Consider the following 459994-nt stretch of genomic DNA (forward strand, 5'->3'; position numbering starts at 1 on the left):
CAAATAATGCAAAGGGCTTTGGGAAGGAGAAGTTCACAGCACCCACAAGTAGTGTTTATACATATTCACCTCCATATGCATGCACCAAGTTTCATGTACTCAAGACTGTCACCTGCTCATGTATAACTTCTATTTTCTACCCTACCTTGTTTCCCATTTCTCTTTTATCATCGTCTTAACACCAAGAGGTTCCTGTAGAAGAACATATGTCATTTGCTGGGTAATCTTAACTGGAGAATACCTTATCTGCATTTCAGGTTCAGGAAAATCTAACTTAGACCATGCAAGCTCTGTATAATCTGTAAAGACCTTGTCTTATTAGTTCCCTTTAATTATGAGTGTGGACTGATATGAATAAAGAACCATTTTAAAAATCAAGGATTGCTGGAAGATTGCTGCATGTTTTGAAAGCGAGTAACCTAACGATCATTGTAAGCACTGTTCACACAGCTGCTTGTTTGAGCAGTGGTTAAAGAGTTGTTGTAAGTAAACTAGAGTCAAGGATTGCATACAAATGGAGCTATAGTTAGTGCAAGTAGCTGATTGGTTTGTGGTCTAGTGACCAGTTACAGATGGCAAATGTCTCTGCTTGCCAACAGCTATGTAATTGGTTCTCGGGTATTTGATTGGCTTGGGGCTGTGAACAAGAAATAGAAAAGCCTTCAGACCACCAAGCAATTTGGGAGTTCTCTCTCTCTGCAGCAGAAGCGACCTTCAGTTTGATGAAAACCAGCAGTTTCTCTAACCTGTGACTTTTTATCTAATAGTAACTGTTTATAAGTGAAACAGCTATCCCATGTCTCTTGTAAACCAGTGGGCACAGCTGGAGAAGGAAGACCAAGAAGCAGCATTCTGATCAGCACAAAGGATGACCTCCGCAGATCCTGTGAAGAGACCAGTTAATTGCTTTTTCAGTTTTCTCTTCATCCTTAATATCCATTTCTTTTCCTGTGTGTGTAAGGTGGAGTATGTAAGGGATTAGAGTTTTAAATAGTGGGGCTATGTGCTGATTGTCCCTAACTGTTTCCCTCTAGCTTGAGACTAATTCCATGTTTTCAACTTTTGTGACAATTCTGGGATTTGATTTCCAGCATGTTACTCCAATGAGGTGTGATGAATTTTATACATACATCACTTCTCACCTGTTCCACTCATGGAGAACCACGCAATTGTTGTTTGGAAAAACAAAACTTGTACAATTAGTGAACTGACTGGCTTGCTGTAGTCATGTGATCTTTACCTCTGTAACTGCCTATAGCAGCCGTTGAACACTCTTCAAGGCTGGGCCAGCATTTATTGCCTGCCCCTAATTGCTGTTGAGAAGATGGTGGTGAACTGCCTTCTTAGACTACAGCAGTCCCTGAGCTGTAGGTAGACTCAGCAGGCCATTGTGGAGGGAATTTCAGGATTTTGACCCAGTGACACTGATGGAACGACAATGTAAATATACAATGGCTTGGAGAAGAACCTGCAGGTGATATTGTTCCCATGTATTTGCTACCCTTGCCCTTTTAGATGGAAGTAGTCATGACTTTGGAAGGTGCTGTCTAAGGATCTTGGTGAATTTCTGCATGCATCGTTTAGATAGGGGCCACAGTGAGCTTATGTAAAGAAAGGGAAGCTTGTCCAGTTTGGGGAACACATTGTACTAAATGGAAGAAGCTGAAACACTTTGTGCACTTAGTGAAAAAGAAACCATGCAAGGCTATACAAATGGTTGCTGGAGAGATGTTAGCCAATGATTCTGATTAATCACCTTTAAGCTGTTGAACAGGTTAGCATTGTTGGTCCTAATGGTGATAAATGGTTTCTAATTGTTAGAAAGGTGATTGGAGAAGGATAGTATCAACTCAATATGAAATGTTAAGATATCAGCACTTCATGCAACATCATGAGCTTTGCAGATCTGTGCAAAATGCCTCGATAGTGATTCAAAAATGAAGTCCGTAAGTGATGTTGAGGGTGTACAATTGAACAATGCATGCCTAAGTGATAAAGCAGAAATCCTAATAAAAGAGAAGAATTAATCTCTGGAGTTCCAGAGAATAGACATTAAGCAAAATCCCACCTGTGGCTGAACACTTTTAACTTCCCCTCCCACTCTACCAAGGACATGAAGGTCCTGGCTCTCCTTCACCAAACCCGAACCACCTGCTGTCTGGAGGAGGAACGCCTCATCTTCTGCTTTTGATCCTGCATGTTTGGAGGGTCCCATGTGAATTTCATCTGTTTCCACATTTGCCTTCCTCCCTCCTTATCCCAGATCTAACCTTCCAACTCAGCACCATCCTCTTGAACTGTCCATCTTCCTTCCTACCTGTCCATCTTTCTTCCCACCTATCTGCTCCACTCTCTTCTCCAACCCATGATCCTCACCCCCCCACCTTCATCTACCTATCGCATTCCTAGCTACCTTACTTTCGACAACCACCCACCCATTTATCTTTCAGCCCCCTTAGGCCACTAACCTCATTCCTGATCAAGAGCTTATGCTTGAAACATTGATTCTCTTGCTCCTCGGATGCTGCCTGACCAGCTGTGCTTTTCCAGCACCACACTCTTGACATTAAGCAAAATCCATTGATCTCAGCTGAAAGTGAGTCAAAATCTTGGACTACTAAACTGAAAGACGCCAAGAAGAATTTGTAGCTTTTCATAGGCCACTAAGCCACTGACTGTCGAATATATGCTAGAAAATTCCAAATATATATGTCCCGATCTTGGATGTCTTCACAGTGAGTACAATTTCAAAATAGATAACAGCAAGTACAAGGCTGCATCTACTGAGAGGAGATCTAGCTGTCATGTCTGGCCTGAAAAATAAGCTGAAAAAGAAGGGAGTCATTAAGAAAGTGGTCAAGCTGCAGACTGCATCAGCAGCGTCATAGCGGTCGATTTTAAAAAGCTGGGAAATTGAAGAACATGTAGACGCAGAGGATCCCAATAAAGCTTTGAAGAGATCTCATTACACCATGCCAATCATTGGAGAAATTGTGAAACCACTTGCCAAAGCAAAGTTTTTTTTTTTAACTGCCCTCAATGCTTTGCCAATGGTTACTGGCAAGTGAAACTGGATGAACACAACAGTTTTCTAATTATGTTCTGAATGCCATTCACAAGGTATAGTTAGTTGCATGTACTATTTAGTGTGTCCACTGCTCTAGAAGAGTATCAACACACACAGCATAAAATAGCTGATGATCTTGCCAGGTCGGAAGCTATTGTGAATGATCTGCAAATCCTAGATGTGGAGGTACAATGGAATAAGCCAGCACAGAACATGATCATTATCTGATGTGACTGCTTAGCAGAACTCCTCAGAGGAACCAAATGCTGAATTAGAAAAAAAAATGCAACTGAAGATGCCTGAAGTCAAATACATAGGTTGTATACTGACAGAGAAAGGGACTTCATCCATATCCTAACAAGGTAAGGCTAGAGCTGAGATGCAATGACCGACATGTGAAGCAATGCAAAAATTTCTTGGATTGGTGAAGTATTTGGCAATATTCTTACCTAGTTTTTCATCAGAGAGTGAATCTTTTATGAAGCTCACTGCTTAGAATGTTGTTGAAAAATGCTTAATATCTGATGTCTGGTACTACCTCACATTGCTTCTTTATTTACTGTAAAACTCTGAGTGTAATATTGCTTTGGAGGACTTAAGTTGATTTTCATATTTTTTGGAAATAGTTTCTTTAAAGGAGGTCTTTGAAAGCTCACTGAATATTGGAGAATTTTTTTAAACAGAAGTTTCTTCAATCACATGATTGATAATAATTGCTTTCCTGTAGATCCTGTTAGGGCTTTTCTGAATTGTGATTGTCTTGAAGAAGCACTTGTTTGATCTGAGTCATTTTGGAGGGAAGCGAGTCGAAGAAAGCTCAGTTTAAAAACAAACTCCCCAGCTGAATTGTCTCTTTTCTGAAAAAGAAACCCTTTTGTTGAGTTGAGGATGAGGCCAATTTTTTTGATTGAAGAAACATCCCAAGGTTGCATTGGCTGTACAAGCTGTGCCTGCAAGACTTTACAGACAACTGTGAATAATGCTGACTTCATCACAATGTCAGAACATCAGAGCACGAGACCCTGGAACATCCTATGCATTATTCCTTTCAAGACTGAGACATTGGCTCTCTGAAAATAAAACACGTTGGCCAATCTCTGCAAAGAAATCTGTTTTTCTTTCTCTTTTCTTGAAGTGCATGAATTTTTGTTGTTCTAGGAAATGTTGTGGTTTAAGCAGGTGTACATCTATATTAGTTTAACCAATTATTACATCTTTATTGAATACATTTTGTTTTGGTAACAAACAATTATGTTTATTAAGAAATTTGATGCAGATAATTGTTTGCCACAATAACTGGTAAAAGTATGTTTGTTTGTTTTTTTGTCATGACCTATATAGCAGTGGGGACTACAATGACAGTGCCATCCTCCAGCCTCTGGTCATAAGAATATGTGGTGATACTTAGTCATTCAAGTCTTGCAGCACAGAAACAGACCCTTCATGCTGACCAAGTTCCCCAAACTAAAACTAGTCCCATTTACTTGATACAGAACAAGAAGCAGTTTTCACTAGAAGTAAACATCTAGTGATGGCAATCCCAGCTGAGGCTTTCTGATGCCAAAGATTTACAAGGATGTTGCCAGGGTTGGAGGGTTTGATCTATAGGGAGAGGCTGAATAGGTTAGGGCTGTTTTCCCTGGAGTGTTAAAGGTTGATGGGTGACCTCAGAGGTTTATAAAATCATGAGGGGTATGGATAGGATAAATAGACAAGGTCTTTTCCCTGGGCTGGGGGAGTCCAGAACTAGTAGTTTAAAGTGAGAAGGGAAATATTTAAAAGGGACCTCGGGGCAATTTTTTCAAAATAATGATGGTGCATGTATGCACTGAGCTGCCAGAGGAAGTGGTGGAGGCTGGTACAATTACAAAATTTAGGCATCTGGATAATTTATGAATAGAAAGGGTTAGAGGGGTAGGAGCCTTGTGGGGCAAATGGGACTAGACTAATTTAGGATATCTGGTCGGCATGGATAAGTTGGACCGAAGGGTCTGTTTCCATGCTGTACATCTGTATGACTCTATAGTCTTGCAGTGTGATGTCAGTTCTACAGAACCTGGAACAACCGTTGTGTAGCAAAGACACTAGTTGTATTTCCATCCAGGACACTTAAACAAATGGACCAATGCTTCATGCAGATGGAGAACAGGCACCTGGCTGTTGGTTTTTTTTATTTCTGAGCATTTTAAGTAATATCTCCTTTGGAAGAGACAAAGCGATAGTGGACTTTGACAAGCCACTTCAAAGCATCTTCCTTGAAATTGCTTATATTGGTGCCAAAACTGCTTATAACTGTTTCAGAATGTTACTTCATTTGCAAGGATATCATCAGGATATGACAATCCAGGGAAACTGATGTATGTTGCTGACTGTTGAGACAATCAATATTTTTCTTTTTATTTTTTCTCACTTTTTTTGGTTTGGAAGTGTGAGTTGAAGTTGAGATTAAACTTTAAAAGCCAGCTTGCTTTTTTTTTAAAAAAAAAAAACAATGGTAAGTTATTCTACCATTGAGAACTGGCCTGGAAAAATAACATAACTTAATTACTACTGTAAGAATACTTTTGACAATTCTGTATACAAATGTGTTTGGATGTTGAATTGGTCAATCAAGGGAGGACCTGCTGGCCAGGTAACCACGGAATGTTGAAAAAGGAAGAGGAAATAAAAAGTGAACTGTCTTTGAATGGGTTTTGAACAGCTGGAAGTTGTGTTTTAAAGGCTTCTGGATAGTATTGCTACTGTTTTGCTCTTTCTCTGACTTCACTCCAGTCTTCAACTTGTTGAATGCTCTGAGAAAAGAATCCTGGTATGTCCGGGATGGGTGATTAGGTTGCTGAGGCTGTTTGCATCAACTGGTGGGTTTGGAATTCAAGCAAGATATATAGCTCCACGTGCCTGCAATACAACCCAAAGTCCAAGGATTTCACGATGATTGGTATTCATCATTGAAATGGTTATCAAACTGGCAAATTACAAACCTTTTTACTTTTAATTTATCCCTTATCTGCTGGTCAGTGTGTTAGTTGGTGGGGAGGGATTATGATTAAAGATTGGACTAAGATATTAATTAGATTGCCTTGTTGCTTATGTTCAACTAGGAGAAAGTGAGGACTATAGATCCTGGAGATCAGAGTCGAGTGTGGTGCTGGAAAAGCACAGCAGGTCAGGCAGCATCTGAGGAGCAGGAGGATAGACATGTCAGGCAAAAGCCCTTCAGGAATAAAGAAGGAGGCCATCTGGTGTGTTCTGTGGTGGAACTCTAAGTTTTACCTGCACTTGCACGCATGTCATTTACTGTATCCGTTGCTTCTGATGTGGTCTCCTTTTACATTGGGGAGAGGGGATGCCCACTTGCAGAACATTTCAGAGAACATTTTCAGGACATCCACACCAACCAATCCCACTACCCTGTAGCTGAACACATCAACTCCCTCTCCCACTCCCCCCAAGGACATGCAGGCGCTGGGCCTCCTCCATTGCCACTCCCTAACCACTCAACGCCTGGAGAAAGAATGCCTCATCTTCGGCTTTGGGACTCCAACTGCATAGGTTCAATGTGGATTTCATAGGTTTCCCCTTTCCCCCACTTTATTCCCAGATCTGACCTTCCAAGTCGGTGCCGCCTTCATGACCTGTCCTACCTGTTCATCATCTTCTTTCCCACATATCTGCTCTATCCTCCTCTCTGACTTATCTCCATTACTCCCATCTTCATCTACTTATCACATTCTCAGTTAGCCCCAGCCCCTCCCACTTATCTCTCCACACCCTTGGCTCTCAAACCTGATTCCTGATGAAGGGCTTTTGCCCAAAACGTCGATTCTCCTCCTCAGATGCTGCCTAACCTGCTGTGCTTTTCCAGCACCACACACTCGACGCTTGTTGCTATAGTTTCATTAATAATAAATTGTTAGTTTTTGATTGTTATAAACTTGGTGTCCAAGATTTGTTATTTATAAAGTTTGGTTAGAAACAACTGAGTAATTTTGAGGGCCACTGAGGGTACATTGTGCGGTCAGAGAGTCAGTCTAGAGGGAGCACAGCACTAGGTATATGATTTGCATATATTAATTTCATTTTAAGTTTGGATTTAAAACTTGTGACTTATGGGAGTTGGTCACTTTTGTAAGGTTTTCTTTAGAAAGGTCCTTTCCAGACTCCTTTTCCAGAACATTGATCTAATCCACTGAGCTGGGACTCCTGGGCTGTTTAATAGGAGATTGTTAATGTTGTGCAAGGTTTATCACCAGGAGTATAAACGTTGAGAGCCTTTAGCTTGTTTTTGGTGTGGGGAAAATCATGAATGGATTGATGTTTAGCCGAGAAAGCATTGAGATTGGAAGTTTTTGTTCGATTTTGAAGGAAACTGGACTGGAGTGAGAAACAAGTCTAGTTTTACTCCTAAAAAGAATATAAAGCAATTTAGGGAATATGAGTCTTGTAGAGTTAGTTCGTATATTCTCCAGTCCAGGAGTGTTTGGTTAGAAAGTGGCAAGAGATTGAAAGCTGAGAAAGTCTAACCTTCTAGTCTGAGTTCACAGGTGATGGTGTCCCCATATGTTGGCTGCCCTTGTTCTTCTGGATGGTGGAGGTTGTGGGTTTGGAAGGTGCTGTCAAAGGGGCCTTGGTGATATTCAAGGCGGAAAACAGAACGGGAATAGAAGGAAGCTCTTAAGATTAGCAAACCTTGTGATATAGTGTTCCATAAGCATCATTGCTGAGATGACTATTCACAATTTTTATCCAGAATTTGGACTTTGGAATCAAAAATTGAATATTCAAATATTTGGATGACAACAGATGGAACGGGGAAGAGTCAATGCTGAGGAGGATTGAAACCAGTTCCAACAAGATCATTAATAAACTTGCGTAATGGACAAACCATTAACAAATGAAATTCAACACCGCTCAATGTGAGATACATTTTGGGAAGAATAGGGGATTCGCTCATTACTTAGAAAATATCAGTCTAGATGGTCTGTAAGGTCAAAGGGGGTCTCACAAAATACACTAATCATTAAAATTGTGTCATAGGCTGGCAAGGTCATAAGGTAAATAAACCAAGTGCTTGGTTTTATTTCTAGATAGTATAAAACTTTTCATTTATACCTAAGTTGTGTCAAAAATTGACTTTGCATTTCAGAGTATTGCATACAGTGGTCATCAGCATATTAAAAAATGATACAGAAGTACTGAAAGGGTAGAGTGGAGATTGACAAGGATGAGATCAGAGTGGATGGGTTTACTTATCAGGAAAGGATTGAGGCTGGGTCTCTTCTATCTTTGAAAAAAAAAAGCTGAGGGGTGACCCAATCAAAGTCTTAAAATGATAATTTTGATAACATGGTTCAAGAAAGAATGTTTCCTCTTGTGGGGTAGGATGTAATTAGAAGCCATTGATTGTCCCTAAGAAATCCGTTGGGAATTCAGAAGAAACCTCTACTCAAAACATGGAGAGAATGTGGATTTTGTTAGCACAGGGTGCATTAAGAAGAAACTAGACCAGTGGAGAGGGAGAAGGGAATGAAGACCGAATAGATTTAGATGAAAAATGGATGGGAGAAGGTCAAGTGGAGTATGGATAGGTTGAGTTGATCAGCTTCTGTGCTACATATCCTCTGTACTGGTGAGGTATCAGTGATACAGGATATCAGTCAACTGAAAACACCAACAAAGCTGATATTGGTTTACATATTTCAGGGAAATGTTAAGCATAATTTTATTAGAAATGTTCAAGATCATGAGTACTGTGTGGAGTTTTGGTCGCCCAGCTGTAGGATTGGAGGGTTTGAGTAATAGGCTGGATAGACTAGGACTTTTTTCACTGGAGGTGGAGGGGTGATGTATTGAGATTTATAAAATCATGAGGGGCATAGATAAGGTGAATAGCAAAAGTCTTTTTCCCGGGGGTGGGTGAGTTCAAAACTAGGGAGCATATTTTTAAGGTGAAAGGAGAAATATTTAAGACGGACCTGAGGGGCAACTTTTCACATAGAGGTTGGTTCACGTGTAATGAACTGCCAGAGGAAGTAGTACATGCAAGTACAGTTACAACATTTAAAAGACATTTGGACAGGTGCATGAATGGGAAAGGTTTAGAGGATATGGGCCATAGGGACTAGTTTAGTTTTGGAAACTTGTTTGAATGGATGAGTTGGACTGAAAGGTATGTTTGTGTTGCATCATTCTATGACTGAGTATACATTTAAGAAGACTTCACAGTCTACAGGACAGGGTGGAGGACAATAAAGTCAAACCTAAATATTCAATAGGGAAGCACAGATACTCTGGATTTTAAAGCCTGTAAAGTAATGGTGTGAGGAATAGATATTTTTCTTTACTGTGTTTTAAGACCTTTTGCATTGTGTTCTAAATTCAGATAGCTTGGTTTGTTTTATTTTACCATTTTTTTCATTAATGTAATAAACATCTGTTTTACTGTCAAAAAATCTAGACCTGATTCTTTCTTATTTTGCAGTCAAAGCCACATTAAATGATAATCTGTCATCACAGGTTACATGTGGAATCTGATTTGTCCAACAGTAATATCGTTTGGCATCATTCCAACTGGGAGTGTGCTGTCATGTCAGAGGGAGGGCCACTACCAAGTGAATGCTACAAGGTTAGGGGTCAGCATTTTGGAATTCAGGCCCTGTTTATCTCAGGTGGATTCAAACATAGTGCCAGGGCATATCTGGAATTATATTTATTGCTCAACCAACATCACTAAAAACGGTAATCTAGATATTGTAACATTGTTTTATATGGCTTTGCTGTGTAAACATTCATTGAAAAGAAAGTACTTATTTGACTGTGATGTAGTTTCGGATTCTCTTGGGTCAAGATATGAATTATGTAAATTAAAGTTCTTCCTATCATTAAGAAGTTACAAGTGCACTATACTGAATGGCCAGTAGATGGGGTCCATGCATTCGATTTTGAAATTGCCAACACCTAATTTGATTTCTGTTATATAGAGACATAAAAACTACTACAGAAAATGCACCTTCAGCGGTGAGGATTGTTTTTCCCTTCTCGAAGGACAAGGACGCCAGACGTATGGGAACATCACCACTGACATGATCCCTTCCGAGCCCCCCACCAGCTTGCCCTGGAACTATAATATGGTTTCTTTGTTGTTACTGGGTCAAAATCTTAGAAAAACCCCTCTGAAAGCACTGTGGGTGTATGTAGAGTCCAAGGGTTACAACATTTTAAAAATGCAGCTCACCGTGAGCTTATCAATGGCATTTGGTGAAGGAAACAAATGTTGGTTTGTGCAATTGAAATTGCAAATTTGAGGTAAAAGCAGATACAAATTTTTATTATGGTTAAAATTACAATTTATTATCCTCTATATAAAATGAATAAAAATGCCAGACGTGGGAGCTAGGAAAAAAGTTGTTGCTCAATGAGTTGCATTGTAATCTCTGAAGTGGAGAATAGTGAGCTTAGCACCCTTTCATACATCCTAAAGACAAAATCTAGGGCGGCTCAGTGGTTAGCACTGCTGCCTTCTAGCACCAGGACCTGGGTTCAATTCCAGCCTTGGACGACTGTCTGTCTGTGTGGAGTTTGCACATTCTACCTGTGTCTGGGTGGGTTTCCTCCGGGTGCTCCGGTTTCCTCCCACCGTCCAAAGATGTGCAGGTCAGGTGAATTGGTCATGCTAAATTGCCCGTAGAGTTAGGTGCATTAGTTAGGGGGAAATGGGTTACACTTCGGAGGGTTGGTGTGGACTAGTTGGGCTGCAGGGCCTGTTTCCACACTGTAGGTAATCTAATCTAATCACTCCTTCTGCAGTGCTGACATACTGTCTTTTAGCTGAGATGACAGTCAGAATCTTGTTCTCAGAGTTGAATATCTAATACTGGGGGGGGGGGATGCATTTAAGGTGAGAGGCGGAAAGTTGAAAGGAGGTATGAGGGGCAAAGTTTTTACAGCGTGGTCGGAGTCTGGAACGCACCGTCAGGAGTGGTAGTGGAGGCAGACATTATTGGGGTGTTTTAAGGAACTTTTTAGATAAGCACATGATTATGCAATGAATGGAGGGATATGGGAGCATTGTGTAAAGGAGTTGGGAGGCCATGTTATGGCTGTGCAGGAAGTTGGTTAGTCCACTTTTGGAATATTGTATGACATTCTGGTCTCCCTCCTATAGGGAGGATGTTGTGAAACTTGAAATAGTTCAGAAAAGATTTATGGCAGCGTTGGATCATTTGAGTTATTGGGAGAGGTTGTATAGGCTGGGTCTGTTTTCCCTGGAGCGTTGGAGGCTGAGGGGTGACCTTATAGAGGTTATAAAATCATGAGGGGCATGGATAGGGTAAGTAGAAGAGATCTTTCTTCTGGGGCAGGGGAGTCCAGAACTGGTTGGCATAGGTTTAGGGTGAGAGGAGAAAAATTTTAAAAGTGACCTAAAGGGCAACTTTTTCAAGCAAAGGGTTGTGTACGCATGGAATGAGCTGCCAGAGGAAGTGGTGGAGGCTGATACAATTACAACATTTAAAAGGTATCTGGCTGGGCATATGAATAGGAAAGGTTTAGAGGGATATGGGCCAAGTGCTGGCAAATGGCAGATTAATTTTAGGATGTATAGTTGGCATGAATGAGTTGGACTGAAGGGTTGTTTTCCATGCTGTATGTCTCTGTGACTCTAAGAAAGGGCAGGCAAAAGTTTAATTTGGCATCATATTTGGCACAACATCTTGGGCCAAAGGGTCTTTCCTGTGCTGTACTGTGCTATGTTAAAATAAGGCCTTGCCCACACTGTCAGATGAATGGCATGGCACTTTTTTTAAACAAAAAATTTAGGGGAGTTCCCACTCATTGTTCTGACCAGGATTGATTCCTCAAGCAGATCTTCTGATCGTTAACATGGGAGCCTTCTGAGCGCAAACTGGCAGTCGAGTTTCCCACTTTCCTACAGTGATTGCACTTGACAAAAATACGTCATCAACCAAAATGTGCTTTGCGATGTCCAGCTGTTGTGAATGGTGGTAAAGGAATGCAAATATTTCTTTAAGCCTCTCAGCCCATTCAGTGAGATCATGGTTGATCTTGAATCTCAACACCCATTTGCAATGTCACCATATCCCCTGATTTCTTAATACCTAAAAGCCTGACATCTGTTATGAATATATTCAATGACTGAGTGTCCACCTAGATTAGATACGTCTACTTCAGACACTGATCCTACTTTTTATAGCTTTGAAAAATCCAAATAATCAACAATTTCAGTTTTGGGTTATATTTTGCACCTTTGCAAGTATCTTCAATTCAATTGTTTAATTGATCTGTACTTGATGTTATTTTGTTGTTAGAAAGACATAGAGGTTCATGGATTGTGAGAATTGTAAGATGGAAGACTTGGACAATTGTTGACTTCCAAAGGATTTGCCACATGACCTCCTGGAACTCAAAAAAAAAAGCAGGTCAAAGTAAACTGCCACTTTCAGTTGTTCAACCAGCTATACATAGTAGCCCTACATACATACAGTTGACAAGGACCACACATTCGACTGAGACAACACGATGGCATAACCCAGAGGAAACCCACCCAGACACGGGATCATGTGCAAATCTAATCTAAACTGGGAGTTGTCTGCTGTCTTTGTGGAAGAGATAAGCCAAAGCTGTAATGACTGTGGTGGCTCAGTGCTTAGCACTGCTTCCTCACAGCACCAGGGTCCTGTTCGATTCCAGCCTCAGGTGACAGTGGGTGGAGCTTGTACATGATCCCCTGTGTCTGGGTGGGTTTACTCTGGGTTGTGCCATCGTGTTGTCTCAGTCGAATTCGTGGTCCTTGTCAACTGTGTGTATGTGTGACAGCTGGTTGAACAACTGAAAGCGGCAGGAACAGAACCAAATAAATTCCAGAAGAGACAGTACAGCAGCGCTTCACAGGAGGCTCCAAAGCGCTAAAAATGTCACCGAGACAGGGGACGAAACATCTGCAAATCAACTTTCCAGCTCGGTGAATATACCCACAATCATGAAAAACTTGTATAAGGTCATTCCTTAACTTCCTACGTTCCAGCGAAAAACATCAGCCTATCCAGCCTTTCTTTATAGATCAAACCTTCCATACCCAGCATCATTCTAATAAATCTCTTCTGAACCCTCTCCAGCTTAATAATATCGGAACTGGACACCGTATTCCAGAAGAGGCCTCACCAATGTCCTGTCAGATCCCAACTTCAATGCACAAATGACTGAGCAATGAAGGCAAGCATGCCTTTTTAACCACCATGTCTATATGTGAAGCAGACTTCAAAGAATTATGTCTGTGCACCCCTAGGTCCCTCTATTGTCCTCAAGTACTTGTGTGAAACTCTCTCTCACCTCTGATTTACAAGAGTTAGAGTTCTTCAGCCACAGCAGAAACTCAACTGAACTGCATGAAAACATGCAGGTAAATACGGTGTATCTATAGAATGGCTTCTTTCAATACTCAGTTGAACATACATTGCAGCATAACACAGTTGTTAACAGGGGGTTAAAAATTACACTTGCATCAATGCACTAAAGGAGACAGCTGCCCCTTGAAGGAGATTTGCCATCCTGCAGAGAGCTTAAGTGTGATTGTGGTCACAATTTAGATCAGCCCGAGCAGTTTCCATGGAAACATTTGATGGTATCACCGAGTCCCAGACTGTTTCTGTAATAGAAGCTGTATCTATGAACACCAAGGTACAGAGCACAACAAATGAAAATACACCAGTACTATATCTGCATGAAAAAGTATACTTATTTATATTCAAAAAGCTAATTAAAGCATTTAATGAGTTTACTACTTTTCTGCAAGAAATAAATGCAATGCTTCTTGGTTTTCATCCTGTAGATCATGATGTTAATAATTACCTCAACTACAATTAGGGTATATAGTGCATGTTAGGATTTAAATATGATTCCATTTATCTAAGAACATAAGAAATAGGAGGAGGAGGCTATTAATTTCCTCAAATTTTCTCTGACATTCCACAAAATTATGGCTCATCCTCCATCTCAGTACCACTTTCCTGCTGTGTCCCCACATCCTTTAATTCCACTTGTGTCATTTTTGAGCATCTATTCAATAAGTGAGTATCCACAATAATTTGAGATAGAGAATGTCCAAGATTTACAGCACTTTGAGCAAAGACATTCCTCCACCTCTTGGTCTTAAATGGCTGATTCCTTATTGTGAGGCTGTAAACTCCTTTCCTCCTCTAATCTGGAGTTAGGGAAGTGTGAACATCAGCCCAGGTCTCTTTCGGATCCCTAGTGGTTTAAATCTTGGAGTCAAGTCAAACCATAAATATCCTTAAGCTGGGTTTTGAAACAATCAGCACATCATCTATGGGAACAGAATTTTCATTTCGAGGTAAGTCTGGTATTAAGTGTTCGCAAAGATGACTATTGGAACTTGCCCTTGAATGGTGGGAAAACCAAATAGCAGCACTTTGAACTATCACATTTTCTGATCATCTCTCACTATCCCCATAATAATCTGAAGTGTCAACTGAGATTACATCACCGGCATGGATCCTGAAATTGGCATTGAGTCATTTTTGCCTTGGAAGTATGAGCTATTAATCAGCAATTTTATGGTCTTTTTCAACTTTGCTGCTTAATTAAACAATTTCTTAAGTCATCCAACTTCCAATTCTAACCATCGCAGTTTTTTAAACCCTGCAGCCAAAGATTTTTATATTCTCCCTCAACCTTCTACTCTTTTGGAAAGTTTCTAATCTGAATAAAGCAAGAAATATCTGTTGTGAACCAATGAAATTCCACAAAGGTGTCATAATAATTAGTGAGCAACCCAAGAAGCTTAATTCAACTGTTTGGATCAGGATGCTTAAGTAATTTTTGAAAGTCACTCCCCCTTGAATCTGCAAAATGACATATTAATTAGCCTTAATTGGAAATACTGATCAATACTAGTTTGAACCCTTTGCCCGTGACTAGTATTTCATGGCATATGTAGCTTAACCATTACGTCAAGCCAAATTGCTTATAATCTTCCTACAAACACAGCCAAAATCCTTAGAGTCGAATAAATTTATTCTCTACTGTGAAAAATCCCAGATTATAACGGCTTAGCATTTCTGTAATAAGTGATGGAAACTAGAAAGAAACAATAACCTTCCATTTTCAGAATATAACTTCCATTTTCATAAATCCACAAAAGCACATTTAAACACTTTCTAGTTTCCATCACACAGTGTAATAACATATTTTTAAAAAGCTGCATATTTAGGACAGAAATAACATGTAAGATGTCAAGTCCAGAGCGGTGCTGGCAGTGACGCCTGGCTCCTAGGTCCGATGTCAGGACTCCTGGAATGGCAGCGGGGTGTCAGCTGCAGCAATGTTGGAGAGGAGTGGCCTGGCCCGTTGCTTGGACTCTTGGCAGTGACAGTCACCGACTGTGGCAGTGTCGGTACCTAGAGCTGTGGTTCCTGGCTGCAGTAGGGCTCAGAGCGGGCACCTTGCAGAAGTTCTGGAGCCCTGTTTGGGACTCCAGCCGATGAAATTTGTACTTTTTAAAAAATTATTTTGTAGTTCAAAATGGCACCACATCATGGCGACAGAACACTTTTCACTACGTCTCCCTAGATATGTGAGGCAATAAATCATTCATGCATTCAGTGAGAGATGTTGAATGAACCACTGCAAATGGAAAAACTTGTGGGTATCACAGTGGTTAGCACTGCTGTCTCACAGTGCCAGGGACCCAGGTTCGATTCCAGGCTGGGGCGCCTGTCTGTGTGGAGTTTGCACATTCTCCCCATGTCGGTGTAGGTTTCTTCTGGGTGCTCCGGTTTCCTCCCACAGTCCAAAGATGTGCAAGTTAGATGAATTGGCCATGCTAAATTGCCCATAGTGTTCATGGATATATAGGTTAGGTGCATTAGTCAGGGGTAAATGTAGGATAAGAGGGGAGGGGAATGGGTCTGGATGGGTTGCTTTTTGGAGGGTCGGTGTGGACTTGTTGGGTCGAAGGGCCTGTTTCCACACTGTAGGGATTCTATTAAAAAAAGTAGGATAATGGCTAGGCCATAGTACAATACTGTTTAAGATAATGGCTGAGAAGAGCATAAGTTCAATGAAACCAAAGTGGAGAAACTGAGGAGGCTGAAAATAGAACCTGGGAAAATAAAACGAGCAACCATATTGGCAAACAATAATGTACATCAACATGGAAACATTTCAAATGATGTTCAGAGTGCACTATAATGTATTCCACTAAAAGAAAAAAGAAGCAAAATATTAATGAGACTGCATTGATGGACATAAAACATAAGGGAACAATTGTGAGTTATGAATAAGGCAGATGTTAAGTGCACAGTGAGCAGAGGCGCTCACTATAGGAGAGGATATTAAGAGATTAGGAAATAAGTAAAAAAAGGAAGGTAAGGAGGAAACATTCATTTAAATTATCAAAGAATTTAGAAAAAACATAATAAAATAGGAAAATAAGGCTATAATGGGAATTAGGCCATTAAGGTATAGACAAGATAATAGTGTGGGTAACTATAGAGGGATGACAATAATATTATGTCATTATTTCACTTTGATATTTACAAGGGAGATGGAACAAGTAGAAATGATATTGAATGATGATATGAATAATTCAATAAGTGCAGTTAAGATAAAATAAACGGGGATGTAATGAATAAACTAAACAAACTCAATGAGTATGAAACCCCTGATAACACTCACATATATCAACGTATCATACAATAATCTAGGGAAAAATGGCAGGTATTGTACACATAGTTAGTAATCTACTAGGAAAGGTATAGATCCAAAGTCTATCAAATAGCTAATATAATTCCTATATTTAATAAGGGGGCCTGAATATGTTAAGGGAATTACAGAGAAGTTAGTTTTGTATCTGTGGTGGGAAAAAAATTACAGACTAAAGTATTTACTTGAAGAATATCTAGAAATAAGAAATATTACAATTAAGTTAGCAAGGATTTCAAAATGGAAAGTGTTGCTTGCCCAACCTAATTGAATATTTTGAGGTATCAGAGAGGCTAAACAATGGTAATGGAACTGAAATTTATCTTGATTTTCCAAAGGCCTTCAATAAGGTGTAGGCTATTGGGCTAATGAAAAAGGTCAAAGTACTATCAGTCAGGAACAAGGACAATGGATTTGCTCACTAACTGTAAGACAGAGAGCAGAGAGTGGAAACAGATGGTTATTCAAAGTGCTTCCAAGTGGGAGGTGATTAGATTACATTACATTACATTACAGTGTGGAAACAGGCCCTTCCCACCCATACCCCTACATTTACCCCTTACCTAACACTACGGGCAATTTAGCATGGCCAATTCACCTAACCTGCACATCTTTGGCCTGTGGGAGGAAACCAGAGCACGCGGAGGAAACCCACGCTGACACGGGGAGAACGTGCAAACTCCACACAGTCAGTCGCCTGAGGCGGGAATTGAACCCAGGTCTCTGGCGCTGTGTGGCAGCAGTGCTAACCACTGTGCCACCGTGGGGATATTTTGTGATATTGCACAAGGATCAGTGATGTTCACACTTTACATTAATAATTCATTGACAATTAACAAACCATTACATGAGGTAAACCACAACTTTTTAAACTTTCAGATGGCACCAAATTGGAAGGAATGGTCAATATTGAGGAGGACTGTATCAAATTACTGAACAACTCTAACAGAACGGACAAACTGAATAAAACTGGCTATTGAAAATAGGTTTAAATCAAAATAGATTGATGTAGCTCTTCCTTTAACTATATTAGTTAACTCCAGATAGTTTTTATTTGTCCAAAGATCCTTAGATGGCACTTTCCAAACCCATGACCATTTCTATCTAGAAGAACAAAGGCAAAAGATACATGGGAACACCACTACCTGCAAGTTCCCCTCCAAGTCACTCACCATCGGAATTATATCGCTCCTCCTTTTCTGTCAATTGACCAAAATCCTGGAATTCCCTCCCTAACAGCATTGTGAGTCAATGTACAGCACATGGACTGCAGAAATTCAAGGCAGCAGCTTATCACCACTTTTTCAAGGCCATCTAGGGATGGACCAGCCAGAAACACGCATGTCCCATGAATGAATGAAAAAAAAGTGGGACAAAGCTTTTCAAAGAAGTTCAGAAAAATACTAAACAAAAAGCTTTACTAATGGAGGGGTGGAGTGCAAAACTGAAGAAGCTGTGCTCAGCCTTAAGGAAGCTGGCTTAACACCAGCTGGAGCATGTGCCCAATAATGCATACTGCACTTCAGAAAGGCCAAGGAGAGGGCATAGAAGAGATTTATTATTCATTGCAGGGAGGATGGATGGCATCTAACGTTAGCCTGTAATTGAAAACACCATGTAATGCCCCTGGTATGGAACATTGCACGGTATGGTGTGAGCTGTAAGGCTGATATGAATGGATTACAGATATTGAAATATGACTCCAGTAAATTGTCCTGAGAATCAACTGGACAGAGCAAAGAAGCAATACTTCTTTCCTGTAGGAGGTCCAGCATCTCATGGGCTGAAGTGAAGGGGTGGAATAAATGCAAGAACTGGAGAAGGTGAGGTGAGAATATTGTGTTGGTGACTGAAATAACTCCACAGAGGTCAGTATCCATCACCAAGTCACCCTTCATTTACATGTGGAAAGTCCTTGACACTAGCCAGCTCTCAGAATGTCAGAATGTCTGGTACTCTGCATTTTCTTTTTTTTTTAAGAGTGAGCAGAACGTCAGGACACTCTTGATTTTTAAAATCTTTTTTCTTCTTTCTTTAGTGAAAGAACCTCTGGTACTCCTGTTTATTTTTTTTCTTAAACTATTGCCTAACTGTGGTAGTGCTTATTTATTCCCCCGCACCCATGTATGTGTGGAGGTGTGAGACACAGTGAAAGACAAGGTGCATGAATCTTTATTCAGTTTCCACCACAATGAAGAAAAGAAATATCCAAGTGGCCAGTGACAAGCAGTGCCCTTATACTCTGCTTTTTACTTGTCAGCCAGGGCTCCCTCATTGGAACAGATTAACAGCACCAATCAAGGAACTCATATTCCATGAGCACAGCAGGTCAGGCAGAATCTGAGGAGCAGGAAAATCGACGTTTCTGGCAAAAGTCCTTCATGATTTCCTTGCTCCTTGGATGCTGCCTGATCTGTTGTGCTTTTCCAGCACCACTCTAATGTAAACTCTGGTTTCCAGCATCTGCAGTCCTCACTTTTGCCTCATATTCTGTGAGGTCCACTTGATTGACCTCATCACAATTATTACATCCCTCCCACTCTGTGTCTGAGGACATAGTCTAGTCCTTTCTTTTGTAGCTCCTCCAGGGGTGTTTTAGCACTGGGTCAGGATCCACCGACTCTGTGTCTGATACAGGCAGTGTGTAATGCACAGGACCTTGCCTCTTGCAGCCATTATCTATGATCAATATTTCCATGAGTCTGTGTATTGGAAAAGATGTGCGCGGTTTTTCTATCGCCGTCTCAGTGTTTGACTAATGAACGCTATGCATGTCCAACCACTTTGAGTGGGCATCTACAATGACTAAGGACATTGAGTCTATGAAAGGATGCGCATAGTTGAAGTGTAACTGAGTCCAGGGCTTACTCAGTCATTCCCGCATATATGGGGGAGCTGCTGGCGGTAATTGTTCTCCTTGTTGGCACTCTGGCCACTGCCCCACCAACATGGCTGTGTCTGCATCCAATCCTGGCCATAGAAATATCTTCTCACCAACATCATCATGTCGGAGACCCCTGGATGACCCTGGTAGATTTCAGCTAGTATCTGGCAGTGAACTTTGCTTGGGATAATCACTCCTGCTTCCTCTAATAATACACCGTTTTCTACTTTGATCTGGTCTCTCTGGATCCCAAAAGGTTTCAATTCTGGTTGTAATGTCTCTTTGGTTTCCCCTATTACCACCACCTGTTGCAGCTTTTGCCAGGACTGGATCTTTCTGCATCCAAAGTCTGATATTGTCAGCTGTAACTGAAAGCATGTCCAAAAAATTTAAAACTATTACACACCCTTCCAGTGACAGTACCATTGGTGGTGTATCTGCCAGCAGGAAGCAGGTCAATACATCTGCAAATGCTACATGGCCTCCCAGGTGGTGTTCCATCTTGTAATTATATGCACTTAATATTAGAGCCCAACTCTCAATTTGGCCTGAAGCTATGGGTGGCACTGCCTCGCTCTCTTTAAGTAGACCTAGTAGAGATTTATGGTCCATTATTATTACAAATTTACGTCCATAAAGGTGGAACTTTCCAACTGCAAATACAACCACCAAACCTTCATTCCCTATCTGGGTGTAATTATGTTCTCCATTATCCAAAGTCTTGGATGAATACACTATCGGGTGTTTCTCTCCATTGGGCAACCTATGAGCTAATAATGCCTTGATGCCATATGAGAAAACATTGCATGTCAATATCAGATCTTGCTTGGGATCATAGTGTGCTAACACATAGAGGATGATTAGCTGTTTCTTCACTTCTCTGAAAGCTGTGGCTTCGCTCCAAAACCATTTCCAAGGTTAATCCTTTTCTGGGAGTTGATGCGAAGGTGTTAGGAAGGAGGCCAGATGATAATGAACTTTCCATAATAATTCAGTGGCCCAAGGAAAGATCTAAGCTCTGGTACAGACATTGGAGCTAGGATACCTTTGATCATCCTCACTTTATCTTCCAACAGGTGTAACCCAGTCTTGTTGACTCTGTAGTCCAAGTCAATCACTTGGAATGTCTGGAACAGACATTTTTTCCTCAAAAGTGTACATCCGTCTGGGAGAACAATCTAAGGACTATGTCCAACATGTCATCTAAATGGCTACCTGAAGTAAACCTTGAAAAATGTTCTCCATTGGCCACTGAAAAATGCCACAGGCTGACAATACCCCCAAATGGTAGTTTCATATATTGGTTCAAACCCTTATGGGTATTAATTGTAGCATACTTCTGGGAATCCTCATCTAACCACAAACTGAAAGTATGCATGGCTCATGTCCGGGTTCATGAAGGACAGTGCCCCCTGCTGCAAGCTTCATGTATAAATCCTCTATGCAAGGGATTGGGTATTTATCCAGCTGCAAAAAGCGATTTACCATTTGTTTATAATCCCCACAAAGATGAACAAATCTGTCAGGCTTCACAATTGGTATGACCAGTGCTGCTCATTCCACAAACTGGACTGATTTGATGATTCCTTTGTTTTCCAGCCTTCTGCCTCTACCTTTGTCCATAAGGCAAATGGCACTGGGTGACATTTTCAGAATTGTGGAATTGCTTCCTGGTCAACATGCAAGGTGGCTCTTGGCTCCTTTGATAGTCCCTCGATCTTTCTGAAAGACTTGAGTAATTAGGATTTCACTCAGGCAGCCATTTTCTAATCAAAAAATGTTGAGCCAATCTAGGTGAATCTCCCTCAACCAATTTCACCCTATTAAGCCTGGGCCCAAACCTTTTACTATAATCACTGAACCAGCTGCTTCTTATAAAGACCAGAACTGTGAACTCTTAATCTGTAAAGGTTCCCTGGTATAGGTTCTCAGTCTAGTTGAGGTCTTGGGCAAATTTAATGGTTCGGTCTGGAGCAAATTTCGTTAAAGACTGTTTGTGTGATCACTGAAACGGCCACATTGGTGTCAACCTCCATTAGAACCTGATGATCATTTAACCAGATGTTTATTTTGAGCTCTTGGAGTGAAGTTTTAGCTGACTGGGTCATGGACAGACAGTGGAGGGTGGAATCGAACCCAGGTCCCTGGTGTTGGGAGGCAGTAATGCTAAGCACTGAACCATGTCACTCCCTACATTTATTTTGATTGGTTCTGATTTGGATGTTGCTGATCAATTTAGTATTCCAAACTAGAATTGATGGACTTTCCAGGGTGTGCACTCTCCTGGAGATCAGCTATGAGTTTTTTTTAACCCCATTTAGGTCTAGTCAGACTCCTTTGATGTCTCAAGTCCAACTTCAATTAAAATGCTAGCCTGGACCCTGAAGAAAATTTTAACCATTTGGCAGAGGCTTGGTTTTTGGGGTTTTGCTGTGGGCTGATATGTCCTGAATGAGGCTATGCAATTGCCTTCACTCAAATAGTGTTCCCCAGGTTAGGCTGGGCTGGTGAGGGTGTCTACTTCCAACGGAATACCCTGCAACTCATATGCTCTACTTGTCACATTTTCCAATGATACAACCAATTGTAGTGCCTGTTTGAAGTCCATATGGGCTTCAGCTAGGAGGCACTTTTGCATAGTTACATCATTAGTCCCACATACCAAATGGTCTCTCAGTATCTCATTAGGGGTTAGATCAAAGTCACATGCCCCTAACACTCATCCTAACCTAGTCAAAAATCCCAAGCATGGGTTCCCCTGGTTCTCAAATTGCCGAGTGAAAACAATTGCGTCTTGGAATTACAGGACGCTTGGGTTATAATATTCCTTAACAAAATCAGTCAACTCTTGAAAAGGTTTAGTATCTGGTGCCTCAGGGAAAGTTAGGCTCTGAATAACTGAAAAAGCTACAGGTCCACAAGCTGTGAGAATTACTCTTTGCTTTACATTTACCCCAATGTCATTTCCCTAAAAAGAAAAGCATTATTTCCTCATACTGGGCCCAGTCTTCCACAGCAGAATCGAACAAGTCAAGCTTCCCAATACCACCATGATGCCAGAAATGTTTACCCCCAACTCAAAGACGACTGGCGTGAGTGAGTCTCTTCAGGAACATGCTTTACTCTCGTCACCACTGAAGATCAATCATCCCATCACCAAGTTACTCTCTATTTAAACGTGGAAAGTCCTTGACCCTGGTCCTGTTCCCTCAGGGCCTGCTTTCAGACTGCCAAAATATTGGACATTCCTCTTTTTATCTGTCAGCCAGGGCTCCCTGATTGGACCAGACTAACAGCCCCAATCAGGGAACTCATTCTATGAGGTTCATCTCATTACAATTATTACAGTGACAGCTGAAAGTGAAATACCAGGAAATAACATGTCAGTTTAGAGGACAACTGGCTGTGCGAGAAGCAACAGAAAATGGAGAGATGGAGAAATCACCTACAGTGAGGATAAAGAGATGCTTATAGCCCCTCACAGACTACAGGTACTTATGGATGGATTAGGCTGAAGTGCTTCAGTTCTGTGGAGAGATAAGAGTAGCTGTGATTGTTCTTGGAACAGAGAAGGTTGAGAAGCGTTTTAATAGAAGTGTTCAAAATATCATGGACGGCTTTGGTAGTGTAAACAAGGAAAACCTATGTCCACTGGCATAAGGGTTGGTAACCAGGAGATATAGATGTAAGGTGACCAGCCAAAGATGAAACAACAGGAGTTTTTATTTTACATTCGGAGTTTTTTTATATATAAAATAAACACAGTGAATTGTCAACTGAATGCACTGCCTTAGAATGGTGAAATCAAATTCAATACCATATGGGAAATGTGAGAAATATTTGAATGGGCAAAGTGTAGAGGAATGGGACTAATTGATTATCTCTTTAAAAGAGATGCAATGATCCAAAAAGCTCCTTTTGGTCTGTATCATTTTTAAATATAATGCATTTATGATATCCTGAGACCATGAAAGGGTTACTGTTTCACCCAATCTCCCACTTCTATAAATTCTGCTAACTTTTCAGTTATGACACCAGGAATACAAATGATGACAAGACAATTCTTCACAGTTCTGTTTAGGTTGAGCATTAGGAAATGTCTATCAACAGACAACTAGCAACATTTAAAATGAAACACAAAGAACTGCAGATGTTGGAAATCTAAAACAAAAACTGAAATTTCATAGCCACCATTTCAGGTTCAGTTACCCTTGGTCATTTCTCCAAAAAACGGTAAGGGAAGAAGGAAAATAGATAATCCTGTAAGGCAGCATTTATTGGATATATAAAAGTTCACCTTTCTTAAAAATAAATCAACTTATGTAGTCAATCCGAATGTAAAATAAAAGTTTGCATCATGTCATCAAGTTTCCATTATGTTCTTCTATATTTTATCAGTTGTAATAAATTAAATGAAAGGAAATGCCACAGGATTACTTCTGTTTTTGAAATCAAATGTTAAACGTACTGCTACAGCAACCATAAGAAGTTATAAAGTCAAAGTGGAATTCAAGAGAACTGCCTTTACCCAGGCGGTGGAATCCGGAAGTCATGATCAAATGAAGCGGTTGAGGGGAATAATATTTAAGGGAAGTTGGATAAATACGAGGGAGAAAAGAATAGAAGTATGTGCTGATAGAGTAAGACAAAATGAGTGGGAAGAAGATTGTGTAGCACACCGGCATAAACAAATTGGGCAGAATGGTCTGTTTCTGTAAATTCTATGTAATCCTGAGTCTTTATCAATGTTTTAACATTATTGACAGAAACAGCTTGAGGAACATAATGTAATTCTATGAAAGGGAAGAGTTTAATTTGCTTGATGCTGCTATTTTCACCTCCCACTTTAGCTAACGCAAGGAATATTATAAAATATGTAATCATGAAACATATTCAATTAATTCACTTTGTAGTGTTCATTAATACAAATTTGTGAATATGCTCATTACATTACCAGTAACAAAAATTACACCACAGAGCTCATACAGACAGAACTAATGCTAATATGGGCACATCAAACTTGTTAAACTGCAGGGAGCTGAATTGCAAATGACTTGACAGGAATCCTTCTTAAAATTTGATTAATTAAAAAATACAGCAAAGCTGTTTCAATCCTTGACATTGTATAATCTGTTGGACATTAAAAAATAAATTGGTTATTTGTAAAGTAAAAATTATAAGTTAAATCAAATATAACATGTAACAGTCTATTAAGTGCATGAAAATATTGTGCAGATGCATAAAAAAATGAAATTGAATCCATGTCATTGATTGAAAATTAATGAACCTCAGATATAAAGAGTTGCAACATTAGAAAGATGTTTGACAGAAAATGCTTGCTAGACAGTACACCTGAGCAGAAAAGACAATTAAGTGGCTTCAGGATACAAAACAGGCAAAACTAGTGCATCCAGAAATGAATTAGAAGGCTTCATGGAATTTCTATATTTTGCATTTGAGCCATTCACTCTTTTCAGGTTATTTTAATTGGTCAATACTGATATTCACTCTCTATGTAAACTGTCTAAACTGCTTCATCTCAGTTTATCAGTATGTCCTGTTACATATTTTTATCAAGCTTTCTCAAATATATTTATGCTACATGCCTTAACCATTCACATGAAATGCATTCCACATAGAATCATAAGTAACAGGAGTTGCCTATAAACCCTATACACATTGCTCTGCTATTTTATAACACCATGGTTGACCTGATTGTAGCCTTTACTCTACTTCCCTGCAAGACTTCCATAATACTTGTTCGCAATCAGAAATCACTCATGAAAAGCATTTTCACCATCCTGATTAAAACAGATTTTGTCAAAATGTTAGAAAACATGTTAGAGATTGGAATCAGAATCTAATTTCCATTATTGGCCAAGTCAGAATGGTCACAAAATGGGCAGATTTGTCAATTGATAATTTACAGCAAAGCTTTTTAAAGCCATTAAGTTACACTAACCCCTGCATAAGATAGGCCAAAGCTACCTTTCCTATCATTTTGCAATCACCAATCAGTCACAATCTTGGATTCTTCCAAGATCAACTGCAGTAATAGATCCACTATATTTATCAATCATATCATTCCATGCAAGCAGAAGAGGGGAAATCAGAGGTCATTCATTCCCTTGAATTGCTCAATTAGATCATGTCTGATTTGATGTAATTCCACCTACCCGCTTTGGCTCCAATACCCTTAGTAACCTTAACTAACAAGGGATGTTTAAAAGCATAATTATTATATTCTCAATGGTGAATACAGTTGAAGTGTCAACTACAGTGTAGTAGGTATTGTGGAGCAAATTCTATCAGAGTGAATGGGTGAAAGCAGGAAACTTCAAACCATGAGTCGAATAGAGAATTTGCACTCAAATATCAAGTCATAGAGTAATATAAAAAAATTGACATTTTGCAATTTAGTAGACATACAAATATTGTGCATGTCAAATGATCTGCTGTCATGGTACATCACAGGTTGGCGCAACATCGAGGGCCGAAGGGCCTGTTCTGCGCTGTATTGTTCTATCATTCTCATCTCAGGTGCACCATTTCCTCATATATTGTGGCTTGTGTGCAAACACTGAAACCCTACTATTCCTGGGAGGCCCTTTTTTTAAAGAAAACTTTAGCTCTCCACTTCTCCCTCTGGGAGTAAATGCTGCAATATTTCAGCTTTGACCAAATAGCTGAAATACTGACATTTTCTTTTCTGGATTTCACTTTTAAGTTCTTTGAGAGTTTGTTGTTAATTATTATTTATTTAATTAAGTAGTTAGTTGGGTTTTTAAAATATATGTATTTTTATATATGTGTACATTTGTACATGAGGGAAGTTTGGGTTTTTAAAACTTGTGTTCTTGCTTTGTACGGTTTTGAATTGTATTGTTTTGTATTTATTGTAATATTAAAAAATCTATTTTTTAATAAAAATATATTTTAAAAGAGTTTTGTTGTGCTTATCATTTCAAGCATCTCTTCATTTGTCTTGTGATCTGTTTATGAAATTTTAAACATAAGTCTTCATATCTACATTTCAAAGGCTTCTATTTTCTTCTAATAATCTTAAATGTCGGAGGTATACCAAAAAGTGCAAAAAACATAGTACTGAATTTTCCTTTCCTTGTTACAATTCTGAATATTCTTCATTCTTATAGAATGATATAAACCATGAGAAAAATCTTTTGAACCATTACACTTCTTTTAAAGAACTATCTGGCTACAATAGGTACTCTTTTAAAGTTGACATTATTTCACTTTACTGTTGTTAATAAAGGTGACATATTTCATGGAGAGTTCCACATGTATGCTGTTCGCTAGACTTCCTCCGTGCATTTACTCCTGTATTCAGTCTTGGTCTCTCCTTGCTCTTACCCTTGGACCCTCTTCACAATCCCATCACCACTGTTCACATTCTCTGTTCTTATTTTTAAAGTCTTGCATCTGATCCTGTCATGGCTCCTGTTCAGAAATTGCACCAAATCCTGTGGCAAAAGTTTCATCTGCACTGACCAGTTTTTGACACTAGATGGAGTATGGTCAATTAAAATTATACTGCTGAATTTTAACAATTATTTGTAGAATGCACATTTATATTGTATTGCTATACTTCTAAAATTATTTTGCAGATTGTTGTATTTATGAATGTAGGCATTTGGAATGGCCATTAAGACAGCCAAGGTCCAAAACCGATCCAAACTAGAGACCCAGACAGACACTCAGCGACTATGGCAAGGACTGAATGACATCACAGGTTCTAAAAAGAGATGGTGCAAGTTAGCAGGCCACATCCCTCCCAGATTGTCTCAAGGCCTTCTATACTCGCTTTGAGCAGAATTTCGGTGGAGGTAACACCTATTCCAACAATTCCTGATGAACCAACCCCAACAGTCACTGCATCAGAGGTCAGATCAGATTTCCTTTGTGTGAATACAAGGAAAGCAATGGGACTAGACGGAGTACTAGGCCATGCAATCAGAACATGTGAAGATCAACTGGCAAAGGTTCTCTTGGACATCTTCAACCTTTTCCTGCAGTAGGCCACTGTCCCTGCCTGTTTCAAGAGGGCCACCATCATCCCTGTGCCTAAGAAGGCTCATGCAGCATGTCTCAATGACTAACGCTCATGGCCCTAACTTCAGTAGTCATGCTTTGAAAGGCTAGTCATGGCATTAATCAGCTCCAGCCTCTCCACTACTCTTGACCCACTCCAATTTGCCTATCGGACCAACAGATCCACGTCAGATGCCATATACATGCCCTTCACTCCTCCCTAGAACATCTTGACACCAAGAACAGCTATGTAAGAATCCTATTCATTGACTACCATTCAACCCTCAACACTATTATTCCCTCGAGACCGATTACTAAACTTAGTGATTTCCAACTAAGCCCCACTCTCTACAACTGGATCCTCAGTTTCCTCACCTACAGGCCACAATCAGTGAAGACTGGGGGAACAATATTTCATCCTCACTATCACTCAACACTGGAGCTCCCAGGGTGCGTATTCACTGCATATCCATGACCTCATTGCCAAATACCAGACTAATGCCATTTACAAGTTCATTGATGACACCACCATAGTTGGTCGAATCTCAGATGGCGACAAAACAGACTACAGACGGGAGGTGGAAGACCTGGAAAAATGGTGCACTGAGAAATGGTACTCTCAATGCTGGCAAAACCAAGGAACTCATTATTGACTTTCGACAGGATGTTATGCATGCCCCCTCTTACACATTAGCAACCCAGAGGTGGAACGAGAGAAGAACGTCAAGTTCCTGGGAGTGGTCAACGACAAGTTTTCTTGGACTCTTCATGTAGACCCACTGGTTACAAAGACCCAACAATGTCTTCTTCCTCAGGCAGCTGAGGAAATTTGGCATGACAGCGAATACCCTTGCCAACCTTCATAGGTGCGCCATTGAGAGCATTTGACTGGATGTATCACTACCTAGTATGATAACTGCACCATTCAAGATTGGAGACAGTTACAGAGAGTGATGAACTCAGCCTGGACAATCACAAAGGCCAACACCTGTCTATAGAATCTATCTACCAAGCCCGTTGTCAAGGAAAGGCTGCCAGCATTCTCAAAGATCATCCCACCCTGGCAATATTTTTCTACAACCTCTACCATCGGGGAGAAGGTACAGAAGCCTGAACACACTCACCAGCTGGTTTCGAAACAGTTTCTACCCTACTGTTATTAGAATACTGAATGAACTCTCAAACTCTTAGCATTCACCTGTGTTTTTGTTTTGCCGCTGTTTATCTATTATTTACTTATCTATGCTACTTAACTCTGTGATCTGCCTGTATTGTTCGCAAAACAAAGCTTTTCACTGTGCCTCAGTTCACGTGACAATAAATTCAATTCAATTCATTTTGACTTAATGTTTTAAAGTTTGTTTTTTGTTGAGAAAGGTCCTTAAGTACATAAACCACTACATATAAACACATTGAACAGTTATGTTATTCTACAAGTTACTTCAAGTCGCAGTGCAGTACTCCAACCTATACATTGCTTTTTGGAAATGATAAATGTCCACTGGACCCTACATGCAGTTATAACATGGATTTCTGTGGGAATGTATGGTTCACTTCAAGTTATGATTGCAAGGAACCCAAACACAATCTTTGCAGTTCAAACTTCTTTACCACATTTGCTATCTTCTGTTATTATCTGTCCTCAGTAAACAAACTCATCTACTTGTTCTAATGAGAAACATTCAGTTCACTCTTCACTCTAGTTTCTTCTAAGTTATTTGTAATTAACATTTTATTGTAAATACTACCATCATGCAAATTCTCAAGACCAGAAAGTGTGATTTTGTGGATCATTATTTTAAAAGCTTTAATTACCATGTGATAACATACTGAAAGAGTAACAATACTATTTCTATGACAATTAATTCCCGTATCTAGTTTCAAAAAATAGCAAATTGTAAGATGTCTGTTTATGGCTCAATTCTTTGGATCACGAGGTTTTGCATTCAAGTTCCACTCCAAGATTTGACACAAAAACCAAGGATTACACTCCAGTGCAGTACTGGAGGAGCACCACAATGTCAGAATACCATATTTCAGATGAGACATTAGATCAAGGTCCCACCTGTTGGCTTGAGCAGATAAAATATCCGATGGAACTATTTCAAAGGACAGCAGGAAGTTATCCCAAATTCCAAATGTTTATAATTCAGAAAGTATTGCATGGGTGTGAAGTGCATGGAGATTCCTGTTCATTGTGAAAAGTGCTACTTAAATGCAAGCTTTTTTTTCTTCTCCTAAAATTAATAGAGTATGAAAAACTTTTATTTTTATATGCGATTTATTGAAAAACAGATTGCTCACCTGCAAATTGAATGATTCAGAGGCACAGAGCAAAAAGTCATCCCAATGGAATAAAAAGATACAGTATTCAACATGACCAATCATCCCATTAAAAAGTATTAACCAAATATTAAAAAAAAAGCAGTCCAACACATTCCTTCAGAATCATAATGAAAATTTAAGTTCGGCGGTGTTTCTAGTTACAGAAAACATAATTTATACTAAAAGTTGCTCCTAAGTAAATACTCAAATAATTATCATAATGTCATCAAGAATCAACAAAATAGGCCTATATCCAACAAATGTAAACCTCTAATTATTGTAAAATAGTTCCTTTTCATTCACTAGTGTAGTTTGTAGAATATAAAGAAAACAATCACGAAACATGGTTGTAGTGCAGCAAATTTTCATTGTTCTATTTTCCTCCCGTCTTTCTCGTCTTCTCCAGTATTCTACTCTCCCTTGTACTTTACAATCCAATTTAATAATCTGCCTTTTTAAAAGAAAAACTTTTAAATGCTTGTTTCTGCATTGCAAGGTGACATAGCAAGATTGAAGTTTTTGCCAAAAAGAGAGAGGATTGAGCTAACACGCTAAAAACTATTATAGGAAAATATCAAGGGACAATTTTTTCATTGGGTGTGACAACTAACGCATCGTGGGTAAAGTAAAACAGGAATAACAATCTTTTTGAGAATTGATGAGATAGAAGATAAATACTGTAACAGGTAAAGCCAGTCAGCAAATTCTATGGTGTAAGCTTTATAATAATCTATTTTAGGCTAAATTGGATACACATATATGTTTTTCAATGAGTTCCAGTGTGACTGATTAAACATTCTCATAGCAATATAGCCAACTCTTAAGCAGATCACTGCCAGCATCATCACAGCAATAAATTATATTATTACCTGAAAACAAGTGCTTCTAAATTAAGCTCAGGATGTTAGTTTATGAATAATTAACTCATTCACCAGAAGTTCCTTCCTCTGCTGTCATAATAGGAGGCAATAAAAATATGTCAACACCTCATCGTAAAAAGGCAATAAAGGAAGTGACCCAACTCCTTAACTGCTTGCATAACAACTGTGTCGTACCTTAATAGACATTGGGAATAGTAAAATGGAGAGAGTGACAAGTAACAAAATGCACTTTAATTCAAAACCAAGTTGTTTTTTGTCTTATTGCACAGAGTTTTTGTTATCTTAAAAGTACAGGTCTTCTGAAGATCTTTACTTCAGTGGACAGTGTTTACCACATTTTACAGAAACATTATTGTGCCATACATGCCTTTGAAAGCATTGTAAATAGAAATATAAAATATAAAATAATGGAAATTTTAAACAAATCCCAATGTAAAAAAGCGAACAGGACAGATTTTTCTTCAAACTGAACAAGTGTGTATTCATTTCAAAATGATTTATATCCCAACAAGTTTTAGTTAAAAAATATAAACTCGGTGCCAGTATTTTGTACAATAGTTCTTCTGATTTAACCAGACTCTTCCATGTGCAAGTCATCAAATCAACTTAGTAAACAAATGTTCTGTCAAAAAGACGTATACTTCTCCAGAAAGATAGTTCTTTTAATCCACCTTGACAACACTGTAAATCTTGGTCACAAACCAAAAACAAGCGATGTACCCAACAGTTCCTGAAAGAAAATGTGCAGTTTGTAAAACCAAAATAATCAAAATTCAGATCCACTAAAGGCAACAACACTTCATATAAATGGCTTTTTAATTTCTGAAACACCCTGTGATATCATTTTTCATGCTCCTCAACAGTACTGATGTTTTACCAGCTCAATGCCTATGATACCTGCTACCAACCCAGCTGTGAATCAAACAGATCTATATTGCAGCTACTGGCATTCTGCCTGCCGAAGCTGGCCAATGACCTGGAATGCAACAGGAAAGCCAATGCCTACAGCAAGTAAATCTCTGACTTAACAGCAGGATACTAGCAGAAATTACAGCGCTGAACATTTTTCTAATCTTTTCCTCTTAGCTGAATCAACATATGTAGAGTATTTGTGACATAGATTTGTGCACTGTCAACCACAAGAGTTGAATTACAGATTTATCTTGCAGAATTTCGTAACCCTAAGGCCACTACCATAAGGCAATGTGTTCACTTCTGAATGGAAAGCATTTTCCTTCATCTACTAGTCAGTCAAAACACATTTCAACAATAGCATCCGATCAAGAGAGGTAATGGGATCTGAACCACAAGTAAAATAGGGAATGATTTTTTTCTGGCTGCATTGACAAATGCCATTTCTGTCCTTATGATTTGGAGATGCCGGTGCTGGACTGGGGTGCACAAAGTTAAAAATCACACAAACCAGGTGATAGTTTCACTTCTTTCATGTGTAAATCACAAAACCTTTTTAAAAAAGTTGCATTCTCTGGTTAACTGTTAGCTAACATATTGTCAACATATTGTCTAGCTAACACCAATTGTTACAGTTAACCTGAGAATGCAACTTTAAAAAAAAAATAGTTTTGTGATTTACACATGAAAGAAGTGAAACTATCATGGTATTCGAACAGATGAAAGACTCAACAGACAATCAAGGTATTTTTCACTGTAAAATTTCAGTTACACCACACTGTAAATTTCTGCTATAAATTCTGTGCCTTACAATTGTGTCCTCCACGATCACCTGATGAAGGAGCGTCACTCCAAAAGCTAATGTGCTTCCAATTAAGCCTGTTGGACTATAACCTGGTGTTGTGTGATTTTTAAATTTCTGTCCTTGGTTGTGGTAGCTCTGAATGGAAACTCGAAGAAAACAGATTTTAATTTGTTTGGAAGCTGTCGTGAACTCTAAACATTTCAAACTTTACAGTCAATGAAGTATTCTTGAAATATATTGAAGTAATACAGAATAAGCAGTTGCCATTTGGCACATAGTAAGCTCATAAAATATCAATATGATAATGATAGATTAGTTACATAAATATTAGGCAGGCCACGATACCTTCCCTATACTCTTTATCAAAATCATGTATTTTACATTCACCTATACGAGAAGATCTAAGGCCCAATTTAACTTCTTGCCCAAAAGGCAGGCTTCTGACTGTGCAACACTCCCTCGGTATCTTACTGGAGTTTCTGCTTGGAATTTGTGCAAGTCATAATCTTCAAATTCAGGCAAGAAGAATGTGATCAACTGACCTATGGCTGGCACGGTTTGTTCTGACAAAACAAAACGCACTTCTCAACAGGTAATGTGTACGCAAACTTGTACAAACAGAACTGTGGAATTCTTGAACAAAATAAGGCAGTAAATAGTTCCATTACAAAGGGAAATCAACTAAATATTTTATTCCAAAGGATCAAGGATATTCAATGGAACAATAACTGTGTGTTAGGTCAGTTCTATTTTGAAATCCAATTGAGGCTGTTAACATTATTGCATTTTTCTTACATTAAAACATTGTAATTATTTCTCAAATATGTTCTACTCAGCATTGCATCACAGCTGGGTGCGTGAAAAACCTGTCTGGAAATGGAACTAGATGAAATAGAGCTAGGATGTTGGTGATACTCTCACTACCCTGTCAGAGGTTTTTGTTTCAACATCACTCCAGACTTGAGCACATTGTCCAGACTGATGCTCTCCGAGAAGTACAGAGGGAGTGCTGCACCATTGGACAGATGTTCTGTTCTGTTAGGTGGATGTAAATCACGATTTCAAAAAGCAGTTCTGATCTTAGGCATTATTTGTTTCTCATCTAACGTCATTAAGACAGTTATCTGATCATTTCATATAGCTACCAAGCAAGTATTTTTGAAATGTTGTGTAAAGCACAATACGAGGGGCAATATGAGGTTGTGAAGGATACTGTCGAAATGAAGATCTCTTTTTACCTTTCTTGAATATTAATTTAAGTTCCACAACATTTATGCATGATAAAATAGTCAAAAATGACCCAAACAAACAAAATACTTCAAAGAACTTTGAATATCTGTAACAAAATAATATGCTTAGAAGTATATTATTCTTACAGAGCTTCAAGTTTTGCATGTGATATTCAGTGCTTATCTCAGGAATGAAGATGATGTTTCCAAGGAACAGAGGGTAAGCACAAAAAAAAGACTATGGCATTCAATAAAGGTAAATACCAGTCCTTAGGAAATGGTTTTTAACAGGTTACCTGTGAATAAGAAGATGATCAACGTCATTATCATTGTATATCCAAAATACAAAATGATGCTGGCAGTTCCAATTATTTGGAGTTTGGAATAGAAATAATGGACTGCATAGATTAAGAAATACACTGCTGTAAATCCACTAGTGAGAAATGATCGCCATTGCCAGTGGTAATTCTGAAACGATAAATACAATTTTCTCTTTAAAAAAAGGACGTAAGAGTGTGTAGGAGGATCACATACTTCATTCATCGCCTGCAATAGTGGTATCAAGTTAATTCCTGATTGGTCGCAAAACCATCAATCAAACGGATATTAACAACATCTCCCAGGCAGCACTGAGATTGTGAAACACAGATGAAGAATTAATTTGTTGGAAATCTGCTTCCTTCAAAGCAATGAACCACTGAATGATTATATATCCAAGATATAAATTTATCACGGTCTACTGTTGTGCATCACAACATTTATAGCAAGCTATTTTGACTTCAATTTTTTCCTTTACACTTATTACATACAAAGCACATTGCTGGGATAGACCCTTTGTGCCAATAGGCGCATATAGGTGCTTGTACTCCACATGAGCTTCCTCTCACTCTATCATAGGGCAACTGGAGTGAATCTTTTGGAATTAATGAACTGAGCAATCACAGTATTTCCAGGTAGAATATTTAGCAAGATGCTGGTAAAGGTAGTTGGAGAAAGAGAGTCTTTCAATCTCCCTCCAACACATTATCTTTTCATTTTTTTAAAATTCATGAGATTATCTGAATTTTACACAAGTTTAAATAGAACTACAACAGAGCATTATTTTGCATGTCATTTGTACTTAGCAATTAAAATGTAACCTACATTACAAAAACGTTTCTCAATGTCATTGGTCATGAACTTTGTATCACTTGACTACTTCCAGAAATTTACAATTAATTTGTCCTACTTTCTCAGAAAGTCTGTTTTTTAAGCAAACGTTAGTCATTTTCTAAGCAGTTTAATTGTAGCACAAGTGTTTTGGAACACAAACAGAATTTTTTTTAAAAAATGACCTCTATTTAAATTTAACAATCTCATTTTATATGGTTGCAATGACATCTGGTGCACTCTGAAAGGAGCAAATTCATTCCATTAACAATGAAATAAAAAAGCCATACAGACAGCTGGAACTCAATGATGTGCTGAATCACCCAGTATACAATATTGCACTCAAATTCATGTAACTGTTTACTTAAAAAGTTTAATTGTTTACTTGGGGTTTATTCAATCTAACATTAAAAGGTAAAATGTAAAGTTGCCCACCAGACCAGAGAATTGCTCTCTCATCAGAGAGTAATGACTGGTGGTGGTTTAACCTGAGGGTCACCATGCCTCAGGAGGAGAGAGGGTTGAGAAGAAGAGTCATTCGTGGTAACCTCAGCCAGAGCATTGAAGCAGTTGCAAAACAGCTGTCCAATCAACTGAGCAAACTACCCCCGAATCTAATATGCAGATTAATACAATAAAAAAGGGTTTTTCCAGTGCAATTTGCTTTGAACAAATTTCATATTAAAACTTAATATCATGAGGTGTCTGTGCACACAGTGAATATTGCATGTACAGAAGTGGACTGAAATAGGAGTGTGGATTAGACAAGAGTTCTTCTTAAAAATTGATTTCTTGCTTGGCTTGAACTGTGACATTGTCACGACCGACAAAAAATACATAATTCAATGCACAGCAGAGTTAAACCATTTGTAGAATGAACTTGTACAGGTGTATTTTACACCAGTTCACAGAAATGACAAATTGCATGTAAAATGCAACTTCTAATGTTTTACTTTATCATAAAAAGAACAAATCAAAGTAAAATAAATTTTATAAAACCTTTCTAAGTAGCTACAATAAATTATTCTCTAAAGAACATACCTCAGCACAAAGGTGGAAATAACAGAGAAGAACGGTTGCTTCGGAACAGATGAGAATGAGAATAATGAACACCAGAAATAGGAAACCAAACATGTAATACATTTGATGAGACCTGTAATGATAACGAAATTAGCTAGCGATATGAATTATGCAACTCTATCGAGAAGTACATTTCCATAAATTATGCAACACAATTAAGCTGGTGTAGTATATAAAAAAACATATTAATTCCAAGACATATTACAAAAACCTTAACTGCTCCTTATACATACAGGATTCCAAAGCTGCTTAGTACTTTGAAAGCGCATGGACTTGTACTACAAAAATAAACCTGTGAATAGAACAGTATTGCTGATTTTCATCCCACAATAGGACTTACCATATACTATTGAGAATGAAGAAAAGCTGAATGAAAATACATCCAAATGGCAATATGCCACCCATAATGATTCCAGGTATAGACTTTGTGTAGAATGACTGGTCAGGGATCTGGCGTGGAATTTGATTGATGCGAACAGGATGCTCTATTGTCTGTAAGAGGAAAATTACTCAATGGGACTGATCAACCACTGGCAGATCTGAAATTAAGTTAGTCTCAACTAATGGATTAAGAAAGGTAATAAAGTGAACAGTTAACATGACAATGGCATGCTATCAATCTTGCACTGCCACATCCTGAAAGTTACTTTTCAATGGAGCAATGTACATAGCAGTTGCGGATGTTACATGTAGAACATAGAAGAATACAGCGCAGTACAGGCCCTTTGGCCCTCGATGTTGCACCGATCCAAGCCCACCTAACCTATACTAACCCACTATCCTCCATATACCTATCCAATGCCCGCTTAAATGCCCATAAAGAGGGAGAGTCCACCACTGCTACTGGCAGGGCATTCCATGAACTTACGACTCGCTGAGTGAAGAACCTACCCCTAACTTCAGTCCTATATCTACCCCCCCTTAATTTAAAGCTATGCCCCCTTGTAATACCCGACTCCATACGCGGGAAAAGGTTCACACTGTCAACCCTATCTAACCCCCTAATCATCTTGTACACCTCAATCAAGTCACCCCTAAACCTTCTTTTCTCTAATGAAAACAGCCCCAAGTGTCTCAATCTTTCCTCATACGATCTTCCTTCCATACCAGGCAACATCCTGGTAAACCTCCTCTGCACCCGTTCCAGTGCCTCCACATCCTTCCTATAGTATGGCGACCAAAACTGCACACAATATTCCAGATGCGGCCGCACCAGAGTCTTATACAACTGCATCATGACCTCAGGACTCCGGAACTCAATTCCTCTACCAATAAAAGCCAGTACGCCATATGCCTTCCTCACTGCACTATTTACCTGGGTGGCAACTTTCAGAGATCTGTGTACATGGACACCAAGATCCCTCTGCTCATCCACACTACCAAGTATCCGACCATTAGCCCAGTACCCCATCTTTTTGTTATTCTTCCCAAAGTGAATCACCTCACACTTAGCTACATTGAATTCCATTTGCCACCTTTCTGCCCAGCTCTGCAGCTTCTCTATGTCCTGCTGTAACCTGCCACATCCTTCCTCACTGTCAACAACTCCTCCGACTTTCGTATCATCCGCAAACTTGCTCACCCAACCTTCTAACCCCTCTTCCAGGTCATTTATAAAAATGACAAACAGCAATGGTCCCAAAACAGATCCTTGCGGAACACCGCTAGTGACGGCACTCCATGAAGAAACTTTGCCATCAACTACTACCCTCTGTCTTCTTCCATCCAGCCAATTCCTAATCCAAACCTCCAACTCACCCTCAATGCCATATCTCCGTATTTTCTGCAGTAGCCTACCATGGGGAACCTTATCAAACGCCTTACTAAAATCCATATATACCACATCTACCGCTTTCCCATCATCAACCTCCTTCGTCACCTTTTCAAAGAATTCAATAAGGTTTGTGAGGCACGACCTGCCCTTCACAAAACCATGCTGACTATCCTTGATCACATTATTCCTATCCAGATGTGCATAAATCCTATCCCTTACAATTCTCTCTAAGACTTTGCCCACAACAGAAGTGAGACTCACCGGCCTATAGTTACTAGGGTTATCCCTACTCCCCTTTTTGAACAAGGGAACCACATTTGCTATCCTCCAGTCTTCTGGCACTAATCCAGTAGACAAAGAGGACATAAAAATCAAGGCCAATGGCTCTGCAATCTCCTCCCTTGCTTCCCAGAGAATCCTAGGATAAATGCCATCAGGCCCAGGGGACTTATCTATTTTCACCTTTTCCAGGATTTCCAACACCTCTTCTCTACATACCTCAAAGCCATCCATTCTACTTATTTGTGACTCAGTATTCACATCGACGACAATGCCCTGTTCCTGAGTAAATACTGAAGAAAAGTATTCATTCAGTGTCTCCCCAATCTCTTCCGCCTCCACACGCAACTTCCCACTACAATCCTTGACTGGACCTATTCCTACCCTAGTCATTCTTTTATTCCTAACATACCTATAGAAAGCCTTAGGGTTTTCCCTAATCCTACCGACTAAGGACCTTTCATGTCCCCTCCTTGCTGCTCTTAGCTCTCTCTTCAGGTTCTTCCTGGCTACCCTATAACTCTCAATCGCCCCAATTGAACCTTCACGTCTCATCTTGAGATAGGCCGCCCTCTTCCATTTAACAAGGGATTCCAATTCCTTATTAAACCACGGCTCCCTCACACGACCCTTTCCTCCCTGCCTGACAGGTACATAATTATCAAGGACACTCAATAGTTGCTCCTTGAACAAGCTCCACATATCATTTACACTCTTGCCTTGGAGTCTACTTTTCCAAGCCACACATCCTAAGTCATGCCTCACCGCTTCATAATTTCCCTGACCCCAGCTATAACTCTTGCCCTGTAGTACACACTTATCCCTCTCCATCACGAGTGTAAAAATCACCGAATTATGGTCACTATCCCCAAAGTGCTCACCTACCTCTAATTCTAACACCTGGCCTGGTTCGTTACCCAGAACCAAATCCAGTATGGCCTCACCTCTTGTTGGCCTGTCTACATATTGTGTCAGGAAACTCTCCTGCACACATTGAACAAACACTGACCCATCTAACGAACTTGAGCTATAGCTTTCCCAATCAATATCAGGAAAGTTAAAGTCCCCCATAACAACCACCCTATTACTGTCACTCATCTCCTGAATCACCTTCCCTATCCTTTCTTCAATGATTCTAGGACTATTAGGAGGCCTGTAAAAGACTCCTAACAGGGTGACCTCACCTTTCCTATTCCTAACCTCAGCCCAAACTACCTCAGATGGCAAGTCCTCATCCATCGTCCTTTCCACCACTGTAATACTATCTTTGACAAGCAATGCCACACCTCCCCCTCTTTTACCCCCACCTCTGACCCTACTAAAACATTTAAATCCTGGAACCTGCAACAGCCAATCCTGTCCCTGTTCTAGCCATGTCTCCGTAATAGCCACAACATCGAAGTCCCAGGTACCAACCCACGCTGCAAGTTCACCTACCTTATTTCGTATACTTCTTGCATTGAAGTATACACACTTCAAGCCACTTTCCTGTTTACAGACACCCTCCTTGGAAATTGATGCCATGTTCCTAACCTCCCTACACTCCAGGCCCTGCACCCTGAAGCTACAATCTGGGTTCCCATGCCCCTGCAGAGTTAGTTTAAACCCCCCCCAAGAGTACTAGCAAACCTCCCCCCAAGGATACTGGTGCCCCTCAGGTTCAGGTGTAGACCATCCTGTTTATAGAGGTCCCACCGTCCCCAGAAAGAACCCCAGTTATCCAAAAACCGGAATCCCTCCCTCCTGCACCATCCCTGTAGCCACGCATTTAAGTGTTCTCTTTCCCTATTCCTCGAATCTCTATCACGTGGCACGGGTAACAAACCAGAGACAACAACTCTGTTCGTTCTAACTCTGAGCTTCCAACCTAGCTCCCTGAAAGCCTGTCTAACATCCTCGGCACTCCTCCTACCTATGTCGTTGGTGCCAATATGGACCACGACTTCGGGCTGCTCCCCCTCCCCCTCCAGGACCCGGAAAACACGATCAGAGACATCACGTACCCTTGCACCTGGGAGGCAACATACCAAACGTGAGTCTCTCTCGTTCCCACAAAACCGCCTATCTGTGCCCCTAACTATCGAGACTGTGGAAAGCCACTGTCTACAGTTTCTGAAATTGTTCATTTAAGTAATTGGCACAGATTTTGAAAAAATTAAAGGGATTAAAAAATAAACTTATTTAAGAATGGGTAAGTGAATTTTGGTTTTTAATGACATTAATTATTTCACCTCTATTAAGTGAAAAATCTGATTTCAGAAAGTGTATCAAAGAAACTTACAAGTTTCTTGAAGCCAAAATAGGCACCAAGGAATGTCAGAGGCACTGAAATGCCAAACCACAATGCCAGGACAGCAATTAATGTTCCAAAGGGTACAGCTGCTGAAGATCCTTCACCCAAAAGAATCAGATTCATGATAAAGAAATCAGCAAAAACAACCCTGGGTACAAAAGAAAGGCACATTCATGTCATCATGTTGATAGATATAATATAAACATATGCCTGAAGGAATCTTCACATGTAAAGTACATTTATGAGGAAATTATTTAGTAGGTATAAACTTTGGTGAATTCCTTAATGCTTTCAGGGAATGTTGGTGTCCCTCACAAGACCATCATCTAGGACGTTCTGCATTTTAGTTTAGCTCCTAAATGTTCAAAATCTTCCATCAGAACTTTTCTAGTCCTGTCACTCTGACTTTTCTAGTCCTGAGACCCTTCTATAGGAAGGACGTTGCCAAACTTGACAGGGTGCAGAAAAGATTTACGAGGATGTTGCTGGGGTTGGAAGGTTTGAGTTATAGAGACAAGCTGAATAGGCTGGCAATTTCCCCTGGAGCATTGGAGGCTGAGGGGTGATCTTTTAGAGGTTTCTAAAATCATGAGGGGCACAGATAGGGTGAATAGCTAAAATGGCAGAGGATCCAAAATTAGAGGTTTGAGGTGAGAGGGGTAAGATTTAAAAAGGACTTGAGGGATAACTTTTTCACACAGAGGGTGGCGCGTGTATGGGATGATCTCCCAGAGGAAGTGATGGAGGCAGATACAATTACAGAATTTAAAAGGCATCGGGATGGGGACATGAACAGGAAGGGTTTAAAGGGATATGAGCCAAATGCTGGCAAATGGGACTAGCTCGAGTTAGGATGTTTGGTCCAAACGTTGGACCAAAGGGTCTGTTTCTGGACTGCATGACTCTACATTCAACGTTAACAACTGGATCCCTCTCCTGCTGCTCCAAATTTCCGTCCAGATCTCAGGAAATATCCTTAGCCCTGCCTTGTGTCATGTTGACAGCTGCAGAGAACATTAGCTATTCCCCTTTACTACGACATTCCTATTTTCTTCCCCATTTGAATAGCTCCCTGTACTACACTGTTATGGAGAGGGTGTTCATCATTATTACAGTCCCCACACTCATTCATACTGGTTGCAGGAACCTCATTCCTGTTGGACAACTGCAGGGCTGAAGCTTCTTGAGAGCTGTCACTTGGGTTCCCATATCTGCCTCACCTACAATTACACTCTCCTGGTCTTCATCATAGAACAAGTTTGAATGACTTAATCCAACAGGTGTGACTGACCCCTGGAACAGTGCCCAGGTAATCCTTCCCCTCCCTGATGTGGTGACTCCAACTGAACTTTGATTCAATGTTGCTCAAGCTGTAAACATGGGCAAATTAGCATAGGATAAATGAAAATCAATGAGTTAAATGCGTGGATTAAAGATTGTTTGGGAATAATGTGTTTCAGGTCATGGTATTCCCAATACAGGGGTAGAAAGGAGCTGTTCCAGTTGGACAGGTTTCAATTAAATAGTTTTGGGAGTAGCGTCCTTGTGAATCAAATAAATCAGACTGTAGACAGGTTTTAAACTAATTTGGTTGTGGGGTGGGGACACATAGACTTGCAAAGCTAAAGCATTGCAGGGCATCTATTTTGACAATGCTGGCCAGAGTGGGACAGAAAGAGACACAGTAAACACACATATAAAAAGCATTAGCAAGTAGGGAGGGACAAAGGGGAAACAAAAGTGAAAATGCAAAACTAATGACTTTCTACTTAAATGCATGGCATATTTGGAACAAAATAAATGAGTGCAAACATGGTTAAACAGTATGATTTTATAGCCATTCCAGAGACACACAACTACAAATTACTAGATGCACAGTGAGCTGTGTGGAAACAGGCTCTTCCTCTCTTCTGCCCTTCTAACTTCAACCTGTAAACATTTGTTCCATTTTTACTGTTTTTTTAAGTGGGTTTGCTTATTGGGATTGTTATGTATATTTGGAACAGTTTGGATAGACTGAGTTCTGTAGGGGTTCTTTATGTTTCATTGTGTAATTTTGTGAATAAATTTTTGTCTGTTTTAAAACCTGGTAGTCAACCCAGCTAACTTACTCCAGGTAATTTTCACTGTACACTTACCAAAACAAATTGCAAAGTTTTGGTCTGGGCTGCCTGCTTAAGAATGTTTTGAGTGGTTTACCCTTGTCCGTAACAGACGGGGGCTCTTTGCAGGACTTTAAACAGCAAGTGGCAGGTGCTAGTGTCTTTATTTTGTGTGTTGGTTTGGTTGGGTAGAAAAAGCTTGGGATGGTAATGGCTCTTTCAGTCACCAGAAGTTTTCTGGAAGTGGATGTGGTGACTTTGGAAGTTTTGCATTAGGTAAATAAGACCAAGCTGCAGGAATTTACCAACCAGCTGGGATTGGACCAGCCTGCTTCTGTGAGGAAAGGAGAGATAATTACAGCAGTAGCTCAGCATTTAAACTTGCTGGAGAAACCATCAGAATCTATAGAGATGGCAAGAATTCAAATGCAAATGAAGCAGCTTGAGTTAGAGACGAGAGATAAGGAAAGGGCAGCAGAAATGAAACAGTTTGAGTTACAATAAAAGCAGAAGAGAGGGAAAAAGCGAGAGCAGCAGAAGAGAAAGAGAGAGCTTTTGAACTTCAAAAGGAAGTCAGCTTAAAAGGTGAGAGATAAAGGCTGAAGGTAGGCTTAGTGAGGAAGAGAGTGAGGATGAGCAAGCCTCTGGTAATCAGAAGCCGAGTGAGAAACTGTTTAAGTATGTTCAAGCATTGCCTAAATTAAACGAGATCGATGTGGAAACCTTTTTCAAAAGATGGCTAAACAAAGCAGTGGCCAGTGGCAATGCGGGTTTTGTTGATCCAAACACAACTTGGAGGTAGGGGCTAGTGAGGTATTCGCATCCCTATCAGAGGAGGTATCTGGAGGTGGTGAAAAAAGCCATTTTAAGTGAATATCAGCTTGTACCAGAAGCCTACAGACAACGTTTCAAGAATCTAAGGACGGACCCAGGTTTGAAAGGATCAAACAGAATAATTTCGACAGATTGATAACAGCTTCAAAAATCGAATAACCCTATGCTGCCCTTAGAGAGGTAATTATTTTGGAAGAATTCAAAAATTCACTGCCTGAAGTAATGCAAACTCATGTGGAAGAGCAGAGAGTTAAAACAGCAAGACTAGCGGCTGAAGTGGCTGATGATAACGAGCTGGTCCACAAAACACGGTTTGGATTCCAGAATCAATTTCAGTCCATGAGGGATAGAGATTGGGGCAAAGAGAAATTCTCACAGGGAAAGGGAAAAGTAGATCTCAGTGAGGATTATAAGGATAACTTACCACAGGTTAAAAAAGAGAACCTTGAGGGGGACAAAGAAGTTAAAAATCTCCAGTGTTTTCAATGTAATAAAATGGGCCACATGAAATCAGTGTTGATGGACTAGGATACAGCGAGATGTAGGAAAACTGGACAAGCCTGGGAGTTTTGTTGGGAAATTAGACAAGTGCCTCAGAGTGTACAAGATAATCAAAGGTTGATTAAGGAGGAAGTGCCAGATCTGCTTAAAAAATATACATGCAAGGGTAAAGTTTATTCAAATAGCCAGGAACAGCAGATAAAGAGGTTACAATATTAAAGGACACAGGATCCCCTCAGTCTGTAATACTGAAGGAACTATGTACTCCTGAGGGACTATTGCCAGAAAATGTACTGGTAACAGGAATTCATGGTGATTCAAGAAGCACTCAATTATGTAAAGTGAGGCTAAAGAGTCCAGAGAGTGGAGAATCTGTGGTAGGAGTACTGGAGAAACTCTCAGCTCCAGGAATACAATTTGTCCTTGCAAATGATATAGCTGATTCACCGGTAGGCATGCTTCCTACTCTAGTTGAAAAACTAGTGGAGAAGCAGGCAATTGAAGGAATGAAGGATGTTTAATCAGGAATTTTCCCAGATTGTGTGATCACAAGATCACAGAGGCACAAGTTGAAGCGGGAGAGATCAAAAGGCACATGTAACGAAGTTGACATCGCTTTATCAGGGACCTTTTTGATCAAATAAGTGGAACAGAGCTGGAGCAACTAGGTAAACATGCAAGTGGCTTTAGCTCTGCTCTGCTTATTGAGTTACAGCAAAATATGAGAAGTTAAATAGTTGATCAAAAGGCATAGACATAGGAGAGTGAATGCATCCCTGTGTGTTATTACCTAACAAATTATGTCTTATTGAGGAAATGGAGACCATCACACATTCAAGCAGATGAGAAATGGGCAGAGATTCATCAAATTATTTTCCTAATAGGGTAGAAAGGAGGTCATTTAGGGGTGAGGAAAACACAGGCGAAATTACAAAGACATTTTTACTGGCCTAGACCACACAAGGATGTCGTTGAATTTTGCCACACGTGTCATACATTTTAGCTAATCAGAAAACTACAGGCAGTAATAAAACCTGCACCTTTAATACCTATTCCAGCATTTGAGGAACATTTCACAAGAGTCTTGACTGATTGTGTAGGTCCCCTATCTCAAGTATTTATTAATAATGATGGATGTGTTGACTAGATTTCCAGAGGCAACCCCATTAGATAACATCACAGCTAAAAGAGTTGTAGAAGAATTAGTTAAATGTTTGACTAGATACGGACTACCAGTAGAAATCCAGTCAGATCAAGGATCAAGCTTCACATCCAAACTATTGGGGATGGTTATGGATAGCTTGAGAATAAAACAATTCAAATCGATTGTGTACCATCCAGAATCACTAGAGAGATGGCATCAAACACTAAGGACAGTGTTGAGAGCTTATGGTCAGGATTATCCAGATGATTGGGAGAAGGGGAGTTGTGGTTGTATCTTTTGTGATCAGAGATGCACCAAATGAATCAACCAAATCCAGTCCATTTGAATTAATTTTTGGGCATGAAGAGGACCGTTAAAATTGATTAAGGAGAAATTAATAAATCAGAATTCAGAGACCACCCATTTGAGCTGTGTGTCAAATTTTAGAGAACAGCATACAATGAAACAGGAAGAAGATAAGAAATCACAAATTCACAATTTTTCAACTGGGGATAAGGTATTGGTGTTACTTCCAGTCACAGGTAATGCTTTAAAAGATTTTGTGGACCGTATCAAATCGAAAGGAAATGGAGTGAGGCGAACTACTTGATAAGGACTCAAGAAAGGAAGAAATCTCACAGTGTGTCATGAGAATATGATCAAAAGGTATTTTGATAGGGAAGGAAAGCAAGAGGAGAAGGTGTTAATGATTACAGCACAGAAGGAAGAACAAAGTTCAGAGGATTCTGAATTGGACATTCCTCAAATCAAATTGGACAAATGAGAGAGTTGTCAAAAATTGGGATAAATTATTGAGTTACCATCCACAAGAAAATTGAAATGACCTGGAAGAGTTATTACTATCACATGGGGAGATATGCGGAAGTAAACTGGGAAGTACTAACCTAATTGTGCACGATGTCAAGATTGGAGATGCTATTCCGATTAAACAGCATCTTTACAGCCCATTTATCCCCCAACCCCACCCCCACTCAAGGCTCCCAGCCTCAGTCCTAAAGAAGGGCTTTTGTGATCAGAGATGCACCAAATGAATCAACCAAATCCAGTCCATTTGAATTAATTTTTGGGCATGAAGAGGACCGTTAAAATTGATGAAGGAGAAATTAATAAATCAGAATTCAGAGACCACCCATTTGAGCTGTGTGTCAAATTTTAGAGAACAGCATACAATGAAACAGGAAGAAGATAAGAAATCACAAATTCACAATTTTTCAACTGGGGATAAGGTATTGGTGTTACTTCCAGTCACAGGTAATGCTTTAAAAGATTTTGTGGACCGTATCAAATCGAAAGGAAATGGAGTGAGGCGAACTACTTGATAAGGACTCAAGAAAGGAAGAAGGGCTTTTGCCTGAAACATAGATTTTCCTGCTCCTCGGATGCTGCCTAATCTGTTGTGCTTTTTCAGCAACACATTCTCGATTCATCTCCAGTCCTCACTTTCGCCTAACATCCTTATTGGCATAACCCTCTAAAGTTGGCACAGGTTCAGAAGAAGATAGAGCTCATGCTCCAAGATGGCTTAATCAAAGTGAGTTACAGTGACCTGGACCATAGTCATGGTGCCAAAGCCAGATGGTACTCAATGGTTATGTGTGAACTATCACAAAGTCAACGCCGTCACAAAGACTGATGCATATCCAATTCCACGGTTGGAGGACTGTGTCGAAAAAGTGGGACAAGCAACTTATATTTCTAAGTTGGACTTGCTCAGAGGCTACTGACAAATATCTCTGTCAGAGAGAGCAAAGGCAATTTTGGCTTTCATAATGCCAAATGGACTATAGCAGTTCAAAGTCATGCCATTTGGTATGAAAAATGCACCAGCCACATTTCAGAGACTGAGTAATAAGGTCACTGCCTGAACATTGGGACACAAAGACAGACTTTAACCTTACACCTTTGATGCATTATCTAAGCTGACATGGCACCTATTATTAAAGTTCATTTAAAAAAATTTTTAAAAGTTCTGGGATTTACATATGAAAGAACTGAAATCAACATGGTCGTTCTCAAAGATGAGAGACTTAACAAACAATCAAGGTCTTTTTCAATGTATCATTTCAGTTCCATCACACTTTGAACTTTTGCTATAAATTCTGTGTCTCGTGATCTTATACTCCACAACCACCTGAAAGAGCAGCACTCTGAAAGTTAGTGTTTCCAAATAAACCTGTTGGACTATAACCTGGTGTTGTGTGATTTTTCACTTTGTACACCCCAGTCCAACACCGGTACCTCCAAATCGTTACTACCATCTTCAGATAAAGACGACCAAAACTGCACATAATACGACAGGTGTGATCTCACCAAAGCAAATACAATTAAGCAAGGTATTCCTGCTCCTGTACTTGAATCTTCTCGCTATGAAGACCAATATATAATTTGTTTTCTTTACCTCCTGCTGCACCACTGTATGCTTTCTTTCAGCAACCGATGTATGAGAACACTCAATTCTCATTTCACCTCACCCCTTTCCCAATCTAATAATAAATTTGCCTTCCTGGTTTTGTTCCCAAATTGGACAGCTTCACATTTACCACTTACTTCATCTGTCATACATCTGCTCACTCAATCTATCCAAATCACACTAAAGCATTTCTGCATCCTCTTCACTGATCGCTCTCCCATCAAGTTTTGTCATCTACAAACTTAAGAGATACTCCCTCATCTAAATCATTAATATATATTGCAAATAGTTGGAGTCGTAGCACTTAAACTTTGATACCCCACTAGGCAATGAGTGTCACTCAGAAAAATACCTGTTTATTCCTACTTTTTTGTTTTCTGGCTGCCAACCAATTCTCTATTTTTGCCAGTACAATACCCCTAATCCCAGGTGCTCTTACATGCTAATGTCTTATGTGGGACCTTATTAAAAGCATTCTGAAAGTCCAAGTTAACAACATCCACTGGGTCCCTGTTAACAACTATACTCATTATATCCACAAAGAATTCCAATATCTTTGTCAGGCATGATTTCTCTTTCATAAATCCATGCTGACTCTGACATTATGTTAAAATATTATATTACTTTTATATTAAAAAATTATGTTATAACTGGATAAACTTTCTATAAATATAAAGTGACTTACCCTGGGCACAGAAGAGAGGTCAATAATACATTTGTTTTCCATTTCTCCCCACCAAATGCTATTAAGAAACATAAATTAGTGCAATCATTTTATAGCTACGTAGCAAGAAATGAAGTTTCCTTCAAAGAATCTGTACAAGTGTAACTAAAATAGTTTATTGCAAATATTTCACTCTCTGTGATAGGCACACAAATAACAAACGACAAAGAGGGGAACGCATCTGTTATTACATATTTCAACTCTACCTTGACGAAGTGAGTTTAAGATTGCAGAAGGCTTGTTTAACCAAAATCATGTTTGTGTTGTTGGATTTACACTTTATTACAGAAGAAGGTGTTGTGTGGAGGTGGGCAGTGAACAGAATTATTGAATGCACTGAAGGCTGAATACACTACATGGTTTTGTATGATACTAAGTTCGTGGTTCCAACAATACATTATATAGTAGCGTGATGACTCTGGCCACAATACTGGACACATCAAGTTTCTGATCTCAAAAATGCTTGTCTCAAAGAGGCACCAAGTAGAGTTCAACTCATAGAAACAAAGAAGTATTTGAGCAGAAGCAGGAGAAATCAAACAGGTCGCTCTTTCATAATTGCAAACAGTAACATTGGCAATAACATGGGAATAGTAATTTGCGCATACAAGGCACACAGCAACCAAAAAGAGAAAATAAATACATTGGATATCAGCTTAAACAAAAGCGATTAAGTGCCCTTGCCTTTAATAATTATAATCTGCTGCATATTTTCCAACATTCACCAAAAAACAGGTTGTAGTGACTTAATTAGATCTTAAAAGGCTACTCCTAGCATAATTAAGTTGTTCAGTTGCCAAAGGGTGATGATAATTGAAACTAATGAATAGAAATCCTGTCAGTTTAAATCTCTCTTACTTACATTTGTAGTATCTGGCAGCTACATAGCCTGCTGGAGTCCCAAGCAGCACCCACAAGACAACTGCACAAGTCATCAAAGCACCTCTGTTTGCAGGTGATAAAAATCCCAGGCATGCAAAAACTGAGGAATTAAACAAAAACAATCATAAATAATATTCTATAAAACATACATAATATATAGATACTATAATAGAAGTAAAATACAGCTAAACATATTTATCATTTTGGATAATGGAAACAGGAATAGAATTTAAAATAATCAGTTTATAGTGATTCACAAATTTTACATTTGACTGAGACAGTCAAAGATAAACTCACTGCAGAATGAAAATCTACCAATATGAAACATCTTAAATTAGAATCTTTTTAATTTTCAGTTATCAGATTGCACACTGATAGCAATTTGATTTGCTACTTTAAGTACAAAAAGTGACTGCATACGTACATAGAGTAACAAACATCATGATAAAGATTTGAGTGCCAGAACCCAGGAAAACAGATAACATCATTCCTTTCCGAGGTGGTCTAAAGACATCACCATGTACTAATTTCCATCCAAATTCCTCCTGGGCGTCTTCCTAGAAGAAATTAAACAATATCTTAAAATATGTTATCCATACAATATAATCACCTAATTAAAAATAATTTGTATTAAAAACCTAGTCAGATATCACAAATTTAAATTAAAAGTACAAAATCAATGCTACTTTACAGAGAAGGAAAAAACATGTTAACTTATATCAGGTGATCCATTTAAAAAACAGACATCCGTGCCTTAAAAAAGTTTCTCCTCTTTTCATGGTAATTTGATAATCAGCCAGAAGGAAGAGACTAGTGATTTCTACAACTCCAGCCAATATCAAAATACAAGCATTCTAACTTTGTGGGGATTATCTTGTCTAACAGTATGCAAATTACAGGTGGAAGAGTGACTCAGTAAGTGAGAGTGGGAGTGAGAGGGAAAGAGAGAAAGAAAATGATAAATTTTAAATGGCAGATTGCATGAACTTCCTCTGACTTTGAAGTTGAGGGATGATCTAAGCAAGGTACTTAAAAGCAATGATGAGATTAAAAGGCCAGTTACATGAAAACTAAATTCACTGGTGAAGAAACCAGTAAACTGAGGAAGAATCTTATAATTAGAACTTTTCTATTTAGGAAGGAAATGAAGAAACAAGCTTTGAACAAAAGTTTGTGGAAATCTAAGTTTCTACTGTAACATACTTAAAATTATTTTTATTCATGGAACATAAATACTGATCTTGAGAGCAATGCCTATCAGCTAACACCACTTGCCCTCGAGAAAGAGAGAACTTCTTCTTGGATCACTGCAATACCTATGAAGAGAGCCCTACAGTGCTGTTTAAGGGATTGTGTAACATGGTGGAGAACATATGTGGTGGTGTTACAATATACTTATTGCCCTTTGCTAGTGTTGAAGAGGTCCTGGATGATTTTTGCGACACATTGCTACAAATTACAGATAAGGGGCTGGCTGGCATGATCCTGTTGGTGTTGAATAATAGCCAGAAAACCACGAGTTCTTATTCTTCTTTGGATAACACCCAGAGATCTTGAAACTCAGCCAAAATTTTAAATTCAGCAACTTTAAGAATTAGCACTACTCAATAGAATTTTGGTATAAGCACTAGAGCTGCATGAAAATGCAGAACCATTGAAATGAACATTCAAAGTAAATTGAGCAAGGACTTGTGCATGTCTCTCAAAATGTTATCAAAACAACCTTTCAACTATTAATTGGATCAATGTGATTTATTTAAAACCAAATATGATGCCCACTCTAAGAAAAACACCTGGTAATCATCCCTTCCTTATTGCCCTTGTGCTGCAAACATAGGAACAGAAGACTATTTAACTTCTCATGTCTGTTTTGCCATTCAGACAGAAAGTGGCTGATCTGTGACCTAACACCATATACCCCACTTTTACCAATATTTTCAAACATGTTTAGAAAACAAAAATCTCTGAACCTCAGTTTTAAAGGTAAGATATATTCCATCATCATCAAATGTTACTTGATGAAGAATTCCAAACTTCTATCCTTCTTTACAAGTAACAAAGTTTCCTAATTTCACTCCTGAAAGTTTTGGTTCCAATTTTTAGATTATGCTCTTTAGTCCTCGTCTCCCTAGTGGAAATAGTTTTGCTCTACCCACTTTCTAAATTCCCCTTAATACCTTGAAAACTCTGGTCAAGTTATCTTTAGATTACATTACAGGCCCTTCGGCCCAACAAGTCCACACTGACCCGCCGAAGCGCAACCCACCCATACCCCTAACCTAACACTACGGGCAATTTATTATGGCCAATTCACCTGACCCTGCACATCTTTGGAAACTGGAGCACCCGGAGGAAACCCACAAAGACACGGGGAGAACGTGCAAACTCCACACAGTCAGTCGCCTGAGGCGGGAATTGAACCCGGGTCTCTGGCGCTGTGAGGCAGCAGTGCTAACCACTGTGCCACTCTTAACCTTCTGGAATTAAGCTTGAAGACATGTAATATTTTGTAATTTTAGCCTCAGAATTCAGGTATAATTCCTGCAAATAGATATTTTATTTCCTCCAAAGCCAAAATATCTTGCCTAAATTGTGCAGTCCATATTGCTCGAAATACATCAAGGAGTGGTGTAACCAACAGGCAATTGTCTCACAGAAACTACAACACTCACAGCTGAATCCATTTGATTGTAACGTGCTATGTCCTTATGCAACGTTCGAAGCAATATCATAGCAACCATTGCAGAAAGGAATAGGACAATTATCAAGGAATTCATAATGCTGCAAAACAGGAAAAAGAACAATAAATATCATCTTTAGTTTTAAGGAGTCAAACAATTTTTAAACCAGCTTCTTTTGTTTAAAGTACTTTAAGTATCTCTTCTTAAAAAAATGAGACCAGTCAATTACTCAACAGTGCAAAGTAAATAATGTGGGATATCACACGACTGTCACAAACCTAAAAGGTTTTGCAATTTTTTAAGCATTAGAAAATTTAGAATTTATGGTGGCAAGGAACTCAGTTTAAAAACTAAATTTGAGACACAAAATGATGCAGCAGAGAAACCTGAAATCCAAGTCATTGACATTAAAATCCTCCAGTGAAACCAATTTACATCAAACTATAGGAATGAAATGTTTTAAGAGCATTTTTCTTCTTTTCTAAATTGTCAGAATTAGCTTATTCACTAACTGGCATTCTACATTAATCAGCTGGAAATTCTCCTTAATTTAATGACCTTTATAGAATGCTGAAGAATAGACCTTTGAAATATACACAGCTCCAAACTACCCTTTGAATGAAAAGGCCAACAGCCGAAAAGTATCAGTAGCACACAGTGCAGAATAACCACAATCACAATCTATTTTATTGAGATTTGAATGTCATGCCAGTTAGCTTTACTCATTCCACCCACATCATTCCTTGGCAGAGCGGAAAGAAACATGCCCTGTTTTCAGGATTGATTTGTGCTGAAACCAGCTAAACAACCTGTCTTAGTTTTTCTCCCAACTTTCCCAACAACGTAGACTACTTCACAAGGGTGGCCAACAACAAAATCATGCATGGCAGAGTGGTATGACTCAAAGATAGAACTGTGTTCCCTGGAGAAAAAATGGCTGACGACAAATTTGACAGAAATCTTCAAAATCAAGAGGGCTCTATATAGAGCAGACAGGCAAAACTTCCACTTATGATAATATTGAGCACCAGAGGGTGCAGATTTAAAATAATTTGTAAAATATTTCATTGTGCAGTGCATAGTTAAGATCTGGAATGCACTTCCTGAAAGTGTGGTTCAATTGAAGCATTCAAAAGGGAACTGGAATATGAGAAAATGGTATTAAGGGAATTGTGTATCTGGAGAGCCATTGCACACTCAATGTGCTGAACAGCCTCCTTTTGCTCTGTAAGAATTCAGTGATTCTGATTGCTGGGATGTTGGGGAATTGTGTAAGTTCTCAATTACTTGGTAACATGAGTTCATAAACTAATTCACCATGCTGGTTAATGCTGACAACGATCAGATTAGTCTGCTTTATGTGAATCTCCAAAATACACCGCTAGCTATTGTAAATTATTATGAAGTGGTTATTATAAAGTCAACAACAATAGAGGAAAAAAATCCTCAAATCCAAGTTAACCAATCTTTCAAATGATTTGTTAATTCTTATTTGAAAATATACACTGGCAGTTATCAAGTAAAAGTAGTGAGCCAGTTCCTGATGTAAAAATAATACTGTTAACTGACCAGTTCTTCATAAACAAACTGAGTAGATTAGCTCAATTGGTTTGATGGTTGGTTTACAATTCAGAGTGATGCTAACAGTGCAAATTCAATTTCTAATGCAGCTGAAGTCATACGAAGGCCCTGTTTTCTCAATCTTGTCCTCACCCATTGCATGGTAACCCTCAAATTAAACGCACTGCCAGTTGCCTCTCTCTAATGAGAGAATAGCCTGTGGTTTTCTGAGAAATTTCTTCACTTCAAATAGGCTGGCAGGTTCAAGGGACAAATAAATATTTTAGAATTGTGAATTCATACTTCAGAATTTATAGATTGATAGACTTCACACAATTGGCATCTTACTCTTAAGATTTTCTTTACTTACTTTAAGAATGTGGTCAGTTTCCTTATTAACTGCCCATTAAACTCACTGTCAATGTTCAGATTTAACATTCTGTAAAGTACCCTCACGACTACGTGAAAATAGTTACTGAATCTCAATTTCCCATGTCGAGAAAGGAAATAATTCAAACGAGGGAGTTTTTTCTTGAAGAGGTAAACTGTGTTATAGGTTCCAAAAGATGCCAATTTCTTTTTTTAACGTCGCTCAATCTAATCTTTCAATCTCTCTCCATGTATCTGACTTGACTCCAATTCACCCAACATACCTTACTCTAATTCTTTCTCAATCCTTAAATCTCATTGGTTTGGGAGACAGATTCATGTTCCCATGATTTGTCGAGGTTCCAAATACCCCATTATCACTTCACATTCTCAGCAAACGATACAGTAAAAGAATTTTGAGTTAAAGAGCAAGGGAATAAATTCCAGAAGGGCATTCGTGACGAGTTATGGTGTACCGGCTCATTAAATAAAGCCCTACCACAAGGAAATTTACAGTTGATTATCCATTCAATTTCCAATCTCAGCTCACTAATGAAAAATGTCATGAGACCATGAGACATAATACATGAGAAATAAGCCATTTGGCCCACCACCATACAATGAGATCACTGCTGATATAATTCTCGACTCCACCTTGCTGCCTTATCCCCTTAATCCTCAATTCCCTTGCTGATTTAAAGCCTCTCTACCTTAGTGTTGGATCCTCATTTCACAACACAGCCTCAATAACTCTTTGTGATAAAAGAGTTCTATAGATTCACAATCCCCATCTCTATCCTAAATGGGCAAAATCTGATTTTATGACTCTTGTTCTAGGTTCTCCCACAAGGAGAAACAACCTCTCAACAATTCCTAATCAAACTCCCTAAGAACCTTGTATATTTCAAATAGATTTATCTCTCATCCTTCTAAACTCCAATGAGCACAGGCCTTCCATACACGGGATCAACCTGAGAAACGAAGAGCCATAGAGTCATACAGCACGGAAACAGACCTCTTGATCCAACCAGTCCATGCTGACCATAATCCCAAACTTACCTAATCACACCTGTATGCACTTGGCCCATATCCCTCCAAACATTTCTTATTCATGAACTTACCCAAATGTCTTTTAAAAGTTGTATCTTTACCTGCATCCACCACTTCCTTTGGAAGTTCATTCCTCACACAAACCATTCTGTGTAAAATAATTGCCCCTCATGTCTTTTTAAATCTTTCTCCTCTCACCCTAAAAATATGCTCACTAATCTTGAAATTCTTCACCCTAGGGAAAAGACACCTGCCATTCACCTTATCTATACCCCTCATGATTTATAAATCTCTATACGGTCACCTCCCAACCTCCTACGCTCCAGTGAAAAAAGTCCCAACCTATCCAGCCTCTCCTTATAATTCAAACCCTCCATTCCCAGCCACTTTCTGACAAATCTCTTCTGAATCTTTCGGAATATCTCCAAAGATGATACATCTTTCCTTAGATGAGGAGTCCAAAGCTATTCGCAGTATTCCAGCTCTGGTCTGATTTTTGCTTTGTGTAGTTTTAGCAAAATCCCTCTACTTTTATACTCTATTCTCCTTGAAATAAAGGCCAACATTTGATTTACCTTCTATATTACATTAACTTATGCACTCACCTTTCTTTGATTTTTGCACAAGGACCCCTTAAACCCTCTCTGCAAAATTCTTTTGCAGCCTTTCTTCATTAATTAATAATCAGCTCCTCTGACCTTCTTGCCAAAGTGCATAACCTCATATCTTACATTATATTGCATCTGCACTGTTTTTGCCATTTCACTCACTCTGCAGACTTTTTTGTGTCATCCTCATAACTTACCGTTGCAACCATTCTAGTGCAGTCAGCAAATTTGGCAATAATACATTCACTGCCCTCACTGAAGTCCTTGATATATGTTATAAATAATTGTGGCCTGGCACTGATCCTTGTGGCACTGAAGTAGTTACAGGTTGCCACCTGAAAATGCCCTTCTTATCACACTCTATCTCCATTAGTTAGGTAATTCTCTATCCAAGCTAATATACTAACCCCTACACCAGGGGCTCTATGTTACTAAGTAACCTTGTGTGTGCTGGTTCCCCTTTGTCTATTCTGCTTGTTATCCTCTTAAAGAATTCTTATAAATTTGTCAGGCAAGATTTCAACTTCATGAAGGTCATATTAATCTGGTTTATAATATCATGTATTTCTAAATGTTCTGTTATTACATTGTTTATAATGTATTCCCAAATGAAAGATGTTAAGTTGAAGTTGCCTGTCTTTTTTGTCACCCTCCTTTTTGAATCAGGACATTACATTGATAGTTTTTTGATTCTCTGGGACTTTTTCAGAAACTAAACGTTCTTGGAAGATGGATACCATTTCATCCACTGTCTACTACTTCTACGAGTATCCGAGCATGAAACCATCAGGTCAAGAGAATTTGAGAGTCTTTAGCCTTAGTTTCCTAGTACTTTTTTGGACTCAATGTTAACTCTGCTTTCCCACAGATGCTGCCAGACCTGCTGAGTTTCACCAGCAATTTCCGTTTTGTGTACTTTTACTCTCATGGTAGTTATGATATATATTTACTCCCCTCTACTTCTTCTCCTTGATTATTTAGGGTTTTTTTTGGAATATCATTCATGACACAATTTGTACATGCAGAATATGTTCAATTAAGGAATGTTGCATTTAAAGGAAGGAGCAGAGAAAGGGAAAAGAAAATTGTCAAAAATTAGAATTATTGTTATATCAGCAAGTAAACCTTGGAATTAATGAACAACATCCAATTTACAATGCTGCACAAAATTAGCATGTTGAATTGCTGGGAAAACAAAGCACTGCCAAAAATATGTAAACAGAACTGTATGTTTTATGGTAGAGCTTGGAGCACTCAACTGCATTAAAACTTATGATCCATGAGACTATTGGAAAGGTTCAGAATTGAAGCAATCAACAGTCTCACTGGACTTTGGGCATTGTGCTGGTTTCAGTTATTAAAATGGAACAAACTAATGATACATGAAAAGTCATAACTTTTGATATGTTTTAATCAATGTAGTTGAGCCACAGCAGATGGATACTGGATGATTCTGCACTACAAATTTGAAGTTTAATTTCAGGTGCATGTTTATGTACATTTACTTTCAAAAACAACCCGGATTTTTATTGAAAATGTTTGGCAATGTCATAGGATGTAAGCTGGAAACTTTAGCCAGCCCTCCACTCTGGTAGCCACTTCAGGATAAATATAGTTTTTGGCATCCACATATTCAACCCATTTGACAAGCTGGTTAACTAATGTGGAAAAACTGAAAGATCTCATGGTCAATGAGAATGTGAATACCCTCATAAAAAGAAATTGTGAATATCTCAAAACTATGAAACAAACATTTCTAACGCCTCATGGAATTACCCTCCTAAAAATTATTTAAGATAAAAAAATCCTCAAAATCCCTAGACCATGTTTGAAAAAGATCAGATCCAAGAGCTACAAAATGCAGAACCCATTGAAATACAGAAGACAACTGCCTAATTGTCCTCACCTGTGCTTGTACCAAATGATTCTACACTACACACACTATAGATAATTATGGTCTTATTTAATTTTTTAATAAAATATGTGGCTGAAAGTGTGACTCAAGTCATACTCAAAAATTAGTAATGATATTGAACATAATCAAAAGCACACTCAGCATGCAAAGCTCATGTCAAGCACAATGACCCTATATTCCTTCAGATATTACTGGTAGTTTGTTTTCATTATACAGCTTTCAACTGCACTAATGTTTTGTTGTGATTAATTGTGATTAGCTGTCTGTCCACACTTCAAAGAAGTACAAAAAGGGTCAATATGATTCCTTACCTAAACCACTGAATGTTGGTGTGAGGCATAGATTCCAAAATGTAATCCCACCTTGATGCCCATTTAATATTTGATGTCTGTAAATAGAAAAAGTGTTATGTGCTGTCAGGATCTCTACTGATATGTCTGGAAAACAGTAGCAAACAGTAAATTGATAAGGAAACCAATTATTTTTCCAAAACATTTGCAATGACAAAATTTCACAATTCCTTAGTAAATTTTGTTTAAGGCCATGCTAACATGTCAGTTCTGTGCTCTCTACAGCATTTTTTGAACAGTGGGAAAGGAACACCTCCTAAAGGAGAAAGGAGAATTAGAGGGAAACAAATGTTATAACTTCAGTTTACATTCCTATGGTATGCTTGATGGATCATATTTTGCTCATTTTCCAATTTAATGTGGCAGTCTTTCTTTGAAACATAAGCACACCAGACTGCAGATTTGGTTTTAATAATAAAACAGAAATTTATTATGTAAAAAGAAAAATAAAACAAAACCAAAAGATGTAAAACACCCAACAAAGCAAAATCCCACTACTCTCCAAAACCGTCACTTCACAATTAATCAGAGAAATTTTCCTTCCCCATGAAATCTGTGGGTTGATTTAACAGCTTCTTTTTGGTTCCAGTCCTGTGAATTGCGAAGCCTTTTTCTCTGACAAAACACAACTGAGATGTTCAACAATTTTTTTTAAGCTGTGAGCAACCAATGTGAGGATCTCTCAAACAATTCCTTGCCTCTTTTTTCTCTGCTAATCTTGTGATTAGATGGTTCTTCTGAACCACGCTTTTGTTATTTCAAACCTGAAATATGATTTCTAACCAAATACTTCTACTGGTCTGGATATATTCATGAACTGCAGTATTTCGCTTATTACTTCACTGCTGTGAATTGTTTTCCCCCAGTAAGAAACTACTCTTGCATCTGACTCCAGTCAGATCATCTTCAAACAGAATTCAAAAGCATTTACATTTCATTTTTTAAAAGGTTTGCTCATTCTAGCTTTTGCTAAGCTAATGGCTGAATATTTTGATCCTGGCATAATACACTATATAAACAAACATTTCATGACACCTTCACTCATCTACTCTGACATCCGTACTGATTCAAAGTCATAGTTCTGAAAAGACTGGCCTAGTTAAGTATGAAATCCCTTCACACAAACAGACTAAATTAATGTACCATTAGTTTAAAAATAATCCATGAAATTATATCTATATTATGTGTATAAATCGTACACCTTGAATCATATACATCACCGACCAATTTGAAAACTGCAATGTTATATTCCTTTCCTTGGTTCTGTTGTTAATTTAAATTCAATATTCAAGAAAAAATTCTCAGCTGGTACCATATTAAAGCAAAATCAGCAGTGGCTCACGCCCTGTCCTGAGGATGGAAATGAGGTATGGGATAGAAGACCAATGACTTAGCCTCCAATGTAGCTGAAATTAATGGTAGAGAACAAAAAAAATGCAACCCCTAATGAATAACATTTACACATTTTCTATTTCATACATTATCCCCAGAACATTTTGAAAGAAAAATGTAAAACAACCACAGAAATAGTTTCAAAATTAACAATAGCCAATGGGTTTTGTTATCTAATCTTCACATGTGTAGTGATAAACTTGGGACTTAGGTTCATAATCCTGTACCTTCATACCAAAATGGGTCAGATAGAGTAAGAAAGCAATGAAGAGAACCAATTTTGGACTTCCCCAAAGTCATCATCATATTTAGTCAGTAATTTCAGTCAGATACATAATACACATGGGAACATTTTCATCAAAGTACTACAATCTGGAACTGCAACCTTTTGGACTGGCCATTAAGAATGCATTTCCTAAGCTTTTTGGCATCTTTTTCTCCCTAGCTCGTTACAAGCCAAACAATATCTAACCCATCATACAAAATATTTTGTATTATCATCTGTTACAAACACATTCCAATTTTGCAAACTGAGTTCTATTGTAGGAAAGTTATCAACTCTATTGCAACACTTCATTTCTGGGTTTGTGCACAACCAAGGAGGTAGCAATAGGGAATTTCAATCTTGAAATACAAAGATTTATTTTTTAAAAAATATCTCCAAATAATTTTGCTCCACAAACCTACCACTGTATATGCTATTTTTAAAATCACTTCTAGATCTCTTCAAGACCTCTTAGAAGGTTTGAATATTTTTACTACTTTTTAAGTCTTCTGACATATTCTTCTGCAAAAAGATTATGTGTATCCAATTTCATTGAACTTGCTCCATTTCAGCTGGATTGGTCAATGTCTCCCTCTTTATTGAACCAGTCTCTATTTGCACATTAACAACCTGCTATCAAACCTGCTCCCTCCCCCCACCACCTTGCTCATCCACCATGTGTAGTGAGGAAATTTCTCTTGCACTCTTTTTCTTGTGCAAACTTTACCGTTCGATGATTTTTCTGAACTGCTGTTTTGTTCATCAAACCAGAAATATGTCTATACAATTATTTGCTCAGAACTTATACAATTCTATCATAACTTATAGTTTTATTGAAGTTTTAACAATGGAACTCTAACTCCCTTGGATCTTCAGTCTCCGACAAGCCATAGAATTATAAAATTCAAGTGAAGCATCATTACATTTACACTGTTTTGTTTTTAAATCTCAAAGGCATCCCATATAGTGGATCTTGGCCCATCACCTTAATTCACAATACATGTGTAAAAGACATTACTCACAGCATATTTAACAGAGTAGGTATAGGCAATATTAAATTTCTCTCGAAATACATTAGGGATACCCAAAGGTGGTCCTGAGCAGTCAGGCTTATCAACGTGTGTGTGCTTGAAGCTGTTGAGATATAAATCAAGGATCTATAATTAAGGATAGACTGTAATTTTCTCCTATCAAGGCTAAAGATTTATTGAAAAAGCATGTAATAATCACTTTAATATTCAGTGACAAAGAACTATTATATACTTGAGTGAAAATGATTGTCAATGTGTAGATTGCAAATACACATATAATAACCATGTGATCTTGTTCACAGATCAATGAATGGCAGATTTAAAATCAAACCTAAGAAAATAGGAGTAGGCCATTTTGCCCATTGAACCTGCTCCTCCATTCAAAATGATCATATCTCTATTCCCTCCCGCTACTTATTGATACCTTTAATGTCTAGAAATCTGTTCTGAAATCCTTAATTACTATTTTGCTGGTAAGTGGACTGTAGAATAAGTTAGTACACCTATTTCATCTCAGTCTGAATCTGGTCTAAGGTGGCAAAGAAAAAACATAGGAACAACAGTAGGTCAATCATCCTTCCCAGCCTATCCTTTCCACTAGCCAGATCATGACTGATCTTATATTAACTCCATCTACCTCTCTTGGTTCTGTAACACTGTTTTAAAAAATTCTCAAGGTCAGGTTCGTAGGAGAGTAGTCTGACACAGAACAAACGACCAAGAGGCGAGTCTGCTAGAATATGAGCATTTTATTCCCCGCAGCGTCGCCACAACCAGGTCTCATACTTACAACGGGTCTGGCTTATACTCACTCTACATGTTACCGGAACTGGGAGCCGTCAGTTCTCGTAGAGCGGTTGCCAACAACCCACGCTCGGCGGTTAAACGTAACCCCGGAGCAGACTCCCGGGTCTGGCTTATACTCACTCTACATGTTACCGGAACTGGGAGCCGTCAGTTCTCGTAGAGCGGTTGCCAACAACCCACGCTCGGCGGTTAAACGTAACCCCGGAGCAGACTCACCGAACTGGAGACTTTTCCAGCTGATATACTCTTTTCCAGATATAAACATTCATGTGAACAGCAGAGCAAGGCTAAAAAACACATTCCATTCTGGTTACATACAGATAAGAAGATTCACACGGGGAGGTGTGTAATAAGATTCACACGGGACTAAGCAACACCTCCATTCCGGTTAGATTCACACATGTATTGGGACATAATTTTTAACCGTTTCACCACAAACACTTAATAGCCTTACCAAACAAAAATCTACTAATCTCAAATTTTAAAGTTTCAATTGACTGTCAACAGTTTATTCAACAGTTTGAAACTGACATTTCACCATGTCACAAACATACACTGTCATATTAAAATAAAAGCCCATTTGGTTCCAAACACATTCACTGATGCCAAAACCAAGCTCCCTTTAAGCTTTATGGCTGCTCAGAGGGTCCACGCATGCTGACTGATGTATCAAAACTATTCCCAGCATCGATTTCTAGTTTTTAAGTCACTTTTGCACACAGGCCTTAGAGGTCCATGGAGAAGTAAAAAAAATTAAAGTAAATGTAAGGCAAAACTATTGCGTGATTACTCACCAAATCACAAAAATAATGTTGGAATGTTATAATGTAAGTAGAATTTACCATACACTTGTCAGCAAGGCAATGGATACAATTAGTTTGCAGAACACAAACCCCTATGTAGCTAAAGAGTTTTCACTGAGAATTGTTTTGATGCCGAGATTTTGTCTGACAAGAAATAAGAGTAGCAAATGAAGATTTATGAAGGGAAAATCATGCTTGACTAATCTTCTGGAATTTTTTGAAGATGTAACTGAAGATAGTCGAGGGAGATCCAGTAGATGTAGTGTACCTGGACTTTCAGAAAGCTTTTGATAAAGTTCCACATAGGAGGTTAGTGAGCAAAATTAAGGCACATGGTATTGGGGGCAAAGTACTAACTTGGATTGAAAGTTGGTTGGCTGACAGGAAACAAAGAGTAGTGATAAATGGCTCCATTTCGGAATGGCAGGCAGTGACCAGTGGGGTACCGCAGGGATCAGTGCTGGGACCGCAGCTTTTTACAATATATATTAATGATATAGAAGATGGTATTAGTAATAACATTAGCAAATTTGCTGATGATACAAAGCTGGGTGGCAGGGTGAAATGTGAGGAGGATGTTAGGAGATTACAGGGTGACCTGGACAGGTTAGGTGAGTGGTCAGAAGCATGGCAGATGCAGTTTAATGTGGATAAATGTGGCAAGAACAGGAAGGCAGATTACTAGCTAAATTGAATCAATTTAGGTAAAGGGGCAGTACAAAGAGATCTGGGTGTTCTTGTACACCAGTCAATGAAAGTAAGCATGCAGGTACAGCAGGTAGTGAAGAAGGCTAATAGCATGCTGGCCTTCATAACAAGAGGGATTGAGTGTAGAAGCAAAGAGGTTCTTCTGCAGCTGTACAGGGCCCTGGTGAGACCGCACCTGGAGTATTGTGTGCAGTTCTGGTCACCAAATTTGAGGAAAGACATTCTGGCTATTGAGGGAGTGCAGCGTAGGTTCACGAGGTCAATTCCTGGAATGGCGCGACTACCTTATGCTGAAAGACTGGAGCGACTGGGCTTGTATACCCTTGCGTTTAGAAGACTGAGAGGGGATCTGATTGAGACATAAGATTATTAAAGGATTGGACACTCTGGAAGCAGGAAACGTGTTTCCGCTGATGGGTGATTGCTGAACCAGAGGACACAGCTTAAAAATACGGGGTAGACCATTTAGAGATGAGGAGAGTGGTGGCTGTGTGGAATGCTTTGCCCCAGAGGGCAGTGGAGGCCCAGTCTCTGGATTCATTTAAGAAAGAGTTGGATAGAGCTCTCAAGGATGGTGGAATCAAGGGTTATGGAGATAAGGCAGGAACAGGATACTGATTAAGGATGATCAGCCATGATCATATTGAATGGTGGTGCAGACGCGAAGGGCAGAATGGCCTACTCCTGCACCTATTGTCTATTGTCTATTAAGGTGCAGAGTCAAACAACTATATATAGGGTGAAAAACTTACATTTATTAAGTTTTAAAATTTATGTTAAAAACAAGAGCATATATCAAGCACATTAGATGCCTCCTTATCTATTGGTTAAAAAACATGCAGCAGTATTCTCTTATGGATGTTACATGGAAAATTGTGCAGCACCTTCTGAAAAAATTGAAGTGGCAAATGAGGGTGTATCTGAATTAAAAAGACCTTCTTGCAAACTAAGTATGTGTTAAAGTAAAGAAGAAAACCTGTCAGGTTTGACGTGGGGAGGCAGGAGTACCATTCAGATGAAAGTGGGGTCAGCAAAAGGGGACAATGGACCAGGACATGCAGAAATAGTTCAAACCCCAAGTTGAAATCTTAATGTTTTGTTCGAGCATTTATATTTCTGTAAAAAAAATTAGTGAATTCAGTTATTATGAAATGGCCAACGTGAATTAACTAGATCAGAATTTACTGTTAACATATCAAAGCTTTTAACAGTACTCAACCTTACTTAAATGTAAAACAAACAGCGATTTCAGGGGAGAAAAATGCACTAATTTGGAACATGTGCTGCTCTGTCATGGCTTTGCAAAATTAGCATCTCACTGTTTAATTTGCTACTCAAACACATTGAACAACATCAAGTTCCCATGTTTAAACGGTGGCTATGAACTCAAATCACCACAGAATGTGTCCTTTTGCGAGCAACTCTTCTGATTAGAGTCTAATTATAGAGCGACGAGTTTTACATTGCCAATTTCCATAACAAATATTTACACAGGAATTTGTAATGATAAAAGTTCACAGGAAGTGAACTCAGGCATAAAATTTTTAATATATTTGGGATCCCTTGATAAGAAATTGTGTAATAATCAGTTGCCACTTTTTATTCCTTTAGATGACACGCTTATTCCATTTAACTATTTACATACCTTTTTGGTTCTAATTTGGCAGCTACAAGTCTTGCTTCAGTCCCACCTTCACTATGGAAATACATTGTGATATCCACATGATTGAAAATATAGTAAGTGTCTTTCTCATTGAAGGAAGTCTAAACAATAGAAATCAAAAAGTAATTCATAAAAATAATTACAATCAAAACTAAGGTTCTTAATTTCTGTGGAAGCTATTTATTTGTTTCTATTAAGTCAAGGGTTTGCTTTAAAATTATTTAATAAATTACAGTAGTTTAGTTCTATTAATTTGAATGAAATTATTCTATCAAACTTTAAAACATGCAAGACTTTATAATTCATCATTAAGCAAGGAATTACAAAGAAAACCATCAAAGTTTATTTTGACAATTTATTAAACAATAGAAATTATACAAAATTGTGTACCTCTGATCAAGAAATGCGTATGCATTAAGAAAAAAAAGAAATCAGCATTTATTTGCAATATAAAGTGTAAGTCCACGTCTCAACACAAAGGCTTGCTTTAAAGTGCACTGTCTGGTTTAATCTACATTAACAAAGAGATGTTGTAACGAGGCACCTGAAACCTACAATGAAATTCACTTTCCCCATACAGTTTTTTTCCCCCCATTACACCTGAATCGCAAAATCAACAGGTAAACAAAAGAGAAAACACTATTAGAAACAATTCAAATTGAAAAAAGGTAATTGCTTTGAGAACCCACAACCTGCAGCTTAGATTGGCATTGAAGAACATCCCTTGTACTCCACTATGTCACACTGAACAAAACTGTTAGATTTTGGGGTGTCAAAATTTGCAAAGATCTACCCCTGGTGTAAAGAACATTAGCCAACACTCCTGACAATTCACCAGAAACCAGATGGCAGAGAATAAAATGATTGGAATCAGAATTGCTCCCATCCACATTCTAACAATCTGGCAATATATATGAAGGTTTGCAATTGAACAAGGTAGCAGATGGATCAATATGGAGCATGGATGCTGTAACAACAACATTCCAGTTAGACCCAATGTCCTTAAGAAATGAAAAACTGGGACAAACTTGGTTTTTAAACAGGGAATATTTCTGGTGTTGGCCAGTCAGTGCAAGAAAACAATTGATGTTAACATACCAGATTTGGGAAGCTAATTATTTATGAAATAAATTTTATATTTCACTCAGCTTGTTTTTCTGGACAAGAGTATCTCAGAAGCATCAATAAAGACATTAATCAGTTTCAATCTCATGTTGATTATCAAATTACATTTTGTTTCAATCCAGGCTCAAGCAAATTATGTGCTCTTAATAGTTAGCACCAAAGTAGCACTAGAACCAGTATCTAAAAATGTAATCAAGACATGCATAAACTTACACTAATAACACACGCATCTTTTGGATGACCTTCTTTTGTTATGTAGCAACCAATGGGAAATCCTGGATTACAGAACTTCTGGCCATCTTCCACATCATAGCACCATGTGACAGGCATATTATCAACAATCCTATAAGAACAATGGGGGTGTATGCACACTGAAAAGCAATCATTGTAAATAACTGTATTTTGTGCAATATCTTTAACATTACCATAGTCCCAAGATGATTTACATGAACAACTTGAAAACATTTGGCACAAAGTCACATAAGATAACAAAAATGTTGTTCAAAGAGGTAGATTTTAAGAAGCAACATGAAAGAAAAGAGAGGTAATGACAGGTACAGTTAAAGGAGAGAATTCCAGGGTCTTGGTAGTTGAAGGCAGTCACCTACCATGAAACAATAAAAATCATGGACACTGAAGCTGCCAGAATTAGAGGCATGCAGACATCTCAGAAGGTGGAATTGGTGGTGGTGAGAAAGTAAGCATGAACAAAGCAAAAGTGCAATTTGAAAACAAGAGTGAGAATTTTAAAATCATGGCTGAATCAGGAATCAAAGATTAGTGAGTGTAAGTGTGATGTGGAACAGGATTTAACTCAACTTAGGGCTAGATTCTAAAGAGTAGAATGTCAAAAATGTGGCTTTCCCCCTATATTGGTATTCTTGTGAATTGGCCTGATGAGTGCAAGATGAAAAGCTTTGACACCATATTCGAGTTCTACCATACCATCATATTACTAAACGACTGTAGAAAATAGAATCTTCACTTTTATCTCCCAGATAGTCTCTTCAGGGCCTCTTTATTCATGCCAGTGCATTAACTAAGTTTGCCAGTCTTCTGCATTTACATGAAAACAGGTGACGTTCCAGAGAATCAACTCAAAACAGTGAATCAGCATCTTATGAAAACTCTGGTTGCTGAAACGCAAACCTGGTGGACATTATATTTGACTGTGCTTCTTCAGGCACTCAACTTAAGCCTTGACCAGCTGAACAGTAAAAAGAAAATCACACTTTATCTGTCAAAACTGCCAGTTTGTGAATAGCCTTTCCAGCAGAAAAGAAAGCAATGAATTAGATACAACCTTGAATGCTTACTTACAACTGGTCATAACATATTTCAGACTTTATTTATATTTTAAATTAATTGAGGTAGGATGATGCCAAGCAGATCCTGAACATTAATTGTAAGGTGTTCGGTAAAATATTTGAGAAATGGCAAAACAGCAAGAAAATGCAAAACACGCACCCAGCTTTTCCTCAACAAACTATTCAAAATTCACCTTAACATTCTTCCCACTTCAGAAAGATGACAGATTACCAGGAATAAGCACGTATTTTCTGGAGTTCACTATTATATACTAAGCAGGAACTATAAAATGGAATGGAGCAATGAGGGAAATTGATAAGAAAATACAATTCAGATGTCAATAGCCAGTAATCATCCATACTCAGTCAGATCAATGAATTGGATTTCAAACTTCCTGTAGTATTTTAATGACAATATTTATCAGCATCATAAATAGGTAAGCCAACATTTCGATGAAGAGTCATCTAGGTTTGAAACAGTAATTTGCTCTCTCTCTACAGATGCTATCTGACCCACTGTGATCTCCAGCATTTGTTGTTTTCAGTACAGATTCTAACATTTGCAGTAATTTGCTACTTCATGAATAGGTAAGGTTTGGAGAGATATGGGCAAGCAACAGGCAGGCGGGACTAGTTTAATTTGGGATTATGGTCGGCATGGACTGGTTGGGCCGAAGGGTCTGTTTCTGTGCTGCATAACTGTATGACTCCATAACATACACTGACTCTTGACATGCTGACCACTTCTTCCAAAAATGTCCATAAAATAAAGTGAGGCTCGAGTAATAGTACAATATTACTCCTACAATTTCCCTGGAAAAGGTGAGCATGAAAAGTAGGTTATACCAATTAGTCCATTTTGGATCGATCAGGGTACTTTCTCGAAGGTATAAAGTTAAATACAGTGGATCTCCAAAGAGACTTGGAGTTCGGGTGTATAAATCTTTAAAATACAATGAACTAATGTAGAAAACAATCAACAAAGTTAAAGGAATGTTGGACTTTATATCTAGAGGATTGAAGTAAAAGTTATACAAACACTGGTTAGACCCAATTTGGAGTACAGAGAGCAGGTTTGGGCACCACACTTCAGGGAGTACAATACAGATTTATAAGATTGATACCTGGACTTCAGCTATGAGGAGAAACACAAATTAGGCCAGTTTTCTCTGGAATTTAGAAGGTGATCTGATTGAAATCTTCAAGGTATGAATAGGAAAAAAATAAGGTGTATAAACCATTTCCATTGGCTTGCTAAGACCATTGTGTACAGGAGTTGCAATGCCACGTTGAGTTTGTACAGGAAGTTGGTGCGGCCACTTATGGAGTATTGTGTACAGTCCTGGTTCCCCTGCCGTTGGAAGGATATTATTAAATTGGAGCAGGTTCAGAAGAGGTTCACAAGGATGTTGCTGGGACTGGAGAGCTTGAGTTATAAGGAGAGACTGAATATGCTGGAACCTTTTTCACTGGCACGCAGGAGGTTGAGGGGCGACAATCTAGAGATTTATGAAATCATGAGTGGCATACTAAGGTAAACAGCAAAGGTCTTTTCCTTAGGGTAGGGGAGTACAAAACTAGAGGGATTTTAAAGTGAGAGGAGCAAGATTTAAAAGTATGGGGCAACTGTTTCACACAGATGGTGGCTTGCATGTGGAATGAACTGCCAGAGGAAGTGGTAGATGCAGGTACAGTAACAACATTTATATATCATACTGCATGGAAGCAAACACTTTGGTCCAACCAGTGCATGCCAAACATAATCCCAATTAAACTAGTCTCCTCCAAACCTTTCCTATTTGATTTAAATGTTCTAAAAGACATTTGGACAGGTACATGAATAGGAAAGGTTGAGAGAGATATGGGCTAAATGCAGGCAAGTGGGACTAGTTTAGTTTGGGAAACTTGGTCAGCATGGCCAAGTTGGACCCAAGGGTCTGTTTCCATGCTGTATGACCATTTGACCATATTCGATGTCCCTATAAATAATGTCATCGCAAAGGATGTGTTTAAGGATTTCTATGTTTTCTCCGCTGGGTTTTTTTTGAAGAATACATAACCCTACATTAGCTGCTTCAGACACATCCATTTGAACATGGAGATTGTAGTTTTACTATCTATCTGCTTAAAAGTAAATTTGTACTCACAATCACCTTTGCATGTGCATCAGTAAGAAATAAGGGAATGATATGCAAAGTAGCGTATAACAGCAATTATGCTTATGTGTTTATTTTTAAAATCTGTAATTACATGAAAGCTACAAATAATTTTAGTGAATCAATATGACTGAATGTGAACTGCTATGAATAACACTAGAACTGTGAGTAACTAAAATAAATGAGGCTTAAAATTTAAATCAAAAGTCATGGTAGACTGCTTCTTGTTAGCTACTCACCAATGATGTTGATAGTTTAATTGCATGCCACTCTTCAGAAATGCCAACTTTGATTTGTCATCCTTGTTTTCTGGATTGTAGCTTTTTGTACAGACGCGCTTACACACTTCTTCCTTCTTAAAGTGGAACTGTAATTTAATAAACAATTCTTTAATCATCTTCAATAGTCCAACGGCCTGCTGTTATGACCAAGCCTGGATGAGTGCAATGTTGCTGTAGTGTCACTCCAGGGAATGCAGCACAAAATAAAAATACTTTTTCCAGTTAACAAGATGACCAAAAATAATACCTTATCCACATCATATTATGAACAAAAGTGATCAGGTTTCTTAATAAACACAATTATGAATTTAAAATTTCCCTATAAATATCTTTAATAAACACATGCAAGCACATATGCACAGTTATCTCGGAGTTTGCAGAAACAGCAAATAGAAACAAAATAGGAAATACAATTTCAAGATGTGCTTTCAATCACTCATTTCCTGAACTGATATTTTGGGCTTCCTTTTCAGAAATGGCAGAAATCAGAACTCATAATAGCAAGTTTTCCTCCAACACAGCTTATTCTTAGCAGGCTTCCCCCCACCTGAACCAGGTAAAACAAGAAGTTCTCCAAGCCAGTCACAGTTCAAAAAAGCCCTAAGGAGGTCCACAGCAAAATTACATGATTGCTAAGAAGCTTGTTTAAAACCAAAGCCTTCAAGAATCACAGTTAACTTGAAGGGATCTAATTTAAGCCAATAGGATATATCAGCAGAAACAGGCTATTCAGCAAATTAAATCTGCTCCAACATTCAGAGAGATCATGGATGACCTGATAATCCTGAACTCACTTTTGTTTTTTTCCCATAATCCTTGGTTCCCTTACTGATTAAAAACGGGTCTATCACAGCTTTGAATATATTTAGTGACCCAGCCTCTACGGCCCTCTACATAAAGAATTCCACAGATTCACAACGCTCAGAGAAGAAATTCCTCCTCAGCTCTGTCGTAATTCTGCAACCCCTTATTCTGAGGTGATGCGCTCTGGTCTTAGACTCTCCCACAAGTGGACACAACCCTTCTGCATCCAACCTGTTAAGTCCTCAAAGAATCTTGTATATCTTAAAAAGGTTGTCTTTCATTCTTCTGTATTTCATCAAGTACAGGCCCAACTTACCCATCTTCTCCTCATAGACATTCCTTCCATACCCAGGATTAGCCTACTGCATCTTCTCTGGACAGCCTCCAATATATCTTTCCTTAGACAAGGGGTCCAAAATGGCTCACTGAATTCCAGCTGTTGTCTGACTAGTGTCTTGTATAAATTTAGCATGATCTCCTATTTTTATACTAAATACAAACCAAAAGAAGTGTGGATGCTGTAAATCAGAAACAAAAATAGAATTTGCTGGAAAAGGCTCAGCAGGTCTGGCATCATCTCAGAAGAGACATTAAAGGTAACATTCTGAGGAAGTGTCACCAGACCTGAAATGTTAACTTGGAATTCTCTCCACAGTTGCTGCCAGACCTGCTGAGCTTTTCCAGCAACTTCTGTTTTTGCTCCGATTTTTATACACCACCTTCGAAATAAAGGCCAACATTCCAGTGTCCTTCCCTAATACCTGGTGATCTTGTATAGTAGCTTTTTTGAGATTTATGCAGAAGAGCTCCCAAATTCCTCTGTACAATACGTTTCTGCAGTTGTTCTTTATTTAAATAATATTCAACCCTCTATTCTTCCTGCAAAAATGCATAACTTCACATTTTCCCCACATAATATTCAATCTGCTGAATTTTTACCCACTTACTTACTGTCAATAGTCCTCTGTAGATTCTGTGCATCATAGAACCAGAGAAATAATATAGCACACGGGGCAGCACAATGGCTCAGTGGTTAGCACTGCTACCTTTCAGCGCCAGGGACCCGGGTTCGATTCCCACCTCGGGTGACTGTGTGGAGTTTGCACATTCTCCCTATGTGTGCGTGGGTTTCCTCCGGGTGCTCCGGTCTCCTCCCACAATCCAAAGATGTGCAGGTCAGGTGAATTGGCCATGCTAAATCGCCCATAGTGTAAGGTGCATTAGTCAGTGGTAAATATAGGGGTAGGGAAATGGGTTTGGGTGGATTACTCTTTGGAGGGTCGGCACAGACTTGTTGGGCCGAAGGGCCTGTTTCCATACCATAGGTAAGCTAATCGCAGAAGTGGTCCGTTCAGCCTATCTTGTGCATGCCAACCCAAAAGTTCGCAGATGCCCTTTTAATAGCATCTTCAAGACACTGTCCATCAGCCTGTAGCTGACTGCACAAATCCAAGTACTTTTTAAGAAAGTATAGGATCTCTGCCTCCACCCCACAACTCAGGCAGTGAATTCCAGTCATCTACCACTCCCTGCGTAAAAAGACGTTTTTCTTCGCATCCCCTCTAATCCATCTGCCACCAAACTTGAATTTGTGAACCCTAGTTTTTAAACTCTCTGCCAAGAGAAACAGGTTCCTGCTGTGTACTCTTATCTGTACCCATTACAATTTTATTCCATAAATAAAATGGCACTGGAGAAAGGCGATTTGTACACTTTTCACAAGGAATGGTGCTGGGTCCACTACTTTTTGTCATTTATATGATTCGTATTGAAGAGCTTATGGCTGAAACATCAACTCTCCTGCTCCTTGGATGCTGGCTGACCTGCTGCGATTTTCCAGTGCCACACTTTTTGACTCCTGTATTCCTATATTTGAGTATAGTGACAATAAACTCTAATTCTAATTCTATGTCACCCCTCAGACTTCTCTGTTCTAAGGAAAACAATCCCAGCCTCTCCAACGTCTCCTCATTGCGACAATTGTCCAGTCCTGGTAACATTCTAGTCAATGCTGTCTGCACTCTCTCCAGAGCAACTACGCCCCTCCTGTAATGCAACCTTTAGGGACCTGTGCACTTCATCTACGCCTCTTAGTATGTTCCCGTTTATTTGCCTTTTGACCTCCCTAAATGTATTACCTCACACTTATCAGAGTTGAATTCCATCGCCACTTTCCTACCTACTCCACCAACCCATCTCTGCCATTTTTGAGTTTACATCTACCCTCTACACAATCCAAACACGGCCAATTTTTGTGTTGTCTGTGAATTTTGCCATTGTGCTGCCTCACTCCCCACATTGAATTCCAAAATGTTCATACTACAGAGGAGGAAGTGCTGGATGTCTTGAAACGCATAAAGGTGGATAAATCCCCAGGACCTGATCAGGTCTATCCTAGAACTCTGTGGGAAGCTGGAGAAGTGATTGCTGGACCTTCTTGCTGAGAGATTTGTATCATTGATAGTCACAGGTGAGGTGTCGGAAGATTGGAGGGTGGCTAAAGTGGTGCCACTGTTTAAGAAGGGTGGTAAGGACAAACCAGGGAACTATAGACCAGTGAGCCTGAACTCAGTGGTGGGCAAGTTGTTGGAGGGAATCCTGAGGGACGTACATGTATTTGGAAAGGTAAGGACTGATTAGGGATAGTCAACATGGCTTTGTGCGTGGGAAATCATGTCTCACAAACTTGATTGAGATTTTGAAGTAACCAAGAGAATTGATGAGGGCAGAGCGGTAGATGTGATCTATATGGACTTCAGTAAGGCGTTCAACAAGGTTCCCATGGGAGACTGGAATACAGGGAGAACTAGCTATTTGAATACAGAACTGGCTCAAAGGTAGAAGACAGAGGGTGGTGGTGGAGGGTTGTTTTTCAGACTGGAGGCCTGTGACCAGTACAGTGCCACAAGGAATGGTGCTGGGTCCACTACTTTTTGTCATTTACATAAATGATTTGGATGCGAGCATAAGCGGTATAATTAGTAAATTTGCAGTTGACACCAAAATTGGAGGTGTAGTGGACAGTGAAGAAGGTTACCTCAAGTTACAACAGGATCTTGACCAGGTGGGCCAATGGGCTGAGAAGTGGCAGATGGAGTTTCATTCAGATAAATGCGAGGTGTTGCATTTTGGGAAAGCAAATCGTAGCAGGACTCATACACTTAATGGTAAGGTCCTGGGGAGTGTTGCTGAACAAAGAGACCTTGGAGTGCAGGTTCATAGCTCCTTGAAAGTGGAGTCGCAGGTAGATAGGATAATGAAGGTGGTGTTTGGTATGCTTTCCTTTATTGGTACAGGAGGTGAGTACAGGAGTTGGGAGGTCATGTTGTGGCTGTACAGGACATTGGTTAGGCCACTGTTGGAATATTGTGTGCAATTCTGGTCTCCTTCCTATTGGAAAGATGTTGTGAAACTTGAAAGGGTTCAGAAAAGATGGACAAGGATGTTGCCAGGGTTTTAGGATTTGAGCTATAGGGAGAGGCTAAACAGGCTGGGGCTGTTTTCCCTGGAGAATCAGAGTTGAGGGGTGAACTTATAGAGATTTACAAAATTATGAGGGGCATAGATACGATAAGTAGACAAAGTCTTTTCCCTGTGGTCGGGGAGCCCAGAACTAGAGGGCATAGGTTTAGAGTGAGAGGGGAAAGATATAAAAGAGACCTAAGGGCAACTTTTTCACACAGAGGGTGGTACATGTATGGAATGAGCTGCCAGAGGAAGTGGTGGAGGCTGGTACAATTGCAACATTTAAGAGGCATTTGGATGGGTATATGAATAGGAAGGGTTTGGAGGGATATGGGCCGGGTGCTGGCAGGTGGGACTAGATTGGGTTGGGATATCTGGTCGGGATGGACAGATTGGACCGAAGGGTCTGTTTCCATTCTGTACAACTCTATGATTCTATGACTCTAAATCATTAATCACCCTCATCACTTGCCCTCTTACCTATTTTTGTGTCATCCACAAACCTAGCTACAATATACTCACTTTCCTCATCCAAGTCATTAATTGCTCCTGAAAATTCTCCCCTTGTCCCAACTCTGTCTTCCATTACTTCTAACACCATGGGCTCTTATCTTATTAAGTAGCCTAACATGTGGTACCATGTCAAGTGCCTTCTAAAAAATCCAAATATATTACATCCACTGCTGTTGCTTTATCTATCCTGCTTGTCACTTCCTCAAAGAATTCTAATAAATGCATTAGACATGATCTCCCCTTCCTGGGGCCGTGGTGACTGCTTTATTATATTATGTACTTCGAAATGCTCTACTATTACATCCTTTAGAGTAACATTTTCCCAAGAACAGACTTTAAGTTGAGTAGTCAATAGTTACCTAATTTTTGTCTCCTTCCCTTCCTAAATAAAACTTTTTAAATTGGCAGTTTTCCAACTTTTCCAGAATCTAATGATTCCTCAAAGATATGGGCCAAATGCTGGCAAATGGGACTAGATTGGCATTTTTAATGTGGACCCATTCCTGCCAATGCATCCACCACTTCCTTTAATATCTTAGGATGCATTCGACTAGATCTTATTGGTCTTTAGCTCTATTAGTATCCCTCAAACCTTTGCTTGACTTTGTTGATTTCCACTCCTCCTTTCCCCTCTTGAAACCACACTAACTTTGTCCACAAAATTTGGATGTCTTCTCCCCTCCACAATCCTTCAACATAGGGAATCTAATCTAAACCTACTCCTCCAAGCAATATTATATATAAAGCATTTTCTCTGCTTCAACTCAACTGTGGGCGGCATGGTGGTACAGTTGTTAGCACTGCTGCCTCACAGCGGCAGAGATCCGGGTTCAATTTCCGCCTCAGGCGACTGACTGTGTGGAGTTTGCATATTCTCCCAGTGTCTGTATGGGTTTCCTCCGGGTGCTCCGGTTTCCTCCCACAGTCCAAAAATGTGCAGGTTAGGTGAATTGGCCATGCTAAATTGCCCGTAGTGTTAGGGGCAGGGGTAAATGTAGGGGAATGGGTCTGGGTGGGTTGTGCTTCGGCGGGTCGGTGTGGACTTGTTGGGCCGAAGGGCCTGTTTCCACACTAAGTAATCTAATCTAATCAAATCATAACATAGTTCACATGAAAGTGCACATAATCAGTGGGGCTACAATATATCCCCTCCTCACTCATTTCCCTTAACTTTTAACAATTATCCTGCCCTTTCTGGAGTACATTTTGGGGTGGCTACAGGAAAAATGTAAACACCTAGGACACTCCCAAGGTCCAGTTGCAAAGCAAGTTTCAAGCATCATAATCTTGGTACTATCCTTGATTATTCTCATCACACAAAACAGTGCAGAGTAAAAATAAACTTCTGGGAGCAAGCAACTTCATATGTGAGGATACTTTATCAAGTATGATATATCTCTACACCAGTTCATTACAGTCAAACACTGGTACCCAGAAAAGTTAATTATGTGATTAATTAAGTTTTCATTACCATTATTTTCTTCTTCAGTTTAATGGCATTTTATCTCATTACACTGTTAGAAGTGCTTTGGAATACTTTCCTATGTTTAAGATAGATGCATGCTGGTAAAATGCATGATCGCAGGAATGAAAACTAGGAATTGCATTAAGGACGAAGGACCAAATAAAAAGGTTAAAAATAAAAGATCACAGCAGCACTGAGAAAATAGAGCACAGTGTGATTAAAAGAGCCAGGAAATACAGCAATGAGAAACAATATTGGAAACTGCTTTTCTGCATCCAACTGAATCATCACACGCCAGGGAGCTGTACAATAAAGACAAAGGAAGGGATCATTGTAGTTCCTTATCTCTAAACACTTCCTTGTTGTGTTTCTACATTAAAAGGAGCCAAAAAACACTGATCAAATTTATAGCAAGTGAGAAAACACAGAGCAATTGAAGAGAAAAGTAGGTGGGGTTTACACAACATCTTGAAATGCAGGCATCTATCATTAATTAGGTTGTGGCAAGTAATTGGAAAATATCAATGCAATCAGGCAGAGTCAATAATATATTCTAAAATAAAAATCATGTTTGACTAATTTATAATATTCTTTGAGGAACTAACAAGCAATGTGGAGAAAAACACGTCAATGTGGTGCACCTCGGTTTCCAGGAGGCAGTTGACAAGATGTCATGTCAAAAGGTCATCACACAAAATAAGAGTTTATGATGCAAGAAGTAACATATCAGCATGGATAAAAGATCGGAATCAGTAGTGGGCCTCAAACATTCAAAAATCTAGATTAATGAGTTTAATGAAGGGTCCAATGTCTGATTGTTAAATTTGCCAATTACACAAAGGTGTGTTTGAAAGTTAAGTTGTGAATGGGATACAATGAATCTACAAAGTGACATAAGATTAAGTGAGATGGAGAGTGCTATGGGAAATTTAACGCCCACCTTGGCAGGAAGAATACAAAAGAAGCATACTACTTAAAATGAAGAGAGAAGGCCCAACAAGGGATGGCAGAGTGTTGGATCCAGTTCTGCAGAAAGAAGCTAGACATGTGTTTGATATGGCAGTAGAGGAACATTTTAGTGAGTGACCACAACATGGAACAGTTCAAATTTGTTATAGACAAGGAAAAAAATGGCAAGCAAAAGACAGCTTGGATTGGGTAAGTAAGGCAGATTTTATTAAAATAAAGCAGGATCTGGGCAAAGTTGATTGGGAAAAGTTCCTTGCGGGTAAGACCACAGCAGAGCAGAGCAGAGCAGTAGGAGCAGAGGACAATATAGGCTTGACTTGCACCCTTGAGGGGGAAATGTAGCAGCAATAAGTTCAGATAACCTAGAATGTCTAGGACAATTCAGAACTGGATGAGAAAAAGAAAGGCTTTTAGCAAGTCCAAAGGAAGCAATTCAACTGCAGCCGTAGAGGAATATAGGAAGTGGATGAGGGAATCTAGAAAGTAATTGGAAGAGCAAAAAGGGGGCATGAAAAGGACTTGCAAACAGGATTAGGCAGAATCCTAAGATATTTTATACATTCATTAAAGGGTAGAGACTAACCAGGGGAAGAGTTCGGCCCATTAGAGACCAAAGGGGCAACGTATAAAATGAAGCTGCAGAATATTGGGTGTTAAATGGAATACTTCTGCTCGGTCTTCACTCTGGAAAAGGAGAACATAGATATGGAATTTAGGAATTCTGGCACAGATGCACTGCATTCCAGGTTGCTGCGGGAAGCAAGGCAGGAAATTGCAGGGGATCTGACACAAATTTTTAATTCCTCTCTGGCTATAGGGGAAGTGCCAGAGGACTGGAGGATGGCTAATGTGGTGAAAATGTGTTGCTGGAAAAGCGCAGCAGGTCAGGCAGCATCCAAGGAACAGGAGAATCGACGTTTCGGGCATAAGCCCTTCTTCAGGAATCTCTCCTCATACCAATCTGAAGCCTATCTAACCTACACTATTCCATGTACCTCCGAAGAAGGTACATTTCCAGCTCTGATCTCCAGCATCTGCAGCCCTCACTTTCTCCTCGATGGCTAATGTGGTCCCATTTTTTCAAAATAGGTGGCAGAGCTGAAGCAGGAAATTACAAATTGGCGACTCTCATGTCAGTGGTAGTGAAATCATTGGAGAAAATTCTGAAGGAGAGAATTAATATCGACTTGGAAAGGCATAGATTAATTAGGGATAGTCAGCATGGTTTTGTCAGAGGAATGTCACATCTAACAAATTTGCTCAAACTTTTCAAAAATGTGATCAAGTGTGTGCTTGAGGGAAGTACAGTTTTTATATAGATTTTAGCAAGATCCCTCTGATAAGGTCCCAAACGGGAGACTGATTCAAAAGATTAAAGCACATGGAATTCAGCAAAACGTGACAAAATGGATCAGAAATTGGCTTAGTAATAGGATACAAAGCAAATTAGCAGAGGTCTGTTCAAATGACTGAAGGCCGGTTTCCAGCAGTGTACCACAATGATCAGTACTTAGACCCTTATTGCTTGTTATATACATAGATGAAAATGTGAGAGGAATGTTAAGCAAGTCTGTAGATGACACCAAGATTGTAAGGTGGTTAATAGTGAAGAAGATGGCTGCAGGTTGCAGGAAAATATAGATGGTTGGTCAGATACGTAGAACAGTAGCATGTGGTATGTAGAATTAGGTTTATGGTCACATCTTATTAAGTACAAAAGTACAGGAGTACACTAAGAAGTTGACAATGACACCACATGGCGCACTCTGAGGTACAAAGTACCTAGTTACAAATCTTAGGTACTAAAATAGATTGGGTATAAAAATAGAGAAATAAAGAAAAAAACAAAAGACCTACATTATAGTTCACAGTATAAATGGGAAAATAAAGGAAGAAAGTTAAAAGGTAGTCACTACAGTCCTTAAATAGCCTGCCATCACTCGACACTAGGAACTTTCCACACATGGTCTCACTCACCCCAATGTTGGGGCGACCCCAACTGACCACCAGCCGTCCCGGCTCCGGGCCTGCAGCCCTCCAACCACCTTACTCTGTACCGCAGCCCAGTGACTGCCAGCCGTCCCGGCTCCGGGCCCCCAGCCCAGTGACCGCCAGCCATTCCGGCTCCGGGCCCCCAGCCCAGTGACCGCCAGCCACCCCAGCTCTGGGCCACCAGCCCAGTGACTGCTAGCCGCCCCGGCTCCGGGCCCCCAGTCCAGTGACCACCAGCTGCCCCGGCTCCGGGCCCTTAGCCCAGTGACCACCAGCCGCCCCGGCTCCGGGCCCCCAGTCCAGTGACCACCAGCTGCCCCGGCTCCGGGCCCTTAGCCCAGTGACCACCAGCCGCCCCAGCTCCGGGCCCCCAGCCCAGTGACCACTAGCCGTCCCGGTTCCAGGCCCCCAGCCGCCCCAGCTCCGGGCCCCCAGCCCAGTGACCGCCAGCCGTCCCGGCTCCAGGCCACCAGCCCCGGCTCCAGGCCACCAGCCCAGTGACTGCCAGCCGCCCCAGCTCCTGGCCACCTGCCCAGTGACCGCCAGCCGCCCCAGCTCCAGGCCACCAGTCCAGTGACCGCCAGCCGCCCCGACTCCGGGCCCTCAGCCCAGTGATCGCCAGCCGCCCATGTTCCTTGCCCCAAACCTGCCAACTGCCTTGCTCCTGGCTCCCAGCCTGCAGCTGCTCCATTCCACTCTACACCAGCTGTCCTGTTCTACACCACTCCAGATCCCGCTTCGTTCTGATCCCGCCAACCACTGGCCATGCTCCTCTGTTCTCGGCCTGCTTTTGGCCCTCAGCTGCTGCAATGTCCTGATGCCATCACCACAACTCTCTCTTCACAAGGGAAGTTAAAAAAAAAACTAAAAAAAACTAAAGAAGAGAGAACAAGACGAGAAAACAAAAAGAGAAGCAGATGGAAAGGGCAAGTCCTGGGCTGAGCCTGGAAGTTTTCCTACTCCGCCATCACCATCCTAATCCTCATAAGTGCACTTTGGAAGAAGAATCAGGATGAGTGAGTATTAAAATGAATGGCAGGACATCGGGCAGCTTAGAAGAAGAGGGATCTTGAGTAATTATTCACAGATCCCTGAAGTCAGCAAAGCACATGAATAGGATAGTTAAGGCGGCATATGGGACACGTGACTTCATCAGTTGTGGAATAGAATGTAAGAGTAAGGAGGTAATATTGGAGTTGTACGGAAAGTTGGTCTATCCACAGCTGGAGAATTGGACGTAGTTCTGGTTACAGGAAGGATGTGACAGAACCAGAGGTGGTACAGCAGAGGTTCACCAGCATATTGCCTAGGATGGAGAAAGTGAGTGACAGGGAGAGTCTAGATAGGCTTGGATTGTTTCATTTAGAGCAGAGAAGACTGAGGAGGGACATGATTGAAGTGTATTACATTATGAGAGATAGGAACAGGGTGAATAGAGAGCAACTGTTTCCCTAGGTTGAGGAGTCAATTGTGAGAGGGCAGGGTTCTAAGGTCTGAAGAAGGGCCTGTGCCCGAAACGTCGAATCTCCTGTTCCCTGGATGCTGCCTGACCTGCTGTGCTGTTCCAGCAATAAAGTTTCAACTTTGATCTCCAGCATCTGCAGACTCACTTTCTCCTCTAAGGTAAAAGGCAGGAGATTCAGAGGGTAAAAGGCAGGAGATTTACTCAGTGGTTGGTAAGAATCTAGAAAGCACTGCCTGGGAAGATAGTGGAGGCCAGAAATCTTACAACCTTTATAAAATATTTAAACAAGCACTTGAAACATCATAGGATATGGGACAAGTGCAGGAAATTGGAATTAGCACACTTTTAAGTGGTAGTTATGTAGGTGCAGAATCAATGGGCCAAAAGGGCCATTTCTGTGCTGTATGACTCTATGACTCTATTTTCTTGAAAGGAAGATTATGCAAGCTGCAATAGCAAAGTATCTTTCCAACAAGCCGTCTGATGAAAATGGACTTTATTTTGGAAAGCTAGTACTCCTTTTCAAAGGAGACTGGTGAGTCACCCAGGAAATGTAGCATGTGAACATTTGTTGTGGTTCTGTTCGCCGAGCTGGAAGTTTTTGTTGCAAACGTTTCGTCCCCTGGATGGGCGACATCATCAGTGCTTGGGAGCCTCCTGCGAAGCTCTTCTTTGATGTTTCCTCCGGTGTTTATAGTGGTATAACCACTATAAACACCGGAGGAAACATCAAAGAAGCGCTTCGCAGGAGGCTCCCAAGCACTGATGATGTCGCCTAGCCAGGGGACAAAACGTTTGCAACAAAAACTTCCAGCTCGGCGAATAGAACCACAACAACGAGCACCCGAGCTACAAATCTTGGCACAAACTTTGAACATTTCTTTTAAAGGGGACAGGGACTGAAAGAGAAAACTATATTTATAAAAAAGTACCCTTTTAAATGTTTTACTTTAAATTTTTTAATTTGGTGTAATTTTCTGACATTTCAGTGCAATAGCTTTTATCCAGTTTAGCTGGTTTGGAGAAGCACAGCATGTCAGACAGCATCCAAGGAGCAGGAAAGTCAACATTTCGTGCCTAACCCCTTTATGTGGACTGGAAAGGTGGAGGGGAGTTCAGAAGTAAATAGAGGAATGGTGTGGATGGTGATAGGTGGACGCAGGTAGGGGTTATTGTGTTGGACGCCTGCCTGCATCCAGGTATTACCATCCAAACTAACCTTCCCCTAGCTCCAGGCCCAGCTTCCCCCTTTTATTTTTACTTCAGGGCTCTCCCGCCCCCACCCCAGCCCTGATGAAGGGTTTTGGCCCGAAATGTTGACTTTCCTTCTCTTCGGATGCTGCCGACCTGCTGTGCTTTTCCAGCTTCACATCTATCAATTCTTGCTCCTAGCATCTGCAAACCTTACTGTCTCCTTGGTTATAGAAAAAAAAACTGCAGATGCTGGAATTCAAGGTGGACAAGCAGGAGGCTGGAAGAACACAGCTGTTCTTCAGGACTGGCAAGAAGGGTTACACCCGAAACATCGACTTCTCCACCTCCTGATGCTGCCTGACTGGCTGTGTTTTTCCAGCCCTTTGCCTGTCTACCTTACTATCTCCTTAGCCGGTTTGGAAATGGGCATGAATCCTCATAATTAGCATTCATAACCAGAGTAAGGTTGATGACAGCTCAATTCAAAAGACAAAACAAATTAACAATGAGAATAATCTATAGTAATCTTGGACAATTTTCTTCTCTCTATCACTATGAGCATTACAGTTGCCTGAAATCAGCAGTTACTACAGCAAACAAGGTTTCATTTTGTGTATCTCACATACTACATTAATAAAGGAACTGAACAACAAATATTTTTAGACTATCCACTGCCTCAGTTTCTTCTATATCTTAGAATGAGACATCTTTACACCAAAAAGTTAAAGCAATAGCACAGACAATTTGCCTAAAACCCACAACATCTTACTTAGGTAAACTGATACCTTGTATGGAGATGACTCAATCCTCTCACCAAACAGTACTTGACCAAGGTTTTCCGAGGGACGCTTTTCCTCTTCCAGTTGACAGAAATCAAATCTGTAGAAGGAAGAAACACTTTCAGGACCTTGTCTCCTGTAATTATACCACTTTAACATATCTTCACTTATGGTGCAAAGTTTGTAAAATGGTTGGGCATAGCGACACATCTTGAAAATATACTATATTAGGTCAAAAAAAAGTGAAGTATTCCAAAAGATTTAAATTAATTTACTTACGCAGCATATTCATAAGGCAAGACAGATTCCACTGAGTCCAACCTGTTCACAAATAGTTCAATAGCATTCTAGAAGGGGAATAAAGGTAAAAGAAATTAGCAACATTAAAAGTAACCAAAGGCAAGATGATTTTTAGTGCACTTTTGGGGATAGACAATAAGATTAGCAGGCATTTCAAAAATTGTTGGGTTTTACAAAGCAAGATGTAGCAGAACTTTAAACAGTTGAAGCTTAATACAGAGTCGAGGCATTTTGTGTTAATTACACAATATTCACAAGTTCAGCAACACTGGTCATTCTTGCTCCTGCATGATTTGTATTGCATATGTCTTGCCCAATGAATTAGCCTTATTCAAGATGCCTGCAGTGTGAATTGAACAAACACCACTTGACCACACATACACTGCAATAAATCTCCATCTTACACTGTCACATAGTGGTGAGTATCACTTGACAATGTCATAACTCATTGGAGATAGTGCACTGTAAATCAAACCCCATCATTTCCTGAGTCAACACAAATGCAGAAGTTCATTCAACATGTAAATTGCCTAATTTTACCTAATTCAGATTAAAAGAATATGCACACTTTTTTTTTCATTAAGAAGAAAATAACTATGAATTGTAACCAAACTGTTTTTACCTAATGGCAAAAATAGACCAAATTGAATTGATAATTGTTGACTGTATAACATTAGCAAAAACAGTAATAAGTCAGGATTTAAACACAGAAAAACAGAAAATAGAATGAGTAGGGCATTCAGCCTTTCAAGCCTGCTCTGCCATTGGTTATGATCAAGGCTGTTAATCCAACTCAACAGCCCGCTCCTGCTTTTCACCCTTATCCTTCTAGGAGATGCCCCCTTATAATCCTTAAGAATTCAACCTCTTGTCATACACGAGTCCTGCTATCCCAGGAATCTGTCTGGTTAACCTTCGCTATACTCTGTCTATAGTACCAAATTCCTTCCTCAGATGAGGCCAAAACAGCACATTCTAAATGTGGACTCATCAAAGTCCTGTATACCTGCAGGAGACATTCTTGATCCTGTTCTCGAATCCCTTGCTATGAAGACCCACATACCATTTATCTCCTTTATGTCTGATGGACCTGCATGCTTATTTTCAGCATCTGGCATACAAGGACACCCAGGTCTCGTTGTATATTTCCTCTGTTACTTCACACCATTCAGTTAATAATCTGCTTTCCTGTTTTTGATCCTAAAATAGATAGGCTCATATTTATCCACATTATTCCGCATCTTCCTTACATTTTCCCACTCACTCAGCTTGTCCAATTGGAGCATTTCTGCATCGTTCTCACAGCTCAACCATTCACCCATCTAATTTATATCCTTTTACAACGCCCAAGTACACAATCCCCACAGTTAGAAAAGGAAAAAATACAAACATTGAGTGGAGGGTAAAAAATATTCTTAGTTTCTTATTTTGTTAACTACTGACATAGTGCTATATACAGTGACATGATAAGTTTAGGGAAGTTCAAAACTGGATGGCATAATCAAGTCAATTTATGAAATCCCCCAGAGCCCATGACAGAAACTGACAGCCTTAGTAGTCCCTCGTGCTGGTCCTTCCTGACTTGAAGGAGGTTGGAGCCCTAATTTGCGACCCTTCCAGCACACTCCAGAGTAATAATTCCTCACTATCAACATCCTGAGGATTACAAATGCAAGAAACTCAACTGGACTCACCATATAAATACAGTGGCAATGAACAGGTCAGAGGCTAGGAATACTACGGTGAGAAATTCATCTCCTGACTCCTCAAAGCTTGTCCACCATTTATCTACAAGGTACAAGTCTGGAGTGTGGCGGAATACTCCTCATTTGCCTGGATCGATAAGAAGCTTGACATGATTTTGTACACTACATTAGTGTACCCAGCATGAGCAAAACTAATGTAGTGTACAAAATCCCATGCAGGGACTGCACAAAACACTATATAGGACAAACAGGAAGACAGCTGACGATCCGCATCCATGAACATCAACTAGCCACGAAACGCCACGACCAGCTATCCTTAGTAGCCACAGACGCAGACGACATGAATTCGACTGGGACAACACTACCATTATAGGGCAAGCCAAACAAAGAACAGCCAGGGAATTCCTAGAAGCATGGCACTCATCCACAAACTCCATCAACAAACACATCGACCTGGACCCAATATACCGGCCACTACAGCGGACAGCTGAAACTGACAACCGAAGCGGCAGGGACAGGCCACTATAAATGCCGGAGGAAACACCACAGAAGCGCTTCACCGGAGGCTCCCAAGCACTGAGGATGTCACCTAGACAGGGGACGAAACGTTTGCAACAAAAATTTCCAGCTCGGTGAACAGAACCACAACAACGAGCACCCGAGCTACAAATCTTCACCCAAACTTTGAACATCTCTGTTCCTTCAGTGTTGCTGGGTCAAAATTCTGAAATTCCCTCCTTTACAGCATTGTGGGTGTACCAATGGCACATGGACTCCAACCATTTAAAATGGCAGCTCATCATCACCTTCTCAAGAACAATTAGGGATGGGAAATAAATGCTGGCCCACCCAGCATGCTCACATCCCATGAGTACATCAAAACAAATAATGATATAAGGAGCAACACCCTAAACAGGTCGAACAAGGTCTTTTTAACTTGACACATTTTTCAGAAAAACAACTTCAATAGAATGTTACATATTCCTTGCAATGAGTCAGATCTTTTTTAAGTAGAAAGTTTTCTACCTACCACTACCAGGGACATGGATTTATTCGTCTAAGAACTTGCAGGCCCAGGAGAGTCTGAGGGTCCAGACGCAGTTTCAGGGTTTATTGGATAAGAGTCCAATCTTGGGGTTTAGACACATGATAATGGTCCACTGGTAACTGTGCTGGGATTTTAGATCATTTGAAAGAGAACAATTCTGAAATCTTCCAACATGACCACAGAAGACAGGAAGAGTCTGGATTCATCAACTTTCAATGAAAAAATGCCTAAAGAATCAAAGTTATTTTGGCTGCAGATCCCTGCAACCACCCACACTGCTCAGCTCTGTTTGGTTTTCTTGTATTCAGATATTAGAATGTACAAACACCAAAACAGGTTTCCATAAAGTCTAAAAACTTTTATCTCCCCTATGGTCTTCACACCAGGAATTCTATTCCTGCCAAAATCATCACCAATCATCCCTGGATCTTCCTCCCAAACAGTACTGCAGGAATACCTCCGCATTGCAGCATTTTGTGAAGGCACCTCACTACTGTCTTCTCAACAGTAATTAGCTATGAGCAATAAACACTGGCCTGGCTAGTAATGCCCATCTCCTAAGAATAAGTCACCTGTTTGGTCCAAATTCCTTTGGAAAAAGCAAAGAAGCTTACAAATCTCCACAGGAGAAGGAAAAACATGTTGACTTTGAATCAAACTAACTGATGCATGTCAGAAAATTCTGTAAACTCATTTTCAGACTGTACAAACATGGTTATAAACATTTAACTTTTCTATAGAAAATACATCTAATTAATGCCAAGAGAACATGGGAGGAGATGGCTGAGTGTATTATTGCTGGACTGTTAATCCAGAGACCCAAATAATGTTCTGGGGACCCGGGTTAGAATCTGACACGGCAGATGGTAGAATTTGAATTCAACAAAAACCTGGAATTAAGAGTCTACTGATGACCATGAATCCATTGTCAATTGTTGGGTAAAACCCATCTGGGTCACTAATGTCCTTCAGGGATGTAAACTACCATCCTTACCTAGTCTGGTTAACATGTGACTCCAGACCCACAGCAATGTGGTTGACTCTTAACAAGGCAGCTTTGTGGCTCAGTGGTTAGCACCACTGCCTGACAGTGCCAGGGACCCGGGTTCAATTCCCACCTCAGGTGACTGTGTGGAGTTTACACATTCTCCTCGTGTCTGCGTAGGTTTCCACCGGGTGCTCCGGTTTCCTCCCACATTGCCCATAGTGTTAGGTGCAATAGTCAGAGGGAAATGGATCTGGGTGGGTTACTCTTCGGAGGGTTGGTGTGGACTGGTTGGGCCAAATGGCCTGCTTCTACACTGTAGGGAATCTAATCTAACACAAATTGAAATAGCAGTATACCAAAACTATTATCAAAAGAAGAAGCAAAACTCTGCAGTTATGGATTAAATAGAAATAGCATGCATTATTCAGGACATTTTGGAGAGAGAATTTTAAAACTCAACAGGTGGGAGACACATAGGATGAAGTGGAATGTTGGCTTTTCAACCAGTACAACTCTCCACTGATTTCAACAAAGTATACTTTTAAAGTGCGTGCAAAACCAAAACTACACCCAAGAATTGTGCAAAGAAAGACCAAGAAAATGGTTAAGAAAAAGAAAATAGAACAAACTAGCGAGAAGTGTAAAAGATTGACTGCAAAAGTTTTTATAGGAATGTAAAAAGGAAAAGTGAGCAAAAATAAATATGGTTCTGCAGTAACTGCAGAGGCTGGTACCCCATTACCAAGTCACCCTGTATTTACACATGTACAGAACACGGACACTGACCAGCTAGCTCACAGCCAGTCTCTCGAGTGAGGAGACTCAGACTCTTTTTTTTATATATTTTCTTTTTTTTTACAACAGGTGTACGAATCTTTATTCAATTTCCACCACCAGGAAGAAAGGAAACACAAGGGTGGCCAGTGACAAGCAGTGCCCTTCTCAGAGGGCAATGCTGCGTGATCAAACAGTGAGGAAGAGGACAGGGATCAAATCAAAATAGAGTTAGAGAGGGAAATAATACACTCCACCCCCTATGGTGCCCACCTTTACCTGAAAATCTCAAGGGTGTTGGTGGACACCGTGTGCTCCTTCTCCAGGGACACCTGGGCTCTGACATACCCATGGAACAGACTCGTTTTTATTTCTTTTTAATGTTTTTTCTTTCTTCTTTTTTTTCCAGAAGAAACAAAACTTCAAAATAAACTCCTCCTCAATGGGAAGACACCAACATAATCAGTCTCCTCTCCTCCTTTTTGGAGTTACCAAAAAGAAAAAAAAAACGTGTGTCAGAGGAGATACCCTGTAACTCTCTTTCCATTTGCTATATTTGCTCATGACAAAGCCAATTGTAGTGCCTGTTTGAAGTCCAATTGGGCTTCAGCTAGTAGGCACTTTTGCGGGTTACATTATTAATCCCACTTACCAAACGGTCTCTCAGCATATTATTCAGGGTTAACGCAAAATCTCATGCCTCGGTCAGTCATCTTAACCTCATCAAAAATTGCGATATGGATTCCCCTGGTTCTTGAACTGCCAAGTAAAACCAATAGCATCTCAGAATTATGGGAGGCCTGGGATCATAATATTCCTTAACTAAATCCATCAACTCTTGAAAAAGACTTTAGTATTTGGTGCCTCAGAGAAATTTAGGCTCCTAATAACCAAAACAGCCACGGGTCCCCAAACAGTCAGAAGAATTACTCTTTGCTTCTCCTCTGCCCCAATGTCATTTGCCTAGAGATAAAAATGTATTCTTTCCACACACTGGGCCCAGTCTTTGGCAACAGGATCGAACAAGTTAAGCTTCTCAAATAAAAGGCATTATGTCAGAAATGCTGAACCAGTCTCAAAGATGACTGTTGGGAGTAAATTTTCTTCAGGAGCATACTATTTTTTCTCATCGCCACTGAAATAATTGCACAGAGGCTAGTATCTAATCATCAAGTCACCCTTCATTTACAGCTGCACAATACATGAACTTTGACCAGCTAGCTCAGAGCCAGTTCCTTGAGTGAGAAGATTCTCTGAGACTCCTGCTTATATCTGTCAGCCAGGGATCTCATACTCAGTGGGATCCACCTTGTCAAACTCATCCCAATCATTACAGATTCATTACAAGGAGGGTCAGGAGAATTTATAACAGGGAACAAGGAAGTGGCAGCAAACCTAAACAGGTAATTAATGTTTCTTCATGGAGAAAATTATTCAAAACTCCTGGAAATAGTAGAGAATTTAGGAATTAGCAAGAAACTCAATATATTAATCTTAGCAAGAAGACATTATTGAGACTTTAAACAGAAAAGTCCTTTAGACCTGATTATCTACTTCTTTGAATGTTAGAAGAGGTGGCCATAGAGATATTGATGTGTTAGCAGTCATAATCACATATTCAACAGACTCTAGAATGACCCTGACAGACTGGAAGATAACAAATGTAACTCCATTGTTTATAGAAAGGAGGGACGGAGATAGAAAAGAGTGAAACTACAGATGTGTTTGCTTAATATCAGTTTCAAGAAAAATACTACAATCTATAACAAAAGATTTGGTAAAAGGGTAGAGTCAACATTGATTTATGAAAGTGAAATCAGTTTTGTTAAACCAACAGAATTTTTTTGAGAAAACAATTACCTACAGATAAGGGGAAACAGATGGATGTGGTATATTTAGATTTTAAGAAGGCTCTCAATAGGTTCACACACAATAGATTACCCATGATGGCCCATCTCCAACCGTTTCTTGATATAGCGTGGAGTGAATCAGAGCACATGGAATCTGAGGAAAAATATTCATGTGGACTGAAAACTGGTTAATGGACAAAAAACAAAGTTGGACCAAATGGGTCATTTTCAGATTGGCAGACTATGACTAATAATAGGGTCCACAAGATTAGGACCTGGGCCCTAGCTGTTCCAATTATTGAGGAGTGATTTAGATCCAAGGATTAAACATGATATTTTCAAGTTTGCAGGTGACTCAAACTAGGTGGGAGTGAGAGGTGCAAGGGGGAAACAAAGCTACTTAAGGGGATCTGGAAATGCTAACTAAGTACACAACCATTTAGAACATGGAATAGTGTGGAGAAATGAGAAATTGTTTACTTTCCTAAGAAAGCCAGAAGGCTCCGTTTGCTGTCAACAGTGCATGTGTACTACATACTACTTAAATTCTTGCACATGTATTTAAATAGGTTCAGGTTTGAATGGGATGCAGCCGAATTGGAGGAGGATGCCCCCTCTCATGTGCTTACTTCTGCTCCCCATCTTCACAATATATGACCATGCCTTTATTACCCCCTCCTCACCTCTCTCACTTCTCCCTCTCCATCCCCCACTTCTTGCTATATCCTCACTCTCCCCTTCATCCCGCTACATCATCACTCCCCTGCATCTTCCTCTCCAACCCAAATCTCTTCCTACCACATCCGCACTCTCCTGCTCCTCCTGCCACATTCTACCTGTTTGGAGTTTGCACGCTCTCCCTTTGTCTGCGAGGGTTTCCTCTAGGTGCTTTGGTTTCCTCCCATAGTTCAAAGATGTGCAGGTTAGGTGGATTAGTCATGGGAAATGCAGCATTACAGGGATGAGCCAGGGTAATGGGTCTGAATGAGATGCTCTTCAGTGGGGCAGTGTGGACTCAGCAGGCTGAATTGTCTGTTTCCACACTGCAGGGATTCTATGATTCACTCTAGATGGAAGTGGTCATGGGTTTGGAAAGTGCTGTCTGAGGAGTTTTGGTGAATTTCTGCAGTACATAGATAGTACGTATTGCTGCTATTGAGCATCAGTGTTGGAGGGAGTAGATGCTTGTAGATGTCGTGCCAATTACTGGTGTCAGGGCTACTTTATCCTGGATGGTATCAATCTTCTTGTGTGTTCTTGTAGCTGCATTCATCCAGTCAAGGGGAGAGGATTCTATCCTACTCCTGACTTTTGCATTGCAAAAGTGGACAGGATCTGGGGAAGTCAGGAGGTGAGTTACTTACTGCAGTTTTCTTAGCCTTTGACCTGCTCTTATAGCCACGGCATTTATGTGGCGAGTTCAGTCAAGTTTCTGATCAATGATAATTCCCAGGATGTTGATAGTGGGGAATTCAGTGATGGTAACACCATTGAATGTCAAGGGACAGTGATTAAATTGAGTCTTGTTGGTGACGGTCATAACCTGGCATTTGCACAGCACAAATGTTACTTGCCAGTTGTCAGCCCAATCCTGGATATTGTCCAGATCTTGTTGCATTTGAACATGGACTGCTTCAGTATCTGAGGAGTCGTGAATGGTGCTAAACATTGTACAATCATGAACGAGCATCCCCACTTCTGATCGTATAATGGAGGGAAGGCTATTAATGAAGCAGCTCAAGATGTGCCAGATATGTCTCCAACCAGTGGAGAGTTTGCCCCCAGTTTTGCTAAAGCTCCTTGATACCACATTTGGTCGAATGCAGCCTTGATGTCATCTCACCTCTGGAATTCAGCTACTTTGTCCATGTTTAAATCAAGGCTGTAATGAAGTGAAGAGCTGAGTGGCTTTGGTGGAACCAAACTGGGAATCACTGAGCAGGTTATTGCAGAGCAGGTGCTGTTTGATAGCACTATTGATGACACCTTCCATCACTTTACAGGTGATCGTGAGCAGACTGATGGAGCAGTAATTGGCCTGCTTTTTATGCACAGGACATAGCTGGGCAATGTTCCACGTTGTCGAGAAGATGTCAGTATTGTATATGTACTGTAACAGATTGGCTGGAGGAGCAGCACGTTCTGATGCACAAACCTTCACTATTATTGCTGGAATATTTTTAGGGCCCATCTCCAACCGTTTCTTGATATAGCGAGGCGTGAATCAAACTGGTTGATGATTGAGATCTGTAATGTTGGGGACTACTGAAGGAGGTCGAGATGGATCACCCATACAGCGCTTCTATCTGAAGACTGCTATAAGTGCTTCAGCCTTATCTTTTTCACTGATGTGTTGGACTCTCCCCATCATTGAGGATGTGGATATTTGTGGAGTTGTTTAATTGTCCACCAACATTCAGGGCTGGATATGACAGGATTGCAGAGCTTAGACCTGATCCACTGGTTGTGGGATCGCTCAACTCTATCACTTGCTGCTTATGCTGTTTGGTGTGCAAGTATTATTGTTTCACCAGATTGATAACTCACCTTCAGGTACGCCTGGTCCCATTTCTCTCCTACACTCTCCATCGAACCAGGGCTAATTCCCTGTCTTGATGGTAATGGTTGAGTAGGGGAAATACTCGGCCGTGAGATTACAGATTGTGATAGAGTACAACTCTGTTACTGGTGATGGCCCACAGTCCTTCTTGGAAGCCCAGTCTTGAGTTGCTAGATCTGTTTGAAGTCTAACCCAATTAGCACAGTGATAACTGTTGTACCACTCAACACAATGGAGATTATTCTCAATGTGAAGCGGGACATCATCTCCACAAGGACTGTGGGGTGGTTGCTCTTACTGATGCAGGCAGCAGATTGGTAAGGATGAGGTCAAGTATGTTTTTCCCTATTCTTGGTTACCTCACCACCTGCTTGGTGGTGGACATTGAAATCCCCCAGCCAGAATACATTTTGTGCCCTTGTCATCTGCAGTGGTTCCTCTAAGTGTTGTTCAACATGGAAAAATACCAAATCATCAACTGAGGGAGGATGGTACGTGGTAATCAGCAGGAGGTTTCCTTGTCCATGTTTAACCTGAAGCCACGAGACTTCATGAGGTCCAGAGTCAATGTTGAGGACTCACAAGACAACTCCCTCCTGACAGTATACCATTCTGCTGGGTCTGTCCTGCTGATGGACATAACTAGGTATGGTAATGGAGTGTCTGGAACAGTGTAAGGTATTATTCCGTGAGTATGACTATATTGCCTGACTAGTCTGTTGTCAACTCTTCCAATTCTGGCACCAGCTCCCAGATGTTCATAAGGAGGACTTTGCAGGGTTGACAGGGCTGTTTCTGCCATTGTCTTTTCCACTGCCTACGTCGATGCCAAGTGATCCATCTATTTTCATTTCCTTCAGACTTTGTAGCAATGGGTACAATTGAATGGCTAACTAAGTTCAGAGGGCAATTGAGATCAACCACAGTGCAGTGGTTCTCAAGTCACATGTAGGCCAAACCAGGTAAAGATGGCAAATTTCCTTCCTTGAAGGACATTAGTGCACCAGATGGGCTTTTCTGACAATGATTTCAATTTTTAAAAATTGAAATTCCACCATCTGTCTTGGTGGGATTCGAAACTGGATGCCCATAACATTAGCGAGTTTCTGGATTAATGGTCAAGCAATAATATCACTCAGCCATCACCTCCTTATTGATAGAGAAAAGCATCAAGCAATAGAGGGGACAATCCAGGAAAACAGTGTGGAAGTAGAAGATCAGCCACAATCTCACTGAATGGTGAAGCGGGCTCAAATGGCTGTTTGGCCAGTCCCACTCCTATTTCTTTTGTTCGTGCATTAATTGCAACAGCTTGATCCATGAAAATCGAGGTAAACTTTTACAAAATATTCTGTATTTTAAGCCAAATGTCCCATGTTGACTTCTGTCAAAGACTGATAATTACAAAATATTCATCTTACAGGTACATAAACAATTTCAAAATGCATATTACACACCTCTTATGCTCATAGATAATATTGCAGAACAGGTACTTCAGGTCACATCCTTTATTTTGCCCTCGACTTCCTCCTTCTGCTTACAATACTTAATGAAACTTAATTCACACCCAAAGGAAAAAAAAATATATACAGCACATTTCACAACCTCTGGATGTGTCAAGCCCAATGAAATAGGTATAAATGTAATGAAGTCAGAGTTGCAGATAATTTGTGTACAGAAAACTCCCACAAGCACAAACATTTTATAAAGTGATCAGACAAAGCTTTTTGAGGAATGTTAGTCAAGAGATGAATATTGTCAAGAATAATTTGGAGAATGCCATGGTTCCTCTTTGATTTAGTGCCATGGGAGCTATTATAATTAGGAGAGGATTGAGGTACTTTTAATTTAATGTCTATTCCATGAGACAGCATTTCCTTCATTACAATTCCTTCAGCTACAGGGTACATCAGCCAGAATTTGGTGCTCAGGTCTCTGGAGTGTCAAAACATATCTGAGTGAAAAGGCATATGTGACCCACTGATCAAAACTACTCCGAGCATAAAGAACCATCCCAGAACACACAAATACTGAAATTGACCATTATATATGCACACATACCCAGATCTTTATACAGCTCCTCTACAGCTTAACAAAAAATGTATGAAGACATTCCATTGAGACATTAGTTAATGGAACATGATGCAGTGATGTAAAAGCAATTAATTAAATGCTTACCAAAAGAGATTTTATGGAGCATCTTAGATAAAGTCAGTGAGATAGAAAAGTGATGAGATTTAAGTAGTGAATTCCAGAGCCTATAGCTCAGACATCTGAGGACACAACAGACAGGAGGGAAGCAAATGAAACCTGAGATTTGTAAGAAGCCAGAAGTGAAGGAGTGTAGATAAATCAGAGTGTTTATTTTAATTCACAGCATTATGCTAAATTCACCAGCATTTAGTCCCCATTCCTAATTGCCTCAGATGGGGTAGTAGTGAGCTGACTTCTTTAACCACTACAGTCCACCTGATGTACAATTCTGTTTGGGAGGGGGTTCCAGGACTTCTATCCAGTGATAGTGAATGAATGATAATGTGGTTTCAGGACAGGGGTAGGATTTGAAGGGAATCTTGAAGGTGGTAGTGTTCCTACGCATCTGCAGCACTTGTCTTCCTATTCAGTAAAGGTCACAGGTTTGAAAGGGCTAAGAGGCTGTGGCGAGTTGTTGCAGCAGATCTCTTAAATAGAACACACTGCTGCGTCTGTGTACTGGTGTTGAAGTGAATGAACGTGCCAATGAAGGTGCCAATGAAGCAGGATACGTTGTCCTGGATGGTGTTGAGATTCTTAAATGTTGGATCTGCACTCATTCAGAAAAGCGAAAAGTATTGCAACACACTCCTGGGTTCTGGACTGAAGGATATTAATGAGAGTCAGAAGGATAAGGCCAAGCAGGAATTCTATTTTAAAAAAGACCTTTCTTGACTGGCAGCCAATGTATGGCATTAAGGACCAGGGTCGATGGATGAATGGGACTGCATGCACATTTCAGCAGAATTTTGAATGACCCAAACTTAAAGAAGTTGACAGACTGGCCAAGGATGAAGTGGAACAGTCGGGGGCCTGGAAGGATATTCCATCTGCTAAGCTTGTGGTGAGCAGGCAGCAAAAAATCTTGTGGTTGTGCCAATGGAAGTAACTTGGGCCATTTGCTTGTGCTAGCCCTCTGACAGCCGTGGAATTGGGCTCCTTCCCCACACACAACAGAAATTGCTGGAGAAACTCGGAGGGTCTGTGGAGTGAAAGCAGAGGTAACGTTTCGGGTCCAGTGACCCTTCGGGAGAACTGAACTGAACTGACCCTGCTGTGCTGTTCCAGCACCACTCTGATCTAGACACTGATCTCCAGCATCTGCAGTCCTCACTTTCGCCCTGCAGCTGGGAAAGTTGAAAAATATCTTCTGGAGAGTTTGCTCTCTCAGGCAGTGTTTGAGAGACAAGGTCCATTCCAGGCTGCTTATGGCCGGCGGGACTGAGAGCTTGACACCGCGAACTCCGAGGGGGTTTTTTCAGCCGCCCTTCTCTCTCACCCACCCGAGGGGGCTGTTGCTAAGGCGGTTGGCAAGGGTTGGCAAGGCGGTTGGGAAAGTGGGCTCGCCGCAGGTTACCTTGCAATCGCCGACCTCCGGCTCGCAGAAGTTGACAGGGGCCAAGCCCGGCAGGTAGAAACCCGAAGCGATTCCCAGGGCGGCCGCCAGCAGCACCAACGCCGGGATCGGTGAACGAGACTTGAAGACATCCAACGCCATCGCCCGACCTTCCCCTCAGCCGGTGCTCACTAACGGCCGGCCGCCGGCCCTCTCTGGCTGCGCGCGCACCAATCCCCTTTCTCACCGATTCCCTCTCACAACTCCCCAACCGCGAAACGTCACAAAACCGGACACGTCATCCGTGCTCTGCGCACTGCTCTCTGGGATATTGGATGAGTCCTCCATTGTGACGGTTAAATTTTTGTCAGCGGCGTGTTTGATTGTCTGTTTCGGTTTCTTTGAATTACACCCGAAACGAAGAATGAGCGAGAATTCGTCAAGACTAGTGACCAAAGGCAGGGAAACAGTTTATGGTCTGAAATTAGAAGTTGCTGGAAAAGTTTGGCAGCGAAATCCAAGTTAACGTTTCGGGTCCGGTGACCCTTCCTCAGAGCCTTTCGGCTTAACTCTGATTTCTCTCCACAGCTGCTGCCGGACCTGCTGAGTTTTTGCCCCCCGCAACCACTGTTTTTTTGTTTTTGATTTGCAGCATCCGCTCGGTCTCTATTATGATCTGAAGTGGTTGTGAACTCCACCCGCCCTATTCGCTACTGCTCCTCGACCACCACCTTTCGGGTCTCCCAGGTCAGAGCGTGGAACTGCTTTGTCCTCCGGGGCATTTTTGGTTTGCCCTGGCGAATTCCTCAACCAGGGGCTGCACATAGTTTCTGACGGGGGTTTTATTCAGTTCATTTGTGGGTTTTGGGTATTGCTGGCAAAGCCATGCATACTGCCCTTCTCTAATTGCCCTGCAGAAAGTGATGAGCTGTCTTCTTGAACGGTTGCAGTTCATGTTATGTTGAAACACCCACCGAGCACAATTAGGGGTGTTCCTTCATTTTCACTGAGTCAATACCTTGGAATTGTGATTTGGTTCCAAGCCAGAATGTTCTGTAGCTTGGTTCGAAACTTGTTTGTGGTGTTATTTCCCATTGTAGCCCTTGAATTTTCCACAGGGTTGAATTCGAGACTTGCTGTAGTGCAACTCTTGTGTAGTTGAAAAGTGTGGCACTGGAAAAACACAGCAGGTCAGGCAGCAACCGAGGAGCTGGAGACGTTTCAGGCATAAGCCCTTCACCAGTGACTCTTGTATAGTACAGACAGTTGTCATTGTGCATCAATGATGGAGACAGTGAATATTTAAAGTTGTGAATGAGGTGCCACAAGTGGGCTGCTTTACGTTGGGTAGTATTGAACTTCTTGAGTGTTGTCGGAGCTATACTGTTCCAAGGAAAGTGGTGATATTAATCAGACTTTTGACATGTGCCTGATACAGACCTTGGACAGGCTTTAGTGAGTCAGGAGGTGCCATACCCAACCTGCTGTTATAGTTAGTGTTTTTTTAAAATGTTTTTCTTTTCCTTTTTTTCTACCCTCACACTACTGCCTAACTGTGGTAGTGTTTATATTTCCCCTGGCACCCATGTTGTTTGTGTGCAGGTGTGAGATACAGTGAAAGACAACAGATACATAAATCTTTATTCAGTTTCCACCTCCAGGAAGAAAGGAGACACCCAAGTGGTCAGTGACAAGCAGTGCCCTTCTCAGAGGACAATGCTGTGTGATCAAACAGTTAGGGAGAGGGCAGGAATCCAGTCAAAGCAGAGTTGGAGGGGGAAACAAAATACTCCACTCCCTATGGTGCCCACCTTTCCCTGAAAATCTCGAGAGTGTTGGTGGACACCATGTGCTCCTTCTCCAGGGACACCTGGGCTCTGACATACCTGTGGAAGAGGGGCAAGCAATTGGCACTAATGACTCCCTCCATGAACTGCTGCCTGGACCTGTTTATGGCCAGTTTGGCCAGGTCCTGGAGCAGACCCACAAGGAGATCCTCTGACCTATCCTTCTTCCATCGCACAGGGTGCCCAAAGTTCAGGAGTGTGGGCCTGAAGTGCAACCAAAAACAGAGGAGAAGGTTTTTAAGGAATTCAAAAAGGGAGTGCAAGCGCCCACACCCCATATATACAGTAGTTTTGATTGCCTGGGAGAAGAATGTGATTAACCACTGTTAATCTTTTTTTTCTTTCTTTTCCATCCTTCCAGAGGAATGTATAGTGGAATCTTGGGTGGTTGTGAATACATTCTGATACACAAAATGTCACAATTGGACCACAGGCTGGATGGATCAGGGGGTCTTTTTCACTCATTATTCATATGGTGCCAAATCTTGATTGGCACCCCATCCATCAAGTTAAGTGTTCACTTCCTGTTATCATCAGAGTGGCAGGAGCAGCAGTGTATCATATGCAAGATGCCCTACAGCAACTTAAGTGTTCTTCGGCCATCCCAATCTGCAGACTCCATCGCTAAGAAGGTCAAGGGCAGCAGATGCATGGGAATGTCATGATATGAGAGTTCCCTTACAACTCCACACCACCTTCAGATGGAAATATGTTGATGATGCCTCCACTGCTACTGGGTGAAATTCTTGGAACTCCCTTCCTACCAACAGTGGATGTACCGACATTACATGCACTGCACTATTTTAAAGCAATGTCTCAGAACCTCCTTCTCACGATAATTAAAGATGACTGGCTCAGTCAGTGATACCTATATTCTGTAAAAGAATAAATAATTTAAAAGTTTCTTTCAAAGTCCAATCTAGAACTTCAGTGCAAAACTTGGGTTGAAATTTCAATGTATTTATAGAGCACCTTTCCTGACCTCGGGCTGTTGCATCATTTTGCAGACAATAAAGTCGTTCTTTAAACCTTGTCCCTGATATAGAAAATGCATTCCCATATTAAAGTCCCACGAACAATTGTGATATAAGTCACCAGATAAACTGTTTTACGAATGCTGTTTGAGGGCTAATTACCGGCCAGTTTAGAAGAGTAAGAGGTGATCTCAGTGAAACAGACAAGATGCTGAGGGGCCTTGACAGGGTAGATGTTGAGAAGATGTCCCCACCGGTGGGGACTTCTCAAACAAAAGGACACAGTTACACAATACTCCTTTAAAACTATGATATCAAAGGAATTTCTTCTGAATGTAGTGAATGTCTCGAATTCACTATCCCAGAGAAAGTGAAGGCTAGAACTCTGAAAGTATTAAAGAAAAGGTAGATAAGATGACGGTAAAGTAGGGCAGTCCAGCCAGAGCTCATCCCCTCTGCCCATTCTTTTTCTTTTTTTTCTCCCTCTTTTTCTCCCTTCTGTGAGTTTCTTCTCATCTTCTACCTTCTTGGACTTGCAGCCTCAGACATCTAGCCCTGGCCTCTGAAGTGGATTTGGTCCATAGCGGAGACACCAGTGACCCAGAGCAGGTATGCCAGTGACCTGGAGTGGGGAAGACAACGACCTGGTGCGGGAGCACTTGCCCATTATGGAGTGTGACAACAATCAGTAGTCAGAACACGTGGAGGTCCCTGTGCTGGTCTGCTGTGGACAGCCCTTGGAGAGAAACTGTGACAAGTCTTTTTAACTTTGCTTCTTGTTTTTCTGACCTAAGTTATACTGTGTAGAGCTGTAATGTAATTTTTTTCTTCGTTTCTCTATTCTGTTACTAAGGATTGTACCTATGTACTTTGTACTTAAGATGGCACTGTGTGTTGGTGATATTGTTACACTAACTAATCTTGCAACGGAAGAAGCTGTACCTAAGATGACATTGTAAGTGGTGACTTACAAACTTTTCACTACTCATTTGAGTGCATGTGACAATAAGGCTAATTCAATTCAACTTTTTTTTTTGAAATGTTGAAGACTTGAGGGCTATAAGGAGCTAGTCTTAACGACACGGGGTAAACCCCTTTGCTAATTTAAACCGGCAGCACAGAAAAGATTCACCCTATGCTGTAATCTGTTAGAATTTGAGAAGCAAGGCGCAATCCCAGAGGTAAATATTTAAAGTAAAAGTTAACAACTTTGTTCTTTAATACAACAGAGAATATTAAAACCAACAACTACGTACAATTCCTTTCTCGTAAACCTATCTTTTACCTTCCACTCTATGATGCTAGTCCAATTTTAGAAAGAAATTCCGATTAAGGTTTACAAAAAAAAAATCATGTTTTAAAACCAGTCAACTTTGTAGTGTTTCGTCTGTAGATTCTCTCCAGGTCAATTTCCTTGTTTTGCTCTGCAAACTCCTTCCCCAGACAGGTACCTCTCAGAGAGCTCTTAAACTAGCAGCCTACATCTGTTGGTCTTTTGGTACTTTTCTCTCAACTGTTCAAATATGTCCGGTTTTATACCCCAAAACCTCGGATCATTTAATTGGTTTTAATATTATGAAAATACTAAATTCAAACGTGTTTAGAGTTTGGTATCCTAGGGCATAATTCAAACAGATTCCCCAAATTTGCATTTGTTTTTGTCTCATAGCAACCCACTACACTCTCTGTATCAACCATGTGTTACATTGTTACCTTGCTCAGAACACTTTGTGCGGTGTCAGGCAGCTTTGCTGGCTTTTCAACTCTTAAAGGGACAGTACCTCTACAGCTTCATAACACTGGCATGAAAGAGAAATTGGGGCTGGTCATCTATGACCTGTTGAATAGCACAACAAGCTTAAGGGGCTTAAAGGCCTATTTTTCCTTGTTCTAATGTTTACTTATAGATCAAAAATCTGTCTAACAACATATTCAATGACCCAGCCTCTACTACTTTCTGGGAATAGAGAAATCCAAAGATTAATAACGAGAGGAAAAAATTCTGCCTCTTCATGTCTTAAACAGAGCTTTTGTTTTCCTTTTTTGTTTTTTTTTCAATTTTTTTCTTATTTTATTCCCCACACTACCGCCTAACAGCGGTAGTGCTTTTTTTTTACCCAGCACCTGTGTGCAGTGAAAGACAACAGGTGTATAAACCTTTATTCATTTTTCACTACCAGGAAGAAAGGAAACACCAAAGTGGCCAGTAGGAGAGCTTTTGTTTTGAAACTGGCAATCTGGAATTCGACTTTCCTGCCCCCATTTCTCCAGAACAGAAATAGTCATTTGTTTAATTGAAAGATTATGATTGACAGATTTTTACCAGGGAACAGAATGAGAGAAAATGAGTCAAAGGAAGTGAGTGGAGTTGAGGTGCAGGTTACGCCAGGCAGCATCCAGGAAGCAGGAGGGTGGAGCAGATAGATGGGAAAGACGATGGACAGATCAAGAGGGCGGTGCTGAGTTGGAGGCTTGGGACTGGGATAAAGTGGGAGAAGGGGAAATGAGGAAACTGGTTAAATCCACAAATAATCCACAACCGTGTGGTTGCAGGGCCCCCAGGTTGAAGATGAGGCATTCTTCCTCTAGGTGTAGGGTGGTTAGGGTTTGGTGATGGAGGAGGCACAGGACCTGCATTTCCTTGGAAGAGTAGAAGTGGGAGTTGAAATGTTTAGCCATGGGGCAGTGGGGTTGGTTGGTGAAGGTGTCTCTGAAATGATCTGCAAGTTGGTGTCCTGTCTCCCCGATATAGAGGAGACAATATCAGATGCAACAGATACAGTAAATGACATTGGTGGAAGTACAGATAAATTTCTGTCATTGTGGAAGGATCCTTTGAAGCCTTGGACGCAGGTCAGTGGGTAGGTATGGACACAGGTTTTGCACTTCCTGTGGTTACAGAGGAAGGTACTGGGAGTGGAGTGTGGGCTGGCAGGGGGGCATGGATCTGACAAGGGAGTTGCGGAGAGAATGCTATCTCTGAAACGCTGATAAGGGTGGGGAGGGAAATGTATCCCTAGTTTGTTGGTGGTGGAAGTGGCGGAGGATGATGCAATGTATACAGAGGTTGGTGGGGTGGAGGTGACGACTAGGGGGTTCTGTCCTTGGGAGGGGTGGGGTTCAAGGATGCAAGTGCAGGAAATGGAGGTGATGTGCTGGAGGGCATCATTGATAATGTGGGAGGGAAGATTGCGGTCTTTGAAGATAGAGCCCATTTGGGATTTTCTTTGGTGGAATTGGTCATCCTGGGAACAGATGTGGCAGAGGTAGAGGAGTTGGGGCTAAGGAATGGCATTTTTACAGGAGGCAGGGTGGGAGGAGGTCTACTCATGGTAGCTGTAGGAGTTAGTGGGTTTATAGTAGATTTCCGTGGTTAGTTGGTCACTGGATTAACCGTGGACATCCAGTCCCAAGCCGCCAACTCGGTATCACCCCAGACCTGTCCCATTTATGTTTCCTATTTATCCACTCCACCCTCCTCGCCGACCTATCACCTCCCCCACCTTCATCTACCTATTGCATTGTCTGCTACCTCAAGAACAAAGGTCAGCTATGTTCTTGATGCACTGTTCACTGATTTTTAAAAATTACCATTGTGCTGTGGAATGAAACTTGTGTGGGTATTCTAGCTAATTTTAAACCTTGAACCAACAATGACAAAAATAAATTTAGTGGTCATTTATGAGTTTTTTGTGTGTTCCGTGAAATTCAGCTAGGTTTGCTTTTTACAAAGTAGGGAATTGGCTGTGAAGTGTGACATAATATCTTAGCACAGATTCTGTCTTTAGTTTTACAACCCCCAGACAAACAAAAGAAAGAAAAACATTTTGCAGAGTTCATAATTAGAGTGTAATTTAATGTGTACATGGTATCATGATGTACTGGCTTGAAATCCTTGTCATTAAGAGAAGTATTACAAGCTGAACAGTGTGATGAGCTATATTCTGTGTGTTGCTGCTTTGATTAAATTAATATTGGAAGAAAGATAATGGGGAATTTTACAGCCTGTATGCAAATAAAGGAGTATCATGCAGCAATGCCCTCTCACTGGCCACTCTGGTGTTACCTTTCTTCCTGGTAGTGGAAATTGAATAAAGATTTGTACATTTATTGTCTTTCACTGTGTCTCACACCTGCACATAGACAACATGGGTGGTGGAAAAAAAAATATAGTGCAAACAAGTGCAGAGTACATTTATTCGTGTAAGTGGATTGAATGTAATCACTGAAGATCGGAATGTGCAGGTGACTGATTTTCAAACTTAAGTGGGAGCAATACAGGAATACTTGAAGGCAGGCTGAAATTTTACTGAAGGCCTAAGGAATATTACAAGGGCTCTGGTGTCTCCTTGTCCTTTTAAATTTCTAAGGTCCCACATGGGACACTGATAGCAAAGGTAAGAGCTCATTGATCCAAGAAAGCTTTGCGAATTGGATCCAGAATTGGCTGAGTGGCAGGAAGCTGAGGGTAATGGTCAAGGGGTGCTTTTGTGACTAGAAGGGATCAGTTTTGGGGTCTTTGCTGTTTGTGGTTTAGACTTTATAAGACAGTTGATCAATAAGTTCATCGATGTGAGAAACAAAGCTCACTCACTTCAATAATTTCAGTCCAAGACAAGATCTGAATCAGTAGTGTCATTTATTTTACACTTGCAAGTGGGTGTGATGTCCACAAAGCAGGGACAAAACACCCTGAATTCAACAAATACTCGATATTTATATAATTTGGTTCCTACATATTTTTTCTTAATTCATTGTCGTCCCCCCCCCCCCCCCCCCCACCACCGTTTATATCCTCCACTTCCCTAAGACCGGTACCCATCCGGCCTTGTCTGTGACAAAATGCTTATTTCTGACCTCACAAGGCCATTTGACCTGATCCCATTCTTTGCTTACCATTATCTACTCCCTCCATCTGTGCTGCCCCTCACAGCATCTTATCACTAAGCCCTTTTAATTGGGGTTTGTTCCTGTGTTTCTGTAAAAGTGGGAAACAGATGTTTATACCTACTGTTTATACAGGCATATCTAATTTAACTGCCTCTCTTCACAGCATTTTATCTAGTGCCTGTATTTCTACCATTGTCTTGCAGTCCCGTTTCTTTCTTGCATACATTTTTAGCTAATACAAAAAAAAATTATGCATTTCCTCCACATCGTTTCCATTCTTGTTGACTCAGCTCCTGGCTGAAACAGTTATACACTGATGTGAGTTCATTTATTTTTATATAATCAATTATAATTGCAGAAGTAACATTAATTTACCTGTATCCCACAATTTCCCCTTTTTCTTTAATTACCATTTGTTATCTTCTGCATTTTTCTTTTAAGCATCACCCCCGAAATTCGCAAGCATCATTCCGGAGATTTCATCCATCTTGGTCTCACTCATCCCCTCATTATTTAGTTAATAAAGTTCTTTTGCCTGATTTCCTTTTAGGGGCATCTTTCATTAAGGCTGTCTCAAGCAGACTTTGGGTGAGCCCTCATATACAGGGTATGATACAACAGCCAATGGCCACCAATACCCCAACTACTACTATCAGGGAAGTAAGGATGGAAACTACCACCCCCTTCTATCTTCCAAACCAGGATTCAAGCCATCCCGTGAGAGATGTGTCTACTCCTGAATTCTCAGCCAGTTCCTCTACTAAGGTAGTCAATCCTCTTAAGGCCCGAGTAATTGAACCATCAGGTGCAGTGTTATTAGGAATAAAGGTACAACAGCTTCCTCCTAACATCACACACACACATACACACTTTTTCTGCTAAAATCATATCAAGGGCAATTCTGTTCTCCCATGCCATCCTACTTGTCGCATGAAGTTGGTCTGATATTCTTTTAACCGCATCTCTTGAATAATTTATAAATCGCTGCTGATTATAGAAAATGTAATTTATCCAATCTACATTTTTATTAATTGTTACCCACCAAAACAGAGCTAACTCAAAGCCTGCTGCAATCTGGTTACGAGCCTTGAATTCATCAGGTACCCCCCGCCCCCCACCCCAGGGACTCCTACCGAATCGAGATAAATCTTGTCATCGAAAGAAGTGTCTACAGTGATCTCTTACCCCTTCCCTTTTTCCCTACTATCTTTTCCTTCTCAAATGCCAGGGTAAATGGAATTGCCAATTGTACAATTGCACATATCCCTCTCCAATCTAGAGGTAGCGTGGGTCTCAATATTTTGCCTCCACAGTACCACCACAGATCCGCTCGGGGAACCTTTAGTGCTGAGTAGTTCCCTCCTTTCTCCGTTTCGGTAACATTTTTAATCTCTGTACATAATTTCAGCTCCCCCAAATCTCTAGACTGACTTGTATCTCGTCTACGCACACACAACGTGTGATTTCCAATTGCGGCGGAAAATGTGGGGGGAGCTTGTACATCTTTCTTCTCCAAGGGAGGGAACATCAGAGATAGGTACAATTCCTATCATTCCATGCAGTCTCATCCTGATACAGGGCTATCATACATTTCATGCCCTTCCTGTCTCGCTTCCACCCGAGCGGAAAGGAAACCACCTGGGCCAAATATCATTTTCATATGTATTATTAATGGTTCCTGAGTCTGATAATCCACAAGTAATAGACGCTGATGCATGCAGCTTAGTGAATTGTGGGGATGTAGATAATCAGGGACAGTATCGCAGCTTTGAGATACATCTTAAGTCCTATGGGGATGGTACTTGGTATAATGGTCTCGTCACAGTACACCAGACCCCCTTCCAACCAGCTCGCGATTGTCCCGATAAAAAGTGTAACCCAATATACCTGACAACAAAGAAAACAACATGGCACGAAGCAATTTTTTTGGGGGGGGCAACTATGAGATACAATTAAATGAAACATTTGGGATAGAAATGAAAGCAAATGGGAAGGATTTTGTGGGCTGTTGTTTTCGAATTAGCGTAGGACAGGGAAAATGGGTGGAATTACTGGATAATGAGATACAACCTTTCACCCCTCCCGCTGATCCTAAAGTAATAAAAATTATAGAGGTAAAGGACTTGAAACAGATTATCAAAATAGAAACTGGGTACGGGAATGCAAAATCCCAATACTAAGAGGGCTAGCATCATAACTCTAAGCATTCCCAGTACTTTAAACATCATGCTGAAGCACAAAACAACTTAATATACAATCCTACAGAAATAATCCCCGCGCTCGCATCGCCACTGTATAATCAGTTACTCAAAGTCTCTTTAGTCTGAGTTTCAGCGGGTCTTGTGTTGATTCAGCTGTCCAGACCTCTTCCTCAACTGGAGATTCCACTGGCCCTTTGATCTGAGTGTAGTAAGTCCAGCCTTTCTCCGCCGTCCTTATTGCCGTTTCGATAGTTAAAAGAGCCTGGTATGGCCCTTCCCAGTCCGGCTGCAATTTAGTCTCTGTCCATGATTTTACTAAAACCCAATCTCCCGGCTGGATGGGATGAACGGTGAATTCAAGGGGTGGAGTCTGTGCCAATAAACCCTGTTTCCTGAGGAAAGACAGAGAGGAGGACAAGCCCTGTATATACTTCTTTAAGAACAAATCTTTAGTTTCGGGAATTAACAATTCTCCATTCGTTCCCAGATAAGGTAATCCAAATAAGATTTCATAGGGGGATAGTCCTAAATCTTTCCTCCGCCAAGGCTCAAGCCCAAAAGGCATCCTTTAAATCTATCACACTAAACCATTTGTGGTCATGGGGGATCTTACTTAATCTCTAATCAGTCCCTCAATTACTGGCTGTAGTCCTCGTGTACCTTCTATGGAAATGGGATATTGTCGCTCACAGACAATGTCCCCTTTCCTATTTAAATTTACTTCAAGGGGAGGGATCTGTAGTCCTCCATGATTCCCTTCCCTAGCCCATACAATAGGGTCTATCTCTCTCTCCATATCCTCTGTCAATATTGCCATTTGTACAACTAATTCTTTTCCTGAATTCCAATCTCCAGTCCTAAGAGGATAATTAAGTCTCTCCCTAGTAAGTTACTTCCTATATCAGGGATATACAACAATTCCCTTGTGACCCTATCCTTAGGACCTTCTATCATCAGAGGTTGAAATACTGGAACAGTAAATCCCTCCCCTTTTACCCCGGAAACAGTAACTGACCGTGTCGACATTCCTACTTTCTTTGGTTTAAAATTCCCCTTTCCTCTCTGTCCTACATGCTGCCACCCACTGCTCCGGTTGCTCAATATTGGTTCCATTCTTTTCCTTAACTACCTCATCAACCGTAGCTACCATCATTTCTACCTTCTGTTTTTGTCTCTCATCCTCTCTCTTTCCAAACACTTTCTGTGCCTCTCTTAACAATTCATCTAATGGTTTTTCACTCCACCCTTCTATCTTTCTCTGTATGTCTGGCCATGCCTTTGTCACAAAATGTACTTTCAAAAGACCCTGTGCCACTGGGTCCTCAGGGTTCATTCCAGAATATTTCCACATTGAGTCTCTTAATCTTTGCAAGAAAGCTGAAGGAGTCTCATCTTTCTCCTGTCTAATTTCAAAGGCTTTAGTCAGATACTGCGACTTCAGAACTGCCTTTCTTATTCCTTTTAGAATCAGGTCTTTCAATTCCCTCATTTCTTCTCTATGCTCCGGGTTTTGATTTTCCCACTGGGGGTCTCTGAGGGGAAACTTCGTCTCTCCCTGTCCAGCATCCCCATCTCCAATCGGGTGTTCCCTGTCCCATATTTTAATGGCTGCTCCCTGTATAAGTCCCCTTTCCTCCCCAGTAAATAGTATATTCAAAATAGACATTAACTCAGCCCACATATACAGACTGGGCCCCAAAAATTGATCAATTTGTTCAAACAACCCTACTGGATCCTCAACCAGGACCTTCATTTCCTTTTTAAACGTTCTGACCTCCTCACTGGTGAGGGGGGCACTCACAAACCCAATCTCTTTGTCCCCTATTGGTACCTCCCGAAGGGGATAAGTCACTACATTCTTCCCCTTCTTCTTTCTTAAAGAAATATTGCGATATTTCTAGCTCCCCATAACTTCAAACACCAATTCATCAATTCATGCTTGACTAACTTTAAAGCCTGTTCCAAACTTGTAATTTATATATTTACATTCATTTATTCAGTATTTAATATTTAAAATGAAAAATGCATACAGTTCCCAATTTTGAAATTCACTGTAATTACCCAGTTTTAGTTCCTTAATTTAAATCCAAAATTAGTTTTCTTAAGTAGTCCTGACCAATCATTGCTCAATTACAATACTATAGGTCGTGAAATAATCAGAGCTGCCTTAAACGAATTTGTCTATTCAAGTTTAAAAAAAACTTCCAAAGCATGAACAATGGCCGAATCCAAGGTCACAGATATTAACCATAGGAGTTTCGTTTTTACTACAATCTAATGTTGAACTGAAACTTCAACTGTCCTCCATAAATCGCTTTTATGTAAAGATAAAAGAGATTAGTTAGAAACTGATAGTAAGGCAGTCATGATCTGTAAAAAGAACAGGAGTTATCACCTTTTTTTTCATAATCTCGATAGAATTCTTAACCTTAAAAGAAATCATGTTAAGTTTCCATAATAAAAATCAGATTCAAAACAGTCCAGGGAATAAAATGCAAACATTCAATCACCAACAAACAAATGTGCATTCAAACCAAATCACAAAGTGTTAAACTTTCTACCAGATGTACAGCTCTTTTCGTTCTCTCTCTCTCACTCATTGACAAATAAATTCAGATATTAACAAACCCAGTCTTCGTCCGACCTGTACTTTGGCCAGAAGACGGCGGGATGAAGAATGGATTCCTTAGTCCATACGAAGCAACAATATTTAATCATCTTTTTCCCTTGTACAAGTATTATTTTGCCAAGTCCACAACATCCTGCCCAAAGGACTTTCTGGAGGTATGTTGTAAGGGACCCCGCCTCCATTTCCATTGCCTTTTTCTTCTTTTGTTTTCCCGGACGGTTTTTCCTTACCCACGGCATAACCCATATTGAGTTCCTTCGTTAGTCCCTTATTAACTACTAAAACTCAATCCCGGACACCAAGGCAATATTTAAAAGTCAATTTTCTTACCTTGGTCTGTGCACAGAGTTGCCTGGCCCCTTTTCGCCGTATTTTCTATCGACCTCCTCTCACTGTCTGATTCAGATGTCTCTCTTGTGGGATTCGTACCAGTCGCCCAAGGGAGCGGACCAAACTGGGACACGAGACCGCTCCTCAATGGGAACGGGACGCTTCTTCCCAGTGTCCAGGGCCAGCCACTCCCCCCGGCGATGGAAGAACATCCCAGACGAGCCCCCAATTGTGAGAAACAAAGCTCACTCACTTCAATAATTTCAGTCCGAGACAAGATCTGAATCAGTAGTGTCATTTATTTTACACTTGCAAGTGGGTGTGATGTCCACAAGGCAGGGACAAAACACCCTGAATTCAACAAATACTCGATATTTATATAATTTGGTTCCTACATATTTTTTCTTATTTCATTGTTCCCCCCCCTGTTTACATCCTCCACTTCCCTAAGACCGGTACCCATTACTCCTGTTTATCTCTTGTCTTATCTGGCCTTGTCTGTGACAAAATGCTTATTTCTGACCTCACAAGGCCATTTGACCTCATCCCATCCTTTGCTTACCATTATCTACTCCTTCCATCTGTGCTGCCCCTCACAGCATCTTATCACTAAGCCCTTTTAATTGGGGTTTGTTCCTGTGTTTCTGTAAAAGTGGGAAGCAGATGTTTATACCTACTGTTTATACAGGCATATCTAATTTAACTGCCTCTCTTCACAGCATTTTATCTAGTGCCTGTATTTCTACCATTGTCTTGCAGTCCCGTTTCTTTCTTGCATACATTTTTAGCTAATACAAAAAAAAATTATGCATTTCCTCCACATAGTTTCCATTCTTGTTGACTCAGCTCTTGGCTGAAACAATTACACACTGATGTGAGTTCATTTATTTTTATATAATCAATTATAATTGCAGAATTACAGAAGTAACATTAATTTACCTATATCCCACATCGATAATATGAAAATTGGTAGGGAGGTAACTAGGAGATTAGCCTTAGGTTACAGGTGGGGATAAATGGGCTGGCCATGTGGGCTTATCAGTGACAAATGCAATTCAATCTGGACAGGGTGAGGTGATGTATTTGGGCAGGACAAACCAGACAAGGGAATATGTAAAGAATGTTAGGACACTGAGAAATTGGGGAATCAGAGGGATGTTGGTCTGCATATCTACTAAACTCTCTAGGTAATGCAACAGTAGAATAATTGGTTAAGGCATATGGAATACTTGCCTTTATTAGCTGAGGCATAGTGTTTAAGAGTTGAGAAGTGGTGGTGGAACTATACAAAAACACTGGTTAGGACACAGCTGGTCTATGCAGTCCAGTGCAATCACTATGGATTCCAGGGGAGGGTGCAAAGGAGATTTACCAGGATGCTGCCTGAGCTGGAGAGTTTTTGCTATGAATAGGACTTTGATAGACTGGGATTATTTTTCTTAGGGCAGAGGAGACTGAGAGGGGCATGACTAAGATGTATCAAATTGAGAGGCCTGGACAGGGTATATAGGAAGAAATTTTCCACTTCGTGGAGGGTTCACTGAAACTGGGGTCACAGATTTAAAGTACAGGACGGGATGTTTAGAGAAGTGAAGAAAAAAAATTCACCTAGAGGATGTTGGGAATCTGGAACTTAGTGACTGTGAGGATGGTAAAAGCAGAAGCCCTTAACACTCAAAAAGTATTTAGATGTGCATTTGAAATGCCTAGGAATACAAGGCTATGGGCCAAGAACTGGAAAATAGGATTAGAATAGGTAGCTGTTTTTGACTGACACAGACTTGAAATGTATTTTTTTAAACTTGTAGACCTTGGAGTCTTCAATCACTAAGGATGGATTATGAATTTTATATGTTCTGACTGACTGAACCAGCAAGCATTAATCACCAATGAAGTCTTATGATCTAAAAGCAAATAGGTTTCATTCAGAAATTAAAGCATTCAGCTGGGCAGCTTGTTCTTATCAAGTTCTCCTCCAAATTATTTGGCTCTTAGTAGGCTTTCCTCTAATTCGACTGGTACTTTAGAACAAAATCAGTTAAAATTAGAACATCCCCAAAGCCAGTCATTGCCTAAAACACAACTCCAGCAGGGTCTACAACAAAGCAAGTCATGGGAAGTCACCTGTCGGGAAGCTCTTTTAAAATAAACTCAAATTTGTCTACAGCAAACATTCTTTTTTAAAGAAGTCACTCCAAGAATGTGCACAAAACTTGAAAACAAATTGTTCTATCAAAATCTTTTCAAGACTTACTCGGTATTTAATATTGCTTTAAGGATGTATGTTCATAACAGTGTAAATATTAATTATGGAAAAAAAAAATTGTGGGGAGATATAAGGAAATGGTTTTGACCAGGTTAATGCTGAAAATGCATTTAATCTTGGTATGGGAAATAACAACAGCAGAAGGAAATAGGGCAACAGATACATTCCAAGTTCCCCTCCAAGCAGCTCACCATCCTGACTTCGAAATATATTGCCATTGCTGTTGCTGGGTCAAAATCCTGGAATTTCCTCCCTACAACCTTCAGCATGTGTACTGTAGCAGATCAAAAAGGTTGCTTGCCATCACCTTCTCAAGGGCAATTAGGGACAGGCAACAAATACTGGTCAGCCAGCGATGTCCATGTCCCTTGAGTGAATGTTTTAAAGGATTTGTGTGGTGAAAAGGAATAATTGTTAGGACCAAATACAGAACTAATCAGAAATTGGGGTGGTGATGGCAATTTACTTGACCAGACAACATGGTGCCAGTGGTAATTGCCTGAATAATTGATTTAACTGCACCATTCCAACAGAAATTGAGGGCTCTTGTGGTACAGTGGTAGTGTTCTTATCTCTGAGCCAGGAAGCTGTGTTCAAGTCCCACCTACTCCAAAGGTATGTCATATATGTCTGAACAGGTTGATCAAAATATCTACAACAGAAATGAAAGCCTTTAATAAACATGGTAATTTCAAGCACTTTTGGAAGACAGCTCTTTGCAGATAAAACGGAAACTCCACCCACATGCATTTGCAAATTCTGAATTTCTATAAACATATTTGTGCTTTAACCTACCTTGAACTTTGAAATTTGAACTAAATACATTGTAATGTTCAAATCTGTAAATCAGGTTATTATCCAGAGCTTAATGGTTCATCTCCAATTTACTTATCCAAACATTATTCACTGTCATAAAATAATTTGTATAAGACTATTTTACATTTTATAGTTTCCATTTGAATAAAGCTAGATTCTGATTTTCTTTATGTTCTGATTGGCTGACCCATCAAGCATTATTCGCCAATAAGGTCTTGTGTTCTAAGAGTGCTTTTGAAAATAAAATTATTTCCGTATGCAGGTTAATATTTCAGGTAGTATTTCGAAATACAGGAGGAAGCCATAACTGATTAAAACACCTTGTGCCTCATGCATTAGTCAGCTCTCTTCCTTACAACAGTCTACCATGTGGACAAGAGGAGCTCAAGTTGAGTTATAAAGAAAGGCTGGATAGGCCGGGACTTTTCTCACTAGAGTGTAGGAGGTTGAGAGGCAACCTGATAGAAATTTATAAAATAATAAGAGATATAGATAGAGTTAATGGTAGTTGTCTTTTACCTAGGATGGGGGATCTCAAGACTAGAGGGAACATTTTTAAGTTGAGAGGAGAGAGGGTCAAGTATGGACTGAATATCGAGGGAATGGTGGGTACAATTTCAATGTTTAAAAGGCATTTGGATAACTACATGAATAGGAAAGGTTTGGATGGATGTGAGTCAGGAGCAGGCAGGTCGGACTAATTTAGTTTGGGATTATGGTTGGCATGGACTGGTTAGACTGAAGGGTCTGTTTCCATGGTCTATGACTCTATGTCTCTAAGCAGGTAGCTGTCACCACATTCTCAATGGAAACTGAAGATGGACATCAAATGCTGGTCTTAACAATGACTTCCACATTTCATGAGTTAATAAATAAAACAATTCTCCAAAGCTGTGAAAACAACAGATAACAAACACCTGTACTGTGAAACATAATGACTATGCTGAGCCTGGATGATCAATGCTACAGAATATAGAGAAAAAATGCATTTGTATTGTGTATTTCAAAGCCTTAAGTCAAATGTTATAGAGATCGGAGGCGGGGCGGGCAGCGCATCTGAGCTATTGAAAACTGGATTAAAAATTTCAGACCGGGGATAATGTAGGTCAGTGAGTACCACAAAGATGGATGAACAGGACTCAATGTGAATTCGGATGTGGTTAACAGAGGTTTAGCTAATTTTAAGTTTATATGGTGTTGAACGTAGGAGGCCAGTGAGAAGGACATGAAAATAAATAAGTCAGAGATAAAATAAGTGTAAATGGAAGTTTCAGTAATAAATGAGCAATGATAGAATGAGTAGGGGTAATTTTACAGAGGGGAAAGTAGATGATTTTGATGATAGCATGCATATGAAGTCAGAAGTTTATCCTCATGTTACATATGGTATCAAGGTTGAGAACAGTGTGGTTCAGTCTCAAATATGTTAAGTAGATGGAGTCCCAATGTATTCTTCTCATTTATTATTAGACATTTATCAAACACTGTGGCAAGGGAGTGGATTAACTTGTGAAATCATCAGTGTTAGCTCTACTCAACAATAATCAAATTTCTGATATGACAAGCCAAAGGTAGTTTTTGGCTTAGGGGAGTGGTGTGTGGAGGTTGGGGAGGGGTTATTATGTTTACAATGCAGTAAAATTGATGGCCATCAAGTGTCACCAAAACTCCAAATATGCCGTCACTGTGACTAATCTAGAAATTGAAACAAGGTGTTCTGGATTAAAAAAAACCTTGTATTTCTGTAGAACTATTCTCAGCCTCAGGATCAATGAAATATTTTTGAAGTGTAGTCATGTCATTGTTGTTATCAAGCAGCCAGTTTGTACACAACAAAGTCACACAAACAGCGACAAGATAATGAACAGTTAATCTTTGATTTAATGAAGTTGGTTAAGAACTAAATAATGGCCAGGACATTGTCTACCTTGCCATTATTCCAAATAATGCCTCTGGGTCTTTTACTTCAGGAGAGATAGAGCCCCAGTTTAGTGGTTCATCTGACGGACAAAACCTCTTTCAAAACAGTCCTCCCTGAGTAATAGCTTATGTCACTAGACTAGTATTCCAGAATTCTGCACCAATGATCCCAGGTACATAATTCTCATAAATATGAATTCAAATCTCATCCCAGCTGTTGGAAAATTTACATTCAATTAATTTGAAAGAAACTAGAAAGTTGACAATGAAACTATCACTGTACAAGCCTATCTGGTTCACAAACATCCTTTATAGAAAGAAACCTGGTCAGTGATTCTAGGTTCACAGCTAGGTGGCTCTCTGAAACATCTAGCATGTCATACTATTGTCTTCAAGAATGTAGCTCACCTCCACCTTGTTAAGGGTGAATAGGGGTGGGAAATAAATGCCAGCAATTGCCAAAGTCATCCATATCCCGTGAATGAAGAATAAAACAAATCATCAGGAGTGGCAGCCCAAACTTCATGATTCTGGTATGTAAAGTAAACCCATGAGTTTCTGAAACAGAGGTTGCAATGATATCTGCCCTGAACCATGAGTGGAAAATCAAATGAGTGATAAAGTAACTTTTGTGTTGAGACTTTTAAACTAATCATCTCTCTCCTCCTGCATTGCTCAGCATTAAGAGATTAATAAAGGGACTAAAACTTCTGTAATGCCAACCTAAAACTCCCACTGTCAATAGTTAATCTCTCCTGTGGATCATTATTGCTATTTCTTGGCAGAAAGAGGTCATGAAATTATAGGAAAGTTTGTTACCAAATCCACTGTGTTGTTTCCATGAAATGGTGGTTGGCAGCATGAGGATAAGGGCCAGTTTTATTAATCCAGAAACTCAGCTGTTGTACTTAGGACCTTGGTTCAAATCTCGCCATGACAGATGAAGGAATTTGAATTCAATAATAATCTGGATTAAGAAACTGCTGGTGACCATGAAACTGATGTTGATTGTCAGAAAAACCCACATGGTTCACTCATGTCCTTAGAGTCATAGAGATGTACAGCATGGAAACAGACCCTTCGGTCTAACCCGTCCATGCCGACCAGATATCCCAACCCAATCTAGTCCCACCTGCCAGCACCCAGCCCATATCCCTCCAAACCCTTCCTATTGATATACCCATCCAAATGCCTCTTAAATGTTGCAATTGTACCAGCCTCCACCACATCCTCTGGCAGCTCATTCCATACACATACCACCCTCTGCGTGAAAAAAGTTGCCCCTTAGATCTCTTTTATATCTTTCCCCTCTCACCCTAAACCTATGCCCTCTAGTTCTGGACTCCCCAACCCCAGGGAAAATACTTTGTCTATTTATCCTATCCATGCCGCTCATAATTTTGTAAACCTCTATAAGGTCACCCCTCAGCCTCCGATGCTCCAGGGAAAACAGCCCCAGCCTGTTCAGCCTCTCCCTGTAGCTCAGATCCTCCAACCCTGGCAACATCCTTGTAAATCTTTTCTGAATCCTTTCAAGTTTCACAACATCTTTCCGATAGGAATGAGACCAGAATTGCACGCAATATTCCAACAGTGGCCTAACCAATGTCCTGTACAGCCGCAACATGACCTCCCAACTCCTGTACTCAATACTCTGACCAATAAAGGAAAGCATACCAAACGCCTTCTTCACTATCCTATCTACCTGCGACTCCACTTTCAAGGAGCTATGAACCTGCACTCCAAGGTTTGTTTGTTCAGCAACACTCCCTAGGACCTTACCATTAAGTGTATAATCCTGCTAAGATTTGCTTTCCCAAAATGCAGCACCTCGCATTTATCTGAATGAAACTCCATCTGCCACTTCTCAGCCCATTGGCCCATCTGGTCAAGATCCTGTTGTAATCTGAGGTGACCCTCTTCGCTGTCCACTACACCTCCAATTTTGGTGTCATCTGCAAACTTACTAACTGTACCTCTTATGCTCGCATCCAAATCATTTATGCAAATGACAAAAAGTAGAGGGCCCAGCACCGATCCTTGTGGCACCCCACTGGTCACAGGCCTCCAGTCTGAAAAACAATCCTCCACCACCACCCTCTGTCTTCTACCTTTGAGCCAGTTCTGTATCTAAATGGCTAGTTCTCCCTGTATTCCATGAGATCTAACCTTGCTAATCAGTCTCCCATGGGGAACCTTGTCGAACGCCTTACTGAAGTCCATGTAGATGACATCTATGCTCTGCCCTCATCAATCTTCTTTGTTACTTCATCAAAAAACTCAATCAACTTTGTGAGACATGATTTCCCATGCACAAAGCCATGTTAACTATCCCGAATCAGTTCTTGCCTTTCCAAATACATGTACATCCTGTCCCTCAGGATTCCCTCCAACAACTTGCCCACCACCAAGGTCAGGCTCACTGGTCTATAGTTCCCTGGCTTGTCCTTACCACCCTTCTTAAACAGTGGCACCACATTTGCCAACCTCCAGTCTTCCGGCACCTCACCTGTGACTATCGATGATACAAATATCTCAGCAAGAGGCCCAGCAATCACTTCTCTAGCTTCCCACAGAGTTCTCGGGTACACCTGATCAGGTCCTGGGGATTTATCCACCTTTAACCGTTTCAAGACATCCAGCACTTCCTCCTCTGTAATCTGGACATTTTGCACGAAGTCACCCATCTATTTCCCTACAGTCTATATCTTCCATATCCTTTTCCACAATAAATACTGATGCAAAATATTCATTTAGTATCTCCCCCATTTTCTGTGGCTCCACACAAAGGCTGCCTTGCTGATCTTTGAGGGGCCCTATTCTCTCCCTAGTTACCCTTTTGTCCTTAATATATTTGTAAAATCCCTTTGGATTATCCTTAATTCTATTTGCCAAAGCTATCTCATGTCCCCGTTTTGTCCTCCTGATTTCCCTCTTAAGTATACTCCTACTTTCTTTATACTCTTCTAAGGATTCACTCGATCTACCCTGTCTGTACCTGACATATGCTTCCTTCTTTTTCTTAACCAAACCCTCAATTTCTTTAGTCATCCAGCATTCCCTATACCTACCAGACTTCCTTTTCACCCTGACAGGAATATACTTTCTCTGGATTCTTGTTATCTCATTTCTGAAGGCTTCCCATTTTCCAGCCGTCCCTTTACCTGCGAACATCTGCCTCCAATCAGCTTTTGAAAGTTCTTGCCTAATACCGTCAAAATTGGCCTTTCTCCAATTTAGAACTTCAACTTTTAGATCTGGTCTATCCTTTTCCATCACTATTTTAAAACGAATATAATTTTAGTCGTTGGCCCCAAAGTGCTCCCCCACTGACACCTCAGTCACCTGCCCTGCCTTATTTCCCAAGAGTAGGTCAAGTTTTGTATCTTCTTTAGCAGGTACATCCACATACTGAATCAGAAAATTGTCTTGTACACACTTAAGAAATTCCTCTCCATCTAAACCTTTAACACTTTGGCAGTCCCAGTTGATGTTTGGAAAGTTAAAATCCCCTACCATAACTACCCTATTATTCTTACAGATAGCTGAGATCTCCTTACAAGTTTGTTTCTCAATTTCCCTCTGACTATTGGGGGGGGGGGGGGTTCTATTATACAATCCCAATAAGGTGATCATCCCTTTCTTATTTCTCAGTTCAACCCAAATAACTTCTCTGGATGTATTTCTGGGAATATCCTCCCTCAGCACAGCTGTAATGCTATCCCTTATCAAAAACTCCACTCCCCCTCCTCTCTTGCCTCCCTTTCTATCCTTCCTGTAGCATTTGTATCCTGGAACATTAAGCTGCCAGTCCTGCCCATCCCTGAGCCATGTTTCCGTAATTGCTATGATATCCCAGTCCCAAGTTCCTAACCATGCCTTTAGTTCATCTGCCTTCCCTGCTAGGCTTCTTGCATTGAAATAAATGCAGTTTAATTTATTAGTCCTGCCTTGTCCCTGCCTGCCCAGACTGTTAGACTCACTTTTGTTCTCAGCTGTACCCGTCTCAGATCGATCTCTTTCCTCACTATCTCCCTGGGTCCCACCCCCTCACCTCACTAGTTTAAATTCTCCCAAGCAGTTCTAGCAAATTTCCCTGCCAGTATATTAGTCCCCTTCCAATTTAGGTGCAATCCATCCTTCTTGTACAAGTCATTTCTACCCCAAAAGAGATTCCAGTGATCCAAAAATGTGAATCCTTCTCCCGTACACCAGCTCCTCAGCCATGCATTCATCTGCTCTATCCTCCTATCCCTGCCCTCACTAGCTCGTAGCACTGGGAGTAATCCAGATATTACTACCCTTGAGGACCTCCTTTTTAAAATTCTACCTAAGTCTCTGTAATCTCCCTTCAGAGTCTCAACCTTTTCCCTTCCAATGTCGTTGATTCCAATGTGGACAATGACCTCCTACTGGCCCCCCTCCCCTGTGAGAACATCCTGCACCCTCTCTGAGACATCCTTGATCCTGGCACCAGGGAAACAACACACCATTCTGCTTTTTCTCTGCTGGCCACAGAAACATCTGTTTGTACCTCTGACTACAGAATCTCTTAATACAATTGATCTCTTGGAAGCCGACGTACCCCTCGTTGCCTTAGAGCCAGTCTCAATACCAGAAACTTGGCTGTTCGTGCTACGTTCCCCTGAGAATCCATCACCCCTACATTTTCCAAAACAGCATACCTGTTTGAAATGGGTATATCCACAAAAGACACCTGCTCTAGCTGCCTACCTCTCTTACCTTTCCTGGAGTTAACCCATCTATGTGACTGTATCTGAGACTTTTCCCCCTTTCTATAACTGCCATCCATCACATACTGTAGCTGTTGCAAATTCCTCATCGCTTCTATTTGTCTCTCCAACCGATCCACTTGATCTGATAAGATTTGCATCCAACAGCATTTATGGCAGATATAATCCACAGTAACACTTAAACTCTCTTTAAACTCCCACGTCTGACAAGAAATACATCTCATTGCAAAGGCCATTTTTGCTCCTTCACAATTTACAGACCCAGAAAATAACACCGTCTTATTCCTCTACAAACACTGCCCCAGGTTAAATTAATAACTATGGCTTATATTTTAAGTTTATACAAGAGACTTATCTCCAAAAACATACAATCAAGAAAGAATCCACTGTACCCACTACTGCAGCCTTTCTAAAGAACAGACTTAAAACAACAATTAACAGTTCATTCGGCTGACTCCTGGGATGCTGTGAACTTCGCCCAACAGTTCCTCCAAGATTAGTTGTGAATTTCACTGTTTGTTAATTTTCCCAGATGCACTCCGATGTCCAGCGATACATGAATTCAAACAGCAAAGGCGGTAACTGAGCAGGTTTTCTCTCTCTCTCTCCTGCACTGTCCTCACCATGTGCTTCTTTTGTCTGCCCTTCTCCCTTTTAAACTGCTATTGTTTTGACTTTTTTTTCCAAAGTTCCAAAACAATGCAACAGCATATAAAACAGTAATTGCTGTTCCTGGTATTCGAGGAAATCACCTCCAACGCCTAAAATACCTCAAAAAAAGGAGCAGCTCTTACAGCCAGAAATTTTTCCCGTCCCCCATCTTGGATTACCCAGCTCAACGAAGGAAATCTGCCATTCTCACCTGATCTGCCCTCTATGTGACTCCAGACCCACAGCCATGTGGTTGACTCTCAACTGCTCTCTGAAATGGCCTAGTAAACCACTCAGTTCAAAGGCAACTAGTGATTGGTAATTAATACCGGCCAGCCAGCAACACCCACCTTCCACAAGTGAATTTTTTTAAAAAGTGTGACATTTTTGTTGCAATCCAACTGCAAGTTCTAAACTTGCAAAGGCCATTCAACCCAAACCAAATTTTTTGAGTTCAATGTATTCCAGGGATATCATCCATGAAATGTACATTTTCCAATTTCTATTTTCTGGAGCATTAGTTGTAGGAAACCAATGTCTGTGTCATTCTTTGCTGGTAAAGTTGTTAAGCTAGACAAACTAGAAATGCACTAAAAGGAACATCAGGTTTATGTCTCCTGTGGAACAAATTTCAGAGGTGAAAGACTTGGTAGATTGTTTGCCACCTGTAAAGCTTTTTAAATATAATATGAAGAGTAACAAGGGATGGACAATAAACATTGGCCTCAACCATGATGTCCACATCCATTAATTTAAGGAAGCATATACTTGCATTAGAAACAATTCAGAGAAGGTTCATTCGGCTGACTCCTGGGATGATGGGATTGTCTTATGAGGAAAGGCTAAACACTGTAAATAAGTTCTAATATGTTCAGTGCAGAAGAATGACAGCTGAGCTTGTTGAGACATAAGATTCAGAAGATGCATGAAAGAGTAAATGCTGAGAGGTATTTACCCTCACTGGGAAATCCAAAAGTAGGGGCATAGTTTCAAAATAAAGGATCACTCATTTAAGACAGACTTGTGGTGAAATGTGTTGTCTCAGAGAAATCTTAATCTTTAAAACTCTCTACCCAGAGAGAAGTGGATGTTGTGTTATTGAACATATTAAGGCTGAGTCGGACAGGTTTTTGATTGACAAGTGACAAAGGGCAACAGAGAAGTCGGCCATTTGACCCAAACAGTCTGTGCAGGCATTTATGTTTCACTCAACCTTCCTCCTACCTTATTTCAATTCACCTGCCAAATATCCATTTTTCTTGTTTCTTGTTTTCCACAACCTCTGGGTAAAGAAATTTTTCCTGAATTTGTTGTCCTCTTCTTGGCTCTTCCCAACAAGTGGAAACATTTTCTCTTCTACCCACTATATCAAAATCTTTCATAATTTTAAAGACCTTGAGTAGCTTACCATTCAGCCCACCAAGACCACACCAAACCTCCGAAGAGCATCGCATCCACACCACCATCCCCCCACCATATCCCTGCACTTCCCATGGTTGATCCCTGGACACTATGGCCAATCCATCTATTACACATCTTTGGACTGTGAGAGGAAGCCCATACAGACACAGGGAGAATGTGCAAACCCCACAGAGACAGTCACCTGAGGGTGGAATCCTCTACATTGGGGAGACAGGCCGCCTACTTGCGGAACATTTCAGGGAACACCTCTGGGACCCGCACCAACCAACCCAACCGCCCCGTGGCTGAACACTTTAACTCCCTCTCCCATTCTGCCAAGGATATGCAGGTCCTTGGCCTCCTCCATTGTCAGACCCTGGCCACACGACGCCTGGAGGAAGAGCGCCTCATCTTCCGCCTAGGAACCCTCCAACCACATGGGATGAATGTAGATTTCTTCTGCTTCCTCATTCCCCCTCCCCCCACCTTATCTCAGTCCCAACCGCCAGGTTCAGCACCGCCCTCTTGACCTGCAATCTTTTTCCTGACCTCTCCGGCCCCAACCCCTCTCCGACCTGTCACCCTCACCCTCACCTCCTTCCACCTATCGTTTTCCCAGCGCCCATCCCCCAAATTCCTCCCCCCCCAACCTTTTGGCACACCAGCCTCATTCCTGAAGAAGGGCTTATGCCTGAAACGTCGATTCTCCTGCTCCTCAGTTGCTGCCTGGCCTGCTGCGCTTTTCTAGCACCACATTTTTCAACTCTAGTCTCCAGCACCTGCAGTCCTCACTTTCTCCTGAGGGTGGAATCAATCCCAGGTCCATGACACTGTGAGTCAGTAGTGCTAACCACTGAGCCACCATGCCACCTAGCTCTGTTAACTTCCTCTAGCCTCTCCATTTCCCAATAGGTAGTACCTTACCTTATGGGATGTCATCACATTGTGAAGCATTTTACAGTCAATTGAATAATACTTTTGCAGATTAACCACAAATAATAATAGTGAACATCTCACATTGAAAATGTTTCTTGGGCATTTCCCTCTCTGTCATGACATTCCTAACTGCAATGAGCAAATTCTCGAACAAGCTGCAGCCCTGAAAATCTGTCCTTCAACTTAAATGTTCAATATGTTACTCACATTCTGGGCATTGATCAGCATCACAATTTACTTGACAGTAGCCTATCAGATCTTTTTAAAAAGAAGTCAGTAAAACTAAAAATGAGTGTGAAAATTAGCACTTCAGTCTCAAATAAAAAAGGTTCTCATTGATGAATCAATGATTTAGTTTTTCTTTGTTTTGCATTGGCAAGGAAACAAATTTTTTGAAAATATCAAATTTCTCATGCATGGACCAAGAGTGAAATTGTATTGCACTCATTAAATCTGGGTCACAAACAAATAAATATTTTACAAGCTCCTGGAAGTAATCATATTGTGTTTCATTTTATCAGGTAAAACAACTGTTTGTTAAATAACTTAAATGTATGTATAAAACATGTATCTTATATAAAATAGAGATAAATCTTTTCCCTAGTTAAGCATTTCACTTTCCTTACAGGAAGTAAAGTTGTTGCCACAGAATCTGATAAGAGTTAGAGACAATTTCTGCCCTAGTTTAATAGCCACATTTAAAGATGGTTTGAATGTAAAATAACTAGTTTCAGTTTGTAGACTGTTTAACTGTTTCTGTGACATAAAGCATTTTTGAGAAACATTAGCTTTCTGCTTTCTCTAGTTCCTGTTTTTGTACTCAGAGTCAAAAAGCGTGGTGCTGGACTATGCACCACCGCCCTTGAACCCCACCCCTCCAACTGCAACAAGTACAGAACCCCCAGATCCTCACCTTCCAACCCACCAACCTCTCAATACAACACATCATCCTCCGCCATTTCCACCACCTACAGTCATACCCCACCATCAGAGATATATTTCCCTCCCCACCCCTTTCAGCATTCCCTCTGCGACTTGCTCATTAGGTCCACGCTCTCCACCAACCCAACCTCCACTCCCAGCATCTTCCCTTGTCACCGCAAGAGGTGTAAAATCTGCACCCTCACTTCCCTCCTCACCTGCACCCAAGGCCCCCACCTTATCCCAGATCCAACCCTCCAACTCAGCACCGCCTTCTTGAACTGTCCTACCTGTCCATCTTTCTTCCCATCTATCCTCTCCACCCTGCACTCCGACCTATCACCATCACCCCCACCTTCATCTACCTATCGCATTCCTAGCTACCTTACCCCCAGCCCACCACCCTCCCATTTATCTCTCAGCCATCTTGCCCTTCCCCCCACATTCCTGATGAAGAGTTTATGCACGAAACATGCTGCTGCTCGGATGCTACCTGACCGGATGTGTTTTTCCAGCACCATGCTTTTGGACTCTGATCTCCAGCATTTGCAGTCCTCTCTTTCTCCCTGTTTTTGTACTGTTCATATCCAAGTTTTTGTGCCTGCTTTCAAAATGGCTCAATATTCTCTCACTAAGTTCTTACAATAAACAAGAGGACAGTATTCTAACTCACACACCAAACTTATTTCGTCCAACACTACATTGGCTCCGATTAAGCAATGTATTGATTTTAAGATTCTTATCTTTGTCTTTAGATCACTCTTTCCAATCTCTGTGATCTTTTCCAACTCTCCAGGATCTCTGTAATTCTGGTTTCTTGTGCATCTGTGTATTTTGTTGCATCATTGGCAGTTCAGCCATACACTGTTGACCTCAGCTCTGGAGTTTAATCACTAAACAAGAGTGCTACTAGCTGAGCCACTGATGACATGAAGTAGAATGTGCAACAATTATGAGAAGCTCTATAAATACACTGGAGTAGTAACGTCAGCAGAGCCTGTTGAATAGCAGTTTTGGAGTAATCATGTTGAGTTATCTTCTGTAATCTTGCATTTTTACTAGTTGTATGCAGCAAGATTCCATCAACTCTATCATCTTGTGCATCTCTGATTTCCATCCCTCCACCATGAACAGCCATGCCTTCAGCCGCCAGTGTTCTAAACCTTGGAATTTGAGGTGTCTCACTTGACAGCCATTCCTGACATCTCATCTCATGGTATTTCTCATCGCTGTCAGCATGTGGCACAAGGCAAGTGTTTTTTGAGGTGATTCATTGCCACCTATCCTCCTTTCCTCTATTCAGTGTCGAGGGTCTGTCTTATTACCAATGGTAGTGGATAGACTACTGAACAGAGGCGACATTTTTCTTAGTTAAAAAGATAACTTATTTCATAATAACAAGAAGCACAACTATGTTACAGATCTGGCAAATCAAAAAATTTCAATTATGTAAAATATGTCGTTAATACTCTAGACAGAAGGAAGTATTGTCAATTGTGTCACGCTAACCTGTTGATGAGATATTATGACAGGGAAGATAGTTAGGAGAAAAGTGTATTTGCAGTAGAAAAAAAAGTGAACCGAAATATCAAATATCAGAGTAATGGGAAAGTCATAGAGTCATGCAGCACGGAGATAGACCCTTCGGTCCAACTGATTCATGCTGACCAGATTTCCTAAACTAAATTAGTCCCATTTGCCTGTATTTATTCCCTCTAAACCTTTCTTATTCATGTACCTGTCCAAATGTCTTTTAAATTTTGTAATTGTACCTGCATCGGCCACTTAGTCTGGAATTTCATTCCACTTGAGAACCATCCTCTATATGAAACAGTTGCCCCTCAGATTCCTTTTAACTCTTTCTCCTCTCACTATAAAATTAGCTCAAATAAGGAAAGAGATTAGGTTAATGATGGACAATCACATCATTGAAACAAGCCATGCCAGTTGGAACTCACCTATTTGAAGGTACTGAAACTGAATGAGTCACAAATATTCTGTATTGATTATCGTAAAATCAACTTGGTAAACAAACCAGACTCATATCCTATTGGGTGATTGGAGGATAGCATTGAACGAATTGGCATTCATCACCAAACTGAATTTGATAGAAGGATAGAGTTTTTGGAAAGATTTGTAGCTAGTGAGTTTTGAGAAGATTCGTAGCTCATGTTGAGGTTCTGGATGTAGGTTTGCTTGTTGAGCTGGAAGGTTCGTTTTCAGATGTTTCGTCACCATACTAGGTAACATAATCAGTGAGCCTCTGAATGAAGCATTGGTGGTGTAGCCCGCTTTTTATTTATATGTTTGAGTTTCCTTAGTTTAGTAATGTCATTTCTGGTGGTGACATCATTTCCAGTTGTGATGTCATTTCCTGTTCTTTTTCTCAGGAGGTGGTAAATGGGATGCAAGTCAATGTGTTTGTTGTACAAAGTTAAAAATCACACAACACCAGGTTATAGTCCAACAGGTTTAATTGGAAGCACTAGCTTTCGGACGCCGCTCCTTCATCAGGTGGTTGTGTGTTTGTTGATAGAGTTCCAGTTGGAATGCCATGCTTCTAGGAATTCTTGTCTCTGTTTGGCTTGTCCTAGGATGGATGTGTTGTCTGAGTTGGTGGTATCCTTCATCAATCGTAAGTAAGGATACTAATGAGAATGGGTCATGTCTTTTTGTGGCTAGTTAATGTTCATGTACCCTGGTGGCTAGTTTTTTGCCTGTTTGTCCAATGTAGTTTTGTAACTCCGGTTGTGGATGAGGTATAGATTCGTTCACTGAGCCGGTGTTTTTTTCTGCCGATGTTTTTTTGCCTTGCGAGGTGACATTGACAGTATGTCCCTGATAAAGAACCTAAAGATACTTCAGATACAGAACCATAAGTACCACAAAACAGAGACACATAAATTCCAGAAATGTCGCAGACAAACAAACCAGCTTGGAGAAAGAATCTATGACCTTAATAGAATGATATTGGCAAGAAATGTCTATTTTTGTAACATTAGTAGACTTTATCAATGCACCAGCAACCTCTGACAATTGACCAATGAAGTCACTGAAGCACTATGTAATTGCATGGTTTACATTAGCAATTTGGTTGTTTTTAGCCAAACTTGGGAAGGACAGTTACACCACTGATTCAATTGTTTGATCGTCTACAAAAAGTCAGTTTGGTTACAAATTTGGCTGAGTGAATTTGCCATAGCACAAGTGAATTATTGGGGGGCTACACTGTGGGACAAATAGTACCTAGAGAAGTGAAATGAAGGTCTGGTTTGGATTCTCCTGTGCCGAGACAAAAAGTGAAATTTTGCAATATGTTGATATGAATGGATTTTATTGTATGTTTGTCCCAAAATTCTGCACTGTCGTAGTACCTTTAACAAATTTGTTGAAGAAAGGCAAAACAAGAATATCAGTGTGCTTCTGACAACATGAAAGCTGTATTCACGTCCACACTGTGTTGAATAATAAGAGGTCATTCAGCTCACTATTGATGCCGATGACATTGGACTGTTTTACAGCAGGATGTTCAGAAGGAGACTGAAGGGCCTGTCAGTTAGTTTTCAAAAAACCTGAATATATATCACCAAAAATATTTAATGGCTGAGGAGACGTTGAGTCTACATAATTTTGAAATTCAAAACTGACACCACCGCCAATGTTTGTTTATATGGATTACAATCATTTGATATTTTGACAAAAAAGTTTGGACAAGAAGCTATCATTGTTTTGGTGGAGCTTAATTCTCCAGTTTGTAATTTCAAAATCATATGCTATAAAATAAAATGTTATAGCAGATGGTTTATCATGAGCATATATGAAGGAAACTGAGTGCTGTGATGTCCATGGATTTAATGTAAAATATGATTGCTGTGCAACTGAATGTATGTTTAATGCCGATATTTATGTTATAAATAGTATTGAGATAATTTTTAATGGAAGTGCTTCCTAATGATACACTTTAATTCGTCTTTGGTGTGAGTTATGATATAATGTGTATGGTTTATATATATTAGTATCATTTAGATTGCAGATGGATTTTGAAATGGTGATTGGGCCTTTCGGTCTTTGAGCATGAAGGGGTTTAATAGTTAACTTGTCAATATTTCTGGAACCATGATTTTGAACCAGAATGTGTCAGAGAGCAGGTGATCAGGACTGTCCATGAAGGATGGTTGAATTTGATTGTTTTGTGATACCTTAATGAGCAGATTGCCAGATGAGGAAAGACTAGATGGGATAGGCCTGTATCCTCTGGGGCTTAGACGAGTCAGAGGTGAATTAACTAGAAAACATTAGGTCATGAGGGGACTTGCCCTGGTGGATGCAGAAAAGATGTTTCCTTCTGTGGGAAAATCTAGAACCAGGGTTACAGTTTAAAACTAAAGGGTTGTCGTTGAACACAAAGATGAGAAAAGAATTTTTCTTTCAGACAGTTCTGAGGCTTTGGAATTCTGTCAAAAGGCAGTGAGTGTAGACTCTTTAAATATATTTAAGGCAGAGATGGATAGACCCTTGATTACCAAGGGGATGAAAGATTATCGGAAATATGCAGGAATTGAGAGTTGAGGTTGAAATCAGATCAGCCATGATGTAATTGAATGTTGGAGCAGGCTGAGCAGCCTACAATTGTTCCAGGTTTGTATGTTCATTCGATACACCAGTTTCTATGATATTATGGACTTGTTCATTAATGATTATACATAACCATCCTGTTGGGCCCATGAATTCTTTCCAACTAAAGTTGGGATCTATTTGGATTCTCTAAATCCCAGTGAACAGATCATAGGAATGGAGACATTATTTCACTAACAATCAATGACCTTTCAGCATTGCTTCTTGATGAGTTTCAGATCAATCCTCAGTCTGTGCTCCTTAATAGGCTGGGGCTGTTTTCCCTGGAGCGTCAGAGGCTGAGGGGTGACTTTGTAGAGGTTTATAAAATCATGAGGGGCATGGATAGGACAAGTAGACAAAATTTTTCCTCTGGGCTAGGGGAGTCCAGAACTAGAGGGCATAGGTTTAGGGTGAGAGGAGAAAAATATAAAAGAGGTCTAAGGGGCAACTTTTTCATGCAAATGGTTGTGTGTGTATGGAATGAGCTGCCAGAGGAAGTGGTGGAGGCTGGTACAATTGCAACATTTAAAATGCATCTGGATGGATCTATATGTCACAAAGCTGGTCCCTTTTTTCTAAATTCTGTTTCTCAAGGATACTGTGTCCTTGTTTTTTTTTAGGAAGGGTCATAAACCAGCTCCCAGTTCAGATTAAACTGGTTTGGTACAGAGATTAAAGGGTATTGAGTGGCCTCTTTGTTTCTGTGTAAACAGATGAGACTTCAGGCCAACATGGTCATGTTTCTGAAGTGACCTGAATAATAAAAGGGGAGTGGTCAGCTCTCTAGCTGAGCATTTCAATCCAGAAGCAGTTCGGAATTCAGCTGTGTGAAAACAGGCTCTCTCTATTTTTGCCCTTCTAACTTCAGCCTGTAAACATCTGTTCCATTTTTTAACTTTTTAAGGAGGTTTGCTTATTGGGACTGTTGTGTATATTCAGAACAGCATAATTAAGTTTAGTTTGGATAGACTGAGTTCTGCAATGGTCCTTTACTCTGTTCTTTGTGTTTCATTGTGTAATTTTGTGAGTAAATTTCTTTCTGTTTTAAAACCTAGTAGTCAACCTAACTAGCATACTCCGGTAATTTTCACTGTACATTAATCGAAACAAATCGCAAAGTTATGATCTGGCTTGCCTGCTCAAGAATGTTTTGAGTGGTCTGACCTAGTCCATAACAAATGAATAGAAAGGCTTTGAAGGGATATGGGCCGGATGTTGGCAAGTGGGACTAGATTGGGATATCTGGTCGGTATAGATGAGTTGGACCTTAGGGTCTGTTTCTGCGCTGTACATCTCTATGACTTTATGACTGTATGTGTCTATCCCTTCAATTGCTTGGTGGGTAATCCATTATCAGGGAAAATTTGATGTCCAACATGGTCCCATAGGTGCTGGATTTTGGACATCAGATTTATATCTCCTTATGTAACACACTGCCATATTAAGTGAAGTAGCTTGACTTATTATTTCAGAGGAGAAAGTGAGGTCTGCAGATGCTGGAGATCAAAGTTGAAACTTTATTGCTGGAACAGCACAGCAGGTCAGGCAGCATCCCCTGTTCCCTGGATGCTGCCTGACCTGCTGTGCTGTTCCAGCAATAAAGTTTCAACTTATTATTTCAGAGGCACTAATGTACACAGTTGTTCTTTTCAAGATCTGAAGACTTAGCAGAAAAAGGCCACTCAGCCCATTGAGTCTGCTCCACCATTCAATAACATCATGGCCTAATTGATAATCCTGAACTCCACTCTCCTGCCTTTTCTCCACAAGTAGTACTCATTAAAAACCTATATATCATAGCCTTGAATATACTTGATGAGGAGGTGCCGGTGTTGGACTGGGGTGGACAAAGTTAAAAATCGCACAACACTATGTTACAGTTCAACAGGTTTATTTCGAAGGACAAGCTTTCAGAGCAGTGCTCCTTCATCAGGTAGCTCAGTGGGGCAGGATCATAGGATACAGAATTTAAAGTAAAAGATCAAAGTCACACACACACATACGCGCGCACACACACACTCTCTCTCTCTCTCTCTCTCTCTCTCTCTCTCTCTCTCTCTCCTTCAAACACACGCACATACACACATTTAGGTCCATGGGGTGAATGTGCATTTGCAGATACTTTCTATTTTGTTCAAAAAGCACACAAGCTGGAGGCAGTCAGTCCATGTGACATTTTATAAATTACTACTTTGGAAATAGAACCAGTCCGACTCAAGGTTGGAATACAGGCAGACCCAAACCTCACACCTTTAATGCATTGTCTGAGCTGAGATGTCACTTTTATTTAATAAAACCTTAAGTTATCTCGGGAATGTGACTTGAAAGAAGTTCTGGGATTTACATATTAATGAATCGAAACCTATATCACCATTCTAAGTGATTAAAGACTTAACAGCAATCTAGGTTTATTCAATACGTCACATCAATTGTTTGACACTTTGATCTTTTACTCTAAATTCTGTATCCTATGATCCTGCCCCACTAGCTACCTGACGAAGGAGCAGTGTTTCGAAAACTTATGCTTCCAAATAAATCTGTTGGACCATAACTTGGTGAGTGACTTTTAACTTTGAATATACGTAACAACCCAGACTTGATAGCCCTCTGTGATATAGAATTCCACAGATTCCTCTAAGAGACAAAACACCTCCTAGCCTCTATCTTAAGTGGGCAACCCTAGACACTGAGATTATGCCCTCTAATCCTAGGCATTACCACAATGGGAAACAAACTCTCTGCATCTGTCCCCTCAAGCCTTTAAGAGTGTTGTATGTTTCAATAAGACTGCCTCTCGAGCTTTTAAACTTCAATGAGTCCAATCTATTCAACGTTTCCTCATAAGAAAATACCTCCATGCCCATGGTCAACTTACTGAACTTCAATGCCAGTAAACATTTCCTTTGATATCAGGAACAAAACTGTTCACAATATTCCAGCTGTGGTCAACCAGAGCCTTGTATAGTTTTGGCAAGAACTCCCTGTTGTTATAGTCCATTCTCTTTGAAATAAAGGCCAACATTCTTTTGCTTTTCCTACTACCTGCTGAACTTGTGTGCTAAGTTTTTGTGATTCATATATGAGGATCCCCAAATGCCTTGTGCTGCAGTTTTCTGCAGTCTTTCCTCATTTAAATAATATTCAGTTCCTCTACTCTTTCTGCCAACATGCATAATTCTCACATTTTCCCACATTATATTCCATCTGTCAAGTTTTTGCCCACTCACTTAACTTGTCCTATATCCTTCTAAAGACTCTGTGTCATCCTCCACACTCCCCTTCCCACCTATTGTTGTGTCATCCACAAACTTGGCTGCAGTACATTCACTTCCTCATTCAAGTCATTAATATACATCATTAATAATTGTGCTGCCTGCGCTGAACTCTGCAACACTACATTAGTTACAGATTGCTATTCTGAAAATGCACCCTTATCCCAACTTTCAATATTCTATTAGTTAACTAGTCCCCTATCCTTGCTAATACATAATCAACAACACCATGGGCTCTTATTAAGATATTGTAAGGTATTAATATGGTAAGATTTTTGGTTTGTTAAATGATACTAAGAAAGGCACATCATGATCTTTTAGCTTTTGTCCATGCAAGTAAAGAATATTTGCCTCGAAAAATCTTTAGTCTGTACAGACTGCATTGATTGATGTTGCTACTTTGGATGAGTAACAAGGGTAAGACCATTCCACCCCTGTGGTTGTCATTATTAACCAATATCTCTATGCTCATCCAGAGTTTAATGTTTTGCTGAGTGGATTCTAAAAGCAAAACAAAATATGCTGGGAATACTGAGCTCAGGCTGCTTTTGTGAAGATGGGAATTAATGAGAGTTTGAATTTAAAAAGTATCTGAAAAGTTAACTCTTTCTCTCTACACATGCAATTGCATTGGAGAGGATGCAGAGGGAATTTACCAGGATGTTCCTGGACTGGTGAGTTTTAGCAAAAAAGAAAGATTGAACTGAGTTGCTTTCCTTGAAGCAGAGGAGGCGGAGTGGGAACGTAATTGACATTAATAAAATTATGGGGTGGCACAGGTAGGATAGATAGGAAGAAACCTTTCCCTTTGGTGAAAGGTTCAATGACCAGGGGCAGAGGTTAAAGGTAGGAGACAGGAGGTTTAGAGGGGATGTGAGGAAAAATATTTTTACCCAGAGAGTGATAGTAATCTGGAATTTACTGCCTGTAAGGGTGGTGGAGGCAGAAACCCTTATAACAGTTAAGAAATATTTAGATGTGCATTTGTGATGCCAAGTGCTGGAAATGGGATTAGAATAGTTGGGTGCTTGTTTTTGACCAATGCAGACTTGATGGGCTGAAGGGACTTTTTCAATGTTATCGACCTCTATGATAGATGCTTCCTCTAAGTAGTTTTATGTTTGGTACCCCATCAAATATCTTTCGGAAATCCAAACATATTTTATAAGACCATAAGCCATAGGAGGTGAAATTCTGTATTCTGTAAATTTCAATTCGATTCTCTCTCATCCTTCTAAACTCCATCAAGTATAGACCCAGAGTCCTCAAATGTTCCTCATATATTCTGCAGCTCCCTGCCCCCCCCCCATACTATCTGTCCCTCCACCTATATTTGCAGACTTAACCAGAATGTTCTCAGTTTCTTTATCTAGATCATCAATGTATAAAGTGAAAGGTTATGGTCTCAATACTGACCCTTGTGGAACACCCCTAGTTACCAGCTGCCATTCTGAAAAGGACCTTTTTATTCCACTCTCTGCTTTCTGCCAAATAGCTAATTTTCTATCCATGCTATCTATACACCATGGGCCATCTTACACAGCTGTCTCCTGTGCGGCACCTTGTCAAAAGCCTTCTGGAAATCCAGGAAGATAACATCTGTTGGCTCTCCTTGGTCTACTGGTAACCTGTTATATGTCCTACTTGTTAGCTTCTCAAAGAATTCTAATAAACTTGTTGGGCAGGATTTCTCCTTCATGAAGTTCCTGACTCTGTGTGATTATATTATGTATTTCTAAAAGCTCTGCTATTATGTCTCTTATAATAGACCCTATCATTTTCCAAATGACAATTGTTAAGCGAACTGGCTGAGAGATACCTTTATTTTGTCTCCTCCCCTTTTTGAATAAGGGTCTTAAGCTGGCAGTTTACCAATCCACTGAGACTTTTCTGGAATGCCTGGGTTCTTGGAAGATAACCACCAGCACATCCACCATCTCTGTACCATTCTAAGATGCAGCCTTGCAAGTCCAGGGGACCAATGCGCCTTTACCTCCATTAGTTTCCCTACCACAAAGACAGATACAAATGATTCATTTAGCTCCTCTGCCATCTCCTGGCTCTCCATTATTATTTCCTCAGTCCCACTTTCTCAGGGGATTATGTTGACTTTGGGCTCTCTCTTTCTTTATGTGTATTTAAAGAAGCTGTTACTCTATATTTTTATATTGCTGGCTAATGTACCCTCAAAGTTTGTTTTCTCCATTTTTATTATTTTTGGATCTTCAACTGTTGATTTTTAAAATCCCAATCCCAATCTTTGGTTTCCCATAATCTTTGCCACACTGTATCATTTTTCTTTCAGTCTGATATTATCCTTAACATTCTTGGTTAACCTTGACTCGTTTATTCTCCTTTAGGTATCTTTCTTCTTCACAGACATATATACCTGTTTTATGAGTCATGGACTATTTTCTTAAATGTTTTACATTGTTCATTAATCATCTTTTCTGCTTCACTTATTTTCCAGTCCACTCCAGCCAACTCTGCCCATATTCCTTTGTGATTAGCTTTATTTAAACTTAGCACAATTCTGACTGACTGACTTTCTCATTCTGATGCGGAATGCTAAGTTCAAAGTTATGGTAATTGTTTCCTGGGGGCTATTTTACACTAAGAGCATTTATTAAACTCACACCATTAAATATTTCCAGATCTAAAACTGCCTAGCCTCTGGTTGAACACATACCATATTGTTCTAGGAAACTGTCCTAAATATATTCTGAATTCTTCCTCATAATTACCTTTCTACCAATTTGATTGTCTTAATCTACTTGAAGATTAAGATCACCTATGATTAATGTGCTACCTTTTCTTTCAATGCACGCATTATCTCCTGGATATGCCTGGACAGCAAGGTGGCTCAATGGTTAGCACTGCTGCCTCACAGTGGCAGGGACCCTGCCTTGGGCGACTGTGTGGAGTTTGCACATTCTCCCTGTGTCTGTATGGGTTTCCTCCCACAATTCAAAGATGTGCAGGTCAGGTGAATTGGCCATGATAAATTGCCTATAGTGTAGGGTGTAGTAGTCAGGGGTAAATATAGAGTAGGGCAATGGATCTGGGTGGGTTACTCTTTGGAGGGTCGTTGTGGACTTGTTTGGCCAAAGGGCCCGTTGCCACACTGGAGGGTATCTAGTCATTCTCTGTACAACAGTATAACTACTGTTAGGGCCTACAAACTATTCCCATTAATGTCTTCTTCACCTTGTTTATTAATCTCCACCCATGTGAACTTAAATAATTTTGATAGGAGAGTTCCATGTCCATTCATTGAATATTGATAGTTGTACTTTCACATCCACTAAAGCAGGCAGATAGAGCTAATACATCCACCTCGTACAAGGGAAAACTCACCCTGAAAACTACAGTGATGTCAGCTTAAAAGATATCCTTCAGTTCTGGAAGGGATTTGAACTGATCTCTAGTGCACCCTCAGAGGGAATGCTGTTGTCATGGTCACTCATTATTTTTCAATATTTAGATAAATTTAAAAGTGAACAAAATTAGATAACACAGATGAAGGCCATACTCGATCTTTGGTGGAGTCATCTAATTAGTCATACTCAGATAACTTTTTCACTGTCGATATCTGCTTTTTTCCCTTTTCAAGTATTACTCCAAATCTCATTTGAATGTCAAAATTGAACTTTTTCCAGCAACCTTTCAACCAGAAAGAGTTAGAACATTTCTTTGCATAAAAACATTTCTCCGCATCATTCCTCTGGTTCTTTTCCAAACGTTCTTAAATGTGTGCCCTCTAATTAGCAACTCTGCTGACAATGAAATTATTTTTTATTTATCTACTCCAGCTAACACCTTCATGATTTTTAATAATCTTTATAATCTTTTCTGCTTTAAAGAGGACAAAACCCTCTTTTCCAGTCTCTATATAACTGAACTTCCTCAACTCTATTACCATTCTAGTAAATCTGCCCAATAGTGCCAGATTGGGGGTAGGACAAAGATTGATTTCAGCTCGGATATTCTAATGAAAGTGGATTTAAAATGCACATTGATCCATACACCCAATATTTTAAAAGTTTAAATAAGGAAAAATAATGTATTTATGAAGTCTGATGATTTTTCATGTCCAATTCTAACTTTCGAAATGCCCTGCTCAATCTGTTCACAGATTTGATGACACACTGTAGAACCAGCCAAGTGAGGAACCGATTGCATCATCACAGAGCTGCTGGTGCTGTGCTGGCCTCCAGGGGCGATCAGCCACCTGATGGATTTCCTGAGTCTCTGTGCAGCTTATCTGAATAAGATACCTTATGGTGGCAGAAATTCCTCCCAGACTTTGAGAAAAGACACAGTCTGTTACTTCCAACTTGCCAACAAATTCTCTACAAAATCTATCACCGTGTGTGTGTGAAAGAAAGAGAGTGCAAGGGTGACTCTGTATGCAAATTTGTATTTGTGTTTAATTCTAAATGCTTCTCACGAAATATATGTTATAAATAAACCTGTAATTGTAATTTGTTGCAGGCAACTCAGAGTTTTGTATTGAAAAAAAAACTGAACAGTATTGCACTTCATGTAGTATTAAATTTGACCTGTATGTAATGCGCTTTTGCAAAATTTTACAGTGAAAATCTATATTTGAAAATAAATGCTACATGCTTCTAACAACTCGCTATAATAAAACATCATAATAACTTACATCATAGGTCAAGAGGATTACAGAAAATATGGAAAATGCTCAGCATGTCTTGCAGCACCATGGAGAGAGAAAGAGTTAGCGTTTTTAGGTCAATGACCTACCACCAGAACCATTCCAATAAAGATTGAGCAATGTGAACTGTTAACTGTTTTCCTCAGATGCTAGAAAACTGGCTGAATATTTCCTGCAGTATCTGTTTGTATTTCCAATTTCCTGTACATTATTTTAGTATACAGGGTATGAAGAAAGGCATTTAAAGTAGTGAAATGGTTGATAGAGTAAATGAGAAGAAATGTTTTCTGTTGGTAGAAGGCTTGGTCACTGAAGGGCACAGATTTAGGGTCCTTGGCAAACAGTCCAGAAGGGACACATTTTTTTAACACAGTCCGTTGTTGTAGTCTGGAATGTGCTGCCTGAAAAGAGAAATGGAAGGAGATTCAAGACTAACTTTCAAAGGGTGAGGCATTATTCCAAATAAGATCTGATCAATGTTATATAGAATTTTTTTCATTGTGTATGAGATGTGAGTGTCACTGGCTTGGCCAGCATTTATTACCCATCCCTAATTGTCCTTGTGAAGGTGATGGTAAGCCACCTTCTTAAATTGTGCAGTCCATGTGTTGTAAGTACGCCCACAGTGCTGTGAGGAAGGCAGTTGCAGGATTTTGTCCTAGTATTATGTAGATAAAGCAATAAGGTTCCAAATGTGTGACATGGAGGAAAAATTGCAGGTAGCATTGATCCCAGACACAGCTGCCCTTTTCCTTCTAGGTGATAGAGGTCAAAGGTTTGAAAGATGCTGTCGAGGGAGCTGTGGTGAGTTTTTGCAGTGTACTTTGTAATTGTACATTTTTGCAGGAACTTTGCAGTAATATTTTCTTCTTTTATATTTTCAGCTTTCGGAGATGAAAAAGACAATTTCTCGCTTCATGCCTACAGAATTCACCTGTAACTTGGATACCACTTTTCTTGCATCTTTTATTTTTTCCTTTTCTGTTTTCCTCTGTTTATTTTTCCAGAATTTTGTTTTTTCAATTTCCTCTCTATCTGTTTGCCTTTAGTTTTAATACTCATCTAATTTATCTTTTACTCTTGACACACGCTCTTAACAACTAAATTGGTTGATCACAACTCAAGTTTCTATGTTGAGAACTTTTGATAAAGCAAATAGACTTTATGAAGTAAATGTGCTAAGTCTATGTCAGAAGAATCATAGATTCCCTGCAGTGTGGAAGCAGGCCAATCAGCCGAGTGAGTCCACACCAATCCTCTAAATAGCATCCCACCCTATAACCCTGCATTTCCCAATGCTAATCCACCGAGCCTGCATATCCCTGGACACTATGGATAATTTAGCATGGCCAATCCACCTAACCTGCACATCTTTGGACTGTGGTGTAAAGCAAGGGCACCTGAAGGAGGAGAATGTACAAACTCCACGCAGAGAGTTGCCCAAGGGTGGATTCGAACCCACTATAAGGCACCACTGAGCCAACATGCTACCCCAATTCAAAAGCAAATTGCTAAAATACCAAAACACATCACTCAGCATTGACTACTTTGTAGACTAAGGCAGAATTACTATACTTTTTTTCCAAATGGTTTTTTTCTTCTTGACTTAAATTTTCTTTTGGAGGAAAAAAGTGATGATTCTTTAATGATATAAAGATTTTCTAATCTGTAGCAATGGGTTCTTATCATTGATACTGTACAATAGCCTTGTTCCATTTGTCCCAACAGAAAATGTACCTTCCAGAGATTGTAGAAGGACATGATCAGGGTCAGACGTGGCTATAATGATTTCTACAGTTAAATAATTTTACCGAGACCATCTACTGAGATGAGAAAGACTGGGCTATGATTGTGATTATCCAGGACTGCTGATTCACTTGAAACTGTCAGCAGTTAGTGCCTTCAGGCGAAGATTGGAGAGATTTATAAAACATAAGATGAACAACAGTAAATTGTCTTTGCGTTTTACCTTTAGCAGAATAAAACATCCCATTGTGTTCCGCAGGACTGATTATTGGTCAGAACTAGACACCAGCAATGTAAAGAGATATTTGGAGAGGAAAGATAAAAATGGAGCAAAGAAATTGGTTTTAAGTAGTTTCTTAAGGGGGTGGATGGAGGAAGATTACTGAGGTAATTCTAGATCTTAGCATCCAGTTTGCAGAGGGTTTGGACACAAAAGAAATCAGGGGATGCTTAAGTGACCAGAATGGGAGGAGTGCAGAGATCTAAGCCATTTTCAATGTTGAGAGAAGTATCAGAGATGGAGGAGAGGCAAGACCATGGAGGTACTTGATAATAAGGTTGAGAATTTTAAAATGGAGAGACAGCAGGTCCAGGATATAGTGATGTTCAAAGAACACAAGGTGCAGGAACTTCAAAGAGTTTTCAGGAGGTATAGTCAGCGAATTTACCAGGTCTTTTCTAGGTCTTGAGTGTGGCATCTTCTCCCCCAGCAACATTTCTGGGCCAGCCATGAAGCCTGTCCACTCACATATTGAATTGAATTGAATTGGATTTATTGTCATGTGTATCACAGCACAATGAAAAGCTTTATCTTGTGAGCAATACAGACAGATCACATAGGTAAGTAGCATAGATAAGTAAATAATAGGTCTACAGCGGCTAAAACAAAAAACACAGGTACAGGCAAATGTTAAGAGTTTGTGAGTCCATTCAGTATTCTAACAACAGTGGGGTAGAAACTTTTTCGAAACCAGCTGGTGTGTGTATTCAGGCTTCTGTACCTTCCCCCCGATGGTAGAGGTTGTAGAAAAACATTGCAAGGTGGGATGGATCTTTGAGAATGCTGACAGCCTTTCCTTGACAGTGGGCCTGGTAGATGGATTCTATAGATGGGAGGTTGGCCTTTGTGATTGTCCTGACCAAGTTCACCACTCCCCGTAACCGGCTCCAATCTTGAATGGTTGCCATACCTGGTTGTGATACATCCAGACAGAATGCTCTCGATGGCGCACTGATAAAAGTTGGCAAGAGTATTCGCCGTCACGCCCAATTTCCTCAGCTGCCTGAGGAAGAAGAGACATTGTTGGGCCTTTGTAACCAGTGCGTACACATGAAGAGTCCAAGAAAGCTTGTTGTGGATGACAACTCCTAGGAGCTTGACACTCTCCAGTCGTTCCGCTTCTGTGCTGTTAATGTGTAGGGGGTCATGAGTAACATCCCGCTGAAAGTCAATAATGAGTTAATTGGTTTTGCCGGCATTGCGAGTTAGGTTGTTCTCAGTGCCCCATTTTTCCAGATCTTCCACCTCCCGTCTGTAGTTTGTTTCATTGCCATCTGAGATTTGACCAACTATGGTTGTATCATCAGCGAACTTGTAAATGACATTAGTCTGGTATTTGGCAACACAGTCGTCGGTATACAGTGAGTACAGTACAGGGCTGAGTACACACCCCTGGGGGGCTCCAATGTTGAGTGTTAGTGAGGATGAAATATTATCCCAATCTTCACTGGTTGTGGCCTGTGGGTTAGGAAACTGAGGATCCAGATGCAGAGAGTGAGGCTTAGTCCAAGATCACTAAGGTTTTAGTAATCAGTCTCGAGGGGATAATAATGAAGGCTGAACTGTAGTCAATGAGTAGGATTCTTACATAGCTGTTCTTGGTGTCAAGATGTTCTAGGAAGGAGTGAAAGGCATGTGATATGGCATCTGATGTGGATCTGTTGGTCCAATTGGCAAATTGGAGTGGGTCAAGAGTGATGGGGATGCTGGAGTTGATTAATGCCATGGCCAGCCTTTCAAAGCACTTCATAACCACTGAAGTTAGAGCCACTGGGTGGTAGTCATTGAGACATGCTTCATGAGCCTTCTTAGGCACAGAGATGATGTTGGTCCTCTTGAAACAGGTAGGGACAGTGGCCTGCTGCAGGGAGAGGTTGAAGATGTCTGAGAAGACTTCTGCCAGTTGATCTGCGCATGCGCTGTGTGCACGACCTAGTACTCCGTCTGGCCCCATCATTTTCCTTGGATTCGCATGAAGGAAAACTGATCTGAACTCTGATGCAGTGACTGTTAGGATAGGTTCATCAGAACTTGTCAGAATAGGTGTTACCTCTCTGCTGAAATTCTACTCAAAGTGAGCATAGAAGGCGTTGAGACAATCTTGGAGAGATGTGGTCTGCTATCTTGCACCGTCTCTTTTTAGAACCTGTGATATCATTCAGTCCTTGCCATAGTCACCAGGTGTCTGTTTGGGTCTCTAGTTTGGATTGGTATTGGTCCTTGGATGTCTGAATGGCTCTGCGAAGGTCATACCTGGATTCCTTATATTTGAGTGGGTCTCCTGATCTGAAGGCCTCACGCGTGGTTTTTAGCACCTACAGAGAGATTCACACTTATAAAGTCGTAGATGTCACAGAACCAATTTAATTCAGATGGTGATGATTTTGTTTAGAAGTGGAGAAGTTATATCTATGGAAAGAATCATGTTAAAGACAGCTTCATTGCAGTTTGATTTACATTAAATGGTCTGATGAGTAACCATAAATCCAAGCCTAGATTGGCTATTTTTTAAACATTATGATTCGTGTTTCAGCCACTCCTTCTCAATACCATATTTTACACTCATCTACAAATAAATGACATTTTCCCATGAATTAAAATTACATTTATATATAGACTTTTGATGGATGTTTTTTATGGTAAGTTACTGTTAGTGGGGCGTTATAAAAGCAGAGTTCCCATTCAGTGTTGCACATCTCAGATCCATACACACGACGCAAGCAACTTTCTGCCCCTTTAACAAATAAGATTGAGTGATCATTAATGAGCAATAGAGATTCATAACCAGAAAGTATAAATGAGGATTATTAATTCAACATCAAATCAAGGACCAAAAGAGAAATAAAGGATGGAGAAACAAATATTACAGTCACAGAAAAAAGAAAAGTCAGAGATGTTTAATCTCCAACAAAAACTTAAATCTGAAAGAATGTGACTCCATGCATGATAAGTTAGTTTTCAGTACAAGAGCAGTTATTTAATGGTATTCAAGGCTTAGCATGCCACTAAAATTGTATTTAAACTGCAACGGATGAGCTCTTCTCTATTTAATGAAGTTCTCCCTCTTCTCGATTTATGCAATCTCCCTCTTTCAATCTAATCCTCCTCTCTGTCCTCTGTATCATTTCTCTCCTCTGTCCTTATCTCTCTTCCTTCTCTCTCCTCTCTCTTTTGTCTGTCTTCCCCACTATTTAATCTCTCCCCCCATCTATATTACCTTCTTTTCTTCTTCCTTGCTTTCTTTCTACTCTCTACAATCTAATCTTCTTCACCCCTCTCTGCTTCACCCCACTATTATCTCATGTTCTTCATTTTCCTCCCCACTTCTTTCTGTCTAATTTTTCTCCTCTCCCCCTCCCTCTCTGTACCTTATTATTTTCCTCCTCGTTTCCTAATCTCTTTCCACTCCTCTCCCCACTCCCATATCTATCTTATCTCTGCATCTTCACTTCCTCCCCTTCTCGCTCTTCCCACTGTATTTTATTGCAAGTGCATTGCTGCGAGGTGCAGTCATGTGTAACTCTTAGCAACACTTCATTTACAGTTGCTAATAAAAAGAGATTATAGCTGTCAATCAGGCAGCACCAAGAGAGAGGCAGCCTGTCACACCATAGGGTTCTTTTGCATAATGAACATTGACTCAGATCATTTAATTTTTCACCACTGCATGGTTCCTGAGCTGACACATTGAGGCTAATGTGGAAGAAAAGGTGGTTGAGGGGTGACATGATAAAGACCTTTAAAATTACAAAGGCGTTTGGTAATGTAAATGTAGCGACAATGTTGCCTAGCCCTTGCAGGGAAACTAAAATTAGGATCCATAAACATAAGATAGTGACTAATAAACCAATCGGGAATTCTGGAAAAACCTGTTTAGACAAGGAGTGGTGAGCATGTGAAATCCAGGGCCATAGGGTGTGGTTGAGGTGAATTGAGTAAATACTTTTAAGGGGAAGGTAAATAAATGCATGAGAATGTAATAAGTATCAGGATATGCTGTAAGAGTAAAGTGAAGAGGTAGGATGAGCTTGTGTATAGCAGAAATTGGGAGACAGACCAGCTGGACCTAATGGTCAGTTTCTGAGCTGTAAATTATATGTAATTTGGTGTAATAAAATCACATTCATCCAAATATCTGGAGTTTTGTTATCTTTGACTTTTAGAAAGAGAAGAATTTTTTTTTCTGCTTGTGTAAAACTGCTACTAATACATGTTGCATATATCTATTAAACTCTTTTAAAAATTTTAAGGTCTCTATGAAGTCAGCCCTCCCCACCCCCGTCACCAATTTTCACTTTTCAAGTCTTTCCAATCTTCCCTGATAAGTGTAATCTCTCTGTTCTGATATCATCCTTATAAATCATTTCTTTGCACTTCCTTTACCGTCTGTATGTTTTTGGAAATACAGAATCAGGAGCTTGTGCAGTCTCATCAAGGATCAATGCAATTTAACATAAACTCTTTGTTTTTTAATTGTTCTAAATGTTAAAATGTTTTTTTTTCTTTTCACTTCAGCTGATTAGTTCAACACAAGTAACACTGACAAAGTGTCAGTACAAGTTCCAAAAACAAAATACTGTGGATCTTGGAAATCTGAAATATAAGCAGCAAATATTTCAAATATTCAATAAGTCAGGCAGTGACTCAGTAGGAAACAGTTAACATTTCAAGTCAATTTCGTCAGAATTAAAGAGAGATAGAAATGTAAGAGATTGTAAGCTTGTGGATGCAAGGTGGGGACAGTTGGGGGCAGTGATGAGGAATAAGAAAAGGGAAGGTCTGTAGGAGCGTGGAGGGCAGGAGAGATTTAACAATGCAATGTTTCCATTCACAAAATATTCAGTTGTTCTGAAGAAGAGAAAATCCCTCAGATCACCAGTTAAGATTGAATTCCAATGTCTTATTATTCGAGGTCGAATTCTCTATGATGAGGCTTGAAATTGGACAAGATCACAATGATGAATGAATGGAAGTTGGCTTGTAAGGAGAATTAATTTGGGTGCTGACCCTTCAGAATTGTCCTCCTGCCTCCAGGGATTTAAGATTAATCTACTAAACGCTACTGCCACTAATACAGGAGAAAATAATGTACTTTTCACTAACAATTTTTACAGAGTTATAATCATGTATTAGATGGGAAAGTAAAGCAGCTTGATCAAAAGTCAACAATCAATCCAATTGATCACAACATGTCTGTTTTCCACTTGGTGTTTAAATCATTGGGATGGACATTTCAGATATGAGAAGGGTGTTGAATCAGAAGTGGAAGGTCATTTGACACATCCAGCAGTGCTTCTAGACGGAGATGTGACTTTACTAGATGGGGCAGTTCCTACAACACACAAGAAGCTAACATCATCCAGGACAAAGCAGCCTGCTTGTCAAACTCCTCCATCACTTCAGCATTCATTCCTTGCACCACGTATAGTGGCATCAGTATGTCTCATACACAAGATGCTCTGCAGAAACTTGCAAATACTCCTTTGATAGCACTTTCCAAACATGTAACCTTTATCGTGTACAAGGACAAGGGCAGCAGATACTTGGGACCAGTGAGAATGTGTATAGGGTATAAGCAGGCAGGGAAAGAGTTAAATTCTGAGTTTTGTGAAAAAGAGGTTCAACTGAGCATGACTCAGATCAGATCAGAACATATAGTTAACAATGGAGTGCTGGAGGCAAGAGTGATGGGTTAACAAGGTGGAAAAGCATTCATTATGTGGAGCCATTTAACAAGATGAGGCAGAATTCAGTATGTGAAGTCAGTTTAACAAGGTGAAAAGTATTCATTATGTGAAGCCAGTTATTCATTGTGTATCAGCAGATGGCTTAATCTTTATCATTGGCATGCGCTGATTGTAGCTGTCACTTAATCAACATGTATGTTGCCTTATCTGGATGACCTTCCCTGTAAAATGACTATATAGATCATTAAGAAACTGCTGTTCCAGAGAAGTCAAAGAACTCATGTCTCTGTGCACATGGGCAATCATTCTCTCTCCCTCCAGGGCCTGGAATAAAGATGAAGGAGGTAAAGTTACGCTGTGTCTCTGAGCGGTTTGCTTCGATGAGGAGGCAGGGAGCGAGTTAAGTTCTGAGTTTTGTGAAACAAGAGGTTCAGCTGAGCATGACTCAGATCAGATAAGAACTTGCAGTTAACAATGGGGTGCTAGAGGCAAGGATAATGTGGAAAAGCGTTCATTATGTAGACTCATTTAACAAGATGAGGTAGCATTCAGTATGTGAGGTCAGTTTAACAAGGTGAAAAGTATTCATTATGTGTACAAGCTGATGTCATCATCCGAGGAAAAAGACTTACACTGTTTACCCTATCTAATTCTCTGATCATCTTGTATGTCTCTATCAAACCCCCTCTTAGCCTTCTTCTTTCCAATGAGAACAGACCCAAGTCTCTCAGGCTTTCCTCATAAGACCTTCCCTCCAGACCAGACTTACATCCTGGTAAGTCTCCTCTGCACCTTTTCCAATGCTTCCACATCCTTCCCAAAATATGGTGACCAGAATTGTACACAATATTCCAAGTGTGGCTGCACCAGCGTTTTGTATAGTTGCAGCATGATATTGCGGCTCCGGAACTCAATCCCTCTACCAATGAAACCTAACACACCGTATGCCTTCTTAACAGCACTATCAACCTGGGTGGCAACTTTCAGGGACTTATGTACATGGACTCCAAGATCCCTCTGCACATCCACACTACCAAGAATCTTTCCATTGACCCAGTACTCTGCCTTGCTGCTATTCTTTCCAAAGTGCATCACCTCACATTTAGCTGTATTGAACTCCATTTGCCACCTCTCAGCCCAATTCTGCAGTTTATCCAAGTCCCCTTGCAAACTGTAACAGGCCTCCACATTGTCCATTACTCCACCGACTTAAGTGTCATCTGCAAATTTACTAATCCATCCACCTATGCCTGCATCTAAGTCATTTATACAAATGGCAAACAGCAGTGGTCCCAAAACAGATCCTATGGCCAGCTGAGATTCTTTGGCAGCCACTTGAGGTTTGAGTTCCGTTTTTTTAATATTCCTTTTGGGATCGCTCCTGTGTGATTGGGGGCTATCAAAATGCTGATTTCAAAGGTGATGGTAAACAGCTAAAGCACTGAAAATTGAAGAATGGTGGCTTCATAAAGCATTAACTTCTTACAATTCCTCTGGTCTTGGTTCTGCATTTGTTAGAATTTGTCCCTGCTTCAGAAGGGCACATATGCTTGTGGTTTGTGCAGATTCTGCTAAATCCCCTTAAACCAATCGCATCACTGGATGTTAAAATGGAACATGTTTCCACAGGCATTGTAACAAAATTAGCAGTGGGGTGAGGGTGGAATACTTAACCTATTGAAAATAAAATTCAGGTGTTTATATTTCTCACGGGGCCTGATCGATGGACAGCCCCAGGGAAGTCTGCAGATGCTTAGCACCTGTTGATTTAACAAAGAAAACCATGTGGAATCGCTATCGGGCGCCCAACATCACAGTGCATCATAAAGGTAAAGCACACTAAAGGGTTCACTAGGGAACAAAGATTCTCCCAAGGCTAAAGACAGTCAAATCCTCATACACAATGACAGGGTGGTGATGGAGAGTGACATGTGTAAGTGCCATTATTTTGTTACATCTCCCAAAGGAACAACAGCTATCACTCCATGAGAACTGAAACATGCCCAGGGACAGTGAGCAATCACTCAGGCTGAGGGCTATAAAGATAAATAAGCCCATTTTCATTGAAAATAACTGACAACTTGACAACAGTAAAATTAAAGCCAGGCTGTTCAGGGGGCGATGTTGGAAAGGACTTCACACATCGCAGAATGGAAATCTGATACACGCTTCCCAAAAAAGGCAATCGAGTGTTCGGGACCAAATTGAAAATTTCAATACTACGATCAGTAGATATTTATTGGGGGAAGGAATGAAGTATTGTGGAATGTAGGCAGAGGTGATATCCAATTAGCCACAATCTAACTGAAGGACAGAACAGATTCAAGTAGCTGAATGGACATCATGTAATTCTAAGTAAAAACCAAAAGATCTGCAAATCAGAAACAAAACAGAATGTGCTGGAAAAGCTCAGCAGGTCAGGCAGCATCTGTGGAGAGAAGTCAGAGTTCGGATCAAGCGACCCTTCCTCAGAATTGTGATTCTATATTTCTGTCACGCAGAAAATACTGTCCACAAGCAATAAAGAGGCAATGCAGTTGACTTCACTTTGAATGATATCTGGTGATACACTATTCTGCCTCTAGGGTAATTGAAAGTGACACATTTTTAAAAATTATGTGTTCATGGGATGTGGGTGTCTGGCTGGGCCAAGATTTATATCTCATGCCTAGTAGCCCTTGCAGTCTGCTGCAATTGGGAAGGCAGCTCACCACCTTCTCAAAGGCAAATAGAGATTGGCAATAAAGTTTGCAGAGCCACAGATGCACACATTCCAAACATGATTAAAACAAAGTGCAGTATAAATGGTTTGATGTGCTGAGTACAGTCAGTCGAGGGCAATATTTGAGGTTTCTGAGAATTGGGAAATCAGTATGATAAAACTGTTAAAGATCTGTGATTCAACTGGTAATTATTGGGAACTATCGCCAATGTTTGTGAACAAACCTCGCAATGTTCTGTGATGCCACTTACTTGAAACACAGCGTGAATCAACCAAGAGTCATTCAATTGTGGTATAAGTAAATTCAATCATTTTTGGCAAATGATTGAATAGTACAGCACAGAAAAAGCCCATTTGGCCCATCAAGACTAAGTGGCTTGTTTGAAGAGCAACCGAGGTAGCCCTATTCACTCTGCTCCTTTCCAAATATCCCTGCAATGGTTTTCTCCTTCAATTTCTTACTGATCCCACCTCTCCCTCCACACCAATCTGGCACATACACCACCCATCTTACACAACAACCTCCTCCCACTAGCTAGCAAAGTGGTTTGGGGACACATGGAATGTGGAGCAGTTGCTATAAAAGGGATGTGATTTCCACAATGAATCACATACTACCTGATTAATTTGCTGGGCTGGGTTGGTTATGGAGGGTCCTGCCGCAGACTTTTGGCCAGAAGACTTTGCAAAGTTAAGAAGGCAATCTCTTATCTTGTGTTGGAAATGGGGATTTAAACCCATTTGAACATATGAAACAGGAGAAGAAGTAGACCATTTGTTGAATCCCTCAGACCTGCTCTGCCATGGCTAATCTGTTTGTGCTTCAAATACTACATTTCCAACTATGTTTGAGAACTTGTGATTCACTAACAATAATCTGTCCATCTATGTCTTAAAAATATTTAATGATTTCAGATTTTTTGCCTCCAAAATCACATGGCCCAGAGAAAACAATTTTCCTCGTATCTGCCCTAAAAAGGCCTTCGCTGATTTTAAAACAGTCTCTCCTGGTTCTGGACTCACCCAGATGAGAAAACAGCCTTTCCACATGTTAGACATCTTGTCACGACCTGTCAGGACCTTATACATTTCAATCAAGTTACCCCTTGTTCTTTTAAACTCTAATGGAAACTAAACCAGCCCATCCAACCTAACTTTATAAACCATAATCCACTTATTCCAGACCTCAATCTTGTAAACCACTGAATTGTCTCTTTTTACATTTCTATCCTTCCTTAAATAAATAGACCAAAACAGCACACAGCCTTTGAGATGATATCTCCATAAGACTGTATGAAATAGGAACAGGACTAGGCTGTTGGATCATGGCCAATCATGTCTTTTCTCACATCCACTTTCCTGCATTATCCCTTGTTTCTCCTACTGATCATAAATCTGTCAATCTCAACCTTGAATAATTCAGTCCACTGAATTATAATTATTAACTTAATCTAGCAATGTCTCTCTTTGAATCCTTCTTACAAACCACCTTTCCATCTATATTTGTGTTGACTGCAAACTTGGCTGCAGTACATTCACCTCCTTCCTCCAAGTAATGAATATATTATAAACAGTTGCACTCCCAGCACTAATCCCTGAGAAAGCACACTGGTCACAGGTCACCAACCTGAAGAAGAACCCATTTGTTGTTTCCTGCTCATTTGCCAATTCTCCATCCATGCTAATGTTAATATCTTGTATAAATGAGGCATAACGTCAGTCCTTTCATGCTCCTCTTGAAATAAAGGACGTTCTATTAGCCTCCATGATAATGTGCTTTTTGAGAAAACTAATTTTCTGTGACTCATGTACCTGACCACCTAATCCCTCTGCACCTCAGAATTCTGCAATTGTTCTCATTTAAGCTTTTTAATTATTTTCCCACCAAAGTGGGCAATTTCACATTGTTTTCCATAATACTCCATCTGCTAAACGTTTGCCCGCTCACTTAACTTATCCACATCTATCTGCAACTTTCTTCTGTCTGCTTTGCAATATATGCTCCTACTTATCTTGGCATCATCTGCAAATTTAGCTACCACACCTATGCACCTCTTATCTAAATCATTGACGGTAACTGTAAAAGTTGAAGGTAGCTGCACAGGTCCCTCAGGACTCCACTTTCACATTGTTCCAATCAAACAAAGACCTATTTATGCTTACTCTGCCACTTTTCTGTCAGCCAGCCAATCTTCGAAACATGCGATTGTGTTATCCTCGGCACAATAAGACTTTATTTTCCCCAATAACTTTTCATGTGGCATCTAACAAATTTCAAGTACAGTGTAGCTATAGGCTCTCTTTATCCACAGGTTATTCCTTCAAAAACTCTAATCAAACACATTGATAAAACCATGCTAAATCTCCCCAACTACTATGTTTTTTTTCTATTTGCATAGCTATAATCACTTAATGATTGATTCTCACACCATCACCAGGACAGACATTAAGCTAACCGGCCTATAGATTTAGATTAGATTACATTACAGTGTGGAAACAGGCCCTTCGGCCCAACAAGTCCGCACCGACCCGCCGAAGCGTAACCCACCCATACCCCTACATTTACCCCTTACCTAACACTACGGGCAATTTAGCAATGCCAATTCACTTGAGCTGCACATCTTTGGACTGTGGGAGGAAACCGGAGCACCCGGAGGAAACCCACGCAGACACGGGGAGAACGTGCAAACTCAACACAGTCAGTCGCCTGAGGCGGGAATTGAACCCGGGTCTCTGGCACTGTGAGGCAGCAGTGCTAACCACTGTACCACCGTGCCGCCCACTACTTTACTGCTTTCTGCCTCCCTCCCTTCTTGAATATATATTTGCTATGATTCCAGATGGAACCTTTCCTGAATCTAGGGAATTTTGAATTTTGAATATGAACACCTACACATCTAACAAGCACAGTCTCTGCTTAAATGAAAAGCCATCCTGATTTTGAAACTTAGTTGGAATGTTTTTGGTCCTATCCTGTCCTAATGTTTGAAGCTTTACTGTATTCTATCGCACAGTGTACAGGCTATCACAAGGAAGCTGAAAGGTCTGAAGGTGGTTGAATCACCTAGACCAGATGGAACTACACCCCCGGGTTCTGATGGAGATAGCCAGGGACATTGTTATGATCTTTCAGGGATCATTGGAGTTAGGGAGAGTCCCAGAGAGCTTGGAAATAGCTAATGTAACTCACTTGTTTATGAAGGGAGGGAAATAGAAATGGGAAATTATAGGCTGATTAGCTTGATCATGGTCATTGGTCAGTTTTTAGAGTTCATTATTAGATTAAATTCCGTACAGAGTGGAAACAGGGCATTTGGCCCAATAAGTCCACACCGACCCTTTGAAAAGTAACCCACCCTGACCATTCCTGTACATTTACCTTTGACTAATGTACCTAACACTATGGGCAATTTAGCAATGCCAATTCACCTGACCTGCACATCTTTGGATTGTGGGAGGAAACCAGAGCACCCGGAGGAAACCCACACAGATACGGGAAGAATGTGCAAACTCCACACAGATAGTCACTCGAGGTAGGAATCTAATTCAAGTCCCTGGCACTGTGGGCAGCAGTGCCAATCGCTGAGCCACTGTGCCACCCCATTATAATGGATGAAATTGTGGAGAACTTGGAAGTACATAGCAAAATAGGGCTGAGTCAGCATATTTCATCAAGGGGAGGTCAGGCCTGACAAATCTGTTAAATTTCCTTGAGAAGATAATGTGTAAGTTAGACAAATGAGAGCCAGTGTATGTGATCTATTTGGATTTCCAGAAGGCCTTTGACAAGGTGCTGCACAGGAGGATGCTAAATAAGATAAGAGCCCATGGTATTAGGGGTAAGGTACTGGCATTGACAGGAGATTGGCTGACTGGCAGAGGACAGAGAGTGACATAAAGGTGCCGAGTAGAGTTCTACAGAGGTTAGTGATGGGACCACAACTGTTCATATTACATATTAACAATCTGGACGAAGGATCTGAAAGCATTGTTGCTAGGTTTACAGATGACACAAAGATAGGTGAGAGGCAGGGAGCATTGAGAAAGCGGGGAGGCTGCAGAAGGTCTTGGACAGGTGAGGAGTTTGGGTAAAGAAGTGACAGAAGCAATACAATGTGGGAAAGGGTGAAGCTACGTACTTTGTTAGGAAGAATAGAGGCATGGAATATTTTCTAAATGGGGAAAAGCTTCAGAAATATGAAGCACAAAGAAATTTAGGAATCCTAGTTCAGGATTCTCTTAAGGTTAACATGCAGCTTCAGTTGGCAGTTTGAAAGGAAAATGTAATATTAGCATCCATTTCAAAAAGGCTAGAATACAAGAGCAGAAATGCAGTGTTGGTCTGTATAAAGCTCAGGTCAGACCTCATTTAGAATATTGTGAGCAGTTTTGGGCTCAGTATGTAAGGAAGGATTTGCTGGCCTTGGAGGGGTCCAGTGGAGGTTTACAAAAATGGAACATGAGGCCATTGTATCAACTACAGTCACTGACCTCATTTCATCTGGTGATCTCCCCTTGTCACTGCTTCATGCTTATAGTCTCCTAGCCCCGCTTCCAAAAATCCATAAACAGGCCTGCTTGGGCAGACCCATTATTTCTGCCTGCTCCGGCCCCACAGAACTCAATTCTTCCTACCTTCACTTGGTCTTTTCTCCACGGTTCTGTCCCAGCTCACTTACATCCGTGATTCCTCAGAGGCTTTGCACCAGTTTCAACATTTTCAGTTTGCAGGTTCCAGCTGTCACCCCTTTACCATGAACGTTCAATCCCTTTGCACATCCATCCCCCACCAGGATGGTGTCAGGGCTCTCCACTTCTTCCTGGAGCAAAGGCCTGAACTGTCCCCTCCCACCACCATCCTCCTCCGCTTGGCGGCTTGGCCTTACCATGAACAATTTCTCTTTTAACTCCTCTCATTTTCTCCAGGTTATGAGGCGGCCATGGGTACATGCATGCGCTCCAGTGATGCCTGCCTGTTTGTGGGGTGCATGGAACATTCCTTGTTCCAGTCCTATTCCAGCCCTCACCCTCAACTTTCTCCGATTTATCAATGATATCATTGGTGCTGCTTCTCTCTCTGGTCCAGAATTGAAAAAAATTAATTGATTTCACTTCCAACTTCCACCCAGTCCTCACTTTCACCTGGTCTATCTCCGACTCTTCCCTTCCTTTCCTTGATATCTCTGTTTCCATTTCTGGGGACAAACTGGCCACTAGTATCCAGGGAAACCCACTGACTCCCTGTGGTGAAAGGGTTAAAATTGTGTCCCAATACATGTGTGAATCTAACCGAAAATGGAAGGTGTCGCTTAGTCCCGTGTGAATCTTGTTATACACCTTCCCGTGTGAATCTTCTTATCTGTATGTAACCAGAATGGAATGTGTTTTTTAGCCTTGCTCTGCTGTTCACATGAATGTTTATATCTGGAAAAGGGTATATCAGCTGGAGAAGTCTCCAGTTCGGTAGAGTCTGCTCCGGGGTTACGTTTAACCGCCGAGCGTGGGTTGTTGGCAACCGCTCTACGAGAACTGACGGCTCCCAGTTTTGGTAACATGTAGAGTGAGTATAAGCCAGACCCGTTGTAAGTACGAGACTGGTTGTGGTGACACTGCGGGGAATAAAACACTTATATTCTAGCAGACTCGCCTCTTGGCTGTTTGTTCTGTGTCAGACTACTTTCCTGCGAGCCTGGTCCTTGACCTTGAGAATTTTTTAAAACATTTTGGCGTAGCCGGCAGGATCAATCGCAATTGAGGAAAGATTTTGATACAGAACAATGTTTTGGAAAAAGGCTAAGAAACCAGAGGAACAAACTGTGGAGGTCCTGACCGTCCCGGGATGGCATGGGCCGTGGCATGGCGTGGCAGTTTGTTTGAGAAATGGTGGGGGGCGACCGGAGGACTGGGAGGCCGAGGGCGTAGGAACCCCAGGGTCGCTGCTGTCCACCCTTGAGAGGATCCCAGTCCTGCCGAAGAACCCATTGCCTGGGGTACAGCGGAGGATGTGGGCCTGTGCGGCGGCTTGTAGACAACAGTCAGACAAGCGCCAAAAAGCTGAAGCAGAATTAGCCCTCCTGAAACATGAGCAGGGACTGAGTTCGGGAGATGCCTCTATGTTGAGGCAGGAAATTATGAAGTTAAAAGCTGAATTGACAGCATTAACTGAACTAGCAGGACGAACTATTATGTATTTGTCTGCTAAGAAACGGAAAGAGAAAAGGAAGGTCCCTCGAACCCCGGACCCGGTACAAGTACGGGCGTTTGTAGCCCAGTTAAATAACGGGGATCGGTGGGATATCGATCATTGGGATGGGAACATTTGGGGAGATTTAGATGATCAATACGAAGAGGACCCACCCGTACTCCAAGCTAAACCAGTGGTTAGGAGAAAGCAGGTTCAGAGACGTCTCCCAGTGCAACGGGAGGTAATGTTAGATGAGAAAGGAAACCCTATACGGAATGAACAAGGGGAGGCAATTATGCATGAATTACCGCGGGCTCAGCCTCCCGCAGAATTCTCTGAATTAACTGAAGACTTCACTACCGATGAGGTGCTGTTTATCACCCAGAAAACCCGACGTAATCCTGGGGAGCCGTTAGAGCTATGGCTAATTCGGCTCCTCGAGGAAGGGGGGCAACAAGTGCAGGTAGACTATCAGGATGCTCCCAAGTTTGGTGGATTAGCAAAGGATGCTGCCATAGACCTGGGGTACCGCAACCAAGCCAAGGATATGGTAATAGATCGCAGTATGGGGACCCTATTTGGGATGTATGCCAGGGCAGTGGCCGAACAGTATCCCTTCCCGTCCGATTGGCCCCCCTTGGAAGGAACTTGGACAACGATTAAGGAAGGGGTTCAGAGGCTAACCCGTTTGTGTGTGCGGGATGCCCTGTTGCTGGGAGTACTGGACGAGGTAGATAACACATATGTTAGTAGACAGACTAGAGACCATCTAGTGAAGACTGCCCCCCCCCATTATAAACCACTGTTATTAACCATAATGTTGAGTGGACGGGGAGAAACCCTAGGAGATGCCCGTAGTATGATGAGGGAGATGGGTGGTTTGGGGGATTGGGGACCCACAACCCGTGCTTCTCAGGGGGGCACGGAGGGGCGTCGCCCTGAGGCTCGGGCAGGGGGAAAAGTAAACCCTAATCAAGGAAGTAACCAAGGCCCCTCACGGCGTGCTTTGTGGCAAGCTTTGATACGGGCGCAGGTCCCAGCATCGGAGATTGATGGCCTACCTACACCGGAATTAAAAGACTTATGCAGACGAAAGGGACTGAAGGTGTCCCGGGTAGAGACGGAGTCCCGACCCACTATGGAAGACCTAGTGGAATTACTAACACAAAAATGTCAGACACGGGGTCCGGTTGTTAATGAGCCTCGAAGGGGTAGAACTTCCACTTCCCAGCGGTGGGAATCCTCGGAGGACGAGGAGGAGGAGGAGGTACGGCCTCCCCTCCGAGAGTGTTATAAAGTGGATAGGCGTGGCCGGAAACCTAGTAAGAAAGGCAAGAACAAAGAAGGGCGAGGCAAACGTCTTTACCCAGTGCTGTCTGGGGAAGATGAATGGGAGGAACAATAGGAATCGGGCCAAGCCCCAAGGGTTTGCCCACGAACGAGCCAATGGTCAGCAGACGACATTCGACCTCATGTATCATTGACTATCTATTGGCGCAAATCCGTCCAAACCGTTATGGCTCTAGTGGACACAGGGGCGGAGGCCACCTTAATCTATGGGACGCCCCATAAGTTTAAAGGAACCCCAGTCACGCTGGTTGGGCTGGGAGGTAATCTGATTGAAGGAAGAACAGTACAATTGCCCCTAAAGATAGGTACAATGCCCATTAAAACTTATTCAATTATCATTACACCGGTTAGAGAATGGATCCTGGGAATGGACATTCTGGCCGGTTTAACACTTCACCTCCAACAAGGGAAGTTTGAATTTGGAATCACGAAAATGGCTTTGCGCTGTAGGACGGTGTTAGTGGGAAAGGTTAAGATGGACCCCTTCCCCATCCCGATCGCCGATCGCGTAATAAGCCTTAGACAGTATAGGATTCCCGGCGGACATAAAGAAATATCCGCCACAATTAAGGATTATTTGGAAGCGGGAGTGCTTAGGACATGCACCACGGCGTGGAATAACCCCTTATGGCCCGTACATAAAGCCGATGGGTCATGGCGGATGACGGTAGATTATCGGCAACTAAACCGTCACACTCCGGCCTTGACGGCAGCGGTCCCGGATGCCGTCACTATTATAGGACGAATCCAACATCATCCAGGGGTGTGGTACGGAGTAATTGATTTGGCCAATGCCTTCTTCACAATTCCTATTCCCGAAGATAGGCAGGAACAGTTCGCATTCACTTGGGAGGGTAGACAATTCACGTTCACACGACTGCCCCAAGGATATCTGCATAGCCCTACTATCTGCCACCGGATAGTTGCAGAACACTTGGCTGCCTTTAAAGTGCCTGACGAAGTGATGATCTCGCACTATATTGACGATATGATGATACAGGGGACAAGTCAGAAGCAGGTTCAGGAATTGCTGGACCAACTGGTTCAACATATGCGAGGATATGGGTGGGAGATCAACCCAGCCAAAATCCAGGGTCCCTCACAAACGGTAAAATTCTTAGGAATCGTGTGGAACAAGGGGGAAAGGGAAATCACTGCGAAAGCTAAAAATAAGATTCAGGTCTTTGCCGTCCCTCACACCCAGAAGGACGTGCAGCAATTTATTGGGTTATTCGGATTCTGGAGACAGCATATTCCCCATTTAGGACAAATTTTAAAACCTTTGTATCGAGTTACGAGGAAAAAGGCAGCGTTCGAATGGACGGAGGTCCATCAAACTGCATTTGAAATGGCCAAGCAAGCAATACAGCAAGCTGTGTCCTTGGGAAAGATACAGTCAGGACCTGTAGAACTGCAAGTCTCAGCACAGGGGGATTATGCCAATTGGAGCTTATGGCAAAAACAGGAAAGGACCCGTAAGCCACTGGGATTTTGGTCCCGAAAATTACCCCCGGCAGGGGAACGGTATACCCCCTTTGAGAAACAGTTATTAGCATGCTACTGGGGCTTGGTGGAAACCGAAGCCCTGACCATTGGACATGAAGTGATCATGAGAACAGCTATCCCTATTCTTCCGTGGGTACTTAGTGACCCCACTACCCACCGAATAGGAACTGCCCAAGAGAGCAGCATCATTAAATGGAAATGGTATGTGTCGGAGAGAGTGCGGACTGGACAGAAAGGAGTGTCAGTCCTACATGAGCAAGTGGCGGAGGCCCCTGAGGAAGGGGAAAAGCGGTTTGAGGTGATTGAATACAAGGAATCACCCGTTAAGATGGGAAAACGGTATGATGAACTGATCCCGGATGAACAAGCCACGGCTTGGTTCGTAGATGGGTCAGCCCAATGGAAAGCGGGACAGCGTAGATGGAAAGCTGCCGCCTTTAACCCAAAACAAGGCACTACCCTAGAAGAATTAGGGGAGGGAAAAAGTAGTCAGTGGGCAGAATTAAAAGCAGTGCATATGGTAGTCATGCAAGCAGGGGTCATGGGAGTTTGTTTGTTCTCTGACTCGTGGTCAGTGGTTAACGGCATGACACAATGGATGCCAACTTGGCAGGCCAATCAGTGGATGATCCAGAATAGGGAAGTATGGGGTAAACAGTTATGGGAGGATATATGGGAGAAAGCTCAATACCTGGTCATATACATCACCCACGTAGATGCCCATACCTCTCGAAATGATGTGGAAGCTCTACATAACCGATATGTGGATGGTATCGTCCGAACCATGATGGTGCAAAGGGGCACCTCAGTGGACCTAGCTAGATGGGCACACCTTAAGGCTGGGCACTGGGGAGTGCAAGGAACCTTGCACTGGGCTCGAGACCGAGGAATAGATCTTATGGTAGATGATGTTAAGACTGCAGTAAACCAGTGTGAGCAGTGTCAACATCAGCGGCAGGGAGTGCCCCAACACATGATGGGACATATCCATCGGGGGGATGGTCCGGGACAGAGCTGGCAAATGGACTTTGTGGGTCCCTTACCCTCCTCACAAGGATGTAACCACATATGTACAGCTGTGGACACTATGTCTGGGGTTTTGGTAGCCCATCCCTGTCGTCACAACAATCAACAGGCTACCTTGCGATGTTTAGATTTGATTGAACAATTCTATGGATTGCCCATACAGGTCCAGAGTGACAATGGCTCCCATTTCACAGGAAGGGCGGTAAAGCAGTGGTGTCACGATAACCACGTGGAATGGGTTTATCATGTACCCTATCACCCACAAGCTGCGGGACTTATAGAACGAATGAATGGGCTTCTGAAGTCCTCACTACGAAAAGCAGGAGGTTGCAATGACTTAACGGGTTGGAGGAAGCAACTAATTCGGGTGGTGAAACAAATTAATAACCGCCCATTAGGAAATGGGGTAACACCCTTGAATAGGATGATACGAGTATGTGATACCCCAAAGACTCAGCCTATTAAAATGTGGAAGTTCGCTGAGGAAGCTGATATTCCCGTAAGGGCCACGCCGGCTTCGGCTGGACTGGACCTACGAGCACTAACTGCCCAGACTTTGATCCAACAGAAACCTACGGTGATTAAGACCGGGTTAGGGTTGATTTGTCCCCCTGGAACGTATGGGCATATCCTCCCGCGGTCGGGACTGTCACTAAAGGGGATTGATGTGATGGCAGGCGTAATTGACGCAGACTACCAAGGGGAGTTGGGGGTGATCCTGGTCAACATCACCGCTGAACCTTACGTGATACAGAAGGGGGACAGAATAGCGCAATTGGTCATTAAGCCATGTAACCTTACAACGGTGGAAGAGATGGGAGCTCCCGTTACGGTTACTGAGCGTGGGACGGGGGGATTTGGGTCTACTGACACTAAGGGGGCCAAGGTATGGGTGCGCCAGACGACCGGCCCCCCCAGGCCGGCCGAAATCATAGCACAGGGGAAGGACAGTCTGGTCACCATTATGTACCCCGGAGACCCGACCTGGGCAAACGTCCCGGCGAACCAGTGCTACTTACGTGAGACCTAAATAATGTTGTAATTGCTATGCACCCGCAGGCTGACCCTCCGCCTTGAACATGGGGTGGTCATGGGGATTGCGACTCCTATTGGCGATGTTCGCGATCGGATGGCCACTCCAGGGCATCGGTATCACGGCCTGGACGCTGGTACCGGTCGCCCGCCATGAGGTGCGGTGGGAGGCCAGTAGCCAGCGACGGACGCAGGACAATTTTACATGTGAACCCGGTCAGCAGTGCGTTGTTCTGACTCTCACCAGCGACTGTCAATTGTACACGTGTGCACAGTGCTACATGCGCCGGGATGGGGAAAAATATGACATATCGCTCATACCGCCTAATTGCACCCTGGTGGTAAATGCCCAAGTCAAGACGTGTTTGTGGGACCGACGCACCCAGACATGCGGGACAACGGGGACTCATTGGAGCGTCACAGCTCGGGGGGAAGATCTGTGGCTGCGCAATGCCACCGATATTCGGAATCGGCATCGATTCATGTGGTTAATAATGGTACTACCCTCGACGAACGCCCCGTCTGAGGCGTTATTAAACCCCACGCGGGGCGGGCCAGCACCGAAGAGGGGTGCCACGGGGGGCGTGCGGTCGCATCGAACACAGTTGGCCCCTATTATGTCAACTTGTCAACAGATGGCCCGGGCGGTACTGCACACTGATGTTCATTGGCGGGTACAGTTGCCCCTCATACCCGAGTGTCATACCAAGAGGCGGCGACGAGCGTGGTACGACACCCTGCTGGGAGGCGCAGGAACTGTTATGGGTATCTCGAATGCCATTGACTCTGAGGTAACCCGTACTAAATTATCTAACACGGGACAGGCCACCTCACAAGGACTACATACTATTGGAAGGTGGATGCCATCCGTAATGATGACTCAAGGAGAGACAGCTGAATTAATGATACGATCTCTGCAATGGGAACTGGATGTCTGGGGCGCCACTCAGGAACTGTTTGAGAACATTACGGCTCAGTTAAATTGGACTGCCTGTCATATTCAAATGTTGCATGCTCAAATACAGAAAGAACGCTTTTTGCGTGTGGTAACATCCCCCAATGTACAGGCGTGGAGGGGACTATGGAATGTATCTGAGAAATTGTGGATGATAACCCATCCAGAACGAACATGGTGTAACGCAACTATGTGTAACGGATACTGTGTTACCATGAATGTAACCCACACTGTTACGGTCTGTCGATATTATGTATTACCAGTGATTACATCTTCTGGATATTATTTTCTGAAGACAAGGGGACAGTGGTTTAGCCCAGATACCAATATTACCTATGATCTGTCCGCTTGTGAACAGACTGATCAGGGGAAAACTTGCCTACTGATGGACAGGTATCGGGACCCTTGCTTGACTAAGGGAACGGCCCTGTGCGAATGGACTGTTGAGACTCCAAGGGACATGATGTGGCAGATTGGGCCACACACGCTCTGTGTGGCTACCAATAATCCACATCCTATGCTTCCCTCAGCACCGTTCTCGGGATGCCTCTCAAATGTCTATCAGTGGCACTGGCAGAATCACACCTATTTGTTGACCACTTATAGCAGTGCTCGCCACTTTACCAAGGTGCAGTGGAAAGTGCTGAGGAATCCTTGGAACATTTCCCTGGATCGGTTTAAGCGGGCATTGGACCGATCCGAGGAGCTTAAGCAGATATTACGAAAGCATCAAACCAATGTCACCAAGGTTACGGTGTCTACCTTTATACATGGACAGGAGGTAGTACATGCTGCCCGTGTAGTGGACGTGGAGTCAGCTCATCATTGGTGGGACATATTGAGTGGTATGTCCTCCACTGCGGGGACATTCCTGTTCCCACCCTTGTCGATCCTGGTAGCGGTCCTGGTGATTTTAACATGCTGTAATGTCCTGACTTGCTTGTATATTTGGCGTGTACGTAGGCGCTTGTTAGAAAGAATACATATGGGCATAATGTAACACATGTATTGGGTCAAGCAGTGGAATGTGGTGTAAAATTATGTCCCAATACATGTGTGAATCATTATGCAACACATGTATTGGGCCAAGCAGTGGAATGTGGTGAAAGGGTTAAAATTGTGTCCCAATACATGTGTGAATCTAACCGAAAATGGAAGGTGTCGCTTAGTCCCGTGTGAATCTTGTTATACACCTTCCCGTGTGAATCTTCTTATCTGTATGTAACCAGAATGGAATGTGTTTTTTAGCCTTGCTCTGCTGTTCACATGAATGTTTATATCTGGAAAAGGGTATATCAGCTGGAGAAGTCTCCAGTTCGGTAGAGTCTGCTCCGGGGTTACGTTTAACCGCCGAGCGTGGGTTGTTGGCAACCGCTCTACGAGAACTGACGGCTCCCAGTTTTGGTAACATGTAGAGTGAGTATAAGCCAGACCCGTTGTAAGTACGAGACTGGTTGTGGTGACACTGCGGGGAATAAAACACTTATATTCTAGCAGACTCGCCTCTTGGCTGTTTGTTCTGTGTCAGACTACTTTCCTGCGAGCCTGGTCCTTGACCTTGAGAATTTTTTAAAACACTCCCGTAGCTACCTGGGACTATACATCCTTGCACCCTGCTTCCTGTAAAGATTCCATTCCATTCTCCCAGTCCCTCCATCTCCGTAGCATCTTTTCCAATGATGCTAACTTCAACAAAGGAGCCTCTGAAATGTCCACCTTCTACCTCAACCAAGTATTCCCCAGCACTGGGGAAACCAGGTCTGACCCATCCCCTGTACTTCCATCCTCACCCCCTCTCTTCTCTCCAGCAACAGCAAGAGGGTTTGCCTTGTCCTTGCCTACCATCCCACTAGCATCCACATTCAGAAGATTATCAGCCACCATTTCTGCCACTTCCAGTGAAATGCCACCACCAGACAAATATTCCCCTCACCTCCCTTGTCCATCTTCCGCAAGGACCATTTCCTCCAGGACACTATGGTCCACTCTTCCTTCATTCTCAACATCCTGCACAGCCACATGGCACCCTCCCCTGCAACTGCTGAAGGTGCAACACCTGCCATTTACCTCTTCCCTCCTCAGTATCCAAGGGCCCAAAGACACCTTCCAGTTGAAGCAGCATTTTACCTGCACATCGCTTAATCAAGTCCACTGCATTCACTGCTCATAATGTTTTCTCCTCAACATTGAGGAAATGGAGTGTAGACTGGGCAATCACTTTGCAGAATATTTACTTCCTGTCTGCCAAAAAATCCTGAGCTTGCAGATGTCTCCTACTTTGACATCCCACCCTGTTCCCTGACTAACATCTCTGCCTCAGGCTTGTTGCAGTGGTCCAGCGAAGTTCAGCACAAGCTGGAAGAACAGCACCTCATTTTCCACTTGAGGACCCTGCTGCCTTCTGGACTCAATGTTAAGTTCAATAATTTTAGGGCTTGAGCTCTCCCATGTCCTAGTTCCCAACTGCATGCATCAGGCCTTGTTATCACATCGTCTGCCATTATACACAACCTAATGTTAGCTACTTACAGTCTCCACTATCAGCTATTCACTCTCCTAGCTAGTTTATTATTCACTCCTTTGTCCATTCAACTATTCTTCTCTCTCCTTGGGCTCTCATCCCACCTATCATTTGCTTCTTATCCCTCCCCCACCCTAGCTTCTGCATATCAACTGACACTTTCCTAGCTACCATCAGTTTTGAGGAAGGGTCACCACACCCAAAACATTAACTCTGATTCCTCTTCACAGATGCTGCCAGACCTGCTGAGGTTTTCCAGCAACTTCTGTTTTTGTTTCTGATTTACAGCAGCTGCAGTTCTTTCGGTTTTTACAATAACGATCTTGGGGATGAAGGGCTTGCCACATGAGGAGCAGTTGAGGACAGGATCTGCACTCAATGGAGCTGAGAAGGTTTAGGGGAGAATGCATTGAAACTTATAGAGTACTGAGAGACCTGGATAGAGTGGACATGGAGAAGGTGTTTCCACCAGTAGGAGAGGCTAGGCACAGCCTCAGAATGAAGTAACATAGAACATAGAACAATACAGCACAGAACAGGCCCTTCGGCCCACGATGTTGTGCCGAACAATCCTTTGGAACTGAGATGAAGAGGAATTTCTTCACCCAAAGGGTGATGAATCATTGTAACTCGTTGCAACAGAAGGCTGTGGAGACCAAATTATTGAGTTGAGTTTCTTTAAGACAGAAATAGATAGGTTCTTGATTAGCAAGGGAATCATAGGTTATGGATTGGAGGCAGGAGAATGGGGTTGAGAAACATATCAGCCATTGTGGAGCAGACTCAATGGGCTGAATGACCTAATTCTGCTCCTGTACCTTATAGTCTAACAGTCATATGTTCACATGCAAAATTTGTATGCTGAGTGGGTTACATTCCTTCACCAGCAATATCTGGCCTGTGACCTTCACTACCTGGGAAGACAATGGCAGCAGATGGATGGAAAGACATTCACCTGCAAGTCCCACAGGGAGTCACACCAGCCTGACTTGGACCTGTATTATCATTCCTTCGCAATCATTTTGTCAGAAATCTGGGCCATTGTTCTAACCAGCGCCGTGGGAGTCCTCCATCAACCAGACTGCAGTGCATCAGGATGATGGCTTCCCATTACTATCTCAAGAACAATCAAGCAATAACAAACTCTGGTCCTGCCAGTGATTCTCCAATCCCGTGATTGACGATTTTTTGGAAGAAGGTATGCTGACAATGGTTTGAAATATCAGCTGTAACAACATTACACTCTCTCAAGGTACAAACCATTTACTGATGGTTTTACAGAATCACAACAAAAATGTCCCTCAAGTTATAGCTTGTAGCAACAAGCTGGTGAGCTGCTCCAGGAATCATGAGCTACAGAGACAAGACATGAACATGTGTCTCTTCTGGCTTATTTGGTTTGGACACTTTAAAATCTACATCTATCTAAAAGTAGCAAATGTTTGGCTGAGAGGGATGGAAGAAAATGATTGAATTGGTTATAACAAGGGGTAACTAGACCTTATCCTTAACTAGCCTCATTGTATTTGAGCTTTCTACAATCTAGGTTAAGCAACACATGCTTGGGGTTACAATCCATGGATAATGATGGAACCATCAAATGTACAATGATGATGGTGGAAGAGCTGGAACCATGAGAGCCAATGGTTGCTTCCGGGTGGAATATACATACATTAAAAAAAGCTGCAGAAGTAGGCCATTCAGCCCCTCAAACCTGACCAACCATTCAATAGGATCATAGCTTCAACTCTTCTTTTATGCCAGCTCATCATAGCTTTTAATTCCTCAATATTTCAAAAATCTACTTACCTCCGCTTTAAATACTTTCTGTGATGTAGCAAGCAAAACTTCTGGGGTTAAGCATTCCATTCACCATCCTCTGGGAGAATAAATTCATTCACATGTTCCCTAGTTTGAGACTTCCCTTGTAGAAATATTTTCTCAGCATTACTCTGTCAAGCTCTCTCAGAATCTTGTATGTTTTAATAACATCACCTCTCATCCTTCCAAACTCAAATGAACAAAGGCACGATCTGTTTCAACACCTCATTTTTTGCTTCAGGGCTGTTCAACCTCTCGATTCAATACCAAGTTCAATAACTTTAGGGCTTGAATGCTCCCATGTCTCTGGCCCCTGTTCCTAACCATGAGGCCTTGTTATCACATACACACTACCCATTGTTGGCCACTAATAGTCCCATTAATAGCTAGTCATTCTCCTCAGCAAATCATTATCTACTCCTTTGTCTGCCCAACTGTTTTTTTCCCACTTTGGGCTCTAACCCCACCTATCTTACTCCTTATCCCCTTCCCCCACTCTGTCTTCCGCATGTAAGCCAACATTTTCCTTTATGCCATCAGTTCTAAGGAAGGGTCACTCAACCCAAAACATTAAGTCTGATTTCTCACCACAGATGCTGCCAGACTTGCTGAGCTTTTCCAGCAATTTCTATTTTTGTTTCTGATTTACAGCATTCACAGTTTTTTTGGTTTTTATTTTGCATAATCTGTTTAGTTGTTCTTTATAAATAACTCCTTCACCCTAAGGAGTAGCAATGGAAAGAAGTGATGTGAGAAAATCATCAATAGGCCCTGAAGTGTTGCCTCACTGTAAGACAAAGTATAAATATAAATGAAAGGCACTACATCTGCATTGTGACTGGACCCCTCTGGAGCAGGACTGTTTTTCCTTTACGGCAATGGGGAACTACTTCATGAAGTTCTTTCTCCTAGTCAGATTGCTCATCGCAATCTGCCAGTACATTGGAGGCAGGATGTGATTTATGACGATACACAGGTCAACAGTCTACAGAGTCTATTGAGAGATCATACCACAGAAGTCTAGAGTCTAGATGAAACTGAAGTTCCCACAAGCAAGTGAAGAGGGTTGCACAGGACCACAAGAATTGAAAAAAATGAACTGAGGTCTTATTCTTGGTCAATAATCATTACTACTAAAACTTTGAATCCCGTTGATTCTTCTAATCATGATGCTGGACAATATATTGGTTGAGCATTGGATGTAGATGCAATCTTGTGACTGAAGCATTACTTCAGCCTTTGATCATTCTTAAGTGGATAACGTGTCTAACACATCCATGTGTGCAGTGTAACACCAATGCTGCTGCAGGCTATTTCTGGGCCATGTGGCGACAGAAAGAAATCAGTGCTGCCTCAAAAGGAAATATTGTGCTCAATGGATTTAAAATCAGCAAAGGCAATTTCCATCTTCCTGTAGTTCCTTTGGTTACACTCCTTCTCTTGTGCAACTTTACTGCATAAATCCTGAAACAACACTGGAAAAAAGATGATCTGGTCATTTAACTCATGTTGTCTGTGGGATATTGTAATACACCAAATTTCCTATTTTACAACAACCACCTCATTTTAAACTAGGCATTTATCTTTACTTGAGTCTGTTCCCAGCACTCTATATAAAGGCTAGTCTTTTTCTTTGCAAGTAGATGAAGAGAAGAAACATTATACAAAAGGATTTTGTTTTCTAAATATGTCATGCATTTAATAATCACTTATATAACTACTCATCAAAGAATCACTGACTGTGTTTTCCACTGATTGAAGTGATGCTGAGCTTTCCAAATTGTAGTGTCTTTTCCAGTGCTATTTCTTCATGCTACCTTTCACAGTGTCTATTGGCACCATTACGTCCACCAGTGAATTGGAGGCAGGATGTGATTTATGGCAGTACATAGGCTAAGCCATCTACTCTGCAGCAAACAGTCTATGGAGTCTATTTAGAGATCATACTACAGAGGGCTACAGGGTCCAAATGAAACTGAACTCATGACCAAAACCATAGAAACGTCTTTCAATAAAAGCAAGATTATTACTCCTACAGAGGATACAAAATATGTGCTGAAAATCAATCCCTGTCACTTCTAACCATGCAGAGCCATTGATGGGTGAATTTCCCAACCTCCATCCTGACCAGATAACTACACATAGCTGCAACAAAGCAATGATGTTCCATTTGTAAAATTTTAAACTCAGTATGAAAAAGTGAGATGAGTGAGAAAAATGGTCATTTTTAGCAAGGTTAAATCCAAGATCAAATTTTGAAAACAAAGTCAAGAAAATGCAGATTATTAATCTTCATTATAATGATACGTTGGATACTCATTGTTATCATTACATTCTATTTTGGTTTTGAAGTAGCTTTGCACAATTTGATTCATCCCATCGAGACAGGTCAGGTCTTTGGGTCATTATTCTAAGTATGTAAATTAGCTCACTGAGCTGGAAGGTTTGTTTTCATCGGTCTTATTCTATCTTAAAGGTTCTACAACTTCTAGCACATTCATAAAATCTAGCTGTTTACAGGGGAAAAGTGCATTTTAGCTTTGTGTGACTGTTTTAGAAGTTACAGGAAAGTTCCAACTCATACAGTTAAAACAATCATAGCAATAATGATAGAACGTCAGTGTTGAATTGAATAAGGTCAGATTAATAAAAGATAATTTCTTTAGCAAAGAAATATGTAAATTTTGAGCAAATAACGATTGTTATCTGCAGTGAACTATGAGGCAGAGGTGGTTCTGATGATCATGATTAGCAACTCAACTGTGCTGGTGTAATACTGAAAACTAACCACACAGAGAGATGGAACTGATTGTGAGGTTAAAAGAAAACAGCGACAGACGTTACACATTTGAACTGTCATCTGAGGGCCAAATACCTCTCACTTTTCAACACTGGCAGATTTCTACTAGAATTTCTTCAGAGACTTCAGGGACAGCGTGAGGAAATCTGGGCAGAAGGTGAGAACTTATGTGGTTAAGTAAGGGCTAAAAGTGTTAAATTGGTTGCAACTTTTTTCAGTTAATTCCATTAGTCATAACATAGAGTTACACACTTCTGGTAACTGTAATTTTAAGCAGGATGTAGCAGCAGTGGAGAGAATGGAAAATGGAAAATCGATTGACAATGCTGACATGAGGATTTACAATTTATATGTATCAGGAAAGATTAAGCAGAGTGGGAGCTTTCGTCTGAAGAAAAGCAAAGATTGAAGGGAGGCCTGTTAGAAGTCTTTAAAATTATGAAGGGGTTTAATAGGATAGGATGGAGGATGTTGTAAAATGTGTGAGGGAGATAAAACCAGGGGCACTAATACAAGACAATGACCAATAAATTCAACAGGGAATTCAGGAGAAACACCTTCTGAGTGCCACAGAGAGTGGTGGAGTTGAATATTATAGACACATTTAAGGGAAAGCTGGAGAAACAATCAAGGAGAAAGGAGCAGAATGATAGAGTGAGATGAAGAGAAGTGGAAGGAGAGTCATGTGGTACATAACACACACCAGCATGGACTCTTTGAGCCAAGTGGCCTGTTTCAATAAAAAACAAAAGAACAGTGGACGGTGAAAATCAGAAAAACAGACATTGCTGGAAAAGCTTAGCAGTTCTGGCAGTATCTGTGGACAGGAATCAGAGTTAACATTTCAGCTCCAGTGATCCTTCTTCATAGCTGAGTTCTGAGTTCTGAGGAATGGTCACTGGACCCAAAACGTTAAAGCCGAATTCTCTCTGAAGATGCTGCCAGAACTGCTGAGCTTTTCCAGCAATTTCTGTTTATGGCTGATTTCAATGCTGTACGTGCTATGTAATGCTAGCCAGTTATCTTTATCAGGCTGAAATTGACATTGAATGATTTTTTTTCTGTTCTACAGTTAGTCCGAATGTTAACCCCAAGTTACAAAACCATTGGCAAATGTGGAAGAGAAGTTTGTGTGTAGGCATGTATGGTTTAAGCAATGGTGATTATCAAGTGAAGGTGTGCGTGGGTGGATGTGAATATGGTTGAGTGCGTGGTGGGCATGTGGGTGGAGGTAGAGTGGGGTGAAACATGATGGGTAAGTGGATTCTGGATCAGTGGTGCTGGAAGAGCACAGCAATTCAGGCAGCATGCTGCTCGTCGGATGCTGCCTGAATTGCTGTGCTCTTCCAGCACCACTGATCCAGAATCTGGTTTCCAGCATCTGCAGTCATTGTTTTTACCACCATGATGGGTAAGTGGATGAAGTAACTGCAATGTTGCAAGCTGTAATCTAATTATTTTGGAATTAATTTTGCTTTTTGGAGCAGAGGAACACGTTTATGGTCTTCACATGCCTTTTCCTGAACCCTGAGTATTTACATTGGCTCATTTCTATGTGCATAATTATCTCTGCAAAAGGAAGTAACAATAGTAAAGTGCTCCCGGATAGGTAAATGTAGACCAGAATTGGAAAATGAGCTGAGATACAGTGTAACTGTTCATTTGGCTGTAGGATGCATTCATTTCAAGGAAGTTTCAATAAGCATTACAAAAACTGTTGAGAAAACTCACCCTGAATCCCGAATAAACTATAGAAGCATGATTTTAAGATTATCACCCTTTTGTTTCCAAATCCTTCCTCACCCCTCTTCCTGCTTCTGCTATCTCCCCCAGTCTCACTACGTGCTCAGGTCTCTGCATTCTCCCAAGTTTTCACATCCGCAACTTTAATCCGGGCAACTTTATTGGCAGCCATGTTAAAGTCCACAGGGTATTCTGTGGCCGTGGCAGTAGGATTTGGACTTCAATTCAATGTTTCTGCACATATCAGTTTCCCAGGGGTGCAGGAATAGGCCTTCCTCTTAGAATGACTGGGAGAACGAACAGAGAAGCGTAAGGTGCTAGACGAGGAAGGGGATTGAGGAATAGTGCTAGTGTTCTTAGGAGGCTTCATTCGCTCAGGGTATTCAGGGAGCTATTCCACTACTTTCAAAATCTGTGTAGTTGGTGTGTCAGAAATCTGTGCCACAGGAAGAATGCCCTCATTGAAATTTATCAGCTGCTGTAGCCACAATTGTAAAGTTGGAGAAGAGCCATGAATCTCCACATCCTGAGCTCGTTCCAACCAACACCAGTTTCCCTTTTGCATTAGGACCTTTCAAATGAAAGATGCTGATTATATTTCATTCTCTCTTGCTAGAGAGCAGTACACATTGAGCGCACAGCTTTGTAGAGTTTGTTCCCCTGCAGTAGCCATGACACCTGCATTCTGTACTATCTTGCTGTATGAGTGAAATTTGAGCCATCACAGCAAACCCAAAGGGTGACTAATGGGTGATAAGGGCTATCCACTGATACCCAGCTGCTAATTCCAGCTCAGAACATGCACACATACAAAGTAGAAGAAAGTGAGGACTGCAGATGCTGGAGATCAGAGTTGAAAAGTGTAGTGCTAGAAAAGCACAGCAGGTCAGGCAGCATCTGAGGAGCAGGAGAATTGACATTTCGGGCATAAGCCCTTCATCAGGAATCCCTACATTCCTGATGAAGGACTTATACCTGAAACGTCGATTCTCCTACTCCAAGGATGCTGCCTGGTCTCCTGTGCTTTTCCAGCATCACACATTTTGACATGTACAAAGTATGCAAGCTGCAGAATGAGGGGTGTGGAAGCTCAATCACATTGGAATGTTCAAGACAGTGATCGATTTGATCTCTGGAATAGGTGATATGTTGATGAGATAGGATAGCAAAATGAAGGCATGGTGTGTTGGGAAACTGAAAATGCTCTACCCAGGAAGAAAGTTCAACAGAGAAATGTCCTGGGATTTCTGCAATTTATTCTGTTATGTAAATCGGATCTGTAGCATTATTACAGTATTTGCTAATGATGTAAAGTTCTGATTGCTACAAAAAAATTAAACAACTTCAGAGCAACTTGGACCAATTGTCCGAATGTCTTAAAATATAATTCAGAAAAGGAGGCCATTTGACTCACTGCAATGGTGCCAGCTCTTTGAAAGAGCTATTAAATCTGTCTCACTTCCCAACTCTTTCCCCATTGTCTTGAAAACTTTCCTTTTCAAGTATGTAACCAATTCCCTGTTTGAAGATGCTATTGAATCTGCCTCCACAACTCCCATAGGCAGCACATTTCAGATCACAACTTGTTAGATAAGTGAATTCTTCACATCTTTCTTTCCAGTTATTTTATCAATTTCCTTAAATTTGTATCCCCTGGTTCCCTGCCCTCTTTGTTTAACCAAATTTGATTTAAAATCCTTAATGATTTTGTAGACCTCTATGAAATCTCTCCTTGATCTTCTCCACTGCAAGGAGAACAGTCTCAGCTTCTCCAGTTTCTGCAGAGATTTGAGCTCCCTTGTTCCTGGCACTGTTTTGATAAATCTCATCTGCACTCTCTCCAAGATCTTTAATTTTCTTTCTCTCTCTATGCATGCATTTATCAATGTTTTGTGTCCTAAAAAGTAACCTTCTCAAACCTTCGCAATGCACTGACATTATTTTCTCTTCTTTTAACAGAAGGAAGAACTACACCAAGTACAGATTTGAATGGTTTCTGTTGGTTTTGACATCACCATGAATAATTCCACAAATTTAACCTGTGATGTCTACATGCACCATGAGGCAGCAAAAGTCATGTTTTCTTTCTTGTACATTGTTATTCTCATTGTTGGGTTAACAGGAAACGTTTTAGCCCTGCACATAACATGCCAAAAACATCAAAAAATCAATTCAACCACGCTGTATTTAATCCACCTAGCTATCTCGGATGCCCTCTTCACTCTTGCTCTACCAACTCGAATAGTCTACACTGTCCGAGGATTTGACTGGCCATTTAGTGAAGCACTGTGCAGAATTTCTGCTGTCATTTTCTACATAAATACCTATGTCAGCATTCAGTTCATGACCTGTCTGAGTGTTGACCGATACATTGCAGTGGTACATCCACTTCGATTTGCCAAGTTTCGGAAAGTACATAACGTTAGATATATCTGTGGTGCAGTGTGGTTCTTTGTTTTTATCCAGACAGCGCCCTTGCTGTTTGTAACGATGACGAAGGACAATAATGGTTTGGTGACTTGCATGGAATACCCTAACTTTGAGACAAATAAGAACTTGCCCAAACTGCTTCTCTTTGCCTGCTTTTTGGGATATTGCTTCCCAGTGACAGTCATACTCTTCTGCTACTCACGAGTCAACGTGAAACTATGCAGGATGGCAAAGGAAAACCCATTAACTGAAAGACTCGGTCGGAACAAAAGGGCTATCACAGTGATTTTGCTTGTTCTACTGGCGTTTCTGATATGCTTCACTCCATACCATATCACCATTATGCAGTACATGATCCGAAAGCTCATCTCCCCACAGAGCTGTTGGCAACAGCAAGTCTTCAAGGTGAGCCTGCAAATCTCCGTCTGCTTCATGAACCTCAACTGCTGCATCGATCCACTTATCTACTTCTTTGCGTTTAAGGGCTACAAGAGAAAGGTTTTGGGTATAATAAGGCGCCACATCACATTGGCTGTCTCCACCAAGAGTAACTCTGAAAACAACAGCACTCCTGCTACCATTAGCCAAGTCCAAGGTTCTGGATCAGGATCTGCCAATTGACACTGACCAATTTTTTGCATAGATTCTTGGAACAAACGTGACGAATACTAGTCTTTTTTTAAAATTGCTAACTCTGTACCAATTCTTTGCCACGTTCAAGCCAAAGTATCACAGGTCATTAGGTTACCAGAGGTGACCTGATGTGGTTTTTAATCTGTTTTCTCGATTCATCCTGGTAAACTGTGTAAAGTTAATTTATCCATTTGTTATTCAACCCCATATTCTGAGCTGGAAGCTGGGAATAGTCCTTTAAGTTGCAGAGCTAATCCAAATTGAAAGGTCAAGGGTTCAAGTCCCAAAGAAGCAGGTTTTTAATGTGCTTGGCATCACTGGCTGGGCCATCGTTTATTACCTATCCCTAATTGCCCTTGAGAAGGTTGTGATGAGCTGTCTTCCTGAACCACAGCAGTCCTGTACCTCTACAAACAGCCACAAAGCTGTTAGGGATGGAGTTTCAGAAATTTGACCCCGTGGCAGTGAAGAATCAGTGTTATGGTCCCAAGTGAAGATGGTTTGTGGCTTGGAACACATCATGCAGATCGGGTTTGCACGTATGTGCTATCTTTGTTCTTCAGGCAGGGAGAACCAGGGGTTTTGTGGAGGGAGTGAATGTTGGAAGGGGTGGATTGTGGGGGCGGGGGGGGGGGGGGGGGGGTGTGTGTGTGTGTTAGCTTTGTCCTGGACAATATAAAGTTTCTTGGATGTTGTTGGAGCATTCTCATCCAGGCTTATACAGGACATTCCATCATATTCCTGACTTGTAGATGGTAGACAGGCTTTGGGAAGTGAGTTACCCCTAGCCTCTGACTTGTTCTTTAACCATATTGCAATTATCATTTCTGACCTTATGACGGAGGGATGGTTGTTTATGAAGCAGCAGAAGAAGGTTAGGCCTACCCTGAGGAACTGCAGAGATGTCCTGGAACTGAGATGACTGACCTCAGTCAAGAGGTCAGTCAAGAACCACAAATATCCATCTAGGTGCAGGTATGACTCCAATCAGCAGACAGTTTTCCTCCAATTCTTATTGCTCCCAGTTTTGCCCGGACTCCTCGGTGAAATGCAGCCTTGATGTTGAGGGCTGTCAGAATCCCCTCAATACTTGAATTCAGCTTTATTGGCCATGTTTGAACCAAGACTGGGATGAGGTTGGGAGCTGAGTGGGCTTGGCGGAATCCAAACTGAGTGCTAGCGAGTGGGTTATTGTTGAGAAGGTGATGCTTGACAGCACTATTAGCAACCATTTCCCCCTACTTTACTGATGGATCAAGAGGATTGTATTTGGTCAGATTGGAATTGTCTTGTTTTTTGAGGACAGCAAAAAATGCGGCCAATGTTGGGTAGATGCCAGTGTTGTAACTGTACTGGAAGAGCTTGGTTAGGGGTACAGCTAGTTCTGGAACACAAGTCTTCAGCTGTATTACCAGAATGTCATAAGGGCCAATAGCCTTTGCAGTAGTCAGTGCCTCAACCCGTTTCTTGATATCAGGTGGGGTGAATCGAATTGGCTGAAGCCTTTCACCTGGGATGCTGGGGGTCTCAGGACGAAGCTGAGATGGATCATCTACTTGCCATTTCTGGTGAAAGTGCTTCCAAAGGTCTTTTACACTGTTGTGATGGGATGCAAGTGTTGTGGCTTCAGCAAGTCAACACCTCATGTTTAAGTATGTAAAGTACTGTTCTTGGTATACCCGCCTACACCCTTCATTACTTTAGGGTTGATCTCCTGGCTTCATGGGAATGAAAGAATGGGAATGAAAGAATGGGAGAAATGTAGGCCGTGAGGTTACAGGTCACGACATCTAGGCTGACAGTCTCATTGCTGGACTGAGGAAATGCTACACTGACAAGGTGCTGTCTTATAGATAGCACATTAAACTGAAGCCTTTTCTACTCTCTCAGGTGGGAAGAAAAGATCCCTTGACACTATTTTTTGAAAAGCAAATATTTATCCCTCAATTAACACTTGGTTGCTACTGTTTATGGGGAATTTTCTGAATGGAAGTTGGCTGTAACATTTCTGACTTTACAACAGAGACTAGACTTTAAAAGCACTGTAAAGTGTTCTGGGGTATCCTGAGGCTGTGCAAGATGCTATACAAATGCAAGTCTCACTTTTTCTTTCAAGCCCACAAAACATTCACTTAATGAACCGTGGAGTATTAAACGTCCGGGCCAGTTGACAGAAACAATTTCTGTGCTGTCAATGTGAATTAAACTCACAAGAGTCAATTATTAACATATGACAGAACTAGTTTCTGGTGTACTAGTTTGCAAAAAATGTCATTTCAGTATAAGGTTTGAAATATGTTCAGAAAATTTGTTCTGCAATGAATTAAAATGTTAGAAAAGATAAACAAAGTTGTGCTTAAACTAATTCTTTCAACATGGCAATTTCAATTTCACAACAGCCTGTCTTATTAAACATCGAGGTGGTTGCCACTTTAATCAAGCAGATGAAATAACATGCATGACACCATGTCAAGGGCAGGAGCAAGGCAGAATAGGCTACAAATGAAACAGGAATCATGAAACTCTCATCAAATTCCAAAACAAATGCGAAATACTTCAGATGTTGCAAATTTGTGATAAATAACAGAGAGTATTGAAACGAAACTCCGCAGGTCTGGCACCATCTGTGAAGAGAGAAACAGTTACTGAGCATTTTCAGCGTGTTCTGTTTATCCACTTTAAGTTCTGTTTGTTAATGTTGGGAGGCGGGGTTACGGGAAGAGATGAGAATAGTTTTGGAATGCTCTCAGGAACAGCCAGCACAGATTGAATGGTAAAAATGTCTCTATCCACCTTGTGCACCTCTATGGTGCTAAAAGTTACATGTTACAAAAAAAGTCTTATTTTCTTATGGAATTCATCTAATGCATTGATTGTTTATGTTGCAAGAGAAAGTTGTCAGTGCAAAATAGGTGCCGTCATTAAATATTGTATTGTGAAGGAACAATTAATAGCAATTTATAGCAATAAAATTAGGTTGCATAAACTCTAAACACAAACATTTTTGAACAAGCAACACTGTGAACAATTACAAATCAAGGGGCCGATTTCTACCATAACAAGGTTATTTTGTTCACATACTTCACAACCCAGCCTCTACAACCCTCCACAGCAAGGAATTCCACAGATTCACTGACCTCTATGGAAAGAAATTTCACCACACCTCTGTCTCAAATGGGCAACCCTTTATTCTGAGATTATGCTCGCTGTCCATAATGTAAAACAACCTTTCCACATTCACCGTCAAGTCCCCGAAGAATGTTATGAGGTTCAATAATGTCGCCTCCCATTCTTCTAAACTCCAGTGGGGCCCAACCTGCTCAACATCTCCTAATAAGAAGCCTCTCAATACCCAGGATCAACCTAGTAAACTTTTTCTGGATTTCCTTAAATACCAGTACACCTTTCCTCAGATAAGAGGACGAAAACTGTTCACAGTATTCTGTCTGTGATCTGATGAGTACCTTGTGTAGTTTTATCAAGGCTTCCCTATTTTATGCTCCATTCCCTTTGAAACAAAGGCCAACATTCGATTTGCCTTCCCTATTACCTACTGAACTTATATGCTAGCTTTTTATGATTTATGGACAATAATTCCCAATTCCCACCATCCGGTAGCTTTCTACAGTCTTTCTCTATTTAAATACTATTCAGCTCATCTATTCTTCCTGCCAAAGTACCTAGCATCACATTTTCCCACATCTGCCAAGCTTTTGTTCACTTGCTGACCTGTTTATATTCCAGTGCAGACTCTGTGACATCCTCACCGTGTGTCTTCCAAATATTTTTGTGTCATCCATAAACTTGGCTACAGTATATACACTAGCCTCACCCAAGTCATTAATATATATTGTAAATAATTGTGACCCAACATTGATCCCTGTGGCGCTCCACTAGGTACAGGGTTCCATTTTGAAAATGCTCCCCTTGTCCCAACTCTCTGCCTTTTATGAGTTAGCCAATCTTTTATCCATGATGATATACCACCTCCAATACTATAGGCTCTTAAGTAGCCTTACACTATCTTATCAAACACTTTCTGAAAATCTAAATATATTACATTGACTGCTTTCCCTTTATCTACCTATTCAGGTTTGGGCTTATAACTAGGAGAAAGTGAGGACTGCAGATACTGGAGATCAGAGTCGAGAGTGTAGTGCTGGAAAAGCACAGCAGGTCGGGAATGAGGCTTGTGGGTCGGGGCTGAGAGATAATTAGGAGGGGCTGGGGTTTGTGGGAAGGCAGCTGAAAAAGTGATAGGTGGATGAAGGTGAGGCAGAAGGTGATAGGTCAGAGAGAGGTGTGATTGACAGGTCCGGAGGGCGGTGCTGAGTTGGAGGTTTGGGACTGGGATAATATGGGGCAAGGGGAAATGGTGAAGCTGTTGAAATTGACATATATCCCATGTGGTTGCATGGTCCCAAGGCAGAATATGAGGCGTTCCTCATCCAGGCATTGGATGGTAATGTTTTGGTGGTGGAGGAGGTCCAGGACCTGTATGTCCCTAGTGCTTTTTGCTCCGTCTTCTCCTTCTTCCTCTTACTTCTCTTAGACTCCCAGCCTCTGGCGACGATTCCAGACTCCCAGCCTCCGGAGATGATTCCCGACTCCCAGCGATGATTCCTCATGAGCCATGATCTCTAGCCCCGGCAACGATTCCTGGCCCCTGGCGAGTGAGAATTCCCAACATTCAGCCACAGTTCCTGGCATCTGGCAATGACTCCTGACCTCCTACGACGACTATTAGTACTTGTTAGTCAGGAAATTGTTTGGATTAAAACCCAATAAGTCCCCAGAGCCTGATGCTCTGCATCCTGGAGTACTTAAGAAAATGGCCCTAGAAATAGCAGATGCGTTGATGATCATTTTCCAGCATTCTGAAAATTCTGGAAGAATTCCAATGGACTGAAGCATTGCTAATGTAACTCCACTCTTTAAAAAGGAGGGATTAAGAAAATGGGGGATTGTAGGCCGGTTAGCCTGATCTCGGTGGTGGGGAAAATGGTGGAATCAATCATTAACGATGTAATAACTGAACATTTGGAAAGCAGGGACAGAATCGATCCTAGTCAGCATGGATTCACTAAAGGGAAGTCATGCTTGACAAGTCTTCTGGAGTTTTTTGAGGATGTGACCTGTCAAGTGGACAAGGGTGAATGAGTGGATGCTGTGTATCTGGACTTTCAAAAGGTTTTCAACAAGGTTCCACACAAAAGGCTAATAAAGAAAATTAAAACTCATGATACCTGAGGTAATGTATTGACATGGATAGGGAACTGGTTGGCAGACAGGAAGCAGAGAGTTGGAATAATGAGTCCTTTTCAGAATAGCAGGCAGAGATGAGTGAGGGTTCAGTGCTGGGACCCAGCTGTTGGCAACATACATTAATGATTTGGATGAAGAAATTGAAACTCATACCTTCAAATTTTGAAGATGACACAAAGCTGGGTGGCATGTGTGTTGTCAAGAGGATACCTTGGATAACTTGGGCAGACTGCCTGAGTGGGCAAATACTTAGCAAATGCAATATAATGTGGATAAATGTGAGGTTATCCACCTTGGTCACAAAAATAGGAAGGCAGGTTATTATCTGAATGGTGACAGTATAGGAGAAGGTGAGGTGCAATGAGACCAGGGTGTCATGGTGGAACAGTCACTGATGGTTGGCATGTAGGTGCAGCAGGCAGTGAGTAAAGCTAATGGCGTGCTGGCCTTCATAGTGAGAGGATTTGAGTATCAGAGTAAGGATGTTTTGCTGCAGTTATACAGGATCTTGGTGAGGCCACATCTTGAGTGGTGTGTGCAGTTTTGGTCTACTGGTCTGAGGAAGGATGTTCCTGCTACCGAGTCCAGCGAAGGTTCGCCAGACTGATTCCCGAGATGGCAGGACTAACATATGAGGAAAGACTGGATCGATAGGGTTTGTATTCGCTGAAATTTAGAAAAATGAGGAGGGGGGAGGAAATCTCATGGAAGCATATAAAATCCTGATGGGACTGGACAGACTAGATGAGGGAAGAATGCTCCTAATGTTGGAGAAGTTCAGAACAAGGCATCACAGTCTATGTATAAAGGGCAAGCCATTCAGATAAGGAAGAATTTCTTCACTCAGCGAGTTGTGAAACCTATGTAATTCTCTCCCACAGGAAGCTGTTGGAGCCAGCTCATTACTTATATTGAAGAGAGAGCTGGACCTGGCCCTTGTGGCTAAAGGGATCAAGGGATATGGGGAGAGGGCGGGAACGGGATACTGAGATTGCATTATCAGCCAGGAATGTATTGAATGCAAGTTCAAAGGGCCGAATGGCCTACTCCTGCACCTATTCTCTACATCCCTATGTTTATGGGATGATCTTCCCCTGAAGATAAAGTAACCTGTTAACACAAAGCATCTAACATCATACTTGAAGAAGATTAGGTTCCCTACAGTGTGGAAACAGGCCCTTCGGCCCAGCAGGTCCACACCAACCCTCCGAAGAGTAACCCACCCAAACCCCTTTTCCCTCTGACTAATGCACCTAATTGACTATATAAGCATGGCCAATTCACCTGACCTGCACATCTTTGGATTGTGGGAGGAAACCAGAGCACCCGGAGGAAACCCACGCAGACACGGGGAAAACTTGCTAAATTCACACAGACAGTTGCCCGAGGCTGGAATTGACCCTGGTGCTGTGAGGCAGCAGTGCTAACCACTGAGCCACCATGCCACCCTTCTTCAGGTGTAGTTCCACAACAGCCCTGTACAACTGTGGTAAGACCTCCTTGCACTTATCCTCAAAACCCCCTCTATTTTCCTTCCTTCTTAACACAATTGTTGTTAGAAATATATGATGCAGAGGGCTCTTACTGGGCCCACTCGGTGAATGATCATTTGGGCAAGGTGCTCAAAAGGCATAACACTGGTGAGAACAAAAGTCTGACTCAAATCTAGTTTTGTTGGAATAAAGCAAAAGGGGCAAGGGCTAATAAAGGAAGAAAAAACATTAATGCACATCATATCATTCTCATCTACTGTATAACTTTAAACCAATTCAATAGTTAGCATTGCTCACTATCATCTCATATGATGGCAACTGTATAAATTCATCTTATATTGATGTTTCTTAGCTAGGAATCAACAGTAACAGATATGTAGTCATAATTTATTTTTCAGTTCTTAATGTTACCTTTTTTTTTTAAGTTGGAGCTCATGGTTTGTTTTTCCTGATTCAAGCTCATATTTGGGATTGAATAAACAACACTTAGAAGGTATATATCCATATTTTAAATATTTTAAATCCATACTTTACATTATAAATCCATGTTTTAAATGGTACGCTATCATTTTTAGGAAGAAGAAACTTACACACTGGTTACAGACTGGGCCATTGGACCCAACTGGTTCATACTGGTGTTTATGTTCTTTCCAGACTTCCTCATCTCACCCTTTCCATATGACCTTCTCTTCATTTCTCTCTCATGCATTCAACTAGGTTCTCCTAAACTGCATCTATGAGGAGAATTAGAAAATAGTTCAAGAACAAATGCAACATTTATTAACAATTCAGAGCCATTTATGCTTGGCTAAGCAATGTACACAATGGTTACAGTTTCACACAAGATCTCCAGCAGCTTTTAGGTTCTGCTAACTCAGCAATGATTTAGAAATGGCCCTTAATATTTCTTTCAGCCTATAAGTTTAATGAAGTATTAATCATAGTTATCTCTTTACTTATTTGTCCTTATTTTTGGTAGAAGCTGGTTTATTTCCAGTATCTGAAAGGTAATTGTGAATGTTTAAGGAGAGGAAAGAGAGTGAGTTGCAGGAAAGGTCAATAGTACAGGACTCTGTTGTTCTGAGCACATCAAGTTAAACTGGAGCCAGAGGTGTTGGATAAAGAAGAGAATATTCAGCATTCAATTAGATTCCCTATAGTGTGGAAATAGGCCCTTCAAAGAGTAACCCACCCAGACCCATTTCCCTCTGACTAATGCACCTAACATTATGGGCAATTTAATGTGGCCAATTCAACTGACCTGCACATCTTTCGATTATGAGAGGAAACCAACACAGACACAGGGAGAATGTGCAAACTCCACACAGTCACCTAAGGCTGGAATCGAACCTGGGACCCTAGTGTTATAAGGTAGCCATGCTAACCACTGAGCCACCATGCCACCCACATGAATTGACCATAGATAGAACATATGACTAAAAATATTGATCCCAAATAGAGCCTTTTTTATTCCATTTTGATCACAAATAGGACTTATCCCTTTTGTTAATTTCACAGTTTTAGACAATTCTTACTTGCTTTGGAAACTATGACAGCAGAAATGGAATAGCATTCCTATGAACTGTTTGTAAAGTTTTACCTATTTTACTAAATGAATTTTTACCATTTGGTGACGTCCACAGTGGGTGTTTACTTGTCTTTTTTTCTACTTTTATTTGACTGAGTTATTTCAGCATGTTTCTTGTCATCTTAATTCCTCTGCATGACTCGGCAGCAGTTTCATAAGGCAAATATCTTTGAATAATGTGCAGTGCTATATATGAATCCTAGACCAACAAATCACTCATGTTTTAAAAAAAAAGGTTGCAAAGTGTCAAGTTAAAGGAATCGTCAGACACTGTACTTATTCTATCGTTATTAGTTAACAATTCCAATTATAAAATTGACTATTTTACAGATTTCTTTCTAGTGGTAGAGGGTGATGAAGTGATTGATTGCTCTGCTTTGAGCATTTCACTTGCTCATGTTTTTTATAAATCCCCCCAGTGTTTGCTGGTAATTATTGCTTTAGTCGTTGGCAGAACAACTGGTGTTCAAATAGCAAGCCAAACGTTTAGTGTGAAATGTGGATGTTTAATGTGCTGCTTGTCATGAGGAAAACAGTGGCAGTTTTGGAAGGCTGAAAGCCGACATGACATTCTCTCATTTTGTCAAACGCTGTTTCACTAAAAGATTAAAATTGGTTTGCAAAATGGAAACCTGGTGTTTGCATTTTGCACATAACTTTCTGCAAATCAGTCACACTGGTGCTAAGCAGATTAGTCCTGCTGCAGCTGTTAGTGCTTGTTTTAACATTTTGTAATGCTTTCTGCACCTTGATGGCAGGTCCTGATTGGTCCCTCATGTCCCACTGTGCATGCACACACAAGTGAATGATACATCTGTCAGCAAACAGGGCAAGAGCATTGATATAATGTTCAAAAATTGCAAATGTGGCATCGGAAGCCGCCTTCATCCTTTCCCAGCCTTTAATTTCATGCTGCTTTTCAAACCTGTGTAGACTCCATATTGACATCCAAACTCAGTGCTGTATGTTCTAATTGCTCGGATTGAAGCTGACACACAGGTGGAGAACTGAGGGAGCATTGGAAATTTGGACACACCATCCTTTGGATGAAACAGTAAAGGGACACCCTGCTTGCCTGATTGGGTCAATTTAGAAAAATACAGCAACACTACTCTCTGTTTATCCCAACATTTATCCTTCATTCAGCACCACGAGAATAGATTCATTGATCATTTATTTTGTCTGCTGCTGTGTGCAATTTGGCAGCTATATTTGCTTTCACTAAAGCAGCGACTGCCACAAAGAAATTCATTAACTTTGAAGCACTGTGTGATACCCAGAAAATACCCTGTGAATGGAAGCCCTTTTTCTCCATCTTCTCCCTGGAGTATTTTCTTGTTAAGATCAAGGACAGTCAGCCTCACTTTTACTCAGTATCCTAAACTTATGATATTCTTACCACCCTCAGCTTACTCCTCATTGTGTCATAGATACTTGCAATGTCAGTGAGATTATTTGTTCTGATGTGCCTGTGCTGCCTCTTTGACAGAGCTTTGTCCCACATGTAGATTTTTTTTTGTCCATCACCCTATATGGTTCTGTGTCTCAAATGCCTGACCCTCTCTTTTTAAGTATTTATGCAATCAGGTTCCAGGACTAACAACTCTCTTGCGGTAAAACTTCTGTTTCCTCTCAAATTAATACAGTGATTTTGAATCTATTACCTCTGACTGTTGGGCCCACCTGCCAGACCAAATGGCTTTTCCCATTCTACCACACAGAAACCTCTCAATTTTCTTGAAAATCTCTATTATGTCACCTCTATTAAATCATTTCTATTTAAACGAAAACATTCCATTCTTTTATAACCTCTCCTTAGAAGAGGAGTCCTTCCCCTTGGCAACTTTATGACAATGCTCCTCGATATCAAATTACCCATATACTTTGTAACCACCTTATCAATCAGCAGGGCAGCTTTAAGGATTTGTGCATACAAGTAACACGTCTCCCTGCTCATCTACACTTTCCAAAATGGGGCTAGAAGGGTTCACTCTCTCTCCATATCTGTCCTCCCACAGAGCCTGAATTCACACTTCTCTACATTGATTCCAGCCCATTTCACCTTCCTTCATCCAGAACTCTTAACTATCCTCATCTCTATTACTTTCTCAAGTTTTGCATCATATGTAAACTTTATAATGTTGCTCAGTACACCCAGGTCTAGGTTACATTTTTAAAAATTTGCAAACAGCAGTAGACACAAAACTGACCTTTGTGTTATCACCTGGAAGTGTGAAAAATACTTCCTTCAAGCAGAGTTACATCGGAGCCGGCATCATCGATTCAACATTGTCTGATTTTCCTCATCTCCTCTGTTTTGCCCCCGAGTGAGCATCAAAGAGTTGAACCTTCCTGATCCTGTGGGAGCCAACTTTGTGTCTGGACAGGGAGGGGTTTTTGAGCTGATGTGGTGAGGTGACCATCCCGGTGCCCATCAGTTGTGCAAGGCCTCAATACGTCAGTGGCAACCGTCTGCTCCATCTGCAAGGATGTCCAGGTACAAATATAAATATGGGCGAGAGGTAGGCATTTGAACATAACAAACCCCTCCACAGCCAGTTGCCTGGAGCTGGATGCAATCTTGGGTGGACTCACAAGCAAACCACTCTCCCACCAGTAGGTGGTGTCCATTGTGCTCTCACCCATCCACTCATCTTTGGGCGGCCAACAATTAGGAGATTGGGATGAAGTGCAACTAAAAGTTAGGCAAAAAGTAATTAAGATGGGGATGTTAGTTAATACAATTAACGTTTGGAAGTCAGACTCCTCAAGTCTTCAGAAAATACAAACGGCTTAGCAGCTTGTGAACCATCTTAACCAACTATTGCATGATACAGCTATTTATGACACCCTCCACATCAAATTTCTGATGGGAAAGTGGAATTGCCCTGTACAGAGATTCTCCCATTGGGGAGGAACCTGCCACCTTTCAAAGGCAGGATGGAACACCAGAGTATCTATCTGATTCTTTTCTGTTGATGGGATGTGGATATTGCTGGCCAGGATTTATTGCCTCAATTGTCCTCAAGTGGATGGTTATGAGCCACGATGTCATTTCAAAGAGTAGTTCAGAACTGATCACAATGCTGGAAACTGGCTCTGGAGTCACATGTAGGCCAGATCAAGTAAACAGAGTAGATTTCGTTCTCATTAGTCAATCCGACAGGTTTTTCACAACCATCAATGATAGTTTCATGTGTCACAAACAACAGAGGAATAACAACGAAGTTACATTATGATTGCTTTTCTCCTTGGTCCTCTGGAATTATGGTGACTTTATCTTTCTCTTGAGGCTTTTATCAAGCTAATAAGTTGAAGGCAGAGATAGCGGGTCCATGGCAGGTTCCCAAGTCAGCCTGGTCATCAAACAGCAACTCATTAGGAATCCACAAACTATACATTGAAGTAATTCAACCAACTCCAATTTCAGACGTGTGACAAGTTCAGGCATTTTAGGAGCTGGTGGTCCACCTCATTGGTATAATTGGAAGGTCGCTAAGCCAACAGTGTATCGTTATCATCTCTATTGTGAGGTGATGCGGTAACTGTAAAAGTGTAACTGTAAAACTGTAAAAGTATTTTAGTAAATTAGTCTTGATGCTTTCCATTATCTGGAGTAAGTTGAAAGCAGACAATTTTATTTAGGGTTTCTGGCCATGACACGTGCTCACTTTTATATTCAGCTCTACTCAGTTCACTTAAATTTCCCCATCTGCCATGTAGGATCTAAAACCCTGTTTCCAGAGAATTAATCCAAGTTTCTGGTTTACCACTTTAACAAAATTATCACTGGGCCATTATCTGCCCTGCATGTGGGCAATCACCCACCAGGTTTAATGAGAAGGCAGTCCTTTAGGTTCACTCTTGCTTTGCTGCCTATGGAAGATCCCAAAGGTCATGCCTTGACCACCAGAACAAGATCAGGACCTGGAAATGGTCCTGACACACCACACCCAGACACGAAGGACAGATAACCCTGTCTGAGATGTCAGCCGTGGAACTCTGTTTGAAGAGGAGGTTTGGTAAGATTTGCAACAGCAGAATCTGTACAGTTATCTGAAAATAAACATAATTTATTTGTGGCAGAGTCTATTTGTGCAGCAGAGTCTGTTTAAACAGCAGATGAAAAGCAGATCTACAAACTACAAGGAGATCTTGCAGTGTAGTGGTAGTGTCCCAGTCTCTGGGACAGAAGCTCTGTGTTGAAAGTCTGAGATGAAGACTTGTCTCTCTCTCTCTCTCTCTCTCACACACACACACACACATACCCCTTTAGTGGCAATACACACAGCCCTAATTCCCCAGCTAAGAACATCTTCTAATGCACGTATGCTTCATATTTTAATTAAACATCCATCAATACATGAATTAACCAGTCATTGTTGCAGGCAATTCTGGCAACCACTATCTCAGCAGCTCAGATATCAGAGAATGAGTGAATGTGAAAACACGAAATGTTGAGAAGGTTTCACACTGTGTGACTGTTGCTTTGCAAAAGTGAAATTTGACAAGTCTAAAAGCTTCAGGGATTTAATTTCCAAGGAAGATTCATTTTAGTGTTAAAATGCATTGAGTAATTCACACACATACACATTCAATGGAGTCAGTCGGAATTCTTCGACGCAACAGTCAGTGATTATTACACATTTTCAAATTTTTTCTCATATGGAGTTATGTTACAAGCTGCAACATTACACAAACATTGGAATGACTTAGTTTACAAATTCAGCAGTGACAATGTGTCAGTGTGTGAGAAGTGCAGGGTGGAATAACTGACAGGATAATGAGAACTGAGATGTTTCTGATAGTAGGCCTCAAATTCGAGAGGGAAGAGAGGGGAATTCTTTCCTATGTCCTGGCCAATATTTATCTTTCAATCACCATTGCTAAAACAGATGATCTGTTCAGTATTACATTGCTGGTTATGGGGGTTTTGCTATATGCAACTGTTTTATGCTTTTTCATGAATGTGGATGTTACTGGTTAGAACCGAAATCATTGCCCATCCCTAACTTTCCTTGAGAAGGTGGTGGTGATCAGACTGCTTGAATGAGTTCATTCTTTGGGATGGAGGGACACTCTCAGTGCTTTTGGAAAAGGAATCCCAGTATTTTGACCTAGTGACAATGTAATGATTGGAAGCAGGCGGATCTCATTGACTACCTGTTAACACAGGCCATTCAGGAAGCCCTGGCTGACTAATATAAACAAAGGATGATGAAGGGCACTGCTTGTCACTGGCCACGCGGGTGTTTCCTTTCTTCCTGGTGGTGGAAACTGAATAGAGGATTGTGCACCTTGTGTCTTTTACTGTGTCTCACACCTGCACACACACAACATGGGTGTGGGGAGGTGCGGGGGGGGGAGGAAAATAAGCACTACCGCTGTCATCCCAGGAAGGCAGACGTGCTGTCCTATCAACACCTCAATGTTTATATCCTCATCCTTGTTTTTAAATTCCCCCATGGTCTCACCCTGCCCTATCTCTGTAACCTCCTTTCATCCACAACCCTCCAAGATCCCTGAGCTGCTCTAGTCCCTCAAAGACTGGGCCTTGGGCCTTCAGCTCTGAAATTATCTGCTTACACTTATCTGTTTCTGTGCCTCCCTCTCTTCAGCTGCATCACAGCTTTCACCATATGCTTGGCCACTTGTGTTAAGAGTTTGCCTAGATTAGAATAGCAATCTATCATCACTTGTGTTTTAGAAAATACAGTGAGGTGTGTATAAGCCATCACAACTTAGCACCAGTTTAATTGAGGAAATTATAAAAAGAAATCTTTGAGACAAGTTAGGACAAAGTTAATCTTTTGTTCCCTCCTGGGTTTCTGGAATGGTTAAGGGCTGCCATTGCCAAAGCAATCAAAACAAGGATTCCCAGACCAGATCCAGCTCCCTGCCCTTGCTGAAGCCAATACAGAAGCTTTGACAAGGAGGGACAGACTGGACCCACCAAGCTGCTGAAGTCATCACCACTTCACTCACTGCCTGAAGCTGCCACATTATCATCACAGCAACGAGGAATGAACTGGAGCCACCATGCTGCCATTGCTGTATCACCGCACCCACTGCCGGGGGGAACGGACCAGCGCCATCGATGGTAGAACCTTCAATAGAGCCACAGTTGCTATGGCCAGGAGGAATGGACATTCAGATCCACCGGGCTGCCCCCACAGCAGCAGGCCCTAGCAACCGCCTGCCCTTTCTGCAACCGCAGAAAAGAGGAAAAGGTGAATTTTGACACAAAAGAGAAATTAAGAAACAAGACAAAACAAAAACACAAAGAAGAATGTGGCCGGCCAGGTGAGTCGGGGAGTGTGGGCACAGAGCCTGAACCCTCCTATCTGCCACCAATGTCATCTTGAAGATGGCTTGATGTTAAAATTTATTTGATTGTTTCTGTGATGGGCCTAGGTATTTTACTATATTAAAAGTAAATGTAAGGTGTTGTTGTTGCAACTAAGGATATTGATCTCTTGCGATAGCTGCCTTTGGGATAAGGTATTAAATCAGAACCCAGACTCTCATTATGGCCATTTAGTTTCTTTACAGATTCGAAAGCTCTGTTTGCAGAAGTGAAATTAGATATCTTTGATGCTTGCCAGCAAAATCTGGTTGTCTCTAATTGTTGCTGACAGTATAAACTTACTGGCACAGAATAGTAGACATTTCAACAGACAATGCAAATCATCATGGAAGGAAATTTCTAATTCTCAACAATATAAATGAAAGTATCACTTACGAGATGCTTGTTCATGCTACCATAGAGCAGATATTTGGTAGTACTTACAGGGCAATATTCTAATTCAAAGGGGTTTCAGATGAAGTGGAACTCATTCAATTTTTAACTGTCAAACAATGTGATTTCACTTTGAGTATATAAAGAGAAATTGTTGTCACAGGCAGAAGTCTCAGTAATTAAATGACAGAGATTTGGGATGATCAGCAAAAGAACCAGCAGAGGAGCCTTTCACACACTGAGACTCAATAACAACTTTCCAAAGGGAATGAGAGAGAAGTGAAATAAAACCCTTCCAGTGCTATGGGAAAAGAGTATGGTTTGAGATTAATTGGGGTAGCTATTTCAAAGAGCAGGTAAGGACATGATGGGCTGAATGGCTTTGCTGTGAATCAACGAATACAGTTCAATTGACAAGATGCTCAGTAAAAGATACTAAACTCCTGAGGAGATGCAGTTGGATACCACCATAAACATACTACAGGCATAGAAACATTTACTCAGGAGATCATACAAATCTGTAGATCAATTAAGTCACACACCAAAAATAAATCCAGACATTTCATGGTAACATAATATCACTGTTTGGCTGAAGTTTTATTAGATTAGATTACTTACAGTGTGGAAACAGGCCCTTCGGCTCAACAAGGCCACACCGACCCGCCACCCACACATTTACCCCTTCACTACAGGCAATTTAGCATGGCCAATTCACCTACCCTGCACATCTTTAGACTGTGGGAGGAAACCAGAGCACCCAGAGGAAACCCACGCAGCCACAGGGAGAATGTGCAAACTCCACACAGTCAGTCACCTGAGGTGGGAATTGAACCCAGGTCTCTGGCGCTGTGAGGCAGCAGTGCTAACCACTGTGCCACCCAATCACCAGACTTTAAGTGCAAGATTGTGACTGGCCCACCAGGAATGTAATGACCAGGTCAGGAGGGGTGAATTGGCTCACTTTGTTTTAAATGCCCTCAACTGGTTGCAACAAATGCTTCTAATACTTTTCAGCACACAATTGAAATGTTGCCACTAGATCAGCATTAAGGAGTCAATCACAAACTTTTCTTCTGTGAAAGAAAGACCAACCAACCCCAAGGAAAATAATAAATGAAATATATTCCCAAAGACAGGTATAAAGCTGTCTTTGGGAGAGAGTGGCTAGCACAAAAAGGAAGACCAAGAACAGATATTAAAAAAACTAAACCGTTACGAGTTCTTAGATTATTATAGTTGAACTGGAGACCATGTTTAGTTGAAGTATTGAATCTCCATCAGAAATTTGTAGAATCCTTGAGTTGTCAGTGAAGGCAGGTTCATTAAGTCTTAATTTTCAAGAGGCAGAGAGAAAGAGGAGAAAAAAGTGTATAACAGTCTTTGCTGTTATAAATTCTGTCTCTCAGCTGCTCAAAGTCGTACAGCACAGAAATAGACCCTTTGGTTCAACTCGTCCATGCTGACCAAGTTTCCCAAGCTAAACAAGTCCCACTTGCTTGCATGGACCCTCTAATCCTTTCCTATTCACGTACCCATCTAAATATGTGTTAAATGTGTAGCTGTACCTGCATCTACCACTCCCTCTGGCAGATTATTCCATTTACAAACCACTGTGTGTGAAAACATTGCCCCTCAGGTCCCTGCCAAATCTTTCTCCTCTTGCCATAAAAATATGCCCCCTAGTTTTGAACTCCCCCATTTTAAGGAAAAGACCTTTGCCATTCACCTTATCTATACCGATCACAATTTTATAAACCTCTATGAAGTCACCCCTCAAACTCCTATGCTCCAGTGAAAAAAGCCCCAGCCCACCCTTATAACACAATCCCTCCAGTCCTGGCAAAATCCTGGTAAATCTTTTCTGAGCCATCTCCAATTCAATAAATGTGATTCATTTGTGTAATCCAGAGTTTGACTCCATTGATGCCACAAGCTGAATAGTTGTAGGCAACAATTTCATGTTCAATTTATGCAACTCTTCATAAAAAGTGTAATCAGGAAATGCAAGTTTCTCGACTCCTGGCTCAATTGACTAGTTTCAATGTCTTCAGATAAAATGGTAAGTTCAGTTCTGGCAGTTTAATTTATTCTACATTTATTGGTTTCCTGAACCTGCCTCAATCTGTAGTCAGGCAGGCAAAAGTGAGGACTGCAGATGCTGGAAACCAAAGTTTAAATTAGAGTGGTCCTGAAAAAGCACAACAGGTCAGTCAGCATCCGAGGAACAGGAAAATCGATGTTTCGGGCAAAAGCCCTCAATCTGTAGTCAGGTGATTTCTGAAGCCATTTTAGGGCTGCATCTCTTCCCTTTTGAAACCATTTTAGTCCACAGAGCTCTCAGTTATTAAAATTAGTTGATAGAAGTTAAAACTTGATCATGTGTACTTTACCATTAGTATAACACAAGAAAGCTTGCCAGCCGAGTTCCAATCAACTAGAGAAGAATGGATTGAAGAGCTTCTTGGCAAATCACAGGCATTGAAGCCTGCCAGCCAATCAGAGGCCAGAATCTGCAGGGTTCTCCAGATCGTTCCAGAGGCCTCGCTTACTGGGGATCCAGTTGTAAAAAGCATGGCTCATTTTCTTTCAGGTCTCACTGAAAGGGTGTCTCAGAGGTTGGTCAGGGGGAATGGGAGGCAGAGGCGTGGCCTTCAGCAACCACCCATTTGCCTCCATTCCTTACCTTGGTGTGCCCCCAGATGGGGTAAATGAGGTCCACACTTACCCAGCTGTTAGATCACCCTGGTTTCTCACTTGGGAAATAAGTCACTTTTCCAATCTGCCAGGAAGGCAGCTAACAGAACTCATGGTGTTTTGAGGCCCTAATGCGGCTGTTAATTGACTACTTAAAGGCCTTAATTACAGGCTCATTGGGAAAGTCGCCAAAAGATCTGCTTTCCCAGCATCCACTTGCTGTGCTGGCAAGCAGAGGGTCGGTATCTTGCCAGGGCAAACACAACCAATTAATTCCCTTCTTGCTACCTCCTGGGAGGGGAAAATTGTATTCTTTGTTTGTGATTCTTTTAAGGGATGTGAACCTTATTCACAAAGCCAACATTCATTGCCCACGCATAACTGTGCTTAAACTGAATGGCTTCCCAGGTAATTTCAGAGGGCAGTATGGAGTCACATATATATATAGGGAGGGAAGATTTCCTCTCAAAGTGCAGCCAATAAGCCAGATGATTTTTTTTAGAGCAATCCACAACAGTTTTGTGGTCAAGCACTAGCTTTATATCATAGATTTACTAATTGCAATTAAATTCTATCAATTGGAGAACGTTAACTCGAGCCAATGGCTTAGTCAGCCAACAGCATTACTACAGTGCCGCAACACACCTGTTAGGCTTTGGACTTTATAGAAGCAAGTTCCCTGGAAAGGAAGTCGGTTTCATGTCTATATCTTTAAATAGCTGAGCTATTAACAGAACAAAACTTTTTTTTGTAGATTACTAAAATGGCCCAAGACTCTTCACAGGAGAGATTCCAAACAAAAATTGACATTGAGCCATGTAAGGAGATATTGGGGAAAATTAATGATGTAGGTTTCAAAAGAATCCTACGGATGAGGGAGTGCCATGAAAGTTTTAGGGAGGTAATTCCAGAACTTGGGATCCTGCCATGTTTGCCATTGAGGGATCACTGAAAATCAGGAACTGACATTGTAGGAAGGTAGCAACATGAAGAATTGAATGATGCAGAAGTTGTTTGTTAAGAAGAGCTCCATTAACATGGAAAGAGATTTTTTCTCCATGATTTTTCAGTGCTTCTCCAATTCCTTAGCTCCCCCTCCCTGAGGGAACTGCAGACTGATGAGGCACAAATCTGTGTGAGAAGAAAAAAGAATTTGCATTTCCGAAGCAACACTTCTAACCTCGGAACACTGCAGAGTGCTGCACAGCCCAAGACAGGCTTTTGAAATGTGGATGCGCAAATGAAAAACAGCAGCCAAATCTACACCCATCAATCCCCCACAAACATCAGTGTTACAATGAACCAGACAATAACCATTGCAGTGTTGGCTGCCAGGACAAAGATTGCCTGGGGAAACGTTACATCCTCTTCTTCAAAATTAGCAACACTGGGGAGTTGGAAATGCCCACCTGTGGGGGCAGAAGGGCCCAGGTTTCACATCTCATCTGAAAGGCAGCACCTCTAACAGTGAAGTTCTGAGGAAGGGTCACCAGACCCGAAATGTTAACACTGATTTCTCTTCACAGATGCTGGCAGACTTACTGAACGTTTGCAGCAATTTCTGTTTTTGTTTCTGCCTTAGTAATATTTCCTGAAGACTTGCTGGATTGCTGACTTGAAACCCTCAGTATGTGGAGAAAAATAGAACAAGAAAGGTAGATGAAGAGATAGCTGCCGTAAACAGACAGTTGAGAGATAAAATGTCAGATTAATTGGCTGTTATTTACTTGTCTTCCACTATCAATGATACAGCTCTATTTCCTTTGTGGTCCCAGTGAGTGCTCCATAAAATTTAAATATGTACAAAATAACATTGAGCTGTCTTGGATTGTTAAAATCAAATCATTTAACCAGCTTGTTAAATTAATTTTACTTAAATATGTTCAAAATAAAATAGAGAGAATAGATTATATGGCTTTCGACTAACCAAATTTTTGGATGATCCAATGTCTGGCTAATTATGTTATCCAGCATTGATTATCCAGCATTCAATTAACTGAGCAGAATACTACCCACCAGTGTCCTTCAGATATGGCTCAGTGGTTAGGACTGCTGCCTCACAGCACCAGGGTCCCAGGTTTGATTCCGGCCTCGGGTGACCGTCTGTGTGGAGTTTGCACATTCTCCCCGTGTCTGTGTGGGTTTCCTCCAGGTGCTCCGGTTTCCTTCCACAGTCACAAAGATATGCAGACCAGTTGAATTGGCCATGCTAAATTGCCCATAGTGTTAGATGCATTAGTCAGATGGGGGATGGGTTACTCTTTGGAGAGTTGGTGTGGACTGATTAGGCTGAAGGGTCTGTTTCCACACTGTAGGGAATCTAAACAAAGTTCCTCTGTATCTGGTGCAATTGAATTCATACATTATCAAAACTTCAATTTGTTGCTGTACCTTCTCAGCTAATCACATTAAACTATCCTGATTAGCTGTTTCAGAAAAGTAATTGCATTGCATATAATCTGTAAAAGTATAATTTTTGAAATATATGGGCCAGAGCTTGCTCCAGTGGGGGATATGTATTTGGCTACATTTGATTTGATTAATTTATTGTCACTTATATCCTGTTACAACGTGCATAGTGGTGCCACTCTCTGGCACCATCTTAAAACACAGAAAAATAAACCAAATGGCAGAAATATGAAGAAATAAAGGAAGTGACCAATTTTACAGTCCTTCTTGTTAAGTGCATTGTTAGGCCTGGTGGCCCAGCACAAGTCCCCTTCGCTGCTGTCACTGGAACAGAAGTTACCGCTCTTCAGTGCCATCTTGTCTCCATCAATACCCTCACCACTATGAGTCCTCAATGGACCTCGCCAATGCAGATACTACCAATCGCCCGTACTGGGCCAGCCCAAACTTGCCACCGCCATGAGTCTGCTTTGGGTGTACCTCGCCAATGCTGCTGTTGTTGATGCCGTCAGGTCTTGTGCTGCACCTAAACCTGCCTCTGCTGCTGCCACCATGAAACTGCACTGGATGCAGAGGCTGCTGGTAACCCAAACCTGCCTCCGCAGCTGCATCCATGAGTCGGTGCTAGAACCACCTCGATGATGCAGAAAACATGCCTATGGCACTGCTGCAATGGGTCGATGCCACCAGGCTCTTCCTGAGACTGTGCTGCTGCCCATGACCTCCCCCCACCCCAGAGACTGTGCTGCCAGGCCCCCCCACTGAAATAGTGCTGCTGCCTATGACCCTCATCCCCAGAGACCCCAATAAGATGGTGCCAGTTCTCAATGCCCCCCCCCCAGAGACCCCAATGCCAGACCTCTCACTGAGATGGTGCTGCTGCCCATGAACACATCCCCCCCCCCCCCAAGACCATACTGTCTGGTCCCCCATTGAGATGTTGCTGCTGCCCATGAACCCTTCCTCTCACCTAGAGACTGCATTGCCGCCCCCCCCCTCCCTACTGAGATGGTGCCGCTGCTCACCCCCTTGGAGACCACACTGCCAGGCCCCCCACTGAGACAACGCTGCTGCCCACCCCTCTTGGAGACTTCACTGCCCATCCCCCTTGGAGACGTCACTGCCCATCCCCCTGAGACTGCACTGCTGAGCCTATCTGCCACCATCGATGCTGTCACCATGAATAAGCTCTTCACCTAAAGGTAAATAAAGTAAAAGAGATGACACAAGAACAACAAGAAAAGAAACAAAAAGAACAGCAGATCAGACGGGCCTTGAGCTGGGAAGCCTTACTCCACTGCCATTTTACCATGAGGAAGTTTATGTTCACTTACTCCCTAACCATTTGTACACAAACTCACAGTGAGTGTGAATCTATAAGGGATGCAGTGAAGGCAATGGAGCATCTGGGACCTCAGTGACTGAAAAGACCAACACTCTATCTCCTGAACCAATGAGATTTAAATTTGAACAAAACAACTGCTCAGTGGAAAAGGAAATCAGGTGATTTAGATCCAAATCAGGACAGAAAGAGAAGAAATGATAACTTATACTAGGCTAGTCAGACAGGAAAATTTTTGATACTCTTGTAAAACCTCAAGACAATTCACAACTTGGGGATTATTGGGTTTCTTTCTGGGCTGGAAGGGTTGATTGGCCATTATGGTTAAATTAGTCTTTACACTGTTAGTTATGGGATTTCACTTTCTGCATGAAATAAATGGGTAATTAATGTACAAATTCAACCTTTTCTTTAGAGTCACAAAAGTTTGAGCATGAGCTGCCGTCGTCAGGAAGCTACTGGTGGAGTAGCACAAATCATGCAGGATATCAAGGTCATTCTCAACTCACAGGGAATCGCTGCTTCACCACAAACTGCTGGGGGACTTAGACAATCAGCAATGGCAAATGACCACTCACATCCCATAATATAAAGTCTGTGCCTTCGTAAAATGTAGTAACAAAAAGTTGGAGAGATGCTTCTTGGTGAACACAGCAGCATTGTTGGAAAAGAGAGTCAGTTTCAATTGCATTCTTCTGTCCAGTAACATCTGCTGAAAGTGTACATTGGCTTCCACTTATGCCCTGTTAACTCTATGAACCAATCAGCCAATCAGGTATATGCTCACTTTCTATAGGACGATCCAGTTACTCCCATTCCCCTGCTCTATTCCCATATGATGCTGATTAAGACTGAAAGTTGGGCTTTGAAGTGTTATTAGGTTAAATAGCCTCAAAACACTTACCTGAAAGCATTTGTACATTGAAAGCAAACTGCATGATGCTCTGTGCAATTCCGTCTGTCTGTGCAAACTATACTGCATCTAAAGTAATCATCCTCAGGATAGGGCTGATTACAGGAGAAAAATCATCAGGGAGCTCTGAGATGAAGCTTGAACAGAAATAATTTGCATCTATTTGCATGATTTCAGAATAAATGTATATATCATATCGATTTCAGGTGTCCAAGTCTGAAAGTTATGGGTTCAGTCCCACTCCAAAGACAAACCCAATGTCTAGTGACTCTCTTGTGCAATACTGAGGGAGTGCTGGGCCCTGAGAATACTGTCTTCTAGATGAAAAATTAAACTGAAGTCACCTCAGGTGGACATTCTGGATCCATTAGCACTATCTTGAAGAAAACCGGGGCACGGGCAGGGTAACCCTATCCCTCAACCAATATCACTAAATGAACAGATGGATTGGTCATTTTTTGTGGAAGCTTGCTGTGGTCAAGTTGTTGTGTTTCTTACAATAATATAACAATGATTACATTTCAAGAAGTACTTCTTTGCCTGGGAAGTGCTTTGGGGCATCCTGAAACACACTGCATAAATAATTAATTCTTTTCTGTCTACATTTAGGTTAGATTCCCTACAGTGTAGAAACAGACCCTTCAGCCCAACAAGTCCACACCGACCCTCCGAAGAGTAACCCACCCAGTCCCATTTCCCTCTGACTAATGCACTATGGGCAATTTAGCATGGCTAATTCACCTAACCTGCACATCTTTGAACTGTGGGAAGAAACTGGAGCACCCGGAGGAAACCCACGCAGACACAAGGAGAATGTGCAAACTCCACACAGACAGTTGCCCGAGGCTGGAATTGAACCTAGGACCCTGGTGCTGTGAGGCAACAGTGCTAAACACTGAGGCACTGTGCCGCCATTTGCAGCACAGATTCAAATAGGCACCCATAAGAAAACAGTGCAGGGATGAGCACATTCCCTGAAGTAATGAAGTAAAATGCAGCCTCTGTATATATCTCCAGGACATCACGTATGACATAGAATCCATGACATGATGGGATTTTTTTTCTACTTGGATGCAGGTGAAGGTGGATATCTCGGAGGGGTATAGGATAACTGTTGGGTATGGATATCAAGGGTATGAAATAGAGGCAAGTACAGAGAATGTTGTTACGAACCAGCAACCACCTAATGGAATGCCAAAACAGACTCAAAAGCATTGCATGGTAGACTCCCGTTCCTAAGCTAAAGTCAAACAGGCAATTTGTAAAAACAAATTCCCAGCAAATGAATCAGATTTCTGAACAATGACAACATTTACATAAGGCAAGCCTGCAAGCATTTGTATGCAAGTACAATATTCTGCTTTTCATAATATCAATCATTAACAGGTTTATAAAGTATCCAAGTCACAAAAGTATATTGCTCAAACAGTTCAAAATGATATTTTACTCCTCCTAGGGTGAAACGGAAGTGAATCAAAGCAGTCTCTTGGGATGGTCTAATATAGGTGCATTTAAGTATTTACCAGTGAAATCGATTTATCCTGGCACCTTTGCACTAACCTAGAATCATTTTACAGCACTGCGATAAAATATTTAAGCCAAGGGCTGCAGGTTCTGTGTATATTTCATAGCATTGAGAATTTAATCATCATTAGGACATTCTACATTGGTATCAGTAAAATTCATTAGCTTGCAAATGTGGTGAAGATGTGCTGAGTTTGATCATATTGCACATCATGTAAATGTCAACCAATCAGCATTAAAATTTGCCTACTCAATACCAGGACAATCGCATGATATGAATGAGATGAGTTCAAGTATGACTGAGAAGCAAATTGTTTTTCCAACTGAATGAATCAAGGGACTTTTCTGTATAATTCAATAACATGTATTTATATTGTGCCTTGAATGTAATAAATGAACACATACATATAATCAAACAAAATCTGACACAGATCCACATCAGTAGATGTTAGGGCAGGTGAACAAACAGGTTTTAAGGAGCATCCTAAAAGGAGGAAAGAGAGACTGAGTCTCTGAAAAGGAACTTTAAGATCGAGACCATGGCATAGCTCCATCCCTGCCTGCAGTGGAATGATATGAACCTGTGATGTGGAGAAGTCTAGACCTGGAGGATACGATGGAGATTTGGCATTAGGATTTCACAGGAGACAGCTAGGGATGGGGGCGGGGGAGGGGAAAGGTGGTGATGGTTTAGAGTCTGGAGGGATTTGAAAACAAAGATGAAAATTTTAAAACCTGAGGTTTCGCTAGAATATTGGATCAAATGTAGGTCAGTGAGCACAGTGATGAATGGCGAGTAGGACCTGGTGAGAGTTAGGATTTAGACAGTAAAGTTTTGGAGGAGCTCTGATCTAAAGAGGGTAAGTGTTTAAAGGTCAGCCGTTCAGGAATGAGTTAAAACATAATCATGTGGAAACATATGGGAATGAGGACAGATCATACCAAGTTTTATAATGATGGCATAACATTTTTATGCTAGAAAATATCTAAAATACGGAAACAACACACCTGCTTTGGATTGTTATCTCTGTCCTCTGATAACATCTGAAGAGTGTGCCTTGCCAGATAAAAGCAACAAGACAGAACAAAGGAAAAGTGCATGCAAACATCATTGACTTACAAACACCGTTTGCATTTCTTCAAGCTTCAGTTAACTTGATTAAATCCCATCATGCACAATGAACCTGATTTGTCTTTCAACTAACGAAGCAAAATATACCACTTTCTTTAATCATTGGAGTATATGAGAGGATCACTGGCGAGTTCAGCATTTTCTGTCCCATCCTTAATCACCCTTGAGGAGACTGTGGGGTGAGGAACCTTCCTACATTGCACCAGGCCTTTTGGCGTGAGCGCACACACAATGCTGTTGTGAAGGGAGTTCCAGGATTAGCACCTAGCAACAGTGAAGGGACAGCAATGTAGCTCGAAATTAGGATGGTGCAAAAGAGAAATTGCAGGTGGTGGCACTACTATTTGCCTGTAGCCCTTCTCTTTGAGGATGGTGGAACTCGGGTTTTGGAAGGTATTGCTAGGGGAAGAGAGTGTTATCATGGCATGGGACTCAGGTTGAAGAGAAACTATATACAAGTAATAGCTACTTGAAAGCATTCATCATAAGAAACACAGATGTGCCCTGTATCCAGTGACTGACTTGGCAGAGGATGGTTTATCAAAGAAAACAAAATCTACAAGTAAATTGTAATACAACATTATGTCTCAAAGCTTATGAAGCAGGTATTCTGTATTCCATTGTCTTGGAAAACATTTGGATACATTTAGGCCATCATTGAAGTTGCTTCCCTGCTTTTACTCAAGTACATCTCTCAGTCATTTTGACAGTCATCATAAACACCAACAGATCTCCCAGGCCAGTAACACCACTCCCTGATCAGCTCAGTTGTCTTTTCTGTCACTTGGTGTCCCACTTGATCATGAACTGCACTTAACACTTGATGCTAGAGATGATGAGTTGCTTCACCCCGCCCCTCTCTCTGTCAAAAACCAGCTGATAGAGAACTTCATCTTGCTCCCTAATCTCCCTCCAGCACCTCAACACTTTATTGGACTAATTTAGACTCCCTCAGCTGATGTGTTACAATCATACTGAAAATAGATGATCAAAATTCTGCCTTTCATCTGTGGCCTGGATATAGTATCAGCCACACGATCGTACAACTAGGTAGGGCTGTCTTGCTTTTCTTACTCAGACTTGTAATAGTGTCATAGAGTCATAAAGCATGGAAGCAGACCCTTCAGCCCAACTTGTCCATTCTGACAAGTCTGCTAAACTGAACTAGTCCCATTTGCCTGCATTTGGCCCATATCCCTGCAAACATTTACAATCCATGTACCTCTCCAAATGTCTTTTAAATGTTGTAATTGTACCCACCTCTACCACTTCCTCTGGCAGTCAAGGGAATTAGCATTTGCATTACTTCTGTTTGACCTATTTCTGATCTAGAATTGAAACTCTTTGAGCTCAGCCACACATTGGGTCTCTGTTTCTCCCAGCGTGGTGATGTTTGAAACTACCTGAGGGGGTTGTTGCTGGTAAACACTTCTAACTCTGCACTGACCAGAATGTCTCTGAACTTCTCAGAAATAGCCCACATCAAAACCAGCAGTTTGTACTTCATACTGGAGATATTTTGCATATTCCTCTCAGTCAGCTTGAGACACTGAGTGGCATAAGTGATAACCCAGTCCTTTATGCCCTTGATCCTGTAACAATACCACCCATAGACCAAGGAAAGTGGTATCCATTTCCAGTATGAAGGGCAGGTGGATAGCTAGGTGATCAAGGATGGGTGATAAGTTTCTGCTCGCAGATGCAAAAGGAGTGATCACATATTGGGCTCCAACTCTCTGTGATGTGCTATGAATATTGAATACATCCTTTCCCATTGGCTCCTTTAGCATTCCCTGGATTCCTCTGTAAATTCATGAAGAAATGTCAATCCAGTATTTCATCATTACCAGAGGATTCCTTGTCCAAAACAAAATCTCCAAATCAACGTGAAGGATCCATCAGTATTTTGTCCAATGTGAATGCACGACCAAAAGCTAATTGCAGTGCACCACCCAGATCTGACCTGCACAAAACTCTCTCCCATTAAATGTCAAGGGTTAGGCCTATCCATTCAGAACATTACAAAAGATGACAGATCTTCATATGGCTCAGGACAAAAGCCGGGGGCTTTGTTTGAAAGATACAAAGGACAGTTATGTCAACTTTTCATTTCAGATGCACCAACATTTTTAAATGCTACTGCTTTGAGATACAGGCATTTTTCTTCCTTGTTTTTCTCCAATGATGGAAATATCACCAATGCGGGTCACATTTGCTCTGCAAAGTATCCAATTAGTTCTCCCTACCAAGAGCTACTAAGCCAGGAAAGCCTGGACATTTAACACATTGGGTTAGCTATCAGACTGCGAGCTAGTCCAGAATCGATACATCCACTACTGTGCAGGTTATGTCCATTATGCAACTAAAACAGCTTTATGTAGAAGATTAGTCTGTAGAATCTATAGTGTCTAGGCAAAATTCAATTGCACAGATAAGCAGAAGGTACTAAAGTTCTGCAACTTCAATGGTGAAATCATGCTGGTATAAGCAGCATTCAAGAGCAAGATGAAATATTATTCCTCATTTTAGACGAAATGCACTGCTAAAATACCCATAAGGAGATTCTGTTATTCTCCTCAGAGCACAAACCTACACCTTTCAGTTGTTAAATGACCATCCAGAGCAAAGTAAATGAGGTGTCCTTAGACTCAGATTAACTTGAAGTTGACACAGTTGTTACAGAATATTGTGTGATGATGCTGCACCTATAACAAGGTTATGCTGTCTTTGGCTTTTTTTTAAAGAGGTCGTAAAAGCAGTGATTCTGAAAAGTCTAGGTTTGAAGGGTTTTAGGCAAAAGTGAGAACTGCAGATGCCAGAAATCAGAGTCCAGATTAGAGTGATGCTGGAAAAGCATAGCAGGTCAGGCAGCATCAAGGAGCAGGAAAATTGACATTTTGGGCAAAAGCTCTTCATCAGGAATGAAGCTCTTCAGCAGGGAGCCGCTGGGGTAAAGAGATAAATGGGAGGGGAGTGGGGCTGGGGAGAAGATAGCAAAGAGTACAATGGGTGGATGGGGGTGGGGATGAAGGTGATAGGAGGTGGAGCGGATAGATGGGAAGGAAGATTGGCAAGTAGGACAGGTCATGAGGATGGAGAAGGGTTTTAGGGCCAGTTTGATTATAGCTAACAGATACAGCCTTGGGTAAAAAGGCTTTCAAGTTTAAAAAAAACACTTGCACAAGAAAGGGGAGTGGCCAGTTCTCCCAGATCAGCTTTTCTCTGGTTTGGTTTGGTTTTAGCAGTCTGACTGTTTACTGAAAGCAGTCAGTCTGTGAGGGTGCCGCTCCAAGAAACAGCTCCATGGAAGGTGTTCCATGCTGAATCTCTCTGCCTTCTCTCTCTCCTGTAAGACCCTATGTCTGATTTTACCTTTTGTGCCAAGCAGTGTTTATGGGGATTGTTGCAAGTATTTGGAACAGCATCATTAAGTTGGGAAAATCTGTTGGGTTTTCGGATAGGTTAAGTTGTTCTGTTCTCTTTTGCTTTGTGTTTCATTCAGTAATCATAGAGTCAGAGAGATGTACAGCATGGAAACAGACCCGTCAGTCCAATCCGTCTGTGCCGACCAGATATCCCAACCCAATCTAGTTCTACCTACCAGCACCTGGCCCATATCCTTCGAAACCCTTCCTATTCATATATCCATCCAAATGCCTTTTAAATGTTGCAATTGTACCAACCTCCACCACTTCCTCTGGCAGCTCATTCCATACACGTAACCACCCTCTACGTGAAAAGGTTGCCCCTCAGGTCTCTTTTATATCTTTCCCCTCTCACCCTAAACCTAAGCCCTCTAGTTCTGGACTTCCCCACTCCAGGGAAAAGACTTTGTCTATTTGCCCTATCCATTCCCCTCATAATTTTGTAAACCTCTATAAGGTCACCCCTCAGCCTCCGATGTTCTGGGGAAAACTGCCCCAGCCTGTACAGCCTTACCCCATAACTCAAATCCTCCAACCCTGGCAACATCTTTGTAAATCTTTTCTTGTAAATCTTGCAAATAAGTTCTGTTCTGTTTAAAACTAAGTGGTTGGACCAGCTGCATCCCTCCTGGAATATCCACTCCACACCTGCTTAAAACAATTAACAAAGTTAGGGTCCGAGCTACTTTCTTGAAATGCTTTGAGGGGTTCTCGCCTAGACCATAATGATTAGAACAGAATCAACTCTGCAACAGATTTAGTAATCCAATACGTGGGTACAATATTTGACAAAACTGCTGGTAACTGATCAATGTTTCCTTGTTCTCGAGAGATTGACCTGTTACTGGTACAGGGATTCCTTCCACTTAAAGCCTAAACTCAAATGGATAGTGTCCAAGCTGATGATCTTCTTTACTGAGACCGCTACCAAGTACAGATGTTTGCATTAAAGTGCAAGAAGCAGGTCACTCAAGTGTCTAAATCAGTGTTTTTCAATCAGTCCAAAGCCAAAACAGTGGGCTGAATAGCCTTGAATTTTCCATTCATTTGTGGAAAGCGGCCAGCATTTATTGCCTATCTCTAACTAACCTGAGGTCAGTTAAGAGTCAAGCACATTGCTGTTGGTCTGGAGTCACATGTAGGCCAGACTGAGTAAGGCAGCAGATTTCATTCCCTAAAATCATTAGGGAACCAGATGGGTTTTTGTCACAAGCGAGAGTGGTTACATGATCAGCATTAGGCTAGCTTTATAATTGCAGCTTTTGAAAATTAAATGCAAATGTCACCATCCTCCATGATGGGATTTGAACCCATTGCCATTAGCCTAAACAATGCATTACTGAGCCAGTGACATTCTTACTAAGCCACCATTGTGCCTTAAGATGGCAAATGAAATTCAGCAGCCAGGTGCTGCCTGGGCTGGAGGGTTTGAGTTACGAGGAAACAATAGGTAGGCTGGGTGTGTTTTCCTTGGAGAATCAAAGATTGAGATGGACCTGATGGAGACATATAAGATTATGAGAGGTACAGATTGACTGAGTAGGAAGGCATTTTTTTAATTAGTAGAAGGGTCAATAACCAGAAGGCATAGTTTTAAGGTAGGTGGTAGAAAGCTGAGGGAAACTAAGGAGAATGTGTCATCTCACCCTCCCCCCACCCCCCCCAACCCAAACTAACAAGGTGGCGGGAGTCTGAAACTCACCTCCTGAAATGTGGTTGGGTCAGAGTATCTCGAAGCATTTACCTAGTATTTAGAATTCCCTTGCATTGCCATAGCTGCCTGAGCTCTTGGACCAAGTGCTGGAAAATAGGATTAGTGCATTCAGATATTGGTTGACCAGAGCAGACATGATGGGCAGAATGGCCTTATCCTGTGCTGTCTAGGAGTTTGAGTGACAGGCAAGATTCAGTTGACAGCAGGACATTGCGGTGAGACAACTGGGATCACTGGATATTATGGACTGTTATCTTAAAATACAGAAGTAAAGTCTTTGCTACAGATTTTTCCTGTCAATAAACAGTTAAACATGAATACCACAGCAACAGCATCACAGGAGAGAACTTTCATGCAGAATAATCAAAATAACATTTACGTCCCTCTTTTTCAAAGTATTTATGCACCTCGATGCAACAGAGTAAATGTTTTCATCAAGACAGTAAGAAATCAAGTGTGTGGGAGCAATATTCACCCCTCCCCATACGAAAGTTGGGGTCGATTACCCACTTCCAATTTGACAAATCTGGTCTCAAGGGGCAAGTCCTCCAAGGCTGTCTTTATTTTTACACGCTTTTTAATTTTTAAACTTAAACTCTGCCTTGAGAATTTTTTGTTCTTTATTCATTCACGGGTTGAGGGCGTTGCTGGCTAGGCAGCATTTATTGCCCAGAGGGCAGTTTAGAGTCAACCAAATTGCTGTGGGTCTAGAATCACATGTAGGCCAGACCATGTAAGGATGGCAGTTTCCTTCCCAAAAAGACATTAGCAAATCAGATGTTTTTTTTTCGACAATTGACAATGGATTAATGGTCATCATTAGATTCTGAATTCCAGACATTTATTGAATTCAAATTCCATCCTCTGCCATGGCAGAATTTGAACCAGAGTCCCCAGAACATTATCTGGATCTCTGATTAACAGTCCAATGATAATACCATTAGGCCATCACCTCCAGCTCAGGGAATCTAAACAGGTAAAGGGAGGAATGAAGAGTCAGATCCCCAAGGTTAGATTACTTTACCAGAATGATTTTGGGCCAGTAGGAACAGGCGTTACCTTTAGCAAACCCATACCTCGCAGCTTCCTGTCCAAAAATCGCTTCCCTCCCTCCCCCTCTTTCTCTCTGGCCTAAAGTGCCAGGATCAGATTTTCACAAGACAAGTAGCATAGCCAGAGTAAAGCTCCTCTCACACTGCTCCAACAATGTCACTTCCTCCCAACTTCAGAAGAGACTTCTTTTCCACCTTGTTGAATCTTCCATTGTGTACTTAAGTCACTTCTAAAACCAAATAACCAACTTACTTATTTTTCCTGAATTAAGGCTGGTTTGATGCTTTGAGAACCAAGTTAAAAATTTATGCCCACTTATTGCATACTGGGTTGCACAGTATAATTAATTAAAGAGATTTTAATTCCATTATATTTAATTATTGAATTCAGAGTCTCTGGAGATAATGAATGGTACTCAAACTCAATGAACCACCAAAATTCTTTTAAGAACCAGAGGAAGGTTTGTAATACTTACATTATAATGAACTTTAATAAAGAATTTCCACAAAAAAAAATGAAGGGAGTGGTCCAAAATGATATTCAGCAAAATGTACCAGTATTGCCTAGAGTTGTGATATTTTGGTTTACCACGCCCATTGAAACTTAGCTGCCAAGGTCGGTGTGTGAGAGCAGTTGCTACATTTTGTCAAATTGTTTCATCTTTAAAATTACCATTCTGGAACTTTGATCCATGTTCTGGACTCGCCAGCTGAGGAGGGATATTCCTGATGAAGGGCTTTTGCCCGAAACCTCGATTTTCCTGCTCCTCAGATGCTGCCTGACCTGCTGTGCTTTTCCAGCACCACTCTGATCTAAACTCTGGCTTTCAGCATCTGCAGTCCTCACTTTTGCCTAGTTCAGAGCCAGTCCCTCATTTCATCTTGGAAGTTGTCAACTTGTTTCATCTTTAAAATTACCATTAGCACTGCCAAGCCTTCCCCAGATTCTACACATTTCATCGAGGTCACCTCCCTTGCTCCTAAACTCCAGAAAGTATAACATTCAGCATTATATTGTTTCAGTTCTCAATTAATTACATTTTCATCCCTCACAATCAGTATAACAGCGTAATCTTTCTCAGGGAGATTTCAGCTCCTTTTTTCTGATTAACATAACCCAGGAAGTAACTCTGATAAGTGAGTTTGCAAACTTTGATCTGGTCAAAATAGTGTTATGATAAGAGATAATGTTACTACCTGACGAGTTCAATGCTATAATTGAGTCTAGATCTTTTGTTTTAATTAAGGTAATCATTCACTGAAACACAGGCACAAGAGATTGCAGATCTTGAACAATAAAATAGAAGAATATCACACAAAAGAAGAAAAACCAAACTATCTAAATATCAAACACAGTTTGCAAGATCTTAAAACACAGCAAAACAAAGTTTCATCTACTTCCCCAACACCATCACTTTACAGTGGTTGAAATGCTTCTTTATCTTCTGATTCTCCTCAGTTCTTGTCCTGTGAACTGTGAAGTATTTTTACTCGAATATTCACAAAACTAGTTTAGATTTTCTCGGTCTTTTAATAATCTGCAACATTCTTGGTCTGTAAGTGTCACAAGCTAAACCTTTACACAAAAGAAGCTGCCTTCCCTGAACTTTCACCCAATTCTATGAGAAAATCTATACTTGTTCTGACCCCAGTCAGAATCTCCTCGAAAACTGCCTAAATGTTTTCAAACTCTGGAGATCTTTGAAGCTAAAATCAATCCTTGATTATTGCAATGCAAATGTAAGCTAATGCCTTTCAATGCTTACATTGCTTGTTGTAAACCCACAGCATAAATGATAGTCCATTAATACTCCAAAGAAATTCCAAACTCAATTCTCTGACTCACACTGCATTCCGGAAGAACTCTGGGGCCTTGTTTTTATTTGAACTAGTAATGATTGGAATGAGGGCCCAGGAGGATCTCATTGACTATGAGATCCATGATTGTGGCTATTCACCTGGGACAATCAGGGAGCCCTGGCTGACAGATATAAACAGGAGGTTCAAAGAGTCTCCTCATTCTAGGGACTGGCTCTGAACTAGGCAAGAGTGAGGACTCCAGATGCTGGAACCCAGAGTTTAGATCAGAGTGGTGCTAGAAAAGCACAGCAGATCAGGCAGCATCCGAGGAGCAGGAAAATCGCCGTTTCAGGCAAAAAACGTTGATTTTCCTGCTCCTCGGATGCTGCCTGACCTGCTGTGCTTTTCCAGCACCACTCTGATCTAAACATTGGCTCTGAACTGGGTGATTAGAGACCATGGTGACATAAAGGGTGAAATGGTGACAGGCCACCAACCTCTGTGCAGTTATTTCAGAACTCTAAAGTAATTGAAACACTTTCGGTTTGATCACCAACCTTTCACCGTCAGCTATTTGCACTAACAATGGCATTTATCTATTATCTGAGATTCAAATAAAGAAGAATCTTTTCGATATGCGAAATCCAAAGCTTTTTTTCTTATTTGTGATATTTCTGTTAAAAGACATGTTGAGTCGAAACAAGTGCCCAACTTTTAGCAATTAAACATATTTCTGTCAGACCTAATGGCACATATGTTTGATGAGAATGCAATTAGTGGAAAAAAATGCCCCAACAATACACTTATTTCCAAAACATCTAAAATAGCTATAGCTTCAGAATGGGATTCATGGTTTTGTCTCACTTTAAGTGCTCTTAAAACTAAATGCTGTACGTGTCGCACTAAAGAATACTAGGGGCACTATTCCTATATCTGGGCTAGAACCTCTAGTCTCATGTCTTTCCTCAGATTTGAAACAAAAACAGAAATTGCTGGAGAAACTCAGTAGGTCCAGCAGTATCTGTGGTCAGAAAGCGGAGCTAATGTTGAGTCCAATGACCCTTCTTCACAAATAGGAAGAGAGGATATATAAGCTGATGACAAGGGGTGGGAAGGAAAAGCAGTGAGAAGATTCTCATGATTTGATGATCTGGGAAGGTGTATCATTGATACAACCTGTTTGGCTGTGTAATTGGTAAGTTCTTCCACTGTATCTTTAGAAGGTGGTAACATTTCTTAGTCAGTCAGAACAATAAAAGACTTCACACAAACAGGTTCTTGCACGAGTCAATCTGATTTTCATTCCAGGAGACTCTGTCACACATACAGTACTCTGTCCATCATTGTATCGTGTATTTCACCAGCAGCTTTTGCAGAAAGCGACATTGACAGCTTGTTTTCCTTTCTGTTGAATCCTGATCCTGGTGGAGTCCTCTTCTTCAGTTCTCTATCCAAAGGCAGGTCTCAACCATAGCACCATGACTGCTACTATGAGTACGGTAAGGTGAGAAGTCCCAAATTCACCCCAGCTAGAACAGGGTTTGAATGCAATTTCTGTTTGTACCAACTTGATTAACCAACACCCAAACCTCCTCTCAAGGAGTCCATACTTTAGTGACAACGTACACTTTTGTATCCATTTTGTAGCTGGAGCTACAGATTGTGATGGTAGAGGCTTCAATTTTGTTCCAACATCTGGCTGACTAAGAATATTGGAGACAAGTTGATACTCAACATGGCTGGTCTCATTTTGAGCATACCTTTCTTGGCCGTCAAGTCCTGGAGTGGGACTTGTACCTGGTGTTTCTGGCTCAGAGGCAGGGATTACTCCAACAGGATCACATTTCTGACAAGCTATTGAGATTAGATAACCCTGTAATGTGGGGAAAGAGCAAAGGTATGGAAATGTAAACGAAAGTTTTTAATATAGATGAGACAGAGATGCTATACATTTGGTTGTTTTAATCATTGAGCCAAGGTAGAAGCAACAAGCTGTATTAAACAAACAAGTTTATTGAACAATTGAATTCCATTTGATACACCAAGACATTAATTTGCCTTTAGAAAAACTGCTGAACTGCACCTTTGAGAACTTGAATACTTTATTTATTAACATTGTGACTGTCCTAGGTCTGTTCCCTTAAATGATTACCTTTTGTGATTCTTACATAGACTTGATACCAAAATATAATCAGCTCTTACGATGTTAAATCAGGTAAATCCCTTCTCTTTCCACACATTTCTGACTTCTGCGCTGCCCAGTGCAATCTCAATATGTGCATGAAGAAAGCTGAAGTCAGATGTACATAGTCCCTGTAAATGACCTGCTGTTGTCAGTGCTGAAGCAGGATGTTGGTGGCCATATTAAGGTCATTATTGGTAGCTCTCAGAGCTTCCATTGCATCTACTCTAGAAAAGCCCATCTCCATCAGCCTCGCAACCTGCAACACACAAAAAAAAATCAACATAATGTAATGCAACGTATGCAATCTGTATACATACCTCTCTCCACACTAGCCAACACTGATGCAGTGGACCAAATGGCACCATAACAATTCCGTGATTCTGGCCTCAGTCCTCCTGCTGCACTACAGAAACCATGACCCCTATCTTTGTTGCTTTTAGATTTGATAATTCCAATTCACCACTGGTTACCCTATCATTTGGCATCTTCCATAAACCGCAAGTTTAACAAAAACTCTGTTGCCCTCACCTGAATTTGCACTCACTCCTGTTTACCTACATTACCTCATGCTCACTAAGCTATGATGGCTGCCAGTTAAGCAACACTCAATATTCGACGTGTACCCCTCCATGCCCCCACCCTTTCCAGAACATGTCTGTAAGAACTGCGAATGAAACATGAGGGAGGACCATCCCAGTAAAAGCACATACTCAGGAGAATGAAACTGTGACCCCAGAATCTACAACAAGTGCAACAAAGGGACTTTTCGACAAAGTTACATTTTAATATTGGTATATTTTAGAAAAGGAATGAGTAATAGTAACCTGACATCTCCATTATATGAAGATATTGTCTGTTAAATGTCTCAATGTGTCCTCCCATCTGAACTTGTCTCTCCTGTTTACCCACCTTACCTCATGCTCACTGGACTATGATGGCTGCCAGTTAAACAACACACAATATTAGATGTGTATCCCTCCATGCTCCACCCTGCCCAAAACTTGTGGTCTCCTCTAGCCCTGCAATTTTCTGTTGTTTCTGCATCTCACAACTCTGGCCCTTAAACATCTCAGATTGCAAACTCTCCATTATTAGTGACTCTGACTTCAGCTGTTTGAGACCCCATACTCTGGAATTTCTTCTCCAGCTTATTTAAGATGCTCAAAATCTACCTGTTTGACCAAGATGTTGGTCACCGATCCTAAATCATTTACCTACACCCGTCAACTGCTTTGCACATTTTACCACTTTAAGAGCTATAGAAATACAAGCTGTTGCTGCTGTTAAAATGACATAAAAATGAGAACATTAAATTTGAGATGTTGTTGAAATAGTAGCCAAAGTAGGTCAATGAGCACAATATGGTGATTGGTGAATGGAAAAGTTTAAGCTTGCATATGTATCACATTAAGAAAATGTCTGTAAGAATTGCGAATGAAACATGAGGGAGGACCGTCCTAGATAAAGCACATGCTCAAGGAGAATGAAACTGTGACCCCAGAATCTACAAGTGCAACAAAGGGACTTTTCGACAAAGTTACATTTCAGTATTGGTATATTTTAGAAAAGGAATGAGTAATAGTAACCTGACATCTGAAGATACTGTCTGTTGAAGATCTCAATGTGTCCTCCCACATTCCCTTAAATCAGTGTCATCTGGTTCCCATGTTTACTGCCAATGAGAATAGTTTATCTCTGTCCACTGGAAATGGGTCACAGTCACAGGATAAAGGGTTAATCATTTAGGAGTTGATTTTGAATACTCACATCAGTTTTCATAGCTCAGCATAAGCAGTAGAGGGCAGTAAAACTTTGAGCAAAACACTTCAATACACTGCTAAGAAATGACAACTCAACAGTTTTTCAATAAAGCTTATCTTCTGACTAAGTAACAAAAGAAAGTAAATAAAGTCCCTTGATTCAACTATGACATTATAACTTTGAATTCTGGAATCACTTTGTCAGAACCCTAGTGAGGGGAAATGGGCTGCCTGTCATGGTTCAAAGCTGCACTGAGGCTACATTTTGAGTGCCATTATCTTAAACCTAAATGTCCCTAACATTAGTAAGACAGTATGAGGGATTTACAGTAAAGAGTGGTGTGCCCAAGCTTGACCAGCATGTAATTAAAATGCAACTTCTAAAACCCTTCATTAAAGGCCTGATTTTCCAAAGCAATGTTTAAAGTACCTTTGGGAAGTGAAATAACTCCAGGGAGGCCGGTATCCCATCACCAAGTCATCCTTTATTTACATGTGCACAATACATGGACGCTGACCAGCTAGCTCAGAGACAGGGCCTACAGTGAGAATTCCTGAGACTCCTGTTTATATCTGTCAGCCTGGACTCCCTGAATGGCTCAGGCTAACAGCCCCAGTCAGGGAACTCATAGTCAATGAGATCTACCTGGCCAATCTCGTTCCAATCATTACAGGAAGGAATAGCAAAACTTGACTGAGGTCATATGATATAGAGTTTTTAAAGTTGTAAAAGCCATTGTATATGAACGTAAAAATTAAGATTAAGAGGAGGTTGTGCAGCCCCTTGACCCTACTCTATTACTCAATAATATCATGAATGATTGTCAATCTCAACTCCTACTTCCCTCATATCCCTCAATTCTCATAGTGACCAAAAGGTTGGACCTTTGTCTTGAACATAACCAATGACTGAATTTCGTAACTCACTGGGGTAGAGAATTCCAATAATTCACACACCTCTTAGACGGTAGTAATTTTGACCCATCTCAATCTTAAATGATTAACCCTTTATCCTAGGAAACAATGACTCCAGTTCTAGATTCTGCAGCTGGAGAAACAGCCTTTCAACATCCACCCTGTCAGGGCCTTGAAGAATGTTACACGTTCCAACACGAAATATGTTTCATTGCATATTTTAACATCACTCATGCCTGCATTCTGCTCAAAACTATGAACAGTTTGGACAGAATTGAGAGGGAGCAAACTGTTCCATTGGCAGAAGGTTGCGCATTAGGGGCAATGGATTTAAGCTGATTGGCTATAAACTCTTTGCAATTGCACAGAATCGTTCCTCAGTGTGATGTTTACATTATCAAGTGGATGGCACAGAATTAATAACAACAAACATTTGCAATGTACTATCCTTAACAATAACATCAGACTCATCCTGGTTTTAAAATTGCTGTCTTGCTGTCTTGGTTACTAACCCATCAATGTTGCGCTTGCAGTCAGGAATCGAGATTAACCTCAAGAACACTGCTATGAGAGAACACCCAAGACAAAGATCACAGGGATACAGCATTTGTCAGTGAATTGTAAAAATATTTAGCTGCGGGAAGGCATGGTGGAGGAAAAGATAGTTTTCAATTAATCATAGGAAGATGGTGGTTGGAGTTTAATCGGGTTTCCTCCGGGTGCTCTGGTTTCCTCCCAGAGTCCAAAAATGTGCAGGTTAGGTGAATTGGCCATGCTAAATTGCCCGTAGTGTTAGGTGAAGGGGTAAATGTAGCAGAATGGGTCTGGGTGGGTTGCTCTTCGGAGGGTCGGTGTGGACTTGTTGGGCTGAAGGGCCTGTTTCCACACTGTAAGTGATCTAATCTAACCTCAGCGCAAGGACATTGCTGCAGGAGTTACTCAGGGTGCATTGTTTTCTAATTAACCGACTGAGACATGTCATTATTGCCCTCTAGAGCAGATGGGACTTGAACCTGAGCCTCCTGGCCCAGAGGTAGGGGCACTTGCCTCTATGCCACAAGAACCCTGTTTTCTCAGGGTAGGCTCAAGCAGCTTGAGCTGCTTCATCAATGATTCCTCTCTAACATACGGTCAGAAGTTGAAATATGTACTGATGGTCACACAATGTTCAGCACCCTTTGCAACTCCTTAGGCACTGAAACAAACCATGTCCATAAGTAGCAAGAATCAACAACATCCAAGCTTGGTTCAAAGCATGATAACATACATCCAGGAATACATCTGACATTGACAATCCTGCTATACTATGTGGGATGGGAAGTAGAGCGAGTTGTGCTACTTCAAACAGTAATCACTGACACTTATCATGTTTTGGAATAACCAGTGACGTAAGCTAAGATATGTGGTTTCACTAATTTTAATTAAGATATATTTACTGAAACACTTCAAACATCATCTGATATGAAGCATGTAATCTCATTGTAGTGAACTTTACAGTTCACACTCCATATACTTCATGTCTTCATCAGAATTGTCTTTGCAGTGTACATAACAAAATTTGTCTTTCATTTGCTGTGCATCTCAGTTGAGGCTCAGTAGGAAGCAATCTCTTATCTGAGTCAAAGATAGTAGAATCAAATCTCACTCTGGGGATCTAAGCACAACATGAGGCTGACACTTATAGTGCAAGTTTTGAGGGAGTACTGCATTGCTGGATGTGCCATCTTTTGCTTGGGGAATTAAAGTGAGCCCGATTTATCCTTTTGAGTAAATGATGAAAGGCTCCAAAGATATAAAGGTAAACATTAAAAATTCTTGTTGCACAGTAAACTCCAGAAAGAAGGTACGTTTTGAAGTGTGAGGGACTTCAATATGCTCAGATTGTGTCTCCACTGCAAGCTATCCATGCCATTAATTCTTTCCCCTTTCTCTGTTGACTGAAGTTAAGGTGAGTGTGCAGTGATCAAGACACCAAAAAAAAATCCCGCCCTTATAAGGATGAAAGAAATGTACACGCAATAATTTTCCAATCATTGCACTTCACCCTTGGTGGGTGTTTGCGCGTGCGTGCATGCACGTATATGTGCGTGTGATTGCAAATACCCAATTTAAACCTAAATGATTATTCTGACAGACTGCAATTCACACCAGGTTTTGTCATTAACAAGAAACTAATTATATTTACTGTAAACAAACTTATACTTTAACAACTGGGAAAAATGATTATCAACTGCTATTATATAATTTAAACGATATCCATTTAAAACTCAAATACACACACATTCATCCATGAATAAGACAGACAAAAGACAAATGGTTTGACACAAGTATTATGGATGGGAAATTTAGGTAGGGGAAAAAAAAAGTAATCTGAAGATTAAAGGCCCAGTCCACAAAATAGAATTTATTTCTCTCAGTTGTTTTAATTTTTATAATCATGACAAAAAAGTGAGGATACCCTTTGACTTACTAGCTGATCGGATAAACCTAGCTCTTTTCTTGTCTTAGAAGTCTTTGTTTTAAAGTTGTTGGATTTTTATCTTTTTATATTTCATTCATACAGTGTGCATAGAGAGAAAGCAGTTTTCTGTTTGCCAGCTCTGGATGGTTTTGGCTGCATTGCAGAAAACTACAGCTTGACTGATCTGAAGGCTGTTATCAGGCAGTTTTGTCTTAACTCAAAGACTTCAGGTGACATTCACACTGAATCATGTAGCAATCTCGCTGCTCCACGGCACTATAAGAATGTAACAATTAAGAATATGTACCACATAAGCTTCAAGTTGCATTGTTCTGTCGGTCCTTACAGCTTCATAGCAGTGTCTGATTCCCATTCCTGTTTATAGTCCATAAAGGGAAAATATATGGTCCTTTACAGGGTATAGTGGTGATATCGTACATTCAGACAGTGTGAAGCAGACATGAAATTAATCAGCAGTACCAGGGGTTGATGCTGTACATTTCCTCAGAATAAATGTCTCTCTGAAGGGTACAGAAAGCCGGCTGGAATATAATTTTAAATTAATGTATAGGACTAAAACCAGAGGGCACCCAAGGTATTTCTAGGATAAATATCAGCAAATCTTTAATTGCACAAAGAGCGATCAAGACTTGTAACAAACTCACAAACAGTAGGAGTCAAAAGCCAAGACTAATTTTGGGAACAACTTGATACTGTAGTGGGTCAAAATGGCTTTAAAATAACTCTCTGAATGAGTTAGGGTAAAGCTTATTCCTCCCCTCAGCAATAAATCCTCAATAATATTCTTTTCATTTTGCAATAGCTCCCTCTATCTGACCAGTGCAACATATTTTTGGCTTTTACAACAGGCACCTGTAATCTCAGTATGGCTGGTTGCGGGGAGCTGGGTGGCTGAGATACGCCCATTCATAACTGTGCAACTTATTTTACTCAGAGTTCTTACATCCAACAGATCTGGTCATATCCAACAGAAAGAGCATTCATCCATCAAGCTCTATATTGTAAAATATAATGGGCAGTTTGGAACCACTCAGCCTTTGGCCAATTGATCACGGTTCAGGACCAGCATATTACTGTGAGGATGAAAGATAAGGATTGCAAGATTTGGGAACCATTGATGACAAGAGATATTGAAAGTTGAAAAGAAAATGGAGGCATATGTAAGGTTTAGGAAACTGAAATCAGATAAGGCCCTTGAGGAATAAAAAGGAAGCAAGAAAGAATGTATACAGAGAATTAGGAGGGCTAGAAGGGGTTATGAAATGTCCTGGACAAATAGGATTAAGGAGAATCTCACAGAATTGCATACTATCAGCAAGAGGGTAGCTCCACTCAGGAACAAAGGAGGGAATTTATACATAGAGCCAGAGGAAGTGAGCAAAGTCCTTAATGAGTACTTTGCACTAATATTTACCACAGAGGAGGGGATTGATGATGGCAAGATTATCGAGTGATATGATGATTTTGTAGGAGATTTTGATATTAATGAGGTGGTGGTGTTGGGTGTCTTGAAAAACATTATGGAAGATACGTCCTCGGGGCCTGATGGGATACATCTCAGGATGCTGAAGAAGGCAAGGGAGGAGATTTCTAGGGCCTCGACAGAGATCTTTGTTCCTCTTTAGCTATAGGTGACTGGAGAATAGCCAACACTGCTCCTTTGTTTAAGAAGGAAAACAGGGAATATACAGGAAATTATAAGCTAATGGACCTTACATCAGTGGTAGGAAACTTATTGGAGAAGATTCTTTGGGCAGATTTACTGGCATTTGGTAACTAATGGACTTATTGGGGATAGCATGGCTCAGCATGGAGAGGTGTTGTCTCACAAATTTGATTGAGTTTGTCAAGGGAGTAACAAAATGATGGATAAGGGTTGGGCAATGGATGTTGCATTTGATCAGATCCCTCATGGTAGGTTGGTACAGAAGATTAAGTCATATGGAATCCACAGTGACCTGTTAAGTTGAATATAAAATTGGCTTGTGGAAGGATGCTTTTCTGACTGAAGGTCTGTGACAAGTAGTATTCTGCAAGGATCAGGACTGGGACCTCTGTTGGTTGTAAATTATATAAATGGGTTTGGACGGAAATGTAGGTGGTCTGATTAGTAAGTTTTCAGATAACTCAAAATTGACAGTATTGTGGATAGTGAGGAACGTTGTCAAAGGACACAGCAAGATATAGATCGATTGGAAAGTTGAGTGGAGAAATAGCAGATAGAGTTTAATCCAGAAGAACGCGAAGTTATGCATTTTGGGAGGTCGAATGCAAGAGGAAAGTAAACAGTAAATAGCAGGCCCTTTCGGAGCACTGCCATACAGAGAGATCTTGGGGTACAGAAGTACGATGGGGAAGTAGCACTGGTGAATGAGTCAATGAGTCAGGGTTAGGAGTTTAGGTCATGGATTGAGTATTACAGAAAAAAGATAAAACCAATGGCAGTTTGAAGAAGAATGAAGATTGAAATGGATGGTGTCAGACTAGAACAAGTTGATAAGTTATCTACTTGGGACAAATAACAAAAGATGATGGTGAATATGATATTGTCAGAAGAAGATATTGTGAGATAGATGTAATTTCATGAAGGTGAAGGAGGTGTTAATAAGAAAACTCAGGGTTAAAATAAGGAAAAAAAATCAGAATACGTTACATTCTATTCACTTGCCTGTATGCCTCAGAAATCTGGACAATAAGTACGATCTGTCACATAAAAATAGAAGCCTTTGAAATGTGGATGCAGATGAAGCAGTACTTGAAATGACAAGAAAAAAAACCTCGAAAAAGTGACATAAGTAAAAGAAAATGTCAGTATTTCAGTTGCTGGATCAAAGCCAATAGAGCTCCAGAAAACTCTTCTAGGTGCCAGGAAAGTGAGGGGTCAACCTAGACATCGTTAGATGATGTTGGTTACAACATCCACTGCAGCTTATCTGTAAGGTGCAAGACAGATCAGTGTGACAGACCAGGATAGCAGATTTCCTGATAGGAGTGGTGATAAGTAAGAACAGGAGGAATAAGACAGAGATACAACTAGTGAGACAATCAAAGATTGGATTAAGAGACAGAAACAGAAATATGCAAGTAAACTTTTTAATGTTGAAGAAGAATTTATACCTTGTACGACCGAGACTCCAATTTAAATGATTTTCTTTTGGGCGCGGAGAGATTGCTGGCATTACGATACAATTATCCTGTCATTAAAATCAACTCACTCCTATGATACTGTGGGTGGACAGGTGTCAAATTCATACCTGCCCACTATAAAAATAAACAATGAAAGGCCAATTCAGCATCTCTGCTGATGCCTTAATGAAACTGGCATTAGGGCTTTCTGGCACAGTGGTAGTATCTCTACTTCTGAGCCAGAAGGCCCAACTTCAAATTTCACTTGCTTTATAGGTGAGTCTTAAACTGAATAGGTAGATTAAGTGTCCACAGTTGTCATGGACAGGCATGTAGCAATGTGCAGCAATTCTGCACATTCCGCCATTTAATTATGGCTTTCTCCCCGTAATCCATAATCCCTTTAACAATCAGTCTGAAATATACTCAATGACGTGGTCTCTGCAGCCTTCTGTGGCAATGAATGCCTGTTGCTGCCCCAACAGAAGGTGAGCAAACACTCCCTGTCCAATGCCTCGATGTACCTCAGTCCACAACCCATTGGGGTCTCTTATGGGCATGCCAATTGTCCTGGCAGTGTGCATTACAAACATCTGGTGGTGCTATGCCTATGGAACTGTTGTCAATCCAACTGGTCAGCAGTTCCAGAGGTTCGGACATCCTCCCCACTTCCCATTGAGGAACTGAAATCTGACTCTCCAGCTCTTCAGGCCACCTACAGCACCTACAGTTTTGGCTGTGGGGAGGGCTTCTTCCTGGCCTATGGCTTGCTGCTGCTTTTCCACTTTTTAACCATCTCACTCTTCAACCCATGATCTTGGTGGCCAATATATATATTAATAATGGCAACACATTGTTAAGAAACTGTTTTTTTTGTCTCTGTGTGTTGGACAGTCATGCACATGATGCTGATTTTACACTCCCTCCAAGGTTGCCTCTTGGCTTTATTAGAAATTATATTGAAGGGGTGTGCACTGTGGCCATTGCACTCCAATGTACAGTGTAAGACCAACATTGCATCTACTGTACATTGTTATTTGTTGAATTATATGAATACCATCCTTCAGTTTATACCAATAGGTGGCACTAACAATCCATCAGTGGATTGTCAGCTTCTGCATTAGTCAAAAATGAGTGTTTTATTTTGCTGGGAGGAGGCGTTTACCGAACTGATTGGTAAATGGGGTACAGCAGTAAAGAGGTCTCAGGGCACAGTTGCACAAATCACTAAAAACAGCAACACAGCAAAAAAATACATTGTGGTTTGTTTCTAAAAGGTTAGAATTGAAAAGCAGGATAATGTTAAGTACACAAACAAATACACGTAGCCCATTCTGCACCTCGGGCCTGCTCTGCCATTTAATGAGATTATGGCTGATCTAACTGCACTGACCCCAAGGAGTGACCATGGCCACCTTGCTAACTGACTTGGAACAACTGACAGATGACCTGACTCCTGACTGATCTTGGTGTGGCGCCTCGACTGACTTACTGCTAACCTTGGCAAGTGGTTACTTTGGACCTCCAGAGCCACTCCACAGGCTGTGACGATATGGACTCCTTGGCCATGAATGCTCCAACTTGCTGACAGACTGCGTCCAAGCTTCTTAATTGAGATTGGATGATCCCTTGACTTGTGGGATCATTTGACTGACGATAGTGCTCCTAGACTGACTGAGGACAATTTTCCTTAGAGTTTGAGACATGGTCATTTGTCAATGCACAGGGTGTGTTTGCCACATAAGCTGCTGCACATACTACGTGTGTGACAAAGATGTAGCCCAGTGTTATACACCAACATGACTACCCCTTTGACTGATCACTGCTAACAACCATGACATGCTGCCTGGTTTTCTGTCTGTGCTAAAAACAAAGGAAGACAGAAGTACAGTGAGGTTGTAAGCTCTGAATGAAGTAATGTACAAAAAGGCAAGGCAAGACAGGCATGCTGTGAGCATCCAAGCAAGCACAAAGTGAGTCAGCACTAGGACAGCAGGATAAGATCCTGAGATGCACCCTGTTTCAATGGATGAGATGCATGCCAGATATCTCAGATTCACCTTCCTTCACTGTTATCATATCTACTAGTTACTAAAAATCTAGCAGTCTCCATCTTAAATCTTCAAATGGCTGAACATACACAACTCTTCAGTGCAGTAAATTCCAAACATTCACAACCCTTTGAGCAAATAAATGTTTTCTCATCTCCATCCTAAGTGACCATCCCTTATCCTGTTACCATGTCCCTTAGTTCTATTTGGGGAAAAGAGCATCTCAGCATTTACACTGTCAAGTGCCTTAAGAATTTTAAGCATTTAAATTAGATCACCATCTTTTCTCCCCTTCTAAAACACCAATAAGTGTAGGCCTTGCTTACTCAATCTCCCCATATAGCCAATCTCCAGATCCCAGGGAACACTGTTGTGTAACTTTGCATTGAAGTAAGTATGTCCAACAAGTATATTTGATGAAGAAGCATTGAAGAATGCATGTTCAGCATTGCTGGTTTCTGAGGACGGTATAAATCAGTAACAAAATATTCCAAGATGAATGACTCATAATGCAAAATGCAAACTTTTTATTTTAGTGATAAAAGTTTTAAAAGACTTGTCATGTGCCACAGGAATGCTTACCTGCTCTTCAGAAACTGGAGCAACTGTGGAAGGTCTGTTCAGTCCACTCTCTTGCTGTTGATTGTTAGCAGGAAATCTGTTACGCAGTGGTGGGAACAGCCTATTCCAGTTAATTAGACCACCCTGAAATTTATAAAGAAATTTAAATGTTTCCACTCAATGCAACTCAAATGTCACAAGATTCCACTTGCACAGGAGATATACATTGCAGACAATGTTTCATTGATCACTGAGCTTCTGCTTTGGCTGCGTTTGGAAAATTCCATTCACTGGTTACATTTCAACTTTTCACGAAAACACCTTTTCAAACCCATGAACATAAGGGTATGAACCAGTGCAATGGGACAGCAAAATAGAATACATGTGCTTTTTAAAAGTAAAATTCATTAAAATGTTCTCAAGAGTGGCAATCTGGTCTTCTTAATGCAGCTGAAAATACCAAAAATAAGCAGCTTCAATCAACAAATGTAGTCTTCAAGCTGTGAGAAACATGACCCAAAACATCATGATGTGGATGTTGGACTGGGGTGGACAAGGTGAGAAGTCCGACAGGTTTATTTGAAATCACCAGCTTTTGGAGCACTGCCCCTTTGTCAGGTGAAGCGAGAGAGAAGCACACAGGCACAGAATTTATAGGCAGACAGATCAATGGGTGGAGAGATGAAAAGATCATATAAATGGCGTGAATGGAGTGTCGACAGGATGAATAACCAATCTTTGCAAGCGATCAAGAGCGTCAGATGGCGTGAGTAAAGTGTCAACAGCTGAATAACAAGTGAAGGGATGACCCATAATCTAATTAAATCAAGCAGAGAGATAATTATAAAAAATTAAAAATACGTGGTACTGGAGACAAACCAAATTACTGGAATAACATGATAACTATAACAGCCGTATGCTGAGGTTTTAACCAAAATAATAAGCAATCCAAAACTGTACAAAATACCGTGCAAGGATTGCAACAAACACTACATTGGAAAACTAATCACCAGGATACATGAACATCAACTAGCAACAAAATGACATGACCCTCTCTCACTAGTATCCTTACATACAGAGGAGGAAGGATACCATTTCGACTGGGACAACACATCCATTCTAGGACAAGCCAAACAGAGGCACACATGAGAATTCCGAGAAGCATGGCATTCTAACCAAGCACATCGAGTTAAACCCCATCTACCACCCCTTGAGAACAAGAACAGGAAATGACATCACCAAAGGAGATGACATCACCAACCCAAAGAAACCCAAACATATAAATAGAAAGCAGGTGTTATGAACAGTGCTTTGCCCGGAGGCCCACTGAAGATGTTACCTAGTAGGGTAACGAAATGTCTGGAAATGAACCTTTCAGCTCAGCGAGCAAACCTACATCAAGAACCTCAACCTGAGCTACAAATCTTCTCAAAGCTCGCCAGTATAAACGAATTAAGGTAGAGAGATCATTACAATTTATCAAGGTGATGGTGTCAGAACAGGACAGCAAGGAAGATTTTACGGATACAGACAGATGGGGTTACATGAATTCAAGATCACAGTTGAGGCCATTGCCATAGGTACAGAACTTGGCTATCAGTTTCTGCTCAGTGATTCTGTGTTGTTGTGTATCTCGAAGGCTGCCTTGGAGGACCCTTACCCAAAACTCGGAGGCTGAACACCTTTGACTGCTGAAGTGTTTCCCAACTGGGAGGGAGCATCCTGTCTGGCGATTGTTGCGCAGTGTCCATTCATCCATTGCCATAGTGTTTGTGTGGTCTCGCCAATGTAGCATGCCTCGGGGCATCCTTGCCTGCAGCATATGAGACGGACAACATAAGCCGAGTCACGTGAGTATCTGCCGTGTACATGGTGGATGCAGTTCCCACGTGTGATAGTAGTATCCATGTCGATGATCTACGATATCTTGCATGGTTTCCATGGAAGGAATGTGTGGTGTCGTGGTCGATGTTGCCCTGAAGGCTGGGTAGTTTGCTGCGTAACAATGGCCTGTTTATGGTTTGGCCATTGTTTGCAGGTGAGAAGTGGAGGCGTAGGGACGAACTTGGCAAGATGCTCGTCGTCATCAATGACATGTTCAAGGCTGCGAAGAACATGGCATTGTTTCTTTGCTCTGGGGAAGTACTGGACAATGAAGGGTACTATATCGAACATATTCAGTATATGTCTTCTGAGGAGGTTGTTACGGTTTTTCACTGGGGCACGTTGGAAACTGGTGATCGATGAGTTGAGCACATTTCCCATTCTTATAGGGTGTCCTTCAAAATCTTTAAGTAGCCGTTGCATTCTTCCTCATCTAAGCAGATCTTGTGTATGCGCAGGGCTTGTCCATAGGGGATGGCCTCTTTAACACATTTAGGATGGAAGTGAGAGAAGTACAAACTCACGATACCATCCCCACTGGATAAGCCCTGTGCATACACGGGATTTGCTCACAAAAGGAGGAATGTAATGGATAAGTAAAGATTTTGAAAGATGCCCTCATAAGAACAGGAAATGATGTTCAATGCATCGATTGCCAGTTCCCACGTGCCACAGCAAAAAACTGCAAGGACCTCTTCACAAGATAGACACAGGATACGACCGATAGAGTACTATTCATCGTCCAGTACTTCCCCTGAGCGGAGAAATTGCACCAGGTTCTTTGCAGCCTTCAACATGTCACTGATGACAACAAACATCTCACCAAGACTATCCCGAGGCCTCAACTTCTTGCCTTCAAACCCCAGCCAAACCTTAAACAGATCATCATTCACAGCAGACTACCCAGCTTTCAGGACAACATCGACCACAACACCACACATCCCTGCCATGACAACCTCCTTAAAACATGTCAGATCGTCGACATGGTTACTACTATCATACATGGGAACACCATCTACAAGGTACACAGCAGATGTTCATGTGACTTGGCCTATGTTGTCTGTCTCATGGCAAGGATGCACCTAGGCATGGTACATTGTCAAGACCAAGCAGATACTATGACAATGGATGAATGGACACTGTGCAACAATCGCCAGACAGGGATGTTCTCCCCCAGTCAGGGAACACTTCGGCAGTCAGGAACATTCAGTTTTGGATCTTCGGGTAAGGGTCCTCCAAGGTGGACTTTGAGATACACAACAATGCACAACTGTCCAGCAGAAACCGATTGCCAAGTTTCATACCCAGGACGGCCTCAACTGTAATCTTGGGCTCATGGTGCACTAATTGCAACCCCATCACACATTCTATATCCATAAAATCTTCCTTACTGTCCTGTTATGACACTATCACCTTGATAAATTGTTATGATCTCTCTAACTTAACTAGTTTGTACAATTTTGGATTATTCATTACTTTGGTTAGACCCTCGGTATGCAACTCTTGTATCTATTATGTTATTCCAGTCATTTGGTTTGTCTCCAGCACCACCTTATTTTTAATTTTTTGGAATTATCTCTCTGCCTCGTTTAATCAGATTATAGGTCATCCCTTCGCCTGTTATTCAGCAGTTGACACTTTACTCACACAGTCTGACGCTCTTGATCATCTGCCTGTTATTAATCGGCCTGTTGACACTCCACTCATGCCATTTCTATGATCTTTTGACCTCTCTGCCTATAAATTCTGTGCCTACGTGCTTCTCTCTCAGTCCACCTGATGAAGGAGCAATGCTCTGAAAGCTTGTGATTTCAAATAAACCTGTTGAACTATAACCTTGTGTTGCCTGATTTCTCACAAAAAATCATTGAAATTGTCTTCAAAAATCTATACCAAATCATTGGTAAGGTTAGGGTTACCATTAAGGTAGACTAACCAGTCAGTTTCTTAGCAAATTATATAACTTGCCATGTTAAAATTTAGAAAAGTGCCAACTAATGTGGTTAAGAGAACAAGTACAACTTACAGTGCCTGTGTGACTTTGGACCCAACTAATTTACATTTAAAATTCCCTCATCTTTACTGCTGCCTCATAAGGTTCTACAGGATTGCATGAAAACAATGAGCAGAAACTTAACCATAATACTTAGATTTTTGTCATTGCCATATTGTTTCTTGCAGGAGACTGAGATTCAAAAAGAAACCAGATACATACAAAAGTTCCATTCTCTTTTTTTTGTTTGCAATGTCTTCAGTTCTTATTGGGCAGCAAGATAGCTAATGTTTGTACTGTTTCCAAATAAGGTTCTATGAAAATTTAAATTCAAGATGAAGTTCACTACTTAGATAATACCTGAAGCAATAACCAACTGTTCTGTACATGTACGGCGCATGGTGTGTCATTGAGTCATGGAGATGTACAGCATGGAAACAGACCCTTCAGTCCAACTCGCCCATGCTGACCAGATATCCTAACCTAATCTAGTCCCATTTGTCAGCACTTGGCCCATATCCCTCTGAAACTTTCCTATTCACATACACATCTAGATGCCTTTTAAATACTGTAATTGTAACAGCCTCCACCACTTCCTCTCGCAGTTCATTCCATACAAGCATTACCCTCTGTGTGAAAACGTTGCCCCTTAGATCGCTTTTATATCTTTCCCCTCTCACCCTAAACCTCTGCCCTCTAGTTCTGGACTCCACTACCCCAGGGAAAATACCTTGTCTGTTTATCCTCTCCATACCTCTCATGATTTTATAAACCTCTATAAGGTCACCCCTCAGCCTCCGACGCGCCAGGGAAAACAGCCCCAGCCTATTCGGCTTCTCCTTAGAGCTAAAATCCTCCAATCCTGGCAATATCCTTGTAATCATCATCGGTATCTGGTGTATAGTGGATTGTGCGATTGTATTAAATCAGACAGTTGTGGGCTCAAGTTCAATCCCAGAGACCTAAGCATCAAAATCAGTGCAGCAAGAAAATGTCTCCCAAGTGACATGTAAAACTGCGGCAAAATGATCCTTGACATTATTTTGAATAAAAGCATGCGTCTCAGTCATTATTTATCTCTCAATGGATATCATTAAAACAGCTTATTTAGTTAAGATCTTACTTTTTTGTAGGTACATTGTGTGCAAATGAGCTGCCTTATTTTCTTATAACACAACAGTGAAAACATTTTAAAAATGTACGTAAGGTGCTGTTGGACACCACATGAAAAAGAATGATTGATTATCAAAAGACTGACAATAGTAAAAGTTGGACTGAATGTTATCAAAGGAATTGTTATTTAAGAGTACTCTAAAAGCTATTCAGTGGAGAAAGCAAATGAATTAACATTGTCCTCTATTACATAATTGGCAAAGTGCCAACAGAAAGTCTAACTCGGGCACATGGAAGCACAAAAGCTCGTAAGCTCCAGTTAGACTAGGAGGAAATGAAAGAACTGTTAATGCAAACGGAAGTGAAGAAATTAACAGACTCAAAATTATCTCCCACCTTTCAATTAATAGACATTAAAAATTGCCTTCTATTGTCAAATCAATTTTATCTCTGGATTTAGGAGCCATATTTCTCACAACGTGAGCAATTGGTTCAATACAAATGCCATGCAAATAAAAACTTTGCCCATTTGCAATCATGTTCTTTCTACTGGATTAATCCGGTCTGCATGAACATTTACTGCTTTATTACGTGAGATGAAAAGGTCAGGTTGAGTGACTGAATCACTACTTCGATTTGAGATGCAGAAAGTGCAAGTTTGCAATAACAGAAAAACAATCGACTATCTTGTCACAGAACAGTGAGGAGGACTGGTGAAGAGTAGAACAAAAATATTCAAGATGTTGTCAATTTCTATCATTGTGTCGGAATATAATATCAATGTTGTCCTGAATCTGATGGTTGTGAGATGATGGAGGTCGTCAAGATTCTGAAGGATTATATAAGTAAATAGTAATAACTTGCGATTTTTGGAGAGATGGTTAAAAGAGGTCACACATTTACTGTAACAGCAAAACAAACTGAAGCTGTAACTGGATTTACTTTATGCAGACAGTGGTTAGAATACAAAACATTTAGTCTTCCAGGTTTTGATGAAATGATATCCTTTGAAATGGAAATTTCATGGATTTTGAGAAAGAAGTGAACACAGATTGTATGGAAAAGTGGAATGAGACGCAGTGATTCTTCAGGAGAAAATAACCAGTAGCACTGAGCTAATGGGCAGAATGGCCTCTTTCTGTCATATTCAATAGACCAAGTGTGGTATGTACTTTAAACAGGGTGAAGTGAATTATTAAATCAAATGGCGAATGGGGAGCAAACGGTCAGTTTAATGAGTATGCTTGCATTTTGTGTTTATTAATAGCTCTGTAGGCAAGTCATAGAGTCATACAACATGGAAATGGACCCTTTGGTCCAACCAGTCCATGCTGAATGTAATCCCAAACTAAGCTAGTCCCACCTACCTGCTCCTGGCCCACATTCCTTCTAATTTTGGCACAAGCAAATTTCTTACAGCACCAGCTTTGAATCAGCCACTTTGAGATATACATGAGCAGGGCAAGAGCATTTCGCCTGTTTCTTACAATTATTACAAGTATTACAATTACTTCCCCAACAATATAACATGCACTTATATAGTATCTTTGACATAGAAAAGCTTTCCAAATCACTTCACAAAAATGTTATTAAACAAAATGTGACACCATAAAGAGAAATTAAGAGATAGGTATCTGTTTGGTAAAGACACAGGAGTGTCTTAGAGGAGGAGAGTGAGGTACAGAAGCAAAACGTTGGGCAGAAAGAATGTCAATGCGTAGGGACAAGTTCACCAATGATTCACCAAAATTCAAAAATGCTGAATCAATTAAAAATGGGAAAGAGTAGGAAAGCCAGAAGGAGTAGAGTCCAGATATCTTAGAGGTGGCTGGATGAGGTTTCAGAGTTAGGGAAGGTTAAGTCATGGTGGGATTTGAAAATAAGGATATAAAGTTTTAAATTGACACTGATGGATCAGAAATCAATATAATTAAGCCTCACCTACAAAATACCAGCAACTGGGAATCCGACATCAACTGTGAAGCATGCTGCGTTGCAATGCATTGGAACATTTATTTTTACTAAGAATAAGCAGTGATATAAGCTGAAATTGTTGAAACAAATTGAAATGCAGGGCAAATTCTCTTCCTCCTATTATCTTTGGCAATGAGAAAGTGGAATTATAACTTGTTTTGACAAATTTCTTTTCAGAGAAATTATAATTGAATGAGTCAGTGTCTACCAAGAAAGTTTGAAAGGTTGGACACACACAATCAAGATTTCAGATCTATCACTCTAAGTTGTACTAAGGACTAATATCGGATAGGCAGAACAATTCACTTACAACTTATTATGCCTTCGGAAAAACACAGGTCTCATGCTATAGCCCCACCACCCCATACAACACATCACCTTTTTTTACGGCTTTCAAAGCGTCAATGTTAAATTGAAAGTCAAAACACAACCTGTCACGGGCAACAATCATTTAGTAACATCATAGCAAAATGCCTGGTCATTTATACCAATGATCCTTACCTACAAACAGGATGAGGACTGGATGAGGTTGAAGATAAATATTTGCCTCAGGACAATAGGGAAACTCTGCTGCTTTACTTCAATTTAGAGCTATGGGATGTCTTATGTCTCTACATTAAAGGGAAGGCTGGTCTATGGTATAGGAATACTTGAATTAGGCAAGCTGCTTACATCTGCGTTGTAATTAGTCTGATGGCTGTTGTAGTCAAAATAAAGAAGGGAGAAAACATTATCTCAATTTTAAAACAATGGTTAAACATAAAAGATAATTTTCCGACCTAAATTGACCAAGCTTACACACAATATTCCACCTTTTTTTAAATGCTACAGAAAATCTTATATCCAGAAAATTTGCTTGCATTCTACGTGAAAATGTTGATAATTAAATAAGCTCTACATTTTCATAATTAGGCTAAACTGGACTTTACTCCTTGTTTAATTGGTAACACGGAGCGATAGGATATAACTAGCAATGTTATGTAACTGCATATATTTTATAGCTCTGCTAATGTAGCAAAGCAACTCAATATCCTTCACAGCAACGTTACTAAATAAATTTGACATTGAGCTACACAAAGAGATATTAAGATAGGTAATCAAAAATTTGATGAAAAAGTTATTTCTTAAAGTGTGATTTGTATGATGATAGAAAGTTCAGGGAGGAATTTCAGAGCTCCAAACAGCTGAAGGCAAGGCCACCAATTATGGAGCAACACAATCAAGCATAAACAAGAGGCCAGAATTGGAAAAGTGCAGAGATCTCGAAAGATTGTGGGGTTGGATGTGGTTAGAGGGATTAGCAAGGGCATGGACATCAAAGGATTGAAAAGGAGGACATGAATTTTAACATTGTTTGACTGAAGACCAAAGTAGGTCTACGAGTACAGGGGAGACGTGTGCATGGGACTTGCTGTGACAAGCAATGTTTAACGTGAATTTAAGATTATGGAGGGTAGAATGTTACAGAATGGCCAGGAGTCCTTTGGAATAGTCAAATCTGCAGGTAACAAAGGCATGGTGGATGGGTGCAGCAGCAGACAGCTGATGCGAGGGAGTTGTCAGGGACTGATGGAGAGGTGGAAATAGGTGGTAAAATGTAATTTGAAGGTTGTAAGTCGTCATAAAATTGTTTAAGAAAGACACTGAATCAATAGCTGTGAATAAAGTTTGCAGGACTGTTCAATGATAGTGGCTTCAGTCATCCCAATTTTTAATTGGAAGAAAAGTGCTGGAGAAACTCAGCAGGTCTGGCGCATGTACATGTTATAATTATTTTTCTTATTCTATGATACAGTATGCATTATGTTGTAAATCAGAATTGATTCTTACAACAAATATTCATGAGTAATTACAACAAAGTTGCAGCTTCAGACCTTAAATACTCACAAGCTCACACACAGACAATATCCTAGAATTCTCATAGTGCTGATACTAACCTAAAAAGGTTTCTTCTGTTACAATATAGCTGTAGATATATTCTGATCCGAGACAATTTTACTAGTTTGAAAACTGCTGTGGAAGAGGATTTTTCATTAGAGAGGAGAGAGAGAGAGGTCTGCAGATGCTGGAGATCAGAGTTGAGAGTGTGGTGCTGGAAAAGCACAGCAGGTCAGGCAGCATCCGAGAAGCTGGAAAATTGATGTTTAGGGCAGGAGCCCTTCATCAGGAATGAGACTGGAAGCCTCGGGGGTGGAGAGATAAATGGGAGGGCGGGGGGGAACCGGGGAGAAGATAGCTGAGAGTGCAAAAGGTGGATGGAGGTGGGGTAAAAGTGATAGATCGGATAGGAGGGTGGAGTGGATAGGTGGGAAGGAAGATTGACAGGTGGGACAGGTCATGAGGGCGGTGCTGGGCTGGAAGATTGGAACTGGGGTAAGGTGGGGGGAGGGGAAAACTGGTGTGGACTTCACCAGTTTCCTAATTTCCACTGTCCCCATCTTACCCCAGTTCCAATCTTCCAGCTCAGCACCTCCCTCATGACCTGTCCCACCTGTCAATCTTCCTTCCCACCTATCAGCTCCACCCTCCTCTCCGACCTATCACCTTTACCCCCACCTCAATCCACCTTTTGCACTCTCAGCTACCTTCTCCCAAGCCCCACCCCCACCCATTTATCTCTCCACCCCTGAGGCTCCCATCCTCATTCCTGATTAAGGGCTCCTGCCCGAAACGTCAATTCTCCTGCTCCTCGGATGGCGCCTGACCTGCTGTGCTTTTCCAGCAACACACTCTCAACATTTTTCATTACAGAATCGACTCCATAGTTGGTAAAGCTGATTAAGTTCCTTTAATAATTTGAAATTTCTCATAGTAGAGATTTTAACTCACAATAAGATTGACTAGGTAGGGCTATCTTACTAAGGTGGATGGGTAGGGGTAAGAGATGGTTGAACCATTAAATAGAGCCAGCAACCATAAGAATACAGACCACAGAACAAAATACTGAACTTTGAAACATTTTTCAACACTTTTTTTCTACACCTTTGGATAGAATTATCCTGGTGCTTTTCCAGAAGAGAAATTACATTTTCAACATTTTACATAGAATGTGACAGCACAGAAACAGGCCATTGGTCATCTCTGATTTATGTCATTGTTAATACTCCACACAGGCCTGCTCCATCCCCATCTTCAGCTCACCTTGTTAACAGATTAATATGTTGCTTTCACATTTCTTAAAGGGTTTTGATAAGGCAAATTAAAAGCCATTTCCCTCAGGGACCAGAGGACACTGTTTACTGGCAAAAGAACAATAAGAAAATAAAATGTACACAAATTAGTATGATCTGGAGTGAAACATTGAAAAGAGAACTGGATAAACATGTGAGGGAGAAAATTACTTGCAAAGCTGCAGGAATAACTGGTTTGCTCTTTAATGAGCCAACAAAGGTTCCTTGGACTGAATGGCCTCCTCCTGTGCTATATTATTCTATGGTTTTCATGCACCCTCATTTACTGTATTTATTTTATTCACTCAGCCACTCTTTCTGGTAGCAAGTTCCAAATTCTGTCCACTTTCTGGGTACTGAAGCTTTATCTGCATTTACTGGCTTATACTTTTGACTGCCATTTTTGGAAGAAATTAAGTCAATTAGCTTTACTATAATTGTAAACTAACAGACTGTATAGGGGATGAATTACCAAGGGCATGAAGAAACATGAGCTCATCAGGGTCGGTTACCCTAGATTCTAAACATAGTTCAATCTTGACCGATCTTATAGAATTGTTTGAAGGAAATAACAGAGTAAAGATAACGGAAATGCAGAGGATTTAGCATATCGATGTTCGAAAAGTATCAGCAAAAGCACTGAGCCGATGCATGGCAAAGATAACACACAAATAATGCTGCCTTGTAGACAGGTAGGGTGGAGAACAAAGGTCAAAGGTTAGGGGCAAAAGAAAATTATTTAGAATAGTCAGAGGCTTTGGGTGCTGTTCACCGGTACCATGCCTATGCTATCTCTTCCTAAGAGTAATCTATTCAGTTCCATTCCCACAGCCTGTCAAGTGCTTCAGCTTTGTTTATATATCCAGTTCCCTTTTAAAAGTTATTGAATCTGCTTTCATCACCCCTTCAGGCAGTGCAGGCAGATCATAACAAATGTATCCTCTTTGGTTCTTCTGACACTTATTGTCAAACTACAAGCTTTGGACTTAAGATCGGTGAATAATATTAAATTTTGCTGTTGACAACAAATTGATGAGGAGGAGGAGGAGTGATTATTATGGAAAACTGTATCCAAATTATGAGACAACAGGAAATTCTTCTGCAGAATTAAAGGTTCTCCTTGTACCATATCCCTGCTTGTTGAATCACCAACTGCACCAACAGGACAGATAAGATGGAACTAATACAAGAAAATCTTCCCTAAATGGTGTCAAATGGATGAGCAATCAGATCGATGCTTGCTCTAAGCTGTTTGTGTGCACATGGCTGTACAACAATATTAAAGAGTTGAAGAAACATCAAAAAAGCCAATCTTGCATTTATATGATATCTTTCCTGATCCCCGAACATCTTAAAGTGCTTTAGAGCTAATGAAATATTTTGAAAGTGCAGTCACTGTTGTAATATAGGAGACACAGCAGCTAATTTATCCATAGCAAGTTTCCATGGAAAGCACTGTGATAACAGCCAGATAATTTGACTCTGTGATGTTAACTGAAGGTTAAATATTGGACACGATTTTGGGGAAGAACCTCCTTACTTTTTATTGAAATAGTGCCATGGGATCTTCCATATCTATTTGGACAGGAAGAAGGGGCCACGTCTAATGTCTCATTTGAAAGACAACCCCTTGACAGTGCAGCAATCCCTCAATGAGCTGTTAGTTGAGATATGGGTGCATGAACCCTAGGGCCAACCAGGCACAAAGAAGAATTGGAGGGAACATTGACTCAGACAGTTAATTCAGCATTGAGTGTAATGTGTTTTCTTTTGCCATTTATCAGCACAAATATTCCTTTTCTGAGAAAGAAATCGACACAGGAAAACCTCACTTCAGCTGACACCCATACAATCTAGGTCAGAATGCAATAAGCTTAGCCTAAGAAACTTCATGATTTTAAACAAAATTACTTACTTATCTGCAACATTTGATTACTTTTTAGAACTAAAGGGTATCAAACCTTTGTTTTGTGGTAATGAGAGGAAAAAAAACCCTAACCCTCCTCTTCCTCCAGCACCTTTCACGACCTTGTCAAACCCAGGCAATTAACTTTTTTTTGTCAAAAGTGTAAATTCTATTGTAAATTATTGCATAGCAACTTGCCACAAACAGCAATGTGGTACTGATCAGATAATTTACTCAAGTTCCTATTTTCAAAAAAATATTGCAACGGGATCATTTACGCCTGTCTTTAGTAGCAGATTGGGCCTCAGTTTCACACCTCAAGTGAAAGATGGCACCTCTGACATTGTGGCTTGCCATGAGCATTGGTTTGGAAATTTCTGCTTAAATTTTGTAAAAAGATTAGGGTTTGGGTTAGGGTCTGAATCCCAAAGGGCAATAGGGCTGCTCTCTCACAAGAGAGAGATGACTGGCGTTGGTTTAATCTAAGGGTCAGCATGCCTCAGGTGAGGGGTGAGATTGAGAAGGTGAGATCTTCATGGTGACCTGCAATTGGTGCAGGAATTGAACACACCTACTGGTGTCACTCTGCATTGCAAACCAGTGGTTCTGCCAACAGAGTAAGCCATCCATGGTGGTACTCACTTCACTCAGCTGCAGCTGACAATATTGAGAAGCATTTTGAAAAACTGTTGGTGCTGAGTATCAATTATTTATTTCAAAACAGGGGGAGTATTAATTCATGGTTATAGAACCAATGCAGGTAGGTGGAGTGAAGATAGAAATCAGCCCATGACCTAACGCATGATGGGGCAGGTTTAATGTATAGAATGGCCTTTTCCTGTTCTTATGTCTTCTTGCTTATGTCAACATGAGCTCCGTACTTGGAAGATGTCTTTTGTCTGTGAGACTGAGGGTTGGCGGATCTGATTACACATAAATTCCCAGGAAAGTAACTTAAATTACACCTACTGGAGATGAGAAAACCAGTGCCATCCCAAAACCTGCAATCAAGGTTAATGTTAGGAGTATAGAGTCCTACTGAAAGTTGGAAATTTAACACAGCAGGGGCAATAGCAGCTACCGGAGAAAACTAAAATGTTCCAAGTCTGTCAAAAGGCAAATACTGCAGTTCTCTCTTACCTTCTAGCGTGATACTACCAATGTGCTTGTGCTGGTTCTTTGAAAAAGCTTTGAAAAAACTGGGGCAGCACGATAGCTCAGTGGTTAGCGCTGCTGCCTCACAGCGCCAGGGACTCTGGTTCGACTCCCACCTTAGGCAACTGTCTGTGTGGGTTTCCCCGGGTGCTCCGGTTTCCCCCCACAATCCAAAGATGTGCAGGTCAGGTGAATAGGCCATGCTAAATTGCCCATAGTGTTAGGTGCATTAGTCAGTGGTAAATATAGGATCGGGAATGGGTCTGGGTGGGTTACTCTTCGGACAGTCGGTGTGGACTTGTTGGGCCGAAGGGCCTGTTTCCATACTGTAGAGAATCTAATCTAATCTATCTAATTGGTCCCACTTTCTCCCAATTCTTTTTAAAACTTAGTATGGAATCGACCTCCACCACCCTTTTAAATAATGCATATTTCTAGATTCATAACTTGTAGCACAAAAATATTTCTCATCTCCCTCCCTTCGCAGGAGAAAGTGGAGACTGTGAGAGACCAATTGGACAGCTCCAAGAACAGGGTGGTGTATGTGTGGAATGAACTGCCAGAGGAAGTTGTAGGTGCAGATACAGTTAAAACATTTGAAAGACATTTGGATTGATACATGAACAGGAAAGATTTAGAGGGATATGGGCCAAATGCAGGCACGTTGGACTAGTTAGTTTGGAAAACTTGGTTAGCATGGACGAGTTGGACCGAAGGGTCTGTTTCTATGTTGTATGACCCTGTATTAAAAAAAAGAACTAGGACAATGGGTCAAATATTTCCTTCTGTGCTATATGATTCTATGACTCTTATCTCACTGCATCTTAACTGCAAAGGTCTACCAGCAACATGAAACTGAAAAATACAGCTTAGCAAAACATGGCTCTAAAGGGGAAACTACAAATGGCATTGAACAAATCGCACCTATGATGGCAGAATGTAAAATCACACTTGTAATCTCCTGTACCATCTCTTGGTTGTTTTGTACATTGTCTGAACAGACAAATCTGGCTAACTTGTCAGAGTGCTTCTGTACTTGCACAGTATGAATATTAGTTTGGCGACTACACCCAAACCGAAGTATGTTAACAGCTGATGAAGTATGGAGATGTTCATATGAATCAATGCCTAACAACAACAGCAACTTGCATTTCTATAGGTTAATATTGTAAAACATCGCAAAACAATTCACGTAATGCTATTGAACCAAATCTGACACTGAGCTGCAGAATGAAGATATTCGGGCAGGTTACCAGCAATTTATCCAAGGAATAGATTTTAAAGAGCAACTTACAGAAGGATGGAGAAGTGGGAATGAGGGAGGGAATTGCTGAGTTAGGGCCTAGGCAGCTACAGGCATAGCCATCAATTGTAGATTGATTAAAGTGGTGAATGCAGAAGAAGAGAGAATTAAATGAAAGCACAATTCTAGGAGGGCTAGAGGAGGTGGCTGAAGTAGGAAGGCTTCGGGGAAGGATCTGAACACAAGGGTAAGAATTTTAAACTTATGGGGTGACTGGACCTGAGTGCAATGTAAATCAGAAAGAACAGGAATGACGGATGAATGCAACTTTGAGAGAAGTAGAGTGAAAACAACAGTTTTGGTTGAGTAGATGTTTATTGAGCATGTGTAGCAGGGCAATTCTATTACATTCACACATTTTCAATTTCTTTGCACAGTTTAAGCAAAATTTCCATCCAATTTATCTTTGGGTGCTTTGACTAATTGATTCAAATTATTTGAAAGTTCAACTCATTCAGCAATGAATTTCAACTGTGAAATGCCGTTTGCTTGTTCAATGCAAATTGTTGTATAACTTCAAATATTTTGGCTCAAAATATATCAAGACTGGAGCATGCATTTCATGGTTTTAGCGTCAGTATTGGCTTTATGAGCAGCACTGAGTCACACAATAATGCAATTGGGTACTGCTCCAAAGGGACCCAAAAACAAAAGTGGACGAAATTATCAAGCGTTGTTGGCTTTCAGATGAGACATTAAGCCAAAACTGTATCAGAATAACTTTAAAGATTTCAAAGCACTATTTTGAAGAAGTGTAGTGGGAGTTCTTTCCAGTTTTCAAGCCAATATATATCTCTCAAACAACAGCACTACAACAGGTTAGCTGATTATTTATCACACAGCTATTTTTCAGAACTCCCTTTATGCAAAATTGGTTGCTGCATTTCTGAAATTTCAAGAGCAGCAACCATTCAAGAAGTACTTAATTTGCTTTAAAGTGCCTTTGGACATATAGAAATTCTGCAAGCTGCTACATATTTGCAGGATCCTTCTTTCTTTAGTGAGGGAGTTTGGCTGGGTAATTCTCTGAAGACAGACAAGAAACACTGAGTCATGCCTTCTTCTGTTATTTTACAGGACATAAGTTTCTAGCCTGTTTTACTTGAAGATGTTCCGATGAATCATTTGAGCAGTTAGGTTTTTGGCTATCTATGCTGTGGGTGGTTCACGTGATGGTAAGAACTGCATAAATCTAACCTTGCTTTTGTTAGCGTGACAGTATTGAAATTAGATGGGGTGATCAAATGCATCAGCAGGTTTGCATACTTATAATTTTGATGCTGCTAGATTAACCTCTTTTGTTTTAAGATTAACAAGAATACATTTGTTTCTTATAAGGGATAGTTGTGAAGAATCTCAACAGACACAGCCATCACAGAATTAACTTATGCAGCTGCATTAGTAACGTTCAATGTCTATCAGCACTCCTGTACTGAATAAGTAGCAGGCATAGTGCCTCAAACCTAACAAACGAGGAGCAATGGCTTAGGGGATTTGCACACAAATTTCAACCAGAAATTAATTCTTCAGCACCTCTAGCTGTTCCCACATTCAATAAGATGATGGCTGATTTGCTCGTGTTTTGAATTCCACAGTCCCATTCCCGCTAATCTTTGATTCTGTTGTCTAATAAGAATCTATCCACTTGCTGCTTTAAAAATATTTAATAATCCTCATCTCCACTGCTTTCTCAAGCAGATTTCCATGTCTCGAAGAGAAAAGAAATTCTCATCTCTGACCTAATTTTTAAACAGTGTAACTAGTTCTGGATGCAACACAAGGGGAAAAATACATCTGATTTCCACCTTGTTATTATGACATTTCACGTGCTCATCCAAGTACGCTTGAGGTTTCCCACTTCAACTACCCTCCCACGCTGTGCATTTCAGACTTCTGGATGAAAAACCCTTTCCTTAAATCCCCTCTAAACAAACTTGTTACAGACCCATTGACTCAGGGGAAGAGCTGCTTTGTATCCTTCCTGTGCATGCCCCTCATAATCATTATCAGGCACGTCACTTCAAACTTCTCTACTCAACAGAAAACAATCTGAGCTTATCAAGCCTTGACTGATAAACGCAAGTATCCTATAAGACTTCTTAACTACACCAGTAACCTGCCCTGCCACCTCCAGGGATTTGTGGACAAACCTCTCAAGATCACTGTGTTCCGCTGAAACTCCTTGTACTTTTTATGTTGTAGAAATGTGTGGAACGATGAGCAAGTGGAACAGACAGGAAAGATGCCCCAAAGCAAATGGCAAATGAATTACTAATGGTGGTAGGTAAGTATTGGTGAAGAGTTGGTGTTAATGGTGAATGTTAATAAAAGAAAATAGATTGACTCTACTGAGACCTAGTCCGGGAGGTGGGGATGGGGTGGAATCAAAATGGAGTGTGGACTTTATTCTCTACAGCTGGTGAACTCAAAAAGATTCAGTCCCAAAAGTTGTAACATGCTTAAAGGTAAAACAAGGTGCTGTTCCTCCAGTTTGTATTGGACTTCGTTGTAACACTGCAGCTGACCAGGGTTAGAAATGTTAGACTGGGATCAAGATGGTGTATTGAAATGACAAGTGACAGGAAGGTCAGGCTCACTCTTGAGGACAGAGGAGAGTTGTGCTGTAAAGCTATCTGACACCTAGTTTACATTTGGTTTCACCAATGTACAGCAAATCGAATTGTAAGCAGTGAATACAGTAGACTAGATTGAAAGAAGTTTAAGTAAATTACTGCTTCATCTGGAAGGTGTGTTGAAGGCCTTGGATCGTGAGGAGGGAGGAGGTACACACACGGCAATTACATGAGAAGGTGCCAAGCGATTGTGAAAAGGTGCTGTGAATGATGGAGGAGTGGGACCAGGATACCGTGGAGAGAACAGCCTTTGCAGAATGCTGACAGGGGACGGGCAGTGGTTACATCCTGCTAACACAGGATGATCCCTTGATGGAGGCTGGTGAAGTGGAAAGTGAGGTCTAGGGCAAGGCAATTTATTGTTCTGGAAGGGTAAGATCGGGATAGGGCAAAGATACAGGAATTGGGTTAGTCAACCACGGTCCAAAGGAAGGTTCAGTTGAAGAAAAAGGAAGACATGTTGGAATAACCATTGAGAGGTCTAACTTTTCTGTTTAGTTCTTCTCATAATAAAGAACAGCATTCCATTGGCCTTCTTAATCACTTGCTTTACCTGCACACTAATTTGAATGTGACTCATTGTCAAAAATACCCCTTTCCATGTGCAGCTCAGAATTCTGCAGTCATTTCCATTTTAATAATTCTTTTATTTTCTTGCCAGAGTGACCATCTCCATATTCTACATCTATTAGATCTTTGCCCACTTTCTCAATCTATCCATATCCATGTGCATCCGACTTATGACCTCCTCATAACATACTTTCCTACGTATCTTTGTGACATCTATAAATTTAGCTACCACATCTTCACTCCCATCATCCAAACCATTGACATAAATAGTAAAATGAAGGATTCCACTTTTCATATTTGACAATCAAAAAAAAAATCAATTTATCCATACTTTCGGCTGTACGCCAGCCAGCCAATCTTCTATCTGTGGTAATATGCTAGCCACTACACCATTAGCTCTGACTTTGCATAATAACTTTTTATGTGGCACCTTGTCAAATGCCTTCTGAAAATCAAAATACAGTATGTCACCAGACTTCCCTTTATTCACAGCACACATTACTCCCTCAAAGAACTTGATTAAATTGGTTAAACATGACTTTCCTCTCATCAAACCATGCTGACCTTTCCTAATCACCTTGAGATTTTTTAAAGTGCCGAGCTATTACATCATAGAGTGATACAGTCATAGAGATGTACAGCATGGAAACAGGCCTTTGGGTCCAACCCGTCCATGCCGACCAGATATCCCAACCCAATCTAGTCCCACCTGCCAGCACCTGGCCCATATCCCTCCAAACCCTTCCTATTCATATATCCAAATGTCTCTTAAATGTTGCCTCCACCACATCCTCTGGCAGCTCATTCCATACACGTACCACCCTCTGCGTGAAAACGTTGCCCCTTAGGTCTCTTTTATATCTTTCCCCTCTTACCCTAAACCTACGCCCTCTAGTTCGGGACACCACGACCCCAGGGAAAATACTTTGTCGATTTATCCTATCCATGCCCCTTATAATTTTGTAAACCTCTATTAGGTCACCCCTCAGCCTCCGACGCTCCAGCGAAAACAGCCCCAGCTTGTTCAGCCTCTCCCTGTAGCTCAGATCCTCCTACCCTGGCAACATCCTTGTAAATCTTTTCTGAACCCTTTCAAGTTTCACAACATCCTTCTAATAGGAAGGAGACCAGAATTGCACACAATATTCCAACAGTGGCCTAACCAATGTCCTATACAGCCGCAACATGACCTCCCAACTCCTGTACTCAATACTCTGACCAATAAAGGAAAGCATACCAAACGCCTTCTTCATTATCCTATCTACCTGCGACTCCACTTTCAAGGAGCTATGAACCTGCACTCCAAGGTCTCTTTGTTCAGCAACACTCCCTAGGACCTTACCATTAAGTGTATAAGTCCTGCTAAGATTTGCTTTCCCAAAATGCAGCACCTCGCATTTATCTGAATGAAACTCCATCTGCCACTTCTCAGCCCATTGGCCCATCTGGTCAAGATCCTGTTGTAATCTGAGGTAACCCTATTCGCTGTCCACTACACCTCCAATTTTGGTGTCATCTGCAAACTTACTAACTGTACCTCTCATGCTCGTATCCAAATCATTTATGTAATTGACAAAAAGTAGAGGTCCCAGCACCGATCCTTGTGGCACTTCATTGGTCACAGGCCTCCAGTCTGGAAAACAACTCTCCACCACCACCCTCTGTCTTCTACCTTTGAGCCAGTTCTGTATCCAAATGGCTAGTTCTCCTTGTGTTCCATGAGATCTAACCTTGCTAATCAGTCTCCCATGGGGAACCTTGTCGAACGCCTTACTGAAGTACATATAGATCACATCTACTGCTCTGCCCTCATCAATCTTCTTTGTTACTTCTTCAAAAAAACTCAATCAAGTTTGTGAGACATGATTTCCCATGCACAAAGCCATGTTGACTATCCCGAATCAGTCCTTGCCTTTCCAAATACATGAACATCCTGTCCCTCAGGATTCCCTCCAACAACTTGCCCACCACAGAGGTCAGGCTCACCGGTCTATAGTTCCCTGGCTTGTCTTTACCACCCTTCTTAAACAGTGGCACCACGTTTGCCAACCTCCAGTCTTCCGGCACCTCACCTGTGACTATTGATGATACAAATATCTCAGCAAGAGGCCCAGCAATCGCTTCTCTCGCTTCCCACAGAGTTCTCGGGTACACCTGATCAGGTCCTGGGGATTTATCGCTGAGCTGAAAATGTGTTGCTGGAAAAGCGCAGCAGGTCAGGCAGCATCCAGGGAACAGGAGAATCGACGTTTCGGGCATAAGCCCTTCTTCAGGAAATTATGCCCGAAACGTCGATTCTCCTGTTCCCTGGATGCTGCCTGACCTGCTGCGCTTTTCCAGCAACACATTTTCAGCTCTGATCTCCAGCATCTGCAGACCTCACTTTCTCCTGGGGATTTATCCACTTTTAACCGTTTCAAGACATCCAGCACTTCCTCCTCTGTAATCTGGACATTTTGCAAGATGCCACCACCTATTTCCCTACATTCTGTATCTTCCATATCCTTTTCCACAATAAATACTGATGCAAAATATTCATTTAGTATCTCCCCCATTTTCTGTGGCTCCACACAAAGGCTGCCTTGCTGATCTTTGAGGGGCCCTATTCTTTCCCGAGTTACCCTTTTGTCCTTAATATATTTGTAAAAACCCTTTGGATTCTCCTTAATTCTATTTGCCAAAGCTATCTCATGTCCCCGTTTTGCCCTCCTGATTTCGCTCTTAAGTATACTCCTACTTTCTTTATATTCTTCTAAGGATTCACTCGATCTATCCTGTCTATACCTGACACATGCTTCCTTCTTTTACTTCACCAAACCCTCAATTTCTTTAGTCATCCAGCATTCCCTATACCTACCAGACTTCCCTTTCACCCTGAGAGGAATATACTTTCTCTGGATTCTTGTTATCTCATTTCTGAAGGCTTCCCATTTTCCAGCCATCCCTTTACCTGCGAACATCTGTCTCCAATGAGCTTTCGAAAGTTCTTGCCTAACACCGTCAAAATTGGCCTTTCTCCAATTTAGAACTTCAACTTTTAGATCTGGTCTATCCTTTTCCATCACTATTTTAAAACAAATAGAATTATGGTCACTGGCCCCAAAGTGCTCCCCCACTGACACCTCAGTCATCTGCCCTGCCTTATTTCCCAAGAGTAGGTCAAGTTTTGCACCTTCTCTAGTAGGTAGATCTTTATACTGAATCAGAAAATTGTCTTGTACACACTTAAGAAATTCCTCCCCATCTAAACCTTTAACACTATGGCAGTCCCAGTCGATGTTTGGAAAGTTAAAATCTCCGACCATAACTACCCTATTATTCTTACAGATAGCTGAGATCTCTTTACGTTTGTTTCTCAATTTCCCTCTGACTATGGGGGGGTCTATAATACAATCCCAATAAGGTGATCATCCCTTTCTTATTTCTCAGTTCCACCCAAATAACTTCCCTGGATGTATTTCCGGGAATATCCTCCTTCAGCACAGCTGTAATGCTATCCCTTATCAAAAATACCACTCCCCCTCCTCTCTTGCCTCCCTTTCTATCCTTCCTGTAGCATTTGTATCCTGGAACATTAAGCTGCCAGTCCTGCCCATCCCTGAGCCATGTTTCCGTAATTGCTATGATATCCCAGTCCCATGTTCCTAACCATGCCCTGAGTTCATCTGCCTTCCCTGTTAGGCCGCTTGCATTGAAATAAATGCAGTTTAATTTATTAGTCCTACCTTGTCCCTGCCTGCCCTGACTGTTTGACTGACGTCTGTTCTCAGCTGTACCCATCTCAGATCGATCTCTTTCCTCATTATCTCCCTGGGTCCCACCCCCCCACCTCACTAGTTTAAATCCTCCCAAGCAGTTCTAGCAAATTTCCCTGCCAGTATATTAGTCCCCTTCCTATAACTGCCATCCATCACATACTGTTGCTGTTGCAAATTCCTCATCGCTTCTATCTGTCTCTCCAACCGATCCACTCAATCTGATAAGATTCGCATCCAATAGCATTTATGGCAGATATAATCCGCAGTAACCCTTAAGCTCTCTTTAAACTCCCACATCTGACAAGATGTACATATCACTGCAAAGGCCATTTTTGCTCCTTCACAATCTACAGACCCAGAAAATAACACCGTCTTATTCCTCTACAAACACTGCCCCAGGTTAAATTAATAGCTATGGCTTATATTTTAAGTTTAATCAAGAGACTTACCTCCAAAAACATATAACCAAGAAAGAATCCACTCTACTCACTACTGCAGCCTCTCTCTTGGACAGACTTAAAACAACAATTAACTTATCTGATTCTGTGCTCCTTAATAATAATTTCTAACACATCTCCCATGGCAGACATCAAACTAACCGGCCTATCGTTTCCTGTTTTCTGCTTCCCTTTGTTCTTGAACAGAGGTGTCATATCTGCTACTTTCTTAACAGAGCCCATCCAGAATCTAGCACATTTTGGAGCATGAATACCAATGTATCCACTACCTCATTAGCTATCCCTTCTGTGATCGCAGGTGAAGTCCCTAGATTCAGCCACACAGGGACATAGCAATTAGTATTTGCCGAATAAATAATAAGATAACTCTCCAACACCACCACAAGAGGTAAGGAGTCAATCCACTTCAAAATATCACTTGTTCAAATCTACTCTTAATGTGGTGCATGGGGAGACTAGAGTTGGAAGGATTTACATTGGATGAAGCATTGAAGTCTAATGAGAGAGATTGGTGGAAAAAGTAAATTCAGCTGTCTTCAATGGAATGACAGTTTTGGAACATCAATTTCACATTCAAGCATAGGACTCAGTTACATACACATGGATGTACTTACAGTTCATCAAATGAGATGCAGCTGCAGAGACTGAAGGGAGTAAGGGTGGAAATGGTGAGGCAATAGCATAATCTTCCAACCCTTTTTAGAAATGGGGTGGTGCTAGGGAATAGGAGGATTGCATATTTTACTGTATTTCAAGAAAGGGCTCATTGATCAGTAACTATACATCAGCCAATTAAACCTCAACAATGGAAAATCTTTAGATAATCAATCAAAAAGAATAGATTAATTATGGAAATATAGCATGTATTTGTTAAAGGCAAATTGTATTTAACTAACTTGATTGTTATGATGTGGAGGGGACAGTGTTGGACTGGGGTGGACAAAGTTAAAATTCACATAACACCAGGTTATAGTTCAGCAGGTTTATTTGGAAGAACAAGCTTTCGGAGCACTGCTCCTTCGTCAGGTAGCTAGTGGAGCAGGCTCACAGGACACAGAATTTCTTGCAAAAGATCATAGAGTCATATAATGATATAGAATGTGAGGAAATAGATGGTGACATCTAGAAAAATGTCCATATTACAGAGAAGGAAGTGCTAGATGTCTTGAAATGCATAAGGGTGAATAAATCCCCAGGACCTGATTGTATGTACACTAAAACTCTGTGGGAAGCTTGGGAAGTGATTGCTGGGCCCTTTGCTGAGATATTTGTATCATTGACAGTTACAGGTGAGGTGCCAGAAGACTGGAGGTTGGCTAACGTGGTACCACTATTGAAGAAACATGGTAAAGGCAAGCCAGGGAACTATAGACTGGTGAGCCTGACGTCAGTGGTGGACAAATTGTCGGAGAGAATCCTGAGGGACAGGATTTGGAAAGGTAGGGACTGGTTAGGGATAATCAACATGGCTTTGTGCGTGGGAAATCATGTCTCACAAACTTGATTGCGGTTTTTGAAAAAAATAACAAAAAGGATTGATGAGGGCAGAACAATGGATGGTATCTATATGGATTTCAGTAAGGCGTTTGACAAGGTTCTCCATGGAAGACTGGTTAGCAAGATTAGATCTCATGGAACACAGGGAGAACTAGCCATTTGGATACAGAACTAGCTAGAAGACAGAGGGTGGTGGTGGAGGGTTGTTTTTCAGACTGGAGGCCTGTGACCAGTGGAATGCCTTAAGGATCGATGCTGGGTCCACTACTTTTCGTCATTTATATAAATGATTTGGATGTGAACATAGGAGGTATGATTGCAGATGACACCAAAATTGGAGGTGTAGTGAACAGCGAAGAAGGTTACCTCAGATTACAACGGGATCTTGATCAGATGGGCCAATGGGCTGAGGAATGGCAGATTAAGTTTAATTTAGATAAATGCGAGGTGCTGCATTTTGGGAAAGCAAAGCAGAGCGGACTTATACACTCAATGGTAAGGTCCTAGGGAGTGTTGCTGAACAAAAAGACCTTGGAGTGAGGTTCCGAGCTTCTTGAAAGTGGTCGCAGGTAGATAGGATAGTGAAGAAGGTGTTTGACATGCTTTCCTTTATTGGTCAGAATATTGAGTACAGGAGTTGGGAGGTCATATTGCTGCTGTACAGGACATTGGTTAGGCCACTTTTGGAATATTGTGTGAATTCTAGTCTCCTTCCTCTGGGACGAATGTTGTGAAACTTGAAAGGGTTCTGAAAAGATTTACAAGGATGTTGCTAGGGTTGGAAGATTTGAGCTATAGGAAGAGGCTGAATAGACTGGGATTGTTTTTCCTGGAGCTTTGAAGGCTGACAGGTGACCTCATTGAGGTTTATAAAGTCATGAGGGGCATGGATAGGATAAATAGACAAAGTTTCTTCCCTGGGGTGGGGGAGTCCACTACTACAGGGCATAGATTTAGGGTGAGAGGGGAAAGATATAAAAAGGATCTAAGGGGCAACTTTTTCACACAGAGGGTGGTGCGTGTATGGAATGAACTGCCAAAGGAAGTGGTGGAGGCTGGTACAATTGCAACATTTAAAAGACATCTGGATGGGTATATGAATAGGAAGGGTTTGGAGGGATATGGGCCAAGTGCTAACAAATGGGACTAGGTTAGTTTGGGATATCTGGTTGGCATGGACGAGTTGGACTGAAGGGTTTGTTTCCGTGCTGTACCCATCTCCAAGACTCTTTAACTCATGCTATATATTGACCAAACCACCCATACACAAGGACACATACACTACCACATACTCACACACGCAAGCAGACTCTCGTCCCCCAAACACCCTCTCTCAGACGCGCACACACAATTTGGGGAGGGGGTGCGGTTTGTATCTGAGAGAGGGCATGTGTGTGGGAGAGGGTCTGCGTGGGTATGGGAGTGTACGTGTGCTTGCGTGTGGGTGTATGTGGTGGGGTGGGGTCACCTATGGTGTGACATGAATCCAAGGTCCTGGTTGATTTGCAGATACATTCTGTTTTGTTCAAAAAGCACAAAATCTGCAGCCGATATTTTTTGTAATCGATGTGACATTTTATAAATTTCTACTTTGGGACCAGAACCAGTCTGACTCAAGATTGGAATACATAGACTCTAACCTCACACCATTGCACTATACACACACACAGACACTCCTTAACACACACTCACACAGACACTCTCACACACCCTTACAGACACACACACACTCCCACATGCACCCCCTCACAGACGTAAGACACTCTACACTCACTACACACACATATACACTCACAACACCCAACCCAGACAGACACACAGACACAGACACAAAGACCCACATACACACATATATTTTGTGGGGTGAATTTGTACTAGCAGAGTTGCATTGTACTTTGCTCAAAAACTGCATGAATTCATGTAAAACTCTGTTACCTCACTTTTCAGATTAGAATCAATCTAAACATCATGGCATAGACAGAGAACACAGGGGGCTAACACCTTCAACATATTGTCTAGCTAACACCAATTGTTACAATTAACCTGAGAATTCAACTTTTAAAATAAAGGTTTTGTGATTTACACATGAAAGAAGTGAAACTATCATGGTATTCAAACAGATGAAAGACTCAATAGACAATCAAGGTATTTTTCAATGTATAATTTCAGTTACATCACACTGTAAATCTTTGCTATAAATTCTGTGCCTTACAATTGGGTCTTCCACAATCACCTGATGAAAGAGTGACGCTCCGAAAGCCAGTGTGCTTCCAATTAAACAAGTTGGACTATAACCTGGTGTTGTGTGATTTTTAACTTTAACCTCACACCTGTAATCATTGTCTGAGCTGAGATATGAACTCTGCTCTGTCCACAAGTTATCTTGGGAATGTGACTTGAAAGAAATTCTGGGATTTACATATTAATGATTCGAAACCTGCAATCCATTCTAAAAGATGAAAGACTATAAAGCAATCTAGGTTTGTTCAATATATCGCATCAGTTGTACAATACTATGATCTTTTGCGAGAAATTCTGTGTCCTATGATTCTGCCCCACTAGCTACCTGACGAAGGAGTAGTGCTCCGAAAACTTCTACTTCCAAGTAAACCTATTCAAATATAACCTGGTGTTGTACGATTTTTAACTTGATTGAGTTTTTTCAGCTAGTTAACAGAAAGGATTGATGAAGGTATAGAGGTTGATGTAATATACATGGACTTCCAAAACGCATTTAATACAGTGTTACCTTACGGGTTTTTCACAAAAGTTGCAGCACATATAATTCCGCTTTTAATTCTGCCCAATTGCATTTTCTGGATTTCATTACTGCAGTTCTGTCAGCCCCGGAATTCTCTCATGAAAAGTCTTCATCTTTTGCTCAACACTTCTTAACCTGCCCTCTTTGACTAAGCTTCAGGTCACCTTAAAGTCAAATTTTGTGCAATTACAGTCCAAAATGTTCTGAGGTGTTTTATCTTGATAAAGTCATTATAAAAATGGGAGTTGTACTTTGTTAGGTTCTTTTCCTTATACTTAATTAAGGTAAGCATTGTGGAAGCCATCAGTTTGTTCTGAGTGAACTATGCTATAGTTTACTGAGCCAACACAATTGCCACAATTCTGAATTTTAAAGAATCACACATCGCTACTCGAGTTGAAAGAACCCATTAAACTAGAACTGTCTCGGCCAAAGTGAATTCCCACATGAAAGCTTTGAGCTACATTAAGAAGCACCACAATATGGTGCAACAGCTGATATTCTCTTGCCACAGTATCAGCTTCAAGATAGCTTTGTTTACGAAGCTGAAACTATGAGCTTGCATTCTGTGGTATAGCTGGGCATAGAATAACCCAGATTTGTTTTCACACACATAGACTTCTCATATTACTGTTCGTCCATTGCTAAAATAATTTCTGCACTGAAAGTTAGTCGAAAGGCTTCAGAACCCTTTCTAAATTACTTCTGTTGCTACTAGTCCTTTGTTGGCCTTCAGTTTATGCAAATTATTGATCATACATTTGACATTCCTACCCTCTGTGGGGTCTTTAATTACATCAGTGTCACTAAACAATGTGTGCACTGCCAAAGATTTTCAAGGTCGATCATTTTTGAACTGTTTGTTGAGAATGCTCTGTCCAAAGTCATAATGCCACCCTGGGCAACTGCTCATGAACTCTGATCTACGTGGTCCCTCCCAATCTTTTCATTAACATAGCACACTCAATGAGACAAACAATTCCACTGCATAGCCACTTTTTTCAGCTAAACTGATTGTTCATAAACATCACACTTACTTGCAAAGACCTATGGTTACGGTCTTACCTGAGTGGTTTGCAACACAGTGCAAACAAGTGTAACAAGGATTAAATGTATTAATGTTTCAAATCCACTGGAAAACAAAACCATCTTTGACTGCGAGTACAACCTCATTTTCAAAATCTGCTCGACCTGACAATTTCTAACTAATGATGGCCCTTAATCTGTTTCACAGACTGCACTGGATTCAGGGGTCTGAATTTTGCAGATGGCATTTCATATTTATGAACAGTATTTTTTAGAAGTATAATTTTTAATCAAATAATTGAGCTGAAACGTTAATGGAATTCAATGGATCAGAGCAAAATGCAAATTGCAATTTACCAGGCTCGAGGGAAAAGCAGCCTGCTGGTGTGTGCAGAGCTTTTTGATCTGGGGATCAAATCTAACCCCACTGACAACCATTCCCTCCTGTTGTTTTTTACATACGCCAGTGATGAAATGCGAGCTCGCAGCGGTACGTTGTCAGAAACATCAATAGTACAGCAATAACGTGGGTAGAGATTATTGGGTTTTCATGCATGTAGTCAGCCAAAACACATACAAAGACACCTTTTGGAGAATTCATCTTCATTGTACAATCATCCACAGCTCTGTGCATTCCTCCTTTTCTTTTAATGTCAGCTTTTGTGATGGATCATCTAGAGTCATAGAGATGTACAACACGGAAAAAAGACCCTTCAGTCCAGCTCAACCATGCTGACCAGACATCCAAAATTAATGTATGCCCATTTGCCAGCCTTTGGTCCATATCCCTCTAAACCTTTCATATTCATATACCCATCCAGATGCCTTTTAAATGTTGTAATTGTACAAGTCCCCACAACTCCCTCTGGCAGTTCATTCCATATTCGCACCAACCTCCGTGTAAAGAAATTGCCACTTAAGTCTCTTTTAAATTTTGCCCCTCTCACTTTACACCTATGCCCTCTGGTTTTGAACTCCCCTACCTTGGGGAAAAGACCTTGACTATTCATCCTATCCATGCCCCTCATGATTTATAAACCACTTTAAGGTCACCCCTCAGCCTTCAATGCTCCGGGAAAAATAGCCTCAGCCTAGTCAGCCTCTCCCCATAGCTCAATCCTTCCAACCCTGACAACGTTCTTGTAAATCTTTCTCTGAACCCTTTCAAGTTTAACAACATCTTTTCTATAGTAGAGAGACCAGGACTGAGCGCTGTATTCAAAAAGTGGCCTAACCAATGTCCTGTACAGCCACAACATGACCAATTCCTAGACTCCATACATTGTCCAATAAAGGCAAGTGTACCAAACAGCTTCTCCACTACCCTGCCTATTTTCATGGAACTACGAACCTGCACTCCAAGGTCTCTTTGTTCAGTAACATTCCCCAGGTCCTTATCATTAAGTGTATAAGTCCTGCCCTGATTTGCCTTTCCACAAATGTAGCATCTCACATTTATTTAAATTAAAGTCCATCTGCCACTCCTTGGCTCATTGGCCCATCTGATCAAGGTCCCGTTGTAATCTGAGATAACCTTCTTCGCCGTCCACTGCATCACCAAAAAAGCTGTAAATTAACTGACCACACATCCATGTCATTTATATAAATAACAAAAAGCAGTGGACCCAGCACCAATCCCTGCATCACACCATTGATCACAGGGTTCCAGTCTCAAAAGCAACCCTCCTCCATCACCCTTTGTCATTCTAGCCAATTTTGTATCCAAATGGCTAGTTCTCTCTGTATGAAAATTCACTAAATCACAGCTTTCCACATTTGCTGAAAGGAAGCAGAATTCAAACTTCTGTTGCAGCGTTTTAAGACATTTGGGCATTTACAGCTAAGTCTGTCATTGATGATGTCATCTCAAGTAAACTCTCTGCTGCTGTGTCTTGCCAAAGGCCTTGTTTTGATGTAAAAGACGGAGGTTTATCTGCAATGGTCAGGATTGTCTTATTCTTCCCCTGCACTTTAGTATTCAGCTCACTCAGATGGCATGATGATGTCTGTGAGATATGCCAGCTTAGCCCACGAGTAATCATCTGACCGCATCTCTTTCCAAGGCTGTTCATGTGTTGAAAAGTCTGTCAGTTCTCTCCAGATCTCATGAACACTGGAGAGAACCTTACCCCACAATAACCATCTCACCTTGACTATAAACTGGAAAGCTTGGCCTCTATTTCTGCACACAAAGTAGTGAACCAACATGACTTCAATCACTGTGGTTTCAGTAATTCATGGTTTTCACACTTGTTCTAATACAACAGCTAAACCTGGTGACATTGTTTTGATGACAACAGCTTCACTGTGGAGAATGCAATGGTTGATCTGAATGTCAGAATGTTCCTCTTTCACCTTACTGACAAACCTTTTGACATCCCCTATCATGAGGGGTGCTCCATCAGTTCAAATGCTCCAACACATGACCCAGATAAGTTTGTTTCATTCAAGTAAGTAGCACCTACCCAGCCATGACCTATTGAATGGCAGAGCAGGCTGGACAAGCCGAGCAGTCTACTGCTGCTCCTGTTCCTTATGGTCTTAAAATATTTCTTCGTAAGTCGCATAATTTGGTAGCTCCTTACAAAATAAGAAATGGTCCTGAATGGAGTTTCCATCAATATATTGAACACCGGCCAGCAGCTGGCAATGTCTGTGGACACATCAATCTGCAAAGCAAACTTCCCATCAGTAGTTAACTTCTCCTGCAGCACCTCTTCAATGTCAGCTGACATCATCAATTTGACATTTAACTGTATTATCAGGGTGGAATTTTGATGATCTCTTTTGCAGCATCAGTTCCTAACATCACACCTGCAATTTTTTTTATACGTGGGCATGTTTAATGTTTCGGCAATGATAAGCTCAGCCACCAGGTAACTAGTCTCTTGAGTTTTATCTGACACCAGCTTTATCAGAAGAACGGTCACTGGATCCAAAATTTTGACTCTGCTTTTCTCTCCTCAGGTGCTGCCAGATCTGTAGAATTTCACCAGCAATATTTGTTTCTATTCCCACTTTGTCATATGCTAGATTTGCTTCATGTATTGCTCTTTCAACACTTGAAGTACTGAATGTCTTTGTTTGCAAATAGCAATTTAACTTAATTAGTAGCAAGATAGTGTTTAAAAGTTTGGCACTGAGAAAGTATTACAAAGGGCTTACGTCTGAATGGTTGACTCTCCTGCTCCTCGAATGCTGCCTGACCAGCTGTGTTTTTGCAACGCCACAATTTTTGACTCTGATCTCTAGCATCTGCAGTCCTCACTTTCTCCCAGCATCACAGTGTTTGCCAGCTTCTCTCTGCCGGTGAGATATTTACATAAGGGGCAAGCAGCATATCTGCTATCCATGAAAATCCAAAGGCCAGATAGCTCTCATTACACTGTTTCTGAACTGTTTTGCTTATTACTTTTTGGGTTTGGTGTTACATTAATGACTGAATTAGCAGAAGAATTGCCCTTTTGAGAACAAACTTATCATTTCTTCTTAGATCAGCGGAAATAACATCGATTTTGCAAGGGAACATGGATGGAGTCAATTTAGCTGCAGATGCTAACACCAATTTGTTTTGTCTCATTTTACTAACAAAAGAAAGTGCATGGATGCCATGCTCAGTTTCAATGGTCACTAGCAAAAACTATTACATCATGTCAGCTTTTCCTTGGGCCATCTGCATTGAGAACATCCATTTCTTAGAGTCGAAAGACAGAGTTACCTCACTTCTATGTTGATGATTAATTTTCGCAAGTTTTATGAGTTGAAATTTTGGTTGGATAGAATATTGCTTCAGAGGAAACTCTGTCTTACATTAATTTTCATTATCTTGGCTCAAAATATCACAGTATGCTTGACAGTTCTTGCCACACATCAGTGTGACATGACACATCGGTTGATAACTTCAGTTAGTAAGTTTGCAGATGACACCAAAATTGGAGATGTAGTGGATAGCAAAGGTTACCTCAGATTACAATAGGATCTTGATCAGATGGGCCAATGGGTTGAGAAGTGGCAGATGCAGTTTAATTCAGATAAATGCGAGGTGCTTCATTTTGGGAAAGCATATCTTAGCAGGACTTATACACTTAATGATAAGGCCCTAGGGAGTGTTGCTGAACAAACAGACCTTGGAGTGCAGGCTCATAGCTCCTTAAAAGTAGAGTTGCAGGTAGAAAGGATAATGAAGAAGGCTCTTGGTATGCTTTCTTTTATCGGTCAGAGTATTGAGTACAGGGGTTGGGAGGTCATGTTGCGGCTCTACAGGACATTGGTTAAGCCACTGTTGGAATATTGCGTGCAATTCTGGTCTCCTTCCTATCGGAAAGATGTTGTGAAACTTGAAAGGGATGTTGCCAGGATTGGAGGATTTGAGCTATAGGGAGAGGCTGAACAGGCTGGGGCTGTTTTCCCTGGAGCATCGGAGGCTGAGTGGTAACCTTATAGAGGTTTACAAAATTATGAGAGGCATGGATTAGGATAAATAGACAAAGTCTTTTCCCTGGAGTGGGGGAGTCCAGAACTAGAGGGCATAGGTTTAGGGTGAGAGGGGAAAGATATAAAAGAGACCTAAGGGGCAACATTTTCACGCAGAGGGTGGTACATGTATGGAATGAGCTGCCAAAGGAAGTGGTGGAGGCTGGTACAATTGCAACATTTAAAAGGCATTTGGATGGGTATATGAATAGGAAGGGTTTGGAGGAATATGGGCCAGGTGCTGGTAGGTGGGACTAGATTGGGTTGGGATATCTGGCTGGCATGGACGGATTGGACGAAAGGGTCTGTTTCCATGCTGTACACCTCTATGACTCTACTGACCACTCGACCTTCCTCCATCTCTATGGCACCATTCTCCTGCAAGTTTACTTTTTACTAATTCAACTTAGAGTTAACCACTCTTTAAAATTAAATTTCTTACTGTTGTTACACAGCTAGCTGTATTGTGCTTCAGGGGTAAAATTGCTGATTCAATATAGAAAACAATATTTATATTTATTATTTGCATGCTACCATGTGTAAGAAACTCTAATCCTGAATACAAATATACACAGGACGGGGGGGTTCTCCAATTTAATTTATTAAAAATCAAATAGTTTAAAGATCTGTGCTATAGATACAATTAATGAAATACAATAGTTTGTGTCTTTTCATTATCAGTTTGTGTCAGGACTCACTGTAATAAAAACAGAAAGTGCTGAAAAAACCCAGCTGTTATAGGAACAAACACTCATCTGGTCAGGTGTGCAGAGGCAGGAAAAATCCCAGCTCCACACATCCGACCTTTAAAAATGGTCAACCACAATTCTAACTTTTGGTCTGGGGATTGGACTGAGTGTCAGTTTGGGAGATCAAGAGAAGTGGAGGAGTTGTCAGTTCCTGAAGCTGGCTGGAAGGAACTCCTGCCTGGGCATTCAGCACTGTGTTCACACTTCAGAAACTAAAGATTGATACATAAAACCATCCCTCCTGTGCCCATCCTCTCCTTTTCCATGATCAACCATGCCAGGCTTTGCCATCGAATTTCTGATCGTCACTCATACTCCCAATGCCACCATCACCCTACACCCATCAACCCATTTCTAATGGTACCTCATACCCTCCTATACCTCCAATTATCTCCATCGTCCTATTATGGTACCTATATTATTTCTATACAGCTCAGACCTGGAGTAGTGTAGACTTGGCATAGAGAGAGAAGTGCAAAGGGTAGCTCCTGTGCACTCCAGGTAGTGATAAACGGCTCCATTTCGGAATGGCAGGTAGTGACCAGTGGAGTACCGCAGGGATCAGTGCCGGGATCGCAGCTTTTTACAATATATATTAATAATATAAAAGATGGTATTAGTAATAACATTAGCAATTTGCTGATGATACTAAGCTAGGTGGCAGGGTGAAATGTGAGGAGGATGTTAGGAGTTTACAGGGTGACCTGGACAGGTTAGGTGAGTGGTCAGATGCATGGCAGATGCAGTTTAATGTGGATAAATGTATGGTTATCCACTTTGGTGGCAAGAACAGGAAGGCAGATTACTACCTAAATTGAATCAATTTAGGTAAAGGGGCAGTACAAAGAGATCTGGGTGTTCTTGTACACCAGTCAATGAAGGTAAGCATGTAGGTACAGCAGGTAGTGAAGAAGGTTAATAGCATGCTGGCCTTCATAACAAGAGGGATTGAGTACAGAAGCAAAGAGGTTCTTCTGCAGCTGTACAGGGCCCTGGTGAGACCACACCTCGAGTATTGTGTGCAGTTCTGGTCTCCAAATTTGAGGAAAGACATTCTGGCTATTGAGGGAGTGCAGCGTAGGTTCACGAAGTCAATTCCTGGAATGGCAGAACTATCTTACGCTGAAAGACTGGAGCGACTGGGCTTGTATACCCTTGAGTTTAGAAGACTGAGAGGGGATCTGATTGAGACATATAAGATTATATAAGGATTGGACACTCTGGAGGCAGGAAACGTGTTTCCGCTGATGGGTGAGTGCCGAACCAGAGGACACAGCTTAAAAATACGGGGTAGACCATTTAGGACAGAGATGAGGAGAAACTTCTTCACCCAGAGAGTGGTGGCTGTGTGGAATGCTCTGCCCCAGAGGGCAGTGGAGGCCAAGTCTCTGGATTCATTTAAGAAAGAGTTAGATGGAGCTCTCAAAGATAGTGGAATCAAGGGTTATGGAGATAAGGCAGGAACAGGATACTGATTAAGGATGATCAGCCATGATCATATTGAATGGTGGTGCAGGCTCGAAGGGCAGAATAGCCTACTCCTGCACCTATTGTCTATTGTCTAAACCATTGTATATCTTAGGAGGTAGACAGAAAATAAAGCTGTGCATCAATTGATAATATCAGTATCGAAAAAAATTTGTAAGTGACTCAAAAAACATTCAAAACATGAAATTTCTTCAAGGAAGCCTTGTGAAAATAAACATTCCACTTAAATGTTTAACCCATGCTATAAATAAACATTTCTATTCAATAAGCGATTGGAGCTGTTTACTGAAATGCTCACTTGATAAGCAGCACATTGTGAAAATGATTGTTTGGGAAATCAGTCCACTTCAGCAGGTTAGAGGCTCAGAAATCTGTGGAAAGTAACTCATTTCCTGCGTTAACAATGTCTGTCCATCATCTACAAGGCACAAGTCAGGAATGTGATGGATTACTCTGCACTTGCCTGAATTGGTGCAGCTTCAACAGCACTCAAGAAGTTTTACACCATCCAGGACAAGGCAGCCCACTTGATTTCTACCCCAGCCATAACCTTCAACATTCTGCTGCTGCAAAACCAGGAGGAGCAGCTGTAAAGGTGGTAGAGAGCTTGTAAAGGTGGGAAGGGGAAGAAGCATTGCAAAGTGGGCTGCCAAGGGAAAGGCAGGAACTGCAAAGGAGAAAGGAGTTTTGTAAAGGATAGTGGAGGGCTGCAAACCAGGGAGTGGGATTGTAAAAAAGGAAAGGTGAGTTAGGAAGCGACAAAGATGAGTGAGGGGCTGCAAAGATGATCAGAGCTAGATATGATTGGGGGAGAGGGTGGCGGCACTGTGACAAAACCATGACAGTGAAGCAGAGAGAGGGTGCATTCGAAGAAACTAAGGGATTAACACAATCAAAGGCAGTACTTGAGAGAGGGAGCATCATAAATGATCTGGTTCCTACACCATGGGAATAAGAATACAGTAACTACAAGAGCTCCACTGTTCTAATAGTCCAGCCCAAAACCTCTCAATTTTCAATTCCTCAAAAGTGAACTCAATTTCCTTCCACCATATCTGTGTCCCTGGGAAATCTAACTCTCTGTCTACCACCATTACGTAATGCCTACTTCTCATTTGCATCAGCAGCAGCCTCTAACCTGCTGAAGTGGACTGATTTCCCAAACAATCATTTTCACAATGTGCTGCTTATCAAGTGAGCATTTCAGTAAACAGCTCCAATCGCTTATTGAATAGAAATGTTTATTTATAGCATGGATTAAACATTTAAGTGGAATGTTTATTTTCACAAGGCTTCCTTGAAGAAATTTCATGTTTTGAATGTTTTTTGAGTCAATTACAAATTTTTTTTGATACTGATATTATCAATTGAGGCATTCACACAAAAATCGCAGTGCAGGAGTGAAGCAGTGCTGCATGGTTGGAAGTGCCATGTTTCAGATTAGACATTAAACTGATGCCCCACCTCCCGCTCCGACAGCACTATTTTGAAGAGGAGCTGTGATTGCTTCACAATATCCCAGCCATTAAACATAGCTCAACCAAGATCATTAAAAATAAATTATCTGGAGTTCTCACATTGCTACCTGTGGAAGCTTGTGCAAATTGACAGCTCTGCTTCCTATATTACACCAGTTGCCACATTATAAAGTATCTCATTCCAAGTGCTTTACAACACCTTAGGTTTGTGATAAGGTCGTTGGAGGTGCCAGTTCCCCGAACCTGATGGGTCATTGGTCTGAAGAGTTAAACCTGCGTTTTGCTTTCCTCAAGTACTTCCAAACGTGCTGAATCTTTCCATATTTTCTGTTTTCATTGCTCTCTTCCTTTTTCACTACATCCTGAGTAATGTAGTGAGACTGGCAAGTTTATTAGGATGAAGAGGTGCATAACTGTTCAAGATGGCTGTGAGCACTGAGCACTGCTGCTTCAGCAAGGAGGTTCACCAGTTGGATCAAGAAGTGAAAGCACAAAACTGGTCAGAATACCTGGTGCTTAATGATCTCTAAGTGACAGAAAATGCAAATGGTTTAGGGAGTGGTGATTTGACTCATATGTATAACCAACAACTTCCATTTATGAAGTGCCCTTGACAAATGAAAAATTTCCAAGGCACTTTATAGGAATATAATCAACTAAAATTTGATAGTGCACATAAAAGGAGCTTGGTCAAAGTGGAAAGGAATGTCTTAAAGGAGAAAATGAGAGGCTGAGGGAGGGAATTCAGGAGCTTATAGTCCAGGACAGCTGAAAGAATGAGTCCCAGTGTTGGGCAAAAGAAATCTGAACAGGAGAAACACAGAGAACTTAGAGAGCTGCAAGACTGGAGATGTTTGCAGGAAAAGGGAGAGGCAGGACGAGGGAGGAATTTGAACAAAAAAAAATTATAAGCTTGACAGAAACCATTGATGGTCAGCAAGCACAAAAAGGTGGGTAAAGAGGGCCTGGTGAGGGTGAGGATACAGGAACCAGAGTCTTGGTTCAACTGAAGTTTACAAAGCATGTAAGGCTGAAGGCCAGACAGAAGAGTACTGGAATAGAGCTAACAAAGGCATGGATTATGCTTTCAACAATAGGAATTCCCAAGGCAAAAGTGGAGATGGATAATGTGAGATGTGGGATTCTTTGAAATGGCAACAGTAAGCATGTAATAACACCACAAGTGTTAATCTCAGCATGGAAATTATTGCTCGATCCAATTCAGTTGTTAATATAGAACAGTACTAAACCATTGGAAGGCAACAACTATACGATGCTTCTTCAGTTCTGATAAAGAGTCACAATGTTTCAAAACTTCAACCTCCCTTCCTCTTTCTACAGCTACACCGACAGCATTTCCAACAGTTCATGTTAATTTTTATTTTCTAGTAGCTGCAGTGTTTTACTTTTAACTCTAAGGAACTATATTTAATAAACCATTCTCTACATAGTATTAAATGGATAACTGAATTTAAATGATAAACAGGGAAGCACTGTTAAAATTGGTTAATTTAAGACCTTGGTTAGATGAAGCTGATGAACCACCTGATGAAGGAGCAGCGCTCTGAAAGCTAGTGCTTCCAATTAAACCTGTTGGACTATAACCTGGTGTTGTTAGATTTTTAACTTTGGTTAGATAAATATTCGCATATTAAAAATAGTTGCTTTCCTTGATATAAAACGGGTGCAGAGGACATTTTAAAAAACTACTAGGATTATACCAGAACTGAGAGTTTAAAACTGCCAGGAATGATTGAATAGACAGGCCTTTTCTGCTGAAAAAGAGCAGCTTGGTTGGGTGGAAATGCATCATCTATAGAAACAATTAAAAGTAGTCAAGCGTTGAGAACGTTAGACATAAAGAAGATGTTTTCACTTTCGGGGAGAATGGGAGTGGTTGAAGTGAGTAGATACGATGAACTAAGGGGAAGTCAGATAACAATGTAAGAGGAGAAAAAAACTGAAGATTATTACTTGTTTCTGTACAATTCAGACAGAACACAAATCATGATCACAACATTTACTACAATTACAAGATACAAATCATCAGTGCTTCTGCATTGTGGTTAGATGTTTGTGTGGAAGGGGAAGATCATTATTACAAATTTGAAGGGCAACTTTCTTATGCTGAAAGGGAAGAGGGTCAAATGGAACATGAACGCTGACATGGACCAGTTGGGCCGAAAAATCTTTTTCTGTGCTGCAAATTCTATTTAATATAAGTTGCATCAGCACTAATATGGCTGCGACATTAGATCATTTCAATTCAATAGCAACTCACAAAAAATACCAGAATATCAATGTTTTATACGACCTGCCTGTTATCAGTCAAAACAGTTACGGTTCTGTGTGGGCGATGCAAATCATTGCCACGTGCAAAATATCAGCCTGGTTTAAAAGAAGATGTGGGAGGGTGATTGTACTGGCCTGTGACAAGGAACTAGTTGGTGAAAGTGGGAAGAGTGAACTCAGAAATGCTATGAAAATTCCAAGATTTACTTTAAATATGACATAATTTCTGAGCTGACCTTAGCGAAGAAAATTATAAAATAAAATGAATTATCTCTCGAGCATGACTTTCCTAAAGATCATTTCAATTCATGGTTTGAAATCATAACATCAGTACATATTGTGTTCTTTCTTTTAAAAATGTTCATCTAAAATGAGGGTCACGAATATATGATAGTCATTCATAAATTTAACAACAAATTCGGGAGAAATCTTTTTTTCTGCCAGAGAGTAGTGAAAATTTGGAACTCACTACCACATGGCACAGTGGCTGAGAATAGTATAAGGCAAAACTACATAAACACATGCAGCAGTTCAAGAAAGCAGCTCACTGCCATTTTCTCAAGGGCAATTCCATATGGACAATAGATGCTGGACTTGCTAGCAGTGTGCTTTAATTAGTGAACAAATATTTAAACTTTTAAACACTCAAACAAAATACTGCACGTGCTGGAAATCTGAAGAATCATACTGGACTCAAAACGTTACTTCAGAGATGCTGCCAACTTGCTGAGTTCCGATAACACTTCCTGTTGTTCTTACAAATTTTTAAAAATGAAGAAGCTAGATCTTGGCCTGATAGAGATAGGAATTGGGTGATACATTGACAGGGTAGATAAGGTAGAGTTGGAAGAAGTTCATATAAATTAGTTAAGACCTAAAATTGTTTTGCAAATTTCCTCTCTATCGTCAGTTCATGATTATGGGATAAGAATACAAATGCCATGAAGGGTAGAGAATAAAAGTTGCAACTTAGATCATGCACTATCAAAGAAGTCATTACTTGCCACCGATGTCTCCTGTTGTTCTGGTTAAGCTGAGCCAGCATGATTTGCTGATCCAACATTTCCATCCTCTGCTGTCTCTGAATTTCCAGCGTTGCACCCATTCCAATGGGAGCCTCGTCAGTGGGATCAGCAGATGAGAAGAGTGGTTCAAGAATAAACGAGGCACATCTGGTCACCCACTTCGGTACACAAAGTAATCGCTGTACCTTCAGCACATTGTAGTGGTAAACAATTCCGGAAAGCTGTAGAAAGAGTGTATGAAATGGTCATCAATGGATAGTAAACATTCAAACATTAGATCTATGGCAACAGCACATAACAACTATACTGTTCTCAGCAATAGCCTTAGGTTACAATAGTTGCAGACAATTGGGCTCTGACCTTAACTGAGGCAAGATTTCCAAACAATAAAGGAGTGAAGCTCTGGTTGAAAAGTCCACAAATCTGTGGACATTTCTGCATGCTTTTCTTTCTACCAGTACTCCTTGTCAGAAGCCGGCCTGATTACCAAGATATGGGATAGTTTTATAGAGTCTGGAGCTGATTGTGGGGATTTGGAGAGAAACCCAGGTCAAGAAATAGGGAATCAGTGATCATGGGAAGTGGTGCAATTGGACTGGGGAAGCCATGAGTAATTGGGATGAAAGTCTTCTGCTTAATTTGGCCCACAAACAGTGTTGGAAAAGGAATTCCTTCCTCCATGAAACAGGAATCCACTGTCTTTAAATGCTGTGCTCCATGGCCCAAGGTACAGACAGGCCAGAGCTAAACTTGGAAGAGAGTTGAACTCTGAGACAAACTATCTTATTAAATATTTAAACCTGACAGCAGATTGCCTGCCCATCTCATCTCAAACTCAATATGGGCAGTTTCTAAGTTGATTTGTGTAAGAATTGAGGTTTTTAAAAACTGCTGAAATGTTTTAAATTGTTGTAACCCATTTGACCCAAAGTCACTCATTCTGGAGATTAAAATTATAGCATCAGAAACTTCTACCGCAACTATAAACCCTTAATACTTGCTTGAACAGAAAGAAGCCAACTGAAGTTACTGTTGCCATGAGTTTACTTTTTAATCTTTTTCTGTACTGGCACTCTGGAGTTATTACAGATATTAGGTACATATCTTTTGTTCAAAGGGATATAGAACTTTGTTCAATATATCTTTAAAAAAAATGTCTCAGTGCAATAAAAATGAATGATCAGCAAATTGTGAAATTATATTCTGTTTCTTTCATGTCCCACTTGATAAATCAGCTATAGCTGGCTTAGTTCTAGGTAAAGGCTCCACTGTTCCAGCAGGCAATATGGATGTTCCTGAAAGCTTTGAATTTGGTCCTTTGTCATGCCAGAGGACCATTTGCCCTTTCCACTGTTTCCATATTAAGAGAATGTTCCAGAACAATCTTGGATGGGGGGTAATGGTAAATGATTATAGGTGTGCATCAGGTGGAGCATTTTCACAGAAGGAATAAGAATGTTATCTGCTCTGTGGAAAAGTAAGACTCGAAATGAAACTAAGGGGATTTGGCAGTACAAATTTATCAAGCATTACATGTAGTAATGTGGCTTGACAAAGCCAACAAATATAACAAACAAAGCTTTGAGGTTCATTTCTGGAGGAATGTAGTTTAGAAGCATTGAAATTGTGATAAATTACATATAGGACCTTTGTTAGATCATAGTCAATGTGCTGTACCAGTTCTGGTGTCTACATTAGTAAAAGGATAGACAGTAAGACTCTTTTTATCTGGCACCCACCAACTGAAATCTCCAATATCTCCCCCACCTCTCAAGACACTACCGTAACTAGGTAACACACCAAGACTATCAGTCTGCAGTGACTGTAAAAGAACAAGTTGAAGTTTTAGATATAGTTTCCTCAATATTTACAACAGTGAAGAGTCAAAGGTGGAGATGAGGCTCCAGGCCTTTGCAGGTTTACAGTATATGTCAAGTCAGGTTTCAATTCAATACCTATTATTGCTGTTAATTTGTAGGAGCAAATGACTGCAGCTGGTGGAATCTAAAAACAATAAATGCCGGAGATCTCAGCAGGTCAGACAGCATCCATGGAGAGGCCGCAAGCTAACGTTTCAAGTCTAGACGGCTCTTTAGATTTACTAACTCTGCCTGATCGTGATTCATGGTACACAATACAAATTTTAATATATAAAAGATCAGTCTCAAGTTGGCAGTAGGGAGGTTTTAGAGGCAATACTCCAGGGCAAAATTAAAGTCAGTACAGATTTAGTAACCAAATGGTGTACAACTAACTTGATGAAGGAAGTTGACAAATGTGTATATATAATGTTGTGCATTTTGAATGTCAAAACACATTTGATGAAGTGCCACATAATCGATTTGTTAATAAAATTAATGCCGATAGGATTGACTGGCATGGTAATGCAGTTACTGATGCTGGCCAGAGTACAGAAAGCTGAGAGTTGGTTGTTTCTCAGAGGTAACGGAGGTTATAGTGCAGTGTTCCCCGGGTATCGGTATCAGGACCACTTTTCTTTTTGATATATGGTTGTGACCTGGTTTGTAGATGACAGAAACTAAGAATTCTTTTAAATAATAAGAATAGTAACGGTGGTACTTTCTCAGTTGATAACTCTTAGTAACTTGTGGTATTTACCACCTCTATCAGCATGTGGTTCTGGATAAGGGTTGTTTGAGGTAGCTTGCTGCCACTAATCCTGCGCTAACTTTGCAGTAAGTTGTTGTGATCTAGAATGTATTGTCAAAAAGGGTAGTAGTAGCAGATTCAAGTATAACTTTTAAAAAGGAATTTTATAAATACTGGAAGGGAAAAACAGTGCTATGGGGAAGAGCAAGAGAGTGGAATTTACTGCATGAAAAACCCTCTTGACATTGCTTTGGTTCATGGTTAGCCAACAATTTCAGCGAGGAAGAGGAAACATCACGGACATCCCTGTCTTCAATCATGTAAACGTCCGGCGCACAAGAATAAAACATACGGCTGACGATGCAAGCACCTTAAATCAAAAGTGTGAACAATTCCATTCAAATCTCTTCCCAAAATTCTCATTAAGACTTGTCCAAGCAATTCACTTAATTCTATATAACACATTAATTTGCAGAGAACATCACATACATCCCAGCTGTAGTACCACTGCTCAACAGTACTCCCGTCTCAGTTCACCTAGTCCTGAAACTCTCATCCATGACTTTAGTCTTGACTGTTACAATTCAATGCTTACTGCTGCAGCACATTTTACTGTTCATAAACTTGAGTCATCCAAAACTTTGTTGCCTGTGTCTTAACTTGCATCAAGATCTGTAGAACTGTCATTCCAGTGTTTGCTGAACCACACTGGCTCCCAGTCAGGCAACACTTTGATTTTAAAAGCAGTATCCTCAGTTTCAAAATCTTCCAAAGCCTTACCTTTGCAATTTCCTCCAGTTTCACAATGCTGCAAGATATCTGTACTTCTCAAATCGGGCCTCTTGAGCATCAATTATCTAGGCCCCACACTTTGGAATGCCCTCACTGAATTTCTCTGGCTCTCTACCTTGCTATCTCTAGGATAGTCCTTAAAACCTCTCTCTTTGACCAAGCTTGGCCATCTGCACCATTTGTTTTTTTCTATTCTTCTCATAACATGTGCCCATCACTAATAAGGCTGGCATTTGTTGTCCATCACAAATTAAACTTGCACTAAATGGTTTGTTTGTTGGGTCATTTCAGAGGGAAATTAAGAGTTAATTACATTTAAATGGCTTTGGAGTCACATAGAGATCAGGCCTGATAAGGTTGACAGATTTCCTTCCTTCGAGGATAAAAGTAAACCAGAAGATTTTTTAAAACAATCCATGAACTTTCATAGCCACTACTATTAAGAGTACCTTTCAATTCCAGCTTAATTATTTTTATCCACATCCCCAGAGGATTAGCCTACATCTCTGGATTACTGTTCCAGAGACGCTACTCCACAATCCTTTTGTGATTTGGTGTTATTGTTATACTTTGCTTAATAGCACACTGTGCAGTGCCTTGGGACATTTAATTACATTAAAGATGCCAATTCTGGTGTGTAAGTAGACATCGTTAGTGGATTAATTATACATCTAAGGGGAGGCATTGACCTACTGGTGTTATCACCAGACTACCAATCTAGAGCTAATGTTCTGGGGACTTGGGTCAAATCCCACCATGGCAGATAGTGGGGAATTTGAATTTGAAGTTAAGACTCTATTGATGAAAAAAATCTATTTGATAACATCCTAACGTTCAGGAAACGAAGTTTGTTATGCTCTTCTAGTTTGGCCTAAGCAATGTGGTTGACTCTGAACTGCTGTTTTAAAATACCAAACAAGCCACTCTGTTGGATCAAATGATACAAAGTCTTAACAAAATTGAAACCAGAAAGACCACCTGGTATCTGGGAACTGGGCCGGATGATCCTTTATCCCTTTCACTATCATGACAGATTACCTGAAGGTGCTGATAAGGTGTGCTTCGCTTTTTAATCGATGGCAGTTGAGAGTGGCAGGAGTGACAGCGAGGACCAGAGGGCCAACGGGAAGGTGAAATTTTAAAAGATATAAAAGCTTTCTTCAGGAGTTCAGCGTTCTTTGCTTTTTGTTTTGGTGGAGGTTGGGGTGGGGAGGAGCGGCAGCAAGGACCAGAGGCCTGATGGGAAGGTAAAATTTTAAAAGATAGAAAGGTTCACCTCGTGTATAAGCAGAGCGCACACTGAGCAGGAGCAGACAAGGGACTGCTGGGTAAATGAGGCTTCATATTTGGGTGGATGCTTTACCCAAAACACTACTCAGGTAGTGTCTCCCACCTGCCCTCCTCCTCTAACCAACAAAAAGGTTCTGTGTGCCAATTAGTAAGGTGATTGGTTAGTTTATTTTAGTTTTTAATTTTTTCAGTAGTCTGTTGGGAATTTAGAATAATGGGAATAGAGGTTAGGGCAGTTGAATGTTCCTCCTGCAGAATGTGGGAAGTAAGGGTCACCAGTAGTGTCCCTGCTGACTGCATCTGTGGGAAGTGCACCCAACTCCAGCTCCTTGAAAACCGCGTTAGGGAACTGGAGCTGGATGAACTTCGGATCATTCAGGAGGTGGAGGGGGTTATTGAGAGAAGTTGCAGGGAGGTAATCACACCTCAGGTAAAAGAAGAAGGTAGATGGGTAACCATCAGGGTACGGAAAGGGAATCGGCAGGCAGTGCAGGGATCCCCTGTGGTCATTCCCTTCAACAATAAGTATACCGCTTTGGATATTGTTTGGGGAGACGACTTACCAGGGGTCAGCAAAGGGGCATAGGTCTCTGGCACAGAGTCTGCCCCTGTCGCTCAGAAAGGAAGGGGGAAGAGGAGCAAAGCATTAGTCATTGGGGACTTCATAGTTAGGGGGACAGATAGGAGGTTCTGTGGGAATGAGAGGAGACTCACAGTTGGTGTGTTGTCTCTCAGGTGCCAGGGTTCATGATGTCTCTGATCGTGTTTTCAGAATCCTTGAGGGGGAGGGGCGCAGCCCCAAGTCCACATAGGCACCAACAACAAAGGTAGGAAGAGAAATGGGAATTTAAAGCAAAAAGTTCAGGGAGCTAGGGTGGAAGGTTAGAGCTAGAACAAACAGAGTTGCTATCTCCGGTTTGTTGCCCGTGCCACGTGCTAGTAAAGTGAGGAGTAGTGAGGGAAAGGGGTTGAACATGTGGTTACAGGGGTGATGCAGGAGGGACGGTTTTGGATTCCTGGATAATTGGGGCTCTTTCTGGGGTAGGTTGGACCTCTACAAACAGGATGGTCTTCATCTATACCAGAGGGGTACCAATATCCTGTTGGGGGAGGGTGGAATTTGTTAATGCTCTTCAGGTGGGTTTAAACTCATTCAGCAGGGACATAGGAATTGAAAAGAGTAGTGAAGTCAGAACTAAGATTTCAAGATTGCAAGAAAGCACCAGCTGGCAAGAAGTTGGTTTCAAGTTTGTCTACTTCAACGCCAGGAACATCTGGAATAAGGTGGGTGAACTTGGAGCATGGCTTGGTACCTGGGATTTCAATGTTGTGGCCATGTTAGAGACAGGGGTAGAGCAGGGACAGAAATGGTTATTGCAGGTTCTGGGATTTAGATGTTTCAGTAAGAACAGAGAAAATGGTAAAACAGGGGGTAGTATGGCACTATTAGTCAATGACAGTATTACGATTGCAGAAAGGATGTTTGAGTACTCTATTGAGGTGGAAAGGACAGGTTACCTGTTGGGAGTTTTCTATAGGCCTCCAAATAGTTCCAGAGATGTAGAGGAAAGGATAGCAAAGATGAGAGTGACAGAATAGTTGTTATGGGGCACTTTAACTTTCCAATGGTACTGGGAGTACTATAATTCAAGTACTTTAGATGGGTCAGTTTTTGTCCAATGTATACAGGAGGGTTTCCTGACACAGTATATAGACAGGCCAACAAGGGGGAGGCCACATTACATTTGGTACTGGGTAATGAACCCAGCCAAGTGTTAGATTCGGAGGTAGATGAGCACTTTGGTGAGAGTGGCCATAATTCAGTTATGTTTACTTTAGTGGTAGAAAGGGATAGGTATATACTGCAGGGCAAGAGTTATAGCTGGAGGAAAGGCAATTACGATGCAATTCGGCAAGATTTAGGATGCATAGGATAAGGACGGAAATTGAAGGGAATGGGCACAGCTGAAATGTGGAGCTTATTCAAGGACCAGCTACAGCAGGTCCTTTATAAGTATGTACCTGTCAGGCAGGGAAGAAGTTGTCAAGCGCGGGACCCGTGGTTTACTAAGGAAGTTGAATCTCTCTTCAAGAGGAAGAAGTAGTCCTATGTTAGGATGAGATGTGATGGCTCAGTTAGGGCGCTTGAGAGTTACAGGTTAGCCAGGAAAGACCAAAAGAGAGAGCTAAGAAGAGCCAGGAGGGGACAAGAGAAGTCACTTGCGGATAGGATCATGGCAAACCCTAAGGCTTTCACAGCTATATCAGGAATAAAAGAATGATTACAGTAAGATTAGGGCCAATCAAGCATAGTAGTGAAAAGTTGTGCGTGGAGTCAGAGGAGATAGGGGAAGTGCGAAATTAATACTTTTTGTCAGTATTCACACTGGAAAAAGACAATGTGGTCAAGGAGAATACAGAGATACAGACTACTAGACTAGATGGGATTGAGGTGCATAAGGAGGAGGCGTTAACAATTCTGGAAAACATAAAAATAGATAAGGCCCCGGGCCTGATCAGATATAGTCATGAGTGTGGTGCTGGAAAAGCACAGCAGGTCAGGCAGCACCCGAGGAGGTGAGAGTGCGATAGGTGGATGGAGGTGGGGATAATGGTGATAGATCAGACGGGATAATTCCTCCATCACATCTTTTCCCAGGAGGACCAGTTCCACCACAGTACACACCAAATGGCCTCCTTCTGTAAAGACCCTCCCACATGGTTGTTGATGCCCTCCAGTTCATCTCATCTACTTCCAACGCCTTTGCCCTCGAACCCCACCCCTCCAACCGCAACAACCCCTTAGTCCTCAGCTTGCACCCCACCAATCTCCAAATACATTGTATCATCCTCCGCCATTTAAACCACCTACAAACGGACCCCATCACCACAGATATATTTCCCTCCACACCCCATCTGCTTTCCATAAAGACCGTTCCCTCCGTGATTCCCTTGTCAGGTCCACGCCCCCCCCACCAACCCACCCTTCCCTCCTGGCACCTTCCCCTGCCACCGCAGGAATTGCAAAACCTGCGCCCACAACTCCCCACTCACCTCCATCCAAGGCCCCAAAGGAGCCTTCCACATCCATTAAAGTTTCACCTGCGCCTCCACACATGCCATTTACTGTATCCCTCGCTCCGGATGCAGTCTCCTCTACGTGGTGGAGACAGGATGTCTACTCGCAGTGCGCATCAGAGAACATCTCTGGGACTGCCGCACTAACCAACACCACCGCCCTGTGGCCGAACACTTCAAGTCTCCCTCCCACTCCCCCAAGGACATGCAGGTCTTGGGCCGCCTTCATCGCCATTCCCTAACCATCCGACACCTGGAGGAAGAATGCCTCATCTTCTGCCTCGGGATTCTCCAACCCCATGGCATCAATATGGATTTCATCAGTTTCCTCATTTCCCCTCCCTCCAGGGCTTTTGCCCAAAACAGCGATTCTCCTGCTCCTCGGATACAGCCTGACCTGCCGTACTTTTCCAACACCACACTCTCAACTGGAGTCCTCACTTTTGTCCGGATGGGATATATCCAATGATTCTCTGAAAAGTCAGGGAGGAAATTACTGAGCCTTTGGCTTTGATCTTTAGGTCGTCATTGTCTACTGGAATAATGCCATAAGACTGGAGGATAGCAAATGTTGTTCCCCTGTTCAAGAACGGGAGTAGAGACAACCCTGGAAATTATAGGCCTGTGAGCCTTACTTCGGTTGTGGGCAAAGTGTTGGAAAGGGTGAGAAGAAATAGGACTTATAATCATCTAGAGAAGAATAAGTTCATTAGGGATAGTCAACAAGGTTTTGTGATGGGTAGGTCGTACCTCACAAACCTTATTGAGTTCTTTGAGAAAGTGACCAAACATGTGGATGAGGGTAAAGCTGCTGATGTTGCATATATGGATTTCAGTAAGGCATTTGATAAGGTTCCCCACGGTAGACTATTGCACAAAATATGGAGGTATGGTATTGAAGGTGATTTAGCAGTTTGGATCAGAAACTGGCTAGCTGAAAGAAGACAGAGAGTGGTAGTTGATGGGAAATATTCATCCTGGAGTTTAGTTACTAGTGGTGCACCGCAAGGATCTGTTTTGGGTCCACTGTTGTTTGTCATTTATGTAAATGGCCTGGATGAGAGCATAGTAAATTTGGATGGGTTAGTAAATTTGCGGATGTCACTAAGGTCGGTAGAATTGTGGATAGTGACGAAGCATGTTGTGGGTTACAGACAGACAAAGATAAGCAACAGAGCTGGGCTGAGAGGTAACAAATGGAGTTTAATGCAGAAAAGTGTGAGGTGATTCATTTTGGAAGGAGTAACAGGAACTGGGCTAATGGTAGGATTCTTGGTAATGTAGATGAGCAGAGACATCTCGGTGTTCATGTACATTGATCCTTGAAAGTTGCTACTCAAGTTGATCGGGTTGTTAAGAAAGCATATAGTGTGTTAGCTTTTAGTGGTAGAGTGATTGAGATTCGTGAGAACCATGAGATCATGCTCCACTCTACAATATTCTGGTATGGCCACATTTGGAGTATGCAAACAGTTCTGGCCACCATATTATAGGAAGGATGTAGAAGCTTTGGAAAGGGTTCAGAGGAGATTTACAAGGATGTTGCCTGGCATCAAGGGAAGGTCCCATCAGGAAAGGCTGAGGGACTTGAGGTTGTTTTCATTAGAGGGAAGAAAGTTGTGAGGTGATACAATTGAGACATATAAGATAATCAGAGGGTTAGATAAGTTGGACAGTGAGAACCTTTTTCCTCGGATGGTGATGGCTAGTACGAGGGGACATAGCTTTAATTTGAGGGGTGATAGATATAGGTCAGATGTCAGAGGTAGTTTCTTTACTCAGAGAGTAGTAGGTGCATGGAATACACTGCCTGCAACAATAGTAGACTTGCCAACTTTAAGGGCATTTAAATGGTCATTGGATAGGCATATGGATGAAAATGGAATAGTGCAGGTTAGATGGTCTTCAGATGGGTTCCAAAGGCAAGCACACATCGAGGGTTGAAGGGCCTGTATTGCGCTGTAATGTTCTATTGTTGTGGGGGTGGGGGGGAGGGGGGGATGTGCAAAAGCTTGGGAGGAGCGTATCACTAAAGGTGAGACAGAACCTGAGGTTGTGGGAGCATTGCTCCCTCTCCATTGTGGTTAAAAGCCCAGTCATCAGGTGTGAGGTATTCTGTTCCATTCCCAGAACCTGCCATTGCAGTCACCTGAGCCAACTTCCACTTCATCTGGAGGTCAAAGATGGATCATGTCTGCAGGGACACCATGTACAAAACTCTGGATGGGGGGAGGGGGCAGGTATCCCTCATTCTGGTGGACACCTTTGTGAGCGGCTGCATCAAGCTGTATGTAGACCTTTGCTATGCAAACATTAAATATCACTATGTATCAAGTTTCTACATGTCCCTGGTGTTGCAAAGGATGGGATTGGCCTCATTGCTGTGGAACACCCCAAATAGCTGGGCTGTTCCGTATCACCTATCCCTCGTGGAAATATTTTTGAAAGAAAACACCTTTGTCCACAAGTCGATTAAGCAGTGGTCAGTACTCATCCTCAAGACCCTGCGGGAAAAAGGAGAGGGTTGATCCTGTTGACTGGTTTCCTGAGCAGACTATAAAACTCATTTGGCAAAATGCCTCGTGGTCAGAGCTTTCCAACAACCACCACGACATCGCTTGGCTGGTGGTGAGAACAACGCTACCTGTGAGTTCCTTCATGTATACACAGACTCTCTGCATCACCACATAATGCCCTCAAAGCAGCGGCAAAAGGTGGAGATGGGATAGAGATGTCACACATCTCCTTCCGGAATGTGCCTATGTAAAAGTAGTCTGGAGGAAGATGAGGTGCTTCTTGTTGGGCTTCTTGACGGAGGACCCTATGGTCTGTTCCCCAGGACACACACCAAAACAAACATTAACTGCGCCTGGAGGACTACCAACCCAGTGAAAGATGCTCTTCAGTCTGTCCGAAGTTGTTGGCCTTCAAATGCAAAGATTTGACCTCGACCAAGTATTGCAGACAAGCACATTCCACGGGCCAGAGTTATGTGCTGAGGCGCGCATTAAACCTTGGGACAACTGCTGCCAAGGCACAGTGGGGAAAGACCAACGTTGAAGGTATTCCTGCCAAAATATAATGAGGGTCCATTCAGTTATCGGACACTCCCAGTGGCTCAGTTAAATGTAAATAGTACCTTGTTCAATTAAGAAATGATTTTGGGTTTATTGTAACTATCGAGAAAGTCATAGAATCATAGAGATATACAGCATGGAAACAGACCCTTCGGTCCAACTCGTCCATGCCAACCAGATATTCCAACCCAATCTAGTCCCACCTGCCAGCACCCGGCCCATATCCCTCCAAACCCTTCCTATTCATATACCCAGCCAGGTGTCTTTTAAATGCTGTAATTGTACCAGCCACCACCACTTCTTCTGGCAGATCATTGCATACATGTACTACCCACTGCATGAGAAAAGTTACAGGAGGGAGGGATTCCAGTATTTGGATAACTGGGGTTCTTTCTGGGGAAGGTGGGACCTCTATAAACAGGATGGTCTGCACCTGAACCTGAGGGGCACCAGTATCCTTGGTGGGAGGTTTGCTAGTGCTCTTGGGGGGGGTTTAAACTAACTCTGCAGGGGCATGGGAACCCAGACTGTAGCTTTAGGGTGCAGGACCTGGAGTGTAGGGAGGTTAGGAACATGGCATCAATTTCAAAGGAGGGTGCCTGTAAAAAGGAAAGTGGCTTGAAGTGTGTATACTTCAATGCAAGAAGTATACGAAATAAGGTAGGTGAACTTGCAGCGTGGGTTGGTACCTGGGACTTCGATGTTGTGGCTATTACGGAGACATGGGTAGAACAGGGACAGGATTGGCTGTTGCAGGTTCCAGGGTTTAAATGTTTTAGTAGGGTCAGAGGTGGGGGTAAAAGAGGGGGAGGTGTGGCATTGCTTGTCAAAGATAGAAATACAGCTGTGGAAAGGATGATGGATGAAGACTCGCCATCTGAGGTAGTTTGGGCTGAGGTTAGGAATAGGAAAGGTGAGCTCACCCTGTTAGGAGTTTTTTACAGGCCTCCTAATAGTCCTAGAAACGTAGAAGAAAGGATTGCGAGGATGATTCAAGAGAAGAGTGAAAGTAATAGGGTGGTTGTTTTGGGGGACTTTAACTTTCTTGATATTGATTGGGAAAACTATAGCTCAAGTTCGTTAGATGGGTCAGTGTTTGTCCAATGTGTGCAGGAGGGTTTCCTGACACAATATGTAGATAGGCCAACAAGAGGTGAGGCCATACTGGATTTGGTTCTGGGTAATGAACCAGGCTAGGTGTTAGAATTAGAGGTAGGTGAGCACTTTGGGGACAGTGACCACAATTCGGTGACTTTTACTCTAGTGATGGAGAGGGATAAGAGTGCACTACAGGGCAAGAGTTATAGCTGGGGGCAGGGAAATTATGATGCAGTGAGGCATGACTTAGGATGTGTGGCTTGGAAAAGTAAGCTTCAAGGCAAGAGTGTAAATGATATGTGGAGCTTATTCAAGGAGCAACTATTGAGTGTCCTTGATAAGTATGTGCCTGTCAGGCAGGGAGGAAAGGGTCGTGTGAGGGAGCCGTGGTTTAATAAGGAATTGGAATCCCTTGTTAAATGGAAGAGGGTGGCCTATGTAAAGATGAGGCGTGAAGGTTCAATTGGGGCGATTGAGAGTTATAAGGTAGCCAGGAAGGACCTGAAGAGAGAGCTAAGAGCAGCAAGGAGGGGACATGAAAGGTCCTTAGTCAGTAGGATTAGGGAAAACCCTAAGGCTTTCTATAGGTATGTCAGGAATAAAAGAATGACTAGGGTAGGAATAGGTCCAGTCAAGGATAGTAGTGGGAAGTTGCGTGTGGAGGCTGAAGAGATTGGGGAGACACTGAATGAATACTTTTCGTCAGTATTCAATCAGGAACAGGACATTGTTGTCAATGTGAGTACTGAGTCACAATTAAGTAGAATGGATGGCTTTGAGGTATGTAGAGAAGAGCTGTTGGAAATTCTGGAAAGGGTGAAAATAGATAAGTCCCCTGGGCCTGATGGCATTTATCCTAGAATTCTCTGGGAAGCAAGGGAGGAGATTGCAGAGCCATTGGCCTTGATTTTTATGTCCTCGTTGTCTACAGGAGTAGTGCCAGAAGATTGGAGGCTAGCAAATGTGGTTCCCTTGTTCAAGAAGGGGAGTAGGGATAACCCTAGTAACTATAGGCCGGTGAGTCTCACTTCTGTTGTGGGCAAAATCTTAGAGAGAATTGTAAGGGATAGGATTTATGAACATCTGGATAGGAATAATGTGATCAAGGATAGTCAGCATGGTTTTGTGAAGGGCAGGTCGTGCCTCACAAACCTTATTGAATTCTTTGAGAAGGTGACTAAGGAGGTGGACGAGGGGAAAGCGGTAGATGTGGTGTATATGGATTTTAGTAAGGCGTTTGATAAGGTTCCCCATGGTAGACTACTGCAAAAAATACGGAGGTATGGCATTGAGGGTGAGTTGGAGGTTTGGATTAGGAGTTGGCTGGCTGGAAGAAGACAGAGGGTAGTAGTTGATGGCAGAGGTTCATCTTGGAGTGCCGTCACTAGCGGTTCCGCAAGAATCTGTTTTGGGACCATTGCTGTTTGTCATTTTTATAAATGACCTGGAGGAGGGGTTAGAAGGTTGGGTGAGCAAGTTTGCGGATGATACGAAAGTCGGAGGCATTGTAGACAGTGAGGAAGGATGTGGCAGGTTACAGCGGGATATAGATAAGCTGCAGAACTGGGCAGAAAGGTGACAAATGGAGTTCAATGTAGCTAACTGTGAGGTGATTCACTTTGGTAAGTGTAATAAAAAGATGGGGTACTGGGCTAATGGTCGGATACTTGGTAGTGTGGATGAGCAGAGGGATCTTGGTGTCCATGTACACAGATCTTTGAAAGTTGCCACCCAGGTAAATAGTGCGGTGAAGAAGGCATATAGCGTACTGGCCTTTATTGGTAGAGGAATTGAGTTCCGGAGTACTGAGGTCATGTTGCAGTTGTATAAGACTCTGGTGCGGCCTCATCTGGAGTATTGTGTGCAGTTTTGGTCGCCATACTATAGGAAGGATGTGGAGGCACTGGAACGGGTGCAGAGGAGGTTTACCAGGATGTTGCCTGGTATGGTAGAAAGATCGTATGAGGAAAGGCTGAGGCACTTGGGGTTGTTTTCATTGGAGAAAAGAAGGTTTAGGGGTGACTTGATAGAGGTGTACAAGACGATTAGGGGTTTAGATAGGGTCGACAGTGAGAATCTTTTTACACGTATGGAGTCAGCTATTACAAGGGGGCATAGCTTTAAATTAAGGGGGGGTAGGTATAGGACAGATGTTAGGGGTAGGTTCTTTACTCAGCGAGTCGTGAGTTCATGGAATGCCCTGCCAGTAGCAGTGGTGGACTCTCCCTCATTATGGGCATTTAAGCGGGCATTGGATAGGCATATGGAGGATAGTGGGCTAGTGTAGGTTAGGTGGGCTTGGATCGGCGCAACATCGAGGGCCGAAGGGCCTGTACTGCGCTGTATTCTTCTATGTTCTATGTTACTCCTTAGGTCTCTTTTAAATCTTTTCCCTCTCACCCTAAACCTATGCCCTCCAGTTCTGGACTCCTTCTACTCAGGGAAAAGACTTTGCTTATTTACCCTATCCAGGCATCTCATGATTTTATAAACCTCTATAAGGTCACCCCTCAGCCTCTGACGCTCTAGGGAAATCAGCACCAGCCTATTCAACCTCTCCCCATAGCTCAAATTCTCCAACCCTGGCAACATCCTTGTAAATCTTTTCTAAACCCTTTCAAGTTTCACAACATCCTTCCGATAGGAAGGAAACCAGAATTGCACGCAATATTCCAAAAGTGGCCTAACCAATGTCCTGTACAGCCGCAACATGACCTCCCAATCCTGTACTCAATACTCTGACCAATAAAGAAAAGCATACCAAATGCCTTCTTCACTATCCTAGCTACCTGTGATTCTACTCTCAAGGAGCTATGAACCTGAACTCCAATGTCTGTTTGTTCAGCAATACTCCCCAGGACCTTGACCATAAAGTGTATAAGCCCTGCTAAAATTTGATTTCCCAAAATGCAGCACCTCACATTTATCTAAAATAAGCTCCATCTGCCACTCCTCAGCCCATTGGCCCATCTGATCAAGATCCTATTGTACTCTGAGGTAACTTTCTTCACTGTCCACGACACCTCCAATTTTGGTGTCATCTGCAAGCTTGTTGTGGTTCTGTTCACCGAGCTGGGAATTTGTGTTGCAGACGTTTCGTCCCCTGTCTAGGTGACATCCTCAGTACTTGGGAGCCTCCTGTGAAGCACTTCTGTGATCTTTCCTCTGGCAATGCAGAGGCACTGTCAGGAGCAGGAGAATCGACGTTTCGGGCATGAGCCCTTCTTCAGGAATGCCCAAAACGTCGATTCTCCTGCTCCTTGGATGCTGCCTAACCTGCTGCGCTTTTCCAGCAAAACATTTTCAGCTCTGATCTCCAGCATCTGCAGTCCTCACTTTCTCCTCAATGAACATGACTGACAGGTTTGGGTGACATTATGAAAATCAAGTAAATGCAAAAATGCTCCTCGTATTGACTTGCGCAAAACAAAACAAAGACTGTGAGCAAAGGTTTCCCATTTTAAGTGAAGTGATTTGACGAATGAGATCAAGGATGCCTGGTCTGCCATGGCTAACATTGGCTTTTCTCATATCATATCGTGCTCTTCACCTGATTAATTATGCAACAGGGCCCTTGGGCACCTTTCCCAGGAAGTCACTGCAGAGGCACTGTCAGTACCTTGTGGCATTCACACCACTAGTGCCATATTTAAAACCCAAATACACACCACTTTAGATGCTGCAAACCAGGAATAAGCCCTCACCCTGTGGTCAACAGATGTAACAAAGCACATGGTGCAGAGGAAAGGAAAGCTCCCTCCCCGCTTTGCTGACAGGACCTGGAGGTGTTGGCAGACAGGGTGGTGAGAAAGAGCATTGCCTTTTTCTTCAGTCAATCGCTACATGGGGCCGTGCCACTAGTCACAACCAGCCAAGACACAGACGGCCGCCCATTCAGTGCTGTGCCTTAACTGAAAAGAAACACTTAGCAGTATACAAAGAAAGTCAAAGATCTTCTGTGATCTACAACGCTAAGGGTCACCACCTTCTTGCTGTTACCTTCCACTTACAGGACCATCACTCACTCGAGCTTTCTCACTCACCAAATGTCATGAACTAGAACTCTCAATAGTGCATGCATCATGTCTGTTCAACAACTCTCACTCACCTCTATTGCACAGAGTCATACAGCATGGCAACAGACCCTTCAGTCCAACCAGTCCATGCCGACCATAATCCCAAACTAAATTAGCCCCACCTGCATGTGCTTGGCCCGTCCCTCCAAATATGCCTCATTCACGTACTTATCTAAATATATGTTGAAGAGTGTGGTGCTGGAAAAGCACAGTCAGTCAGATAGCACCCGAGGAGCAGGAGAGTCGATGTTTCGAGCATGAGCTTTTCATCAGGAATAAGGGGGCAGCTTCAAGAGATACATGGGAGGGGGATGGGCTGGGGGAGGGGTGGTCAAGGTCGCTGGGAATGTGATAGGTACATGAAAGTGGGGGTAAAGGTGATAGGTCAGAGAGGAGGCTGGAGTGAATAGATGGGAAGGAAAATGGACAGGTAGGACAGTTCAAGAAGGCAGTGCTGAGTTGGAAGGTTGGATCTGGGATAAGGTGGGGAGAGGAGGAAATGGGGAAACTGGTGAAATCCACATTGATCCACTGTGGTTGGAGGGTCTCAAGGCGGATGATGAGGCATTCTTCCTTCAGGCGACTGTGCCCGTTGCTCTTGATGTGGTCTCCTCAACACTGGGGAGACAGGACACTAACCTGCATTTCAGAGAACATCTCTGGGATACGTGCACTGAACAACCCCACCGTCCTGTGGCTGAACACTTTAACACCCCCTCCCACTCTGCCAAGGACATGCAAGACCTGGGCCTCCTCCACTGCCAAACTCTAGCCACCTGATGCCTGGAGGAGGAATGCTTTATCTTCTGTTTCCCCATTTCCCCAGCCCCCACCTTATCCCAGATCCAGCCTTCCAACTCGGCATTGCCCTCTTGAACTGTCCTACCTGTCCATTTTCCTTCCCATCTATCCACTCCACCCTCCTCTCTGAACTATCACCTTCACCCCCATCTTCATCTCCGTATCGCAATGCCAGCTACTTTCCCCCCAGCCCCAAAACCCTCCCAATTATATCTCAGCACCCTGGGCCACCCCCTCTTTCGTGATGAGATGGATGCTGTCTGACCAGATGTGCTTTTCAGCACCACACTCTTCGATTCTGATCTCCAGCATCTGCAGTCCACACTTTCTACTTATCTAATAATATTACAAATGTTTTAACAGTACCCACATTCACCACTTCCTCTGCAAGTTCACTCTACACACGGACCACACTCTGTGTAAAAAAAACTGCCTCTCATTTCTTTATAAAATCTTTCTCCTCTCACCTTTAAAATATGCTCCTTAATCTTGAAATTGCCAACCCTACAGAAAATACACCAGCCATTTACCTTCTCTAAACCCATTATGATTTCATAAACCTCTTTAAGGTCATGCTTCAACCTCCTACACTCCAGTGAAATAAAGTCTCAGCCTATCCACACAACTCAAACCCTCCATTTCCAGCAACATCCTGATAAATCTCTTCTGAACCTTCCTATAATAGGATGACCAGAACTGGAACTCTTAGTCTCTCCTGCATTCTGCACATGCTGCTCATGCAATGTGATACCTCACACCTCTCCTGCTCTTACATCGCCATTAACTAGGCACTTCCATCATACTCATTCCCTCGCTCTCTCATTGCAGGAAAGATTGGCCCATCCCCAGACTGATGTCTCCACAGCTCTCCAGTAATCCCTGGACCTGCTTGCACTTTGTATTGTAGAACTGATCATGACCCAATCCCCAGTCAGAAAGGTCACAGATTTTGGTAGATCCTACTCTGGTGCAAGTTAAAAATCACACAACACCAGGTTATACTCCAACAGGCTTATTTGCAAATACAAGCTTTCAGAGTGCTCCAAAAGCTTGTACTTCCAAACAAACCTGTTGGACTATAACCTGGTGTTGCGTGATTTTTAACTTTGTCCATCCCAGTCCAACACTGGTACCTCCACATCATGGCTACTCTGGTAAGACCAAGTACCTGACTGCCTATGACCAGTTCACCGAACACATTTAACTGATTGTAGCAGTACCCTCTGACTGATTATAGTTCGATTTACTCCACTAAGGACTGCTCTTTAACATTCAACATCACTGTTTGTTTGAATGCAGTATGTGTGTCCCATAAGCTGTTGGCACATGCTGCAGTTGTGACATTGATGTAGCAAAGTGTTGCACAGCAACAAGTACATCTCCTGTCTGGTTGTTCAGTGCTCCTCACAAGTTGTCTTTTTCTGACTCTGCACAAAAAGGCTATGAAGGCAGAGGGGCTACGAGCCTGTGGCTAACCAATAAAGACCTTGCGCTTTCAGAAACCAGTTTGAATGATGGCAACCTGTAAGTTAATGCTGTAGCTAGTGAGTATGTGCTGATACAGTAACGTGAAATCTACAAAGGCTACCTGCTACCAGGTAAGTGGTAGTGAGTGAGCAGAAGCAAAGCAAGTTAAGAGCCATAGGTTATATCCCATGCCGATGCATGAGCTATGTGTATAGTATGTACCTGTATGCTAAACAACCAGGCAGACTGTAAATCATAAGTGCCTCATATCACCAAAATAAAGCACTGAAGAGCTGAAGTAGCATGAGAGTTGGCCCAACAGCAGTGATGACAATGTGGTGAGGATGAAGGGTTGAAGAACATGGAAGGGCGTTGTTTGGAAGAAACAGTTTGATGAGGGTGGGATGGGCATTCAGTGAACTGGGTAAAAACAATGACTGCAGATGCTGGAAACCAGATTCTGGATTAGTGGTGTTGGAAGAGCACAGCAGTTCAGGCAGCATCCGAGGACAGGCAAAATCGACGTTTCGGGCAAAAGCCCTTCATCAGGAATAAAGGCAGAGAGCCTGAAGCGAGGAGAGATAGGCTAGAGGAGGGTGGGGGTGGGGAGAGAGTAGCATAGAGTACAATAGGTTAGTGGGGGAGGAGATGAAGGTGATAGGTCAGGGAGGAGAGGGTGGAGTGGATAGGTGGAAAAGGAGCTAGGCAGGTCGGACAAGTCCGGACAAGTCAAGGAGACAGTGTTGAGCTGGAGGTTAGAAACTAGGATGAGGTGGGGGAAGGGGAAATGAGGAAGCTGTTGAAGTCCACATGGACTGGGCCCACCACATACCTGTTCTGATTTACACATCAGGAGTTTGCATCATCTGGTCTCTCAGGAAGAGAGCTGATAATTGGAAGTGGCATACAATCAAGATGTACAAAGTTAAAAATCACACAACATCAGGTTATAGTCCAACAGGTTTAATTGGAAGCACACTAGCTTTCGGAGCACCGCTCCTTCAGACTATCACCTGATGATAGGTAACACCTGAAGATGTTACCTAGTAAGGTAATGAAACGTTTGGAAATGAACCTTTCAGCTCAGCGAGCAAACCTACATCCATGAAATAACCTAGTCGCTGCTTAGTGGCGAGATTCTAAATTCATAATGTATGGCTTGAGGAGAAAATTGTGAATTTTCATCTCGAAATTGAGAAGTCAGTCTTTTCATGGAATCACAGAACTGACGCAGCGTAGAAGTAGGCCATTTAGCTCATCATGTCTGCACTGGCTCTCCCAATGAGCAATTCAATTAGTGCCATTCCCCTGTCTTCTCCCTTTAACCCTGCACATTTTCATTTTTCAAATAACAGGCTAATTCCCCTCTGAATGGTTTAATTAATACTGCCACCAACACACTCTCAGGGAATGCATTCCAGACTTTAATGATTCGCTATCTGAAAAGCTTTCCTAATTTGCTTTTGGATCTTTTAACTATTGCTTTAAATCCATGCCCTCATGTTCTTGATCCTTTCAGTCGTGTACACACTTTCTTTCTATCTATTCTGTACTAATTCTTCTTTGTGAAGAATTCTCCCAGTGACCATACTAATCATCTGAATGTACAAGCTACAGAGAGTAGCAAGGCTCCAAGTTTTGATCTCCACACTGGGTGACTGACTCTCAGACACTGACTGATGTCACACCATAAACTAGTATGCACAAGGGTGCAGGGGCATCAATTCTCCAATTCTGGTATTTGGAACTAGACTCTCTGGGAGATCAAAAACCAATATACAGCCCAACTAGTATACTCAGGAGGGCGCGAATTGGAAATACAGATGGAAAAACGTTAAATGTTAAATGGATATTGGCACGGTCCCCTAGATGATTAATCATATCAGCTCACTCAACCATTTTCACGTTTCCCATTAGAAACTTGGTCCAGAAATATGGAGTCAATGCTTGGACGTATTCTTCGCTCTTCCACTATCAGTACTGGATCTCTTTGAAAGGCAGATTAATTGTGAGCTGCTGCATATTCATGTCTGTGTGTACTGATCTTCTTGTGTTCCCATTAAAAAAATGGTCCCTTTAGTCACTTTTTTTCCAAGGATTGAGTTAAAAATTGGTGCGATAGTGTCCCAGTAAAAAGTAATTGGTAAAAGAACTGAAGGTAATATGAGGAAAATCATGTTACACAGTGAGTGGTCAAGATCTGGAATTCATTAATGTGATGGAGGCAGATTCAATTATGCCTTTTAAAAGAGGACTGAGTATGCATCAGAAGAGAAAGGCATTACTGGCCTAAGGCAAATGTGAGTAACTGGCTTGGTCTTGCTAAAAGCCAGCCACAGACATGATAAGTTGAAAAGTCTCCTGTGCTGGAACCATTTTATGAATTCCACGGCCTTATGAGTTTATGTGGTGGCTGCTATCATTGCCATAGCAGGTAAACTAGCCTTTTTGCTACCATTTACATTGACAAATCATCCTTCACTATGAAATTTTAATATCTGGCAATAATGGAATCAAATCAAGATCAATTGGTACCCCAATTTTTTTTTGTTATTGTGTTCATTCATAGTTTTCATAAAAGGGAAGATATTAGGGCGCATTGCAGTATATCGAGAAAATTACTTAATTCAGAGCCAACATCCATTCCTTGGCAGCTAGTTTGATCCAACCCTTCTGTGTGGAGTGGGAGAAAAACCATGGAGAGTCTTGGCTTTGTACACTGCTAGGTATTAATTATCCATGAAAAATCTTGAGCCCAAATTCTAGGCTGGCACTCCAGTGCACTATTGGCAGGAGTGCTGAACGGCTGGAGGAGTCTCTCTACTGAAATGGTAAACCAAGGCCCTAAACGTGTTCTCAAGAGGCACAAGAGCCCACTATATTATTCAAACGAGCTTGTGAGTTCTGTCTGATGTCTTGACTGTTATTGATCCCTCCAGCAAAATAGATAAACTGATCATTCTCTTACTGCTAGTTGTGGGACTTGCTGTGTGCACAATGGCTGTTGTGATTCCTTCATTAAACTGTGGCTGTACTTCAAATATTTAATTGTTTGTAAAGCACTTCAGAAAATACTGATGTTGATGAAGGTGTATGGAATTGCAAGCCTTTCTATTCCTTTAATGCATTTAACCAAATTATTGACTAATTGAAATTGATAGCCTGAGTCCTAGTCATCACCTTGTCAAACATGTTGTGAATTGTTATACCATCTCTCACCTTGTCAAATGTCTGGAAAGCTTGACTTGCAAAAAGTCACTCTGTGTATATCTTACTTGAAGATCTATAAAAGGCATTTGGATGGGTATATGGATAGGAAGGCTTGAGAGGAAAATGGACCATAGGCTGGCAAATGGGACTAGATTAGTTTAGGATATCTGGTCGGCATGGACGAGTTAGCCTGAAGAGTCTGTTTCCGTGCTGTACATTTCAGTTGCTATTTACTCTCTATCATCCACCAGAAAAACAGACTCATAATGAATGAGCTTTTACAAATAAAGACCAATGCATTTTATTTCATGTGATTTTCAAGGTCTCACGACATCATTTGTGAAGATTTAGACTATAGTCTCATCACAAAAGCATTATGGCACAGGAGGAGACAGGTTGGCTCATTGCCACTGCATCAGCTCTCCAAATGAACATTTTCCACACACCCTTGCACACAGTTTCTATTTAAATCATCTAACATCCTCTTGAATATCTCGATTTTGCCTCCACCAAACTTCCAGTGTAATCCAGATCTCAACTTGTTGTGTGAAAATGCTTTTGCTTACATCACATTTGCTTCTTTAACTAATCACTTTAAATCATGCATTACAATAGTCTCTAAACTTCACGCTATCCGAACTTGGAATGATGTTATCGTTCCTTCATTGTTGCTGGTCAAAAATCCTGGAACTTAGATCTTCCGACCTTTCGAGCCATTATTCTCACCATGCCAGAGAGGGGTAATTTCCACTCTGTGATCCACTTATTTACACATCTTAGTAAAATTTCTGCCCCTGATGCAGGATAATCTTAATAAAAAAGTATCCTTTGAACTTGTACAATTCACCCCTGCCCATTATCATTTTAGGTGATTTTTCTTCATCTTTTATTCATTGTTTTCTGACTGAGTCAGCTGATGTTTCACAATTGAAATGCTATGCACAATCTGTCTCATTATTGATCTACATCCCCTTTCGTCAGTTATAAATAGTGAACAAAACCTACTGCGCTTTCATTTCCGGTATCTACTTAACTGCCTCAAGCTAAACATGCCAACCAAATGAAACACATTTTCATACAAAGGTTTATTTGAGGGCATCTGGCATTACATCTGTCCCACTGCTTAACCAATGTAGTGTTAGCTGTCACACTCTGTAAAGAACAAATATCCCATTCTCAATATTGTCCACTTATATGAGATTCCAGCATGTTCAGCATCTTTAATATATTCAGAAAATATATAGCAGGTGATGTTCACTACCATCACAGTCCATGGTAATGATGTACCCAGCCAGGCAGGCTTTTCTCATCTGCACAACTTCAAACAGGCACCAGTTCAAAAATAAAGACAGAAAAGAAATAAAATATGCTTATAAGGCAACCACTATGATCTTAAGATGTGCCAAAGCACTTCACAGCCAATGACATTCTTCTGAAGTTTAGGCACAGTTGTAATGTAGAAAAACACAGCAGTTAATTGTGTCCCACAAACAACATTGTAATAATAGACAGATACTCCATTCTAATGATATCTGTTGAAGCAAAAATATTGACCAGGAGAACTCACCAGCATTTCGTTCATTGTGGCATGGGATTTTTTTTTACATACAGCGAACAGAGCAGATGTGTATGGGTTTTAAGAGCTTTATTTGAGAAATGGCATCTCAGAGAGTGCAGCTCCCTTAGTCCCGAAGTGATTGTGACAGCCTAGATTTGGTCCCTGAAATGGGTCTTGAACACAAATTCTGAATCAGAGGTCAGAGTTCCACTCACTCAGACAGTGTTGTTTTAAATACAGATGGCTGGCTGTAATAGAGCAAGTGTTGCCACTAATGCAGAAGTCCATTTATTTTTATCAGTATCACTAGAAGAGCCCTTTGATTTTAGAAACGATCAAGGCTGGAACTTAAGGTTAGAACTGTCTCTTAAGGGCTTATGTATGTGCTGAGAATATAGCCTCAAGTTGTAGAAAGCTAGGTATTAAATAGAATATCCATGTAAAGGGCTGCCTACAGGTACAGCTTGTACTACAGATAAATGCCAACAGCTTCCACTTACAGGAGAACATTTGTGTGGTTTAAGATTTGGATATACAGTGTGGCTTGAGTGAGTCAACAACAGCTGGGTGTATCTGGAAACTTCAAATGCATCTTGATATAACACACAGCATTAAAAATGTACCCAGATTTCACAGTGGTCACTGATATTCAAAGAAAATTGTAAAGAATTGAAGAGGAAGAAAATTGTAGGATACTGAGGAAACAGCACGAAAGTAGGACCAATTCGAAAGGCCTTTCAAAGATCTAGCACATGCACAATATGCTGAATGGTCTCCTACTCTACCTATGGATTCCATAATGCCTTGAAAAGTTGAAAAAAGAATAGAAAAATGGGGCCCTCAAAAATATTTTGTCAAAACAGCATAAATGTATGGCTGCACAACAATCAGTAGCATGTTGCTCAGTGAACAAACAGGCAATTCCTTTGGGGTGTGGCTTACACATTTGTACAAGCCGTCATTCCTAAAGGCACCATCAGGTATGCCAAGTTACAAGGAACACTGACCTTCAGCTCTCTCTAAAATTGCATCCTGTTATTAATTTATATTTTGATAAGCATGGCTGCTTGACGTTTTTCAAAAAAATGTCTGTTGTCTATCAAAGGCATAGTTACAAGGTGATACTTCCTTTCAATCGAACTGTGGTGTGATTTCCTGAGATGGTTGAAAGACAAGACATAAGATCTTAGAAGCTTAAAGATTGTTCAATATATGTGTGAAAAACAAAGTTTGCATTTCTACACGCAACACGCTGGTTTTCTTTAATCCAAAGTCACTGCAAATTAATAAGAACTTAATTGACAAGTGGCACAACTTATGATGGTGGCACTTCCAGGTTTTTATAAAAATCTGGACATTTGGTTTTATTAAACATACTCTGCTATTTTATGCTGAAACACAGACATGATAAAACTGTGTGATTGGTTCAGAAAATTCAATACCAGGTGAACCTGAACATTCAAAGTCACTCTAGCACATTACATTATGGCAAATAATCAACTGTTTCTTTTAATAAATCAATCCAGTTTTCAATACAAACTATTTGCAACAAAATACTACTTAACATTCCACCCAATTAATATGACTCCCGCATCTCACATATTTTGATCCTGTAGTTCTGATCTTTTGTCCCAGAATGAATTTCCCCTTGCATTTTCATTGGTGACATAGTCTTCATCTGCTTCTTGTAGAGCTGGAGAAGTTTACAGAGATAGGAAGTGGCAAGGCCACAAAAGGACATGAAAGTAAGAATGAGAATTTCAAATTTGAGGCATTTAGTCCTGGGAGAATAGGTGAACAAGACTTGGTATAGGCTAGGAAATGCACAGCAGAACTTCAAATGAACTGATATTCATGGACAAGGTCAAGGTAAGAGCCTGGCTAGGAGAACCTCAACAGGTCTGGCAGCAATTCTGGAGAGAAAGTAGATTTGACCTTTGGAATCCAGTGACCATTCTGATCAATAAGATTTGAAAGGCTCCCTGTAAAGCTATATTGTTGAGAAATGAATCAGAATCCAAAAACAAAACTGATAAATTAGTTCAACAGGATTTCCCTTTGACAAAACCTAGTTAATTTTCTTAGCATCCTACTCTAACCTCTTAATAACATATTCCATCAATTTCCCTATCACAAATATTACACTAATTGGTTTACAGTTTCAGGCTTTCTGTCTTCCTCTTTCTTGAAAATAGGTGCGAGAGTTGCTATTTTCTAATCAGTTGACATCGTTCCAGAATTAAAGGGATTTTGGACAATTAAAACCGATACACTGACTACCCTTGCAATCATTTCTTTACAGGGTTTACGATGGAGTCCATCTGGTCCTGGGAACCTGTCAGCTTTCAGGTTCAATAGCTTTTCAGAACTTTTTCCATTGGGATGAAGATTGCTTTACATTCTTCTCTTCTGTTCACCTCTTGATTTTCAAGTGTCATTCGGAAGTTTTCTAAGTTTTATACAGTGAAAACAAACATAAAATATGTGTTTAATGCCTCTACCATTTTCTTATTTTCCATAATCAATTCCCCAGACTCTTCCCCTACAGGATAAACTCTAGGTTTAGTTACCTTTTTCCTATTAAATACACGTACAAACACAATCCGGTTTTAATATACTACTTTGCTTTCTTTCATACCATTCAATGCGAGGAATGTAAGTGAGCTGGAGGATGGAACAACACAGGGATGATCTGTGGACTGAAGGCTGGAGACAGTCAGTGGGTTGGACGCTGGAGCGGAGCAGGGACAGTCAGTGAGCTGGAGTGGGGCAGGGACGGTCAGTGGGATGGAGGCTGGAATGGAACAGGGACAGTCTGTGGGGTGGAGGCTGGAACAGAGCGGGGATGGTCAGTGGGGTGGAGGCTGGAGTGGAATGGAGACGGTCAGTGGGATGCAGGCTGGAGCGAAGCAGGGACGGTAAGTGGGCTGGAGCGGAGCGGGGACGGTCAGTGGGCTGGAGCGGAGCGGGGACGGTCAGTGGGGTGCAGGCTAGAGTGGAGTGGGGACGGTCAGTGGGGGTGCAGGCTAGAGTAGAGCGGGGACGGTCAGTGGGCTGGAGGCTGGAGTGGTGCGGGGACGGTCAGTGAGCTGGAGGCTGGAGTGGAGCAGGGACGGTCAGTGGGCTGGAGGCTGGACTGGAGCGGGGACTGTCAGTAGGCTGGAGCGGAGCGGGGACAGTCAGTGGGGTGGAGGCTGGAGCAGAGCGGGGATGGCCAGTGGGGTGCAGGCTGGAGCGGAGCGGGGACGGTCAGTGGGCTGGAGGCTGGACCGGAGCGGGGATGGTCAGTGGGATGGAAGCTGGACCGGAGCGAGGATGGTCAGTGGGCTGGAAGCTGGACCGGAGCGGGGACGGTCAGTGGACTGGACCGGAGCGGGGACGGTCAGTGGGCTGGAGGCTGGAGTGGAGCGAGGATGGCCAGTGGGCTGGAGGCTGGAACGGAGTGGGGACGGTCAGTGGGCTGGAGGCTGGTGTGGAACGGGGATGGTCAGTGGGCTGGAGGCTGGACCGGAGCAGGGACGGTCAGTGGGTTGGAGTGGAGCGGGGATGGTCAGTGGGCTGGAGGCTGGAGTGGAGCGGGGACGGTTAGTGAGCTGGAGGCTGGTGTGGAGCGGGGATGGTCAGTGGGCTGGAGGCTGGACCGGAGCGGGGACGGTCGGTGGGCTGGAGTGGAGCGGGGATGGTCAGTGGGCTGGAGGCTGGAGTGGAGCGGGGACGGTTAGTGAGCTGGAGGCTGGTGTGGAACGGGGATGGTCAGTGGGCTGGAGGCTGGAGTGGAGCGGGGATGGTTAGTGAGCTGGAGGCTGGTGTGGAGCGGGGATGGTCAGTGGGCTGGAGGCTGGTGTGGAGCGGGGATGGTCAGTGGGCTGGAGGCTGGAGTGGAGCGGGGACGGTTAATGAGCTGGAGTGAAGCGGGGACGGTCAGTGAGCTGGAGGCTGGTGTGGAACGGGGATGGTCAGTGGGCTGGAGGCTGGACCGGAGAGGGGACGGTCGGTGGGCTGGAGGCTGGAGCGGAGCGGGGACGGTCAGTGGGCTGGAGGCTGGACCGGAGCGGGGGCGGTCAATGGGCTGGAGGCTGGACCGGAGCGGGGGCGGTCAGTGGGCTGGAGGCTTGAGTGAGTCCATGCCTAAGATGGTGCCATGTTGTGCAACACTCTAAACTTTTCACTGGGACTCCTGTACTTGAGTATACGTGACAATAAAGGACATTCTATTCTCATTCTTGTCTAGTCATTCTTTCCTGACCAATCTTTTGACCTATCACTAAACATTTCAGATTTTTCCAGTCTTTGGACATATGGTCTACTTCCCAGCATCACAGCAGCACTGAAATTCATAAACCGCATCATTCATTTGTATGACAGGCGGCATGTTTTTTTGGCTTACGGGCAGCACGCTGTTCGTGTGGTGAACACTACTCATTTTTGTCCTGCATAGTATCAGCATAATGCAACCACCCTCTTTTGGTGCTCAATGCTTTGAGATGACCTTACCCTTAATCTGAGGTAGTTTGGGCAATGCTCAGGACCAACAGTGACTATCTTAAATCCATTCATGAGTTTGCACAACATACGGCAAGAAATTATTTGATCAAGGTAGCCATTATTATCTGTAAAATGGGTTTGATGAGCTTTATTTTAACATCAAGCTTACATGGTGAGCAAATAGCCTGGGCCATACTTTGTCAATTAGGCCAATCTTATAACATGTGAACTGTAGGAATCCTAATACCCATAATGACCAGCGAAGCTAAGTTTTCGGTAGACTGCAGTACAGAACACTCCTGGCTGACTTCTCAATCAGTGAAACTGGTGATTGTATATTCTTTCATACTCAACCACCTTCAAACCTTAAAATGTGCCCAACATTTGGTCTGATTCCATGATTTGACAACATTTGCTGGATAATTCTGAGTGTGAGAAGAATTATGCTGAAAACTAATTTAGGATGGCCAGTTGAAGTTGCTGTGTGTAATTATAATGATGAGTGCAAGATGAAAAGTTTCAACAAAGAAGTGCCAAATGGATGATCTATCGTGAGCTCTTCCAGTGGTCCACAGCGTCTCAGATACTGGTCTTCAGTCAATTCAGTTCACTCCACATGGCATCATGAAATGGGTTGGAGGCACTGGATACTGGAAAGGTTATGGGCCCTGACAACATCTGGCAACAGTACTGAAGACTTGTGCTCCAGACCTTGCCACTCCCCTAACTAAGCTCTTCCAATACAGTTACAACACTGGCATCTACCCAACAATGTGGAAAACTGCCCAGGTATTTTCTGTACACAATAAACAGGACAAATCCAACCTGGTAAATTATCGCCCCATCAGTCTACTCTCGATCATCAGTAAAGTGATGGAAGGTGTCATAACAGTGCTATGAGGCAAGACATGCTCAGCAATAACCTGCTTAGTGACACCCAGTTTGGATTCTGCCAGGGCCTCTCAGCTTCTGACCTCATTAAAACTTTGGTTTAAACATGGATAAAAGAGCTGAATTCCAGAGGTGAGGGGAGGGTGACAGCCAATGACATCAAAGCTGTAATTGACTGAATGTGGCATCGAGGGGCCATACAAAACTGGAATGAATGGTTATCGGTGGCGAACTCTCCATTAGTTGGAGTCATATTTGACACATAGGAATATGGTTGTGATTGATGGAGGTCAGTGATCTCAGCTTCAGGACATCTCTACAGGAGTTCCTCAAGGTAGTGTCATAGGCCCAACCACTTTCAGCCTCTTCATCAATGAACTTCCTTTCATTATAAGGTCAGAAATGGGGACGTTCTCTGATAATTGTACAATGTTCAACACCATTTGCGACTCCTCAGATACTTGAGCAGTCCATGTCCAAATGCAACACAATCTGGACAATATCCAGGCTTTGGCTGATTGACAAGTAACATTCGCACCATACAGTTTCCAGGCAATGACCATCACCCATAAGAGACAATCTAACCATTGTCCCTTGACATTCAATAGGATCACCATCACTGAATACCCACTATCAACATCTTTGGGGGTGGGATTTTTTTTACAATTGTCTAGAAACTCAACTGGACTCCATGGGAGACTGATTAGCAAGGTTTGATCTCATGAATATAGGGAAACTAGCCATTTGGATACAGAACTGGCTCAAAGGTAGAAGACAGAGGGTGGTGGAGGGTTGTTTTTCAGACTGGAGGCCTGTGACCAGTGGAGTGCAACAAGGATCGGTGCTGGGTCCTCCACTTTTTGTCATTTACATAAATGATTTGGATGCGAGCATGAGAGGTACAGTTAGTAAGTTTGCAGATGACATCAAAATTGGAGGTGTCGTGGACAGTGAAGAGGGTCATCTCAGATTACAACAGGATCTTGACCAGATGGGCCAATGGGCTGAGAAGTGGCGGATGGAGTTTAATTCAGATAAATGCGAGGTGCTGCATTTTGGGAAAGCAAATCTTAGCAGGACTGAAACACTTAATGGTAAGGTCCTAAGGAGCGTTGCTGAACAAAGAGACCTTGGAGTGCAGGTTCACAGCTCCTTGAAAGTGGAGTCATAGGTAGATAGGATAGTGAAGAAGGTGTTTGGTATGCTTTCCTTTATTGGTCAGAGTATTGAGTACAGGAGTTGGGAGGTCATGTTGTGGCTGTACAGGACATTGGTTAGGCCACTGTTGGAATATTGCATGCAATTCTGGTCTCCTTCCTATCGGAAAGATGTTGTGAAACTTGAAAGGGTTTAAAAACATTTACAAGGATGTTGCTAGGGTTGGAGGATTTCTGCTATAGGGAGAGGCTGAACAGGCTGGGGCTGCTTTCCCTAGAGCTTGGCAGGCTGAGGGGTGACCTTATAGAGGTTTACAAAATTATGAGGGGCATGGATAGGGTAAATAGGCAAAGTCTTTTCCCTGGAGTCGGGGAGTCCAGAACTGGAGAGCATAGGTTTAGGGTGAGAGGGGAAAGATATAAAAGAGACCTAAGGGACAACTTTTTCACACAGAGGGTGGAATGAACCGCCAGAGGATGTAATGGAGGCTGGTACAATTGCAACATTTAATAACATTTGGATGGGTATATGAATAGGAAGGGTTTGGAGGGATATGGGCCAGGTACTGGCAGGTGGGACTAGATTGGGTTGGGATATGTGGACAGCATGGATGGGTTGAACCGAAGGGTCTGCTTCCATTCTGTACATCTCTATGACTCTCTGGACTGAACACATAAACCAGAGCAGGTCAGAAGTTAGGAATACTGCAGCAAGTAACACACCTCCTGACTCCCCACACCCTATCATCAACAAGGCACAAGTCAGGAGCATGATGGAGTACTCCCCAACTACGTCGATAGGTGCAGCTCCAACTATCCAGGACAAAGCAGGCCACTTGATCGGCACCTCATCCACAAGCATCAACTCCATCCACTACCAATGCTCAGTTACAGCCATGTGCACTATCTACAAGATGTAGTGCAGAAATTCAGCAAAAATCCTTCAACAGCACATTCCAGATCCACGACCAATTCCGGGTAAAAATGAAGGCTGCAAATGCTGGAGACCAGAGTTGAGTGTGTATTGCTGGAAAAACACAGCAGGTCAGGCAGTATCCAAGGATGCCCGAAGCGTCAACTCTCCTGCTCCCCGGATGCTTCCTGACCTGCTGTGCTTTTCCAGCACCACACTCTCGACCATGACTACTTCCATCCAGAAGGGCAGCAGATACACGGGCATTCTACCGCCTGCAAGTTGCCCTCTAAGTCACTTGCCATCCTGACTTGGAGATATACCACCACTTCTTCAATGCCGCTGGGTCAGTATCCTGGAATTTTCTCCAAAAGAGCATTGTGGGTCAATCCACAGCACGTGTTCTACAGCAGTTCAAGAAAGCAGCCCACCTCCAGCTTATCAAAGGCAACTAGGGACAGGCCAGCCAGTGATATCCACATCGCATGAGTGACTTAAAAGAAAATTATTTCAGCAATACACTTGGACAAGAGATCAAGAGGCAGGAGTTCAAATTCTGGTGCAGCAATGGGGAAATTTGAATTAAGTAAAATAAATAAATCTGGAATTTAAAAATATCTAGGATTAGTAATGGTGATTATGGAACATTGGATTATTGTAAAAATGCATTAGATTCATTAAATTCAATTTAGGAAGGTAGTGCGCCAACCTTACCCATTGACTCCAGACCAGCCTCAATGTGGTTAATGGTTAACTGACATCTAAAATGCCTCAGCAGCTGTATTCAAGAAGATGGTTCTTCACTAGTCCATTAAGTACAATTAGGAATCGATATTGAAGTCTGACTTGGCCAATGAAAGTCATATCACAAGTTTTTTAAAAATTGTGGTAGGAAAATATCCACATTGAATTACATCAGGAAATGTTAGGCTGGGTGGCAAAAAGTTTGGTTAAGGTTGTAGGTTTCTTTGGTGAGTTAAAGCCAAAATGTAAGGCATAAATAGAAGACAGCACTAATTTTACTCATAAAAAATTCAATCAATATGAAATTATGAATTTGTTACACTTTAAATCAAATATAATTGTGAAGGTTTTGATCAAGCCGAAATGATTATAGATAGTGTCACAGAATCATACAGCACAGAAACAGACTCTTCACTCCAACTCATCCATGCTGAACAGATTTCCCAAATTGATTTTGTCCCATTTGCTTGTGTTTGACTCATGGCCTTCTAAACCTTTCCTATCCATGTACCTGTCTAAATGTCTTTTAAATGCTGCAACTGTACCAATTTCTACACTTCTGCTGGAAGATCATTCCATACATGCACCACCATCTGTATATAAACGTTGCCGCTCAGGTTCCTTTTATAGTTTTCCCCTCTCACCTTAAACCTGTGCCCTCTACCCTTGGAAAAAGACCTTCACTATTCACGTTATCTATGCTGCTCATAATTTTATAAACTTCTATAAGTTTATATCAGATGGTCCTTTGATTTCACTCCTAAGAGTTTGGATGGAGAGGAATTTCTTAAGTGATTTCAAGAAAATTTTCTTATTCAATGTATGGAAGTACCTGCCAGGGAAGGAGCAAAACTCGACCTTATCTTGGAAAATAATGCAGGGCAAGTTACTAAGGTACTAGTGGGAGAGCACTTCAGGACCAGAGATCTGGGCGGCACGGTGGCTCAGTGGTTAACACTGCAGCCTCACAGCGCCAGGGAGCCGGGTTCAATTCCCACCTTGGGCGCCTGTCTGAGTGGAGTTTGCACATTCTCCCTGTGTCTGTGTGGGTTTCCTCTGGGTGCTCTCGTTTCCTCCCACAGTCCAAAGATGTGCAGGTAGGTGAATTGGCCATGATAGATTGCCCAGAGTGTTAGGTGGATTAGTCAGGGTAAATGTAGCGGAATGGGTCTGGGTGGGTTGCTCTTCGGAGGGTCGGTGTGGACTTGTTGGGCCGAAGGGCCTATTTCCACACTGTAGGGAATCTAATCATCTAATCTTATAATTCTATTAGTTTTAAAATAGTTGTGGGAAAGGATAGACCTGATCTGAAAGTTAAAGTTCGAAATTGGAGGTAGGCCAATTTTCATGGTGTTAGGCAGGAACTTGCAAAAGTTGATTGGGAGACACTGTTCGCAGGTAAAGGGACATCTGGTATGTATGAGGCTTTCACAAATGAGAACTTATCAAGAAACGTGAGGTTCTCTTTACTTCAACAACAACAATATGCATTTATATCGTATTTTAATGTTACAAAACATCTTAATGTGCTTCACAGAAGCAATGTGTAAACAAAATTTGATAAAGTGAAATATAAAAGTAGGTGACCAAAAGACTGATGTTTTAAGAAGCGTATTAAAAGAAGAGGGACAGACGGGGAAGTTCACGGAGGTGCCAAAAAGCTGTGAGGATAAACAGGAAATCAAATCAATCTTAAGAAGGTATCCTCTATGTATCTGCTAGTAGTAAGTTAACCACACTGAAAAACTAGGTCGGATTATTGGTTGACTGATAAATGATCAACATGGCATTGTCTTTGTTCTAAGAGGAAAATGAGATACAATCTAATGATTTTTGCAATGGACACAATAGAAAAACTAAGTTAAGGATAATTCCATGGCTACGTGATTATGAAACACTATTGCCACAAGAATTACTGCAACAGCACCCTTACTTAAATGCAGCAACACAACTACTTGCATGTTAAACAGCACAAGGAGCCAGTGATAGATGAGATTAACTGATTTCGCAACTACCGGATCAGATCTACTAATGGCCACAAAACTATTGTCCGTAGAAACCACCTGGCTCACATGTCTGCTACGAAAGGAAATTTCCCAACCTGACCTGGTCTGGCCTACATGTGACTCCAGACCCTCAGTAATGTGATTGACTCTCAACTTCACTCTGAAATGGTCCAGCAAGTCATTCAGTTGTGTCAATTGATACAAAATCTCAAATGAAATCAAAGGACACCTGGTATCGACCGAGACACCAGAAATGACAGCGGCAGAAACAGCCTTGTTGACCCTGCAAAGTCCTTCTTACCACCATCTGGGGAGAGCTGTCTCACAAAATAGTCAAGCAACAGCCCGACAAAGTCATATTCAAAGGATCAGACTTTACAGACACTGTCCCAGACACCACCCCTCCCACCAGCATGACATACTCAGCAGAGGTGGTGGCACAGTGGTGGGAGGGAATTGCCCTGGGAGTCCTCAACATTGACTCTGGCCCCCATGAGGTCTCATGACTTCAGATTAAACATGGGTAAAAAACGTCCTGCTGATTACCATATACTGTACTTCCTTGCCTGATAAATCAGCTCTCCTCCAAGTTGAACAACACTTGGAGGAAGCACTGAGTTTGGCAGGGGTGCTGGTGGGGTATCTCAAAGTCAACCAAGATAGGCTTAACAGCAGCACTATCGATCAAGCTGGTCAGGTCCTGAAGGACATAGCTGCTCGACTGGGTCTGCGGCAGGTGGTGAGGGAACTAACAAGGAGGAAAAACATAACTGACCTCATCCTTACCAAGCTGCTGATGCATCTGTGCATGTCAGTATACGTAAGAGTGACCACACAGTCCTTGTGAAAACGAAGTCTTGCCTTCACATGGAGAATACTCTCCACTGTGTTGTTTGGCATTATCACTATATTAAATGGGACAGACTTCGAACAGATCTAGCAACTCTGATATTCATGCAGTGCTGTGGGCCATCAACAGTAGCAGAATTGTACTGCAGCACAATCTGTAATTTCATGGCCCAGGATGTCTCCTACTTAACCATTACCATAATGTCAGATCCAATGAAAGTGCAAGAGGGCTTGTCAATAGCTGCGTCAGAAACGCCTAAAAATGAGGTGTCAACCTGGTGAAACTACAAAATAGGACTGCCTGTGTGCCAAACTGCAGAAGCAACAAGTGAGAGACAGAGTTAAGCAATCCTATAAATAGTGGATCAGATACAAGCTCTGCAGTCCTGCCACATCTAGTCATGAATAGTGGTCTATAACTAAACAATTCACTGGAGGAGAAGGCACCACAAATATCTCCATCCTTACTGATAGAGGAGCACCAACACTGGAGGAGCACAAATAAGGCTGAAGCATTCTCAACAATGTTTAGCCAGAAGTGTCAAGTGGCTGATCTATCTCCTGCTCCTCCAGATACCAATTTTCAGACAAATCAATTCACTCCATGTGATATCAAGAAATGATTGGAGGCAATGAATATGGAAAAGTCTATTGGTCCTGACAACATTCTGACAATAGTACTTAAGATTTGTGCTCTGGAACATGCCACTCCCCTAGCCAAGCTCTTCCGATACAATTACAACACCAGCATCTATCCAACGATGTGGAAAATTGCCCAGGTGTGTCCTGGACACAATAAGCAGGACAAATCCAGTGCAGTCAATTACTGCCTCATCAATCTATTCTCAATCATCAGCAACGTGTTGGAAGTATCATCAACAGTGCTATCAAACAGCACCTGCTCAGCAATAACCTGCTCACTGATACTCAGTTTGGGTTCCGGCTGGGCCACTCAGCTCCTGACCGTATTACAGCTCTGGTTCAAACGTGGACAAAAGAGCTGAATTCCAGAGGTGAGGGAAGAGTGACAAGTCTTAACATCAAGACTGGAGTTGACCGAGTGTGGCATCTAAGAGCCCTAGCAAAACTAGAATCAATGGGTATCAGGGGCCATCTCTGGTGGTTGCAGTCACAGCTGACACATAGGACGGTGGCTGTGGATATTGGTCATCAGTCATCTCAGCTCCAAGACATAAGACCATAAAACCATAAGACATAGGAGCAGCAATTAGGCCATTCAGCACATTGAGTCTGCTCCATCATTCAATCGTGGTTGATAAGTTCTCAACCCTATTCTCCAGCTATCTCCCCATAAACATTGATCCCCTCGATACTCAAGAACCTATCTATTTCAGTCTTAAATACACTCAGTGACCTGGCCTCCAATGCCTTCTGTGGCAATGAATTCCATCGATTCACCACTCTCTTGCTGAAGAAGTTTCTCCTTATTTCCATTCTAATTGGTCTTCCCATTACATATCTGCAGGAGTTCCTCAGGGTAGTGTCCGAGGCCCAACCATCTTTAGCTGTTTCATCAATGACTTTTCTTCCATCGTAAGGTCAGAAGTAGGGATGTTTGCTGATGTTTGCATAATGTTCAGCACCATTTGCAACACCTCAGATATGGGAGTAATCCATGTTCAAATGTAACATGATTTGGACAATATCCAAGTTTGGGCTGACAAGTAACAAGTTACATTCTCACCACATAAATGTCAAGCAATGACCATCAGAAATAAGAGACAATCTAACTACCGCCCCTTTTATACTGTCGCCATTACTGAATCCCCCATTATCAACATCCTGGGTTACCGTTGACCAGAAACTCAATTGGACTCAACACATAAACACAGTGGCTATGAGAACCAATCAGAGGTTAGGCGTACACCTCCTGACTCCCGAAGGTCTTTCACCACCTGCAAGGCACAAGTCACAAGTGTGATGAAGTACACCCATGTACCTTATTGAGTGCAGCTCCAACAGCACTCAAGAAGCATGACACCATCCAGGACAAAGCAGCTTGTTTGATTGGCACCAAATTCACAAGCATCCACTCCCTCCACGGTTGATGCTCAATAGCATGACTGTGTACCATCTACAAGGTGAACTGCAAAAATTCACCAAAGATCTTGAGCCAGCACCTCCCAAACTTACGACCACTTCCATCTAGAAGGACAAGGGCAGCACATGCATGGGAACACCACCACCTGCAAGTTCACCTCCAAGCCACTCATCATTCTGACTTGGAAACATATTTCCATTGTTTCACTGTCATGAGATGAAAATCCTGGTAATCCCTAACCAAGGGCATTGTGGGTCAATCTACAGCTCATGGCCTGTAGTGGTTCAAGGAGGCAGCTCACTGCCACCTTCTCAAGGCAAGCTAGGGACAGATAATACATCCTGGCCAGTCTGTGAAACCCACCTTTCACAAGTGACTAAAAGAAAAGCAGGATTGCTAGAGTATTTACTTGAATTAGAAATGTAAAGAAGAATTCAATAACTGCAATCCAAAAGCACAAAGTATAATTTTAAGACATTGACACAAATATGTTGACACTCTGAAACCAAATGCAGTTGATTTTTTTCAGAAGAACGTAAGAATAATAGACCACTCAACTCCTTGAGCCTGCTGTGTCACTTAATACAAACACGGCTGACTTCATCTTGGCCTTCCCACTCCCATAACCACTTAATATGTTACTAATTAAAAATCTGTCTCTCTCTTCCTCAAATTTATGCAGTGCCCTGACATCCACCACACTCTGGGATAGTGAACCCCACACACTCATGACCCTTTGAAAGAACAATTCCTCTCATCTCTGTTTTAAATCTGCTACTTAGTTTCGGCTTTCAAGTAGACATTTGGATACAGATTAAGTGTTTTATTCCACATTAACATTACTTTTATTTAGAGTACAAGGTTTGTGTAAAGATTTGTAGCTTGGGTGCTGGTCGCAGTTGTTGTGGGTGTATTTGCCAAGCTGGGAATGCACAACAAAAGTACAGAAAAGCCACACACACAAATCAGATCCTGAATTATAACAGCAACCATCCAAACACACACAAGAGAAGCTGCATTAGGAGGCTGATCAAAAGGGCTACAACACACTGCAGCACTCCCGATCTGTGAAGAGAGGAAGAAAAACACCTCTACTTCTCTTTGCCAAGAGCGAATATCCCTGCAACTTCATCCGCAGATGCCTAGCAGATAAACGATGCGACACAGACATGTCACAACTACTAACCACTCTACCTTGTATAAAAAAATGTCTCGGAACTGACTGTTGGACTTCTCTGACCACTTGGATTCATGACAGCAGACAAACCAACAGCCATGCTCAGACAATAACTCACCAGATCAAAATAACTAACACCCATCATGTGCAAGACAAAGGTGGTGTACAAGATTCCATGCAGGGAATGCACAAAACACTATATCGGACAAACAGGCAGACAACTAGCAATCCATATTTCATGAACATCAACTAGCCACTAAACGCCACGGCAAGCTGTCCCTAGATGACACAGATGACAAGGACCACAAATTCGACTGGGACAACACAACAATAATAGGTCAAGCCAAACAGAGGACAGCCAGAGAGTTTCTAGAGGCATGGCACCCATCTATGGGCTCCATCAACAACGCATAGACCTAGATCCAATATGCCGATCACGGCAATGAACAACCAGAACCAGCAACCGGAAGCACTGGGAATGAAATCAAATACATTCCAACTGACACAGGACAGCAGCACTTCATAGGAAGCTCCACAGCACTGTGGATGTCACCTAAAGATGGGATGAAATGCTTGCAAACCAACTTCCCAGCTCAGCGAACATACCCACATTTAGAGTACATGACTGGCTGCACATTGATAATGGAATTTCCCATTTATGAGAAATAATTTTTTGTGAGAAAGCTGCAGAAAGGTCAAACACAGTCAAATAATGAATTGGAAAATTAGGAAGTTTCCTTTCATGCTGCAGTACATTTTTCAGAGTTTCCATGCCTCATATAGAAAATGTGAAACCAGGACCGTAGCAGGTACATTGTCCCGGCAGTAGAAATTAAAGAACAAGTTAAGAATTTATGAAAAGATTGACAGACCATTGTATAATACTTCTAAAAGGATGAAGGAGGGCGAATGTATTTCAGTCCATGTATTGTTATCTATCTTATAATGAAATTAATTTTTGAAATGGCACTTCATCTCTCTGGAAGGTGGAGTCATGCAAAGATTAGTTTTGATTTTGGACTGAAAAGATAATGCTTTAAATGAAAGAAATTATATAAGAAGATGTTTGCAATTTTAAAAACAAGTTACTGAAATACATTGTGAATTGTTAAAAATCACACAACACCAGGTTATAGTCCAATAGCTTTATTTGAAAGCACTAGCTTTCAGGGCACTGCTGCTTCATCACGTGGTTGTGGAGTATAAGATCGTAGAACACAGAAGTTGAGTAGTCCAGGAATCAAGTTGGAATCAGGACAAGACAGCAGGAGGGAGAATTCATGGACAAGATGAATGAGGAACAAAGCATGTAGAAAAGATAAGAGGGAACCAGAGAAAGTTGCAAGTTCTGGGCTAGGGCAGGACCGAACTTTAAAGAAAGTTTTGCCTAGTGGTTTTGGAAGCACTTGATGATGTTCAATCTTCGGGACAAAGAATTCCCTGAGTCTCCCTACACTTGAAATTGAGTTGAAATAGAGAAAAGCTGCAGACATTAGTTTGTGCAAACTAATACACAAAACAAAATATTTTAAGGGTTTAACTTTGCATTCCAAGAAGACTCTGGAACAATGAGCACTTTTGGCAGGCAATGTGCAGGACTCAATTCATAGGCAAAAGTGAGGACTGCAGATGCTGGAAACCAGAGTTTAGATTAGAGTGGTGCTGGAAAAGCACAGCAGGTCAGGCAGCATCCGAGGAACAGTAAAATCGATGTTTCAGGCCAAAGCCCTTTCCACCTATCCACTCCACCCTCCCCTCTGACCTATCACCTCCATCCCCACCCCGATTCACCTACTGTACTCTTTGCTACCTTCCCCCACCCTCCCCTCTGACTTATCAACTCCATCCCCACCCCCATTCACCTATTGTACTCTTTGCTACATTCCCCCACCCTCCCCTATGACGTATCACCTCCATCCCCACTCCCATTCACCTATCGTACCCTTTACTACCTTCCCCGACACTCGCCTCTGACTTATTACCTCCATTCACCTATTGTACCCTTTGCTACCATCCCCCACCCTCCTCTCTAACCTATCACCTCCATCCCCACCCCATTCACCTATTATATTCTTTGCTATCTTCCCCCACCCTCCCCTCTGACCTATCACCTCCATCCCCACCCCCATTCACCTATCGTACCCTTTACTACCTTCCCCCACACTCCCCTCTGACTTATTACCTCCATTCACCTATTGTACCCTTTGCTACCATCCCCCACCCTCCTCTCCAACCTATCACCTCCATCCCCACCCCTATTAATCTACTGTACTCTTTGCTACCTTCTCCTTAGCATGTCCCCCCCAATTTATCTCTCCACCCTGGAGGCTCCCTGCCTCTATTCCTGATGAAGTACTTTTGCCTGAAACATCAATTTTCCTGCTCCTCGGATGCTGCCTAACCTGCTGTGCTTTTCCAGCACCACTCTAATCTAAACATCAGGACTCAATTCATGTTTACATAGAACAAGGAGCCATAGTTTTATGATAAGGGGGAACGGATTTAAAACAGATGAGAAGAAATTACTTTTTCTCTCAAACCGTCATGAATCTGTGGAATTCACTATCCTATAGTGCTGTAGATGCTGGGACACTTAGTGAATTTAGGGAGGAGATAGATGCATTTTTAAGTAGTAATGAATTGAAGGATTACGGAGAGCCAGCAGGAAAAGTGAAATCAACCATGAGGGTATTAAATGACACAGCTGAATTGAGGGGCTGAATTGCCTACTCCAGTTCCTAGTTCTTTTGCTCTTACAATCCCGCAGGTCTGGTGGTGAATGGTTAAAAATGTTATTTGCTATTTTCATGGAAGTCTTGGACTTAAGGGAGCTCAACTGGTCTGAAATGACTAGAATAAGCAAAAGTAAAGGATTTAATGTGTATTGGGACATCAAAAATGGAGGGGAAAGTGTGGCTGAGCAGATAATTAGCTGCAGATACGTCATTGTGAATGGATGCATGAAGGCTAAACAATTGAGATTTTGAAAGAGCAGTTGCAAGTGAACAAAAATGAGCTTATCCCATGGACAGATGCAATCATAAATAGAAACAGGTTTGGCAGAACTTGTGGGCAGAAAAAAGCAGAGTTAATGTTCCGATTCTCATGATACGTAGAAAATATATATAGGAATATGTTGAAAGGGTGAGATGTAAGTGAGATGAAATGTGTAGAGCATGAACAATGGCATAAACAGTTGGTCCAAATAGTCTTTTTTTGTTCTGTACTTTCCATGGAGTTTTATGTAATTATTATAAATTTCCAATACCTAGCAGCTGTGGCATTACTGAAGAACCGACTCCACAAAACAGAATTTCATTTTTTTTAATTAAATATATTGTCAGTCACTAACGACAATGTTCTGTTCCCAGTCAGAATGCTTCCTGTCCACATCCACACTCAACCGCAATCACCACTGAATCTGAAAATACCTATCTCCAAGGCAACAATCGTCCTGACAGCAATGTGCAACTATCCGAAACAAGCATCGCAAGTTCAAGATTACTGAACAATATCAGTATCAGAAATCAAGGCTTCTTGGTCTCATCAAACAACAACACGACAAGAAATCAAATCTGCAACAACATCCATCATGTCTGCACTTCCAATTTCTGAATATCACACACATTAGTTGTAATTAGTAATTCTTATGGAGAACATCTATTGTCCAAAGTTGCAGCAATTACAATTTGGGAAAATTATTCACTTATCACTTGTGCACGGGAAGGCCACTCAGCCTATAGTGCCTGAGCTGGTCCTCTGAAAGAGCCAATTATTGCCACTCATTCCTACTCTTTCCCCATTGCCAGTTCTTCCTTTTCACGTGTGTAAGTCTACACAGGCCTATGTCCAATCCCTTCTGAATAAGTATTCTGCTAGATGTCAATGCAGGATTCAAAGACCAGAAATCTCATCGCTGCTTGCCATGACAATATGAAATTCATCTTAATAAATGACAGACACTGTAATTTGAACTGTGCTCTTCAATGTTAATTAGCAAGAATTTCAATCCAAACTGAACATTGATTAGGCTGGAACACCAAAGTCAGTTCTGGGCATCACATTTTAGGAAGGACGTCAAGACCTTAGAGAGGTTGCAGAGGAGATTTACTGGAATGGCATCAAAGGATGAAGACTTCAGTCATATTGGATGACTGGAGAAAGATAGCAACTCCAGTGCCAGGAATGCATTTTGAGCTCAAGACACAGCCAAATTGCTGGTAGCTGAAATGAAGACTCAGTGTTTGAAATGTTGCTTCAGCTGTTGCTCAACCATGATAAAATTTCTGGGCGTGCAACGCTCTTGATGCTGAAGATAACAATGCAAACATTAAAATTATACGCAATAGGAGCAGGAATGAGCCATTAGCCCTGAGCCTGCTGCATTATTAGATAAGATCATGGTTAATTTGATTGTGCTCTGAACCTCACTTTTCTGCCTTTGCTTGTAATCCTTGACTTCCTTGCTAAACATAGCGAGCTCAGAGTTCAGCGCATTCCCAATAAGAGGAAAATATCAAGCAAATACATGCATTGATACTGAATGAAGTTTATTATGCTTGCCTCTACTGCTAGATGTTAACTTGCTGTCTACAAAATCTCACACGTACTACTTCAGGATAGCAAGATCGCTAGACAAACTAGATGATAGCCTACAGCAACAATATGGAGGGGGAGAGGAAATGGAAAAAAGGAATCAATCCTTCCTGAAATTATGTACATACGCACACAGATTTCCAGCAGTGGGAATGAAATGTCTCAATTTCATATACATCCACATGTACAGATATGCGCATAGATATCTACTTATTTACATTGCAGCCTTTCCAAAATTTCACATGATCTTCCTCATTCCGTTAATGTGCAATTTTACAATTTGTACAGCAACATGGCAATTTCAAAATGGGGAACCAACGAACAGTATCAAAAATGTAATTCAATCTAGCCCACGCAATCACAAAGATTACTGATTATGAGAACTGTGCATAAAATCATCTAATAACTGCTGCAAGGACACTTTGGTATTACATCATGTACACTGTACCGCATTGTGTAAGGTGTACTTCTTGGGTACCTGGGTAAAGTGTAAGACAGTGAGAATATACAATCAATTTTACAATATTCTTTTTTTGTAAAATAAACCGATAATCATCAATCCAGAATATTTATTCATACTAAGATATAACAATTATTTTCTGGGGGAGGGCAAGAGACAAGATTGAAGACTGTCTTAGGCACCTAATACCCTTGCAGCAGCCCTGTACTACTTTGGATTGTTAACACTGCACCATATATATAGTAACATTGGGTGGAGAAGCTTCACGAGGTTGATCCTGGATACTGAGGGTCTTACAGGGAGAGCTTAAAAATGTGTTGCTGGAAAAGCGCAGCAGGTCAGGCAGCATCAAAGGAACAGGAAAATCGACATTTCGGGCATATGTCGATTCAGGGACAGGGAGAGGTTGAGTATTTTGGGTCGAGTTTAGAATGAGAGGCGACTTTACTGATGCATTCATGATTCTTCAGGGGTCGTGACAGAGTAGATGCAGAAAGGTTGTTTCCACTTTGTGGGAGACCCCAGGACTAGAGAGCATAATCTCAGGAAAAGGGATTGCACACTTCATAGAGGGGGAGAAGAATAATAAGAGCTTATACTCAAAACGTCGATTCTCCTGCTCCTTGGATGCTGCCTACCTAAATGTGCTTTTCCAGCACCACACTTTTGACTCTGCACACTTAACAGAGATGAGGAGGGATTTCTTTTCTCAGAGCGTGGTGAATTTGTGGAATCTTTTGCCACAGAGGACTGTAGGGGCTGGGTTATTAAATACATTCAACACTGAGATAGACAGCTGTTTGATCAGGGAAGGAAGCAAGCATTTTGAAGAAAAAGCAAGAAAGTGAAGTTGAGGATTATCAGATCAGCAACGAAGGGCAGAGCAGATTTGATAGGAACAGATGCAGGTCATTCAGCCTAAGTCTTATGATACTAGAAAAGAGTATCATATGAATTCAGCATTGTAACAGAAAATTGAGGCACTGAGAAAGGTGGTTATCGTGAATGACTAATGAAACTATTCACTAGAATGTACAGTGGACACGAGTATTAAAAGACATTCAGTTCAGCATCTAATGTTATTATGATTATCAATGAGCATTGTTCAATTGGGAAATAAAACCAGTGATGCAGTAACTGCAATTTTCTTGTAATATTCAAGTCAGATAAAGGAGACCAGAAATTTGTTTTTGCAAATAAAACAATTTCACAAGGTTGGACACACATCTCCAACATGAGAATGATGGACTTCAAATGCTCCTTGATAGTTTTGTCCTTTTATTTATATTATTTAAACCCATCACCTTAATATATTTCAAAGAAACTAGTTCTGTTGTTAAAAATATTGCAGAACAACAGCTTGGAGTTATCATGCTTTGAACTAATAGAAAAGATAAATCTAAGAGAGGTTTACAAACACAAAGATACATTTAACAACACAGCATTCAAATTGGTAGGGGAGTCCATAATGAAGGAACATAAATGCCAGGCTGTCACTAACAAAATTCAGGAAGGATCATAAGGAGTGTAATGTCATGGAGGTGCCAGTGTTGGACTGGGGTGGACAAAGTTAAAAATCACACAACACCAGGTTGTAGTCCAACAGGTTTATTTGGAAATACTAGCTTTAGAAGCGCTGCACCTTCATCAGGTAGCTATGGAGCAGGATCATAAGAGACAGAATTTGCAGCACAACATCACAGGGTCATGCAACTGATGCAATATGTTGAACAAACCTAGATTGTTGTTAAGCCTTTCATCTTTTCGAATGGGTTGCAAGTTTTGGTTGATTAATGTGTAAATACCAGAACTTCTTTCAAGTCACATTCTCGAGATAACTTAAGGTTTTATTTTAAAAAGGGAGATCGCAGCTCAGACAATAAGGAGTATAAACAGTAGCACACATCAGATCGGATGAATAGCTACACTGTATATTCTATGATGGTTTGAGAAAGTGAAGGAGCTGCAACTCCTTGCTGACAAGCACAACATCTGGGGATTCTTCAATGTCACCAAGGCAATATACAGACCCAATACCCTTAGCCTCAAACTGAAGCACAGCATGTTTGAGGGACAGAGAATATGTCAGCCTCTGATGGATAGAATACTTCAAAGAACTCCCAATCTCCAATACAATTGGCAACAAGGACATGTTTGACAAAACCCCAAACTCCCCAAAGATGTTCTTGGACTCTCACCCAGTGTAGCAGAAGTTGAAGCCACCATTAGACACATTAAGAATAGAAAAGTAGGAAGAGATGGCATTCCAGTGGAGATTTTCAAACTTGGAAGAGGAGCTTATCTGTCATATCCATTAACTGTTCCTGAAAATCTGGGACCAAGATAAAATCCCTGGCAATCTCAAGGATGCCACCATCAAGAAAGGAGACAAAGTGGACTGGAAAACTATTAAGGAATCCCCCTACTCTCCATCACCAGAAAGATCATCACCCAAATCCTCGTTCGGCACCATCTCCTAATCCTGGTGGAAATCCTTGCTAAAAACCAGTGTGGCTTCCGTCCAAACTGCAGAACTATAGATGATTTTGACTGCTCAGCAAGAGAAATGCCAGGAACAGCACCAACAATGGACTTCAACCTGATAAAGGCTCTTGACTCAGTCAGTGAGGAAGTGCTATGGAAGATGCTGTGAAAGGGCAACTGTCCAGTGAAATTCATCAACATCCTCCATTTCCATCTCGACAACATATGGTGACAGTCCTTACCGATGGTAATATGACAGAATCCTTTCAGGTCAAGAAGGGGTCAAATAGCGATGAGTCATCTACCACACCCTGTTTTCTATGTTCATCACCACCATTCTTCATCTTGTCAAGAACAAGTTTGCCAGTGGTATGGACATTGTCTACAAGATGGACAGAAAACTGTTCAACCTCAACTGATTGAAATCCAAGAAGAAAATAAACAACAAACTCGCTTATGGCACTTCAGTCTGCAGATAACATCACCACCTCTGCTTTCTCAAAGAGGATTTAACATTTCTGCTAAATTCCTTTGTGGAGTCATATTGAAGAAGTGGACTCAGCCTCAACTTCAAGAGTTTCAAATCCTTCAACAATCTGTCTCAGGTTAAGATGTGGTTACCTCTTCACTAAGATCAATAGAGAAGCCTTCCCAAATGTGAAACATTTCCCTTACTTGGGAATTATCTTTTATCCAAGGCTGACATGGATGTGGAGGTTCAACATTTCACCCAAACTGCAAGCACTGCCTGTGGAAAACTAAGGTTCAGAATCTTTGATGACCATGACATTCACGCTGAGACTAAAATCCTTGTGCATAAAGCAGTCATCCTTCCAACTCTTCTATATGACTCTGGACCACATATGGACACTACGTCAGGATCCTTAAGTAGTATCATTATTGCTGTTTGAAATGGATCATCTATACAAGATGGGAGGACAGGTGTACAAACATCAGCATCCTTGAAGCTGCAAACAGAATGAGCATTGAGGCAGTGGTCATCCGAAACCAACTCCGTTGGGTTGGCCACATGCTTAGGATGCCTGAGTTCCGATTGTCAAAGCAAATCATCTTTGTTCAACTCAAGGAAGGCACTCGAGTGAGGGGAGGTCAAACGAAGCATTTCAAAGACTCTCTGAAGGCTTCCCTCAAGAAATGCAACATAAATGTCAATGCATGCGATACCCTATTCAGAAGAATTTGACTTGGAAGAAATTCTAGTATGAAGCGCCAAATCTTTTGAGAAGACCAGCCAGCAAGAGGAAGTATAGAAAAGGAACCAGAGAAAGAAAAGCCAGTAATCTCAATGCAAAGGATCATTTCTATTTTCTGGAAACAGCTGCCAAATGTGTGGTCACAGATGCAGCTCTAGGATCAAGCTCATCAATCACACAAGGAATTTCCTAGGTGGCCAATCACACTTGTTTGCATAATGTTCATACACTTTCTGATCATATATTGAAAATGCTGACATATCCAAAACAGTGCTGGAATCCAAAAGGAATTACTTTATCTAAGGAGTAGTAATAATGTGGAACAAAAACAGAAATTGCTGGAGAACCTCAGTAGGTCTGGCAGTATTTGTAGAAAGAAAGCAAAATTAAAAGGTTTTGAGTCCAGTGACCCTTCTTCAGAACCAGAAATGTTAACTCTGCTTTCTCTCCATAGATACTGTCAGAGCTGCTGAGTTTCTATAGCAATTTGTGTTTTCGTTTCAGATTTGCAGCATCCACATTCTTTGCTTTATTCTAGCAATAATGTGGAACTTGCTATCATATGGAGTGGTTGAGGCAAGTAAATTTAAGGGGAATCTAGGTAAGTATATGAGGAAGAATGCTAAGCTGATAATCCAGTGAAATATGGTGAGAGCAGGCCTGGATTATTTATAAACACTGACATAGATCTGTTTGGCTGAATCACGTTTCTGCATTCTATGTAATTCAGTGAACTTGCAACCACAGTACATCAATCAAGCCTCCAAATCAATTTTGACAACCTTCAAATGAATTGACGTAAAATTTAAACCACAGCAAGAGACTTATTTTCAAACAAAAAATATTAAGTAAAAAGGTACTCACTAATCCACTAAAGGCCAAAATCCATGTAGTAGTACTAGATGTCAAAAGCTACAAACAAAACAAAACACAAATGGGTAACTGCAGATACAAACATACAAATCAAGTGCAGGAGCAAGCCATTCAGCCCCTGCACTGCTCTTCAACAAAATTAGGACTGATCTGAACTAAGATCAACGAGATATAAATAATAAAATATGCATGTCAATAAGGAACAATCATTGTCTATGTTTCATTAATTTCATGATTTAATAAAAGATTAGTCTTCATGGTAACATAAAACAAAATTACTGAGATTTGGAAAATCTCTAGAGTAATGACATTGGGGGACTTTAGTTACCCAAATATAGACAGTGACTGCATTAAAGCAAAAGGGAAAAACGTAGAGGGAATTTTTCAGATGTGTTCAGAAGAAGCTCCTTGACCAGTATGTCTGCAGCGAAACTAGGAAGGTGGTGTTACTGGATCTGCTGCTAACGAGGTCATAGAAATGCACAGCACGGAATCAGACCCTTCGGTCCAACTCGTCCAAACCAACAAGATATCCTAAATTAATCTAGTCCCATTTGCCATCACTTTTGGTCCATATCCCTCTAAATCCCTTCTATTCATATTACCAGTCAGATGTCTTTTAATTGTTGTAATTATACCAGCCTCCACCACTTCCTCTGGCAGCTCATTCCACACGTGCACCACCCTAGTTGCCCGCTAGGTGCCTTATAAATCTATCCCCCCACCTCACCCTAAACCTATTCCTTGCAGTCCTGGACTCTCCCACCCCAGGGAAAAGACCTTGTCCATTTACCCTATCCAGGCCCCTTATTTTATAAACTTCTGTAAGGTCACCCCTCAGCCACTGATGGTTCAGGGAAAACAAGCCCATCTGTTCAGCCCCTCCCTATAGCTCAAAAACCTCCAACCATGGCAACATCCTTGTAAATCTTTTCTGAGCCTTTTCATGTTTTATAACATCCTTCCTATAGGACAAAGTTAAAAAATCACACAACACCAGGTTATAGCCCAACAGGTTTATTTGCAAGCACTAGCTTTCGAGGTGCTGCCTCTTCAAAACTAGTGCTTCTAAACAAACCTGATGGACTATAATCTGGTGCTGTGTGATTTCTAACTTTGTCCATGCCAGTCCAACACCAACTCCTCCAAATCATGATTTAGAGTCATAGAGATGTACAGATGGAAACAGACCCTTCAGTCCAACTTGTCCATGCCGACCAGATATCCCAACACAATCTAGTCCCACCTGCCAGCACTTGGCCCATATCTCTCCAAACCCTTCCTATTAATATACCCATCCATATGCCTTTTAAATGTTGCAATTGTACTAACCTCCACCAATTCCCCTGGCAGCTCATTCCAAACACATACCACCCTCTGTATGAAAAGGTTACACCTTAGGGCTCTTTTATAACTTTCCCCTCTCACCCTAAACCTATGCCCTCTAGTTCTGGACTCCCTCACCCCAGGGAAGAGACTTTGTCTATTTATCCTATCCATGCTCCTCATGATTTTATAAACCTCTATAAGGTCACCCCTCAGCCTCCGACGCTCCAGGGAAAGCAGCCGCAGCCTATTCAACCTCTCCCTATAGCTCAAATTCTCCAACCCAGGCGACATCCTTTTTCTGAACCTTTTCAAGTTTCACAAGATCTTTCCGATAGGAAGACGAGAATTGCACACGATATTCCAAAAGTGGCCTAACTAATGTAGGGAGGCCAAGTGAAATGAGTTGTTGTGAGTAATGACCAATTCACCATTGGTGATGGAGAAAGGCAAAGAACAGTCTTAAGTAGAGCTGCAAAACTACAAGAAAGGCAACTTCAGTCAAATGACAATGGATCTAGCCAATCGCTTACGGGTCAAACTATAACAAAACGAAGGGTAACCTTTAAGGAGGAGATTTTCAGATCAAGGCTAGGTACATACCATCAGAGGGGATAGGTAAGGAAATGCCAGGACTCCTTGCATGGCAGGGGTGATTAAGAGCACAGTGAAGCAAAGGAAAATGGAAATACGATGTTGGTTTGCTGAATCTTTCAGGCAAGAACTAACCAAATACAATACGTTGAGAGAAGGATAAGACTGAGGAAGAGAGCACTTGAATACAGAATGGCACCTGAAGTAAAAAGGAACACAAAAACCTTTTGTTGCTGTGTATATGGTAGGCAGGCAATAAGCATGTTCTGGGGGCCTTTAAGAACAAAACAGGGAACTTATGCTGAGAGAAGCAAGGCAAAGCTAGAACGCTTAATAAAGTACTTTGCAGGAACTTTGGTGCTGACTGAGGAAGATGATCCCAACAAAATATTCATAGAAGTGGAATTGGTAGAGGTAATCAATAAACTGAAGATTGATGAGCTGGATATATTGGAAATGTGAGTTATGCTAGAGAAGATAGGCAACTCAATCCGGATAGTTTGCATCCCAGGTACTAAAGTGGGAAGGGAGCTAAATGAAGGGATTGTCATAATCTCCTGTGGATAACACAGACCACGTTAGGATAGCGGATTTCTTTCCCTAAAAGGACATTAGTGAACTAGACAACTGTTTACTACTATTGATGATGGTTTCATTGTAACCATTATTGAGGTCAGCTTGTTAATTCACTTTTCAATTCTAGATATAAATTACATCTATTTCCTATGGTGGGATTTGAACCTATGTCCTCAAAGCAATAACCTAGGCCTCTGGATTACTAATTCAGTGATATTACCACTATGCCACCGTCATCCCTCAAAAGACAGATAATCTAATTGAATTTTTTGATGAAGTAACAGAAAGGGCTGATGAAGAGAATGTAGTGATGCTGTCTTGATGGAGTACCTTCTAATTATTGTAAACATTTTACAGCCTTCTGGACTCAACACTGAGTTCAACAATCTTACACCATGAATGCTGCCCCCATTTCTTTTGGTCATTTGTCAGTTTTAATCTTGTTTCTCGTGCTTTTATTTTCAGACAGAGCCTTTGGCTCATCTTTCATTTACACTCACTCTGGACGAATTCTGTTTCTTTTAAAACTATGACCATTATCATTCTCTTTGACTTTTGCTCCATGATATCTTCATCTTTCAATCTCCTCGCCCTCTATTATCCCACACCTCACCTTTTGTTCTTTCTCCATTTGTCCTCTTTCAATGAAAAGTAAACCTATAATATTACTACCTCCTTAGAAGAATAATAATTTACTTAACACATTAACTCTGTTTCTCTCACCATAGACTCTGCCAGACCTGTTGAATTTCTCTAGCATTTTATGTCAGATTTCCAGCATTTGTAGTATTTTGTTTTAATGTAAGTAGAAGATGGATTTTAATCAGAGAAGTATGAATTGATGCATTTTGGCAGAAAGGATAGGGAGGGGCAAAATAGACTCAATTACATATTCTAAAGACTGGACAGGGACTGAGGGACCAGAGTAAAATTGCATTGATTGTTGAAAGTGGTAGGACATGCTGAAAGAAGGATTAGAGCTGAAAATATGTTGCTGGAAAAGCGCAGCAGGTCAGGCAGCATGCAAGGAGCAGGAGAATCGACGTTTCGGGCATGAATCCTTCTTCAGGAATCCTTCTTCAGGAATCATTCCTGAAGAAGGGCTCATGCCCGAAACATTGATTCTCCTGCTCCTTGGATGCTGCCTGACCTGCTGCGAATTTTCCAGGAACACATTTTCAGCTCTGATCTCCAGCATCTGCAGTCCTCACTTTCTCCTGAAAGAAGGATTACCAAACTTAATTGGATCTTGGAGTTTATCAATAGAAATACTGAGTAGAAAATCAGGCAAGTAACTGAATATTGATCAAGCTCAGGTGAGGTCACAAATAGAGAAACACAATCGGTTCTGGTCACTACACTTCAGCAAGAATGTGAGAGTCCTTGAAAGGCTCCACAAGAGTGTTACTGGAACGGTTCCAAAGATAAGGGATTTTAGCTGCTATACGTTACGGAAGGAACTACTGCGGCTTTCCATGAAACAAAGGAAGTTGAGGTTAGATTAAATAGAAATGTACAAGATTATGACAGGTTTAGCTCAGGTAGACAAGAAATACTTTCCATTAGTAATTGCAACAAGGAACACAAGACATTGATTGAAGGTTTGGTAAAGAGATGGGAGGAGAATGTGAGGAAGAACTTTCGTTTTTCAACATGTGGTAATGATTTGGAAGCCCCTGCTTCAATGACAATGGTAGAAACGGGGATAATTATTAATTTCAGACTGAAACTAAATGGGCATTCAAGGAAAATAAATCTGACAAATGACAGGATAGGCTGGAGGAATGGGACCAACAGGATTGTTCTCGTAAACCAGTATAGGATCAATAGATCATAAAGTCACAGAGCCATACATGGAAACAGATCCTTTGGTCCAACCAGTCCATGTCAAACATAATCCCAAACTAAATTAGTCCCACTTGCCTGCTCCTGGCCCATATCCCTCCAAACTTTTCCTATTCATGTAATTATCCAAATGTCTTCTAAACGTTGTTATTGTACCCACATCCACTGGTTCCACAGGAAGTTCATTCCACATGTGAACCACCCGCCGTGTAAAGAGTTTTCCCCTTCTGTCTTTTTAAAATCTCTCTCCTCTTACCTTAAAAATATGCCCCATACTCTTGAAATCTCACATCCTAAGGAAAAGACTACCACCATCAACTCTACCTATATTTGTCATTATCTTATAAATTTCTATCAGGTCGTCTCTCAACCTCCTACACTCCAGTGAAAAAAAGTCTCAGCCTATCCAGTCTTTCTCTATAACTCAAACTTTCCATACCCAGCAACATCCAGGTAAATCACCACTGAACCCTCTTTGGCTTCGTACTAAACCTTCCTATAACAGGGTGACCAGAACTGGATACAGTATTCCAAAAGAGGCCTCACCAATATCCTGTAAAACCTCAACATGACTTTACAACTTCTATACTCAAAGGACTGAGCAATGAAGGCAAGCTTGCCAAAAGCCTTTTTAACTACCCTGTCTATATATAATGCAAACTTTAAAGAATTACGTGCCTGCACCCCAGATTCCTCTGTTCTACAACACTACCCTAGGTCCGACCATTAATTGTATACGCCTACCCTTATTTGTTAAACCAAAATGCAATGCCTCGCATACATTCAGATTGAACTCCATCTGCCATTTTTCAGCCTGTTGACCCATTTGATCAAGATCCTTTTACAATCATAGAAAACCTTCTTTACTGTCTATTATGCCACCAATTTTGGTGTGGTCCCAAACTTACTGAACATGCCTTCTATATTTTCATCCAAATTATTTACGTAAATAAGAGGACGCAGAACCGATCCCTGTGGGACACATTGGTGACAGGTCTCCACTCCAAAAAACAACCCTCCACCATCACCCTCTGCCTCCTGTCGTTAAGTCAATAATGCACCAATTGGTAAGCTCATCCTGAATCCCATATTCCTAACCTTACTAATGTACTTTGTACACTAATGATCTAGATGAAGGAACTGAGGCCATTCTGACTATGTTTGCAGATGATACAAAGATAGGTAGAGCAAGAGGCAGTATTGAGGAAATACTGCAGAAAGATTCAGATGGGTAAGCAGAGTGGGCAAAGAAGTGGCAGGTGGAGTACAATGTGTGAAAGTGTGAGGTCATGCACTTTTGTAGAAAGAATAGAGACAAGGATAATTTTCTATATGGGGAGAAAATTCAGAAATCTGAAGTGCAAAGGGACTTGGGAGTTCCAGTTCAGGATTCTCTCAAGGTAAACTTGCTCTGGTCAGACTACATTTAGAGTATTGTGAGCAATTTTGGGCTCCATACCTCAGGAAGGATGTACTGGCCTGGAGCATGTTCAGAGGAGGTTCACAAGAATGGTCCCAGGAATGAGAAGCTTAACATATGAGGAATGCTTGATGACTCTTGAGGGTCCATACTCGATGGAGTTTGGAAGGATGAGAGGTGATCCAATTGAAACTTACAGAATATTGAATGGCCTGGACAGAGAGGACATTGGGAAGATGTTTCCATTGATAGGAGAAACCAGGAACCAAGGGCGCAGCCTTAGAGGAAAGGGAAGACCGTTTAAAATGGAGTTAAAGAGAAACCTCTTCAACCAGAAAATGGTGAATCTATGGAATTCATTCCCACAGAAAGCTGTGGAGGCCAGGTCATTGAGCATATTTAAAACAGAGATAGATATTTGATTGTCAAGTGGATCAATGATTATGGGTAGAAAGCGGGCAAATGGGTTTGAAAAACTTATCAGCCATGTTCGAATGGCAGAGCAGATGCGGTCGACCGAATAGCCTAATTTCTGCTTCTGTGTCTTATAGTCTAATTAGTCTACCACGTGGAACCTTGTTTAAGGCTTTACTAAAATCCAAATAAACAATGTATGCTGCTATGTCATCACCAATCTTTTTGGTAACTTCCTGAAAAAACTCAATCCAGTTTGTCAGACATGATTTTCCTCACATAAAACTGTGGTGACTACCCCTATTCAATTTTGGTCTCCCTAAATTACCACAAATCCCATCTTTCGTAATCACCTCCAACAATTTACCCATAACTGAAGCCAGACTTATAAATCTATAGCTCTCCAGTTTCTCCTTCCAACCTTTCTTAAACAAAGGCACATTCGCCAAACCCCAGCCATCAAGCACCTCATACATGGTAATAGATGACACAAATATTTCTGCAAGGGGTCTCACAATTTCCTCCCTTGCTTCCCACAATGTGCTGAGATACATAGATCAGATCCCAGATTTTGTCCACTTTTATATTCTCTATGACCTCCCGAACATCCTCATCTGTAATCTGAACTGTTTTTAAAACATCAAAGTTTATTCCTCTATATTCTCAAGACTCAATTTCTTTCTCCGCAGTAAAAACTGATGTGAAATATTCATTTTAGTATCTTTCCCACCTTCTAGGAATCAACACAAAGATGATCTCCTTGACCTTTAAGAGGCCCTATACCCGCTTGCTGTGGTCAAATGGTCTCTTTGTGTGCTGATACAACTATATGACTTTGGCTCTTGGGATCAGACCAGTGTTAAATAATTGTATTCTAGGAATGTAGCACAGCATGAGTACTTAAAAAAGTACTTGGATGAGCATTTGAAGTGTAATAACATTCAAGGCTAAGGTCTACTGCAGGAAAGTGGAGGTGGTGTAGGTAGTTGTATATTTTTGGCAGGACAGATTTGATGGGCTGAAGGTCCTCTTCTGTACTGTATGATTCTACAGTCATGAGAAGGATGGAATCAGGATAGAATTTCTTGCTCTGTGGCTATTTTGATTTTTAGTCATCAGTTATCAAGTTGCTAACTTGGCATTTGATGTTTATCCGAGGCATGTCAGTGGCTTCCTATATGTTCACAGTTTGTACATGAATGTTGAACATATTTGGGGCAATACCACAGAGACATCTGTGATCATGGGTGATTTAGAAACAGGATGGGTGTTTACCAAATCACATTTCTCACATTTCATCAGTCTTTCCACCTAACTAACTAACCTGACTCTTCAATATTTCTAATGACGATATGATTCCACTCATGAAACCTCGCTAGAGTTTTTAATCAGTGTATCTCTTCACTTTCTCTGATATTATCAACATGTCTTACTTCTCAGTTCTAAAAAGAGGTTTCAATGTAAACTTATCCATTCCCTCACAGGAACTGTCAGTTTGCTGTGCTCTTCTGGCCTTTCCACTTTTCAGATTTACTTTGCCTCTTGCAGATGACACAAAAATAAGTGAAGGGACAGGTAGTGCTGAGGGAGCTGGGAGGCTGCAGAAGTACCTAGACATGGCAGGCAAATGGGCAAAGAAGTGGCAGTAGGAATACAATGTGGCAAAGTATAAGGTTATGCACTGTGGTAGGAAAAATAGAGGTGTACACTATTTTCTAAATGGAAAAAGGTTTCAGAAATCTGAAGTATAAAGGGATTTGGGAGTACTTGTTCAGGGTTCTCTTAAGGTTAACATGCAAGTTCAGTTGGCCATTAGGAAGGTAAATGCAATGTCAGCATTCATTTCAACAAGGCTAGATTACAAGAGCACAGTTTCAGTGCTGTAGCTGTATAAAGCTCTGGTCAGAATGCATTTGGAATATTTAGAGTAGTTTTGGGCCCCATATCAAAGGGAAGACATGCTGGTGTTGAAGGGGTCCAGAGGAGGTTTACAAGAATGATTTTGGGGATGAACGGGTTGTCATATGAGAAGTGGTTAAGGACTCTGAGTTTGTAATCAATGGAGTTTAGAAGGATAAGAGGAGGATGTGATTGAAACTTACAGAATACTGAGAGGCCTGGATAGAGTTCATAAAATATAGGAGCAGAATTAGGCCATTTGGCCTATCATGTCTGCTCCACCATTCGATCATGGCTGATATTCTCCTCACCCCCATTTTTCTGCCTTCCCTCCATATCCCTTCAACCCATTACCAATTAAAAATCTGACTAACTCCTCCTTAAATTTACTCACTATTCCAGCATCTACCGTACACTGGGGGAGCAAATTCCACAGATTCACCACACTTTGGGAGAAGTAGTTTCTCCTCAACTCTGCTTTAAATTTGCTACGCCTTATCCTAAAACTATGACCTCTAATCCTAGAATACCCCACAAGAGGAAGCATCCACTCTACGTCTATTTAATCCAAACCTTTTATCATCTTGAATACCTCAATTTGATCTCCCCCCACATTCTTCTAAATTCCAGAGAGTAAAGGCCTAAACTGTTCAATCTCTCTTCATACGATAAACCTCTCATCTCTGGGATCAATCTCATGAACTTCCTCTGAATTGTCTCAAATGCAACTACATCTTTCCTCAAATAAGGGGACCAAACCAGTGCACAATACTCCAGGTGCAGTCTCACCAATATCTTACATAGTTGCAACAATACTTTGTCTTACATTCTATTCCTTTAATCATAAAAGCCACCATCCCATTCGCTTTCTTTATTATCTGTTGTACTCACATGCTAGTTTTGTGCGACTCATGAATGAGTACTCTTTGCGCACAAGCACCCCGAAGTCTCTCCCTATTAAGATAATAGGTCGTCTTCCCATTTCCTTCGACCCAAATGAATGACCTTGCACTTATCCATGTTAAACTCTTTCTGCCATATTTTGTCTCCTAACGCATCTATATCTAAAGTTTGTGAGAAGATTTGTAGCTCGGGTGCTCATTGTTGTGGTTTTTCGCCGAGCTGGGAATTTGTGTTGCAGACGTTTCGTCCCCTGTCTAGGTGACATCCTCAGTGCGGGGGAGCTTCCTGTGAAGCGCTTCTGTGATGTTTCCTCCGGCATTTATAGTGATTTGTACCTGCCGCTTCCGGTTGTCAGTTCCAGCTGTCCGCTGCAGTGGCCGGTATATTGGGTCCAGGTCGATGTGCTTATTGATTGAATCTGTGGATGAATGCCATGCCTCTAGGAATTCCCTGGCTGTTCTCTGTTTGGCTTGTCCTGTAATAGTAGTGTTGTCCCAGTTGAACTCATGTTGCTTGTCATCTGAGTGCGTGGCTACTAAGGGTAGCTGGTCGTGTCATTTCGTGGCTAATTGGTGTTCATGGATGCGGATCATTAGCTGTCTTCCTGTTTGTCCTATGTAGTGTTTTGTGCAGTCCTTGCATGGGATTTTGTACACTACATTGGTTTTGCTCATGGGTATCGGGTCCTAGGGTATCATGATCGGCATATCGAAATCCATTTGTAAGGTTTTTATTTCCTCATTGCAATTTACAGTCCCGCCTATTTTTGTGTTGTCTGCAAATTTGGCTATAGAGCCTTCTATCCCTGTATCCAGGTCATTAATGTGGATTGTAAATAACTGGCGTCCAAGGATTGGATCCTGTGGCACCCATTAGTTACATCCTGGCATCCAGAAAAAAAACACTTATCCCAACTCTCTGTCTTCTGTCCATCAGCCAGTCATCTATCCAGGCTAATATATTTCTCAAGGAGAAAGTGAGGACTGCAGATGCTTGAGATCAGAGCTGAAAATGTGTTGCTGGAAAAGCGCAGCAGGTCAGGCAGCATCCAAGGAACAGGAGAATCGACGTTTCGGGCATAAGCATTCCTGAAGAAGGGCTTATGCCCGAAACGTCGATTCTCCTGTTCCTTGGATGCTGCCTGACCTGCTGCGCTTTTCCAGCAACACATTTTCAGCTAATATATTTCTCAAACCCATTCTTTTACCTTCTCCCTGTAGCCCTTGATCCATACTTGTGAATTAACCTTTTGTATGGTACCTTATCAAATGCCTTCCAGAAGTCCAGATAAATTACACCTACAACATCCTCATTATCCACTTTGCTTCTTACATCTTTGAAGAACTCTACCAAATTAGTCAAACAGGATACTGGTAATTGTAAGTCATTATGGTCTCAGATGGCCATATGCTGCTCTCTATGATTTGGATATGGAGAAAATGTTTCCACTAGTTGGAAAGACCAAGACCCAAGGGCACAGCCTCAGGGTGAAGGGATGACCCTTTAGAACTGATTTGAGGCAGAATTTGTTCAGTCAGAGGGTGGTGAATCTGTGAAACAGAAGGCTGTGGAGGCTAAGTCATTAACTGTATTTACGACTGAGATAAACACGTTCTTTATTAGTCGGAGGATCAAGGGCTACAGGGAGACAGTAAGAGAATGGGTTTGAGAAACATATCACCCATGATTGAATGGTAGAACAGACTTAATGAGTTGAATTGTCTAAATCTTCTCCTATATATTATGGTCTTTAAATGTCTGAAAGCATTTTTCACAGGTTACATAATGGTGAAAATACATAAATAATTTGCAATATAAAGAATTCTGAGTGGCTGAGGGTTGTACAAAAACTTAAGGAGTGAAAGAACATTGTGGCAAGAAAAATGAGGAATTGAAAGACTATCACTTTGTACTAGGCACCCTCATTAACATCATTCTGATATTTAGCCATAATCTTAACAGCTCAGCACTTTAACTAAAGTGACATATTGAGGAACATTAGTCTCAATTTCAAACCAAACTACATTTTTCCTAACTTGGATGTGCCTGTGTTGGACTGGGATGGACAAAGTTAAAAATCACACAACAGGTTATAGTCCAACAGGTTTATTTGGAAGCACTAGCTTTCAGAGCGCCGCTCCTTCATCAGGTGGTTGTGGAGAGTAAGATCATGCTCACAGAATGCATAGCGAAAAGAGTCCAGTGTCAAGGAATTGTGATACAGTAAACAATCTTAGATTAAAACTGTCTTCTTTTGTAATGAGATATGCTGGTTTCTGTTCTATGATATGTAAATCTCAGAACTTCTTTTAAATTACATTCTCAAGATAGCTCAGGTTTCGGCCTTGGACCTTCGGATGACCATCCTCCAAAGCGGACATAGGGACAAGCAATAACACAGTGTGACTGAGCAGAAGCTGACAGCAAAGTTCGGTACCCTTGGCCTCAACCAGGACCTTGGATTCATGTCATACTACAGGTGACCCCACTGCACGAAATAAACAGGCATACACGCACCCCGACATACTCTCACACCCACGCAGTCCCTCTCTCTCATGTGCACACATACAACCCCCCCCCCCCGCACTCACACAGACACACACCCTCTCAACCAAACTTACACACACTCTGTCACACTCACATGCACATTCATTCTGTCGCTCCTACATGCACACACATATTGGCTTATGGGGTGAATTTGTTTTTGCAGAATTACATTTTATTTTGCTCAAAAACTGCATGAATCCATGTAAATCTCAGTAAAACTATACAGAGTTTGACTGACATAGCAGTTGGACGCAGACAGACTTCGCACCTATTGGTTATAAAACTGAGCTCTCTTGAGAATGTTATTTAGAGTCATAGTCATAGAAATGTACAGCATGGAACCAGGCCCTTCGGTTCAACCTGTCCATACCGACCAGATATCCCAACCCAATCTAGTCCCACCTGCCAGCACCAGCCCTTATCCCTCCAAATCCTTCCTATTCATATACCCATCCAAATGCCTCTTAAATGTTGCAATTGTACCAGCCTCCACCACATCCTCTGGCAGCTCATTCCATACACGTACTACCCTCTGCGTGAAAAGGTTGCCCCTTAGGTCTCTTTTATATCTTTCCTCTCTCACCCTAAACCTATGCCCTCTAGTTCTGGATTCCCTGACCACAGGGAAAACACTTTGTCCATTTATCCTATCCATGCCCCTCATAATTTTGTAAACCTCTTTCACGTCACCCCCTCAGCCTCCGACGCTCCAGGGAAAACAGTCCCAGCCTGTTCAGCCTCTCCCTATAGCTCAAATCCTCCAACCCTGGCAACATCCTTGTAATCTTTTCTGAACTTTTTCAAGTTTCACAACATCTTTCCAATAGGAAGGAGACCAGAATTCCACGCAATATTCCAACAATGGTCTGACCAATGTCCTGTACAGCCGCAACATGACCGCCCAACTTCTGCACTCAATACTCTGACCAATAAAGGAAAGCATACCAAACGCCTTCTTCACTATCCTATCTACCTGCGACTCCACTTTCAAGGAGCTATGAACCTGCACTCCAAGGTCTGTTTGTTCAGCAACACTCCCTAGGACCTTACCATTAAGTGTATAAGTCCTGCTAAGATTTGCAACACCTCGCAGTTATCTGAATTAAACTCCATCTGCCACTTCTCAGCCCATTGGCCCATCTGGTCCAGATCCTATTGCAATCTGAGGTAACCTTCTTCACTGTCCACTACACCTCCAATTTTGGTGTCATCTGCAAATTTCCTAACTGTACCTCTTATGCTCGTATCAAAACCATTTATGTAAAAAGTAGAGGACCCAGCACCGATCCTTGTGGCACTCCACTGGTCACAGGCCTCCAGTCTGAAAAACAACCCTCCATTACCACCCTCTGTCTTCTACCATTGAGTCAGTTCTGTATCCAACTGGCTCGTTCTCCCTGTATTCCATGAGATCTGACTTTGCTAATCAGTCTCCCATGGGGAACCTTGTCGAACGCCTTACTGAAGTCCATATAGGTCACATCTACTGCTTTGCCCTCATCAATCTTCTTTGTTACTTCTTCAAAAAACTCAATCAAGTTTGTGAGACATGATTTCCCACGCACAAAGCCACGTTGACAATGCCTAATCAGTCCTTACCTTTCCAAATCCATGTACATCCTGTCCCTTTTAAAAGAAGCTCTGGGATTTACATATCAAAGAACAGAAAACAACATATCCCATCATAAAAGATGACAGTTTTAATCGAAGATTGTTTTTGATATCACATCTCCATAACACTGGACTCCTTTGGCTATAAACTCTGTGAGCACGATCTTATTGTCCACAACCACTTGATGAGGGAGCAGCACTCTGAAAGCTAGTTCTTCCAAATAAACTTGTTGGACTATAACCAGGTATTGTGTGATTTTTAATTACTTTTTCCTGACCAACATGTCACTTGTTATTCATTAGATATGATTTACAATTGTATACATACCTGTAAACCCATAATGTAGACCAGGGTTTTGTTTGTTATGGAAAACCTGCCCAGGATTTGCACCACTTGAACACTTGGAATGGAGAAGTAGAAAGGCACAAACAGAGCAAAGATGGGACCCAGACTATGAAGAAGGAAGAAAAATAACCACATTAATTTTACTTTTCATTCGTATAATGTTGTCATCACTGCCCATCCTTGATTAACCTTGGGAAGATGATCATGAGCTGTCTCTTCAGGAGAGGTGAGTGTTAATTTCAACAATTAATTAAAAGGTTTGCCACAATGACAACAGACTCACTTCTCTAAAGGATATTTGTGATTGAAAGTCATTATGGTCTCAGAGGGCCATATGCTGCTTTCCATTAAACAGAGACACAATGGCTGAGTTTAACCTGACAGCAACCAGGACTCAGGCAAGGGCCTGGGTTAAGGAGGTAGGATTCCTTTGCAACATCAGCTGGTATGGGAATTGAATTCACGATGTTGGCATCACTCTGCACTGCAAATCAGCCATGCAGCCAACTGGATGGAGCATCAAACAGTGACATGTTGGGCTGAATGCTGTGTTTCTATGCTGTACATTCTATGTCAGACCTTGGTTTCTTCAATAAACTTATGCCAACTTAAATTATTGCTAGATTTATTTAGAAAGAAAGTGCAAATCAAAAGGCTAACCATATTCAACAAGCCTAATATAAAACATAGATCTAATAACTGGGTTAAGTCATTCAACCCTTCAGCATCTCCTATAGCAACAGTTAAGAGAATAAACTTGATCTTTAGGAAAGAATTCTTTAACCAGAAAGAGGTAAATAGTATACATACATTTAAGAGGAAGATTGGTAAGTAAATGAGGAAAGACATCGAAGGGAAAGTTGACAGGGTGAGATGTAGAAGGGTAGAGGAGTCTAATGTGAAGCATAAAAACCAGCATGGAATTATTGAACTAAATAGCCTGTTTCGGTGCTGCAATATTCTATGTCAAAATTTTGTGATCTTACCCTGTCAATGTTAGCAAATGCTATGTGTTATCATCTATGTTTCTTCTGTGTCTAAGCATTTAGTGTCTAATCATAATGCTTATACCTTCAGAGTTTCCTCTGTATATTTTAACTATCTGAATTTTCCATATTATTCAGATTTTAAAAAAGACCATGTTTTGTAATGTAAGTTTATGTACTGAAGCATGTTCCTTGCACAAAGTTGCAGTGTCGGCCCAAATGAAAAAAGACGACAATTGTCGCAGCCATTTTTGTGTATCATCAGGATATCATGTTTGTCTTCTTGCATGTGCAAAGAAAATGTGCAATTTCAATTTCATTGAACCATACAGCAGTGGAGGACCTTTACTCCATCTGCCTTTACTCCATCTCCATAGCCAATTTGTCCATTTTCCTCTGTCTTTCACCACACATCGCAAACTTTTTCACCATCTAGTATTTATCCGTCTCTCTTGACAGCTATTACTAAATATTGCCTTTCACACAAAGCATTTCAGATCACAACAATAATTGGGCAACACTGTCTAACTCATTAGGCTTAGGATTTTTTGAATTAAGAGAGAGGAGTCTCAGATTCCATCAACTGTATTTGAACACAGGTTTTACAAGTGAAAGAAGTGTTTCAACTCAAACTACTTTAAATTTTTTTGTTTGTATTTCTGAAGTGCTGTGATAAGAAACAGACAATACTGAAACACTCAATCTGCTGGTTGATTTATAATTCTGGGCAATCTAATGCCACTCTCCTCATCTCAAAAGGTCCCAGCCATGACTCACTGGATTATTAAGTCATGAGTTCAAATCTATGCCAGAAAGTTGAGGACAAAATGCAGAACTGAGTGAGTGCTGCCTTGTTGAAGTTTGCTGACTTTCAGATTAAATTGAAACCCTCTAAGTGAGTACAAAAGAATCTGTGGTCACCATTTCATAGAAGAACAGGGGAACTCTCCCCAGAGTCTTGACCAACATTAATCCCTCAATCAACGTCACTCAACACAGCTTACCTAGTCATCAACACATGGTGGGATTTTGCTTTGTGCAAAATGTTTATTGGACGACCACTATTACAGCAACGACAGTGCATCAAAAACTTCACTGGCCATAAAGCAGTCCTGAGAATCCTTAAGTCAGGAAAGCTTCTGGAGAATAGCAAGTTCATTTTATCATTGAAAAATTGATGATTTTAGCCTGGTTTGCTGATTTTCTTGAATTAATTAATGTAAAAGAAAGGAGGTTATTTCAGTTGAGATGCAAACATAGAAATACAGTTTGTAAGGACAATATTTCAGAAATCACTGTGGTTAGTTGGCCAGCTAGGGCTTGATACAGAATTCAGTCGTGACCTTGCACCACTCTTCTCAACAGCAACAATGCCAATAATGTTCTGGGCTTTTTTTAATATATTGTCAGGACTAACTGAGATATATTTCTGGAAAGCAAGCCCCACTATCACTGGAACCAGAATAAATGTAAAACTTTGATTAAAAGACTAAATTCATCAATTCTATCTAACTGTCTAACTCGGGTGAAAAAGCTTTTCATCAAAAAGAAACAACTTTTTGTTAACATCAATTATTTTCCAGCCGATGGCAAGAAAAAAATATGAACTGTGAACATATAACTCTGTAACTTAAATTCTACCCCTTTTTAAAATTTGATTACAAATACAAAGAGATCCACAAAGAAATAAAACAAGCTATTAAGGATAGAAAAGGCAGGGAGGGGAAAACCAGGGACAAATAGTTTGGTAACACCATTCTGGACTACAGGAGTTGGCAAGTTGCTTCTGTTTGTTTTCTCCTTATGCTTTATTTCAGTAATTTCCTAATGCGAGAATGGTGTTTGTACACCAATGCTATCTTTCATTCATGGGTCGAGTATTTGCTCCTTTCAGTGTGTCTGAAGATGGTTTTTTTCCCCCCTTTTTCCTTTCAACAGGCAATTTACAGAGAATGCACTTTACAGAGTCAGAACTGCACTTGGGAAATTTTGTTAGTTCACCACACAGTCGCAACAAGCAGAGAGACTGAGATACTTTCTCTTGGCAGGTTAGAAGTTTCTGTTCTGGTTAGTGTTGCCACACTAGGGTAGTAGGTGCCTAGAACACGCTGCAAGGAATGGTAGAAGAGACAAAACACTGCAGATGCTGGAATCCAAAATAGACAGGCAGGACGCTGGAAGAACACAGCAAGCTGGGCAGCATCAGGGGCTGGAGAAGTTGACATTTTGGGTGTAACTTCTTCAGGAACGGTGGTAGAAGCAGATGTAATAGCAACATTTAAGAGGGATTTAGACAGATACGTGAACAGGCAGGGAATGGAGTAATAAGAATCGTGTGCAGACAGATGGCACAGTTTAAAATGGCTTCTCGGTCAACATGGACAAGGTGAGCCAAAGGGCCTGTTCCTGTGCTGTACTGTTCTGTGTTCTATACAATGTGGCCAAGGTCTAGTTGGTAGACAGAAGACTGGGAAAGTTTTAAGAATCAACAAAAAAAAGGTCAAAAAATTCTAAAGGAGGGCAAACTTGCAAGTATTATCAAGATTGATAGTGAGAGCTTCTTTAAATAAATAAAAAGGAAGAACCCAGGTCTCTTGGATAACGAGGTAGTAAAATAATGATGAGGAATTAGGAAATTGCAGAAGAGTTGAATAAATATATTAGGCCTATACTCTCTGGAATTTAGAAGAACGAGGGGAGATCAGATTGAGGTATTCAAGATGATAAAAGGTGTGGATAAAATAGACATACAGCAGATGCTTCCTCTTGTGGGGCATTCTGCAACGAGAGGCCACAGTCTAAGGATAAGGGGTAGCAAAGTTAAAACAGAGTTGAGGAGAAACTACTTCTCCCAAAGGGTTGTGAAACTGTGAAATTCACTAACCCAAAGTGTAGTGGATGCAGGGATAGTGAGTAAATTTAAGGAGGAGTTAGACAGATTTTTAATTGGCAATGGGTTGAAGGTCTATTGAGAGAAGGCAGGAAAATTGGGGTGAGGAACATATCAGCCATGATCGAATAGTGGAGCAGATTAAATGGGCCGAATGGCCTGATTTTGCTCCTATATCTTATGAACTCATGAAATACTTTGTGTTCGTCTTCAATAGAAGACAGTGATGACAATCCAAAAATACTAAATAATCAAGGGGCAAAAAGGGGGAGAGGAAATAAATATAAACTATAACTAGAGAAAAACTAGGGAACTTCATGAAACTAAAAGCTGACAAGTCCCCTGGACCTGATGGGTTGCATCTTTTGCCATTTTTAGTCCACTGCTCAAAAAATAAAAGTAGTCTAAAGATTTATTGTGTGAAATGTTAAAGAAAATAAATAACAGCCTGCATTTTTAAGTGATGAAAAATTAGAGTTCATGAAAGTGAGACAGTGAAAGGGAAGACGGAAAGGCAAAACAAAAGAAGAGAAAAAAAGAGAGGATTGAGGAAGAGAGAAATGAAAGAGGAGGATGAATGAGGACGCCAATTGATTTGGGGGTGGGCGGGGGCAGGATTCATGGCCACGGATACTGAAGATACTCAGTCGACAATTTGTAGCAATTTTCTGTGACTTTATTGAGATTGATCAGCAACAGCAATTTGAATCAGATACATTAATTAATTTGACAAATAAAGTATACAACTGTGACAGACGTGAACACTTTATTGATCCCAAAGCTGTTCTATAGAATGGAGGAGCAGGGGTTGTGGTATTGGAGTAGGACGGTGTTGGTCTCTGATGTGATTTAGTCTTTGGCAGCATCTGCCATCATTCTTCCCTCAGTTTGATGAAGGGGAACTCCTCGTCTTTGCTACAGAAAATGGCTCAGTCCCTGGATCCTCTCCACCCGACTCCTTCCACTCACCCCGGTTGTTATCTCTTATTTTTAGAGGGGGTGACAATCTATGTTTCGTCGGTCACCCTTTCAGCCAGAGATCAAGGACAGATGCAAGAATGACCACTATGCCCTTTCCCACCTCCATTTGAAAGTTTGTTTTATTAATTAAAACAACAAGACTTATTTTCCCTCTAGAGGCATGGCATTCATCCACAAACTCCATCAACAAACACATCAACCTGGACCCAATATACCAACCACTACAGCGGACGGCTGAAACTGACAACCGGAAGCGGCAGGGACAGACCACTATAAACACCGGAGGAAACATCAAAGAAGCGCTTCGCAGGAGGCTCCCAAGCACTGATGATGTCGCCTAGCCAGGGGATGAAACGTTTGCAACAAAAACTTCCAGCTCGGCGAACAGAACCACAGCAGTTTAATAAGGTCTCAAGCTGCTCTGAAACTATTCAATTTGAAATATGAGAAGAACTCAGTTTTAAAAGGGACCAAATTTACAATATGTTGTTTGAATATGAGAACATGTTGAAGGAAATAAACACTCAGAACAGAGGAGGTTTGAGAGGTGAGTCTAATTGCTCAGGCTATATCCCCAGTAAAAAATAAGGTGAAGTGAATAGATACGCAGAGAAATAGGGAAGGTCATCCAAAGTATAGGTGAAGAGGAATTCTTCAAAAGTCAAAGAATCTATGAATTATCCTTTCATTTATGACTCATCACTCATATAACACAAGGTTCTCCAACAGCCCAGTTACGTGAAGAGATTAGTCATGCAACTCAAAGTGACCAAGCCTTACAAGAAACACATCTGCTGTTTAATGGACAGTCAAAAATGGAATGAGTGGGTGGGGAAAATGTCATCTGCCTCATTACATCCTCAGATTAGGAATCCAGTAATTACCTACGAAAGAAATGGCAGTAGGACAGAACTGCAAATGAAAAGATGTTTCCTCAGGGATGATTCATCATCGCTGATTTCTAACCATGTAAAATACATCTCATTCTGATCAAAGAATTCACCTCAACCAAATATACAGTATCAGTCACCCACTCAGAAACTCAACTACAAAGACACATGGACTGTCTCTTCCATGTCTGTAAGCTGTTATTCTTGACTTATGTCCAGAAAATCATGGTCCAGAGACATGGTGTACATTTCCTGATCACACTAAATAACACCACTCCAACTGCTTAAACACATTCTGCTACCTCAGGTTAACAGTGATAGGTAGTCACTCCCTTGATATAGAAATTGGCATACAGAGAGGAAAGGAGGGTCACTGGACTTGAAACACTAGGTCTGTTTCTTTCTACACAGATGCTGCCAGATCTGCTGAGTTTCTCCAGCAATTTGTGTTTTTGCTCTACTCATCACATCCTGCCAAACATAAAAACACATTTATGCATACTTTGTCATGTATTAGCCAGCCAATCTTCTATTCATACTAATATGGCTCTCCCTACACCATGTGCTTGTAGTCTGCATAGTAATCTTTGATATTGTACCTTGAAATCCAAGTACAGTCTATCCATAGATTTGCCCTTTATCCCACGCATGTTAATCTTCAGAGAGCTCCAATGAATTGGTTAAAGCAAATTTCCCTTTGACAAAATCTTTTCCTTCAGCTTACTAAGTGCACAGCTCTAACAACCTGAATGATTGATCCTAATACAGGCTCCATAAGAATCAAGAAGCTCACGAGCCTATAGTTTCCTGCTTTCTGCCTCCCTCTCTTCTTGAATAGAGGAGTTATATTATATTTGCTATTTTCTAATCTTATGAAACCTTTCCCAAATCTGGTGAATTGTGGAAAGTTAATACCAACACATCTAATATCTCATTAGACACATTTTGTAGGGTATGGGATGAAGTCCATCCAGACCCTGAGACTTGCCAGCCCACAATTCTATCATCTTTCCCAGTACCACTTGCCTAGCGATTGTAATTTCACTAAGTTCTTCTTGTACTCTATCTCCTGATTTTTCATTACGATGGAATTTTTTTTTGTATTCTCTATAGCGAAAAGCAAAATATTTATTCATTTCATGAACCATTGCCTTAGTATCTACAATAATCCCCATTCGCACTGTGTAGAGGACCAACATTTATATTATTCTTTTTTCTCTTTTTAGACATCTGTAGAAACTCTTATCATCCATTCCAAAATTTCAAACCAGGTTCCACTCCGATTCTAATTTCTTTCTGATTCATGGTTTAGTCATTCTCTGCCATTCTTTACATTTTGACCAATCATCAGACCTGCCATTCGTCTTCATCCAATTAGAAGTTTTTCCTGTAAGTTTGATGCTTTTCCGAACCTCTTTAGTTAACCAAGGATGGTGGCAGCTCTCTTGGGATTTTTCTCTATAGTAGAGGTATCCTTATTCTGAAACACAGCCTCAAATGTCTGTCACTATGCCTCTATTGATCTATCACCTATCCTATTATCTCAGCTCACTTCTGCAAGTTCATCTTTCATAGCCAAATGGTTGCCCATATTTAAGTTTAAAATGCCAATCTTAGACCCTCTGTTCTCCATTTCAAATTGAGTGTAAAGTTCAATCGTATCGTGGTCGCTGACACCTAAGGGTACCTTTACACTGAGTTCATTAATTAATCCAGTGACATTTCACAATACCAAGTCTAGTATAACCCACTTTCTGGTTATTTCCAGAACCCAATGCTATAAGGACCTATCATAGAATCAAAGAATCCCTACAGTTTGGAAACAAGTCCACACCAACCCTCCGAAGAGTAACCCACCTAAACCCATTCCCCTACTCAATTACTTTATATTATCGCTGATTAATACACCTAACATATACATCCTTGAACACTACAGCATGGCCAATTCACTTAACCTGCACATCTTTGGAAGTGGGAGAAACTGAAGCACCAGAGGAACCCAATGGAGACACAGGGAGAATGTGCAAACTCCACACAGACAGATGTTAAGATCTAGATGCATTATCTGAAAGGGTGGTGGAATCAGATTCAATAGAAATTTTCAAAAGGCAACCGGATATGGACTTGAAAAGCATTATGTATAATAGAGCTGAGGGTGTAGGATCAAATTGGATCCAACGTGCTACCGTAGGTAGTCACAATGGACCATACAGTATCTTACAGCATAGATTGAGGCTAAATCCAAATTATATATCATATCTTTATAAAAAAAATCAAACTTTCCTGGGGAGGGCAGTCCAAAATTAGAGGGTATTGGTTTATGGTGAGGGGGGAAAGATTTAAAAGGGACATAAAGGGCAGCTTTTTCATGCAGAGGATGGTGCATGTATAGAATGCGCTGCCAGAGGAAGTGGTGGAGGCTGGTACAATAACAATATTTAAAAGGCATCTGGACGGATACGTGAATAGGAAGGATTTAGAGCAATATGGGCCAAGTGCTGGAAAATGATACTAGATTAATTTAGGATATCTCATTGGAATGGATGAATTGGAGCAAAAGATCTGTTTCCTTGCTGTACAAGTCCTTGACTCTAAGTTTGTCTTAGTTCCTGTCTTTTCAATACAGCCATATTTATTTTCAACTTCAAATATTTATCTAATTTTGTTTTTGTAAGTTACCATTAATCTGCATCTACAGTCTTTTCAATCATCTTCACGTTCCATAAATGTCTTCAAGTTATTTATATTTTTTTTACTGGGTCTCTTATTATGTCATGAAAGCATCTGTATACAAGTTAAACACTTTGCTGGCATTCTGCTTTATTGCATTCACATGTTTTGATCCCATCTGATGGTAACACTAGTCAAGTCAGATCCTAGAGTGAAATGTGGCTTGATTGACTTCAAATTTTATTTTTAGAATTTCTTTACGGGTGGTGGTCAGTCATTCAAAATATTCACTTTTAATAAGAGGTTTAATAATAGGGTGGCACGGTGGCTCAGTGGTTAGCACTGCTGCCTCACAGCACCAGGGACCCAGGTTCTATTCCAACCACGGGTGATTGTCTGTGTGAAGTCTGCACATTCTCTCTGTGTCTGTGTGGGTTTCCTCTGGGTGCTCTGATTTCCTCCCACATCCAAAGATGTGCAGGCCAGGTGATTTGGCCATGCTAAATTGCCATAGCCAGGGCTGTGTAGTTTAGATGCATTACTCAGCATCAATTAGAGTAATAGGGTAGGGGAATGGGTCTGAGTAGATTACTCTTCAGAGGATCGGTGTGAACCTGTTGGGCCAAAGTGCCTCTTTCCACACTGTAGGGATTCTATCATCTATTCTATAAACTAAACCCAATCATAGTCAGCTACTTATTCCATGACTTTCCCTCCACCATAAGGTCAGAAGTGGAGATGTTTACAATTGATCACACAATGTTCAGCACCATTCATCACTCCTCAGATAGTGAAGCAGTTTATATCCATATGCAGGAAAACATTCAGGTTTAGGCTGACCAGTGGCAACTAACATTCATGCCACACAAATGTCAGGCAATGACCATCACCAATCACCATCCCTTAACATTCAATGGTGAGCCCATCTCTGAATTCCCATCTTCAACATACTGGATGTTACCATTGGCCAGAACTGGACCAGTCATTTAAATACAATGGCTACAAGAGCAGGTCAAACATAAGGAATACTGCAGTGAGTAACTCACCTGCAAACTCCACAAAACCTGTCTACCATCTACAAAGCACACCTAAGGAATGTGATAGAATAATCCCCACTTGTCTGAATGAGCGGAGCTCCTACAAAACTTGAGAAGCTTGAAACTATTGAGGACAAAGCAGCCCATTTATTTGGTACCACATCCACAAGCATCCACTCCCTCCATCATGAAGGCTAAGTAGCAACAATGTATACCATCTACAAGACGCTCTGCTGAAATACATCAAAGATCCTTAGAGAGCACTTTCTAAGCACTACCATTTAGAGATATAAGGGCAGCAGATACATAGTTCCCCTCCAAGCCACTCATGATTTTGACTTGAAATTACATCATCGTTCCTTCACTGTCACTGGGTCAAAATCCTGGATTCCCTCCCTAACAACACTGTGGGTCAACCTGAAGCACAAGGACTGAGCAGTTCAAGAAGACAGCTGTCCATCTTCTCAAGGGAAACCAGGGATGGCCAATAAATGCTGGCCTGACCAGTGATGCCTATGGCCAAAATAAAAATGAACTAGGTGATACAAAAACTGTTTGAAACAGTCTTATTACATAAAGCAGAAATAAAGATTCAATCCTCAACAATAACATTAAAGGCATTCAAACCTCATTGATGGGTCACTCCAATTTCCATTCTGTTCAGTTAGAATAACTGTCATCAGTTTATTTTTGGCAAATTTTTAATTTCACATAATGTTATTTTCTTTAGTTTATGTCTCTTTAACAAATTGTTAACATTTGTTAATAAACATGGGTTAATTAAACTCTTGTCTCCACCATCGTCTTCTCCTGGAGTTTTCTTCTAAGCAACTCAGCACTTCTTCCCTAGCGCTGTTGCTTTGGAGACTGTTATTAACAGCAATTGTCTCTGAATGAAGTTACACTCTACCGGACTTCTTCTGGAATGTTCTGATCTTCTGTATTACTGGACTCCGGTCACTAAGGAACAACTGCTCTTTTTCTCTTCTCTACACCTTTTTCTCATGCACTAAACTATTCAACTCAAGGGTCTTAAAGACTTCATTCAAAGGCTGGTAGAGAAAACAAATCTCCAGACACCTTGATACCATGCACAGAACAAATTTAAATTGAAACCACCAATTACGCCCTGCACGACACACAGTATAGAAATTCTTAACGCTCTGCATCATTTTGCTACTTTTGACGCAAGTTTCCAAACAATAAATATATATTATGAACTTTCATCACAATGTGTCTTTCTCTCCTTTAGTCTAATTATTTCCTAATTAAATTGGAATTGCCAATCTATATTGGAAACAAACTATTTTATAATATATTTACTATACATAACTGAATAAGCACCTAAACACAGCACAGTGCTTAGCACTGCTGCCTCACAGCGCCAGAGACCGGGGTTCAATTCCTGCCTCAGGTGACTGACTGTGTGGAGTTTGCACATTCTCCCCGTGTCTGCGTGGGTTTCCTCCTGGTGTTCCGGTTTCCTCCCACAGTCCAAAGATGTGCAGGTCAGGTGAATTGGCCATGCTAAATTGCCCGTAGTGTTAGGTTAGGGGTATGGGTGGGTTGCGCTTCGGCGGGTCGGTGTGGACTTGTTGGGCCGAAGGGCCTATTTCCACACTATAAATAAGCTAATCTAATCTAATCACAACCTCTTTATTCAAAAATCAAGCAGTTAGTAATGGAATTAGTTTTTTTTTAAATCTAGTGTTTGCGCAAAGTAATCCAAGATCAAGTTTAGCAATGATCAGAGTAAAGGAAGTATCCCATCTTGGAAGTATTCTATGAACTTTTCACTTTGGCCCTTACTGCCAATTTGATTTTTCCAGTTTATATTAGATTAAATTCACCCATCATTATTATCATCCCTGTATCACAAGCAGTCAATATTTCATTTTGGATATTTAACCCAACATTGCATTGTTGCTCATGGGTCAGCTGAGCACCTCTACTAGTGACTTCTATTCTCTAGTGTTTCTCATCTCCGCTCAAATGAGTCCAAATTCTGATTGCCTGAACTATGGTTATCTTTAACTAGTGCACAAATGCCATTTTTGATTAAAAATCCTACTCCTCCACATTTACCGAGCTTCTAAGTTTCCTCTCCTTGAATGTCATATACACTTCAATATTTAAGACCCAATCCTTGTCAAAATGTAACCCCATGTCTGTAATTGTTATCAGATCATATTTATTTCAAGGTAGTTGCCCACAGTTGTCAGTGTCAGCAAATTCTGCTTTCAATGTGTGCTATCAATTTGTTTACCTTATTATTGATGCTACATGCATTCAAGTACAGAGACTTTGGCTTTGTTTCATCTAGTCTTAACTGAAGCTCAACATTTCTATCTTGTTGACACATTACATACTTTTCCAAGCAAGACACAAACACTAAAGCAGCAGTCTTAGAGGCAGAACTGTCAAGTGCACTGGCATCCATGAACCAAAGCGGCAGCTTCTTTGTATCAGGCATGTCTGCAGGATGGAAAATGTTTGCACACCCAAGACCTTTCCACATAATGATACAGCCAGATCCCAGATAACCAATGCAGCATTCAACACTCCACTTCAAGGATGCTTGCAAGTGTGATCTGAATGGCCTAAATATTGAATATTGCATCTTGGAGTCACAAAATGATGACCAAGAAAATTTGTCAGCTTTTCTTGATTATATGCGTGCATATCCAAGGTGGGACTTGAACAAAAACTCTTCTGATTCAGAAATAAGAGTGGTACCAAGTGAACACATGGAAGTTTGCAGTGTGAGTCCTTACATTTGCCACTTCACTCCAATCTCATTAAAGCCCTCTGGGCATGCCAAGTGATGTTCAGCAAACTTTACTGTTGGTGAACCATGCTACGCACAGATTAGTTGCCGTGTTTCCTGTACTACAACAGTGAATAAACTACAAAGAAAGTGGATAAATGACTATAAAGCTCTTTTGGATACACACAACTCATGAAAGGTGTTGCAGAAATCTAAATCTTTCTATCACACACACACTTATGTTCCAGAACCTCTATCAGTTCTTAAATGGATTACAGACCTGACCAAACCAGATGTGCAGAGTAAGTCCCTGATGGGGTAAATTATATTTTTAAATCTTTCTGCCGTTTACATCTATCCCAATGTGAAGTAATTCAAATGATGATGGTCAAAAACAAATGAATTACAAAAGTTTTGGGTTTTCAGGTGAATCTTAACAGAGCAGAAAGAGGTAGAAAAGTTTAGCTGTCAATTCCAGAGCTTTGATCATTAGCAGCTGAAGGCACGACCATTAAAGATGGTGTGATTAAATTCATTGATGTACAAGAAGCCAAAATTATAGAGGTGCAGAGATCTTAGAGCACTGTTAGGTTAAAGAAGGTCACAGAGATAGGCAGTGTAGAAGTCATGGAGGGATTGAAAATCAAGAATGAAAATGAGACAACTGAGGTACTGTCGGTCCGGGATCTAATATAGGTCAAGTGATCAGTGCTTTCTTTGGCCACCTACAGTTGGAAGGATACCTGAAACTGAAAATCAACCATGTTGGTTCAAAGCTGGATTCTCAAATGGTTATGGTTGCAATGCCTCTGTAAACACTCAAGGCATGTTCATTCATTGAGCTACCATCTAACTTTGATTATACCTAAAAATTATTTCATGTCAAACTCACTATTCCAAATTAGTAGACAAAATGCCAGGATCACCATTGAGTAAAGGAGTTGGGGGTGAAAATGTGTTGCTGGAAAAGTGCAGCAGGTCAGGCAGCATCCAGGGAACAGGAGAATCGATGTTTCGGGCATAAGCCCTTCTTCAGGAAACGCTCCTGAAGAAGGGCTTATGCCCAAAACGTCGATTCTCCTGTTCCCTGGATGCTGCCTGACCTGCTGCGCTTTTCCAGCAACACATTTTCAGCTCTGATCTCCAGCATCTGCAGACCTCACTTTCTCCCTAAAGGAGTTGGGGGTCATGTTGTGGCTGTACAGGACATTGGTTAGCCCACTATTGGAATACTGAGTGCAATTCTGGTCTCCCTGCTTTAGGAAAGATGTTGTGAAATTTGAAAGGGTTCAGAAAAGATTTACAAAGATGTTGCCAGGGTTGGAGCGTTTCAGCTACTGAATTGAGAGGCTGTTTTCCCTGAAGCTTCGGAACCTGAGGGGTGACCTTACAGAGGTTTATTAAATCATGAGGGGCATAGATAGGGTAAATAGACACTGTCTTTTCCCGGGGTGGGGAGGAGTCTAAAACTAGAGGGCAAAGGTTTAAGGTGAGAGGGGAAAGATTTAAATGGGAACTAAAGGACAACCTTTTTATGCAGAGGTTGGTGCGTGTATGGAATGAGCTGCCAGAGGAAGTGGTGGAGGCTGGTACAATTACAACACTTAAAAGACACCTGGATGGGGGTATATGTATAGGAAGAGTTTAGAGGGAGGTGGGCTAAATGCTGGCAAATGGGACTAGATTTATTTAGGATACCTGGTCAGCATGGACGATTTGGACCGAATGGTTTGTTTCCGTGCTGTATTTCTCTGACTCGAAAACCGCAGCAGTGTGAGACACTGAAACTTTGTGCTTAAAGTAAAACAAAATATTTACCAGGAATTGAGTTGCAGCCTAATACTTGAATTATTCAAGAAATAAAACTGTCAAATCTATGCTGTTGTAATGATGCAATTACAGTGCTTTAAAGCTCATTCAGAAGAGATTATGATTATCATAAATTCACCTATCTGATACAAAACATAATTGTTCTGCTTGTGCTGATAACTACATGTTAAACAGGATTATTTTGTGTTGCGCATCTCTCAAATTACCTGTCACAGACTCTTGCTCTCACTAATGTGCATGGAATAGCTGGACAGATTGGAAGTCAGATTCATTATGAGAATTATGTTTTTAAAATTTTCATTGTGTACCGATCTCAATAAAAATAAAGTTGTGAATAAATCCACATGAAATTAGAAGTATGACATCCAGAGCATGCTATTATACAGGGCAGTGAAGAAAAAGGTACAGATTTGGTTTTATTGGGGGTGTGAACAGGGGATGTCTACGAACTTTAATGTATACAGGCGTGCAGCACAGTGTCAAGAAACCAAATGCTTATAGCGTGGGGCAAGTGGAAGCACCCAAGGATAGCATAAGGATAAAATCAGATAACAATGTGATAAAGACATTGATTGGGGATTTTGGTACCAGAGGGAGAGCACTGAAAAAGGTAGACGCAGCATACCCCACTTTTTTTTGTCCAGACAAAAAGTACCCCAGTTTACTCAGTGTTTCACATTAGTTAGAACTTCTCAGTTCTGTGATGCTTGTCTTTGCACCTTCTCCAATCCTCCTGCATCCTCCAGAAATTTACAGAGGCCCCAGAATGAAAGTTGGCAGCTAGACATGGAACAAGTCTGCATCTCAGTAATAATATGCTATTGGCAAACTAAATTAGTGGAAGATGGGACTTACACCCATCAGTGACAGGAGATCCACCCTCTGCAACCGCTACCAATCTGATTGAATGGCAGCTCCAGACTTCACAGAAGGGCCAGACTTCAATGGAGGACAATGCTGGGACTATAATTAGTCCCATGCTGTGGGCTCTGTTGAGCTCCGGTATATATAAGACACATTGGGTGTGAGGCTTTAATGAATTTGGGGGTCCATGCAATTAGGAATTGTTCTGCCTATGCACAAAGGGCACTCTGCACAGATAGCCCTCTTTCATTCCAACACTTGTTATGCCTGTTCTTAACTTCTGGAGTTCCAAAGAAGAGTCCTTCCAAATTTGCTTCTCTCACCACAGAGGCTGCCAGACCTGTTGAGCTTCTCCAGCATTTTCTCATTTTAGTTTAGAAAGTAGACTGCCGGCCTTTAGGTCAAAGGAAATGGAGTATCAAAATAGGGAGGCCTTGAAAAAAATATAGAAGGCATCAGCCGGACCACTGCTGGAATACAGTGACCAGTTTTGTCCTCTCCCTTATCTAAAGAGAGCTTTAGTAGCTTTGGAGTCTTTTTTGCAAGGTTTGTAGCTCAGGTTGAGGTTTAGGATGCAGGTTTGCTCGCTAAGCTGTAGGTTTGATATCCAGACATTTCATTACCTGGCTAGGTATCATCATCAGTGGCGACCTCCAAGTGAAGTGAAACAAAGCTGTTGTCTCCTGCTTTCTATTTATATGTTTGTCCTGGATGGGGTTCCTGGGGTTTGTGGTGGTGTCATTTCCTGTTCATTTTCAGAAAACAACAGGAAATAACATCACCACAAACCCCAGGAACCCCATCCAGGACAAACATATAAATAGAAAGCAGGAGACAACAGCTTTGCTTCGCTTCACTTGGAGGTCACCACCGATGATGTTACCTAGCCAGGTAATGAAATGTTTGGATATTAAACCTACAGCTCAGCAAGCAAACCTACACCCTAAGCTTTGGAGTCATTGGAGAGAAGGTTCTGTTGGTTGGTCTCGGGCTTAGAGGGACTATGTTATACGGAGACCTTGAGTAGGTTTGGCCTGTACTCCTTGGAGTTTGGAAGAATAAGAGGTGACCTTATTGAAACATAAAGATTCTTGGGGGACTTCAGTGAGTGATGTGTAAAGGTTTCCTCCCCTTGTGGGGTAGTCTAGAATCAAAGGGCATCACTGCAGAATAAGTGGTTGCACAAGACAAAGATATTTCTTCCCTTAGAGGATAATAAATCTGTGGAATTCTTGACCACAGAGGGCTGCTGAGGCTGGGTTATTAAGCATTTTCAAGGCTGAGATAGACATATTTTTAACCAGTAAGGGAATTCAGGATTTTGGAGAAAAGCAGGAAAGGGGAATTGAGGATTGTCAAATCAACTATGATCTAATTGAATGGCAGAGCAGACTCGATAACATAATGGCCCACTTCCACTTCTATGTTTTATTGTCTTAAAACCATGCTACCCACCCTTGCCCAGCTGCCAACACCAATTTTATATTATATCTTAGTCAACTCAACTTTTAACAAGCTAGATTGATCCATAATTGTACATTTTATATATGTTGAATGGGCTGACAATTTTGGAAGGGCTTTTGCCCGAAACGTCGATTTCGAAGCTCCTTGGATGCTGCCTGAACTGCCGTGCTCTTCCAGCACCACTAATCCAGAATTTTGGCATCTGCCCTGTGAAGACCCTATCTTTTATTCTTCTGTATTTTTGATTGTGGACTGAAATGGGAAAAAGACAGTTTAAAACCAAGGATTGGGTTAAGTGAATACCACACTCTTTAAAAGCAAGCTAATAGCACTTAAGTGTTGTTTACACTGGTGTTTGTTCATACTGCTATTTGTTCAACATGGGAGGAGTTTAGTTGTGGATGAAAATCACTTCATAAAATGAGTTTTGTCCAAACAAATTTCAATAGTTTAAATTGTCTGCCATACTACATGCTGTATTTGAAACAAGGTACATCATAATTATGAAATGCCTTTTTTAGTAGGTTGTGACATAATCTTTTGATTTATTCATTCAACTACTTTTGTCAGAAATTAAAGGAACTCATTGGCCTGTAGAGTGATAACCAGTTGTCAATGACACAGGTAGCGAAACAGCTTGTGGGTGTGAATGATACAGCCAGAAGCATTTGTATTTCTGGAAGGGCAGGTGGTGTCCTTTTCCCTGTAGTTAAAAAACACCTAAGCCTGAGGAAAGCCCATTTATTTTCCCTCACCAATTGCTGTAAGCTGTTGCCTTTAATCAATAAGGTAGAGATTTTATAAGTTGTGAACCGGTTACTTTGCGCCTCCTACAAGCAAGTGAAAGAACCTCAAGAAGAGGGATCATGAAGCAGCAAGCCAAAGGGATAATCAATGAAGCCTGTGGACGGGGACCATTGAACCACCTTCACCATTTTCCCCTCTACCATAACACAACATTTTTTTGTCCCACTCAATCTATCTGTGTGTGACCATAGGGGAAGTTTTATAAGGGGAATGTACAGTTTTAACTGGTAGAGTTATAGGTTGACAGTTCATAATGTCACAGTTATTTGTAGTTAGAATCTTTTATTTGTAATAAATAACTATTCTTGTTAAATACAGAAATCCAGTTTTAAGAAGACAGGAAAATTAAGGAATTTTGCATACTTTCATAAAATTTTTAACTTATGCAATGATTCCAGGATAGCTGGGCTCAACTTTCAACGTGCTACCCCTATAAGGCATGACAGTCCACACTAAATACAATTAAGCTAATCTTTGGGATGGGTGAGAAAGTGGTTGCAAGGACACCTGTTCTAGTTTCACTCTAATAAAAAAACACACCCAGTAGGGAACACTGTCAATATACTGATCTTTAACACACCCTGTACACTTTTTTTAATTCTATCCCTTTTAAAAATGAACCTAGTATGTGGTTTGCATTTTCTGTTGTGGCTTTGTCAACCTGTGGTACAATTTTGTTTCAGCCAGTCAGCAAGCTCTGCTAAATTCCGAAAGCAAATCGTACTCAGCTCACAAAGATACAAGATGGAGGCACTTTCTCTTATTTGTACTTTCACTCTGGGGCAGGCGTTCCCACAAATTAATTTGTAAATATGGAATAGTGATCCAGTTACACTGAACACCATACTGCAGAACTTCCTATTGAATTAAAAATGAGCATAATGATGCTCTCTGCGACTGATGAGTAAATTTTCCAGCAACTTGTGGGGATAAAGTGATTTCTCATGAGTTGTGAAACACCACAGATTGCTCTGCCTCAAACTCAAAACCAGCCACTCGTCCTTGAATGTCTTTGAGAGTTCTGTGAAGTTGCTGCAAGTACATTAATTACTCATTAAGTATGTCACAGAGTAAGGCTAATACCTAATAACTTAAATCACCCTTGACACAAAAAATATGGTCATTGCAAAGCCAGTGAACTTCTCGAGGTGAGACAGTGAACTGTGGAGTCATATTTTTGCAAGTGGTCATGATTTGGAGATGGCAGAATTGGACTGGTGTGTACAAAGTTAAAAGTCACACAACGCCAGGTTATAGTCCAACAGGTTTAATTGGAAGTACTAGCTTTCGGAGCAAATTATATATCCTCCTTCGAGAACTTTTTAACATCCAGAAGGTTTTATTCTCTTCCTACGTGTTCTTTGTCTTTATTCATTTTCTCTCAGTCCAATCTTTCTTTCTCTCTTTTTGTTTCTCTGATTTGATTCTAATTCACCATATTTCCTTTTGCATCATCCCTGTTTCTTTCCTAATCCTTAAAACTCATGGATTAAGGTGATAGACTGCTGGTCCTTTAATTCACCATGCTCGTTGTCCTTCTGCTCTTTTTTACCAATTTGTCTGTCCATAGAAACATTTTTATTCAAATTGTAGTTTGAGGGAAATAGTCTGACTAATTGTGTATACATGAAAGGCCACAAATTCTGAGCCATTTTTGTTCATAATTGGCAGGAATTTTCTAACACTCAGTAAGTGAGAATCATTTCAAGTTTCACTTCTCAGAAATCAATGGACGAAGAGTTGTACACTCTCATGGAACAGCCTAAACCACAGGAAACTGATATGCTCGTCAAAGATTTAGCTCATAGCTTTAAAAAAAGCTAACACGTCAAAACTACTTTTATCTGATACAAGGTAGGTGCCTTCAGTACTAACGATTTACAATTTGACACAACATCATAAGCTTAGAGGATAGGTCCAGCTACAGACACAAGTTGAAGGTGTTCAGTGTAAGTATTGACTCTTATTCAAAATTTAATATTTGTGAATTGAGAGGATTATTTTACTGTATTTGTAAAATAATATTGTGGCTTACTTTTAGAGTCATGTTGGCTTTCTTCAAATATTTTATCTTGAGACATAATTCTCAGATGCTACTGCATAACTAACATGCTTTGAGGTTGCAATTAGATAAATTTAAATCATTTTGCAAAATATCTTTTCAAGAATAATTCTTGAAAAAAATAAAGCTAACGTCAGTTTTAATTTCTGACAAAAGTAGTTGAATGAATAAATCAAAAAAATTATGTCACGATTTATTTAAGTCTTTTCATAATCGTGATAGTCCTTGTGTCAAATCCAGCATGTAGCATGGCAGATAATTTGAACTATTGAAATTTATGCATTGAGAAATGGCAACGGTCATGCAAGTTTCTCCACAATCCAACATTTAAAACTACAACATACTTAAATTATTAAACTGCTGTTCATAAACATTATCATGGAAAAACCATTTTGTAACATACGAGTAAGAAATGTGCTTAGGGCGGGGAAAGGTATGAGGGAGTTGGAGGTTGGAAAGTAGAAGTTCAAAAGTGAAGAGGAGAAATAGTGTAGAAAGCGTGCAAGCAACCAAGAAATAAATACACGTAATCAGAATAGAACTTGTGGTGTTTATTATCGCAGGCTTCATCCAAGTAGTGTTACTTTGTTCCAAGCACCATAAGAAAAAAATGGTGGTAGAGAACTATATTTAAGAGCTATATCCTGTAAAATAAATAGTTTAATCTGCAGTGTTCTTGGATTGAGCTACTTCTACACACAAAATGAGCTAACATTGAGTTGTGAAACATTAGTAATGAGTTTGCACAGTGTATTTTTTTTCAAGTACATGAATATTTTAATGCTTTGTTAGAAAACAATATGGGTTACTTTAAATGTGTTAATGCACTATGCAGAATTTTTTTTAAATTTTTTTCATTTTATCATGGGATGTGAACATTGCTGTCAAGGCCAACATTTGCTCACTCTCCCTTAGTGCCAATGAGAAGATACTGGCAAGCTGCCTCCTTGAACCACTGCTGTAAATTGCGTGTAGCTATACCCATACTGTGAAGAAGGGAGCTCCACGTTTTTGACCCAGCAACAGTGAAAGACGGTGTGTAACCTGTATCGTCATGTATCAGCTCTCATTCTAACTAATTGAGGTTCTGGATTTAGCAAGTATTGTTCAAAGAGACTTGTTGAGCTGCATTTTATATTACATATATGTACATATAAAAAAAATACAAACCATTTGGCCAACTGATGTTTCGTGAATATACCCCTCAAAAGCTTTCTCCCATCCTCCTTAATCTGACTTTATCAGCATGTCCATCAATTCCTTTGTCTCTTATGTATTTAACTTTCTCCTAGAACCTTCAGAAACTTCTCCAAATCTTTGCTATTAAATGAATGTATCCTGCAGCATATTATTCCTTTCAAATATGCACTTATTAAGCAAGAAATGACACAAAGCAGCAAATTAAATGTGTTTATTAACAAATTTTTCTAATCAACCCATATATTATTATTACACACCTCTAGAGTAGGCAGGTCTTGAACCCGTGCCTCTTGGTCCTGGGGTAGGGACATTAGCATTATGCTACAAGAGGGCCCCTCAAATTACACTTTTATATAGTGCAGAAAACTCAGAGCAGAATAAGTAAACTTGTTTCTCCTCCATCATCACATTCTGTTAATTACTCTCAAATACTCTCTCCCTTAGTTTGAATTGCCACTTCCTGGTATTCATCTAGCTGAAATCACATTTCACAGTCAACCTGTCCCTTCAGTGTCTCACAGATTTATAGCAGGTATTCAAAATCCCATGTCAGCTCTGTTGAAGAGTCATCTAGACTCGAAACCTTAGCTTGCTCTATCTCCACGGATGCTGTCTGACCCACTGTGATTTCCAGCAATGTTTGACTTCACTTCAAAATCTGAGTCTCCCAGAATGACACAAAACGTTTAGCTCAACTGGTCAGATGATCTTATATTCAACAAGAACCTTGCCCTAATCTAACTCCTCTCACCTAATTAGCATATCCTTCTATTCCTTTCTTTCCCTTAAATGTATCCACACTTTTCATCTCATCTCCTTCATTTGATAAGGAGATTTACATTTGCACCTCCCTCAAGGTAATGCATTTATCATCCTCAAAAGGCTTTTCCTGAAATCATTAATAAATTTGTTTATGATCATCTACGTTAATATAACTAGTTTTATTGAATGCCATTATAATTGTAAAGATCTGTCAGGACACCCTTAACCTTAATTTATTTTGACGAGTCCCAACTACCTGATGCTCGATTTTTGTAACCTATCGGTTCTGGCATCAACCTTGCAATTTTTTTTTCTCCTCTTCGTGCTTCTATATCCCTATGTTAAGAAAAGCAGGAATGTTCAGTGCACCAAGTGCAGTATAATTAAAGTTGCTTGTAGATTTAGCGTAGCTTCTCTGCTATAAATTTCTCTTAAAACAAGAACTTGTATTTAACACCTTAAAGTAATAACATTTTCCAAGGTGCTTCATCAAAGCATTATCAGGTAAAAAAATGACATTAAGCAAAAGAAAGAGATGGTAGAACAAATCAAAGATTTAAAGACTATTTTGAAGAAACTGTGAGGTGCTGAGAGGTATAGGGAGAGAAGACTAGGACAAATCACCAAGAGAGGGGAAGGCACAGCTGTTGTTGATGGAGCAAAGGAAACCAAGGATGTATAAGAAGAGGTCAAAAGTAGACCAAAGCCAACTCTCCAGGAGGGTTGAGGGTGTACAGGTTATAGCAATAGGCAGGGGCAAGATCATGAAGGATTTTAACACAGGGATGAGTACAGTCAGCGTTACATATCGTAACTGCTCATTTACGCTGAGAGTATATAAACTTGTGATCGAGGCTGATGGTGAACTTGCACAAAGTGCTTTTTGAGGAAAAAAAGTCCCAGCCTGTTCTGTCTTTCCTAATAAATGGAATAATTCAGTACTATTGTTCATCTTACTTTTATACTTTCTCCAGTGCCTTCAGATATATAAAACAGAGTACATAACTATATACAGAATATGCTCCAAGCAAGATTTTAAACATGGTAGAGGTAGGGTGAAAATTATTTCTCAGATAGTGAAAGTTGTCAGAACTGTCAATAATGAAGCTTGGCAGGAAGATATGAACAGCCAACAGTTGTTTGTCATAACAGGTTATCGAATGAAGACCAATGTTGGTTAGACCAAAGTTATGAATATTCGTGTGGATGTCGGCAAAAGAGTGAGCATCTTAACAGATAAGGAATAACCGACTAGTTTTGACATTCGGTAAGTATGGCTGTTGATGACAGATCAGTTGTTTGGATGGTAGCTGGGAAAACATTAAAAGTTTAAAAAAGGATGTTGGTTGGACAAAAGATTAGAGAACTGAAGAAAATTAGTAAAGATGAAAGCAAAACCAAGCGTTAGAAATCTGAAATAAAAACAGAATACAGTGGGCAGATAATAAATAGGTTAGGCAGCATCTGTAGAACAAGAATACTATAAGTATTTCAGGTCAATATTTCATTAAAACTGGAAAAAGCTAAAGATCTAATAGTTGGCAGAAAGGATCAATGAGCTGTTGATGTGGTGTATACAGATTTCAAGAAGACATTTGGTACAGTGCCACACAACAAATCTGTGAGAAAAATTTACAGAATAAAAGTTACAGTAGCAAGGGCAGTAAGTAACAAAATTGGCTGAGTGATAGAAAACAGATAGCAAAGGTCAATGGATAATTTTCAGGCTGGTGTGGTGATCCCCAGCTTTTGATATTAACATCCTTACATTTCCTGATAAAGATTAATCATCTAGATCTTGGTGTGCAAGGGGCAATTTCAATGTTTGCAGATGCTATAAAAGATGGAAGCACTAAACAGTGAAGAGGATAGTGTAGAACTCCAAAAGGATATGGGCAATTTAGTGGAATGGGCAGATGGTGGGAAATGACATTCAATGCACAGGAATACGAGGTGATGCATTTAGTTGAAGGAACACAGACCGACAACATAAAGGGTATAATTCTAAATGGGCACAGGTGTGGAGGGGTTAAGTGTATATATGTACAGTATGTTGAAGGTGATAGAACAGATAGAATGATTAATAAAACATGCAATATGAGCTTTATTAATTGGGACATAAGGGTACAAGGACAAGGATGTTATGCTGAATTTGTACAGGGCTTGCTAGGCTTCAGGTAGAGTATTGTACCTAAGGAAGTGAACACTTGGGAGTACAAAATGATTCCAGGGATGAGAAACTTCAGTTATAAAGACAAATTGATGATGTTGAAACTATTCTCCATGGAGAGAAGAAAGTTAAGAGGAGATCCAATAGAAGTTTTCAAAATCATGAGCGTGGAAGTTAGACTAGTAGGGCGAAACTGTTTATAACATCATTGAGAATGAAAGGGCACAGATTAAATATGAATTGCAAAGAAGCAAATGTGATGAGAGAAAAAAAAATTACGAGTGGTTTAGGTCTGGAATGCACTGTCAAGAAATGTGGTAGAGGTAGGTTTCATTGAAGCATTCAAGGAGGCATTGGATGATTGTTCCTATTTATATAATGTACAAGGATATGGGGTAAAGGCAGGAAAACTGCACTGCGTCATGATATTTACTTGGAGAGCTAGTCAGCTCCTTCTGCACCATAACATTTCTGTGATTCTGTTCAGCAGGTAGACAGGCAGCCAAAAGATCAGGGTTGAAGATAACAGCAAAGGGATAGATTGAAAAGCAGAAGTGATTTTATGACACATGATGATTATGCAAGATCTGGTGTGGTGATAGTATAAATGAAGGAATAAAAGATTGATTCAGAGGTGGTGGAAATGTCACCAAGAGAATTATTACCAGCATTTGCAGAGAAAATGTCTGCTTGAGAAATCATTAGCAGTTGAAATAATTTGAATTGATTTTAAGACCAAAAGAAAGATGAGGTGCCATTCCTTTAGTTTGCTTGAAGATTAGTAAAGGCATTTGTACAGATTTGGTACTGAAATATTAGGTGCTAAGATAGTTGTAGATCATGCTTCTAGAAGGCTTGGGTTTGAGAGTTTGGGATGCAAAGACAAAGTGAAGAAGATAGACAAAAAAAAGGAATGAATATGTTGGCAATGGCACCAGAAGAACATAGCTTGTTGACAGAAAAATGGCAAAAGAACTAGAATGAAATGCAGTACTTTCCATACACTCAACACTATCAGGGTGGAGATATGTTCCTTATTGATACTTTAGTAACTACCTTACATTAAGGGTCTTATTATATAGCATCATTAATGCCACAGAAAAACAGAAGTGTCACGACACAAGTGGTGATCATTCAGCCTTTTGTGCCTGCACAAGCTCATTAGACAAGCATTATTAGCTATTCCTTTTCCCATTATTCTTATGCAAATAATTATCCAACGCTCTCTTGATTGCCTCCAATGCACTTCTAGGCAGTGTATTTCATATTTTAACTAACATTCAACAGGTTTATGTGAAATAATGAGCTTTCCGAGTGCTGCTCCTTCAGCACTTTGTCCTGCAGAGAGGCAACACCTCAGAGGTTGTTCACCTAACAAAGCAGCAGTGCTCCAAAAGCGGCGATTTCAAATAAAGCTGTTGAACTATAACTTGGGTATCACGTGACTTCTGACTTTGACACCCCAGTCCAACACTAGCACCTCCACATCATACTTTAACTACCCAATGGGTGAAAAAGGTTTTCCTCACTTAAATCTTCCTTCTTTTGCTGATTCCTTTAAATCTATGACAGCTTGATCTTGTTCTTATTATGAGTGAGAAATAGTCTTCCAAGTGTAATCTATCCAGCCACTCACGATTTTGAAAATCTCTAACTGATCTCCCCTTCAATGCCTTCTCTTCCAAGAAAACAGTCTGAACTTCTTCAATATATCTTCAAAACAGAAACTCCTCATCCCCGAAACCACTCTTAGAATTTACTTCTGCACTCTTTCCAATGCCTTTACAGCCTCCTTATAATGTGGCATCCACACCTGTAGACAGTATTCAAACTGAGGTCTAGTAAGTGCCTTACATAAATTCAACATGTCCTACCTGCCCTCGTACACCTTTTTAATTACTGTTCTACCTGCCCTGCCGTGTTCCATGATCACTGTATAGTTACACCCAGATCCCTCTGCCCCTGCCCTGCACTACTTGTGTTTCAGAGGGTCATTAAATGACATAAAATTAAAATTAAACAGATGAATGAAATATCAGTAAAACAAAGATTCCAGTAACACACTGAAAGGTCTTCAATGGTTTCACAAGAAAGAAGCTATCATAATGAAAATAAAACATCATGCAACTGAAGACAATTTCTTTTAGTAAGGTGATCAGTTTAAAATAAATAATTAAACAAATAAAGGCTTATAGCAAACTTGCTTGTAGATTGTCAAATGAAAGTAAATTACCTCTGACAATGAAAGACAGTTTGTACAGCAAATATTCAGTCAAATATTTTCAGAAGTATGCTATGAAAGTCTTCATTTAAAGACAGTAAGTTACTTAGCAAGATCAGTTTGATTTTCTTTACTCTTGACTGTGGCAGGATTCTGCCTGTACTAACACGAGTGTTACCTTTTACGACAGAGAGCAACTCGAGTGTAAACTGGTATAGTCAATGGCAAAAAGCAATGAGTCAATCATGTGCATCAATGCCAGGCTCAGTGCTGTCCTTACTCAATGCCCAACATACTGAGTCAGAGGTTGTGGGTTCAAATCCTGCTTAAAACTTGAGTATAAAATCTTAGTACAGTAGTGATCAAGTGTTGTACTATTTGAGGTGCCACCTTCATAGCCCTGCAATACTTTTTCTCCTTTCAGGTAGACATTCAATTCCACATTGAATAATACAACTGAATCTGCCATTCTTTCAGTCAGCACAGACCAAGTCATAAGTTGTTGCTTAAGAAGAATTCTCATATCTACTTTATTCCTATTATCAATTACTTTCAAACTATCAATGTGTTATTGATTCTTCTGCTAGTCTTGTGGAGAACTAGTTGAAAGTTAAACAGCTCCTCCTGATTGTCAAAATTTTAAGGTGTTTGAATGGAGTTTAATCTTTACTATATATATCTGCTTAAACTTGTCTATTCTAAAGACCAAACCACGCATGACTTAGTTTCCACATAACTGAAGTTCTTCATCTCTGATACTCTTAAAATGAATAGTTCACAAAAGGTCTTTAAGGAAGAAAATCTGCTATTCCCACTTGATTTGGCTTACCTGTGACACTGCACCCACAGCTTTTATCTAACTCTAACAACCCTTTGAAAATAGCCAAATGAGCTATTCAGTTCAAGAGCAATTCAGACTGGCTACTAAATGCTGATCTTACCAATGATGCTCTCTTGCTATTAAAGAATTTAAAAAGATATTTATCCAATATCCCTTTTGAAAACTATGATCAAATTGGCTTCCATCACCCTTTCAGGCTGTACATTCCCGTTCTTAACAATTTACTACTTTTGTCCTTTATTTACTGAACCACTTCCACAGCAGACTTTGATTAATGATAAATCTGTGATAAATCCTGAACTGAAATTAAGATTTGTTTGTTTAATATAGCCGCAGCAGTTCCAGTTTCCGGAGAGCTCATGGGAGCACACCCGACTGTGAAAAATTCAACATTTCCAGTTTCCATGGAGGCAAACTCAACTGTGAATAATTCAACGACTAACACTTCAGTGTGTAATCTGTACAGCCACCACCACACAGCCCGTATCGTTTTGCCAATAGTCTACAGTGTTATATCTATTGTTGGCGTCTTTGGCAATGGCCTTGCCATAGTCGCCATCAGAAAAAAGCAGAAAAAAATCAATTCGACTACACTTTACTCCATGAATCTGGTAATCTCAGACATTTTCTTTGCTGCTGTTCTACCTGCCCGAATAATATACTATGCACGAGGATTTAACTGGCCATTTGGTGAAATAATGTGCAGAATTACTGCAGTTATTTGTTATAGCAACATATATGCCAGTGTAAGCTTCATGACCTGCTTAAGTTTGGATCGGTTGCTCGCAGTAATATATCCATTCCGACATTCGAAGTTCCGCAACGTCCGAAACGTCAAAAAAATCTGCACTGTTGTGTGGATAATTATTCTTTGCCAGACGGTACCACTGTTGCTTATCAAAATGTCCAAAATGGCTGAAGGCAACTTCTTAACATGTATGGAATACCCAAATTTTGAGTCTATTCCAAATCTTCCAGAAATGCTGCTTGGTGCTTGTATAATCGGTTACTTGCTCCCCGTGGTTATCATGCTATTTTGTTACTCAAAGGTCAGCTCTAAACTCTTCAAATCAGCAAAGGAGAACCCCTTAACTGAAAAATCAGGAAGAAACAAAAAAGCTAACAACGTAATCCTGCTTGTACTCTTTGTGTTCTTTATATGTTTCACTCCCTACCACGTGGCCATTGTGCAACACATGATCAAAAAGTTGCAGTACAAAATATCCTGCCAGGAGCAACAGAACTTTCAAGTAGCTCTACACGCGACTGTTTCTGTGATGAACTTGAACTGCTGCCTGGACCCTTTCATCTATTTCTTTGCTTGTAAAGGTTACAGGAGCATTGTCCTCAAGATGTTCAGACAACCCGTTAGCGTGTCTATTTCAAGTGGCGTTAAGACCACCCCAGACAACTACTCACCTGGGGTTGGGAATAACAAGCCTGCAATAGGGACAACGTCTGACACCAACTTGTAGAGACAATTTCCTCAAGGATAACAGGAAAAGACAAAAGCCAGGCAACCAGCCTAAAAACCTCAATGTGTATGTTAACCATGTTACCTGCACAAATTGTACAGAAGTAAACTGTTTTTTGGTAACCTTCTTAAGTTATAAGTAGTTTTTCACTTTCCTGGAATAGTCATAGAATCATACAGCATGGAAACAGGTCCAATTTGTCCATGCCAACCAGATATCCGAAACTGATTGAGCCACATTTGCTAGCATTTGGCTCATATCATTCTGAAACCTTCATATACCCATCTAGATACCTTTTTTAAATGTTGTAATTGTACCAGCCTCCACTACTTCCTCCGGCAGTTCATTCTAAATACACCTTCCCACCCTCTGCATGAAAAAGTTGCCCCTTATGTCTTGTTTCAATCTTTCCTCTCTCACCTTAAATCGATGCTCTCTAGTTTTGGATTCCTCTATCCCAGGGAAAATGACATAGGGTAAATAGCCAATCTAGGCCCTTCACGTTTTCATAAATCTCTATCAAGTCACCCCTCAGCCTCTGTCGCTCCAGGAAAATAGCCACTGTCTATTCAGCCTTTCCTCATAGCTCAAACCCTCCAACCCTGGCAAAATCTTGTAAATTTTTCCTGCACCCTTTCAGCTGGCTCAGCCATACTCACCAGGGTCCTACCATTAACTGTATAAGACCTAACCTGATTTGCCTTACCAAAGTGCAAAACCTCATTTATCTAAATTAAACTCCATCTGCCATTCCTCAGCTCATTGGCCCATCTAATCAAGGTCTCATAATGTTCTGAGATAACCTCCTTCACTATCCACTACACCACCAATTTTGGTGCCATGGGCAAACATACTATCCCTTTCTCCTATATTGACATCCAAACCCTTTATATAAATGACAAAAAGCAGTGGACCCAGCACTGATCCTCGCAGCACACTGCTGGTCACAGGTCTCCAGTCCGAAAAGCAACCCTCTACCATTACCCTCTGTCTCCTGCCTTCAAGCCAATTTCGTGTCCAAACGGTTAGCTCCCCATAGATTACATGTGATCTAACCTTGCTAAACAGTGTACCTTAGCGAACACCTTGCTGAAGTCCATATAGACAATGTTCACCATTCTACCTTCAAACTTCTTTGTCACTACTTTAAAAAACTCAATCAATCGATTTCCTGGCACAAAGCCTTGTTGACTATCCCTAATGAGTCCTTGCCATTCCAAATACATGTAAATTCTTTCCCGAAGATTCCCTTCCACCAACTTATCCACCACTGACGTCAGGTTCACTGGTCCAGAGTTTCCTGGCTCCACTTCTCTTAAATAATAGCACCACATTTGCCACCCTCCAATCATGTGGCACCTTATCTGTGGCTATTGATGATACAACTATCTCAGCAAGGGACCCAGCCATCTCTTCCCCACCTTCCCATAAAGTTCTAGGATGCAACTGCTCAGAGCCTGAGGATTTAAGACATTCAGCACCTCCTTCTTTGTAATAAAGGCATTTTTCAAGATATCACTATTTATTTCTCCAAGTTCTCTAGCTTCCAAATCCTCCTTCTCAGTAAATACTGACACAAAATCTCATTTAGTTTCTCACCCATAGAACATAGAAAAGTACAGCACAGAACAGGTCCTTTGGCCTACGTTGTTGTGCCGAGATTTAATCCTAATGTAAAATATCGTAACTTAACCTACCCACCCCTCAACTCATTGCTATCCATATGCATGTCCAGTAGTTCTTAAATGTCCCCAATGACTTCCACCACCACAGCTGGCAACGCATTCCATGCATTCACAACTCTTTGCGTAAAGAACCTACCTCTGACGTCTCCTTTATACCTTCCTCCTAATATCTTCAAACTATGACTTCTCGTACCAGTAATCCTGCCCTGGGGAAAAGTCTCTGGCTACTGAATCTATCTATTTCTCTCATTATTTTGTACACCTCTATCAGGTCTTCTCTCTTCCTCCTTCTCTCCAGAGAGAAAAGTCTGAGATTATTCAACTTTTTTTCATAAGGCAAGCCCTCCAGTCCAGGCAGCATCCTAGTAAACCTTCTTTGCACTCTCTCCAAAGCCTCTGTATCTTTCCTATAGCAGGGCGACCAGAACTGGACACAATATTCCAAGTGTGGTCTCACCAGGGACTTGTAGAGCTGCAGCAAAACCTCGCAGCTCTTAAACTCGATCACCCTGTTAATGAAAGCTAAAACACCATTTGGGTGGCAACTTTGGGGGATCTATGTACTTGCACACCCAGATCCTTCTGTTCCTCCACAATGCCAAGAATCCTGTCTTTAATCCTATATTCAGCATTTGAGTTCGACCTTCCAAAATGCATCACTTCGCATTTATCAAGGTTGAACTCCATCTGCCATTTCTCAGCCTAGCTCTGCATCCTGTCTATGTCACGCTGCAGCCTGCAGTAGCCCTCTATACAATCGACGACACCTCCAACCTTTGTGTCATCTGCAAATTTATTAACCCACTCCTCATCCAAGTCATCTATAAAAACTACAAAGAGCAGAGGCCCAAGAACAGAGCTCTGCGGGACCCCACTCAACACTGTCCTCCAGGCAGAATACTTTCCATCTACAACCACTCTCTGCCTTCTGTCAGCCAGCCAATTCTGAATCCAGATAGCCAAATTTCCCTGTATCCCATACTTCCTGACTTTATGAATGAGCCTACCATGGGGAATCCTATCAAATGCCTTGCTGAAGTCCATATACACCACATCCACTGCTCAACTGTCGTCGACCTGTCTCGTCACCTGCTCAAAGAACTCAATAAGATTTGTGAGGCATAACCTGCCCTTCACAAAGCCATGCTGACTGCCTTTAATCACACTATGCTTTGCCAAATAGTCATAAATCCTATCCCTCACAATTCTTTCCAAAACTTTGCTGACCACAGATGTAAGACTGAGTGGTCGTAATTGCCAGGGATTTTCCTATTACCTGTCTTGAAAAGAAGAACAGAATTTGCCTCCTTCCAATCCTCCAGTACAACTTCTGTGGAGAATGAGGAGGCAAATATCCTCGCCAGCAGCTTAGCAACCTCCTTTCTCGCTTCCCAGAGTAGCCTAGGATAAATCTGGTCTGGCCCTGGGGACTTATCAATCTTAATGTTTTCCAAAATTTCTAGCACATCAACTTCATCAATCTTGATCTGGTCAAGACTGTATCCCACTTCCTCTAAGTTTTCATTGACAACAAGTTCCCTTTCCTTGGTGAAAACCGAAGCAAAAAACTCATTTTAGGGCTTCCCCTGTCTGCTCAGATAGTGGAACCCCCATCTCCTGTGGTTCCACACATAAACAGTTTTGCTGATGATTTTTGAGAATGTTGTTCTTTTAAGAGGGCCTACTTTCTCCCCGGTCACAGAATCATAGAATCCCTACAGTGTGGAAACAGGCCATTTGGCCCATCAAGTCCACACCGCCCCTCTGAACAGTAATCCACTCAGACCCACCACCCCACCCCATCCCCACAATCCTACATTCCCCTGGCCAATCCACCTAACCTGCACAGCTTTGGACTGTGCGAGGAAACTAGAGCACCAGAGGAAACCCACACAGACAAGAGGAGAAAGAGCAAACTCCACACAGACAGTTGCCTGAGTCAGGAATCAAACCTGAGTCCCTGGCTCTGATGGGCAGCAGTGCTAACCAGTGAGCCACTGTGCCGACCAAGGCTATCCAACAGAAACACTCAAAGTCCAAATGTTGGTTATTTTCCATTTGAAACCTATTAGAAATGACTCTGCAGTATCTAAACACACACTCCTCAGTAGGATTCATTCCACTTTGGACATAGTTGCCCTGCAACTTTAGGTGCAGTTATCCTGCATGTCATCACAGTGGCAGGACTATTGTCATCTCTGTTCCAGCGCAACTGGAACAGAGATCCTCATCCATGCATTTGCTCCCTGCAATGTCCACTACTCTGCTGTTCTCCAGGTTGCCCTCCAATTTTGTAATATTCATAAACTTGAACTCATCCAGAACTCTGCATTGCGTATATGCTAAATCACACTATGTTCCTTTCAGCCATCATCTTTTTGCTCGCTGATCTACACCTGCTTACCCTCTGACTTTATTTACATGATACTAAATTCCTGCATTTTCTGATCGACTGGTAACCATTTACATAGGGTATTCTACCCTACAAGTTTAAAAATATTTCTAGATCATTTTTCACAACTTCAGCATATCTCTGATTGAGAGCTAATGGAGTTCTTTTGAATTAGCGTAGTAATGTAGGAGTTGAAGCACTTAAGCACTGTAAGTTCCTACAAACAGCAATGTGTTAACAACAAAATAGTCTGTTTAGAATTATAGATTTATACAGCATGCAACAGACCCATTGGACCAACCAGTCCGTGCAGAGTATAATCCGTGCAGACTAAACTCTTCCCACCTGCCTGAGCTCGGCTCATATCATTCCAAACCTTTCTTATTCATACTCATCCAAATGTCTTTTAAAAGATGTAACTGTACCCACAGCTACCACTTCCTCTGGAATTTCATTCCACACACAAACCACTCAATGTGTAAAAACGTTGCCCATGTCTTTTTTAAACTTTTTCCCCTCTCACGTTAAAAATATGCCCCCTAGGAAAAAGACATACGCCATTCATCTTATTTATACCCCTCATGACTTTAAACATTTTATGAGGACACCACTCAATCTTCTATGAAAAAAGTTCCAGCCTATCCAGCCTCTTCCTACAACTCAAACCCTCCATTCCCAATAACATCCTGATCTATCTCTTCTGAACCCTCACCAGTCTAATAATATGCTTCCTATAACAGGACAACCAGAAACGGACACAATACTGCACAAATGGCCTCACCAACATCCTGTGCAACTTCGACATGACGTCCCAACTCCTATACTCAAAGATATGAGCAATGAAGGCAAGCGTGCTGAATGCCTTCTTAACCACCCTGACTACTTGTGATGCAAACCTTAAAGAATTATGTTCCTGAACACCTGATCTCTCTGTTCTATAACCCTACACAAGGCCTGTTTCTTTGTGATATTGTATGAAGGATGCATAATGGCTATGACACCAGGGAAATCTCTTTTGTTCTTCTTTAAAATAGCATCATGGGATCTTTTATTTTCATCTGTGAGGACATAGAACAGAGAACATTACAGCACAGTACAGGCCCTTCGGCCCTCGATGTTGCGCCGACCTGTGAAACCAATCTGAAGCCCGTCTAACCTACACAATTCCATTATCATTCATATGTTTATCCAATGTCCATTTAAATGCCCTTAAAGTTGCCGAGTCCACTGCCGACAGACAAGGCTTTAATTTAATGCCTCATCCAAAAGACACGGTAGGTGACAGTTTAGCACGCCCGCAGGACTGTCAGCTCAGCTAATTCTTTTATATCCAAAACCTTCTAACTAAGGAAAGTGTGCCACCCATTGAGACACAGCTGGCAACAAGATTTATTTACAAGATCATTTCCATAAAAAATACCAATTTTATTTAAACATAGTCTGATTTAATGACCTGGATGCACTGCCTGAAAAGGCAGTGGATACAAGCTCAATAGTAACAGTCAAAGGCAATTGGATGTACACTCGAAAATAATACATTTGCATAGCTAAGGGCAAAAACTAATGGATTTGGATTAATTGCGTACCTCTTTCAAAGAGTTGAATGATCTCTGTCAGTTCAGATCTAAGCCTGTTGGCAAAACACAATTCAAGAAAGATTTTCCTTGCAGATAAAATTTATTGATTACTTAGCTCATTCCACACAGAATTGCACCTATTTCCCTTGAAATTATTTTTTGTCAACTTTTTCAGACATGTTTTAACACATCTCAAGGCAGATGGAAGTTAAACCTGGACCATCCAATCAAAAGGCAGGAGGACACAACCTCTTCACCACAAGGCTGATTCCCCTTCAAATTTGTTCAGTCACTTAAGTAACCAATTAACCATAGTCAGAGATCCCGCAGTGAAACAAATGAGAATAAACCTGTCTTCTGTTGTGATTGCCAAGCCCATGAGGAGACGCCTGTTGGCCAAATGCCTATGGTTTAATTTGGCTGTGGCTTTTGCTTTAGCTTTTACAACAGCTGGCACCTTTAAGTTTGTAGTAGATGAATTCCAGCAAGAAAGTGTGTGTTGACTTCTATAAGAAATGTTATTCGGTGAAGGCATCCTTCCTTGAAGGACGCTATTTGAAAGTGTGAAATCAGAGCAACAGATCTTGGAATGAGTGAACAGACTGCTCCTCCATCACACACTGGGGAAGTGGAGATGGAAGGATATGCTTTATGGTTCTATATCTGATTTATAAATAAAACATTGAGTTCTCTGATCTTGGGAAAAAAAGTTGAACCCTTGCTGCACTGAGTCTCCTCTGTTCTGCACAATCCTATGACAGTTCTTGTGAAATGTTTCATCTATCAACCCTCAAAAGTAGAATAAGACTTCCTTTATTCACCAGTTGTAAACGTAAGTAAACATTTGCTGACAAATAGCAAACAAACAAAATCCTTCCCAAGCATACCCAAGCTTCTGTCTAGAAAATTCTCCAGTTCATCAGTTTAACATTATTTACATCCCACAAATATCACGTCACCTCTACAATTGCTATGTTAGGAAAGGCCATAGTATTTCCTACAAACATGAAGATGTTCAAATGGAGGTGTTGCTCAACTGGCCAATGTAGGTCAGTCAGCACAGGGCTGACAGGTGACTGGATACCAACAGTGGAGACGTTTGCTTGAGTTTAGAGTGGTGAGCATGGGAAGCTGACCTGGACAGTGTTACAATACAATGGAAAACATACATAGTTGAGAGCAACGGATTAAGAATCTTCTTTCTCTGTACTAACATTCACAGTACAGGAACTTAATTTTTCCCAGTTTAGGAAAAGCACCCAAGTACTGCAGAGTTTGCAAATATCCATACCACAAAAGAAAACCAAAGAAGATCTCAAGTACATAAAACAACAGCAACTGGAAAATAGTCATGGAGAAAGCAAGATAGACAATGGGTTAATACCTCATTGGAGCGGAGCATTTTGTAGCAAGCCCAGAATATTGGACCTTTTCCTTCACATTTCGGCTGAAAAATAATTTCAGCCAAAGCTTGCCAGAAATGAAAGCTGAAAACAGCGTGACAAAGACAATAGAATATCTTGCACTTTGATGAATGACGGAACAACTAACTATCTCCTATAGCCAATGTCAAATAACGATCAAGAAAGAAACACAGAATGTGCAACAGAAAAACAAGCCATTCATGCCAGTGTTTATTTTTCTCTTGAGCCATCCACATCACTGTAACCTTCTGTTCATTTCTCCCTCATGTACTTATCTGCTTTTCATTACACACATCTCTATTAGTCACCTTTATTACCCAACATGGTACCAACTTCCACATTCTCACCAGTCATCACCTAGAAAAGGTTTCTTCTGAATTTCCCCATTGATTCCTTGGTGACTATCTTATTATTGATTGCCTTGAGTGTTCTACTACAATCTTTCATACGTTTAACAACTTCAATTAGGCCATTCTTAAGCTTTCTATTTTCAGGACTTATATGGCAGAACTTTTTCATCCTTTCCTGATAAATATAACACACAGATCTGATATCACCTTTGTAAATTTTTGTTGCATTTTCTCCAGTGCCTAACCATTTTTATGATATGGCACCCAGAACCACAGACAACTCAGGTGTATCTAACCTAACTTCAATACATCTTTGGCATAGTCTCATGCCTTTTCAATCTATCCTTCTGGAATTAAACTTTAATGCTTCACTTATGCCTTTACTTGCCTGCATTTCTACATTGCGGCTTGCATATTTGTGCTCTGAAATCTCTTTGGTCTTTGACCCTTGTATTTCAATTTTACAAGCAAAATGTGTTCTTATTTTACTTACCAAACTACCTGACATTTGCTTGTGTTGAAATTAATTTTCCAATTATATACTGTATTCTACAAATTTATTAATGCCTTCTTGCAATTTGCTGCAATTCTTCACAGTATGAACCATTGATGTCATCTGCAAATTTAGAAACTGAGTTAATGATTTCAAAGTGGAATTGGTAATATAAATTATTGACAAGTGGTCCCAGCAACAATCCTTGGGAAAGGTTAACTTCCCACCTTCTGACAGTCTAAATACCTTCAAGTCTTACTTTCAGTTTTCTATCCATTCTGCTACTTCTCCACTGATTCTGCATCCTAACCTATTTACCAAATTATAATGAAACTTATCAACAGTTTAGATAAATTACATTTACTGCATTACCCAATTTCTCCCTTTGCATCATCAAATAATTCATTGAATTTGGTCGAACAAGTCTTTGCCTTTTGAAATCATGCTGTTCATCTGTAATTTTTGCTTCCAGATTTTTTTTTCTCTATTTACTCCTTCAGTTGGAGTTCCACTATTTTCCCTATCACTGATGTTAAGTTAACTGATCTAAAGTCCCTGCAATGTTCTATCGCCCATCTAAAATGTAGGTTTGATACTAACTACCCAACAATCTGCCGTTTTTCAATGAATTATTCAGTATGGATAATAGCATTTGGTATAGTTTTCCTAGATACTTTTAAGAAACGTGGATGCAGTCTGTACGAGGCTTCATCGAAAGTTATTTTATACTTGTCACTTTTTATTTCAGGACCGATTATATCACTTCTTATCTCATCTAATTTATCATCTTGGTAAATACCAAAGTCAAGTAATTATTCAATATTTCTGTAACTTAACTATCATTCTCTATGTACGCACATTTGAATGTCTGTGTGCAATTTTGGTCCCTTTATTTAAAACGGATATAATTGCACTAAAAGCAATTGAGAAAATGTTCATTTGACTGATTGTTGGACTGAAGACATTATCCTGTGGTGTAAGTATGTACAGGTTGAGCTTGTAGCTGTTGGAATTTAGAAGACAGAGATGATATTACTGAAACATAGATGATCTTAGGACTTAACAGGGTGAACACTGAAAAGAATATTTCTCCTTATGACAGAGACTAGAACGAAGGGACACTGTTTAAAAATAAAGGCTTTTACGTTTAAGACGGAGACGAGGAGAGCATTGTTTGTCTATGGGGATAGAGTTGAGGCAACACCAGACTAACCGTGATTAACCGAAATAGTTAAACAGGCTCAAGGAGCTAAATGATCAACTCCTGCTCCTAATTCATATGTACGCACTTTATGTATGTATTTTATCCCGTCTATTATTCATGAATTAGAGTCAAATAAGGTATCAAAAGAAAAATAAAGAGGAAAAAATGTTAGAATAAGTGAGATAGAAAAAGAGACAGAAACAAGAACATATAAAAATAACATTGAGGAGCAACTTACCTAAACAGAGCAATGAGAAACAATCATTTATATTGTTTATTTGGGCAGAGGAGAAGCACCAGCCTTGAATTGACAGTTATCACATAAATCAAAGGAACATCCTAAATTATGAGCATTAAATTTCTGCAATGAAATTAATGGTCAATTCATGTTCAAATCATGCAAGTTTCTAAAAGTAATGGCAAAGCTAAGGACAAGATCTAGTTTGGGTGGCGTAAGCACAGGAGCAAAGAAAATTGAGCAGAACTAAAATAAATAAATCCATCTTTGGGTGACACAATGAGAAAGATAACAAGAGGTTTAAGTTACAGTCATTCAGCGTGGAAACAGACCCTTTAGACCAAATAGTCCATGTCAACCATAATCCCAAACTAAACTAGTCCCACCTGCCTGCGCTTGCCCATATCCGTCCAAATGTTTCTTATTCATGTACTTATCCAAATGTCTTTTAAATGTTGTAACTATACCCACATTCACCACTTCCTCTGGAAGATCATTTCACACACAAACCACTGTGTAAAAAAGTAGCCCTTTATTTTTTCTTAATTGTTCTCCTCTCTCCTTAAAAATATGCACCTACTCTTGAAATTCCAACCCTAGGGAAAAGACAACTGCCACCTACAATGAAGGCAAGCATCCTAAATGCTTTCTAAGCTACCTCATCTATATGTGACACAAGCTTCAAAGAATTATATACATGAACCCCTAGATCTCTCTGTTCTACAGCACACCTAAGGTCTTAATTTTAATTAAATAAATCCTGCCTCGTTTGTTTTACCAAAATGCAATACCTTGCATTTATACAAATTAAACTTCATTTGCCACTCCTTAGCCCAAATGATCAACATCTTTTTGTAACCTTAGATATCCTTCGTCACTGTCCACTATACCACCAATTTTGGTGCCTTCTATGTTATCACCTAAATCACTTACACAACTTACAAACAAAAGTGGACGCAGCATTGATCCGTGTGGAACATTGCTGGTAACTGGCCTCCAGTCTGAAAAACAACCCTCCAGCACCACTCTCTGCCTCCTGCCATTAAGCCAATTTTGTATCCCATTGGCAAACTCACCCTGAATCACATGTGATCTATCTTTATTAAGGCAGAACTTTGCCAAAGGCTTTAATGAAGTCCAAATAAACAACATTCAATGCATTGCCCTCATCAATCTTCTTGGTTACTTCTTCAAAAGCTCAATCAAGTTTGTGAGACACGATTTCCCATGCTATGCTATGTTTTAATCATTCCTTGCTCCTCCAAGTGTAAAAAAAATCCCATCTTTTAGAATCACCTCCAACGTCTTACACACTACTGAAATCAAATTCATAAGTCTATAATTTCTAGGCTTCTCCTTACATTCCTTCTTAAACAAAGGCAAAAGATTAACCACTCTCCAGTCATCCGTCACCTCACCCATAGTTATAGATAACACAAATGATTCTGCAAGAGGCCCTGCAATTTCGTCCCTAACTTCCCATAACATCCTGGGATACGCTATATCAGGTCCTGGAGATTTATCCACTTGTATATTTTCTAAGACTTCCAGCACTTCCTCTTTTGTAATGTGAATTGATTTCAAAATATTAATATTTATTTCCTTGCATTCTCTAGCCTCCATTTCTGTTTACTTATATCTCTCCCATCTCCTGAGGTTCAACACAAAGACAACATCTTTGATCTTTAAGGGGCCCAACTCTCTCTCTAGTTGCTCTCTTGTGCTTAATGTTTTTGTAGAAATCTCTTTGGACTATTCTTAACCTTATTAGCCAAGGCTGTCTCATATCCCCTCTTTGTGCTGCTGATCGCCCTTTTAAGAATGCCCCTACACTCTTTATACTTCAAGAGATTCATTTGATCCCATTGTTATCTCTAATATATGATTCTTTCTTCTTCTGACTAGAAGCTCAATTTCTTTACTCATTCACTGTTCCCTAATCCTACAAGCCTTACTTTTCACTCTAAACAAGAACATTTGAGGACTCTGGGACTATGCTCAATGGAGTTTATAAGGATGAGGTGGGATCTGATTGAAATGTTTCAGAATATTGAAATGCCTGGACAGAGTGGATGTTGGAAAGATATTTCCATTGGTAGGAGAGACTAGGACCCAAAGGCACAGCCTTAGAGGAAAAGAAAGACCGCTTAGAACAGAGATAAAGATAAACTTCTTTAGCCAGAGAGTGATGAATCTGTGGAATTCATTGCCACAAAAGGTTGTGGAGGCCAGGTCATTGAGTATATTTAAAAAAGATACATAAGTTCTTGATTGCCAAGGGGATCAAAGGTTACAGGGAGAAAGCGGGAAAATGGGGTTGAGAAACCCATCAGCTCTGATTGGATGGCGAAGCAGACTCAATGGGCTGAATGGTCTAACCTCGCCTCCTATGTCTATGATCTCATAATGACGCTGAACTCATGTTATCTCAGTTTTGAAGGCCTCTGACTTATTAGATGTCCCTTTACCCATGTAGTCCACTCCAATCAATTTTTGAAAGTTTTTGTCTCAAAGCATTAAAATTTGCCTTAGTCCAATTAAAAACTTTAACTTTTATGGAATGCTTATCATTTTCTATTACTATTTTAAAGCTAATAGAATTATGATAATTAGATCCAAAGTGTTCTCCCACTGTCACTTCAGTTACGTGCCTGTCTTATTACCCAAGAGGTGGTAAAGTTTTGCTCCTTCTCTACAAGGAACATTGACATATTGATAAATAACATTTTCTTGAACACATTTAACAAATTCTTCACCATCCAAACCTTTAACACTATGGTAATCCCAGTCAATCTTTGGAAAATTAAAATAATCTGCTATTACAACCTTATTATTCTTACATATACCTGAGATCACTCCACAAATTTGTTCCTCAATTTCCCGCTGACGAGAAGGGAGCATATAGTACAATCCCAACAAAGTGATCATTCCTTTCCTATTTCTAATTTCAACACATATTTTCACTGGATGAGTTTTTAGAAATATTCTCTAGTTACAACAGTAATGTTTTCCTTAATCATAAACTCCCTTCCTCTTTTGCCACCCTTTCTACCTTCCAGTAAGATCTGATACCTGGAACAATGAGCTGCCAGTCATTGAGTCATGCAGCACAGAAACAGATCCTTCAGTCCAACCAGTCCATGCCGTCCATAATCCCAAACTAAATTAGTTTCACCTGCTTGTGCTTGGACATATCCCCCCAAACGTTTCTTATTCATGTACTTATCGAAATGTATTTTGAACATTGTAACTGTACCCATACCCCCACTTCCTCTGGAAGTTCACTGCACACACAAACCACTCTTCGTGTAAAAAGTTGCCCCTCATATCTTCTTAATCTTTCTACACACATCTTAAAAATATGCCCCCGACTTGAAATCCTGCATAACAGGGAAGAGACACTTGCCATTCACCTTATCTACACCCCTCATGATTTTGAAAGCCTTGATAAGGTCACTCCTCATACTCCAACGTTCCAGTGAAAAAAGTCCGAGGCTATCCAGCCTCTCCCCATAACTCAAACCTTCCATTCCCAGCAACAATATTTAACATCCTTAATCCTGACACTAGGAAAGCAACACAAAATCCTAGATTCATGCTCACTGCTGTATAGTCTCCTGTCTGTGCCCAAAAGGATAGTCCCCACAACAATTATTCTTTTAAATGTTGTCAAACCCCGCCTAACAGAGTTCATTCTTAGTGCCCAAGATCTGAAGACCTCTTCTATTTTCTTCTGAGATACTATCACTCTGAACAGTACCCAAAACTGAATATTTGTTTGAGAGAGGAATAGTCACAAGAGACTTCTGAATTACCTTCTAACCATTCCTGACAGTCACCCATCTATCTGATTGATCCTGCTGTGTAATAACTTCTCTAAATCTACTAGCCACCTAAATCTGTGTCTCTTGTATGCTTTCACTGCCATCAAGCTGAAAGAAAAAGCAGATTCCAATAGCATCTCTTTCCTTATCCAAAGAATTAATATTAAGCATGCAAAAACAAATCAAACATAAAACCTTAAATGAAACCAATCACTTAGCAAACAATCAAATTAAAATGACAACTCCTTAAGTGGTCCAGTAGACAGCTTTCAATCCTTTGATTAAAAAAATCTCACTCCAGAGCTGTCCACATGCATGTCTCTCCAAAAGCTCCATAAGCAAAACTCCATTGACAAAGAACTTTTCTCTGTGATTTAAAAAAAATCTCCTTCCATAAGTATACTTTTTCTTAACTTAAAACTCAGGGGGGGATAAAAAGTTTGAGCTTTCCACATGTAAGCCTCTCCAAAAGTTAGAAATGGTTTTCTCTCATTAAGTTAAAATATTATCATAACATCTGATGAATATGTTCAAAATTAGAGTGACAAAACTAACCTAGTCACTGTAGTGACCAACTAGAGATAGGGATAATTATAGGTGGAGGCTCGGTGGTTCAGTAGATAGTACTGCTGCCTCAAAACGCAAAGGACCCGGGTTCAATTCCAGCCTCGGACAACTGTTTGTGTGGAGTTTGCATGTTCTCCCTGTGTGAGCTTTCTCCAGTGCTCCAGTTTCCTTCCACAGCCCAAAGATGTGCAGGATAGTTGGATTGGCCATGCTAAATTTCTGATTCGTGTCCAGGGCTGCGTAGGTTAGGTGGATTAGCCATAGCAAATGTGGGGTTACAGGGATGGGCTGGGTTGATGAGTCTGTATAGGATGCTCTTCAGAGAGTCAGTGTGGACTTATTGGGCTGAAAGGCCCCCCTATTTCCACACTATGGGGATTCTATAACTTGCATTAGAGCTGTGCAAGCCACTTTGAGAGTGAGTGTCATATGATAGAATACTTCATTAATATGGAGAGTGATGTAAATAAGCTCCTGAATCTGAAAGGAAACTATGACAGTCATAGTACGGAAACAGACCTTTTGTTCTGATCATAATCCCAAGATAAATTTGGCTCATAATCCCTCCAAATATGTCTTATTCATTTACTTATTCAAATTTTTTTTAAACGTTGTAACTGTACCCACATTCACCACTTCCTCTGGAAGTTCATTCTGCATACAAACCAGTCTCTGTGTAAAAAGGTTGCCCTTCATGTCTTTTTTAAATCTTTCCCCTCTCACCTTAAAAATATGTCCTCTAGTTTTGAAATTCCCAAGTTTTGAAAAGACACCTGCATTTATACCCCTGAATGACTTCATGAACCTCTATAAGTCTCCCCTCAACACCCTATGCTCGAATGAAAAAAGTCTCAACCTATCCAGCCTCTCCTTATAACTCAAACCCTCCTTCCTGGCAATATCCTGGTAAATCTGAACCTTCTGAATATCATTCCTATAGCAGGGTGACCAGAACTAGACATGGTACTCCAGAAGAAGCCTCACCAATGTCCTGTACAACCTCACATGACATCCCAACTCCTGCATTCAAAGGTCTGGGCAATGAAGGTAAGTTGCTAAAAACTTCCTACATGTGATTCAAACTTCAAAGAATTATGTATCTGCAACCCTAGGTTCTACAGCACTACCCAAGGGCCTACTTTAAATTAAATAAGTCTTCCCCTTGTTTGTTTTACCAAAATGCAATACCTCACATTTATCTAAATTAAATTCCTTCTGCCACTCATCAGCTCATTGATCAAGATCTCTTTGCAATCTTAGATATCTTTCTTCACTGTCTACTATACCACCAATTTTGGTGTCATTTGCAAACTTGCTAACCATGCCTTCTACATTCTCATGGTGCGGGACACAAGCTGACTATGATAAATTGGGAAATTGGAATGGAATTTGACATTTTCTTACTAAAAGAACTGAATATACAAGTAAAGAAATGTTGTTGCAACTGCTCATGGCATTAGTGAGACTGCATCATGAGTACTGCAATTTTAGAGCCCTTACTTGAGCAGAGATGAGTTGCATTGAAGGCAGTTCAGAGAGGTACTCGAGATAGATTACAAAGCAAACCTAAGAGATTCAGAAATTTAGGCCTATATTCTCTGAAGTTCTGAAAAATGAAAGGACATCAAATTGAGGTATTTCAAATACTAAAGGGAAAATGACAAAGTACATTTAGAGAAGACGCTTCCTCGTGTGGGGCAATCTCAAACAAGAAGTCTAGCTTTAGGATAAAGGGTAGCAGATTTAAAACAAAAATGAGGAGAAATTACTTAACTCAAAGGGTCATGAATCTGTGGAATTCACTAATCAAGAGCGTGATGGATGCCAGGACACTGAGTAAATTTACGAGGAGACAGACAGATTATTGATCAGTAATGGTTTGAAGGGTTATGGAGAACAGGCAGGAAAGTGAAATCAAGGTTGAGTTTTGATCAGGTATGATCAGACTAAATAGCAGAATAGGCTTGAGAGACTGAGTTGCCTACCCCTGCTCCTAATTCTTATGCTTTTTTTTAATGTTACTTAAAGATATGATGGTGGATAGGCCATGGCAAATATTTTAAAAGTGCAATCCTACTTGGCACAAAAAGAAATGAGAAAGGTGGCCTATTTTGGCTTAAAAAGGTAAATTCGGAATATTATTAGATCCAAGGAACACAGATGGGCCAAAAGCAGCAGCACAACTAAGGATTTTACAGTTCTTGAGAGAAATGATCAAGGGTACTGGGGAAAAGGTGGAAACTGGATACCAAGTTGGATGATCAGCCATGATCATACTGAATGGCAGAGCAGGCTCAAAGAGCTGACTAGCCTAGCTGTGATCCTATTTTTGAAGAAAATGACTATGGAATGAAACTAAATAGGAGTCTTCAGTGAGTTTGCAAATACACAATGGGATGAATAGATTCTGTCGAACCCATCTCAAACTTTCAAACATTGGCAAACATTGTACTATTTGCATTCAAATAACATCCTAAGCGAGAGATTTAATTTTGTTCCAATGAAAAAATTTGTAAAATGCATTGCTGCACACATAGCATATTGCTGCCTGATTGGGCAGCTACTGTTGGAAATTAACAATTTTTGGGCCCTGTTAGTTGATTACACCTAGGATAGCAGGATAATTTGAACTTCAGGTGTGGCTGTCCCAACTCTTTTGCAAATAAACCCAGTCCCAGGTAAAGATAGCATCTTTGAAGTTATGATGGTCAACAACATGACCAATGAATTTTCACTGGCGATGTGGAAAAGTTAGAACTTCAAGGGAAACCTCTGCTGACAGGTAAAGAATCATTTAGGAAGAGGACTTGTGCTTCCTTTAGCCACAGATGAGGAAGGCAATAGGAAACCAGTTTATGCTTTCTTTCTATAATAAGAACTGATAGTGCTGGAAAAACACAGCCACTCTGGCAGCATTTGTGAAGAAACAGAAGATCATCAAAGACTCACATTCAATTCAAAATGTTAACTTAATTTCTCTCTTTGCAAGGTTCTATCAGATCACTGTGGGTAAAGAACTCTTCAATGGAGATAATTATGATTCTAAAATATTGCTACCCACGAAAAGACTAAATTCAATTCAGCAGTAGATAATTTCAACATGGTCATCAAGGATTCAAGGTAGTTTTTAAAAATCATTTGATAACTCTCTCTCATTCTGTGGAATTAGGAATATATTTGAGGAACGTACTTAAGAAAAGTTTGAACTGGAAAATGAACAGCAGTCCCTCATTCTTTCTCTGCCATTCCACGAGATTTGTATCTCATCTCCATCATCTAATTACTTAATCTGCATCTCTTCATTGCCTTACCTACCAAAGCTCTGTTGATCTTAGTCCTAAAAATACCAGTTTACCCCAAGCTTCAAAAGCATTTTGGAGATTATGGTGGTGGTGGTGTACTGGAAGTTCCAGATTTCTACTACCCTCCGCGTAAAACCACCTTTGAATGGCTCGCATCTAATTTTAAGATTACACTTCAGGTTTTAGACTGCGTACTCAACAGGAAATTGTTTCTTTCTATACTTACCCTTCAAGCCTTTGAGATGGATAAGATTAATCAGAAATATTTTTATGGTGAAAGCTGAAATTGTATACTACTGCAGTTTTAAAAAAAAAAGCCAAAATTAGCCTATAGTCAAGAATTTGAATGTGGTCAGTTCTTTGTAAAATTTTGTCTTAATCATAATTCCACTCAAGTATAAATGCCAAATACTTTCCACAAACTGATCATGAGTCCCAACATTAGGGAAATTTAAGAATGATGTAAAGTAATCTACTGGGTGAATTCAGTCAGCTATGACACTCTGCTACAAAAGGTTAGTGAAATGTTATTAAAGGAAGTGAAAGCAAATGACACAACACTGATAATATTTCACTGACAGAATGTCAGGTTTTTTTTAATGAAGTTGGCTGGAGGTTAAATATGGGCTGAAGACACTGTGGAGATCTCTCCTACTCTTTCTCCAAGAGGACCATGATATATAGTGCATCCACCTAAGACAGTAGATAGGGCTTTGGTTTAATGTCTCATTCAAAAGATGGCACATCAGCAAGTGCAGCACACCTTCAGTGTCATCTGAGATTTTCTGTTCATGTCTCTGAATTATGGATTTAAAGCCACAACCTTGTGATCCACAGGTAACAGTGCTACACACTAAACCATGGGAGCAGCAGTACAAAGAAAAAGGGACGGCACAATGTTTCACTATATCGAGTTGCCCAAGATATTGTGCTATTAATTGTTCAATCCAGATTCACAACTAATCTCTCTCCAAGCAGAGTTACTGATCTGAAGTTGTTGGGCACTGAAGAAATGTGCGCACAGGACAGACACCACACTACACAGGTAGATGGGGAACATAAGATCAAAGAGAATCGAGTATAAAAGTAATTTGCTAAAACTACACAAGGCATCTGGAATACTGTGAACAATTTTACACCCATCACATAAGGAAAGGTAAAGGAGCATTGAAGGTAGTCCAGTGAAGGGATATTGGGCTGATACCATGTATGGAGGGACTGTCCTAGGAGGAAAGGCCAAATAAGTTGAGCTTGTACTCATTGGAATGTAGAAGAATGAAAGGAAACTTTATTGAAACATACAGGATTAGTTGAGTATTTGACAGGTTAGATGTAGTAAGGTTATGTTTTCCTTGGGGAGAGTCTAGAATCAGAGGGCATCATTGCAAAATAAGGGATCGAACATTTAAGACAGATGAGGGGGAATTTCTTCTCTCAGAGAGTTGTGAATCTGTGGAATTCCTTACCATACAGGACAGAGGCTGAGATATTCAGATATTTAAAAAATAAGAGATTCAACAGTTGTATGGAAAAGGAGGGAAAGTGGAAGTGAGAATGATCAGATCAACCATGATCTCATTGATTGATAGAGCAGACTCAATAAACTGAATGGGTTCTGGATTAGTGGTGCTGGAAGAGCACAGCAGTTCAGGCAGCATCCAAGGAGCAGCGAAATAGATGTTTCGGGCAAAAGCCCTTCATCAGGAATAAAGGCAGAGAGCCTGAAGCGTGTAGAGAACCTCAATTGTTTTTACCTCAATAAACTGAATGGCCTACCTGTGCTCCTGCGTCTTATGGTCTTAAATGACAAATTAACCATGATCAAAATATTTTGAGAGAAATAATAATTTCAACACTTTTATTTTTAAATGTCTGCCAATAATAGGAAAAATGGCTATTATTTAGTTCATGAAATGAAAAATCATTCAGAATAAATTAATATGTATGAAAATTAATCTTTTCAAATCTTTCATCAACTTTTCATGTGTCACAAACAGAAACATTACACCAAGAAATTTTGAGGGGATTGCCGACAGTTTGCTAGTGGTGACATTAATAGTCAGTGATCTTAACCACCAATCCCCTACAACTCCCCCACCTCCACATACACACGTGTCAGAGAACTTAAACAAGCTAAAACAGCAAGTGATCACTTTCCACTGAATAACAATCATGTTCTTGATTGACTTGAAAAATAATTAAATGTAATAAATCAGTTGAAGATTTAGCAAAATATATCACTGCAATAGACACCACAGACGACACGTCATGTTATACAATATAACTGATAAATAGGAAATCTGATGGTAATTGAGAATTACCAGATTAGATTTTACGATAATTGATCTACCGTAATTTGTACACTAACAGCTATAAATACAGAATTCCGCTCAACAAGAACAATGCACATCTGAATAGTGTTTTCCCATTAACTAACTCGGTGTAACTTTAACCAAATCACCCTGGCCTAGTTTCAAACTTAATTGTGAGCCAAACCAACATAGGTCTAGATTCAATTCCAATCTGTGGTACATACAGACATACAAGTTAGGAGCAGGCATTTCTTTTTCATTCATTCACGGGGTGAGAGCATCATTGGCTAGGCCAGCATTTATTGCCCATCCCAGAGGTCAGTTGAGAGTCAACTACATTGCTTCGGGTTTGGAGTAATATATAGTCCAGATTCATGGTCATCGTTAGACTCTTAATCCCATTTTTAAAAGTTGAACTTTTTTTAAATCGAATGTAAAATTCCACTATCTGCAGTGGTGGGATTTGAACGCTGGACCCCAAAACATTACCTAGCTTTCTGGATTAGCAATCCAGGGATAATGCCACTAGACTATTGTCTCTCCTGAGTAGGCCACTAGATCCCTCAAGCCTGCTCCACCATTTGAGAGTTAATGGTTGTTCTGAATGCAACCTTAATTATATGCTCCCAAGCTTATCTCTGAAACTTTTAAACCCTTTTGCTTACCAAAAGTCTATCTACCTCTGCCTTAACAAGTGTGCAATGCTAATACGGAACTTAATCCATGTTTGGAAATTGCGGTTAACAAGAGCATGAGGAAACTTGAAAATTAAATATGTTTTCAAATAAGTAAACAGGTGAGAATACTCAGTTATTGGATTAATTATAACACCATAATGAAGTAATTTTCTTCAAAACCACATGTTTCAAAGCTCCATATTCTGGCAATTTTATAAAAAAGGTAGACATTTTTCTAATGTTCATTTAAAGAGAAATTTTGGGTAGACAGAGTATTAACATTGAAGTGAAAGGAAGAAAGAACAGATTTGCATTAATATTACACCATCCACCATCCCAATGATATATTTTTATAAGGTAGTCACCCATGCAGTGTAAAAAATGCAGTAGCCAATTTTCAAACATGATTCCACAGCAATGAGACCAGACAAACCTTTTCTGAATATGTCAATTGAGGGATTAATACCTGGTTCTTCATTTTAAATAGTGCTAGGATTACGTTTACATCAAGTTTGAGAGCAAATTGGGCCTCAGTTCATTATTTCATCAAAGTACAATGTTTCTAATGGTCGAGTAGTCCCTGAACTCTGCATTGAAAGAGTCAGGTTGATTCTGTGCTTAAGTCCATAACGTAAGAATTTAATGCACAAATTTCTCACTTAAACTATCAACTAAGGGGACCTGTGCTAAAATAGTAGACCATCTCTCTTCCTCAATATTTAAGTGCATGGTTCTTATTGATAAAGCTTTTGAACCACCTGCATAATTGTTAGCTGTGGTTTAATGAGTTGCATTCTGACTTCAGAATTGGACATTATAGGCACATATGCCACCTAGACTTGGCATAAAATCAAAGCTGATTTTCCCCAGTGCAGTAGAGAGAGTGCTGCATTGTTATAGGTGCCATCCTTTGGACCTATTGTCAAAGTGAGATTTTGTTTACCAATCTACGTGGATATAAAGGATCACGTTGTTATTTATTAAAAGTGCAGAGGAATTCTACCTGGCTTCCTGGCTAGTATTGATCCCTCAATCAAAAACACAAAAGAAATACATTATTATGAGCATAATGTGGTTGCCACATTCCCAACATTATGACAATGATGAAACTTTGAAAAGTATTTCATTGACATTAAGGCACCTTGGAACATCAGGTACTTGTGAAAGGTGCTGCATATTTGTCATTCTCCCTCTCATGTAATAAAGACAAGAGAATAACACCTGGCTCCATCTTTCCCCTGATACACCATCACTGATGCGTGGATGCAAAAGATGTGGGTAAGGTTCTATAGGAATATTTTGTTTCTGTCTTCACAAAGGACAGGGATGTAAAGAAGAGAAATATGAAATATTATAGGAAGCAAATATAATGAGAAATGACGCACTGGAGGGACTGCCCTCCAAGAAGCTGAATAAATCATCAGAGTCGGGTGAACTGTATTCCCTTGTTACATGAAGCCAAGGAGTAACTAGTGAATTCTCAGAGGATTGTTGTCCAATCCTCACTGCATACAGGCAAGGTTTCACAGGACTGGAGGTCTGAAAATGCTGTGGCATATTCAAAAAGTCTGCCATGAGTAGGCCATTAAATTACTGGCCAGTCAGTTTGGCTTCACTGATAGGCAGCGGAATCAATATTGAGAAGTAGGATTAACTATTACTCAGAGGAGCATGGATTAATCAGGGAGAGTCAGCATGGTTTTGTTAAGGGAAGGTCATGTCTTACTACTTTAATTACATTCTTTGAGGGAGTAACGAGGAAGTTAGACGAGGTTTCTGCATCATGAAGTTTAGCAAAGCATTTGACAAGGTTTCACATTGAAAAAAAAAATAAAGCGCATGGGATGTTTGCATTGTATATTATTATTGAATATTTAGACTTTAATGTGAGAAGTATGATTGGGAAATTTGCAGACAACACAAACTTGGCCACATTATTAATAGTGAAGAGGATGGCTATTTGCTGCAGGATAATATCAATGGTTTGGTTAATGGCAGAAAAATGGCAAATTTAATTCAATCCAGAAAAGTGTAAAGATCAGGCAAACAAAGCATGGGAATACACAATAAACTGGAAGAGTGCATGCCTACTGGTCCCTGAAGGTGACAGCTGAGGTAGGTAAGATAGTAATAAAGGTACATGGGATGTTTCCTTTCATCAGACAAGGTATTGCTGTGTTCTTCCAGCCTCCTGCCTATTTTGGATTCCAGCATCTGCCGTTTCTTTGTCTCTTGTCCTTCCAGATGGCAGTGGTCATAGTTTTGGAAGATGTTTGGTGAATTTCTGCAATGCGTCTTGTTCAGTGTACACCCTGCTGTTAGAGAATGTCGGTGATGGAATGAATGGATGCTTGTCTATGTGGTGCCAATCAAGTGGGTTGTTTAGTCCTGGATTGTATCAAGCTTCTTCAGTGTTGTTGGCACACTCATAGCTTGTGCCTTGTTGATGCTGGACAGGCTTTGGAGAGTCATGAAGTTAGTATTCCTAGTTTCTGACTTGTTCTTTTAGCTAGCATATTTATAGCCTGATCAACGGTAACCTTCAGGATGTTGATAGTGGGAATTCAATGACGATTATGCTATTGAATATCAAAGGGTGATAGTTAGATTGGAGGAAAGGTCATGATAAAGCAGCTGAAGATGGTGGGACCTAGAATGGGTTAAAGTAAAAACCCTCAACACCTTTAAAAGGAACTCAGATCTGTAACCTGCAAGGCTACAGACCTGGTGCTTTTGAGTGGGATTACAACAGATTGCAAGTTTATTCAGTGCAAACATGATAGTCTGAGTTGCCTCCTGCTAAGCTGTAACTTGTGTGCGGTTCCTCTTTCACTCTCATGTACACTGATAATCTATTAATAAGAGTAAATTTGTATACTTTCCTGCCCTATTTATTGTTTGCTGTTTATTCTGCTAATGTACTAAAACCAACCTGTAGCTAATTCAATAATGGGAATCAGATTCAGGACAAATTCACAAATTAGACACTGAGACAAAAGCTTAAACAATAGCTGAGTTTTATTCCTGAATAGCTTTAAGTGCAGCAGTGAACAAGACAGTGTCAGAAATTATTGTCCAGCTTGCAGTTTCTCACTCTCACAGCCTTCCTCTCCAAATATCTCTATGAAATGGAAATATCAACCTTCCTTCTAGATAATTTCTAATCAACCTGTTCAGAAATATTATTACATACCTCTGAAGCAGGTGGGACGTGAACCAGGGTCTCCTAGCCCAGAGCTAGGGATACTATGACTACACCTTAAAAGCCTCTTTGACTGCAAACTCCCATTCTTTCATCTGGAAATCATTCCTGATTAAAAGCACTTAAGGTCAACAACTTCTTAAAGCTATGCTGGCTCTTGCTTTGACCACTTTTGGATAACTTCATAAAGCCATATCCTTATCGAGGGTACAAAGTTCTCAAAAGGGTGAGAAAGGAAGAAACACTCAAAACAATTAAGAAATATTTAGATATACATATGTGATGTCAAGGTATGGAAGGCTACGGGCCAAGTGTTGAAAAATGACATTAGAATAGGTAGTTGTTTTCAACTGGCATGGATGCAATGGACCAAAGGACGTCTTTCTGTGCTGTTGATTTCTATGACTATGACTAAAAGCCTTAGGTTTATATATAGCCTCCCATTCATTCTGCTGCACAAGTACAGGGATCTGCAACCTGTAGCCCAGGAGCCATATGCATGTATTTAACATTACAGTTTCAGCTCCCAAACTTTTCCTGTGGATAAAGCAATGACATATGTCTGAGCCATGTTTTTATTGTGGGAATGGAAAGTTAATTATTATGTTGCACTTTACTGTTTCAAATGATCACTTGGACAAAAAATAGTTTTGTTTCGAAAACAAAGTCTCCACCGCGTCCTCTGGCATGTCATTAAATATGTGCACCACCAGCTGATTGAAAAAGTTGCCTCTCAGGGTCCCTTTCAAAGCTTTCTCCTCTTACTTGAAAATTATGCCCTTTAGTTTTAGCCATCCCAACCCTTTGAAAAAGACCTTATCATGTCACTCATGATTTTATAAACCTCTATAAGGTCACCCCTCAGCCTCCTATACTCCAAGGAAAAAAGTCCAGTCTATCATTACCTCAAACCCTCCAGTCCCAATAACATCTTTGTTAATCTTTTGGGCAGACCAAAGAGTATTTTTCACCAAGTTGATGCAAATATTATGTTTTAAAAAACAAATTATTTTGAATTTTTTTGGAAGCATTGATTTATCATGAAAGATAGTAGTCAAAAAGGCTTTCTTAGTTCAATGTGTCTGAAGTTAAAGCTCGGTTTCAAGTTCACTTTACTGGCTAAATTCTGGCAAAAATGTAAACAAAAAGCTCTAGTTCAGTAGGTTCATTTTAATTCTTTTCTATTTCTACTTAAATTAAAAATCAAGCATTTTTATTTCTTATATCTGCAAATTAAGTGTTCTACCTGAGACACCTGGCAATTTGCAATGCCAAGTTTTTAACATGTCTCTCCAAATAACTTTCCTTTCCGTATTTTTTTTTAAAAAGGTTCTTCAGGCAAAAATAAAATTTGCTGACCTCTGCACTAGACAAAACAGATAAATCTTCAACATAATTTCTTCTACAGAATTCTACACCTATCTTTGTTGGTTGAGCTACACTCTGAAGAATTTTGAGTTTGTTATTTGTAAATGTTCTTCCTGGCAGTCAGTTAATGTAGGTGTCATGGTACATTCTGGGGATTCATAGGTAGAGCCAAACAACTTGGAAACAGACCTTTTGGTCCAACTAGCTTTGGAGCAGTTTGCAAGCTACAATGCATATAACGCACATTTCTCGCTCTCCGAAAATGTTCCAACAGGAACTGAATACACCCATTGACCTTGTCTTGATGAAATGTTGAATTCTTGATATATCGCTGATCTCAAGAGAGACAACGCTTTGTTGGTACTTTTTAAAACGTTATTAATTGAAAACATTTGGTTGGAAATTTTAAACATTTTCAGAATCATACTTTTTTTACGCATATCCAACTTATTTTTAGCATTTCAAATTGATTTCAGCAAAGAAAAGAAAATGAAACAGCCCACATGCACGTTAAAATGATTCCACTAGTTCATCTTGTGGTCTTTTCTGGCATTTCCTAGCATTTCAAAGAAAACTGATAGGATATAAAAGGTACTATTCTAGCAGGTATTCTTTGTAGATTGGCAACTTTCTCTACTAGTTCAGTTAAGTGAATGACAGCATTTTTGCATCTATTGTCAATCAGCAAGATGAACACAATATGTAATGATTATTGAAGCCAATCAAGATCATTTGCCTAGTAAGGGAAAAAATTGGCACAACTCAATTAAGGTGCAGCCCTTCCTTTATCCAGATTTTGCCGTCAGCAATAACAGATTGGTACAAACCATTCATTGCACTTACAACTATCTACAGAATCTCTATGGGCTTTTAAAGTGTATAGAATAAGAGTTGGAGGGCCACAACAACATGATACACTCTGCAGGTGATGTGAGACTCATATGAACAGGCACATTTAACCAATCAAAGAGGAAAGTCCTAATTGAGGTATGTAGTATATAAACCAGTGCAGGGAAACATTGACATCATACCTGACCATCAAATGAGCTTCTGAACGCATATCTGTGCCAGCACTAATGCTGTCCACTCCACCTCTACATCTCCTGATTCTTTCCTTGCCTCATCTGCTGAAATCAACATACATTACCTCTGGACATGACTCTCCCAATACCTTCACAGCTGGCCTCCCATACTTTCTCTCCCATCAAGTTGACATTCGCCAAAACTTTGCTGCCAGCTTTTTAATTCATGCGAGGGTCTTACCCTTCTATCATCCTTGCACTCAGTGTGAGTCATGACTCCCAGTTAATTGTTGAATTTTAAAATTGTAAGTGATCACGTGTTTCCTTTTTGGATGATACACGGGAATGAAAGTTGAACATTGCTATATAGCTGAAATGCAAGGGGTGCAAGACAATTTTGCAATTCAAAGCTACGAGATCATTACTTTGAGACTAAAGGTATTTAAGGGCAGCATTTGACTCAGTGGTTAGCACTGCTGCATCACAGTGCCAGGGACCAGGATTCAATTCCACCCTCAGGTGACTGACTGTGTTGAGTTTGTATATTTTCCTCTGTCTGCGTGGGTTTCCTCCCAAATCCAAAGATTTTGGAAGGAGTAACAGGAATGCAGAGTACTGGGTGAACGGTAAGATTCTTGGTAGTGTAGATGAGCAGAGAGATCTCGGTGTCCATGTACATAGATTCCTCAAAGTTGCCGCCCAGGTTGATAGAACTGTTAAGAAGGCATACGGTGTGTTATCTTTTATTAGTAGAGGGATCAAGTTTCAGAACCATGAGGTCATGCTGCAGTTGTACAAAACTGTGGTGCAGCCTGGTTCATCTTGCTGATTGACAACAGATGCAAAAGTGCTGTCATTCACTGAACTGAACTAGTAGAGAAAGCTGCCAATCTACAAAGAACACTTGCTGGAATAGCAGCTTTTTAGATCCCATCAATTTTTTTTGAAATGCTGGAAAATGCCAGAAAATACCAGTACTTGGAGTATTGTGTGCAGTTCTGGTCACCACATTATAGAAAGATGTGGAAGCTTTGGAAAGTGTTCAGAGGAGATTAACTAGGATACTGTCTTGCATGGAGGGAAGGCAAAAGTGGGTACTGCAGATGCTGGAGATTAGAGTCAAGATTAGAGTGGTACTGGAAAAGCACAGCAGGTCAGGCAGCATCTGAGGAGCAAGAAAATCGACTTTTCAGGCAAAAGCCCTTCATCAAGAATTCTGGTTGCCTGGTATGGAGGGAAGGTCTTACGAAGAAAGGTTGAGGGACTCGAAGCTATTTTTGTTAGAGAGAAGAAGGTTGAAAGGTGACTTAATTGAGACATATAAGTTAATCAGAGAGTTAGATCAGGTGGACAGTGAGAACCTTTTTCTGAGGATGGTGATGGCTAGAATGAGGGGGCATAGCTTCAAATTGAGGGGTGATCGATATAGGATAGGTGTCAGAGGTAGTTTCTGTACCCAGGGAATAGTTAGGGGTGTGGAATGCACTGCCTGCAACAGTAGTAGACTCGGCAACTATACGGGCATTTAAATGGTCATTGGATAGGCATATGAACGAGAATGGATTGCTGTAGGTTAGATGGGCTTCAGATTGCTTTCACAGGGTGGAGCATCAACGAGGGCCAAAGGCATTGTAATGTTCTATATGTAGTTGAGGTAGATTGGCCACGCTATAGTGTCCAGGGATGAGCAGGTTAGGTGGATTAGCCATGGGAAATGTAGGGTTACAGGGATAGGGTAGGGGGAGTGGGTTTGGGTGAGATACTCTTCAGAGGGTCAGTGTGAACCGTTTGGGCTGAATGACCTGCTTCCACACTATAGGGATTCTGTGGTGATTTTAAGTTAAGGAAAGAATCCCTGACGATAGCCGTTAGAGTAACTGAGCTGCATTTTGATACAAGTCACTAGGTAAGGCAGCCCACAGACATCCTGAACCTGAGAAATGAACACTTCTTCCCCCAGAACAGCTCAAAAAGAAGTATAATTCCTAGGGTCACAGAATCAACTATCAAGTGAAGAACAATTTTACAGATAAAAGCTTGTCATCAACGCTGACATCAAAACTAAGTGTGAGAAACAATGTAATTAGCCCTTACAGTGGGTTTTTTATTCTCCAGAACTTTTTCATTGCCTGCTTTTGCAATCATAACATCTGTGTCAAACTGTCTTTTGTACGTCTGAATTGTGCGCGCATTTGGGTTTTAAAAAAGGGTATAGTTAAAGTTATAGAATAGTATGTTAGGAATCCTTTCTTTCCTCTGCCATTTGTTTATGTCAAGCATGTAAAAAGAGTTATTTTCAGTTAATGATGAAACCTGGTGTGAATAGCTTTTGTCCTAGATAGCAAACAATCAGGCTAATTGGCCATCTCATTGATTTCATTGGGATTTTCTGATTCCTTGTGGGACAATGGGGCACAATTATCAGTGCACTCTCCCGGTTACGTTTGACAAAATTTTCATCCCCATCTTCAAATCCCTCCATGGGCTTGCCACACCCTCTGTAATCTTCTCCAGCCCACCAATATATTTCCACTCATTTAAGTCTGGCCTCCTGCACATTCCTGATTTTAAATCACTCCATCATTAGTGTCTGTAGCTTTAGTGGCTTGACCCCAGAGAACTGAGATTCCCTCCCTAAACCTCTCTATCACTCTTCTTCTTCCTCCTTTAAGAGCATCATTAAAAACCTATTTCTTCAGTCAAACTTTGGATCATCTGCCTTAATATTTCTTTATGAGACTTTATGCCAAAGTTTACTCACAAAACCTCTTGTAACATTTTATGACAGTGAAAGCGTGCGTGCACACACACACAGATACACTCATATACATAATATGCATATACATATCTGATGTTTAACTTTTTAATTTTACTTCTTATTTTTTCTGATTTATGGTCGTACTGTGTTTAGCTAACATAACTTTTCTTTCTTCATTTCTCTGTTCTGTAACCAAGGATTGTACCTGGGTACCTTTGTACCTAAGATGGCACTGTAGGTGCTGATTTATAAACTTTTCACTACTCATTTGAGTACTTGTGACAATAAAGCTAATTCAATTTAATTCAATGCCCATATTGTTCTGGTGGTAGTGCAAAATTAGGTAAAGTAAAATCAAAGAGGAGTAAAAAATGATTACAGGAGAGAAGAAAAAAAAAGAATTAACGTGTTTAAATTTTCAGCAATAATTTAAATGTGAAGCAATGAGATTCTACAATTGTAATAGCTATAATTAGTACCAGGAAAAGCAGGGCAATTTAAGCAGAATTCTGTGATTAGCTATGCAATGCGCCACGGATGTAGTCAGCCAAAGGGCTTTGTTTCCGTTTGTAGATCTCTATGACTTCACTAAGAGGCTATTGGGTTAAATTAACAGGGCAGACATCATAGATACTCTGAGTACAGAATGACTAATCTAATTGAGATGTTTACAAATAAAAGATTTGATGGAGTAGTAGAGTGTGGATACTTTCTCTGCTGGCAGAAGACCAGAACAAGAGAACATAGGCTTACATTTAGAGGCAAGACAGTCAGTGTTGATGCCAGGAAGCATTTCTTCATGCAGGTTCATATCAACCCATACCCCACCTCTTCCCGTCTCTGGAAGCTCCTCCAACACTTAAACTTCCGAGTTCTCCAACTATGGTCTTTTATGCATCTCTGCAATAAATTGTTTCACAACTGGCAACCATGCTTTTAGCAGCCTAGGATACAGGTTCTGAAATTCTCTCCATAAATTCCTCTACTTCAGGTTGCTCCTTAAAATCAACCTCTTTGTCCAAGCACGTGATCTCCTGACATTTAATCTCATGATGCTATAAGAACTTAGAGACAGGAGTAGGCCAGTCTGCCCGTTGAGCCCCCACATTTAATATGGCCATAGCTAAAGGAATACTTCATTGCCTTTTATCTACACTAGCCCCATAATCCTTTATGCCATTGGCAATCAGAAATCTATGAACATTTACTTTCAGGCCGAGCTTCCATAGCTGTCTGGGGAACAGAATTCCGAAAATACACAACCCTATCTGTAAGAAAATTTCTCCTCACCTCTATCCTAAATAGTATCCTCATTATTTTTTACATTGTGCCTCCTGGTACTCTACTCTAATGCTCCTGCAAAACACCTAGAAATATTTAACTATTTCAATGACGTCTTAAAAAGAAATTATTTTAACTGACTGTGAACAACCTCAGAGTAAACATGCATGTATGTGACAATGATACCAAGGGTAGCAGCGAAGTACAAAAGTCCTGAACAGTGAAGTGTTTTAAACACCTCTCCAAAATTTAATTGTGAAGATCTTGCATTATTCTGCACTTCACATTTACAAGAAACCTGCTGTGGTGTACCACAAATTAAAATATACCTCCAGTGTGGTTCCTTGGGATCTCGTGTAGACCAATTCATAGCTTTGCAAGTTTCAATACATTCAGACTTATAACAATACTCGAGGAAACAAATTGCAAGGTGTCATTGCTGTTTTGACAGTACCTTCCAAACACAAAACCTCAACCAGTTGAAACGTTCAGGGCAGCAGATACATAGGAACACCATCACCTTCCTTTGCAGGCTGCACAGACCATCCCAATTTCAATGGACGTTGGACACTTCTTCACCACTAACCTTCATGCTCCCTCCCTGACAACAGAGTGTGTACCTTCACCAAAAAAGTCAACAAGTGTGGTGCTGGAAAAGCACAACCAGTCGAGCAGGAGTCGATGATTTGAGCATGAGCTCTTCATTCCTCCAAACGTCAACTTTCCTGCTCCTGGGATGCTGCCTGACCGGCTGTGCTTTTCTTGCACCACACTTTTCGACTCTGATGTTCAGCATCTGCAGTCCTCACATTCTCCTCCTGCACCAAAAAGAGCAATGTGGGAAAGAGAATAAATGCTGACCTTACCAGAGGCACCAGAGTCCAACCAGACCACTGTGCTGCTCATTTCTTACACATATAGGGTTGGTGGGATTTAACCTGAGGATTACCATGCCTCAGATGAGGGAAAAGATTGAGAAGGACAGTCCTTCATGGTAACCTCAGCCAGTATGGGAGTGGAACCCATATTGTTGGTGTCACTCTGTATCACAAATCAGCCCACTGAGCTAACTGGCCTCCATCTTGGCACCTGCACACAAAGAATGTACATAAATTAAAACACAATTGTGATTTTAACAAAACTGGGATTGCAAAACCATAGCACGTGCAAGTTCAGCAAAACTGTTTAAATTTGTTTCGGCATTTTCTTTTGCTAAAGTGTTGTTCTGTTATCGCTAAATCCTCTCCCTCTCTTTCCAAAAACGTATCTGCGTATCTTTTAAACTTTACATTATGTGACTCTGTGGTCTCCACTGATAACCTATTGCATAGTTTATTGTGCCTCCTCTCTTTTTTACTTCGGGGGTGGGGGGGTTTACACGGTTCGAGAAATGAAGAATTATCAAGTCGAGAGTTGCACTTCCTGTGAAGTATTCGCCATACGCTTTCTCAAGTTCCCAGCATTGCACGCTCCCCCTCTTTTAGGATGCTACTGAAAATCGCTTTCTTTGACTGAGCTTTTGCTGACATCTCATTATCTCCTTGAGTAGCTCGGTGACAAATTCTGACTGAGAGTCATGCCTGCCAAACTCCTGGGGGATTTTATGACAATAAAAACACTACAATGATATAAATACAAGTTGTTTGGCTATCAGGAGAATGTAGCAAATGTGTTTACGCCTCAGACTCAGAGTGGACAATGTAGAGGTGAAGACGGTCAAGGAATCACTTGGGAACTCCCAGGAGACCCAGCGAATTACTAGGGTGCTAAAACTTTATTCTGATCATTCATTCTTATACCATGAAAGAACTTTATTTTCCTTTTACTCTTTCATGGGATCTGGGTGTCACAGGCAAGACAGAATTTATTACTCTTCCCTCACTTCATTGGCAGTTAAGAGTCAAACCACATTATTATGGGTCTGCAATCACATGTGAGCCAGACTACGTAAGGCTGCCAAACTTCCTCCCCTAAAGGACATCATTGAACCCGCAGGGATTTCACAATGAAGCATGGTAGTTGTCATGGTGATTATTACCAAGACTAATGTTCAATTCCGAATTTAACAAGTGAATTCAGAGTCCACCAGCTACCATGGTGGTATTTGAATTTTATTTCGCCATAATATTAGCTTGAGCTTCTGGATTACTAGTCCAGTGACATTACCATAATGCCTTCCATTCCCTCTTACTGCACTGTAAGGAACTGATTGATAGATAAACCTACCAAACTTGAATGATCTTACAACCTTACACGCCCTGCAGTCAGCAAATCACATAAGTAAAGTTGACTGCATACAACAGATTATTGCACTGTTCAGCTATATTTAACCACAGCGCAAATTATCAGCAGTGAAAATGAGCATGACTTTAGAAGAATATTTATTAATAGTCATTTGGTGCTTACCACACAACATAAATCCAAATATTTCCTGCCACCTACTGGACAATAATATATCCTTCATAACGGTTCGAAGTACAGCAACATACACCAGATATTGTGGGAAACAGATTCTTTAAGTAGTCCAGATCTACAATATCTTGTATGCATATAGCTCTCAGGACCTGTTTTATCTCCAGACTTGAATATTCTAAAGCTCGTGCATCTGGTTTTGCAACTTTCACCTTCCATTCCCCAACATTGCTACCTGTATCCTAACTCACATCAAGTCTCTCTCACCCATCCTTTCTGTGCACACTGACCTACACTGCTCTTGGACCAAGACAATGCTAAAGGTAAAATTCTCATTCCATCCAATGACTGTAACTATCCCCAGCTTTACATTCCTCAAAGATATCTGGGTTCTTCCAACTCTGGCCTCTTATACATCTCTGATTTTAATCAGTGCACTGTGGATGTCAGTGCCTCCAACTGCTTCAGCCCTAAACCGAGGCCCTACCCTGTCTACGATTTTCTCCTCTGTTCAGATGGCCTCCAGAACCCATCTTTTTCAGCAAGTCACCTATCCTCATACTTCATGTGGTTCAGTATCAAATTTTGTTGGAACTGCTGCTATGAAGCATGTTATGGATGTTCTGTGTTAAAGGTGCTATAAGAATGCAAGTCAACCTTACATCAGGTCTTAAGAGAAAATGAATATATATCTATGGGACTTATTTACTTGTCAACAAGCTGTAAGATTATTTGAGACCATTTGGGAACACATTTCAAGTGCCTTTCAGTGAAAACCAAGATAAGCAAAAGTCAGCATGGAATAATGAACGACAGCTTGAAAATGTGCTTGACGATGTCAACTGTGGGTCAATACTTGCACCTCTATATCAAACAGCTATGTCCAATTCTGACACCATGAGATAGAGTATCGAACCTAGGCTGCCAAGCCAGTGCATTACTGAGGGAGTGCTGCCTTTAAGATGAGTCATTAAACCGAGGCTTCACCTACTCTCTTGGGTGGGCGAAAACGATCTCATGGTTGCTATTTACAGGACAGCAGGAGAACTCTCCCTGATGTCCTGGTCAATATTTACCCCCCAAGCAACATCAGGAAAACAGACCTTCTGGTCATTATTATATTGATGTTTTTGGGAACCTTGATTAGCAAATCGTTCTTACATTTTTGTCATTTAAAGAGTGACCTAATCTCAAAAGTATTTCATTGTTGCTCTGGGTTGGGGATAGGTATTGGGCAAGATTCTCAGGTAAACTTATTTGCTCCTGTTTGCATCATCTGGGTGGGTGGCAGGGGCAAATGGGGCTTCAGAATAATGCCTCATCTGAAATCAGGTACATTTCTAATAGGGCAGCAGAAATAATATTTACTTTTGTCATTATTCTTGTTTCAGTGATATACTGACACTGGGCAAATTACAGCTGCAAAACATCATGCAAAAAAATTTACAAGATGCCATTCATATCCAGCATAGAAAACAGCGATTATAACAAATGTCTTTCCCTTTCATCTGCAGCTCTGAGCGATCCTGTCTCTCAGCCCTATGAGTTAGTTGCTTCTTTAATCATTGCTTGACGTTGAATTATGTTTGAATCATGTTTTGAAGGGAACAAAATTGTAAAATTTAAACAATTGCAATTAATCAAATTACACAACTATGCAACACCCTAGCAACAGGCCGTTTGGCCCAACATGTCCACACCAACCCTCTGAAGAGTATCCCACCCAGACCCATTCCCCTATTACTCTATATTTCACCTGACTAATGCACCTAGCCTACACATCCCTGAACACTATGGGAAATTTAGCATGACCTAACCTGCACAACTTTGGACCATGGGAGGAAACCAGAGCATCCAGAGGAAACCAACGGAGACACAGGGAGAATGTGCAAACTCCACACTGGCAGATGTTGAGATCTAGAATGCATTATCTAAAAGGATGGTGGAATCAGATTCAATAGAAACTTTCAAAAGGCAACTGGATGTGGACTTGAAGAGAAGGAATTTGCAGCATTATGCATAACAAAGCTGAGGGTGTAGCAGCAAATTGGGCCCAACATGCTAGCATAGATTGTCATGATGGACCAGACAGTACCTTACAGCACAGATTGAGGCTAAATCCAAAAATAATATATGTTTTTTAAAAAATGATCAAGTTTTCCAGGATAGGGGAGTCCAAAATTAGAGGATACAGGTTTAAGGTGAAAGAGGAAAGATGTGGAAGGGATCTAAGGGACAACTTTTTCACGCGGAGGGTGGTGCGTGTATGAAATGAGCTGCCAGGGGAAGTGGTGGAGGCTAGTACAATTGCAACCTTTAAAAGGCATCTGAACGGGTACATGAATAGGAAGGATTTAGAGCAATATTGGTCAAATGGTGCTAGATTAATTTAGGATATCTCATCGGCATAGGGGAGTTGGAGCAAAAAGTCTGTTTCCTTGCTGTACAACTCTATGACTCTAAGTTACTCCTAGTTCCTGCCTTTCCAAACTAGCACTGTTTCCTTACGTACGATGCTAAAAAGATTAATGAGGCTTTTTGGAGCTTTTACTCTGAATTATATCGTTCTGAAGGTTGCGAGGACAGCAGGGCTAAAATGGAGATTTTTTTTAAGAACCTGGACCTCCCAGGGATAACCTTAGAACAGGCTTCTCTCCTTAATGCCCCGTTGACAATTCAGGAAATACAGGAGGCAGCTAGGCAGCTTCAGAGTTGGAAAGCGCCTGGCCCTGATGGTCTCCCAGGTGAGTTTTATAAGGAATTTATAGGAATCCTGTCAGGGCTGATGTTGGAGATGTACAATCACTCCTATATGCATGAATGCCTACCACCATCTGTGAGAGAAGCTAATACTTCCTTAATTCTTAAGAAGGGCAAGGTTCCTGAGGATTGTGCCTCATACATGCCCATCTCTGTATTAAATTCAGATTTCAAGATTCTGTCCAAGATCCTGGCGCTGAGACTGGAAAAGGTGTTCCCCCATATTGTTAAAGAGGACCAGACAGGCTTTATAAGGTGCCGTAGGTCCTCTAATAATATTAAGAGGTTGCTAAACATGATCCAAGTTTGTCAGCAACGATCGATTCAGAAATTGGTGATTTCCTTAGATGCAGAGAAAGCATTTGACCGCGTGTAATGGCCGTATCTTTTTTATGTCTTGGAACAGTTTGGGTTGGCTGGAGTCTTTGCGAGGTGGGTAAAGGTTTTATATCGCCACCCTCTGGCTGCGGTCATCACCAACGGGGTGAAGGCTGGGAATCTTAGGATTTGTAGGGGTAGTCGGCAGGGCTGCCCCCTCTCACCGTTGTTGTTTACGTTGGGGATAGAGCCGCCGGCAGAGGCCATTCGTCAGAACGTCCACATAACTGCTCCGGAAGTGGGATCGAGGGCACACAAGATTATACTGTACACAGATTATGTCCTTCTGTTTTTATCAAACCCGATGACCTCCGTACCCCATTTGATACAATGTATCAATTCATTTGGGGCTATTTCAGGATATAAGATTAACTTTGCAAAATCGGAGGCTATGCCTTTGGGGAACCTTAAGGATGTGCCAGAAGTTGAAGGTGGCCCTAAGTTCCCTTTTAAGTGGTCACAGGCAGGGTTCCAATACCTAGGCATTTTTATTACCCCCAAGTTTGATCTGTTATTTCGGACTAACTATGCTCACTTACTTGACAATAATAGGCAAAATCTTCAAAGATGGGAGGCTCTTCCAATTTCATGGCTGGGCCGAATATTTCTCATTAAGATTAATGTTCTTCCTCGTTTGCTTTGTCCCATGTGTATGCTCCCTATAATGTTTCCCAGGTCAACGCTGCGGAAGCTTATGGGATAGTTTGATTCGTTTGTCTGGCATCGTGGGCGGCCCCTCATCAAACTTACTAAATTGCTGTTGCCTCAAGGAGGGGGAGGAGTTGATTTCCCAGACATCAGGAGGTATCAATTGAGTTCCCTGCTGTCCTTTGTCTGCGATTGGGTAGGTAACGATCCAAACTCAATATGGCTGGATATTGAGGCCTCCCAGGCAAAGTACCCTCTTATTAACCTGTTGTTCATGGATAAGATGAGGACAGTTATGGATCACTGCCGGAACTCCATAGTCATTAGTACAGTCAAGGCATGGAGGGCAATGCGTCAGAGTGGGGGTTGTTTATCCAAGACTTCGCCACTTACACCTATAGTTGACATGCCAGGGTTCCGACCAGGGATGATGGACTCAGGGTTCAAACTATGGGCAGCGAGAGGAGTTTCTAGTTTGGGAGACTTGTTTGAGGGGGAGGTTATGATGTCTTTTGAGCAACTGAGCGGCAAATACAGGTTGCCAAGCAGAGATCTTTTCCGTTTTTTTCAGGTTAGGGATTTCATCCAGAAGAAGACTACTCTTCTCACTAAGGCCTATAAGCCTGACACCGAGAGGTTGTTGCTATGTTCCACAAGCACCCTTTTGGTTAGTGCCCTCTATCACCTGCTGGGTGGCAGGGCCTGGCAGGATATTAACCGGTTATGTGAGGTCTGGGAGCAAGAGCTAGTAGTGGAGATCTCTTCTGAAACATGGGAGAATACTCGAAAGATCTTAATCTGTAATAGGACATGCACCATGCAGTTAAAAATTCTGCACAGGACTCATCAGGTACCAGATCATCTGGCAAAGTTTAAAAAAGGGATATCTTCAGTGTGCCCCAAATGTAAGATAAGTATAGGTACTCTTACCCATTGCTTCTGGACATGCCACAAGCTCCGTGTTTATTGGAGCGCCGTGGCAGGAGAGATAGGGAGGGTATTGAGGACTGAAGTTAAAGTAGACCCGATATCTCTCCTCTTAGGTCTACCGAATTTACCATCTTTAGACGGGCATGGGAAGAAGCTATTTATTATTCTTGTATATTGTGCACGGAAGAACATTCTGATGAACTGGGTGTCTAAAAACCCACCGGGCTTGCTGTGATGGCACAAATTAATTATGGAGCACATTCCCTTGGATTTTTTTACATACATGGTGCACCACACAACAGACCATTTTTATAAGACATGGCAGCCCTACTTGAGTTATTTGGATATAGATCTGTCAGTTATCTTAACTAGGGTGTTTCTTTAACCAGGATGGTTAGGTTTGTCAAGCCCTGGTCCCTGGAGGGGGGTCTCCTTAGTTAATACAGTATATATACAATGCTCCCGTTCCTTTGTTTGGGAGCTTTGCGCCAAGCATAGCTGTTCTGTTCTGTATTTTGTGGGGTTTTTTTTGCTTTTTGTTTGATCTAATAGTTATTTACTTATTTATTGGTGTTGCTTTGCACAGTGTTAGGGTTTGTTTTGTATTATAGGATAGGTTGGTAGTTAGTAGACAGTAGCTGTATGGTAATTTGTAGGTTTTTTCTTTTTATTATACTGATATTTGTTATTGATTGTATTTTTCAATAATTTTATATGTTTGTAAAGTTAAAAAAATTTGCTAAAAAATATATTTACAAAAAAAATAAAGTACAAATGAACTAATTAAACCAAATTGGCTAGAACAGTTATCAAACAAAGACTAACATAAACCAAATCATCAAAGGAAACTTAGAAAACTAGCAGGATTTGAATCTAAGTCCAAAATTGTTAATCTGAGGTCCTGGACTAATAGTCCAGTGACATTAACAATGTTCCAAAGAGGAAAGAAGCCTACCTCTTTATATAATGCTCCCAAAACCTTTTGAATGAATATGTTCAAAGACATGTATTAGACACTTCTGGAGCAGGTAGGAGTTCAGCCTGGGCCTTTTGCTCCAGAGATATGAGCAATATCGCTGTGCCATAGTACTTGTACATAGTACTCTAAGGTAGAGGTCTTGTCTGCACCTATCTACAAGCAGAACATGGTGACATATTTGTTTCTACACAGCTTCACTGAAAGGCTGATTTGGAAGAAAGATATCACTGAGATAACACAAACTCATGATCTCCCAATTACTAAGGAGGCACTTTAAGCCAAAATTGGTGGTGTAGCGGACAGTGAAGAAGATTACCTCAGAGTACAATGGGACCTTGATCAGATGCACCAATGAGTCAAGGAGTGGCAGATGGAGTTTAATTTAGATAAATGTGAGGTGTTGCATTTTGGTAAGGCAAACCAGGGCAGGACTTATACAGTTAATGGTAGGGCCCTGGAGACTGTTGCTCAATAAAGAGGCCTAGAGATGAAGGTACATAGTTACTTGAAAATAGAGTTGCAGGTAGACAGGGTTGTGAAGGCTGCATTTGGTATGCTTACCTTCGTTGGTCAGACCATTGAGTATCGGAGTTGGGACTTCATTTTGTGGCTGTACAAGATATTGGTGATGCCACTTTTAGAATACGACATACAATTATGGTCAGATACAGGATCCTTTTACAGGAAGGATCTTGTTAAACTTGAGAAGGTGTGGGAAAGATTTACAAGGATGTTGCTGGGACTGGAGGGTTGAGGTATAGGGAGATGCTGAATAGGCTGGGGCTTTTTTCCTTGGAGTATTGAGGCTGAGGGGTAACCTTATAGAGTTTATAAAGTCTTTTTCCGAGAGTGGGGGAGTCCAAAACTAGAGGGCATCAGTTTAAGGTGAGGGGGAAAGATTTAGAAAGGACCTAACGAGTAGCTTTTTCACACAGGGGGTGGTGCACGCGTGGAACATGCTGACAGAGGAAGTGGAGAAAGCTGGTACAATTACAACATTTAGGAGGCTTCTGGATGGGTACATGAAGGATTTAGAGAGATATGGGCCAAATGCTGGCAAATGGGACTAGGTCAGATTGGGATGTCTGTTTGGCACAGACGAGTTGGACTGAAGAGTCTATTTCTGTGCTGTGTGACGATGACCCTGAACCATTATCCCATTCCATATATGGTGCTCTCACTCCTTAATCAAACATGTCTGTTCACCTGTGCTTTTTCAACTATATAAACAACAAAATATTCACATTTTGTTGATTCCAACTATGAAAGTTGCTGATGATCCTCTTTGAATATAGAGCCCCTCAATATATGTCTGGGTAGTCAATACCTCTGGGCAGACTAATGCATGTATATCAGAATATTAGCAATGAGCATAGGGGTTAGAATTTGCCTGGTGTGTGTCACTACATAAAGGCTTCTTGTAAAAAATCATTGACAATCAATTAGTTCAAACTCCAGCAGGGGGCACTCTTGGATTTCACAGTGATCAATAATTTAATAATGAAGCAACACTAACATTGGCTAATATCTTTGAAATTGTTACATCACATCAAACGATGTCTAAAACCTGTGTAAACAACACACTTAGTAATGCCTGGTATGAACTGGGAGTATAAAACTGGAAATTGTTTATCATCAGTTGCTCAACCCCCTTCCATGACCTCATCCCAAAACATGTATCTGCACCCTGCTCTTATTCATTGGAAGTTGATGTTTGCTTAAAATGCTTTTGAATTATCCAGTTATTCGTATTGCGCAAATTAAATAATATAGCTAAAAGGCTTAATTAAAACATCATTTAACCAAACAATAAAGTGGGCCAAAAGCTGGCAAATGGGACTAGATTAATTTAAAATATCTGGTCAGCATGGACGAGCTGGACCAAATGGTCTGTTTCTGTGCTGTATAACTCTATGACTCTGAACAAGCATTAGCAGTAGACAGCACACATCATCTTTAAGAGTTGATCCTTGTCAACTCAAACACGAGGTGGTCTTGTGGTGCAGCAGGTGGTGACCCTGCATCTGAGTCAGAAATTCCAGGTACAAGTTCCACTCCAGGACGTAATGGCCAAACAGGTTGACTACCAACCTACAAATGGTTCCAACACACATCAATGGCAGGCGGCTAGACTGGAAGCTATTCATCATCAGCCATGTGATGAGCTCCAAATTACAACATACCTATGAAAGTGCATGTTGCCATAGCAACTGAAATTTCCAGCTAGACTGTAAAATACCACACCACACACAAACACATATGACACTCAGATTCAGTCCAAAGCTTACACTGAAAATCTTGTGACTAAATCGATGTTATATTTTGATCTGGAAAACTTGCTTTAACTGGAGAAAAATATTTTCTCTAAGATTAAATCACTATTTCAGTTAAAATTATTCACTAACATAAACAATTAAAGAAAAAGACAGATTTGATTTTCTTCTGTAGAAAACGTTCAAGTAGAAAGCTTCCACAAAAAGATAATGAGCAGATAACACTTTCTTTTTGGAGATGCTGATTCATACATATTGGCTAGAACTTCAAAAAGCACCAGCTTTCCTCCTAATCATTGCCATGGGATCTTTACATCCACCTAAAACGGCAAATGGGATCTTGAGTTTAATATCTCATCTTGAAAATGGCACCTCCTTGGTGGTCTACTGGTTAGGATTTGGTGCTTTCATTGCCATGGCCCAGATTCGATTCCTGGTCAAGGAAGAAGATTTTGGGTTAACACAGTGGCTCAGTGGTTAGCACCGCTCCTTCATAGCATCAGGGACCAGGTTCGATTCCAGCCTTGTGTGACTGTCTATATTGAGTTAGCACATTCTCCTGGTGTCTGCATGAGTTTCCTCTGGATTCTCCAGTTTCCTCCCCAGTTCCAAAAATGTGCTGGCTAGGTGGATTGGCCACGTTAAATTGCCCATAGTGCCCCAGGATGTGCAGGCTTGATGGGTTAGCCATGGGAAATGCAGGGTTTCAGAGATAGGGTAGCTGATGGGTCTGAAAGGAATGCACTTCAGAGGGTCGGTGTGGACTTGATGGGGCGAATAGTCTGCTTCCACACTGCAGGGATTCTATGAATGCAGCAGCAACTCCCTCAGTGCTGCATCAGAATTGGCTAGCCTTTCTGTGCTCAAGCTTCTGAAGAGGGTCTTGAATAATTACACTAACAATGTAAAGAATATATTTCTGACCTTCAGTAATGGCTAAAATCCATTACGGTAAGTTGTATCCCTTTATTGATCCTCATACCTGCGTTGAGAATGCTCAATGTTGACAACAGGGAGTGGATAAGAAGTGTTCTAGTTTCTGCTGAAACTTCCACTGTCATTCACAAACTATCTAAAGAAAAGTCGCAGATATTGACAAAAAATAAGCTGACACCCTTCACTGCAAAACAAAGATATAATTTTAGAGACAAGCAGAGACAGAAACAGACTAATGAGTAGTACAGTATGCTAGTCAAATGCGGAAGCACCCAAGCTGCAGACATTAAAGTTCCCCATTCCCTCACCAAACTACTTTCCCTTCCATTTCAACCTCCTTTTTACAAGAAGCTTCACCTCTGGTCCAGTTTCTTAACTGATAATGTCATAATTATACCACCAGTCTAGGGGCATCTAGGCAGGTGGCTGGTCCACATTGAGTATTCATATATAGGGATGTCTGAGCCGGTATAATGGAAAGATAGAAATCATGACAAATGTGCATTTAAACAGCACCATATGGCATCACAAAGTACCAACCCTCTGACACTGCAGCATTCCTCCAGCACTGACCTGCATTTTGTGCTCAATTCTTTAGAAAGGGGACCTGAATTCTCAACCTTTGACCTCTGTGCAGTCAGCTGAGCAATGGCTGATAAATAACAGAGCAGGATCATGAATCTTAACTGAATTTTCACTTCCTGATTCAGATACACTGGGTGCTATTAATAAAATGTGAACAACTGCAGAGTGGAGATCTAGAAATTGAACCTTGGATAAACTGGACACTGTGAATGAGTGTTGGGAGGGGTGGTGGAAATAGTTGCACAAATTTGGATTGTAGACAAATGACTTTGGAGATGAACTAAGAGAAGAATGGAAGACCGGAAGTGGGGAGTAAAAGAGGTAACTTCTCTGACAAAAGATAGAATCAAAATTACATAAAATAGTTATTTGCTTTGCATTAGATTACATTAGATTACTTACAGGGTGGAAACAGGCCCTTCAGCCCAACAAGTCCACACCAACCCTCCGAAGAGCAACCCACCCAGACCCATTCCCCTACATTTACCCCATCATCTAACACTACGGGCAATTTAGCATGGCCAATTCACCAAACCTGCACATTTTTGGACTGAGAGAGGAAACCAGAGCACCCGGAGGAAACTCATGCAGACACGGGGAGAATGTGCAAACTCCACACAGACAGTTGCCTGAGGTGGGAATTGAACCTGGGTCTCTGGCGCTGTGAGGCAGCAGTGCTAACCATTGTACCACCCATTTTATTTTAGTGTGGAAACAGGCCCTTTGGCCCAACTAGTCCACACCAACCCTCCGAAGAGTAACCCACCAGACTCATTTCCCTCTGACTGATGCACTTAACACTACGGGCAATTTAGAATGAACAATTTACCTGACCTGCACATCTTTGGACTGTGGGAGGAAACCGGAGCACCCAGAGGAAACCCACGCAGACACGGGGAGAATGTGCAAAGTCCACACAAACAGTCCCCAGAGGCTGGAATCGAACCTGGGACCCTGGTGCTGAGAGGCAGCAGTGCTAACCACTGAGATACCGTGCCGTGGCCCAAATGGTAACTGAAATAATGTGTGCTCGTTTTAGTTATTGTGCAATAAATCTTAGAAAATTCACATCAAGGTTTATGCAGAAAAAATATTTTTGAGACTCCCTTTTTTAAAGCAACATTGTAGAGGCCCACAAAAGGCAAAGGATCTCTGATGACACTGTATTAATGCAAAACTGGTGTCTAATAATTATAAATTATTCTGAACTGATACAGCATCTCAAAAAGGGAATGTTAATATTCAGAAAACAGTTTTATCAAAATGCACATGAAAATACACTTACGTGGGTGCTTGTCAAGTTGTTGGAGGGAATCCTGAGGGACCAGATGTACATGTATTCGGAAAAGCAAGGACTGATTAGGGAGAGTCAACATGGCTTTGTGTGTGGGAAATCATGTCTCTCAAACTTGATTGAGTTTTTTGGAGAAGTAACAAAGAGGATTGATGAGGGCAGAGCGGTAGGTGTGATCTATATGGACCTCAGTAAGGCATTCGACAAGGTTCCCCATGGGAGACTGGTGAGCAAGGTTAGATCTCATGGAATACAGGGCAAACTTGCTATTTGGATACAGAACTGGCTCAAAGGTAGAAGATAGAGGGTGGTGGTTGAGGGTTGTTTTTTAGACTGGAGTCCTGTTACCTGTGGAGTGCCACAAGGATCGGTGCTGGGTCCACTACTTTTCATCATTTACATAAATGATTTGCATGTGAGCATAAGAGAAATGTGGCTCAGGGATGTGGCAGGACTGGCAGCTTAATGTTCCAGGATACAAATGCTACAGGAAGGATAGAAAGGGAGGCAAGAGAGGAGGGGGAGTGGCGTTTTTGATAAGGGATAGCATTACAGCTGTACTGAGGGAGGATATTCCCAGAAATACATCCAGGGAAGTTATTTGGGTGGAACTGCGAAATAAGAAAGGGATGATCACCTTATTGGGATTCTATTATAGACCCCCTAATAGTCAAAGGGAAATTGTGAAACAAATTTGTAAGGAGATCTCAGTTATCTGTAAGAATAATAGGGTGGTTATGGTGGGGAATTTTAACTTTCCAAACATAGACAGGCAGTGTTAAGGGTTTAGATGGAGAGGAATTTGTTAAGTGAGTACAAGACAATTTTTCTGATTCAGTATGTCGTTGTACCTATTAGAGAAGGTGCAAAACTTGACCTACTCTTGGGGAATAAGGCACGGCAGGTGACTGAGGTGTCAGTGGGGGAGCACTTTGGGGCCAGTGGCCATAATTCTATTAGTTTTAAAATAGTGATGGAAAAGGATAGACCAGATCTAAAAGTTGAAGTTCTAAATTGGAGGAAGGCCAATTTTGACGGTATTAGGCAAGAACTTTCAAAAGCTGATTGGGCGCAGATGTTTGCATGTAAAGGTACGGCTGGAAAATGGGAAGCCTTCAGAAATGAGATAATGAGTGTCTAGAGAAAGTATATTCCTGTCAGGGTGAAAGGAAAGGCTGGTAGGCATAGGGAATGCTGGATAACTAAAGACATTGAGCGTTTGGTTAAGAAAAAGGAAGCATATGTCAGGTATAGACAGGATAAACTGAATGAATCCTTAGAAGGGTATAAAGGCAGTAGGAGTATACTTAAGAGAGAAATCAGGAGGGCAAAAAGGGGACATGAGATAGCTTTGGCAAATAGAGTTAAAGAGAATCCAAAGGAATTTTTACAAATACATTAAGGACAAAAGGGTAACTAGGAAGAGAATAGGGCCCCTCAAAGATCAGAAAGGAGGCCTTTGTGTGGAGCTGCAGGAGATGGGGGAGATATTAAACGAGTATTTTGCATCTGTATTTACTGTGGAAAAGGACATGGAAGATATAGAATGTAGGGAAATAGATGGTGACATCTTGAAAAATGTCCATTATAGAGGAGGATGTGCTGGATGTCTTGAAACGCATAAAAGTGGAAAAATCCCCAGGACCTGATTAGGTGTACCCTAGAACTCTGTGGAAAGCTAGGGAAGTGATTGCTGGGCCTCTTACTGAGATATTTGTATTATCGATAGTCACAGGTGAGGTGCTGGAAGACTGGTGGTTAGCTAATGTGGTGCCACTGTTTAAGAAGGGTGGTAAGGACAAGCAAAGGAGCTATAGACCAGTTATAGATTAGATTAGATTAGATTCCATACAGTGTGGAAACAGGCCCTTTGGCCCAACAAGTCCACACCGACCCTCCGAAGAGTAACCCACCCAGACCCATTTCTCTCTGACTAATACACCTAACACTATGGGCAATTTTGCATGGCTAATTCACCTGACCTGCACATCTTTGGACTGTGGGAGGAAGCCAGAGCACCCGGAGGAAACCCACGCAGACACGGGGAGATTGTGCAAGCTCCACACAGACAGTCGCCTGAAGCTGGAATCAAACCTGGGACCCTGGTGCTGTGAGGCAGCAGTGCTAACCACTGAGTCACCATACCGCCCCATGCTAGTCAGTTTGCTGATGACACCAAAGTTGGAGGTATAGTGGACAGTGAAGAAGATTACCTCAGATTACAACAGGATCTTGATCAGATGGGCCAATGGGCTGGGAAGTGGCAGATGGAGTTTAATTTAGGTAAACGTGAGGTGCTGCATTTTGGGAAAGCAAATCTTAGCAGGACTTATATACTTAATGGTAAGGTCCTAGGGAGTGTTGCTGAACAAACAAATCTTGGAGTGCAGGTTCATAGCTCCTTGAAAGTGGAGTCGCAGGTAGATAGGATAGAAGAAGGCGTTTGGTATGCTTTCTTTTATTGGTCAGAATATTGAGTATAAGAGTTGAGAGGTTATGTTGCGGCTGTAATGGTCACTGGTTGGGCCACTGTTGGAATATTGCGTGCAATTCTGGTCTCCTTCCTAACGGAAAGATGTTGTGAAACTTGAAAGGGCTCAGAAAAGATTTAAAGGATGTTGCCAGGGTTGGAGGATTTGAGCGAGCGGGAGAGGTTGAATAGGCTGGGGCTGTTTTCCCTGGAGCGTCAGAGGCTGAGGGGTGACCTTTTGGAGGTTCATAAAATCATGAGGGGCATGAATAGGATAAGCAGACAAAGTATTTTCCCTGAGGTGGGGGAGTCCAGAACTAGAGGGCATAGGTTTAGGGTGAGAGGGGAAAAATATAAAAGAGACCTAAGAGGCAACTTTTTCACTCAGAGGATGGTATGTGCATGGAATGAGCTGCCAGAGGAAGTGGTGGAGGCTGGTACAATTGCAACATTTAAAAGGCATCTGGATGGGTATATGAATAGGAAGGATTTGAAAGCATATGGGCCAAGTGCTGGCAGGTGGGGCTAGATTGGATTGGGATATCTGGTCGGCATGGATGAGTTGGACTGAAGGGTCTGCTTCCGTGCTGCACATCGCTATGACTATGACTCTATGACTTGGTTTAAAAATAAATTGGTCTGCTAAAAAAGTTATTTTCTTTTTGTCAGGGGTGTGTTAACAATGCGTTTTGAAAACTTCCAAGAAATTGTGGCTGAAAAAGGCATATGAACAAACTGCAATCAACGAATCATAGAGGATTATAACACAAAAAAAGCAGCTTCAGCCTTTGAGTCTGTGCCAATCAAAAACAACCACCTAACTATTCCAATCCCATTTTCCAGCATTTGGCCCAGAGCTTCGCTTGCCTTGACATTGCAAGTGTACACCTAAATACTTTTTAAATGCTATGAGGGTTTCTACCCCTACCAAACAGGAAAAGTAAAGTTGTCACAGTTCCACCAGACTGTAGGGCTGCTCCCTCATCACAGAGAGACGACTGGTGGTGGTTTAGCCTGAGGGTCACCAATCAACCCCATACATTCAATTCTAAATCATTCATATATACCACAAAAAGCATGAGCCCCAATGAACTCCACTGGTCAGACTTGCAACGAAAAAACTAGTCCTTTACCATCATCCTCTGCTCCTGCCACTCAGCCATTTGGCAAATTTTCTTGGATTTCATGAGCTCTCACCTTCCCTGCAGTCTCCCATGCAGGACCTTATCAAAAACCTTGCTAAAGTTCAAGTATGTGATGTTGAATGCATTGCCGTTAACTATGCCGTCACCTCTTTGAAAATCAATCAAGTTGGTTAGACATTATCTCCCCTTATCAGCATGGATTTGTTTATTCTTGATGAATCCTTGCCTCTCCAAGTGCAGATTGATACTGTCCCTCAGAACTACTTCGAAGAGTTTGCTCACCACTGAGGTTAGACTGATTGACCTGTAGTTTGCTAGTTCATCACTTGCTTGCTTCCTTCTTGAACAACAGTGCCCGCATTGGCTGTTGTCCAGTCCTCTGGCACCTCTCCTGTGGCAAGAAGGAATTGAAGATTCATGGCAACTCCTCTATTTCCTCCCTTGCCTCACTCAACAGCCTGGGATACACTTCACCCCTACCATTAAAACCCTGCCGTTCGTCTTCATTCCCTCTTGTGCAGCAGTCCCACCCATATTGCCATGAAATTAACATGCATTGCTTTCTCTGCATAGTCATCACACCGAACAGCATCCAAAATGGTGTTATCTGTTAGAAAGGGGGATGGAAACAGGGGACTCCAGAACTATCTGCCTTCCTCTACTCTGTATGGTTGTCACAGATGCCCTTTCTGCCTATTCAGTCATCACTTGCAGTGGGCACACCTCACTGAACATACTAAACTGACACACACAGCATCGCAAATGTGAATGCTCTACAGTGAATGCTCTACACCTGCCACATAAATGCCAGACTCTGACCATCTCCAATAAAAAGTCAAACTAACTACAGTCCCTTGGCATTCAATGCAGTTATATCACTGAATCCTCCCCTATTAACATCCTAGGGGATTATAATTGACCACATACTCAACTAGACTCATAATATAAATACAGTGGCGAGAAGAGCAGGTCAGAGTCTTGGAACACTGCAGCGAAGAACTCACCTCCTGACTCCGCAAAGCCTGTCAACAAGTCACAAGTCAGGAGTGTGATGGAATACTCCCCATTTGCTTGGATGGGTGCAGCTCCAACAACGCTAAAGGAGCTTGACACCATCCAGGTTGAAGCAGCTCACTTGATTGGCACCACATCCACAAGCATCCACTCTTTCCACCACTGATGCTCAGTAGCAACAGTGTGTACTATCTACAAGATGCACTGCAGAAATTCACCAACGATTCTAACACAGCACCTCCCAAACCCACAACCACTGCCATCTAGAAGGACAAGGGCAGCAGATACATCGGAACACCAGCACTGGCAAGTTCCCCTACCATCTGACCTGGAAATATATTGGCATTCTTTCTGGGTCAACATCTTGGAATACTCTCCCTAATGGAATTATGCACCTACCTACAGCATACGGACTGCAGTGGTTCAAGAAGGCAGCTCACCTTCCCCTTCTCAACGGCAGCTAGAAGACAATAAATGCTGGCCAGCTAGTGACGCCCATATCCCACAAGAGAATTTTAAAAAGCTGAGCTGCACACACTTCCTGCATATGTGGTGACAAGGGACAAGTGAAGCTTTCATAGTTTGCAACATAGCACAGGAAGACCATATCATCATGATTAAACTTCTGTTTTGTCAAGAGGACTATTGAGTAAAACAAGATAGCAGCCTAAATGTTCACTTTGGTTTAGTCTGTCGTACACTTGTCTACTTCATAATGTTATGGGTTCAAGACCCACAGCAGCAGAAATAGGAACACAAATATCCATGTTAGCAATCCACAGTCTAAGGGAGCATTACAACTCTTTGTTGTCCAGTTCAAAGAAAAATTGAGCTCTGGAGAGTCAGTAGTGAGGAAACACTGCATTGTCGGAAGGTCAAAGCTATGTGAGTGTTGCACTGTTGGAGGGACAGTATTGGAGGAGAGCTGCATCATTGGAAGGACAGTACTAAGGGAGTGCTGTACAATGGAGGGATAGTACTGAGAAAGTGCTGCACAAATGGAGGAAGAGTGTAGTGTCAAAAGGGCATTGCCGAGGGAGAGTTGCACTACCAGAAAGGGTAGTGCTGAGGAACTGCTGCAATGCCAGCAGGGCAGTATCATAGGCAGTACTGAGGGAAAGATGCATGGTGAGAATAGCAGTACTGAAAGAGCACTGCATTGCTGCGGTAGCAATACTGAGAGATCACTGAACTGTGTCACCACATCCACAAGCACCCACTCTCCCCACTGATGCTCAGTAGCAGCAGTGTGTACTATCTACAAGAAATTCATCAAAGATTCTTAGACAGCACTTCCCAAACCCACAACCCAAGGGCAGCAGATACATCGGAACACCATCACTGGCAAGTTCCCCTCCCATCTGACTTGGAAATATATTGCCAATCTTTCTGGGTCAACATCTTGGAATTCTCTCCCTAATGGAATTGTGCGTATACCTAGAGCATAGGGACTGCAGCAGTTCAAAAAGGCAGCTCACCATGAGGAAGTGGTGCATTATCAGGAGGTGAACAGTGATTGAGTGCTGCCTGTGCTACACGCTGGAGGTACAACATTCTACTTCAGGTCAGAGGAACTTGAAATAAAATCATTTTGCAGGTTTCAATTTTAGAACAAGTTGTTAATTATAAACATGGCATCTTAATTGGAGATCTACGTATAATCATTAAAATGAGTAGAACAAGTTGAAAAAAACCTATAAACACATTCTATATTCTCAGCTTTATAAACAGTATCATAGAGTACAAAAGCCATGAAATTTTGCTAAAACATTGGTTATTGCATGATTAGGCTTGTAGTATCCAATTCTGAGGGGGTACCATACTTTTGGAAGGATGTTCAGAAATTTTGGAAAGTACAGAGGAAAGTTTATGTAAAATTTCAGTGATGAAAAATTTCAATAAAATGGTGAGACATGGGAAACAGGGATTATTCTCCTTTGAGCCGAGAAGACTAAGGGGAATGCTAATAGAGGTGTCCAAAATCAAGACTTTCCAATAGAGCTGATAATAAGAAACTGTTTCCAGCAGCAGAAGAACAGGTAAATCAGAGGATACAGATTCAAGATAACAGGCAAAAGGTCCAGCGGGTCAGCTGAGGAGAATAAGTTTGTTGCAGCAAAATTGTGATGGTCTGGAAAGCTCTGCCTGAAAGGGTAGTGGTTGCCGATTAAATAACAACTTTCAAAAGTGGGCGGCACGGTGGCACAGTGGTTAGCACTGCTGCCTCACAGCACCAGAGACCCAGGTTCATTTCCCGCCTCAGGCGACTGACGGTGTGGAGTTTGCACATTCTCCCTGTGTCTGCGTGGGTTTCCTCTGGGTGCTCTGGTTTCCTCCCACAGTCCAAAAATGTGCAGGTGAGGTGAATTGGCCATGCTAAATTGCCCGTAGTGTTAGGTGAAGGGATAAATGTAGGGGAATGGGTCTGGGTAGGTTGCACTTCGGCGGGTCGGTGTGGACTTGTTGGGCCGAAAGGCCTGTTTCCACACTGTAAGTAATCTAATCTAATCTAAAAAAGGGGGATTTAGAATTAATTTATGTGATGTAGGCATCACTGGCTAGGCCAGCTTTTATTGTCCATCTCTAAATTGCCCTTGAGAGAGTGGTGGTGAGCTGTCTTCTTGAATTGCTGCAGTCCTCAGTGCAGTAGCAACATCCACCATGCCTTTAGGAAGAGAGCTCCAGGATTATGACACAATGACAGTGAAGGAATGATGATATAATTCCAGGTCAGGATGGTGTGGATTGGATGAGAACTTACAGGGGGTGGTGTTTCCTGGTCCTTCTAGGTGGTAAAGGTCATGGGTGGAAACTGCATAGTTATTTAGATTAGATTAGATTAGATTAGATTAGATTAGAGTAGACTCCCTACAGTGTGGAAACAGGCCATTCAGCCCAACACGTCCACACTGACCCTCCAAAGAGTAACCTACCCAGACCCATTTCCCTCTGACTAATGCACCGAACACTATGGGCAATTTAGCATGGCCAATTCACTTGGCCTGCACATCTTTGGGCTGTGGGAGAAAATCGGAGCACCCGGAGGAAACCCACACAGATACGGGGAGAATGTGCAAACTCCACACACAGTTGCAGTTCTCTCAAAGAGCTAGGACAAACACAATGGGATAAGTGACCTTGTTCCATGATACAACAGTGGAGTCACAGAGCTATTATGGAAACCAATCAGCTCAGTCTCAGGTCAACGTTGTAGGAACTTTTCGACCAACCATCTTCAGATGCCCTTTTTCTTCAATGCATGCTCAGAAGTAGGTTACTGACTGATGATTGTACAGTGTTCAGCCATATTAATAGTTCTTCAGAAATGTAACAATTGTAACACAAACAGGAAACAACATCCAAGTGTTAGCTGATAAGTGTTAAATGCACCACACAAGTGGCAGTTAATGAGGATCTTCAACTAATCAAAACACTTCTCAATGACACTCAATTACATTATTACTGTCAAATGCCCCACATTAACATGCTGAGGGTCATCTTTAATTGAAAATGTAATTGGACTAACCATATAAATAGTGTGCTGTTCTAGTCACTTCACTACAGGAAGGATGTGACAACACTGGAGGAGATACACCAGCAAATTCACCAGAATGTTGCCTGGGACGGAGAAACTGAGCAATAAGGAGAGACTAGAATAGATTTGGACTATTTACTTTAAAGCAGAGAAAATTGAGGGGTTTAAGTATATATTTAAGGTGTATAATATTGAGGGGTATGGACAAGGTGAGCAGAGAGCAGCTGTTCCCCTTGGTTGAGGGGTCAATCATGAGAGGGCATCGTTTTAGGGTAAGGGGCAAGAGATTCAGAGGGGATTTGGGAAAAATAACATTTTCAGTCAGCAGGTGGTGGGAATCTGGCATGGGAAGATAGTGGAGGCCAGAAACCTTACAACCTTTAAAAAGCTATTTGGATGAGCAGTTCAAATATCATTAAATTCACGGACATGGGACAAGTGCAGGAAAGTAGTGCACCTTTAGTGGTAAATATGTAGGTGCAAACTCAACGGGCCAAAGGGCCTTTTCTGCGCTATATGAATCTATGACTCCATGAAGAGCAGATCAGAGCTTGGGTATTCTGCAGCAAGCATCATGTTGCACTTTGGTAGTGCACTTGAAATTAGGCCCTAATATTCTAGAATGCATCAGAAAAGTTAAAGATGTCATCGAAGTACACAAAATCCCCCAATTTACCTGTTTTCTGTTTTAACAGTTGGGGTGCAGAAATCATGTACTGAACAAGAATTATTACTATAACAAATTAATAGATTCAAATAATAGATAAACAACTATGAACTCTACACCCTTGTAAAAGTCCCCTGTATGTGTATGTGTGTGTATCTATATAAAACACACACAGACACGAAACATTAGTGTTATGAGGGAACAGAAAAAAACTGGAAGGCTGTTCAATGGCCCCTCTTCACAGGGTTCTTTTGCTTCTCATGACTTCCTGTTCTTCAATCTCACTTCTCCAGACACTTTTCAGTCCCTTGCAGAAGACCCACAGCGACCAGCTCACAAATTATTTCACCTCTAACTTATTGGTTCAAACCAACAGTTTTTAACCAACTGCTGAAAGAAAAAAACGTTGGCTTATTTTAGGCTTCAGGATTTATTTAGTGCAGGAGAGACACACCACCACCTGTCAGGAGGTCCAAAGGCTTCTGGCCATATCTTTCACACCCACAAGCTATTCAGTTACCCAGGACCAGAGACCTTGTAAATTTGCTTGCCAGCTGCAGAGGGCTTTAAAGTCCATGCATGACAATGACTTCCAAAACCAGTAGTAAATGCCATAATCAGTGTGCTGACATGTGTGCATAGCTGTGCAGTTTAGAGAGAACGCTGCCCAGGACTCAACCATATAGTTGTTGGCAAGCTAAAGATTTCTGTCATCAACAACTGGTCACAACTACAAAAACTACTTGTTGCTAGCTGAAACTCACTTTGTACACACTCTTTGGTGTCAGCCTATCTGCAATAAGCCTCCCCACTGGTTGATCAAAGCAGCAGTGTAAACACATGTCCAATGAACTTAAAAGTGATTTACTGAAAATGTGCAGTAAGCCCTTCCATTATACTTGGTTTTTAAAAGTCACTTTTCCATTTTAGTTTACAATCAACAAAACAGGAAAATAAAAAGCTACAGTCTTTACTCAAGTGATTTCTTGAAGTCTTTCTGTGACCTCCAAGGCACAATTGAAGAGGAATTATAATGGCATACTTGCAACTTGCCTGTGCAAGTCCAGCTCCAAAAACACTCAGGCAGGTGGACACAATCCAGGACAAAGTTGTCTACTTCATCAAAGAGCTTAAATATTAACTCCATCCATCATCAATGAACAGTGATGGAACTATGCAGCTGATCACCAAGTTTCCTTCACAGTACCTTCAAAATTCATGATCTCCTACAAACAAGGGCAGCAGGCACATGTCTCTCCAAATGGAAGGATATAGAACATGGAGGTATAGTCTCAAAGGAAGGGGCCAATCATCTTGGAATTAGATGAGATCATTTCTTCACATGATAGGTTTTAAATCTTTGGAATCCCCTACCCTAGAGCAGTGGTTCCCAGCCTTTTCAACATCAAGGCACACTTCAATGATTCCACGGCGCATCCACTTTTTTTGGATGAATTGAATGCTCATAAACGACATATTTGCTTGCAGTTACTACGGTTGTGGACTTACTAGAGAGGTTTGCAACATAATGCATACAAATCAAAGAAGAATCAAAAGCATTGATATTTCAAATCCATCAGCCTTAATGAACTTCCCATCAACTACTGAATATTCCAGCAGCTGGAAATGTTCACTTGTATTGGTGAACCCGCCAATCTGCAAAGCAAACTTCCCATTCGCAGCTTACTCCTCTTACAGCATTGCTTCAATATCAACTGACATACTGTCAATTGGCCATTTAACTGTATTATCAGAGACTGGAATTTCATTGATCTCTTTTGCAGAATTAGGTCCTACAACCTTTTTTATATCAGGTATGATTAAGGTTTCAGCATTGGTATGGAGCCTCCTTTGATTTTGCTGTAAGCTCAGGCACTAGGTAACTAGCCTCTTGAGCTTTATCCATCCAGTGTTGGACCTGCTTCTTGATATTTTCTTCATATCAAGTATTGATATGTGTTGTTTACATGAGATGGATGCTTTATCTGTAAATGACATCTTAACCTACTTGGTATCATCACAGTATTCAACAATTTCTCTCTGAAAATGAGACATTCAGGTAAGGGGCAATCTCCTGTCTATGAAAATCCAAAGGCCAGATAGCTCTCATTATACTGTCCTTGAACAGTTCTTGCCCGTTTTACACTGAATTTCAAATGTTTCATCGATGACTGAATTAGCAGAAGAATCACCGATTTTGATAAGAAACTTATCCATTTCTTTTTCGAATCTACGACTTAGATCAATTGCATAAGTAAAAAAAAATCCAAAAATATTCACCTTAAAGTCTGTGTTAACATAGAAACATATTCAAGCAAGCAGGCTAGTTCAACAGTTATTTCAATTGTGTCTCTCTTAACTGTGTAAACACTGTTTCTTGTCATATGATAAATGATACACAATCATTGCAAGTGCTCATATTGAATGTTTAGTCCAACACTTGCACAAAAGAGGCTGCATAATCAAGTGGATTTCCCTTCTCTTGCATTCACAGTTACAAATCTCCACACAAAAGCCACTAAAAGGTGGTGATAGAAGTCTATGCATGAGAGGTTCTGGAGGCCGGGAGATGCCTGTGTCAGCAGATACTGCCTTCAATAATACACACAGAGGCTGTGGAAGAGATTGGAAGCATAAACACAATGTTGACACCAGGTAAGACAGTGTTGTTTTCCAAACATTTCATGGCACACCTGTTGAAAACCACTGCCCGAGAGGGTTGTGGATGCTGTATCACAGAATATATTTAAAGATGAGATGGTCAGAATCTTGGTCTCTTAGAGAATTAAGGGATATATGGCACAACGGTAGAGGATAATGGAATTAAGGTTGATGATAAGCCATGTTTGTTCTGAATGATGGAGCAGGCCCCAAGGATCTACATTGTCTACTCCTGCTCCTATTTTCTATGAACACCACCACCAGCAAATTCTCCACCATGTCACATTTCATCCTGACTTGGAACAATAACATTGTTTCTTCATCATGACTGAATTAGAATCCCGAACTCCCTTCCAAACAGCATTGTGGGTGTACCTGAACCACACAGACTGCAGCTGTTCAAGAAGGCAACTGACAACCAACTTCACCAGGAAAATTAGGGATGAACAATACCTGCTAGCTTTGTCACCAAAACCAACATCCAAGAATAAATATATAACAAATGTATATACACACAAATGATAAAGAAAACAGAACTGAAAGAATGCTTTCATTTTAGTTATTTTTGCTATTACACAAAACCCAATAAGTTGAAGTCCAAGTTCCAGCCTCAGCCTTGAAGCTTCACAATGATCATTCGACTCGTGAAGATTAATTTGGAAAATTTAAAAATCTAAACATCTTTAAAAAAAGGCCAAAGTAAAGCACAACATTATTGAAAAGAACTGTTAGAATATTAAATGGCTGAGTGTTAAAATGGCAATCAAAAACTTGATACCTAATATTGATGGGAAATGTTTTTACACTGTGTAAGCTTTAGATATTCATCTCGATTTATTTTAACACTGTCATAGAATATTGTCAAAGTATTTTAAAGGCTGTTTGTTCTCTGAGGAAAATGAAAGTGCAGTATGTTCCGATTCGCCACATTTCCTGTTGATAGTATATGGTTTGTAACATGAAAATAAAAAAACTTGTCCATATAACTTCCCACTTAAGAAGGAAATCAGGAGGGCAAAACGGGGACATGAGATAGCTTTGGCAAATAGAATTAAGGAGAATCCAAAGGGTTTTTACAAATATATTAAGGACAAAAGGGTAACTAGGGAGAGAATAGGGGCCCTCAAAGATCAGCAAGGCAGCCTTTGTGTGGAGCCACAGAAAATGGGGGAGATACTAAATGAATATTTTGCATCAGTATTTACTATGGAAAAGGATATGGAAGATATAGATTGCAGGGAAATAGATGGTGACATCTTGCAAAATGTCCAGATTACAGAGGAGGAAGTGCTGGATGTCTTGAAACGGTTAAAGGTGGATAAATCCCCAGGACCTGATCAGGTGTACCCGAGAACTCTGTGGGAAGCTAGAGAAGTGATTGCTGGGCTTCTTGCTGGGATATTTGTATCATCTATAGTCACAGGTGAGGTGCCGGAAGACTGGAGGTTGGCAAACGTGGTGCCACTATTTAAGAAGGGTGGTAAGGACAAGCCAGGGAACTATAGACCAGTGAGCCTGACCTCGGTGGTGGGCAAGTTGTTGGAGGGAACCCTGAGGGACAGGATGTACATGTATTTGGAAAGGCAAGGACTGATTCGGGATAGTCAACATGGCTTTGTGCGTGGGAAATCATGTCTCACAAACTTGATTGAGTTTTTTGATGAAGTAACAAAGAAGATTGATGAGGGCAGAGCAGTAGATGTGATCTATATGGACTTCAGGAAGGCATTCGACAAGGTTCCCCATGGGAGACTGATTAGCAAGGTTAGATCTCCTGGAATACAGGGAGAACTAGCCATTTGGATACAGAACTGGCTCAAATGTAGAAGGTGGTGGTGGAGGGTTGTTTTTCAGACTGGAGGCCTGTGACTAGTGGAGTGCCATAAGGATCGGTGCTGGGCCCTCTACTTTTTGTCATTTACATAAATGATTTGGATGCGAGCATAAGAGGTACAGTTAGTAAGTTTGCAGATGACACCAAAATTGGAGGTGTAGTGGACAGCGAAGAGGGTCACCTCAGATTACAACAGGATCTTGACCAGATGGGCCAATGGGCTGAGAAGTGGCAGATGGAGTTTAATTCAGATAAATGCGAGGTGCTGCATTTTTCGAAAGCAAATCTTAGCAGGACTTATACACTTAATGGTAAGGTCCTAGGGAGCGTTGCTGAACAAACAAACCTTGGAGTGCAGGTTCATAGCTCCTTGAAAGTGGAGTCGCAGGTAGATAGGTTAGTGAAGAAGGCGTTTGGTATGCTTTCCTTTATTGGTCAGAGTATTGAGTACAGGAGTTGGGAGGTCATGTTGCGGCTGTACAGGACATTGGTTAGGCCACTGTTGGAATATTGTGTGCAATTCTGGTCTCCTTCCAATCGGAAAGATGTTATGAAACTTGAAAGGGTTCAGAAAAGATTTACAAGGATGTTGCCAGGGTTGGAGGATCTGAGCTACAGGGAGAGGCTGAACAGGCTGGGGCTGTTTTCCCTGGAGCGTCGGAGGCTGAGGGGTGACCTGAAAGAGGTTTACAAAATTATGAGAGGCATGGATAGGATAAATAGACAAAGTATTTTCCCTGGGATTGGGGAGTCCAGAACTAGAGGGCATAGGGTTAGGGTTAGAGGGGAAAGATATAAAAGAGACCTAAGGGGCAACTTTTTCACATAGAGGGTGGTACATATATGGAATGAGCTGCCAGAGGATGTGGTGGAGGCTGGTACAATTGCAACATTTAAGAGGCATTTGGATGGGCATACGAATAGGAAGGGTTTGGAGGGATATGGGCCGGGTGCTGGCAGGTGGGACTAGATTGGGTTGGGATATCTGGTCGGCATGGATGGGTTGGACCGAAGGGTCTGTTTCCATGCTGAACATCTCTATGACTCTATAAATGGTCAAGATTTTAAAGCTTTGAAATTGTATTTTTTTCCTTTTGATCGCCTATCATTGAACAGAAAAAAACGAAGTACATTTTCTAAAGAATAGTACAATCACATCTGAGAGTTATGCTTTGTTTCCTTGCGTAAGTGATTGCTTTGTTTGAAACAAGAAGCAAGTTTTCAAAAACCAATCTTTTATTCAAAGTTCAGTACTTTGATATTGTTACTGAAACAATATGAAATAGACACAGAAATCTAAAAGCCACACAGAAGAATCGAAAGATCTTCATTGAGTCTAATATGAGGAAGGCAGTCTGTGCAACTAATCTTGAAAGAAGCTGCACAGTTCCCAACATGACCAGTGTCAAGCTCAGCTTAGGCGTTTGCGACAGTACTTCCGCCCTTAACAAATGCAGCAATCTGCAAACACTTCACTACTATTTTAGAAGCCTGCGAAACATAACGAGATCAAGGGGAAACACACATTTCCTTTACATTCAACTACTTATTCAAATCCGGCGTCTTGGACAGTCCAATTAAGGTAAGATTATCCAAATACTATATTTTAACGTGGAATTATTTGTTTAAAGATACTCCCAATTGTAATCTTTGCTTTGAGCAACAGAAAATGATATTCAGAAAGATAAACGCTGAACTGTACTTCATTATGAAGGCCTAGAGTTCCAGAACAATGATTTTTGAAAATGGCTATAACGAAGTCCAAGTTTTAAACCAGCCCCTCAAAAATAAAAAAGCTGCAGACTGCAATAGTTCATTCCATATATATCAACTTGTAAATTGACATGAATATTATTTATACCAAATTTGATTTGTTTGTTTATCAACATCTGTTCGATTAAAGTATTATAAGAGTTGGATAGCTCTGACACTAACACATTGAGCTAAATAATCTGCTTCTGCAATGAATCATTCCAACAGTAACAATGCAAAATTCAAATTCAATCCAATGTTGTCTGTGGAAGAGTTATAGTCTCCAGTGAATGCGTTTTCATTTCTATACTTAGCTTAATTAACATTGTTTTACAAAAGCGGTTTATATACGCGATAAGAACCAGCAATCACTCACTTCACTGTGTAAGTCAAGCAATCTGATATCTGACATCGCAAATCAATCTAGTTCACTTGTGGTGGTATTTTATGAAAGATAAAAGGCTTTTTTTAATATACTGTAACATCCTTTATTTGACAAGATATATAGGATTATTATATCTTTTTTTTCTGTATGTTCTGGTCAATCTTCATACAATAGCTGGATTAACCAGACTGATGTTGAACCAAAGCTGGGTTCATAATTCTGATCTCTTCAAATGTTAGCTCAGCTCCCTTACGCAGTCATACTTAACAGGGACCAACTTGACTGTAGTCACTATCTGTCAGAAAATGTGACCACCAATTCATGGGCAATAAAATTTTCCACTGGACAGTTCTGTGTCTGACTGAATCAAGTGTTCTCACCACCCCCACCAGCCCTGACACTCCAGAGACTAGCTATTTAGATAACACAGACAGAATGCCGCACTAAGCTTACATAAAGCTGAATTTTCAAGTTACTGTTCACAGTATAAACTTTGTCCATGGAGACATCCTAGTCAAGATGGATTTGATTGGGTAATCCCAGCAAACACACCTGGACACCATTGTGCAGTAAGTAACTGGATTGATTTTACCTATTTTGTTTGCATTACATAATTATTCCACACACACTGTACTTTGTTAGAGAAATGATCCTGGAGACATTGGTATTGTTTCAGTCATGTGTTTGAAGATTTTAAATTAAATCAACAAGAAATAATGTAGGAAAGCAGTATATTCTAAATGATGCTTTAGAGGCACTACAAAATTATAAGTTGGTGTCTTTAACAAAAGACTTCACTGAGGTTATTAATATATGTTCTGTTAGCTACACATTCTTCTTGAATGGATTCTGGTGTCAAGTAAACTGTTTGCTGTGAATCCTGGCAAAGGGTCCACCCTTGCTTCCATCTTATTGGCAGAGAGGGTGGTGTCCATAAATGGCCACATAAAAATTGTATTAACAGCAGGATGTATGCTCCAAACATTAGGTGGTTTTGCTGTGAGAACCTTCTACTTTTACAGCTTTTAACTCTCATCACTATCAACATTTGGCTTGTTACTCTGCTTTTGCTGCTGTTAGTTAAAAATCACACAACACCAGGTCATAGTCCAACAGGTTTATTTGGAAGTGCTATCTTTTGGAGGACTACTCCTTCATCAGGTAGTTGTGCAGCAGGATCATAAGACACAGGTCCACAGCTAGCTGATGAAGGAGCAGTGCTCCGAAAGCTAGTGCTTCCAAATAAACCTGTTGGACTATAACACAGTTGTGTGATTTTTAACTTTGTCCACCCCAGTCCAACATCGGCACCTCCACATCTTTGCTGCTGTTGTGAACCTAGAAGCAAAATGGATGATGCCATTGCTGACCCAAAAGTTCTGATTGCACTTCAAAACTAATTAATTTGTTTTGAAATGCTCTGGTATGAATTTTGAGCATGAAGAATGGATTATGATAGAGGGGCTTTTCTTACCTTAGGAAGCTTTTCAGGTTAATAAAACAAGTTTAATTTGGCCTGAACAGGCTAGAATCCCTGCTGTGGGAAAAGTGAAGCCTGAGTGAGGAGTTCTTTAAGGTTATGAATAGCTTTTAATAGGATACACCGAGGCAAGAGTTTTCACTTGGGGAAAGATCAGACTGTAACTGGGGGCTATTTAAAATTGTCACTAGTAAATCCAATTGGGGATTCGGGAGAATTCTTGTTAGGCAGAGGGTGCTGAGATTATAAAACTTTCTACAATATGGAATGTTTGTGACAACTAGCAGAGATAAATTTACAGGAAATACATAAACCCATGAGGAAGAACGGATTAGAGGGAACTCCAACAGATGTAATGAAGAGGAGTGGTAACAGATAGCGAGAAGAGATGTGTGTGAAGCCTAAATATCAATGTGGACTATTGGAGCAAATGGAATATTTCTTTGGCTGTGCTTGCTATATACGAGCATTTATTGAACATTTTTTTTTGTTCATGCATCTATGTTCCAGGGTTATGAGAGTTGCAAACCAACGTTCTAAACATGCAATTTGAGAACAATGACCTCGTGGACCTGCAGCCCCCGGAGTTCAGAATAGGGGCAATTATCTTTTACAGCATTCTTTTCATAATTGGGCTGGCTGTTAATGTGACCGCTATCTGGGTCTTCAGTTGCACTACCAAAAAAGGCACGTCTGTGAACATATATATGACAAATGTTGCACTGTTGGACCTCATCTTTGTAATATTGTTGCCTTTCCGTATGATCTACTATGGGAAGAATTACTGGCCCTTTGGTGACGTCTTCTGCCGCATCAATGCTGCCCTGACTATATTTTACCCCAGCATTGCTCTGTGGCTTTTAGCCTTCATCAGTGTCGACCGTTACATGGCAGTGGTCCAACCCAAACATAGCAAGGAACTTCGCCACATTGGCAAAGCTGCAGCAAGCTGTATTGGAATCTGGATAATGACCACTGTGTCTGTTCTGCCATTTATGTTTTCAAAGAATGATCCTGACAAGGTGTCAAACTTCACAACCTGCCTAAAAATGCTTGACATCATACACCTCAAAGAAGCAAACAGTGTGAACTTTATCCGGGTGATTTTCTTTTTTCTCCTACCCCTTTTCATTATGATTGGATGTTACTGTATCATCATCAACAATCTTCTTAAAGGAAAAACATCTAAACTGAAGCCAAAAACTAAAGAAAAATCTATCAAAATAATTGTGACACTCATTGTTCAAGTGCTAGTTTGTTTCGTTCCCTATCATATCTGTTTTGTTTTATTACTGTTACAAAGTGGCCACACTGATTTCAATCCCTGGGCTGCCTTCACTACATTCTTGATGAATCTCAGCACTTGCCTTGACATAATTCTGTACTATATAGTGTCAAAGCACTTTCAAGCCAGAGTTATCAGTGTCATCTACTATCGGAACTATCTGCGGAGTGTACGACGGAAAAGCTTTAGAACTGGGAGCTTCCGTTCATTAAGCAACATTAACATCAGTGACATGTAAATAAATAAAGCAAATGAGAGATACTTTTAATTCGAAAGAGAAAATTGACAAATATGTTGCACTTATATTGTTTCCTGTCATCTCAAAGTATGTTACACAATGAAATGCTTTTGAAAAGGGGTGACTACAGAAATGCAATAGCTATGTCACACCCCACACACAATCACAAGAATTTACCTGTTCTGATGGAGCTGGTGGAAGAAAGTTAGTTAGTCAGGGCTTCAGGCAAATGTAATTCTATAAAATGCTCTGTTAAACTGTTCTCACCAAATCTAACCTGAATAAATGCTTACACATCACTTGAACATCTGATACTGAAATGATGCCTCTTTGTAATTTAACTATCGACCATCATGTTACTGGATCATCAACTCAGAAGAGGTGACATGTAACATGTACAATACTCTCTTCAGTTCAAATCTTGAAAAAATGAGCTCTCGCTTGATGGCTCCTTAGTGAGACTTGAGCCTTCACCCATCAGCTTGAAACAGTTTCACCCATAATCTGCTGAAGGCTTGATCTAATATCAATGCATTGTGGGCAAAAGGACAATTACAATCTCAGTGAACAATAGGAGAAACAGTTATCTTCTTAAATGATGGGATTTCAAGACTGAGATAGAGACAGAACAATGATGGAAAAGAAAATAGTGTGATCAGAAGACTATAAGAAACAGGAACTGGAGTAGATCATTTGTCTCTCAAACCTGCTGTACCATTCAATAGAATCATGCCTGAGTCAATATTCCTCACATTCACTTTCCTGTCCTTTTCCATAACATTTGATTCCCTTACTGAACAAGATCAAATTAAAGTGTAACCAACAACAGAAAAAAGTACAAAATATGAGAAAGGAAAATAGTATTAAGAGAGCAAGAGAAAATAACTTCTAAGAATTCATTGCCAGAAGAATGAGATTCACCATTCTAAACTGCTTACATTCTGGGCTGAGGTGATTCATTAGTAGCGGATTAGTAAAAGGGTATTTATGCAATCAATTATCAGCCTTTAGTTTCTATGGCTTATTTAATGGACAATTATTTTGCAAATTCTGCAGGTTTTTATCAATAATGGGGAGTCTGAAGGGGAGATGCTGTTTGTATGAAGAAAACAACATAGTAATAAAAATCAAGCAGTAAGATCTGAAGTTTTAATATTCATTTTGTTGTTTTTCATCTCCTGAATTTGCTGCTTGATTTACATGGTAATAATGGACGCATTATCAGCTCACCATTCTTTTTCAAGGATTTGGCCCAATGTATCCTGTTATCACGATCAGGACACAAGGGCCTAACCTGAATGTTGTGCAGAAATGAAGATTAATCCCTAATGTAAGTGTGTGAATAAGAATAATATTTTGACTTTTTAGCTTAGACAGGAAGTAGGATTTAACAGAAATATACAATAAACTAATTCTGGAACAGTTCTTCAAATTAAAATCAGGACTGGAGGATATGAGTTCAAACTCATATAATGCAAATTTAGGGCAGATCTCAGGAGAATCTCTGTCACACAATGACAGATCAACAGTTGTAGCAGTTTTTTCGGTGGAACTGTTAAGGCGATAATAGCTGGAACAGTTTAAAAGATCACTGGCTGTTTTCATGGGCAAAGTTTGAGTAAGGCATCCCTGGATGGATCGCCTAAATGGCTTTGACCAACCATATGGATTTTTGATCTCACATCAATGGGTCTTCGATAATTTGCTGCTTTGCAAATGTGAAAATGGTTGCATATTTTATTACAACAATGATCATATTTGTAATGTGTGATTCAATTAAATTGACACTTGAATTTTCCTTGTATATTTGACAAATATGCAGCACTCAAAGACTGTTTTACAACCCACATTACCAACTATTTCACAGAAAAATTCCATTTAAGAATGTGCATCACAAAGGTGATTTATTGACAAGTTATGTACAGCAAGGGGGTGAAATGTACAACCTTAAAATTTGAAATAAGCAGAACTTAGTTCAACATACTACAATACTCACTATCCCAGCTGTATCTCAGCTCCATTTTGGGATACAAATAAAAATGCATCAATCTTTTGCAATGTCCATCATCAGAGACATCATAGAGTTCAGAGCTATAAGAAATTCATGGAGCATCATTTCTGGGTTCTTTTAAAGAAAGACCACATTTGTATAACACCTTTCACAAAGCTACAATGCCCTAATGTGCTCCGTGGCCAACAAAGTTTACTTGAAGAACAGTCACTGGTATAATAATAGGAGACATGGTAGCTCATTTGCAGCTAGCAAGGCCACACAAATAACAATATGATAATGATCTGATGATCTGCTTTAGTGATGTTGGTTAAGCGATAACTACTAGGTTTGGATACCAAAGAAACATCTTTGAAATAATGTCATTGAATCTTTTAACATTCATGCCAGAAGACTGACAGGCCCTTGGTTTATTATTGCATCTAAAGTTAAATATGACCAAAACTGTAGGCCTTTTATCAAAAATTGTCATGAATTCTTTAATATTCACCTGTAGGAGCCTCTGCTAAACACTTGAAGAATCAGCAGTAGCTCAATGGGCGCCTGGACCCATGACAGAAACTTGAAGTTTCAAATTCCACTACAGAACATTGAACATAAAATTCTGATCTGGCACTCCCAAATCAGCATAAGGGAGTGCTGCACTTTTGGGCGTTGACAGATTTAATTGTGATCCTGTTTGCCCCTTCATGTGGATGGAAAAAATTCCAATGGATATTCCAAAGAAGAGCGATGGAGATCATGACCAATTTATTTACCAGCCAACATCATCACTGAAACAGATTATCTTCCAATACTGTCCTGCTGTTATGGGCAAATTGGCTGTTGCACTATATTACAATAGTGACTATATTTCAAAAGGTTGTAAAGAACTTTGGAACACCTTAAGGCAGCAAAAGTTACTATACAAATGCAAATCTTTCTTTAAAATCTCATCTAAAACCTAGCAATACAACACTCACAACAACACAAGAGCTAGGAGTAGGCTTAATTCTCTTGAGCCTTCTCCATCATTATCCCCAGATTCCTCGAGTCCCAAAAATGCATCAATCTCAGACTTGAAAATACTTAGCAAATCAGCACCCACAACTCTTCTGAATGGAGAATTCTAAACTTTCAAAATTATTTCTTATCTCCTATCCCAGCCTTATTTTCAGAGATTTTGACCCCTGAATTCTGGATCCTCTGTTTATTACACTTGTGTCAGGTGAGATTATTAGATCCTTAAGTAGATTAGGGAAGTGTGAATCAGGTGAAAAGAAGGCATAAGTAACTTGCAATTTCTATGGAACAAAATAAAACAAGTTAGTATTAACTTACAAACCAGATGGTAAGATGTTCACAGACATATCAAATGTATGGTGCAGGGCTTCCACTAACAGTAAGTCCATAACTGCAGACAGCACCCAGGAACCCAGAAGGAAAGACTATAATGAAGAAATAATATTCAATGTTGCCAACTAATAATTAATACAAACAATTAATTACAGTCAGAATAGCACAACACTTTTCAAGTTTGACTTGCAAGCTCACACCATAGCAACAGTGCATACTATCTACATTCTTATGAATCTTTATAATTTACAAGATGCACTGCAACAAACTGGCATATTTTTTGACAGCACCTTCTAAACCCGCACCTTTAATCCTGGAAAATTATGACACTTTCTCACTGACAGTACCATATGATGTCTACACTACATGGACTACATTGGTGAGAAAGGTTGCTCACAATCACCTTCTCAAGGGCAATTAGGGATACAGGACAAATGCTGATTTTGTCAGTGATACCCACATCCCAAGAAAGATTATTCTTTTAAAAAATACCAAATTATTTTCTACAATTAAGGAATTCTAACAAATCACTATAATTCACAAAATGTATGTGAAAGTAAAGTTGAAAGTCCCTCTTTTTACTTGCACATTTACCTACTTTGCGATTTTTAATTCATTGCTGGGATGTGGACATCACTGGCTGACCCAGCAATTATTGCCCATGCCTAGTCATTCTTGACCTGAGTGGCTTGCTAGGGCCATTTCAGAGGATGGTTAGTTAAGTTTGAGTCATCATTTTGCTGTGGTTTGGACTCTCACATAAATCAGACCAGATCAGGTGTCAGATTTCCCCCCAAAGGACACTGGTGAAGCAGAAATGTTTTTACAATAATTGACAATGGTCACCATTAGGCTAGCTTCAAGTCCAGATTTTTATTAAATTACAATTTCACTAACCCATGTCCCAAGAACAATAACCTAGGGCTTTGGATTACTAGCCACTTTACCACTGCCTATTCAATCTTCTCAGTACATCAAGAAGCCCGAATGTGCAAAATGAAATGCGCACAAAGGATTCTTTCTAGTGAATTAACATATCAGTGAGATCAACTATCAGTAAACTGGGCCAGTTTGCTGATAAATATTTTCTCTGTTTCCTGTTTTAACATGCTGAATATTGTACTGCCACGCCACTGTTTCACTTTGTGCTAATTCTGATGTTTTACAGTTTTCACATGTTCTACACATTTTATTAACAGTCTGTGCAAATGTTTTTTTGAGCATGAAAAAACAGAATGTGTAGGATTGTAACTTTTTCAGAAATGTAATCAGCAACTGACACACTGTTTATTTTCATCAACTTGATGTTTGTGTTAGGCAATGGAACATTTTTTTTTAAAGTCTTGTTTTGGCAGCATGATCTCTCTGGTCATACACAACAAGTTCTGTTCCATTCCACCCCAACAATATACCTTAACATGTTCTTCAGAACTCGTTCTACACTGTGACATTTCTGGTCAGTGGCCAACCCCATCTCCTAGCTTCAGCAAATCATAAACAACCTACATTTATGCACATTTTCCTCCGCTACATTGATGACTGCATCGGTGCCACCTCGTGCTCCCACGAGGAGGTTGAACAGTTCATCAACTTCACCAACACATTCCACCCCAACCTTAAATTCACCTGGACCATCTCTGACACCTCCCTCCCCTTCCATCGACATCAACGATGATTGACTCAACACTATTATTTTCCACAAACCCACCAACTCCTACAGCTACCTAGATTACACCTCCTCCCACTCCACCTCCTGCAAAAATGCTAACCCATTTTCCTCCACCTCCGCTGCATCTGCTCCCAGGAGGACCAGTTCCACCACAGAACACACCAGATGACCTCCTTCTTTAAAGACTGAAATTTCTCCTCCCATGTGGTTGAAGATGCCCTCCACCGCATCTCATCTATGTCCTGCTTCTCTGCCCTCGAACCCCACCCCTCCAGCTGCAACAAAGACAGAACCCCCGGGTCCTCACCTTCCACCCTACCAACCTCTGCATAAATCGCATCATCCGCCAAATATTTCCGCCACCTAGAAATGGACCCCACCACCAGGGATATATTTCCCTCCCCACTCCTAACCGCTTTCCGTAAAGACCGTTCCCTCCGCGACTACCTGTCAGGTCCACGCCCCCCAACAACCACCCTCTCCTCCCAGCACCTTCCCCTGCCACCGCAGGAATTGCAAACCTGCGCCAACACCTCCTCCCTCACCTCCATCCAAGGCCCCAAAGGAACCTTCCACATCCCTGAAAGTTTCACCTGCACTTCCACACGTCATTTATTGTATCCGTTGCTCCAGATGCGGTCTCCTCTACCAATGCTGATGCCTTCTTGCACAGCGCTTCAGAGAATATCTGTGGGACACCCGCACAATCAACCTCACTGCCCCGTGGCTGAATATTTCAACTCCCCCTCCCACTCTGCCAAGGACACGCAGATCCTGGGCCTCCTCCATTACCACACGACGCTTGGAGGAAGAACGCCTCATCTTCCGCCTTGGGATCCTTCAACCTCAATGTGGACTTCACCAGTTTCCTCATTTCCCCTCCCCACACCTTACCCCAGTTCCAACCTTCCAGTTCAACACCATCCTCATGAGCTGTCCCACCTGTCAATCTTCCTTCCCATCTATCCACTCTACCCTCCTCTCTGACCTATCACCTTTACCCCCATCTCCGTCCACCTATTGCACTCTCAGCAACCTTCTCCCCAGCCCCAGCCCCACCCCCCCTCCCATTTATCTCTCCACCCCCAAGGCTCCCTGCCACATTCCTAATGTAGGGCTTTTGCCCAAAACGTCGATTTTCCTGCTCCTCCAATGCTGCCTGACCTGCTATGCTTTTCCAGCACCACTCTAATCTTGACTACATTTAACACACTAAAACATACCAAGAAGCTACAGGGATTGTCATCAAAGAAAATGTTGACACCAAATCATATACGGAGAGATTACCACAGATGACCATAAATGTAGTCAAAGAGATAGATTTTAAAGAATATCTTAGAGAAAGAAAGAGATGCAGAGTGGATTAGCAATGGAATTACAAAACTTGGAAATCTCAGCAATTAAAGACAGGTCTGCCAACAGTGGAATGATTAATATTGGGGATTCACAGGAGATCAGAACGAGGAACACAGAGATCCCAGACTTTTGTTGGCTGGAGGAGGTCACAGAGATAGGAAGGGGAAAAGCCAAAGACAATTTGGAAACAAGGATGAGCATTTCAAAAGTCAGCATTCATGAAGGCCAATGGGTTAACGGAACTTGGTCTGAAAATACTAGCACAGGTTTGGCTGGACTCCAGTTCGTGGAAGGTGAAAAACACTTTTATTCAAGTTTCAGAAGGAGGAAACAAGATAAAGTGCAAAACATTCCAATTTATGTTGATGATACAAATAAGCTGAAGTTAAAATAAATGATACATACCGCAAATTTTTGGCTACCATATCTTCTTTCAAATATTCTAAAATTGTAGATTAGAAGGCAACTGCAGAATAAGTCTTTTAGGTCAAGGTAAACAGTTCGAGCAGAAATGATTCTCCATACCTGAAAAGGTATCAAACATCAGAAATTTAAAATCACAAACACATCTGAGGATAGGGACCATAAGCAACCAATGCTTTTATAGAGACCACTTCCTCTATGTGACCTCGTAAACTAAGTTATATCATTTAAGGCAGTCAGAGAGAAATGTTACAAATCTAGTTATTCCCCTAAAACTGACTCTGGCCTTTTCTGAGTCCCAATTTTAATTACTCTATCGTTGATGGCCCTGTCTCTCACTGTGTAGACCCTCCAATTCCATGGAAATTTGGTTCTCTCCCTCTTTGCCCACCCTCCCCTATATTTGTTGGTGGCGCTGCTTGTAATTTTTCCCTCAGTGCAGAAGCAAGTGTGCAGGTCAGAGGAGCTCTTTGTGAACCTGGCTAAGGCAGCCATCAACAAACAGGTCCAGGCAGTGGGCTGTGAAACGGGTGTTCACGGTTCCCAACTGCCCACTCTGCTTCTTTGGCTATGTTCAGGTTCTTACAGAGGGAGTACACAGTGTTCGCCAACACTCTTGAAGCCTTCAGAGTAAACTGGGCATCAGTGGAGGAGACAGGGTGACTGGAGTACATTATCTCTCATTCCAACTCTATTCTAATTTAGTCCCCTCCTCCTTTCTACTCTTTCTTTATTTTTGTTATATTGCACTGCTTACAAACTGTTGACTGTTTTAATTTGTTAACTGGATGATTTGCAATTAGGTTTAAAAGAAAATATTCAACTTTATGCTTTGATGGTGGGTTTAAAAAAAACAGCACCTCTTGTGGTGCAGTGATAGTGTCGCTACTTATGGGTTAGAAGCCTAAATAAAAATCTGAATTCTGCTGGTGGTATTAGAAAGCTGGCACCATGCTTGCTGGAATGTATTATCTTGCCCCAACACTATTTGTTAATTGAGTGATTTGATAACAGATTTTTTTCAGAATAAATAAGTAGACCTGAATTCTTATTTGCTTAATTAGTTAATTGGGTGAGTTAGCAGGGTTTTTTTTTCAAAACAAAGAAGGACCTGAGCTCTTCCCCAGTGAGGAGTTGCGTCCTGGGCAAAGGGTCCAGAAACATACAAGATAGGAGCAGGCAATTTGACCCCTTGATCATCAAGCTCAATACACTAATTCCACCCTCCCCATATCCTTCGATGCCTTTAGTTCCAAGAGCTATATCTAACAACCTTCTAGAAAGCAGGATGTTTTGGCCTCAACCACTTTCTATAGTAGTGAATTCCACAGGCTCTCCACTCTCAGGGTGAAAACAATTCTCATCGCAGTGCTAAAAGGTTTATGTGTTATCTTTAAACTGAGCCCTGATTCTGGACTCCCCCACCACTGGAAACATCCTTCCTGCAACAAACCTGTCCAGTCCTGTTAAAATTTCATAGTTGTCCATGAGAACTCCTCACTCATCTAAATGTTAGTGAATGCAATCCTAACCAACTCAATGTCTCCTCATCCATCAGTCCCACCACCCCAGAAATCAATTTAGTAAACCTTCACTGCACTCCCTCTATAACAAGAACATCTTTAGCAGACCAAATAAGAAAGGGATGATCACCTTATTGGGATTGTATTAAGGACACCCTAATAATGTGCGAAATTGAGAAATAAATTTGTAAGGAAATCTCAACTACCTGAAAGAGTAATAGGGGGGTTATGGGAGGGGATTTAGATAGTGACAAATTTGTTAAATGTGTACAGGGAAATTTTCTGATTCAGAATGCAGATGTACCTGCTAGAGAAGATGCAAAACTTGACCTACCCTTGGGAAATAAGGCAGGGAGGTGACTGGGGTGTCAGTGGGGGAGCACTTTGGGGCCAGCAACCATAAAACTATTAGTTTTAAAATAGTAATAGAAAAGGATAGACCAGATCTAAAAGTTGAAGTTCTAAATTGGAGGAAGATTGATGGTATTAGGCAGGGACTTTTAAAAGCTGATTGGGCGCAGATGTTTGCAGGTAAAGGGATGGCTGGAAAATGGGAAGCCTTCAGAAATGGGATAACGAGGGTCCAGAGACGGTATATTCCTGTTGGGGTGAAAGGAAAAGCTGGTAGGTGTAGGGAATGCTGGATGACTAAAGAAATTGAGAGTTTGGTTAAGAAAAAGAAGGAAGCATATGTCAGGTATAGACAGGATAGATCGAGTGAATCCTTAGAAGAGTATAAAGGCAGTAGGAGTATACTTAAGAGAGAAATCAGGAGGGCAAAAAGAGGACATGAGATAGCTTCGGCAAATAGGGTTAAGGAGAATCCAAAGGGTTTTTACAAATACATTAAGGACAAAAGGGTAACTAGGGAGAGAATAGGGCCCCTCAAAGACCAGCAAGGCAGCCTTTGTGTGGACACGAGATTGGTCAGATAATAAACGAATATTTTACATCAGTGTTTACTGTGGAGGAGGAACATGGAAGATAGTGAATGCAGGTAAATAGATGGTGGCATCTTGAAAAATGTCCATATTACAGGGGAGGAAGTGCTGGATGTCTTGAAATGCACAAAGGTGGATAAATCCCCAGGACCTGATCAGGTGTACCCTAGAACTAGGGAAGTGATTGCTGGGCTGAAACTTTATTGCTGGAACAGCACAGCAGGTCAGGCAGCATCTAGGGAACAGAAGATTCGACGTTTCGGGCACATGCCCTTCTTCAGGAATGAGCAGAGAGTGTTCAGCAGGAGAAGATAAAAGGTAGGGAGGAGGGACTTGGAGGAGGGGCGTTGGAAATGTGATAGGTGGAAAGAGGTCAAGGTGAGGGTGATAGGTCGGAGTAGGGTGGAGGCGGAGAGGTCAAGAAGAAGACTGCAGGTCAGGAAGGCGGTGCCGGGCTGGAGGGATTCGGCTGAGACAAGGTGGGGGGAGGGGAGATGAAGAAACTGCTGAAGTCCAAGTTCATCCCCTGTGGTTGGAGGGTTCCCAGTCGGAAGATAAGACGCTCCTCCTCCGACCGTCGCGTTGTTGTGGTTTGGCGGTGGATGAGTCCAATGACCTGCATATCCTCGGTGGAGTGGGAGGGGGAGTTGAAATGCTGTGCTACAGGGTGATTGGGTTGGTTCGTCCGGGTGGCCCAGAGGTGCTCTCTGAATCGCTCCGCAAGTAGGCGGCCTGTCTCCCCAATATAGAGGAGGCCACACCGGCTGCAGCGGATGCGGTAGATAATGTGGGTGGATAATGTAATCTTCTCCTGCTGAACACTCTCTGCTCATTCCTGAAGAAGGGCATGTGCCCGAAACGTCGAATCTTCTGTTCCCTAGATGCTGCCTGACCTGCTGTGCTGTTCCAGCAATAAAGTTTCAGCTTTGATCTCCAGCGTCTGCAGACCTCACTTTCTCCTCAAGTGATTGCTGGGCCCCTTGCTGAGATATTTATATCATCGATAGTCACAGGTGAGGTGCCGGAAGACTGAAGGTGGCTAACATGGTGTCACTATTTAAGAAAGATGGTAAGAACAAGCCAGGGAACTATAGACCGGTGACCCTGACGTTGATGGTGGGTGAGTTGTTGGAGGAAATCTTGACGGACAGGATGTACATGTATTTGGAAAGGCAAGGACTGATTAGGGATAGTCAACATGGCTTCGGGCGTGGGAAATCATGTCTCACTGACTTGATTGAGTTTTTTGAAGAAGTAACGAAGAGGACTGATGAATGCAGAGCGGTAGACATGATCTATATAGACTTCAGTGAGGCGTTCGACAAAGTTCCCATGACAGACTGGTTAGCAAGGTTAGATCTCATGGAATACAGGGAGAACGAGCCACTTGGATACAGAACTGGCTCAAAAGCAGAAGGTAGAGGGTGGTGGTGGAGGGTTGTTTTTCAGACTGGAGGCCTGTGACCAGTGGAGTGACAAGGATCCACTACTTTTTGTCATTTATATAAATGACTTAGATGTAAGCAAAAGATGCATATACATTAGATTAGATAGATTAGATTCCCTACAGTGTGGAAACAGGTCCTTCTGCCCAACAAGTCCACACTGACCCACCCAGAACCATTATCCTACATTTATCGCTGCCTAATGCACTTAACATTTTGGACAATTTAGCATGGCTGATTCACCTAAGAGGTGCAGTGGACAGTGAAGAAGGTTACCTCAGATTACAACATTATCTTGATGAGCTGGGCCAATGCACTGAGGAGGGGCCGATGGAGTTTAATTTAGATAAATGCAAGGTGCTGCATTTTGGGAAAGCAAATCCTGGCAGGACTTATACACTTAATGGTAAGGTCCTAGGGAGTGTTGCTGAACAAAGAGACCTTGGACTGCAGGTTCATAGCTCCTTGAAAGTAGAATCACAGGTAGATAGGATAGTGAAGAAGGCATTTGGAAAGCTTTCCTTTATTGGTCAGAAAATTGAGTATCGAAGTTGGGAGGTCATGTTGCGGCTGTACAGGACACTGGTTAGGCCACTGTTGGAATATTGCATGCAATTCTGATCTCCTTCCTATCGGAAGGATGCTGTGAAACTAGAAAGGGTTCAGAAAAGATTTACAAGGATGTTGCCAGGGTTGGAGGATTTGAGCTATAGAAAAAGATTGAATATGCAGGGCTGTTTACACTGGAGCATCAAAGGCTGAGGGGTGACCTTATAGAGGTTTATAAAATCATGAGGGGCATGGATAGGATAAAGAGACAAAGTCTTTTCTGTGGAGTGGGGGAGTCCAGAACTAGAGGACATAGATTTAGGGTGAGAGGGGAAAGATATAAAAGAGACCCAAGGGGCAACGTTTTCATGCAGAGGGTAGTATGTATGCGCAATGAGCTGCCAAAGGAATTGGAGCAGGCTGGTACAATTACAACATTTAAAAGGCATCTGGAGAGTATATGAATAGGAAGAGTTTGAAGGGATATGGGCCGGGTGCTGGCAAGTGGGACTAGAGTAGGTTGGGACATCTAGTCGGCATTGTCGAGTTGGACTGAAGGCTCTGTTTCCATGTTGTACAACTCTATGACCAGATAAGGAGACCAAAACTGTGCACAATATTCCAGGTATGACCTCACCAATGCCCTATATAAGTGCAGCAAGGCATCCTTGTTAGTGTACTTGAAACTTCTTGGTATGAAGGCCAACAATTTCCTTTTTTTAGCTGCCTGCTGCATCTGCATGCTTACTTTCAGCAACTGATGCACAAGGACACACATTTCTTGTTCCCAATTTACAGCATTCAAATAACACGCTTCCTTCCTATTTTTGAAAAAATGAATAATCTCACATTTATCCACAATATACTGCATCAGCCATGCATTTACCCAATCACTCAGCCTTTCCAAATCACACTACAACATCTCTGCGTTCTCTCACAGCACACACCTCCAATAGCTTTGTGTCATCTGCAAATTTTGAGATATTGCTTTTAGTTTCCTCATCTAAATCATTAATGTATATTGTGAATAGTTGGAGTCCTTGTTCTTATCGTTGCATTACCCCACCGGTCACTGCCTGCTATTTTTTTTTTCTTTCTCTCTATCTCAATATGTTATCCGCAATCCCCTGTGCTTTAATTTTATACATTACTGTCTTACGTAGAAATTTTGTCAAAAGCTTTCTGCAAGCCCAAATTAACCACATCCACTGATTCCCCTGATCAACTGTACGAGTTACATCCTGGAAAAATTACAGCAAATTTGTCAAGCATGATTTCCTTTTTGTAAATTCATGTTGTGTCTGGTTCTACCACTGTTGTGTAAGTGTTATTCCAAAAAACCTTTCATAGTGCACTTTAGCATCTTCCCACAATCAACGTCAGACTCACTGGTCTATAATTCTCTTTCTATCTCCCCTTCTAAAGAAACGAAGGTGGAAACTAACGTTTGTGCTAAACTATAGATTGACAGTCAAACCCTTGTAAATCTAGAAGTTTTTCTGTGCCTAATTCAACCTGGAGGGAGAGGGAAGAAGAAAGAGGATATGGAGAAAACAGAAGAGGCAGCAGAAAGACAAGATGGAGGAATGGAAGGGGAAAGAGAAGACAGAGTGAAAGGGGAGGAAAGAGGCAAGATGATGGACCAACTGGTTTTGTTCCTGCCTTGAAACTTTTGTTCTCATTATTCCAGGATAGACAAATTTACTCTCCCAGACAGTAATTTTTGGATTTTTCAGAGGGTGTTCGATACGTTTATTTTTGAGGATGATCTTGGTAAGTGAGATGTGCCTAAAAGAAAGGAGACTCACCTGGAACAACAACATCAGCATGGGTCCTAAAACACAAATTTCGGCACTGTACAGGACATTTTATGAAACACACAATAGGCACAAAATTTCCTTCTTCTCACCCAAACTGATCATTGGATAACATGGTGAATCACCTAATTTTGTAAACCATGCACAGAAAGCCAGCCAGTCTCTTATTCTCCTAACTTGCATTCTTACGATTAAATTTAATCAGATTCCAACCCAAACTTGGGAAGTTGTTTTAATTTTACACCCTGATGTGCAGCAGCAAAACTTGTGCATTAACTCACTAGCTCTCTGGACTACAGTTTTATGCAATTTCGATTTGAAGGAAATATAATAATTTCACCAATTAAAAAAAAGTTGTTTGGAACAGGTTTCCATGCACTGAAATATGCAATTATTCACATCTCAATCACAGGGCTTGACTGATAAAGAATTACTTTTAATAAATATAATTTTATAACATATTCAGAAATAAAAATAAATTAAACACATACTTTAGGTGTTAGACAATTTCTGAAACTGTAAAAATGAAAAACCATCAAATCCACCTGCTCTGTTATCACAACACCATCAGACCTTTCTAGAGCCAATACAGTGTATGCAATTATTTATTTTCAGCGACACTTATATCGCACTTCTCAAAATTTTATGTGGTCCCGATGTGCTACACAGCCAGTGAAGTATTTATGAAGTGTTGATATGAAATGTAACAACCAATTATGCACACTAGGAACCTGTAAGTGACAATGAGATAATTTGTTGTAATGATGCTGGTTAAGTACAAAGTTTGCTGGGAAGAACTTGCATGCTTTTCAAAATAGTGTGCTGGGATCTTTCACATCTATCTGAGGCGATGGACTTGGTCCTAGGTTTAAAATCTCATCCAAAAGACAACACCTTAACCAAACAGCATTCCCTCAGCATTGCACTAAGAGTCTCAGAGTAGGTTATGGGTTCATGTGTCTGGTGTGCAACTTTAACCAATAACTTTCTAAACAATAACAAACTGCATTTGTATAGTTCTTCATCTGTAGGAAAATGCCCCAAGATATTTCACAGGAACTTTAGTAGACAAAACCCAGTAAAATCACAAAAAAACTGACTCATCACCACACCTGTCCATTGGCAAGGTAAGACTCCATATGTCTCAATACATTCCAATGTTTGTTTTAAATCAATCCATGTAGTAATTTGAATGTAAATAATCAATGCACACAATTGAATGACTGGCTGCTATTCCACTTTAGGATCCAAAGTGGTCAAAAATATTTGGCACATTATGATGCAAGTTGAGCACATCAATTAAGATACAGCTTTTCTTACACTCACCCAGAGACTGCATGCTATCAATTATAAAGTTTAAGTGCCATTCATATATTATAGTCCAGCAGGATGTCATAACATTCAAATTGGGTGTTTATGTAACATTTGATAGTCAAAACTGAGCATGCAAGGAGGACAAAATCATTTAGGTAAAATATTTGTTGTGATATCAGTCACAAGTTTCTAATTTAAGACATGGAGTACAGAAATTTTTTGATATATTATCTTTGATTTCTCCAGGAAAACATTCATACTTTTAATTTTAAAAATTCATGCTCATTCTCACAGTCATTCTGTCCAACATGCTCTTTGGGAGAGTTGTCCAATCAGTCCCACTCCTCAGCTCTTCCTCCATAGCCCTTTAAGTTTTCAGCTTCCAGTTATTTTCCCAATTGCCTTAAATCTGTTTCCTTTGGTTACTAACTCTTCTATCACATGAAACAGTTTCTCTGTACTTGTTCCATCAAAACCCTCCATGAATTTTGAACACTTTTATCAAACTCCTATTTCAATTAAGCTCTGACTACGTGCTCAGTAGTCAGTGATTTTCAAACATTTTTGTTTGAAAAGTCCCCTTCGGAAATGGATTAATCATGAATCCATCCATCTAATTTGCAATAGTATGTAGTTGCAATATGAAAATGCAGCATGTAAAACAAATTAATAAATCTTTTAAGAAAGCAGGTATTTACCCACACGTTATTCTGATATTTCTCCACTCCAGCTTCCTAGCTGGATTCGAAAGATGGAGTAGTCATGCTCCACTCTCACTTTCACCTTATTTTGCAGTCATAAGTTTCCATGAACCCCAATTTCAGAACTACTACATTCAACAAGACATCACAGAACCATACCTGTTGATCTTGCTTTATTGCTTGTAGATTGTAGATGAAGTACTGTTGGTATTGCTGAAGAGGTATAGTTAAAACAAAAGCCAGTGTACTTAAGATCACCATAAGACTCTTGGATAAGGGGGCTTTATCTTTAAAATAAAAAGAAAAAAATTGAATAGCACGATATAGTGAATGATATTTCATGAGATATTTCTTTATCCTATTCTTTAACTGATATAATTTATTATAAAAATTCCCCAACCAATGAGTATAACTCATGACATTTGTGTGTCAGCATGTTTGCATCAACTGTCTCAACACTGACAGCCCATTATAAGTACAGGGCATTCATAATTTTATATTTATGGCCTCTGGCTTTGAACTCATTCCCCAGCCACCTGTTTCCCTACATCCTTTGTTTCCAAGAATTTCAGAATTTTATGTATCTCCATCAAGGTATCTCTCAGCTTTTTCTTACCTGAGGAAAAGACCCAAGCTTGTTCAATTTGCTCAACCTGACAGGTTACTTAAAACTAACAAAAAACATTGCACCATCCTACTGATCCCCACAGAGGAAAACAAACATGTTTAGGTCAGGGTGTCATGTGTGCTTCTGAGACAGAAGAATGTGGATTCAACACACTTCATGGCTTGTGTACAAGGATCTCGGCTGACACTCCTGTTCCAGAAATGAAAGAAAGCTGGAGATACCATCTTTTACAAGGTCTCATGTTCTCCTTCAAGTGGAATATATATACAAATATACATCAATAATGATCCGAAATTCTCATCTCCCAAAACGCTGCAGAGGCTGAGGTTTAGAACTTTAGAACTGCCCTAAAACTGCCTGATGTGGCTCAGTATCAAATGTTGTCTGCTCATTCTCTGTGAAGTACCGCAGGACATTTATCTACATTAAAGGTGTTATATAAATGCAAGTCAGCAATGATTGGTGACATTTTCTGATATCCTGGAATTCCAAAAAAAATGTTATGAAGTAGTGCTATCTTAAAGTGTCAAATGTATTTTACTCCTTTGTTTTAGACATCAGTCTTGTTCCCAATCCCCACCAGAGGCAATAGGGCAGATAGAAAGAAACTAATAATTTCTTGAATTATCAATTAGTTCACCTGGTTAGCTAATCGAATAAGGACAAAAAGCTTGCCAAAAGAGGCAGATTTTGAGCTTTTTAAAGAAAGGTAGAGAGTTTAGGAAGGAACATTTGCAACTTGAGCCATTGGTATCTGAAGGTATGGCTGCCAATGAGGGAGCAATTCCAATCAGGGACACACAAAAGAGCAGAACTAAACAAGTGCAGCTATCCCGGAGGGTCGTGGGGTTGGAAATACACCGGGAAGGTACAGGAAGGAAGGAGCTAAACAAACCATTAAGAGTTTTAAAGTTGTGGCATTGTCAGACCAGGAAACAATGTAGGTCAGCAAGAATTGGGGTGAAGGGTGAACAGGACTTTTATTTGGTCACACACAGCACTAAGACCTATTACTGAACAAGAGATGATTCTGTGTTGAAGATGAGATTCACATTAAACGTTGTCATCCAGTAACTATAAAGTTAAGACTTACTGGGTTTTTAAAAAAACTGCTAAACAGATTAAAATTAAATTCTACACACATTATGATGTTCAAGTTTTGAATTTTGAATAATAAAACACTGATTTGTCTCTGCAAGTGACTATACTGGTTTCTTTCCGCATTTAAAGGAATGCACACAGTTAAAGGGGAGGTACTCGGTTTTCTTCAATATCTCTGCAATGAAGGCACTACCTCAACTAGTTGGGAATAGTTCACAATTTAGTATTGTCCATTTTGTGAAATGGTTGTTCAGACTTTTTTGCCAGTGTTGATAACAACAATCAACTAAGCTTTTCAATTACATGGGCATAACACAGAGCCCAATTCTGCCCTCGCCTCTAAGTTCAAAACATAAATGGGTCCATTCTGGATTACCAGAATGCAATCTGGAGAGCTCATCCATGAGACATATGAGCATTCAGTCCATTAAGTCTGCTCCACCATTCAATGAGATCATGGGTGATCTGATATTCTTAATTTCCACTTTTCTGCCTTATCACGTTAATCCTTGATTCCTTTAATAATTAAAAACCTATCTCAGCCTTAAATACACATAATGGTCTACTCTCTAGTCCTTTATGGTACAGAATTCCGTAGATTCACTACCCTCAGAGAAGAAATTCCTCCTCATTTCTGACTTAAATAGGCAACCCATCAATCTGAGTTTATATCCTCTGGTCATCGTCTCTCTGACAAGGAGAAACAACTTTGTTACATCTACCCAGTCAAGCTACTAAGAATATGATATGTTTTAATAAAGACTCCTCTCATTGTTCTAAACTCCAATGATTACAAACCCAACCCACTCAACTTGTCTGCAAAAGACAGTCCCTCCATACCCAAAATCAACCTAGTGAACTTTCTCTGGGCTATGTCCAATGTCCACATATCTTTCTGTAGAAAAGAGGAAGAAAACTTTCACAGTATTCAGAGTGCAGTCTGATTAGTGCCTTATATATTTTTAACAAGACCTCCCCATTTCTAGACACCATTCTTTTTGAAATAAAGGTCAACATTCCATTTGTTTTTCCCATTACCTGAGAACTTAACATGATAGATTAGATTAGATTACTTGCAGTGTGGAAACAGGCCCTGCGGCCCAACAAGTCCACACCGACCCGCCGAAGCGCAACCCACCCATACCCCTACAACCTAACACTACGGGCAATTTAGCATGGCCAATTCACCTGACCCCCACATCTTTGGACTGTGGGAGGAAACTGGAGCGCCCGGAGGAAACCCACGCAGGCACGGGGAGAATGTGCAAACTCCACACAGTCAGTCGCCTGAGTCGGGAATTGAACCCGGTTCTCTGGCGCTGTGAGGCAGCAGTGCTAACCACTGTGCCACCGCTTTTTGTGATTCTTGCATGAGGATCCCAAATCCCTCCTTGCTGCAATTTCCTGCAGTCTTTCCCCATTTAAATAATATTCAGCCGTTTTCTGCTTCCTACCAAATTGCATAGACATACATTTTCCCAAACGTTATCCCATCTGTCAGGTTTTTTTCCCCCACTCGCTTATCTTGTCTATATCCCTCTGTAGGCTCTTTGTGCCAATTCTTATTACTTGTCTTCCACTTATTTTTGTGTCACTGGCGATAGCACATGCTCTTCTGTCATCCACGTGGTTAACGAGGCCCTCGGATGGATTCCTACGACATTCCATTGGTTGGCTACACATCGCCATCCCAAAGTTTGGCTTCATAGGTTTCATCAATTTAATTTCAAAATCATGCTGGCTATAGTGCACAATAAAACTTCACAAACAAATTTTAACATAAATTTTTAGATTTAATTTTATTTTAGTACAATGTCCCTTGGTTATGGGTTGTCTTTTGTTTATTTAGTATAATTTGGTTTGATCGGTTTAGTAAAATAGTATAAAAATTGTTTATAAAATCATGAGGGGTAACGGATAGGGTAAATTGACAAGGTCTTTTCCCTTGGATGAGGGAATCCAGAACTAGAGGGCATAGGTTTAAGGTGAGAGGGGAAAGGTCTAAAATGGACTTAAGGGGAAACTTTACACGCAGAGGGTGGTGCATGTTTGCAATGAGCTACCAGTGGAAGTGGTGGAGGCCGGTGCAATTACAACATTTAAAAGGCATCTGAATGGGTATATGAATAGGAAGGGTTTAGAGGGATACAGGCCAAATGCTGGAAAATGGGGCTGGATTTATTTAGGATATTTGGTTGGCATGGACAGGTTGGTCAAAAGGGTCGGTTCCTATGCTGTATATCTCTGTGACCTTAACTGCTGTGATCTGACATAGTAGGCAGGAAGCAGACATATATAATGCTGTATGCTAAAATAAACCTATTATAAGCAATTGTATTACTGTTTGGTTTAGTACTTCACTAACTGGTTTGGAATTAACTTAGACTCTAGATTGCTGCCATCTGAACCAGGAATGAGACCAACACCAAGTCATCTGTGGTGGTCTATATTGCAATGTCTAACTCATTAAACTATTAATAGCTCCTCTTGCAAGTCTCATCGATTTAAGAGCATACTTGGGCAAAAACCACAAACGTAAATAATATATTTACATATTTTTATTGCGTGTACACGATCATTATTCCAAATTAGTCAAAAAATAAAAAAGAAACTTTAAAGATTTGAAATTAAAACACAGTAAAAGAAATCAATTTATTAATTATATACTATTATTAAAACATTTAATGATTGCTATTTTAAATGAGCAGCAAGTAATATTTTAGAAGCATGCTTCTTCTGATCCATAATCCACAAGGTAGTTAGAAATGGAGGAAGTTGTTTTTGTTCAGCTATCCAGAAAGTCCCAAACATCAGGAAATGATACAGGACAGAAGGGGACCTTTCTTCCTGAGAGAGAGCCATTTACTCCCAATGCGCAATGATCTTCTTCTAAAGCCATGCAAGGTTTCACCTTCTCAATGACATATCCAATTCTCTATTTCTTTAAATTCTTTCAAGAGCTGTGGCTTGGCCAGCATTTGCTCCCATCCTTGATAGCCTTTGAGAAGATGGTGGTGAGCTTCCTTCTTGTAACATCACAATTCATGTTCAGTAGTTACACTACAGTACTGTTAAAAAGGGAGTTTCAGGTTGCTGACCTAACAATAGTGAAGGAACAGCGATATAGTTTCAAGTTAGGATGGTGTGTCAAGGGAGTAAAAGTGTTGGCTGGGGCGCTGGTGAAGTGGGTTAAATTATCCTAGAACATATCAATCTATTTGAGTGCTGTTGTGGTTATTCATCCAGGCAAGTGGAGGGTACTCTATCACATTCTTGACTTATGCCTTGTTGATGGATTACAGGTTTTCATAAATGTACTATTAAATCTGCTTTCACAGCCCTTTCTGGCAGCACATAACAAATTGTGCAATTAGCTATTCTTAAGAAACAAATCTCATCTTATCTATAGGTCTTTCATTACACCAGTGATCATTTCCTAACAGATTCTTGGTGTATTCAGGAGCTGATTACAGGCATTGAATTGAAAAGATGCTTCCTCATACCTAACCTAAATTGTTGTTTGCTGACTTGAGGTCTCCTTTGTCTTACTCTCTCAATTTACTTTAAACTGGTTTACCTTTAAGATGACTGATCAGGTGCCTCATATGAAAGCTGAACATCCCAAGTTACTCCAGTTTAGGGTAATTGGCTAGTCCATTTAACCAGCTTGAGGAGAATTTCTTTTATTCATAGGGTGGTGAATCATTTGAATTGTCTACCCAAGAGGGCTGTGGAAGCCCGGTTTTTGAGTATATTTAAAGTGGGGTTTGATAAATTTTCATTATCAATGCCATAGTGGGTTTTGGGATAGCATGAGTAATAGACATTGAAGTACTCAAATAGTTATGACAGTATTAAGTAGCAGTCCACGGTTGATGGGCTGAACAGCCTACTTCTGTCTCTATGTTAACATTAATAGTATCACCTGTGGCTCCTGTCTGTATTGAAATGGCCAGTTGTGGCTCTGTGAACATAAGTGGAGACAATACAGTACGATCTGAATAGTACATGAGACAATTTGATCACATCATCTCTTACTTGTATTCTAGTATTTTGAAAAAGCTTAACACCATCCAGGGCAAAGCAACGGGCTTGATCCACCATCAACACACAGTGGCAATGTGCACACTATCTACAAGATGCATTGCGGCAACTTGCCAAGCCTCCTTCAACAGCACCTTACAAATCCTGACTTCTACCACATTATTAGACAAGGGTAGCAGATATATGGGAACACTACCAGCTGCAAGTTGCCCACCAAATCTCATATCTTCTGCCTTGGAACTATCTGCTACTCCTTCACTGTCACTAGGACAAAATCCTGGAACTCCCTTCCTAACATCACTATGGGTGTACCTATTCCATTTGTCTGCTGTTGGTTCAAGGTGGCAGCTCAAAATCACCTTCTCATTGACAATTAAGAATGGTCAATAAAAATTGTTCCTGTCAGCACTTTTAATGTTCAATTGATGAATTGAATAAACTGCTTAATTAAACTTTGACTGTCTTGAGTTTTGCTGGGTAGATGCAAAATTAAAAATATTCATTTAGAAGTCTTGCCATGCTTCATAAAGCCATCAAGACTGGAAGTTATAATGTTTTGTCAAATCTTTATAGATCATATGCTTGACCTCAGCTGGAATATTGCATCCAAGTATATCCGCTACACTTCAGAAAAGACATCAACACCATCTACAGGGTGTTAAAGAGATTTACCCGAATGATACCAGTGATAACAGACTTTAGTTATGTGGACATACTGAGGCTGTTCTCTTTAGAGCAAAAAGAAATTGAGGTGATTTCAAAATGGTGTTCAAAACTGATTACTTTTGCAAAACCCCTCAATGAGAAACCCTTCCCACTGGCAGGAAAAGATTAGTAAACAGATTTAAGGTAGTTACAAAAGAAAGAGGGATGAGGATTTTCTTTTGTTATTCAATGGCCATTCTTACCTCAGCCACTGACACTGAAGCTCAACACAAAAAGAGGCAAAGGACCTCAACTTTCCATTGAGCATTTTATAAACATCTGGTCCAAAACTGAGGTCAGCAACTTTAGCACATAACCGACATTTTCTCAGATGCCAGGAGCTGGTAGTAGTTATGCAGGTATCCACCAACACCTCCTCTAGATGTATCTTTTCTTCTTGTCCCATTACCCTTTCCTTTTCTCTCGCATGCTAATTACCTTTGTAACTTAATCACTCCTGCATCCAACTTATCACAGAACTTCCTTTGCCTTTATCTATACCATCTGGTACTGTCTGTATATTGGTTTATAAACTGTTAAATCCCTAACTACTTCTAGATGTGATGAAAGTTCATCGACCTGAAATTAATTTTTCTCTTTGCTGAATGTTTTTTCCAACATTTTCAATGTATATGCCTTTGAAAATGTTTTTAGTTAAATTGAATCATGATTAAACTTGACGTTACGTTGTCTTATAATATTTCTTCTGCGTAACAAAGTGTGGTAAGTGCTCTATACATCAGACCACATATTTTAGCAATCTCCCACAGAGGAAATTAAGTGACTGTATTCAGAGATTCCGAGTTACATTTAAACTAATTCTTTAAATAGCTTAGCAAGTTAACCACATTTAAAAAAAACATAGCTATCAGTAGACTTTCCATTATGTCTTTATGCATCCATATATAGTGCTTAAAAGCCCAGCTTTGGTACTGACACAAAGAATTTTCATTTGAGGCGTACATCAAGACTACATAATGCCCAAAAGTCCTTAAAGCCACCAAGTGTAGTATACTCAGACAATTTTCACAGACAATCTAGCACACTCAGCAATCTGCTGTCGTGATGAACAAATAGGAGAATTTCCCTGTTCTTCTTTAAATTATACTGAGCCATTTGTTTAAGAGGAAGACAGTCAGCTGACAGTACAGCCGAAATACTGGGCACGTTTTTCCCCTCTCTGGAGGCACAGACGTAGACCACAATGTACTGTAAATGCAATGGTGAGGCTAATAGTGTTCACTCTTATTAATGTCCAAAGCAGACAGTGATTTTCGGTAGTAGATGCATGGTTACGCATGAAAATCCAAAGATTATTGTGCAAGATATCCCACTCTGCTTATAGCAACACAAAGACATAATTTCACTGTCTGCCTTACTGCTGAAATGTATCAAGCAGCATGAAATTCCTACAGTTGCACCACAAAGATAGACTAAACTAACAGGAAGCTAGGCCTTTTCTCTTTCCTAAGCATCCGGTCAATAATAACGTTAAGTCTTAATTATTGGTAAATGACATTGCTAGCAATAGCAGAGTGCAGGTATGGAGATCAAGCACTCATGGGGAAAACCCAATATGGATAGACTACAAGCCCATGGCTAACGGAGGATTGTAATTTAGAAGTTATAACTTTATTTCCTTTTTGCAATTTTATATTAAGAACTGCTTTAACATATTTTAACATGCCTTTACTTTTCTACTTTTTATTTAAGATTTTGTACCTAGGTATCTTGTGCCTAAGATAGTGCTGTGAATGGTGACACTGTAAACTTGCTCCTGTACTCCTGAATCCCTGTACCTGAGTATAAGTGACCATAAATCCTTATTCTGTGCTAGTCTACATGCCAATCCTCCAGCTTGTAAGTGTTGAAAATTTTTATAGAAGTACATTTCACTTTCCCTGTGTGTCTTTTATTGTCTCTTCTTAGTCAACTTTTCTTCCATTCCCTTATCTTGCTTTCTGACCTTGAAGTGATAACGAATCATTATTCTATTTGACACTCTATTGCTGCAACTAGGCTTCCAGATGTCCTGAAGACAACACCATGCTGTTTGGATTATCCCACATGCAGCAACTTGTCAAGTAAAAAGAAATTGAATGCCACGAATAAGTCAAATAAAGGCTCGGTGGTTGTTGTTAATTTTGCAATATTATGGTAAAAGTGGACTTAATTGCTCAAAATAATCAACATGTTACAAACTAGTCCTTTGTAACGTAGTCTGATGGAACTAAAAAATTCTTATCAACATAGGCATGGTCAGTTTAAGTGACAGGTGCAATATCTTAAAGATATGTCACTAGTTCACAACTCTTTCACAAGTAGTTTAGCCTCATTTACTAATTTAAAAATTATGACCTAAATAAAATATAGACAACTTCCAGTCTTCCAAATTCTTTTTGTCACTGTTCAGGCTTTTGGAAAACAGAATAGTGCAATTGTCAAATTTTTAAAAATTGAATAAACCACACTACACAATTCAGATTGACTCAATTATTTTTGTCAATGATCAAACACAACAATATCAGTACATCTTGATGATTTAATTTTGGGGGAGTGTTAGACAAAACTAGTTTCCATCAATATATGTAGTCACCAAGAGGTCTGACTGGGAATCAGAAGAATACTGTTTGCCCAGTGGTGAGAATGTGGGGATGTTTAACATAGAGACTGGTTTGGGTGAATAATATAGATGTATGAGAGGTGAAACATGGAGGGACATAATCAAATAAAAGAATATGTTGATAGATAAGATCAAGTAAGATGAGAGGAAGATTGTAATGGGCATAAATTCCAGCATGAGCCAACCACAATAAATGACATGTTCTATCTGTAAAATTTGGTGTACAGTGGGAGCCGGGGAAGCAGGAAGTCAGGAGAGGGCGTCAGGGGAGCATGGAACAGAGATTCAGACAGTAGGGGAGTAAAGGGGCTCATGCAGACAGGGAGAAGAGGGATGGTTGGGGGAGGTTTCGGACAGACAGGGATGAGAGGGGAATCAGACAGACGGAGGGGATGGAGGTATGTGAGGGGAGCAGTTCCAACACTGCACAGGAGGGAGAGAGGACAGACAGATTAAGGGCACAGAGAGGTGGTCAGGCAGATTCGGGGTGCAGAGTGTAGGTCAGGCAGACAGGGGGGCAGATCAGACAGACAGGGTGCTGGGGAGGAGAGGAATCTGACGTCAGTGTTGGGGGGAGGATTGGAGTCTGACAGAAAGTTGGGGGACAGGGAAGAGTCAAACAGAAGGGCAGGGAAGGTGGGAGCGGCAGGCAAACAGGAGGGTGGCAGGGGAATGGAAGTTTAGAGATGTGTGGCAGGGTTGGGGAGGGGGTAGGATGTGGGGTCGAGATGGGTGGGGTCAGACAGGGTGTGGGTTAGGTGGGGAGATAAGTGGGATTTGTCAGAAAGATCAGGAGTTTTAGGCATGGGATCAAAAGCAACACAGATGAGGGGGTTCAACACAGATAGGAGGTTGTGGGGGGTTCAACACAGACAGGAGGTTGGGGGGGTTCAACACAGACAGGAGGTTGGTGGGGTTCAACACAGACAGGAGGTTGGTGGGGTTCAACACAGACAGGAGGTTGGGGGGGGTTCAACATAGATAGCGGGGTAGGGGGGGTTCAACACAGACAGGGGGGTGGGGGGGTTCAACACAGACAGGGGGGTGGGGGGGTTTCAACACAAACAGGGGGTTGGGGGGGTTCAACACAAACAGAGGATTTGGGGGGGTTCAACACAGACAGGGGGTTGGGAGTGGGGTTCAACACAGACAGAGGGTTTGGGGGGGTTCAACACAGACAGGGGGTTTGGGGGGGTTCAACACAGACAGAGGGTTTGGGGGGGTTCAACACAGACCGGGGGTTTGGGTGGGGGGGGGGGGTTCAACATAGATAGGGGGTTTGGGTGAGAGAGGGGATGTCAGACAGAAAGGGGGATTTGGGTGAGCGGGGGTCAGACAGACAGGAGAGTTGGGGGAAGAGATCAAAGAAATGGGACCGTTGGGGGGGGTGGGGGAGATCAGAGACACGGGGCATTTGGTGGAAGGGATCAGAGAGCTGGGGCAGTTGGTGGTGGGAGAGATCAGAGAGACGGGGCAGTTGGGGGGGGGGGGGGATCAGAGAGACGGGGTGGAGGGTGGTAGACGCGGGGGGGGGGAGATCAGAGAGATGGGGTGGTTGGGGGGGGGGAATATCGGAGAGACAGGGCAGTTGGGAAGGGGTGAGATCAGAGAGACAAGGCGGTTGGGGGTGGGGGGAGATCAGAGAAACTGGGTGGTTGGGTGGGGGAATTGGAGAGATGGGGTGTTGGGGGGGGGATCATCAGAGACTGGGGGTTGGGGGGGGGAAATCAGAGACAGGAGGTTGGGGGGGGGGGGGGGGAGATCAGACAGACAAAGGATTTGGGTGGGTGGGAGATCAGACAGACAAAGGATTTGGGTGGGTGGGTGGGTGGGTGGGGAGGGGGGTGTCAGACAGACAAAGGATTTGGGTGGGTGGGTGTCAGACAGACAAAGGATTTGGGGGGGGGGGGTGTCAGACAGACAAAGGATTTGGGGGGGTGTCAGACAGACAAAGGATTTGGGGGGGGGGGGGTGTCAGACAGACAAAGGATTTGGGGGGGGGGTGGGGGGGTGGGGGGGGGGGTGTCAGACAGACAAAGGATTTGGGGGGGTGTCAGACAGACAAAGGATTTGGGGGGGTGGGTGGGTGGGGGGGGGGTGTCAGACAGACAAAGGATTTGGGGGGGGGGTGGGGGGGTGGGGGGGGGGTGTCAGACAGACAAAGGATTTGGGGGGGTGTCAGACAGACAAAGGATTTGGGGGGGGGGTGTCAGACAGACAAAGGATTTGGGGGGAATGTCAGACAGACAAAGGATTTGGGGGGGTGGGTGGGTGGGGGGTGTCAGACAGACAAAGGATTTGGGGGGGTGGGTGGGTGGGGGGTGTCAGACAGACAAAGGATTTGGGGGGGTGGGTGGGTGGGTGGGGGGTGTCAGACAGACAAAGGATTTGGGGGGGTGGGTGGGTGGGGGGTGTCAGACAGACAAAGGATTTGGGGGGGTGTCAGACCGACGGGGGGATATGGGGGGGTGGGTGGGTGTCAGACCGACGGGGGGATATGGGGGGGTGGGTGGGTGTCAGACCGACGGGGGGATATGGGGGGGTGGGTGGGTGTCAGACCGACGGGGGGATATGGGGGGGTGGGTGGGTGTCAGACCGACGGGGGGATATGGGGGGGTGGGTGGGTGTCAGACCGACGGGGGGATATGGGGGGGTGGGTGGGTGTCAGACCGACGGGGGGATATGGGGGGGTGGGTGGGTGTCAGACCGACGGGGGGATATGGGGGGGTGGGTGGGTGTCAGACCGACGGGGGGATATGGGGGGGTGGGTGGGTGTCAGACCGACGGGGGGATATGGGGGGGTGGGTGGGTGTCAGACCGACGGGGGGATATGGGGGGGTGGGTGGGTGGGGGGTGTCAGACCGACGGGGGGATATGGGGGGGTGGGTGGGTGGGGGGTGTCAGACCGACGGGGGGATATGGGGGGGTGGGTGGGTGGGGGGTGTCAGACCGACGGGGGGATATGGGGGGGTGGGTGGGTGGGGAGTGTCAGACCGACGGGGGGATATGGGGGGGTGGGTGGGTGGGGAGTGTCAGACCGACGGGGGGATATGGGGGGGTGGGTGGGGGGGGAGTGTCAGACCGACGGGGGGATATGGGGGGGTGGGTGGGGGGGGGGGAGTGTCAGACCGACGGGGGGGATTTGGGGAGGGTGTCAGACCGACGGGGGGGGATTTGGGGGGGTGGATGGGCGGGGGGGTGTCAGACCGACGGGGGGATATGGGGGGGGTGTCAGACCGACGGGGGGATATGGGGGGGTGGGTGGGGGGTGTCAGACCGACGGGGGGATATGGGGGGGTGGGTGGGGGGTGCCAGACCGACGGGGGGATATGGGGGCTGTGTGGGTGGGGGGGGGTGTCAGACCGACGGGGGGATATGGGGGGGGTGGGTGGGTGGGGGGGGGGGTGTCAGACCGACGGGGGGATATGGGGGGGTGGGTGGGTGGGGGGGGGGGTGTCAGACCGACGGGGGGATATGGGGGGGTGGGTGGGTGGGGGGGGTGTCAGACCGACGGGGGGATATGGGGGGGTGGGTGGGGGGGTGTCAGACCGACGGGGGGGATTTGGGGGGGTGTCAGACCGACAGGGGGGATATGGGGAGGGTGTCAGACCGACGGGGGGGATTTGGGGGGGGTGTCACACCGACGGGGGGGATTTGGGGGGGGTGTCAGACCGACGGGGGGGGATTTGGGGGGGGGGGTGTCAGACCGACGGGGGGGGATTTGGGGGGGGTGTCAGACCGACGGGGGATTTGGGGGGGGTGTCAGACCGACGGGGGGGATTTGGGGGGGGTGTCAGACCGACGGGTGGATTTGGGGGGGTGTCAGACCGTCGGGGGGGGTGGGGGGATTGGGGGGGGTGGGGGGATTTGGGGGGGTGGGGGGGTGGGAGGGTGTCAGACCGAGGGGGGGGATTTGTGGCGGTGGGTGGGTGGGTGTCAGACCGACGGGGGGGATTATGTGGGGGTGGGCGGGTGGGTGTCAGACCGACGGGGGGGATTATCTGGGGGCGGGCGGGTGGGTGGGTGTGTGTCAGACCGACGGGGGGGATTTGGGTGGGTGGGTGTCAGACCGACGGGGGGGATTTGGGGGGGTGGGTGGGTGGGTGGGTGTCAGACCGACGGGGGGGATTTGGGGGAGTGGGTGGGTGGGTGTCAGACCGACGGGGGGGATTTGGGGGGGTGGGTGGGTGGGTGTCAGACCGACGGGGGGGATTTGGGGGGGTGGGTGGGTGGGTGTCAGACCGACGGGGGGGATTTGGGGGGGTGGGTGGGTGGGTGTCAGACCGACGGGAGGGATTTGGGGGGGGTGTCAGACCGACGGTGTGATTTGGGGGGGGTGTCAGACCGACGGGGGGGATTTGGGGGGGGGTGTCAGACCGACGGGGGGGATTTGGGGGGGTGTCAGACCGTCGGGGTGGGTGGGGGGATTTGGGGGGGTGGGAGGGTGTCAGACCGAGGGGGGGGATTTGTGGGGGTGGGTGGGTGGGTGTCAGACCGACGGGGGGGATTATGTGGGGGTGGGCGGGTGGGTGGGTGGGTGTCAGACCGACGGGGGGGATTACGTGGGGGCGGGCGGGTGGGTGGCTGTGTGTCAGACCGAATGGGGGGATGTGGGTGGGTGGGTGTCAGACCGACGGGGGGGATTTGGGGGGGTGGGTGGGTGTCAGACCGACGAGGGGGATTTGGGGGGGTGGGTGGGTGGTTGGATGTCCGACCGAAGGGGGGGATTTGGGGTGGTGAGTGGGTGGGTGGGTGGGTGTCAGACCGACGGGGGGGATTTGGGGGGATGGGTGGGTGGGTGGGTGTCAGACCGACGGGGGGGATTTGGGGGGATGGGTGGGTGGGTGGGTGTCAGACCGACGGGGGGGATTTGGGGGGGTGGGTGGGTGGGTGGGTGTCAGACCGACGGGGGGGATTTGGGGGGGTGGGTGGGTGTCAGACCGACGGGGGAGATTTGGGGGGTGGGTGGGTGGTTGGGTGTCCGACCGAAGGGGGGGATTTGGGGGGGTGGGTGGGTGGCTGGGTGTCAGACCGACGGGGGGGATTTGGGGGGGTGGGTGGGTGGGTGTCAGACCGACGGGGGGGTTTGGGGGGGGTGGGTGGGTGGGTGTCAGACCGACGGGGGGGGATTGGGGGGGGGTGGGTGGGTGTCAGACCGACGGGGGGGATTTGGGGGGTGGGTGGGTGGGTGGGTGTCAGACCGACGGGGGGATTTGGGGGGTGGGTGGGTGGGTGGGTGTCAGACCGACGGGGGGATTTGGGGGGTGGGTGGGTGGGTGGGTGTCAGACCGACGGGGGGATTTGGGGGGTGGCTGGGTGGGTGGGTGTCAGACCGACGGGGGGATTTGGGGGGTGGGTGTCAGACCGACGGGGGGATTTGGGGGGTGGGTGGGTGGGTGTCAGACCGACGGGGGGATTTGGGGGGTGGGTGGGTGGGTGTCAGACCGACGGGGGGATTTGGGGGGTGGGTGGGTGGGTGTCAGACCGACGGGGGGATTTAGGGGGTGGGTGGGTGGGTGTCAGACGACGGGGGGATTTGGGGGGTGGGTGGGTGGGTGGGTGTCAGACGACGGGGGGATTTGGGGGGTGGGTGGGTGGGTGGGTGTCAGACCGACGGGGGGATTTGGGGGGTGGGTGGGTGGGTGGGTGTCAGACCGACGGGGGGATTTGGGGGGTGGGTGGGTGGGTGGGTGTCAGACCGACGGGGGGATTTGGGGGGTGGGTGGGTGGGTGGGTGTCAGACCGACGGGGGGATTTGGGGGGTGGGTGGGTGGGTGGGTGTCAGACCGACGGGGGGATTTGGGGGGTGGGTGGGTGGGTGGGTGTCAGACCGACGGGGGGATTTGGGGGGTGGGTGGGTGGGTGGGTGTCAGACCGACGGGGGGATTTGGGGGGTGGGTGGGTGGGTGGGTGTCAGACCGACGGGGGGATTTGGGGGGTGGGTGGGTGGGTGGGTGTCAGACCGACGGGGGGATTTGGGGGGTGGGTGGGTGGGTGGGTGTCAGACCGACGGGGGGATTTGGGGGGTGGGTGGGTGGGTGGGTGTCAGACCGACGGGGGGATTTGGGGGGTGGGTGGGTGGGTGGGAGTCAGACCGACAGGCGGAATTTGGGTGGTGGGGGGGTGTCAGACCGACGGGGGGATTTGGCGGGTGGGTGGGTGGGTGTCAGACCGACGGGGGGATTTGGGGGGTGGGTGGGTGGGTGTCAGACCGACGGGGGGATTTGGGGGGTGGGTGGGTGGGTGGGTGTCAGACCGACGGGGGGATTTGGGGGGTGGGTGGGTGGGTGGGTGTCAGAACGACGGGGGGATTTGGGGGGTGGGTGGGTGGGTGGGTGTCAGACCGACGGGGGGATTTGGGGAGTGGGGGGATTTCGGGGGGTGGGGGGGTGGGAGGGTGTCAGACCGACGGGGGGGATTTGTGGGGGTGGGTGTCAGACCGACGGGGGGGATTATGTGGGAGTGGGCGGGTGGGTGGGTGGGTGTCAGACCGACGGGGGGGATTATGTGGGGGCGGGCGGGTGGGTGGGTGTGTGTCAGACCGACGGGGGGGATTTGGGGGGGTTGGGTGGGTGGGTGGGTGTCAGACCGACGGGGGAGATTTGGGGAGGTGGGTGGGTGGTTGGGTGTCCGACCGAAGGGGGGGATTTGGGGGGGATTTGGGGGGGTGGGTGGGTGGCTGGGTGTCAGACCGACGGGGGGGATTTGGGGGGGTGGGTGGGTGGGTGTCAGACCGACGGGGGGGATTTGGGGGGGGTGGGTGGGTGGGTGTCAGACCGACGGGGGGGGAATTGGGGGGGGTGGGAGGGTGGGTGTCAGACCGACGGGGGGGATTTGGGGGGTGGGTGGGTGTCAGACCGACGGGGGGGGATTTGGGGGGTGGGTGGGTGTCAGACCGACGGGGGGATTTGGGGTGGTGGGTGGGTGTCAGACCGACGGGGGGGGATTTGGGGGGTGGGTGGATGTCAGACCGACGGGGGGGGATTTGGGGGGTGGGTGGATGTCAGACCGACGGGGGGATTTGGGGGGTGGGTGGGTGGGTGGGTGTCAGACCGACGGGGGGATTTGGGGGGTGGGTGGGTGGGTGGGTGTCAGACCGACGGGGGGATTTGGGGGGTGGGTGGGTGTCAGACCGACGGGGGGATTTGGGGGGTGGGTGGGTGTCAGACCGACGGGGGGATTTGGGGGGTGGGTGGGTGTCAGACCGACGGGGGGATTTGGGGGGTGGGTGGGTGTCAGACCGACGGGGGGATTTGGGGGGTGGGTGGGTGTCAGACCGACGGGGGGATTTGGGGGGGCGGGTGGGTGGGTGGGTGTCAGACCGACGGGGGGATTTAGGGGGGCGGGTGGGTGGGTGGGTGTCAGACCGACGGGGGGATTTGGGGGGGCGGGTGGGTGGGTGGGTGTCAGACCGACGGGGGGATTTGGGGGGGCGGGTGGGTGGGTGGGTGTCAGACCGACGGGGGGATTTGGGGGGGGGGGGTGGGTGGGTGGGTGGGTGTCAGACCGACGGGGGGATTTGGGGGGGGGGGTGGGTGGGTGGGTGTCAGACCGACGGGGGGATTTGGGGGGGGGGTGGGTGGGTGGGTGTCAGACCGACGGGGGGATTTGGGGGGGGGGGTGGGTGGGTGGGTGTCAGACCGACGGGGGGATTTGGAGGGGGGGGGGGGGTGGGTGGGCGTCAGACCGACGGGGGGATTTGGGGGGGGGGGGTGGGTGGGTGGGTGTCAGAGCGACGGGGGGATTTGGGGGGGGGGGTGGGTGGGTGGGTGTCAGAGCGACGGGGGGATTTGGGGGGGGGGGTGGGTGGGTGGGTGTCAGAGCGACGGGGGGATTTGGGGGGGGGGGGTGGGTGGGTGGGTGTCAGAGCGACGGGGGGATTTGGGGGGGGGGTGGGTGGGTGGGTGTCAGAGCGACGGGGGGATTTGGGGGGGGGGGGGGGTGGGTGGGTGGGTGTCAGACCGACGGGGGGAGTTGGGGGGGGGGTGGGTGGGTGGGTGTCAGACCGACGGGGGGAGTTGGGGGGGGGGTGGGTGGGTGGGTGTCAGACCGACGGGGGGAGTTGGGGGGGGGGGTGGGTGGGTGGGTGTCAGACCGACGGGGGGAGTTGGGGGGGGGGGTGGGTGGGTGGGTGTCAGACCGACGGGGGAGTTGGGGGGGGGGGTGGGTGGGTGGGTGTCAGACCGACGGGGGGAGTTGGGGGGGGGGTGGGTGGGTGGGTGTCAGACCGACGGGGGGAGTTGGGGGGGGGGGTGGGTGGGTGGGTGTCAGACCGACGGGGGGATTTGGGGGGGGGGGGTGGGTGGGTGGGTGTCAGACCGAAGGGGGGGATTTGGGGGGGGGGGTGGGTGGGTGGGTGTCAGACCGACGGGGGGGATTTGGGGGGGGGGGGGGGGGGTGGGTGGGTGTCAGACCGACGGGGGGGATTTGGGTGGGTGTCAGACCGACGGGGGGGATTTGGGGGGGGGGGGGTGGGTGGGTGGGTGTCCGACCGACGGGGGGATTTGGGGGTGGGGGTGGGTGGGTGGGTGTCAGACCGACGGGAGGATTTGGGGGGGGGGGGGTGGGTGGGTGGGTGTCAGACCGACGGGGGGATTTGGGGGGAGGGGGGGGGGTGTGTCAGACCGACGGGGGGATTTGGGGGGGTGGGTGGGTGTCAGACCGACGGGGGGATTTGGGGGGGGGGGTGCGTGGGTGGGTGTCAGACCGACGGGGGGATTTGGGGGGGGGGGGGGGGGTGGGTGGGTGGGTGTCAGACCGACGGGGGGATTTGGGGGGGGGGGGGGGGGGTGTCAGACCGACGGGGGGATTTGGGGGGGGGGGGGGGGGGTGTCAGACCGACGGGGGGATTTGGGGGGTTGGGTGTCAGACCGACGGGGGGATTTGGGGGGGTGGGTGTCAGACCGACGGGGGGATTTGGGGGGGTGGGTGTCAGACCGACGGGGGGATTTGGGGGGGTGGGTGTCAGACCGACGGGGGGATTTGGGGGGGTGGGTGTCAGACCGACGGGGGGATTTGGGGGGGTGGGTGGGTGGGTGGGTGTCAGACCGACGGGGGGATTTGGGGGGTGGGTGGTTGGGTGGGTGGGTGTCAGACCGACGGGGGGATTTGGGGGGTGGGTGGGTGGGTGTCAGACCGACGGGGGGATTTGGGGGGTGGGTGGGTGGGTGTCAGACCGACGGGGGGATTTGGGGGGTGGGTGGGTGGGTGTCAGACCGACGGGGGGATTTGGGGGGTGGGTGGGTGGGTGTCAGACCGACGGGGGGATTTGGGGGGGTGGGTGGGTGTCAGACCGACGGGGGGATTTGGGGGGGTGGGTGGGTGTCAGACCGACGGGGGGATTTGGGGGGGTGGGTGGGTGTCAGACCGACGGGGGGATTTGGGGGGGTGGGTGGGTGTCAGACCGACGGGGGGATTTGGGGGGGTGGGTGGTGGGTGGGTGTCAGACCGACGGGGGGATTTGGGGGGTGGGTGGGTGGGTGGGTGTCAGACCGACGGGGGGATTTGGGGGGTGGGTGGGTGGGTGGGTGTCAGACCGACGGGGGGGATTTGGGGGGTGGGTGGGTGGGTGGGTGTCAGACCGACGGGGGGATTTGGGGGGTGGGTGGGTGGGTGGGTGTCAGACCGACGGGGGGATTTGGGGGGTGGGTGGGTGGGTGGGTGTCAGACCGACGGGGGGATTTGGGGGGTGGGTGGGTGGGTGGGTGTCAGACCGACGGGGGGATTTGGGGGGTGGGTGGGTGGGTGGGTGTCAGACCGACGGGGGGATTTGGGGGGTGGGTGGGTGGGTGGGTGTCAGACCGACGGGGGGATTTGGGGGGTGGGTGGGTGGGTGGGTGTCAGACCGACGGGGGGATTTGGGGGGTGGGTGGGTGGGTGGGTGTCAGACCGACGGGGGGATTTGGGGGGTGGGTGTCAGACCGACGGGGGGATTTGAGGGGTGGGTGGGTGGGTGGGTGTAAGACCGACGGGGGGATTTGGGGGGTGGGTGGGTGGGTGGGTGTAAGACCGACGGGGGGATTTGGGGGGTGGGTGGGTGGGTGGGTGTAAGACCGACGGGGGGATTTGGGGGGTGGGTGGGTGGGTGGGTGTCAGACCGACGGGGGGATTTGGGGGGTGGGTGGGTGGGTGTCAGACCGACGGGGGGATTTGGGGGGTGGGTGGGTGGGTGTCAGACCGACGGGGGGATTTGGGGGGTGGGTGGGTGGGTGGGTGTCAGACCGACGGGGGGATTTGGGGGGTGGGTGGGTGGGTGGGTGTCAGACCGACGGGGGGATTTGGGGGGTGAGTGGGTGGGTGGGTGTCAGACCGACGGGGGGATTTGGGGGGTGGGTGGGTGGGTGGGTGTCAGACCGACGGGGGGATTTTGGGGGGTGGGTGGGTGTCAGACCGACGGGGGGATTTGGGGGGTGGGTGGGTGGGTGGGTGTAAGACCGACGGGGGGATTTGGGGGGTGGGTGGGTGGGTGGGTGTCAGACCGACGGGGGGATTTGGGGGGTGGGTGGGTGGGTGGGTGTCAGACCGACGGGGGGATTTGGGGGGTGGGTGGGTGGGTGGGTGTCAGACCGACGGGGGGATTTGGGGGGTGGGTGGGTGGGTGGGTGTCAGACCGACGGGGGGATTTGGGGGGTGGGTGGGTGGGTGGGTGTCAGACCGACGGGGGGATTTGGGGGGTGGGTGGGTGGGTGGGTGTCAGACCGACGGGGGGATTTGGGGGGTGGGTGTCAGACCGATGGGGGGATTTGGGGGGTGGGTGGGTGGGTGTCAGACCGACGGGGGGATTTGGGGGGTGGGTGGGTGGGTGTCAGACCGACGGGGGGATTTGGGGGGTGAGTGGGTGTCAGACCGACGGGGGGATTTGGGGGGTGGGTGGGTGGGTGTCAGACCGACGGGGGGATTTGGGGGGTGGGTGGGTGGGTGTCAGACCGACGGGGGGATTTGGGGGGTGGGTGGGTGGGTGTCAGACCGACGGGGGGATTTGGGGGGTGGGTGGGTGGGTGGGTGTCAGACCGACGGGGGGATTTGGGGGGTGGGTGGGTGTCAGACCGACGGGGGGATTTGGGGGGGTGGGTGGGTGTCAGACCGACGGGGGGATTTGGGGGGTGGGTGGGTGTCAGACCGACGGGGGGATTTGGGGGGGTGGGTGGGTGTCAGACCGACGGGGGGATTTGGGGGGTGGGTGGGTGTCAGACCGACGGGGGGATTTGGGGGGGTGGGTGGGTGTCAGACCGACGGGGGGATTTGGGGGGTGGGTGGGTGTCAGACCGACGGGGGGATTTGGGGGGTGGGTGGGTGTCAGACCGACGGGGGGATTTGGGGGGTGGGTGGGTGTCAGACCGACGGGGGGATTTGGGGGGTGGGGGGATTTGGGGGGGTGGGTGGGTGGGTGGGTGTCAGACCGACGGGGGGATTTGGGGGGGTGGGTGTCAGACCGACGGGGGGATTTGGGGGGGTGGGTGTCAGACCGACGGGGGGATTTGGGGGGGGTGGGTGTCAGACCGACGGGGGGATTTGGGGGGGTGGGTGTCAGACCGACGGGGGGATTTGGGGGGGTGGGTGTCAGACCGACGGGTGGATTTGGGGGGGTGGGTGTCAGACCGACGGGGGGATTTGGGGGGGTGGGTGTCAGACCGACGGGGGGATTTGGGGGGGTGGGTGTCAGACCGACGGGGGGATTTGGGGGGGTGGGTGTCAGACCGACGGGGGGATATGGGGGGGTGGGTGTCAGACCGACGGGGGGATTTGGGGGTGTGGGTGTCAGACCGACGGGGGGATTTGGGGGGGTGGGTGTCAGACCGACGGGGGGATTTGGGGGGGTGGGTGTCAGACCGACGGGGGGATTTGGGGGGGTGGGTGTCAGACCGACGGGGGGATTTGGGGGGGTGGGTGTCAGACCGACGGGGGGATTTGGGGGGGTGGGTGCCAGACCGACGGGGGGATTTGGGGGGGGGGGTGGGTGGGTGGGTGCCAGACCGACGGGGGGATTTGGGGGGGGGGGTGGGTGGGTGGGTGTCAGACCGACGGGGGGATTTGGGGGGGTGGGTGTCAGACCGACGGGGGGATTTGGGGGGGGTGGGTGTCAGACCGACGGGGGGATTTGGGGGGGTGGGTGTCAGACCGACGGGGGGATTTGGGGGGGTGGGTGTCAGACCGACGGGGGGATTTGGGGGGGGGGGGGGGTGGGTGGGGGGGTGTCAGACCGACGGGGGGATTTGGGGGGGGGGGGGGGGGTGAGTGGGTGTCAGACCGACGGGGGGATTTGGGGGGGGGGGTGGGTGGGTCGGTGTCAGACCGACGGGGGGATTTGGGGGGGGGGTGGGTGGGTGGGTGTCAGACCGACGGGGTGATTTGGGGGGGGGGGGTGGGTGGGTGGGTGTCAGACCGACGGGGGGATTTGGGGGGGGTGGGTGTCAGACCGACGGGGGGATTTGGGGGGGTGGGTGGGTGTCAGACCGACGGGGGGATTTGGGGGGGTGGGTGGGTGGGTGTCAGACCGACGGGGGCATTTGGGGGGGGTGGGTGGGTGTCAGACCGACGGGGGGATTTGGGGGGGGTGGGTGGGTGTCAGACCGACGGGGGGATTTGGGGGGGTGGGTGGGTGTCAGACCGACGGGGGGATTTGGGGGGGGTGGGTGGGTGTCAGACCGACGGGGGGATTTGGGGGGGTGGGTGGGTGTCAGACCGACGGGGGGATTTGGGGGGGTGGGTGGGTGTCAGACCGACGGGGGGATTTGGGGGGGTGGGTGGGTGGGTGTCAGACCGACGGGGGGATTTGGGGGGGTGGGTGGGTGGGTGTCAGACCGACGGGGGGATTTGGGGGGGTGGGTGGGTGGGTGTCAGACCGACGGGGGGATTTGGGGGGGTGGGTGGGTGGGTGTCAGACCGACGGGGGGATTTGGGGGGGTGGGTGGGTGGGTGTCAGACCGACGGGGGGATTTGGGGGGGTGTCAGACCGACGGGGGGATTTGGGGGGGTGGGTGGGTGGGTGTCAGACCGACGGGGGGATTTGGGGGGGTGGGTGGGTGGGTGTCAGACCGACGGGGGGATTTGGGGGGGTGGGTGGGTGGGTGGGTGTCAGACCGACGGGGGGATTTGGGGGGGTGGGTGGGTGGGTGTCAGACCGACGGGGGGATTTGGGGGGGTGGGTGGGTGGGTGTCAGACCGACGGGGGGATTTGGGGGGGTGGGTGGGTGGGTGTCAGACCGACGGGGGGATTTGGGGGGGTGGGTGGGTGGGTGTCAGACCGACGGGGGGATTTGGGGGGGTGGGTGGGTGGGTGTCAGACCGACGGGGGGATTTGGGGGGGTGGGTGGGTGGGTGTCAGACCGACGGGGGGATTTGGGGGGGTGGGTGGGTGGGTGTCAGACCGACGGGGGGATTTGGGGGGGTGGGTGGGTGGGTGTCAGACCGACGGGGGGATTTGGGGGGGTGGGTGGGTGGGTGTCAGACCGACGGGGGGATTTGGGGGGGTGGGTGGGTGGGTGTCAGACCGACGGGGGGATTTGGGGGGGGGGTGTCAGACCGACGGGGGGATTTGGGGGGGTGGGTGGGTGGGTGTCAGACCGACGGGGGGATTTGGGGGGGTGGGTGGGTGGGTGTCAGACCGACGGGGGGATTTGGGGGGGTGGGTGGGTGGGTGTCAGACCGACGGGGGGATTTGGGGGGGTGGGTGGGTGGGTGTCAGACCGACGGGGGGATTTGGGGGGGTGGGGGGGTGTCAGACCGACGGGGGGATTTGGGGGGGTGGGTGGGTGGGTGTCAGACCGACGGGGGGATTTGGGGGGGTGGGTGGGTGGGTGTCAGACCGACGGGGGGATTTGGGGGGGTGGGTGGGTGGGTGTCAGACCGACGGGGGGATTTGGGGGGGTGGGTGGGTGGGTGTCAGACCGACGGGGGGATTTGGGGGGGTGGGTGGGTGGGTGTCAGACCGACGGGGGGATTTGGGGGGGTGGGTGGGTGGGTGTCAGACCGACGGGGGGATTTGGGGGGGTGGGTGGGTGGGTGTCAGACCGACGGGGGGATTTGGGGGGGTGGGTGGGTGGGTGTCAGACCGACGGGGGGATTTGGGGGGGTGGGTGGGTGGGTGTCAGACCGACGGGGGGATTTGGGGGGGTGGGTGGGTGGGTGTCAGACCGACGGGGGGATTTGGGGGGGTGGGTGGGTGGGTGTCAGACCGACGGGGGGATTTGGGGGGGTGGGTGGGTGGGTGTCAGACCGACGGGGGGATTTGGGGGGGTGGGTGGGTGGGTGTCAGACCGACGGGGGGATTTGGGGGGGTGGGTGGGTGGGTGTCAGACCGACGGGGGGATTTGGGGGGGTGGGTGGGTGGGTGTCAGACCGACGGGGGGATTTGGGGGGGTGGGTGGGTGGGTGTCAGACCGACGGGGGGATTTGGGGGGGTGGGTGGGTGGGTGTCAGACCGACGGGGGGATTTGGGGGGGTGGGTGGGTGGGTGTCAGACCGACGGGGGGATTTGGGGGGGTGGGTGGGTGGGTGTCAGACCGACGGGGGGATTTGGGGGGGTGGGTGGGTGGGTGTCAGACCGACGGGGGGATTTGGGGGGGTGGGTGGGTGGGTGTCAGACCGACGGGGGGATTTGGGGGGGTGGGTGGGTGGGTGTCAGACCGACGGGGGGATTTGGGGGGGTGGGTGGGTGGGTGTCAGACCGACGGGGGGATTTGGGGGGGTGGGTGGGTGGGTGTCAGACCGACGGGGGGATTTGGGGGGGTGGGTGGGTGGGTGTCAGACCGACGGGGGGATTTGGGGGGGTGGGTGGGTGGGTGTCAGACCGACGGGGGGATTTGGGGGGGTGGGTGGGTGGGTGTCAGACCGACGGGGGGATTTGGGGGGGTGGGTGGGTGGGTGTCAGACCGACGGGGGGATTTGGGGGGGTGGGTGGGTGGGTGTCAGACCGACGGGGGGATTTGGGGGGGTGGGTGGGTGGGTGTCAGACCGACGGGGGGATTTGGGGGGGTGGGTGGGTGGGTGTCAGACCGACGGGGGGATTTGGGGGGGTGGGTGGGTGTCAGACCGACGGGGGGATTTGGGGGGGTTGGTGGGTGTCAGACCGACGGGGGGATTTGGGGGGGTGGGTGGGTGTCAGACCGACGGGGGGATTTGGGGGGGTGGGTGGGTGTCAGACCGACGGGGGGATTTGGGAGGGTGGGTGGGTGTCAGACCGACGGGGGGATTTGGGGGGTGGGGGGATTTGGCGGGGTGGGGGGGTGGGAGGGTGTCAGACCGACGGGGGGGATTTGTGGGGGTGGGTGGGTGGGTGTCAGACCGACGGGGGGGATTATGTGGGGGTGGGTGTCAGACCGACGGGGGGGATTATGTGGGGGCGGGCGGGTGGGTGGGTGTGTGTCAGACCGACGGGGGGGATTTGGGTGGGTGGGTGTCAGACCGACGGGGGGATTTGGGGGGGTGGGTGTCAGACCGACGGGGGGATTTGGGGGGGTGGGTGTCAGACCGACGGGGGGATTTGGGGGGGTGGGTGTCAGACCGACGGGGGGATTTGGGGGGGTGGGTGTCAGACCGACGGGGGGATTTGGGGGGGTGGGTGTCAGACCGACGGGGGGATTTGGGGGGGTGGGTGTCAGACCGACGGGGGGATTTGGGGGGGTGGGTGTCAGACCGACGGGGGGATTTGGGGGGGTGGGTGTCAGACCGACGGGGGGATTTGGGGGGGTGGGTGTCAGACCGACGGGGGGATTTGGGGGGGTGGGTGTCAGACCGACGGGGGGATTTGGGGGGGTGGGTGTCAGACCGACGGGGGGATTTGGGGGGGTGGGTGTCAGACCGACGGGGTGATTTGGGGGGGTGGGTGTCAGACCGACGGGGGGATTTGGGGGGGTGGGTGTCAGACCGACGGGGGGATTTGGGGGGGTGGGTGTCAGACCGACGGGGGGATTTGGGGGGGTGGGTGTCAGACCGACGGGGGGATTTGAGGGGGTGGGTGTCAGACCGACGGGGGGATTTGGGGGGGTGGGTGCCAGACCGACGGGGGGATTTGGGGGGGTGGGTGCCAGACCGACGGGGGGATTTGGGGGGGGGGGGTGGGTGGGTGGGTGCCAGACCGACGGGGGGATTTGGGGGGGGGGGGGTGGGTGGGTGGGAGCCAGACCGACGGGGGGATTTGGGGGGGGGGGTGGGTGGGTGGGTGTCAGACCGACGGGGGGATTTGGGGGGGTGGGTGTCAGACCGACGGGGGGATTTGGGGGGGTGGGTGTCAGACCGACGGGGGGATTTGGGGGGGTGGGTGTCAGACCGACGGGGGGATTTGGGGGGGTGGGTGTCAGACCGACGGGGGGATTTGGGGGGGTGGGTGTCAGACCGACGGGGGGATTTGGGGGGGGGGTGGGTGGGTGGGTGTCAGACCGACGGGGGGATTTGGGGGGGGGGTGGGTGGGTGGGTGTCAGACCGACGGGGGGATTTGGGGGGGGGGGTGGGTGGGTGGGTGTCAGACCGACGGGGGGATTTGGGGGGGGGGGTGGGTGGGTGGGTGTCAGACCGACGGGGGGATTTGGGGGGGGGGGGGGGGGGTGTCAGACCGACGGGGGGATTTGGGGGGGGGGGGTGTCAGACCGACGGGGGGATTTGGGGGGTTGGGTGTCAGACCGACGGGGGGATTTGGGGGGTTGGGTGTCAGACCGACGGGGGGATTTGGGGGGGTGGGTGTCAGACCGACGGGGGGATTTGGGGGGGTGGGTGTCAGACCGACGGGGGGATTTGGGAGGGTGGGTGTCAGACCGACGGGGGGATTTGGGGGGGTGGGTGTCAGACCGACGGGGGGATTTGGGGGGGTGGGTGTCAGACCGACGGGGGGATTTGGGGGGGTGGGTGTCAGACCGACGGGGGGATTTGGGGGGGTGGGTGTCAGACCGACGGGGGGATTTGGGGGGGTGGCTGTCAGACCGACGGGGGGATTTGGGGGGGGTGGGTGTCAGACCGACGGGGGGATTTGGGGGGGTGGGTGTCAGACCGACGTGGGGATTTGGGGGGGGTGGGTGTCAGACCGACGGGGGGATTTGGGGGGGTGGGTGTCAGACCGACGGGGGGATTTGGGGGGGGTGGGTGTCAGACCGACGGGGGGATTTGGGGGGGGGTGGGTGTCAGACCGACGGGGGGATTTGGGGGGGGTGGGTGTCAGACCGACGGGGGGATTTGGGGGGGGTGGGTGTCAGACCGACGGGGGGATTTGGGGGGGTGGGTGTCAGACCGACGGGGGGATTTGGGGGGGTGGGTGTCAGACCGACGGGGGGATTTGGGGGGGTGGGTGTCAGACCGACGGGGGGATTTGGGGGGGTGGGTGTCAGACCGACGGGGGCATTTGGGGGGGTGGGTGTCAGACCGACGGGGGGATTTGGGGGGGTGGGTGTCAGACCGACGGGGGGATTTGGGGGGGGGGGTGTCAGACCGACGGGGGGATTTGGGGGGGTGGGTGTCAGACCGACGGGGGGATTTGGGGGGGTGGGTGTCAGACCGACGGGGGGATTTGGGGGGGTGGGTGTCAGACCGACGGGGGGATTTGGGGGGGTGGGTGTCAGACCGACGGGGGGATTTGGGGGGGTGGGTGTCAGACCGACGGGGGGATTTGGGGGGGTGGGTGTCAGACCGACGGGGGGATTTGGGGGGGTGGGTGTCAGACCGACGGGGGGATTTGGGGGGGTGGGTGTCAGACCGACGGGGGGATTTGGGGGGGTGGGTGTCAGACCGACGGCGGGATTTGGGGGGGTGGGTGTCAGACCGACGGGGGGATTTGGGGGGGTGGGTGTCAGACCGACGGGGGGATTTGGGGGGGTGGGTGTAAGAACGACGGGGGGATTTGGGTGGGGTATCAGAACGACGGGGTGATTTGGGTGGGGTATCAGAACGACGGGGGGATTTGGGTGGGTAGGGTATCAGACATCCGAGGGATTTGGGTGCGTGGGTAGCGTATCAGCCATACGAGGGATTTGGGCGGGTGGGTGGGTAGGGTATCAGCCATACGAGGGATTTGGGCGGGTGGGTGGGTAGGGTATCAGCCATACGAGGGATTTGGGCGGGTGGGTGGGTAGGGTATCAGCCATACGAGGGATTTGGGCGGGTGGGTGGGTAGGGTATCAGCCATACGAGGGATTTGGGCGGGTGGGTGGGTAGGGTATCAGCCATACGAGGGATTTGGGCGGGTGGGTGGGTAGGGTATCAGCCATACGAGGGATTTGGGCGGGTGGGTGGGTAGGGTATCAGCCATACGAGGGATTTGGGTGGGTGGGTGGGTAGGGTATCAGACATACGAGGGATTTGGGTGGGTGGGTGGGTAGAGTATCAGACATACGAGGGATTTGGGTGGGTGGGTGGGTAGGGTATCAGACATACGAGGGATTTGGGTGGGTAGGGTATCAGACATACGAGGGATTTGGGCGGGTGGGTGGGTAGGGTATCAGCCATACGAGGGATTTGGGCGGGTGGGTGGGTAGGGTATCAGCCATACGAGGGATTTGGGCGGGTGGGTGGGTAGGGTATCAGCCATACGAGGGATTTGGGCGGGTGGGTGGGTAGGGTATCAGCCATACGAGGGATTTGGGCGGGTGGGTGGGTAGGGTATCAGCCATACGAGGGATTTGGGTGGGTGGGTGGGTAGGGTATCAGACATACGAGGGATTTGGGTGGGTGGGTGGGTAGGGTATCAGACATACGAGGGATTTGGGTGGGTGGGTGGGTAGGGTATCAGACATACGAGGGATTTGGGTGGGTAGGGTATCAGACATACGAGGGATTTGGGTGGGTAGGGTATCAGACATATGAGGGATTTGGGTGGGTGGGGTGTTAGACACAGTTTCCATTATGGGTGTTTAGACAGACAAGAGATATTTAGGGAGGGGTAGAGAGATGGCGGGGTGGGTAGAGAGATGGGGGGTTTGGGTGGGAGTCAGAGAGATGGGGGGTTGGGGGTGTTCAGAGGAATGGGGGTTTTGGGGGGGTCAGAGAGATGGGGGTTTGTCAGAGAGATGAGGAGTCTGGGGGGTGTCAGAGAGGTGGGAGTTGGGGGGATGTCAGGAGGGTGGGAGTTTGGTGGGGTGTCAGAGAGATGGGGCTTTGGGGGGTCAGAGAGATGGAGAGTTTGGGGGGGTAATCAGAGAGATGGGGGTTGGGGGTTCAGAGAGATGGTGGGTTTAGGGGGTCAGAGAGATGGGGGGTTTCGGGGGTCAGACAGATGGGAGTTTCGGGGGTCAGACAGATGGGGATTTGCTGGGGTCAGAGAGATGGGGGTTTGGCAGGGTCAGAGAGATGGGGGTTGGGGGGGGGGGGGGTGTCAGACAGATGGGGGTTTGGGGGGATGCCAGAGAGATGGGGGCTTGGGTGGGGGGGGGGGGGGGGGATGTCACAGATGGGGGTTTGGGGGGGGTGTCAGACAGATAGGGTTTTGGGGGGGGGGGGCTGTCACAGATGGGGGTTTGGGGGGTGGTCAGACAGATGGGGGTTCGGGGGGTTTCAGAGAGAGATGAGGGGTTTAGGGGGTCACTGAGATGGTGGTTTGGCTGGGGGGGGGGGGGGGGTGGTTCCAGACAGTTGGGGGTTTGGGTGGGGGGGGGTTGTCACAGATGGGGGTTTGGGGGGTGGTCAGAGAGATGGAGGTTTGGGGGGTGGTCATACAGATGGGGGTTTGGGGGTTTTTAGAGAGAGATGAGGGGTTTGGGGGGTCACAGAGATGGGGGTTTGTTGGGGGGTTAGGTCAGACAGATGGAGGTTTGGGTGGGTTCAGACAGATGGGGGGTCTGGGGGGGTCAGAGATGGGGAGTTTGGAGGGTCAGGGATGGGGGTTTGGGGAGGGTCAGAGAGATGGGGGGTCAAAGAGATGGGGGGTTTGTTGGGGGAGTATGTCAGACAAATGGGGGTTTGGGGGATCAGAGATGGGGTTTTGGGGGGGGGGGGGGATCAGAGATAGGGAGTTTGGGGGGGGACCAGAGATGGGGGGTTTGGGGGGGGACCAGAGATGGGGATGGGAGGGGGGTTTGGGGGGGTCAGAGAGATGGGGGTTTGCGGAGGGTCAGAGAGATGGGAGTTTGGGGACGGGTCAGAGAGATGGGGGTTGTCGGTGACAGAGAGATGGGGGTTTGGGGGGGTGTCAGAGAGATGGGGTTTTGGGGAGGGTATCAGAGAGATGGGGGTTTGGGGGGTGTCAGAGAGATGGGGGTTTGGGGGGGGTGTCAGAGAGATGGGGGTTTGGGGGGGGGTGTCAGAGAGATGGGGGTTGGGGGGTCAGAGAGATGGGGTTTGTTGGGGGGGTAATCAGAGAGATCGGGGGTTTGGCGGGTCAGAGAAATGGGTGTTTGGGGGGGATCAGAGAGATGGGGTTTTGGGGGGGTGTCAGAGAGATGCGGGTTTGGTGTGGTTCAGAGTGATGGGTGTTGGGGGTTCAGAGAGATGTGGGTTGGGGGTGTCAGAGAGATGGGGTTTGGGGGGGTCAGAGAGATGCGGGTTGGGGGGGATCAGAGAGATCGAGGGGTTGGCGGGCCAGAGAAATGGGTGTTTGGGGGCGTCAGAGAGATGAGGGTTGGGGGGGGTCAGAGAGATGCGGGTTGGGGGGGATCAGAGAGATCGGGGGGTTGGCGGGCCAGAGAAATGGGTGTTTGGGGGCGTCAGAGAGATGAGGGTTGGGGGGGGTCAGAGAGATGCGGGTTGGGGGGGATCAAAGAGATCGGGGGGTTGGCGGGCCAGAGAAATGGGTGTTTGGGGGCGTCAGAGAAATGGGTGTTTGGGGGCGTCAGAGAGATGGGTGTTTGGGGGGGGGTCAGAGAGGTGGGGGGGTGTCAGAGAGGTGGGGGTGGGGGGGTCAGAAAGGTGGGGGTGGGGGGTCAGAGAGGTGGGGGTGGGGGGGTCAGAGAAATGGGGGTTTGGGGGAGGTCAGAGAGATATGGGTTTGGGGGGGGTCAGAGAGGTGGGGGTTGGGGAGGTCAGAGGGTCAGAGAGATGGGGGTGTCAGAGAAATGGGGTTTGGGGGGGGTGGCTGACAGATGGGGGTGTCAGAGAGATGGGGGTTTGAGGGGTCAGAGAGATGCAGGGAGTGTTGGGGGGAGGGAGATCAGAGAGATGGGGGTGTTGGGGGGACGGAGGTCAGACAGATGGGGATTTGGGGGGTGTCAGAGAGATGGGGGTTTGGGGGGGTGTCAGAGAGATGGGGGTTTGGGGGGGGGGGGTGTCAGAGAGATGGGGGTTGGGGTGTCAGAGAAATGGGGTTTGGGGGGGGTGGCTGACAGATGGGGGTGTCAGAGAGATGGGGGTTTGGGGGGTCAAAGAGATGCAGGGAGTGTTGGGGGGAGGGAGATCAGAGAGATGGGGGGTGTTGGAGGGAGGGAGGTCAGACAGATGGGGATTTGGGGGGGTTCAGAGAGATGGGGGTTTGCGGGGTGTCAGAGAGATGGGGGCTTGCGAGGTGTCAGAGAGATGGGGGTTCAGAGAGATGGAGAGTTTGGGGGATGGTCAGAGAGATGGAGAGTTGGGGGGTGGTCAGAGAGATGGAGAGTTTGGGGGGTGGTCAGAGAGATGGGGGGTTTAAGGTGGTCAGAGAGATCGGGGGATTGGGGGAGGTCAGAGAGATGGAGAGTTTGGGGGGTGGCCAGAGAGATGGAGAGTTTGGGGGGTCAGAGAGATGGGGAGTTTGGGAGGGGGATCAGAGAGATGGAGGTTTGGGGGAGGTCAGAGCGATAGGGGTTTGGGGGAGGTCAGAGAGATGGAGAGCTTGGGGGGTCAGAGATTTGGGGGGGTTTGTGGGGAATCAGAGGGGGGATGGGGTGGGTTTGGGGGTGGTCAGAGAGATGGGGTTTGGGGTGGTCAAAGAAATGGCTCTGGGGGGGGTCACAGAGATGGGGGGTTTGGGGGTGGTCAGAGAGATGGGGTTTGGGGTGGTCAAAGAAATGGCTTTGGGGGGGTCACAGAGATGGGGGGTTTGGGGGGGTCAGAGAGATGGGGGTTTGGGGGGGTCAGAGAGATGGGGGTTTGGGGGGGGCCAGAGAGATGGGATTTTTGGGGGGGTCAGAGAGATGGGATTTTTGGGGGGGTCAGAGAGATGGAGAGTTTGGGGGGTGGTCAGAGAGATGGAGAGTTTGGGGGGTGGTCAGAGAGATGGCGGTTTGGGAGGGTGTCAGAGAGATGGTGGTTGGGGGTCAGAGAAATGGGAGGTTTGGGGGGTGAGAGAGAAAGAGGGTGTATTGGGGGGGGGGGGGAGGTCTGACAGATGGGGGTTTGGGGGGTTCAGAGAGATAGGGGGTGGGGGGGGTCAGACAGATGGGCGTTTTGGGGGTCACAGAGATGGGGGTTTTGGGGGGTCACAGAGATGGGGGGTTTGGGGGGGTCACAGAGATGGGGGGTTTGGGGGGGTCACAAAGATGGGGGGTTTGGGGGGGTCACAAAGATGGGGGGTTTGGGGGGGTCACAGAGATGGGGGGTTTGGGGGGGTCACAGAGATGGGGGGTTTGGGGGGGGTCACAGAGATGGGGGGTTTGGGGGGGTGGTCCAGACCTAGATGGTTTGGTGTGGGGGGTGTCAGACAGATTGGGGAGTTTAAGAGGGTTAGGCAGACTGGAGGTAAAAAGGGCATTGGACAGACTGGGGGGATGTTTGGTGGCGTCAGATACACAGGGGGTTTGGGGGAGATCAGACAGACAAGGGGTTCGGGAGGGGTCAGATCGATAGAGGGGGATGTCAAACAGTGGGGGGGGGGGGGGTGGGATGGGATTGTGGGAGGGGGTTTGGCAGGGTCAAACAGGGCGGTTTGGGGGTGGTCAAGGAGGGCCGGGTTTTGACAGGGGTGGGGGGGGTGGAGTTTGGAAGGGTCAGATAGGCATGGGGTTGGGGGGGGGGGGGGTGCTGAGCTGCTGGCCTTGGCGGGCGGGGTGGTCAGTCCCTGACCCAGACCCTCCCTTTTCCCTGGTTCATGGCGAACCCCGCTCCCGGTGAGGCCTCGGTTTTCAGGCCGCGCTTCACAATCACTAACCCGCCGAACCGTCTGCCTCACGGATGAGAGATCAGCAAAAAGGTTTCCTATTGTGCTCGGTACTTCCTGAGGTACCCCAACTCCCACTCCCGGGTCTCAGTTACTCACACAGGCCGCTCGAGCCAGTCCCGGTGAACATCGTCCCGTGGCCCCGCCCCCTCGCCCTGGCCCCGCCCACGCACCGTGCCCACGCTCTTCATCCCAACCCCACCCGTCGTGCTGACCACGCCCCCTCGGCCTGGCCCCGTCCTGTCACGCTCGCCGCGCCTCAATCGAAACCACGCCTCCTCACAACCTTCGCTTCCCACGCCCCAATTAGCGTCAGAACCCCGCTCCTTCACGCTCGTCACAACCCCACCCCCCTCACCGTAAACCCAGCCCATGTCCTAACGGCGCTTCTCCTCCTAACCACGCCCCTCACCCTAGCCCCGCCTCTTCACCTTTGCACTGACCCGCATTCAACACCCGACTCCATGCCCGAACTCCGCCCCCTCATTCTGATCCCGCTCTCTCACTATAACCACGCCCTTCACGATGACATCTTGTCCTTCCAATTGTGGCCCAGCCCCTACAAAATCGTCACGCCCCCAGCTCAGACACGCCTCCTCGCTCCAGCCCCGCCTATTCACTGTGACCCGCCCAACCTCATCCATGCCCCGCCCCCTGGAAATGATCCTGGGGACTGAAACACTCAGTGGGACTAATACTTGCATTCATATTTTAGTAATTTTATCTGACAGTAACGTTTATACTGACTGGTTATTCTCGCTAATAGTAATTGCAACACTAACTAATATCATTGGTTACTATGAATTGTTATTAATAGTGTTCATATTCGTAATTATTACAGAGATGAATACAAAAAAAACATATTTGGCTAACACTAATAGTTATATTAACAATAATCAATATTTGTTTAATATTGAACAAAAGGTAATAGTTTTAGCACAAGGGGAAATAGGTTTAGAACACTGACAAGGAGTGATTGCTTGAATCTGTCATGAATCTGTGGAATTCACTATCCCAGATTGTGGTGAATACTCGGACATGAGTAAATATAAGGAGAAGATAGACATATTTTAAATAGTAATGACTTGCAAAGTTATCAAGAATGGGCAGGAAAGTGGAGTTAAGGCCAAGATGAGATCAGCCACAATAATATTAAATGGAAGGGCAACCTCATGGGCCTGACTGCATTCTGCTAGTTCTTATGTTTGGTAGGTCAGAAGGTGAGTGCTGCTTTAAAAAGGCATATTTTTCAAAGATTTTCACCATACACTCAATTCACAAGAATTGTTAATATCAATAATAAATAAATTTCAATTCAGGGAAAACACACAGTTAAACTTTATGAGGGGCAAGCAGTGATTGGTTGCATGTGGATTCAGATTGTGAGAGATTTGCTCTGGAGAATGCAGCAGTTAATGCTGACTGACAGTTAACTGCCAAACTCTAGTTACATTTTAAACCTGGCAGGTTGACTCTAATTGGTCAAGGCATTGCCCACCAGAGAATGGCTATCACCAATATTCTTGAGTTGAGTGTATAAACATTTCTTTTAAGTCTGCAATGTCTGAGGCCCTTTGTATTAACATATTTAACTTCCAATATACACAAGTGCGTCACATTGCAAACTCAACTGATAATCCCAAATTAGTTGTCAGCTTAATTCTTCAGACCCTCAGAATGATCCAGCATTAACTGTCCAGTCGCAGAATCACATCTAATGTTAGACATTGTATTGTGAGTTTTGCAAGTGTGAGCTGATTGGGTACTGTCAGAACTTTGCTTGTTTCATTCAAGTAAAGGGTTATGTTGCTTGATGTAATCTGCCAGTCTTTGAATAAATGGCCTATATACTGAGCATCACACAAGCACTAAAATTCACTATCGCCTATTTGTGTGAACCAAGACAAAAGTCACACGAGACCAGATTATAGTCAGGAGTATCCTAACGAAGGAGCAGCATTCTGAAAGCTTGTGATTTCAAATAAGCCTGTTGAACTGTAACATGGTGTGGTGTGATTTCTGCATTTGTGTAATAGGCAGAGTTCTCCTTTATATAAATGTTATTTTCACTTTTCTTTGGTATATTTTGCATCTTCTGAGAAATCAAGGTGAAATACTTTAATAAAATTTGTCTTTATTCAGCAATATTTAGTGATAATCAGTTAAGCAAAAAAAATTGTCATCATGATGAGTAATGGTGACTGTGAAACTAATGCATTGTTGTAAAACACATCAGGTTCATTAATATTATAGAAGCCTTTCAGTGTAGAAAGAGGCCATTCAGTCCATAATGATCCTGCAAAGAGTCTCCTACCCAGAGGTAGCCCTGTAATCCCACATTTACTAACCCACTTAGCCTGCACATCCCTGTGACACTATTGGGCAATTTAGCATGGCCAATCCACCTAATCTGCCCATTTTTGGACTGTGGGAGGAAACTGGAGCATCTGATGGAAACCCACACAGACACAGGGAGAACATGTATATTCCACACAAACAGCCATCAAGGCTAGAAATGAACCCAGGTCCCTGACGCTGTGAGGCAGCAATGATCATCACCATGCCACCATATATCTGTTGATAAAGGTTTGCTGCTCTTACCTGATGTAGGCTTTTCATGTTTCCAGGATCACAGAATTGTGGTTTTACTTCCCTCTAAAATGTCATTGAAAGCCATTCAGTTAAGTGTAATTTGGGATGGGCAGATGATACTCACGTCCCAAAAATTACATTTTTATGTTTATGTTCTAAGTTGCTCAAAATTCCAAAACATGCAATTTATACAATTAACAAGCCTGTTGGCCCAAATAGCCTCTTGTTTCACATCTTTTACAATTTGTCTGTGAACCCCTCATGTTATTGCATGTTTTCTTTTTGCAGTTAGTCCCACAATCCACTAGATGGCAATATTTATTTACATTGTAAACTACTTCCATCCTCAAATCATTAACAAAACTCGACAATTCTGTTAACGAACTTTTTACTGAATAAGAAATTAGACTAAAAAGGTAATTACATTCATGATATTTAAAACTACATACCTAGCTCTAGTAACTTAATGCAGCTATCTGAAGAGCTGATTCAGAGTGGTTCCAGAGTCCATGGACTTCAGCTGAGTTGAGAGACTAGAGAAGCTGCGATGGTTCTCCTTAGAACCGAAAGGTTGAGTGAGATTTTAACTGAGATGTTCAAACTTAAGTGACTTGGTGGAATAAGTAAGGAAACGCTGTTTCCATTGGCAGGAGGGTTGTTGCTAAGAGGAAAATGGATCTAAGATCATTGGTGAAAGAAACCGAGATGCTGTAAGAGAAGGTTATGCAACCTCAGACATAATTATCTTATTCACCTTCATTAGAATTTGACTCAATAGCAAATCCTGAAACTGAACTCGTCTTTTGCGTTGTTTCTTTTTATTGAATTTATTTGGAAGAAATTCTGTTTTATCTTATCAATTGTAATCAGACCCATTACTGATCTTTACATCACTCTGAGCATGATTAAGCAGAATATGTGCTGACAGAAATTGTCAAATCATCTCAATTGCTAAATGTGTTGTTAAGACTGAGATTGGAGCAGCACACTGTCACTTGAGTCCCACTGAGTTAAAAAATACTCTTTCTCATCACCAAGAAAAGAAATTAAAAACCTTATCCACATTAGGTTTTAAACAAAAAAATTCAACCAGGTTTCTAATAAGCACAATTTGGGATTTATTATCAAAACAAGAGTTATTTGATTGCAACAATTGGTTAACATGCTCATTCATTAATATAGAAGTTTAAATATGTTTTCTTATAAATATCCCCAAAACACATGGACTCAAACACACCCACTCTTCAGGAAAACAGGGGGAAAAAGAAGCACATCAATGCCGGAAGAGACTGGCTTTCAGGTTACAAAAAGCATTTTGGCCAATTGATTATTCTTGAAGACAAAAGGATAAAACATACGACGTTCCAAAATCTATTGTCCTACTATTTTTGCACATGATCACGTAACCTCTGAAGCCTTGTAAATACAATTTGCTCAGGAATTATCATCTTGAGATGTTTTATCAATCACTCTTTCAAAAGAGTCGAGACTTTGGTGCTGGAAAAGCACAGCAGATCAGGCAGCATCCAAAGAGCAGGAGAATCGACATTTCAGGCATAAGCCCATCATCAGGAAAGGGCTTATGCCCGTAACATTGATTCTCCTGCTCCTCGGATGCTGCCTGATGGGTCGTGCTTTTCCAGCACCTCACTCTCAACTCTAATCTCCAACATCTGCAGTCTTCACTTTTGCCTACTCTTTCAAAAGAGCAAATAAGTTTCACTGCGAAGTGATGTAGAGGGTTTTCTTTACAAAATGTTATAGATCAGGCAGGCAGCTTGTTCGTGGCATGCTTTCCACTGTATGACCCAGCGAAAACAAACACTTCTTTAAGGCAATCATTCCAGCAGAATCTATAGCAAGGCAAGAAGTTATAACTACTCCCATTATTTCCAGGAAACCTTGTTAAAACTGATCTCCAACGGCCACAGTAACTTCCAATGACCTCTTTTAAAGAAAGACTTCAGAATGTCCATATGTTCCCGCACTCAACCATTACAATCTTACGAATATCTGCAAGTTAATTCCAAAATTGGGAGAGCTGTCTCACAGGCTAGTCAAACAGGTGGTCAGTCTAATGTTGTTGTCAACAATTACAGTATTGGTAACAGAGACCACCGCACAGTCTTTGGGGAGGCAAAGTCCCACCTTCACATTGAGGATACCTTACAGTGTAACAAAATCATACTCATGGAATCGTACCTTTCAGACAATGTCCCAGACAAATGAACAGCATCCCTGAGTATGGCCCAGCAGAGGTGGGCGCACAGTAGTATTCACTCAGGAGGGAGTTGCATTGGCAGTACTCAATATTGACATAGGACCTCATGAAGTCTCAGGCATCAGGTTAAACATGGGCAAGGAAACCTCCAGCAGATTACTACATACAATGCGCCCTCAGCTGGTGACTCTGTGCTTCTCCATGTTGAACAACACTTGGAGGAAGAACTGAGGTTGGCAAGGATGCAGAATGAACTCTGGGTGGGCGATTTCAATGAGCACTGAGGACATCTTGGTTGCAGCTCTCCAGATTGAGCTAGTTGTGTCCTAAAGGACATTGCTGCGAGACTGCTTTGAAGGTAAGGGAACTAACAGAGGGAAAAACATACTTGACCTCATCCTTACCAACCTGCTGGCTGCAGATGCATCTGTCCGTGAAGTTGACCACAGCACAGTTCCTGTGGAGATGAAGTCCTGCTGTCACATTGAGAATAGGGTGACATGGTGGCTCAGTGGTTAGCGCTGCTGCTTCACAGTGCCAGGATACCTGGGTTCAATTCCATGTTCAGGCACCTGTCTGTGTGGAGTTTGCCCACTCTCCCCATGTCCATGTGGGTTTCTTCAGGTGCTCCGGTTTCCTTCCACAATCCAAACGTGTGCAGCTTAGGTGGATTGGGTTTGGGAAATACAAGGTTATAGAGACAGGAAAGGGGGGGGGGGGGGTTGGGTCTGGGTGGGATGCTCTTCGGATTGAGCAATGTGGACTCGATGGACCAGGTGCTTCCACACTGTAGGGATTCAATGAATACTCTCCATCGTGTTGTATCATACTCTCGCTGTACTAAATTGGACAGCCTTTGAACTTTGATCTAACAATTCAAGACTGGGCATCTATGAGATGCTGTGGACCATCAACGGCAGCACAATTGCACTCCAACACAATCTGCAACCTTGGTATATCCTTTATTCAACCATTACCATCAAGCCAGGTATCAACTCTGATTCAATGGAAAGCACAGGAGGGTGTGCCAGGAGCAGCACGAGGCATACCTGAAAATGAGGTCTGAACCTAGTGAAGCTACCAAACCAGACTACTTGTATCCCAAACAGTGTAAGCAGTTAGTGATAGACAGAACTAAGTGACCCTGCAACCAATGGATCTGATCTAAGCTCTGCAGTCCTGCCACATCCAGTCATGAATAGTAGTGGGCAATTAAACAACTGAAGGAGGAGGGTCCACAAATATCCCCATCCTTCAAGATGACAGAGTCCAGCACATCAATGGAAAAGATAAGGCTGAAGCATTCACAGAAACCTTCAGCTAGAATTACTGAATGGATGATTCACCTTGGCATCTTCCTGAGGTCCCCAGCATCACAGACACGAGTCTTCAGTCAATTCAGCTTGATTGACTGAATAGCTTGCTTGGTCTCCATGGATGCTGCCTGATCAGTTGTGATCTCCAGCATTTTTCATTTTCAGTCAAGACTTGGACATTGTCCAAGTTTAACCTGAAACATGACAAGTAACATTTGCACCACACAAATGTCAGTGACCATCTCCAACAAGGAAGAATCTAACCATAATGCCTTCCCATTTCATGGCACTACCATCACTGAATCCTGCACAATCAACAGCTTGGAGGTTAATCCTGACCAGAAACTGAAACACATATAAATATAAATTCAAGAGCAAAGCAAAGGCTAGGAATTCTGTAAGTAGTAACTCACCTCCTGACTCCCCAAGGCCTATCCATCATTTCCACAGCACAAATCAGGAGCAGGATGGAATATTCCTCACTTACTTGGATGAGTAGAGCTCAAAGAATACTAAAGAAGCTTAACACTATCCAGGACAAAGCAGCCTGTTTGATTTGCAGCAAATCTACAAACATCCACTTCCTTCACCATCGATGCTCAGTAGCAGTAGTGTGTACTATCTGCAAGATGTCCTGCAGAAATTAACCTCAGCTCCTTAAATAGCACATTCCAAACTCATGATCTCTTCTATCTCGAAGGGCAAGGGCAATAGATCCTTGGGGACATCACCACCTGTGAGTTGTGGTAATTTTCCAAAAGGCACTGGACCCTGGGGCAGTTCCAGCAAATTGGAAAACACCAAATGTGATGCCACTGTTTAAAAAGGGAGGTAGACAAAAGATGGGGAATTATAGAGCAGTTAGCTTAACTTCTGTATTAGGAAAATGCTTGAGTCTATTATCAAGCAAGAAATAGCAAGGCATCTCGATAGACATTGTCCCGTTGGACAGACGCAGCATGAATTCATAAAGGGCAGGTCAGGCTTAACTAATCTTTTGGAAATTTATGAAGACATAATGAACACGGTGGATAACGGGGATCCAGTAGATGTGGTGTATCTAGATTTCCAAAAGGCATTCAACAAGGTGTTGCACAAGAGGCCACTGCATAAGATAAAGATGCAAGGCATTACGGGCGATGTATTAGCATGGGTAGAGGATTCGCTAACCAACAGGAAGCAATGAGTGCTATTCTGATCGGCAATCAGTGACTGGTGGTGTGCCTCAGGGATCAGTGTTAGAACCACACTTATTCACAATTTACATTGCTGATTTGGAGTTGGGGATCACGTGTAGTGTGTCAAAGCTTGTGGATGACACTAAGATGAGTAGCAGAGCCAAGTGTGTAAAGGACTGTGAAACTTTGTGAAGGGACATGGGTATTTTAAGTAATGGTCTGGCAGATGGAGTACAATGTTAATAAATTTGAAATCATCCATTTCAATAGGAATAACCATAAAGAGGACTATTACTTGAATGATAAGAAATTGCAGCATTCTGCTGTGCAGAGGGACCTGGGTGTCCTTGTACATGAACCACAGAATGCCTGTGCAACAGTTAATTATGAAGTCAAATGAAATGTTTTCCTTCATTGCGAAAGGGATTGAGTTTAAAAGCAGGGAGGTTATGTCGCAACTGTACAGGGTGCTGGTGAGGCCACACCTGGAGTACTGCGTGCAGTTTTGGTCTCCTTACTTGAGAAAGGATGCACTGGTGCTAGAGGGGTGCAGAGGAGGTTCACTAGATTGATTCTGGAATTGAGGGGGGGTTGCCTAATGAGAACAGACTGAGCAGACTGGGATTATATTCATTGGAATTTAGAAAAATGAGAGGGGATCTTATAGAAACAAATAAAATTATGAAGGAAATAGGTAAGATGGACGTAGAGAGGAAGTTTCCACTGGCAGGTGAAACTAGGACAAGAGGGCATTGAGAAGGAACTTCTTCACCCTGAGGGTTGTGAATTTGTGTAATTCCATGCCCAGTGAAGCAGTTGAGGCTTCCTCAGTAAATGCTTTTAAAGTTAAGATAGATAATTTTTTGAAGAGTAAAGAAATTAAGGGATATGGTGAGAGGTGGATATGTGGAGCTGAGGCCACCAAAAGATCAGCCATGATCTTATTGAACGGTGGAGCAGGCTCAAAGGGTCATATGGCCTACTCCTGCTCCTAGTTCTTATGTTCTTATGTAAGTCATTCACCATCTTGACTTGGAAATATATTGCCATTCCTTCACTGTCACTGGGTCAAAATCCTTGAATGCCCTCCCTAATGGCATTGTGGGTCAACCTACAGAGTGTGGACGGCAGCAGTTCAAGAAGGCAGCTCGCTATCACCCTCTCAGGGGCAATTAGGGTTGGACAACAGTGGACCAGCCAACAATGCCCACATCCCCTGAAAAAGATTTGTTTTTCCACGACCTTTCAAAACCGAAGTCCTGCAAGCAATATTAAATAAAAAGCATTTTTCTAACAGTGTACAGTTTATCATATTGTTAAACATATTGCATATTCACATTATGTTCAAGTTAGTTATGAGTAACTTCTTTGTTTAAATGAGTATAAAAAATGTTGCTAACAGTTGACAATCAACGTATAACCAACTATATTTTACAGATGTTTTGTTGTGGGTTAATTCTTTGAATATATTGCAAAGAATAAAGAATCAGTGTCAAGGCAATGATGCATGTTGAGATCAAATTCTGTAAATTAGTCTCAAGACCACATTGAAGTCTGCAACAATGATGGCCAAAAGTAACTAAAATAAACCTCCAAGAAAATACTCGGCTGTTTAATTGTATTTTCCTATTATACTATAAATGTTCAAGGAAGTCTAAAAGGTGATCCTTGGCAATAATAATCTTCTAATGGTCCGATTTCTGGAAGTAGTGTAAAGAAGAAACTAAAACAGTGACTGCTTTACTTTAAAAGGCTTTGTGTTTTTTTTTTCTTCATACATTCATCGGGTACGTGAGCATCACTGGCTGGGCTAGCACTTATTGCCTTTTCCTAGTTACCCTTGAGAAAGTGGTGGGGAGCTTCCCTCTTCAACTGCTGTAGTCCATTTGGTTTAGGTTCACTCACAATATAATGTAACAGATGACAGAACAAGCTATCCTAGATCTGGTCCTGTGTTAATGAGGCAGGAATAATTAATGACCGCACAGTTAGGGATCCTCTTGAAATGAGTGATCACAGTATGGCTAAATTTAGAATACAGATGGAGAGTGTGAAGGTAAAATGCAAAACCAGAGTCTTGTGCTTAAACAAGGGAGACTACAATAGAATGAGGGAGGGCTTGGCTAAAGTAAACTGAAAACAAAGATTTTATGATGGGATAGTTGATGAGCAGTGGAGCACTTTCAAAGCAATTTTTCAAAGTGCTCAGTAAAAGTATATTCCAGTGAAACAGAAGTATTGTAAGAAAAGGGGTAATCTGCCATGGGTGTCTAAGGAAATAAGGGAGGCTATCAAATTGAAAGAGAAGGCATACAAAGTGACCAAAAACAGCAGGAAACTAGAAGATTAGGAAAACTTTAAAGGTCAACAGAAAACTACTAAAAGAGCTATAATGAAAAGATAGAATGTGAGAAAAACCAGCACAGATTAAAAAGACAGATAGCAAAAGTTTCTGTAAACATATAAAATGAAAAAGAGTGGCTAAAGTAAATGTTGGTCCGTTAGAGGATGAGAAGGGGCATTTAGTTATGGGATATGATGAAATGACTGAGGCATTGAATAGGTCATTTGTGTTGACCTTCACAGTGGAGGACACCAATAACATGCCAGTAATGGACAAAGAGACAAAGGTAGGTGAGGACCTGGAAACAATCATTATTAAGGAAGAGTTAGTGTTGGGCAAGCAAATGGAGCTAAGGACAGATAAGTCTCCTGGCCCTGATGGAATGCATCCCAGGATACTAAAAGAGATGGCAGGAGAAATAACAGGTGCACTAGT

The 459994-nt window shown here is 42.3% G+C and overlaps 5 protein-coding genes and 2 long non-coding RNA genes across 13 annotated transcripts; 4 read left to right on the forward strand and 3 right to left on the reverse strand.

Annotated features, from left to right (window-relative positions):
• Positions 1-30002: 30002 nt before the first annotated feature.
• On the reverse strand, positions 30003-94819 carry tm9sf2 (transmembrane 9 superfamily member 2). The gene is made up of 17 exons (XM_043691298.2): positions 94639-94819; positions 82082-82149; positions 81809-81902; positions 69115-69242; positions 65626-65755; positions 64270-64388; positions 60298-60409; positions 57580-57656; positions 51758-51866; positions 49510-49642; positions 49066-49185; positions 48165-48222; positions 40456-40615; positions 36462-36613; positions 36083-36194; positions 34189-34360; positions 30003-31676 (listed from the first exon to the last, which is right to left on the reverse strand). The coding sequence occupies exons 1-17, from the start codon at positions 94777-94779 to the stop codon at positions 31609-31611; spliced, it is 1953 nt and encodes a 650-aa protein (XP_043547233.1). The 5' UTR covers positions 94780-94819; the 3' UTR covers positions 30003-31608.
• Positions 94820-94962: 143 nt separating this feature from the next.
• Positions 94963-101485, forward strand: LOC148149719 (uncharacterized). The gene is made up of 2 exons (XR_015757403.1): positions 94963-95075; positions 97978-101485. It is a non-coding gene; the product is annotated as an uncharacterized LOC148149719 (long non-coding RNA).
• Positions 101486-136275: 34790 nt separating this feature from the next.
• Positions 136276-178995, reverse strand: LOC148149720 (uncharacterized). Of its 2 annotated transcripts, none has more exons than XR_015757334.1 (3): positions 178716-178995; positions 175508-175651; positions 136276-138064 (listed from the first exon to the last, which is right to left on the reverse strand). It is a non-coding gene; the product is annotated as an uncharacterized LOC148149720 (long non-coding RNA). The 2 variants fall into 2 exon arrangements; XR_015757333.1 differs by lacking the exon at positions 136276-138064 and adding an exon at positions 170575-170783.
• LOC122551113 (G protein-coupled receptor 183-like) lies at positions 163388-168730 on the forward strand. The gene is made up of 2 exons (XM_043692754.2): positions 163388-163510; positions 167056-168730. Exon 2 carries the CDS (start codon positions 167086-167088, stop codon positions 168145-168147), a length of 1062 nt encoding a protein of 353 aa, XP_043548689.1. The 5' UTR covers positions 163388-163510; positions 167056-167085; the 3' UTR covers positions 168148-168730.
• A 24196-nt stretch (positions 178996-203191) lies between the features above and the next one.
• On the reverse strand, positions 203192-450075 carry ubac2 (UBA domain containing 2). Of its 2 annotated transcripts, none has more exons than XM_087987926.1 (9): positions 450008-450075; positions 417982-418109; positions 409515-409634; positions 406070-406176; positions 313467-313590; positions 299995-300042; positions 253011-253256; positions 214351-214473; positions 203192-203690 (listed from the first exon to the last, which is right to left on the reverse strand). In XM_087987926.1, exons 1-9 carry the CDS (start codon positions 450036-450038, stop codon positions 203583-203585), a joined length of 1035 nt encoding a protein of 344 aa, XP_087844052.1. In that variant the 5' UTR covers positions 450039-450075; the 3' UTR covers positions 203192-203582. The 2 variants fall into 2 exon arrangements, with proteins under 2 accessions (XP_087844052.1, XP_087844053.1); XM_087987927.1 differs by lacking the exon at positions 450008-450075 and adding an exon at positions 449900-450005.
• LOC122550499 (G protein-coupled receptor 183-like) lies at positions 332526-347770 on the forward strand. 4 transcript variants are annotated; one of them, XM_043691299.2, is made up of 4 exons: positions 332528-332619; positions 333648-333767; positions 335847-335961; positions 340257-347770. In XM_043691299.2, the coding sequence occupies exon 4, from the start codon at positions 340286-340288 to the stop codon at positions 341399-341401; it is 1116 nt and encodes a 371-aa protein (XP_043547234.2). In that variant the 5' UTR covers positions 332528-332619; positions 333648-333767; positions 335847-335961; positions 340257-340285; the 3' UTR covers positions 341402-347770. The 4 variants fall into 4 exon arrangements, with proteins under 4 accessions (XP_043547236.2, XP_043547235.2, XP_043547234.2 ...); XM_043691300.2 differs by lacking the exon at positions 333648-333767 and having other exon boundaries at positions 332527-332619; XM_043691302.2 differs by lacking the exon at positions 335847-335961.
• Positions 399063-404531, forward strand: gpr18 (G protein-coupled receptor 18). Of its 2 annotated transcripts, XM_043691303.2 has the most exons (3): positions 399063-399180; positions 400221-400304; positions 401726-404531. In XM_043691303.2, the coding sequence occupies exon 3, from the start codon at positions 401758-401760 to the stop codon at positions 402736-402738; it is 981 nt and encodes a 326-aa protein (XP_043547238.2). In that variant the 5' UTR covers positions 399063-399180; positions 400221-400304; positions 401726-401757; the 3' UTR covers positions 402739-404531. The 2 variants fall into 2 exon arrangements, with proteins under 2 accessions (XP_043547238.2, XP_043547240.2); XM_043691305.2 differs by lacking the exon at positions 400221-400304.
• Positions 450076-459994: the final 9919 nt, after the last annotated feature.

The sequence above is a fragment of the Chiloscyllium plagiosum genome, unplaced genomic scaffold, assembly GCF_037043375.1.
Source record: "Chiloscyllium plagiosum isolate Xiang-an unplaced genomic scaffold, Cpla_swu_hap1 HiC_scaffold_6, whole genome shotgun sequence".
In the NCBI taxonomy this organism is placed as follows: Eukaryota; Metazoa; Chordata; class Chondrichthyes; order Orectolobiformes; family Hemiscylliidae; genus Chiloscyllium; species Chiloscyllium plagiosum.

Bases quoted from the DNA above. Each gene is read 5' to 3' on its own strand.
- LOC122550499 (XM_043691301.2), top strand. From the start codon at position 340,286: ATGGGAGCACACCCGACTGTGAAAAATTCAACATTTCCAGTTTCCATG.
- LOC122551113 (XM_043692754.2), top strand. From the start codon at position 167,086: ATGGTTTCTGTTGGTTTTGACATCACCATGAATAATTCCACAAATTTA.
- ubac2 (XM_087987926.1), bottom strand. From the start codon at position 450,038: ATGTTCACCGGGACTGGCTCGAGCGGCCTGT. The intron at 313,591-406,069 runs GTAAGTTAATAC...CCTTCTTCATAG, and splicing joins AACATCTTACCATCTGGTTT to TCTGGGTCCCATCTTTGCTC. The intron at 253,257-299,994 runs GTGAGTACCTTT...CTCTTTCTACAG, and splicing joins TTTTGGCCTTTAGTGGATTA to CTTTCCGGAATTGTTTACCA.
- tm9sf2 (XM_043691298.2), bottom strand. From the start codon at position 94,779: ATGGCGTTGGATGTCTTCAAGTCTCGTTCACCGATCCCGGCGTTGGTG. The intron at 81,903-82,081 runs GTAAGTAAATTA...TTCCTTCTACAG, and splicing joins TTGCCTTATGAATATGCTGC to ATTTGATTTCTGTCAACTGG. The intron at 65,756-69,114 runs GTGAGTAGCTAA...TTGTTCTTATAG, and splicing joins TTAAACTATCAACATCATTG to GATTGTTGATAATATGCCTG.
- gpr18 (XM_043691303.2), top strand. From the start codon at position 401,758: ATGCAATTTGAGAACAATGACCTCGTGGACCTGCAGCCCCCGGAGTTC.